This window comes from Seriola aureovittata, chromosome 6, assembly GCF_021018895.1.
Source record: "Seriola aureovittata isolate HTS-2021-v1 ecotype China chromosome 6, ASM2101889v1, whole genome shotgun sequence".
Lineage (NCBI taxonomy): Eukaryota > Metazoa > Chordata > Actinopteri > Carangiformes > Carangidae > Seriola > Seriola aureovittata.
Window position 1 is genome coordinate 18,914,407 of NC_079369.1, and position 469,978 is coordinate 19,384,384.

At 39.8% G+C, this 469,978-nt stretch overlaps 19 protein-coding genes across 34 annotated transcripts; 7 read left to right on the forward strand and 12 right to left on the reverse strand.

The window, feature by feature from the left end:
* The first annotated feature begins 7,441 nt into the window (after positions 1–7,441).
* LOC130170574 (nuclear receptor subfamily 2 group F member 6-like) lies at positions 7,442–16,768 on the forward strand. Its single transcript, XM_056378019.1, has 5 exons — positions 7,442–9,249; positions 10,352–10,446; positions 12,541–12,875; positions 13,251–13,497; positions 14,288–16,768. Exons 1-5 carry the CDS (start codon positions 8,981–8,983, stop codon positions 14,560–14,562), a joined length of 1,221 nt encoding a protein of 406 aa, XP_056233994.1. The 5' UTR covers positions 7,442–8,980; the 3' UTR covers positions 14,563–16,768.
* A 1,614-nt stretch (positions 16,769–18,382) lies between these two features.
* On the reverse strand, positions 18,383–37,893 carry si:ch73-61d6.3 (occludin). Its single transcript, XM_056378012.1, has 9 exons — positions 37,095–37,893; positions 32,947–33,550; positions 31,062–31,253; positions 30,133–30,300; positions 24,576–24,739; positions 22,088–22,306; positions 21,249–21,420; positions 20,256–20,297; positions 18,383–19,909 (listed from the first exon to the last, which is right to left on the reverse strand). Exons 2-9 carry the CDS (start codon positions 33,529–33,531, stop codon positions 19,811–19,813), a joined length of 1,641 nt encoding a protein of 546 aa, XP_056233987.1. The 5' UTR covers positions 33,532–33,550; positions 37,095–37,893; the 3' UTR covers positions 18,383–19,810.
* Positions 37,894–38,929: 1,036 nt separating this feature from the next.
* Positions 38,930–47,640, reverse strand: mfsd12b (major facilitator superfamily domain containing 12b). 2 transcript variants are annotated; one of them, XM_056378013.1, is made up of 9 exons: positions 47,308–47,640; positions 46,135–46,345; positions 44,887–45,019; positions 44,430–44,615; positions 43,616–43,708; positions 43,409–43,501; positions 42,679–42,852; positions 41,354–41,448; positions 38,930–39,883 (listed from the first exon to the last, which is right to left on the reverse strand). In XM_056378013.1, the coding sequence occupies exons 1-9, from the start codon at positions 47,582–47,584 to the stop codon at positions 39,745–39,747; spliced, it is 1,401 nt and encodes a 466-aa protein (XP_056233988.1). In that variant the 5' UTR covers positions 47,585–47,640; the 3' UTR covers positions 38,930–39,744. The 2 variants fall into 2 exon arrangements, 1 of the variants encoding a protein (XP_056233988.1); XR_008828009.1 differs by having other exon boundaries at positions 39,841–39,883; positions 43,308–43,501.
* A 3,153-nt stretch (positions 47,641–50,793) lies between these two features.
* csnk1g2b (casein kinase 1, gamma 2b) lies at positions 50,794–87,139 on the reverse strand. Of its 5 annotated transcripts, none has more exons than XM_056378016.1 (12): positions 86,991–87,139; positions 82,969–83,771; positions 67,782–67,851; positions 60,086–60,234; positions 59,485–59,719; positions 58,703–58,788; positions 56,474–56,558; positions 56,230–56,375; positions 55,881–55,964; positions 54,367–54,468; positions 53,003–53,109; positions 50,794–51,984 (listed from the first exon to the last, which is right to left on the reverse strand). In XM_056378016.1, the coding sequence occupies exons 2-12, from the start codon at positions 83,194–83,196 to the stop codon at positions 51,930–51,932; spliced, it is 1,347 nt and encodes a 448-aa protein (XP_056233991.1). In that variant the 5' UTR covers positions 83,197–83,771; positions 86,991–87,139; the 3' UTR covers positions 50,794–51,929. The 5 variants fall into 5 exon arrangements, with proteins under 5 accessions (XP_056233991.1, XP_056233989.1, XP_056233990.1 ...); XM_056378014.1 differs by having other exon boundaries at positions 56,230–56,378; XM_056378015.1 differs by lacking the exon at positions 86,991–87,139 and adding an exon at positions 86,738–86,884 and having other exon boundaries at positions 56,230–56,378.
* Positions 87,140–88,244: 1,105 nt separating this feature from the next.
* On the reverse strand, positions 88,245–92,326 carry zgc:101100 (uncharacterized protein LOC445169 homolog). Its single transcript, XM_056379021.1, has 4 exons — positions 91,522–92,326; positions 90,714–90,886; positions 89,772–89,947; positions 88,245–89,315 (listed from the first exon to the last, which is right to left on the reverse strand). Exons 2-4 carry the CDS (start codon positions 90,877–90,879, stop codon positions 88,809–88,811), a joined length of 849 nt encoding a protein of 282 aa, XP_056234996.1. The 5' UTR covers positions 90,880–90,886; positions 91,522–92,326; the 3' UTR covers positions 88,245–88,808.
* A 7,133-nt stretch (positions 92,327–99,459) lies between these two features.
* rexo1 (REX1, RNA exonuclease 1 homolog) lies at positions 99,460–112,264 on the reverse strand. The gene is made up of 16 exons (XM_056379148.1): positions 111,937–112,264; positions 108,785–110,655; positions 108,567–108,668; positions 106,576–106,786; positions 106,296–106,444; positions 105,613–105,750; positions 105,218–105,341; positions 104,758–104,883; positions 104,083–104,223; positions 103,849–103,962; positions 103,658–103,731; positions 103,078–103,188; positions 102,654–102,769; positions 102,387–102,525; positions 101,267–101,387; positions 99,460–100,670 (listed from the first exon to the last, which is right to left on the reverse strand). Exons 1-16 carry the CDS (start codon positions 112,124–112,126, stop codon positions 100,582–100,584), a joined length of 3,816 nt encoding a protein of 1,271 aa, XP_056235123.1. The 5' UTR covers positions 112,127–112,264; the 3' UTR covers positions 99,460–100,581.
* Positions 112,265–117,769: 5,505 nt separating this feature from the next.
* Positions 117,770–131,454, reverse strand: mknk2b (MAPK interacting serine/threonine kinase 2b). Its single transcript, XM_056378745.1, has 14 exons — positions 131,350–131,454; positions 130,507–130,724; positions 129,888–129,978; positions 129,548–129,649; positions 129,330–129,427; positions 126,717–126,796; positions 126,445–126,518; positions 126,185–126,289; positions 125,780–125,835; positions 125,470–125,565; positions 121,621–121,815; positions 121,303–121,467; positions 121,152–121,192; positions 117,770–121,026 (listed from the first exon to the last, which is right to left on the reverse strand). The coding sequence occupies exons 2-14, from the start codon at positions 130,555–130,557 to the stop codon at positions 120,753–120,755; spliced, it is 1,428 nt and encodes a 475-aa protein (XP_056234720.1). The 5' UTR covers positions 130,558–130,724; positions 131,350–131,454; the 3' UTR covers positions 117,770–120,752.
* Positions 131,455–137,959: 6,505 nt separating this feature from the next.
* On the reverse strand, positions 137,960–143,058 carry mob3a (MOB kinase activator 3A). Of its 2 annotated transcripts, none has more exons than XM_056378731.1 (4): positions 142,826–143,058; positions 140,693–141,268; positions 138,918–139,120; positions 137,960–138,404 (listed from the first exon to the last, which is right to left on the reverse strand). In XM_056378731.1, exons 2-4 carry the CDS (start codon positions 141,108–141,110, stop codon positions 138,375–138,377), a joined length of 651 nt encoding a protein of 216 aa, XP_056234706.1. In that variant the 5' UTR covers positions 141,111–141,268; positions 142,826–143,058; the 3' UTR covers positions 137,960–138,374. The 2 variants fall into 2 exon arrangements, with proteins under 2 accessions (XP_056234706.1, XP_056234707.1); XM_056378732.1 differs by having other exon boundaries at positions 142,705–142,840.
* An 891-nt stretch (positions 143,059–143,949) lies between these two features.
* LOC130170982 (tyrosine-protein kinase ZAP-70) lies at positions 143,950–161,168 on the reverse strand. 3 transcript variants are annotated; one of them, XM_056378729.1, is made up of 14 exons: positions 161,040–161,088; positions 153,928–154,293; positions 153,097–153,548; positions 150,900–151,060; positions 150,638–150,776; positions 150,456–150,537; positions 150,251–150,273; positions 150,128–150,167; positions 149,240–149,444; positions 148,857–149,063; positions 147,798–147,990; positions 146,834–146,974; positions 146,608–146,720; positions 143,950–145,330 (listed from the first exon to the last, which is right to left on the reverse strand). In XM_056378729.1, the coding sequence occupies exons 3-14, from the start codon at positions 153,499–153,501 to the stop codon at positions 145,213–145,215; spliced, it is 1,827 nt and encodes a 608-aa protein (XP_056234704.1). In that variant the 5' UTR covers positions 153,502–153,548; positions 153,928–154,293; positions 161,040–161,088; the 3' UTR covers positions 143,950–145,212. The 3 variants fall into 3 exon arrangements, with proteins under 3 accessions (XP_056234704.1, XP_056234703.1, XP_056234702.1); XM_056378728.1 differs by lacking the exon at positions 153,928–154,293 and having other exon boundaries at positions 143,951–145,330; positions 161,040–161,168; XM_056378727.1 differs by lacking the exons at positions 153,928–154,293; positions 161,040–161,088 and adding an exon at positions 153,793–153,879 and having other exon boundaries at positions 143,951–145,330.
* A 1,603-nt stretch (positions 161,169–162,771) lies between these two features.
* Positions 162,772–215,287, forward strand: adamts10 (ADAM metallopeptidase with thrombospondin type 1 motif, 10). 2 transcript variants are annotated; one of them, XM_056377930.1, is made up of 27 exons: positions 162,772–163,141; positions 168,587–168,988; positions 177,473–177,612; positions 177,767–177,976; positions 180,458–180,626; positions 181,030–181,232; positions 182,446–182,529; positions 185,217–185,362; positions 186,787–186,830; positions 187,275–187,380; positions 189,356–189,502; positions 189,799–189,940; positions 190,893–191,000; positions 191,485–191,630; positions 193,070–193,133; positions 193,358–193,460; positions 197,063–197,196; positions 200,506–200,629; positions 204,679–204,759; positions 206,707–206,870; positions 206,978–207,104; positions 208,729–208,858; positions 209,239–209,443; positions 210,215–210,391; positions 210,532–210,697; positions 211,543–211,584; positions 211,711–215,287. In XM_056377930.1, exons 2-27 carry the CDS (start codon positions 168,886–168,888, stop codon positions 211,818–211,820), a joined length of 3,375 nt encoding a protein of 1,124 aa, XP_056233905.1. In that variant the 5' UTR covers positions 162,772–163,141; positions 168,587–168,885; the 3' UTR covers positions 211,821–215,287. The 2 variants fall into 2 exon arrangements, with proteins under 2 accessions (XP_056233905.1, XP_056233906.1); XM_056377931.1 differs by lacking the exon at positions 211,543–211,584 and having other exon boundaries at positions 162,774–163,141.
* A 253-nt stretch (positions 215,288–215,540) lies between these two features.
* On the forward strand, positions 215,541–237,372 carry myo1f (myosin IF). Of its 2 annotated transcripts, none has more exons than XM_056377932.1 (29): positions 215,541–216,086; positions 218,123–218,279; positions 224,528–224,656; positions 226,005–226,094; positions 226,208–226,302; positions 226,420–226,507; positions 226,668–226,757; positions 227,094–227,225; positions 227,389–227,523; positions 228,079–228,211; positions 228,702–228,898; positions 229,030–229,110; positions 229,258–229,344; positions 229,552–229,638; positions 229,994–230,161; positions 230,429–230,514; positions 230,607–230,688; positions 230,800–230,906; positions 230,997–231,095; positions 231,208–231,352; positions 231,672–231,786; positions 231,875–232,044; positions 232,306–232,451; positions 233,799–233,945; positions 234,033–234,181; positions 234,344–234,406; positions 234,948–235,155; positions 236,278–236,438; positions 236,533–237,372. In XM_056377932.1, exons 2-29 carry the CDS (start codon positions 218,277–218,279, stop codon positions 236,607–236,609), a joined length of 3,270 nt encoding a protein of 1,089 aa, XP_056233907.1. In that variant the 5' UTR covers positions 215,541–216,086; positions 218,123–218,276; the 3' UTR covers positions 236,610–237,372. The 2 variants fall into 2 exon arrangements, with proteins under 2 accessions (XP_056233907.1, XP_056233908.1); XM_056377933.1 differs by lacking the exon at positions 215,541–216,086 and adding an exon at positions 217,760–217,889.
* An 800-nt stretch (positions 237,373–238,172) lies between these two features.
* On the forward strand, positions 238,173–246,268 carry acer1 (alkaline ceramidase 1). Its single transcript, XM_056377934.1, has 7 exons — positions 238,173–238,958; positions 240,325–240,437; positions 240,593–240,707; positions 241,759–241,897; positions 243,009–243,146; positions 243,236–243,373; positions 243,860–246,268. The coding sequence occupies exons 1-7, from the start codon at positions 238,952–238,954 to the stop codon at positions 244,035–244,037; spliced, it is 828 nt and encodes a 275-aa protein (XP_056233909.1). The 5' UTR covers positions 238,173–238,951; the 3' UTR covers positions 244,038–246,268.
* Positions 246,269–251,203: 4,935 nt separating this feature from the next.
* On the forward strand, positions 251,204–276,512 carry mllt1a (MLLT1 super elongation complex subunit a). 2 transcript variants are annotated; one of them, XM_056377770.1, is made up of 12 exons: positions 251,204–251,321; positions 256,650–256,830; positions 258,335–258,417; positions 260,335–260,478; positions 261,630–261,755; positions 264,106–264,759; positions 265,302–265,392; positions 265,978–266,089; positions 267,324–267,423; positions 268,122–268,199; positions 269,541–269,612; positions 269,848–276,512. In XM_056377770.1, exons 1-12 carry the CDS (start codon positions 251,310–251,312, stop codon positions 269,974–269,976), a joined length of 1,782 nt encoding a protein of 593 aa, XP_056233745.1. In that variant the 5' UTR covers positions 251,204–251,309; the 3' UTR covers positions 269,977–276,512. The 2 variants fall into 2 exon arrangements, with proteins under 2 accessions (XP_056233745.1, XP_056233746.1); XM_056377771.1 differs by having other exon boundaries at positions 268,122–268,190.
* Positions 276,513–278,509: 1,997 nt separating this feature from the next.
* acsbg2 (acyl-CoA synthetase bubblegum family member 2) lies at positions 278,510–300,428 on the reverse strand. Its single transcript, XM_056377769.1, has 15 exons — positions 300,269–300,428; positions 295,425–295,554; positions 293,953–294,077; positions 291,308–291,579; positions 289,582–289,670; positions 287,889–288,009; positions 287,229–287,309; positions 286,989–287,138; positions 285,557–285,733; positions 284,643–284,824; positions 283,439–283,681; positions 283,103–283,320; positions 282,834–282,973; positions 281,417–281,663; positions 278,510–280,346 (listed from the first exon to the last, which is right to left on the reverse strand). Exons 1-15 carry the CDS (start codon positions 300,273–300,275, stop codon positions 280,228–280,230), a joined length of 2,301 nt encoding a protein of 766 aa, XP_056233744.1. The 5' UTR covers positions 300,276–300,428; the 3' UTR covers positions 278,510–280,227.
* A 7,764-nt stretch (positions 300,429–308,192) lies between these two features.
* Positions 308,193–337,359, forward strand: rfx2 (regulatory factor X, 2 (influences HLA class II expression)). Of its 5 annotated transcripts, none has more exons than XM_056377762.1 (18): positions 308,193–308,348; positions 320,672–320,780; positions 321,515–321,604; positions 322,911–322,993; positions 323,643–323,913; positions 325,207–325,281; positions 326,375–326,556; positions 326,757–326,876; positions 327,118–327,239; positions 327,626–327,744; positions 331,303–331,415; positions 331,620–331,771; positions 332,321–332,418; positions 332,917–333,066; positions 333,218–333,426; positions 333,579–333,732; positions 333,840–333,882; positions 335,152–337,359. In XM_056377762.1, the coding sequence occupies exons 2-18, from the start codon at positions 320,673–320,675 to the stop codon at positions 335,271–335,273; spliced, it is 2,211 nt and encodes a 736-aa protein (XP_056233737.1). In that variant the 5' UTR covers positions 308,193–308,348; position 320,672; the 3' UTR covers positions 335,274–337,359. The 5 variants fall into 5 exon arrangements, with proteins under 5 accessions (XP_056233737.1, XP_056233739.1, XP_056233740.1 ...); XM_056377763.1 differs by lacking the exon at positions 308,193–308,348 and adding an exon at positions 308,697–308,805; XM_056377764.1 differs by lacking the exon at positions 325,207–325,281.
* On the reverse strand, positions 337,358–399,722 carry fcho1 (FCH and mu domain containing endocytic adaptor 1). The gene is made up of 27 exons (XM_056377761.1): positions 399,624–399,722; positions 385,377–385,427; positions 368,342–368,433; positions 364,170–364,244; positions 362,844–362,985; positions 362,395–362,547; positions 361,194–361,298; positions 358,794–358,892; positions 358,172–358,268; positions 357,736–357,853; positions 356,555–356,579; positions 353,730–353,790; positions 351,702–351,895; positions 350,885–350,909; positions 350,671–350,727; positions 349,497–349,548; positions 347,520–347,644; positions 345,437–346,525; positions 344,544–344,650; positions 344,188–344,383; positions 343,770–343,884; positions 343,459–343,614; positions 343,236–343,368; positions 342,567–342,763; positions 342,049–342,113; positions 339,250–339,417; positions 337,358–337,963 (listed from the first exon to the last, which is right to left on the reverse strand). The coding sequence occupies exons 2-27, from the start codon at positions 385,401–385,403 to the stop codon at positions 337,935–337,937; spliced, it is 3,702 nt and encodes a 1,233-aa protein (XP_056233736.1). The 5' UTR covers positions 385,404–385,427; positions 399,624–399,722; the 3' UTR covers positions 337,358–337,934.
* Positions 399,723–406,024: 6,302 nt separating this feature from the next.
* On the forward strand, positions 406,025–414,318 carry prg4b (proteoglycan 4b). The gene is made up of 14 exons (XM_056378492.1): positions 406,025–406,242; positions 406,351–406,435; positions 406,768–406,884; positions 407,149–407,271; positions 407,907–407,954; positions 408,553–408,612; positions 408,717–408,992; positions 409,702–410,382; positions 410,797–410,883; positions 411,451–411,587; positions 411,803–411,959; positions 412,045–412,152; positions 412,570–412,695; positions 413,390–414,318. The coding sequence occupies exons 1-14, from the start codon at positions 406,039–406,041 to the stop codon at positions 413,497–413,499; spliced, it is 2,319 nt and encodes a 772-aa protein (XP_056234467.1). The 5' UTR covers positions 406,025–406,038; the 3' UTR covers positions 413,500–414,318.
* tprb (translocated promoter region b, nuclear basket protein) lies at positions 413,543–438,213 on the reverse strand. The gene is made up of 51 exons (XM_056378491.1): positions 438,063–438,213; positions 436,805–436,909; positions 436,624–436,697; positions 435,599–435,695; positions 435,391–435,494; positions 435,069–435,233; positions 434,659–434,751; positions 434,432–434,512; positions 434,050–434,137; positions 433,727–433,867; positions 433,446–433,549; positions 432,908–433,105; positions 432,703–432,810; positions 432,360–432,586; positions 431,775–431,938; positions 431,472–431,614; positions 430,492–430,640; positions 430,178–430,340; positions 429,890–430,024; positions 428,702–428,842; positions 428,250–428,418; positions 427,287–427,453; positions 426,896–427,048; positions 426,582–426,698; positions 425,780–425,983; positions 425,380–425,567; positions 425,082–425,229; positions 424,639–424,776; positions 424,371–424,502; positions 424,045–424,175; positions 423,690–423,900; positions 423,388–423,534; positions 422,970–423,168; positions 422,646–422,839; positions 422,352–422,425; positions 421,952–422,148; positions 421,407–421,697; positions 421,163–421,317; positions 420,976–421,056; positions 420,171–420,362; positions 419,903–420,058; positions 418,481–418,574; positions 417,414–417,568; positions 416,839–416,907; positions 416,625–416,713; positions 416,231–416,340; positions 416,016–416,114; positions 415,662–415,818; positions 415,272–415,393; positions 415,060–415,155; positions 413,543–413,846 (listed from the first exon to the last, which is right to left on the reverse strand). Exons 1-51 carry the CDS (start codon positions 438,211–438,213, stop codon positions 413,797–413,799), a joined length of 7,116 nt encoding a protein of 2,371 aa, XP_056234466.1. The 3' UTR covers positions 413,543–413,796.
* Positions 438,214–443,318: 5,105 nt separating this feature from the next.
* pdcb (phosducin b) lies at positions 443,319–447,346 on the reverse strand. The gene is made up of 4 exons (XM_056379474.1): positions 447,280–447,346; positions 446,127–446,190; positions 445,170–445,318; positions 443,319–444,923 (listed from the first exon to the last, which is right to left on the reverse strand). Exons 2-4 carry the CDS (start codon positions 446,170–446,172, stop codon positions 444,408–444,410), a joined length of 711 nt encoding a protein of 236 aa, XP_056235449.1. The 5' UTR covers positions 446,173–446,190; positions 447,280–447,346; the 3' UTR covers positions 443,319–444,407.
* Between the last annotated feature and the right edge of the window lie 22,632 nt (positions 447,347–469,978).

Here is a 469,978-nt window from a genome sequence, read left to right on the forward strand (position 1 = left end):
TCCTGAAACTTTGACATTTAAAATGTTTACAACTAACACTCTCAGCATTAGGTAGACTATGTGCCTGGGTGACATACGAAGGCCTTGCTTTATTTTGTTTTTATATCATGATTTATGTAAGAAATTATGTATTAGGGCACAGGACACTGCACAAAATTGTTTTCTATTCCAATTTTCAATGCTGCATTTCTGATAGAATTTTCTGATCAGACAGTAGAAAGATCACAATGAATGAGGGGAATTACGTGTGACAATGGTCCCTGGCCAGACTTGAAAGAGGAATGTTGTGGTTCATAGTTGGTGTATTAAATCTCCAAACCTCTAGGGCACCTCTCAGCTTTTCAGAGGAATGTATGTTTTTCCAGTTTTTCAGTTCACACCTGAATGAAACCTAACACTCAGCTGAGATGAATCTTCCATAATGACGCCACCCTGTTGTAGGAAACTGACAGTCTGGGTGTTTTTTAGTGGGAGTTGAACACACAACAGATGAGTGTCCAGACCAACAACAAAAACCTGCAGAGCAGATGAGCTAATGAGGTCACTCAACTCGTCAGCTTGTGTACGGTAGATTACAGCAATAAGGTGTTTAGAGGGGAAAGATGGCTGGGGGAGTGGCCTTGGCCTAATCCTGTTAAAGCATTTGAGTCGTCTTCACTGAGCTGATTAGGTTAATTTTCTGTCATCCTAAGCACCTTCGTTGACCTATAGGCAATGTCTGGCTGATAGGAGAGGGCGCAATCAGGGAGCAACAGATTGGACACAGATTTACAAGAGATTGAAGCTGGTGAAGGGGAACTTGATCAAATTGTTGTGGCTGCAGAAAGCGTTAGGTTAATGCCCTGTCTGAAAATGTCAGGCCTCTTGGATGCTAAAAGCAAAGAAGTTCAACTTTCAGATGGGCTATCCACTGACAACATATTGACAGCCTGTCAATGGTAATCATTTTACATCTGAAGCACAACATTGAGCTAAACAGTTGTCTTAAGTAACGCTAGCCTCTTCATCCCCACAGATCCTTCAGCTGGTCCTATAATTACAAACTTACAATGTCTGCACAATCACAGTTCAAATCATCAGAACTTAATTTTAAAATAAACTCAGGATTTCCAGGAGTCTTGTTGAATACACCTGTACTGAAAGCACTGTGACTGTTGTGATGTATTATTACATTATGATTAGAAAACAATGCATAAAAGCAATTATGATCACGATGGCTTTCCACACAAATCAACCTCAAACATTTCACTTGATGAACTTGAGTGGCTGCCATAGAAAATCTGCATTTGAATATATTTTGAATATTTAAACTTTATGTGATAAGTGGGAACAATAGCATCACAGTAGACACAAGGTCAAAATTTGCAAGTGGAGTCTGCTGAACTTTCACTTATGTTGGACAATAAACACATGTGCTGCCTGGTGACGATTCATTGCTTTTACTGGGAGTCAACTAACACTGGTAAACGGGCAATTTATAGTTAACAATGAGTCAAATGACTACAGCACATGTACTGTCAAAAGTGTCACTTGCAGTGATGAACCCACAGAACGGTTATCTGCAGTTCCCGTCTGCTCCACTGAGTGTTTCAGCATCTTTCAGCTCATTCTGTTTTGTTTCACTCTCACTGCTCATCAGCTTTACTTTTGGCCACAGCAGGCGGCTGATAAACCCACTGTGCTCTACCTGCTCAGCACCAAATAAGAAAGAATGGAGCATTTACCAACTTAAGTGCTAAGACCTACAGTATTTCCCCAATGTATTTGATGGAGATCAAAACAGAGCTTCTAAATGATCATTTATTTTGTTTCATTTGACCTTAATTAACAAGGTTAATCCCATTAAGGTCAGAAATCTCTTTTTCAATGGAGACCTACAAGTTTGAAAGAGGACAATACAACATCAAGCACACAAATAAAACAATTGTAAATACCGAATTTTAAGAAAGCTAAAATGAGCTAAAAACAAAGGCAGTCAATGTTGCTGTGCGTCTGCTGGATGAGAGAACAAGCAGCTGTTTTTCCAAGGTTTAAAATATATACAGTGTGTTGCCAAAAGGTGTTGAAAGAGAGAAAAGGAATAGGATTATTGTGAATGTCAGGGATCAAGAGGTTGAGTCAGAGTAAAGCCAAGGCTTATTTTCCATCTCAGTTTAACATCAGTTTCATTCAATAATGTCTCTTATCTTTACAGCAGACAAACAGGAAAAAAAGGATCCACTGCCATTACAGTACCTAAATACGTCTATTGACTCCTCTTCAAACAATGGGTTGAGACCTTGTTCACAGAAAACACTAGATAGCTGATTTGAATGACAACAAACACACACCAAATGGGAAGTTTCCCACCACCTCCAGCAGGTCCTGGGCGGGGAGGAGGGCAAATATTGATTGGACACCGCGTGTTGCTCTTGAGTCACCCCAGCAGATGTTTTTCTTTGGCAGGTTCCACTGCCCTGTTTATTTTAAATTGCTCCGTCATTCGCTCGAGGTCAAAGGCCTGAGGATGGAGAGAGTGTTGTGAGAGAGGGGGAGAGAGAGAGAGAGAGAGAGAGAGAGAGAGAGAGAGAGAGAGAGAGAGAGAGAGAGAGGGGAAGGAGAGAGGAGAAGATGATTTTTCCTCTCTGGCCTCTGGGCCAAAGGGCAGTGGGGCTAATGAGGAAGGAGCAGGGAGTCATGTGCTCATGTGCTTGTTCGCCCGGAGTTACTCCTCAGAGTTAAAGTTTAACCCCAGTTTTCAAATTCCTCTACACAACAGCTAATGCAGTTAAAACACATTCAGACTAATATTCAGTCCAACATTTACAGAGAACTGATTCAGTCTCAAACTGGGGTCAAACTCAGGGAATGTACAAAAAACATGAAACGCCTGTGGCTGTTGAGTTCTACATCAGCTGTAGGCGATGTTTCTGTCATTCTCTAAAAACAGAAGCAAAAAGTGAGCTCTTGCAGCAGTTTAGTTTTTAGCAGATGAAGATGAACCTGATCTAATACTCTTCTCTCCTCTTCTGCTCACTTGAGAAGATTACAGAAGCAGAAATGTGAATCTCTGCTGAACAGGTAATCACAATGCAGCAGCTCCAACAGCCTTCAAGGGGTTTCAACTGGTCAAACCTATCATATCATAAAAGTATGTCTGTCTCGCTGTCTCATGTTCTTACCATGGCTACAGAAGTCCTGTGTCTGTGAATGAGAAAAGCTGCATTTTCACTTCATTCCTTGATGATGTAAATACACCTTTTTAGCCGTTTAATTGCTCATATGTGAAATATTTTCATTTCATTTCGCAAATTCCCTCCATGATACTGTTAATGCTCATACACTGACTGCCCCACAGGTGGGTGTAACTTTATGTACCTAAAGATAGCAAATATGTAAAGCTGGATTTTTACAGTATTTTGGTTACTATAATTATCAGTTTCTGATAATACAATTCACAACAACAATCAGTTCTTTCTTATATGTAAACATAGCCGGGAAAAAAGCAGTAATTGTCATTAGAAAATATTCCAGTAGGGTTGTATTTGTGGTATTTTCATTTGAACTAAATGTGCAGCCGTGTTTGAATATCAAATTTAAGTATCATATACTGTAGCTCCAGTGAAACGCTGGAACAAGCACAAACTAAATATTGTATGAAAATCATTTTCTAAGGAGAAATTTAAGCAGAACGTTTGGGTTGATCAGAGGTACATGTTCAGGTCCCTGTGTAGACAGTGTGTGTATGCATTGTCCAGGTGAGTGTAGTGAAGGTTAATCTGCTTCACTCTGGACTCCTGACTGTGTTGAGAATGCACAGACTCCGCCACAGTCAACTTCACGCTGAGAGCAGCTGCATTCCTGACCTGCAGTTCAAAGAGCACAGAACACACACACACACACACACACACACACACACACACACACACACACCAACTTACTGCCAGATATGTAAGGCATATGTGCAGTTGCACAAGGCCACGTGCACACCGCCACAGACATGAAAAGAAACACATTGAAACACAGTGATACTTGTGTAACTGCTACGACATGTCGGCACACTCGAGCTCATATCCAAACAAATGTGTTGTGAGTCTGTTCCTTCAAATACAAACACTGCAGCTGCAACAGGAGAGCTGCAGACATGAACACTGCTGCTCTGATCTCAACCCCCAAACCCGCAGAAAGGTCAGTGATCTGACCTCTAAGAGAGGTGGTCTTCATCTTACTGCATTTATCAAGAGGACATACTGTGGTCTGCTTTTAATGACAAACCGATCACACCTCATTATTTCACTAACTGTCACCGTCACACTTTTCCACGAGCAAATCCTTTGCATTTTCTTTGATTCCACACGTTTCAGAAGCAGTGAGAGTCTTGTTTTCATATTTACTGTGTCAAAGTTTTTGTTTCCAAAATTCAAAGATTAAATGAAGTCTTTACAACACCAAGACACACTTTACACAAAGTCTGTGCTTGTTATACAATAGCAACATTTCCAAGTGACAAATACACAAAAAAAAACCACCATTTAATATTTCTTGTCAGGTACTTTGGTATATGAGTCACTTTTAATTTGTTTATTGGAATCAATGAATCAATTAGTAACAGTCTTAAATCAAAAGGAGTTTACTTTCCAGTATTTAACTGATCAAAGTTTTTGGTTTGCCACACTTTAACAGCTTTCATTTTGGTCACAAGGAGCCTTAATGTTGTGACTGCTCATGTGTGATTTATTCTTCACACTTCAATATTTAGGGGATTTGATTTTGAAGTTTCATTTTCTTTTACAATAAAGTTAATTTCCTATTACAATAAAGTTACACATACACCATTTTACTCCAGGCTTAAGCATGTACACAAACATGTACAGACTCTGTACACTAGAAATCGCCACAAAAAATCATTTCTTTTTTTGTGTGTCTCTATGGAAGCAGTGGTGGACATTTTTCCTTTTCGTCATCCTCAAGGCTTGTGCAAGTCTTCCCTGGTTAGTGTTCGCTGTTGTCATTAAACAAAAGTGATTGAGAGCTGTTAAAAAACAACATCTGACATTTACACTTGAGATTAAAGTTCCACCCTACACACCTCTTTAAATATAAGTCTTACATTATACTGTTTCATGAGAAAATATCAAACACTACTCCTCATGGTCTGACCGCTGCTAATACACATAGACAGAGGCTTAAAGGAAAGCACTAATTCAACTTACAGCAGCTTAGCTTGGCCCCTGATAACCTCTTAACCAAACAAAAGGCCTATCCATGCACAATGAGTCTCGCTGTGATGGATGTGGGTTAAAGTTGCCTTATGCTCACATTTAAAAGGCTGAATTAACCTCACTGACTGAACGTGTGTAAGAGAACTTATTTCCTTTCCTTCCAACCCTCTTTTAATGAGCTTTTAACTCAAGGCCTTTTGCTCCTTTGATATTTGTACATTTTTGTGAGAGACAGCATATTCTTTTGAAGCTACAATGGACAAAATGTTTTGTCACTCAGGGGGAATTCCTGTAAAACCATGTGATGAGCAAACAGTTTTTGGTACATAGAGGTTCTTTTAAGCAGGCATGCTTGTAAGCGCCAGTGAATACCTCCTCTGTGGGTTTTTTTTTTTCCTGCGTTTGGAGGCTGTTATTGGAAACCTTGGTTGCAGGCTCTGATTGTTTATTTTGTCCTCCCTTTTTTCGAGAGACCTTCACATGACAGTGGTGTTGGTATGACAGACAAAGCTGCCAGAAATTCCACAGGAGCACTGCCTTCTGCCAAGACGACGGACGGGTTACACAGCAAATTATTACTGGGTTTGTAAAACAAAAGCAGCATACATACAGTATTTCTTTTCTTCATACCATGCAGTCTAAGTTAAAGGGCACATGATGACCATTAGTCGTCATGTGGAGCACTACACACTGTAAAACCAGCAACCCTGGCTCCTAAATTACATTTATATCTAATTCATTTACAATAGCAAAGATATTTTGAAGGAAACATAATGCCACCATGATGATGTTTTTATCAAGGTAATGAGGAAATGTTAATTAACAAATAAGAATGTATCTGCAAAATGCTGTCTGATGATATATTTCAGTCATTAACCTGTTGGTGGTTGTGTTTAGACAACTCAAAGTGAAAGATTGTGGATGTGGTTTTAAACTGACAAAGTCAACAGTGGCTTAAAACATGACAAAAAGCAATTTAAGTTCATTAACATTTCTCCAAAACATTGACCTTTCCTGATTCTTTTAAGTGATTTTGTTGCCTTAACCTCCTGTAAACACTTGACTCAGGATGCAATCTGTGTGTCAGTCTTGCACTTTGTATGTACAACATCCACAGCATCCATGTGCTGAAGCTGACAAAATGTGCGGTGAAAAGTGACATATCATTTCTGTCAATGGACCGTTGTCAGTACAACTTACAGGCCATGTAGTTCTACAGTAGAGACACACACAGGCAATCAGATGGACCTAAGATCTGGTTGTGACAAATAAAACATGGTTAAGATATGGTTGTGGTCAGGCACCTGAAACACATGGTTAATGCCGGTGCCAAAGACTGTGGTTACGGTTGATAAAAATTCAGTCATTAAATGCAGGGCCTCCACGAAAGCTCTCCCTTATGAAAGTACATGCTACACTCCTGTGCACTACCCCAACCGTCACACCCTCGCTTTCTGCCTCACTACGTATAGGGCTCACTACTTTCTGCATTTGCACTGAACATTGGCATTGACATAGGCTTAATCATGAAACACAGAAGTGTCCAATACATGTGTAATTCCTAAGATGGTCGGGTTTCAAAGATGTGGAAAAGTCACAATATCTTGATCTCTGCTTCACTGATTCTTTTTTTTTTTTTTTTTATCTGTCTCTAGCAAATCCAACAACTTCATGGACATACGATACAAAATCACCCTTCTTAAAATGTGCTTACAAATGTATAACCAGTACCATCCAGGACCCAGCAGCTACCGTGGATCTTTGGCATCCTTCACACTGACCTGTGAGTGTGTGCAGCAGGTGTGAAAAGGAGCCGGTGGCATATCATATAACCTTTAGACAAGTTACTCAACAACAACAGGCCCTCCCCGTTATTATTGGGTCAACAAAGTCGGAGGAAGTCTTAAGGATTAGAGTGGAGTGGAGAACATGAGTGCGAGTGCCATGCGCTCGCTGTGTGTCGACCCGAGGCCCCCACCCCTCTTTGTCTCATGGCAGTGTTGAGGTCAACTACCCCTTGCTCGCAGGCCCGCCCGAGGTCAGGGGGGAAACAGGCAGCCAGTCAGGCAGCCAGGCATTCATTCTGTGTGTGTGTGTGTGTGTGTGCGTGTGTGTGTGTGTGTGTGTGTGGCTGCAGCCCACTCTGTGCTCTTTGACTCCTCTGGCCTTATAAGGCATCCAGTGTCATGGCAACGGCAGGGCTTGAATAGCAGTGTCAAATCCCTCAGCACACAGACACAGCTCACTCTCCCTAAAGGAGGGAGCGAGGCAGAGACACAGAGAGGGGATTGAGAGGAGCAGGAGAGGAGGCTATCTCTGGGCTGCTCTCCACTGCAGCGTCTGGCTTTCACTAAAAGGTCTGTGACCGTGTTTTTCCTGCGCTTGTTTGCCTAATTTATTCCTGCCGGGGCCAGCAGAGAGAAAGACGGAAAAAAAAAAAAAAAAAAAAAGGACAGGCAGAATAGTAAAGAGTGCAACAGTACACCCTGACTCGCTGACAGGGAATGCAGAGAGGTTCTGGCCTCTGGTTGTTACTGCTGGATGGACAAGCACTGACAAAACAAGAGAAGGGGGAGAGAGACAACACTTTGTGGAGCTTTGAGAGAAGAGAAGAGAACTGCGACTAAGGAGATTACTCAACTCTGCTTTTGTTCTGGCTTGTTGTTTTTTCTGTGACATTTGAGCCTCTGACACCACAGACTCTGAGGAGTTGGAGGAGCCTGGAGAAAACATAATTTCACCACAGACAGCAGGAGAGGAGGACGTCTTTCAAGAACTCTGTTGCTGCAGAAACCAGATTTTCTGGGAGTCAAAGGAGTGTATTGTTTTTTTTCTCAGCGCGCTTCTCATTTTAATATCAAGTGTGGGATCATCGTCTACATATGGTTATTTTGAGGGCACAAAGGTTCCTGAGCCAAAATACTTGTCGAGTTGTCTTTTATTTTTCCTCTTCATCACTATCACCTCTGCTTCTATAACAGCCTCGACAAGTCAAGAGTGCGTCTGGACTAGAACTGCCTCAGATCAGCAGATAACACCTCTGCACGGCAGGAACTGGTTGGACTAGTTTATAAGTTGGAGGAGAGGGCAGGGCAGTTTAACCCTGCCTGAAGGAGAGTTGTGTTTTATTTTCCTCCCACTTGTTTGTCCTTCTGGGAGAAAGTCGTGCACCGAGGGAGAGGGGCTGAGCTTCTTCTTTTATTTGGAGAGCAACTCTTGTTTTGTCCCTCGCCACTGTGCCTAGGGATTTGTGAGGTGTTTTTTGGGGTTTTTTTTACCTTCTTCCAGGGGGGAGACAGAGAGAGAAAGTGAGAGGGAGGGAGAAAGAAAGAGGGAGTCAAAGTGTAATTTATTGTTTCCTGTGAAAAGAGCAAGGCTGCACCCTTTTCTCCTGCTTGAACTCTGAACCACTAAATGTGTGTCTGAAGTTTTCTCAGACCTTGGGAGCCATTGATCAGAGGTCAGGGCAGAAAACAGAGGGGTGAAAGACAAGAACAGAGACAGCAGAGGGATTAAAGAAGAGAGAAAAAACAGCACTGGGAGGGACCTCCAGGTCAGTCCAAGCAGACTGCAAAGGGGGTAAAGGTCAACACCGTGGAGCCCGGGACAACTTTTCATTTTTTTTCATCATTTTTGGACGAAGCCTGCCCTGAATTACAAACCTGGAGCCACTGTCTTTGAGTCTGGAATCAGTTTTTAGACTCTGAAGGTATTTGGAAGCTGGGGGACAGGGCGGCGCTGTGTATGATCCACTCACTGGACTGCGTGTCTCAGAGAATATGGCCATGGTGAGCGGGGGATGGGGCAACCCCAACGGGGACACTAATGGACTGGGGGAGAAGGCTTACCTGAGGAGGGAGGAAGAGGACGGATCGCCACAGGCCGGCAGCAGCGATGTGGACGTTGGGGACGAGGACAAGGCCTGTGTGGTGGACTGTGTGGTGTGCGGGGACAAGTCCAGCGGGAAGCACTACGGCGTGTTCACCTGCGAGGGCTGCAAGAGCTTCTTCAAGAGGAGCATCAGACGAAACCTCAACTACTCCTGCAGGTAGGGGCTGCTGGGAGATTAAACATGATATCTCATTGTGTTCACAGCTTGAACAGCTATAAATGTGAAGTTAAACAAGGCACATTTCATTTATTTTGCTGCCTTTTCTTGTTGACGAACTTCTTCGTCTTTTTGGTCACTCTTTACTTTAAATGTTACTTTACATGTAAATTAACACATTACAATGTATTTGTAAGCACATGTAAGTGTTTATTAACTCCTCCTATGGGCACACTTGACTGGCTGCTGTATAAACAGAGAATGGATGACAATATAGTAAGACACAGGTGTAATGATATAAAAAAATATGTCTTTATATTAGAAATGATAATAGTTGACATATACTCTATATTCACTTACATTTTACATCTGCACACAACTACATTACAGTGCATTATTAATCATTTATCGAAGGTTTATAGGAAAAGGTTAGCATCTTTTTTTTACAAACCATTATATGTGCATTCACATTCATGACGGAGACAGCAGATTACGTCCATTTCTCACTTGGGAATGATTTGTTCCAACCTTGGATACGTCTCACAAACAGCCCCGGGAAAAAATAAGAGAAATGAAAAGCCCTGAAGGTCAGTCATGTGAGGATGGATTGCCTCAGAAGGTCAACATTCCCATTATTCTTCACCACGGGAACACAATGTTGCAACTCAATTCTCTGCTCTTACACAAGGAGCTCTCAGCTACCGAATATAGTAATTTCTTCCACATAATAATGCACTAACTCTGAATGGGAGGTGTCTTTGTAGTCAGTTTGTCATGTCCAGGGCTGAAAGGGCTCTCTTTGAAATGTTGGCAGACCTCGTCCTGCTGTAAATGGCAACACAAGGGTGTGTAGAGCTGATGATTTACAAAGGTCACAGCCTTGATAGCTTTTCAGCCCGGCCAGCTCACACAGTTCACTCATCGTAGGGGTCAGTGAGAGAGTGAGAGAGCGAGAGAGGGAGGGAGAGGGAGGGAGAGGGAGGGCGTGAGAGGGAGGGAATGGGAGAGAGGAGAGAAAGCTCAGTGATCAATTTACAGGTTACTATCATTAAATATTGTATATATTTTATTGCATGTTCAATATTTTGTTTCCTTTGTGCAGATCAAATCGTGAATGCCAAATCGACCAGCATCACCGCAACCAGTGCCAATACTGTCGACTGAAGAAATGTTTCCGAGTTGGGATGCGCAAAGAAGGTATTATCCATGTACACAGCAGGTTAAAGGTGGTTTTTTTTCAGGGTTAGTAAACACACAAATGAGTTTTCCACCACCAGAGATGAATAACTGAAGAGTGAACCACATCACACGAGTAGCTGAGACTACTGTTCAACTTTCAAGATTTGACATTGGTGGAAAGTCCTTTACTTAAAGCTAAATTAATCGATATTTTCAGATTGATAATAGGGGATTGTTTCACCAGACTCTGCAGATTAACTGGGCATTAGCATCATTTTAGCTCATTGTCTAGGTTTCACAGCCCACTATTTTACCGTTCTGGTTTACTCTCACCACATTTGCCTCCGTAGCATGAAGCTGTTCTCAGAGTAAACGCTCTAAAAACGTATTACAGCAATATAAGGTGATAATATATCAGTGTTGTATTTACAGTTTACACTTTCCCCACTGAGATGTAAAACAACCATATCCTCTCTTTTACATACACACAAACAGACTGATTCATGCCCGAACACCCTGAAGAAAGACAAACACACACAAGTTCAAATACTCAGAAACACACATACAAATACATAAATACCAGAAATGAGTAATTCCCAGAGAAAGTGTAAGAAACAGCCACTGACATTTGCCAGTGAATATTTATACTGTCAACCAAAGCATGTTTTCACCCTGGTGTTCGACTCCCTGCAGCTGTTGGGCTTCAGGGACAATGGGGCAACTTGAGGCAACCATGTTTGATTTGCATAACAGGAACTCCACAGCAAGTGGAGATATTTGGTCAAAACACACTGAGCTGTTGGTCGCTGGTGAAAATGCCATATAACTAGTTAATTACAGTTTCAAATTTTCCAGAACAGTGACTCCTATTTGCCTGGTGTAATTATTTTCATTCCAGCTATTCAACCCTCATTATCACATCACAAAATATTTCAGTGTTTTAATTTACTGCCATGGTCAGTATGACGTCTATTGATAGTGAAGTCTGTAATTGTATTCTAGCGTAATTTAACTCCTCTTGTATTTCAGTCTGTGTCAGTGGATACCACAAGCTCTCCCATACATAATGTGCAGTGAGGTGACAGTGTGCCAGAGGTTATATTGGGCCTGGTTATTAATGAACCATGCTGACTGTGGCCATGACGCAGGTTGCACTGTTTCCACATTACCTGGAAATGTCTGTTTCACCTTTAACCCAGACTGCTTCAGTGAGATTTTTTTGGCACAGAGACTGTATTCACTGCCACTTCAGAAATACATCAGTGTTAATTAATATTTGGGGCAGTACAGGCAGAGCACTCACATTAGGATATTGGCCTTAGCTTTCAATCACAAAGAATTAGAATGAAATAAAGCCTCACTATTAATGCATTTAACTGGTGAAAGCGAACCTATTTCATACTCTTACCAGGAGTTAGTAGGCTTGATGCTATTTGTGGGACCCCGAGGTGGAGGGAGTGTGTGGTACACTACAACAGCAACGACCTCAGTTCATTACCAGCCGAGGACCTATGTGCAACACATCCACCTTTCTTTCTTCCCTTATGTTTGCTGTCTATCTCTTCTGCTTGAGGGAAATCCACACAAATATCTACATTTAAAAAGCAGTGGTTACACTTACACTTTGCTTTTCTTGTGTATCTGCACTTGCAATATAAAGTCCTTATTTTTACTGAAGTACAAGTAAAAATACTACAATGTAAAATACCCTGTTACAAGTAAAAGTTCAGCCTTCAAATTGCCACTTAGGTAAAAATAGATAAGTATTGTCATCCAAATGTACTCACACAAAGGATGAGAGGGTAACTAACTGTCTGACAAATGTAGAGGAGTAAAAAGAACAATATTTCCCTCTGAAATGTGGTGGAGTAGAAAAATAAAGTAAATCAGAAATACTCAATTAAAGCACAAGTACCTCAAAATTGTACTTAAACACAATGCTTGAGTAAATGTAATCAGTTACATTTCACGCCTTGTCTCCTGCTTCAATCAGGCATGGTTATACTCTGAAGTTCTCCTTGGAGTGAAGCAACAGTGCAGCAGTGTAAGAAACATCTAATGTTTTGAGGCATGCCATCAGATTCTCATTCTATCTTGTTTCCTTTCATGAAGCTGTCCAGCGGGGTCGGATCCCTCCGTCTCACTCAGGTATCAGTCCAAACTCCCTGGCTGGTGGAGTTGGAGGTGCAGGGCCAGGTCACATTGGGGCAGATTATTTCAACGGGCAGCCGGTTTCAGATCTCATCTCCCAGCTCCTCCGGGCCGAGCCGTACCCCAGCAGCCGTTACGGGGCCCCTTACAGCCAGACACAGATGCAGGCATCTGCGAGCGGAGGCTCAGTCATGGGCATCGACAGCATCTGTGAGCTGGCAGCCCGGCTCCTCTTCAGCACCATCGAGTGGGCCAGAAACATCCCATACTTCCCAGAACTGCCCGTCTCAGAGCAGGTCAGTTAAGACTGGAGACATCTTTCTTTTTTTTTCTTTCCTTTTGAAAACGAATTTAGATTTTCACTGCAGATTACATTTTAAAATTCAGGTGCAAACATTACAGCTTGAACAACACAGCCAATATTTTTCTGTAAAATTATACCTGTCTTTTCAGCCTTAACCACAAACTGTGACCCAGGAACTGTGACCCCATAGACTTACCCAATAGCCCAATGTACTTTACTGAAACACTAGAAAAAAAAACATCATTGATTTTGTTAGTGACACCTATGCTTTTCCTACTATGACAAGACAAATTGTCTGCTGTGACAAAGGCCTGTTTAGACCCACTACTCTAAGTGACCGTTTCCTAATTTCCAATCCTTCCTGCAGGTGGCTCTGCTGAGGCTGAGCTGGAGCGAGCTCTTCATCCTGAATGCTGCTCAGTCTGCTCTGCCCCTGCACATGGCTCCTCTGCTGGCAGCAGCTGGGTTTCACTCGTCCCCCATGTCTGCTGAGCGTGTGGTGTCCTTCATGGACCAGGTCAGGGTTTTCCAGGACCAGGTGGACAAGCTGAACAGGCTGCAGGTGGACACAGCCGAGTACAGCTGCCTCAAAGCCATTGCACTGTTTTCACCTGGTGAGTTTGGTAGACTTTTCACAAGGTTATCTAAGTGATGAGAGCTACTACAACTGGGTGTGTTTACTGTACACTGACCCCAAGTGTCTTTAGAGAAAACCAAAACAAAACTGTCTGTGTGAGGTATTGGACAGGGTTAGTTTCTGGACCAGCAAGAAAAACTAAATTAAATCCCTACCAGTTGTAGGGAAACTTTGACATGAATGAGTGTGACCTCTGACCTCACTGAAGGAGGACTAGCAGAGAAGAGACCAGCTAGTCTTGTCTGTACAAAGACTCTAAGGCTCGCTAATTAACATATTAAATCTTGTTTATTTAATCTATGTGAAAACCAAAGTTGAAAGACAAGTTGTGATTTTACTGGGGGTTATGTATTTAGGCCAGGTGAAGTGACTTTTTTAGCGGTTGTGGTAGGCTGATTTAGCTGCCTTTGCATAGAGCCAAACTAGTGGTTTTCCTCTTGTTACGGGTCCTCGTGCTAAACTAGTCTAACTAGCTGCTGGCTATAGTTTCATATTTATCATACAGACTTGAGATTGGGATTGATCTTCTGATCCAACTCTCAACAAAGCATATTTTTTCCTAAGATTTCAAACTATTCCTTGAAAGGGACCAAAAATTAAAGCCTGAATTCACAATTTAAATTTTTTTAAATTTACAAGAGTAAAGAAGCCCTGAGTGTAAAAAAGACAATATTTCTAGGAGACAGGGTTGAAAATAGAAACATGCAAAAGCAGGCTAATAGTAAAATTTAAATTGTGACAACATCCTCTGTGTCTTTGCCTTACAGATGCATGTGGTCTGACAGACCCGGCCCATGTAGAGTCCCTGCAGGAGAAGGCCCAGGTCGCCCTGACAGAGTATGAAAGGTTGCAGTATCCCAACCAGCCTCAGCGATTTGGTCGCTTACTGCTGCGTCTCCCTGCTCTGCGTGCCGTGCCGGCCAACCTTATCTCCCAGCTCTTCTTCATGCGGCTTGTGGGCAAGACGCCGATCGAGACGCTGATCCGAGACATGCAGCTATCAGGGAGCTCCATCAGCTGGCCCTACGCCCCGGGACAGTAAACCCCAGTGACTCCTGAGTGAGACGGACTGAGATCAGATTGGGGAAGGATACAGAGATCACAAAGATAACACACAAACTGAATGTTATGAATACAAACTGGGATCCTATTTGTGAGTGTGGAGGTCAGTTGTTCCTACTTTAGCCCTGGTAAAGTTTGGTGGTAGTCAAACCAAAGCTGCTTTCAGGGAAACAAAAATGTACAAATCTTCATATATATGTTTGCCGCACTTAGTTTTCTCTGACCTTCATCTGCTCTCTCTTTGTCTCATTCTGGACAAAAAACAGGGCTTTAACTGAAATGCAGACTCTAACATGAGGCCATGTGCCCGTACTACCTCCTCCCATATCACCCCTTATGTGACTCAGTTTGAACCCAGGCGCTGTGTCTTTTCCCTCTGCTTTGTTTTTGAGTCAAAATGAAGCCATAGCAGTGCCACTTTTACAGGCAGAGCTTTATATCGTCACAGCTGGTACATATTGTGCAGGTTGTGTAATGTTTGATATGTGGGATGAAATATCAGACTTTGTTACCAAATGTATTTGTGAAGACTGCAAAGCATCAGCATTAAAACAAAGAAGAGACATGAGCATTGTACTGTATATTGCACTATATAAAGTACAACCAAGAAATAGTTTGTATGTTATATACTTAAAGGAATAGTTTAGCATTTTGGGGATTATGCTTTGCTTTGATTGATACCACTCTCACATCTGTATGGTAAATATGAATCTAAAGCTAGCACCTATTTAGCTTAGCTTGAAACAGCTAGCCTAGTTCTGTCTGATGCTGACAAAATCCACTCTCCAGCAACTCTAAAGCTCACTAGTTAACATGCTATCTCTTTTGGTTAACATGTACAAAAATTAAATGGTAAAAACAACAATTTACGGTTTTAGAGGTTATGTGCCAGACTGTTTTTTGGCTCTGAGCAGTTGCCAGAAAAACCAGCAGGGATGTCAGAAAGTTACTGGGCCTGGCAAAGAAATAGCAGATAATCCCCGTAAACCAGTGAATTGTTGTTTTTATGCTTTTTGTTTTTGTCAGAGATATAACCTTTAAAGACAATCTTTAGCAATGATAGCCGTGATAGGTGGATATTTTACCTTTGAACAAAGCCAGGCTAGCTGTTTCCCCCTGTTTCCAGTCTTTATGCTATGCTAAGCTAACCAGCTGCTGGTTCCATCTTTATAATTACCGTACAGACATAAGAGAGGAATCGATCTTCTCATCTAACTCTTGGCAAGAAAGCAAATAACTGTATTTTCGAAAATGTTGAGCTATTCCTGTAATATTGTATATTATACAACACAAACGTTCTTGAAATCCACAAGAAGTGGAGGTGAATGTGCTCAGACACACCCTGGCTCCTCAGACAGTCACATCCCTGTCTAACATTATTACCTCATGTTTTATACATCAAAGATTGTGTAGTGAAATATTCATGAAGTAAAGATAAATATAAAGGGATCAAGTTATCACTATCACTATCATATCAAAGACCCGTCTATCCACCAGACTTACCCAATATATATTTGAAAATGTTTTAAAATGTAAAGTTTGATGTAACAGGACTCCTAAAGTTTGACAGATCATTCTCAGAAAGCGACACTGAGTCAAATAACTCATATAAACATAAATATATGTTTTTCTGCTTAATCTCTGCAAACAGGACACTGTTTTCTTGTTGTTATAAGGGTAGAGGTAGTTCATTTTGATTTTATTCACATTTTCGATCCCCTTTTAAAAGCACGTCCTAACGGACCGAGGTCACTTTCAAGCAATTACTTCACTTATGCAAGGTACTCTGAGTTGTTGAGGTGTAAAGGTTATAGTGTTTGTTGGTACTGAGATGAAGGGTACTAAGTAGTTCAGGAGTGTCCGTGCCATGAACCGCAGCTCAATATGAGCTCATGATTTTTTTGGTATAAATTTTTGTATTACCTGTTATTATATCATAAAAAAGGCAACAATGACCATGATCCTTGATACTGTCAAACAACTTCATCAAAAGCTCATCATGCTGTCCCTGAATCACATTGTGTTATTGTCAGAATATAAACTATAGTGATTTGACTGTGTAGCTTTACATTTAAAAGAATCATGTTTCTATGACCATGCCAAAGCTAAAAAGAAAAAAATGCAAATGAAGTTCATATGGCTGACTGGTTATTTTTGCATTTCTGGAAATAAAAGTATGCACATTCTGTCTGTGGATGACTTGAGTATTTACATTCATATACGTATGAGTATAAGAACCTGCACACATCTGCAAGAATCAGAAACACTTTCCCAGTCATTTTGTACTTCAATCCTGATTAGAGCTGAAACAATTAATCAAATCAGAAATTTTTCAATAGGAATTTCAATCATCATTTAATCAAGCAAACGTGACAAACATTTGCCGGTTCCAGCTTCATGATGTAAGGATTTGGCGCTCTTCTCACATACTTATAAACTGAGGTTGGATTGTTGGCTCTTACAACTTGTAATAGGCATTTTTCATTCATTTCCATTGGCTAAATGATTAATCAATTCACTTAAAAAGGAATGAGAGATTTACTGATAATAAAAACAATCATTATCTGCAGCTGTATTGCTGATATTTGACTTAAACATTGCATTAAACAAATGTTTACAGGCAGTCACACTTCTTCTGAATAAATTTCTTTAGTAAAGTCTTGCCATGAAAGTGTATAGAGTATTTATATATCTGAGCATTTATATTTAATGCCAACTATTTATACTGTGCTTGTTTTATAAAAACTGACAGCATCACACTGTTATTGTTTGTTTAAACATGAGAGTAGCTGAGGAAACCATTAAACTTATTGATCAGATTCCTGTTTCCCAAATTGGCAGAAGAGCCTTTGCTGATTATTTTTATCTCATCTAGTGGAAAATAAAAACACCAGAAAAAGCCAAATTTCAATACACAATAATAAATTCTAGTGCCACAGTAACAGTGTCAGTAGACTTGTAAAGAAGTACAGTATTAGTGGTTAGTAGTTCTATGAAAATGACAAGTTATTTTCAAGAGCTGAGTCCCAATATGTTAATACATATTTATTATCAGCATGATTTAAGTATGTGTAGTGTTCACAATGTAAAAGTGACAAATATTCTCAAAGTCAACTTGCATACTAAATACAGTTATTTACTGATTGATTGAAGTGTTGATGTTATAATAATATAATAATAATCTTGCACAATGCAGTGCACACGGAAACAGGTGCTACTCACAGCAGAAAATGAAATTGCAGATGGTGGTGAAACAGCTACAGAAAGATCTATGATGATTAGTAACTAGTGTTACATTTGTTTAATTATAAAATGTCCTTATAGCCGCATACACTATAGCGTGTTATTAACCATTTATTAAATGTTTATTGTGCTTATGAAGGCCAAATGGCCAAAGTAAATTGTATGTATTATTTCTTGTTGGTATAAAATTATATAGTATGTTGATTTTTTTTTGTATATTAACTGCAATAACTGCATGTTATGACAATTAGTGGCAAATAGGAGGTTAGTTATAATAATTTAATGTTAGTCTATAATAATAGTGTAATAGGATGGTATGGAATCTGGACACAGAAAATGACTGTACTGCTGGAGAGCTATAGAAACAATCTTTTAAACATTGTTTACCAAAAGAGGGCAGTAACAGCTTACCTTCAGTTTACTGGGATCAACACGGCCTCCTGCTCCCCCTGCTGGATGATCACTGCACATGCACACAGCTACAGATTCCTCCAAACCAGGAGGGTCCAAAAAAAAAAAAAAAAAAGAAGAAAAACAAGAGGTGGACTATCTGTAACAAATTTTTAGAGAATTAGAAATTTTTATTACTTACTGTATTCAATACTTTTTAGACATCATACCATATGGAAGTATACAGTTACAAAAAATGGTCTTTTATAATAGCATCAAAGAAAATAAATTCATACAAAAATAAATGGCTCGCAGATGGTTTGTAAAATGACAACAATGTTCTTCATAAAAATACAAATGCACGACAAATCAAAGGTGTGTCTGAACAATTTCAAAAGGTACAGTAGATCCTAACACTTTGCACATGAAGTGAATTAATACAAAAATTACTGATGATGATGATGATGATTTTCATTGGCAAAGAATCAAATGAGAAGATGCACTCAGCTTATAGACAGTCAGCAAGACAAGTTTTCCAGTTTGTTGAGGAGCATGCATGATAAACAATATAAAAATAGTCTATTTCTTAATATTTTGCATAGCTTAAGCATATTTTGACTGATTAAAAAAAACCACAAGCCCCGATGGGTCTTTAGTATGAACACATAACATAACGTCATCACAAATGCTAAGATATCTGCTGAATCTAACAGTCAGATACATACTGTAAATTTGATCTTGGTACGCAGTATGAGCACGATTCATTAAACGTATATATAACACAACGTCACATATCTCATTGGCCAGTTTATCCCCTTTTTGGTCTCACTGCATCTACGACAATCAGTATCAACATCTTAGTGCAGACAAAAAGCTGGTATATGGGAAAAACACACACATGGTCCCGGCGGAGAGCAGTTAACTTCACTGACACTGAAGTTAGTTACAAACACTGACACACGATGAGAAAAGCACAACTAAAGTCCATTTGCGACAAAGATAACGTCATGCCAAGGGTTAAAAGAAACAGCATATTTGCTCGCAAACAATCCCAGCAACCTGTCTCACCCTTCACTACGTTCTCTACAATACTGTTCCACCTCTTATCTGTGGAGATAAAAAAAAGAAAAGTTGCCAATCTGGAGAGCAAACACAGCCACAGTGTTATCACAGGTGACTGAAGGTCAGGTCACTTTCAAACAACCTTTCAAGTGGTTGCTCGCTTCAAACAATGAGCTGGACCTTTTAGAAAACGGCAGTGTTTGCTGTGGAAGTGGCTACAATTGAGGCTCCTGCTTCCATTTTCTTCCAAAAATTGAGTTATTCATACATTTCTGATCAAAGAGAATGAAGGAAACACATGTTTGGATCATTATTATTAACATACAATATGTTCCCTATGTGTGTGTGTGTGTGTGTGTGTGTGTGTGTGTGTAAATGTGCCCCTCTGTATCTAGTGTGTGTAGGCGGTGTTCAGGTAACTTTGGTCTCAGCATGCCACAGTCTTTGCAGTGTTTTGGAGTGTATCTTGGCCCGTGTCTGTGAGTGTTTGCTGTGTAGACCACAGAGCTGAGAGTCAGGACTGAGTGGATTCACTAGTGGTTCTTGTCGTAGTCCTTCACCATGCGTTTGATGTGGAACAGTTTGTGTCTCAGCCTGCGGCACTCCTTCTTCTTAGACCGGTAGTCTGATGTCTACAGAGTAGAGAGAGCACAGATGAGTCATTTAATACTGCACAACAGTGTACATATGTGCATTCATTACCGACAGCAATGAGTTATTAAATAATACTAGACAGTGACAATGTTCTGCTTTACAAAATCAGCAATAAAGCTCTGTGTTAGACCATCTAGGAACAAGGTTAAAGAGAACACAAAGCAACCACAGAAGATCTATGAGCTAAAAAGGACTGTGACATTTTGAAGCTGCAGGTTAAGAACAAACTCTTTAAATGCATCCATAAATAGATGAAATATATTGTTAATAAAGGCTTTAGTAAGTTGAGTTTATAAAATGTCATCATCAGAGATGTGTCCTCACCTGCTTCAGATCCTTCAGTTGATTATATTCCTCTGCTACTGCCTGAGAAAATTAAGGAACAGACATGTTATGATCACGTCTCCCTCACATTCAAACCGAATGGTGAAGGAATCTTGTATTTTCCAGTTTTACATGTTTTTTTGTGCATGACTGTGAATGATTTGAGAATAATTTTTGGAAGTCTTTGACTAGGGAACATCCTGAGACACTCAGTTGCCGGGTCAAAGAGGGATCATTTTACTTGAAACAAAGTCACATATGTTGGATGTTTGATCTTGTGGAACTGATCAATGTGGAGACTCAACAACTCACAATCTAATAATGAAAGTCCTGAAACTTATAAGTGCCTGTGAAACTTTAATTTAACGATTTCTCTCTGTGCAACATATAAACATCGTTTCCTGTAACGTTTCTTACAAACTTCAGCACATTCACCACACAGACAGATTTCTTAGGCCTAACTGTGAACTCTGGAAGTGGCAATGACTGTTGAGGTTTTCAAAGTTTCCATTTTTATTATAATTAATATTCTTTTTGTCTTTATCATTTATGAAGAGTTCTTGCTTATTGGCCCTGGACAAAATGGAAAGTTTTGGCTCCAGGAGTGAAATCTGAGTGTTACAAACAGGTAAAGAGCGTACCTGGGATGACACTAATCTGAGTTCTGGCACTTTTGAGGGCGGAGAAAGATGGAGTTCAAAGAACTTTTTGCAGCATTTTTTTGTAGCAAGATCAGCATCTCAAGATCAGCGCTGTTTATTATCAAATCGAGCATTTCACAATCAAATTTTGATCTGTTACTTTTTTTTTCAATTAAAGCCTCCATACACCAAGGAAAAAGTTTTTTTTTTCTAATTTAGGGTGAAATAACAGCATCTCAGTTACTGTGGATGTGATCCCCATGTGTAGTCCTCAGTTTTTGGATTAAGGCCGATCATGCTTAAACTTTGCCTGTCTCGTGACTTTTGGAGGTGAGCTCTGTACATATCTGACCTGGTATTTGGCAGAGGTGTCGTCCAGTGTGTCCAACTGACGGCTGAGTTTGTTTAGCTGATCATTAATGTCATCCATCTCAGCACACAGGCGCTTGTACTCCCTGAGGTCGGCATCGAACTCTCTCTTATAATCATGGCGCTGAACATCAGATGTAATATCCGGATACATACTGGAAGAGGAGGAAGGAGAGCAAGAAGGAAAGATGACAAAAAGGATGCAGATTTGGGAGAGTAGAGAAAGACAAACAGACATCAGCAACAGAGAGAAACCTGCGTAATGACCAGAAAGACCTGAAAAGGACACGTGACGACCTTGACTGAGGTTATCAGGTTTACTGCTGAACCGCAGGAACACGTAGCAGAGGTCAAGGTGCTATAGGCCTAAAGGTGTGTCCAACTACAGCCAAATAAGAATACTTTCTCATAAACTACATTGACTCCCATGTTTCGTACCTTTGGCCTAATTCTCTCATTATGCCTGACTACAGTCCATGTGAACTGGCATGCCTTAGAGGATTAACTACTCTCCCGCACAGAGGGAATATACAGACTATAGCAGACTTTTTCGTGCTTTGTTGTTTAAGCATCTGTTTATTTACTGTTTTATACTTGCATGTTTCAACCCAAAAGATATTATAGCTGCATTGTCCTGTAAATCAAGTCTTTCTCATGAGAGTCTGATTTTGTGAGCTTACAGTTTGATTCGGATCAGTGAATTTAGGTCTGGTCCTGAGGGAGTGTCAGTGTTTGACTGCAATTTACATCCTGAGTTCTTGGTTAATGACATTTCCGTCTCTAATCCAGAGATACGGTCGTGCAGTCGTCTTTAATTCTCACCTCTCCCACTCCTCTGCGTCAAGTTCATTGCCTGTCTCTCCTCCTGTGGTGTACTCCGTCTCATACTGAGACTCGTCCAGCTCCGGGTTACGTCTGCGTCTCTTGCCCCTGTTGGCCGAGGGTTTGCGGCCCCCGCCCGTCTCCTCTGAAGGGCTGGAGCTGGTCCTTCCACCGGGGGAGAAGACCTCCAATGGCCGGCCGGTGGTCCTCTCCGAGTACCTGCAGGACAGCAACAAAGACATAAGAAAATTATTAGAAAAACTCTTGTTCATGTAGTCAGCATAAAGAAGGTGGTTAAGTTTAAAGGCAGTGAAAAACTGTTTTTACTATCAGCTTTTTACTACAAGTGACATGAACACACTGTTTTCTGTTACTTCACATTAGAGATTTCTGCATGTGTTTTTGTCCTTGTGTTTCTCACTGGTTTGAGGTGTGAAATATGATTATGCCTCTCCTTCAGAACCATGAAAAAGCAGCAGAGATTTTGACTGTTAAACCTTTAATAAATACATCAGTATGTTTTTTCCCCTGAGACTTTAAGAGATGTCTTCTTCTTCTTCAAAAAAAAACACTTTCTCATCTAGAACAGTAACTGTTCTTGAGAGCTGTTCAAAAAATTGTACATGGAAAAAAAATACTTGTCTTAAAGGAATAGTTCAAGATTTAGGAAATGCATTTATTTGTATATTTCTGGAAGACTCAGACGAGAAGATCGACACTACTCTCATGTCTGTACATTAAATATGTTGCAACTGGTTGGTGTTTTGTGTCTTGCAAAAGCCACCTCACTGTGCACATCAGATCCTACTGACCTTTGCTCCATTATAAAGATATAGGCAGTGAGGTTCTACAATGAATTTAGAGATTCTCATACACTACAATAAACTTCTTACAGGCCATATATGTAATTTTCTTTGCAAATGAAAACAACATGAAATTGAAACATTAATTTACATTAAAAAACGTAAGGAATGAAAGTAATTAACCTCCAAGAATATGATGACCCAAATAACAAGAGGAACTATAGATATGGTTGAATGTGAGACGGTGACTAAATATAACATATATTTACTGCCATGACCCAGACAGATACAGGCATATGGAGGACGTAGACACCACTAATGATTATTGTTGCTCACAACCTACAATTTGTCTCTGTGCCATGTGGAGGAATCAGGTATAGCTCTTTAATAACAAGGGGGGAGGATGTGCTCAATTTTGTAGGTTTGCAGGGATTTGTAGAGGAATCCAAATCCAGTGGAGCAGATATTACAAGTTCTTACAACAAAAAAAAAAGGCTGCATTATGCCAGCAACAGAGGACATGGTAGGTCTTCAGGCTAACATTCTTCAGCTTATGAAAATGCCCGCTCTGTTTACTTTGTGAGAGAGGAAATCATCAAAAATAACAATATTCTGTGCTTTGAGCCAGCGGTGTAAAATACAACGATTAGTTTATTTTTCTCATGTTAACCGCATGCTCTGTTCTGAGGTCATTCTGAATGACTTGTTTTTCAAAGGTTAACAAACTATAAAGAGCAGCGTACTTCAGACACACACACACTCAAGTATTGAGGACATTCATGCAAGCTTTGAAGAAAAATCAAATAGCATTAGTTCACAAACATCCGGCTTTTTCCCGTCCTCAGAGAATTCAATGAAAATGAGAGAAAACAAAAAAACATAAAAACAAGAGAACGTTAATCCAACAAAGGCTCAAAGGTCACACACACAGCTCTCTTGTGTGGGCAGGGCAATATGTCTTCATGGGCTTTTAAACAGAGCAGTGATTAGATACTGTCTGAGTGTGTCACGTGTTCGAACGGTTGATTGTGTGGAGTCTTTGCTTTACAGTGAGCAGAGTGAAACGTTGCAGCTTTCATCTTAAGAGAAATATTATATTTAAAAACTTGAAGACAGTAAAATGAGAAATACAAGTTGTAATCCTGCATCATTGTTTTACTTGCTCAGATATCTCTTGTTATATGCCTGATATTTGAGAGTATTTCTTTATTATAATGCCTCTCTTTTCTCTTCCTGAAAAAAATGTTTGATGGCTTATCTTGAGCTCATGGGTGTATATGTAATCTATATATAATAATAATAATAACAATAATACATTTTATTTAAAGGCGCCTTTCTTGGCACTCAAGGACACCGTACACAGTTACACAAATATGTACATACTTATATAGATTTATCAAATTAAATGTGATTTGGGGCAACTGGCTAACCCCAGTCACAATATATACCCCACGCTTGTTTCACTGTGACTGCGTTTAGAAACATTTAATCAATTAAAATGTGGCTCATCTGATTTGGATGTAGTAAGGGGGCTGAGAATTTTGACCCACTTGCTGCGAATATAAGGAAATATTTTTGACAAGGATTTAGAAAAGGGGATCATTCACATTAAACATGATGCTGAACAAGTAACAAATTGAAAGTATAAAAAACAGAAAAGGGACTGAGAAAACATGGTCACCCACTCGTTGTTGTCAAAGGTGTCTCCGTCATAGGAGCCGCTGTCCACCTTGCCTGGGGGGTAGGAGATGACACTGTTCGCTGAGGCGTTGAGCAGCCCACCTCCCTTCTCTGACACCAGCAGGGTAGGAGCGTCCTGAACACTGCGGCTTTCCTCCACATTGTTCACCTACAGCAGGCAGGAAAAAACACGAGGAACAGACTCAGCAAACACAAACAAACAACCGAAATACTGACAAAGAGCAGGACCCACCACAGGCTCATTTTCTGACTGACATCCTGTTTAGGAAGCCATCTTGACTTAAGGAGAAAAGAGAGGCTATCTCTACACCACAGACAAGAGTATGGTAATTAGCGCTTAAAGTTTGAGAGAGCAGTGAGGCATGAAATTGGACGGCACAGTCCAACTCCTCTGTGAAATGTGGGTTATCTGCTCGAAAAGGTCAAGAAAATTAAAACACTGACTAAAGCCTAATTGTAAAATAAACCCAAAGAGACCAAAATCTTTGAGTATAATATAATATATTGATGGTTTCTTCCATCTGTTTCTGATAGCCTTATGACCTAAAACGATTAGTCATAAGGATACATACATTAATGTCTATTACTAGACATTAATCGCAGCTTTGCTTTAACTTCTCTCTGTTATTTCACATCTTCATGAACACCTTGAACGGATATGCTCCTTCTTCATTTCTTCAAACAAAAGGAAACACTGTCTGTCATGTAAATATGTTCGCCTTAATCTGTGTTTCCAAGTCCTTCCTGTAAGGACAGATGGTCTACATGAGGGAATTCCTGACAATGAAGGCCTAAGGGGGGGTCACTGTTTCTTCCAGTACATTTATCAATCAAGCCAAACCTCTACACAAAGCAGTAGAGTCAAAAACTTTCAATGGCTCCTATTGTTTCTCTACTATCTGGAATGCTGACTGACTTACTGGCAGCAGAAACTCTTTGGGTGTGAGGCCCCTAAAAACACAATGAAAAGATTGCATTTATTAAATATCTAATACATAAGTAAGGAGGTTTTAAGCAAAGATCAAAATCTACGTGCACCATATCTGCCTTTGTCCACAAAATGGGGCGATGCTATTTTTAAAAATGCATATTTCTGAAAAACATTAAAACTGTGCAGGGCCATATTACTTTCCTCTGAAATAAGACATTTTACATCAACTGCCACTGAACAGGGACAGATGAATACTTGCTGTACTTGTCTATAATGTGTATTCAGCACCGGGCCTTGTCTAGTGAGCCAAAATTTTCTTTTGGGTGCTGGTCAGAGCTGAGAATTTACTATTCTCCAACCCTGGGAACCTTTACAAAACATCCTTTCTGCTGTTTTCTTGGGTGGTGCATTACTGAGCAAGTTCCTAAATTCCTCACAGTGCAGGAGCAGATCTGAACATCAGCCTAGCCCCCCAAAAAAAATAATCAGTGTGGGTGGAGTGTTTGGGTGGGGGGGAGTTGCCCTTTTCGCAGCTGCAGGAGAGACCTGTTTGAAGAGTGAAGTGCATGTAAGAATCCCAACAATGCCCTGTGAGTGTGCAGCACAGCAGCTGCCGGACTGGAAGCAGAGTATGTGAGAGTCTTTGACCTGCTGAAGCAAAGCGAGGAGGCAAAGAAACACATGGAGATAGAGCGGTGACTGTTGATGAGGAAGGGAGGAATTAAGAGGAAGCAGGAGAGAATGAAAGTGTGAATAAGGCAAAGTGAGGGAGACGTGCAATAAGAGAATAAAGGGAAGCAGAAAAGTGGCAAGGACAGAGTGTGAGAGTGTGAGACAGGTACAAACCAAGGAGAAGGTGCTGTAAAAGAAAAAGTGAAGCACTGTTAAGAGTGGAAAAAAGCAATTATCAAGTTTTATGTTAGATGTAAATGTAAATTGTAAATTAATATAATTTAAAATTGATGTAATATCAAAAACCGCTATTAATTGGAAGCATTGTGCTTCACCATAGATAATGGCACTTACATGTTGTGAAACTAGTGTGAACGCTTACAGCAAATTACATTACATTAACTGACACATTTAAAAGAAACAATTGGAAAGAGCTCTACTCAACTCAACTCTACTCAACTGTACTTATATATTATATTATATATTATAGATTAACTGTACTTAAACATATAAAGTTTCATCTCTGAAAAAATGGAGGTAAAGGTGTAGGTGGACAACTTGCTTTCTTCTTCTTTCTCTTGTATTTAACTCTCTAATGTTTGTGTGTGTGTGTGTGTGTGTGTGTGTGTGTGTGTGTGTGTGTGTGTGTGTGTGTGTGTGTGTGTGTGTGTGTGTGTGTGTGTGTGTGTGTGTGTGTGTTCTAGGCCTGACTTGGATAACTAAAGCATGGACTGTCAAATGAAGCCAGCTGTAGCTAAGCAGGTTTATTAGCTAAGTTTAACCAGTAAGTTGTCTTTTCATCTAAATGACCAGTTTGTAAGAGGGAAACCTGGAGTTCTTCAATGACATGCAATGTATAATTTGATCTAATTTTTGCACATATGTTCTTCTCTTTTCCTTTCACATAAAAATACGTTTGACTAAACTTGATACAAATTTGCTTGGATTTTTTGCAAATCACAATTTCAATTACAATCACACTATTGGTCAGAAAAATCAAAACTGTAACTAGATATTTTCCTCGAAACAGTCAGACCAGAGATGAAAATTTGTAAGAATGAATTAGATCATCTTTTTTATCCATGGTTCACCAGCTTTTTTTTTCTTAGTACAGTATTTATTAATCTTGTTTAATGCCCAGACCTTTTTATACTATACACTGTACAACCTTGTTATACTTTTGCTTAGATTTACTCTCGACAGTAAATGGATGTTTTAATCCACGTCTATGGAACGGGTCCAGGATGCGTTCACTCTACATCTGTGTGGCACTTCAGTGTTTCCAGTGCACAGACAGCCATGCAGAAACCAACTCTTGATGACCTCATGCAGCAGACACAATGCAGCCCCCCCCCACCCCTCGGGTGAGCTGAATGAGGCCTGTGTGTGAGGTCATCAGAGTGAGCCTGGCCTCCCCGAGCTCAGCAACAGAGGTGGGTGCAATCTCAAACACCAACCACCGCCTTAGACTGTCACTGGCCTTGTGCTTAAAGGAGCCAAACAAGCCCCATGACTCATTCTGTGGCGCAGAGACAGGTAGTGCAGCAATGAAGGAAAAACATAACTGCAGAGTGGATCTTTGGAAACACGAGGAAACTCAGGAAAGGGCGGCAACCCTTCCAAGTGTTCTGTTTGTTTAGGCTGTAAAAAAAAAAAAAAAAATGTATGTAGGTCATACAGTTAATATGACTTTACAGTAATGACACACTTAGGCTGACCTGCTTTTGTAGATAATACCATCTTCAGGCAGCAAAGTCATATAAGTTTCACAACCCACATGCAATTTGCATGTTTTTTTAATAAATAATTATCTGTTTGCAATGACAGTCATCAAATCTTCTCAGATTCCTCATCCTTGGAAACTCTTTCCCCTTTTATCCAGACTCTATAATACCAGAACATATTTCTTACTCTTTTTTTACAGCTGCATTTACATGAAAAATATCAGGATTTGTTACGTTTCTAAATGCAGAGGCAGTGTACAGTTCATTACTGCGGTGTACCTACAATAAGTCTGATGACATCAGTGAGCATGGCTCCATTATTAGACTCTAGTGCTGGTCATAGAATTCACTCTGGGCTTGTCTCATGTCCTCTGCTCTGCCTGTACACCTCTGCCTGCATGATGCCATGTTCTAGACAATGACAAGCACTCTCATAAACAAACAGCTCTATATAATCCAACATAACACCATGTCTGTTCAGCTTTTCCTTTCTCAGTCAGTGCAAAAGATCCACTGTGACTCACTTCAACCTTAACTGACTAATCTGATCAAATCAAAAAAAGCTAAGCTAGTGACTCCGACTCTGACTTTAAGTCAAGATACATATTACAAACTGCAGTACATGCAGGGCTAGGGATGTTTAGCTAAGCCTTTTATCACCTTAATAAAATCCTGAAGACAAATCTTTTTAAGGAATAGTTTCAAATCTTAACAAATCCATGTTAGAACATAAACAATTAACAGTCACTTTAAATAATGTATGATTGCAAGGCTCATCGCTGTCTATTTACCATCATTAATAGGTATTAACTGACAGGTAGCATGGGTAAATAGATGGAAGGATTGGTGGATGGGAGGCTGGGAGGGGTACTAGACTAGCAATATTTCCCTTAGTTTAATAATTGTTTTCTTGAATGCCTAAAAATTTTAAATGAGTTTTTCTGTTTATTTGTATTTCTCTCACTTGCAAATAGCACATATTTACTTTAATCAATGTGTCTGCATGTATTGATTTGTGTTCTTGAACTCGCCTGCACAATGTTTGAACAAACACTCGAGGTCGACACCATGTACTGGGGAGGATGCATCATTTCAGACCCATGTGACATTTAGTTTTAAGATACAAAACAATAGAAATTGTTCAGAAAGAAGTGTACACATATGTTAGTGTTTCAAACTTCCTTTACAAAATGTCAAACTGCCCGACTAGTGCTGTTTCTGACCATCAATTAAATTTCAAACCTAAACTTTTGATGTAAACTAATTGTCACTTCACTGTGTGAAACAGGCATCATTTGAAAAGACGCAGATCGAGTCAATAATCAACCCATATCTCAGGTAACAGTCCCAAATGACTAGAGCACTGTTGACATTTAAAAACCCCAAGGCAGGCTCTCCAGAAACCACCTGCCTGCCTACTATCTTCAGGTGGTTAATGATTACTCAGAGTGAAACCAGGTAGTAGGCCATGAGTAAACAATCACCGACTGCTATCAGCCCTGGCCCTGGACAAAGTGACTCAGTCAAAGGAAACAGTCTTATGGTAGTGTGACTGTGTCTCTGCTGCATCCTATAAAAGTCTATATATGATGATGCTTTTGGACTTTAACCTCATAAAGATAAGCGGTGAAAGCATATGAGAGATGTAAACTGGTACACAACATTACAAAGTCTGTCTGGACAAACAGCAGAGTCATACATTAAAAATAGCACAGCAAGAGACAAACCAACCATGGGAATGTGCAAGTGTCAGTTTTAGTTATTTACTGCATCTGCATCACCACAATCACCTAACCTGTCTTTATAACTGATGACTACCTCACTGATGGGATGACTACCTCACTGATGACCTACCTACTTAACCTACTAAGCATCGTAAAAAGGCGTAGAAACTAATTTGACACGTCACACAATGTGGTGACAGGAGGGGAAAAGCAAATGTCCGTCCGTTTTGGTGCCAGAATCTTCTACGCAGAAAAAAAAAAAACACCGCAGTTGATCATTTCATCTTCGAATCAAATCTGAATATTGAACATTGTGTTCCATCAACCTTTCTTTAGGCTGGATTTAAACTCATTGTGACCCTGTTCATTTGACTGCAAGCTGTGCATGCACAAACTCAAGGTCAGTTTGGGTCAAAATGTGATTTTTCTTTGTAAATCCCACGTAAACCCAGTCTTATTATACTGTGACTACCATCCTGCTGTCTCTTACCCATTCCTCTACATCTCTGCCTTCTGAGGCCTTCCCTCCGACAAGAGGCTCCTCCCAATAGATGTTTGGTTTCCCGTAGCGCCAGATCTTCCCTCTAGTCTTGTGTGCAAAGAAAGCTGCAACACCCCAAGCGATTACGACCAGGAATCCGCACACCATGGCAACTCCCTAGAAAAGCAAAAACATGGGGATGAAATTTGGAAAGTTCTCAACTAGATAAGCTCTGAGATAAAGCTGGTTTATCCTGGGACAAGCAGTACACAAATACACATATGTGACGTCACTGGGAGAAATACATATCACAATCTGCAGCGTCATGTACCACAAATATAACAACTGTTTCACAACAGATACCATCACAATAGAGTACAGATATTTCTCAAAAACAAATGATACACAAGTACACCCCGAGCAGTTACAGTACACAGTCATTTTAGTACTGCAACAATATTGTCAGTTAGTCTAATAGTGAATGTTGTTGTTCCAGCTTCTAAAGTGTCAAGATTTGCTCTCTGTACATTGTATATATTTGGGTTTTGGACTGTTGTTCAGACAAAATACACAAAAGTAAACTGACAACATCACCTTGAGCTTAAACTCCAGGAATTTTTGATGGGCATTGTCTGACAATTTATAGACTATAGAAAATAAATGTAAAAAAGAAATGTCACTTGCAGTCCTTACTACTTTATCTGTGACCCTTCACATCTTGCAGTCTAAAAAATACATACATTTTGGGGCATTTCATACTCATTCAGCTTAAAATACCTTCCATAAAACTATTACACCTGGAGCCAGATGAATTTAAAATGATGTTATAAATATACATTGTTACACATTGTTAAACTACATCTACATGAAATTATCCTGGAGAATGCACTAACTCAACCCTTGATATCTGCAAAATATGTTCAGGAAAAACTACAAACCTCCTGTGGATCCACAAAGCAGTAATGGTAGAGGTACTGGTTGTAGATGGGGAAGCCTCCCACTCCACCCATCTGTGAGTAGCTGGTCTGGTAGAGGTTCTGGCACATCATGAGCATCGGATTGTACATCATACTGGAGGAGCCCTGGGCCATGGGGTTCACTCCGACAATGTAGACAATGCTTATGATGCCCTGAAGAAGAAATGGGTTTAGTACATTTACAGTCGTATTAATATCTACAATTATATACTCTCTTATTGAAAAAGACTTTGTAGTATTTATAGTAGCACTCCACAGTATTCAAATCAAATATGACTAAGACAACACTGTCAGATCATGTGAAGACAGCAGCAATCATATCATCCAAGTGAACATACTGTGAGTGCAAAGGGGACGGGACAACAAGCAGTTAACTGACTTACGGCCACTCTCTAGTGTTTTCTATTCTATCTGTAATAAATACTTTACTGAAGCTTAATCAGCTGGAAACATCTAAAAGCATCCAGATTGTTATGGATGCTTTGTATAATAAATGTTCTGCCTTTATCTACACTGAATTTGATTATGTGCTGAGCAAAAATAGAATATAATAAACACTCCTGCAGGTTTATGGAAATCATGTAAACTCCATTTGACTCAGAACTTGTAAATTTTCAGAAATTATTTAAGAGCAGCACAAATGAAAGTCCCCAAATTGAACATCTATAAACTCTAAATCCCCAGCAGGTTAGAAATTAAATTAACAGACTGGGTCCCAGGAAGAGTAGTAGCACTATTTTATACCAAACACTGCATAAACATCTGGATGTGATCTTGGATGAACATCTCTATGAACATGCACTTTAACCAACTCATCAAGATTTAAACTGTGTACACAGAGTCCTGTTTCAGGTTATTCTTCTGGTATTTAGGGTTCTTTAAAAAAAAATACACATTTGAATACCAATCATAACAGAGCTCAGTGTTTACAACAGTTTTGACTGTTTGTTTGAATGTGGGATTGGGAAACTCCAAATATTGAACATCACTGTGAGATGCTTCAGCTGGGAAATGCTAATGCGTTGCTGCTAATGTAAGGTGAAAATCAAATTTCTCACATATTATATCAGCTACACTGATGAATATAAACGCAGGATCTAAACAAAGCTTAACACTATCTACGTATGTGTGCTCTGTGTAATTTAGGTGAGACTGAAAATTACCTGCAGTAAATGTTTTATATACTTAAAGACTTAAGTATATTGTTCTCCATCTGAATTTCTTTTAGATGGATCATAGGAAAAGACTTGTTGTTTTAGAAAGCAGGTACAGGACAAAATATAAAACTCAACAATATATACAAACAACATAGTGTACATACAGTATACTTCTGTAGTCTGTACTTTTTGTTTCTGTTCATGCCCCGGCCACGAGGGTTTAGAGTAAACCAAATAAACATTAAAAAAGTGAATACAAGGAGCAACTAAATGTTTCAGAAACAATGTCCTCACTCTAGAAAATAAAACACAAGCTGCTAAACTCTTGGTGGATTAGCGATCCAAATAACATTAAAGTGGAGCAAAACCAGTTTTCCGAAGAGGCAAGGTGTCTTACTCCAGACACTTTTGAGGAAGTGGGTATTTAGTCTGAAGCTGAGGATAGTCATCTGTGCTCTTCTAGACCATTGTGTTTTCTGTAATATTTGTACTATTGATCCCCTGTTGGGAAATCATTTTGGCTCCAATGAATGAGTCATCAATAACATGATATGACAGCAGCGCCTGATTGGGCCTGATGATAGGTCAAAACATCATTTAACACTAAAACTGGGTTAACCGCTAACTGCTGATACCACAGAAGAAGATAAATAACAGAAATGTGAAACTGAAATATGAATGAGGTTTACCTGCAGGATCGCCATGATGATGCTGGTCACCAGTAGGGCCAGAAAGAACTTCCTGCTGCGGACCATGTTGGATTTAGAGAAGCTGGCGATGAAGAATGCAAGTGCTGCTATGAAGGTAATGGCCGCCATGGCAATCATAGTGGTTTTGGCTGAGTAAGGTGAGATGTAGGAGCCGTAGTAGTTTCCGTAGCCTCCATAACCCCCATAACCCCCATAACCTCCATATCCTGAGCCATAGCCGCCCCCACCGTATCCGCTGCCATAGCCCAGCCCAGATCCATAGTAACCCGAACCGTATCCATACTGGATGTCCCACATGAGAGTGGAGGCCACACAGGCAAATATCACCACACACAGCACAATCACCACAGCCATCATGGCCTTGATGATCCCGGGAGGTGACAGCCATTTGTAGAAGTGCTGTGGTTTGTCCTCAATGTAGTAAGATCCTGGCGGAGGTGGATACGCGTTGTAATCGCTCTGAGGGCCATGGAAGCTGCCCGGAGGGCCAAAGCCGTTGTTGGATGGTGGGGTGAAAGGAGGACTGTAAACAGGTGGACTCTCATAGTGCTGCTTGTCAAACATCGCTCAAAGATGTCTGGAACTGTGAACAGAAACAACAAAACAAAAGGTTTGTGGACAAACTGGGAGAGCAAAGTGCACCGCACAAGGCTGGGAAGAGCTGTCTGGCTCTGTTTTTCAGCAGCACTGATATGAGTACCAGTAATAATGTTGAAAGTTAGGTGTGACTGTGTTTAGTAATGAGGCTTAGGAACTGAACAGTGTAAATGTTTTACCATATCCAAGGGAATGTGATTTATGAGAGTACAAGTTATGTTGTTTTTGCAGTTTCTCTCTTTCAGGTTGAGTAAATTAGGTTTCACTGAGACCAGAGTGTTTATCACTTATCATACCTGCTGGCTTATGTTAACAGCAAATAGAAATATCAGAGGAATGACCTTAGCTTTGAGGTCTCTGAACCATTAAAAGCCAGAATCGCTGTGGAGATGTCGGTACCAGGACAGAGAGCGCAGCCAAACAACAATACTTTCCTTTTTGCCTCTTCAGTGGCTGTAGGAGTCTCTCTCCCTCCTCCACAGTGTCCAGCCAGACTTTGAACATTTCACATCCCTCCCTACAGCTACAAATTTTGGTTTCTTTCTGTTACATATTTGACAGACATATCCAAGACCACAGTGTATACGACTTAACAATGCCCATTCTTCTAAACAGAGCCCTACAGGGAGTGGGCTGCCTACATGTTGGAGTGAAAAGACACAGAAACAGCAGGGCAAAGTTACTGTGAGGACAAAAACTGTGATTTTTTCAACTGTTATCTCACTGAACACAATACTGAACGCAACGTGTTTGCAGCAGACTGTAACATTTCATCTGTTCATACACCAAATAACAATAGGGAAGTCCATTGATTCATGGGCAGCAACTAACAGTTACTTTTGTTTTTGGTTTATCTTATTTTCCCGATTAATTGATTAAGTTATATATATATATATATATATATATGGTTTAATCTATAAAAAGTCAGAAAATTATGAAAGAAAAGACATTTGCTAGTTACAGCTTCCAAAAAGCAATAATGTGCTGCTTTTCTCCGTTTTGTATTGCTGTAAGTTCATCCTCTCTGGGTTTTGCACTGTATATATGGAACTGAATATGTCGCATAGGGCTCTGTGAAGGGCAATTTTTTTATTATTCACAGACATTTTATGGACAAAATTATAAATAGAGAGAATTGACAGCTTAATCAATAAAGACTATAAGTGTTTTTGCAGGCCCTATTCATAAATTAACTGCAAATTATTCTGTCAACTGAGGTCTATCTTCCAGTGGCACCACAGCTCTGATTTTTAAAAACAAAAACGCCTCTTTCATCTACAGATTTCTCCTCTTTGGGCATCTTGTGAAGGAGGTAATGGCCAAGATGGCCGGCCATTCAGACATTTAGACACACAGACTGAGAGACGGTCCCTGGCACTGCCTACAGTCTACAGTCCCGGGTAATAACTCTCCTCTCTTTATGCGACTCTGGCACACACAGCAGTGGAGGTCTCGCCTCAGAGCCTCCATCCCAGACACCTTCCCATTATTCCCTCCCTCATTCCTCCATATCCTTCATCCCCCTTCACGATCCCCCGTCCCCGTCCCCCAACTCTCTCGCCCTCCTTCTCTCCATCCCTCCACAACTTCTTGCCTTTGTTTTGGGAGCAGGAGGGGCAAAAGTCAAGGCTGCTCGTCACGGGAACAGTGTTGCCATGGAGTCAGGGGGGAAAAAAAAGAAAGAAAGAAAACTGGGGCACTGTCCAGGGAGGATCAAACAAGGGCTCCTCTGTGCTGCTCCTGAGTGGAGTCAGAGGGGAGAGACAGAAAGAGGGGAGGACAGGTGGATGGGTAAAGTGTGTGCTGTGGTGTCAGGTGTCCTTTATTGTTGATCAACAGACTGTCTCATAAGCCACTGGGCACTTAGTTTATTTCCTACTGCAGTGTTTGATTATATCAATTACTGGCAGGAAGCAATCTGAGGGTCAAGGAATTTCCAGAAGGCTCAAACAACTACCCCACAACTCCCTTCAAAATTTCTACTTTAATACATTAAGAAACATACAATATTTCAAGCTCTTCTTCAGGTTCAAAGGAATCAGAGGGCTTTAAAATCTTCAAAATCAAAATCTTTACCTCTTCTAAACCTGTCAAAGACAAAGGCCAATTCGGCCTTTGGTGGTTGCAGCTTCTCAAATGGAGGAAATTGCTGTTTATTTTTGTTTTAACATTATAATAAACTGAATATGTTTGGGTTTTGGACTGTTAGTCAGATAAAACAAGACATCTGATGATATCCACTTGGGCTATTAGAAAACTAAAATGGTAATTTTTTTTATTGTTTATTATCAAAATAATAACCAACAAAATATTTTCTAATAGACAAGCTAGACAAGAAACATGTGCACAAAACCATATGACTTATTAGGGACATTTGCTTATTACGGAGAAGCCTAGTGTACTTTTACCCAAAGCACTTGCTGTATAGTAGTAGAAATAGTAGGAGTAACAGTAGCAGCAGCAGTAGTAGTAGTAATAGTAGTTGTAGTGGTAGTACAGTGGTGTTTGTCTAACAATGGCTCACTAATGTAATTTTCAAGCTGGGCCGAAAGCTCAGTTTTTGGACGACTGTCACAGGTCAGGTCAGACACCCACCAGCCGCAGCCTGAGCGCCGCTACAACACAGAGACTCTATCATCTGCTGCTGATAATGGAATTCCAGTCAAACAGTCACATGTCTCACATCTGTCAAAAACAATTAAGCCCCTGCCCCATGTAGGCTGGGACCCACTGGCATACACACAGGAGTCAGCCAAGACGTCCTGCCAAAACACCTACCCAGTGAAAAATCTCCTCAATCATAATAAACTCATAATAAACTGGATAAATGTTGGATGAACTGAATATGGATGAAAATACTACTAATAGAAACACCTCTCAGTGTAATGCAAAGCAATCAAATTAAAGATAACCACAAACTACAGCTTCCACAAAGTTAGATCAGTGTCTCTACAACAGAAACTGAATATTAGCACCTTCATTTACTGCACTGCTGCTGCATTGGACTGCATTAGTGTTGGCAAGGTGTATATCTAATAAACGGGCACCTGGGTGTAATAAATCAGTCGATATAGTAGCTATTAATCTGCAACACAATTCAAAACAGATGAACAGATTGCAGTTTGTGAACCTGTGTTGTGAATTTTGGTTGTTTAAGATCACGGGTTGTCTCTTTAAACTTGAATTTCTAACGTAATTTAATTCAAATCATCATAAATATTATTTACGATGGTTGGAATGATTTTTCCTGATGTGATTCTCTAGATTTCTGATATAACTCGTTATAATCAATAACAAACAGTGACCCATTCGTGGTGTTATAGCTAATGGGTTAAGTGCTTGGAAAACAACATGAGGGACCCACCTGTCCAAGTTACAAATCTACCGTTATAAAAGCTGCGTTCACTCACATATTTCAGGAGCACACTTCTAAGAAACACATCCATGCAGGTTTAGTCTGACAGAATGAGTTTAAATACAGCTATTATAATAACTTAACTTAACTTACTCCACCTTAAGCGTTGCCTTACCTGAGGGTCGCGGAGGGGAATTAAAACTTCAGCTCTGTCCGTCCCTGTTTCCAGGGAAAACTCTCCTGGCTGTGAAAGTTTGAGAACAGCTGAGGAAAATAGGTGTCCGGAAGAAAAATAAAATGTTTCTGGGCTGACTTCAATATGGACCTCTTTCTCTGGGGCAAACTTTGAAAGTCGTGACCCCGCTTGAAGCTCCTGTCCCGGGCAGAGACCAGCGACAACGGTTTCCGTACAGGCGACTGCCTCTGAACAAGTGCTTTGTCCCGCCTGTCCGCGGTGATGAGGCCGCCGCACAACAGCCACACCGCCGCGATTCAACCGCCAGAGGTCGGCCTTTCTGCGGTTTACACATGGACAGATTGTGAGATACTGGGCCCCCTACACTTCTACTATAGGAACAAGACCCCCAGACTGAACCACGTGATCAGTTTGCTTCTCTTCAGAGTTGTTTTGTATCTCTTTTTGGTCGTTTCACATCTGTTTGATGTCCTTGTGCACATCTGTGTAGTATTTTTGAGACCTTATTGCTGTTATGATTTTTGTATTTTTTGTCATTTTTTTTGTCTCTTTGTGGTTGTTACTAGTCTTTGTGTCTGTTTTGCATCTCCTTGGAACTATTTTGTCTCGTTTTTGTGGGATAAAAACGAGACAAAATTTTGTGGTCTAAATATCTTTGTGCTTTGAGTCTTTGTAATAGTTTTGCTTTGCTTCTGCTTGGATGCATATTGTATGTATTTGTTATTTTTGTCTCTTTTTGTAGGCTAGTTGTTTGATTTTTCAACAATAAATATTAACATCCACTTGAAACAGAGGCTCCAGGGATCCCCTGACCCTTGGGCTGCTGGGCCTGTGCCCAGTGTGCCCATGTGTGCTCAATAAACCATATTATGGGACTGAGACACTTTTAAATACAATCAATCAAATATAAAATCCTAATAGATAAATGATGACCAAAAGTAAAAGATAAATACAACCATAAATATAACCATCATTGTCACCATAGTGTTCTACCAGACAACATATTCGTTAAGCAGCAGTTAAGTAACAGTATTAGCAATAAGACAAACATTTATGGGGATAAGGTGTTAGGTTTAAAGTCAAGTTTAACAAGAAATCTCCTATAACATTTCATGCTGGTGTCAAATCATCATGTGTGGTTTTTTATCTTAGGACACTTGCTACGTGACTTTTGTTATCTCTCTGTTTCGCAATCAAGTTGCATTGTCATTAGTTTGTTTCAGTGTATAAATTCAATTGCATTCCTCCATGAGGGTGTAGACTCCTCTGTATGAAACAAAGAAACTGAGCTGCCTCTGATTTCCTCACTAGCTGTACAAGGAAGGGAGTTTTTGAAAAAATAAACCTGCTTTCTTGGTCAAAATAAAACACTGAGGCTGCACAAATAAAGCGCAACATCATATGTGCAACATGAGACTATAAAATTGACAAACCTCACATCAGAGTAATTGTGATTCTTAACACGGAGACGGTGACAGATTAAAGTTTAACAGTGAAATACAAACTCTTGCCCCTCTACACTGCAGTGAACCAGTGTGTGTTCGAGAGAAAACAGGACTCTGGACCTGCTGGAAGTGATTTTAAAAGAATTTACACAACAATGAGAATTTAAATCACAGAGGTGTGTAACATACTGATGAGGTCACTCATTGGCCCCTTGAGGAACAATTATGATCAGCTGGCTCTTAAGGCCAAATTCTCATAATCAGTAAGTATACCATGCCATTATAACATTTACAAATTTTAACACAGCAGGCATTCATGAGACAGACAAAGACTACAAACAAACAACAAAATAAAGAAGAAAAATAAAATGTGTGTGAACATTATCAAATGATTTTAATTAGTAAAAGGATGCATTATAAAGGAATTAACACAATTTATACTTTGTGAATCTCTGCAGTTTCTCTGCTGTGCAGGTTTCTTCAGAAGTCAAGTTCACCCAGTTCATTGTCTTGGAAAAGCGCCACAGCTGCCGCCAGATCAACTAAAACATTTGGCTTCATTCACAGTGGAAAGCAAATGTTATATTTATTTGATGCAATTTCAGTGTAAAGCATAAGTATAAATCATTATGAAATATTGTTATGTGTTGTATTTAGTCCATGTGTTTGTAAATATTTCAATGTCTAAATTCTTCATAAAATTTGGTTCCATTCAAGGACCTTGAATGTGGATCTCTTAACATACGGTCATTCTCAGCTTTAAAAGCCTTATAAGCCCTTACAGTAAAGCAGTGTAGTTACATATTCATACACTAGATGGTGTCATGGCTTTATCCTCTGCACCATTTCCCTTGTCCAACCACAAAGGCATTCCTATTAGAACTTCTTATATGACTCTCTATTCATGCAGAAAAGAAGTTAATTATTTCTGTCCAAATATGTTTATATATTAATAAGCCTTGTCTAAATGCATCTGTGCTTGGAATCCAGCTGACATTTTTACTTCTAGGTTTAAGCATAAGAGTCAAAATCTAGACACTGTCAATGAAAATCTAAAATACACCTGTCTCTAACATCATGTAGTGAGTTATTAAAGTCCTGCTATGGTGTGAATGGTTGTTTTCTGTGTGTGTGTGCATGTTTCAGACAATAATGAGCAATGAGTGTGGTGTACATTTTGAAACCTAATTTCTCCGTATCCTGATAGGCCAAATGAGAATTGAGAACAGGCAAAGTGCCGCAGCCACGGCGACACCCCCGGTAACAAACGCCATGATGTCACGATAAAACCACACACAGTCCGGGCAGCATGACTGTGTGCTGCTGGAGAGAGAAAATGGGAAGAGCTTTTGTTAAAGTGAGACAGAAAAGTAGTGAAGTGGAGTTACTGTGTTTGAGAGCTCAGAGGTCAGCTGTGTGCAGTAAAGCTAGATTTATCTTTTCACATCTTCAAGTAAGAGAAATCCACCATCAAGTCATTTCATTTTGTAGGAAAAAAACATAGGAAGCTAATAAATATAACTATAGTAGACTACATCTTGTTTCACCAGCAGGAATAGAGATCCTGCTTGTGTATAGATCTATTCTTAGAGATCTATTCTTACTGGTATAATATGACTACAGCTATATTCCTTTGCTACATTATCATATACAGCTTGTCTTTCAAGGTGGTGGATGTGGAGTTAATAACTCTGAGTTTAATGTTGTAAATATTCTAAATAATTTGATGTGTGGCCCACATGCTGATGTAATCGACAGGGATCCACACTTGGGTTGAATTAGGCGATGTCTATATATGACGTCTTGGTAACTGGTTACATGAAGATGTAAAGTGATTGTGTTCAATAAAGCATGGAAGATTAAATGGATCATTGATTAAGCCTTTTAGCTTACACATCTGCTAATGTGTTGGAATGTGCATTCACTATCATGAGGCAAAGGGAAAACATAGACACAGCCATAAGTTAAAGGATAAGGCTGGCGTTCATCTACATGTTTCTTATTTTCAACTAAAATTGCATGGAAAGACCAAACTCAGCAAGTTTTTTCAAATTTCCTGTCCTGTGGCTCTCAGTCTCACGCAAACGTGTTTCTATTGAAGACATAAATCTTTAACAACAGATCACAAATACAGTTTCATTTTTTTTTTTCTTTTTCAAAAGGCACAGCATTTCTTAAAACAGCTGGGTGCTGTAGTTTTTAGCAAATGTCACTGAAACAGGAGTAAATAGTTTATTTGTTGGGGACTATTTTCAGCTGTGGATTAATACACATTTGGCACTCGTGAGTATTTCAGGCAGCAGGATGGGGTATGTAGAATTTAAAATAAACTACAGTTCATTGTAATGAAGGATCATATCACCCAGTGCAACAATGTGGCTCTTTTATGTGTTTTTTAACAAAGATCTGTGGCACAGAGGAATAAGATAAGGTCTTCTCGTGTCCAGTTTTGGGTAACCTGTGCCAACCGCAGCCTGCGGCCAGATTTCTGTTCTTGGCTGAAATGAGAAACATTTTTTCCCTATTGTGATGTTTGATGTGAAGATTAACTGAAACTTCTGACATGTATCTGCAGGATTTTATGTATTGCAATGCTGCCACATGATTGGCTGATTGAATAATTGCACATATAAGCAGGTGCACATGTGTTCCTAATAAAGCTTGGTGAGTGTATGTTGTTGAGGATTCCTTTGTATTCTGACAAGGTGGAAATCCCTAATCTTTCATTTTATGGGAGGGTACATAAAAAGAACGAGCAGAAGGCAGCTGGGTGTCAGTCACAGAGAGACTCACCTGCATGGCCGGATCGTCTGGATGATGATGACCCCCACACCATTAGCCACCTTGTCTGTGAGGCTCATTGATCCATAAACAAAGGCTCCACTTTGCTGCCAAAGAATACAGAGATCAAAGATCGTTACAGTCACAGCAGCAAAGCACAAAGGAGTGAAATCTATCCATGAAGCCCACACAATTCTTCACAGCATTTTTTCTTTCTGTAAATAAGATGGACAATCGAGCCTTTGTCTGCATTCATCCAGTATTTTCATTCATCTCTTTTCACACAATATGATTGATGAAAGACAGACATGAGAAGAGATGTGACAGCAGTAAAAATTTGCTGGAATTCAAACAACACCAAAACACCCCCGTCCTTTCATTTTTTACAGCTTATAGCTTTCCCAGAGCATCTTCTAACACGACTTTGATCCAGTGGCACGAGAACAAACTGACTGAACCTTACTATTACAGCACATATTAATACAGTTATCAAACTGTAGAAGTTCAGTTAACCCTGCTGTGACGGGACAGCTGATTCTGATTGAGCTGATCCTTGTGATGAGGTTTCTCTTGACCTCATTTGTTTTCAGTGACCACAAAGTGAAAATTACATTTAGTAAAGACAATAATGGGCATCTGAATATTCTCCTGCAGTTTGGCATGTGATTCTGGTATTGGTTCCCTTAAAAGGAGCAACTTTAATTTTTTTCAAAAAGCAATTCCTGGCAGAATAACAAACTGCTGTTGTAACTGTTGACACTATACTGCAGAGTGGACTTGTTACAAGCTTTCACTGTTTAAAAATGTAAAGGATAAAGCTGGCTTAATTCAGTATTATTGTTATTGTAAACAAATCCCATGAAAAGACCAAAACCAACAATATCTCACTCTGTTTCTCAATACTTTTTATACTCTACTCTGTCTTTGGCTCTAAGTCCTGAAGCCAATTTGCTTTACTGAAGACATAAATCTTTAAAAACAGGCCATAAATAAATAGTTTCATTTTTTGTAAAAAGGCTCAGTGATTTCTTAAACCAGCTGAAACAACAGGAGTAAATGGTGCATTTGTTGGGGACTATTTAAAGCCACTGATTAACACACATTTGGTGAGTGAGAATTGCTATAAACAGCAGTGGCACAGTGTATGTAGGTTGGGAGCTTTGCAGGCGTTGATACACAGGCAGTACCTGCGAATTGGATCGGTTCATTGTTGGTATTGTTTTTACGTCAGAATAACAAGAAAAAAATTGAATATGGAAAGTCTTATCCTTTTAAATTCCTCCATGCAACAGCTACAAAGGCGTCAGCTGTTACAGGTTAGTTCCTCTCAGACCTACCGTCTGCTCTCCGATGAGCGTTGCAGTCATGGACAGAGACATGACCAGGATTGTAGCTGAACCGCTTCCCAGCAGCACTGCCACTCCATAGATCCTCTCAGATCCCATCGTCTTGTCCACAAACACCCAGGTGGCAAAGCCGAGCACCAGCAGCAGGCCCAACAAATAGGTAATCTGACAACAAACAAACACATTTCAGTTTTCTTGCAAAGAACTAATTTATCAATCATATAACAGATATTAATTCATAAAATAAGAGTGTTGTTGCTAATATGATAATAGAGTTTATAAAAATGGATGTATCCTATTGAATAAACAGGAACTATCCTCACATCTGCCTTCTTCCCACACAAATGTATATGGAGCACTTCCACAGTAAAACTAATTATTATATAGGATATATATATATATATATATATATATATAAAAAACTTGTCAAGAAAACAAATACAGAAATATAATTTTTTTTTTGTAAAGTAAAAAAAAAAAAAAAGCTCAGTTTGATCATTTACAATTTCCAACATCCACCTTAAAAGCAGGTTTATTTTGTTGTTTTTGGATCAGTTATTCTGGGCACGCAGGTCGACTGGCTGATTCCAGATGGTCAGTCTCCCTCTGGATACACTCACCGCTTTAATCCATTGATGTTACTTCCATAAACTAGAGAAGCATTTATCTGAATGATGTTGCAGATTTTCCTGGTGAAAGCCATGAAAACTGAGAGACTCACACTGATGCCTAAGCACTTGCTGACTGGTTTCATGACCAGAGACCACACAAAGCTGCTGACATAAATCACCAGAGGAATGATGGCAATGAAGTTCTGAGGGGAGAAGCAGGGGAATCAGTATTTCAATTGAAGCATCCCACAAATAGAAGCAACATAATGTCTGAAGTATGTTCAAACAGAAGTGTGAATACAAACAGTGGGCCTTACCTTTGGTAACATCAGTGAGTAGGTGAGGTAAACAGAGATGTAGGTCTGAGACAAGTTGACTATTAGTCTGGTGCACATGTACAGAAAAGCCACCTGGTTCAAAAGCAAGAACAGGAAACACAATCTAAAAGACCATTTAGGTATTTTTTGCAAGTTTAAGCTCCTTAAGCACAAGACAGACATATGATGCTGCATATAATTCAAACACTTTGGTCCACACTGAAATATCAACTATTGGACGGAGACCAAAGCATCACTGTGCCTGAGTAGAGCCTCACAGAGCTGCCAGCATGACTGTAAACCCTCAGTCTTCTTTCACTGAGGATTATAAACATTTTAGGGATTTTGCTTAGAAGACTGATGCTGTCTCACATGACCACTAGAGGTCGCTAAACAAATCAAAAGTAAATGTGAGTCGTAACAGCAGCTTATTACGACCCGGTGTCGGACAGTCTTGATTGAAGATTAGACACAACACAACATGCACAAAGCAATTTAAGCGCACTTTCATCTACACTGCATTAAATTCTAATACTAATATGACTTTGACAAAAAATAGTGCAGACTTCATGTTCACTGTGATGGATTAAACAGCCCTAGTAGGTTCTAAGTGTGTGGTAATGGACTGGGAAACAAAGAATACCAGGATAGCACATTTTTAGAAAACGGACTATATCACACAAAACCACTGATCCATTAAGGTTAAACAGCAATCACCAGCAAACTTTGCCGCCACAGACTTCCCAGTGAGAAAGAGGAAGCAAAAAGGAAGAGAAACTCTCAGAATAAGCAGAAAGTTACGAGTAGGAGTCACCTGATAGAAGGAGGGCTCCTTTAACCACTGGTTCCACTGAAGTACAGGACGAAGCAGAGGTTCCTGTGACGAGGAAGGTGTGATCAGCTGATTCTCTGGCTCTGAGGCTGGGGCAGCCTCTTTTGTACCCACATGGAATATCAGGGAGAATAATGACCCAGTACCCAGCACAATGAGGGCCAGCACCTATGGACAGAGAGAGAGAGAGAGAGAGAGAGAGAGAGAGAGAGAGAGAGAGAGAGAGAGAGAGAGAGAGAGAGAGAGAGAGAGAGAGAGAGAGAGAGAGAGAGAGAGAGAAAGAGAGAGAGAGCGAGAGAGCAAGAGAGCGAGAGAGAGCGAGAGAGAGAGAGCGAGAGAGAGCGAGAGAGAGCGAGAGAGAGAGAGAGAGAAAGAGAGTTTTGGTGAAAATAGTGATTTAACCAAAGTGATTTCATCTGTCTAGCACCTCTCTTCTTACCCTGAACAGAGGGATGTCTTCCTGGCCCAGGTTGCCTGCGATGGCCGGGTTCACATTGTGCTGAGCCTGGAAATGAAAGAGCAGCCAGGCCACAGTGTAGACTGTGATGTTGGCCACCACAGTGAACGCATACCTACGCAAGGAGTAATATGTTGAAAAAGATTTAAATACAGGGCTGTGGTTTTTATAATAGCAATAGCAAAACTCACTGCAGACTAAGGGCTATTTCTGTTTGCTTCCACATTTGAGCTGCTTTGGATAATATGATGAAATCACACAGCAGATCCTGTATTTATTTCCCTTTTCTTTGAAATTTGAGTTCCTCTGTTGTGTTTTAACCAGGAAATAGACATCATTGATTGCTGCTGTTGCAACTGTCTGAGAACAGTGTCGTCCTTCCATTTGGACAGTGCAGTGGAAGAAGTCCTATTACATTTCTAAAGATGGGAGTGAAGCCTGGGTTGTAAAAGAGACTTGATAGGAGACTTGACGGATGTGAAGAGCACAGACAGTGGAAGAAATTATCATATTGTGTATGTGTTCACGTTCAAATGAAAATATTCTGGTCAGAAGATTCAGATGTTATGACTTTCTCTGCCCGCCAACAGGTGATTCTCCTCATCTGCTCTTTTTTAATCACCCATCGAGCTGATCTTTATAATAAGGATTGGGAATTTAAAACGTAGAGCTTTTTTATGTGTTCCTGGATAAGCGAGGCGTCACTTCTTTGCAACAATGCAGTTAAAAGGACCATTGCCTTGTGTGAAGCCTTAGCTTCTCTCCTGCCTGTGTCCGTGGTTGCTCATCTGTCACACTCTCTGTTTAGACACATATTTTTTTGACTTATTATCGGAGGTGCCGGAAAACCGTTCTGGATTTAACCCCTTCTGATGAATCTCTTCTGGGGAGACTAGCGATTTATCCAAAAAGTAGCAAGATTTGTTGCTATGTGCCTTTTTTTGAAAAAAGTCTCTTAATCTAGCAACAAATGCCCTAAGTTGGCAACAACGCAGTAAACACCCCCAACCCCCCCACTCCAACACTCGGCTGGCCGCCCAATGGTGTAATGTCAAGTCTTCGTCACGTGGCACTTGGCTGACCAATGGTGTTATCACTCACTCACTCACTCACTCACTCACTCACTCACTCACTCACTCACTCACTCACTCACTCACTCACTCACTCACTCACACTGTATTTTATAGTTAAACAACTGGAGGTACTTCTGCCATGGTGACGTCACCTCACCTGTACGCAGTGAGCTCCACCTTAGCGCCCTCAGTGGACACCAGCTCTGGGATGAGAGAGAGGTGTGAGATCTGAGTGGCGGCCCAGCCGAACTGGAAGATGATGATGAAGGGAGAGAAGTAAAGGATCTCAGCCCACTGAGGAGTGTTGGCATTACAGGCCAGGCAGGGGTTGAAGATGAAGGGGAAAGACACCAGAACACAAACGGTTCCTGGAAAATAAATAGACATGTTTGAGAAAAGTCACTTTCATAACTGTAGAATATCATTAAAAGTGGATTGTGGTACAACATGGTGAGTTTGGAGAGACTTTGCATGTGTTTTTTTTGTTTTGTTTTTTTTACCAGTGGTGGAAAGTAACTGAGTAAACATATGCAAGTACTGTATAAGAACATTTTTGAAGTACTTGTAACTTACATGAATATTCCAAATTTATACTTTATATCAATGAATATTAATTAATTCAGAGGGAAATATTGTAGCTACTTTTTACTTCACTCACAACTATAGTTACTTTCATTTTACCAACAAAATATAAAATGAACTTATAAAATATTATGCATTATTATAAGGCTCTGCATACCCTCACTTTTGCACAAAATACTAAAACTGTGACCATTTTGCAGAATGTATACTTTTGTTTCTGATGCTTTAAGTATATTTTCCTGATGTTTCTGTACTTTTACTCAAGTAAAATTTTGGATGCAGGACTATTTAGTAATTAGATCCTTAGTAAAGGACCTAAATCCTCAGTAAATGATCTAAATCAAAGCTGGTTCAAAGCACTTAATACTTGCCTATTAAGCCACGAAAACATTCCTGTAGAGACATTTACCATCATATTTCAATTGTGTTCCTTTAACACCAGTAAAGTAACTAAGCACTTTTACCATACAACTTCTACTTGAATATTTCGACTGTTATGCAACTTTATGCATCTGTTGTACTATATTTCAGATGAAAGAAAATCTACCCAGCTAAAGCTTCAACAGATTTCTTAAAATTAGCTCTATTTGGACCAGCAAAGGGCCATATTCATTTCCATTACTTTTAATGTGGATACTGTACTTTGTTTTCAAGGTGAAATTAATTTGAAATTCAGGACATTCATTTGTTTTAGAGTAAAACATATGAGCTTGTTGCAGGACACACCTGCGTTATTTTTCACACTCACCCAAGAGATGCCAGGTTTTTCTCTTGCCATATCCCAGCACACCTGCTGTTCTGTCGGACTCATACCCAACCAGAGGAGTACAGACTCCGTCCGCTATTTGACCAATCAGCAGCAGCACACCTGCATAGGTGCTCTGGAAGCCGAGCACGGAGTGGAAGTAGACCAGCAGGTATGTGAACCACATAGATGCGCACAGGTCGTTTAGGAAATGTCCCACTGCGTAACATAACCGCTGGTAGACTGATAAAGATCGATTAGCAGACACAAACTGCTCCATGACTGATTTGAGTCCTGTGATAAAACTTCCTTTATTCACAATTATAGATCTGCTGTTGTCATATTTACAAATACATGATGCAGTTAGTTACACTAACAGCTGGTGAGCAAAGACTCAGTGCAACTTGGTCTGAGCATCTCCCAAAAAAAAAAAAAAAAAAAAAAAAAAAAACAACTCCCCAATTACAAATCATATTATAAACGCAATGTAATGGATTACGCCAAGCTGGGTCCCCACGCCGGTCAGCTGAAGCGGTTTAGCATATTAGCATTAAGTGGAACAATTTACTGTGCAACAAAAGCTTCTCTGAGCTGTCAGCGCCGCTTCGGAGACGCTGATGATGATCTGTTCTCTCTTGAGGTTATTGTACAGCGCTGCAGTGTGCACGCCTCCCATGCAGTCTACATTAGATGAATAACCACGCCGTGGGTATGAGTGGCTTTATAACTCGTGAGTTGCAACACTGTTACCAAATTCAGCTGGTTCCTCTTTCTGTTCTTCACATGGCGAGTGATTCAAGCAGGGAGCCCACTTCAGTCTCCAAAACATGTTTCCCCTCCTGCATCACTGAACATGAATTCTGTTTGTAGGTTTTTTTGAAACGTGAATTTCATTTAAAAAATAAATAAATAAATAAATAAAAAGCTGATCACCTTACATGCATGCCAAGTGTCTCTCCATCAAATTAGCGACTACTTTGTTTCAGTGAATCTTGTATAAATTTACACTGAACTGACATTCATTCAGAAATGTATTCACATCAACTGCTCTCTGATGTCAAGTATTTGCCCCCAGTAATTCATTACTATGGATTTTGTGCATTTGCAGTGTTGTTTTAGTGGAAAACAACCGAAGCTTCCCTTTACTGGTTCATGACACACACTGTAGGTTCACATGGTCATCATTCACATCATATACTGGTGACATACTGGCCAGTCAGTCTTGTGCAACAGGTAAATCTAAACTTAAACTAAAGGACCTGATGATTCATAATAGTAAAGTGGTTCAAGTGGGTCTTTAAAGGAGCAGTCCACCGATTTTACACATCAGGTTTAGTTCACTCATACACAGTAGTATTAAGCCAATGAAAACAGCTGTATAATGTGCTCTTTAGCTCTAGAAGAAGCTGTATGAAGTTTGAAAAATAACCCTGAGATAAGCAGGGTCATCTCTGCTTGGGTTTGAGACTTCAAACTTTTTAAAAAGGACCCTGTCTCACAAATTGAGTGCATGGCATTTGGAAGAAGTGTACTTTTAAGAGGCAGTAAAAGGTCAAATGAAAGATTCAGTTGAATTATGGTAAATATAGGATCCCAGTTTGACCCACAGGCTACTATGGACTAAAGTTGCACCACATGTGACATCCACTGGAAGCAGTGCATCTGTTAATTGAGAAACCACATTTATAATATAGTTCAGAGTTGTTCTGTTGCCATTTTTTATGCTTCTCATGCACAAATGCAGCAGTTCATTTAGACGTAGAAACAGCTGTTGTCGTTGCCCTGTATTTGTTTACTTTGTCTAAGGATGTCATGACTATAAAATAATATGCGGCTCTGCAACTTGATTATGACTGCTGGTCAACGTAGTATTTTTTAAGCCACACAAACATGTAAATGAGAACAATTATATTGTGAATTCATCTGCATTAAAACACAGTAATGGTGATGACAGAGAGCAGAAGTGGACTGACTCATGCACGGGCATCCGACTCCTCTCACTGACAAGTAGCTACGCCAGAATACCAACCAGGCGGAGTGGGCAGAGCCCCCACACTCCCAGGGGCACCAAAACCGCAGGTTCACCACAGTAAACATATTACTTGGACTTACATAACTTAATTAATTACAAATTTGTTTGGAATTTGCACCATAAAGTACAATATAAACTCTGACCTACATCCCCCATCTTGTGTCCCTGGTCTTGTAGATGGACTCTGTCAAAAACCTACTTTAAAGACCATCATTTTGTTTTTTTATTGTGGTTGTTTGTTGTAGTGTTTCATCAAACTGCTTTTAACTTTTCCTGTGTTAATTGTTTGACAGAGAAAACTTCAGTATGTATAATTCCATCATGTGATTAAACTGTTAAAAGTCAGAAAAAAGAGGGAAAATGAAGCAGGAGTATTCAAATTGCTGACAAGAACTAGCAAATATTCATGTGAAAGAAAAACGCTCTGGTCACGGAGCCAGTGGACACTCTGGCTGCAGACTGTCTCCAGCAGCTGCGATGGATAATGCACAGTAGCCGGATACTATGGGCATTAGCCATTAAAGTCAGGGTATGTTGGCTCCTGCTGCTTGGATTTTAGCTGTTCTTTTCTTTCATCCGTTTCTTGTGAGCCTGCCAATAAAATATTTAAAAAAAATAAAATAAAAAAATAAAAAAATCACTGGAGTGCTCCTTTAAATAACACAGGGCCATAAAAGTTGCAATCTCTGATGACCTACAAGCTTAAGGGGAGATTTAAACAGGCTGCGCCTGAACACAGAGCAAAAAGCCATCAGAGCAGGACACATAAAATAAACCATCAAAGAGATACATGAAACTACAGTTGTTTGCAGCAGCAAGGAGCTAAAAAAAAAAAAAAAAAAAAAGAATATCGTTATTCCAATCCTGTGCATGTTGAATTTGGGAAGAATTTTTTCTTTCCAGGCTGAGAAATACTGGCCCACTCATTTCACAGACATGATGTACCTTATAAACAAGTAAACCTCAATGAGCTGCATGTCTGTTTGTGACCTCCTGACAAAACGAAACAATAGTTCAAAAAGATTTGGGTTGTTGTCTGTTAGATCTCTAAGCTACACACATGCACCCACCCACCCACACACACACACACAGTCCTGATCTCTCGCTAAACCGAAAATACCACCACTGTACAGATATGTTGATTGTCACAGCAGAAGGTCGAGGAAAAAGGGATGTACAGTATACTGCTTATGAGTGATAATAAGGGATGTGTACAGTGATAACATATCTTCACTTACAAAAACCTCCAGAGTTTACACACACACACACACACACACACACACACACACACACACACACACACACACACACACACACACACACACACACACACACACACACACACACACACACACACACACACACACACACACACACACACACACACACAAAGAGAGAGAGTAATCCAGTGAGCATTTGGGACAGATTAGATAAAATGTCATAGCGGGACACTCACATGAGCTTTAAACATTTTACTTAGAAAGGCACAAACTATGATTTCCTGGTAAATTATTTTGATGTAAGAAATAAAAATCGAAAGACATATCTTTTTTTTTTTCATGTAAATCGACAACATTTTTTCGGCCATAACTCAGATACAAGCATTGTAAAGGACTCTTCCTAGATCAGTCTTTATTAAGTTGTTTTCTTAATTGTTAATTTCAAACCTAAAGTTTTCCACTGTAATTTTCTTTTTTTTTTTTCCAAAAGTGCAATAATAATAATAAGAGAGCTTAATATCTGTTTCTCTCAATCTTCCACAGTACCTGAGGCCAGTGACTGTGCTACAAAGTCCATGTTGACAGACAAAAAGAAAGCCAGAGCGAGGAAAAGAACTGAACTCCAGAACACTACAACATAAAAATAAGTTTTCAATGCAGGGATTTGACTTTGAAAACCGAGGATTCAATTACAAAAAAAAAAAAAAAAAAAAAAAAAAAGAAAAAGAAAAATACATAAAAATCCTCCAAATTCTGTTTTATAGATGAAATGCTTCCTGTGTCTCTCAGATTTAACATCAGCATAGTTCACCTTTTCCTCTTTACCTTGATCCCAAAACACACACCAAAGGAAGAAAAAAAAAAAGAAAAAAAGAAAAAGAAAAAACAATTTCCTAAGGAGCAGATTTCTTTCACTCGAACCACTTGAGTGGTTCCCCTGATCAACAGCTGACTGTTGGAACAATACACGTTCTTTATGGAATCTAGAATACAACAACTGTTTCAAACAGTATCTTTTTTCATATTCACGCCACGGTATTCGAGTTTCATTGTTACAGCTTTTTTTACTTTTTCTCAAGCCCCCCGTTGTAATGCAGGTATGTTTATTTTTCGTAGATAAAGGAATCAGAGTCTGTTGTGGAGTCAGTAGGACTGCAACATTCCTTTACCTCGCCAGTAGCCAGGGAGCACTGAGAACGAGAAAGAGAGAGCGCGAGGGTGGGAGGTACAGAGTGACAGGGGGAGTAAGGTGAGAGGGGTAAAGAGGTGAGGGGGAAGCTGGAAAGAGATAAGGGGCAGGGGGTCTGTGTAGTTGCTTCCATTTAAAACTTGACAGTGACCACAATGTTTCAAGTTCTCTCCGTTCTCTTCTTTCACTTGTGCCTCTGGAGGGCTTTCCTCTTTCTCCTTTTGAAGAAACAACAGCACCTGCAGGAAAACAAAAGAACACTTCATTTAAAAAAGAGACATTAAAAGACAAACATATACAAATGAGATACTGATCTTACATGACAGTGGTTAGAGGAATAATTCCACATAGTTGTGAAGGGGGTCAAGTTAACTTAGCTTAGAATAAAGACTGGGCAAACAGCTCGTCCCCAGTCAAGACATGGTCTGACACAAAACATAACTACAAATAGTCCAACACTTTGTTCTTTGTATGGACTCAAGATACAACTTTAAGTGGTGGTAGGTGCATTTTTTGTTTTTTACTTTAATTTTTTACCCGTGCCACTAGCCCTTATGCTAAGCTAAGCTAAGCTAGTTGCCTGTTGGCTGTAGCTTCATATTTAGTGAACAAGTGAGCATTTTCCAAAATTAGCATATTCCTTTAACGCACTTCTAGTCAAGGTTGAGTTCAAATAACGGCTTACATTTTGAATTCAGTTCCAGGCTGGTAAAACAGCTGGATCTGTAGGCTCTGACACTAACGGCTCGCTGGTCAAACTGGTGGGCCTCTCATTTTTAGGTGGCACTGACTGCCGCTGTCATTGGTTGAAAAGACAATGTCGACTATATCACGAGTGGACTGTGTGTTTTTGTAGACTAACACTGGCCAAAAGAGTGGCGACTCTTCTTTAGAGAAAGGATCTAGCTGGTCTCGTCAATTTCACAAGAATCTCCCAATTAAACCTTTACGTGCGTCATATCAATATTTTAGGCCTAAGCTTCGAAGCCTCCTACGTTTACAGCAAATACATTATTCTTTTGTGTCAAATACATTTCATATCTAATTTTATTTTTCATAATTGTAGTGTTTCTTCCTTCTTACCTAATTAAAAAGGTGATTAAAGATCATTAAGTTTTAGATACTTTCAAATATCAAAGACTAATGAGATTCAATTCGAATTGTTTTCCATTCAAAACTGATTTTGGATCCAATAAAGCTAGCGGCACTGGTAAAGACAGCCAGATGTTTTCTGTGTATCTGACAGCTGTTTCGTACTTGGTTTCGTCAGCCACTTCAACCTCAGTGGGAGCAGTGATGGGAGCGTTGGAGTGTCCGGCCGTGGGATCATCAGTGTTAAGCTCGCCATTCGTTGAGCTCATCACCTATATGAACACAAAAGGACACCAGACTGCTCACACACAACACAAACACGCTTTAAGCCACTGACTGCAGGGTGGAGACGAACATTCACATAAAAATATGTAACCTTGATTATCTTCATCTATCAGCCCTCTCAGACAAGGACAGCAGCTGAAGGTGTAACCTGAAATGCCCCAACTATAGCAACTTCATAGAAGTTTAAAGGATAGGACCACATTTTTTCATGTCCATCTTAAAATAAAAGTCAGGTGCCAAAAATGGACACTGAAACAAGTTTTGCTTTCTGCAATCATTCCTCCTGTTTATATTGGCCGTTAGAAAACCCTTTTATAATGTGCTGTCAGTGAAAAAGCTTGGGGGACATAATGTATAGTCCTTAAACACTGGAAAAATACATTCTGAAGTGAGTTTCTTTCAAGAAGCTCCCTCTTTGTATTACAGTCGCTCCAGTGCAACTCAGCACGGACACACTGTCTGTGGAAACGCAAAGAGGAATTTCAAAAAAGGACAAAAAAGGACTGAAACTTTGTAAGATTAACCAACTCTGACAGTTGAAAGCTTAGACTAACTTCAGATGAACTTTGGAGAACATAGTTGGAGAACTGTGAATTTTGCCCCCATTAGTAGTGCATTATAACAGTAATGATAACAGCAAACAAATCTGTTTCAACATACTTGCGAGTATGTAAATACCATTTAAGAGACTTGAAAAAAAGGGAACCTATCCTTTAAAAACTGCAATTTTCTTACCCTACACTAGGTGGCATATTTGTGCCACATTTACTATGGAGGCCACCGATTTCTGGTGCTACAGAAATGGCCTTCTAACATAATTTACATAAGGATAATATCAAGAAGATTTCACTTTACAGTTGAGATTACTTACTATTTTTACTAATGTGGAATCTGATAAAAACAAAGATCAACTGGTCATTCTATTGGTTTTTCTTTGTTTTTTTATGATACAAAAATCTGTATTTCATGGGGTTTGCATGACAGTTGCTGCTGGATGTCATCTTTGCATGGCCCTTCCTATGAGCAGCCTACAGCAGATTAGGTGAATGAGAGCAAACAGAACAGGCGGCGCACTGACACACTGGGATTCAGACAGTCTAATGCAGACACGCAGAGTCGAGAGAGAGCACCTGACAGGACAGGCAGTGTGAAGTCGGTGGGGGGGGGGGGGTCAGACACATACAAAACTATATGGCTTCATGCATTAGCCATCTGAGCAGCAGCAGTCGCAGCAGCAGCAGTACCTGAACAGAGCCCCCCAGCCGCTCAGCTGTGAGGTGCGACCCCAGAGTCTCCTTATTGGTCACGGGAGTGGGCTGAGACTCACTTCCTTTGGGCTCAGGCGACTTGACGCAAAGAGCAAAAAGGGTGGAGGCAGGTGGTGGTGAAGTGGTGAGAAGGAGGACGGTGAGGGGAAAGAGAGTTGTGGGGTGAGGGGTCAGGGGTGAGAGTGAGATAATGTGGTGGGAGGGGGTGAGGGTAGAGGTGTGGAGGAAGGAGGGACAAAGGGGAAGGGGAGTGAATAAAATAAAAAATAAAAAAAGAAACAAAAACGAAAAAAATTATAGAAGACATCTCCCAAGCAGAAGCAGGCTTGTTAAGACAAACTATGTTAATAGAGGAGTAGAGGGAAGCAAAAATTTATGTGAAGCACAGATCAACACACTAATAAAGTCATGCAGGAGTAAAGGAAAACAGCCTTGATCACCTCAGCTAGCACTGCATATTGAATACAACACAGACAATTATCTATGATACCAGGTATTTGCATAAAATAGAGGCTTTGTGATCAATAATGGAATCCTGTTTTACTTCAAGTCTTAAGTACTTTTTTTTTTTTTTTTTTTCAGAAATAAAAACGCACACCTTTTGTCCTAACTCCAACAAATATAACCTGTCACTGCAGATATTTCTTTTATTTGATATGGCGGACTGTTTTAACCGGGATGTTACAGGTTTTTACAGTCAATGAGCAATAATCATGGTACAGAGGTTAAGTTTCAAAAGGTGGCAAGTTTTTACCAAGCCAATCACGATAAATGCAGAGCCATAAAAAGAGGCTAGAGTCCATGGTAATAAGTCAATCATAAAATCTAATGCACTCCATGTATGGCTTAACGGGAAACAGTGACTCAGCATGACTTGTACCATGATTTCTGTTTATCAGAATAATTTCATTGTTGTTTTTATATAATAAAACTCTTGAATTATTACCCTCTTAAAAGTAACAACACAAGGCTCGGATAGCATGCCAATAAGAAGAAATTAAAAAAAAACAAAAAATAAAAACAACTCTTCACTTTGTCACACACTAAGCATGTACCTCGTCATTACTGGTATGAAAAATGCAATTTGCATTTTCAACTCATGCATGCAATGACTGGAGCTTAGAGTGGCAAGGTGTTAAAACGGTGCTTCGTTTCACAGCTGGAGCAGCAGATCTGCCTGATGACTGCATGTTGGTTAATGTACTACTATAGCATCAATTTTAGGCTTAGTCTTATTATCTGACAAAGTCTTTGAGGAAAGATGATGCCACTGCCAAGCAGTCAGACTGTAGAGAGGAACAGGAATGAAGGAGCAGTGGAACTGAGCAGCAGGTATTTTCTCCAGGTAGTTGCTTACAGTTGGACACAATAAGTGTAGCCTGGCAGGCGAACTTGAATGGCAGGGTAGATTGGTTGGCTGGTCGGTCAGTCAGAAGATAGGCTGGTGGATGGGTGTGGTGTTTGTTGTGTTTTAATGTTGATGACCTCACCTGGTTTTTGGTCTGCTGTTGTGCTTTGTCTCTGCTGCTGGGCTGCAGGGGTGTGTCACTGGGGATAGGGCCTATCGGTGTGGGCTGAAACAAAAGGAAAACAACTGTGTTGTCAAAACAAAGACAATTAAAGAAATAGAATATGGACAAAAAACTACAGTGTTAAATTCCAAGAAAATATTTAGATAAGCCAGTTTGCAAAAAGAATGGGTTTGGATCTAATGACAAATGACAGCGATGACAGTGAGAGTGATAAAACTTCATAAAACTACAAGATCTGATGGTTCAATCAAAGAGTTTCAGAGGGAAAGGAGGGGGAGGACAAGTGGATTCAGTAAGAGGCACTCACAAGTGATTTGCCGACCCAGTCATACTCATAGTCAAAGACATAGCCATTCCTATCGAACAGATCAGTGAAGAGCTTCCTCAAGTAGTCGTAATCAGGCTTCTCAAAGAAGTCCAACCTCCTCACATAGCGCAGGTAGGTGGCCATCTCTTCTGTAACCAAAGAGAATATATTGTCAAATGAGAACATTCAACAAAAGAAGAACTTCAGTAACTGTAAATATAGGAAACCAGCTGGTTCCACTGACCAGGGAAGCTTTCACAAAGCACTTCAATTGGTGTCGCTCGTTTGGTGTCCCCAATTTTCTGATACCTCTCCTTCAAAGTGTCAGCCTAGAAGGAAAAGAAATATACATATTACACTCAAATTTTCAGATAATACATAGCTACAGGTGGTGTAAATGAATGGGTGTCATATTCAAATGAATCTTATATTGAGTACTTGAGTTGCACACAGATGCAAATCCTTTCGTTAATCATTCTGAATTCTTGAGTCACAATTACACAGATATGTACCTCACTGGAGCCTTGTGTTGGTGAAAACCAGCTTTGTAATTACATTGCAAGACCAATTTTGCCAAAAGCTTCGGTGGTGACTAAAACAAGGACCTTTAGCGTACATGCTTTTTAAAGCTATTTAATTGGTGGTACTTTGCACAAAAATCCCCAATGTTTTCTCATCAGTGGATACTGGGGTCAGTTCATATCCATCATGTCATCTGAAGGGTCTTTCATCTTTCTCAGGATGATTCTTGTATTACGACAGGGAGTATTATCTTGTGGAAAGTCTCCTTTGAAGTACAACCTCCTTGGGAACACATGATGGCTGTGAATAGCTATTCTTGTGTGTTTCAGAAGTGAGGCATCAAAGTGTCAAGCAACAGGCATTAACAGACCCACTGTATGCCGGGGGCAGGCCCTTAAAATGTCACCCTAAGTGTTATGTACAAATGTATCACCACAGTATGTTGTCTTGTTTTGTTTAGAGTGAAATTACTATTATCAACTTCAAACTTGGATTCATTAGACCAGACATAACTTTCTTCCACTTGTCAACTCTTCAGTACTGTTCTACACCTATAAAGAATAAGAGTAAGAGGTGCCCTTCAGGGTTTTATCAATATCTGGTCACTATACTCCTATACTCCTGTATTTTGATGCTAACTGTCATGTTGTGTGTTGGTGAGAACTCGTTTTGGCCTGAGCCACTCAACATCCCCCACATTCATACATCTCTCACATGAATCTACCAAAAGCTTCCTCCCACATAGCAAATGTTCAGAATGAGGTGTCGTGTCCTCTTGTCAATTCTATGTACATCTTTGATATTGATAGCTTAAAAAAAAAAAAAAAAGACTAGCAACTCTGCAGCCTGCTATATCCTACCCTTTAAGTTATTTCTCAGCAAACTGTTCAAATGCAGAGGAAGTTAATTTTTTTTGTAGCATCTGGCTGTTTATGTAGCAACACATTTGCAAACGAAGAGGGGGGCCTGCTTCTTCAGGGGATGAGTGTTTGTATCTCTAGTAGCCATGTGTATAAATTTGATTGTCAACACCCGTAGTGGATGTCATTTTTAAAAGAGAAATAACAAGTGTGGCCTTGATGTACAAAAACTGATGACAAATTACTTTGTCACCTTTAAAGTATTACTGCTGGAATAATAATTTTAACATTGCGTAACATGTTATCTTCCACTACTCTCTGTTCTTGTCTCTCCTGTTTATGGGGTCATGACAGCTCATCAGTACTTCTCTTTACTGTAAATTTGTAATCAAACCCAGTTTTAAGTGTTTAAAACTCTGTGGGTGCCTGCAAGGACCAGTTGTTCCCTTCACTACCATCAGCTGTTCTAACACAAGCAGAGGGAAGTTAGGAAACATATTTCATGATCTTTCATAAGCAAGCAAGATCAGAAATTTGTTATATAATGTAAATACATTGATATTATAACATCATGCTGTTTGTTGGCATTTGACTGCTGTAAGTGGGATAACAACAACACTCCAAAAGGTAATCAAAATAACTCCAAAGACTCCACGGTGTCCGGATAAAGACAATTGACTACTAGAGGAGAAGAACTGCTCACCTTCACGTTGTCTGTCATTTGTATGTTGTACACCTCAATATTGTGCATAATCACTACAGATGATATCAAGTTTTGTTTGATGCAACAGCAGCAAATTACAAAAAAGGACTAAATGTTTTCTGTGCGTGGCTGAGACTAGGGGTGCTCCTTAGTTCTTAGCTTTAGGTGCAAAAAACAGACACATCAATGAGGAGACCTTGAAATGTCCCCAGTGTGAGGACAGTGTCGTAAACACACTGTGGATAATAGATATGAAAAGAGATACTGTACTTAGGAGTGCAGCAAGAACAGGTACATCTCTATGCTAAGCATTAGGAGGATAACCGCATTCTGATGTAAATCAGTATGTGCCAGCATTTGGATGATGTCAAACAATACACTACAGTACCTTTAGGCCCTGCCACGGGAGGCTACCGCGGAGGAAGTACATAAACATGTGACCCAGCGCCTCCAAATCATCCCTTCTGCTTTGCTCTGAAATTAATAAAAACAAGATGGGAAATTAGGTTACCTGTGAAAAACAAATTAATTTTATAACCAGCTGACAATGAAAACAGCTGGGCAAAAGGAAATACAGCATAAACGCACAATTATCTGAGAGTTAAAATTCACTATGTACAGTGTAAAAGGCCACGATTAAGCCAAAGAGCAGGGGTGGCCAAATCATGTACCATGGAGAACCAACAGTCTGCAGGCTTTCATTCCAACCAAACTCTCCACTCGCTTACTAACAATCCTTCAAGTTGAAGGGATAACACTAATGAGTGAAACCACCTCGTGAGGTGATTGGTTGGATCTACATCGTGCAGATTGTTGACATGTGGTTGGCCACCCCTACCATAGACGAAAAACAGCAAAGTGAATAAAGAGGAGATGCTCCAAAATACCTTAGAAATGAAGCTATACGTCAGAGAATCCTAACAATTGATGAAAGACAGATAAAATTTTACAGCAAACCCAAAATTACACTGCTGATCTTAAATACCTTAGCTACAATAACTTGCAATGGTTTAACAAATAACTAAACCGGCTTTATGGTGTTTGTTTATAATGCTGTGAACAGGGCGGTGATGTATTGGTAAAAAGAACAGAACATCGCCACTAAACAGAATGTAAATGTGAGCAACGTTTGTCTATGCAAATTTAAAGGGCTTCCTGGGACATCCATACCTTTTCCCAGGTGTGTGTTAATGCTCATGTAGCGTGCCGTCCCAGTCAGACTCTTGTGCTCCCTGTAGGGGATGTGTTTTTTGGTCTCGGGGTCTATGTACTCTTTGGCCAGACCAAAGTCAATGATGTGGATGGTGTGCTGCCTCTTGCTTCCTGGCCGCCCAACCAGGAAGTTCTCTGGCTTCACATCTCTGTATATCAGACTCTTGGTGTGGACATATTCCATCCGTGTTATCTGACAATAAACAGATCAAGATTAGTCTATGGGAACTTCAGTCACTCAGTTATCAAGGCAGTTTTCAAACAACAGGGAATTAAAAATAAGATAACTCAGCAATGTTTTACCTGAGGTTACAATAAACACAGACAAAATAAACGAGAGCTTTATTACATTACTACTTGCTTATCACCTATTATTGTCTATTGCTGTTCTTTGGTTTGCACATTTGTTAATTTTTGTGAAGTTTTCTCCTTGCTTTGCAAATAGCACCAACGCATTCTCTCCACTATAGAAAATGTACTGCATTTTCTGTAATGCTTAAAATCACTGATGCTAGCTTATCTAACTGTAATGTTCCCGTCACCCTCTTCCAAGCCTTACCAGCTGTATGGCTATCATGAGGACGGTCTTGAGGGAGAAGGTGCGGTCACAGAGGTCAAACAGGTCCTCTAGACTGGGTCCGAGCAGCTCCAGCACCATGGCATTGTATTTCCCGCAAGGACCAAAGTAGTACACCTGAGGGATTCCCTCTGTAGAGACATACATACATACACACACACACACACACACACACACACACACACACACACACACACACACACACACACACACACACACACACACACACACACACACACACACACACACACACACACATACACATACACATACAATAACAGTTAGTGGACTTGTAAAATCTACCTACAATTATAGATACTGTACAACTGCTGTAATGTATACTATTATTCCACTTGCCTTACAATGAGTTTTTAAAGTCAACATGTGTATAAAATAGCTACCCTTTGAAACTTCAGCATCAGAAACCAATAAGCCAGAGGTGCTCTTAGGGTCACTTTATATGCAAACAAGGGAGCAGAGGTTTATAAAAATGTAAACACACCAATATTTGTGATTTATTTTCTATTTGAAAACCTGAGTGTACAACACTTAAGTGTTTTACTATAAACTTGATATCATAGCATGAATAACCTACTGCAGTCATTCATACTTGGTTATGTAAAAATGTGGTCACTGCAGTGTTTTGCAACTTTTTGTTGCAGAAGCTCCATTTCCTTCTGTGTTGTCTCCGCATCACATGAACCAAACATGATCCCCATTTTGTAATTAGCTTAAAACCTGGTGCAGAAACACCACAAGTCATGTGAAAGGTTCCTCATTGGCTGAACTGAATCATCACTCTGGTGTGTTGATAAGAAATGCAGTGTGGGAGGAGACTCTTCACTCACACTGCAGTAGTTATGACAAATGGCATTTCAGTTAGCTTCCTTTAACAGGTTCGTCAGACACGGGCGTGGTTGTGTGTTTGACTTCTGAAGAATGTGAATGGATCAACCCAGCAGGATGTACTATCTTCAGAAAGACAGGTGACAAATGAAAGGACCAAACCAACATAAAGTGTCTTAGTAAGGAGTTGGGCCACCATGTGTCGCCAGAATTGGGTTTGGAATCAAGAACCGGTTCCAGTTACCAGCCACTTCCAGGGCTAATCTGTGACTCTGCGCCTGGCAAAAGTTAGACTGAAATACAACTATTTATTACATTTGAGAAGCGCCAACAGGCAACTGTGTTTATAAACTGCAGCTCGAAAGAGATAACGCGACGTGTGGAGATGCATCCATGCGCACGGAGATGCATCCATATGCATGCGCACCAAGTAAAAGTCACACCTGTATGGCAAAAGCTAAGTCAAGTGGGACTGTGTGGCAAAAACCTGTGTAGGCCTACATTTTTTTTCTTTCCCCACACAGAAAATTGAGCAGGATTTGTTAAGGGAATAGATAAAGAATTGGACAGATGAGCAGAATCCATAATGGCACTGGTATAAATAAAAAAATTTGTATCAATTCCCATCTCTAGAACAACTTCAATCCTACATGTCTTTGGAACGCCACTTGAGAGATGGAAAGCCATTCTTCCACAAGATATTCCCTCATTTGGTGTTTTGATGATGGTGGTGGAGAGCACTGTCTAGCAGATCAGTTCAAAATCTCCCACATACGTTCAATTGGATTGAGATCTTTTGACTGCAAAGGCCATAGCATATGAATATATAATATATGCATATGCATATGATATTATTATATTGTTGTATATAAAAAATTGCTTTCTTACAACAAAAGAAGTCTGAGTCTAATATATTCGTATTTCATCTCACTGGGAAAACAAAACAAGAAAAAAAAAAACTAATGCTACGTAGACAAATCCCAGACTCTTTTATCTGGCATTTTTGTCAGCTCACCCCTACTGAAATTTCAGAGGTATTGGACTCGTTTGTCTGAGCATGCATTCATGTCAGATCCACTGACAGAAGATTTGTAGCCTATAACTTGTGACACAATCAAAACAAAAATGGAAAACCTTCTGGCTCAGTCCCCAGGCTCACAGAGTTCTGGGTCAGACTGTCCTGAGTTGGTTCTCTCCCCAGGCAGCCATCCCGTGACCTTTGAACCATTCTGTGCTGCCAAAGGCGTAGTTATCCACAAGCCAGCCATATCCCTGAAACCCCACTAACCATAAGATACCACATCAGTGCTGCATCCACAACAGGCGTAGCATGTGGTGTGTGAGCTGAGAGAAAAAGACACAATACAGTATCAATCTGAGGGATTAAAATACAAATTAAAAAAGGAGAAGAGATTAAGAGAATGGGGAAGCACATTCACACTTGTATGCAAGAAAATAAATAAATGTGAAATGGAGATAAAGGAGTTTTGTGAATAGGCATAGCTCTGTGTGCACAAGTACCCTGTTTGGTTTGTGTGTGTATGTCAGCTGCAAACCAACGGGTGGAGAGGTTATAGTCGGATTTTCCTGATCACCCCTAAAAGTCAGTCCAACAAGACACACTGCGCATGCATGCTCACAAACACACACACCTGTCTGCACTTTAGTGTCTATGATTTTCCTGGTAATGATGCCCATGACAGATGAGGCAGTGACAAGAGATCACTGGAGGCTGACTCATCAAAGCTTGGCCCAAATCTAGAGGGCATTCAAAGCATAGTCATCACAAAAGGAAAGCAGTGTGTATTATAATCTGCTGGTGGATGTGAGTAAAGATTGGTGCTTACAGCAGCTGTAAGCACCAATCTAGAAATGGCTGGTGGAATAAAAGCTCAGAGCACATTTTGGTATGATTTCTTTAATATATACTGTGACATAACTTGCCAACAATAGTTGGCAAAAAAGGATTTGAGAGAATTTCTGTCACTGTCACTAACTCAACCATAACAAAGGACACAGTGAGCACTTCAAAAGAATGAATGATAAAGAATGACTTTTGATCAGACATTTCATGTTATGTTCTTTCCAAAAGCCAAAGGACAAGCAAACCATTTCAGCAGATGGATTCTCTACATGCACAATAAGCAAACTCAATCATCTTTGTTAAGATACATAGCTATTATGTCAAACATTTGTGTAAAAAAAAAATACATCTTACAGCTGGGTTTAGCATTGTGGGAAATGCTCTGTCTTTCACTGCAAGCCAATGTAAGTGGTGCTCTGACCCCTGCTGTCTTGACAATTTGAGACAATCCAACCTATTGTATCTGCAGGCAGGCCCTCTCAGGCTACACAGTATAAGAGGGAAGGCTGCATCATGGCAGCTGAAGACAATGTTGCCCTACAATGAAATGTCAGAGTTAAGGGCCAGAGAGGAGAGAGCTGGAGAAAAGAGGAGATGGCCGGAGAGAAGAGGAGAGGGAATGCCTATTAAAGATTTAGATTATGGAGTGGAGTGCACTGAGAAGAGGAGGAGAAGAAGAAGAAGTGACTTCCATTAGGCCCAGTGCTCTGGAGATGTTCTCACAAGGCTGAAATATGATCAGTGCTCAGACTTGCTCAGACTGAGCCTAGAGCTAATAATGCAACATAGCTCATAAGTACAACAATTCCAAAAGACACCACAGGGTTATATGCTTATCAGGAAAAATAACACAGCAACACTTTTGTCCTTATTTAGTTAATCACTAATTCGACCAAACATTTGCAGCCTTTAACCTCTGCTGCTTCCCCTTCACAAGAACTCACCCAAGCAATGATTTGTCTGATTTTAGAAAAACTAGGGCAGTTGTTCTATTTTCACTGACTCTACACAGGACATTCTTCATTCATGCATGTGTGTAAAGCAGTAGGAAGTAAGCTAAATTAAGTTATTTAGCCTTGTTTGTTTGTTCTTAAGATTAGTCATGAGAAAATTGCTGTCATCCTTCATCATGCAACCCATTGGTAAATGTAATGTTCCACATACACTGAGATGTAAGTGCTGAAATTATCCATCATGCAGCCTTGCTAACATACACTTCATGTCAAGCCACAACTAAAAACATATTACTGCATCATCATAAAACTAATCAATTCCAAATGTTATTATGAAGTAAATTTCATCATTACACATTTACATTACATACATTTCTTCTTTTTTCTGTTATTTGTTACCATGATGCATGTGTCTCGTGTGGCATATGATGGCACCTAAATTTTAGAGTTCAATCTATCCTAGGATAATCCTACAGCAGTAAACACATGAACAGTTTTTTTCAGTAAAATTATCCACATGGATAAGAGTCTATGATTTGTATGAAATAAAAAGATCAACATAGATCCTATGTCACTGGCACATCATATCATGCCATCAAAAGCCTTGATGGGGCTCATGAATATTCACAGGCACGCTGATACCCATCATTGAAAAATATTCAAGAGGAAACCTCCTTATATGTATGACAGTAAATACATGAATATCTATGCATCATGTATCCATGATTGCATGAGCAAAGTCTTCCCATGAAATATCATTAGCTAGCCCATGAATACTGGGGGATGTATCTTAAGCCATTCCCCTGACCAAGACGCTACGGTGTGGTAGTGTAAGACTCACTTTGTTAACTACTAGTAATAGTACTGCTATTACTACAAAGAGCAACTAAAATATCAGGTCAATTGTCAATTTTTACAATAATTTGGAGAGTGGGAGGCAGTATTCCCAACAGCTGGGATGTGTTCAGGACAAGAGAATTAACAGTGTGCAGATAAGCTCCTCCTGGGCGTTAAGCACTGAGCAGTCCACACTGTGACATATTTGAGGCTCCTGGGTTATGCAGGACTAACAGGGTCACATGTCCCATTTAGGCAAGTTCAAAACATAAGTAGATTTAATCTACCGCCTTGATTCCTCCCATGTTAGACAGTCAAGTGAGCTTTCCTGTCATATCATCATGTCATGGCCACTGGCCAGTCATCAGTTGGAGACAAGGCCTCTCTGCTCAATTGCGCATTTAATACACTCTAGTTCATTATATTTAAACTACTGAAAGTGGTTCTCTTCCTGGCTCAGTAAATGAATGTCTACGACCTTTATATCAGACTGACTCAGATCTGGCTGAATCCACTGTAAATGATTTTGCTTTTTAAGTGCTTTATTTTGGATTTCAAATTCCAACTCCTATTTGAAAAACTGAGAAGTGAAATGCTAAACATAGCGGGAAGGACATGTCATTAATTGTGTCCTTTACACTATGTGTACATCACTCCACCTGTTGAAACTGTTTTAATTTTCTGATGATGACAAGAGGTTAAATGTGAGTAGCCGTTTCATCCCAACTAAACAGGTCTTAAAAGGCCTGATCAGAGACAAAAAAAAAAAAACTTATCCAGCATGTATGTTCCTATTTTTGGAAGACAGAAATACAATACCATAATAGGTGCAGGTTAATGTGGCCTACATGAATACTTTCTGTTTCAACAAAGCTAATTTACATCCTAATAAAGGAAATGCAATGACTGTGATACAAGATGTGCTGAGTCATTTATTACTTCTATGGATTCACAGTACAATATCATAGAGACATGATTCAGTCAAATTAAGGGTTGAATCTTTATTGTGCTATTCTGTATATTTATATTGTCTTACAAAGTAGGATGTGCCTACCTAACCATGATAGTAATGAAATTCAGTGAGTGAGGTGACTCATGTCAATCTTGTAGATCATTGTTGACTCCCAGTATACATCTATAATAACATCAATTACATTCATATTCCAAGTGAAATTATGTAAGGAATTGTGTAACTAAGTGTACATTTTCCAGTGTGTGTTTAGAAACACTATTGTTGCATCACATTAGTTTGCTCTATTAACCTGTTTATACTGCCTGTCTCTAGTTCCATGAAAGGGCTAAACAAAATTTACAGTTCAACTCCAGACCTTGGTCAATAAGTGTAAAGCTAATGGCCAGCAGTGGTTTCAATGGAAGAGGGGATGGTTAAGGGCATATTTAATACACAGGAGGAAACAACCAAAGGCAGAGAGAGAAAAGCCTTGACTGGAGGAATCCTCTGCTATAATCAAGGGAGATGGCACAGGAGATGACAATAACAGTTACAGTACGGTTTATGAATGTGTAGGCATGCATTGTGTGAGATTAGCTCACAGATCAGACAGACCAGCTTAAAACAAGTGTAGCCATAAAGAAAAATAAGCCACACCCTGTTAGCAACCCATGTTATTGAGTTTCCCTGCACTCTCTGCAGGCAGCACACAGTCAGTCAGGGAGGCAGAGGATACTGTGGCTAAGGAAGCTATCCAAGTACACACCATAACGGCCCAACTGCTTGTAGAGGGCCATCTATAAATAGTCAAGGACTGCCCTAATGCCCCACCTCCTTATCAACAGTGGAGGGTTTTTGCTCTGGCACAAGGAGCCAAGAAGTTTGCATGTGTCACTAAATTAGACCACGACAGACACACTTGTCAGACGGGGGAGGATCACTTCAACAAGATAACCAAGCCACTTCCAATAGTTGTGGAATAACAAACTCATATATATGTACAGGCATATCCACAGATATATTTACCATATGAGTTTTCAAATGTATGTTGTTATACTGTGATCATCATATAGACCGATCTGATTAAGCCAACCTTAGGCTAAATCATATAATTAGATTTAAACTGGGACTTGGTCTGGGATCAGGGACAAAAGAATATAACTGATTGGGACATCTGTGTGTGGAAAATGGCACAGATGTTTTGTCTGTACCTTTTGCTCTCGTCGGCTTTAACAGTAGCGGTGACATTTGCATACGGATCTGAATTCATGGTTGAGAATGCAAGTTGGCACGTAAGCTGGCACATATGCACCTACACACACTTGCTGAAACATGACAGGTGATTCTTTCCAAACAGCCAGCCAGCCAGGAAGTGCTGTGAAACAAATCAAGTCCCAGTTCCTCCCTCCCACCCACCTGACTTTGCCACCTCCCTCATCCTCTGTAACTAGCTGACTGGCCAGACCAGATCAAAGAGCTGCTGATCCGGAGCCGCAGCTACACATCATAGTGCATTAACATGTTCTGAGCTGTGCTGTGGGAGAGTAAAGACTCAGGGTACTGTGGAGGTGGTTTTAGAAAATAGGAAGGAGGCTTCCACAGCATCCATCGGCTCCCACAGGTGTACAAAAGATAAAACAACAAATACTGATGGAATGGAAAGCCTTGCAGTTGTTTTCATTTGTCTGTTTTCCTGATGTTACATGTCCACACTTATGCAAACACATTTGAAAATGCAATCTTTCCCCTCCATTTTTGCTGCACAGCAACTAAATTTAACCCCTGGCTTAATGGTGAAATTAAGTATTCACTCAATTCCAGTAAGATAAGATGGCAGTTGTTGCAATTTGGTGTATAATCCTCGATGTAAACAAATTATCTTACACAAGCTGAATACTTGGCATAAAAAAAAAAATTAGCATCTGTTTCTATGCTGCCATTATTCCTTGACAACCAGAAGCAGTGCTCTCTTAACTGAACCAGTCACACTCACAAGAGCAGGTGAGACACAACCTGCTCAGTCTTCCACAAGCTCTGAAACAGATCAACCCTTAGCCAATTTAACTAAATAAAATCCATATCGAAATCATTGTGACAGTGTTGCCTTCTTAAACATCTCTATCAAAACGAAAACGACCATGTGAGTGGAAGTCATTTTCACATGTAAACAATGTCAACTCATCATTATGTTGCTGGGTAATAATCTACAGGTGGCATCTTTCTTACCTGAATTTCCCAACTGTTTGTAAAATCTATACTCCAAATGGAGCTGTGGTGCCCTGGATTTTATAGGTTCCTGAGAAAGAAGAGAGAAAAATAAAGGAGGAGTGTTAAATATGTCATAGCACACAAACCAGATAATGCACGTCAACAATCTTTACAGGGTTAAGTTTAAGACATAAAAATAATTATGTAATCCTAAAGTCACACTGGCCAAAGAATTAAAAATGTCTTTGCTATTCGTTGATATTCTTTGTACTTTTCTTGCACTTAGTATGTATTTCTACTTAACATGTGCATGAATTTATTGATCATATCCCATTATTATCAGTACTTCCTAACCGTATATAATAATAATTCCTAGTAATATAATTAATTAACTATTAAACACGACCTGAACCAAGATAAAAACAGCAGAAAATGGACAGGAAGATGGATGGATAAATCAATAAAAAAAAAATGTAATTTAAAATTTAATGTAAAATTTTGCATAAGGCCTGAAACCTTATGCAGACAAAGTTTTGATTAAAAAATAAATAAATTAAAAAAAAATCACATACAAAAACATTTCATTAGTAACATTATTGCCAATCGCAGGATAGAAAAAAATATTCAAGACCTCAGTAAATTAAATTTAATACTTTTTAACATCTTCTAAGGCCTTTATTTGAGCAAACTGAAATGGATGTTTTTTAAGCCTTTTCAAAACCTGCAGATACACTGCTTTATCTACAATAACACATTGGTCGTTTGGCTCAGTTAACCCTGCCAGGAAAATTAATGAAGTAAACATAACGTGGCGTACGAAAATGAAAAAAACATAATGTAGTGTATTTGTTACAAAAAAAGCTCATTTGAAGTAATTTTGAAATATTAATACTTGTGTGGCTTTCACACACTGAAGGGAAATTATAGACTCATTACTGCACCACAAGTGCCCAAATGACTGTTAAGAGTCTTACCCTTAGGGAAGAAAGTAGTTTATGAGTGACAACCTTGCATACACATCACCATGATTGCTTCAGCCTGCAATTTACTTAAATACCTACAGTACAATGTTTTCCTTGTTTTAATGCCTAATACAAACTTTAATTAAGTCTTAGGTCAGACTTTGGGGATGTGAGAGGATAAAGAGCAGTTCCAGCTGGTGAACAGCAGGCTTTAGTGATGACATGGCTGATAATCAACCCACCAGGACATATTGTTCATTATATCGCTAGCTTCAGCTTTACAACCTAAAATGTAATCTGATTAGCCCCACTCTCATGATGACAAGGGCATTATAGACAAACGTGAAGAGGAGAGAACAAACACACAACCAACTTAATTCCTTTCCTTAATCTTCAATAGCTGTGCCATAGCCTTCGCTAAAGCCCTTCTCCACAATGTCAGCATGCAGTCCCCTTTTTACACACTGCCAACCAATACTGGCTTTACATTAGACCAAAGATGTATTGAAACAGCCAAACATAGGCTTTACCTCTGTAGTAAATCAGTAAAATGTAAATGTTAGTGATGTTTACATTTAAGTAAAACAGTAACACACAGGGCTGTAATAATTAGTTGATTAATCACTGACTATGTAAATAACTGAATAATCGTTAATCGTATTTCAATTCGAAATACCAAAGATTAACTGGTTCCAGTTTCTCAAATTTGTGTGTTTTTCCTTGTCATCCACAATAAAGAGTAAAATAAAATCAAGAAACTAATATTCAAAGAAATAATCTTAAGGCTGTGGTGAATCAAAACAGACTTTTTCACTATTTCCTGACCTTTCAAAGATAAAACAATGAACTGAACAATGTAGAAAATAATCAGCAGATAACTCAGTATTGAAAATAATGTTTAATTTCAGCCCTGCTTATTAAAGATACATGGAGAGTGAAGCTGTTCCTCTGTGTAATAAGCTTGCTACTCTACATACAAAAATATGAAAATGCCTAAAACTTTATTTAGCTGGGCAACTTCTCAAGAGGTGCTTTAAGTGAGATTTAATCTTGAAAGTTATCTCCCATGTGCATCTAATTCCAAAGCACTTCTATTTCAAATTACATAAACTGAAAGCCGAAAGGCTGTTAAGCTCCCACATTCACTCCATTAGGCCTTTATCAGGATCATTTTCTCTTCTGGTGCCCTGCTAGTATGGAGGAGTGCACTCACACAAAGTATGAGCCGTGTTCAACACAGGGAGGGACTTTCTATCCTTTTGATGACCGTTCTCAGTTCAATACAATAACTTTTAGTATTTTAGTATTTAGTATTAAGTATTCAGACCCCTCAATTATTTCCAATTATTGTTATATTGTAGCCTTACCCTAAAATAATCATTCTTTCTCACATCAATCTACACTCAATACCTTGTAATGAGGCACGACAAATGAGTTTCTGCAAATTTAAGCAAGATCTCGAGCTCCTGTGCAGAGATGGGAGAAACTTCCAGATAGACAACCAAGTATAAGCACCATATCTGGTTTCCTCCAGACCTGGCAGCCAGCTCTTAGACAGGTGTGTGCCTTTCCAAATCATGCTTAATCACTTGACTTTACCACAGGTGGACTCCAATCAAGGTGTAGAAACATCACAAAGATGATCAAGAGAAACGGGAGGCTCCTGAGTAAAATTTCAAGTGTCATAGGAAAGGGGCTGAATACTTCACTTTTTTCCTTTTAAACAAAATTGTAAAAATGTCTAAAATTCTGATTTCACTTTGTCATTATTGGGCATTGATTGTAGATTGATGAGGGAACAATTTTGTTTTGGGGGTGTGAATACTTCATGAATGTAGTATAGCTCCTGATTTTAATCAGTGGTCCTAATTCAAAAAGAAAAAAAAAAAGTTTCTCAGACTATCTTCAGACAATTTTCTCTCTGCCTGCCTTCTACAAGACAATAACAGCGGACTGATTAATCAAAATTATTGGTCCAATAAAGAAAGACCTCAGAAAGTCTCAGCATCTCTTTTTTTATCCAACTGGTCAGTGGTGTTTAGTTTTATATAACCAGCTGCTATATTCTGACTGCATGATTGCATGAGTCTGGCCACCACATATTCATTATTCACACATATTCTGTAATACTCCATTCATTTGCTGTGTGTTAATCTACTGTTAATTTAGTACTACCAAGCTTCATTTACATTACATCCCTAAAAGATGTATCAATTAAGTGTATATAAGCGTTTTAGACTATTTACATATATGCATGCATTTTTATACATGCTTTTCTACAAAACAATGAGAGAGCAGATACATGTCCTGTTCCCACAGGAAACCAGTGTGGAAAAAAAGAGAACTAAAGTGACTTCAAAATATTCCTACAAAAAACTATGATGATCTCACATACACAGTGCAAACATGTTTTTCTAAAATCTACGGAAAAAATAATTTCAGTATCACGCTCCCACATGATGCCAACACGAAAGACTGCCAGAGAAGTAAGAAGCTACTGTACATACGAGGAGGGAGAAATTGAGAGTGGAAGAGAGGAGGCAATATAGAGGAGTAGAAGCCAGTGGGAGGAAGACATGTGACTGGTCTGAGAGGCGGAGTGGGGAACTGATGTAGCATCATCCACCTCCTACATGAACCTGGACAACAAGCACGTCTCACACGACTCAGGCCATGGCAGAAAGGAGAGGGAAAGAAAATATAAAATATATAAATAATGAGTTAAAGCAGATGGCACCAACCCGCAGGACCCTTTAAAACAGCTTACAATAGGAAACAGAGGCTTATGGCAGCTTTACGTACTTAAGAGTCAACTCTATTCCCAGCAGATGGGCTAAGCTATGGCTGTGTGAATGACCAGGGCCAAGCTGCAAATGTCTGATGTAACATCTTTGCATATGACAAGGATTTTTCTCAGCTCCTGCACGTAGATATTTTTTGATCTGCTCTCTGGCTCGGCGTGCTCAGAATTAGAGCCCTCCCCTGACATAGCAGGGCCGCCCCCGCAGAAGCAGTATGCTACAAGGGAATGGTATTTAGGTTTTATTTTTCCTAAAACTATACTTATAAATTGTAGTTGGCTATACCCTTTATCTCACTCTCTTTTGTCTCAAGACCAAGAAAAAAAAAATGTTTTCAATGAAGACAGCACTGTAACATTTTCTGTACAAAACAGAAGCAAAACAGCTTTTTCTAGATTCCTATCTTTACCTGACCATAAAAAAGGGCTTTCGATAACCTTATGATTCACAGATAATGTCAACTTGTTTGTAATACTTAACTCAATTGCAGGAGAAGTTGTGGTCACCCTATGTGGTGTCATGCAGAGAGCAGCTTTTAGCCAAGTGTGCTGGCCTATGTCCAGGACAGCTGACCCACAGGCCAGAAGGGCCCTTCCCTGTCTGACCTGCTGCTACAATAACCTCTCCACCTCAGCTGTTCCACACTGCGGCCGTCTTGCGTTTCTGCGAATCTTGATTCAATGTATCTGAAACCAAACTGTCCTTGTAAGGTGGATCTCTGCATGAGAGCCAGAACAAGAAATGTTTTGAATGTAGGAAAGTTGAAATTCCAGCACTGTGAGAACTTATTTTCAAAACCACAATGACATTCTCCAACAAAACTTACAGCTGCTGTATTATGGTGGAATGATGCAGATTCTCTTGCTTATTCAGTTTAGGGACTTCAATGAACCTTTATCAGATACTGCCATGACATTAGCTACAAGTACTAGAAGAAACAACCAATACAATGATATACCCAATATGCGTATTGTGATGTATTGCGTTGCAATAATAGCAGCTTCCCAGAGTCCAACAGTCTAACAAAGCCAAACCAAAAACCAAAGGACACTCTGTTTGACAAAGAAAATCAGCTAATACTCTCATTTGAGAGTCTAGAGCAACAGAATATTTGGCCTTTTGCACTTTTTTTTAATAATGATTGAAATTATTAATTGATTATCAAATTAGCTGCAGATTATTTTTCTTTCAAATCAACTAATAGATTAATAGGTAAAAATCATCGCAGCTGTAAATGTTACCATTTGTGTGTTGAAAAGGCCGCGACCTGACATAAAATCAAAATTTTCATATTTCATATTGTACTCAAATGACAGCAAAATGCTGTGCCTCTAATTAGTGTTCTTTGTGCTTGTATACTGAGATGTGTAACAAACACTTTGTTGTTTTAAGACCTGTTATTTTATTTTGCATGCCTCCATATTTATAGTTTTGGGTTGCATTGTGCACTGTGTCTGTGCGTCCAATTTTTGTTTGCCATGAAGTCTGTACACTTTGTAATTTAAACTTCTCAGAGGTTTTGTCAAGTGTTTGATACTGTAGTTTTCAACTGCTACTCAAATCAGTATTAAACTTAGAAACTCATCCTAAATGCTGCCGAAAGTGTGGTTTGTTGCATCTTATCCAATATTCACATTGTTTGTGTCTGTAAACAAGAAACATCATGATCAAAAATGATGAGCCAGCCTTTTCCACAGCACAAAGGCCAATCAGATATGACCAGTTTTACAGCCACCATTATCGGCTGGCTTCTCAATCAAATTACAACAACGATTTCACAAGAGGGGCACAGAAATAGTGATAACTTACTTATACTAGCTGCTGCTCACAGCTAAAAAGCTTACAGATCTGTTGCTAATAGTGCTACCAGCAAATATTGCCCTAGTGAGATCAAATCCTGACACTGGGGATGGGTGTGAGAGGAAATGTTACATGCCATTTCAAGGATCTCTCTTAGAGTAAAACACTTGAAGCTTGTACAAATATGTGATTATGTCATCGCAGATTAGGTGGTGGTTTCTGTATTTTAACCTGTGGTAGCCTCCGTACACTTGTGGGGATGGAGCAAGCCATCAGCACCACATAAAGTCCTCTTCCTGGGATTAACCAACTCTGCATATGATGTCATCTGGGCTAAATCTGATCTCCAACACAGCTGAGAAAGATCAGAACTGACCTCAGTGACTGGATGGAGTAATGACATGAAGAGGAAAAAAGAAAACTATAAATGATAGATGTAATCAGAAGAACTTAAAAGGCTGGCAAAAAACAGACATGCAGCAACAGTAAACCACAGTCTCAGCCTAAATACTTTGTGTTGTGTGGTCAAAACTTGCATTACAAATTCAAAATGAAAAAAACAAAACACAGAAATTTCAATAATAAGTGATATTGCTGGAAACAAAGCTATGAAAAAATTGTCAAGCCCTTTTTTCCTATGCAAGCACACCACTTAAAATATAATGTCCAGTATTTATGTTCATGTCAATAATTACACTTATTCTGTTGATTACTGCAATCGTAATTATTCATCTTATAACTTGAGAAACATTTATTTTGATGCAGTTTTCACTTCTATTTGGGAGGTCTGCCGATTTCAACTACATTCATCTACAGATAAAACAATTTGTTGATTGGTGGGAATATAAATAAACCACATTTTGATGATGGATCAGTTCAGACAATGACGTTGGCAAGCAAATGTACAGATTCACCAAGCTCTGATGGGAATTATCATTATTAAGTAGCTAAAATGACAAATGTCAGCAATGGAAGCTCATATCAGACATCACTAATAACTTTAATACCATAAATAACTTGATAGCAGGCTAAAATTTCTTATTGTCTTGTTAAAATGCTCTCAGGATACAGTGTTTGTACTCAAACAACAATCATTTGAGAGGAAAGAAGCTCCATAAGCTCATCAACTTAATATTTTTGAACCAGGTATTGACAGAACCACTATTTGTATCAAGGAGCGCATTAATAATCATCTTATTCTTTTTAATGTTATCCTTGGTAAATTCGCAATATGTCAATATTAAAAAATGACTGACTTCACACGTTCAGTTGTGAGGTGTTACACATGATGCCATGTATCGATGAAATACAAGAGACTGCCCTCTTACCTGATGAACAAGATCCGGCATTTTAAAACAACATGGTGCAGTAAAACAGACAGCTGATATGACAGAGCTGGGAACACTTTCCCATTCACTTGAATGGGAAAGTGGTCGCAGAATTTTGGACCCCACTGTAAATAAACATCTGTGTTGTTTATTTAAAGCCAGTGTGACATTCAGCATGCGCATATGTATGCCTATGTGTGCCATATCCAGGGGAACAGACCCGGCATTATGCATAAGGACCAGAATAGACCCTGACCTTTGCCTGACTCCCAGTAAACCATTTCACAAAATGTAACTGGCTATGTGACTCATCTCATCTTAGACAAAACAACTCAAATGTCAACATAGTGATTCTCTACTTGGCAGCCTTCACAGAGGTATTAATGATGCTAACTGTAAGACTGACACAAATGGAGAAGACTGTAGTGTGTTTCTCTATTCAAGCAGTCTTTATGATGAGAGGTGTCTATGGTTGGGAGGTGGTGTTAAGGAGTGAGTGGAGTCAGAGAGCAACAGCTGGTCTGTGTCCAGCACTTCTCCAGTTTCAGCTCAGATTTAACATACCCAGATGGAGCCATCAGCTGCCTCCAAAACCCAGTGTGATAATCAGTCACTGCTTGAATCAGCCAAAATAAGAAATCAATTGTATCTTCTGCAGCAATTTTTGTACATGAGTGGAGTGGGGTAATTATGACCATTGACCTAGGTTCACTTAATATGCTAATTCAGAATTATCGTCATGATTCAGGCCAGGTGATTAATTTTTATTGTGTTTAATTTTTTTTCTACCTGTGAAAGGCTGCGGGAGAGGTGTGGCATAACTAAATGAATGGAGAGATAGCAACGGGACAATTAGTGGTGCATTATGTCATCTCATTGTCAGCACTCAAGATGGCTTCCACAGCAGTAAGAATACAATGTATGGTATAATTATCAGGCTTTGGAGTGTATTTCTAAAAATGACTGTGAATAAAAACTGTACTTCATATTTTGATGTTATCTGATGTTTATAGTAGAAATATGTATTCACCAATCAACTTCCTTGGTCAATACCATTTCCACTATAATGTAATGCATCAGCTTTCAATGTTTTTTTCCCCACAATTTATTTCCACAACAACATTACAATAACACTATAGCAGCCATCTTACAGACACCAGTGAAATTAACAGGTTTCAAAATTCTGTGAAAGTTGGACTGGCTCTTTAAAATGTGCTGAACTCAGCTGCGACAGTCAGAGGACGGCAAACACAGCAACACAATGTTGCCAGTTATCAACACAGTCATGGGAAGTCCCACTGACATGAACCCAAGAGGCAAGTCTCCTTTGTCATTTAACAGAGGAGTGAGGCGTGGCGTAAGTATAATGTATTGTATTGTGTAGTCCATGATTTGTTTAACTTTGAGCCTGTACCCAATATAAATTGTTCTGTTGGGTCCTGACATAGCTGGGAGTAACAGCATAGTACAGTCACAAAAGACTTAGACAGCAAATTATTTCCATGAAGTCAACAAAAAAAGAAGAACATGTCACTGTCTTATTCTTTCTGTTCTGCACTACATATCCTGACAAACCCAGGCAATGCACCAACAGATTTTAAATTTCTTACATGGTATGAAGCTGCTTTAAATCTAACCTCAAATCTCGCCATTTTGTCTTGCAAAGCAAACTCTCAAAATAGACCTGAGGTCAATTTGGCTTCAGCTCTTTTTAAATTACCATCATCTGATTCTGGTTTGGTTCTTTGGCTCTAGTTTACCACCTCAATTATGATGCTAAAAAGAAGGTTAAAACAGAATAGTGCAGTGTAAATTCATGGCAGTGACTATAATCAGAAAAAGAGAAAATGTGACAAACTAGTTAACTATCGCTAAAGCTAACATGCTAAACATTACATGTCATTACATGTGAGCATAACTCCTTAAAAAAAAAAACGTAGTGCTTTGCCATGTCCCAGGATGTACAGTTAGAAGGTACAATTACACAGCATGGACTTCTCTACAGGCACACACCCTACACCATATTTTAACCTATTTTTTGTGCAGTTACAATTTACACTCATAGGTTTCTACATAAAACACCGACACTGTTTTTGTTGCTACTGTGAGGTCACCGACATTAAGACTCTCCAATGCAGGTTGTATGACTGCTACTATATCATCCTCAAAGCAACAATGTGTGTCTGTGTGAACACACTGTGTTGGTGCTGGCTACTGATTCATTTGGGGATTAGCTAGTTGACTGAAGGTAGGATTTTACATGCTGTTGACATCCAAGGATTTATTCATTCAGCCTGCCCAGTATGCTCTCTGGAGAGCCTGAGCAGGGTAGGGAAGAACTTAAATCGTAAAAATGTCACTTTAATTCCAGCCAAACATGCTGATAGAGCTTTTGTGTGTTCACAGTTCTTCGACAACTGCCTCATGGCAAGCTGGTGTAAGCTGCTGCAACAGGAGCTGCTTATCAAGCTTCAGTGGGAGGCACAGAAGAGAGTTGGATACAACACCTCAGATTTCCTTCTGAGAATCATAACTGACCAGCACTGTGAGTGGCTTTACTCATATTAACTGCCTTACTCTTATGCCTCTGCATCAGTGACTCAGGCAGAGGAAACAAAAGTCTGCCCGAGGCAATCCACTCTTTCCCATAAATACAGTACAATTACATACCATATAGTTTTCGGACGCAACATACAGTATATGAACTACTTAAAGCCCAATTTATGATTTTTCTACTTGGGAGCAGAACTACACAACAAGCTAATACCACAAGCATGTTTTACATATTGCCTTAAAAAGGTGTTATGGCTAACATGTTAGTAAATATGCCTATCCAGCAGACATGGAGCAATATTAGCATTCATTTGGAGTGGAGTGGCAACCTGACAAACAGTAAGCCCAATATTCACGCTCCTTAGTAACTCTGTTTAAGTCTTTACCAACTCCTGAGAAACAAATCTGTACCCCACTTTGTTCACCTCCTAAATGGTAAATTTGTCAGTGTGATGCTCTGGGCTAAGTAGTAAGCAAGATCAGAGATTTTTTGCTGGAAACAATGCTGATGAGAGCGGTGAGAGCGAACAAATAAGTAAATTCATGCACTTTAAAACAATGAGCTAAAAGACACTATATAATCCAAAGAGCTGAGGGAAACTGCAGAGTCGGGAGATCATTCTTTGCGGGTTTGTCAATACAAGCGGCACGTCTCATATTACACATTTTTTTTCCAACCTGTTATTCACTACACTACAAACTTAGCTAGCTGTTAGCTAGCTAGATCATTTCCCCAGCAACCCACTGTGTCTTTTTTTTTTTGTAAAAGAGTGGTGTTTGTATATCATTGCAAACATATTTGCTCAAGTGTAAATGGTAGAGGCATCAGCTGAGCACATTTACCAGTCACACAACAATCAAGACTTAAATTTTGTAGTTTGGCCAACTAATGGAATTAAACCTAATTAGCTTTGGCTGATAAAGTCCGCCTGTCATTTCAGTCGGAGGAATCAAGGTTGCAGGCTAAAAATAAGAAGCCAGGACTACCATTATATTTTAGGGTGGCAAAAGGAAATCTCTTTCAAGTCTAGAATATATCCTTGCTTTGAATAAACACTGTCAACATACATAGGGTAAAACACTGCTCTGAATGTGCATAGGTGGCACACCATGAACAGTAAGTCTCTGTGTTTACTGTGTTACCTAGATGGTCACTCCAATTTCAGCCCCTTCTCCCTGAGCAATAGGTAGGCACCATGTTGTACAGTAAGTCTCAGCACCATAACATTCACTTATTATTCTCCTCCCATGTTGGGAAAATATTACGGCAACTTGTCAAAGTCAAAGTCATCACAACAAAGAGGAGCCTCCAACTGATTTATAACTTATTACTGATAATACCAGCTTTGCAGGTGGTATGTCTCAGACACCTCTTATCTGTCAATGAATGACTGACTACATGAAAATGGGCTATAATGAAATACAAACTGTAAAGTTTCAAACTAACTTTAACAGAGGGGACTGGTAGAAATGTCAGTGAAAATGGATGGATAATCGGTGTGTGCATGTGTCTTTAAACCAAGGCAAAAACAATGACGGGGTTAAGAGGGGGCCAATGACCTTGATAAGACAAACTCCTGAAGATAGTACAAGAAAGAGAGAGAGAGCACTATGCAAGATAACAAGTGTGTTAAATAAAAATAGTATAACAGTAATGTGCAAAAAAAAGAAAAAAAAGAAAAGAGGATTAAATGGTCATTTTCTCAGTGGACAGTTATGTCACCATGCTAGAGAGTGTATTGACAGAGATGGTGGTGTTCCTTTACCCTTTAAATGAGGTTGCTAGTTTGTACAGTGAGCCTCGACAGCAAACAGAAATTAAATGCTGCTGTTTCTTTAAGGCGTTGGGATCTCCCCTTGGGAGTTAAGCCTGCAGTGTACTTACAGCATTGGCTATACGGTCCTGCCTCCATCACACAGGCGTTTGTCAGTGTGAGAAAGCACCCAGCTGAACCAAAGACTGAACCACTGTGTGTCGACAAGGCCTGCTAACAAAGACGACCTTTCAGCTCTCTGCAGTTACCCGTTCTCTCTTGCTTTTTGCAGCAACATTCACAGCAGTTCCAGATCCACTCACAGAGGATCTAGTGCACTGGCTTGCCATACATCCATCTCTGCTATCACGTGGTGAAGCAGGGTGACACCGGCATTCACCTTTGTCCCAGGTTCAGGCAGGCACCACCCAAATGCTCAACTCGGCAAGTTGGTACACAAGACACTCGGCACATAATGTATCAGCTCAACACTTAGTAATCACTGTGTACAATAATCTGGAGCTAAACATTTTCAATTCATTACAAAAAAATAAGAGATTAAACTAGTTTCAACCAATCAGATAACAACTTACACTTCCAGTTCCACAAAGTTGAATGTAACATTACCACAGCCTTATTGGTTTCCTGGTAGATCAACAACCTTTATTCAACAAGTCACAAAGTAATAATTGACATACTCACTTAGAGTTTCACTGAGACCAACAGTTGGTCGGTTAAGAATTTATGTTTGTCCTACTTGACTTAATGACTGGGGGAGTGTTGGAAGGAGTGTAATCTATAAGGGCTGAAACTAACAGTTGTTTTTATTACTAATTAAGCTGCTGAGTATTTTGTAGATTAATTGATTAATCATTTAGTCTATACATTTTAGAAAAAAGAGCAATTTCCTCTATCCCAAAGTTACAACCTCTAAATGCTTGTTTTGGACAACCAACAGTCCAAACCCACCTTCACATCTGAGAGCCTGGAAGCAACAAGATTTTGTAATTTAGATGAAACAATCAATTAATTAAGAATATAGATACCAGTTGTTTTTTTTTTTTCAACTGATTAATCAAATAATATTTGCAGCTCAATAGTGTATATTACAGCTGAAATAATTAGTTTGTGAACTGGGAAGTTGGACCACTGAAAACTTTTCGTAATCCAAGTCTAATCCAATCTAAGTCTTTAGTTTTCTTCTTTGGTTCCAGCTTCATCTTGGATTCTTGGAAACTGTGATGGGCATTTTTCACTATTTTCTAACTTTTATGGACTAGTTTTGTTATTAAATTATTAATTTGATAATTTTTAATGAATTGTGTACTATATCAACATCATCATTAGTTGCAGCCCTAATATACTACTTTATTTCACAGAAAATTTCTTATTTTGTCTTATTCATTTAAAAGGGAATTCTATGAAACTGTACAACATATGTAATATGTAAAAGCAAACTAGCAATGGCATTTTTCCTGCACCTCACAATACCTACAATTATATTAGGTTTGACAAATCTACAAGTGTACAGTTACCATTGAAATGACTGACAGACAATGGAGGAGGCACTCATGTCCAGCATGTGTTAGCAGGTGGTTGTAGATAACAGGGTTGTTGTTTTAGTCAATAAGCAGGAGCTCAGTAACAGCCTCTGACAAGACAGACGCTCTACTGGACAGGCAGTGACATTCACTGGGTTACCCCAGGGAGCTGTGAGACCAGGGACAGACAGAAACATGTGGACAGACAACTGTGCTAGGGTCTGGGTTAGCCCGAGAACCAACAAGGGAGAAGCCCTCTCCATGTCAGGCCCAGCAACACCAGTATACAAGTCAAAAACTACTGTAACAAGAGTCAGATTTTTTTGTTTCATTTTGAAAATCTAGGCCTAAAAGAGATAATTATTGTGAATATTAAAGGAAGCAATCATTGCAGCTCCAAAAATACAACTGACAAGAAAACATGAATCGCTATCAGAAATTAGTCCTCATAATGAAATCCTAAATAAACCCGATTCCTCACAATCATGCCCCACTATTACCCAGGCCTTATCATGCTTGTTTACACCATTAGCACACTTCCTCCTCTCACCATTATACATTCAGATAAATATTGGGTCCAGTGAGCCACGAGATCTATGGAGCAGTGTTATGGCCCTAATGCCAGATCCAGATATAGCTGGACACCATGGGGATAAAAATACCCAAACAGATGGGAGGGTTCACAGGCGGGGGGGGGGGGCAGCAAGCACAACTAAAGATTTTAGAGGAGAGGAGAACTGCAATTACAGCTGTTTGCGAACCTCTGCCTTCTATGTGGTTCGCAAGGCCTTCAGTGGGTGCCCGTTCAGAGATAATGACCTCCCTGTGAGATACAAATGTAAGGATAATCATACACAGACCAGTGTAGCTGTGGTGGAGGTGACGCCTAGCTCCCATCAGTTTTTGTATGACTACTTAACTGGAGTCTGGGTTAGGCCTTGCTTGCATTGAGGCAGTCAGACAAGAAAATATTATCATCTGTCTTACCTTCAAGTGATCAAAGCGCTACAAGTGGCAACACATTTATAGCAAAGAAAAAGATCTGAGGTTTATGTGCAGAGGAAATGGTTGAGCAGTCACTGGCTGCCCTAGAATCTAACAATCAGTAAACAAACAGACCTTGACATTTCATGTGGTTTTTCACAGTCTAAGTGCTACTAAACCAGTGGCTCTGGAAAAAAAAACATTCATGCTGACACAAATCAAAAACACACAGTAAATTATTGATTGCTCATAAGGTCTGGTGTGAACTTATTAAAAGGAAGAGCTTCCACATGATTTGACATTATCTCTACTGACTGTGACCACGTTGTATTTGCATTCTGCCTAGTGTCAGCCAGTTTCAGCCATTTATCTGTTTGCTTCTCTCCTACTCTCTGTTCTCACATATAGAGTATTTTCGCACCACCAAATTCCCAATAAAGCTGTTCTCATTTACATGTTTTTCTGTTCCTGATGTCAGACAATGGCCCAACTATGAAATAGTGACTGAATTGTTGACACTTAAAAGCCCTTTCCTAACTACTGCTCTGCACTGTCAAAAGTCTTTGATTTTATAGATTTTATAACCTCGACATCTTCTGACAAATTCACCATTCACATTAAGTTGAAGACAACGGCTGTGCTTTGATTTTCGGCTATATTTACTTGTAAAATGATCACTCAAAGAGAAAGTTAAAAGCTCCTTCACGTCAGCTGCCATGCAGTCAGCATAAAGAGGTGTGCCTGCAGAAGGAAAGCCCAGCCTTGTGCTTACGGGGCAATACTGGTGCTTTCTTCTACAGAAAGTAGCTAAGGTTTGTCCAAAAAGTAAGAACCAGAAAGATTTGTCGCTAGTTGCTTTTCAGAAAAAAAGCTGCAGGGAGCTGAAAAATTGGTTAATGTAGCAAAAAAGTCATTAAGTTGTCAACACTGTTTGTTCGTGCCAAATCACTTTGAAAAAGCAATGATCAATGTTGAAACTCCAACACTTGTCCGGCCGGCTGACCAGTGGTCTAAGTTCATAACTAAGTCATAAGGCATTCGACTGACCAATGGTGCAACATTCATATTTATATTACTGTTGGAAAAAGATGGTTTACTTTTAGTTGACCCTTACTTTTAAATGCTGTAAGAAGAAAATAAATGCCTGTATGAAAAAAAACACCAGTCAAGATACAACTTAAGGTATCCAGTCTAATCTGAGCTTTCTCTTCTTCATGTCTTTGACAAACACAAATAGAGCATGGTTGACACATTAACAGTCAATGTCACCAAGCTGTGGAAGAGGGCGTTGGACAGTTCCAATTTATTTCCTGTGTCTGTCACTCTCAGGTCTACTGCACTAGTAGAGTCTGCTGCACATTAAAAATAAACATTTAACATAACTTTAACTGCTGAACGGCATCATTAATAAACAAAAGGTACATAGGATTCATACATACATGAATTTTTGAGATCATAAACAAACTTCAAGGTTGCACTTACCAGTTTGATGGCCACATATTCATTAGTATAGAGATTTTTTCCCAGCCGCAGCTCTCCAAAGTTCCCGCAGCCAATTTTTTTACCCACACGGAAGTTTGGGCCAACCATAAGAACTCCAGAATTGGTCCCAGAACTCCTGCCCCCATGTCCAGTCCTGCTGCCTGCTGTCTTAGACATCTTTTTCCCTTCCTCTGTCTCTCCCTTGCCCCCTCTCTTGTCAAAATCCATAAGCTTGTGATACCCTGGCCTCTCCACGGTTATTCTCCAGCCATGCAAACCATAGAAATTCCAATGACAACGACAGAGGATGCTTTACGGAGGGGGAGGGAGACAAATCTCACAGGACAGAGGAAAGGTGTTGCTGCTAAAATGTGCAATGGTTCACAAGATAGTTAAATAAATTGAAACTACAGCTGAAGTGCCCCGTGTGTCAATCAGACAGCTCTTTTGCTGAGTGCTTCCCTTTTCTCTTCGTGTTCCTTGTTTACCAGAGGGGCTCCTTTCTTGTGTGTTTCTCCAGCTTCAGTCTCAGAGTAGCATGTCCCTGCCTGAGGAATAGGCAGGTTGTGCTAGGATGTGCCCACAGACACACATACAATACTAGTCATAAAAAAGTACTCCGAAACCCAGCTACTGCATCCACAAGGCCACTTGGGAACATCTCCTGGAGTGCCTCATTCCTTCTGGTCAGCCTTCAGTGACACAGTGGACAGACTCCATGTTGCAGGGCCACAACAGACGAGGCAACCCAGAGTTTGGAGGAAACAGCGACAGCTAACAGATGGGACTGATGTACTGGATATCTGCAAAGAGTAAAAAACAGACAGAAATCAAACCTTAGGTTGTGATGCTGATTTTCATTCATGTATGGCATGTAGAGTGTGGATCAAATGTCATACTAAAGCTTGTACACTAACCTCACTTTTAACGTTTTTAAGTTTATAATATCTTGTGGCTTGTTTGAAGATTTAAAAAACTATTTAAATTATTATTATTATTATTATTGTTGTTATTATTATTATTATTATTATTATATTTTAAACACTTGTTATATGCATCATGTTTACTAATTGCAAATGAGATTCCTTCTCCAGTGGCTACCCCGTTATATACTTGCAATGAAATGCACTGTCAAATACTACATATGCATCATTCAGGGAAAAAAAAACAAAAAAACTTAAACCTTTTACTTGCAGATCAAATTATGTCTACTGTGGCCATTCCTTACTACAGCTGAAATGAGATCTTGCTCCAGACCGGTGCAAGGCAAATTCAATAAAGTAATCAATATGAGCAGAAATATTCCACAGTGGACCTCAGACATAAGAGAAAAGATCTCTTTTACAATTAAACCTATTTTTGAAAGCTCAAAAAAGAGTGCCTTACAGAGATTTTGTAGATCACAAAGTTGTAATTTAGCATAAAAGACTAATGTATCTAATGTTGTGAAACATTGAGAAAAGTTTCAAGCTCATTCTACAACAGCTTTTGCAGGTGTGCAGATCCTCAGATAAAAAGAACAGTGAAAAAGGATCTGCATAGGCCAGGATCAGAGACAAATACAATAGAAAGTATTTCTTCACTTTTGTACAGATGTGTGCAAAAATGGACCGGGAAAAAGTGACAAGATAGCAAACTACACTATTATGATTATTATTATTATTATTATGACATTGAAGCAATGTCAGACACAAACAACACCAACCATAATTTCAATTTTCATTGGCAGTGAAATTCCACCATCTCTGTGAAGCTTTTTGAAAACAATTACAGGCAGACATCTCTGTCCAGAACAGCTTTCCCAACTCCCCCATGTCCATGATCTAAGATGTTGGTGGTTCTGAAGAGAGCAGGTAATGCAGGCACTACCAATGGGCAGCTACTCTTTCCTATGGAAAGGCACTTACATGGATCAATGACTGCTGTAATGCCTCATCTCATCACAACATTTGCATCATTGGGAAATATTTGAAAGGATTATTATTATTGAAAGGATTTGGATACAGTCTAGTCTACAGCTAGCTCAGCTGTATCTGACAGACTAAGAAACTACTATCGCCTTCACATGACTAAAATACAGCATTATCAGACATAGGTAAACCGATAATGTGTGCATTATTTTATGTTACATATTTATTAAAACCATTCAAAAATAATGTCACTGTGACTTTAATGTGTTCTACACATGTTTATTCTGCAAACAATGAAAGAGATGACATTTCCTTGGGGAGACAAAGCTATATTAAAATTACAGTTGCAACTGAGGCCTACTGAAGAGCACATTTATAAGCCAGGTATGCAGTCAATCATTACACAGTCTTGTCTAGCCCTCTTGGTCACAAGATTAGAAGTAAAGACAAGGTGGGTAAATGCTATTACAGCCTGTATGATGCTAATGATCATAACAACAACTGAAATGTCAGTACACTATGCCAATAAATCCCTTTCTCAAGATGAGCCAAGAAAAAAATATATGGTATATAATGCATTAAAAATACAAGTATGACCATATTTGAATATGAGAAAGCATGTACAGTGGGGTCCAAAAGTCTGAGACTACTTTCCCTTTCCAGAGAATTGAAATATGGTCTCAGACTTTTGAACCCCGCTGTACCCAAAAACCAACAAAGATCTAAATAAGTTTTTGTCTCAGGTAACTTTTTTGGCAATGTTGGTCATATATCTTAACTGTCTCATTTCAGGAAGTTGTGTATTGTTTTTTCGCATCAGCTGTTTGGTATAGCTACCACGATATTAAAAACATACTGAGTAGCTATATATTCCAAGTACTGAATTTGCCTTGACAAAAACAGGGATAAAATTATTATGAATGATATCTCGTAAAAGCTCAATTCTGAGGCAAACAGTGGCTTTAACGACAGCTTGCTAAAATTGTCGTCTGTACAGCTAGCTTGCACTGACACGACGCAAGACGATTCCCAACGTTCAAATATGAATCCAGCTACAAACAAAAAGCTTCTGGTTGACATTCAACAGTAGTACCGTGACCATATTGCCAAATTTAATCGCATGTGGTGCAAAAATACCTGCCTTTTTAAGCTTATGTTAATGATCGCTAATAGCTAACTGGCTACCGAGTAGTGGCTGGCAGCTGTCATTTAGCGACAGTTTCGGGTGATCATAAGTACCTGCTTTCTCCCTATGTTTGCACCAAGTTTGTTTTCTGATACGAGACGAGGAATGGAAAACAAAATCGTACAAGCAAACCCCGTCAATAACTGTGATCAGACAACCTAACGGTAACGTTAGACTAGCTGGTTCGGCGGACAAGGCCAAATATTCTCAGGCTATCCTGGCGTTAGTTAGCAAGCTCAAGTCATCTTGATACGGTTCAATCGTAGCCAATTCGTATCAGTTAAGCGATTTTCTTGTGTTATATACATGCAGCAATTTCGGAAAAGCAATCTAAAGTACAGGTTTACCTTCACGTTTTAGCTTAGTCGACAAGTCACACAGCTAACCTGGCTAGCACCTACCAAACACACCGTTCCTCTCGGCCCAACGTCTGATATAAAACTGATGCAACGTTAACCAGTCTGTTAACGACACAAGCCAGCTAACTGTTAGTAAACTACCGTTAATGCAAATTGAACAAGTCGAAGCAGGACAGAGTATGAAATATTCATTGATTGACATTCCCTATGCTAGCTGGTTAGTTAGTAAATGCTTAATAACAACGTCCCTAGCGACGTTGTTACTAATGCTATCAACTAGTGTAACGTTATAATAAAATACTTATTTGTTTCACCTGAAAGTGTCGTTTTTGCTCAGATTCCAGTTATATTCATTAACCTGAGCACTGCGGGGCAACTCCTTAATCCTAACCAACCGACTGCTCAGCAACAGCAGCCGGGGATCTCTTACCGCTTAGCTCGGTAGCTAGCCACTTAGCACGCTAGCACACGAAACACTAGTGAGAACGTTAATATACGGCGAGACGGTGTCTTTTAAAAAACAACAGCTGTCGACTGAATTTCTGTCGCCAAAGCAAAGTGTGTTACCTGTAAACGTTAGCTATCGAAACGCAGTCCAAGACATGGTTTTATGTTCGTGGGTATCTTTCTCATTCCGTTTCTCTTGTCCCCAAGTTGCTATGATTTCGCTGTTGTCTCTTTAAGCCTCCCGATACCAGGACACAGCGTCACTGCGCTACGCTGAAAAAACTGACGCAACTGGTTTGGCGAATTAAGCAAAACATCAAACCTGCGTAGCTCACTGAGTTCCTGCTCCAGACTGATCGATTTGTTTGACAAAGTTGCACTTTTCATACTAGTGAAACTAAGGTAGTGTGAAGACATTGACACATCTACAGTCCGGTGAATGGGTGCAACACAACTCTGTTCTTTGGTTTGATAATTAAACATGAAATAGGGGATTTTTGCCGCAGGTATGATCCCAAATATGGATTTTTTTTTTCCGTGACATTCTGTAATGTTGAACTACCTCACTGAACTACCTTAATTCAGACTGAACAAGTAATGTGAGTGTGTTCGCTTTTCATGGGCATTCTCACAGTTAGGCTAGTTATAAACTAAATGATGAATTGGTAAATCACCAAATTGACGGACTAATCAATAATGAATATGATCATTAGTTGCTGCCATTATTTTATACAAATCTCAGACTAATAACGTAAGAGGGAGATCTCTGACTCAGGAGCTGAAAAAATATACCCTTGTTTAAAAGGACGAAAATCCATATGAGACTGCATAGACCTTATAATATTTGTCCTCTGTCTAATAAGATCTAAAAGCTTGTTCCTATCATCTGCTGCCCAGAGGATTCAAACATTTTGGGAAAAGTCCAGACCTCTTTTGTTTCTACTGTCAAGTGTTTGTTTTCTGCTGTACCACAAAACACTAAAAGTCATGTAAAATTTGCAATATGGGGTGCTATGAAAAAAATGTCATAATGTTGCTATTTTTCTAATGTTGATATACAGTATATTATAGTGTGGTAAATATATACAAAATCACACATTAAGTAATCAAACTGACTGAAGTGATAACATCTTATGATCATATAATTGCAATACAATTCCATTCTCCATACATGATGATACTGAATCATCACTCAGCGTTAAATCAAACAGCTTACATCGTTTTCTTAATGAGTACAAATACTGTACATAATCTTATTCTTGCAGTCTTGTAAATGCGTCACAAAGTACATTTTAAGAAAGTGAAACCCATCCTACTGGCAGTGAGCTTCACAAAATCCAAGAGAACAAAACAACAACAGAGGATTCAGCAATATATAATTTTATTTCACATTTCTATTTTGCAGTGCTTTGTTACAATAAGGAGCTTTTCTCAAATGCTTACCATCGTTTTTACCATGTAGCTACTTGGCATTGTAGCCAGCTAAATAATGCTGGAAGAGACAACAATATCTTTAAATGGAGTGTACACACTGCTTCTTGTCTGGAACCAAAACATGACGGAATAAACATCAGCCTCTTTCAAACAAACTCATACCACTGTGAAACTAAAGCCATCCTGTAGATGTTATTTAAAGCAGACCCAAATTAGACTTTGTCTACTAAAAAGAACCTCAGAAAGTGACTGTACAGCTTTATGTCCTTTTAGACCAGTGTTACTCACTGTACATCTCGCGTCTAAAGTCCAAAGTTTAGACAGGCATTCAATAAAACTCGCTAGATAAAAATTAATGTTATGTGCACAGTCTATAGTCATATTTACAGGAACAAGGCAGTAGGTGCCTCTCTACCTTGTTGTCCTGTCTTCTCCCACACAGGATTTCTTCAGGAGAATGGGAAACTTCTGCCTCTAAGTGTCAGGTGTATAAGTCCACATCAGTTACAGCCCCAGGTGAGGGCGAGGCACAGCTTTACTGGAACAAGCAGTCTGAAGGGAGAGGCTACAGTTTTTAGCAACTAATGATGGAGGAACCCCCAGGGTGGAGCTGTGCTGCTGTATGATGGGCCAGAACAATGGGGGGAGGGCGAGCTCAGTGGACAGCACTCCTACAACAGGCTGGTGAGGTGGGTGGCTGTAGCACTCCCCTGTCATGACAGGGAAAAGTGGAGGAGAGTGTAGCCGGAGGGGGCACCGTGAGATACCAGAGTCTGAAGGGGCGAGGGGAGGGCAAACATCCCTAATTTTATCCACATGAGGATGAGGAGGAGGAGGAGGAGGGATGTTGCTGTCGATGCATGATGTGATGACGTCCTGTTTGTCTTCAGTCCTGACTTCCTCCTGTCCCACCTTCCTGCAATGTGGTGTCTCCTCCAGACCGTTGTCTCTGGAGAGCGGGGAGACCTTCTGACCTTTACGAAACTTTGCCCTCCTGTTCTTGAACCACACCTGGAGGAGAGAGAGTAAACTGCTGAGGTAAGTCTATTTATTTGAGGCAGTTTAAAAGAAACTGAACTTTACAAAACTGAATTAAAGTCTTTTAAAGGTTTTTTATTTAAAAATCGGGAGGTAATCTGGATGTAAAAATGAACTAAAATGGCATAAAAACAAAATAAAATCAATAAACATAACATTATAAGGCAGCGGAAAATAACAAGATTTTCAACAATAACATCTATGTGAGTTAGTAAAAGATTTGTACTGTATTATTGCTGAAAATAAAAAGTATTTCTCTTACGAGACATATTGCTCACGTTCCCCTCTCATCTCATTAAAGTTACATGAATTAATATTAATATGAAAAGGTAAATGCAGCAGGGTTTTGTTCACCATTAATGAACACTTGTCATCATGCATTATTGGTTTCAGGTTTACAGTCAGCTGCTGGATGGAGGTTTCTCTCACCTGAATGCGAGCCTCAGGCAGGTTGATGCAAACAGCCAGCCTTTCTCTCATGCCGACATCTGGGTACTGTGTCTGTTGGAAGGCTTTCTCCAGCGCCTGCAGCTGTGTCACTGTGAATGCTGTGCGGCTGCGGCGCTGTTTCTGCTGGTTCCCGTAGCGAGCCTCCAGAATCAGCTCTGGTGGGAAGGAGAGCCCAAAAAAACCCAAAAAATTCATCAAAACTGAGTCAACAGAAAATCTGTCTTCAGTTGACGAGGAGTAACCTGAGTAATTTGTTATTCTCATTTACATTTCTCTTTTGTTTTTCTGTGTTGCAGGGAGGCAGTGGTGTATGGAGGGCCACATGTGTGATGGAAATAGTTACAAAGCATTTGGTTTTTCCCCTTTTTACTGGTGTGTGGCCCAAAATGTGAAGGGAAGTCTAAGTAGAGAGGCAAAAAGGCAATGCTAAATGATGAAGTAAATGGAAAAGCTAAAATGAAAGGAAAACGAGGCAGGAAAATAGGAATGCAAAAGGGAAAGGGAGTTGTTCATTCAAATGCCTGATTAAAACCTGTGTTGTTAATTCAGTTTGTAAATTCAGTAAATTATTTCTCTTTTGAAATGACATTTTCAAATTGATATTGATTTTTCATTATTTATGTAGGAATTGATGAATGTATTTTTACTCTTTTTTAAAAATCCACAATTAATTTGAACTATTAATTGATTAATTTATGTTTCATTTGTAAATTGTTTTTAGAATTCAAGAACTCTTTTTATTGCACATTAAAACATCAGTTGATGAAATACTTAGTCATTTTGGTCTATTTATTCTTCTGTTTTTATTTGTCCAATTAGATATCAATTAATGAAATGAACATCTATTTCTATGACACTCTTGGTCCTCCACAGATTCCCGCATTGTCACTTTGGGGTCTGTTCAGGACCCTGATGACCCACCTGCCAGCCTCTCAGCCACAGAGAGGGTGTGCACCGTGGGGCCTGCTGCAGAGTAGACGTGGTACTGCTCCGCCATCTGGTGGTGCAGGTCGAACAGCATGGAGTTGACACCGTGGAGGGGATAAACACCACCGCTGGACGGCCCGCAGAAATTCAAAGAGTTCATCGTGAATCTAAGGGAACAGAAAGATTTATTCAACTGCCCCGAAAGGTGTATTTTTAATATGAATATCATTAGAATATACTGAAGGAGATATTTAAGTCCCTCCCCCCCACCCTCAAACCTCCGGCAAAGTCTCTACATGTATGTCTAAAACTTTAAATACACTTGTTAACAGCTCATTTCATTGGGGGACAAGGCAGCAAATAGCCTACTAAAGAATGAATGAAGATATTTGTTAATGTGATCAATTGAAAAACAAATACTATTAGAGGAACCAACATTAGGTCTGAACACTCCCAAAAACTATTTTTTGTTATTGTCCCCTTTCCTTTAATGTCTAATTTATTAGTCACTGTTCAGACTGTGAAGTCTCGTTTTATAAGTTAAAGAAAATGTCCGTATGAATGGCTAAAGACTATGTTGGGGAAGATGGATTAAAAATATTACGTTTTTCTTTTAAAGGCAATATATTTGCTCTTATGAAGGTTTGATTTAAGAGTCTTCACACCTTGCACCCATTTTTACAACTATTTTGCATCTCACAGCTCAAACCTTAAAACTCAAAAAATCTGATTTCACTTAAATCCACTATACAATCAACACAGCAGGATTGCCCCCTCACTCGGTGTATTCCTCACTGTTTACCTGAGTTCCGGACCCTGAGCAGAAGCGTGAGTTCCAGATGCGTTTTTACGCACAGCGATGGACCCGGGGAGTCGTAGTCCAGTATGTCCTAGTCCTAGTTCGGGCCTTATATCCTCGCACAGCAGCGCTCTTTGTCGTGACGCGGATCTGATTCTCCGAAACCATTCTCACCCACGACTATTTAAGAAGCATTTACCCAGGCTCCCCTCAGCCATTAGCCAATAGAAAGAAAGGTATTAGCCGGGATTAGGTGGGATGAGGGAAGAGAGGGGGGTTGCAAGGGGCTCAAATTTTTGAAACTATTGAACTTGAGAGATTTATGCCAAGGATCCCCCTATAAGCGAGCGTTTCATTCCCTCCCGTTAAAACAATTAAAACAATGTGGTGGGCTAATCTCCGAGGCTGGGCAGATTAAAATAACAGCCTTTGATTGTCCTCTCCTTCTCAGTCCTCTTTCTCCCATACCGCTGGCTTTGACAGAGGGGGTTTTCTCCGTGGGTTTGTTTTGCTAACAGCCACCATATTTTGCCTATAAACTGTCACCATGTGAAGTTAATCTGAACCAATTTCTTAAAATGCTGCTGAGCTAAATTACAAATCTTTCCAAGAAGAAAAAAACATCAAATCATCACTGAAAGGAAGTCCTCTCATTTTACAGCCGCCAACATTACATCACCATTAGGTCACTTATGGTACATTTTATAAACCATACTCCACTAATGAAAAGTAGCTGTAGCCTATTTTTGTTTATTTATTTGTTTATTTTATTAAAGGCTTCTTTTTTTAATTTTTTTTTTACAATTATCTGACAGCTGTAGTTACAAGTTACTTTGCATATTTAATTTTTACCCACAAAATAAAATAAAAATATATTTTTTAAAAATGCATGTATAAAAGAAAGTGTATAAAATGTGATTCATTGTTATAAATTAAACTGTTCATTAGAACATTAAATCACTGTTTATGCACTGATGCATTAGTAATAATGATCAAACACTGTGTTTGAAAGGGGTCATTTTCCATAATGAGTATTTTTGCTTTTGATACATAACTATATTTTGCTGATAATATTTTGCTGATAATATTTTAGCGATTTTTATTTTAAGTAAAAATCAGAATGCAGAATTTCGGTGAAATCAGAGTAGAGGCTGAAATATTATTTTTTTAATTAGTCCCTATTATTTGGGTAAATCTCCAAGCACTGGTTCCTACATGTCCCATAATGCAACTGAACAGCATCTTTCATTAGATCTTTTATGCCTCTTATAATCCCACTTCTTTCAAACTCCACACTTCCAGTTTATCATGCAGGTTTTCTGTGATCTCAAGGTTTTCTTCTTCTCTTCTTCTGCATAACACTCAACAGGCTCCATCCTCAGATGCTCAATTTGGATGCAAAAAAAACAAGTTCACAAGAAAAAGGAGGAGAAGAACAACAGAGAAGAGATTGCTCCTCCAGGTTAGAAGTGCTGTAGATTGGACCATTAAAGGCAATGGTAGTTCAAATGGTGACACAACATGTAGGGTTGACCTCAGTCTGTATTTTCAGGAGTAGATGATAATGTAGGGTTTTCCTGACAATTAAAGCAGGCTGGGACATAAATGGTAAACTTTCAAAAGTTTGTTTGAATGAATATTGTTCCCTGTACAATCTGACTAGTTGATTAAACTCTCAGATGGTAATTCCTTTGACAAAGGTGATTAGTTTCAAGGTGTGTTTACTTTATATCTACAAGTTCATTTTATTTAAAATGTAATTGGATTTACTTACTTCATTTATAAAATGGAAAGTGAAAAAGTAAAAGCTTAAACTAGCAAAACAGCAAAAACAACTCACATCAAACCACACTGTCCATCATATTCAACCACTTTTTAATGTTCCCGATGTAACTGAACTTTTTTTTTCTTAGCATATAAAGCTCTCTTGAATAAGGCTTTGTAGTGAGTACAGTACAACTTGCTGCTTATCTTCTTCTGTCCTTAAATGCTGCAGAGCCAAGTCACATCCTCATCCAACACTCACGCACAGTAAGATGCTACAGGTACATTCCTGCACCGAAATCAGCTGCATATAAAGAAACTGTTTAATTTTAAAAAAAAAATCAATATTCACAGATAAACATGGGAGACGTCTCCAGCGCTGTGTACTTTGAGGTTGTAGACCAATAACCATGGTTCACTTCTTCCTCTCACACTCGCACACAATCAACAGCTCAGACTTCCAAAATATGTGAAAATGTTTGTGCTCTTTTTTCCCCTGGCCTTTTTCCTCCTCCTTTCGCTGTTCTTGGCTGTCAAGCTATATTAGTGTCCGATAGAAATAAGTCATTTAGAAGAGCCTCTGTCGGCCAGCCCCTCAGCCCCACTAAAAGCTCCAGGATTAGGTCCCAGAGGCCTTTGTCTCCGCAGCCCGCAGGATTAGGGGAGATTTACTGCGAGGAGAGAAAAAAAGTAGTTATTTCATGGCACTTTCATGATGAAACCTGGCCAAAGCTGTGTTGGCTGGGGGGATTAGAGGCACACAAAGAGTGTGGTTGTGTGTGACCCTCCCCATCCCAGAGCTGCTACCACTGACTCACCGTCCCCCCTCCCTCCTTCTGATCATTTCCCCTCCTGCGGGCCAGCAGGGCTCGGCCGGGTTCACCTCCTACCCATCAAGACGACCAGGGTTCAGCTCCTCACTTCTCAGTCATCCAAAACTTGCTGCTTCATCTTCACATTCCCCACAACAACTCAAAACAACTCTACCATCATATTCCAATTAGCCTTTAAGTAGATCAGCAGTTTTATGAGGTAAGAAAACAGGCCTCGGTGCAGTAAGTCTAATCACCAGGCTATGAGTATGTTGCATTAAGAGCCTGAGGTGCAGTGGTAAATGAGAAGTTAGTGGATTTTAGTCCCTCCTGTAGTGTTTAAAACCGCTTGAAAGGACTTATCCTGCTCTTAGAGGATCCACTTACACATGCATGGATTACAGTGAATAAAACACAAAGGTCTAAGCCACATCACTGACAACAGTCTCACCGCTGAACAGGTGAAAACTCGCGCAGGTTTAATAACGGTTGTCACATAGCAGAGGGAATTTAACAGACCTCACTGCTCTGCCGAAAGTAAGAAAGTGACAACGTGAATAGTCACTGTCCGAACATCCAGCCTTTATCCTGTGTGATGTCAAATAACATGAAGTTATTAAAGTTCAGCTGTTATAAGCCATATGCAACATATTTTCATGTGCTGTTGCAAACATACAGTAACTCGCATTTAGTGCAAAACATTTGATGCCCGAAGAGTTTTAACAAAAGGCCAATGAGGAAAAAAGCTAAGAAACCCAAAATGTCTAGTTTGTTTGTTTCACTCTTTGAGTATCAGGTTATTGGATCTTTTTTGTTTAAAGTTCTTGGATACAGCTTTTGCTACCACTTCCTAAAAAAGGCATCCTTTACAAAGGGTTTATAAGTTGTAACTAAAGATTTTATTACTGGTTACAGATGCTTCATAAACAGGGCATAGGCCAGTAATAACAACAACTTCTGAGTTGTGAAAAGTCCCTTTTAGACAGTTACGTCTAATGACTTATTAACATTTCTAAATGTGGATTTGATGGTTCATTAGAAACACTGACATATCAACAATTAATAAAGCCACAAGGTACAACTTATAAACACTTTGGAGAGTGTGAAAGCTGTATTAAAAGTGGTAATGTAAATTATTTTGTAGGACCTGTGAGGTTTAAAATGTAATAAAAATCATCAATAATCAAAACCAACAAATGGTGAAAAATGCCCGTCATAGATTCATTAAGTCCAAGGTGACGTCTTCAAACTGTTCCTTTAGTACACAGAAAAAAGCTACCAAATCCAAAGCTACACAGTTTTTTTTTTACTTAAAAATTAATGTAAACTACTGATGACATATTTGTTGATGGATTAAACTGAATTTCAGTATTTTCACTACTGTACGGGTGACAGCTTCAGCTTGTTAAACTGAGAGAAAAGATGAACAAACTGAATCAGGTGTTGAATTGATCCTCAGCTGTGGCTCCTCCTGCAACATATTTTGCACCTGCAGGAAATAATTAGAGCTGTCATTTGTGTGTTAGGGTGAAGAAACACTGCTGGTGACTGAAAAGTATGGACTCAAAATATTGAGAAAAGCTCCAGAACCCAAACAGATTTAGTTTATGATCACATAAAACAAAGGAAAGGAGTAAACCAGAGAACGTCTGACCATATTTTACCTCATTACCTAATTTTCCATCATTTGACTAATCGGTGAATCAGCTCTAGACTTGATACACCTGTTGTTCCATTTAAAGTGTGCTCATTCATTTGATATTTAGAAAGTTATTAACGGGACGGGACCTGGAAATCTGTTGAAAGAAGTGAGGGTTGAGGGGGAGTAAATATTCTTCTTTTTTGTCTTCTCTTTTTGTCATTAAGAAGTTTTTGTTAATGTCGCCTGTTTAACAGATGTTTTAGAAAGCAAAACCCCTTATGTTCAGGCTTTCTTTAATTACTTATCAATAGTGGAAATTTGTATTGACAAGGGCCTGTCAGGAGGGGACCTTTGTAGTTGTCAGTTATCTCAAAGGAAGGCCCCCTCGGACACCAACTGGATCGATCGGCATGCAAAACACAACTGAGAGGCTTTCTGGGGGCCTCGATGTTAGTCCGGGAGCATGTGGGCCTAAGAAGGGAGAGCAGGCGGAGGAGCTAAAGACTTCTTCACCGGGGGAATCAATAGGGCCGGCTGGCCTTTGACCTGAGGGAGACAGGGAGAGCAGGCGGCAGGTCAGTTGCTCTTCTTAAGCCCCTCTGAGTGCCAGGATCACGCTGTGAGGCCTGACACCGGCTATGACACACTCAGGGCTTAGAGTGACATTGACCTGGCCGCAAACAAACCAAGTTCACACGAAAATCTCAAACATACACACACAGAGATGGGCTTGGTTCAGAGTGTGGAATTTAAATGACAATTTAATTTTATAACAGCCAGAAGCAAAGTAACTTCTACATGAACAAACCAATCCATTAGTGTGATTTGATTGATCTGAAATGAAGAGCTGTGAGTCTGTGAGAAATGCATCAGACTATAATAATTCCTCCTTTATACGGCCTAGAGACTTATTAGCTTCCAATTAGCTTCTTATGATCTGCTGCGCAGCCCTTGGGAGCATGGCAATAAGCAGCTACACCAGCAGATCAATACGAGGGACTGAGTAAAGATCAGACTCTTAATTGGGCCAGAGTGCTATAGATTAAAGACAGAGAGAGAGGGACAGGCAGCTGTGGGTGTCCCCAGGAGTCAGGGGCACCCACAGTGGGCTGGAGTGGGGTGCAGGGGTGAACTCAGACCACAGAGAGAAAACAAACCCTGAGCCCCTTAAAGCCCAGTGATAATACAAACTGTGTAAACAACGGTTTTGTTCCATTTCCGAGCAGGTTTGATTTTCATTCAAACTGAAGAGGAATGAAGTTACACAGGAAAAAGCGGAGGAGCCATTGAATAAAGGGAAGTGAGAAGATTTAATTTACAAATGTGCAGGCACTCAGTGGCATGTAGAATTGTAAATGTTCTCTCTTCACATTTTTGAAGGCTTTAGCCTCTCACTACTCTCATGGTCTTTGCCTGAGATTAAGATTATTTAAATGCATTGTCAATCATCTTCTGCAGTTTATTCTGACAGTAAAGCATAAAGTCCTTTTTTGGGATCATGTCTCTCAGATTATGTCATTGTTGAGTTATTTAGGGAGGCAACAGATCAAAAACCTTTCTCCACTAGAGCTGAAATGACTTGCTGCTTTTCTTCTTATGTGACAAAAAACCTTTGAGTTGTGGACTGTTCTTCAGACAAAACAAGATAGTTGAAGGCGTACCTTGTCAGCTCAGGGATGTTTTTACGATTTTTAGACATTTTACAACATCCTAAATTTAAGAAGCTGATAAATCGATAAAGGAAAATAATCATTAGTTGAAGCCCTAATCACGATGAGCAGCAGGTTCAGGATTAGAGGTGTAACTAATGACTATTTTTCATTAATTTGTGCTTTTTTCTTATCGATAGACAAGTGCTTTTAAGGTGTTCCTTCCTAAAGTCTTCCTTCTTCTGAGGAAGACTGCAGGAAGACAGCAGGCGAAACATGTCAAGGTAAAAAAAAAAAAAACACCTTAAAAGCACTTGTCTTTCAATAAGAAAAAAGCACAAATAAGTTCATGAATCGAAAAATCTATAGATTAAATTCTTGATTAATTGTTTGGTCCAAGAATTGTCAGAAAATAATGAAAGATCTGAATTTTGGGTTCACGTGACGTGACCAAGTGTCTTGTCTGATCAAAAGTCCAAATGCCAAACATGATATAATTATAGAAAGAACCAGAACAGAAGCTGAGGCAGTGAACTATTTAATCAATAATATTTACAGATTCATTTTTTTCTGTAGAACAACTAATTGATTAGTTATTTCAGGTCTATTGGGGATGAGAGCAGCAAAGTGTTTATTTGCTCAAGCTCTCACAGAGATAATGCACCTCTCCATCTCCCAGCATGGGGTCAGTTTCGGAGCCCCGGCCCGCAGCTTCCCCCTCCTGACCCCCACTAGTCAAAGGTGATCACAGGGGACAGAGAAAGAGAGGCACTGATCGAATTTTATAATGAAGACGACCTCTCTAAGCCTCTTTGCTCCACATGTTCAAAATCTCTGCAACACTCAATAAACACTAGGAAGCCCCCCTCCCTGTCACTGGAACATTGTGTAGGTATTGATCTCAGCTAACTGGCTCTTTTAATACCTGGGGTCTGTGGCCCGGCCGGGGGAAATGCATACTGACATGTGACGGGAGGAGCTTAATAGGCAAACACACCGAAGAAAGGATGGGCCTCTCAGTTTAGCATTTCTCTCCCATTTTTTCCAATTTACACATCTGCTGAAGAAAGGAGAATTACAGCCGCTGCACCTGCTGTTAAACAGACATATAGACCACAAGAGGCCCAGCACTGTACCGAGAGAAAGCTGTCACACTGTCACAAACTATTTGTGCTGCAGCAGTGGAAGAATCATTCAGATCTTACTTTAACTGAAGTAAAAGTAGCAATAAAAGTGTGTGAAAATGCTCCATTACAAGTAAAAGTCATCTTACTTAAGTATAGGTAAATAAGTCATCAGCAATATGCACTTCAAGTATCAAAAGTAAAAGTATTTGTTATGCAGGCAAACAACATATTGCTGTTATGACGTATTCATGTGGAGGTAGCATTTCACTGTTGTAGTTGGTCAAGTTGGAGCTAATTTTAACAACTGCAGTGCAGCACATCATACACGAACGTAATGGATTCAACTGATCTTTTCTAATTAACTTAATTCATTCAGCTATACAGTTTCTGATTTTTATATTCAGTACTTATAAACAAGAGTTTTTCTGAGCTCACTAAACTCGTTAACTTTAACTTTCTAAAGAAACATGACCGGCATAATAGTATACTACCCAGCATGCATTGTTTGGGAGGTAAAACGTCTTCTAAGATTATTCTTTTTTTTATAGTTTAAAGGGAACATACAGTTCAATGCAAAGGTTTTAAACACTTTAGACGTTTAGATTTTTATCCATCATGTGACACCATCAGGAAGGCATCCGACCCAAATTCATTCTGCAGTACGAGTATGCCTCAAAGATACAGCCACAGTCATAAAGAACTATCTTCAGAGACAAGGAGAACAAGGAGTCCTGCAACAGATGCTCTGTTCCCCACTGAGCCCTGATCTCAACATCATGGAGTCTGGGATTAGACGACAGACAGAAGATACCGTGACAACCTAAACCCACAGAACAACTGCGGCAAGTTCTCCAAGATGCTCGGAACAACCGACCTACCAAGTACCTTGAAACATTTCATCAATGTTGTGCACAGAGAGAGAGCTGAGATGTAAAGACAGAGCAACATCTTCTTTTAACTAATACATTTTAATAGAAAAAGGATAATCAACCAAAAATACAAAAGGAAACTGCATATTTACAGCACTCAGTATTTTTTCAGTCATTTTTAACGTAAAACAGCATGGTTTAGCTGATACACACTAAATGATAATTGTCTGTAATTAATAACCCTGGCCTAATTCAACAATACTAAGTCTATTTTTGTCTTTATGGAGGAATAACATGTCATACCTGCTATCACTGTGATTCCTGTAGTTTTTATTTCATGCAGTGCACGACACAGAGACAGTGGTGGATATAGTCTGTATTTGGTCTGAACTATAAAATACAGTGATATCTTCCATAAACTTAACCAGTTAGGTAGTAGCAGAGAATTTACATGTCTGCTGAGGTTCTTTTTAAATGATCAAGTATTATAGGATTAGTCAGGTTTGAGAGCCAACCAACAAAATTAACTTGATAAGAACCGCTGTATAAACAGAGCATCAATGACAAGAAACGAGGTGCAATATGAAAAGTGCATTTACATAGCAATGCTCAACAGACTAAGACAATCAATGCACTTAAGTGTAACTAAAACAAGTAATGTGTTATACATTAGAAGTGAATGTATTATAACACAGATGAGGTACTCAGACTTGGGCCCTATACAACAAGAGCATTTCTATAGTGCAAGTTAGGCTGAGGATACAGCCTGGCATGAATATCATATTTATCATCATCGCTCAGCGGACAATGCCCTGGCATTTTAAGTCGTTTTCCTGTTGAAAGGTTTTATTCATAAACTGTTTGAGGCCTTAAAAGACACCGCTCAAATAACAGAAATACTTTTAAACTAACATTATTTAGAACTGAAATACAAGCAAATGAAAAACACTGTTAATTTTGGCTCCTATTGCTTTGAAGGGGCTTTCTGTCCTCTTCTCAGATACAGGAGGTAATAACAACAGTAAGCTCTTCTCAGGCTTTTCTGCTGAAAACTTACCACTGTGTTGAACTATCCCTCCCCCCAGGACTCTGACCTAAACTCTCTGAGAGCAGGTGTAGGCCACCTCAACTTCTGCCTCCGTGCATCCAACATGAACGCAAGAAGTGGTGCTGAGCAAAGTGGAGTAGAGGGGTCAGGGGTCATCTTTTGACCTTTGCATCCTCCTTGATCTTCCAAACCATTAGTTCCATGCAGGCAGACGCATCTTCACTCGAGTCATGGCCCTCCACTGGAAACACATGAACAAATGACCATAGAAATTATTCTTTTTTATCTGCATATTGTATTTCCAAACCAAAGTTACAGCAGCATGACAATTTCAATTTGATTAATAGAGATAAGTGGTGCACAATATGAACAAAGTAAAAAGAGAACAGTCATGCTGGCAGCTCTATGCAGCTGTACTTAAATAGGCCTACATATCATTTAGGGTTAGGGTTGGGATGCCCCTCCCCAGCAGATCATCACACAAGACAATGGGCTTGTTAACTTTATTGTTGCAGAAGAAGCGACGCCCCGCTTATCCAAAGGCACATAAAAAGCTCTACAACAAGACACTGAACCCTAAATGGCTTCTGATGATCAGGCTGCTGCGTTGCATTGTGGTTCACTGCTGTGTGTCTATGGCACTGTATAAAACGCAGCAACAAAAATGGTTTCTCAACTTGCTGAGTTTTTATTAGTCTACAGTGCTCTAATTTTTAGGCAAACTATCACGTCAACACACAAATTCATGGATAATAATACACAATTAAAACAACTCTTATTATAGAGCTTACGAAAAGCAACAACACAAATGCTGGTAGTTCTGTGTGACTTTCTTACCGTTGTCCTGGATGATGCGTTTGAGGTGATCAGCCATCAGGTTCTTCAAGGCACGTTTGTAGGGCAAGCCGAGGCGGTGAGGGAACACAATGGCTGTGTCTACAACTGAACTGTGGATTAGCTAGAAAAGAGAGAGTGAACTGTCTTTTATTTCAGCTCCATAGCATACTCCACAGTGTCTCACACTGGAGGCCAATGAGCAAACTGATTCTCCCTTTAAAGCTAGTCGGCTACAGATACCTCCTTATTATGACAGAGAAACACAGTTTAACAGAGTTAGATTTCATTCTGTTTGTCCACACTGCTCTGGTTAACTTAAAAAAATGTCTTTGTACTTTACAATAGAAATACTCTAACACCTGTGTAGACTTCCTCATATGTTCTGAGTTTCAGTTTTAAGTTACTGAAAATAAAGCCACAGAATCACACTCACTGTACATCATGTGAACCCACATTTCGTTTCAGTCCTCAGACTTTCACCAGGCAAAATTCATACACAAACAGCACCATACATATAAAGGCTATAGGCTTTCACCCAGGATAACCTGCAAATCAGAGGATGCCAGCAGCACCTTGTACGTCCCACTTCAGCTCTTACATTTGTAATAAACATGCCAATTATAGAAAACCAGTTCACATTACACAATCACTTTAGCTTTAAGCTACATTAACTCTTAAAAGAAATCTGTCCCATGTGTGTAACATGGTAGAGATTTCTTTTAAGAGTAGCCTATAGGCTTTTAAAAGAAGAGGAAAGTGTTGCTCATGTTTACTAGTGGGGTAGCTTTGTGATGTTTGTTGCTATGATATTCTATTTTGAGTAATAATTTCCTTTGAGAAATGTTATTTGGGTTCACTGTGCATGTTAATACGTTAATATGTTAAACCCTCCTCTGTGCCATGGTTGCACTCTTTTTACCATAAAAAAAATCTTTTCCTACTTCATGTTTTGGGATAAAATATGTTTCATTCTTATTTATATTCTCACTCAGTGTTAATTTAAGCTGCTTGGCAGTGAGACATCTTACAAGCAGTAACAAGTATCATAGTAAGTATCACTTCCAAACCAATCCAAATTGTTACGTATAGTGTCTTGACAATGAATGAAGAGCCACGGTACCTTCAGAGCGAGGAGGTCGCTCTCCAGACTGTGTCCTATGAGAATGGACTCAGCACTGAACATACTGAGCAGCACGGCCTGAACATCTCTCAGGGTGATGGTGGCGCTCTCCAAGTCCTCCTCTGTCACACCTGAAAATCTGTGAGTCATGTGTGAGACACATATTAAATTTACAACACTGTGATTGTTTTCAAAGACTAAGACTGCTCACCTACAATAATTTAAGGCAGGGCAACAACTAACAGTTATTTTCAATACCAAACTGACCGTGTGTTGTAATCGACCACTTTGCTCTCAGGTTTGACAAATGTGTCATAGATAACTTTCATCTCTGAGTCAATGACCGTCACCCTCGTCAGTTCCAGGCCCTGTTTTGTGTAACACTGTTTCCAGGGAGGGGAAAAAAGAACAAAAATACAAAATAGAATGAAAACCGCACCGGGCCTGTGAACTCAGGAAATAGAGCAACACACAACTGTGTGTTGAAAATAAAAAAACATTTCTAAGGACTTAACTTCACCAGCTGGAACTAATATTTGCAGTTATGAAAGAATGAGTGACTCTCCTTGCCTGATAAGAATAAAACAGGCCTATAATGAATTAACTCAAGAGTAGGGGGTTAAGGTCAATTGTGCATTTAGATTAGAAGTTTTCAGAAGGTAAACATTTTGGAAACTTCTGTCTCACTCACCATCTCACAGTCCAAAGCAAAGACCCCACCATTGCCGCCTGGTGGTAGAGGTTTACTGAACGTCGATACATAGCCGTCCAATGACTCTTTACGTCCGTCCTGAACATGTTGCTGTGGGAAGATGAAATGTTTGAACTCAGAGGATGATCGTCAAAAGTAAAAAAAAAAAAAAAAACTGTGACATATGGAAATAAGAATTTATTCTGTAAGTCTTTAAGTGTTTTATTTGCATTTTCAACTGGAAGGCACTGAAATAAAGGAAACAGACTGACCCCTAGTGGTTAAATGGCAAGTTGTTTTCAGTGCAAAGTCAAGTACTTCAAGTTACACAAAAGACTTAACTGTAATTCTGATAGTGACATACATGCCACAAATCCATCCCAATGAAAAACATATCTCAGAGAGAATAAAAGGGGGAGAAAGAAGAGTTGGAAAAAACTGAACTAGTTGCTACGCAGAGAAACATCACAGTTGAGGGGTTTTATAAAGTCTGAGCAATCCAAAGTGTAACACAACTCAAAGATAAGAATGCTTTTGGTAGCATGTTGTCATTTTCTTCTGTGATACGTTCTTATGATACCTTTGAAACTTGGCAACCTGGAGAGCCAACAGCAGCAGCACAGCAGCTGTAGTTGGTCTCCCAGCCTCCAGCGACTGATGGAGAGGAAGAGAAGAGTCAGAAACAGACAAATAAAAGTTGGGGATGGCAATCAATGATATAAAACTGATGATCATCAACCATTTACACTAAATAAATGTGAACAAATTTACCTTTATGTCTGCGTAAACGTCCCCAGTGAAAACTACATTCCTCTTTCCGTACACAGTTGCCATTGACATTGATCTTATATTCTGCTCCACATCTACAGCATATCTTGCTGAAGGCTGGAAAAACATGACAGAGCGTGTCAACTGAAAGTGAAATTATTGCTGGAGTGTATACTGTCATTTAGAAATGAGTAACTGTCAGTGGTGAGAGAGCTGTGGGGACACGTTGATACTTACAGTCTGCAATGGCCTTTTTCTCTGGGAGGTTGTATATGACTGCCTTGCCAGCAGCTTCTGGGTTTGTTCTTGGGTATCCGTGCTCCTGGAGCTGCTCCTCTGTCATCAAGTATGCCTTCAACTTCCTGTACAGTGTGGCTCCTACAGGGAGGCAGAGCAACAAGTAAAAAAATGTTGTCTTTATAAAATAATGTCATAAAACATACACAGAACAACAGTAGTGGTGGCAGATTTTTACTGTTTTGACTACTGAAGACATGGTGTTTGTGCATCCCTGGGACATCTGTCCCAGCTGAGCAGGTGTTTCCTGCAGCTGTACTGACAGTAAACAATGCACAAGTCACTCCCATCATGTAGATGATGTTATTGTTGTCTTTCAGCTGCTCCCGTGAGGGGTCACCACATACCGCAGTCTGCTGTCAGGAGATCTGGGTAACCTGTTTCATGTTTATTCAGTGATTCAGTGACAGGTCAAGAATTGATTGTTAATGTGGCCAAATATCAAGTCAAAGTGTTTGTCTTTTTTGCTCCATAAATAATTTAAAGGCTTTCCTGTTAATTACACAAATTAAAAGTGTTTTCACCAATACTAAAGTATCCTTCATGGTATCATGACTGAGACCCTCTGTGGTTGGCTCAGTCTAGAATAAGGACAAAATTGTATTTGTCCCTCACCAGTGAGTTTCTCCTCCTGCTGTTTACCCATCCTGTTGACAGTGAAGCTGGTTGTAGCAGCCAGCCGACCCCCAAGAACTTCCTCATGGGACTGGGCCCTCCTGTTGGCAACTACACCCGGGTCCTCTGTAAACAACACACACACACACACACACACACACACACACACACACACACACACACACACACACACACACACACACACACACACACACACACACACACACACACACACACACACAGGGTTACCACTGAAATTAAGTCAGATAAAACCATTGCATCTCTTTTCAGATGCTTGAAACTTGTTTCCATACTCACATATGCACAGTACAAAAACTGATATGTTAATGTTCAGTGTATCATAATTATCAATTTCTTCATGTATGTAAACAAAAATTTGTAAATACTGACTGACAGTAAGTATGTATGCTGTATGCTGTGCTGTACTGCGCTGACATACTGGTGACAGGCGATGGACAGGAGCTGCTCTTGCTGCGCAGCTTCTTCAGAGTGTTGACAGCTACGTTGAGGTAGATGTTCTTACTGCTACTGCGCTCATACACCAGCCTCTCCTCCTCAAGAGCCTGAAACAAGAATTACACTTCTGTCACTGTCTAAACTTTGGCTTGCTCTACTGAAAAACAAGTGAGGAGTGAAAGGAGCGGTATATTTAAAGCCTGAATTTTTATGAGCAACCATCTTCTCTCAAACAATTTCCAAACTATACACAGTTCTAAACTATTAGATATGTTAACGCACAAGAAATGACTCAACACAAAACAACACATCACTCTGTTAAATGAGGCCAGATCACAGTACAGGGTGGAGTTGCTGGAAAGTGGATGTTATTCATACCATCTGGAAGGCAACTTCCTCTGATGGGCAGAATTTGACACATTCATCTATGAAAGTGTTGAGGTAGCGCTGGCGGATGTTGGTGGGAACTTTGGCCCCAAACTCAGTGGGGATGACAGGGCGCTTCATCGAAGAACTCTGAAAAAGTTAAAATATAGAGAAATTGACATTGACACACCATAGATTAAACAAACATTTCCCACACCTACTTAAACATCAAATTCAAGGACTTTCCAGGCCAAATTCCCTCAAATTCAAGAACCCAACATTGTATAGTTTGAGACACGGATCAAGGTTAATTACCATTACGATACTTAGGAATTTTTATAATGAGAACTAGCAGGCTATAAAGAAGCTCCCTGACAACAGCTAAAAAGAGAACACTTCTCCATTGTGCTGTGTTATAGTGATGACGTAGCCTATTTACAAACTTAGGTAAGTTAAAAAAGTTTCCAAAGAACTTAAATTTCTGTTTTTGCACAGAATAATAATAATCAATTCAAGCACTTTCAAGAACCCATGTCATTTATGTCTATTTTAAAAAAAACTTTGCATTGATTTTTTTTCTCAAATTCACAAACTTTCAAGGGTATCAATGACCTGTGGGAACCATGAAGAAACAAGATGGCCATGAGAAAACAGTACTAACTAACAATAATAGGCTATGCAGAAACCTCAGATACCTTCATGGTGGGGGTGTGTGCCAGCCTCTTCGTCATTACAGTGGACGTGGTCTTGGACAAAATACCGGCTGTGGTTTGAGCCTTGACAGTCTGATGAGTCTGGCTGGGGGATAACACTCGACCGACAGCTGGTTTAGCATCTGCAGAACCTAATTAGACAATCACACAAACATAGATGTGAATTTGAAAGTCAAAATGGTTCATTTTCTACCGCTAAGCAACAACAAATACAGACTAAGCTATATCCTGCTACAATATAGAGTGGTGGAGGCACTTGTACTTGTTTTGGGGGATGCTATCTGTGGGTTGGGACGGTGTGCTATCCTCTTCCTCTCTTTAGAGAAGCTGGGGCTGGAGCTGTGAGAGGCAGCTTTGACTGAAACAGAAAGCTGAGCAGCCTGCTCCTGTGCCATCTGCATACGCTGATAGCAGACCTCCTGGGCTGTGGGTCTCTTGTACGGCCGCACCACAGTCTTAGAAGGTGCTTCAGTCTGTAAAACAAGAACAGGTTTTGCTAAAAAGATTACTACTGTGCTCTTAATATGGGAAGTATGATAATTAGTCATCAGTCATAATAATTAAGGCAATAACTGTAAGACGGTTCTAATGGGAACACCCAAAATGTGGCTTCTTGTCCATATTGTAATTATACATACAGTCTAAGCTAATTCCCTGTGGCATCTCTGACTGAGAGCCTGGTAATGCAAATCAGAACACAACTGTATGTTTTTCCTCTATGAAAATGAAAATATCTGGTAGCATAACAGCTCATACAGTACTGTTCAAAAGTTTTAGGTATTATAGATGTTCAGATTCTTATCTATCACACAAACCATCAGGGAGGCATCTGATCAGTCCCAAATACATTCTGGAGCATGATAACAACCCCAAATATACAACCAGAGTCATAAAGAACTATCTTCAATGACAAGAAGAACAAGGACACCTGCAACAGATGGTGTGACCCCCTACAGAGCTCTGATCATGGAGTTGGTCTGGGGTTAACTGAAGAGACAGAGACGCTGAGACAGCCTAATTCCACAGAAGAACTGTGGCATGTTCTCCAAGATGCTTGGAACAAGCTACCTGACAAGTACACTGAAAAACCATGAGCAAGTGCTGTTTTAAAGGCAGAGAGTGGTCACAGCAAATACTGATTTGATTTAGGTTTTTTCCGTTTACTGTACTTTGTCTGAAGTTAACTGATAAATAAAAACTATTCTTAGCACGGGTCTACATATAGTGTCACATCTGTGTTTCATTTACTGATGATGTGGATTTATTTTTAGTGTATTGGACTGGTAGAAATAGGAGTAAAACATGTCTATAATTTCAATTATGGTCAGTTGAGAAATACACAAGTTGATGATTATTATCTAAAACATAATATAAACTTGATTATATGAAACATTTTCAACTTCATGTGGACAAAAAAAGCTACAGACTGGGCCATTAATAAAGCACCCTGAGAAAGTGATGGCCCACTGATCAGACTACGAATACCTCAGCTGACTGATTAGCTCACTACCCCTTTGAAAAACACAGATAGCTGGTTGTTTAACATCACATCAGATAAACTGGAAAACCCCACCGCCACCACAGCTCTGCCACAATATTTTCACTTCATGCTTCCTTGTTTGTTGTAATGCCTCCTACGTAAGCACTCCCTGCCTTTGGCAAAGATTTTCTATTCAGTCACTATTTCATTTATTTGCCTGTCTAATTCTCTTATTAGCTTCAAATATAGATGTATTGTGTGTTTTCTTTTTCAGTTAAGTCTGATTTATTTGAAAATGAATAAATATTTGATGTGAACAAATTACATCCCCTATTCATGATTTATAATGTCTTATATGTAGATTTCCATTTTAAGGGGGTTCAAAAGTAATGGCTTATTTTGCCCTCAAGGACCAGCTATGTTGATCGACAGCAAGACAGGCCAATCGGTTAGTATATAAGCCCCACTTACACACTAGGACTGATTAACACTAGAGTTGTGTGACCAAACCGTTTCTCACACAAAGGGCTGTGTGCAACTGTGGGCAGATTTTGTACATTCATTCCTGTGGTAAAGCTGGATTTACATTGTAACAGAATTTGTACTCCTCTTAAATACTAAACCAAACATGATTTGTATAAAAGAATTGAACTGAATTGCTGCATCCTGTGATAAAGTTTCATAACACAGGAAGAGATATAGTGTGTTCACCCCTGCCTCGTGACAGCATTGTATGACAGAAAAAAACAATAAAGTCAAGGTGACAAACTTACATTTCCTTTGGCAACAAAATGAGAGACTCTCTTCTTTTGACCAGGGAAGAGAGTGGTTAAAGTGCTCTCTGTGCTTTTCTCCTCCTCTGAATCTCTAGAAGGCTGAGAAGGCAGAACATAGCATGCTTATTCAAATTTCACTGACTGGCATGAGAAAATCATGTAGTGAATGAAGAGCACTACAGCGCAGCAGTATGGCAAGAAAGAAACATCAATACCTGTTTAGTTTGCCTTCCCTTGTCTTCCCTCTTTACATCCTTGGATTCATTGAAGATCCGCAAACACTCCTCCATGGGATCTGAGTCAAAGTCCAAATCATCCTGGAAACTGGAGAAGTCGATTCCAACATCGACGACTTCATCCTTACCTGCACTGCTGCCCTCCACACCACAGTCACCCTCATCATCGGAGGAAGACGGAGTCAACTCTGATGCTTTCCTCTTGTTCAGACGCCCCCTCTTTAAAGCATCAGCGGATTTTCTCACCAAAACTTCCTCTGCTTCTTCATCGTCGTCGTCCACCTCCATCGCTTCCACCTCATCTGGACTCTCATCTCCAAACAGGTCAGCGTGGCTCAGATTCAGACTTTGCCGTTTGTCCTCAAGCCTTTTCCCATTTGATGAGCTGATGTTTTGCTTCACCTTATTGCTGTTTGCAGAACTCCCTTTACTATGACTGCTACTGCTCCCACTGCGAGAACTGCTTTTACTAATTTTCTTCACATCCTTTTCTCTTTTACTACTATCAAGTTTACCATTTTTATGTTGGTGGTCTTTATACTTGTTGTATTCCTTTTCCTTGTCTAATGTTTTGGGTTTCTTGTCTGAACCATTTTCTGTATCTTTATCTCGTTTGCTTGAGTCTATTTTAACTTTTTCCACAGCTTTGATCTTACCATCACTTCTCTTTTCGTCTCTGCCCTCCCTCTGAACTTTATCACTTGTCTTATTCTTTACTGTGTTTTTTCTATCATCTCTCTTCCCAAGACTCTTGTTCTCCTTTTTTGCAGAGTCCTGGTTTGAGTTCTTTATTGAACCTTTGTTCTTACTACTGCTGCTACTACTCTTACTACTAGATGTTTTATTTATGTCTTTGTCAAGTTTATGCAATTTCTCAGATTTGCCAGTTTTCTCGTGACTAGTTCGACTAGACACCTTCTTTTTCTCTAGATTGTCCTTTCGTTTAATTTCTTCCTGGATGTCTGAGTCCTCTGCCAAGTCCTCTTTATTCCTCTGTGTCAGTGCATTATGTACACTTTCAGTTCTCTCTTTTCTCTCCTTCCTAAAAGAGTCACCAGCTGATCCAGTGTTGCCTTTTCTCTGCTGGAGATTGCTAAGAGAGGTGGGTCGATACTCTGTTCCAGAGCTCTCCCCTTCAGATTCAGAGAAAGTGTACTTTTTTGTGTCTACACTCTGCTCCCGTGGCTTTTTCACAGCTACAACATACTCATCATCTGACAAATCAGACATGGGTAGTTTGTGTGTCTTGCTCCTGTCCGTCTTACCAGCTCGTGCACTCTCGTCCCTCTTGCTTTTCACTGCGATTCCTGCTGAGTAGTTTGAGAGTGGGTCATACTCCATGTCTGTAGATGGTCTTGAATTGTCCACAGTGTATTTACACTTAGAGGAGAATGCGCTGCTTGAATACTTTGGGCTGGGAGGGGGAGAGGGGAGTTGGTGAGCATGTGTCCGAGTAGGAGGTTTTTTCAATGAAGTAGGAACATATTCCATGGAGTTACTGTTGTTCCCCTGGTTGTCTGAATCCAAGGTGTACTTGCTGCAGCCAGGGGTGGGATTATAACCCCCTGATGTTATCTGATAACTCCCAGGATCATATGCCATGTGTGAAGCTGCTGTTTTACTTTTAACTGCACGAGATGAAGATAATCTGGTATTCTCACTGGGATCATATGGTTCATCCCCAAAGCGAGAGAGCTTCCTCTTCTCCCTTTCCACCTCACTGCGGACCTCCTCGATGGCCTTGTTGACCAGCTCCAGAGCACCAGTGATGTCTCCTGAAGCAGCCGGCTTTCCATTCTGCTGCTCCTGTGGCCTCACTACTTCTGGGTTGAAGGGATCATAACCTTGTTCTGCAGGGATACAAGGAAAATGGTCTTAATAGAATGGAACTAAAACACTTCTTAAGATTAGAGCTATCAATTAGAGATGCACCGATCCAATCAGCCCCGATACTGAGCTCATTAAGATGATTAGGTACCGGGTATGATGTCATTGATGCATTAATCATTTTATTTGTCCATTGTAAAGTTCACTGTGGACTGCAGAGTTTGGAAAAATAGAGAAATGGTATTAGATGTGTATGCAATATAGGCAGATACCTTTAATTTAGGTACTGGAATTGTTATTCCTTCTTTTAAGTACAATATCAGTAAATACTCTCAAGCAAACTCCCTTGGCAGTGTTAGAGGCGATTAAAAGTTCTGGACAAAGCTAGTTACTTTTTTTTTTAACAAACCACCACGTCCACATTCAAAAACTAACTTTAACACTCAATCTTAATAAAGCATCTTAACAATCATGCAACTAAAACATGCTCAGGAGGTCTATGGAAGAGTTTGATAGGGAAAATGTACGTTGGTAGGTAGGTTACTTTATTTGTACACATAGGTAAATTTGTTTTGCAGTAAGAGTCATCAGTCTTACACATACACACTTGAATATTAATCACACCTCTGAGGGCCATCAAGGGGGGCCAGGAGACGTATGTATTTTAAGTCCTTTGCACTACTGCCTTGTCTTTGCATTATAAGACAAAACACTGTTATGTGCAGCCACAAATCACTTTATTTTTCAATTATAACTTCCTTGTCTTCTCAATTTATTTGTGACTATTTTGTCTCAATGTACAGTTACCATTTACACAGTTGTCAGTTTATTAGGTAGACCTAGCTAAAACTAATGCAGTCAAATAAAACAGTCCTTTTATAAATTCATTAAGGTTAAGAGTTTTTGTTTACACAATATTAAAGAGCTGTTAATTCAACTATATGATCATTCAGACTGAATTAGTTTGATCTAGGTGTGCCTAAAAAACTGACAACTGAGAGCATGTTGCTGCCTACAATATCTGGTACCTTATTTTGTTTCTCCCATGTACTTCCTATCGATACCTACGTTTACAGAAATCGTGGGGGGACAAACTGATAAGACGCACCATTTGCAGATATCTGCACCATGCAAATATAGCTAACGATAACAATCACTTTACACGGTTGTGGTTTCGTTTGCCTATTTCCTCACAGTTTCAACACCGAGGTCCAGTCCACACGTCTTTACCTCCTACTCAGCCGGCTGCGGCGTTAAAGTATTAACGCATAAACTCTGTGTTTAATATATAAAAAAAAAAACACCTCTCTGTGCGGAGTGGAGGTCTCTTTGCTTTTTAACGTCTGCTGGTGCTCCGTAGGACGGCCGTCTCTGCTGGCTGTGCCTGAAGTGACAGTACGGTCTGTTACACCCATTTCTGCTGCCTTTGCCCTCGCTGTATTCCGTGTAAAACGGACAGTCAATCCCTCGGAAGAAGCCGGTGGATCTTAACATTATCTCCAGATGTTCCTCTCATGCCCGCATGAACCAACTTGGACGTTTTTCTGCGTAGTTTTCGTCGTACTGCTAAAGCTTGAAGGGGCGACGGAACAATAACAACGTCCCTACGGTGCCATGTTGGATTGGCAGGGGAGGGGAGGGGAGGGGGGGTGATGAAATCTCGCGTGAAGTTCCACGTGTCTCGTTCCCTGACGTCACTGAGTAGCGGAAACGGTTAACGGCCCATGTAGAAAATTAAAGTTTTGTAGTGTGTATGTAGTATGTGCTTAAACACGTGTAAAGTTTGCTAAAGTAAACCTCAATACTACCCCCAAAAATCTGCCCTTAACTAAAGGTGGGTGTTATCAGTCATTAAAACATGAGTTTATGGAGAGGAACGTTCATCTTTTCTCAACATTATTCCGTTTATCAGGTTTCCCCCCCATGACTGTTGCTAAGCGCTTCAGCAAACCATTAGCCATGGAACAGAAACACCTGGCTGTGTTGCTCATAGGATGGTTGTGATGTAAACAGGGAATGCTTTGCTCGTGTTTACAAAAGGTAAGAGACAAGTGTTTTAACATTTTATTTCTCAAGACTCCAGAGATGGGTTGTCAAACGATCTGTAAACATGGTCCAAATAACCACAAGCATTTTGATGTCAGTTCGACATTAAGGGAAATGCGTTTATTTGCCTTCTTGCCAAGAGTTAACTGAGAATATCAATAATACTCTGCTTCCATTGACTGGTGGACCTGAAGCCTATTAGAAAGTGAACAAATGCATTTCCCCAAATATCTAACTAGGCTACTGCCTTAAATGCCAAAAAGGATCAATTAACAATGTTCACTCAAGTTTCCCGAACACATGCTAAATCGGCGGTTACATTTTTCAGCATCTAGAAATTAACACATTAGCTAGTATTTTTCTTTGTTTTAACTTGAAATAAGCAAGTCTTTATAGACTTATTGAAGGTCAAGTTAGTTAAATATTTCTTTCCAGAAAAAAAAAAAAAAAGTAGAGGCAGACCAATTCACAGTACAACCCATCTGCTATATTCCTATTCTTAAGTTACTGCATCCGAACAATTACCTATTGTTTTTATTCAGACTAACCAGCAACAAAATTTCTTAATTCCTAGTTTTTAATCAAATTCACAGATGTTCAAACAGGTCCTAAAACAAACTTTACAAATCCTAAAATCCTTCATGATACCTACCTCCAGTTCGACTCTCAAATTTCAGACTTACAGGTGCTCAGGATTTTTGTGCACTCCATACAGACACTGATCCAATCAGCTCCAGTCGCAATCATCATCATCATCATCCTCAGGTGTGCTGGGCAGCTAATCACTGACATAGTAATTGACACGCAGTCAGCAGCTAATCTTTTTGTTTTTGATGCACAGGCTATGTTTTGGTTATTTAGATATGTATATGTTTTGTTTGTTTGTTTTTTGCACACAGAAAGTAAGCTACTAACGGGCACATACATTTTCCAAGTTTCTTAGCTGAAATAAATTCTTTACTCAACATAAGTATTTGGACTCATGGCTCTTATCTTTTTTTGATGCCCTGATGTCAAATTGTTTATTTGGTCCTTTGGTTCAGTACATTTGTACCTTTGCTTTATTGTTGACATCATGACTTTTTCTGTTTTGTTATTGTCAAGAATCTTTTTTGTTAAGTTTTATTTTATTTATATTTACTTTTTTATTATCATACTTAAACCTTTGAAGCTTTCTATACATTGTAAGAAGAATACTGTAAAAATGTACAGTAACTAGCTGGCAGCAATTAGCAAGTAAGTTGCCCTATTACATTCCACAATATGCTTACTGTAAATTTAACCACAGTACCAATAAAATACTGTAATTTTTATTACAGTAATAATTACAGTACTGTAATTGTCATCACAGTAATAGGGTGCTGTATTGTTTATCACGGTAAATATTAGACTACTGTAACAGGCATTTTTGACTTTGACATTTTAATACTGTATAATAAATAACTAAAATAATTACATATTTTAAAATGAAGACACTGTTTTCATCACAAAAAAATAATTATTGTATCACTATATTCACCTTTCATTGTTTTACATTTGATAATACATAGGCACTAAACAGGTCTTATTTAGCATTTTTCATTTTGTAAACATTTTTTTGTAAACAACACTGCACACTTTCCTGAACATAATATCATTTAAACTGCTGAATTCTTGTATTTTGTAGTGTTTCTTATGCAATCTGTGGCGTCAATCCGTTTTGTCTTCTAATATCTTGGGAAAATGTCACTTTAACATGTATTCCATTGGATTTTTTCTTATGTCTGCATCCATAAATAAATCATATTGTTCTACAATAGAAAAATGATAATCATTTTTCAGGTGGTAAAATATAGTTTGTAGTGTGTCAATAGTTGGGTGCTAATTATTTAACTTCAAAATTTACCCACCTGATATAACTGTTTCACAAGTAGAAAGTAGCCTAGTGTAAAAATACATGTCTTTAGAGAATTTGGAAAGTCACCTACACCTAGACAATAGCTGAATGTTTTACACAGAATATATACATGTCTTGCAAAGCTTAAAAGATTGGTTTCAAGCATTTTTTCAGCCCGCTGTTGACAATAACATTATAAAATGCTTTTGTATGATTTTTTTTTTTTTTGCAAAAACCAGCTTGAAAATGTGCAGTATTATTATTCCAGACCTTTGACCTTATGTAAAATTCAGATGCAGATATGTAAATCAATTAGTTAATTGTGAATGATTAGTCTGTCTATTCATTTTATTCATTTTCTGCTGCTTATCTAGGTCTTGGTTATGTTTAATGATTGATTAATAATATTATTAGGAATTGTTATGTGCTGCTGGGAAAACAAAAATGAAAAAAAAAACACATTCATGCAATTGGGTAAATAATTCTAGGCCTTACTTATACTGGTTTTCATTTCTATTTTTATATATTGGCTGGTATTTTTGTGAAGTGAGTATTAAATTGCATTTTTTGTGTTTTTAAAAATGGTCCCTAATGTAACTTTGATGAAAACTGAAGATACCATGTTCACAGCTGGAAGTCTCAGGCTCATAGCAGCTGTTACAAGTTCAGAGAGAATAATAAGAAAACAAAGGCAGTCGAATAATTAAATTACAGGGTCCATTTAATTTAAAAATTCTGCAGTGAGTGTTAAAGACTTTCTCATAGCAACATCACAAGTGCAGGTGTAAATAATAAAATTAATGACTGAATTTAATTCAGCTTCTTCCCTTTCAGGGTCCTGGTGTTGTGCGTGCTGGCTCGTTGTCGCTGTTATGACTTACCAAGACACTTGAATAGAACAGAACCATCATTAATGTTATTAGTAACATGTGCTTTTACTACCACAAGAAGGTCAAAGTGTCTGCCAAGAAAAAGGCCCATTGCAGACATCTTAGATCAAGTGAAGTTTATATCTTACCGTGTTTATTGTAATTAACCTCAGTGCACGTGTATAGGCCTACATATTGTTTGTCTGTGTGTTTTTCTCAGACATGGCTGCTATTGTATTGATCGAGTTAAAAGATGTAATGAAATGGAAAGCCAGGTAACTGCATTGCTACATTATTTCACACTGTTCTTGCCATTTATGATTTGAAATGAAGACTAGAACCAAAAAGTATCTTCAAGCTAAGATGATCTTAGCCCATAGACTTAAAATAGGACTAAGATCACCATAGCCCTAAGATGCTTTTGGGAAATAGTATCCATCTAGTGACGCACTATGACAATAAAATAATTTATCCAGGAAGGGTTGAACATATTCTTTTTTCTTTGAAATGTGCAAATAGTTTATTATTTATTAGTCACCAGTCTCTTGGATCATATCAATATCCATGTTTCATCAGGATGAACTTTATTTGTTTTCACTTTTCTTAACTAAGTTACAAAGTGCTTTAAAGGGGAAACAAAATTAGCTAAGACAAGTAGTGTCGGACAAAAGACAATTAAGTCATAGAGGATTCCTGTTGTCTAAACATCCTGTTTTCTAAACTATCTTCAAATAGAACTCACTTGACCCTTTTCAGATCTAAAAGTTGAATCTCATGACTTGAAATCCCATGATCTGTGGCTCACAAAAGGTTGATTTGTTCAGACTTTTATGTCATGTTTGGTGTCATCACATTAGAAATCCATATTTACTTTTTATTTATTGACTGAGGACATAGTCTCCTATATCTGTATTAGATTAGATTAGTTTATCATAACTGAATACCCAGAGGATACATTTTCATTTGAATCTTTGCAGTGTGTTTACGCATGCAGCTGTTAAACACTCCACTAGAGGGAGACAATTGCCTGTGAAGTTACTCAATCAAACATGTTTTGCTGGAGTTTGTACAGAAAACACGCTGCTGTTGCATCATTTAATTTCCTCCTGCCATATGACGTTAGCAATGCTGAAATAGAAGTTATGCAATTGACTCTTTTTTTTCTTTTGTGATTTGTTGAGAGCTTTGTAATTTGTTTCTGTAAAATGTGTAGAAAATTCAAATTAAAAGGGAATAATAGAGGAATCATCATGACACAAAAAAATGTTGTAAATGTATACAGTGATAAAAGAGTCAGTCAACTAACCAATTAGCTGACTAACAGAAAATATATCACATATTAATCACACATTTGCTGGCGCCATCTATACAATGTAAGGATTTGCTTCTTTTTTATGTTTCACAGTTGGCAGTTTTGTACAGTTGGCCAGATGAAACAAGACATCTGAAATCATTGCCTTGTGATCTAAGAACTTATGATGAGCATTTTCCACTATTTTGACTTTTCGTAGAAAGAACTATTTATCCATTACGCAAATAAATAATTAGCATATTAACTGATAATGAAAATAATTAGTTGCAGCCCTTGTTGATGGGTCAAGGGCACAAATCTCTGAGGTCGTCTACAGTATCATTATTATTATTATTGTGTTTATTATTACTATTAAATTATTATTATCATTATTCTCTTCAGTGCTCTTTTCTCATTCACTTAAAGATTATCATTGGGCCAAACCCATGTTATTTTTAAGTACTTGAGGTAATACCAATAATATTCCTACTGACATTATTTCAGTCTGCACAGCTGATTTTAACCACAGTATGACAAATCCTGACTAGTAATAGTGTTGAAATGATACACTGGCATTCAGTCAATTCAGCAGAAGTCATTTTTTATCTCCAGGGAAACCATGAGGTGACTTACAGGAGCTGCAGCTCTTGCAGCAGGTTGCATCAGTCTCATCAGATTGGGCCCAAATTGCTGCGAAGAGCGCCCCTACAGCCACTCTCTCAGCATGACTAATGCAAGGTGAAACTACCGTCACATTTCAGTGTGTGTGTGTGTGTGTGTGTGTGTGTGTGTGTGTGTGAGGAGACAACTGAGCTCATATTTACCATCAGCCAAGGACATATGTGACATAGTCAGCTCAGATATCAGGGAGTGTTACTGATAAAAGGATTTACAGCACTGAATCAGATGAAACAGCCTCAGCCGAGAGATAAGACTGAGTTAATATGAAACTAGTGATACAGGAGAACGTCAGGGAAAGTACAGTTGTTTTCACTTGAGCCTTCCTGGCTTTATGAAAAAATATCAAGATGTTACAGAAACCAGACAGACGAGTGTGTAGTTCAAAACATTTTATTGCATTTTTTTTAAATTTTTTTTTAGAAAAACAATACAAAAATCTGCAACTGTCATAAATGTTGCCTTGAGTGAACTGCAATCATTCACATGGTACAGTAAAGTGCTTATTTTAAATCAAAATTCTTTTTGTACTTAAAGGATGTATTTATTTCAGATTTCTTCCCAATGAACACAGTGGGTTTGGGGTGATTCAGACAGTGTTAAAAATCAAAAAAAATTGTTGGAGGACTATCAATTTAGACAGAATAACCCCACACCATGTCCATGAAATGAACTGTTCATAAAACATTTGATCAGTGTTGCTGGATTGTAAATGCTTTTGCCTTAGGGCTACATTCAAATTGTGGGGAGGTTGATGAACTGTCCATTTGAATAAATGACTGAATGAATTTTAACACTTCCTTACGTCAAAATGACATACAATATAAAAGTTGGTAGCTTAAAGATATCATTTTGTCCCATTATCCCCAATAAAAGGCAGTCCAGAAAGCTACTGCCATTTGACAAAAAGTAGAAATGGTCATGACCAAGAAAACTCTCATATACCATTCAGGATATCACAGAGTATGGCCAAAGTCTGTGCGTTTCTGAGTATCCAACCCTATCAAAAAGTAGGGACTAACTTGTGTGATGCTCAAAGGGGAGAAAAAGGCAGAATACTGAACTGTATAGGTATTTTAAAACCCCAAGATTGCCTTGATCATCAGCTTAATGCTTTGAGATTACTGATAGCAAAGTAGTTTCCCAAATGGAGAAGAAACAGCTGCATACACAAATTCAAGTAAGTCTTATTATAAGACATAAAACCCCATAACGATGCATCTGTAGAAAGGTATTTTTAGAACTATTACAGTGTCCTAGTATCAACATAATGGGTCCTTTGACACCATTTCCAGAGTACCGTCGCTGCAGTGCTGGCAACAGGACATGGACAATCAGAAGTTCCCCACTTCTCACTGCTAGGTGATGGATCACATATTCAATGTCATGACTTGAACCCTCTTTGGTGAAATGGCTACAGTGTTGTGAGACCACCTCATCACCAGTCCATTACCTGTCAGTCTTAGAATGAGCTTTAACTTAATCTGAACAATAACAAAAAAAAAGATTATTGCCAAATCTTACATTTATAAAAAAATAAAATAATAAAAAAAAAAAAAAAATTTAAAACTTGCCTTCACTGGGCATGAACGCTCCAGATGAACTTAAACTCTTCTTTCGATCTTCCCACCTCATACACCACATACTGAACTTTTAAAAAACACAAAACATAAAAAAAAAAAAAAAAAAAAAAAAAAAAAAAAAAAAGAAAAAAACTTAAAGGAAAACATCCGGTGTTTCACCTGAACTGAACAGCACCTGCATGGAAATCACCACATAGAAAATAGAAGCTTATTAACAGCCATACAAAAAAGGGGAGGGGTAGAGGGGGAGAAGAAAAAAAGAATAAAAAAAAATAAAATAATCAGTGTGGCACATTGACATGGAGTTCTCAAACATCAAAAATAAAGTAAACTTAATACAGCTACACATCCTTGGAAGACTTTTTTTTGTCGTTTTTCTTTTTGTGGAATGTTTTTCCTTTTTTTTAATGTTTCTTTTTAGAAAAATCTCATCTGTCTTATTTTGTAATGAGAATTTATAATGTCATTTTTAAATGGGTGTGTCTCATGAAAAACAAGACAATGGTGACCCCTGGAAAAGAAATGATGGTCCAAATAAATATATTTGATCAATAAATGACACTGATCACATTGGCCAAAATGTGCTTTTCAAACTCCTGATAGGAGCTTTAACCTTTACTACCAAGATATTTAAGGTTAAGTCTTATGCATAAATTGAGTTGAAGAAAAAAAAAAAAAAAAAAAATTGGTATGAAAAAGGAAAAAACAAAACAGAAAAAAAAAAAATACAAGTTCTGGTTGTGGCAAGGGGACATGTCTTGATTTCTCTACAGTGAAAGTAACAATGACCCAGTTTCACTTGCCAGTTAACATACTGTATAGTCAGCCTCTACCAACATACCAGGTATACTTCAGAGCAAGCTCAGAAGTCTTATTTTGGGGCAGGCATGCATCATAGTTTAATTTAATACCATTAGACTTGCCTGATGGTGTCATAAACACTATATATATATATAACAAACTGTATGAATTGGTGCAACAGTAAGTCATGGCTGGCTGGGTACAGACAAACATTCTTTGCTTTCAGAGCATTAAGTGCATGGCCACCAGGCTGGATGAGTGTGTTTCATCTCAGACATTTACAGAGGAGGCTCAGTTGTGAGGAATTTGTCTTAAATGAAGGAAAAAAAAAAATCTTTGATGAGTCCCCAGCCACACAATGGACCGCACCAGGCACGGACAGCATTGGCTTACAGCCCTTCCAGCCCCTTATACTGAATCCCTTCGAGACAGGAACAGCCTTCATCTTGGCATATTGCATAAGCTTGTACGTATCTGCAGATGGACCATTCATGCATACACATACAGGCAAAGAGAACATTCCAGATAACTTAATTCACAGTGGATCCAGTTGTAACGTGGGAGCAGCACAACAGGTTGTCCTTTGGTGTCTGAGCTTAGTTTCGAAGATAAGTGTTCTGATTTCTTCTGAACTGAGTTGTATGAAAAAAAGAACATAACAAAAATACTTCTCTCTCTCCCAAATCATTAACTGGCCCTCCTCCCCAACCTGGACGAGCACATATTTGTGTGTTTGCTATATGCAGGCCCTGGGCTAATGTGCTTCAGAAGTGCTGCAGAAGGGCAGAAGGCATTTAGAGGAAGGGCTGCAAGCAGCATCTCCCTTTACAGAGAGGCAATAAAGCCTGAATGGCAGAGGAACCAAGGCCAGCTAGAGTCAAAGAGAGGGGCCAGAACTGGGGAGGGAGAGTCTCAGGGGAGTCTTAGATCTGGACTTGAATCTTAACGGAAGGTTGGAGGTCAGGGCTGACCAACTTCAGGCACAGTCTCCCACAATAACCAGAGGGGCCAAGAGCTGACGGAGCTCTGCAGCAGAGACAGGCCCTCCCTTGGGCTGGCTGCCTCGCTGCCTGCGCCTGGCCAGCTTGGAGTTGGAAGGAGGAGAGAGGCGCATAGAAGAGCCAGTAGCAGTAACAACAAACGGGGCTTCCTGCTGCTGCTGATCTTCCATGCCATCCTGTTCAGCCAGCTGCCGATTCACAGCCATGGCTTTGTCAGCAAAGAATGTCAGATCCCTGGCATTGCTGGTTCTAATGGACAAGAATAGGAGACAAAAACAGTCAAAATGTGAACAACGTACATATTTTAAGTTGCCAATATATCAGTGTCAGAGGGAATAGAATCTTCTGTAGCTGTAACTCTAATGCTTTCTCACCTTTGATGCAAGATGGATGTTGGCAAAGTGTCAGACGCACCCTGAATGAAAAAGATAGATATGTTTATTGGCTAGAAACAAACTCTTAAACCACAACATGAGAAATGTGTAAAAAAAATATGAGCAGATGGCTTGGTGGTTTTAGACTTACCCCCTGCACCCAGGGGTGCTGCAGCACCTGGCTGGCACTCAGGCGGTTTTTGGCATCCCGAACCAGAAGTTTGGATATTAGGTCTTTGGCACTTGAGGAGATATGAGCCCAGTCTTTCTCTGGAAACTCGTATTTTCCTTCCTGGATACTCTCAAATAAAGTGTTCTGAAAATGGACACACATTTATTTATTTATTTATTTATTTTTAAAATCAATTATCTTGACCTGAATGGAGAAGATTGATAGTGCTCAAGTTTCACTCATGTCCTGCAAGATATAGGAAGGGTGAAGGACTAAATGAGTGTGTCAAATTCTTACCTGGCAGGTGTGGCAGGGCTCCCCTAATTCCCAACCACAGTCACCACCACAGCGGCCTACAAATGGTGGGTAGCCACTCAGCATGATGTAGAGGATGACTCCAAGGCTCCACAGGTCACAGCGCTTGTCATAAATTGTAGCCTCCTCACTGAAGGCCTCAACCACCTCAGGTGCCATGTACTCTGCTGAACCACACTGTGAAAAGACATGAAAAAACAAAACAAAAAAAACAAAACAGTGGTTCAGTTTGTCAGGCTGGAGGGTGACAAGTGGAAAAAACAAACTACAGCAGAAAAAAAGTAAAAAAGAAACACAGGTTCCTTGGTTCCTTTTGGCTGCTATCCACATTCCTTCATTCAGCTGATACCTCGTGGTTGAAACTCTAAAGCCTCTGGGGCAGCCTATGTGACAGTCACATGCTTATCTGCCGTGATGATTTGTTCAAAATGTACTATATAGCTATTCTAGCCTCTCTTCATGTTTTGAAGACACAAAGTAGGAACGTTGTGTACAATTGCATATCAAGGGTAGAGAAAGACGGCTGAGCTATAATGAGGCAGGTTAGTGTGGGTAGGTAACAGCAGTGAGTCACTGCTATGACCATCCAGCTGTACACAAGCCAGGCTGAACTGGCTGACGGCAAGGATAGGCTCAGCTCTGATGGTGCCTTGTTATGTAGCTAAGAAAAAAATTAGGCCAAACACTGAGCAGGGAAAAGAGGATTGGCTGTCCTGCAGAGACTGGGCTGAGCCCTTGCCAGTTACATAACTTGGAAACACAAACACCAAATGCTGTTTTAATACATAAGGAACAGAAAAGAGGAGCAGGTCGCTAGTTCAACAGGACACAGATATTAATGGATAAGACATTTTAATGCTGCCTTATTCTATTAACTTAATAACATTTATACATATGAAGTGAACCCTGTTTCACTTCAAGAGTTGGGATTCTTCGAAATGTGTAGAGGGTGTCCTAACAGACAGCATCTGGTATAAATTCTGAGAACCTGCTCTGAGAATACGTGTTCGTTCATCCATCCTTTGATCAGTTATTTTTAAAACTATAGTATACAGCAATGCACATTTTGAAGTATTTGTAAAACCTGCATCCTGACAAACCTACTGGCCTATATCCTTCTTCCATCTGTGGAGGTGCATGTTTACATTGAGCAGGCATCTATTGTGTTCCAGTGCTATATCCCAGCTGTCTCCTAACTCCACCTCCACCCCACTGCACCCTTATGTAATGAAATTTGCTGCACAGGAATCTCAGACAAAGCTGCTTCAGTCGGAGAGAAAACCCCAACCCCCACATTTCCACCAACAACATCGTGTCTGGGGCGACTGCCTCCACAGACAAGCTTACAGGATTCAGGCCAAATACTGCTGCCACACACAGACAAATAAAAAGACACAAGCACAAAGGATATTTTTGCCTACCAAGGTGCCCTAAAACTGAAATGCAATTTGATAGCTGTGCTATCAAAAACAGCTATCAGGGCTAATCTTGTTTAAAAGCCACCCAAACACACTGCCAATCAAAGACAATTAAAGATTAAAAGCCTGTCCAGGACTGCCTGCAACTGTGACCAATAAGAGCTGAGAGAGAGAAAAAAAAAAAAAAAAAAAAAAAAAAAAAAAAAAAAGGGGTAAACAGCAATCATGGCTCTGGCACAGCCTCAAATCTAAACTCACATTTGTTCTTCCTGTGCTGCTGTTGCAAACACCTTGTGCACTTGCATCAGTCACATCCTCCTCAAACCTTCCTGTAAGATGCAGATAGTCAGCTCATCAGCTGCTGTTATCACAGGGTTGGTTGGTATTGCAACCTTGGGGCTTTCCTGAAACCATGTGACTAGTCAGACCATATAGATAGCACTGATGACGCACACCTCTGCTGTTTGTCAACTACAGGATTATCTGAAGTGGCTTAAGGAAGGGGACCTGTTCTGTCATTATGCAGCTGTACCTGCATCTGTGACATGAACAAATAACTGATGCGGTTCCTTTAATTCTTTTTAACTGTCTAAGCTGCTGGTGTGAAGTGCCTTCGTGTTACAGTTCCATCCAGTTCACTACTGCTGCACATGAGCATTGACATTTGAACAGTCAGATTTATTTCATGCTGAGCAGATGAGCAGGCAGTCACTTGTGCAGTGTTCTTAGTAAACTAAAATTAGCCGTTTCCTAGAAAAGGTCCTTCTCCCGTTCCCTGCATTCCTGGTGCTTATACTGGAGAGCACAAATACATTCACAATAAACATTTGTTACAGCCCTTCGATAAAGTTGATTCAATGGGATCAGGAACTTGAGCAATAAATGCGCAACCACATTATATTGTGCAACAGCAACTGTAGGAATGTGGGCAAATGAGGGGGCAGGGTGAGAGTGCCAATAGTGAGATGAAAATCAGATAACATTGTTCCTGTGATCAAGGCAAAGAAAACAAGCCAGAGCGCATGAGCAGACTGGGTATTTGTCCCTCCCAGTTACCCTCCCCCTCCCACTGTTTAGCCAATCACATCTCAGTTGCTAGGTGTAGGGTGGGGGGGGGACTAAAATTTCTAGAACAAACCTTATGCACAGCCTTTGTATAAAGAACATAAAGAAAGCGCAGACCAGCACAAGCCATGGTTGGGGCCACTGGGCGGAGACTAAACAGAGAGAGGGTGGATGTTTTTCTCTCTCATACCACAGAGAGAAAAAGGGAAATGGGTTTGTGTGTTTTGGTTTTATTGTAACTTCTTCATACCATAGGACACGGAGCTTGCAAAAGTCACAATGTGTTCCCTGCAGCCTTATTACATTCCAAGGCTATCACATTGTGTCTTGTCCTCAGGGATCAACTTTTCTTCCACTGACAATCCTTGTATTGGCTCAAGTCATGTGGTTACGTGCAAAAACCGGCCATTTAATAATTATGAAAACATGAAGACAAACTAATAGGAACACACCACTGCACCAAACAGACAATCATTCAGGCCCAGCTTTGAAATCCATGTAGTCTAAACACGTGAGGCCACTTGGCCCCAAAACTATCTCCCCTTCAAATAGTCCAGGGATGGGCTCTCTGTCCATTAGTTCTGCTAGAGGAAGATGAAGTTACCAGTGTAGAAAACCCCCTACCCATCCACCACATTCCTGCAGGCTAAACCACTATCCTTCACCTGCTCTGATCCATCTGTCCAGCCCCCCCAGACAACCAACAGACAGAGTATGTGTTGACACAAGTGGAAAGCTTGCCAGTTCAACTTTACCATTCCTCTTTAAGGTTGCAAATGTTCCACTTTACTGGGCACTGTTCAGAGGATTTGCTTTGTGTTGTGACGACAGCAGGAGGGTTAAACAGCCATAACCCCCCAAACTCATATTTGCGACTGATAAGCAACAGGACGTGGTCATTAAACTGAGGGATATCTATCGTTGCTTATACTTCAACATGATAAGGGAGGGTAAATGCTGCCAGGCAGGGACATTCAGGAAGCAATCCATGGCATCATTTCAGAGAAACTGTCCAACACTGAACTACCTTAACCTCAAAACTCAGCATTTTCTCTTCCAATCAGCGAGCTGGCCTGCAGCTAACACCACTGAGGACTGCCCAATAGTTAAGCAGCCGACTGGATGATTGATAAAACATTTTACAGCCTAAAACCACAACAAGGAAACAAAACGCTGTATAGGGAAATGTGATTCAGACCATATGACAGATTATCCTCTTCCAAACTTTGAATAGGTGTATTTGTATATTTCAAACATACATTTCCCTTCAGTAGCAATTTTCCCCATTTATAAAAGTTTTCAAAATTGTATGGCAATCAAGACAGGCACAATGAGCAGCTGGACTTACAGGAGTGAGGAGCTCAGGGGTGGAGATGGGTGAGCTGTCACTGTTCAGCTTGATCCCACTGCCCAAGTCAAAATCACAGATCTTGACCGGGGAAATCTGGTAAAGACATACAAGTTCAGAATGATTCAAATTAATCTTTTAATTCTGTATAATATGTATGGAATATTTACATGTGGGACCAGATATTTCCACTGTCCTTTATCATTACCAAGGTTCATATCACAATCTTAAGAGTAATTTATCACACTTTATCACTACATTTGTTGCCCTTTGAACCATTTGAGCTCAAACATGTTTGCAGTTAACTCACCTTGTCTGCACTCTCACAGAGAATGTTTTCAGGTTTCAGGTCTCTATGTGCCATTCCTAGAAAATAATGAAAGCAATCCATCAATCACTTTTCTTCATTAGTAAGATAAGGCCATAGTGTTGGGATGAAGGAAAATGTATTTTTCTATCATATCAACTTAAAAGAAAACAAAGTCAGACATTTTCACCAGTGTAAAGAAATGTAAAAATATGGTCTAGTGTCTTTTGGGCAATCTAAATATTAATGTGAATATGCCCCATTTTAGCTATTGTAATGTGTAATATCAGTTCCTAACTGCTGTATCAAAACCCATTTCATGGTACACATATCAGTGGGGTTGTTGGGCCTTTTTGGAGATCATTAAAAGTGATTAAATTGCTTGCTATTTTGTAAAAGTGGTCTTACCCTTGTTATGCAAGAAATCTAGAGCGCTGGCGATGTCCTGCACGACAACACTGGCTTCCTGCTCACTGAAGTGCTGCCTCTTGTGAATGTGTGCCAAGACTGACCCTAAAGGGGGGGGGGTATCAGCTCTGTTTACAAGTCTCACACAAACAGAAACAACTGGCTACAGCCCAGAGACAGGGATAATGCAATATAGGAATGTTCACAAATAACAAAAAGGATCTGATGCAGGCTTCCTACAGCAGCTATAATTCACTTACCTCCTCTGAGCTTTTCAAACACCAGGTAGAACTTGTCTTCCTCCTCAAAGAACTCCACCAGCTCTAGGATGTTCCTTCAGAAAAGAAAAAAGCACTATAAGCCAGTGGTAACCTCCAAAATTCGCTGAGTGAAAATTCCCTGTGATTTCTGCACTATAGACTAAGAGGACTAATAAGATGCAGCAAAAATTGGGTCACTCAGTCTGCAGTACTATCTCCATAAATTCATCAGGTGGCATTATGTTTAGCTGGTCATGACAGAAGGACATTACCTATGGCCCTGGCACTGGTAGAGCATTTCAACCTCACGGAAGACACGGCTGCGGCTGTGGCCTGGTCTTTTCTCAATGATCTGGAACAGAACAATGTAAAGGTTGAGCCACATTATCTAAAAATAGACCACTAAACATCTGTAACAGTCATATTTTCCACAGCAGTAGGCTGGAGGACAATTCTGTTAGTGCTCTGATGGCTGAAGAAAAACTGAGCCCATATGCAAGTTAATATTTGAGTGAAGGCCACCCCTTCACGCTGCACGACAAAACCCCATTAGTGGCCATGTTTACTGTAGAGCAGGCGGTATAGCCCAGATTACATATTACATATATACAGTGCCCTATAACTGGTTACCCTCCAGACCAAACTTGAATTTTCCCTGCTTGCCAACATTTATCCCACCCTGTGACACAGTTGCAAGTATAGTTTAACCTACTTTCAGTGCTGCCTGCCAAAGCAGGGACATAGGAGAATGAGAATCACAGTCACCGCATCTCTATATTGTAAATCTTATATGTAAATCTTAAGTGCTTTTAAGGAGCCATTAAGCATTCCTTTGAAACATCCCATGAGCTAATCTAAAACTGTTTATGATAACAACAAAAAATGCTCTCTAAATATAACTTGCTGCCTGGAAATAAACCACCGAGGGGCCACCAGCTGCACGATGCCCTGCCAAAAGAGACAGAAAGATAGACTGCTGACACCAAAGCAAAAGGCCTGAATTTTCCAGCCGTGGTCAGTTATTGTCTGCTTGGGAGGCTGTGCGTGTTTCTCTTCCTGGTAGCTGGATTACAGCTGCTATTGAAGCCCAGTGGGGCCAGAGTTGCAGTGTGTGTCTAGGATTAATGGACAGACAAGAGGCCTGTGAGCAGTCCAAAGCCTCTGCACTGTTCCAGTCTGAGTCAGCAGCACAAACAACCCCCAATCAGCTCACTTTCTCCTGATCACAACACAAACCTCCCACCCTGATAATGACATGCAGATAAAGAAGAAACTGTAAAACATAGCTGGAAAATGCATTATCAAAATGTTAAGTAGGTGGACAGTTATTTACGAGGTGCTAGATTTATGGTTGTTTCTCAAAATCACAGATCAGAAGCACAGTAGTCTATTGCAAAACAAGTCACTAAGCCACACTGCAGGTTCAAACATCAACTCAGGGTTGTGAAATAATACCTTTATGGCAAATTATTGTTAGGAAACCTTCAGATAGGCATGCACTGCACAGATTTCTGTGCGTCCTTGCTGCTGAGGCTTTTGTTGCAATTGCAACACAAGGGGCCCACACATCCAACTCACTCCTGTCTGGAGGGGGAGGGGATAGACAGGACATCTGGCAAGAGCAGTCTGAGCCCCCTCCCGACTCCCAAATGACCTCCAATAACTGCAGACCCTCATGTCTCCTCCCCCAGACCTGCAAAGTCCCAAGGGATCTACCAAACCATCCCAGGGTAAACAATACCAACAGATTCTGGTCACATGAGAGAATCTGTCCTCCAATTCATCTGAAATATTAATTGGTATGATATGGACACTTGTGCTGTGGGGAACAAGCCTTCAACAGTCAACAGTTTGCTTCAAACTTTAGCAGAAATTAAACAGAAAACAGGGATTAATTGGGAGTAAAAAGATAGATGGGTGTTTATGTCCGGTGTCCTAGTGGGATTTGTGGCTTAAGGGCCAAGAACTTGCAATAGGTAAAACAAGCTCTTGTTGCACTTTGCTACACTTCAGCAAAGAAAAATATGTCGCAATGTTTTGTTCCTAAAAATGAGGAAATAAGCATTATATATAAAAGCAAAAAAGGAAGTCACCAGGAGTCAAGACATGTATTTACAAGTCCACACCGCATTTGGAGAGGAAAAAGAAAAAAGTAAAACTGTACTGAGCAAGAAGGAGAACAAAGCAGTGTAAACACCCTAGGTCACAACCCTCACCCAGCAACCCCTCCTTCCTCTCTATGTGGGTTTTGTTTTGGCACAGTTGCCAGTACACAATGTTCTCACTACCAGCGTCCTCTGTAGGCAATAGGAGTAAAGAAAAGGGGTGGGTATATCCCTCCCAGCCTTCTGATAGGCTGACAAACTATAAAAACAGTGAGGGGAAGAGCCTGCTAACAGCAGCTAGTGTTGCACACTCAGAAAAAAAAGGAAAAAGCACAACACAGATGCAGCCTGCAAACATCCTCTACAGAGAGCTGAACTGAGGGGGGAAAAAAAGACATATCCTGCCCCAGGACCAGAAATTTCCTCAACAAGATTTCTAAAGAACTGCCTGTGAACAGAAGGCTGCATGGACACAATGACACAACCTAGCTTTCTTCCATATAACTCTTCAACAGCATGTAATGGCACAGGGCCCTTCTGTGTACATAGGCATTTCATTATGCAATGTACATTTCCAAGCATGGTCCAAGAAATGTATCATCTCTATATTGATCACTAGCCACTGTAGCCCACACAGCACGCAGGTGCTCAGTGGCAACAACGACATTCGCAAACTTGTGAGAGGTGCACTGACTTGTAGGAATCAAGATTCCGTGCATTATAAATATTTTTTCTCCAAATATATTACAGTCACTCATTAAGTGTGTAAGAATGTCTTACCTTGACAGCATACTCTTTGTTGGTGATGAGATTGATACATGTTTGCACTCTGGCATAAGCGCCCTCTCCTAGTACCTCTTCTTGCAGTCTATACACATCTGTGGCAGAGAGTTTAACAGGTTAGGAATATGCAAAATTCAAATCATGTTAAAAAAGGAAGAATCCCACGAGTTAATATAGATAATGGTTTATTAAGAATTACAGCAAAAACCCTTTACCCTCGAATCTTCCAGAGAAACTGTCAGTTGCCCGGCAACGCTTTTTCTTCTTATTTCTCTTCTTGGCATCGGGGATGTCAATAGGCTGGCTGGAAGGCATGTCTGTGAGAAAGATGCGCCCACATTATAATGTGCTAGTGAGGGAAGAACCCAAACAAACTTTAAGAAAGCACTAAAAAGGAAAACAAAAATCTGAGGGCAATCCCAGATTTTTGTTGAAAATAAACAGTAAATTTCTGCCAAATTGGAGAAACAAACCTGTTTTGTTGCCATAAAAGCATTATGGATTACATTGACTAGTCACAAGTTAGTTTAAAAAAAAAACAATTAAAATACTCACCATGTCTTGAGGAGGAATCAAAATTAAATGATGAATCAATAAGATGGGATCCATTTTTAGTGAAGTCCTCTGATTCAAAAGGATTTTGGCCCTAGGTGGTAACAACAAATATGCTTGTTAAGGTATGCAATCTTATTAATGAACTATTCAGCTGAGAGCATCAGTTGTTTGTCATAACTGATAATAGGGGCCTTTATCTCCCACCGTGCAACCATGAACCAAAATTACACTCAGCAATAAAAGGTAGAAACTTTTTAACAATGAATATGTTGGGGAACAACTACCAAGTAATCCAAACACCTACAGCCATAAAAGTCTATCCTAATAGAATATATGCATAGAAGAAGTGACTTGAAGTGATTGCAAAGGCCACATTTTTTTGCAGATCTTTAAATCTTAGCTATCATGTTCTCAAGTCATATTTCCATTAGCTCTACATACATGTGTCAGCAGGCCACATGGTTTGTTTATCAGCCATATGATGTGGGAGAGCAACAGATGTATTTATATATAGCAAGGTAAAGTCCTTTGACATACATGCTGAGAAATGTGGCCTGATTATAGAGACTTCACCAAAGGCGTGACAGCAGCACTGCATTTTGCCCTCAACAAATCTCACCTTGAAAGAGCGGTGGAATCCAGTGACTTCGGTGATCTTATTTTGCACCATTTTGCTTCGATTTGGGGTGGGTTTTTTCTTTTTGGTGGATGTGCGGCGGCAGTGGTTTTGGGATATCAATTTGCACTTCTCCGAAACAGAAAGTCGTTTCAGAGAGAGTCGCAAGTGATCACACTGCGCTGGCTGGTCAGCTTGCTGCGGCGCTTTAAACGGGAGCCCTGTGGACAACACAAAACACCGCAGCGCCACAACCCACATTAGAAATCAGTAGTGGGAAATGGCTAGTTACTTGCAATCTCAAGTAGTCTAGTACATTCCAGCTGAAATTAATTATCAGAAAAGCAATCAACCCCAACAATAGCAGATTAGCTAATGTTCGTCACATGTTCACGAGGTAATAAAAACAATCAACAGCTAACAACAACGCCACCCACTTTTAGCTTGAGTGTTAGGTTATTTGTTGCCATTTTAAAAAGCCAAGTTTAGATGATACAACAGAGAAAGTCATCACAATACTACACTTTGGATAAGATAAGCAAATCTCTCGGATAGCCACGCTGGATTCAGTTTAAACAGCGAAGATTACAATAGGCGCAGGGAGGCTAACATTTGTTTAGCTAACATTCACATGCTCTGCAGTCACAACGGTCAACCCGCGAGGACTCGTGAGCTGACGGTTATGACAGCTTTATGTTGAACGTCTGACAACAACGGTTAGCTACAGTCAATACTGTAACATTACTTTAGTGTTGTGAGAGAAAAAAGACGGTTACGTCCGCCCTATCGAAATTACTAGAAAAATGATGTCCAACTGCTATCCAAATCTATTTTGTTTTCACTCACCCCGTTGGTAATTTTACAGCTCCAGTGTTAGCGTCGTTGTTTGACCCACTGCTACAACAGCCGCAGAGGACGGTCGAGGGGGGGAAACGCCTGATAGTAAGTGCGTGGAAGGTGGCGAAGAAGCAACGGCGTAGGTGGTTTTATAACCTCCCGACTGACTCCTCCTCGTCTCCTCCCCCCTCGGGACTGCATCAACAGACAGGATGGATCACGTGCTTTCTAGAAAAAGACGTAATGGCAAGGTACCATTTCGTCTTACAACTACACACTTTACCACTTTTCAAGGTAAGCGGCACAAACAGCTGTTCGACATTGTACAGAAGACTTAAAATAAGAGGTAACTTGACGGGGTTCACTTTGATATCGTCTTTGATTAAAATAACAGATTTTAGGAAAAGTCCAACGAAATAAAATAGGTAGAGAATACAAAATGGTACGTGGCCATCCAGCTCTGTTTTGTTTCAGAGGCCCCGCAATGGGACTATGGAGAAGTCGAAATGGCGAGTACGTGCACACTGGCACAATCAGCACTTGCGGCTGTTCTGATGAAAGAGACGCGAGGATCTCAGTAGAGATGGAGAGGGATAGACCAGAGGTAGACAGACCAGATCCACCAGTTTACAGTATGACGGCGATGTAATCATAATAACTGCCTCTGCTGCTGTCACCACATGCCAGTGCCGCATTATAAATAAGAGCCATGCATAAAACAACAATTGGTCAGCTTTGTGCTATAAGCAAAGAATGCAAGCAGACATACACCACCCCTCTCCCTCTTTGTGCGTCTCAGAAATGGAAAAATTTGCATTTACAATGCCCTAAACTTTACTCTCACACCCAGCGATGAATGGCCGTGGCCAGATGGGTGTTCAAAGAAATCTCCGTCTGAGTCACTGCATGCAGCTTTTGTCACACAGTGAGGCAGTGACATGACTTCAGCTGCTGCGGCATTTCAGAATCACATACACAAACACACTGACGCATATGCTCTCATGCAATGTAATGTACAGATAGAGCCAATCGCATTTAGATGCTTTACCTCAGTTTACTTCACTTCATTTAAAAGTCCAGCACTCAAAGATGTACTTTAGTTTAAGTGAAAAATGTGAGCATCAAAATAAAAGTAACAGTAACAGTCAAAGGATTCGTAATGCAGGCAGACTCACTCCTGTCAGTTTTACTGTGTATAACACTACTGGATTATTGTTGCTGATTCATTAATTCAGCAATTTTTTGATGTGGCTGGTTGAAGTAAGGGTTTTTTTTCTATGTTATACTGTTTTGTGTATAAAACTTTACTCTTAAAAGAAACCAGTAACTACAGATAAAGGCAGATACTGCAAGCAGGTACATCTGTCAGATTAATGTAGTGGAGTGAAACATACATTTACCTCTGAAATGTAGTGGCGTGTAGTATAAAGTAGCATAAAATGCACACATACTTCCAAACCGTACCTAAGTGTGCTATTTGAGTAGAGGTAGAAAATAATCTCCTATATTTGGATTTTTTTTTCAGACTAACTTTAAAGTCCATTTTGGTTTGAGGAAATTCAGCAATTTTGAAACTTTTTAAAATAAACTTTTAAGATGCCTTCAATATATTTCTGGATTTAAAATATATAGATGCACGATGTACTCAAATAAGACAAAATCATTCACACAATGCACAGTAATTACTTGGATACGAGGTATTGTAATTGACAGGGAAGGTGTGTGCAATAACCAGTTGCAGCCCCCACCTTTTGTGATGTATGACAAGGCAGACACAGCACGTTTTGGAGCCTGTTGAGGAGGCTGTTCAGACATGGGTGGAGACACTGTCTCATGGTTGTGATAATGAAAGAAATCCAAGAACTCTGATTATATAGAAATGTGTCCTCTCTTAACCTATCTGCTAATTGTGAGATGCCGCAGACATGACATGTTCCAAGATTAAAGGCGAAGGTATTTTTGACAGAGGCACAGTAGAGCGGTGTTACATCCCTTTGTTATCTTATATTATTGTTCTTTTACATGCATCCCTTTAATTAAATCCAGATATTAGTGATAGGACACCTTGTGTTGCATTCAATACAAAGTCTACATGCTTTATTATGCCATGTGCTTTGCTGTCAAACTATATGTCCTCATGCTATTCGTCTGTCAATGGTTATTTATCACTATATATAATCCCTAGTCTATAGACCTGCTCTTTATAAGCATTAATGTATTGTTTATCAAGGGTGTCTTAGATAAAACCATGTAAGGTTTGTTTGCATGAGTTGGCTGTCTTGTGACTGGAAGCTTTCTGCCTCTCCTCCTCCTTTCACCTTCTGCCCCTCAAACATAAGCCCAAAGGTAGCAAACATTACGCAAGCTGTTGGCAGACTATGCCTAGCCAGGAGCACATGGTGTAGTCGAAGGTTTGAGTAGGAAAACAAGATCACACGTCGAAGTGCAGGGGGGTGGGTCTGTGTCACTACAGGTCAAAAGGAAGAGGGATAGGCCATCATAAATAACTTCAGGTGGCAACAACCCCATTTCGGATGCAAAAGGGCTCAATCAGGAGGTACTCAGGAGGGGGTTCTCTTTTCAGGCTGAGGTTATTTCAGTCTGAAATATGATAACAGAGGTGTGTCTATGTTGTCGTTGTTGTTGTTGTTGTTGTTGTTGTTGTTATTGTGTTTCATGATGACAACTGCAGTTCAGATTCTTCTACAATATCCTGTTTCTGTCTGGAGATACAGCTGTAGATGTAGATCAGGCACAGTGTTGTGTTCTTGCATCATTGCCTGTGCAATGCAGTAAGCTGCACTGAAACTCTTCTTTTTCTAAATGGCCTCACAAATGTTTCTAAATGCATTGGTTATATACTGTAAGTTATTCTTAGCAGCCAAACATTATTCAAATTCATTTCACGTTATATTCTAGTGGAGGTCCCAGATTGTCCCAAGATACCACATATGTCAGGCTGAATTTGGGGGAAATGATAATATTGTTTAAATATGTGTATTTCATTCAGTGGTGCAGCCATAAAAAACAAATAATATATAATAGCCTTGGGTATAAAAATTTCACTCAGTGTAAACATCATATGATTTGAACTAAGAGCGGAAACAAAACAATAGAAAATTTAATGTGTATGTCATAAAGTCTAGATGATTTTTCCAACCCTAAAACTACTTAAGGGGAACATTTTATGTTTACAGCATTAACATAACCCCCTTTAAACTCTGCTGCATAAAAACAGTCAAAGTCTCCAGCGCTATGAGCATTACATAAGGCACAAAGCTATATGCTTTATCTATGGCAAGAACAAATCATTTTGATTGATGTTTGGAAATTTACCTCGGTACAGTTTGTGTAAACCAGCAGGATATGTTGCAAAAACATTCCTGTACTATCTAGTATAAACAGTACAGTACTACACGCTATATGTATCTGTGCACATGAAAAAGTACAGATATGTACATGTATACATGAAATGCAGGTCTGGCAAGTCTGAATAAAACTGTCAAAGGCTAAGAAGATAAGTTTGCTAAAAGCAGCCAGCTGTCTTACACTGTTACAATAAGTTACATACTTTTCTCAAGTACGAAGGTCACAGTGCCCCAGTGTGCTGAATGTTCTTTTTCTAAGAAACCATACCGGAGCAAACTTCGAAGAAGAAAGTAGCCTGCAGTTGTGGATAGACTCAAACCCAACCTTTGGCAAAAATGTATGTGCTTTAGGTATTACAGGGCACAGACAACTTACTGGAGTGCTGGAATTAATCCAATATCCAGCAAAATTCCTTTAACACAGAAAGAGTTACCAAGGATTTTGCAACAGACTTTGTTTTGTCCCAACTTTGTTCCAGTTGTTCTTCGGAAAACTTTGTATTCTTTCTTTGCACTTTGCTCCTGTTGCATAACCATGTATAAGAAAGCATTTTGAAAATAATAATTTTTAAATTCTTAGAATCTCCTTTCAGATTGGGTAATAAACCAGCAACTGCAGTGGGTTACTAGTCAGTACACAGCTCAAATGTTTAGTCATTTCCGTGGATTTTCCATACTCAGCAGTAGTGTATGTGTCATTACTTCATCTCTGGTGGTAGTTTAGAGGAGCTAGCTCAGCTCAGCTTGTTTTTAATGTAGATTTCTGTATATACATTGAGAGATACATTGTGTTACACTTTGATTTTATTGTCTTGTGCAGCAGAGCTTTGTGACAATTAGGACCGCAACTAACAATTCTTTTAGATGTGAATACATTTTTTGATAATTTTCTCAATTCATTTAACTAATTAATTGCTTGGTATGTGAAACCTCAAAAATTGCGAAACGTCCATCCCAATCTCTGAGAGCCAAAGGTAGCATCTTCCAATTGTTTGTTTTGTCCAGCGACCAACTCTCAGATTTTCAAGTTCCTATCAAGTAAGACAAAGAAAATCAGTACATTCTGAAGAGCGGAGAAGCTGTACGCTGGTTGGACCAACTGAAATAACTTTTCTCTGGGCCCCTTCTTAAACAATTCATCATCTTATTGGAACTTTTGTGGGCCCACTTCAGCTGTGGGCCCTGAAAATCATGATCCCTTTTCATTCCCAATGGCTACAGTACAGCATGAGGCAACTCACTTGCAAACCACTAAACCGTTAAGGGTGTGTACTCATTCCAACATCTGCTGAGTCATATCATCTCCCAAACCCTTTTCTCTACGTGTAAATAATCACACTGTACCATCAAAACAACAGCCAGACACTGCTGTGTAAACCCTGACAGAGTTGGACAAGCTTTAGTCTGATTGGCTGCAGCCTGAAATTCTTCCCCTTGTTCATGGCCTCTTTCCAGTACTTCCCTTCATGTCTTGCAACTGCAGAGCCCTTCGGGGCTGTCTGATACATTCCAAAAGAGAAAAACACGCCAGAGGGAGGGAAGAGCAAAAGGCGGGCACAACTTATCTCACACGTAACACGCGTAACGTGTGCTGCCAGAGAACAGTGCTCAGAGGAAGTGACTCCACTGAGGGAGAGGAGGGACAATCCCGTAAGAGGATCAGGTTGCAGCAGGCAATGAGGTCATTTCAGTGGTTGATGTTATTGGGGCAGATAGTTACATCAGGTTTGTTCATTCAAATTTATATTAGTATGTCAAAATATAATGTTTGTCCAGCTTGAATGAAGGAAGGGAAGTGGAAATAATATATATTCAGTTGTTAATATGCTGATAAACATTCATTTTCAGACATAAACATCTTGTTAGGATGACTGACAGAACACTACAGATAATAACCCCCAGCCATTCAATGGTGAAAAGTAAGTACATTTACTCAAGTGCTCAAGTACCTCAAGTACAACTTTGAGGTACCTATACTTAACTTGAGTACTTCCATTTCATGTTGCTTTATACTTGTAGTCCGCCACATAAACATTTAAACAATTTGCTCCACTTTATTTATTTGACAGATTTACTTTTTACGTTACTATTTGCTTTTAAAATTAAGTTTAAACACACAATCTTAGAGAATACAAAGCATTGTAAAAATGCTTAGCTTGACCCCACAGAAAAACAAGTGTGTAAGTAAATTTAGCTGATAATACTTTTTTCCACCAATGCAGATAACAACGCCCCACACCCAACCGTCCTCCTGCAAGGGCGAGGAATGAATGAAAACTCTCCCTTTACAAAATGTAATACTTATTGTCACAGGTTGTAGGCTCCTACAAGTTATCTTGTAATTGTGTTAACCTTGATGTTTTTCTTGTGTTAAAGGTTACTGCGTATTAAGTACATAATCCAAACCATTATGACTGATAACTGCCTCTAAATCTAACCAACAACGCTGTTCTCAAGCCTATTCATGACTGTTGTTGACCCAATCATGCAAAGCCAGGCTCATTCAAAACAAAACTCTCTCTGTATTCACAGTACAGTCTGGCCTGTTTCTTACATAACCAGCTTAGTCGAATCATTAACCCGAATCGGGTCCTCACTTCCCCTCTTCATGACTTTAACTGGGACACTGGGCAGATTTCATAAGGGCTATAATATCAACTGTAGAATTACAGTATTTCCTCAACCACAGACGGGTATTGATGTCTGACGCCACCCAGTGGACAGTTTTTTGAACATGTGCTGCCACCACAGTTTAGTCATGTGAGGTTCGAGTCTCGTGTGACCTTCAGCTGCCAAGTGTATCAGCAACAAACACCTGCAGGTTTGACATCTGAGAACCTGCCTGGTGGCCTGAAGCCCAAAGTGTACAATAACACAAACTTGATAATGTCTGAGTCACCAGCAAGCCCTTACTGTATTTGGTTCATTTCCACATAACTTTTCAATGAATGCAACCAAAGCCCAAATTGATTTAAATGACTGAAATGGTATTTAAAGCATTAAAAAAATACTCAAAAAAAAAACTGTGGATACTGTGTTTTTCTCGAGGTGATTTAACATCATAGGACTGTTTGTACAGAATACCTTGTCTGCCCGAAAATAATACTACATTACTACTTTGAGTGGAATAACAGAACAATGTCTTTCCTACCCCTGTAATAAAAATCCACAGATTAAGTTTAGCCATAGCCCAGGACTGTAATTTTCAGTTAGGAAAAAATCTAAATCAATTAGTGATTACTAAATCCAAATTATAAGAGTAGAGAATCATTTTAATGTAACAACATAATGATTTCATAGATTTACAGTAAGAAATCGTACTAATTTTAGATCATTTTAACAGAGAGAAAGACAGAAGCATCCTGGAATGATTGAGATTCAAATAAAATAGAAAAACAAAAACATCAACACAAACATACACCTCTTAATACTGTGCTCTGATAAAAGGTTTGAAAACTTTTCTTTTTTTTTTTTTTAAAAGGAACAGAACGCCTCACATGACAAGGTTCTTGGTTAAAACCTACTGTATGTGGCTAAATAGATTACAGTACTTAAATATAAAAATAGACTCTTTTCTGAATTTGTTTGTTCTTTTAGTTCTCTGCTGCAGTCTTCTAGATGGACGGATGTGTTCGTCCGGCGTGTCCACAGGTGCGCTGCGCTCTCTCAGTGGCACATCCGAGAGGTCATCTCTTTCTGTAGCAGACAAACCACATACACACAGTGCAGCCAGTTACAGCAATGAAGTACTCATCAAAATGTTTCCACAGTTAAGGATGCAGTAAGTATACTTTAAATGTATTTGTAAGATCATGAGGTAAACATAAAATTGGAAAAAAAAAAAGCAACAGATACATTTTTGCAAATAAAAAGAAAGCACAGTAACATCTAGTAGATATTGTACAGTCTAAGCACTTTAATGCAGTACCTCCGTTTGGTAATTTCATGTAACTCTGCATATACTGGCAGGTATTATACGGTTATATCTGACACTTCTAATTTCTTTAGAAAAAGACCCATCACCTTTTATTGGATTAGGAAAATTTCTACTCCAGATATTTACAACACTGCTACAACTAGTTTGGGGTTTAGTCTTTGTAATTCCATTTCTTCAAAACACATCAAAGCTTTTATTTGCATTTACTCAACATAACTACATTGATTTTCATATCTAGCTCCATATGACATCCTATCCGCTCTTTGACTCACCAGAGGCTCCAGCTCTTTGTGGTCCGTCAGGTTGAACTCAGTGACAAAGTAATAGAAATGCTTGTAGCAGGTATTGACGTGAGCCTCGGCCCCCATCTGGCTCACACGGTCAAAGTGGTGGATGTAGACGTGGACAAACACCCGGAACAGACGAGACAAAATCTTCTTAGCCACCTGCATGAAGGTCTTAGGGAAGGGAGTACCTGGGAATCAAACAGATGGAGATTGGAGAACACTGCAGTCAATCCGTGGTGACCTTTCACTATCTGCACCACAAAAGGCAACTGATTTGAAATACCAAAGTTTTTAATGGAAAAGTTTTTAAAAAATCTTTTAATGGACATTTACTATTCTATGTGTTCCTTATCCTTCTCTTGTGCTGTGGAGCCCATCAGGTTGAACAACAGCATGCTCAAGGACTCAGCCAGTATCACTTCATTCGTGACTGGAAAACCAACGCGACTTGGGCTGGGGGGCATAAGCCTCAGCTCCAACCAAGTGATTAATTTAGTATGTCGTTTTGCTTTGACTAATTCAATAATATTTCAGGAATCTGTTACAGAGGACAGGCCCGTCAGAGGTCGTTTCTATTCATAGCCTGCTGTACATTGTGTGACCCATTTTTAAATCCATTGCTTGGATGTTTCTGTAGTTAGTCAGATGCCAAACCAAAGCACATGGCACACAGTCCACACATGCACAGTGCAAGAGACTGAGATAGAAAAGCGAGAATGCCACAGCAGCAGAAGATAAAGTGATGGTGTTTACAATGTTCAACAATGAAGGTAATCCAATAAATGTGGCCTTGCAGATTTAATCTAAAACATCATTGTTGTCCATCATGTGAGCGTTATCTGAGCCTTCACACTGCAGGATTTTACCTTTATCTCATTTTCATTTTCCTTTGTACATGTTAATCATTACATGTTAATTACATGTTAATCATTTAAGTGGCTTTTCGCGGCTTTCGTGTGACTCATGCTGAAAGGGCAGAAAGCTTACTACTCAAGTAATTTATTAAGTAAAAAATACCAAGTATTTGCATGTGACAGCAATAGTTCCCAACTTTTGCAGCTTGTGACCCCCTCAAAAAAAAACTGTCTGAGATTTGTTAGATGTATTATTGAAATAATATCCTCAAAAACTAAAATAATTCAGTGTTTTAGAGGACAGAAAGCAAACATTAGAGGGAAGTCTAGAAAATAAGCAACTCTGTATAGCATAAATATTTTTTTTCTGTGGTTTCCTCTGCTGTTAATAATCCTGTGACCCCTCAAATTTATTATCACATTGTGGGGATCCTAACCCCTACATTAGGAATCACTGAATTAAAACATCTCAACTGTAAAAACCTGCTGCTTCCTACCATTATTAATTTAATATCACTAAGGTTTTAGACAAAATAAGAAAGTCTAAGAGGTCCCTTTGAGCTCTTAGGTCTTGGAATGGTCACGGATTGTTATTTCATGACATTTTATGGGACAATGGACTGAAATAACTTCATTGACAATGACAATTACAGTACTGGCTGGTCACAGCCCTACTTGCTACGTCAGTAATCTGTGGACATTATGAATGGGTGGTGGCTTGGTTTGCACACAAGTGAAGTTCAATACCTGACTCATTTAAAAGGCTTAGATCTTTTACAGCAGGATTTCTTGAACGTGTGCCACGCTAAGCATCACTCAAAACCAAAAGGTTTCTGACCTACTAATTCTGAATCATTAAGGAACCACAGTCTTCACACACCATCTGTAGCTAAGCTCAACACTTACCGACGTTGGTGGGGAAGATGTTCTCATTGTTGATCTGTACCTCAATCCAGTCCATGAGCAGGCTCATGTATTTGGGGGCCGACAGCGCAGTCGGCCTCTTGTACTTGTGCTCGTCCTGCCAGCGGTATTCGTACTTGGGCCCACCGGACATGACAGGGCAGGTTTGATCGGTGCAGGAGTCGCTGATGGTGCCGTAGATGAGGTTGATGCGGTTGAAGAAGTCGACCACATGGACAGCCACCCAGTCGTTGAGGTCCTCGCCATGGGGCAGCTGCACGGCCTGCTTCAGGTCCAGCCCGGCATTCAGAGACGCCTGGGCCTTCTTGTGCAGCTCGAAGCGCTGCGTCCCGGGCTCAAACTTGCGCTTGGGCCGGAATGTCCTATCTTTGTTGAAGACTTGTTTCAGAGCCAGGGACATGGTTGCATGTGGTGGCGGCAACTGGTGATTTGTTTGAACGCTTCTGGTGAATTATTTACTGTTGAAAGTCAAAAAGGTTGCGTAAACAACCAGTGCAGAGTTTTCCTTATGGACTGTGTTTTGGTGTTTGTTTTGACTCAGTCTGTAATTCTGTGATCCTGCATATGATAAAGCGAGAGGAGAGAGAGACAGGGACAGAGTTTGGTTAATGAATGCACATTTACATTGGATTGCACAGTTTCTGTCAAACCTCATTTTGAGGTACCACTTAATCCTTATATTTTACAAAATATTACAATCTAGAGCTGCTCATAATATTTTTCTGTATTAAATTATCTTCTGATTATATTATTGATTAATCAATTAAATTATATGGTCTTTAAAATATATATATTTTTTAAATAGAGGGCAAATGCCCATCACAATTTCCCAGAGTCCAAACCCAAATAGATTCACTTTATTATCAAAAAAGACAAAAAACATAAAAAAGCTCAGAATTAAAAAGTTGAAAAATAATCAAATAGTTGATCGACTGAAAATGAATTTACTTTTAAAACTATTTTGATTACTGATCAGATTATTATTGGAGATATTTATTAAGATAAAATGCTTAAAATGTTACATTCTTGTTCCACCTCCTTCAGTGTAAGTATTTTCTGTTTTTCTCTGTTTTATATAATTACAGTTTTATAATTAGTTTTTAAGCGGTTGCTTAGGCAAAAAAAGACATCTGAAGACTTCACCTAGAAACATTAAAGGGTTTTTTTTTTTGCCATTCTCTAGCATTTTACAGATCAATCAACAAACCAATTCATGGAGACAATCATGGGCAGATTAATTGATAATGAATCATTAGTTGCAGCACCAATAACATATTTGGCCCAGTTTAAACTTACATGCAGGAATGTAGCAAAGTTTAAGCCCTTTATCCACCTTCTTGAGCTGATATAAATCTTAAACTCATGATGTTTATCTTGAAAAGTGGCATACAAATTGAGATCATGTGAAGATGAACGTATACATTTCAAGTAAAGGAGCATAAATAAATTTGAATGAAAATGTGTGAATTAAGAGGTTTACTGATGATCAAAATGCAGGACAGTTAATCTACAATACATGGTTGTCTGAGCAGGCTGATTCAAATGCATTAATGACGACCAGAATTCACCTTTTGTCTCATCACCTCAGGTAAACGGCAAGTCTCGACAGTGACAACAGAAAGGCCTGTTGAAACGATGAAACACCGTCCCTCAGTCAACGTGAGTCATTTCCTATTTCAGATACTAATTCACCGTGAAACCAAGAATCTGCGGAATGACAATAAAACGAAGTCTAACAGCCTGTTACCAATATAACAGGACCCTGCCTCGTCCATTTAGACCTCCACCTACATTTCTGCACCGTCATCTTCACAATAATACAACCTTCACGTCGTTGTTGTCACATTTTCCGACATAAAAGCCAGAGATTAAACAGCAGGGCACATGACGGCTGTACGAAGTTTATTCGTGACGTGACTAGCTAACTCGGTCAGACTTGTTGCTTCCTGTAACAGATAAAAAAAAAAACCCAAACAAACCCGAAAGAAATTCACCTTATTCACACTCAATTCACACCACATCTGAGATAAAACCGTCGAAAATCAGTCGTTATCGCAGACGGGTGATCAAACGGTGATGAAATCGCACCGTTGAAAGCCACTTTCCCGAACTTACTTGTTCCGCCTTCCTGTTCCGTCAGTTTCCTTCGATGTTTGATCGAAAATTTTCTGGTTACTGATCAATAGCTTTACGTCAACAACATGCACAGACTACATTATGGATACATGGTGCCATACATGCTGTAGAATTACTGATAATTCAAAAAACATGCCACTTTAATAAAGAAACTAACGCCAGACTCCTCCCTACGAAACGAAAAGTATACCAGAGTCGAGTTAGAGGCACTACAAAGGACTTCCGGTGACAATCTTCAAAATAATGAACCCATTAAACCGCTGTAATGTAATGCAACATTTAGCTGTAGCCTACTTATTAGCTGTAAACATTAAACAGAAAACTAGAAGTATGATCAATCACAAAGCTGTTACTAAACAACAATATTACTGCTTTTATTTCCCTGAAATTATTACACAGCATTTATTTATACCCATTAACTGCAGGGAGGGATGGACAGCGTGCCCACAGGCCCCCCGCCCCTCCTACACAGGTATAAAGACACCCACATTTAAATTTTTTTGTTATTTTTTTCTGTTCGTGGTTGATTTCAATCTTTTTAAAATCATTTTGTGTCTCTTTGTATTTGATTTGTGTTTGTTTTGGGCAATTTTGAGTCTGTTTCTGGTCATTTTGGATCTCTTAGTCTTTGTGGTTATTTTGTCTCTTAGTTGTCATTTTGCGTCTCTTTGAGGTCACTTTGTGTCTCTGTGGTTCTTTTGTGTTGCTTTGTAATCATATATCTTTTTGCAGTCGTTTTGTGTGTCTTTTGGATAATTTTGTGTCTCTTTGTGGTTTTTATGTCTTTGTAGTCATTTTGCATCTCTGTCTTGTTTTTCATTCTTTCTCTTTCATTTGATTGACTTTCACTTCATACAGAAGGGCCCAAATGAGCCTTTGAATCCTGTGCCGACTCAGTAATGTTGTACTTAAGTTTTGGTACTGGCATTCTGGACATTTTGTTTGTTTGTTTGATGGTTTGTTTGTTTGTTTGTTTTTAATTGTTGATTTGTTTTGTTATGTATTCTTTGTTATATTACTTTCAATTCACATTGATTACTTGAGTAAATTTTACTTCATAGTAGAACATTTCTTTCATTCTGTTTTTTATAATTTTACTAAACTAACCATTTACAATCTTATTCCAACATTGCCCATACAGTCAACATTTAATACAGTACCAAACAAATGGGTAAAAAAAAAACTTTAGGCCTTTATTTTGAAGACAAATTCATCAACTTCCGGTGTTGTGTGGCCTTCAGTGTTGCCTGGTAGCTCAGAAGTACTTCCTTTGGCAGGGGGCAGCCTGACTAATCCCATTTATTTTATAACACAGTCATTATAAACCACATATATCATGTTTGATTTACTGATAGGAAATCCAAAATCAACATCTGGCTTTAAGTCTTCTAAATTCATGATTTTGCCCATAAATCTATTCACAGCCCTTTCACATAATGTATTTCAGCACATAATGCCCTTTTAAACTACTGGTTATTTATAGTGATTATATGTTTACTTAGTGCTATACAAAATGTCATAAATGGCTGAAATCCTCTCTAATATTTTGAGAACTCTGCTAATTTTACCATGTAGGTCTTTTTATTCTGGAAGAAATTTACAAACTCCCTTAGCAATACACAAACTTTTTCATGGCAGATTATCCACTTGATCTGCTCTGCGCATATATACATTGCATGTTTCTCTGATGTTACTATGGACAAATTTTGAGTCAACAGGCCCCTGGGCACAGACATGTAGAAGGCTCCCAACCACTCCTACATTCGAGAAACAGATAAGAAGAACAATGTGCTGTTTGTAAGTGGTTCTTATTGTGTATGTTTGTAGTCATCGTGTGTCTCTTTGTAGTTGTGGTATAATGGTGGTTAACGTTCCCCTTTTCAGATGGGTAAACTGTGTGTGGAAGTAAATCAAACTGACTTTGCACAAAAATTTAAATCGCAGCATTAAATTGTGCAGTTTTATCAGGTTCATTCTACTTTATTTGACATAATAAAAAAATTTTTAAAAACTTCTTAGATGGCGGCAGATTAAAAGGAACAAAACAAGTTGTACATCTATCATATATTCCCATTATACTCCAAAATACCAGAATATAAAATTAGTTTCTTCATTAATATGAAGACATTGACACTTAACATTCAAACCACAACAGACAGACAGAGATCCTCCTTCATGGCTGACACACTGAAGTTCAATTTACAAATGCACATTTATTGTCACTGAGGCCTGTTTAGCTGTATCAGTACTGTAGCCGAAGCTGGTCAGTGTGCACCATTCATAAAAAGCTCTTTGTTTTGCTTGTTTAATGGCCAGTTGAAAGGATGCTTTGTGCAGCACTGGGACAGAATGTGCCTTGGTTCTGTCTACTTGTCAGGCTCAGCAGCGGCTTCAGCTCCCTCAAGCTTGGCCTTGTTCGATATGGAGTAATGGTACGACCTCATGGACTCCTCAACCTTCTTGAAGTCCGGACGTTCCTCATGCCTGATGAGAGAAGAGAGAGGAGGGTTGTGGTTAATGGGAGGCAATGTCACAAGATTGTAAGAGTTAAAGACCATCACAGTGGCTGTGCATCAGGCTTTTAGACCTGCTCATAGTACAATACATGTACAGTTTGTGCTGCAACTGCTGAGGGTGAAACTGTGAACTACAGGGGCGTAGGTTTGCTTTCAGAAGTGAGGATGACACACTGAAGTAAAAAGAAGTACTTTTTTTAATCATATAAACATGATATATATAAAAAAAACAGGCTATTATTATATCATAAAAAATATATAGAAATGCAATGTAACCTCTGTCTATGCACTAACTTTCCAATAGGTATTTCTGTATCTCTGAACACTGTGCTTTACTGTCTTATCTTTGACTGATGTGAGCTTATTAGGAGAATATTAGTGGTAAACAGAAATATAGATTTCTTTAACCAAAACCAATGTTTGGAGTAATATCTGCAGGTATTCCTTTTTACCAAAAAGATAGGGTAGCCTGTATTCAGCCTGAGAGGTGAAACCTAGGGCAAAAGTCTGCAAACCCCTCGATGTACCACTCCCTAATGCTCATTACTTTTACTGAACGGTAATAACTAAAGGTGAGTCAAAACAAGTATATCAACATTTCTATCAGCTCTTTTCCTGTCAGCACTGTGGTGACTGGATAATGAGAGGATAATGTTCGAAAAGACAAATGCAAAAATCTATATTAACCACCCCCGACCCCTTCCCCCCTCTTCTTGTGTGTTGGCATCGACTGTGCTCCGAACCAGCCCTTCTCCTGGTTACAATCTGTTCTTGACAACCTCCAGACCTCTTGTATTCATTAAAAAATATAAACTCCAGAGATTGAATGTCAGCATTTCATGTCTTCCTTTCAAGTGCACTGAGTTTTTGAATTTGTACTCATCATGATCGAATTTAATATGATCACTGAAATTTGATCATAGAGCAGATTATCCTATCAAACTCACACATGGACAGTGGCGTCCAAAAGCCTGTGTGTGTATATATTATAAAATCCACCATACTTGTATGAACTGCAAAATGAACTGAAGACAGAAACACTCTTTTGCTTTGAGGGACCTAAAAGTCATACTCTGAATTGTGTTGTGATGTTATGTTTTATACGCATGTGCAGTATGCATGTAATTTGTCCTTGTCTCTCTCTTACAAAAGGGATTTTGATCTCAATGAGACTCACTGATTAAATGAAGCTTAACAAACTAACAAACAAACACATGCACTGGATTCAGACAGTCAGTTTCTCACTTGTATGTCCAGCACTCTTTCATCAGCACATACATCCTCTCTGGACACACTGTTGGAGGATCCATGCGGCTCCCGCTTTCAATGAAGCGAATCACCTCCGGTCCTTTCATTTTCTGGACAAAGTGGAAAAAAAGACAAGAGCTGTAAAGTGACATTCAGGACCAAGTCGTGTGACTACTGTGATCAAGTTAACGTACAGGGTCGATAGATGACTTTGATACTGCACCTTGTAAGGTTTCCCTCCATAGGAAAAGGCCTCCCACATGGTGATACCAAAACTCCACACATCACTTTTACTGGAGAATTTGTGGAAGTTTATACATTCTGGAGCATACCACTTCAGTGGCCATTTCCCTGCAGTGCGAGCCTGCACGACACAAAATGTATGACAATAAGCAGCTTGTCAATGAGTAACTGAAGGCAGACTGCATCGGTATTCATAATTAGAGCCAACATATTGTATTTAAAGAGGAAAGGGGATGATATGATGATTTCCATATTACATTTTAAACCCTATCAAAGCAGAAAAAATAAGCAACAAACATTAGAGTCACTATATGTAAGCTAATGTTACTTTTGAAAAACATCGGCTAATAAGCATGCCGAATTTTTTTTCAGTTTTTAAACGAGGAGGTTCAATATTTATCTGTAAATCTCTAAAGCAACAGAATGTAAAGCTGCTGATTTTGTTCTCTTTGTGACTGAGAATAGGTCCGTGATATTAGCTCATGTGTATGACACAGGGAGAAAAACATTACTTGAATTGTTTGCTGTCGTTTAAAAACATCTGGGAACTACTGATGTGGGATGAATATAACATAAGTCTTGTTGAATTACACAGTATGTTCCACTTTAAAGTGTCTTGTATTACGTCCTTGGAGTTGGGATTCATGTGACTGTCTGATAACTACATTCCTTCCAGATGTGGGTCAGTAAACCGGTAAAAAAGGAAATTGATTGAGTGTTTACTCTTATTTGCACAGAGCATGTAACAGCTTTGGGGTGATAATGTTGAGTTGGTATTTGTGCAACGTGAGGTCAGTAATTCCCAGGAAAGCAATCAATTTAAGATAAACTATCTATTTGTATTAGCTGCAATATTGATAACCTTTACACCCCCACCCTTTAGTTAATCTGCATTTGTCTTGGAGTGCAACTCCTTTAAGAGAATTTGGGTACATCACAAGTACCTTGTAGTAGTTGTCATCTGCTCCCAGGGCCTTGGAGAGCCCAAAATCACTGATTTTGGCGAACTGCTGGTTGACCAGCAGGACGTTACGAGCGGCTAAATCTCTGTGCACAAAGTTCTTCTCCTCCAGATACTTCATCCCCATCGACACCTGGTGCATCAGGTTGACAATGTTCTCCGCACTTACAGTATCCCTGTGGGACAAAAATAAGATGAGGATGAAAAAAAAAGGATTTTTATTTTCCTTGTACAAATATATTTTTTTCCTTTTCCAGATCATGAGTTTAAGGATGTTGTGTGTCACGGGTTCCCGGCCAACAGAAATCTGAGGAGGCACAAGATGATTAAAAAGATTTTATCCGAGGGCTTTACAATCTGGACAACGTAAGACAATGATTCCTAACCTGTTTTTTGCCCTTACTGCCTAAAATGCAGCAGTGTGTGTTTCTTACCCTTCATCATGGCCGTCGTAGCTTTAACTTGCACATTATGTTATGAGCAGCTCAACTAAAGAATAATTCTTCCCTCTCAGATTGTTTCATTTGAAGGACTGGAAGCTTCAAGTGATGGAAGTATCCAGTATTTCATAAGAAAACAACTTGGTAATAAAATAAATTAAATGTAGTCATTTCATGTCTCTTTGAGGTGATTCTTTGTCGTTTTGTGGTCATTTAATGTGTCTCTCCATTCTTTTTGTCTCTTTCTTACTATTTTGTGTCTCTCTGTGGTAGTTTTTTTTTTGTCTTTTTGGTAGTTTTGCATCTCTCTGTGGCCCTTTTGTGTGTCTTGTTTTTCTGTCATGGTTGTTTTGCTTGTCTTTGCTTTGCTTTTAACTTTCAAATGAAAAATGTAAGCAGTCACTTCATACAGAGTCTGTCCCCCAGGGGCCTGTGCACAGTAGACCCGCTCAGTAATACATCCATGCTGTTAGTGTCCTCATTAAAAATTAAGTGAACCGAAATTGAATTCAAATTCACGTAAATATTTTCCACGGTGTGCTCATCATGTTTGCTTTGTGGAGTCTGATAATGTGTCTGATTTTCTATCGACTTGAACTCACTTATTGCTGCTGAGGAATTTGTTGAGAGGTCCAGCAGAGGCCATCTCCATGACCAGCATCAGACTCTCAGCGTTGCAGAGGCCGAGCATTCGGACGATGAAGGGGTTACTCAGCTGGTGCATGATCTCTGCCTCCCTCATCATCTCCTCCTTCACCAGCTTCTCATTGTCACTCTTCAGCACTTTGATGGCCACGTCTATCTGACCCCTGAATGACAACAAACACATACGGTTTTGGATGGCTGTAAATCTCGGGCTGATTTAAACATACTGTACATCATACACAAGCCTACATCTTGTTTGTTGAAGGGGGTTATTGTTTATGTTAAAAGTTCAATCTTTTCAGTCCATGCAAATAATGTCGTATAATATCTCAGCGCTTACGAATCAGTCTTGAGGACGCCCTTCTTCACACTGCCAAAGTTCCCAGAGCCGAGCTCCACCTCATCCATCAGCAGCTGAGTCCTCTGGATGTTAAATCTCTTCACATCGTTGGGGTTATGGTAAGGGTTGAACCCACTGCAGTCCATGGGCAGAAGGTCACGCTCTGCAGGGACGCTGGTAGCTGCGTTGGAGGCGGCTGCAACAGCTGTAAATTGAAGATACAAACCAAATGAGGTAAAAATGCAATCCAGCGAGTTCTGTTATTCATCTGCTGGCAGGTTTTCACATGTCTGTTCATACTGCTAAACAGCTGGTATCCATCAAGATAGTCTTTTAAGCCCCATTTAAAGCCCCATTTAATTTTAGTGATTAAATTATGAGTTTGTTTTGTTTTTTTGCACAGCATTAGTCTTTGAAACACTTTTTTCAAAATGCAAATTTTCATCATGATTATCGTCTTTAAGAGATTTTAAAGAGGGGTGAGCCATGGACATAAAACCTCGAGGGCTTTTAATTGAATTTTATAGCAATTTAACTGCATCCAGTGGTGGAATAAAAGTTAGTTTACTCAAGCTCTGCACCTAATTTTGAGGTTCTTGTACTTTACTTGAGTATTTCCATTATATGCCATTTTACACACAAACTATATAATCTGTATAAAAATATGATGCATTGTTACAAATGAAACTACCCAATAATATATAAAGTAGTTCAGATTAGCTTCAACCCCACCAGCTACAATATCACATTGCTATCCATACATTAATACAACTGCAATAATATAATAACCATTAAATAGATAAATAAAATGTATTTTGCTGCAAGTGCAAATAACAGAGCAGACAAAGTGTGAAGTGGTTTTAGCTTCTTGCACTTCAGGGGACTGACCTCGAGGTGGCGGCGTGTAACCATTTTGTCCGGTCCGCCTCTGAAAGAATGACAGGAAGAGTGAATGTCGGACATTGAAAAAATTTGCTGAGTTAAAAAGTGCAGGTTGTTGTCAATACTCACTGTTGCAGGAAGACTTGGTGTCTCTGCAAGGTTGTGAAACAAATAAGATTTAAATGAGCAATTTCAGTAGTAAATGTAATGATTTAAATGGCTGAATGCTACAAATTACCCACAAACATGAACTGGAAACTCTGTGGTTTTTGCATCAGTGACAGAATATTAGTGTAACTGAGGAAAGGGAATAATAATATAAGATGTTCAGTACTTCCAGCAGCTTTGCTGTTAAGGCACGCCTCTCCGAGAACAGTCACCAGGCCGTCAGGTTTCATCTTCAGGTACTCAACCAGCTGGTGAGATTGAGATAAAGTGAAATTATAATTCAGAAAAAGGCCGTCAGCTCCAACAGAAATAACAAATAGGAGAAGAAAAGATATCTGGAGGCTGTACCTGCCAGATTGTGTCAAATTTTGTCCCCTCTGGCATGGAGAATTTCCCTGATTTGTCTTGGAGAATCTGATAGTGGTACACAGTTTTCCCGTATATCATGGAGAGAGCATAAGTACCAGACTCCTCTCTGTCCCTCACTCTGAGAAACACAAAAACAGTTTGCTTTAAACCTACACCAAGACTTTTTGCACAAAATCTTCAGAAGTTGGTCGACAAACAGGCACAAAAGTAGGTAGAGACAACATCACCCTGAGCAACTTACAGAAACTTGCCGTCTGGCTGTGCTCCAGAGTAAAGCCGCCTCTCACCTTCCTGGCGGCTGATTTTACTGTGATACCAAGGCATCTTCTCGTGGGCCGTGGTGGCGATCAGCTTCTCGAGCTGAGGTGCTTGACTGATGATGGCCTGCTCCATGGCTTCGCCCTGAACAGAAAAACAGACACAAACATTCAGAACACACGTGTCCTGCGTATGAATTTACCTCCATATATACAAATTCATTTAGTAAATGTGTGTAAAATATTTTGGCTCTGGACACCTTGGATTTTGCAGCAATATATTTTAATGTAGTCATCTGAAAGAGGTGCACATCGCATTTTGCAACCATAGCTTATCTTTCAGACGTTTCTCAGCCACTATGTGTCAAATGTGGTGCGGTGGAGCCGAGAGGCAGTGGTTAAGAAGCTCACAGATGTTTCAACTAAGTTAAAACACTTCTACAACCACCTGAAATATTGCATTATAAGCAAACATCCTCAATTCAAAATGCTACTTGAGTACAAGTACAATAAAATCAGGAAAATGTCCACCAAAGTAAATTGTTCTGCAGAAAAACGACCCTGTGGCTGAAGCATTTTGATAAATTATTAGAAGATGCACTAATGGATAAGCAGCATTTTACTTTTGTAGGTGGTTGAAGTAAAATACTTTACGCACGGTTTGGTAGTTTATTCCAGTGGTTTCCAAGACGATTAATGGAAATAAGGAAAAACAAAGTTCTGCAACAAAAACTTCTCTCTAATCTATATTCTCTGTATTCAATAAGCTTTCTATGTGTTTTGTGTCATGTCAAATTTTAATTTGCAAAGTAATTAGAAACTTTATTTGTCACTAAGTGTGGTACAAAGTACAATATTTCCCGCTGAAATGTAGCGGAATAAAAGTATTAAGCAGCATAAAGTGCAAATACTCAAGTAAAGTAGCTCAAACCTTTACTAAGTACATTACCTGAGAAAGTGTTCTCAGCTGCCTTCTCCCAATGCTGATGAGAGCTGCTATTGCAGAGAGTTTCAGGCCACATAGTTTGCATACAGCAGATTATGTTGCAGCAGGAGGCAGAGGGCCAGATCTCAAACTGAGTAAAATTTCCAACATTACCTGGAGATTCTGCACATTTTTCTGTGTGTGTATCTTTGGGACATTTCAGTGAGCTCAGGCCCTAAGGTGAGACTGTGTTTACTCCTTTCAGTTCAACAAATTTGTTCAGTCTCTTATTCTTATCTTTAAATGTGTAAGACGGATATTTCAGCTGCTGTTTTTACTTCTTTACCATTAAGTTCTGCGCCAGTTAAAAGATCAGTTCAACCAAATCACAGTAACATACAGTATTTCCACCCTGCTGGGAAAGCTTTCAGTGGAGCCATTTGCTATTAAAACCGTTGACAGTGTCTTCTGAGGATTATCCATCATTATCCAGTGATGGGGACATTTTCACCACACTGTAACAGGCTGGAGGCAGAAATATCTGAGACAAAAGCCAAAACATGTACAGATAAAATCTGCATGGGTAGATATCCCTGAACATCTTTGTAATATGGGTGAATCGAACATTTAAAATCACATGCTTTTACATTTTTAGTTGTTTAGTTGTAATCTGAACTGCTACTTGAAGAGAAGTGGTGAGTATTCAAGTATTCAAATAATTTACCTAACTAAGGTAGCAATACCACACAAAAATGAAATATTATATATAATGTATAACATATAGAATACTTTCAAAATTACATTCAATTGTGTTGTTGAACACTTAATGTAGTTAAAGTATTAAAAGTAAAAGTACTCATTGCACCATTATATTAGACCATTATTGATATATTGATATGTGAGCAAGAGCTTATTTGAACTACTCCAATACTGTTGGCTAATTTAATTTTCATCATTTTTTTTTTCATCAATTTTATAAACTGATCATGATTTTTTATTTAATATCTTAATGAAAGTACAGTTTTTCCCTCTGAAATGTAGGAAAGTAAAAGTATACTGTAGCATAAATTGGAAGTATTCAAGTAAAGTACAAGTAGCTCACAACTGTACTTCAGTACAGTACTTGAGTAAATGTGCTTAGTTACTTTCCACCTCTGTTGCAAAATTCTGAACTCACTGCTTCTTAAAGGCTGTGAACTGTAATAAATATTGAATGAAAACGTTCTGCAGAACCAACAATCTCAGCAGAGCCTCACCTCCAGGTTCCAGGTCTGCTTCACGTACTCCCTCAGCATGTTTTCTCTCAGGCTGTCAAACACGCCGGGCTGTATCTGTGTGTCCGGGGAACGCAGACAGGGTTTCCTCAGCGTGCACACCAGCCCATCTGAGTCCTTGCTGTAAAACTCACAGAGCTCGGCGGGCCCACAGTGAGGCTTCCCGCCTGTGATGCAGTAAGTCCCATTGAGCTGTTTCTCTACGGAGTAGTGGTGAAAATCCAGGTTCCACACAATGGAGAGGACGTATCCTCCCAAACTGCGGAGACACTGTCGGAGCAAGAAGAGGCCGTCAGCCATCCCAGCCAGCTTCAGATGCTTCTCGGCGTCCAAGCGACTGATGCTGCCGTAGTAGAAAGGCAGCTCGGCCGCAGGGTCGATGGACATAGTGAGACCTCAAGCTGGACTTTGGCTTGGAGTCCTGGATGTGGATGCTGAAAGAAAAAAGATGGAATGATCAGCATTTAAACAGCGGTGAATGTTTACGGTGATACAGTAGAGCAGTGTGTGAGCAATACACAGATTTAAATCCAGTCTGTGACCTCTGACCTTCCAGCATTTTAGCCCCTGATTCCTACATCTGTTCCATCAACCCTAATTTCCCATCTATCAAATAACAAAACAGTTGTGTAAAATGAACAACATAAAATTCAACAAACATCATCTTAAGAACCTCACCTCCTTTTCTTTTCTGTTAAGTTTTACCAGGACAAACTCTACACGGTACAGGATAATGTTTTTCTACAGGACTGTCAGCTCTGCACAGATGAGGTACAATATGTCTGGATGAGATATTTAGCAAGAAGCACCCACACTTTGAGACTGCACGAAGATTGCAGATTGACACACTGGTGACAAAAGCCACAACAGGAAGTTGCAGTCCGCCCTCACAGCCTCCTTTCTCCAGCATCGCACTCTTCCGTTGAACAGGTGCTTTTTGGTTCTAGATCATTCCCTCTGCTTTAGAAACACACGTCTGTACATTTTCCTTTAATGGGAGGAAAATCTTTTTGGAAATTTTAACCCTCTCATGTTGTTCGAATAACTACTCAAAACACGGTGTGGTGTGTCTGGTAGGAATCTGACTTTAGTAGAAGTGTCTGAGCTGAAGTGAGGATGTAGAGATAAGATTAAAATCAAGCAGTGTGGCATAATTAGGTGGTAGCAGGTGGAAAATGCCTGTTGGAGTTTAAAACAGAAATAGATAGTGATGATAAACAGTCAGCTCATGTTAGCTCACAGCACACAGAAATGAGATAATCTGAACATGCAGACGTACTTGAGATAGAGATTTTATGATAATAACATCAAATTACAAATAAGCAAGAGGAAAACATGAATAAAATGTGAGAGATCGGCCTGTTGGGTTTTAGATCTTGAATATCAACAATGAAAACAAATATGTTGACCTTGACTTAAACTTTACAATCTCCATCAGTTTCCAGTCTCTGAATGGAAAGATGCAGTTAGACAAATATTATTAATACTGACACTGAGAAGATCCTTATGGAGGTGCCTTAGAGTCTTTAATTTCTCACCCTCCAACACAATATAAAATCATAGAAAGAAAGTGTGAAAACCTCAGCTTCCTGGCTACATACCTGCGCTGCTGCCCACATCCACAGTGGACAGCCGAGCAGAGACATATAGTTTGCCACAAGAAATGAGACAAGAAATGAGACTCCACTGTGGCTTGACCCCCTTCTCACCACATCAAAAACTTCCAGACCCTACCCTGGGGACAAACAGATACCCCACACATCTAGAGACAAGCTGTGATATAATATCACTGCTGCGTGAGTGTTTTATATACAGCACATAAACTTATTTGTGTGGTGTTTCTTCAGGATATTTTAATCAGCATAACTTAGTTTAGATGAGACAAAATGTACTAGTCACTTTACAAATTAATATGATATGATATCACATACAAAGCATCTGATGGCCTTATGAAATTCTTCTTACACATTAATGCATCAGTGATTATAATCCAGTCATCCAGCAACTTTCTTTGTAATGTTTTATTTTAAAGGTCCATCATTACTACTTGAAAGAAAACTTGCTTTCTTGAAAGAAAAAACTGTTGTTCTAGTTAGTTTAATTAGTTGTGCTGAGTTTGTAATTGACTTCCAGTCTTCCAGGTGAACTGAAATTGAAATTGAAATTGAGATTGAAATTATTCCTTTTTTTTTTTCCCAACAGTATCTTTATTTGTTTTCTGAACAGTTTAACACATATAACCAGCAGAACATAATACTCCCGCACCCAACCATGAAAAACAACAGATAAGTAATGACGATTAGACAAAGTACCGGAAAGCAAAAGAAACCTCAGATTGGTAAAGTAAGTTACAGAAAAGAAAAAAACAAACAAAAAAAAAAGTAAAAACTTAAATACATACACAATAAGGGTTACAGGAAGAAAAAAAATTAAAATAAAGAAAAGGAGGGGCTGTACTTACACACGCTCACATGAATGTGTCACGTATGCTGATTGAGGACAATATTAGGTTTAGTTGGTATCAGATCATTTTACACCAAATAACATACATCTCGTCCAGGTGAACTGCAGGGGGCTACTTACAGATCATCCCCAGATGCTTCCATTAAATGGGACAAGTCTTTATTTGCTAGAAAATCCCCGAAGGGGCCCCCAATTGTCAAAGATTGATTGCTTACCCCCGAATGCATATGTGATCTTTTCCAAGGGCAGAGTTGTAGATAATTCTGAAATCCATTTACCTATCCTTGGCCTGTCCACCTCTTTCCAAGTTACTGCTATGACTCTTTTGGCCAGCAACAGGCCTATTTCTAAAAACAGTGGATGTTTCCTTCTTATATTGAAGTTAGCTGGGTAAACACCTAATAAGAAAAGTTTAGGTTCTAAAGGTATTTTTATGGCTAATATATCCTCAATGCACTGCTTCACTTCTTCCCAGAATTTCTTTATTTAAGAACATTGACAAACAGTGAAAGATTGTGCCCTTTTCCTTTTCACATTTTATGCAAACATCTGGTAGCACTGTTGAATTTATTGAGTTTATGTGGAGTCATATACGTACGAATCAACCAGTTGTACTGCAGAAGTTTAAGGCGTGAGTTTACTGTTTGTGATTGTGCTTTGGTACAGGCCCTCTCCCACTCCTCAGTAGTGATGTTCTCCTGTAAGTCCTCTCTCTATGCCCTGAGCCTATTCACTGACGTTTCTGAGGATTCACCAACCAGTTCCTTATATATTTTGGCGATTAAGCCCCTTCCCTGGCAATCCTTCACCATCATTTCTTCAATTAGCGACAGGATAGGAGTAGACAATGACTGGTTTTGTTGTGTTCTAATGAAATCTCTCAGTTGTAAATATCTAAAGAACTGGTTGCGAGCTTGGCCATATTTGACAACAATTTCATCAAATGACATCAGATGTTTACCATCAGGACTGTAAAGATCTCCTATTTTTTGTAAACCCTGTTCAGCCCAGATTTTAAATCCCCCCTCTCCTCCTCCTGGAGGGAAGAAATCATTTCTCCGTATCGGACTAAATAATAAGAGAGAGTCAGCTTCTTTAAGGTATTTCCTAACTTGGTGCCACACATTAATCATGTTTCTAGCCATTGGATTCTTGGTGTTCATTTTGAGTTTCCTAATATTAGCGGAGTATAGGTAAATGGGTAAAGGCAGCTTTAGCGTATAACCTTCCCTCTCTCTCCACAGAGGCGCATTCTCCTCTGCGTAACAGAACATCAGCGTTCTTCACTGTGCAGCCCAATAGCACCACAGCAGGTTTGGGCATTTGCCCTCTATCATAGGGCAAGTACAACAGTGACAGGCGCAACCTGGGACGTCTGTTATTCCATAAAAACCTGATGAAAAGTGTCTTTAGCTGAGAGAATAAATTGCTTGGTGATGGCAGTGGTAAATTTTGAAACAAATACAACAGCTTACATTCATCTTGAGAGTATTTATTTTCCCCACTAATGACATTGGTAAAGCTGCCCATCTGTCTAAAGAGTTTGAGACCTCTTGCACAACTGGTCCATAATTAGTTTCAATAATATTATTGAGCGTTGGTACAATTTGAATGACTAAATAAGTGAAGCGGTTGACAACTTTAAATTGTGCAGCTACTACAGGTGGATTTTCCTTTTCTTTTTGGTTTAATAACATAATTGATGTTTTAGATTTGTTAATCTTATAAATGAATTTACATTCATTTATTATTGGAAACTTCATTCTTCATTTAAGCTGAATTGCTTGTTTGTTTGTTTGTTTACGCATTTCACGTTTTGCATGTGTAGCTCATCCGGTGTCCTCTGACTAAAAGTCACATGGTCATGTTGATCACGCTCTATTCGACCCATAATCATAGTTCATGCCAGGGAACTTCTTAGGAGATCATTATTTGATAAACTGGAACTTGTGGCTCTGTAAAATAAAGTGTTTCCCTTTTTTTCACATAGGCAGCAAGTTTCCATCTTTATTGAAGACAATGGTCCAAGTTACCAAGTTGGTTCAAGTCATCCATAGATCCAATTTTTCTCTGAATGCTGGTTGGACTGTGATTGGTATTTAAGTACCGACTAAACAAATGAAAAAAATACCCCAATTTCCTGTATTTATTAAGATTAAGTTAATTTTATGAATATTAAGATATTAATATATTTAATCAAATAATTAAGAGTTAAGAGTAAGTTTTCCATTATTTTTCTTTTTGTTTTGTTTAAATTCCCAGTAGACACTGAGCAACATAGACACCACAGTGATAAATGTTCCCATCGACTCTGAATTCATCACTAAGGTCTGAGATATAACTTAAACTGAAAGAGAAAGTGAGTTTAATTACAAACCAACAAACGCTCCTAACATGCCATGACAAGAATATTAGCCATGCCTCTGTAAATTTATGACATTGCCAAACTAACCAAAAACACTGACACTTTTCCAACAACGACAGCAGCCAAGTCTCGGCTCATGTTCTTTTCAAAATATGATTTTTATGGCTTTTCTACTTCCCTGTATATCATGAACCACGGACGCGCAGAGTGAAGAGAGATGATGTGACACATGACACAGTTCCTGAGCCAGTTTTGAACCCGCAATGCTGCGTGGTATCTTTCACACCAAGCCTGGGACTGTTTTCATCAAAAGACACTTTAAAAGACAGAAACTGGCTGAGGACAGTGCAGAAAAAGATGCTTTAGTAAATGAGGTGTTGCAGAGTAAGCAGATAGTGACCCGGTGTGCAGTGGAAAAAGTCCTATGAGTCACTCTGTTTTCAACAAGCGGAGGAGTACATAAGTGACACATGCCAAAATCTACAGGCCAGACTGTTTGTTTTCCACTGACAAGAGGGTGATTTTTTTCTGGCCTGATTTAGGTCCTCGGAGCAAAGTAATTGTACTTAAATACAAAAGCACTTTTCAGTTTTGGAGAGAAAGTGAGGATCTATATCCAATCATGATCCTAACGATGAAGAGCTCTCTACAAGTGACAATAAAGGCTCAGACATGTAGTACCACTACGATGTGAATGATTTTGCTACCCTCACTGACTAATGCGAGCTGTGTTTCCTGTCGATTACTCACACACAACTTTCTTTACCAAACAACAAAGTAATTTTTTGACTTAAGACGTCTCTACAGCAAATCCTCTCAGTGCAGTCCCATCAGTAGCTATAAGAAAAGTAACCGCTGAAAAAAAAAAAGATTAATTTAAGATCTCTTATTCACGTTGTATTGATTCATACTAACATTTTCGAATTAACACCAAATACTAAGTAGCTGCATCTGATGGGAATTACATTAGTTTCATGCATTTGGTCATTAACCAAAGCATTGGACAAGTTAATATTTTGGCCCGATGGTGGCGCTAGATTAACTGTTGTGATCACTGAAGTGAATAAAATGTAAACTCTGGGGACCAGGAATGACTGCACAAAATTTCATGGCAACATTTCACTAAAAACCAAAACTGTCAACATCAAGGTGGCACTCGAGGAAAAGTCTGGGATCACCAAAGTCAGTGGGATTCATCCTCTGGGGACCAGGAATGTCTGCACAAAATTGCATTGCATTGTTGCCAAATCATTTTATTTCAATTGATTAATCAACTAATCATTTCAGCTCTACAGTACTGGTTGGTTTCTGGGTATCAGGGGAAATAATGACATGATAACTGCCATGTCGAGTGGCGGTCATTAAGTTTTTGCCCCTCAGAGATTAACCACGACCTGGACAGTGGTGATTTAAATAGTCTCCTGTGTACATCTGCTTGAAAAGAGCAAAATCCCCAAAAGCAAACTCACCCCAGCGTTGTTCAGTCTGCGGCACCTCATCCACGCAGAGACATTTTACTCTCCTGAATCATACATGTAAATCCCACCATGAGGTCAGTGATTTAATTTGCCTCTCTGACCAATACAAGCTGTGTTTTCTGTAGATTATGTGATTCACACCAAATCAAGACCATTCCAGCAACAACTGTTTAACTGTTGGGGTTATTTTAGGTCTTGATAATGTTGGTTGTGCTATCAGGAAGTGAGCTCCGTGTTATGTTACGCAAAACATTCCTTGATTCATACATCAACATTCGAGTCTGTGTAGGCATCCACCAACAGATAATGTGTCCTTTAACTCGCATACATGAGGTGATTTTTCCCCAAACTGGTCTTTAAAAACAACTGAAAGCGTAGGAGGACTTGACCTGAATATCAGATCAGGGGCCTAAATGCCCCAAACTGAAGCATAATTTCCTCCGGCGATGGAAACAGTTGATATTCAGATAAACAGTTTTTTCCTGTTATGATTCATGTTGTATCATTCCAATCTCAAACTGAGCTTTAAATATACAATCCAGGAATTAAGTAAATTAAATGCACTTTTCATTTAAATGCCTAAATACTGTATCCCCCAGCAACACAAGCCTCAACAGTTGTTTAATTTCTATTAATAAGGCAAACAACATCTGCAGCAAACTGTCAGTGTAACTGTAACCTACCTATAATAAGGCTTTTGTGTCAATTGTGGTTTAATCTGAAACTAAGTGTAATGTTCAGAGTGTTCATAGACACACATTACACTGAAAATTAACAAGCGCAGTTTGTCCATAAAAACCCTCTTTGTTTTGTCCAGACCAATATTGTCCGACTGTGGCTGGAACATTTTGCAGATATGCTTCAGTCCAGGACCAAAAATACATCCAGTAATTTCAAGAAAAGTTACAAGCGATAAAAGACACATACACACGGACCTCTTGGGTGTGTTAAAACCTACCCATTTTTGGTTTTCTATTCCAAGGCACAATGAAAGCAGCTCTTTTTATTTTGCACATGTAATCTCTACTTTTGTAAGCCAGAGCAACAATGCCTCAGCCTGACTGCGGTACACACACTTTTATTCTTGTTTTTTACAGCTCGGAAACAGCTGTGGAAATAAAATAAAAATACCACTCAATTAAACTGAAGATTTTTGAAACAGTTGCTTGAATTTAACAGATCAGTAAGAATAGAAATAAATATCACAGATTACTGTATGTTAACAGACTCAATTGAGATTAAATTCATTTTAAAGCTGTGGTGGAGTTTTAGTTTTCCTCTTGAGGTTGTGGCTGTTAAATAAATTAAAACAAAATGTTAAAACACACCTTGAACATGTAGTTTGATGGGAAACTACTACTATCAAACTACTCTTCATTAAACCATGTTTAGTTTGAAGCATGTGGCATTTAAGAGAGAAAGATTGTTAAATAATCAGACAGTGCTGTAGGTTTTTGTTGAATTCTATTATTCAAGTTTTATTCAGGCTGAGTCGCAACCTAATTATATTGTCACCTACTGTATAATTTTTTTGTCTTTTTCACAAAGGAAATAAATGTAATCTACCAATCCAAAGTGCGTCTGCTGTTAAAACAGATACAACTAGAGAATCTACTTACGTTTCTCTGCTTCACTGCTAAACACAGCGATGCTGTTGCTTCAAAGACAAAGATATATCTGTTGATCTGACACCAGTGTAAGTTGCTGTCTACAAGCAGGCGTTAGTAACAATGAACCACACACACACACACACACACACACACACACACACACACACACATACACAAAAGCTAATGCATACCCAGAGCTCTGAATCAGACACCTATCAAGTGCTTCATTTTGAGCTTTTAACATCCTGATTGGACCATTACAAGAAGTAGAGAAGAGTGATTGACCCAACATTAAAGGAACAGTTCAATATTTTCAGAAAAATTTTCAGGAGGAAGATGAGACGTTATTGCTTTTCTCAGCACAAAGACTGGAAACACAGGCAACCATCAAGCCTGGCTCTGTCCAAAGATTACATCCATCTACCAGCACCTAAAGTTAAAGTTCACAAACTAACACGCTGTATCTCATTTGTTAGATTTTACTTCACCTTTGGACAGAGCCAGGTGTTTCCTCCTGTTTCGCATTTTTGTGCTAAGCTATGTTAAGCTAATCAGCTGCTAACTGGCTGTAGCTCCACTGTACAGAGAGCGGTGTGAATCCTCTCATTTAACGTTCGGCAGGAAACTGAATGAGCATTTCTCCTAAAATGTCAAACACTTTCTTTGAAGTACTTGTAAAGATTATTAAGTACTTGCAAGTTTAACTTTACCAAGTATTTCTGTTCAGTAGAGATGAGACAGGATGTGATATTATCATAAATTAACGGTGTGAACTAAATTTTACTTTTTGATATATGTATATATATATATATTAGGGCTATAACTACCAATTATTTTCAGTATTGATTCATCTGTTAGTTAGCCTTTTTTTCAATTAACCACTTAGTTAGAGTTAGAGCCATGATGTCCTGAGATAGCTTTTTATTATATTTGATCCATAGTCCAAGTTTACTACAACATAAAACTGGAAAAACATGTCAAATCCTCAAACTGTAACCATCAAATGTTTGTCCTTTGTCCATTATTTTTCTTTCAATCATCAATTAATCAACTTACTGTTTCAGCTCTAATTCCATTTAATACATTAGGCCTACATATTCATTTAATAATATATACAGACATCTTTACTCCCAACACCTGTGCTTTACCCACGGCACCAAACCAATGACAGAGATAATTTGAGCACCCCCCCCCCCCCCCCACACACACACACACACAAACGCACACACACACACATACAAACGCACGCACACACACACACACACACACACACACACACACACACACACACACACACACATACACACACACACACACACACACACACACACACACACACACACACCCCCACCTCACCGGCTGTAGCAGCTCCCTCAGAGTCGCAGATGAGGCAGCCAATCAGCAGGATCCCGCTGAATCAAGTCAGATAGAATCAGACAAACCACAACTGAAGAGGAAAATGTGCACCTTCAAAATAAAATTAAAAACCATTACTAACGCCTTCATTTTGCACTTTATTTGTATCTATCTTCGTTTCACATTAACCTTGAACAATAACATCGAGCTTTAAGAAAAATCAGTCTCAGTCTCAATCAGTCTGCCAGATTCACTTATTTAATAAAAACATTAGTTAAAATATCAATACAGCATAGACAATAACTAGCAGTTTTATTGCGTATTTTGTTAAGACATATTAATCAGCATGGTCAGATCCATAATCTAGATGTATCCACATCTTGGCCTTACAGTTGACCTTTGACTTTTGCATTCGCAAAAAGTAAAAAAAAAAAAAAGTCTTTGGGTCTCTGGGAAAGTCTGGTGGCAACCAGCCAAAGAAAGAAAGAAAGAAAGAAAAAAGAAAGAAAGAAAAAAATGGGAAAAAAAAGAAAAACATCTTCGCCACAGAAACCTTTAATTTGAAAGCCATTACCGGAAGTGTAATCGTTGTGATGCAGCTTATTTGACATTAAACTGTAGCTCTGTGGTTCTGGAAGTGGAAGAAGTTGAGTCTCCTCAGTCATCCGCCGGCGCCGCCTCCGCTCCGCTCCGCTCCGCTCCGCTGCTGAGGACAGACTCACACAGCGGAAACTTCTGCAAGGGGACGCGGGAAGGTAGGTCACCAATCCCGGCCGCACTCTTTGCTTTTTCATGCACAACTCTGGAGGAAAACGGTACTGACATGATGCTGACAAGAGGCGGTTTCTAAACTCTTCAAAGCTCATTCCTCCAGAAAATATTCCTGCAGAGACTTTGAGTGTCGCCCTTATTTAGTCTTTTAGACTTTATAGTTTTGTAATTGTTGTGCCATACGGTCATGATTTGCACCTGTATGGACATAATGTTGTCTTATGGTATTTGTACAGTGTTTCTCTCAAAAATCTACCATTGGATTATCCTACTCTTCCCCTCAAGAGCTCTTACTTACGGCCGGGATCTCCTCATTGGCTGATGACAGGGCAGTCAGTGTGTGTGTGTGTGTGTGGGGATGATGTGGCCGACAGCAGACATCAGGTACGTAAGTGAAGGGTGGCATTGTGTCTTTCACCGGCTGGGGGAGCAACTTTCAGTTTCTCCCTGATGTAAAAGAACTGCAGTAATACTATAGCTGGTTTCAGAAGATATTGTACTATTATCACAACAAAACTGTAGAGTATAATTTATGGTGCATGCAACCTCTCATAGGGATTACAGAGATACTTTAGATGATGTTAAAACTCACTTTTTAGACTGATAGATGTGCAGTAATCTGCAGTATGACATGTATGTGCATGTATGCCAATCTGTGGTCCCTGATTGAACAGCAGAAATGATAGATGAGTCATTTCATCTGCTGACTTTGCAGAAATCTGCAGGTGTATGTGATACACTCTTGATCTTTGTGCAGTATCATTCTGTTTCATTTCACTTTGGGTGAAAGTTTGTTTAATTCCATACAAATGCTTCATTTCATTAGAGAGATACCAGACACCATTAACAAGAGTTAGCATATCCTCTAATACCAGACACTGTCTTTGTGTATGAGTTTAGTCATCCTCACTACACCTCACTGTGGAACTCATCGGGATCATTTTTATGTAACATAACATGAGGCTAAGGATTTCTGTGGCATTATCAACAAAGAATCTGTTTTTAAACTGGTTTGACGGTTTCATGGCCGCTCCCAATAATAAGGTTAACTGGATGCATTTCTAATATTGCACACCTTTTCCCCAATCCACACACATTTGCAGCCTTCCTTTGCACTGCATCTTTGCTTTTTTGTGATCTAAGGTTGGTTACAGAGACAGATAAATAAGTCAGTTAACAACAATTTTATTTTGATAATCATTCATCATTCAAGTAATTTTTTAAGTAATAAAGCTTTTTCATAGTTGTAGCTTCTCAAACGTGAGTATTTGCTACTTTCCTTTGTCTTATGTGGTAGTAAAAGGGGTATTTTTAGTGTTTTGGGCTGTTGGCAGCTCTAATGCAGATATAAACTGCACAGAAATGAATATGATAAAAGACAGAAAGAGAAAACCTTCCACTACCATCTGTGCTCTGTTCCCAGTGCTGCTGGCTGACTCACTTCGTGTCGAGTCAGCTCTCTCTCTCACTAAATATTGTTTCAGACTTGAGAGGCACATTTTCAGAGTTAGGGGAGCACATCCGAGGTTCTCCGGCCTGTTTATGTTCCCACTTTTCATCTGCACACTGTTTATTTGGGGAAATTGAGAAAGGAATGCCTGCCTCTTTCTTTTCTCTGTCTTTGTACCAGACAGAAAGTTTAGTCTGAGATATATCCCCCAGTTCTTTGTATTAATTCTGTCACCTGTTTTGTGTGAATCTTCACTTTTTTTTTCTAATAAGGGAAGAATTGCTGCTGAGGCAGAAACACTGCATCTGACTTGTGACATTTGTCTCATGGGCCATTTGATCCCACAGCCTCATGGTCTTATTAAGAAAGAGAAGCTGCACCGCTGCTTTAATGAAATAATAAACTGAACCTAAAGCTGATTCATGAGCTACTCCCTGATCAAAGTGCAGAGAGAGAGAGAGAGAGAAAGAGAGAGTGTGTGTGTGTGTGTGTGTGTGTGTGTGTGTGTATGTGTGAGAGAGAGAGAGAGAGTGGGGGAGTACTAGACTTGAAGCTAAGCTGAGGGACATTTAGCATCTGTTTGCTCTGCACAGACTTTACTTTGAGCCGGTCATATGGCTTTGATTAGTGTGCTAGTTTTCGGATAGCTCCACTCTCCCTGGCAACAGTTAGAGACAAGGACAGCATAGTTAGCTCCAGTCTTTAAAGGAAAAAAAAACTCACTGTACATCCTTTTCGCCACATGAAAAGCACCAGTCAGTGCTCACTAGTAGATGACAAGATGAAAAAATGATGTGTCAAAACGCCTCTGCGTCCACTGGCTTGATTACATTGCAAATTTGGCCCACCCTTAAATTCCCACCTAATTATCCTGAGCGGTCCAATTTTTCTCTCTCTTGTTATAACAACGACCCCTTTCTTCTCCCCTCCTTCTTTTCTCTTTTGCAAATTGTGATTGCGTTGGAAATTGTGTGGCCTGTCTGCAGCTCGGACCACTTTCTGTCTTGGCCGTGATTGCAGCTATATGCTCGATAATCATAGTTCATCCAAGCAAAACACTGAGGAGAGAGAGTCAGTGTATGTGCTCACTTGGCCTGCTGACAAACATACGTTTTTTATTTCGCCCAAAGTGATACAGCCCAGAGGGAAAGTTTTGCACAACACACCATGGAAGATGTACGACACCATCACCTCTGCGTGACAGCTTACTCTTAATTTAGCTGCATTTCTGTGCGGTTTATAATGGAGCAATAATTTACCAAGAAGGCAGTGCGTGCATGTTGTTGTGGGGATCTTTTGAACGCTGTCCACAAATCTTTTTAAGCAGCTTTACTTGAAAAGCATCGAGGGACAGCGTTGGGGGGTCCGGTCTCTCCCTCGTTCTCTTGTTTAAACAAACAAGGGGGGAGTTAGTGGTAATGAAAAGCACTTGATATCAAGCTGCAAGTTTAATAACCCCACAATAAATCGAGAGCGGGAGCAGAAGTAATGAAAATGGAGGGGAGTTTGGCTTGTGCAGGAAATGACTGGGAGAAAGCCTGAGGGAGGGGAAAAGAGAAAGACTTTCAGTTGTTCCACGTATGAGCTGCAACAGTACAAAGACCCCTCAGTGTTTTTTAAGCAAGTTCTCCTTCTTCTGTGCCTTCCCATTGCTGTTTGAAATGAAATGAGAGGCACATTAGGGCTTTTTTTTCAACTCATTCCTCCACACTAAGTTCAGGGTATTAACACTCAAGAATGGCTGTCCCAGCTGGCTCGAGCAGCTTACACTCTTACTGTCTCTCTTTCATTCCCCTTGGGCTTTGCGCTCGTTTTTTTTTCCTCCTCTTTTCAGGAGGCAACTTGTTCCCCCTGCTCTCGTCACCAAAAAGTTTCCCATCTGCTTCCGATTACCTTTGGCTGCAGTTGGTTAGCCGCCAGCCATCTGGGCCAGTGTGGCGTCTCTGCTCGCTCCTCTCTCCCCAGACTGCTGTGAGGGGTGGGGATAGGGGGTGGGGGGAGCCAGGGACATGAGTGAACTGGGTGGGCAGACTTTACTGGAGGATAGCAAGGGTTGGGTTTTAGCTGACACTGCAATCCAAAGCCAGGAAACTCAAGTCAAAGAGAAGGGCACCCATGAAAATGTGACTCCTGATCATGGCTCAGGTCTGTTTTTGTAATAGGTACTGTGGGTCTGAGGAAGTCATTTTCCATTGTTACTATAAAGCAGACTTGCTCTATGTTGGTCTTTAAGTAAAAAAAAAAACAAAATCAAATGGAATAGTGCTCATTTAAAATTGAACTTGAGGTTTATTTATAGCACAAGACAGTCAAATAAGTAGTGTGGAAAATGAGCAGATGCCCTCTTTCCAAGATTTAAACCTGTGATTGTGATGAATATGACTGGCATTGTGCAGTACTATGCAGACGATAATCCACTGTTTTTACCGAAAAAGCTGGGTACCAACAATGTGTCCTGTACTATGTCTTGCCTTGCTGAAATTAATGCCTGAAATTTCCTGCAAGTTAAATTAGAGATCGCTGAAGCTTCAGCTGCCAGTTTAGTAGGAACACCTAGCTAAGACTAATGCAGTCTCATACAAGAGTCCTGCAAAGAATCCTCCTTTAAGAAGGTTATAATGTTCAGTTTTTGTTGAAATTGTTTTCGAGAGGTGTTGATTTGAGGTTTTTAGTTTGTGGTGCTGTTGAATTGCATTTGGTTATACTGAGAGGTGTTTCTGTACATTATAACCTTCATGAAGGTAGAGTTTATCGCAGGACTGAATGTTAGACTGCATTAGTTTAAGTTAATGATATAAACTGGTCCCAGCACTTGCATATTATCATGAGCTCCGAGCTCTCGTCTTTTGATGCTCAGGTGACTAAAGTGGTGCAGTCCTGTTTCATTCAGTCGAGACATTTAACCAACATTCAATCATTCTCTTTATTAGAAGATTTAGAGAAAGTCTTCCATGCTTTGATCTCCTCCACATTGATTATTGGAATGCACTTTAGTCTGGACTGCAATTCATTCAAAAATGGCACTGGCAGGCTTTTAATATGTCTTAAGAGAAGTAACTTCAGTACACCAATCCTTTTGGAATTAATTCTAAGAGTCTAATTGCTGCTTGAGGTCCTCTGGTTCTCTGAACTGATTGTATTCTGTTTTTATTGTTTTTTATTTAATTATCATTTTATCTCATTGACCTTTATGTGTCAAATCTCAGGGAATCTCATTGTATATGTATAATGTTTTTAAAAATGAAAATGAATCACAAATATTGATATGAGTATCTGCCTCAAAAACTCAGTCTGAGACAGAATATAATTATTACAGTGCTGTACCTTTTGTCTTAGATGTAAACAAACTTCATATGGACACTCATACCATCCGTCTGCTAGCCAGGACACCAGCCAATTAGTAAGCTGTACAGTCAGGCAGCCAGCCAGCAAGTCACTCAGCCATACAACCAACCACCACAGTCAGCCAGCGTAGCGGTGATGGCAACCTGCTGCTCCTCTCAAATTGGCTCATTTTACCCCCAGAGCCTCTGACATAATACTCACTTCAAGCCGTGTTTGGGCATTAAGTGCAGCTTTTTACAAGATCAATGGCTTCCTTTGTGTTTGAACTCTTTCCGGTGGGCAGGCAGCTTAAAGAGTGGGGCCTCAGGGGCCCCAGGTTGGGACCTGCTGTTGTCTCTGGTCATCAGAGTGAAAGACAGGGTGTTTGCCCTTCGCCAAAGCCAAGATTGATTAGCTGAGGGAACAATGCAGGACTGGGCGGTCCTTTACTGGATGCTGAATATGAACTGGGTAGATTTGTCTTGTTAGACTGGGAACTGCATGGGTCAATGGGATCTCATGCTCTCTCTCTGTCTGTGCATCTATGTCTCCCTTGTTCCTCCCTCCTCTTTGAGCCTAAATCCGTCTCTCCCCTCCCTTTCACTCCCTTTCCTGGCCTTCCTCTTGTAGTCACTAAACAGTTTCTCTTCTACAGAGCAGCAGAGAGGAGTCTAAACCTGCCATTGCTGCTGAGCGCCTTGGGAGATCTGTCCAGGCTTTTTCTACATCTATGAGGACTTCTCCAGGATCCATCGCCACTCACTGACCGACACACTGTAGAGGCTGCTATGTCTATCTGAACTCTCAGCTCCTCCTGCAGCCATGGCCCAACAGAGCGCTGAGCTGTCCCACTGCTAGGCGACGGGGCATCCGAGAGGGCAGGAGACATGTTGGGACAGAGGCCTGGAAACCACTGCACTGAATTCAGTTACTATAGCAACTACTGTAGTAACCATGGAAACGCTACGGAGGACTGGTCTGGTCTGCACTGTCATCGTCATCATGGTTGCCATCGAGGTCGCAGGAGGTCACAGAGATGAGTTTGCTCAATCACAAGGTGAGAGGAGACAATTATAATTTATAGGTTTGTGTGTGTGTGTGTGTGTGTGTGTGTGTGTGTGTGTGTGTGTGTGTGTGTGTGTGTGTGTGTGTGTGTGTGTGTGTGTGTGTGTGTGTGTGTGTGTGTATGTGTGTGTGTGTGGTAGTGGTGGTGCTGGTGGGAGGGGTGGGGGTTGCAACTGTCTTTCCACTGCATGGCACTTCAAGGTAAAACAGTTTACTTGTATCGCTAATGAAGTACCGCTAACTTGCTGACAAACACTCTCCAATAACTTCTTCACAATGAAAACATCTCACCGGGTCACCAGTGGGACGCTTTTAATGTAGAGCAGCCACAGCAGGACAGATTCGGTTTGTATTAAGAGTAAGTTCACACAGCTCTGGTACTGCTGAAAGGGATCAATAAACAGTAAAAAAAGAGTGGTAACTGAAAGTACAAACAGGAACTCAGGAGTTAAACAAAGCTCCAAACCACAGTGATTCAGGTAGACGCGACAAAAATACAGAGACTCTACAAACAGAGATTTCTCTCCAGTCTCCAGCTCAGGAGACCAGCACAGTTGGACACAGCTTGCAGCTTGGCTCGGTGTGGCTTTCCCCTGTTGTGAGGCTGTAGTGGAAACACTGACCAACCCAGGCCAGTGGAAACCCCCCCCTAACTACTGCCTCTAAACCAGAACATCAACTCTGGTAGGGAGTTGAGATCTATCAGACTGACAGACTTGGACCAAGAAACCTTGTGTTTTACTGTGTTTTACATGAGATAATAATCCTGTGTAAAACCTGTATTTTACTCATTGTGGATGGGACAGTATGGATTTGTGATATAGTAAACAAAGCGAGAGACACGTCTCTTTATGTTTTTGACTAATCAACCAAACGACATACAAATACAAATCAACATACTTCATCATAGTGATGCAAAATCATGTAAAAATATAGTTATAGCTGTATAGAAATCACTGTTGATTGATTGATTGTTTGATTTTCAACATTGCCCGCAATGGCCTTATGCACTAAGAGATATTGACGGGATGGGTACCATGGTATAAATGGTATTGCAAAATCTCATATAATAGATGAATTTATTTATATTATTGTCGTATGGCTGAACCCTAGACCCATTCATATCCTTTTTTTTTACATTACTGTCAGTACCTCAACATTTTTCTACACCTAACTGAGAGACATGAACATGTTTTTCTACAAACCCTTTTTTTTTTCATTTAACAAAAGAAACCAAAGTGTTAGATGGTTTCTTAACACAAGCAGCAGTTTTTGAAACTATTGAGGTGTGATTCGCAGCCCTACCTGTAACAACTTTACTGTTATACCTATTACTGCACAGAGCTGTCAACACTTATCTAACGCTGCCCCTGTTGTGTTTAGCCTTAAGACTAAGCAGAGCAGCTGGGTCATATTGTAGGATTTCTGTTTGGTTACCTTAAGCAAAATGCAACAACTTAGACTCAATCATGTTCAAGTATTCCTGCAGCTGCGAAAAGCTTCCATAACAATTCTATCGTTACAGTGTAATAATTTTACAGTTATTATAGAAACGTGTGTTCACCCTTTCCCACTAAAAAACCGCAGTGTCAGACTGGTGTCCCACCTTAGTCTAAAGCCAGGGTGAATAACACAGGTTGAACTTTTCAAACCAATTCAAGTTTAATCTCTCATCACTCTGTGATGTGTGAAAAGAGTTTTAGAGACCTTTGAATTAGACACACTATTAACCTTATTCTTTGAGGTCTCTATAAATAGTGGGGAAACATCAGTGGTTTATTGTCTGTGATCCTGACTTTATAATGTGGGTTGCTTTCATTATTTTCAGTCTTTTTGAGCAACAGTACTTTAATGATTTTTATGGTCAAGGTTCCCAGGGTGAAATCTGTTCTTCATTTGAGTTAGAAAAAAACATTCTTAATGCAACCCATGTTAAGAAATTCACAATAAATACAGTTTTTAATTTGTATTTAATGTGAATATGTGATTATAATTTAATTTTGTTTTAAAGATAATCATGTGTTCCATAGTTACTGTAATTGTTTTTATTTGTAATTCACATGCACAGTGCTCAGATGAAAAAAAATTTGGCGAAATGAGCCACAGAAAACGGTTCAGGGTCTGACCCGGCTGTCTGACCAGCTGAGGCACGCTCCAGGCCTGCAAGTCTGGGCTGCTGAACTTGAACTCTGCCTCCACAAATCATGTTGCTGTGGCACAGCCACGTGCCTGCCCCCCCCTCCTCACCTCTCACCACACAGTCTCTCTGTCTCACTCAAATACACACTGAAGCTGAAGCAACTGAAATCTCCTGAAGGCAAAGACATAAATTCCCTGAGTGTCCGTGTCTCATCACCCAGAACAAGGCTGTGATTGTGCATTTCCTAAACTTAACCTCTGACCCCTCACTGCCATCTGTCTCCAATAGTCTGCCACGCTGCTTCCTTTAAATAACCCACCGCTCAAACACTGACGTGGCTCAATTCGTCAAAGACCTAAGGACACTTCGTACAGACATTTTGGCCTTTAAAGCTGAACTAATTTATATTTTTATTTTAAAAATGGATTGAATGACTATGTCTAATGTGAAATGGGTTGCTTGAAAAGATGAAACCACAGAAAATTATCACCCAACACTGCAGTTTTTTTAGGTCATTGTTTTGATTTTCTGGCCAGCAACTGCACACATCAATTTTAGTTCCAGCAGCAGCGTTGTTCCAGTGAAAAAGCTCTGAAAGCCCATTGTATGTTTCCTGCCAAGCACCAAACAACAGGCTGACACAGTCTAACTAGATGATGAACATAGTGAAGCAGCTAAAGAGCCAGATATTTTCTTCAGGAGTTGGTGGAGACCAAAACAGAGCTTAAAGAGGAATGAATATTGGATTGCATTCATCAGGCGCACAGAGACATCACTATGAATGAATGCTAATGTTGTGCCATGTCTGCTGGTTGCGTCAATATGCAACCTTTTGCTAACAAGTTCACCACAACCTCTCAATAGGGTGATCATACGGAAATCTGGTGTTGTCAGCTTGTTCTGTTGCCCCCAAGAGGGCATAAAAACCTATTAATGCAGCTTTAATAGGACGTAATGACACTGAATTAGCGCTTCCTTGTTTCCACACAGCATTGAAATGGTAGATGTGTGCCACTATCAAAAATCTGATTTAGTATATTTATCGTCTATAACAACCACAACAGTTCTATGTTGCCATGTGCTACTCTAACTGAAGGTGCAGCGTTAAAGGCAGTAACAAAGAGGCCTCAAATGTAAAATGCAGAGTTCTGCAAATTTATATTTTTATTCTGTTTTAAAGATTAATGCAATATTCACAAAACAAGAAACATCTTAGCAATACATTTTTTTATTTTCCCTCTACTCTGACCTCTGGACTTGACTCTTGTCCAGCCCTTGGCTTATATTTTAACACTGATGATAACCCCTTTGAGTCATTTTTGATTAAAACTCCTACAACAGCAAATGAAATAATGGTAAAATTGCTAGAAACATAAAATCTCTCTCTGGTTCATTTTGTTAGAGTCTGTGTGTTTATTTAAAAAAGTGTCCTGCTTGTCTTGTTTTGACAGAACCCACCAATTCAGAGAGCAATCATGGTCATTTTGTACACAGAATCTATTATATACGGTACTATATACTATACTGTTTATACAGTAGTTTGTACAGTCATTATACAGCCACTTATCTCAGTTGTGATAAAAAAGAGAGGCACACAGAGTGAAAGAGTGATTTAGTCTGGGGGTTGGATGGGTGAATGGACTAAAAGGAGACTTTGACCCTGAATATGTTTGAAACTGTATTGAGACCCAGCTTTTGGTGGACTACTGTAGCTCCTGTGTCCTACATGGCCAAAAGTATACAGACACTGGAATTTTACCTCCGTATCTGATTGTTGAATGTTTCATTGGAAACCATGGGCAAAGCTTTCAACAATATTTTGGACCATGGCTGCTGAGCTTTCACCCTTCGGCCACAAGAGCACAAGTGAGGTCCAATACTGATGTTGGGTGATAAGACCTGGCTCACAGTCCCTGTTCCAGGGGGGAAGATTACTTGTTTATGGACCTGGCTTTGTGCATGTTTTTAAACAAGAAAGGGACCAATCCAAACTGTTGCAACAAAGTTGGAAGCACACTATTGTCTAAAATATCATTGTAAGCTGTAGCACTAAGATTTCCATTATTTTGCGTGGCACAGTCCTCATAGCTGCTCATGTATTCAGGTAGTACCAGTAGCAACTTAAGTTAAGTCGGAGTCCAGCTTTCCTTTTTTGTCACACAAAGTTTGTAGGACCAAAAACTTGTATCGTGTGTCACAGTCTCTGAAGGTGCAAGAATATAAGGGATTCATTTAAAGCGGTTATAATAGATATTTTCATTACAGCAAAATCAGATGACTGTGAAAACAATGTGACAATGTGAAAGGGGGCGCGTGTTATAGTGAGTTTCAGCTCATTGTTTACATATCATAGCGTTGTTTTCGGCTGCTGTTTTTAGTGGAAAGTCTCGAAGAATCCACTGTAAACAAACAGCAGACAATAACAGTTAGCAACTAGCTGGTGAACATAGTGGAGCATTTAGCATCTAAAGAGCCAGATATTTCCCTCAGGAGTTGGTAAAGACCAAAAACAGAGCTAAAAGAGAGTGAATATTGGACTTAAATTCTTCAGTTGGCCAGAAACATGACTCCTACTCTTATTGTAAATCAACAACAGTTTGACGACAGGTTCTCCATATCAATCTAAAAGGTGATGATTTGACAGTGTTGTGTTGACAACTTGTTTCCACTGTCCTCAAGCTGCCAAAAAATCAGTTACCGCAGGTTTAAAACGTGAAACGTTAAAGTGTGAAACCAAAAACATGAAAAACAGCCGCAGAAAATCAGCTCTCAAAAGTATTTTGACAGCAGTGTCCACATACTTTTGAATGAAAGACATGAAAGACAGACAAAGTGAGAAAGACAAAATGAGATTGAATTAAGCTGCTGGTTGTGATATGCAATGTCATTTTAAATCCTCCTTTCCTCTGAGGTAATACAAGAAGTGTTCTAGCTTTTAATGGGATTATTTCTTACTCTTGTTGTTTACACTGAATATTTGTAGATTCTTCCTCGTGTTGTAGTTGTTTCAAAAGAGGCAGAGCAGCAGCGTTTGGTCTGAGGTGCCATGGCGGTGTGCCTGGGATGGAGGGAGGGACACTTTTCCATCCAGAATATTTCCTTCCACTATTTGCATTTGGTGATAACAGGACCAGGGTGATGCCCTGTTCATGGGTGGATATGTATATTTATCAGCACAGAGGCTTCTGTATCTCACTCTTTTAGCCAGGGAGTGTCTCGTGTTAAATTTAGCAAGCGTGTTTCCATTCTCAGTCTCTGTTTGGCTGTATGCTTTGATGTCTACTCAACATTTTCAAATGCTGAATGAACACACTGTATTTTACACTGTTGGTTACTGCAAGGTTGCCATTGGGTCAAGTTGCGATGTGTTGGAGGTAAAATATCAGATATGTACTGGGTAATACTCTCAGGATTGACAAAAAGACAGGGCAGGAATAATTGTGTGCAGAATGTGATGCAAACATTAACACATGTTGTCTTGTTGGTTTTCCATAAAGCTGGATTCCAACCAAGTGTATAAAGTGACAGGGTCACAGGGAATAATTTATTTACATGTACAGTAACAGGAATTATCCCAGACATAAATGGGAGAAACAGGCATCTTGATAGAAAGCAGTGGTGCAAACTCTTTAAACGCATTCCTCATTCGCCTTATTAAAAGTCATTAAACTAAACTGCTGCAGAAGGATTGATATATGTTTATGCTAAAGAAATTAGATGAAATTATATGTAAAAATAACAAGCAAGGGTATTATAACTGTACTTAACCATGCATGTAACCACCTTGTCTTCCAGTAAACTGTACACATGCAAATGTGATTAACACACCAGTTTTTATATGATGGTTTCATTCTGTCAACAACAGACACTGCTGCTTTGAACGCTGATGTTCTGACATCTGGTGTGTATCTGTTACAATGGGAGGCAACATAAACTATCAGAGAAACAGTAGCATGATAATGATTTTATCAACTTCTACTAGTAAAGTCACTGTTTCGCTCTATTTTTAGATGTTTAAAAATCGATGTGAAGGACTATATGTGTCTTTTTTCCCATGTGGAGCAGACAGATTTGCTGTGGGAGCGAGAGGAACTACTTGGAAATCCTGCAGAGGAGGTTTAAGTGGTTTTTGAAAAAGCACTTCCGCTCAAACCTTTAGTTCAAACTGCAGACTATTTTTTTTTTTTTTTGCTGGTTTTCATTAGTCCAGCAGTTTATTCTGTGTGAGGTCTGATTAATTTCTTCCATATCTACTTTATTACCCTCCCTTCATTTTCTCTCCAGGAGCTTTTCCTGTGCTTCAAAGGTAATGGTAATACCACCTGCCTGATTACTTGCTGCGGTTTGTGAGAGCAGGACGGATGTGTTGTGGGAAAAAGCTCAGAGCTCTTAGGAAGGTGATGCTTTGGAGGAAGTTTAAGGAATAGAGTCGATGAGATTTTGGTGCAAAATGTAGTCAATATTTCAATTAAACATTCTGTTGCTATTAGCAACTACTACTAGCACTTACACTGCAACACCAAGTCTCGCGGTCATCATTTTGTCAACTCTTGATGTTGTCGTCTTTTATCAACTCTGTAACTGACCTCGTTGGACCATAACCTGTAGGTGCTACCTACATTAAAGTCATTAAGGGTTTCTGTAATTTTAGATGTTAGATATGTGTTTCTACGAACAGTTTAGGGTAAACCTACTAGCTAGCTGTCTGAGGCTAACATGTTGCTAATGTAACATTCTAGCTAGCACTGCTCTAGGGGTAAATTCACATTACAGTGGAAAAACTAGGGTTTGCGCTGCACGTTCTGCATTGGTTGGCGCAGTATTTACCACTGCACTAAACAGCGTAACCCAAGCTACAATGCTAATATCGTGAGCAGTAGATTGCTGCGTTTCATACTTAAAAAGTGCTGTTGTAACAAACTTGGTAGCCGCATCTGTATTCAGATTTTGAGGATGCGGATATTTAGTCAAATTTAAGTCTTGGTCTTGTCATTCATCTTTCAGTCCTAGCAGTGGTCAACAGCGATTGGATGCGGCCGCAAAGTTCAATTAATTTGAAGCTTGGCATCTTAGGTTAATACCTCGAAAATGAGTCGATATGTGAGAGTAAATTCACTTTTGTTGTGAACAAAACCAAACAAAACAGGTAAATTAAAAGAAAGGTTTAGTAAGTTGTTGATCAAAACAGGGTTAGGAGAGTGAAAAAACAACAGACAGACAAAAACTAGGGTGCAGGTGGGTGTGCAGGCCTGGTAATGAGTAAGCTTGGGAAAACACTGCTGAACAGGAATAAAATGGCAGGCTCTGAAACGACAGGAGTGTTAGTGGCTGACAGACAAAAGAAGTGAAAAGTTGCTTTCCACATTCTGTATAACTGTAACAGTAAGTAACAGTACCTTTAGTCCAAATCTTGTTAAATGTATTGCATGTTTTTCCAGTTTGTAACCACTATCATTGAATTGGCTGTGTTTGTCCAATACTGTTCTCACAGTTTGGAAAAACTGTGTTGCTTCCAGTAAAAACTACACAGGCCATCCTGCCTTCTTGAACCTTTACTGGAAGTTTAGCTCGCTTCATAGCTGTGTACCTATATAGTGAGGGAAGAAACTCAGAGACTCATTTACCATTTTTGAAAGGGGAACAAGGCATCATCCATTTTTGTTCTCATGATTGAAACCACTTGAACACTGGGCATATTTTGTACTAAAGTTCCCATGTCCAAAATACAGTACAGCCTCACGAGTTCCATGTGAAGACAGCATTTGTAATTGTGCTTGCTGTTTATTCATGCCAGACCTATCCGCTGCCTACAGAGTGGTTTTTCCCGGTACAGAGCTCTACAAGTCTGCACCAAGGAACTCTGATCTCTGGGTATTTACTCTGTGTGGGAATGGGCTGTTTCTCCACCAAGTGAGGCCAAAGGTTTGATAAAAAAAAAAAAAACTGGGCTCATTTGCCGGTGACCTTTCCCCGTTAGTTAGCTGTTTGGAGCTATGTGTGTTTGGACAATAAATCTCCACCAGGCCCCGGCACAGACTGGGACAGACAGGAAGTATACAGTTTCAGGGTAACTATGGCAACATCCCTTTGGCCTCATGAAGGAGAGGGTACTTGGAGTGGAGGGGCCTTGTCAGCAATGGGCCAAAAAGTCAGCAAGTCTCTCTTTGCCAACTGGGTTACTCTCTCAATAAAAAGCCCTGTAGCTTTGTTCAAAATAAGTAACTCACAAATCCTCGTCTGTTTTTAATTAGAGTCAATTAGATTAAGCTGAATTTGGCTTTTTAAGTTAAACTGTGATTGTGGTTTTATGCTTTCCTTATTTCTCTTTCTCTCTAGCTGCCTTCCTGTCCAGTCTAGGCCAGTATGAGATTGCCATCCCAGTACGTGTAGGACCTAATGGCGAGACGCTGGATGCCGAAATGCCTGAACACCACAGAAGAAGACGACGCAGCACTGAAGACAGGCTGCCTGACTCTGTATTATGCTTTTTAAAATTGTTGACCGTACTTTTCATTCTTCTTTTCTTTCTGTTTGTCTCATATTTATACACAATTTTAGATTACTCTCTAAACTACTTAACATTCCGAATCAAGAGCATTCATAAACTAAACTCTCATTTTTGCCTTCAAGCTCTTCTACCAGCTGTCCACGTCACGTAACAACTTCCTGCTGAACCTGACACTGCAGGGAGGCCTGCTGTCCCGACAGTTCAGGGTGGAGTACTGGAAGAGGGGTCGATTAGCATGGAGTCACCCTTACTCTCCCCACTGCCACTACATAGGACACCTTCAAGACCAGCCGCACTCCAGCAAAGTGGCCCTGAGCAACTGTAACGGCCTGGTAAGACTGAACCCTCCCAGTCTAATCCACAGCTAATACAGTGAGGGAGGTCAGCAGCAGCAGCAGCACTGGCTCAGCAAATAAGGGATCAGATACGCTTGATTCCAACATCAAAGCATGAAGTTTTAACAAACCTTGAGTCTAAAAGCCGTAATCTTTGGCCAAACCAACTAGTGTGATCCGCTAAGTGAAATGATCTAGAATGAAACTTCAGGTACATCTGAACCTAATCTCAAAGGAAGGATTCACCCTTCGTCTCTTTTCTTGGATTTTTTAAAAGGTCAAGTTGTATCAGCTTTTAATGGGCATTATACTGTATATTTTGAGGACGAGAAAGGGATGTTCATTTTATCTACCAAGAGTAGCCTCAATAGACCAGAATACAATTCAGCTACAGAAATGCAAAACAAGAAACAGAAACAACAAATGCTTGTTCAGATGGTTGAACAACATGTGAAACACCCTTCTTCCATACCTTTCTGTAACTTTTCCAAAACTCACAATCCAACATTATTGCCCACTCCATGCAGTGATTGGTCAGGTTTGTGGAGGCAAGATTGGTAGAGGTGTTTTTCTGTCATCGTTCAAACTACTTCTTTTCTCACATAACCCAGCCCTGAGGCTGCTGTCATAGAGAGGGTTAAGAAGAGAGAGGAGAAGAGAAGAGAGTAGTTCTAACGTTGTGTGAAGTTGGCATACTTGTTGGGGTGCCTGTTTTGGAAAGTTGTGGGATGCAACCCTTTCAATTCTGATGTCGGAAAGGTGTTGGGGGAAGGAGATTCAGACACTGTTAAAAGGTCCAACAAGCACTTCCTTTGAAGCACACTGAGGCCTTTAACATTTGCCTTTAACAAACAATGTATCAGGTTCTGGCATGTTTTCTTGAGGGTGTTCAAAGGCAGTCTGGGAAATGTAGGAGATATTAACTTGAGCTGTAGTTGGCAATCAGGTTACAGGAGGCAGGCTTTGAGCAAAGATATGAACTGAGGGTCTGGCTTTAAACTTCTGGAAATTTCAGCAGCATTTCAAAGTGGACTTGTTTAGCTTTTAGTGCAGCATCAACTCCCTCTCATTTACTTCCCATCCTTGTGGGGTCATCTCAGCACACCAGAGTAAAGGACTGGCATCTGTTTGTTGACACTTTAAAGTTAGTTCCCTGTCTGACCCACTTGACTGGATATTCTGAACTGCAATGCATCATTTTGTTGATGCATAATTTTCCTGCACAGCACGGTGTAACTGTGTATCCTCTCACTCCAAACAGTCGGCCCCACAATAACAGTTGTATACACAGCTGAGGATTAGATGTGTTCACAAAGCGTTAATAAGCAGCACACGTAATTACTGTTGGTCAAACCAGCATGAGCACATTCACCAGTGAGCAGGCTGTGTGTCCAGAGGAGCATCACTAACTTTATTAAGGGATTAAAGGCACTTTGAAAGCTGCCGCAGTGAGTCGAAGGGAGACACTCGCTCTGACTGAGGCCAACACATTTGAGCAGAATCAAAGGAAGTGTTAGTGTGTCTCTGTCTCACTCTCTCATTTTTCTCGCTCTCATTCACTCTTTCATGCTCTCACGTGTGTTTGTCTGTATGTGTGTGTGTCTGTGTGTGTGTGTTCTGTGGGGTCCTGATCCTTTTCTCAGATGGGTCCACTATGGGGTCCTGATCCTTTTCTCAGATGGGTCCACAGTTCATCATCAGAGGACTCTATAAGAGGGACAGTCTTTGTAGTGAGACAGTGGGAACACAGAGCAATATGATGATCATGTTAGCCTTGTATCTTTAATATGAAAGGATCTCTAGATAAAGAATGAGTGTCATCTTTTCAACAGCTGGATAGTCTGAGATGAACATAGATCTTAAACAGTTGACTTTATTATTGTTCACTAAGGACTTTGTAGATGCCAACATTGTTATAACTGTCAGCAAATTATAGCTAGAGCTTAAGTTTATTTTCATTATCAATTACCTGCTGATTAGATTATTATCACAGTTATTAGTTGTCATTAGTTACTACATGTTCTCTTATTTTTCTTTAATAACCATACAGCATAACACGGTCAAGATCTGCTGCATTGAAAGCTCAGAAATTATTTTGAGGTCTCCTCCTTTGCAGCTTTTAGTTTTCTGAGCCATTGGCACGAGGATCCCTCAGAGGACCTCTGATTCATCTCTGGTTTACCTTAACTTGACCTGCTGATTTGTTTCTCATTCTTCTTTGTCAATATTAAGAGTAAAGGTGATTGGAAAAAGGTTTTATTCCTTTCATTGGTGGATTCATTTGTATTAATTGCTGTATTAACTTTGTGAACTTGTTTTATAATTGCCATGAGGCAGTAAATGTCACTGGGATAATAAGTTAGGATTTAAACTGTCTTTGTACTGTAAAGTTTGTGATATTTGTATCATGATGGCAATTGTCCCTGTTATTCTATTCTATTCTATTCTATTCTATTCTACGAATCTGTCTTTCTGCAGCAGGGGGTGATTGTTGCAGGGGGAGAGGAGTACCTGATTGAACCCCTTGTCTCACCAGATAACCAGACCAGGACAGAAAGGGGGGAGAGAGCAGAGGGGCGCCCCCATGTGGTTTACAAGCGATCATCACTTCGCCATCAGTACAAGGGCTTATCCTGTGGAGTCATTGGTGAGAGGGGAGATATACAGTACTGGTCTTTTTAGGAGCAGCAGTAATGTCCAGACTGGAGTAGTAAATACTCCACAGGCCCATTTGCATAAGAGCCAGCAGCAGAAGATTGTTGTGTGGTTGTGTCTGAGTTCCCAGTTGTGATTGGGTGTGACCAAGTCTGCGTTACAGGGCGTTGCTGAAAAAGCAAAAGTATGTTCAGAAAACTATGTTTTGACAAATAAAAGTTAAAAGAAAAACATCCAACCTTGTGATGTTGGCCTGTGTTCTAGTTGTTCAGTAAAGTGTTTCAGATGATCATTAATCTGATGCAGTGAATGATTCGGCTGGAATGCTGCTGAGCTATTGTCAGGTCCTTATTTCTACATGTGTTTAAAGCCTGAGTGTTTGTGATCTCTCTCAGACGAAAAGCCGATGAAGGGTGCGTCATGGTGGCAGCGGACACTGAAGACGCCTCCCCATCATGTCGGCCGTGGCCAGCTACCTCTGAAGCGCTCAGTTAGCCGGGAGCGCTACGTAGAGACGCTGGTAGTGGCCGACAAGATGATGGTGGGTTACCATGGTCGCAGGGACATCGAGCAGTACATCCTGGCTGTCATGAATATTGTAAGTTTCACAACACAAAAGATGTATATGCACAGTGCATTGAAAAGTCACTTTCCCAGCATCATTGAAGTCATCTTGATGACTTCTCGTCATTCTTGATGAATGACAGGGTGAAATCTCTCACGCATGGCAGAATTATTAAAAGTTTTATGCCAAGTTTCACGCTAAAAGATAATGGGATTGAGAGGATGTGCTTAGGATGATGATTTGTTTTTGTAGCTTTTCTAAGCTTTCAGCAGCAGTCCATCAGCCAGTCATAGTTTGGTGACTTGGCATTGTATAAGACAAAGGAACAGCTTGGAGGCAACTAAGAAACATTTTAGATGAGAGATTAGACTCAGTTGGAAAGAACAGAAATGTCTGCAGTGACAGAAATATGTTTCGCTGTGTTTCTGCTGCCAAGGATCAATCACATATAAACTTGTTATGGCATTTAAGTGTCAAAAACTGATTAAAATAAGTCAGATTTAGGCTTATTTGCATGAATACTGCTTAGAGACAGAAAAAAAAGAAATGTGTAGATTGTTGTGTTGATTTCTCCTTGTGTATGCCACATGTTTTAGTTAGACAAGCTTAGGTTGTATGTCATCATCTGCACTATTTCTGTCACTGGGGATCACTTCACACACAGGTAATCACTCACAAACCTACACACACACATGTTAGGAATGTATCTAATGAAGGGTTGGTCAGCTGCTATTGTCACAAACCAGGTTGCATCTGGAGTGTTACAAACTCATAGAAACCAACAGCGTCTCTTTAGTGGTGTGGAGCAAAGTGGGCCAAATTACACCAGTAATGACAAGTGTCACAGTGCAGCTTTAGTGCTAGCAGTGGTTTTAGCTCTGGTCTTTTTACTGTTTACTGTTGGTTCTCTTAATAATCTCTGGCACTTGTGATGTTGTGGTGCACTGACTTTACAGCTCCTGTGAGACTTTCATACTAGTTTATGTTCTAGAGTGTTTGGTTATAACTTAAAATCAGTCTCACTCGTGCAGCAGAAGACACAGATGTCCCGTTAATCCACATCGATTTGCTTTCTTAACAGGAAAATCATAGCTGAACCAGGTTGTTATTATTTCTCGAATAGTGGTAGTTTTTCATCCATTTTCAAGACTGGGCTTTGTGACTTGACTCTGCTCTAGTGTAATGTGCTCTTCTGGTGTATCAGCTGTTTTTAAGACTGGTCTATTCTTGTTTCCCTGGAGGTCAGGTTGCCAAACTGTTCCAGGATTCTAGCCTGGGGAATGCAGTCAACATTGTGGTGACACGGCTCATCCTGCTCATGGAAGACCAGGTAAATGCTCCTCTCCTCTCCTGTCCTCTCTGTATGTCTCTCTGTGTCCTTGTCCTCATTACTTTTCTGTCCTGACTTTACAAAACCCTTCCCCAGGCAGCATCTATGCACTCCTTGTTTGTGTGAAATTATTGGCTTAAGTATCTTTTCCTGCACCACTCCCGGTGGACTGAGTGTGTAAATGCGTCCTGTGAATGGTGGCTGTAATGAAAGGGACAAGAGGATGTAGGGAGGCGTGGAAGTGGGTGATGGGTGAGGAAAGAAAAAGTCAGGGAATGAGGGGAGTTTTGTACCTGTCAGACAGGACTGCTTTGTGACAGTCAGGCTTGCTACTGTGGTGAACAGTGACCTCTCAGACCATTGACGTAATTCCAGTAATCTCAAAGTTAGATTTAGATGCTGATGGAAAACACATCAGTGTCTAAATATGCTCTACCAGAGGGGATGCACAAAACCAAACATTTCAGGCACTATATTCACTAGACTCTTCAAGATCTGGTCCGTCATTTTACCAATAATTTCAAGCCACACTCAATCAGTCCGTCCTCCACTTTTGTCCAGAATGAAATTTGACATAAAGATTTGAACATTCATGGTGCTCAACGTATGAATCCCCCTGACTTTCTTAATCCTCAGACTTTTCTTCTTGTGCCACCATGAGGTTGACATTTTTGTTTTATCGTGAAATGTCACAACAACTGGTGGATGGATTTCATACAGACATTCATAGTGTTAAGAAAATTAATCCTAATGAGTGTGTTGATCACCTGATTTAACCTCTAGTGCCACCAGCAGGTCAAAGTTTTAACTTATCCAGAGAAATATGTCAATATCTACTGCATGAATTGGCACAAAATTTAGTGTTTGGTGGCTCCTACAGACTTTGGTGTTGGTGATCCCCTGACTTCTTTTTTGAAGTCATGGGTTGAGGTTGATTTCTCTGGTTTTGAGTGAAATGCCTCAAGAACTATTCGCTGGATGATTATAAGATTTGGTAAAAACATTCATGTTCCCCTCAGGATAAATATTAACAACTGTGATCTTTCATCTATGACCCATTTGGTTACATTTTTTATTTATCCAATACTTAAGTTTGTGACTTAATGATACCTGCAAAGCTAATGACATGTCCATTAGCCTCAGCTGTACTTTGTGTTTGGTGCTAATTAGCAAGTGTTAGATAGAAGATGAACTTGAAATACATAACTTCTACACATCAGCATGTTAGCTTTGTCATTGTGAGTATGTTAGCATTCTAATGTTAGCATTTATCTCAATGCACCGCTGTGTCTAAGTACAGCCTTACAGAGCAGCTAGCATGGCTGTGGACTCTTAGGCCTTTTGTTCCTATGTTTGTATGATATGAGTGAGTGAAAGGAGGTTAGAAAGGTCACAGAGTGAGAATCCACACCTGACCAGCTCATAGTTCAGCTCATAAAAAGTGCATGACCTTACCAGCATAGCTGAGCCTTCAGACTACCTAGTAAATGACCTTATTAGCCTGCCATTAACAGCATGTGGCGAGACAGTGTGGTCAGCTCCATCGTAATGTTGACCTTCTAGCGATCTGACAGATGAATCAAATTGAATAAAAGGGGCATTAAAGTGTGGCTTTGAGGTTTCCTCTATAGATGTCTTATTAGGGAACATTTATGATTCATACTGTTCATACTGCCCCAAAATTAGCTCCATAATTTACCGCTCGGATGTGTTCGTCATCTGAGAGATTAAAGAAGTAAATGTTAGGATCATTAGCGGTGTGCAGTATTAGTGTTGTTATTCTTACTGCATGGACCATTGAGGTTGAGGTCGGGGACAGGACTGAGAGTAGTCTGAGTCGAGTGGTTCTGTTGCTGGTTTCCAGGTCTGAAAACGGCAAGCTGCCCCTGGAAAGGAAAACCAGGCCAGCAGTGGGCCCAGAAATGAGGGACTGTGGGATGAGGCAATTACTAGTTATGTCACCACATGCATTCCTGGGTTACGAGTTCTCGCCAGCTGTGGCCAGAAGTGCACTCCTCCTTCTCCTCTCTGCACTCTCATAATACTAGAAAGCACCTTCACTCTAATCCTACATCCACATTAGCTTCTTTGATACAGTGGAGGGAAGTTTTTTAATCTTTTCAAGGCTGGAATCCCAATTTTCCGAGTGTGGTCTCACCATTTATGGCATACAATCTAATGAAATCACTGTCCACTTAAATCCATATACTGTATCTCCAAATTTGGTGATTTTTATTTTTTGAGATAAACTAGAGAATTAAGTATTATTTTATGTAATGAGAAAAATGTATGAGCAATAAGAAAATTCTCTTACTTCTTATTAACCATTTAAAAACCCATTGGATTATCTGGAAAATGTAGTATCACAAAACTGAAAACACAGCTTTTTTTGCTTTGGAGATGCATCGTTTTCACAGGACAGAAAAGACTAACATACTGGGGCAGAAAACAAGACTGAAACGCTGCAATACAGGAAGAGTGGGGCTGGGTTATCATAGCATTGTTGGCCTATCGTCTGATTGTTGAAATCTCCTCTTTGTTGACATTGGAGTAACCGAACATTATTAAAGTATCTTTGCAAAAGCATGAAATTGCTGTCATTGTAATCCCCATTCTATTGAGTGTTAAAATATAAATATGTAACTTTATTTGCCTAATTTGCTCTTCCTTTCTTGGCTCTCTTCCAGCCAACACTAGAGATCAACCATCATGCAGGGAAGTCTTTAGACAGCTTCTGTAAGTGGCAGAAAACCATCCAACACCGGAGCAGCTATGGGAACGCCATACCAGACAATGGGATCGCTCACCACGACACTGCTGTGCTTATCACCAGGTCAGGCCACCAAACTGAAACACCTATCTCACATGAACAAAAAGTATTTTTAAAATATTTTTCTTTTTTATACGAAAAAATATAATAAAAATATATTATAATAATATAAAAATATGATATTTTTCTAGCATGACTTGTGAGTGTGAGAGTGTTTTTAACTCCGTCCACAACAGGGATTCTGATTTTGAAATACGTGTATTTTGTCTACAGGCAAGCATACAATCCAACAGAGAATTAAGTTTCCAGTGATACAATAATTGAACTCAAATAACTTTCTCAGACCTTTATGTCCATTTTCTCTGTAACATTACCAAATTACATAATTCCTTCCTCGAAACTTTCCAGGAAATTATTAGGAAATTGCAGACTTGCTACCATTTATATCACATTGGCAAACATTCCAAAGTGTGGCTGCACCACATAGCTCGGTTTATTTATACAACTCAACCTCCTGCTGCAACTTCTCCAGGTCATTTTTGCAAATAAGAATATGTTTAGTCTGTTTTCCTGTTCATTCAAGGGTTATAACAGTGTTATCTCCGTGCTGATTTCTTACATTCTCAGCCCCTCTCCTCATAGGTTTTCATTAAGTTAAGTCCAAGAGAGTTGGCCTGTGTCTTGTTCTGTCTGGGGTGACGATAGCTGAGGTTGCTCTGCCCAGCTCGGCATCTGGAGAAAAAAGAGAGATCTGAGGAGGGAGCGAGAAACCATGACAGATTTATTTAAAAAAAAAAAAAAAAAAAACGGTTTAAAGAAAATCGAGTGACACCCTGAGAGCAGGAGAAAGGGAGCAGAAATCAAGGCAAAGCTGTTTTGAATGTGACAGCGCTGCTTTCTCTCAGTTGTCTCTTCATTTCTCTAACTCCACTCTGTTACTGATATTGTTGCAGGAAAACAGACAAAACCTTGGTAGACGCATATTAAACACTGATGCTATTGACTGAGGAATGTGCATCAGCACACAGCCCAACCACGGTTTGGTCAGTCATCTGATGGGGCTTGTCAGAGCTGCCATAAATGCTTTCCTATCCAAACAGAATGTGCTATAAGATCCTGTTGCAGGAGGTTAACTGAAATGTCATTACTGTTCTTTTAGCTATGGTTGTGGTGGTGGCTTTGTGAGAACATTTTGGTTTTACGATGGCACTTATCAAGCAGAGGATGGAAGCTGTCCAGACAGATGACATACAGTGACCCCTGCAAGACTTCCTGCTATTGTTCTTTTAAAACTCTATCTATCTGCTATCACTGCTGTCCACTGTCTGTCCTCAAATGTCTCTGTGTATATTTTGAATGTACTGCATGTACATCTCCAGTATGTTTGTATGTGTCTGAAAGCATATGTAAGTGTGATTATAACATTCACACAATCTTTTAAATGATGCTGCTTTAATCGCCTGGTTTATTTTCCTTCCCATCTGCAGGTACGACATCTGCATCCAAAAAAACAAGCCCTGTGAAACCCTAGGTAACACACACACTCACACACACTCACACAAACTCACACAATCTCTCCTCTCTGTTTCAGGACTTCTGTTTGTCTTGTGTCGTCAACATTTTTATTATCACAGCGTCAGTAAAGAGTTAAATTTGCTTGCATACCTAAGGAAACCCCCACTGACATAACACATTCCCTCGCCCCTAACCGTAAACTTGACAATCACAACTAAATGTCCAGCCCAGCCCAAAACACTGGATCAAAACACACACACACATTTTATTTTGCTTCAGTCTGATTATTTTCAGTCTCCCCATTTCCAGAAGTAAAGATTCAAAGATGTGGTCTGTAGTATAGTCGGGTTTTATGTTCATTGTGTGTGTGTGTGTGTGTGTGTGTGTGTGTGTGTGTGTGTGTGTGTGTGTGTGTGTGTGTGTGTGTGTGTGCGTGCGTGTGCGTGTGTGTGTGTAACAGGTCTGGCTCCTGTAGGAGGGATGTGTGAGCCAGAGAGAAGCTGCAGCATCAATGAGGACATTGGTCTGGGAACAGCCTTTACTATCGCCCATGAGATAGGACACACGTGAGTAACACACACATACATACACACAAACATGCACATGCAATAATATTGCCATTTTGTCCTTTTCATTTCCATCTCCAGGCTTTGCAAATGTCATACAAAAAAGGGAGAAAAAATATAAAGAAAAAGTTTTCTCCCCCTTTTTTTGTTGATAGTATACTTGTCAATATGCCTGTTTTACCAGGCTGACTGCATGGTCAGTAGACCTGCATCATGCATGTCTTAGCTGTCTGAAAGGGTTATTAATCTTGTTTAACAGAATACAGTGGGGGTCACATGTTAGAAATCTTTAAGGACATGTTTAAACATCACAATGTTTCATGTAGAGATCATGCTTGTCATGCTGTGACACACTACGACTTGAGGGGAAGTTCATAACCCTGTGTGGAAAAACACAGAATCCCTACTAGATCTATGGTTGCTGTTTTTTAGTTGAGCCTGAAACACAAAATATCTCTGAAAGGATCCCTGAGGTGTCTCATGTATCTCCCTCTGCAGAGAGATTGTCTTCAGATTACATCTCCACATCGTCTAAGACAGTTTTTGTATTCTTCAGCACCACGTTGAGAATGTGTTAATAGTTGTGTATTTTCTTTCAGTAACACTATTTATTTTCCAGTGGAATTTGTAACATGTGGAGTTGGTACAGCACTTGGATATGCCTGATTTTTTTTTTTTAATATCTGGATCCTCTGGGTGACTTGGAGACTGTGATTTACAAGACCAGCTGTTCTGGATCACTTAGTAACTAGTAATTGTATCTGCCTATAAGCCTTATTTCTGTCATGAATGCAGTAAATCAGCAGAGATTACTGATTTAATTTCTGTTTTTTCTGAGAAACCATTGAGTTGGTTTGTTTTGGGGAAGTATTCTTCTTGCTCAGAGTAATTGAGTATTACTCAGTTTCACTGTGTATGCACACAACACTGAGAAGTATTACAACAGATGGTAGATCCATTGAGGTCCTGCCTCCCTAATGATTAACACAGGTAGCTTTCGAGTACTCAGACCCCAAGGCTGTCTAGCCAACATGACTGGACATAGTGTGCTGATTTGTGTGTGTGTAATGAGTAGGCTTCCCCAGCCTCAACACAATCAACAGTTGTTTTTTAATTGCCATATAAATTGTTTTGACATCACAGCGCAGCATTAGATTAAATCCAGGCCTGTCTGTGGTGGAGGGTACCCACATGAAAAGACAAGACAGACCAAGACAGAAATGACTCAGCTGAAGGATAAACGCTTTCAGAACATTTATATTTCAGGCTCAAACACAGCTACTGTGAGCGTTATCACTGTTTGTCATGATTGCTCAGTGGAAAAAAAAACACCAAATGGATTTTGCAATTATAATAGATTGTTTGGTCTATAAAATGTTAGGAAGATATCAATTAACATTTTCTCACAGTCCTTGGTGACATCATCAAATGTCTTGTTTTGTCTGAACAACAGTCCAAAAATATTTCATTTACAGTGGAAAAAAAATTAAGAATTTAAGATTTGCCATTTTTACGAAAGTCAATTATCAAAATGGTTGCTGATTAATTTTCTGATGATTGACAGACTAATTAACAAATCAACTAATTGTTGCAGCTTTAGACTTGACCTCATGTTGTGCAGCATTGTAGTCTTTTTGTTTGTTAAAGGTCAAAATAAATTTGACAGTATCTGCAGTGGTGGGATGTTGAGCGATCACAAGGTGTAAATCAGTCCCCGATTTTATGTCAAATAGAAAACCAGCAGTTGAGTCCTAGTGGAGAGAACTGCAGTTTATTGAAGACCACTGTCCTAATAATGAAACATCTGGTCATATATTTTTGATAGATGAAGGTGAACACTTGTGACAGCTATGGACTGTGCACTTTCACATGTCTGTTCTTTAGATCCCTCTTGGTTATCCACAGTGATCTTTTTTTCCAATGTCCCCATCCACACAGCCTCAAAGTGTTGTCACTGTATCATCATGGGCTTTAGGTTTGGCATGAACCATGATGGTATGGGGAACGCCTGTGGCCCCCGCAGCCAGGAGACCGCCAAGCTGATGGCTGACCACATTACCATGAAGACAAACCCATTCATCTGGTCCGCCTGTAGCCGGGATTACATCACCAGCTTCCTGGAGTGAGTCAGCCTATCAGATATCTGCAACACCACAAATAATTTGGTAATTAGAGGTTTCAGATAAGAAAAATTCACTTGGATGTCGGTGTAACATTTTTGATGGTCAGAGAAACATTCAAGTTACAGATGGGTCTTGACAGTTGGAAAATCCTCTTCAGTTTAATTATCTGCTGCCTGTGCAGCATTTCAATAAAACAGTTTCACTTTGGAAATCCTCAAAACAAACAATTAAAACATTGCTACTTATTGTGTATTTTAATCTCCCTCCTTTTTTTCTAATGTTTGTTGTGCTTTAGCTCAGGTATGGGCTCCTGTCTGAACAACGTCCCCCCCAAGCAGGAGTTTGTGTACCCAACCACAGCCCCTGGTCAGGCCTACGATGCAGATGAACAGTGTCGCTTCCAGTACGGCATCAGATCTCGACAGTGTAAATATGCGGTGAGTGCTCTGTCCACACTGTCCCACTTTTCATTCACGTTTCAGCTTACTTTTCCTCTCTTTCTCATCTTGACTTGCTCTCCACTGTCTCTCCCTGGTACTTGGTAAAATGGATTAAATCCTTTGTCACAGTATTGGTAATTTTATCTTTCAGTATTTGTAGGATATTTTCTGTAAAATCAACTGAGAAAATAATTAGGCGAGATTGTCTATTTTTTTTTTTTTTTTCACTAAAAATGCGAAATAATGTCTTGTGGTACATAGCATCCTATCGCCCAGCTTTTCTCACCCCAAATATTTTGCCCTCACAAGCATCTCTCTCCTAATTTGCAGTTGTTGAGAGAGGTCATCGCAGTTTTAAGTCTTGTAATTATCACCTCCAACCCAAACAGCTAGAGTTCTCAGGTTCTCATGTGACTTTGAGATGGTATACTGCATTTTATTTTCAGAAGTGGTTGGTAGCAGGTTGCTCGTAATGGATTTGATTGGATTCTGCCTCTATAAACAATATAAATGTTGCACTCTCTTTGTGACGGATAATTATCACTCTGATTTATGTTCCTCTGGCTCTCTCCTCCAAGTCGGCGTCTCTGCGATGACGTGAGACATCTTGCAATACCATCGCTGAATAGCATCCACTTTATTGCATGGTCAACTTTTACGGGGCCAGGCTCAGAGCGAATGGACATCTGGAAGAGCACACTGCTTTATAGACTCATTATTATCGATACTATGTGGTCAGAGCATATGTACACAATAAAACGTAACCCATGTGTTATAGATATCGCTGTAGAGGGAGAAGAGGAGTCAGCAAATCCACCTTGCGTCTCTATAATGAGTTTATATAGAAACACTCTTGACGGGTTGTCTCATTCTTTGCTTTGTTCTTTCCCTTTTCTCACTTTCTCTCCGTCGTCTTTATTTTCTTTTCCTTTCACTGACACACTCACAGGAAGTCTGCAGTGAACTTTGGTGCATGAGTAAGAGCAACCGTTGCATCACCAGCAGCATTCCCGCTGCAGAGGGAACCATCTGTCAGACCAACACGATAGAGAAAGGTGTAAGTAAACATATAATAACTCCTTTTTTCTACATTATTCTTTTTTAAGGGTAGGGCATAAGGATGTTGCTGGTGTAGGTAGGATAGACGTTAGGTTGAGAGTTGTATTTGTTCATCTGGGATCAGTCCTCCTGATTTTTGCAAGACTTAAAAAGCAGCACATGTCCTCATGCTGACTCATCTTCTCTGACATGTTTTCCAATGAAAATATTTATAAGAGGAACCATTTTAAAAGGAAAAAAAATCATCCTGAAAGAGTTTTTTTTTTCTTGGGACTGTGAAGTATCTTGTATCTTGGTTTGTTTTGTTTTCCCTTTGAGATTATGATTGATATCATGATATTTGCTTCCATTAGTCTGTTGGTTAGCCTTTTTACGATGCCTTTCCACTGTTGTGGCCACCAGAAAAATTAAAATTAAACTTTTTTTTTGATGAGTCCTTCCTGTTATTGCTGTTGTGTATTTATGAGTATGATTTACTGCAGTGGTGCTACAAGAGGGTGTGTGTGGCATATGGGACTCGTCCGGAGGGCGTGGATGGAGGCTGGGGATTGTGGTCACCCTGGGAGGAGTGTAGCAGGACGTGTGGAGGTGGAGTCTCCTCTTCTGTCAGACACTGTGACAGCCCCAGGTAAAGGTCTCAGCTGAAATACATTATCAGTTTTGTGGCAGATGAAACTCAGGGTGCTAAAGCTGACTTCAAACTTTAATAACTTCAAAATGACTGGAATCTGGAATGGGAATAGGTCCACAGACATTGGTTTCTGCAAAAATGCATTTCAAAATTCAGCTGGAGTTAATATGAGGCTTCAGTGGTCTGAAAATCGAGAACGATTGAATCCAGTGTTTAACTGTGTCCTGTTCCTGGCAGCTGTGTCTACGTTTATTACCAGTGTCTTGTCTCAGCAACAAATCTACATTTGAATTTCATGAAGCTCCCCCTGCCACAGTTTAACAAGAAAATGCTCTCCAGGGAAATACAAAGAGGGAATTTTAAACAAGAAAAAGCAACATAATTTGTAAGATGCCTTTGTGATATAGCTAACCCAGACAGCTATAGCCTCATTAACTTCAGCTGAACTTTGAATGCATTTTTGACCAAAAAGAGAATCTGTGATTTTGTCTTAAGTGTTGTTGCTCAATGAAAGTATCACTTCTCTGCCAGTATGAAGAGAAGGAATACATACAACCTCCCATAACTCTTTGAATAAACCTTTGGCCACTTGAGTGTTGTATTAAGATAGACTTGAAAAAGTCTGAATTTAACAGTCATCACTGGGCTTTTCCAATCAGGGTTTCAAACCCCTAATTTGATGTAGGCTTGAAAAGGACATTGTGGGAATAAAATCTTCTATTTTTGTTCTGTAAACTTGTAGAAAAACTGGCAAACTATTTAGACAGTAAATTGTAGTGAGGCATTGATGCAATATGCTGGATCTTGATTTGTGATGATACTGGCCTTGCTCAATCGATGAAATATGGAACAGAAGTCCCCGATCCACATTAAATATTTAGTAACCAGTCTGATAAAACCCAATTTTAAACACATTCTAGATATATATAATAATACATATTCAGATATCTAACATACCTTTTTAATCGTGTATGAAATAATTCAGAGTCTGAGTCATCAGAAAACAAGCAGACTTGCTTTTGAATCACAGTCACCAGATCCATCATCTTGAATTGATTAAGCTGAGAATGAATTGACCCAAATCTGAGGCCAGCGGTGTTGTCTCCTATTATTTCTGAGCATCATTTTGCACATTTGCTTTGGCTCCATCATGTTTAAATTTGTTGAAAGTTTAGCAGAAGCAGCCATTTGATGGTGGCTGGCTCTGACTTCCTTTTCAGCTCCTTTTTTGAAATACAGAGGTGTTGTCGTGATGGTCTGTGATAAACAATGAAGCAATAAAAGAGACAGACGGCGAGATTGAAAACACCCTGATGGAGGCAGACAAAGCAGAGATCAGGAGCCAGCGCTGTGTGGTGATGTGATGGAGGTTAGATCTTGTTAAATTGTACTCAGATGTGACTGACTGGCCTGGTTCTCTTTGTGTTTGGTTGTAGGCCAACCATTGGTGGAAAGTATTGTCTAGGGGAGAGAAAGCGCTTCAGGTCCTGCAATATTGATGTGAGTATCACTACTCTTCATCATCATCACACCATCACCATCAATCGGTCAACACAACATCATTTACTTGATTTCATTTGTTTTGTGTTTGGTCATTGCACAGGACTGTTTGTGGTGAATGTACTGTGTATATATACAGTGTGTATTATATATATACGTGTGTGTGTGTGTGTGTGTGTGTGTGTGTGTGTGTGTGTGTGTGTGTGTGTGTGTGTGTGTTACAGGAGTGCCCTGCAGGCTCTCGGGATTTCAGGGAGATTCAGTGCTCTGACTTTGACAGCGTTCCTTTCCGGGGAAAATTTTACACCTGGAAGCCATACAGAGGGGGTGAGTGACTAAACCTACTCTGTGTGGGTTGTGTGTGTGAATTTATTTGCGTCATGGTGTTCTGTAGTGCAAATGGCCTTAATATCACTGCCAACCAGTGTTTATTACAACTTGTTGTGATATTCATAATTTTTGGCCATCGGTTATGTTGGTTCCATTGGTAATGACAACATTGGCCCTCACTAAAGTAATTGCTGAGATCTCTATGGGTCACCAAGCAGGTGGGGGCATCAGAAATCCAAAAGTGTGAGGTAGTCATTAACCATAGAAGAACTGTGTACATAACCACAAGTGCAATAAGTCTGTGGTTCAGGACTTTACAACTATGAGTTGTAAATATACTGTTCACCTTCATTTTCTCGTTCCTATAAGTTTGTCCAACCTGGTAGTTTATTAACAACCTGTATGACAAGTTGTGATTCTTCAACTTCTTTGCAGTGCCATGGCACAGGTACTACTGATAATTTTTTTTTTTTTTTTTTTTTTAACGTCTAAGGGGTAATTAAAGGGGATTTAAAAAACACAAAGCCTTATATCTATACCAGCTACTAACAGGCCATTACATGCGCTAAAAAAACTAAACCCCAGTGAGCTTGGCAATCTTTCCATACAAAATATTATATCTGTTAGGTAGGTTAATACTGTAGAGTTACCTGCATAAACATATATAAACTAGTTAAAATTAGCCCCACATGGACCAGCTACAACTTTAAAACGCTGCCTACACTTGAATATATACTTGATATACGATACTGTACATTTTGCTGAACTTAACTCATAAAAACTTAAATTATAAAACAAAACAAAAAAAATATTAGAATTACTACTTATTATAATTTAACTTGGTTTTGCAATCCAACAACCTCACAACAAACCTCACACAGCAAGTCAAAGGAAAGTGTTTTTTCTCTAAAGACGAATTTAAGTCTTCGGTGACTGATACTAAATAAGTTGATGACATGAGACGAACAGAAGTCTGGAGACAGAGAGGAGGGTGTGTGTGTATGTGTGTGTGCGCGTTTGTGTTTATGTGTGTGTTTATGTGTGGAGTGAGGAGAAAGTGAATCGAAGCTGCAGACACTCTCCCTCCTGTCTGGCTCGCAGATGCTGGCTGCAGAGAGCCATGCATCCCACAATGCCTTGCAAGAATTCCTTGCTCCTGATGAACACTACACTGGACGTGAAAGATAAATAGTTTCAACGACATAACTGCCTTTAATCTAGCCCTCCAATAACATAATGGCTTACAGAGATGGCCGGCCAGCCAATTCCAACTTCAGGCAACAAGTGCTCCTTTCATCAAGTCAGCTGATTTTACAATGGAAATCCCTTACAGCTGTTAAAATAGGAACAGTGCCATAAACTCTGCCCTGCGTTAAGGCCAGATCACACCGCCCAGCCCTTTCTCTGTCCTCTGCAGCCTTTCACTCTCCTCAAGTCCTCATTTCAGCTTTCCTCCTTTCACTTTTACCCTCTCACTCAGGGAAGAGCAGCTTCCTTTTTCTTTGTCCTGTCTGCTCTGGATGCCTTCTCTGATTTTATTTAGTTCACCATTATCCAATCTCTCTCTTTCTAGTCTGTGTCCTGAGACACTGAGAACACATACAGCCTTCCCCTCTCAGCTCAGACAGCCAAGGACAGTTCATTAAAAAAAGGTCTGTCATTTTAAGCATCTTTTTTTTAAACAAGCTGCTCCACATAGCTGTTCTCAGTCCAGCAGGCTTCACATTCAACCTTCACACTCCATACAACACACCCTGCAAGTTATGATACACACACACACACACACACACACACACACACACACACACACACACACAAAACTTGCTGCAAGCCATGATTGCCCTGCCAAAGCTAGGCACCATGGGAATTGTAGTTTTCCGTGGTCTGACCACTTTATCGTCTGCAAGCCCTGCCAGTGCATACTCTCTCTCTCTCACTTTGTCTTTCTTTCTCTCTTTCGCTCCTTCCCAGTACATACTGTACCTGCTTCAGCACTGCCAGCACAAACAAACACAGCCCAGACTGATGTCAACAGCCACTCAAATAGTGGAGCTGTTGGCGAGCTACACAGATGAATGAAGGATATATACTACTTGGCTAGAGAAAACATCTCTAGCAACTGTATGTGTGTGTGTGTGTGTGTGTGTGTGTGAAGGGAAAGAAACAGAGGGCAAATAAAGAATGAAAGGATTAAAGGGTATACTCATGCACGTGCACATCTTTATACCACCTAGAATCAGTTGCCTGTATTATAAATGGCTGTACAGTTTATAAACCGTATTGTTGATTTAATTGCTGCTGCTGTCAGAGAGGTGTTAACCCCAGATGTGATCATTCACAAAACATTCCTGTGTGATGCCAGGGAATGGTTTAATGTCTCTCATGACCTGTCCTGTAACATCTCCAACACTCCTGATGTTGTCTTTCAGAATAAAGGTAGGAGCAAAGTGTTCATCAGATAGGCTGAGTTTTCAACCTATGCATGGATGATGTCTTTTCAAGTAGCAGTCCCTTCTGGCAAATGTCACTGTGTTAGGATACGAGTGTAGATTAGTGATAACGATATTTGGCAGGCTTGGACACATTTGTAAATTGACTGTGGGTTCCTTTTGGCAGGTTTACCAAATAGCTAAACATTTCGTTCCAAATCTGCTGTGACAGGTAGCCTGGCGGTGTGGTGCATGCAGCATTTCCTTATTGCTAAATATTTGAGTCCTCTGGACAATGTTAATGTACTGTCTACACATGTAACAGTGTGTTTCATTATGCATTTCCTTTTCTCACAGTGTGTTTATTTCCTCACACCAGTGGAGATACTAAACTCTTAACACTTAAACCCTTATGAACTGATAAAGAAATTATTTAACTAGAGCTTAAATGCTGGAACATCAATTCATTGATAGGAAATTAATGATTTTGATGTCACATTACATTCATGATGATGGCCATTTTTACTATTCTCTAACATTGTCTAAACAAAGCCATAAATTGATCAGTAGATTAATTGTTAATGAAAATAGTCTTTAGGTGCAGTATAATGACTAATGACTGAATAACATTTGTCAGTCATTGCATTGGTTCTCAGGCTTGAATTTATTACCTGTTAACATAATTTGCAGTTGAGAGAAAATCTGTGAAATAAGAAAAATCATTTATTTGCCACAGTATGATGGTAATTTGGACCTCTGTGAAATGTGTGCCGTTTTTTATTTAAATTTGTAATTTTTGCTAGTTTAGTTTCAGTATAAGTATTTCTACATCTTTCTGTGAGGTCAGTCTGCGACTCTAGCCACTGTCTTGCTGTACTGTTTATGTATGTTTACTTGCATTTATTGAGGCAGAACAGTAGTTTTGTGTCTGTGGTTATATAGTCAAGGGAAAGCAGAGACCTAATCACATTCAGCTGCTTGTTCTCTGGTTTGTCAGCACTGAAAAACGTTTCCTAGTCCCCTGCTGTCTCCTCTCTTGTTTATTCTGCCTTGTCACTCTGCACCCTTCATTAGGCAAAACAAAGACTTGCAACCAGTTATACATGTTAATATGACATACCTTCTTTTTTTTTAACTGCATACTTCATCAAATTGTGTCTGTGTGTCCAGGTGGTGTGAAGCCCTGCTCTCTTAACTGCCTGGCAGAAGGTTACAACTTCTACACAGAGCGTGCTCCAGCTGTTGTGGATGGCACACCTTGCCGAGATGACTCCCTGGACGTGTGTGTAAATGGAGAGTGCAAGGTGAGATAAGAAGATTTAAATGTGTCTGTATGACTGCGCTGACAAAAGCTGTGGCTGGGGGTATTGTGTTTTCAGGTTGTCCATTCGTCCATTTTTCCCATTCTTGTGAATGCGATATCTCAGAAATGTCTTGAGGGAATTTCTTCAAATTTGGTGCAAACATTCACTTGGACTCAAGAATGAACTGATTAAATTTTGGCGGTCAAGGGTCAAGGTCACTGTGACTTCAGAAGACATGTTTTGACTATAACTCATTCAAATAATTCATACACTAATTACGACACAATTTAACACAAATGACTAATATGATAAAAAGAAGACGTGATAACATTATATTCAACTGGTGAAAGGTCAGCTTCACTGTGACATCATAATGTTCGGGCCATTATTCAACACTGTAACTCAGGAACAGAAGCGGAGATTCCTCCAACTTGACTGGTTGGTGGAGACATACATATATAGACATACATATAATAATTCTCATTTGTCTCTACACAGCGAAGCAAACGTTTGGTTGAAGTGCAAGCTGTTATAGTGTACTGTATGTCCGCATGTGAGCAGACAGTTTCAGCTGAAGCAGCAGAATAAGGAATCAACACAAGACTGTCTTCAACTGAGATAGTATTGTTTATACTCGCTCTCTAGACTCTGGACAGCTGCCACTGTTAAGCTTACACACAGGCTGCTGACGATCATCACTATCAGCTGCTGAACTGAAGAATTATCGTAACTTTGGCAGCACTCTTAGATTCCCATTACTGATACTCTCTCTTTAATCCTGGCTGTTAATGAAAACAAAACTTAACTGCTGTTCATATTGATGTAGTGGAGACCACCTGGAGCTCCAACAGGTCCCTGGAACCTATGTTGACACCCACATGGCTCATTTGTCAAGGGATGTAGACAAAAAAAAAACCCTAATAGTAATGGCACACAATTTACGGGGTTGGTGTTGATTCCCAATCTGTTGTTTTTGGATATTCTTCTAGTCTAAAAGTAGTAAGTTGAAGTTTTGCACACGGAGTAAACGATGTAAGCAGAGACAAAAAGGAGAGGCAACAACTTCAGGACAGCCAGCTTGTTGTTTTGTAGAGAGCCAAAAATGTTTATTTTTTTAGCCCCTTCACTTTATTTTAAGTGTCTTATAGACTGTGGAGCTGAAGGAGGATGGAGATCCTGGACTCATCCAAAAAGAAGATTTTGTTTATCAACATCCCCTCTGTTCTCTCCTCCTCCTTCACTGCTCTCTTTTCCCTGTACTCTGCTCTGTTCTGCTCTGTAGGAACTCAGTGACCCTCCAGCTCAGCTGTTAGTCTGTCTGCACTGCAGGCTGGCTCACTGCAGTCTTATTATCTGTCTCTCTTTTCCTCATTCCCCTTCTAACTCTACATCTCTCAGTTCCACTAATTTTCTTACTCTGTTTCTCGATATTTTCTTTCTCTTTCCCTTCTTCTTTCTCTCAATTTTTGCTTTCCAGTCAGCACCTCTTTCTCCCTCTCCCTCTCCTCTGTCGTCTCACCTCTCATATATTTTATGCACACATAAAACTTCAAACACACTGTGGAGAAATCTCTATCTCTTGTTTGCAGCCTCATGCTGGCTTTGGTTCAGGAGTTGGCGTCTGACAATAAGAGAGAGGGGAGAAACAGGGAGACGGGGAGAAGTGGGGGAGGTAGGAAAGGGCCTACGAACAGATGGTCCAGTTGAACACAACATGCTGCTGCAGACGAAAGGCATGTCTGCTAGGGACACTTTCCCCGGATCTGTTGGACAAAATATAGTGTGTACAAAACATTAGCAACACCTGTTCTTTCATGAAATTAACAGACCACAGAAATCCAGGTGAAGGCTACATTCTCACAGGGATTTCACCTGCTGATTTGTCTCAGTTGTAAAGTATAAGGCACGAATCAGAAATGCAACATAAACTTTGTTGGTAAAAAAAGCTTTTCTTGCTGTTGGTCTGTCATTTCCAAAAAGAGTTTCATGCAGACACAGTAAAATGTTGTGTAAAATACCAGAAGCCCTTGAATTTCTTCAGCCATGTCATTGTAGCAATTATTTACCCGAATCCGTGCATTCTTATTGAGGCAATCGTTATACTGATTCCTTTATACCTAATACAAACTTAGTTATTCCTGTTAGTTTTTAGGCAAAGTAATGTAAGACCAAGACAGATCCGTGTATCATCTGTTCATCCAATTATTTCTTTCAATCTGGAAAAATGAAAAAAAAAAAACATTTTTTGTTTTTTATGTGTATCAAAAATAGAAAAGTCCATATAACAAATGTGATTTTTCCATTTTAGATGACCTCAAATACATAAAAATGAAATGGGGTTCCAACTAACGACTGTTATTATCGTTTATTTTCTCGATTAATCGTTTTGTCTGAAAAATGTCCGTTACAATCCCCCAGAGCGTGGAACAACATTCACATTGCTTGTTTTGTCCGTCAAATTCTTCCAAGATATTCAGTTTCCTATAATATATGACAAAGAAAAAGCATGAAATACTAACATTTGAAAGCTTGAGCCAGTGAGTGTGAAACAATTGAAACAATTCAATTGACTAATTACAGATTGGGTGAAATACTGAATAAATGGATGATTAACAGACCAAGGTGAAGTTTGAAAGTCAGTTTTTGAAGCGACAATGTGCCATCTCACACTTAACTTTATATTCCAGCACCGTAGTATCATATGGATTATATATTGTCCTATTGGTTCAAATTAGCTCTAAGAAATACTGTCTGCTTGTAGAGACAACGGGCATCCTGCTAGTTGTGACCTTTCATCATTTTAGATTTCAATAACTCACCACTACCACATTACAAACCCACCAGATAACCACAGAGCGAATCACAGTTTCAACTATGGATTTAGTTTTGAACTGTGATCTAATCCATGTAAAAGTAATAATAAACTTAAGCCTCATTATCCCTCTCTACAATAAGCAACTGTCATATGAATATATGGGAATGAGAGCAGTTGCCATTCATTTTCTGCACTTTTGTTTAGCTTTCGTTCACTGTTAAAGAGTTTGAGTAAAACCACCTGCTTTGCTCATCATGAAACTTATTTATGTCGACAGCTATGAGTTTAGCAACCTAAGAGCATTATGTCTGCACAGGATCAGAAAGCACATCTGGACTTACCATCTGATATTTCTGTGTTTTGGAAAAGTGGTCTGGAAGACATTAGAGGTAATCCCTCAGCCCGGCCTCTGACACCTCTCGACTTACTGACTGTGCCCCTTCACCCATGACCCTGAGTGACCCTGCAGCTCACTCATTTCTCCCTTCTCACAGCACGTAGGCTGTGATCGCATCCTCGGCTCAGACGTTCGTGAGGACCGTTGCCGGATCTGTGGGGGTGACGGGAGCAGCTGCATGTCTGTGGAGGGGCTCTTCAACGACTCGCTGCCCGAAGGAGGTACAGAAATACAACACTCAAGAAGCACTTCTTTCACTCTCCCAGTCATCTCATTGATTAACTCTTTGGAACTGCTGCCACAGACGTTTCTGCACATGTAGGTGAAGATTTTGATGTGTCCTATCTTCATTAGCAGGGGTGAAACAAGGTTTGATTTTTGACTTCAGCATTGAAAGTATATTCTGAGAATCAGATTAGGTTAACGTTAGGCATTCATTATGAGAAGTTATGCAACATAATTGTTCTCTTGTGTCAAAAATGTGCACATGCAAGCTTTGGATTCTGATACTTTGGATTGTGAATGCATCTTGGAAAGCTGCCTCGCCAAGTGAGTTAGGATACCCCAGATATTCAAAATGTATCATGTAATTGTCTGCTCACATGCAAAGCAGCATACTGTCACAGATATTTTTTTGATAAAGCCAATAAAACTCCACATAGCTGCAGAACAGTCATTTATCTCAGCACCTGTTTTACACGTTTCTGGTGAATTCTTAGAGAAAAAAGCATGTGCATATGCAGCAGTTGAGGGGTGATGCAGACCAGATTTGAAATTGGTATTATCGATAGGAACAGTCGCTATTCTTGTCCATCACCACGTCTACATCAAGCAGTTTTTAATTTCTATTAACAAAGTTAATAAATCCCTGGTTTCTCCTTGAATGCCCTGTTGGTTGGCCTTAGAAAATCAGTAGTCTGTCAATATAGTCTTTGCATAGGGTTGTCAAGAAGATATACTTGTGTATCATCTGCATACAAATGAAATTATATGTTGTGGCTAATTATGTGACCAAAGGGAAGCATGTAAATACAGAAAAGAATGGGGCCCACAATCATCCCTAGAGGTAAACCACAAAGAGGTTTCCTCTCAAAGACGCCTTTTGAGCTAAACCACTTATTGTATTTATTTGGGATCATTATAATTGGAATATTATAACGGGAATATTATTATAATGGTTATAGTAAATCGATTGAATAAAATGGTATGATCGGTAGTGTCAAATGTACCTGTAAAGTAAAGCAGGATTAAGATGGAGCAAGGCCAGTATGGGCTACTACGTGGAAGTCATTTCACACATTTGGACCTTTAAACAAAGGTTGACACATCTGTAGATTAAGATTACACTAATACCTCATATATAAACAAACAAATACAATGAATTGAGCTCAATATCATATGCACAAATCATTTTCTGAGCCAAACCAAGACCTCTAAGAACATGAAGACAAACTCAGAGCACATAACGAAGAGCATATAAATATAGACAGTGGGGTCCAAAAGTACATATACATACCATAAACTGTATATGCGTGCATATATTTATCCACCAGCCAACCAGGGACACGTGGCGGACAGATTTAGGTGAGGTCCGACCAGTGTGGCTTGAGGTCCAGCTGCCGTCGTATCTATTCTGGTTACATTTCCCACCACAACACCAACTCCAGAGTCTCTCACCCAACTGTCAACACCACTCACCCCCTTCCAGGATTCCTCAGAGGGGACACACCCTGAGCAGGCAGCCATGCTTTGAACCACAGTGACCAGGCCAGTCCGTCAACCCCAGCTGAGGTCTCAAACACCCTCAAAATATCTGACATTATCACTGGACTCAAAAAATCAGTTAGTAAGGCTGAAGTTGAAGTGTAGGCTGTTTGGTTACATGTTTTGTGATCTGAGGATTTTATCATAGTACTCCTCATAAGTTTGGGGAAATTGCTAGAGAAAGAGATGCAGCACTAACTTATTTCCTAGTATGGGTCAAACTCAAAAATACTGGCTCCTGCAATTTTGACCATGCAACTAGATAGTGTCTTAATTAAACTTTCCCTGACTAATAAAGGCTTACGTCCTTCTAACTCTACACCCACAGTTTGTAACTCAGGCTTTTTGTTTAAAATGTGTTGTGTCCAAGCCAAAGCCGAGACACCACCGTAGGGTTATTTTCTCAGATTTTATAAACTTCCCTCCAGAGCCACGGAGGACATTTTACATCTGTTTTCAGAGTTTAAGTAGTACTGCTCATGACAAATAAACTGATCTTTATATGTAAAAATAGTGGAGTACCCCTTAATCAGCTGCAACCCCAGAATGTGTTGCAGAAGTTGGTCACAGCCATTGCAAGCAAAAATCAATGATGTCATTTATAGAGCTTCTATAACGGTCCCTGGTCTCAGGGTTTCCACAGGATTTTGGAGCCTGCCTGCAGGGTTTACTCCCAGTCATAGCATTAGTGAGGTCTAACACTGATATTGGGAGACAAGCTGTGGATCGATTTCATCCTAAGGGTGCTTGATGACGGTGAAGTCAGGTTTCAAGGTATGAAGACATACTTTTGGCCATGTAGTGTATAAGAGGGTTGCAACTAACAATTAGCATTATTGATTAAGTTGCTAACTACTTGCTAACGATTGCTCTATGAAACATCAGAAAACTGCAAAAATGGCAATCCTACTGTCCTAGAGCAAAAGCTGATATCAAGTAATGTCTTGTGTTGTCTGACTAACAGTGCAAAAGTCAATCTACTATAAAAAAAGACTAAGAAAAGTAGCAAATTCTCACGTCAAAGTTTGATCCGGCAAATGTGTGGGATCACCTTAAAAAAAAATGACTTGAAAAATGGTTAATCGATCATCAAACGAAACGATTAATTTTCTGTCGATCAGTCGTCTAATTGATGCGGTTCAAATGAATAATTTCCGAAATGTTTTTTTGCCAATAAAAAAGAAACTCAGTTCACTTGTGTTTACACTTCACTACAAAAGTCCTGAAAGTCTGACTCAGTTGACTTGGTCACAACTACATTACAGCCTGGTGTCATCTCTAACCAAACTCAATCCCCAGGCCCAGGACTGCAGGCTTATTCTGGCCACAGGCAGATTCATGACTGGCAGAATCACTCAAGTCATGTCTAAGCTTTTAATTTCTCTGAACTCCTAAAGCCTTAATTTAGCACTTCTCGTCTCTGCTTCAGTTATTTAAATATGGTCTACTTTCTGGCACAGCAGGCACCAGTGCAGACCTGAGTAAAAGCTTATGCAGTGAGACAATAGTACCGATGTATATCGCCCAAGAAACCTTTTATCCTCAGCTCTGATGTTCTGATCCTATAGTTAACTAATAACATTCTCCTTAACCTTGCATAGAGTGTTTTATGATTGAGCCAAACTAGCCAAAAGCTACACTATGATATGATAGGAAAAAATCTTAACAACCAGAGTTTCCCCCATACCAGAAAAGTGACAGTTGAAGTTTCATAAAGATGCTCTGTTATTTAATTCTCGCTATGTGCTCTCAGCTTAGATGCAATAATGTCCCTCTAAGTCTCTTTCCATCTGTCCAGCCTGTGGCTCTGCTAGGCGGTGAGTGGTTACTGAAGTGTCATGGGCCGGGGGTTTACAGCTCCTTTGCTCTGTTAACAACACAGATCCTCTGATTGTTAACAGAAGAACCTCACGCTCACACTTCTGCTCCGTCTGTGTGTATCTGTCTGCGAAGCCAAAAACCTCAAGCTCTGTCCCTCTAATCTTCCACACCTCCATCTAGAAACCCGGAGCAGGGTTAGTCTGACCTCTCAGAGCTCTATGGAGAGGTCACAAGCCAAGCCTCTCCTTTCCTCTTGTGGTCAAAGCACTGGAAGGAATTATTTTATTCCTCCATTATTTTTATTCCCTCTTCGCCCAGTGAGGCTGAAGTTATTTACAGGGCTGCACAGCAGAGCAGAGCTGAGAAAAGCAAAGTGAGGAGGGGAGGAGGTGAGATGAGCGTAAAAAGAAAAGGGACAAGAGACCAAAACAGATGGAGGGAATGGAGAGAAGAAGAGAGGAGAAGCCGGCTCTTGGCATCGTTCTCACTCTCTAGCAAAGAGCCGAGCCGAGCAGCTGAGGCTGGCTGCCCAGGAATGCAACTGGAATCTGAAGCCTCTGCTTAGTCCATTGGCGTCCCACAGAGCTAAACACTACTTATGAGTCGCTCCCCTGATCCCCAGTGAATAAACCTCCTTCACCTTGCTTTCATTTTTTGCGTTTGTGTGGGTCTGTGTGTGTCTCAGGTTATGAAGAAGTGGTCAGAATTCCTAAAGGATCAGTGTTCATCCACATACAAGAGCTCAACATCTCCCTCAACTACCTTGGTAAGATGATATTCAAAGCTAACTTTCAGTATAATTGCCTTTCAAGGGAAATAGATAAAGAAATATGAAACCTATGACAAGAACCACAAAGCTGCTACTATACTTATTAACCTTTTTATGTTATATAGCAATAAGATGTGCCCGGTTGAATGTCTTAACCTCGTCTGGAATACTCCAGCATTTTGGGAAATTTGTTGTCTTACCAAGAGTTTGATAGTTAGATCAATGTCAGTTTAATATCTCTGCATTCAATAGGTTTTTTTCACACCAGACTTTTTGACTTGTTATTGCAAGAAAAGCACAGGTGCAGAACTACTTCAGTTTCAGTTTTCTGGGGTTGTTCTTTCTGGCCCACTGTCACCACTTACTGGGACACAATAGAACAGAGCCATCGTCAGTGTTATTAGTAACACCTGTGCTTTTCCTACTATGACAAGTCAAAAGTCTGTTGCGAAAAAGGCCTGTATCACTGAAATACAGGCCTGTTCAAAGGCTTAGGGCACTCAAAGTAAAGTGAGGATGCTTTCAAAAATAATGGCACAAATAGTTTATTTTATTTATCAGTTAACTTCTTGCATAGTACAGTAAACAAAAAAAACTTAATCAAATCATTATTTGGTGTGACCACCGTTTACCTTTTAAAACGGCACCGGTTCTCCTTAGCATACTTGTACACAGTTTTTTGAATGCAGCAAATATTGTTTATTGACATCTGCCTGATTAAAAATATCTGCCCTGAAATACGCAGAAGTAGCTCATGATGTGTGTAGTCTAAATTATGCTACATTTATGTCATGTTGATCAGACGATAATAGACCTCTCTCACACCAGACAGGCATTTCATTTAGATGAGCTAGTTTCAGGTATTTCTGGTGTTGTGCGTCCTGGCTCACTGTAATGGCTTACAGGGATGTTTGATGGAGAAAAATTAGTTTCACCTGTGCTTTTCCTGCTATGACCAGTCAAGATGTCCACCATGAAAAAGATCTATTATGAGTAGCCAAGTTGGAAAAATAGTTGACGTCACGTCTGCGATATCAAAAATTTCTAACAGCTGCAATATTTCCCACTTGGTCAAATTAACTACAGAAGCATCTACAAACTGGTGACAAAGCCACCAACACAGGTAGTTGCATCTAAATAAAATGCAGCCAATTCAGTTAATTTACACTGATTTTTGAATCTCTTGTTACAGAACCTCAACAATGTAACACAATAAAAGTAATTAATTTAAGGTGTTAAAATGGTGTGACCACAGGGAATGATGTGAGAATGTTCCCAAGTCGGAGTAAAAGGAAGTTTTCCTGTTCTTCCCATTCTGCCGACTTTGCTCGAATGCAAAATAAGCTTAAACATTGTAGTGGGAAGCAGTTAGCCTAGCTCATCTTAAGTGCATTACAGCAACTCCAAAGAAAAATTGTGTTTGTGTATTTTACAGGACTTCAGAGGTAGTAACTTTGCTGTCTTTGCACAGTTATATAACTGATGTATTGGTTGCTAGCCTGCTAGTTAACAAGATACAAAATGTAACTAAAAAAGTTTTGGAGCCGTTGTGCAGGATGTTTTCTCAGGATGCTAGAGCCTGCAGGATACTTTTTTCCCCCTGCTTCCAGTGTTTTGTCCTTGCTTGGCTGAATATTTTTCAGAGGAATGTTGACCTGTGTTGTCAAACAGTTTAGGCCTGTGATCATCAGATTAAATGATGCACACCTGGTATTTATTAGCCTGATCATTGTTAAGGAAAAATTGATGCTTGAAACTGCAAATATGTCTCTGTCTGTTTTTGGAGTAACTTTACTCATATATATTTAAAATATCAGTGGCTATAAAACACATTTCACAAACTCCTGGTGTTAGTCCTTTTAAGAAAAAATATCCAGTTAGTGCATGTATTTGTTCCTTTTACTTTACTGTCTTCATTCAATGTCCCTTTCCTCTCTGTCCCAGTGCTGAAGAGTAAAGGTGACCAGTATTTTATCAATGGGAAACTGACCATTGACACACCGCGCCGGTTTGATATCGCCGGCACCACCTTCCACTACAGGCGGCCCACTGACGGGCCAGAAACTCTTGAAGCTATGGGGCCAACAAACATAACCCTTATTGTCATGGTAAGAATAGAAGTACAGTGCATTTTTAGACTAAACAAACCCAAAAATAGGTTTTAAAAAGTTTCGTCATCTTGCGGTGTTAAATGTTTGGACATATATATGTATAGGTGCTGGTGAGGGAGGAGAATCCAGGGATCCACTATCGTTTCAACCCCCCGCTCAACAGAGATCCTCTGAGCGGCTTTGCCTGGCACCACACGTCCTGGTCACGGTGCTCAGCTCTCTGCGCTGGAGGTAGACACACAACACCATTAAACTGATGTCATTTAAGAGGAAACTGCATGGAGACTTAACCTTACCGGAACCATAAACATTACCACGACATGCCTAACCCCAAGCCTAACCCTTACATTACACTAAAACCAATTGTCAACCCTAAAATTAAAGGGTTGGACAAGGTTTTTTTCCCAAAAATATGTGGTTACTCTCAATGATGTGATTGTGTAAACAGATTTATAACAGATGAGGTAAAGTTTTGGGTCAGTTTTGTTAGATAAAGGTGAACAGAAATCTCTTGCCATACATATTAGTCAATTATTTTTGTTTTGATTTGGTTCATTTAAATTTGTTCAAAGACATAGTTAAACATTATGCGAACTACACTTTTGTATGTTCTTGTTGAGTCTAGCACGTAGCACACATCAAACCACATCAAACCACAACTTAATAATTTTACACCCTGGTTTTTGTATGGATGAAACAACCAAGATTTTGCATGTTTAGTGATCTTTAGAGGCAGATTTTTACAACTTTGGACAGAGCTAAGCTAGCAGTTTCTCCCTGTTTCCAGTCTTTGGGCTAAGCTAAGTGGCTCCTGGCTGTACTTTTTCTCACAGATAGGAGAGTGGTATCAGTCTTCTCATCTAACAAATACAAGCCTGTTTCCCACAATGTTGAACTGTTCCTTAAGGGTGAGTTTTTGTATTTGAGGCCACATCGTCCACAGTGGTTGTATATATTTAATTTATATAAGAACAGCCTCATGTATGTGTTATGAATTACATCAATCATCTCCCCCTTTCTGTCTCTCTCTCACATGGATGTACAAACAACATACATATTCACTAACACACACATACAGTGGTCCATTAAAAACACACAGTATAAATCCTTGCCGTAGAGTATCACTGACCCAGAGAAGCCACCATGGGACTGGAGTGTTTATGGAGTCCATGTTGAAGCCAGAGGCGTTTGAGCAGCTCACGGGCTCTGAGGTTTTGGAGATACCACACATAGCCAATCTCCTTTTTCCTCTCTGGCCTTTGTGAGTTAATGATCCATGTCGCTGCACCTGATAAGAGCCAATTTTCCCCTTTGAGAAATAAATTCTTTCACTTACCATTACGTGGAGTGAAGGATGTGAACATGGATGATAAATATTTAGTTTACAATTTTTTTAAGTGGGCATACTTTTGTTTTTTTATTTTTTGTTCTTTTCTAATATCCTTTGATGAAATCAAAAGGTTTAGAACCTTGTTATATTTCCATAAATGTCTCGGCACAGCTCTAGTGGAATTGTAAGCGGCTACAATCCCCAGTAGGTTACATAAATGTTGTGATAATATAATTTATCACAGTTTTAAATCACACCGCTGCAGTGTTATACAGACAGTAATAGTATTCAAAGTGCAGTGTCTCTAATGTGGCGATCCAGAGTGCAATAAAATTGCAGTGAATAAAATTTAGCTTTTTGAAAATGTTGCTGTCACTTGTGATAAGCAGAATTACTCATCAGTGTGGCAGGTCAAAGGGTTCAAAACTACTGACATGAAGAATGAATACATATCATGAAGACTCATGTCTTCATGTCCTTGTATAACTCTGTTTTACATTTGTCTCGGGTCATCTCACCTGTCAGGTGCGCAGATCCAGCAGGTGGTGTGTAGGAAGCAGGCAGATCACTCAGTCGTCTACAACCACTTCTGCGACAAGAAGAACAAACCCAAAGAGAAGAGGAGATCCTGCAATACTGAGCCGTGCTCCCCAACGTGAGTTACCTCTTGTTGATACAATTTTCTTAATGTTGAACACACCATTTCTTGATGAGTTTGTATCTTTCTTGTTGCATGTGAGTGTGTGCGTTTTTTTTATTTCATATGTATTGTTTCGCCAGTTGTAGTTTTCAGTTCATGGGTGGGTTGTCTGTAGCCTCTGTTTGATGAAATACCCTTATACTGATGGTATAATGATATATGAGTGACTTGATTTAGTTGTATCAGTACAGTGCAGGTTTCCTGCTAACAGTCACACCTGGGTAGTAATGAAGGGATGAAAAGACTGATTTCACCTTTAGATACGACTACACACGATGCATTAAAAATGAATCAATTAAACAGAAACTAAGGGTCCAACTCCTCTCTGCTTCTAGCTGGTGGACAGGCGAGTGGTCGGAGTGCAGTCGCAGCTGTAACGGCGGCCTGCGGACTCGAGAGGTTTTATGTAAAAGGAGGATCTCTGTGACAGAGGAGAAAGTCCTGGATGACTCAGCCTGTACCCTCCCACGCCCCTCACTCACTGAGCCCTGCAGCAACCACAGCTGCCCCCCTGAATGGCTGGCCCTGGACTGGTCAGAGGTAGGCGCACATCGGTGGTCTCCAATCATGCATGTGCTCTGCATGCACTCCTGCAATGTTTTTAGTCAACTTGGGGATAAACTTGAACCAATACTTGAATTTTCTGAAAAATTCCTCTCAGATGAAGCAGTAGTTTCTTTTCCAGATGAACCTTACAAACCCAAACGTCTGCCAGGAGAAAGTAAGAGTACCTTAACCATGAAATACACAACAGAGGCACAGAGCAGACAAATACATCATACTGAATATGCTGTTTCAGTCATAAGTACATACTGTTACACTCATGTGAGAATCCCCTAACCTATTCTTAATTCTGACCATTAGTTTGAGCAGTCTGGAGAAGTAAAAACTCCCCCAGTGTAGTTACACTTAGGTAAAACTAAATGTTTAAGACTCTTGTTGACTCTTTCTTGTGTTCTTTAACTACAAAAAGGCTGAAAAGTATTCCCCTCATACCCTATTTTGTTCCTGGAACTAAACTTTGTTCTCACAGTTCGGGATGAATTGAAACCAAATTAAATGGTGTCAGAAGTGCTGCAGTGTTCAACTTTGTGAGGAATTATGTCCAGCTGACTTACAGGAACTTAGCAAGCTCTTGACTTTGTTTCTTACACGACTGCTGCCCTCTGCTGAGTGGATTAAGAATATGTCTTTTTGAATGCTTTTGACCGCAGTGACCCCCTGCTGCACCCTCCCATCGCCCCCATTTCCCTGCCCTCCCACCTGATGTTTTCCCTTTTTTCCCTCCCTGTTTCTTCACTCTTTCTGCAGTGTACACCCAGTTGCGGACCTGGATACAGGCACCGTGTGGTCCTGTGTAAGAGTGGGGAAAGTGGTGACACGCTGCCAGAGTCCAAGTGCCCCAAGCATGGCCGTCCCACCTCCAGAGTGCGCTGTAATCTGCAGCGCTGCCCTCCCCCTCAGTGGGTGACAGGTCCCTGGGGAGAGGTGAGAAAGGCTTTTGGTTTATTCTTGTTCATAATCATGGTTATAGTTATAGTGGGACATTTTTATACAAATCAGTGTCTGTTTTGTACTTATATACCCAGTTCAAATGTCTGTATGTTTTATGTGTTGTTGTGTTTCAGTGTTCTGCCAAGTGTGGTCTGGGTCAGGAGATGCGTTCAGTTCAGTGTCTGACCCACACTGGCCAGCCATCCAATGAGTGTCTGGAGCATCAGAGACCAGCAGCCATGCAGCAGTGCAAGAGCAAATGTGACCTCAGTCTGCCCATCAGTACAGACAACCCCGAAGGTCAGAGGATAAAGAGCAGTCCTTATAGTCCATATTTCATAGAAACAACAGAATAGGAAGATTACCCACTTAGAGGTCTCATTTGAACAAAATGGTCATGCTCAAATTAAGATTTTGATTTTAAAATGCCCTAATTTGTAGTCTAAAATTTTCTAATTTCTGAGGCATTCAGGGAAATTATTGTGAACTGGATGCCATCAAATCAAATTCAACTTTAAAATATCTAACCCCAGAGTCAAATTTAGTAAAGTCTGCTCAGATTCTGTATATAGCTTTTTTTATTATGTTGTCGTAATATACAAAATGTTGAATGTTAATATACAATTTATTGTATATAACCCAGATGCACTGTTTTCTTGTCGGTAACAGACATCAAATAAAATTGTACTAGTATATACATACATACATACACACACACATATGCATATTATTATGTATAAATGGTATAGATGATAATAATAATGCATTTATTTGTATTTCCATTTATTGTGTGTGTATGTATATGTGTGTATGTAGTGTATATAAAACACATTTGAAATAAATAAAACATTGGCAAACATAGTATTACAATGCCTTAAAAGAAGAAGGTGGAATTATATAAATACAAATAAGAATTAGATGAACATGAATTTCATAAAGCTTGAAGTGAGAGTAAATAAAGACCAGGATACAGACTACATGAAAGCATGATTAAAAAGGTGAGCATGGCAGATGTTTATGGGAAGGCACCTACAGAATATTAAAACATTTTCATATATTGCATTGAACCTTTTTTTATACAATATGTGAAATATCTGATTTTCTCAAGCATCAAGAAGTTAATTAATAAATTCTTTAATCCACAGGCCATATGTCAGAGGATCTCAGGAAGTCTTTGAGCAATAAAGGTTGATAAAAGTGACTAATTTCTTGATATTTTGATTGAAATCCTGCAGTGTTTCTAAAACATCTGCTGTAAAAATATATCACTCTAATGCCATAATTAAATTGTTTCATGTGTGTCTCCCCTGCAGAGTGTAAAGATGTGAACACTGTGGCCTACTGCCCCCTGGTGCTCAGGTTCAAGTTCTGCAGCCGGCCATATTTCAGACAAATGTGCTGCAAGACCTGCCAGGGACACTGACACCATGAAACACACAGCATCCATCTTTGGGTCCTGTACACACTCACATACAGTAAGCCTGAAACCCTCCCACTGAGCCGTGTAACAGCAGCCCTCACGCTACCTCTGTCAGAGGAGTGTGAGATCTAACTGGGATGCTGTCAGACTGACCTGGTCCTGTAACTGGTCAGAGGGACCTTTTCCAGCCAGAATCTAGACCAGACCAGACCAGACGCTTCTCTGGGTCGAGCTGGGCCAAAACAGCCTGAGCTGAGTTTATACATTCCACTGGAGGGAGGGCTGCTGAAACCTGGAGAGGCAGAGAGAGGGAGAGAGTAACTTTCCTCCATCGTCTATTAGGATGAACCCTCTCTCTCTGTCTCTCTAAACGATCTCTCTGTTGTAATATTTTGGTGCTACTTATATTTCACTTTGGCCGCAGGACTGGTCGCAGTACTCTTGAGTTTGTCTTTGCTTCAGTGGCCTAAATTTCTTAAACCTGTATGTTAACAGGTGGTATCTGCTTAGTTATGAATTATAATAAAAATCCACTTTGTAAAGAAAATGATTTTCCAGATATCTTTGCCCATGAAAAGGAATATCTTATATCATGAAATGAAAGATTTGTCTCTATGTTATCTGATAGTTGTTACTTGACCGCGATGTTTTCTGCTATTGCTTTGTTCCGTATCATCGTATTCACCAAGTTCTCGCTGTTATTCATCTGGAGTATGAGCAGAGTTTGATTTGCACAAAGTGTCAGCAGTCAGAGGACTTGTGTACTTTATGTTTGTTTTGATGTGATTTGACTTGATGTCTCCATGGAAGCTATAACTGTGTCACTGCAGTGAACCTGCCATAGTCTTGCCATTTTGGTTAGTTTGCTTACATGTTATCACCTCTGCAGTAAAACAGTGCTTCATTTTGCACGCTGCCTTTAGCAATGTGAGCAAAGGCAGGGCTCACATCACCAGGACATTTTCACATTATGGGATGTTATATTGTGCTTTCACTGCGGACTGTGGCATAAAGTTTTCTTCAAAAAGGAACTTTAACAGCTCAGCTCATTTTCATTATCTGAAAATCCCTCAGCGTGGGCATTGCTGTTGATTTTTTTTTTTTTTTTTTTTTTTTTTTTTTTTTTTTTTGGACGGGGGATTATTTTTGCCACATGTTACCACTTACTCGCCAGTGCTAGTAACTTTTACTGTGAGTGGAAATTCACAGCACAGTGAGACACAGTAAGTCAGCTCTGCCAGCAGGAACAGGCCCAGTGCGGAGGAGTGAAGACCTCTGACTGCACTGCTTTCAAAGAACGTTTTATAGTCAGAGCGCTAATCTGAGGATGGATTTACACACACATAAAATATACACACACATAAAATATCTGATTTCTATGTGGCACAGATCTGGTTTATTCATGGCTGGCTGCATTCACACTGCGGAGAGAAGATTTCTACCACACAGTTTTCTAAATTAAAGCTAATTTAAAATTATCTCCCAGTGTGTTAATTTTACACCTGCAATAAATGATTATTTTGGGTGTTTGGGAAACAAGTTGTGAACACAACATTGACACATTATCACCGTTTAAGTTGATATAGTGAACTTGTTAGCCAACAGCTGCTTATTTACACATCCAGCAGTTACAGAGCAACTTAATCATTCCTTTGGAGTCATGTTTGTGTCTTCCTGGTGAATGTGATCCCAATATTTCTTCTTTTTTTTAGCTCTGTTTTTGTTCTCCATCAACTCCTGAGGGAAAGATATGGTTTTTTAGCTGCTAAAAGCTCCACTGTGTTCACAAGCCAATTGCAAACTATGTCTGTTTGGTGCTGAGCAAGTAGTGTACAGTGGCTTTTTCAAGCTTTCTCTCTGAAAACAGCTGCCTGAGTGGTGAGAGTGAACTAAAACAGTGAGGTTGTGGCCAGACAGCTAAAGAAAGAGCTGAAACCTAGTATCAGGCTCTGTAAAGCGAAGGACAGCTGCAGATGTGGGTGACGATTCATAGGTAATGACCCCTTTCACATTGTCACATTGTTTTCACATTTGATCCATTATTATAAAAAATATTGATTATTGCTGCTTTAATGGATCGACACACTCAGCGTACAGTTGGGTGCCGAATTCTCTAAAAGAATCTAAAAATCATCAGCAGGACAGCACAGCGGTTAAATGAGTTATTAATGCACAGATATTTGGGGCGGATGTTTTCCCTCAGTGCGCAAACCATCCTTTCCTGTGTGAATCCACGTCAGCTTTTTTCCTTTTAAAGACAGTGATATGATTATGTGCTATCGTACAGGAAAGATGTCACCTGACCCAAAGTTGTGCAGCACAGATTTCATTGAAGAGTTTTATTGACATCATCTTTAAAGATGCTGTTTTGGCTGTTTCTCCATCCTGCAGAGAATATTTTTAGAAATACTGCCTCAGTCTCTAATGAGTCACCAGGTCTGATGGCGTCACTGCGACGTCCACTGTGCTCTGAAGTCCGCTGTGGCCGGACTCTTCACATATGTTCACACTGATGACAGCTGAAAGCAGCTCCACTAAATGTCACATAATTTCATTGTAAAGAGAGGAAGCTACAGTGTGTCTTTATGGGGAGTATTGTTGTTCCATTTTGTTATTGTGGTGCTTCGGTTTGGATTGGTGCTATTAGTTCACTGTTGTTGTCATTGTTTCTGAATTATTGTTTTAACAGTTTAATTATTCAAAAATCAGTTTGAGCCTTTTGTAATAATACCAATCTGCAGAGCTGGCCTGAGGTGTAAGAGTGCAGCTGCTGAGGACCCCTCACCCACCAGGGGCCCTCTTTGAGTTTACCTGCCCATCTTTATCATAACTTCCATTCCCCGACTTGGGTAAAGTAGCGAAAGTGCTCCTAAAATGCAGCTCACAGAACAAATTTGGGGGTTATATGACAAATACTGTAAAAAGTTATTGGGGTTCATTGTACAAAACGATTTCCAGGTGCTCCGATAATTTTTGGAATTAAAAAAAAAAAAACATTCTGGGGGCAATAAACCAAATTTGGGATTATCAACCCATGTTTGTCTTAGGCCAGCTCTGCTAATCCATCCATGTGGAGCATAGAAACATACATTTTATATGAAATTTAGTGTCTCCCTGCAATTATTCAGGACTGAAAAGGTGGAAGTACTATTTATAACATTTTCAGTTGCACATACTGTCAGACATTCAATGTTTCAGAAGATATTTCAAAGAATAATTGCCAGTGATCATTAATTTTTTTTTCTCTATATCTACCTGGGCCTATAATAAAGGTTCACACCGAGTGGTGAACCTGTTTTTTTTCTGAATAAATAAGAGGGACAGTACCGGTAACTTCTGTTTTGTTTTTCACATGTTAATTATAACATGACATGTACTGTATGTTGTTCAATACTATAGAAGATGAATCCATCCCCCATGTACATCTTTTTAAAAGGAAATATTAAATTGATTAAACATGGTGCATTGTTGATTTTAAGAAATGAGACTTGGTCATTTTAGCTTGCTGTCATTGGCATCCTTTGTGCATTTGGTACTGATACTTGTATTTGTATCAGTGCTACAGACATTTTTCTGTACTTGTGCTGAAATAGTTCCATTTCCTCCTTTTCTCGTCCAACCGGGGGTGGCAGGCTGAGATCATCATTGAAGGTCGTCTAATTCTGGATCAGACAAACTTCATGGAAAAGTTGAAGCAACAACTTTTTCCTTTTGTCTCAATGAAGCTTAGACATATGTCTTCAATGTGATTTTCATGACCTAGGACAAAAGTGAAAGAAAGGGTCAGTTGTAAAAGTAAGGATTTTAGATGTGTGGTCCTTTCTAGCCTCCTAATATGTGCTATCTCAAAAATAATAGCAATAGTGACACACATGAAACATAGGAAGAAAGAGGGGGATGACATACTGGAAATTTTGTTTTAGAAATTTTTAAGACTACACACACAAACCAGAAAATAAAAAATAAAATTTAAAGGAAAAACAGACTTATCTTCCCCCAATTTAGCATTTATAAGCAGTAAACAAACATTTAATGGACGTTTTATAACACTCTATAATGTGGTTGTGCACAGCTATAAAGGCATTTTTAAATGTTTATTCATAGTACACTAGTAGTCTGCCTGGACAGAGACAGGGAGTGAAGTGAGAACCACGCCTTCTGAGTTGTCCAAAAAAACAAAAAACAAAAACAAATACCTGGCTTCAGTGGCTGGCACGTGCGACGTCTTTTAATTGGACGTCAGTTTTTGTCTGTACCACACGCCTTAAGGTGAGAGCCTCTTACTTAACTTTATGTTAATCTTTATTGTCCTATATGAGGATATGTCAAGCTTGGTTTTGCCAACTAGGTTGAGTTGAGTTTATTTTGCGAACGCCGTAACAGTCTGCGTGTAGCGTCACAGTCTGCGTGTAGCGTCACAGTCGTAACGTAGCTAGCGCTGCTGTGGGACGACGTTTAACGTTACTAACGTACAGTGGTTGAAAATAACTAGGTACATTTACTAAAGTATTTAAGTACAAATTTGAGGTACTTGTACTTTGCTTGAGTATTTCCATTTTAGGTTACTTTAAACTTCCACTCCATTGCATTCCCGACGGAAATATAGCTCAATATACTCAACTACATTTATTTGGCAGCTTTAGTTACTTTTAAGATTAATATTTACCACGATGGTTGGAATAGCAAGATGTCTCACATGGTTTAATATCAGTAAATGTTCAAATGAAAAGTCAAAGATTAGAAATAGTCTGAAAACTGATTTGTGTATCAGAACTTAGTTTTTTCTTCTTTCCTCTCACATTTATCATCTCAGGACCAGATTTATCTGGTGTCCCTGTATATAACTCTGTCTATGAAGTGGTTCAAACAAGCTCACCTCCAGCAGATACAACAGTAATTTGCTGCTTAAACACTGATGCCTCAGTGTTTAACATGTAATGACGTCATATTTAATGATATACCAGTCAGACCAAACCAGTACTTTTACTCAAGTAGGATTTTTTTCAGGCAGGACTTTTACTTGCAATGGAGTATTTTTACATTGGTAACTTTACTTAACTAAAGGAGCTGAATATTCAATTTCCATTTTCTTTATGCTACGATAATATAAACAGAGCAATACTGTAATATCCACGATGTAAATAAACAATATGCTTTTGAATTTGTTTTGTAACATGAGACTAATTCCTGAGACAACACACACCACATGTACCACATACCACCACCACATTGACATCTTTGCCACCTTTTTCACCTCAGATGGGTTTTCACTGGATAAACACTTTGATCTGTAACCACAGAGACACAAAACAACTACAAATGACGCAAAATGACAAATAACAAAAAGCTCAAAAAGCGACATAAGCTGCAAAATGAGTAACAGCAAAGGCAAAACAGACACAAAAAATGTGACATATAGATACAAACTAACAAAAATCGACCAGATGGGGTCTGGCATTTTACATATAGTATGTGTCCTGGGGCCCATAATCTCTTCGTGGCATATTTCTTGAAATGATTAAAGAAAATGCAGCTAATAATAACATACAGTTCATGATCCCAAGAATGTGAGTCTTGACACATTTAACAAGTGCGCCTCTCTTCTTTAAAAATCAGGCCTGTCCCCACCCTCCCAATACAACATTTTTTTAAACCTGCCCGTGAATGTATGCGAGCTCATCCATTTGGTCTAAATTTGCTTTGCAGGTACTTGAAAACATTCTCACTCAAAGTGACATAAAACACAGCAAAAACAACACAGTTTGACACCTTCACACATACATAAACACAGACAGTCCTGTCAGTACAGTGTACACTCTGTGTGAACCTGCATCAGTTATTACGGACGTTGGAAGCAGCTGCCGCTCTGACGACACAAACACAACGTGAAGTAACCACAGCCTGGGTGGAGCCGGCAGCTCAACTGAAACACCATCATTTGGCAACAGATTGTTGTAATTATCACTTTGCAGTTGTTGTTGCCATCAACACTTGTGTGAAAAATTAACTTGAGTGAATAATTGTGCCCTTAACCTGTGGATCTTCTGACACAGACACTGTCACCAACCGGAGGTAATTATTTCATCCTCCATGTAATGACATGACTATAACAGAAATACAGAAGTAGTGGCTTAACATGCATGGTGTGTGTGCGTGCGTGTGCATGTGTGTGTGCGTGCGTGTGTGTGTGTGCGTGTGTGTGCGTGCGTGTGTGTGTGTGATCTCAGAGCAGTTCTTGTTTCACACACTTCATCCGTGGGAGTACGAGGAAGTAGATTTTGAATTTTGCAGTTGATGTCTTGCAGGTCGCTGGCTGGTTTTGGCTCTCACTGTTCTGCTGGGTGATGGCTGCAATCTGAGGAGGTCAACTTGTGGATTTTAACGACACACATCACACAAACACACACTGTCTGGATAGTGGACACCTGAGGAGGAAGAGAGGCCCACAGGACAGGAACAATGGTACAGTACCACACCTTAATTTTTTTTCAGCTGTAACATGTGTACAGTCCTAAAACTACAGCTTGTGTATGTTCGCTTCATCTGCCCGCTGATATTTTAACAATAACATAGATCTGAGAAAATTAGAATTTGAGTGTTTTTCTGACAAAAACAACATTTTAAAGACATTTTAAAGAAGTTATCTAGTTGAAAAGGTGGAATTGGGTCATGGCAAGTTTCATGTCAGTAGATTCCTTTTTTGGCAAAAAGAGAATCTCATGCTTTAAAGTCAGTTTCGAAGTGATGATAGATTTCATAGTGTTTCTTAAAAGGCCATCACTTCAGGGAACTTACTTCAGGGAATACAAGCTCCTTCACAGCGGCAGCAGAGTTGAGTTTCCTCTTTTTCAGGACAAGCCCTTTCACTGAAACTAGTTCAAGGCAGCAAAATACATTATTTTTTACATTGCTCTGTACTTTGGTTTGTGAGCACATTTCAGATAAAAGCACATTTGGACTTGTGACAGTAAGAAAACACAGATGAAAAGTGTACACAGACAGAGAAATCAGCATGAAATGTGGTGTTCATGCTAGAAAAGGCAGAAAAGAATACATTATCTTAAATCTACTATGATTGTATTTAGCTTCACTGTAATCTCAGTTTGATAAGATTCATCTCACACAGTGCTTTTCATTCAGGGGGGGCTGACGAAGCAAGCTGCAGGCAGATGCAGGAAGAGAACCGGTAGCATGTACAAAGTTTAGAGGGTTTCACAAGCGGTAGCAGTGAGGTGTTAAAGGGGGAAGTGGACGACAGGAGAGGCCTGTAGTTTCTGTCTCGACACTTCCTCCTCACACTCAGAAGGGTCCTCACACAAAATCACACATCCTGCAGCACAGAGGGAGTTATCATTATTGTGTGAGTAATAACATGCAGCAAAAAGCCTATTAAAACTCTTACATCTGTCCAAACAGACGAGTTTAAGGGTCACAAAATGTGCAAAGAAAACAAACTGTGTGGTGTGAAATTAAGAGATGTGCTCTGGTTCAGAAGGTACAGTGGGTTGTTCACTGATCAAAACTTCAGTGGTTCGATCCCTGTTTGCTCCAGTTCGCTTGCCGAAGTGCCTTGAGCAGGATACTGAACCCCAAACTGCCCCTGATGATGTACCGTTATTGTGTGTGTATAAATACTTTCCATTTACCATTAGTTCCAGTATTAAACATCTTTAGTTTTGAATTATTTGTATCAAAATAAGAGTCACCTGTGTAATTGATGCCAAAGTGAAGTCAAAGAGACGAATCCCCTTAAAATTAGATTTTTCAGGGGCGTCGTGTGGCGCAGTGGTCTAAGCAGGCGCCCCATGTGTAGAGGCTACAGTCCTCGCTGCAGTTGGCCCCGGTTCGAGTCCCGCATCGGACGGCTTTTACTGCATGTCATTCCCCCTCTCTCTGCCTCCCTATTTCCTGTCTCTCTCCACTATCCTGTCCAATAAAGGCACAAAAGCCCAAAAAAATATACTTTAAAAAAATTAGATTTTTCAGTAAGATGTGACTGATACGCTGACAGTGAAGTAACAAAGGCAGCATCTCTGACAGAAATAACTTCTGATGAGTTGACATGGTGTAAAAGGGTGAACTCACTCAGTTTTTTTTTTATTTCAACACAGGGAAGAAACTTCATGTTTGGTGAAGCCAGATTTTGTGACTTCTGCCAACACCACAACACAACGGTGGCTAAGTGGCATTTTGTTTGTGGTTTTCAAAGCCTCAGAAATTTGCATTTTAACTCAACAGCAACATCTCTCTAGTAACTGTTCAATGCAGAGTAGAAGGTTTTTCACAATGAAAACTGCTCCCAGTGACGTCAGTGGAGTATTGGAAATGTTAGGAACCTTTTTCTGGTATGGGTCGTTGTTGTTGAGTTTTGAAATCACTGCAGCATCACAAACAAAACGGCTCCAGTGATTTTCCAGAGATGTCACAGTCCACAAATCATTCACAAAAAAAACTGTCTTGCATGTTTAACAATCTGTTCCTTAATATATTTTGGCAAAACATCTGATTCACAACATTTGATTTAAAAAATAAATAAATAAATAAAATTATCAAATTTTATTTCTGTATGGCTGATTTCTTGCTGAATCTCACCTCATGGTCCAATTAGTCGCTGGGACTATAAATACTTTAAGTGCTCAGACTGTGGACATTTTAACATGTACATTTCCATGACAACTGGGCAAACTACATCTACTGATGAAGATCATGTGGTATGATTGAGAGGTGAATGTTAAACAGCAACTGATCCATCTATTTCAAAGGAGCAAAAGTGACTATTGGATTGTAGTAAATGTAACCAAATATTTGTTTCTTCACATTCTTGGCATGGCATGACATTAATTGTGCCTTAGTGTGACATCCAGCCCTGACATAGTGACACATTTTCACCCAGAGGTGAGGAGAGCGTTCATTACATTTTTATGTAAAAGGAGAATGGGTAAATGTATACAAGAAGATATAATCTATAATCTATAATCCTATATACCTTAGCTGAACCAGTCTTACTGTTGTCAAGGCTCACAAAGCTTAAAGGCCCCATATTTTACACTTTTCCTGTGTTTTATTTGAAGTTTTGATATCCATAAGAAGATATATTTGTGCTTTTGCGTACCAAAAACCATCTCAGTGTAGTTTTATATCTCTTCTCTCAGGCTTGTCTCTGGAGTTGTAGTAGCAGCAGGTCAGTCAACCAATCAGAAGATTGAGTGATTGAATAAAAATATCGCAGATTTCAGGTAAACACTCAGAGAAACCCAATCCTACAAGGTTGGATGGTGGGTCCAGGTGGGCGGGGCTTGGGCCATGGTTGGCAGTGACTGTTTTGTTGTGACATCACAAGGTTACAGAAGTGCTGACAGCTTGTTTTAAGGCACAGTTTCTGAATACAGGCTGTGTGCATTTCTCTGTGGACTGAGCGCTTTGATACTTTCACAGTATAAATATAGAACCTAGACCTGCTTATCATTTTCATGATATATTTGTACGTATTTTACATATTTATATGCTGATGCGTCATGAAAATGACGAGGAATCAACAATGCAGCAGCCGGCAGGAGACTCAATGCTGCACTATGCAGCACCCGGTATAAATGGGTTAATAATCAAAGAAGAAATGGTCATCACACTTTATACAATATGGGACCTTTAAGTAATTCCTTTTATGCTGCAATGCTTCTAATGTGATCGGTAGAGATTTCAAACCACTTGGGGTCCTTCACTGGATTTCCCTTTTTGTCAACAAGTCCCATGAAAAGACCAAAACTAACAATGAATTGATACTAAGTACCAAGAGATAACCTTTGTTGGTTTTGCTCTTTTCATGGAATTTGTTGTCAAGAAGAAAAAAATCAGAACAAAACCAAATTTATTCTTTAAGTCTATGATACACATTTGCCCTGAGAGTGTGAAAACTCTAACAGACTAGTAGCTTTGCTGCTTTTAGTTTTGCAGGTTTTAAGTAGCTTTTAACTCATGACTTCATGTCTGAATTTACTCTAGAGGACATTCATATTTCGAAATAATAATACACACTGATTGACACCACATATCATATATATATATATATATATATATATATATAGTGATCACACATCAGATGTGAAAAGGGGGTGAGGAAGTGTGAAGTATAGGAAACTCTCCGGGGTCTAAACGCTGGGGTTGGTGCTGGTGATGGGAAGAAGAGAATACTGGTGATCTTGATGTGATGAGGAGTGGACTCTGATGAGCTCGACCTGGCACTGGATATGGAGACTAGAGGTGAATGGGGTGGAGGAGGGTCACAGCAATACGCACTGAAATAACAGCTGACAGCAGGAGAGCCCAGAATAGATTTTAAAGTTTGACTGGGACAACGTGATCGGCTAGTTAAAATCATGATCTGATTGGTTACCGAAAACACCTGAAGTCAACTTATTACAAGAAGTGGGTGAGAGAGAGAATTGTGAATGGAAGAGGTGTAAAGATACTTCCTGATTGAATTCAGGCCTAGCTTCATGTTTTTTATTGAAATAGTAAAATGTTTCTTGCATCTTTTTGTTCACATTTCCCTAAAAGTTATGACATATGGTATGTTTGGAAACTCTGTGATCTCCAGTAGAATTTAAAATAAATCTCCCTGCTTGCCTGCACAGCATGAGTTGGTACTGATGGATCCAGCACAATTTAAGAGCTTATCAATGAAGAAATTATGAAAATGTTTATTTTTTTCCTTTTTAGGATGATCCCATAGATAAGTCTTTATGAAGAGAGATTACTGGTGTCATGAAACTGTTTCTGAATAGTTTCAACACGCTTTTCTGCAAAATAAAGACAATAAAAAGAAGGAATATTAAGCAAAAGAAAATGTCTAAGCCGATCAAACTTAGCTGGAAGCATGGCTATACATGACAGTTTCATTATTTCCTAAGGCACCCAGAAAACCAACTAGTCTTCTAAAGATGGGTGATAGAGGACCTGTTGATACACTTTATTTTACAGGTCCCACATTCTCCAGCTAATATCCTGGAAACTTTTTCTCATAATTTCCTGAAAACTGAGATGATAATTAACTGTTAATTACTCAAATATTCCCAAGAAAGCCCTACACACCTTGGTACTAAATACAAAGAAAAGGGAGAATGTGTTAGTTGCTGCAGATATTAAGTTCCTACTTGTTATATTCAAGTTTTTAAGAAAAAAATAGGAAATTATGTAATGGGTAAGTGAAAAATATTTCATGAACAAACATTAGATCCCATCAGAGTTTCCTAGAAAGTCAAACAAAAATTACTCTGAGTTGCCATACATATTAGATCTGTTTATGAATCAGTAAATATTCATTAATTGATGTTTATGCTGCATATTGATTGAACTGCATGCTTACCTGTAGTTTTCGGCTGCACTGGAAATTCCTTAGTTTTGTGTTTCAGTGTTTCACTGATACAATGATCAACAGATAAAACACACTCCAGGCCAACTCAGCAGTTATACTCACAAACATATTTCTGCGTAATTGTTATTTATTTTGTTTATGAACTATTTTTTTTCTTTTTCTTTATTTCTTTTTTCTTAGAAGCTTAAATGTAATAATTGGGTACTTGATAACTATAGCAGCTAACACGTTCTCAAGTTTCCTGGAAATTAGTGTTGCTATCAATATTCTACTTCAATGATGCAAATTTGTGAGTGCGTGTAGGTATGTGGCCCTTGGGAAGAAGCCCCATATACATGGCTGGTAATCAGACCTTGGCTAGAAGTGACTTTTGTGATACCAAGGATGAGTGTCCATGTTGGATCACTGTGACAGTTACAACACCTGTGCTACACTGAAACAACTGTTAAAAGGTCTTTTATGACCTTCAGCTGATATTATGATTTTCTTTTCGGTCTGAGATGCAGCATGTAAAGCTTACATGTAAGCTCCTACCCGCGGAATATAGGTAGAAGCCCCAGACCACACCAACCACCACTCCGATGACAAGACCAGTCAGACTTCACACATCAAACAGAGCAGCATCCTTCAGGGAAAACCAAGACACAGAATACCAGTTCAGCTCAAGGCTCTGAGAGAAGGTGTCTATAACAATTTGAACTGGAAAACTGCGGCCTGTGCGATCAGAGGAACACCCTCTGAATCCCAAAAGCACGGAAGTCATTTCACGACACAACAACCATTAAGTTAAAGCATGTGGTTGTTGTTTCATCGCCGTGTTATTTATTAACAGGTACCATACATGTTCAAGCTGGGTAATAGGTTTGATGTTTCTTCTCTAAAATGTCCAAGTTAGAAAATGAGCTCACCTCATCTGTGACCTGTTGCCTGGCAACCGCCCCAGTTTCCTGTAATGGCAACCACACATGGTTACATTTTTAAAAATACATCTGTACCGATGCCAGACTTGTCTCTGTTGTTATTCTACTTATAAATATCTGTATAATACAGTCTTTGCTTTCTTTCTTTCTGTCTTTCTTTCTTTAGAGTTATTTTTCAAACTTGTAAGTCTTCTCCAGAGCCACAAAAGACATGATTCAGCTGCTGACTAGTACTCCTCAACACCAGTAAACTGAACTTGTTGTGTTAAATTGGTGGAGTGCCCCTTTAAAATATGTGCTAAGACAGAGTGATATTTCATATCAATTATACAACTTAGAAAGGGTTAAGATATCAATAAATAATAACTGAACTCTCATCGTTCACCTAAAATGTCTTTGTTTCTTTTTGTGCGATTCAGGCCAAGTACCACTGGCAGAGTCAAAATGTGAAGCAAAGTGGAGTGGACGACATGGTCCTGCTGTCCAAGATCACTGAGGACGCCATTGTGGACAACCTCAAGAAAAGATACATGGACGACTACATCTTTGTATCCTACATCCTAACATTACCATTATTTTATTGTTTCTATTTTTGTGAAATATTGTTGAGTGTCACACATATCGATACCTACTACCCCAGTAGGATAAACAAGCATTGCAATTGAAAAAATTGGGCCTCCTGATAAACAAACAAATTTAAATTCTCATTTAGTTTCACGAGAACAGGAAGTCATATTAACAGGGACAGGAAGTTCAGCCTCAAAGTGTCAGTAAGATGACTCTGATCAGATACCAGCTGTGCACCTACCTTCATCCTTTATCATGCAAAAGCCTCTAAAAGTGACAAATTACAAAAAAAAAATCTTAATCTTAAATCTTAATTCGGTGAAATGTGGGGCTTTAGAGTCTTCATTATTCAACATATTTCTTTGAATTATCTCTATTACACAAAACGCTCCAAAGTATACTGACCAAAGGATAATTATAAAGTTAAAAAACAAATGCAAAAATAAATGCGCATAAATAAAAGGAATTCACGCTTCCTCTTCTCTATTCGCTGTGTGATTCAACAGCTCACTTCCGTCTTCTTGGAGCACAGCTGAACGTGAAACCAATATTTAGATTGTGCCACATCAAATCTGCAAGCAAACAGCTGACGTCACCTCAGGTCAGGAAATACTGAGGTCGTGGTGGGCTCATGTTCTCAGTATTTCCTTACCACCCACACCCCAGGCTGTCTGATATATACCTCAACAACTACCAGGTTGTTTGCCATGAAACTTGGCAAGATAATAAAGCCCTTGCAAGTGTTATATTATATATTAAATTATTATTACTCATAAATTAATAGAAAAGCAAGATTTTTTATGTTTTCGGGGGGTCTGTCCGTGAATCCAATTCTTGTGAACAATATTTCAGTAACGTCTTGAGGGAATTCCTTCAAATTTGGCAGAAATATCTATTTAGACTCAAGGATGAACTGATTAGATTGCGGTCAAAGGTCAAGGTCACTGTGACCTCACAAAACAAGTTTTTGGCCTAATTGTTGTACAATTGTAAAGTTGACGTGGAGGTCATTATAAACAATTTTATATCTGGACTGTAACTAAAATTTATGTGAGAAATACCCATCATAATTACCCAAAGCCCAAAGCGACACCTTCCCAATCAACGGTCTAAACCGCAAAATTATGAAAATAAATAAGAATTATTTAAGAAAAATAAATAAAAGCAGCATAAATTATAATTTGAGGAGCTGGAAACATGAAATGTTTAGCATTTTTAACTGCAATTACAATTTTATATATATATATATATATATATATATATGTAAGGCTCAAGTTTTAGAGCTTATAAGTTTATTTTTCCATCATGTTGCTTAACTTCACCGCTCAGACTTATATTGGCCCCGTGTTGATATCAGTTAACCCGTTCAAACAGATGCCCTATTTCACTGACAGAGAAATCGAACTTTATCAAGGAGCTGTGAGTAAAATTCTTCAACATTTTATAACCAATTCTTGTAAATTTTCAATGTGTGGTGTAGCAGTTCGGGCTCCATTAACCTGAACTGACCACAGCTCTGTTTCTGTCCGTAGGCCCAATACGAGAATCCACCTCACATCTACGCCTTGAGTGATAACATGTACAGAAACATGATGATCGATGGAGAAAATCAGTGTGTCATCATTAGGTGTGCTCATCTTGTGTCGAGTTGTTCTGTGCTGCATCACGTCTTGCCATGTGCTGGTGCAGTTTGTGTAATGATATGTTGTGTCCTCTTTTTCATGCCTTTATGGTGTTGTGGTAGCGGTGAGAGCGGAGCTGGAAAGACTGTGGCTGCCAAATACATCATGGGTTACATTTCCAAAGTATCAGGTGGAGGATCAAAAGTGCAGGTGGAGACAGCATTACTGCTACTTAACTATGACTCAATACCTTTGAACTTCCTGCAGCGTGGTGTGTGGTATTTCTGCTGTATCTGACACTGTATTACTGTGTTACTGTGTGTGTGTGTGTGTGTGTGTGTGTGTGTGTGTGTGTGTGTGTGTGTTGTAGCATGTAAAAGACATCATCCTACAGTCAAATCCTCTGCTGGAAGCCTTTGGTAACGCCAAGACTGTACGGAACAACAACTCTAGTCGTTTTGTGAGTAAGATCTTTACTTCAGCACCAACTGCAGCTGATGTCTATGGAGTTAAATTAACCACTGGACTTGATATTTATTAAGACATGTACTTGTAGCTGTTTACACCTAAAGTTATAGTAAGTAAGAAGGAGGTTTCAATAAATTTCCATTTTTGTTTTTGTTATTAAAGTTTTTATTTCTTAGCCATGCTAGTGGCGTGACCTTCGAGATGGCAATGTTAGTTCACCACTTTGAAGCAGACAGAAATATCTCAACAAGTGTTTGCATCTGTCAAATTTATCATCTGCCAGCATGTTTCTCACCTCTGACTGTTGATCTGATTTCACATCTACCAGGGGAAATACTTTGAGATTCAGTTCAGCAAAGGAGGCGAGCCTGATGGCGGCAAAATCTCAAACTTCTTACTAGAGAAGTCGAGGGTGGTGAGCCAGAATGAGAACGAGAGGAACTTCCACATTTACTATCAGGTCAGAGGCTAATGAGAAATGTGTTTGCAGTTGCAGTTGCAGATGTTTCATATAAAAACAGCAATCATATAAAAGCTTCTTTTCTATTTTGGTGCCAACTTTGAGAGGCATTACTTTAATGTTCACGTTTAACTGCTCCTTTAACTGCACTGTTGTCTTCCAGCTGATAGAGGGCGCCAACGCTCAGCAGAAAGAAGGTCTGGGCATCATGACCCCAGACTACTACTACTACCTCAACCAGTCTGGGACGTACAAGGTGGATGGAACCAATGATAGCAAAGACTTCCAAGAGACTATGGTACAACAACAGTAATTGAATGCTATAAGTGGTTTATCCCTGGTATATTGTTTTTTTTACCTCACTCCATAACAGAAAGAGTGTGCACACATGGCTGGATTAACCTGCTGGTAGGCCCTAGGTTAAAATTTGCAGGTTAGACCCCTCTAAGGGGTTACTAGATACATTGAAGGGGTCACAAGATGATCAAAGTTATCAGCAAGTAGAAACATTTTATGCTACACAAATTCATGCTATTTGTTCTGACTTTTCCCTTGTGAATTACCAGATAGTTTCACTTCTTTTTCCGTCTAACAATTATTCACGTTAAACAATTTGAGATGTTTGAAAGGGAATATTGATCTTTGATGGAACTGTTCAGTCACTGTTTTGTTGTGTGGTAATAAGATTAAACAAAATCAGCTGAAACAATGTCGATCTTACTGTTTGATTTTGGCACAAAACCCCAAGGTCACGTAATAACTCGGGGCATTTTTCTGCGCTGAGGGCTTTTACTACTTTAAGTACCTTTTTCCTTATTATACTTGCATACTTTTTTTATGATGTGGTCTTCAGGAAGCCATGGAGGTCATTGGGATCCCAGGCGACATCCAGGCTCAGGTGCTGCAGATCATCGCAGGCATCCTCCACCTGGGAAACATCAGCTTCATAGAGGCAGGCAACTATGGGCAGGTGGAGAGCACAGACTGTGAGTAAAATACACACAGACACACCTTCACATTCACACACACTGTTCATGTTTATACACATGCATACACCAGACACGCATGGATTCACCCAGCCATGCATGTGTGCACACATTCCCACCTGGCACATAAATTTGCCCATTTTCTCCCCAAGGGATAGGAGTAAATTAGAGCTCACCATGGCAGGAACAGTCCCATGGCAGACACCCTGCTAATTGAGAGAATCTGTGTGCATCAGTACCTTGTTTATCTTTTCCATTGTTTGCTGACCACTGAGTTCCTGCTCAACGGATGATTAGTGTTAACATCCACAGTGGAAAAATTACCATCACACATTCGCTATTTCAAAAAAATCCACAGTAACAACAACATTTACAGCGGATGGAGACGCTTTTTGGCAGTGTATCTTAGTCTTTTTAATAAGCCTCATTTTGACACAGTTGATATATTTATGTTGATTTGAAACACAACTTTTGTCTTTGCATGCTCCAGTGCTCGCCTTCCCTGCCTATCTGCTCGGCATCGACCCCAACCGTCTGCAGGACAAGCTGACCAGCAGGAAGATGGATTCAAAGTGGGGAGGGAAGTCTGAGTCCATTAATGTGACCCTGAACCAGGAGCAGGCCACCTACACACGAGATGCTCTGGCCAAAGCCCTCTATGCACGACTCTTCGACTATCTGGTTGAGGTACACAAGCGACAAAAACAGATTGGATGAAATGAGACTTGAGAACCACCTGAGATAACCTACATGACTTGAAATAAATGCATTTGTGTTTTATATTTCTCTTCTGCTCTTATTCTCTCTGTCTTCTCCAGGCCATAAATAAAGCCATCCAAAAACCCTATGAAGAATTCAGTATTGGAGTACTTGACATTTATGGCTTTGAGATATTCCAGGTTAGCCCTCTTACAACATACTCTTCCATAATATTTATTGGCAGCCACTAAAAAACCATGTTAGTTTTATGGTTGGTACATCACAGCAGGGTTTGTTTTACTGTGGTGATAATCTGAATTTGACTGGATTGTGTTCTCCTCCTGCAGAGAAATGGCTTTGAGCAGTTCTGCATCAATTTTGTCAACGAGAAACTGCAACAGATCTTTATTGAACTCACTCTGAAGGCAGAGCAGGTAGCTAGCATACATTTATTGCTTTTGTAAATTCTGTCTCCAAATCTCTACACTATGCTCAGTAAATGGGGCTGTGTTTGCTAGAGGCAAAGACTGAGCTTGAAATCAATCAGTCTGAATACAATTGTGAATGTTTCAAATCCACTGTCTTAAAACTTATTTCAATCAGTTTTCCTTTTGAGTTGTGTCCTTCTAATTTCCTCACAGGAAGAGTATGTTCAGGAGGGGATCAAGTGGACACCTATCGAGTACTTCAACAACAAGATTGTGTGTGACCTCATTGAAAATAAATTGGTAAGGTCCTAACTGTGTCACCTTAACCAGCAAAGATTAATTTGAAATGGTTCAGAAGAAAAAACAGGCGCGCTACTGAAGTGGTTGGGTGCTCTCCATTAGGAAATTCAGCATTGACCTGAAAAGAAAAAGGGTAGCACTGTAGTTCTTAGGACAAGTCGGGGACAGCAAAAGAATCACCTCCTGTGACTGAAACATCTAAATATCCTATTTTAAAGTGCTTGCTTGACTTTTATGGTTTTCCCAATATTATAATTGAGGAATTGGAAAAAAAAAAAAGAAAAAAAAAACTTAGCATCAGTTGTGAGTGGTGATATTTGACAAAAAATTCATCCACACCATCCTCTCGTTACAGAATCCTCCTGGTATAATGAGCGTGCTGGATGATGTGTGTGCCACCATGCATGCCAAAGGAGAGGGTGCAGATGTTACTCTGCTGCAGAAACTGCAGGCTGCTGTGGGGACGCATGAACATTTCAACAGCTGGAACCACGGCTTTGTCGTACATCACTACGCCGGCAAGGTAGGAACCCGGACTTTGAGTCTGATTCACTGTAACAGATGTATATTGACTTCAGTTTGAACAGTAGTATTGCTGCCTGTAAAGTTTGTTAACAGATCACACTCAGAGGAAGCAAGCGGACTTGTTGTTGGCATGAACACATTAAACCATAAGCAAATTTGAATTCAAAATTGTAACGGAAATAACCTGACAATGTTTTTCATTTGTTGTTAATATTTATTCTTATCTGGTTGTTAAACTTTAATTTAACCTTTGGTGTCACCTTAGGTGTCATATGATATCAACGGCTTCTGTGAGAGAAACCGGGATGTGCTTTTCCCTGACCTCATAGAGCTCATGCAAAGCAGCGAATAGTGGGTTTCCTACACTTACCTTGTGTTTTCATTTATGGTGTATTTCGTAAAGTATGTTGTGAAAATAATTTCCCCTGAACTCGTCTCTTTAGTGACTTCATCCGCAGCTTGTTTCCTGAACACCTCAACACAGATAAGAAAAGCAGGCCGACCACAGCCAGCTCCAAGATCAAGGTGAGAGCTGAACCTGAGAGTAACCAAGTAGTAAAAATATGAGGTGCTGTAATTATCATTCTGTTATGTTTTTCCAACAATACTTTGATTTCACATTGATGCTTCCAACAGAAACAAGCTAATGATCTGGTTAACACCCTGATGAAGTGCACTCCGCACTATATCCGCTGTATCAAACCCAATGAGACAAAAAGACCGAAAGACTGGGAGGAGAGCAGGTCAGCATCATCACTGTCAAGCATCTACACATATCCTAAAACATATAGCAAACACTTCCTAATGAATGGTGGTACTCTATCTGTTTGTAGGGCTAGACATCAGGTTGAATACCTTGGACTGCGGGAAAACATACGTGTAAGAAGAGCTGGCTTCGCGTACCGCAGAATCTTTAATAAGTTTCTGATGAGGTGAGTTTATTGCCACACGTTTTTTATTGGTGCATCCATTTCTGTGTGTTTGTCCTGAAAGAAGAACACGTCTCAAACACGCTCGAAGTGACTCTTGGTGTGTGCACTGCAGGTATGCCATTCTGACTGCAGAGACATGGCCGAGCTGGAGGGGTCCAGAGCAGCAGGGCGTCCTTCACCTCCTTCGGTCTGTCAACATGGATAACGACCAGTATCAGATGGGACGCACCAAAGTCTTCGTCAAAAACCCTGAATCGGTAACAGACTTTTTATATATTTCATTCTGGGTGAGCTACTTTAATTGAGAGCATCTTCTGCTGCCCTCAAGTGGCCAGAAAAATCCAGTCAGGTTAAATCAGGTTTAAGTGAAGTATCTGAAAACTTCCTCTTCCTGGTGTATTGCTGTACAGTGTTAAGGAGTTTATATAATGTGCTGATACTTGTCAGTGGCTCATTTAACAATGAAATGTTCTATTGAACAGAGACTGAAAGACCATAAAATTGAAAAAAAAAAAAAAACATATTCAGAAATGAATGATACATGTAAATGCCTTCCACATGCTCTATGCTCCTCAGCTGTTTCTACTCGAGGAGATGAGGGAGAGGAAGTTTGACACTTTCGCCAGGATCATCCAGAAAGCCTGGAGAAGATACATTGCCAGGAAGAAGTATGAACAAATGAGAGAAGAGGGTGAGTAAAGACAAAACACTCCATACTGTATCCACCTAGTACAAGTTTCCAGTTCATGATTCGAAATGTCCACTTTTGCGACACTCAGCCTCAGACATCCTGTACAACTCCAAGGAACGGAGGAAGAACAGCATCAACAGGAACTTTGTCGGAGACTACCTCGGTCTGGAGCAGAGGCCGGAGCTGCGACAGTTTCTGGCCAAGAGGGAGCGCGTTGACTTTGCTGATTCAGTCAATAAGTTTGATCGCAGGTTCAAGGTGAAGCTTTATGAAGCATTGTGTTGTTATTCTTCAAAGAATGAAGGAAAAACGTTTTGTTTAGTTTTATGACCAAATTTGATCAACAAGAAAGTAAATGATGTTAGAGATGTGAGGTAACAAATGAATCATTAGTTTTTCTTCTTTACAGTGATGAGTAAGAATGCTCGTCGTGGATTTGACAAAAAATATCACACCATACCTCTTCTCCTTTCTCACATTGCTCATAGTTCTCACTTCCTTTTTTTCCTCATGACCCAGTCTATCAAGAGAGATTTAATCTTGACCCCAAAGGGCATCTATCTGATTGGTCGAGAGAAGATCAAAAAAGGACCTGAGAAAGGACAGATAAAGGAGGTGCTGAAACGAAAACTCGAGTTTGGAAGCATCAGTAGCGTCTCTCTCAGGTAGGTCTGTAGCATGCAGAAGATACACTACTAAACCTAGTAACAGTAACATTTGTGGTTGATGTTGTGAGGGGAAATACAAGAGCTAGCATGCTTCTTTGTCGTCACTAACCACTGTGTTAGCAGCCACTGTTGCAGCCACAGAAAAGACAGGAAATGAACATTCTTCTGAAGTCAGAATTCACAGAATCTGGTGTTATTTTTATATGTTGTTAGCAAAAAGGAAGTTCCACAAATATGAACTTCATAATTAAAGACACATTACTGGATAAGTTATTAACCCTAACCCTGAGACAAGAGTGCATTTTTTATTCATAAGAGTTTTTGTAAATGTAGATTAATAGCTGTAAATGAGTTCTACGTAACATGAATAGGAATGTATGCATAATTAATGACTGCTACTGACACTAATACTGCAGCTAATATTACTATAAGCACTTTGTTTTTGTAGCATGAAATGTGCTTTACAAATAAAGTTTGATTGATTGCTCAGTAGTATAATTGTTATCAACACTGTTAATATTATTACTACTGTTAAAGCCCTTAGACTTCAGCTGACATTCAACTGCTTTTAGCTCTTACACTTCAAGTGATACCTCAGCTGCTGTCACTGCTACACTTTACTTAAATCACTATGGCAGTCTTACTAGATCAGACTTAGTCTCATATAGCCAGACGTAACTCCACAGCGCAGTGTCAGCATTTCTGTTTCAATGAAGCCCAAGTCTGATTAAAATTATAGGTTCTCACTTCACACTTTTTTATAACTGTCATTAAACAATAATCAGGTGCCCATGTGAACATTGAAACAGATTTTGCTTGCTGTAATCATTCCTCCGGTTCATACTGGTCATTAAAAAAATCCTAATGTGCTTTCACTTTAAGTGATGGAAGACAAAATTCAGACCTCATTTATCTGAAGCTTATATGAAGTGGATGGAGGGAAGATTACAGCAAGCAAAAACTGGTTCAGTGTTCATATGGGCACTTGACTTTTGCTTTGAGGCAGACTTGAAAAATCATTAACCTATCCTTTGACTGGCTTTTAAACTTCTTTCAGTGCTTCACTGCGAATAGACCTTTTTCACAAGAGACTTTTTTACTCATCATCAATGATTGCTTTGTTCTATTAGTGAACATTGAGAGTGCGGCAGTGAGCCAGCATGCACAAAACCAGGAAACTGAAGCAGCTAGATGAAACTCAGCTATAAATACTTGTATTTTTTCACCAATAGGCCTTTTTTCAGCAGAGAGCACACACACACATTTTCTTCATAAATTTCAGACTTTAGTTTTCTATTAATCTTGCCTCAGAAGCTTTTAATGGTCTGTTTTACTTCTCTTCAGCACGAGGCAGGATGATTTCTTCATCCTGCACGAGGCCCAGTACGACAGTCTGCTGGAGTCCAACTTTAAAACCGAGTTTCTCAGCCTACTGTCTAAACGCTACGAGGATGTGACCAAGAGAAAACTGACAATCTCCTTCACTGACAGGTAGAGAAACACACTCACATTCACACAGCCTATATTTGCACAGAAACTCACACACACAGACCACTAACACATCTTCTTTCATTTCAGACTAGAGTTCAGAGTGAAGAAGGAGGGCTGGGGTGGAGGAGGCTCAAGGGTGGTGGTCTTCCAGAGGGGGCAAGGAGACCTGTCCCAGCTCAAACCTGGAGGGAAGACCCTCACCATCACAATAGGAGACGGTCTACCTAAGTCTTCCAGTACGTCAAAAGAAAATAATGTACCAACTTTGGAAGGAATAAGGATGGGTGATGCTAGCTTTATAGAAAATGTCATACATGAGAAAACAAAGATGAAAATGGTATCATGCATTGAGTCTCGTATGTCCAAATGTTGTTGTAACTGAGCATTTATTTTATTAGAGCCAACCAGGAAAAGTGCCCCACAGTCTTATGGTGGAGGGAGAAATCATATTGCCAACAGAGGTAACTCTTTCATTTTCATCATTATATGCAGATGATACATGACCCTTTTAGACTTGACAAAAACATCCCCATTGGTGGAAAGTAGCTAAGTACATATACTCAAGTACTATATTTAAGCTTTAAGCTTTTAGGTAGTCATACTTTACATCAGTATTAGCATTTTATGCTATTTAATCTTCAACTCCACTGCTTTTCAAAGGCAAATATTGTACACCATTACATTTATTTGACAGCTGCAGTTACTAGTCACTTTGAAGATATTCAAAGTGGATGTTCATCTTGTAAAATATGACTTATGGTTATAGATGAAAAGTATATAAAGGATTAAAAATAAACTTCAACAAGCTATAACATAAATGTCATGTACAAAGTAAACTAATGCATCAGTATAGCACTGACGAGTCATTCTGTCTGCATTATGAGTACTTTTGATACTTAAGGTAATATCTGAGTAGAATTTCTGCAAGGTTTCAGGCGTGCTAAAGTCTTAAGCTACTTTGGGGGGTTAATCTTACTTTTAGTCCACTTTTTCTCTCCTCAGCGCACCAGAATGGAGCAGCTCAGTTTTCCAGAGCCCCTCAAAACCGACCGCCAGATACCACATATTCCTCCCCGCACAAACAGGGCCGGCCACCAAGCACAGCCCCGCCCAAACTGGGTTCCCAGAAAGCGCCGAGAGCCCCAGCACACAACCAGTACAACCAAGGGAACTTGGACTTCCTCAATGTGCCTGACCAGGGCATGTCAGGGTGAGAGAGATCGCCGCACGAAATGAAAAAACGAAGGAAGGGTGATTGCAGCATGTGTGGGTGGAGCTGATTAGTCACTAAGAATCGGTGTATACGGGCTTAATGAGTTGTCAGGGCATGTCAAGGTGAGGCTCAACGCTCAGTGAGCCAGAACAAATGAATACCAAGACAACAATTGTAAACCTGTTTATTTCAACGTGACCTGTGCTAAAAGAAAAAAAATGGTAACGAACACCCATTAAAAAAGGTTTATAAATGTAACTAACGGCTTTATTGATAGTTAATAAACTAGTTTTATAGATCAGTAGCAGGAATGTGAATAGTCCTTTTGACTACTTTGACGGCTGAAGGCGATATGGACCAAAATCAATTCATTATAACTTATTAACATTTACAGCCACAGACTAGATGGATTATAAACCCATTATTATCCATTTGATAACATTTATAACTGCCAATGTAGTTAGAAAGTCAAAAACCTATGGGCATGTATTAATAGATGTATAACAGAGATGGAAGGATAAGCACCAGTGACAGTGATTTTTTTTACAGCCTAGAAACCCAAAAACTTTGCTCTTTATTTTTCACCTAAATTTTAAATTCTAATTCTCTTTTTCTTAGAATTATATTTGATATTTAGTAATAAAGTAAAACATTTCACACAAGTGATTGATATGATGTTGCAAGGCCTTTAGGAGCCTTCCTACAGTGTTTGAGGAAGGGTGTTATGAGCAGACTGTGCAGTTCTTTGCCAAAAGTTACTTGTAGGTTTTTTTATGTAAAGCTCCCAAATGCAACTTTTTGCTAAGATTTTTTGATTCAAAAGTAAATTTTTACAAAATTTTTAAGAATATTTCTTGTTATTTTTATAAAACTGGTTCTGATTTATAAAGCCAAGTAAATAATTTGATGGACATTTATGAAATCATTAGTTACACTTTAAATAAATTATCTATAAAAGATCTAGAAAGTGTTGAGGACCTGCAACAATGATGCCCCGGCTCTCTGTTTTTCTGTGGTGTTACTCTCCCTGTTTGTCCAGCCAGTCTTAAAGAAATTTCACAAGTTCTTGTCATCTCCAGCTCCTTTCATCCCTTTGTCATCTCTCTCTCTTTGTCACAGGAAGCAGAGGAAAAGGAGCATCAATCAGCGACCTCCTCCTGCTCCTAAACCGCAGCCTCAACCCCAGGGGCCTCGCTGCCGGGCGTTATATCAGTACACTGGCCAGGACACGGACGAGATCAGCTTCGAGGCCAATGATGTCTTTGACCTGGTCAAAGAAGGTGTGTGGATCAGAGCAGACTCTAAAGTGATTTGATTGATGTGATAGATTTGCCGCTGTTTAACAATATGTCTCTATCGTTATTATCTCTGCAGATCCATCAGGCTGGTGGACGGGCAGGATCCGAGGAAGGGAAGGTCTCTTCCCTGGTAACTATGTTGAAAAGATCTGATCAAGACTTGATGGTTCCTCGTGGACTTCCTCTTGTCTGTTTGTCGAGAATTATGTGTTATTTGTTGAAAGCAGCACATACTGTTCCCTAAAGAAACTGCCTGTGAATTGTTCATGGTTGCATGGTAGATTTTCATCCATAATGGAAACAGCGCTGTTGAAAGGTGGACCTCACTGACATTTGAGCCACATCTAACTTGTTTGGCAGTATGCTGTACAAGCAAAGCACAGGAGACTTCACTGTTATGGTCATTATCGTTAAAACACAGATCCACTGCAAAGAGCAGCTCAGGTTTCATGTCTCTGGTTGTGCCGGATTGTCCTGTTCAGAATGACCTAGCAACAAGCTCTTTGACTTCACCCACACTTCCACAAACCATTTATTTCAGCCGTTACTTCACTGAATATTACTCAAAGCTAAAGTTAGTCACTTAAGGCAAAAGTGACCTGCATTGCTTTATGGTGTCTACAGTGTTTATAGGCTTTTCTCCAGAGCAACGTCCAATACTGTTCAGTATTCTCGATTTAGTCACCAGCACAATATCATGTAATGATAGATACTGTATTAGAACAATGTTGAATATGCAACAAGTGAACTTGACTGTTACATTTGCACCATAACAAACCTGCTTCAGATGAATCAAAAAACAAAGACAATACTTGTGATTCACTTAAAAAATATATTTTATATTCATGGGTTATTACTAATATCATTGTTGCCATTCCTCATATGTTTTTTCAGCTCAATAAAAAGAATAAATATATTTTCATATTTTACCTCAATGACTTTGCACTGGTCTAGATTGGATCATCGGTAAGTTATAAGAAATTTCTGAATAATGAAACAGAACAAGGTGACTGAATCATTTACATGTTTATTTTTGTCAAAATTACATTTTGTTGTTATTTGTCATTTATTTTTGTAAAATAATGTGATTCACTCACAGACAATATCTGTTTTTTGTATATGAATAAAAATATCATCATTATCAGAAAATTGTACTCTTGATTTTAATAGGGGAAAGAGGGATATGGCAAAAATTATTTTTAGCTGAATTATTTATTATTATTATTTAATTAAAACACGAAAAAAATAAATAGATATAAAAAGTTAAATAAATAAAAAAATTTAAAAAGGGAGAGGAAATGTTTTTTTCTGTTCTTCAATGAAGCATTTCAGAAACACTGACATGGTCACAAGTAATAATAGATTGTGTATGCTGTAGAGACAATTTTGATTAATGATTGTGAATAAAGATATTTCTTCCAAAAGTGTAAATACTTCAGTCAAATTAAAATAAAATATTAATATTAATTTAAATCTCAATAAGCTGTCACTAACTCAAGTACTGTACTTAAATACAGTTTTAAGGTAGTTAACTGGATTTTTTCCATTTTGTTCTACTTTATACCACCACATTGGTTTGACAGCTCTGTTACCAGTTACTTTACAGGTAACGATATTAAACAACCTATAATGAGTATTTAAAATATGATGTGTTGTTATACAATGAATTTAACCAGAAAAGGAAACATACAATTGCCAGAATAATCTGAATCTCGGGCACCTATAATAAAATGTTTACATGTTAATGCATCAGTAGCAGTTTTCCAATGGTGTAATATATAATAATTTACAGTCTTTCTGACAGTGACTTTTATACTTAAATTACAATTTGTTGCAATACTTACAGTATTCCTAGCCTGTGTCTGTAGTACTTTTACTTGAGTAAAATATCTGAGTACTTCTTCCATCACTGTGCAATATATGTCTAATATGACATTGAACAGTGCCAGTTTTCATTACACACACACACACACACACAGCGTTTCTGCTTTTATTTTGAAATTTGCATCGCTGGTATTGGCCTGGCTTAGCTGGGGCAGATGGACCGGTTGAGCCTCCTTTCTAAAGACAACCTGAGATTACACAGTACAGCAGCCACTTTTAACACTTATTAGTCTGTACAAAGAACATGTGTCTTTTTACGATATGTCAGATGTAATAACACTCAATCGACTGTCTGTGGCACTCACTTATATTTACTTTATAGTGCCTTTATCGCATTTTAAAGTACGTTTTACCTCACAATAAAGTGTTTTCATTTGTCACAGGGTTACAGGACAGGTGTGTTTTCCCCTGAAGTCAAAACAACAGGCTAAACATTCAATGGAGAAAAAAACGAGTCCGTCTATTCTAGACATTCTCCCTCGATGACACAGTCACAGGCTCGTGCAACAGGATCAGGAAAGTTTCGATGCTCCGCCCCGGTAAATGCACCTGCTGCACCACCTGGAGCAGATGAACACTGACGGGCTAGAGGCTGTGACAGCAGCAACAACATGGGAGGTAAGATCCATTCATTCTGATACTTGGATCATAAATTGACGCCTTTTTTTTTTATTAAGAGTTCAATAGACTTTTATGGTTTTTCTTCGATTCTTAAAGGCGTGAAACTGTCAAACCTCTAAGGAAATCACTGGAATATTCCTATTATTATTCCTGTAGGACTGAGAGTGGATATGTGGTGATCAGTACTGAGTTTACAGTGTCTTTGTGATGTTTCACGTTTCTTATAATAACAGCTCTTTGATTTACTATGGCACAAACTATTCAGTCAAGTCATACCTCCTTCTTATACTCATTACTCATTATCTGATGTGTATTCACATTATTATGTAGCTTACAATCTGTACTTTCTATTGTAATTCAATACAACATCCCTGTCATAACATCTATGGTTATGAAGTTTGGTACCACTTTCTGGGAAAAAAAAAGTTTAAAAGTTGTAATTAATGGCTTTATTAATGGTTAATATATCTTTTAAGCTTCATACATCAGTTATAAGTCATTTATAAGAACCACATTCGGGTTGCCAGGTTACGAAAGATCCTCCTCCAGTATGATTCTTTTCTTGTTGCAAGTTAACTCTTTAATTTATTAGGAAGATTTCTCCAATGCACTGTTTGACCATTGAAGTGTGTTACAACACACCTTGACCCAAGCCCATTTATAAACTGCTTCTTGATGTTTACAACCACACACTTATTGTGGTGTCACCATTTCTTAATGTAAGCATAGTTTGATTTGCTGTTGAGCTCTTTGCAAACTTATAAAAGTAGTAAAAGTAGCAATGCCACAATACAAATAATCAGTTATAAGTTAAAGTTCTGCATTCAAAGTTCAAGTGCAAAATATCCTTAGTACCCAAAGTAAAATCACTTGTTATGCAGAATGACTAACTTTAATTGACGGATTGTTGTATATTTTATTTTTGGATTATAAAGGTGAAACTAAATAAAAGTACTTACTGCTGGAACATATTAAATTCTCTTATCAATACAGTCTTATTGTCTTATCCTACATGATAATTTATATAATCTAATAAGTGGAGAAAAAAAGTAAAATATTTGCCAATGAATTGTGGTGGATTAGAAGTATAAAACAGAGGAAATTGGACTAGTATCACGGCTCAGTTTGTCACTTGTTAATTTACTTTGTCACAATTCTTTTGTTATTACATGAATATTACAAGGTTCTGTGAGAAGGTGGAAAGCCACATTTGAATAAAAGTAGAAAATCCAGCTCAAGGGCGAGTGGAAACTGATTTTCATAAACCAAATACACCTACACCTCAGGTCTCTCATAGGTGCACCAGGTGTTATTGACCAATTAGAAGGCAGTGGTTATTGCTTCCCTTCTCTCTATCTGACAGGCGTCTACTCTGGTGAAAAGATGGCAGGATTTTTCTCCTACGAGAGTTCAGAAGTCGACTGGTGTGAAGACAACTACAAACACTCTGAACATGTGGTGGAGTACTTCAACACTGTAAGTTCTGTATACTGCAACATTCATGTCAATACAAACATTCAAGTTTCGAGATTCATATGTAAAATCACATATTCACACAACATCTGCCCCATAACTGCTAGTCATACACATATTTTTCCTTTTTGGTTGATTGAATGATGTTTCTCCTGCAGATGAGCAGCTTTTCCTTCTTCATTATATCGCCCGTCATGCTCTACCTTTTGCACCCTTATGCCAAAGAGAGGAGCCTGGCAATCCACATAGTTTGGATCATGATGATTTTTGTAGGTCAGTTTTCTTTCTTTCATTGCATATTTCATGTTGGTCTGTATCACAAGATACGTCTGATTTCTTTACATTAGTAGGTCAACAGGAGTCACCAAACCTGTTAGAGACATGAATCATTGCCTTCATGAGTTGTTCGTTCAATTATGAGTTGACATGTGCATGAATCAGTTTTTGTCAGTGTACACCCATTTCAAACTCTATTCTGCACACACAGATGAAATACTGTTACATGCACTACCTGCCAAGTAGCCAAGGTAAGTGGTCCCAAAATGGATCCCTGGGGCACACCAGCATTATGGTATAGTGAAGAAGACCAATCATAGGCCTTAGGTGGATTTTTTTTTTTTTTTTAAATAGAGCCTCAGCCATGAAAATGGGTCATGAAACAAACTGAATTAATTATTTTATGGTTTACAACAGTGGTTCCCAACTTCTTGGGAATTAGTTTCTCAATCAATTACTGTTTTGATCATCAAAGAAATTTACAGCTACTAGCTTCTTAGATGTGATTTTGTTTTTGGTTGTTTTCTTACAATTCTGTGATTGTAAACTAAATAGCTTTGGTTGAACAAAACAAGACATTTGATGGACTTGATACTGTCATTTTCACAAGTTGCTATGCCATTGCCATTAGCTGAGAAAATTATCAGTAGATTAATGGACAAATATAATAAAAAATAATTTGCTAGAGCTTCTTGCAACCTCTTATCACCTGTTGCAATTATTTACCAGGAGTTTCACCAAAGAGGAATTTTCCTTGCTTTATGTGGATTTCAAGAAAAATAGTATAGCCTTTCCTCTCCTGTTAATCATCACACCCTTTATAGATTTATCTTGTGACCCACTGTGGGGTCCCAACCCCCAGATTGAAAACCAGATGCTAGATGTAAAAACTGATGAACATTCTATCAATTTCAGACTTAACATTCCCATTCTGCCTCCCCTTCTCTCTTAGTCATTTGTCTTTAGTCCTTATGTGTTTGTGTTTCTGTAACAGTATAAAAATTTTACTATTTCACATTTAAAGAAAAATTGCTCTCTCTCCTTCCAGGGCTCTTCTCAGCATACTTCCACATGACTCTTAGTTTTGTTGGCCAGATGTTGGATGAGTTGTCAATCCTGTGGGTGCTGGCAGTGGGATATGCTGTCTGGTTCCCCCGCAAGCTGTTCCCTTCTTTCATAAAAGACAGGTAAGATAACTTTGTAACAATCTACCCGATAACAGATGACTGATTTGTGTTTCCACAAGTTAGTCCTAGGTTTTTGTTTCTGTCTTTATTCGGCAAATGGTAATACGTATTGGCATGTGTTACTAAGGACTCACACACAGCTCAATAATCCTTTAATAAGACAAGTCAAAAAAACAATGACAGTGTTTCTAAGGCACGCCACTCTGAAACCTAATCTGTGCTGGCTAAGGAGCCAGGCTGACAGCCTCAACAAGAGGCATTATCACAAAAACACAATATGGTGCCGCTGTCTTCACCTGAATGTGACAGATAGGGGCTGTCACTATTGTAAAAGAGGGGAGCTCCACCCACCCTGTTTAAATATTTAACCACAAGGTGGGAAAAGATGAATGAAATTTTGATGACACCTGAAAAGAATCCCACAGCCCTGACTCAACAACCTCTCACATTGATTTTTACAGTTTTTCAAGGTAATGTGTTGGTCCTCCTCATCATGAATGGATTACTGAAATTACCTACCAGGCACAGGCCCAGGGGTGCTGAGAGGTCAGGGGGCCTCTGGTAGGCTACAGCCTCTGCTTGAAGAGACCAACGAGATTTCAGCTCATTGTTTAGCTGTCTGGCCACAACTTACCTCTTCTGGTTCACTCTCACCCCTCTTACAGAGTTATTTTCAGAGAAAAAAGCCCTAAAATCCCACTGTACACTCAGAATCAAACAACAGACAGATGCATTTAACAACTAGCTGGTGAACATAGTGGAGCATAAGCATCTAAAGAGCCAGATATTTCCCTCAGGAGTTGGTGGAGACCAAAAGCAAAGAGCAAACATTGGACTTACATTCTTCAGGTGGCCAAAAGCATGACTGCTAATTGATAATGCTGCTCTGTAACTGTCAATGCGTAAATAACTTAAAAGGTGATGATATGTCAATGCTTTGGACAAGTGTGAAACAGCCTCTATTGTTCAGGTGCATTTTGTACCTCTTTCAATCTGGGTGTCTCACTCCTCTTTAAGCGGCGGTGGGGCTTTTACATGTCTCATAATTCATCCATGCACATAAACCTTTGCCTCATTGCTTCTTTTTTTCTTTCTGTCTGTTCCATCACAGGTCCACGTTTTCAAGGCTCATCCTGTTGGTTACTGTCATCACCTCGGTGTCATCGTTCGTCAAACCTACAGCTAATGCCTATGCTTTAAACTGCTTCGGCCTCCACCTGCTTTACACTCTGGCAGTGGAGATGAGATGGTATGAAGACTGTGGCCTTTTCCCACAGTTGTATCGGTTTTTGTTGCAGTTTTGATTTGTTGTCTTAATCAATGTTCTCTCTTTCTCAGCTGCACTGACCAGAAGGCTCTGCGACTGGCCAAGCTGTCAGTGGCTCTGTGGGTGCTCGCCATCTCCTGCTGGATTAGTGACCGTTTTGGCTGCAGCTTCTGGCAGCGGCTAAACTTCTGCTACCTCCACGGTATCTGGTGAGTCCTGGCTTAGGCCTTTTCCCTTCCCTTCCTTTGCATCAGCAAAACATTACGCCCGCTGAATTATGTTTCTTATCAACATATTATCAAGCATATTTGTCTTGTAATTCAATATCAGCTCAGAAAGTAAAGTATGATGAAACTTTTTTTTTTGCTTATGTTTAAGTACTTACACTTAGGAAAAGATAGTGGTCTAGATTGAATGTTGAAAAAGTCAACAGTAACATGAAGCATGACAAAGGATGTGTTTACTGTATTAACATTTAATCAAAACCACAGACTTTCACTATAACTTTAACCAAATTGCTTTTGTTGCCTGAACCTTATCACGCAGAGGATTCAGACCCAGCGCCTGTGAACATTATCGATTCAGCAAATTACATTTTATACAAAACATATGTGGCAAGAAGAATTGGTACATATAAACATATTTATTAGGAGACATGCTCATGTATGTTAATCTTCATTTTATGTATCCTCCAGGCACATTCTCATTGTGATGGCGGTGGCTTATGGCAGCACTTTGATAGCTTACCTGGACGCCAACTATGAGATACCGTATTCGCTGCCTGGACTGCAGTACTGGCCATGTGATAAATGGGCTGTTGGATTACCTCACATTGTCCTGAAGGGTACTACCAAAACACGGAAACGGTGCTAACAAAGTCTTGTTTAACTTTGGCAGAACATTTCTGTTAGTGCACTCCATTAGGACAGTAGAAGATGCAATCTAGGATCTGAAAGCTTGGCCCCACCACCGTAATTCAAAATACGGGAATCTAATGTCACTCCAACTGATTGACAACAACAACTAAATACAAGTTATGCTTGTTTTCTGATCCTATAAAAGGTTTATTTACACAACAGATGGAGTACCGAATGAGCCAAGTTCACATATACAAAACTATTATTTACAGATCAATCTTAAAATCTATACTTTAATATGCCCGGTACTTATACTATAGATTCATATTTCTAACACAGTAGCAAATCCAGAACTATTATTGCAGTGATATTGTGATATTCCTGTAATTCAAACCTTTGCTCTTAGTCTCTCTATTCAAGCCATGATGTGTGTTTTCAGAAACTTTTCTGGGGAAATCCCAACTAGAGTTAGAGGGATAGAGACTGAGGGCATCAGTTGACTGAGCTGACTTATCTTGAACTCCTACGAAGGTGAAATGAGGTTTGGTTTTACAGGTTTTAAGGCGATGACTATCAAACATTATGAGCTTGTAAGTCATGAATGGTTTCATAAAATATCCATGGGCCTCCAGTTTTAAAGAGTTTGTCTTTGACAGTTAAGCATGCGTGTTTTTGTATATATAAATCAGTTACTGATATTTATTTTCAAGATATGTATACGCACATTTGATTCTGCACATAACCGATTGTATTGACATACTGTATGCTTTCTTTTCATGAAACTATTCTTTTGCTAAGAAACAGTAGCTACTGTCATTCTGTGCAACAGTTTCTTGGAGTGAGGCGCTACAGTGAAATGTGTTTGCATGGAGTTTTAAAATACCTCAGCATGTGATGGCTTCACAGTCATACATCCTGTCCTCGGGGTCAGTTTGATCTGTAACCTGAACTGTTTTGTCTCATTTTAATCTAATACAAGCTGAGTAAAGTTATAATTGTCAGTCTAGTAATGTGTTAGAATTAAGACATTCATTTAAACTCAGGACATTTCAGTGACACCTATTTGTCGCTTTGTCTATAAAAAATAGTCTCATTCAGGACCTCTGAAATATGACTCTAAAGTGCATTTGTATGACTGACAGCTCCACGACAATCACATGCAGATCTGATTCTTGTTTGACTGACTCTAACTCACCAAAATGACCTTTTTGTGTAATTTGGTGATGTGTTGAGAATATTCAGGTACACTGTGCCTCCATTCACGTGATATTTCCGGAAGGATACAACAGACACAACAATAGATCCATTACACAAAGGAATGCACATGTTTTCTCTGCACTCCAGTGTTCAACAGTGACCTCCTGTGGGTGATGATACTTTCAAAAGCAACTAGTGCTTTTAAAAATATAATGATATTAATTAGTGACAGCCAGATGATACGCTAAGAGTGAGGTAACAAATAAAACAGAATGTGTTGGCACTAATTTCAAATGTCAGAATCAATTATCCGTAACTTTTCAGTGTCCTGTCTGGATAAACTGAAGTTATTATGTTTACAGAAAACTGTATGTCTACATCAGGTATTCCCAACCTGGAGGTCAGTAACCCTCAAGTTTGTCAGATGCTCCAAACCTGTGGTCCACACTGAAATACATCAACTACTGGATAAGTTGCCATGAATTTCTGTTGAGGCATGCATGGTGCGCAGAGGATGAATCCTACCGACTTTTGATCTGGCGCCCTCAGTCTGCCAAAATTGGCAATCCAGCAGTTGAGATGTAAGTTTATTCAAGTTTTCACCTATCCTGTGACGTATATCCACATCTACTAGATGGACTGGAACAACATCTTGTAAAGGGATTCATTGTCTCCAGACGATAAATTGGTATGACTTCCCTAACTTTTCCTCGAGCACCGCTAAGAGGTTGACATTTAGGATAAGTCATGTCCATACTGAGGCCATAGTGTGTATTGAGCGGTCAGAAGAAGGCATTTCCTAATTTAGGGGGTCATAAGTAAAAAAGGTTGGGAACCACTGCTGTAGATTTATTCTTTCATTTAGAGAAATATGTTTTGTGCTGATTGTTAATTAAATTATTTGTTCAGGTTTTTCCCTTGGGCCTTGCAATTTATGATACGACTGTATTTTTGGTCATCAAGGAAAAATGATGAACGTTGTGGAAACAATTGACATTCTTTTGTACAAAGTCGGACCCGTTGACAAGTTTTACTATCATTGATAATAAAGCTTTACTACGTGTGTGAAATCTGTGCCGCATGGCTTCATTTTGAATTTCTATCTCTTCCAACATACTAACATAATACCTACTCAGTGCTAGTTAGCCTGTTAGCCTCTGGATGCTACTGTGGCAGCTGTGGCTCAGGAGGTAGAGCCACAATCAGAAGGTTGGCGGTTCAATCCTTGGCTCCTCCCATCCGTGTGTATAAGTGTCTTTGGGCAAGATACTAAACGCCATATTGCCTCTGATGGCCGTTCCATCAGAGTGTGTCTGTGTATGCTAGAAGTGCTGTGTGAATGGGTAAATATGGCTTGCATTGTAAAGTGGTTGATCAGACTATATGAGTGCAGTTCATTTACTGATTCCTGCTGCCTGTGGAGAGACTTGCTGCTGCATCCTGTTAGTGTAAATAATCATTTCACATTTTAATTTAAATACTTTTATCATCTCCAGATTTATTTCTTAAATGTGCTACTGCTACTACTACTCATACTACAACATCCCTACGAGTTGGAATATTTGTGTTTATCTACAGTAGAAATAACACACACTTGGCATCATCACAATCAACATAATAAGTTAGTAAGTAAAAACACTTTCATAAGTTAGCAGCTTTATTTAAGAACAGCTTAATATTTTGGGGTAAAAAATGATGCATATTGTCTCATTTCCAGTGGCACATCATGTTCTGCCCTGCACTTGTGTTTCCTAAAAGATGCACAACATCAAATAAAACTTGAAATACCCAATACATTTAGAGATCTGCAGCCAGTACATACCTAGGGAAATAAACAATCAAATATCCCGACTGGATCCGTTTGAGCAGCAGGAGAAGAAGGGGAGGCACCAAGCCAGTGAGAGAGTGGTGACCTTCTGTCCCACAGCTGAGGCCTGATAATCTCACATCAAAGTCTGAGCACAGCAGAGACTTGACTGCAATGGGCCCTGACTCTGTTGAAAAGAGGTGTATTCAATTCTTCTCAGATTAAACATTTGAAATGGACATTGAGACAGAGGCTGAGTTAGATTAATGTGACAACCTGTGGAGTTATGAATAACAACACATTTGTCAATATGTACCCATGTTTCCTATGGCTTAAATGGATGCATGTTGCTGTCACAAACTTGTTTTGAAAGACTTCACATTTTTCTTTGATTGGTGAGACAATATAAATGTGGTTATTGTCAGAGATTTTTCCACTGATCACACAGTGATATCTTTCACTTTAGATCTTAGCTATTGTGAGCAATGCTCCAGACTAATGAGCAGGCATATTTAATATTAAATAATTGTGAAATAGATAATAAAATAAAATTGATAATATCAAATAAAACATGACACAGAATTAATTCCTTCTTCTGTTACCATACAATAGAGTACGCTGGTCATGCAGGCTGTCGTACTGTCTATTGTTGAGGAAAACACTTTTAAGTATACTTTTAACCAAGTATACTTAAAACTTTGCTTTACTAGTTTGTTATGGTTTTGTAAGCAGCAGCTGGAGATGAATGAAATGGAAAGACTCGAAGACTTCAAAACTGTCAACTAGTGACAGATTCTGTGTAAATATAAGAATGTGACACATATAAAGTTGTATAAGTAACATACAACCTTCTTTGTTATTGTTATTTCATCGACGGCCTTAATAATAACTCAATTCTAGGGATGCAACTCACAACTATTTTCCTTATTGAAACACAAACTGTTAGTAGTGTTTCCATCAAGACAGCTGTTTCTGTCTGCAGTTGTTACCCCCCCCCCCTCCCCCCATGTGTGAGGTCTAGTTTTGATGTTGGTTAAGGTTTGAGGGAAGACACCAGATCCTACAACCCTTTGTGGGTTGGTCTGAGTGGCTTCCTTCCTTTCTTTTTTTCTTTCTGTTCCTTCTGGCTGGCGCATCAGCCTTCTGTTTTTGTTGTTGATGTTGATTATGGTCATTTTCTTTCATTTTTATTTAGTGGTAAACAGAATGTTCTTTGCTGCAACAACTTCACTCTCTTAGGTTATGTTTGACCTCTTTTCTTAGAGAGTCTTTGTGGGGGGTCGTAACAGCAGCGTGTGCAAGGAGCTTCCACGCAAAGCTGCCTTGAAAGGGGACAGCAACAGTGTTGGAGGTGGCAAGTGTTGTCGTTGTTTTTGTCTCTAAACTGCAGGTGCACGCCGAGCCACAACATTTCATATGCAAAGAGACGCATGCTTCCATTCACCTTACCTTAACAACAACCTTATATCCTTGACAAAGAAATTTCAAGGTGTTATCTACATGTAAACATTCAACAGTGACCTCCTGTGGGCTGGTGATATTTAAAATAGTTTGAGGCGAACCAGTTCTTTTCCGAATGTAATGTTTAAAAGATAACAAGTGAAACCTGAAATCCAGATACTGAAGATCTGACACTACTGAAAAAAATACGTGTGCCTCCTGGCCCACTGCTCCCCATGTGGCCAAAGAAAGTACTGTCCCTTGTTTCTCACAGCTATCTGTTAGGTGGTCAAGATCCATGATTCATGACATGTTGCAAATATCAAACATGTTTGAGTCACGTCAGACACAGGTGTGTAGCAGAGTGGAGAAGAGATTTGACTGTATCCCGCTCTGGACTGACATAAACACCAGTTGTATCATTAGTTGTAATGTGCACTATAAAGTTAAAATTTTTTCAAAAGGTGTGCCTGAAGGTAGAAAAGGTTTATGCCAATGAAGTTCAAAGTCTTTCTACCCCCTCAAAATGCTAAAATCATGTCATTATGTGAAATCATGATGAAGTTACTGGGCCTCAAAGAGGAGGGAGGGTTGTGAAGACTTTCCAGATTGGTACAGAAGTCTAAGCCTTACTGATGAGTTGTGTGCCAAAAAATCAGTCAAAAGAGGACGAAGGCTGGGATGGCACTTCAGCTATCCTACAGTTACCCATTTCTTTATTTAGAGGTATTTTTGACTAAAAAGTTTATTAAGTGCTTGTTCCAGTCCAAGTTAGGACACAAATATTGCATAAGTTTTGTTATCATGTAAAAATGAATGTTATTAATACTTTAAAATCTACTTAACATTCTCAGTTAGTTACACATTTGCTCTCAATTTCAATAAAACTATGTTTTGTCTGTCAAACCTGTGGGACATGTTTTCATTTTGTATATCTGTATGTCCACACATATTGAAAAGGAGGCTTTAAAGGTTGACGTCTCAATACAAGTGGGACACCCTCCTGTCTGACAGCCAGGTGGGACTTCTTTTACTGAGATTTGACTAAGAGGGAGACTGGGTCAGTTTGAGCGGCAGGAGAAGAAGGGGAGGCACCAAGCCAGTGAGAGAGTGGTGACCTTCTGTCCCAGAGTTGAGGCCCGATAATCTCACATCAAAGTCTGAGCACAGCAGAGACTTGACTGCAATGGGCCCTCACTCCCTAAGTCTGTAGAAAAGAGACGTCTTCAATCAGAAGATGTACTGCTTTCTTTCCAGATGAAACATTTGAAATTGAACCAGTGCACATGGGCCATTTGAAACAGAGGCCCTGTAAGCTCATTAGGACTACCTGTTGAGTTAGGTGTAATATTACATTTATCCAGATATAGCCAAGATTACAAATCCTTTATTGCAGTGATACACAAAATGCATGGTCTAATCATGCATAACCCCGATTGAATCTCTTTTTATCTTTTGGTTGATGTGTTACAAAAATGAACATGGGATACAAAGGAATAAGCTTCTTAGGCAACCATGTGTTGCTTAGAAGGAAAACAGCTCTTTGGACGTTTTAACTCATTTTACAGAAACTCAGGACGTTTGCTTTTCATCTGTAGAGGAAGTATTGAGATCATTAACTTGAGTGAAACACTTTTGAAAGCACACGGTACAAGTAACAGCCCTGCATTAGAAATATTTGCAACAAAATGTTCTTAGAGTAATCAAGAGTACTGTGTGTGCAGACTGACTCCTGTCACTGTCGAATTAATGAATTCAGAGAGATCATATGTTTTTGTGTAAAATATAAGTAATAAGAAAAGCAGCAAATTCTCACATGAGAAGTTTTATATAAATATTTTCTATACTTTTTATATGAAATTGTTGGTGGGGAACCATTGCTTTTCAGAATGCAATGTTGAAATAATAGCCGGTGAAAGCCAGATGACTGACTGAAATCTATACACCAAGCAGAACTAAGACCTAAAATATTTGAAGAAAATGAATGTGTGCCTGCAGGCCCACTGCTCCCCACGTGGCCAAAGAAAGCACTGTTTTCTGTCTGGCAAACATCCATGACTTTAGCAAATATCAGGCATGTTTGATTCAATTCAGACACACTTGTGTAGCAGGTTTGAGTACAATAATAATAATAATAACAACGATAATAATAACTTTATTTGTGAATAACTTTTCAGAATAAGTTGCAAAGAGCTTTACAGAGACATAAAAGCAAGAAAATACCAGATAGAAGTGGAATTAAATATTTAAATAATAAGTAATAAAAATGTGTTTTAGAAACTTAAATGTTGAATGCACAACTTTTACGTGTAACTGAGAATTTTTACATTCTTGTATTGGTACTTTTACATAAGTAAAGGATCTGACTACTTCTTCCACCACTGCATAAGAGATATTAGGTTGCATGAGTATTTGATAATGTTATTAATACTGCGTTTACCACCCTAATAGCAATAGTTACATTGTGAAACCCATAGAGTTGATTTAATCAATTAACATCATGTGCATTTTACAATTGACACAGAGCTGTAGCCATTGGGACAAGCCCGCTGTCACTCGAGAAAACCTCCAGTAAATGCTTTAATTGTATTTGCAGCTCGGGGACTGCCCCGCCCTTTGAGTGTTCTGATTGGCTGTTTTCAAGAGTGCTTAAATTTCCCGCTCCGTGATTGGCTGAGAGAGCTTTCTGTTTTGGTCGCCTGCCAGCGGCCGTCTGGAAGGGGAGGGGAGCCGTCTGCCTTCCGCTTCTGGGCTGGATTGACACACAATGAGGAGCAGAGGCTGGGGAGACGCTCCACAAACGCCGCTGTAAATAAATACAACAATCACTGAGGCCGGAGAAACATGGAGAACCAGGTACAGTGGCTTTTGTGTCTCCTTGTGGAATCTGAACTTTTCCTGGTGAAAATGGCAGCAGCCTGCGCGCTGGCAGGGCAGGAATGAATCCTCTGTTCTGGTCGCCAGAAGAAAAAAACGCTCCTGCTGCTAATGAACTCGTAGTTGTTTGGCTCTGGAGCTATGCTAGCTGGGCACTCATACATCGGTATTTACCGCTAGCTAGCTTCAGTGTACCACACCATTCAGTACCGCTGCATAGCTGTAGCCACAACCAGGCACACAAAGAGATTCACACCTGGTGTTTATTCTGCTCTGTAGTGTTTTCAAAAAAGCACATGCACTCAATTAAACATTACGAAGACCAATTTGAGTCGAGGTTTTGTGCAGCTAAGCTAATCTAGCTAGCTAGTCTACCTTTCAGGAGAGTGTCGGCCGTTGGCTAAAGGCTAAGGAGCCGCTACAAGGCGCCGGGGAAAAGATTTGTCCTCTCCAGGTTGGGCTGGAGAGGCGGGGTGGTGTCTCCACTGCCAGCGGCCTGAAACCTCAACATATACAACGCTAATAAAATCAGCAACGACCACACGACTCATGTAATATATTTGCGTTATTTGCCAACAGTTGGTTAATGTTAAGTTCTTACGCACCACATTCATGATTGTGGACTAAAATGCATGTAACATGGTGGAAAAGCTGACAAATGTGTGGAAAACGTTGAACTTGAATCCAGTCATGATGACCACCCTTGCATGGGCTGGTCATTAGAAAGCAAAGATCCAAGATTATAAAGCATAATTTTAAGGACTAGCATGTGAACCCTTTGATCTTGCAAGCTCATGCCTTCACATGTAATACTTTTATGTGTACAAATTTGCACACACAAGATTTATGTCTTCATAAAAAGCTACATAATTTGTTTTGCAGAAAACAGAAAAGTGGGTAAACCGAATTACATACCTACTAACTGTAAGGGAGATATTGCTTCAGAATGGGTAACTCTAAATGCCTGAGGTTATTCAGGACTATATTTCAGATGGTTAGGCCACACACACCCATGGAAAGTGGCTCAGCCACTTTCTTGGAACTAGTCCCCATTCAACTTGGTCCCTTTGAAGTTTTAACTAGATCTCTGAATGTGCATCCAGAGGAAGTCTTCTGCTACAAGTTAAAAGGATAGTCAAGTTGTACTTCTGTGATGAATGTTACCTATATGAAAGATGTGCATTAGATCTTTCACTCTCATTTCACAAATACATGCACAATTGCCAGTTTATTGGTACATGTAGCTTAAAATAATGCAGTCTAACAAAGCAGCCATGCAATTAAACCTACCCCCATGAATGTTATAATGTTTCATTCTTGTTAAAACAATTTTAGAGAGGTGATAATTCAGCTCCAGGGTTTATTGCATTGAAGTATATCGCTTTATACAAGGTACTATTTTATATGATAATATAAATCACACTGTAATAGGTAGTGTTCTATCAACCCTCACCGATACAAGGCTATACCCTTCATTTCGCACTCCCCATACAGTCATTCACACACCTCGAGCCCTGCAGATAGGCTATTTGTGACTTCCCTGTGGCTCTCCAGGATTGACCGCTTTCAAATACCAGTAACTTTTTTGTCTTGTTTCATGTCATCTTTCAGATATTTAAGGTTGGTTATGATGAAGGATTCAGCTGGAACCTACAGATTCATCATGCACAACTGCTGTCATGATTGTTTGTTTGTGTGTGTCCTCTTCCAGGGAAACTTTCTGACTTTTCATTTCAGTCACTTATTAGCTGGAAGAGATTAACATGGTCATGAGGGGTGTTATTTACATGGCAGCTGGGAGTTCATTGTTTTCATGGGAGCCACTGTGTCTGCCAAAATTTGTATTTCCCCTCAATTGGAGCACTGTGTATGAGAAAGGGGGGGCATGCACACATCATGTCAATGTTACTGGCTTTGTTTGATTTGTTTTTGTATCCCCTGCATTGCCTTTAGTCAAGGATCGGTAAATAAATGTGTTGCCACTCTTCATTTTGTCTGATACTGGTACAGTTGAATGATTTGGAGCTAAACCATTGTTTTCTAGATGTATGCCCCCAGGGTGTCATATTTTCAGGCAGTTTGACACAGTTCAATTAATATCAATCTCTATCAATGTTGCTCTCATTTCATGTTTCTATTTTCCCAGCTTCGTATTGGCTCCTGGGCTCTTAATTTTGTGAATATTGGTAAAAATTATAGTCAGAGTCAAATTTTTAGACTGCACCTCTCAGGTGTTTGACATCTTCCTTTGTTTCATATTTTTACAGTTTGACTCTGTTCAGTTTACGCTGGTCCCTGTTTTTTCTTAAGCTGAAAGATTAGTCAGTTATTAGCTGATCGACTTAAAGTTTCTGCAATGTGATCATTTGCAGCCTTTTTTGTGTTTTATATCATTTTCAGATTTAAAATCTTTTGTGGGTTTGTCAGACAAAACAAGACAGTAGAAGACATGACCATAGACTGTGAGAACTTGTGATAGGCGTATTTCAATATTGTATGACATCAAACAAATAATCAAGGAAATAATCATCAGGTTAGTCTGTATTAAAAGAGTTGGTGTTAATTGCAGGCCGAGGTTAGTCGTTTGACAGCAAACTAATCAGCAACTAATTACACAATCAATAAATGGAGTACTTTGTCTATTAAAAGTGCCAAACATCTGCTTCCTCTGGCTTCTAAAATGTGAGAAAAGCAGATAGTGCTTTTGACTGACTGACTTGGCTTTTGACTGTGTGACAAAAGAAACCATTTCCTTGGGCACTTGGCATTTTTTCACTGATAAACCGATTAATAGAGAAAATGATCATTATTTGCTGCGCTACTATTTTCAGTAGAGCTGGAACAATTAATCAATTAAGGGGTTAGTTGATTCTTTGATTATTATCTGGTTCAACGTCTAAAATTTGATGATTTGCTGCTTTTCTTAATCTCAAATAATATTATATTAAATCTCTTTGGGTTTTGGACTGTTAGTCAGACAAAATAAGGTAAAGAAGACATCATCGTGGTCTTAAAGAAATTGTGATAAGCATTTACTCTACTTTCTCACATTTCATAGACCAAACGAAAATCAATTACTCCAGAAAACAATCAGCAGATTAATCAGTAATGAACATAATCTTAAATTGCAGACCCAGGATTTTCTTTTCCTCTTTTTTTCCTGTGTAGAAACTACATGTTTGAGGCATTTGAGTTTATTGTTCCTGTTGATTTTTATTGCAGAATCACTTTTCCTTTTTGGCTCATTATCATCCTGATTTTTATGTTGTCCTTATCACATTCCTGATTTTGCAGACGCCTCAGGGGGAGACGGGTGTTGATGATTGGAGGGGTGGGGGGGCTGCACGGCTGCTCACTGTGGGTGTGGTGGAGTCTGGAGTTTAAGGGCATTACTGCCACAGAATGGCCGGGCAGAGTGCCAGGCAGGGGAGGTGTGTGTGTGTCTGTGTGTGTGAGTGTGAGAGAGAGAGTGTGAGTGTGTAAGTGAGCGAACTGGAGAGTGCCAGACCAGCTCATCTCAATCCTGTCCCCTCTAATCCCCCCACTCAGTCCCAGCTCACGAGCTGCTCAGTGCCGGGGCCAAATCCCCACATTCTTCAGTCCTCCCCTGGACATAAAGTGCCTTTCTGTCCCTTCTCATCACCCACCCACCCACCCCTTGTTCCTCACTGCACTCCATCTCCATAGCCTCTTCACTTGCTATGCCAATCACCACCACCGCACCAGCACGGTGTCATTTGTGCGTCCTGTTGCAGTCATTGTTCTTGGCAGAGAGAGGTAGCCCAGCAATGTGCCCCTCTTCTGGACAAACCTTTTGAGATCTGTCAGCTCGAGCAGCTAATCACTCCCATTCCACTGGGAGCGTCCCGACACCAGACCAGCTTTGTGTTTGTCCAGGCCAAGTGTTCAGCCTCTCTTCTTCAGTATTAAGTCCATACACTCAACATAGAGATTCAGGGGTTTTGTTCAAGGTGGAATCAGAAACCAATGAATAATGGGCTCTTTGGATTAATCTCACTACTGGTTTTACTTATGTTTCAGGGTATCTGGAGGTAGTGAAAAGTTTTAAAAAGCATTGAGCTAAAAAGTCTTGAATTTCATTTACAAAAGTCTTTTTGTAAAGTATTTTTTTCTAACCTGCTTGAGGCAGTAATGTTACTTGTGAAACCTTAAATTTTGTTATTTTATAATTGGTTAATCATTCATCCATCCTTTTTCTGCAGCTTGTCCAGCTCCAGGTTATGTCTGATTATTTTATTAGGAATATGCTGGGAAATAATCACAAAAATGTGAAATAAATGTTAATTCATTTACACTTAATTCACATTGGACTTCATTGCCCTTACTTGTTTTATGTTTCTTTGGGCAGTATGACCGTGAAACAGGTATTACATTGCATTCTGTGTGGTATTTAAAAAAAAAAAAAAAAAGCCTTCAATTCATCTTGGTGAACCCTGCAGAAACCCTGATGTTTATTTAATAAGTAACCTGTGAATGGTGTCTTTGCTGCTGTTATTCAGCATTGCTGAACAGGATTTGAAGCCTATAGCATAGGGCTGTGGTTATTTTCATCATCAACTAATCTGCCGATTATGTTATTGATGAATTGTTTGGTCTTTTAAATGTCAGAACAGTGAATGTGCCCATGAAAATTTCCTTGAGGCAAAGGTGATGTCTTTTTAATTATAACAAAAACATAATATTTGGTAGTAGATACAAGTTTCAGGAAATTGTGTTTTTTCATTATTTTTAACATTTTATAAACTAAATAATTTGATTAATTTAGAATGTCATTCACAGACGAATTACTGATTACATTATTCGTCAGTTGCACCCCTGGTTCTTACATAATTTCTTAAAAATCTAAAATTAGGTTACACAGCTTTTATGTCTTTTTATGTTTGTTTTTAGACTGGCACATTTTATTTGCAACTTAAATTACCGTACATTGAGATGTGATATTTCAGAAAAGAGAGTGAAAGGAAAAGCATGAAATTTACCTCCACCCTTTACATTGCAAGCAAGGAGTCCAACATGCAGCTTAAACAGAAGAAGAAAAATCTTATGGCATTTATTTGACCTTCCTCTGCTCACCACAAAATGTACAAAGTGTAGATAGTGGCAGAAAAATATTTTTGCTTCTACATTGTTATCAGTTTCTTGATCAGAATAAATCTGTTGCTTCTTTTCCTGTCCTTGGAGTTGATATTTGACCTATTTTTGCTTATGCATATGCTCTCGTGCCTACAGCCCCAGTATGTTAATATACAGTCTGTGACTCTTTTATATCTGCTCATCTCTTTTCAGTGCACAGTGCAGGTGAAGCTGGAGTTGGGCCACAGAGCCCAGCTAAGGAAGAAAGTGACATCAGAAGGTTTCACCCACGACTGGATGGTGTTTGTCCGAGGGCCAGAGACTGGCGACATCCAGCACTTTGTAGAGAAGGTCGTCTTCCGCCTGCATGAGAGCTTCCCCAAACCCAAGAGAGGTAAGACAAGGAGATAATAATGTGTGAACACAAACACCTATTTTCACTCTTTACTCTTCCTATAACACATGGTAAGTTTATTAATATAGCAATATTTCATTAACAAAGGGAACTAGAGACCATTTTGTGATGGGATCACACCAGTCGCAACTTATATTCTAATGCTAATATTTAGCATTTCTTCATGGTTACTTATTATAAAGTGATTGTAGGTAGAAATTAGGCCTGCATGTGAAAATGTCAAAAATCAGTGGAAGGTGTCCGCTATAACTTCCCAAAGCCAAAGATTATGTATTCAAAGAGCGCGTTTTATTCGCATAATAGTAATATATGCAATAATAATGCAAAAATATGATTGGATATGACAAAGAAAAGCACTGAATTAAAATTGAGAAGCTTTAACCAGTGAATGTTGAGAATTTATGCTTGAATAATGGTTAATCAATTATCAAAATATTAGATTAATCAATGTAGCTTTATTTCGAATTCTCAGTTTTAGAAGACAAATGTGCCAGGCGATCCTCGGTTGAAGTGGCTGTGCGCTATAGAGAGAGGCTCCATGAACAGTACACTGGTGGATATAATGGTGCAGCAAAATAACCCATGCGCTATTTTTCTCAAAATATGTCTACAAACTCTCAGATTACTTACTTGTATTGTCACTGCTTTTAGGTGCCCTTTGATAAAACTAAGGGGGTGTGATATGGGCAACGTTAACATCCTGACAAACATAACATATTGCTACATACGCCATCCTCTTCCATCATGTGAAAAATTAATTATTAAAACCCTTCCTATCAGTGTGATGTTCATCGCCTTCATGGTAATGCAGTATAAAGTTTGACAGGACTACAACTGTCAAATGTCTCATTTTGAGAGAGACTTTCGAGGGTTTTAGTTTCTTGGAATCAATTTAGTTAATTAAATAATCAGAGCTTCAGGGTCAGCTGTGAGGGGAGCTGGTCGAATCCCTAAAAGAAGCTCTGCCTTTGCACAATCTGCCTTTTCATTTAAGGCCATTAAGGAATGGAACAAGCTCCCTGATGCTTTGAAAACATAAGTAGATTTCCACATTTTTTTGTGTGATGCCAAAAAAAAGGATTCAAAGAAATCAGTCTTGTCAACAATTTGATAATAATTTGATACTGACTCAATATATGAGATTGTTTATGTAAAATGCATACTGTTGGGTGTAAGGATTGAAAATTGTTTTTGTGGTCGAATCCATTTTTGTATTTAATGTTTATTGTTATTTAAACTTGTATTTGTATTATTTTAGTTATATTAGGGTTTTTATCTACATGCACAGGAACTGCAGATAGAAATTAGCTAGTAACTAAATCTGGTATATATTTTATTAGATAAATGCTATTTTACATGGTTCCTGAAAGACAGAAGCCACAAACTAACCCAAAAGATTATTAGGATCAGTATGCCATTCTGTTTATAATAGTAATAACAGTGTAATGATTATTGCCATTGACACGTCTTTGTCTGTCTACAGTATGCAAGGAGCCTCCGTACAAAGTGGAGGAGTCGGGCTACGCAGGCTTCCTCATGCCTATTGAGGTTTACTTCAAGAACAAGGTAAAATAGACTGGACACAGATAGCTGCTGACAGATTTATTCTTGTAGATCATGTATTGATAGAAAATAGATAGTAGTGTGTTGGTAAACAATTCTGTGCACTTCAGTATGCTTTGAGTTTTGTAAATTGACTTTTGAAATGTTGTGGATGTTATGTGGATGAAATGCTTTGTCAGCCACCCCCCTTCCTGTTCTCAGCAAGGTGTTACGAAGCCCAGTGAAAGCGGGCACTAAATACAGAACTAGAAGTACAACTAAATAAAGTTACCCTGAGTAGACAAGAGCCAACAAAAAAAACAATCCAGCCACTAGCATTGCAGTGATATGCTCCACGCCAATGCTGGCATTAAACCAGCTAGAGATAGCAACATTTGAGGAACAAATTCATTATATCAGTAACAAGATAAGGACAAGAAGTATGTGCACATTAGTGTACCATCTTCTCCTGCAAGTCTTCGTAGCTAACGTCTTCCATCTCAGAAACGTTAAACCAGTATTGGCTCCACAGTTGGACTGAGAAAAAAAAATTCAGTCTTGGAGTTATCTGCTGGGACCGGCCTGCACAAACGAGAGGGCGAGTAAAGACACTGAGAGAACCAGTAAAAACTTGTTTCTGGATGTTTTGATGGTCCACAATTTGAGCCTGTAGTCCCCATGGCCAGTTCGGCTATGCTTGACTCATTCTTTGTCTTTTTAGCCTTTATATTATTGTATTATATTATCTCTTATATATAACTTTAAATAAGTAAAATGTAAAGTTGATAGTACTCATTAAGTGCAGTGAAGTTAAGACATATTGAAGGAGACTAAACATCAATCTCATTTGGACGGGATTAAGGTTACAGGGAGAATAAAATATTCACTGTGCTCCTCGGTAACTTAACTCGTTGTGTCAGACGGCATTTTAACCATCATACAGGATACGGTCTGTAATAGACATTCTGCAGGATCCAGAATATTCCTGCAGGAATCAGCCCATGTTAACCAGTTTAATTCTGTAATTTGATAAAGAAAACTGGGTGTCCCTTTTACTTGATGTGTTCAAAATCAGGTTACCGCTCAAAACCAGAAATAATCAGATTGCTTAAGTACATATAAAGGCAGTGATAGTTGAGAAGCTTTTGATGGAGCAATATTTTTTGTGAATGGTTTCCCACTGGACAGATACACTCTTCAGCAGGTTAGACACTTGCTTTTATATATCCACTCTGCCCATCGGTATGCTTGATTATGGAAACATTTCTTTGATGTGGGGACATTTCTCTCTTCGAGTGAAACAATTAAAACGTGCACACACTATTATACTGGCACTATTATGTCTCTGTCAGCCATTTAAATGAATCATGAAAGAAAAGAACCATTTTACTCTCACTAGAAGTAATGTGCACATAAGTGTACTATTGTCTCCTGCTAGTATTCATAATATTAAAACGTTACATCCTCCTTTTGTGTGCAATTAAATTGTGCACAGTGGACAAATCTGTCAAGAAGATCAGGAAAATAATATAAGGGAAGCAAGACGCGTGTAAATATGAGCAGCAATTAATCCAAGTTTATAAGAAGATATTCTGTTTAGAAATTCTCTCAAGAGTGTCTTAATACCTTTTCCTCAGCTGTAATTGTCCCCCTCTCTACAACTCTGCAGCCTCTGTTAGAAATGTTAGCTGCGTCTTATCACTGTGCCGGGCTCCAGCTATGTATGTCTGTTTTATTGACCAGGGTGAGAGTTCATTCATTCAGCCTTTATCTTTTGTTGAGGCATGTATAGGTATTGAAAGGGGATCGTATGTTAGGCAGCAACGCAGTAGACAAACACAAAGGAATGTCCGTCACACATGCGGTTACAAGAATGTTAAAATGACACCTGATTTAACTTTAATAAAATCCTCTTTATTTTGTTGATTTTTTTCAATGCAGGAGGAGCCAAAAAAGGTGTGTTTCAACTACGACCTCTTCCTTAACTTGGAGGGCAACCCCCCGGTCAACCACCTGCGCTGTGAGAAGCTCACCTTCAACAACCCCACCAAAGAATTCAGGAGAAAGCTGATCAAAGCTGGAGGGGTGAGGTTGCCTGACACACTGTCTGGTTGACTGGACTCATTACTGAGTAACTAACTACAGTCAAAAGGAGACACCAAGTCAACAATAGTGCGCTCATTGTGGGTATTATATTTGTAACAGTGGTCTTTCTTCAAAATATACCAGACACATATGCATATGTGATGATGTGGTTTGGAAACCTGTCTATTAACCTTTTCAAATGTTTCTTTAAACATTTTCCTAAATGCAGGGTATCTGCAGCCTTTGAAAAGTCAGAAATATGCCCAACCATGGCTTCATCCCCTCTTAGTTTTTTCTCACCTATTATAGCCTGTATAGGAACGCCATCTGTTGCACTACCTTCAATTCCCTTCCATCTTCCTGTGTAGGAGGGATTGCACAGATTGAAATGTTTTTATTTGTGCAGCTTGATAATAGCTCTTCAAACAAGGGAGCGCTAACCCCCTCTTAATGTTGGATAACTGCAAAGTTCTATATAAGTACTCGGTCTCTTTCTTTGCCAAATATATCTCAAAATCTTTATCTGTTACCTCCAATGGTAGAGTCTGGAACAGATACAATAACCTTCAGAGTATATTCATTTTAATCGCATTAGCTATTGAGGTAATACTCATAAAGGAAAGTAGATTTCATTTTACAATATCAAATTTTATTGTAGAGAGTAATGGATCATAATTGATGGATTTTAATTCACTCAAGTCTTACGGTCGATTGACTCCAAGATACTTCATTGATTTCAATTCCCAGTCAATTCCATTTCTGTCTCTGATAGCTTGGACTGGCCTATTATTAAAAGTAAAAACCCCTCCAACCAAAGTCCCATCTTATACAGTCAATGCCTTTTCTGCGTCTAACCCTACCGCTCTTGCTTCTACCTGTTTCTCAGTTTTATGTTGCATTGCATGCAGTGCGCGTCTGCTGTTGTCGTCGGTGAGTCACCTGACATTGTCTATGGCAGAAATGAAAAGAACTTTTACTTCTAGAGCCAGTGGGGTCCAGAATACGTGTAGCTCCTTATGCTTCACAAGTTTGAAAAAGCCTGGTCGTGTCTTCGGTCGAACTAAATAAAAGCCCAGAGCACTATTTGGAAACTTCCAGTGTATATACAAAGTTAACACCGAGACTATTAACTGCTGTTTCTTTAATTCCAGGTATTGGTGGTTCCAGAGGGAGCTGAAGCTGTGTCCAGACCCAGTCCAGATTACCCGATGCTCCCCACTATCCCCCTCTCTGCCTTTTCAGACCCCAAGAAGACCAAGACCTCTCACGTGTCAAAGGTTGGTTAACTGGCAAAAAAAATGGTCCTGTTATAATCATCTTAGTCATCTCACTGGTGTTCTCAGCTTTCTCACCAATTAAGGATATTTAACCTGCAAGACACAACTTCATTGATCATTCCAGTCAATTTTTATTGACATTTTTTGAAAAATACAGGGGTAAATGTCTAAATGAACAAAATCATTAAAATCAGTCTTCAGAGCAGGCTGACTCAAGCTTCTGATCATTACCAGCTGTTTTTGAGCATCTGTATGCATGTATGCAGAATTACTCAGCCTGCTTATCTGCCAGGAGAGGGGACATATCAGGAGAATACAGGAAACTGATCCCCTTTCATTTTCCAGTGTTGCCACTGTTATTTTATCAACCCTTCCCAGACCAGTGAAATCAAATGGCACTGGTTTTTTATTTGCGTAGCTCATCTTGTGAGGTGTCTAGTGTTTTTTCTTGACACAGTTTGATTTAGGGTAAGTGACAAATTTTCAAGACACAGATTGGTGACTGGCTTCAAGTTGTACTGATGTAAACTGAATTTCACCTTCTTTTTTTTTTTTTGCATAGAAAGATACGTTTCTTGTATTCTTCTTCTATTGTGGCAGTAAGTGGGTGTTTGTTGAGCTCTGGCTTGAGGCAGATAGAGGACTTGGTTTCATCCAGATATGTCCATCTGCAGACAGAAAAAGGCAGTGAGAGCTACCTCTGAAGACGCACACATGGCCACTCTCTCCTTTCTCTGAATTTAATAAAGTCTCTTATGTGCATATTGAGTTTAATAGCATCAGTTTGAAAACCTGTAAAACTGTTTGCTGATATGTGGGTGGACAGTGTGGAAATATCATCGTCTCCCTGTATCACTGTGCCAGATAAAATCCTCAGATAAAAGCCAATCCTGTCGTTCTGCTGCATTTGTTTGTACATTTACCACATTTTTACGACAAATTTGAGTTTGCTCTTTGTCTGACTGCTCTCAATCTAAAAGTCCAATCTAGTGTAACTTCAGAGGTTAATCCACAACCTCTTTCGCTGCTTTCATGTTTGCTCTTGGTTGTCAGTCCAGATTGGCAGCAGGAGCAGTGTGTAAATACTGTTGGTATTGTAGCTCAGTGATGTAGTATCTCTTTTTCTCTTTTGACATGGAGTGGCGTGAAATGCCTTTTGATTACCAGAATGTGATAGCGTCACGTCCGTGCAAGAAAGTCACGAAACCTAACAGGCATGTAGTTGAGATGAAAATGAAGTTTGAAGATGGGTGTGGTGTGACCCTTGAGTACTGTACTCATGTGATAATGTAGTAATGACTACTGAGCACTCATGGGTCAACATGTTGACAGGTGTTGCACATGGTGTGGCCATCACAAGATGGTCTCTAGTTTGTATACATTTTCTGACATTTTTAGCCACTCCTAGCGGCATGGCTCTAGGGGTAGCAATGTCAGTCTGACAGTTCACCACTTTGAGCCAGAGAGACATTTTCTCAACAGCTTTGGATTGCTGTGGGATCTTTGGTCGCCAGAGGATGAATGTCAATGACTTTGATGATCCCAATGACTTTCCTTCTAGTGCCACCATGAGGTTTTGAGTGAAATGTCTTGGCAATTACCAGATTAATTGCCACATAGTTTAGTACAGACATTCATGTCTCCCTCAGGAGGAATTGTAATAACTTGCTTCACCATTCACTTTTCATCCAGGGCCATTATCAGGTCAAAATTTCAGATTTATAACCAAACACCTGCAAAATTAATAACATTCCCATTAGCCTCAGGCATACTTCGTGGTTAGTGCTAATTGGCAGATGTTAGCATGCTAACATGCTAAAATAAGATGATGAACATAGTAAACGTTATACATAATATAACCAATAATAAAGCATGTTAGCATGCTGATGTTAAAATGGTAAATGGACTGCATTTATGTAGCGCTCTTCTACTTTTAATGACCACACACATTCATGCTGCACCTGTGCAATACATGGCGCTACACTACTCTACCTACTTAGTCACTGCCATCCGATGTTAACATTTAGCTCAAGGCCCCACTTTCGTTAAGTGCAGCCTAACAAAGCGACTAGCATGGCTGTAGACTCTCTGTCCTTTTAGATAGAAAGCCAGGTTTAGGTGACTGTTTTTCTCTTTACAGTTTATTAGAGTAATCTGAGAAAATTATTTTGTTTTAACTTCATACCAGCCGAAATGCTTAGTTTGATTATTGATTACATACAGGCCTGATTGGCAAGGCCTGATTTAGGAACTGAGGAGGGAATGGTGTCCTTGAACTCCTTGGCAAAGTCCCTGAGAAGCTGAGTGTTTTAAGAGTGTCAATGACAGTGCTGTTGTTTTCTCTCTCCAGGAACCCAGCAAAGAAGGAAGCGGTGGCAGCAGCAAAGGACCCAAACCGCACAAGCTGACCAAGGAGCATCGTGAACGGCCCCGAAAAGACTCTGAGAGCAAAACCACGTCGAAAGGAGACAATGACAGAGATGGAAGCAGCAAAAGTGGCCGCGATCCTTCCTCTTCCTCATCCTCGTCTTCAAAAAAGCCGGCAGAGATCAAAGTGAAAGATGAAGTAAAGGTCTTACCCAAGGCTGCATTCAAGGAGCCTAAACTCACCCTGAAGGAGTCAAAGATGGAGGGCATGTCCCCTAAAGGGGGGGGGGCTGGGAGCGGAGGGGGTGGTGGGGGAGGAGGCGGGGGAGGGCCTGCAGAGTCCAAAGCTCCAGGGAAAAGGCCCTCCACTGTGGAGTCTCCCAAACCCAGCGCAAAGAAGCAGAAGAAGGGCAGCTCTGAGGGGCCGAAGGGGCCGGTGAGTGGCGCCTTCACAGGAACTTCTCCTCGTGTCTCATCCTCTTCTGCTGCTAGCCAGCCCTACGCTGAGAAGAAGCCTCCCAAGGAAAAAGGTCGCTGGGCGAAAAGCAAAAACGACACACAGGAGCTGAAGGAGCCTAAGAAACTTCCAGAGTCGGAAGAGTCGAATTCAGAGGACGAAGCATCTTCAAAGTCAGAGGTACAAGGCCTAAACCCGGAGCTTTCACTACTTTAGAGAGCTGAAATCTTTCTGACTTTATTATTATCTTATATAATGTTATAATGTCATGCTGTCATCTTTGATCGTTACATTTCATCTAGGGCTGCATATAATTATTTTCATTAGCCCTTAATTTGCTGATTATTTCCTGGTGCATTAATTAATTGTTTGGTTTGCATAAAATGGTGAAAATGTCTGTCACAGTTTCCTAAGGAGATATCTTCTATTGTTTAATCAACAATTCAAAATGCAAAGATAGTTAATTTACTGTCACATAAAGACAAAGAAAAGCAAATCCACACAATCACTTGATTGGACCTAATGTAATTCCAAATGTCGGCTCCAGAATATCTCCATGTGTAACTCAAGGGGGCCAAAAACAGCACACCTCATGTTGATCTCGGGCTCCGTCTTGAACTTAAGACTGACAAGCTCATCTGTCTTTTTCTTTTCTCATCAACCTTCTGTCCATCTACTTCCTCTCTTTGACTCGTCATTTTCTTCTGTTCCTTGTCTTACAGCAGTCGGCACCTTCCAGTCCTTCCAACTCCAGTTCCAGTTCTGACTCCAGTTCAGACTCAGACTTCGAGCCGGGACAGAAACAAGGGCAAGGTACAATCCATATTCAGATACTTGCAATGGAGAGACCATTTTATATTACAGATGTCTGATAATTGATGCTAGTAACCTATAAAGCTTGTTGTTAACATTGGTTTGGGTGTAGAAACCTCCCCAAATATCTCTTTGTAGTCTAGAGAATTACTCATTAAGACCCATATGCTGTTACATTTACTGGAAGATTTAAAAAATACGAAAGTGATATGATGATATGATATTGAAGGAGATGGAGCGCAGCTCAAGCAGAATGCAATATGGATGTGAGAAGGCGGAGCTCAGTTCCGGTCCAATTTAACCCCTTTATGTGACCCAGCAATAAGATAAACATGAGATACGTATGTTAGCTGCTGCTATCAGGATGGTATACAAACTGATCTAGAAAAGAGAGAAGGAGGTAGAATTCAAGTAGTTTGGCTGATGAAATGAGCTTTAAGTCTAAATTTGAAGATCATGACATAGGAAGGTTGGGTTACAGTATGATGGTATTTATTCCACTGCTCTATGTCTGATAGAGAATTGGCAGGAATAATTGAGATTTTACAGATCAGTAGTATTATAGTGTGTGTGATTCTGTCCCAGGCCCCCTACGGTCTATGGTGGAGGAGATCCAGTCAGAAGAGTCAGATGATGACGACAGCAGCTCAGAGGAGGAGACCCCCATCAAGACCAACCCCCCCAACCGCGACTCTCGGTCAGTCTCCCTACAGACCCTTTTAGACTGTGATTTTGGGCTTTCATCAGTCGGAAACAGTGGTCCTGGTCTAGATAGCACTCTTTACCTGTGGCTGTTTTAGACTGTGTTAAGACTGCAGACTGCACCATAATGTCAAAAATCAATTGTTGCTTTAACCAATGTTCACAAATCATTCATTCAGCATGCTGCTGCTAACAGGCTTATTAGCACACTCTTTACATGTTGCTCTCTTTTCCCTGGCTGCGACTGTGTCCACACACACCTCTTTTCTTTTATGTTTTTATATATATATATATATATATATATATATATGTGTGTGTGTGTGTGTGTGTGTGTGTGTGTGTGTATATTTACACAGGTGGATCGTTGCTGACGTGTCTATAGCAAAGCTTACATCTAGATTCAGCACAAATTGTAAACAAACTATCAGAAAATCGGCATAAGAAAATGTGAATCAATTCATGTTTCCATCCACTATTGTTATGTGAATATTAAAAATTGATTAACAGTTGGAGGTGCTGAATCTTGGAAGCCATTAAAAATCTTTAAAAGAGGAGGACATGGCGAGAAAGAGAAAGAAAACAGGGTGGAAAACATGATAGAAATATGACATGTTGATTTCGTGTAATAGTGTGAGGAATGTTAAAGTCTCCACTTCACACAGATCCGCTGTTTCATCTGCCGCCATCTTTAGTCGCTTCAGTGGACTTTTAAATCATATGATTTATGTTTGCCATGATTTATTCCCCAGGTCTGTTTTCATTGCACTCCGCTCTCTTTTTTGGGGGGTGATATTTCAATTTATATATTATATAATTATATTATATATTATATTTTCAGCATTGCCACTCAGGTTTTGTTATGCACAAATTGAAAATAAGCACAAAAACAGCTGGATGGAAACAAACTGTCTGCTTTCTTCTATTTTTCTCTATTTACAGTAAATCCTATTACTGCAATTTGCAGGCACCTTAACTTTTGTCTGCCCACCTCACCAGTTTTTTGTCTCACATCAGTCTTGATTACTCTTATAGGTTTCTTTTACTTTCACTGCAGATTCCTGGCAAATGAAGCCCATAACCAGAAAGGATTAACACGTTTTTTGGCATCTAATAATAATAAAAAATCTCAGATGCTTGCATCCAATTACAATGCTGAGCAGTATGACAATGTGTTCTGTCTGTCACTCTGTGTGTGACTGACCTCTGACCTCACCCTGTCCCCCTCTCAGACTCAGCCTGGACAGTGAGAGTGACAGCAGTGACGGCTCGCACCGCCCAAGTCGAGACCCTGCGCCGCCCCCACAGAAACACAGCTCCTCCAATAACAAAGTGAGTCACACAGACCTCTCATTTTACTGCCTATTTTCATTGACATATTGACAGTGGCTGGAATAGTTTGACAAGAAAATGAGCATTAAAACCACACATGTAACATTTACAGTTATGGACCAAGTGAGTCAGAGTGGGACCTACTGTTTATCAATTCAGGTTCTGCTTATTTATAACCGTGTTATTGTGTTAGTTTTTCTTCATGCAGTATGTAACATGCATTCTTCAACAACATGATCCATGGCCAACATGAACAGGACTTTCCTAAAGAATTACACGGTTTAAGTCTGTGATTTTGAGAGTAAAATAACAAGGGAAATTTGTTTCATGTGTTTGAGAGAGCCATTTATGAGTAATAATGTCAAAACAATATAGTCCAATCCATTCGTTTAGACAAAGAGGACTCATTTTGAATTTTAATAGATGCTTTATTTTTAATGGATATTTTTAATGTTCCTTCCCAATGCAAAATAGCCTGAAACCATTTGGCAAGCAGACATGGAAACCACAGCATTTCAGCCCTGCACCAGGCTTCCACTTACATTTCAGCTGTATTCACTGTCACTGGTGTCCTAGATAGTCTCATGGTCTCACGCCACTGCCTCTGTCTCTTTTCTTTGTATCCCCTCACTCTCTGTACTTTTCTCCCCTCCTTTCCTTCTCTCTGTTTGTCTTTTTCTCTGATCTCTGTTCTGCAGCTGTCGGGCAGAAAGAGTCCAGATTCCTCGTTTCGCTCGGAGAAGGTGTTGAAGAAGGGATACGACAAGGTAGGAAGGGTAAATCAAACTTTTTATGTTTAAACTCTTACACACACATGCAGCGTTTTGTCATTGTTCAATGAGTGCATTAATGAATTCAAGATGCAGTAATAGGCAGTGAATTGATCCAAATGTGCAGACAGACTGTGGCCTATGAACCCTTGAAAAGAAATCTCCTCTTCCCTCTCTGGTACAAGATGATTTAAGTAGTGATAAAGTGAAAGTCTGGTGAACTGATCCTTTCACATTAGAACATCTGCTGGGTTTAATGGAGATGGATTTTGTTGAGACATTAAATTACCGATGAAAAGTCACTCATGTTTATATACAGTACTGTGCACAAGTTTTAGGCAAAGTAAACCAAAAACCTTTGCACAGTGATGCATATATGCAGTTTTATGAGATGGTTTTGAAATATAGACAACACATGAAACCCTCTTCAGAATTTCCCTCAGAAAATTGGTTAGCTGAGGTGATAAATGCTGCCCACATAAACACCTGATTGAACTAAAAGGGCTGATTGTCTCTACTCTTCCCAGCTTTCTCCACACATTGGGACATACTGCTGGGATTTATCACTGTGAGGGAAACATACAATGTAATCTATCACTCCACGATTTTGCTGAGCTGAATCAGACAAATCCTGACGCACCACATCTCATTTTCCTTAAAGCGTAATAAGCCTTAATTTATATTTCATAAAAATTGAATAAATACATCTGACATTAGAGAAGGCAATCGTTGCTTAGGGGGGTGAGCCTCTCCATTACAAAACACGGTTGGAATCCCTGCTTTATCTGTAAAGGTGCCATCATACCTGCTTGCAGGATGCTAAAATGGCAAACTCCCCCAGCTGTGTCTGGAGCGCTTAAATCCACCTCAGGCCACGGTTGGCCAGATGTGCGTAGGTGAGAACGCATGTTGGATTTGATCATTTCTATCACTTGTCATGTGAATCAATGAGTGCAACACTATAAATGTCTCCCTAGAGAGACTATCTGAAAATGTGCACCACCATCCCCAAGTTGTATTAACCACTTCTTCTGTAGTTTAACCCAATCCTCAGACACTCAGATTCAGATAAAGAAAACCTGCACACAAAATTAACTTTTAATGAAACTAAAGAGGGCCAAGTGGTCATTTCTAGATCTTCCTTTTTTCACCAATTTTCAACAACTATAAAGGGAGAAAACCACCCAAATCATGGCAACCTAAGAATTAGAAATCAATCAGTTTTCTGCACTGAATCTTGAAATTCTTCTTTTGACAGTCAATATTTTGCTCCTATTCTTCACTGGTCTTTAATACGATACTGACTGTGTTCACTCTCCTCTGCAACCTCCTACCTAAACCCTGCAGGCCTACACAGAAGAACTGGTGGACCTCCATCGCAGACTGATGGCTTTAAGAGAGCGTAATGTCCTACAGCAGGTGTGTGTTCATGCCTCTACATTATTTTAATGACCATCGTGTTGTATTTTGCAACTGTGATGAGTTGATTCATACATGGAAAAAATAGTGACTGGCATTTTGTGGATCATGTACGTGGGATCTGTTGAAGAGTACCAGAACAAAACTTTAATATTCACATCACAGTAATGTGGTATGAGTGATGTGTGTATGGTGAAAGGCAATAATTGACCTTTCTTCTCTTTCCATCTGTCAGATTGTCAACCTGATTGAGGAGACGGGCCACTTCAACGTGACCAACACCACCTTTGACTTTGACCTCTTTTCACTGGACGAGTCCACTGTCCGCAAACTACAGAGCTACCTGGAGGCGACGGCCACGTGACAGGAAGTGGAAATCAGCGTGTGGATGGCTGCAGCGGCGGAGGTAGATTCGTCACTGCTTCTCCTCTTTAAGGAGGTGACAAGCAGCTACATCTGTCGCAGCTGTTTCGCAGCCCTGACTGAACCATCGAACAACTACCACACAAACAGAAACACATGAACAAACACAAGCACACATGAAGACACACCACCTTCACGTGACGCTGGGGAGGGAGGGAAGAGGAGGAGGAGGAGGAGGATCGGGATGTGTGGAAGGGAGCACTGGGGGAGCTGATCTCCGTCTAAAGTCAGGATTTTCACTACACATCTCTTTTTTTGAGTCTGTGCAGAGCTGTGGAATGCACCCCCCCACCCCACCCCTTTCACCCTCCTGCAATCATATTGCTCCCGCCTTTGAGAACCCAATACTTCCCCTCCTCCTCTTCCTCCTCCTCCTCCTCCTCCTCCTCCTTCACACGCACACTCCTTACTCGGCAGAACACTCCAGTTCCCTTCCCCCTGCTGTCAGCTGGAGCTCATTTCTCTCCCGACATACTCTCAAGTCGTGTGTGTGTGTGTGTGTGTGTGTGTGCGTGTGTGTGCGTGTGTGTGCGTGTGTGTGCGTGTGTGTGCGTGTGTGCGCGTGTGTGCGCGTGTGCATGCGAGCACTGCTGAGGTTTAAGAGGAGATGTTGTCTTTGTGGTTACTGACTTCTCTTTGTTCGTGACGCTTGAGCACAAACAACAGCCGGTTTCCTTCCTTCACCTAAACACATACACGCCAAACAAATATACATTCAGGTAACACTTTAGTTTAACCCCCCCCACCCCCCCCCCCCCCCCCCCCCCCCCCCCCACTTAGCATTTACAAGGCACTATATTAGCATTAAATAAATATTTTATAACACAGTGCAATGTACTTGTAAGTATGTGTAAGTGTTTATTAATGTACAAAATTGGCCCGAATATAAGACTAACCCGATAATGTTTTTGGAAGAAGACACTTTTACACTAGTCCAGTTAGGGAAGAGAGTCCTCACCATCGAAGCTTTTTCTGTGGAAAAAGTGAAACACAAAATGATGCCATTAAAGCTGAACGTCAGTTACATACTTACTTTCTTGTGTCAGGGTCTTGTAAGCGGCCAAAATTATTGTCTCTGAGCTGCTGTGACAGTGGTAATTTTTGGCTGCTGGACAGATTTTCTTCTTGGTTAATTTCTGCAGGAAAGACTAGTTCTCACTCGTGATGAATTTACTTCTTCACAGTAAAACACAGCCTCCAGAAACTGCTGACTGACTCTTAACAGACACGATAAACAGACTTGAAGACGCTCGTTGTTCTAGCAACATTAAGGCAGTAAACAACCCATAATTCATCACTCTGTAGGAGCTGGTGTTACAGCGGTACTCAGTTCAAAAAGAATATCTAATGTTATGAGCACATGATTCTCTTGTTCTGGTGGGACAAACACCACCTTTCAAACTATTTTAAGAAAAAATATTGTCTTATATTTGGGTGAACATGGTATTTGTCAACAACTGTCTCCTTGTGTGAGCACCCATAAGAAACAGTTAATGAATACAACACAGCTGTACAGGTGTAAACTCAGACATATTAAATTAACAATAATGTAATACTGATTATAATGGTCAAATCTTCACATTAGGGAATCTGGAAGCATGAATTTGACTGAGATGGATAATCCACACAGTCGCAGATCAACTAATGGTTGAGGCTTTAGTAGTAATATAAAATAAATTGTAACTGCTGACAGATAATGTACATTAATAAATACTTGAAAACGTCCCTGAAGCTGCTAACAACTACATCAAAGTGTGTTTATTATATATTTAGTGCTTTCAACGCTACATGGGGGGGTTAAAGGAAAGTGGTGGCCAGATTCATGCACATGTTTGTCTCCCAGGTCCTTATATTTAACACTGTACATGAAGACACTGAGACGTGTGCTGTGTGTTTGTGTGTGTGACTGTTTCGGATGAGGTTTCTCTGTTGTCTGAACATCTGAAAACATATGTTCTGTTGAGTTTCCCCCTGTACTTCCTCGCACTGAAAGCTGAGCCTTGACCTCCTACCAACAGCCCCTCCACCCCCACCCCTTCCCACTGAAGCCCCCTCACTCCATCCCTCCTCTTCACCACTCTCCTCCTCCCCCCTGTTATTCCCATATTGGCGTGCATGAAAGGGCTCGACTGCTCGCGGCCAGAGCAGTAGAGGATCCCTCCTGAATTGCCTTCTAAGTGGTGGGTAGGGTGGGGGGGTTAAAAAAAAAAAAAAAAAAAGCCGTGAAAAAGTAGCCATACTTGTCTCCCAGAATCCAAAAATAAGAAAAATAAAATAGGGGCCACGCTTTTTTACATTTTATTTTTCTACAAGTGCATTTTGTGTATTTATTCCCAGACTGCGGTTAAGATAACCTGTGAGCTATGAATGTATATCGCTTTTACTTTTCTACGGCTAGCAACAGCCACACTCTAGTGCCTTTTTCTGCGACTTGCAGTGTGAGGGGGGGTGTGCGCTCTGTTAGCCATGGTCACACAGATTGAACCCCCCTCCCTCAAAAAAAAAAAAAATACCCCCCTCGGGGAAACAAGTGTTAAGTGGGATGCCTGAATATCCAGTATTGTCTTAATGGCTTTCATCCCTGATTCTCCTTTTCCAGTGTCTTTGTTGGCTGTTGTCCTTTTTATCAGTGATATTTCTGTTAATCAAGCCTGCTAGAAATTTCAAGACAGCTATTTTTCATTGATGGTGGTCATGTTCTTATGTTTTTGCTTTCTGAGATTAGAGTCGGTGTTCTTAAGAGGAAGCGTCAGGTGACTGTGGTAGTTACTTACATTAATTAGCCCTAGTAACAGTTGCTTTCAGCTGTATTGTGTGTTTTGTGAGACAGTCGTCATTGAATAGGGTCGGGGTTCCCTCTTCAAGAGGTTTGAAGTATTTGAACCAACAGTGGAGCGTTTGATACCAAGTTAGCAGCACTTGAGCAGCATCAACAAAGGACATGTAGGCAGAAATATAAGCTAAACAAAGCACTCCTTGTGTTTTCTTTCCCTAAATATTTATAATGTCTTTCTCAGGGGCTTGCATCATGAAGCAAGATTACCAGGTTAGATCAGGCTGACCAGTCTCATAATGCTGGATCCCTTTAACCATGTTACATCACGAAATCCAGAGAGAAGCATCAGTCCGAGGTGACGACTTCAAATTTGTATCATGCGACCAACCGCCTAAAAAGCAAAGATATTCAGTTTACAAAGAAGCTGAATTTTTATTGCTTGAAAAATTGCAAACGATTGTTAGGTTATTATTACTATTATGATTAATATAAAACAGCGAAGCGTAACTATATTATAATTCCCACTTTTGCATATTAACTTCATCATTTGATTATTGTTATTATTTTCTACTATTTATATTAATATAATATAATTGCCTACTTATCTTCTGTATCTTTTTAAATCTGAATATCACCTTTTACACTCAAACAACCTGATTTCCCCACAGGGATCAAAAGTTTGATCTTGCAGTAATTACACTGCTCTTTGGCTGTTGATGTGGCATTTGATTGGCTTCTTGTTTCACTTCATTAATGTAAACAAACTCGTGCGTACTTTGGTAAATTGTGGGTTAACAATGCCAGGGACCAGCTTAGTGAGACTGGTTTCCAGGATTGCCAGTGTTAGGTTTTGTGAAGCCAGAAAGCTCAAAGAAAGCCAGAGTGAGGTGAGCTTGCTTTGTGATTCAGGCCCCTGGTGTGTTAGTTCCTGTGGCCCCTTAGGCTTCACACAAACACACACACACACACACACACACACACACACACACACACACACACACACACACACACACACCAACCCACTGTGGTACAAAGCTTCAATGAAAGATTCCCTCCCTGCCTCCCTCCCCTCCTCTTCAGTCTTCTTCCTGCCAACAGTGTTTTTATTCTGACGCTTCGATAGCTTTAATACTTCGCTCCGTTCTTCTGTTGCCTGCCTGGCTCAATGACATGTACACACTCCCTCTGCCCTTACTGTAAACGCCGTCTGAGCACGGAAAATAGCATAAAAGAAAACCTGGATCCCTGCCGCCTTATGTGCCCTGCAGTAACCCCCCCCCCCCCCCCCCCCTCCTCCTGCCCTCACCTCTTCCCCTTCATTTTCTCTAGGTGTGCCTCTGGCAACAGAACTTCAGGCCGTGATTACTGAGAATGAACTTTGCAACTGTGTGAGCGACGTTTGTGAATCTGCGAGTGTGTTTGTCAGCGATAGGAGAGAATTTAAAAAAAAAAACACAACTTTCCTTCCTGTCCCCTTCTCTGTGCATCGATGTGGGAACTTTTAAGTCCTAGTTCATGAACTTTGACCTTTGACCAGGCACTCATTCAGTCCCTTTTGGTGGTGGAGAGGGGGAGTTGCGTGAGGACTCGAGAGAAGACCCACTGTCTATCCACAGTCAATGTTTTATTTATGGACCTCTGCACTTTTGGCTGTGATGACTTCAGTACTTAAGTAGTTACCTGAACTGTATTTTTAAGGATTTTATACAATATTTACATGCAATACAATATGAATTGATTTTTTTTTTTTTCTTTGCAAAACTTTGTTTGTTTCTTATTTAATTGTCTTTATTTCAGCATGTTTGGTCACTATTATTCACAAACAAACATGCCCGTTGAATCTATTTTAGGCGTAAAATGTTATGGGGATGTTCCTTGTATGTTTTTGTGTATCATGATTCTGATGACAGCTGAACACCAAGAAGCAGGTGTTGGAAAATGTTTGGTGGATGAGCTAAACTTTATCACCCTCTGCTTCCAGTACAAATAACTGGACCAGAACGAGGACATGAGGAGTCCACACTTCGGTTCAGGGAACTGAAAACTGTTGAGCTAAAAGTTTTATTTTCTGTGTCATGTTCAGTTATGATTTGTTTTGTTTTATTTTTCTACTCATTAATAGAAGTCTGTACCCAAACAAAAACTGTCATCTTCACATAATTTTATTGTGTTATGATAGAGTGAGCCTGAAGAAACACACCAATAGGAAACAATAGAGTTGCGAAGTTGTGGAGCTGTTTTAAGCCATTCATTTTTCCTATAGACATCGTTATGTGACAATGTGAGCACTGTTACAGCTTGGATCTGAAGTCCCGTCCAGGCTAGCCTCTTCCATTAGCTTCTGTAACTCAGTGCAATCTTTCATTTAGCATTTTTTTTTCATCAATCTTTCTGTGTTCCTGGATATTACTTTCCATATTCTCTTGCACTAGCCATAAGAAACTGAAACTTTTGTCATTTTAACAACAACAATTAAACAATTATTTTTTGAGCACAGGAAAAACTGCTCTCATTAAAATAAACTACAAGCACAGCAGCGCTTGTAGTTACATCATTGTAACATGGTTTTGTCCACGTTATCTTTCCATAAAACTCTCTTCTTAGGTGATTTTCTCATCTGTCTAGTTGTAATCTTTGTTGTGTAAAACCTTCAGTGTTCAGTCCTCTCTGACCTGCTGTTATCACAGGCATGCATAAGAAGATATCTGGTTAACTACAACTCCCAAGAGGCAATTCGGCAAAATTCTGCAGATTAAATCTGTTCACTTTTAAATTTTTTGTCACTTTTAGATGAATTCAGTAACTATGTTGCCTCGTTTTTATCAACAACTGTGACAAGGAATCATTTTGAATTCACTGCTGTTCTGACTCGCACACCCAACTCGTTTCTTCTCCATGGCAGTGGGGGCTGAGGCTTGTGGGTATTGTAGTATTTTAGAGCCGTCCACTATGCCTAAAATATAAAGAGATAAAACAAGATTTCTTTGAAACCAAGTCGAAATAACTGAAAAGGTAGTCATTAAATAAACCTGTATGGTGGTTAGATTATTCAGGAGAGTCCTGTGTTTCTGTTACGTAACACTGAGGATGGTGATGAAAGTAAAAATTGATAATGGGAACACAGAATGGAGAAAAACACTCCTTCCACTTCACAACTCTATGAGCAGATCTGTGGGAGTGGAGCATTTCAGCTGCAACTATATTATATATAATAAGTGTATAATACAGCAAGGGTAGAATATCTACTGTGTGGATCTTAAGAGGACAAGGAAAAAGCAAAAATATAGAGCAAATGGTTTGTTGCAAATATGTGGAGGGGGGAGGGAGGGGGCATGTGCAGACGGGGTGTTTCCTGTGTCAGTGGTCGTCATAATGTGTCTGTGACAAGGGGACAGGGTTGCCTGTATTTATAAAGGTTTTGATTTTTTTTTTCTTTTTTGTTTAAACTGAGGCATAAAAGGTGTTGGGGGGGGGTGGAGTCTGAAATGTGTCCATATATGTGGTCAAAGCTACAAACGTCGGGCAGAACAAATGAACTGGATGGCAGAAGAACAATTTGGTATTTTTAAAAATAAAAACTTGGCATTACAATGCCACCATGTGGCCATATGATGCAAGTTGTTAACAAGGACAAAACATGTTATTTTAATGTTATTTTTTATTTTGAAATCATATTATTAATAAAGTCATTAAGTACTGTTGTCCCGGTGTGTCCGATCATTGACCGTTGTGTGACCCGGTCATGGCTGTGTGTGGAGGGTTCATGTAAAGTTCATGTGATGGTCAGTGCAGTCTGCGGGGTTAAAAGGACAAGCAGCGGGCCGGGCAATAATGCTCATGATGCATTGACCATCTATCGAGGAAATGTCACTACAGGGAGGGACATTTATTGGTAAAGGCTGATCAATAAATCGTGCTCTGTGATTCAGCTCTGCACTGAGAAACCATAGAGGCCTTTTTCACGGCAGACGTTTTGACATGTCAAGGGAGGGAAAGTAGGAAAAGGTGTAAAGAATAGAAATAATGATGGTTGAATTCCATTTAGCTGCTTCAATTTCAGCAGTGGTGGAAGAATTATTACAAAGGCCACAATGTAAAAGAATTTAGAAAGATAAGTCTTTTTTCCCCCAAATTCACTTCAGCCTATTAAATGTCAAAATTTGCAGATTTTATGACTCTTCTATGAACACTGAATGAATATCTTTGGGGTTTAGACAAAACAAAGTGATTTGAAGATGTCACATTACGGCTTCTGGGAAAAATGTTTTTTATCAATTTTATGACATTTTATAGGCAAAATAATCTAGTAACCGAGAAAGTGATCACCAGATTTATTGGTAATGAAATGATTTTATATTGCAGCCTTAATGATCAATGACAGAAGATTTATCTGTATAAGCCACTCTTTGTTATCCCTCATGTTAGCATATCTTAAATTTCTAAACATATTTTATCATTAAGGTTTAATCTTGACCACTTGTGTCACCCATAAATCTCAACCCATAGTAAAATATGCATAAATTAATTGAGATTATTTTTTGGCTGGAAAAGCAGCTGCAGCAGAAAACATACTTTTTATTTGCATTACTATCGGCCTTAATGCGCTGACCACACCTGTATTTAATAAAGCACTAATTAACAGCAGGAGAAGCACAGGTGCTGCTAATAACATTAATGAAGGCTCCCTTTCACACAGGAAAGACAGTGATAAAATGTGGTTGTGGAGAAGATCTGTGGGTCTTTAAGTAAGTGTAGCTGGTGGTGGAAAACCCAAAGACACTCAGCAGTCATCATGGAAGGTAAGTGGTTTGACAGAGTATGACAGTACTAACTATAATAACTGTAATAATGACACTACTACTACTGGAGTTGTTTCCATGTTGACTCAGTTCCTTGGTTTGTTTTTGGGCTCTAGTTTTGTGGCAGCGCTGTATTGGAATAATAACCAAAGGTTGCTCTTGTTTTGTTTTTTTAAGTCACATGACCACTTAACCTCCATTGCTGCATCCACAGAACCTTTGGTTTAAACTGCACCTAAAGTTTAGTCCGAACCAGCTGCTGTTTCCTGTAAAGTCATCGTAACTCCTGTAGAGGTCATTGTTTCAGAGGTTTAACTAAAACCTCAACTAATCTTTCCTAATAATTTCTGTTTCTCCATGTATGTTCTTTGAAGGCACAACTGTATCTCTTTATCTGTCTATATATCTGTATAAAATACTATTTCTTCATAGCTTTTAGTTAAACAAATTATCCTTTACTTTTGGCTATTTATTTGAACTGTCCACGCATTACTTTTAGATAACTGGTTCAACTTCTTTGCTTGCTTGCTAACTCATTTTCATGCATGTGGTATTCAGATGTTACAGTTGACTCAATATGTTGATTAAGTTTTTTGGGTTTTTTTTTCTCAATTCAAGTCATCATTTAATTTTTTTTTCTTTCTATGTATTACCCATCTCTATGGTGGAAAAATAACACAATGTAAAGCACACTAAGTAATTTACATTTATATAATACTTTGTCTTCCCTGTGCCACACTTCTTTTACTATAGTACTTCCACCATTGTGGAGGTTTCTATTTTGGTTTCTATGTATAGAGTATATGTTCATACAGCTCTGTGACAGGGTGCGTGCATATGTACATTTAACCTCTTCCCATTAAAAAGGCTGCCAGACACTTTAAAAAGGAAGAAACGCATGAGCATAATCACTGTTTATTCCTTTACTGATCACACAAACATTCACACTTCTGTAGGCTGTATACAGAAACAGGACTGCTTTGCATCTCTCCTGCAGTGTCATGCATATTTCCATCTTTACACCCTGATATTTTAAACAATAACAGCTCCTTAGGGTCAAGTAAATCCAGTCTTCTGTCTGGGGTCTTGTGAGCTCTCTGACCTGTTTGAGGATGGGTTTCCACAGAGTAACAATATTCCAACAACACAGTATAATTAGAAAGTACAATAATGTAAGTCCTTCAGTACTTTTTAGAAACCAAACCTTCATGTTACAGGCTGTGAAACTGTTCCAACTTCTCATTTATGATTGTTGCAAGAAACTCATTCACCCAGACACTCTGAATCACCGTCATTTCCTTATTTAACTTTATACACACACATGAACATTGCTCTGTTTTGTTTACCCTGAACTTTAATTGCTTTGAGGGAACCATAACAACCAAACTCGCCATAATTTTAAATCATCAGAACTACAAATACCTATGATATGCTTTATATACAGTTACATAATATACATTAATCAGCTCTTTGGAGTACAGTTACCCCTTTTTGGCCTTCCTTCAATCTGTCTGAAATGTCTTCAGTGAGGCCAAAGACATGCTGTCGTTAAAACCTTGAGCATTTGAACATTTATACATCTGATCCACAAGGAATGGCAACAGACCAATAAGGGCAGTTTCATACAGCTGATATATTTGCCTTTTTCCACCATCTAATTTATGTACACTTTCCATTCCTGCTACATGTTATCAGCGTCTGAGTGCAAAACAATTGAGATTTCTAGCCTGAAAAATAAAATTAAATAAAGACAAGCGTGAGGATGCAGATGATGTCGGCAAAAGATATTTACAATACAATCCACAAAATCACAGCGGGTCTACACACAGACGGACCATTTAGAAAACATTTCACCAGGACCAGGCAGGTGTGTAGGCTGTAATGAGTCGGCACACAAAACAGCTTGACTTTACAAATTACAAAAAGCTAAATATATGGCTTAAATGACATGTTTTTACAGCATGAAAAACTGAATTTGGATGCTTAGTTATGAGATATATATTCAATTCATCTACCTTTGCAGAAAACCTCTGACTTTCTGAACTGCTTATTTTCTTTAAATCCAGGCTGATAAAGATGAGAAACACAAAGTACATGTAAAAAGCCAGTAAACATTTGATATGGTTGCTGAATTTCATATGAAGTTTTTTCTAGAAATGTTTCTTCATTTGAAGCTCTTTTGGCCCATGTAAACTTTGGCAAACTGAAAATAAATAAAGAAAAACATGTTCAAAAACGCATTACTCCTTCAAAACATCCTATAAACTTGTTTGTTTGTTTGTTTTTTTTTGTTTTGTTTTTTTTTATCAATTATTACAGCACAATAAACTCTTCTTACATCCACTTCATCTATCGGATATTGCTGCTCATCCCAGCAATACAAATAAATAGTTGAATTCAGCTTATTGAATCTTAAATCATAAAGCTATTTTAGAATGGCTTCTTCTCAATTCTCTACAAATGTAAACCAAGACAGAACAACTGAAACTTAAGGCAATCAAAACATTTATATACGAGAGGAAATAAAATGGCGACAGGGAGACGCTGCATGAATGAGGTGGAGTGTGTCTGCATGTGAACAGACAGTCTGGATCTCCCTGCAGGTGGAGGAGCAGCTCTATTTGGGAGGCAGTGGGTTGTCGGGAGTCGTCGGAGTCGCCAGCTCCTTGTAAAAGTTCTCAATCTGCTCCTTGTACATCTTCACCACCACTGGACGCTTCAGCTTCATGGTAGGGCCTGTGGAACGAGATAATAATTCATACTGTTAAACTCTTGCTTTTTGTATTTGTTTAACACTTGAACAAACTCAGTGATGTAACATACTGTGGCTGTTGCTCCAACTTTACTTTGGCTGCAGTTTAGAGCTAAAACCTGTGCTGTCTCGATCAAAGATCACATGGTCTTTAAACATAATTAGTTTGCCCTCAGAAGCTGCTTTTGAGCTGCGTTCATGTCATATCAAAGGTTTTGTAATTATGAGTTTCCGACTTGTAAATTGCGTTCATGTCAATATCTAAGTCACCTCAGTTAACGTCCATTATTTAATGTAATTAAATACAATTTGATATACAATCATCTGACCTGAACGCTTGCAAGTCGTTAACATGGGAACTTTTCTACCATCCATCCCATAAAACATGAACGTGGTCAAAGTCTGAACACAGCAACTGCCCCCTGTAAAAATCCCATAAATGCCACTCAGGAGGTCGTTGTAACTCAGGTTTAACTTGCAGGTTTGAGCCTGTATTTATTTTTTCAAACTGCTAAAAGTAAAATTTTGGACTCAAGTGAAAAATGAAAGTAAAAATGATCCACAAACTTGAGAAAACAAGCTTTTTATCAAAATTCTTTGACATGTAACAGAGCTCCAGAGGAAATTCAATGTGGTCAAGAATAGATGCTACATGGCTGAAATCCTGAGACAGGTGAGCACACACCTGAGACATGTGTTAGAGTGATTTTACAAAATATCATTGGTCATGAATCAACAGATGTATCATTATGTATTTTAAGATTCATCTGATAGGATTTATCAGGGTACAAACAAACCACAGAAATGAAACTGACATCCGTTTTGTTTGCAATCAAACAATCTGGGACAAAATTTCCTCTGTGTACTGTGCTGTTACTCAGTTTTTAATTGACGAACTTGGCTTGATAATGTAGCAGAAAATAGTAACAAAAAAAATAGATAAAAGGATTAATTAGATTAGTGGTTTCAAACCTTGTTGTTGTGACAGAAGTCTAATCATGATATTTGATCATTGAGTAGGACAAAAATATATCAATGCTCCCGTCGCACACACCTAGCTCTCCTCCACCAACGGAGAAGTCCCGATCCAGAACAATCCACTTCTGGATGCGTTGAGCGTTGGAGGTTGCCTTCTCATTGACTCTGTTAATCCCCTCCTGGATGGCGGTGTGGATCGCACGGTCTCGGCCGCCTGTGATCTCAGAAACACGCGTGGCGTTGCTGCTCAGCCTCTTGCAGAACTCCACTGCCTCTGGTGCCAGCTCGTCCTCTGGATCGCCTGTGTCAGCGTTCACCTGGCACTGGAGACAAAAATGTTAAAAAGGTTTTTAATTTATTGAATCATATTTTGATTACCATTATCATTTTCTTGTTCGTGCAGTTTCTAGTATTAATACAATACAAATTTGCTCTTTTTTTGAACGTTAAGATCACTCTTCGTGCTGTTGCACTCAAAGTCCACTAGATGGCAGTGTCTGAACACAGTTGTCTAAGAATCCAGAGCTTTGCTTTTCACCGCTGATGCAAATCTCCTTCTGCTATGTTATCGGTCATGAAGACACATAATTTAAGATAAAAATCTGTGAGGGTCAGATGTTTACAAGACTCAGAGATATCATGTTTTGAAATCCATGTCTCAGATACAGTATTGTTAATGAGTTACCTCTTCAGTCTCCATCTGATACCCTTCAATCTCTTCTCTATCTTCCTTTTCTAGAGTGGTGCAACGTAACGAAGCACATTTACTCCACTATGATCATGACACCTATAGATACTTTAAACTTAAATTTCACACACACACCAACAGTGTGTATAACAAGAGTATAAAATTAGTCAACTCACTGTAATTTGAGGTTTTGACTTTTACTCAGACAACTTTTCACTGCTTTGTCTTTTTACAGGCCAAACAATTAAAAGATGAAGAAAGAAAATAATCAACAAATTAATCCATAATAATAAACTGCAAAGTTAAAATGCTACACTAGATTATACTTCCTGATGCATCAATGTGCAACACTTAACAGCAGCTGTTTTTCTGTATTGAGCTATTGTGCTGAGCTACATTTTAATGATAATACTTTCATCTTTTATGTCCTTTTAGTTCAGTAACATTTTTTTTTTTTTTTTGGGCATTTTTGCTTTCATTTTAGTGCAGTGAGAGAGAGACAGGGAAGTCAGGGAGAGACAGAGGGAATGACATGCAGCAAAGGGCCACGGGTTGTACTCAAACCCATGGCAGCTGCAGTTAGGACTGATCTCATGTGGTACGCGCTCTACCAGGTGAGCCACCAAGGCGCCCCTTATTTGTAACATTTGCAAGACTTTAAATTGTAATTGAGTATCATAAGTGTACTCTGGCTACTTTTATTCTAGTAAAGGATGTGAATACTTATATATCCACCACTGCCCTGCTTCCCTCTGCTTAATCTGCAATTAAAGGCCTCATCAAGGTCTCAGTTCCTTGTCTTTACCTTAATGGTGAGCAGCATAGACAGAAACTTCCTCTTGTCTCCAATCAGCATGGCGTTGCTAATCAGCGGCACGGCCTCTTTCACTGCATCCTCAATGGGGACAGGAGGGATGTTCTCTCCTCCTGCTGTGATGATCAGCTCTAAAATCAAACAGACACAGAAGGTTAAGTAACAGAAATCTGTTTCTAAGGCTTTAAAAGATTCAGCGTCCTGTAAAAGGATATAAGGCTGTGAAGAGATCTATATCACTGAACAGTAAAGTAAAGTACCTTTAATTCTTCCGGTGATGAAGAGGAATCCGTTCTGGTCGTGTTTGCCCAGGTCACCTGAGTGAAGCCAGCCCTCTGCATCCAGAGCCTCCTCTGTCTTCTCAGGCATGTTGAGGTAACCCATGAATACGTGGCGACCCCAGAAGCAGATCTCTCCGTTTCCCTCCTCGTCTGGGTTGTGCAGCTTCGTCTTACACCCTGGGATCTCTTTACCACAGCTGCAGAACAAAAACATTCCTCTGATTCATCAGTCTCACGTGTCTTAAACTGGCTCTTTTTTGTCAATACAAGGAAATTCAGCATCTTATGAAACTGATTTGATAAGGGAAAATGTACCTGGTGAGCTTGAAGGCATCAGGGAGGGAGATGGTGTGAGGTCCAGTGCTCTCACTCATGCCGTACAGCTCGTACAGAGGAATATCCAGGCTGAGGAAGAACTCCAGGGTGTCTTTGGTGATGGGTGCGGCGCCTGTGTAGCACTTGTTGCAGCGGTCCAAGCCCAGGGCCTTACGCACCTTTTTGAACACAAGCTTTTTGGCTATGTGATAGCTGAACGGTGTGCGGCCAGCTTCTCTGTTTCTGAAGAGAGACAAAACGACAACCAGGGTTAGTGTTTGTGTGTCAAGGCTTGATCAGATTCACAAATATCAAGTGTTCCAATCGATGGTCAATGAGACGCACTATATCATATGCCCATTTCAAGTCTATCTGTATATCTATATACCCAAACATGACATGGTGGCAATACTAAAGAGCCAGAGATAACGCTTTATGGGTCCTGTATTTTCTAGCTAAATTCCTGGAAACTTAAAAAAAAATAATCAGGATATTTCCAAGAAATAGCTGCAATTTGGTACTATAGGTATAGGTATACACACACACACACACACACATATATATATATATATATATCACTAGTATAGGTGAAAATGGAGTAAGTGTTGCTACAGTTAAGTACCTGCCTGTTGTATTCAAGTTTTTAAGAATAAAAATAGTCAATTATGTTGTAGGTAAGAGAAAAATTGTTCATAAACAGAGGTCAGTATCCATGAGAATTTCTTAGAAAAAAAATTCTTCATGACTTTGAGCTGCCGTACTTATTAGATCTGCTTGTTAATCGATAAATATTAATTTACACCCTTACCTGTAGTTCTCAGCTGAACCTTAGTTTTGTATTTCACATTAATGTGATGATCGACAAATAAAACAAAACTCCTTACAAACATTTTTACCGACCTTAAATAACGTAACTGTGTTTTGAAACTTTCACTTTCTCCATTTCCTTTATAATTAAAACCAAACTGCGTGGGCCTTTCTCGGAAATATCCATGTGACTTACAGCTAAATACTGGCTAATGTTTTGGAAATGATGAGGAAGGTTTATATAAAGTTATCTGGAAAATACAGAACCATAGAATAAAGCATTGGAAAATAACAATATTTCAGTAATAAGAGAGCAAAAGCATGGAAACAGGAACTCCCCACCCTTTGAGAAATGATTCAACCCTGTCTAAATGAAGCTTTAATTTCATGCACATACTGGTTCATCTTGGTGAGATTAGTCTGCAAACCGACATCTTTGGCCCAAGCAGCCACTTTCCTGCGCACAGTGGAAGACTTTGCTCCAGCAGATTTCATCTTCTCCTGCATCTTTTCCCAGACACGAGGGACGCCCATGAAGGCTGTGGGACGCACCTCCTTCAAGGTGTTTACCAGAGAGCCCTGATAAAAAAAGGAACTATTATTATTTACCAGAAATGTTTATTGTTATTAAATGTGGCAGTTTGCAGGTCACGTGGAGGGAAAATGAGCAGAAAATTTGAAATCTTCTACCACACCATGAGGTAAAGACTGCACGAAAATATGTTTGAAAACAAACAAAGAAGCCTTTGCTGTTTGTGGAAGGTTCTCATATGTGCCCCCCCCTCAGGATCTGTCTTTAACCTTTACTAGAATACTTCTGTAATCTGCATCTAATCACTACAAACTTGCTGAACGTGTAGGGGTGATGATCATGACCACAGTGACGATTAAAAGAAAGAAGCCCTAAGAAATAAATGTCCCTGAGAGGCAGCAGCTCAGCATACCAGACATGTTTTTACACCAGCGATAAAAACTTGTAATTCCTATGAAATGTGAAGATTTTTTAATACTTTTATTATTTTTTATCTCCGTTGTGTATTCATGTATATTTTTATTCTTAAACATTTAACTCCTTAAGTCAGGTGTCTTTCACTATTGTTTGTAATCTTGTTTTTGTGAAGTTGTAATGTATTTATAATGTAATTTTATTTTATGTAATTTAACATTATAGGCATCGTAAAAGTCACTTTATGGAACAGTTGTATTAGACTGCACGGGTGAACCCAATAAACTGACAACTCAGTGTATGTTTTGTGTGTCCACGTGTTTGTGTACTGTTCACCACATATAAACACAAATGTTTCGTTTTACCTTGAGGGCATCTGGCTGAGCGAAGTACGTCGCCCCCCCGACCCTCATGGTGACCCAGATGTCCACCATCTGAGCTGCGATGTGGCTGAGCGGCAGGTAGCTGACCACCACCTCCTGAGCCTGGTTGGCGTCTGTCAGGCGCACATGACGGCTGGTGGAGAGCGCGGTCCATGTTAGCTGAAGGGGAAGAAGACAGGAATACTGTCAATACGATGAATCTTAATCGTTATATGAAGGGGCGGTCACGTGGAGACACATTTTTACAAGACACAGAAACAAAGGTGAAAGTACAGTACCTGACCTCAGGGTTTTAAACCTCTCTTACTGGACTTTGACAGGAATAAAATATGTGCAGCAAAATAGGTTTATACTGATACAGTCCGATAGTTGGGCACCGTTAACAAGCAGTGGTGGAAGAAGTATTCAGATCCTTTACTTAAATAAAAGTATCGACACATTACTGCAGAAATACCTCATAAGTAAAAGTACTCTATTTACAAACCTACTGAAGTCAAAGCGCAAGTATTATCAACAAAATGTACTTAGAGTCGCTCAGTACATAGAAAAACATCCCTTGTGACTGATGTACTATCATATATGATTTGATTAATATTGATGCTACATTACATAAGCAGCAGTTTATTGTTGTAAAATGTGAGGTGAAGCTGGGTTAACTACTTAATATACAGATGGATATTTTAGTCATGTGTTTCCCGACCTGAGGGCTGGGCTCCATAAAATGGTTAAAGGATAAATCTGAGGGGTCATGAGATGATTAATAGGAGAGCAAAGAAGAAAAAACTAACTTCCAAAACACATTTTTGTTCTGTTTCTTTGGACCTCTCTGTGCCTTGAACAGTTTTCTTAATCAAACTGTGAGAGAAGTTTAAAGAGGAAACAAACAGCTCACAGACATTTGAAACACAAGAGACCCCAGGACCCCAGCTAGACACGTTTTGTGGTAAGAGGTCTCAAGCAAAATCTTTAATAAGGCATTTTATTTCATAAATATATTGTGTGGTTTTTATGTAAAATGTTCATTTGAAAAGTAACTAAAGATGTCAGATGTAGTGGAGTAAGTACAATATTTCCCTCTGAAATGGAGTCAGTGTATAAAGTAGGATAAAAAGGAAATGCTCACATTAAATACAAAGTAAAATGTAAAGTAAAATGCTTGAGTAGCTCTAATTAGTTACTTTATGACATCTTTGTGGGGTTATAGAGTTATATATATGATCCATACCTACATGAAGACCTGCCTAACAAGCAGTGTAATATGTTGATCCCTGCATATCTGTCAGCTGTATATCTGTCTGCACTTTTCTCCCATTACAAAACACCAGGATGCTTCTTCTGTCAGTGTGAGTCACCACACATGGGACACTTCTGTGTCCTCAGAGGTAGAAACACACGCTGGGCCCATGTAACTTACATTGTCATGGCTCAGCATGACTCCTTTGGGCTGGCCTGTGGTTCCTGAGGTGTAGATGAGCGTGCAGCATTGGTTGGGCTTCTGCCTGGAGATGATGGCATCGAGGGGAGCGTCAGGCTCATCACGTCCAAGCTCCATAAACTCTGCCCACTGTGGTAAACAAAGAAAATCACTTAAATGATGCTTCTTGAACTAAAGTCTTTTTCAAATTTGGTCTTGTCATAATTAGAGTATACTTACTGTGTACAGATTTGGTCTCTTCTCTTTTAGTGCATCTTTGTACTGGATAATGGCTTTCAAGTGAGGAAGCTTGTCTTCAACCTGTGAACAAATACAATACAATCTACATACTGTCATGGAAAAGTCAACGAGACGACTTGTGTCAGTTCTACACAACTGGTTATAAATATTTATATTATGATAAAAAATAATGCAGCGCATGGAGGAGCTGCTGATGGGAGGGAAAAATTTAAAATAATTGTGGATTGTAGCGAATCAGGAACAACTCAGAAAACAAAAATTACTTCTATAATTTTGGAAAATACATTTTGCCTCTTTAATTTTAGTTGGTAGTGGCAATCCAAAGTTGCAGCTCGATTAATGTCAGATGGAGAAAGCATTGTAATATAAGTATGTAGTATATACTGTAAACAATTAGTACAGAATTCAGACACAGCATCTGTCTCGCCTACATAAGACAGATTTCCTATGTAAATGTGGTATGTACACCTGCAGCTACAAGTGATATAACTTTTCTTTTCACTCATGAAAACATTTTTAATATCTGATCCTGATCACATCTCAACAGAAAACATTATTTATATTTATGTGAATATCATCAATTCATAGTTGACAACAGTATTTCATTGCAGTGTATATGGTAACTAATGCTGATCTCACCTGAAGGATTTTCTGCAGCTGTTTGTGGTTCTCCACTACAATGATATTGGCCTTGCAGTTTTCTGCTACATACTGACATGCCTCCGGAGAATTGGTGGTGTAGATGCCCACAGCAAACCCACTGCAACAGACACCAGAGTCAGAGTTAGCAGTTTCTCTTTCACATTTACCAAAACATGAAGCTCTCCTCTTATGTTACTCTGCAGGATCTTAGATGCAGACAGAGAGAGTTTAGGAACATGACAATATACAAGATTCTTGGTGGATAAGCTTTAGTATGTCCACTAGCAACTGCCTCGTTTCTAGTGACGATGGGACAATAGAAACTACCCGACCTCACATCCATCTCTAATGGGAAGTAAGAGGAGCAAGACTTGATTGAGCTGAGTGCTTCTGCTTTTCAGTAACATGATCTGCAGCAAATGTTGAGTCCACTACTGAGTTCATCCAACACAGTGTGTGATCAGGACCAGTTTGACAAGCTGACAGTAGTTTCACTACATTCTTACTCAAGCGTCAACACTGAGCAGAGACATAAGGCGTGGGAGTACGGAATCCACATACAGTATCAATGTGTGTTCATGCTCCAAGAGAGAAGTTTAATGTGTTGGCACACCAGGGGAATGACATTTACTGATCTTCAGTGTAACAAAAGTCATTTCCCTCAATGCATTCTTGTAGTCAGCTGTCCAAGAACTGCTGTAGACAAAAAGTCTTTATAATCACGGCTCAAACTGAACACATGGCACGAAGGACCCAATGCCACATAACAGATGTTTTGTGGTGTAAGCAGCTGAGCTGCAACAAATCTGCCCCTTGACCAATCAATGGATGATGCTTTTCCATTTAATGCAGGGTTTTGGTTTCTCAGATCGAGTCAATTTCTTGGTCCCTTTCAGTTCACTGGATGAAGAACCACTAAAGGTTTCATTTCTGCTTAAGCCTTCCACACTGAATATTTATGCAATCACCAAAGCAGCAAGGCTCGTGATTATGGTTATGTGACAGTTCCATGAGGGGTGGAAGAATGACTCAAAACCATAACCTAACGAAAAATGCCAACAGAACAATGTATAAATACTCCATGGCATAAGTAAAAGTCCTGTAATTAAATAAAGCTTCTTAAATAACACAGTATTTGATTGTTAATACTGATGCATCAATGTATAATCAGCAGTTTTAGTTTTAAGTATTTAATTATCTTGACCCCTAAATTGGTTCCTAATCTAGAAATCAAACCCCACTGATGGGTCACAAGATACATTTGAGAGATGATTTGAGATGAGTTGATGAGATGAATAGGAGAGGAAATTACTATTACTTCTTTTTTGTCCTCCTAAAGCAGTTACTTAAAAGAAACTATCTGAGGGAAATCACTCTTTGAAGGAACTGCTACTAACTCATAGACACCTGACATGTGACAAGGAGCCTCAACCAGACACTGATTCCTAAATGTACCTAGTTGCTTAGTTTTCCCCACTTCTGTCTTTCACCTTCCTGTTTAGCATAGTGCTGTAATCAATCAAGTGAAGATGCTACACGCTGAACTCAATGACACCCAAGGTTGTCTCATATTTCTAGTCTTAGATTGCATCACTCAAACATGCACATACACAACGCTGGCAATGAAGCCCTGAGTGAAGGAACATTGGGCTTGTCACTGACAATCACATAAACTCAAAATGAAACTCACCCTGCCAAAATCGCTCCAATATCCGCAATGAACCACTCAGCTGAGTTGAAGCCCAGGATGCCGACGCCGTGGTAGTGCTGCAGACCAAGCTGTAAAAAGACAAACACCCTTTTTCAGTCTAACAAAATAGCAGACTGTAAAAATACCAGTTCTAGTTCATAATTTAGCAAGTACAATTCAATTTATTCTCTTATTTCCTCTCAGCTGTCAGTTTTCTTAGGTGTGTTTATTAAATTTCAAAATATTTTTGGGGACATTTTTGCCAGGAAACAAAGCTGCTCAACCAGGTTTATGTCTCCTAAGTCACCGTCATTCTCTGGCTTTCATTTAAAAAAAAAAAACTGCTCAGAGAAACATGGTGTAAATATTGATGTTGCTTTGAAGTCTTTGCAACAATGATTTAAGATAAAACTGCGAGTTGCATCCTTTATGAAACTCTTTGAGAGGTGTTTTTCTTACATGCACTGACATCAATCGAAATCTAAATATGTCTTTATTCCTGAAACATTTGGAGAGCAGATCTGCTGATTTACAGTGATCACAGCTCTTGGTTGCTACAGCAGCTGTTACTATGGAGACAGATACACAAGCAAATGCACATGAGACGGTTATAATGCAAACTGATACCAAGTTAAAAACTGCACAGAGCTTTTTAAATAACTCATGAAGTCTTTAAAAGCAGTAGTTGGAATTTATAAGGCTTGACATCTGAAGCTCAACCCATTGTTGACCCAGTGCTCTGTTGATGTTTGCGAGTGTGAAAACTCATGTTCAGATTAGTTTGTGTGTGTACTGTACAGAGAGACACGTGTACGTGTGTGTACATGACACTGGCCGGGTCTCCATGCTGACTAACTGTGCTGAGTTTCACAATAAACAATAACATGCTCTGTCCTGTATGAACAGCTGAGGCCTGCCTCACTGTCTGGCTGACATTTCAGCCCGACTCCTTCGTGCCGTACTGTGTTTTGTCTGGACTGACTTGGAATAAAATCAAATGCAAGACTTTAAAACAATGACAGGAGAAGTCGATTGTTTAAAACCAAACAGAAATTCTAGACCTTTAGATACTGAGGGAGATCTGTCGTGAGGGTGGATATAAACAAAAGAGTAAAGAGTGTACTCTGAACTCTACACTATTTTAAAGTGTTGTGTAATTGAGGAGTTTCATATATTTTGATATTAGATGACAGTGAGGAAGTTTTTATAATTGAGCAACGCCAATAGGAAAATGTATCCATGCTGGAACTTGCAAATGTTGAACTGTTCTGGGTGTAAGCACATATTTCACACAAAATTAAATATATCTGTTACATAAGATATTAGGATTTCATTAAAAGGCTGAAACTATTGATTATTTTCATGAATTAGTTTAGTTATTTGGTCTATAAAATGTCAGAAAATAGTGATTCTATAAAACAGAAAAAGAATCAAATCCTCACTCGGAGCATTGAGCATTTCTTTTTAAATATTGACTGATTATTGAAATTTTTCTTTCAATCAACTTCCCTGACCAACTGTTTATCACTGAGAAAGCTGGAAACTGCCACATCATGGACATGAATATCAGTAATGCTTAATAGTAAGAAGTTTTTGGGTTTGCACTGCCAGAATCCTCCCAATGGTTGCTCTAATAAAACCAGGATGAATTGAAAAAGTTCAGCTGTAAAGAAAAGCCTTTAATCCTGTCATTTACACTAAATCACTTAATAGTTACAAAAACTACCTTGAGGAAGCTCTTGGCGGCGGTGCGGCAGGTCTGGTAGTAGTCTCTGTAGTTCAGGGTCTTCTGCTGCTCACCCTCCTTCCAGCCCAGAGCTGTGTAGTTCCCAAAGCGCTCCACAGCTGAGGTGAACATCTGGTTGACAGTCAGGGGTGTCTCAGCAGCCAGGCCAGAGTCCCCCATCCTCAGTTTCACCTCCGCATCGCCCTGTGACGTGCACAGGCCGGGCGCTGCTGCTGCTGGCACGGACAGGGAGTTTGGGCGCTGGGCATTCACTAGAGGCCGAGAAAACATTCAGAGAGAAGAACAAAGGCTTGTCAAAAAGCTTCAGGGGCTGTGTGGGGGTGGGCATGGTCCACATGCAGCTGCAGGAGAGAGAGGTGTGGCGATGGCTCATGAGAGCAGTGGCAGGTGAATGGATTGATCAGCTTCTGCTTGTTGTGTAATCACACTCTCCCTTTGCAGTAGTATGACACACACACACACACACACACACACACACACACACACACACACACACACACACACACACAGAGTGGCCCGTCAGAGACTGTTGAAGTGTGTTGTAAGAATAAGAGTGACTGGACTACCAGAGACGCACGATAGAAAGTATTTATGTGGTTTACAGTAGTTACAGTGGCAGCGAGACTTTGCTACATACTGATTTTTGCACTGATCTCCTTTCCAAGAAAACATCTGCTGTAATCTCCTCATCTCCACGTGAATTTCAAGAAACAGCCTGCATTTGTTGCATTAGAGGGAACGTGATTCACCCTCCAGCACTATTTGAAAGCTACAAAACGAGCATGGACCAATGAGCAGATGAGCGAGCCTAATCTGAGCCCTTGGCAAGAGTGTCAGTCTCAGTCACACAGGATGCACAGTGATGTCAAAATGAACAATGGTAAGCCTTTACTTCAGGTTGGCTGGATGTAGTTTTCTTTTTAAACATGATCTCATCAGTATACTAAGTTTATAAGCTACTTAACTGATTTGAGGCTGATGGCAATATTTGATATTTGAATTCTGACACTGATTTATCAGCCAATATTAATTTTGTTCACACAACCCAAAACATAAATGAACATTTTAATGAGGTTCCATTAAAACATTTTTTCACAATTATGAATAAGAAGTGTCATGTCATGTGACGTTTGACAGTTGAAAAATGAACTTGTCACTATTTTCTGGTGGACAAAGTACAGAAAGGTGACACTGTTTTAAAACATTTCTTGGCATTTCTGTAGTTTCATTTCACTTCATTTCATTTATCTGCTGACGTGCTGATACCGATATATCTGCAAAGAGCTAACACTTTACTGGACGATTCATCAGTCTCGCTCTAAAACAAACTTCTTTCATATGAAACACAAAATGCACTGTGCCATCTCACACCTGTAAAGTGTTTTACATTACCAGGTTCTAAAAAAAAGTATACATTTTCAATTCAGTTGTTATGATAAATGTGGTACATTAAGAATAAATAATAATCTTAAATTGTTGTTTAAGAAAAACCAGTGTTTATTATAATGTGGGTTTTATTTTCCTAGTTCTGGCTTTTGGTTTTATTGGTTATGATAACAAAGTACACGTGCTGAGATCTCAGAAACATGAGCAGTCAGATGATCATACAAGTTGTAAATAAAACCTTCCTGTTAGCCAAACTTATCTGGAAGAGAAAACTAAAACCATAAAATTACAATCCAAAGCCGTTTCCACTCACGGTTTCATTTTCAATGCTCTGACTTCTAGTTGTTTTGTTGCAGCCTGTCTGATGATCATCTGCCTTTTGTTCTAGTTTTCTAATGCCAGAGCTACAAAACTAAAAGTTGTTATAAACAACACATTTCCTTTCCAAAGAAAACTACTTTTTCACAAACCACAATGAAGGATGTGTCATTGACCCAACGGCCAGCAGGATGTTTTGAATATACGATGGGGTCATATTGTAGGCAGAGGAACTAAATGATGGCGGATTTATGACCAAACACAAGCAGCTGCTTATCAGTACAGAGCACCACTGGGTGATCATGGAAAACTCAGCCAGCAGCAGACACACACACTGGTATTTCAATTTAATTATATTCTATACTGAATAATTAAACGTAAAAAATAAGATGATCATTTCATTGTATATTCCTATGAAAATAAACCTATTTAACAGAGTTACTGCTCCACTGACCCGATTCTTCAGGACAATTACTAAAGTTTCTGTAAGCAGTTCTATAAGTAGTCAGCCCTACGTCACAGCCCAAGATAAGCTTTTCAAAGCGTTAACAAATATTATGGAAGAGGTGTTACACGTACCAGGACGTCTCCCTCAGTGACTAACGCAGGAAGGAATGTCAAAGTGGAGTTTGAAGGCAGGAAAAGGAAAGTCAGGTTTGTTCTGCCAAAGAATGTGTTCTTTTACTTCTGTTTGGCCTACTTCCTCAGGAAAAACACAATCGCTAATGCTGACTTCAGCGACTAGAGCCAACACAGTGACTGTATGAAACATAATATGAATAAGAACCTCATTGTCTGTATATTTCTTATCGGAATTTGCTTTTAATCCGGCTGCACCACCCTCACAAATGTTAGAGTTTAGGGTGGGACGAAGAAAGAGCAAACACACTCAACCCGGTGGCTCTTCCTTCAGCCCTCACCTGTTTGTGTGTTTGAGGTCTGTTCAGCAGGGACCTTTGTAGTCTTGGTGTTGCTGGTGCTGACTTCATTATGGGCACCAATCTCCTCTTCTCTTTCCCCTGTGGACTCTTCCTCTGAAGACTCACTTAAGAAACAGAAAGGAAAAAAAAACATGTCACTGCACTGCCACGTCCTTGGAAATAACCAAAGACAAAACACCTGTCCCTGCACTGAGTCTTAAGGGAAAACTGTGGCTCTAAACACATTGTTGAACTCACCATCATCATCACTATCCAGACAGCACATATTATGCTCACATCTCAACTGTAGACCTTGTAAACACTCATAATAGTTTCACAGTAAAGTTTATTTCATTACATCAAATTAAAGCTTCAAGGTTTAAGCTGAAGTGAGAACAACACTACGATTACACTGACAGAAATACAATCCTATACAGAATGAGACTGCACAATCACTAACATTATGTTAAATATTAGTGAGCACTGAAGCTCAAACCTGGGTGGTATATTTGGTATCTGCATCCTGTAATTCCCCTATCAGCCCACCTGTATTCAAATCTTAGTAAAAATCTTACTAAATTTTCCTTTAGAACCTAGTGTGTTTTTAATACCCTTCTACCCACTGGATCTTATTTTGAGAATGAAAGTCTAAATTTATAGACATGTATATTACAAGTAAAACTATTTACTGCTCTAAACTGAGAAAAAATAACATACATTTTGAGTATCTTTATTTGAGATACTGTGACACTGGGAATCTCCTGATGAATTAGGTATGTTTGAATGTAAATGTACAGGTACGCTTGATAAGATTTAACATTAACTTCATCTAATGAGGAGTGAGATGTGAGTTCTGCTATTTCTGTATTTTTCTCTGTTTTAAATATGTTGCAGATGTTGATTTCGCTGACAAAACTTTTTTTTTTTTAATATACACTATTTAACTGAAGACGGAAAGAGGAGTGAAGGGTTTAATCTTTTGTTTGTTTGATTGTTTTTGCTTCTTGTTCAAAAACACATGATAGAAAAAGCCATGCATTATAGAATCCTATTCATTTATCAAAAAATCCTAGCAAAAGGCAATAACACTATGGGGTCCAATACAAAAAGCACTACCAATTTGTTATCAAGCTAAAACCAGTGGTTCTCAACCTTTTGGGGTTGTGATCCCTTTAAAGCCAAACCAAGGTCAACTTCAGCTCCCTGATCAAAGGTACAATCTGAGAAGGTAAAGGGTGCGTTTTTGTCTTCTTACATAGTTTAATTTTAATGATTTTTAGGAGGGAGGCCTGATGAGGTAACGCCTCAAGTATTTTACCAGGAAAAAACAAAAACATATCAAATTTTATGGCGCAGGAAAATGTGACTGCTCTTCTTTGTCACTCCTCAGATTCATCTCAACTCTCTGGCCGGGGACCAAAACCCCGGAGACAGTGCTGTCAAGGTGGTTTAGTGTCTCTGTGTGGACATACTTGGCTGCATCCACAGCGACGTCATCAAGAGAGGCTGCGCTGTCTCCTGCACCACAGGATGACTCCAGGACACCGCCCGCTCTGGGAGGCTCCATCACCACAGCTTCAGCGGTGGGATCACACACGGTCACTGAAAAAGGGAAGTGACAGGACTTGTTAGCTATATTTGACAAGAACGTCCACAACAAGGAAACAGTTAAGGAGGGTGACTAAGAGAACTGCACCGTATCCAGTTCATTGTCCGTGTCTGCCCACGGACTGAACAAGGACTTTGACATTTTTGTAATGTTCAAATCTTGTCTGTCCTCTCGTTGAACTGTTTCACTGATGACTAACTGTCTTTCAACAAAATTGTTGCAGATTAGTTTTCTGTCAATCAGCTACACAAATAATTGAGAAGTCTTTTCAGAGCTTACCAGTGTTGTACTATGTGTCCAAATCATCTGAGAAAAACAGATTGATTATATTTATTCTATCACTATATTCAGAGGATCTTGTGTCTATATTTGATTTGCAGCCTATTGACTGATAAATTACTGAAGCCTTGGATTTTTCTGCTGAAAATATTGTTAATAATTTGAGGGGTAGATGTTGACATAACTGATGACTTGACCAAGAATTTGAACACTTGTGTGGAGTATTTGGCTGCCATCTGCAACGTGCAATTTCCTTCAATACACCCACGTAATAATATCTGATGCTTGGCCAGTAACACCTGCTGAAATCAGGTGGAGTCGAAATATGAACCGTCTTGGTCAGATAAGGATGTTATGTTGAAAGGTAGCTGTACCCGAATAAATATTAGACGTATACTTTTAGCCCGGTTGGAGACGATACCTCATGACTTAAAAAAGAAAACAAGTCTTGCTCCACTGGTCTAATTGCAAGTCGGCAAGTAACACCAGCATGTGACCACCAGCGGCTTGAAGTACTCACAAGACTCACACCTGAGTGTTGTTGGCCTCCGGTCACAGTACTTTTTTTAGCATCTGTAGTTTAGGGTTCTGTTTACACCCTGTTACTGGCTCGTGCGCAGGTTTGAGTGTACCATCAGTTATTTTGATTTTTCATTAAGACATAAGTGACTATAAATATTGACGACATATGGTGACTGCACTCTGCTGAATAAACACAGAAAAGGAAGAAATGTAATGTGCACAAACACCTGACACGTTGACAGGAAATCACTCGATAGGACCACTATGTTTAGTTACGCCTTGCTTATTATCAACCTTTACAGCTTACTTTATGAGCTGTTGAATAAACATTGTCTGTGCCTATACAATGACGACTCCGTTGACAAAATTTGGTTGTATGGCAACAGTGTGGGGAACATATGGAGCCTAGCTGACAAAGTGGGAGCGTCTACAGATAACAGTATTTTTATGAATACTGGACTGTCTTTCATGTTAATGCTTGATAAACAAAACACCTTTCTAAAAAATTGTTCTATTACTGCACCCTCAAAAGCATAAAGCAACATCTGATGATGAAACCAGATGTAGTGATATGAGAACATAAAAGACATACAAGCCCATGTGGACAGTGGAGGACGGACAAAGGTAGCTTGATTTATTCTCCGCTTTCAATCATCCTGCATTGCAGTTGCTATGTAAAAAGGTGATCAGCACCATTTCAAAAGAGTTGGGAGAGAGAATCCATCTCCATTTCCCATTACCTTATCACAGGAACCACATCAAAGCCTCAAACAATAAACCATCACCACTCGACCACCGTCAAACACACACCTCCATGACACTCCCTCCCCCTCTCACTCTGTTGTTGCCTGCACCCTTCTCTGTGGTAAATGACAGGTCCGGCCTGTTTTTTTAAGGGGGCTGAAAACACATACCAGCGTCTACGTCTGTCTATTGTGGCAGCAGCCAATCATGACTCGCCGGTCAGGGACAATTGGGCAAATGGAAAGACAGACTCCAGAGAGGTCAGAGAGCAGGAGTGAAAATATTTTCCATCACGCTTTAGAGTTTGACACATATTTGCCGACCAAACCGTCCAATATATACTAACATAGTATAAAACAGGTTAAATACTTTATTCCATGTGTATTTAAAATGGTTGGAGGAAACTGCAAACATTCCTGAAATTCTGGACTCTTAGGAATCAGCTGCCATCATCTCAAAGCACCGCAAACCGTCATCACTGTTGTAAAAGACAATCAATTCTACTTCGGTCATGTGTCAAGCAACCAGCTGACCCCAAGTAGACTTCAGCTCGTTAAGTATTACTACAGAGGCGTGAAAGATCTCTCAGCCGAAGACACAGATGTCACAGGGTGATCTTACCGATGCTCACATGTAAAAGCTGCTATTGTATTTTGCTTCTTCTTTCTAATGCAGTTGCAGTTTCCTCAGGAAGACAGGTGCTGGTGGATGTGGTTTAATTAAAATGGAAGACGAGGTAAGGGTAAAGGCAGGCAGTTCTGGGATGACGTGGGGTTTGATGGGGTAGACATAAAAAATTCCCCCTCCTCCACTTCTTTAGGCTGTGTCATTGTTTTGGTCCCGGGATGGGAAGGGTGAGGGGTGTGAGTCTGATCTGGAGAAAAGGTTCAGTCACTCGTTCCCTCCAAGTCTGGACATATACAGCCTTCAACATCAGACTATATAAAAATCCCCAAGGGTATTTCTTACTTGCCCCCTTTTTATTTCCCCTTCTTCCTTTCAAACACTATGTCCATTTTGTTCTGAGCTATCATCACATGAACCCCGTCTCATTTAGATCACAAATAGATTGAGATGCATGCTGCTGATTTAGCTCTGGTGTGGCAACCCCCTACTTCTTGTCAGGCAGTGACAAATACCTTGCAACATCAATCACTGGTCAGCAAGTCTTACTGAATCATTAATCCACTGCCTAAAAATAACATCTCCGGCTTGTTTTGGTACACTATCAGTTTCAGTTTTCATTTTAATTAATTTTTTTTCCAATGCTGGGGTTTACTTGTATCACCCATGGGCTATGTTTGTGGATTTCCCCTTCAGCTGAACTCAGCAACCTTCAGCAAAAGCAAAGTCTTTTGGAAGTAGGACAACTGTTTTCATTATCAATTAACCTACTGATTATTTATCTTGGAAAACAATTTATTGTTGTTTATAAAATGTAAAAAAAATACTGGAAATTTCCCAGGCTCCAAGGTGGCGTCTTGAAATGCAGGCAAATGATGGCCATTTTCTCCAGAAAAATGCCTCAAATGATGAACTGATTATTAGAATAGGTACAGATTAATCTTATGTTAATTACATTGACTGATTGTAACAGCTCTGTAGCTAGAACCAAAGATTGTTTTCATTATCGATTTATGGTTCAGTCTATGAAATGTCAAAAAAAGTGTGAATAAGTGCCTATCTCAACTTCCTAGAGTGAAAGGTGACATCTTCAAATGTCTTATTTTGTCCGAAAGGCATAGATATTCAGCTTACAATGATATGTGACAAAGAAAAGCAGCAAAGCCTGTTATTTGAAAGCTTGAACCGGAGAATATTTGGCATTTTTTCCACTATTCTTGTTAGAAAAATGCCAGAAACAGTTCATTGGTTATCAGAATAGCTGCCGATTATTTTTCTGTTGATCGACTAATTATTAATTTCAGCTCCACAGCTCTACTTTAAAGAACGTTTTGATATACCTCTTAGTCCAAAAAGACAAGGAAGTAATTTTTCCGCTTTCATTGCATTTCCTTGTCATGTAGCAACACAACTAATGCCAAAAATGATTGATCTGATGGATTTAGCACAGCGCTAACTGACATCATTATTGCATTAATGCAATCAGGAGAGGATTATGAATGTGGAGGAGAGTTTGGCATAGCAACAGCTGTTCCCTTCAGAAAGGGAAAATACTGCAACAGTTGGAAACACAGCACTTAAACCTTTATGTTTTATCACTGATTGATACAGAAAGAGTCTTCGACACAAAGAAACCAGAAAACGATCACTACAACCCCATGCTTAACCAAAAACGTGTCTGCCCCAAACCAAACAAGGGACTCTCCCCAACACAATACCACCATGCCTGTAAACTTCTGCTGGGTTAATCCCTTGTCAAACTGAACAGACAAAACCCCACCCCTCCTTTCGGTTTTGTCTCACTTTTCTCATGCTGTCTCTTTTTGTCCAAGGCAACAGCCAGCTCCACTTGACTGTCTGAACCTAATATTGATACTGAAAACACACCAGAGATAAACTGAATTTCTGTCAATCAATCCTCTGCATGATCTGCATCCCCAGCCATCTGGTGCCTCTGAACATCACCCAGTTGAGCAGTTTACGACTGGGCGTAATCCTCAGCATCCTCACTGTACACTTACCAAGCCACATGTAATATCTTTGTTCCAATTCTAAACATTTACGAGCCAATACAGATCTACAATACAGGAAAAAAAAGACCAAGGCTTTAAAGGGATCTCTTCAACGTTATCTGTCATCTGGCAAATTCACACAGACATGCTGGTTGGGTTACACCCAAGAAACCAGCTCTCCACATGTTATTAAGAGATGACTGAGCCATAAATCTCCTGAAATCGATAAATGTATTAAACCATAGCTGTACGAATTTTAACCAAGCTGAAGAATGATCTTTTCACAATGGTAAGTTCATGACAGGAACTGGTTAAGCCAACATGGAAATCAGACTACGGCATAAAACCAGAGGAAATAACTGATCTTAATTTACATCAAATGATAGTGTCATACATGAGACATGCTTAGAAGCCGTTTTCTCAGGGATCGTTACCAAACCTGATCTGTCTAAGTGTAAGCTGAAAGATAAAAGGGCTACACCTCAGCTATATGAAACAAAAACATAAACTGAGCTGAAATACTCACATTGCATTGCTGGAATCTAAATCTTTTCTTGTGTTGTTTTTAATCTTCCACTTTTCCTCTGCCCTTTTTCTAAATGTCGTAGCTTCAGTTTGCCGCTAAACATAAATACAGCAACCGCCCACTGCACCTACAACTTGAGCAGCATATCATTCATTTTCAAACAGCAGCCGGCTCGGTTGGTCCCTCCCCCTAAAAACCCCACCCAGATTTCCTCCAGACCCCCCCCCCCCCCCGGGCGTACCTTCCCCCAGCCCCCCCACTACACCAAAGACACCTGATTGGTCGAAACGGCTCACACCACAAAACCTATTTTCCATATAAGGCCACGCAAGCCAAATGAATCAGATGGGGGAAGTAGCAGTGACGACACACCAGTGCCGGGATCTTCCAGTGTGTTTTAGCTGCATGAACCGGCTTCGGATCTCTGTCCAGTTTTACATCACTGGGTGTTGCAGAGCTTTTAGACCATAACAGTGCAGGGCACACTAACACGATATGGTGGTATCGAGTACAAATAAAACAATATGCATCATTATTCCTACTAACTTAGAGCTGGTAACTAATTAAATTAGGCGTTTTTACTTAAACATGAAGGCTTCACCAGTGTAAATTTGATTGGTATCGAATTCGCAAGATACTAGTAGAGAAGATTAATTTGTTCGTTACAGGCCAGCACCAGGACACACACACACAGCCATCCTTGGCAGATGATGCTATGAAACCTAAACCCATCCCCCCTACAGAAATACTCCCCAGCGCGCGCACACACAGTCAGACACACGTTGCAGCTTTGCCGGCTGAGGTTACTATCGGACAAGGTTTCTGAGACATTATTGCAAGTGCAGCTGTGCTGGTTTGGCTTTATGAGTTTCCACTGGCTGAAATCCATTTTATGCACTTGCAAACAAAAGCCCACATCCTGTGACATATATTATAAAAAACATTGCACACTGATATGTCATTCCTTTCTGTCTTTCTTAATTTAAACCACTGATGCTTCCATCAATGATTATTTTCAATTAATTGATTAATCATTGCAATTCATCCCATTTTTAAAAAGCTGTGGAAGAAACTAAGTAGGCTACATTTACTCAAGAACTTAGGTAAAATTTTGAGAGAGTATTTCCATTTCAAGACACTTTATAGTTACACACCACAACCACTTAGAGGGCAACACTGCACTTCTGACCCCACTACAATTATTTCACAGTATAGTATACTATACAAATTAAGATTTTACATACAAAATGTATGATAATACTTCCATACTTTTACTCCAGTTACATTTTTGGTGCAGGACTTGAACTTGTAATGGATGATTGGAGGAATGCAAAATAGTATCCTAGTGCAATGGAAGTCTAAGCTCATGAAAAATATAAAAACATTGCTGACAGCAACACAGAAGTATTAAAGATAGACTCAGTGAGTCACTGAGCAACCAACAACCTACTGCTGATAGACTGAACATTCTTAAACAGTAATTCTGTGTCTGCATTACACACAACATTGTTTGTAAACCTAATTTCAGCCTTCTGACTGGAAATCAAAGCTGTCCTTCCAATCACGCAGCCTAACAGGCCAAGCCTGTACTTCTAGTTCTACTGAGCCATGACCTGATATACAGGGTAGTGAAACAATGACAGCAGCTCTGAGGAGAAAACAAGTGCAGAGAGGAAACAGAACTTAAAGATCTACCAATAACAAAAAAAGTTTACTGTTGGCAAACACTGTACTTCTGTATAACTCTGAAACTAAAGGAGTGAAAGCTGACAAGAAGAACAGGTCATGATCCTTTATAAACATCCATGTATCTGTGAGGGAAGTGTGAGTGGTGATTCACAACTAAGAGGACATTTGATTTTTATACTTTAAGCTGCTACAAATGATAATCAGCCGCTGGATTTCCCTCACACAATATCCCCTAAACCTCTGCCTCCACAGTTCAGTAGGTCATGTAGTTCAAGAAGAGGAAGCAGAGAGCACACAAATTTCCTACTCAAATATGATTCAAATATAACGTGTAATAGCAGCTAAAATTTAGCTGGCCCCTACAACATGACAACTGACTTAATACATTTAAGCTCACAAGAAAATAATGACCACCATCTATGAATAATAAGTCAAAAAATCTGAGAAAAATACACAAAAAACATGCCACTCAGGATTGCAGCCATTTTTATGGATGTTATCAAGTGGGATTATTTTCTTATTTTCAGACCAGTCTTTAAATAGCTCACGTGTAGATGCTCGTATGACTTCACAAAATATGTGCCATCACTACTACTATAGAAAGATCTCTCTCAGCCAATTGCCACGAGAGATGAAATCGCAGAGCTACCACACCACAGCATCACATGACAGACAGAGGCCGGCTGATCCGGTGCACCCATGCGCACACGCTGAAATGCTGCAGGATGTGTTTAGTGCTGATGCACGCCGCACTGAGGTTACTGCCGGTCAATGACATCCTCTGTCGTACCATGCTCTGCTGAGCCAGTACTATAGTGCAGTGACTTTCTCAATTTTATCAAATCCTGGGCTTAATCAGTTCTTTTTTTTTTATTTACACAAAGGGAATCACTAATTGTACATTCCACTTAGATATGAAAGCAGTCCACTACAGTTTTATAGCAGTAATTACTCCAAAGTGAAGTACAAATACAAGGAAATGTGTGCAATTTGCAGTGTTTGAAGAAGTACTCACATCTTTACCTACACTGTAAAAATACTCCCAAGCAAGTAAAAGTCATGCCTTCAAAAGTTTGCTTAAGGAAAAGTATATATTTCCAACAAAATGTACTTGTAGTATCGACGGTTTGAGTACTTGTTATGCAAATTGGCTTCTTCTAAGTATGTATTATTATGATTTAATGATCATTATATTATTATCATTATCAATGCCATAGCATGTTATGAGCATGTCAGTGTTGCACGTTGAGGTGAAGCTCATTTTAAGTATTTCATATACTGTTTGATAGTTTAACCTCAAACAATGCATCATATTTTATAAAATGATCACATGTTTTGTGTGTAAAATCTTAATGTGCACAATAACTTGTAACTATCACTATTAGTGAAAAGTACAATATATTTTCTGAAATGGAGTAAATTAGAAGTGTAAAGTAGCTGAGTACAGGTGTATTTTGAGATGCAACAATAACAAGACTGCATTAATTCAAATATGTTTCTAAGGAATTATATTCTATATCCATTTTCATTTATTCTCATGTAGGCCTACACTTACTGTTGTCATTAATAAAGAGGAAGTCTGTATGCAAATATTTAACTGTCACTGATGTCTTTTCTGATCAAAATAGCAACAGCCAGATGATGGGTTGACAGTGAAGATAAGTGAGTTATTGTCTGTCTGTATATTTATCACGACACTAAGAGACAGGTAAATAAATAGTTCAACAAACATCGGTATCTAAGAATAAAGACTATAGGCCCAACAGAAGCTATTGACAGTTGAAATATCAATAAATGAACAGCTACAACTCAACTGCACTATGTGATACAATACGTAGTAAGTCTTACCTGTAGATATTTGTCCAGTTCTTGCCTGTAGCCATATAACTATCATACCATGAAGGACTCAGATGATTTACTGAAGTACAAGTGTAGAAATAAAAAACCCTACATACAAAAGCAACAAAATACACTTAAAGCCCCAAGGGAAACACTACTTATTATGCACTATGACACATTTCAGAATATTGGATTGGATAGATATGGACATCCCTTCAGTGTTGCAGATGATAAAGGTGGACTTTAACTACTTTATATACTGCAGGGCAACTCCTGAATGTCCCCACAGGGATCAATAAATTCTCTTAACCAGTACTTAAGTACAGGACTTGAATAAATGTACTTAGTTACTTTCCACCACCAGTACATACCACTTCCACACAGCAGACATGTTTTGTGTTACTACATGTTTTTAAAAAAAACAAAAAACAGAAAAAAAAACCCTCAAACACTACAGCTCCCAGAAGGCTTTGTCTACGTAACAATGGCAAAGGCTCATGGGACATGTCGTTGTTGAAAGCGAACAAACTAATATTTTACCTTGGTTAAAATGAGATGTTCAATTCTAACCACCCAGTAAAATGTTTCTAAGCTATTTAGCGTGGACTATGCACAGAAAACGTCCCTTATACGTTCCGCAGACTTTGGAGAGAAAAACCAGTTGAGGTATAGGCGATAGCTACGGTGCAGGGGCGGGAATTCATCCGCTGGTGGTGGCGCTGCTCCTGCCGCACTTTGGATGAGTCTCTGTTAAAGACTCCTGGCGATTTAGTGGGGGAGATGAGTAAATATTCCAGTAATTAGTAAAGAGCTAGAGACAAAGTGTCTTTTCTATCGCCGTTATCAGTGATCGCCGTTTGAACTCAAGATGTGTCACTTTTCATTCATCGGAAACGGCTTGGCGGTGCGGTTTAACTTTAATTTAGCTTTAACGGAAAATATCATCAACTTCAATCTAACTGCTGTACACAAAAAACACCTCAATAGATAAACCCATTAACATTAAGCTCGAAGTTCAACTGATGTTAAAGTAGACTGAAAAAGATTAAATCTAAATAAGTGACAAATGCTATATATGGTAAATAATCAATCAAAGGTGGCATGACTTACCGCCAGAAGAGGCTCTTTGTTTTTCTTGTGTGCGTGCGCGCGCCAGCGAAAGAGACACTGTGAGCATTTCTTACATTGGCAGTCAGTCATAGATGGGCTGTTGCTCTGTAACACCTGTTGAAGCCACCTGTCGGTTTATATCTCTACACAGCATTTTGACTTAGCATTCACACTCCATCGCATTAGAGCTGCAACTGATCGATTTATATCTATTAATTTAGTCAGTTATTATTTTAGCCAGAGGTTAAAATAGGCAGTGAAAAAACTTAGGCCTATTATAAATTCTTAGAGCCCATGTGATGTTTTGTTTTGTCTGACCAACCGTCCAAAACGAGAGGTTCCGTTTGCATTTATGTAAGACAAGCAAAAGCTGCAAATTTCTACATTTGAGAAGCTGAAACCATCAATTGTTTGCTTGTTAAATGACTTATCAGTTGACTAACCATTGCAGCTCTATAGCACATTGAGTAAACTAAACTAGTAAAAATCAATATTTGTAATGCTAGGTGACATTACAGCTGCATACATATTTAAATAGCCCAGGTTGTGCTTGTAAATAGCGATTTTTCTGAGTCGCAAAGGTCATGAAATCATGATTTTTTAATCCTTTTTAATCTGTTTTAATGCCCCCTTAATACCTACTGTTTTCAAACTCCACATCTCCAACAGTAACACAAGCAGATAATATTATCAGGCTTATTTTTTTTAAACTTAGGGGAAATCTCCCTCCATAGGCTCAGAAACTTTATACAACAGTTTCCACTGGCAGAGTAGTTCTCCTCATGATGAGTAAACTGAACTTCATCATTCATAAAATCCCTGTGAAGCAGCATGACAGTCCAATTAGTCTTATCCTGAGAAATACTGATCCTTTATTAATTTATTTTGGGCTCAAGTTGTCGAATTGAAATGTAGTTAAAAGTACTAAAATCGGCCGATAAAATACCCATTGTGGTTTAGTTTTTTAAATGATAGGATGTAAGGATGTAACTCAAAAAAATACAGAGGACATTACCTCAGCATCCTGATTGGACTCCATCAACATGGGGTAAAAGAAAATTATGTAAACTGACTAATCAATAGATCACGGGGGGAATGGTAACTCTTTTTTTGCCTTGAATCTACAGAATCTCAGTAAAGCATTTGAGAAGAGAAGAAGACCTGATAAGGTATAAGGTCTTCTGGTATCAGATAATCCAGATAATAGACATATGCTGCCACCATGTGCTGAGGACCTGAAATGCAGGAAGACAATGCCAACTGCATTACTCTTGCAAGACGCAAATAAATACGAAAATAATATTTATGTATAATAAACTTGCTTTTAACTTTTTTAAATTGAGAACCATTGTAAATACTTAGAACAAGAGGAAAAGGTCGAAGGAAAAAAAAGGCAGTAAAGAATGTAGGTTGAAGTAATATCATTCAATAATCTTAAATTTAAAAAATATTTCAGTTCTTTGCTGCTTTCCTTTATCTGAGTGTCACTAAAATCTCTTCCAGCTCTTGTCACCATCCTGGGTGAGAACACGGAGGTGGTCAACACCTACAAGTACCTGGGTATTCACCTGTGCGACAAGTTAGGATGGGTGTACAAAAAGGGCCAGAGCCATCTGTACCTCTTGAGGAGGTTGAGGTCCTTTGGTGTGAGAGGACAGCTGCTGAGGACTTTCTATCAGTCTGTGGTGTCAAGTGCCATCTTTTATTCTGTTGTGTGCTGGGACAGCATTATCACAGCCAAAGACACCAAGAAAGAAAGGCTGGCTCATCACCATAGTTATGGTGGCAGAGAGGTGGATGCTGGAAAGGTGTCAGCAATCATGAAGAACCCGTCCCACCCACTCTACAAAACACTACAGGGACAGAATAGATTGAGCAGCAGACTGCTCCCGCCCTGTTGCAGGAGGGAATGCTTCCACAGGTCATTCCTCCCTGAAGCCATCAGATTGTACTACTCTGCACTCTAATTCATCCACTCCCCTGCACTGGACAGTTTTTCTATTCTGCACTTTGATCCTGTTCAAATCTGGATAAGGGACACACCTGTCAATAAACCAGTTAGCCATGAGGCCAAAGGAACTGCCTGCAGAGCTCAGAGACAAGTTTTGTCGAGGCACAGATAGGGGGAAGGCTACAAAAAATTTTTACTGCATTGAAGGTTCCCAAGAGCACAGTGGCCTCTGTAATTTTTCAATGAAAGAAGTTTGGAACAACCAGGACTCTTCCTAGAACCATCTGCCTGGCCAAACTGAGCAATTGAGGCAGAAGGACCTTGGTAAGAGATATGACAAAGAACCTGATGGTCACTGGCTGAGCTTCAGAGATCCTCTAGAAGGACAAAACACAATTTACAAACAATGACAAGAAAATAACATAAAACAACAAATACCATTCCTTACTACATGAAGTAAATGAATAAAATAAAGTATCAATCAATCAATCAATCAATCAATCAATCAATCAATCAATCAATCAATCAATCTATCTATCTATCTATCTATCTATCTATCTATCTATCTATCTATGACTGATCCCTCTTTTGAATCTGTTTCAATTTGATTCAAATGATGAAAGGGAAACTTACGATTCCTAGTGGACTCATTGGGTGGTACTGAACCAGAAACCCTGAGAGGAACCACCAGCTCACTGAGCACCTTTGGAGTCTGATTATTTAGGCTTTTATAGATTAGTTTACAATTAGCAAATTAAATGAATTAATCAAAACTTAACATATTTGATTTCTTAAGAACATGGCAGTAGTATGATCTTATCAGCTTCCTTTACACAATTTTAATTGCTCATTTATTTATCATCATAAGAGGCTTAATTGTAGATATTGCTTGCGACCTCGAAGTTACAATAAACAATATCTTAAATGTGAAAAGATCATAGTGTGATACATATAATAATTCTTTTACATTTACATTTACTCATTTGTCATTTTTATCCAAGGAAACTTATAAGGGAGGGACTCACTATAGCTTCAGTGCAGTAGGAGACCTTGGTGTAAGTACTAAGTAGTACATCTGTTCAACAAGTGCAAGGATAATTAAATTGATAAATATCTTATGTCAGTCCAAAGAGGGAGGCAACATCTGGATAAACTGAATTTACGTGAATTATGCTTTTCCACCACTTCCCTAGCTTAGACTACCTCCTGGTGGTTCAATTTAAAATTACAGCTAAATTTAAGTAGGCGGGGCTTTAGTCCCTTTGGCCCCTCCCTTGCATAGTGAGGGCCCTGACGTATGCATTCGAGGGTAGCAACAGTTGCCCCGAGACCCCGTCGCGCCATAGTGACTGTAGCCGTGGAGACAGTTACTTACCAACGGGCGCAACACTCAGCAACAGCAGCAGCAGCAGCAGCATCTGGAAGTCACCGAGCGAGTGGGAGAGAGGGGAAAGAGAGCAGAGCCAGAGCAGAACTTTTCTCAAGGCAAAGGTGACTATATCTTTATAGAATTTAGAAAATGAAATAATGTTACTCTGGAGAAAAATGCTCTGGGATCGAATGTGTTGCTACCAGTCTTGGTTATTTTCCACAACATAACTTTCCCTTCTTTGTGGCATCCGCCCCAAGTTGAGAACCGCTTTCCACTCATTTAACTGACGTTCACCTATTGCTAGCAACAGCTTTTTACACCTAGTGTAAGTCAGCTTGGAGGGGGAAAACCCCATCTATTTCACTTCTGTTACTCATTTTACTACACTTTGCTTAGACGTTATACACAGCGACAGTGTGCAACATCACTTTACACTTGTTGCCATGTTGTGTAGCGTGTGTCGAGATGTGAACGCACTTCCAGCTGAATCCCAGCAGGATGGATGGTTAGGCTATCAGTCAAGCTACAGCTAATGCTAACTTAGACGCTGAGCAGCGATTAACCGCAAATTCAGTTGTGAGTTTAAAACGTTTGTCACGTTATTAACGGCATCTCAGTCTTGTTCGACACAACACGGACAAACTTCTTTCTTGAAGCGTTTTTCTCAAGAACCGTATTTAAGCAGGTGGAAGTGTGGCTAGCTAGCGTTAGCAACGTTGGTTCTGGGGCTGAAACCGTAACTAACGTCCGCTGCGGCCAACCGTGTGCTGAACAGGAGGACAACTTTCATTTCAGAAGGCAGTTTGTTAGCTCCGTTTAGGCGATTTTCACGTCTAAACTTTATCCAAGAAAGGAACCGAAAATGTTACGCATTCGAGCACGGATATATGAACTTCTGCCGGCTCCGTTACGACACTCTCCGTTGCAACGTTAACAAACCTGATGCATCGACTGGTCTCCCTCTTAGTATATTAAACTGTCAAAATTAATCCAATCTCTGTTAATCAGATTATATGGATTGACTATCTAAATAGCACAAAGTAGTTACTTTACAAACTTGAGAAGTTTTAAATATTCCAGAAATAGCTTGAATAACTGGATATGTTACAGCTAGGTGGTGCTGTGATGGTTCTTTAATACTGCTCGTCTTGTTTTTACAGTCTTGGGTGAGAGATGGGGTGTTTTAAAGTGCTGTTTTCTATGTGCTTTTAAAATTAGGCATCAAATAAGAAACACTGGTGCATTGGCCCCCGATTCTTGTCCTCTCACTCATTTCATGACAAGTAAATTAGCTCCGTCTTCTAATCTTTCAAGTTTTACTGATGCTTTACCTGTCGAACAGCGCAGAGCAAATTGTTTGCTAATAGCCAAGTTGCACTGCTTCATTGTTCAAGTGGCAGGTCTCATTGGGTTTGCTGTTTGACCTCTCTGTAGAGTTGAAGACTCATATTAATCTAAGCCATAGCAATAATGAGAAACCAAGGAAAAGAAGACCCCCCAGGATTTTAAATTCCCTCTTTCATTCGTTTTACACTGTGGCTGGTTTTCCAGCACTTTGCATACCCCTTTTCTCCTTCTGGGATTCTGTCTCTTATTGTCCCCTGAGATACATTAATTCTAATGAACTATCTTTTCAGAGACAGCTGTCAGGTGCTCGGTCATTTGTAATGTTTGCTTTTGCAGCATCAGGAAGAATCCTTGCACCATGAAAAATTCTCTAATTATGTGTTTTCTGCTTGCTACTAATGAATTGAGCTATAAACTTTCAAATATGTATTTACATCTAGTATTTATCTTAGTAAGGAAGAACGCTGAATGATTAATTTAAGGTGATGTATTATTGATGCAGTTTCCTTTTGGGTGAAAAGGAATCAAAAGATAGGTCTGAATGTGGTTATATTAATCATAAAATAATATCTTGGCCGAGTAATGCGTTAAAATGTAATGTTCATGAAGCTTACCTGCATCAGTGATTTTACTCCCTGTTGGCCAGAATATTTGAAGGGAGAATTGGATGTGCATTAATAAAGGATTTGACTTATTTTGAAGTAAGTGTCAGACAGAGAAACTGAAGTTGGATTGGTCAGACAGCTCTCTGCAGCTACAAAGAAAATAAAGAGACGACTGCACTGAAACTCTGTGTGTAACCCCCACCAACCCCACCCCCCCAATCTGAGCGTGACACTGTTATGTTTACATGGCAACTTGATATACAAATACACCCAAGTCATGGAAAGAAAGGGGATGGAGTGGGCCAGGGGGGTGAAATGTTATTCTTTTAAAAGTCAGAGTTTTTAATCAGGTTATTTTCATCTCCCTCTTTGTGGTAAGAGTGCATAGCATTGGCTTGCAGAGGCAGGTCAGAAAGAAGGTGCACAGAAAGGAGAATTAAACAAAGTTGAAAGTAGCTGGTGTTTGAAGAGCTATTTAGAAATTTCTCACTGGTTTGCAAAGTGCAGAAAATTATAAGTTGGAATGTCTGTTTGAAAGGGAAGTTGAAATTATTATTTTTTAATTTAGCAGCTCTGTTTTTGATCACTTGTCATGTGTCCATATCATCATGTCTCTGTGTCTGAGCCTGCCTTTTATTGGCATGGCCTGAAGCCTGTGATCACAGGTCATACTTAGGTCCATTTCAGCAAAGAGTGCCACAGTGGCATGTGATTTACACCATATTATGCCCCTTCCTAAGGCCTAACCTCCCCTCCTCTAGCTTCTTTTAAGCCATTTCTGGAGTTGCTCAGATGCTTGTGTGTAGCAGTGTCTGCCGTTACCCATGTGCCATTTTGAGTGTTGGGCCCGTGTGTGTAGTACAGTTCAGCTATCAATAGGACAGCTGCAGTGGTCTCTTGGGCAGCGGGTGATCCAACACAGCTTATGGTCACATGTTCTGTGTGTGTATGTGTTGGCAGTGTGTGTGTGTGTGTGTGTGTATACATGAGTGTGCTCTGTGGATGTGGCCGTGTATGTGTGTTTGCTCATGCTGCATTTAGCTTATCTTGATGAGGCTGACTGCTGCCCCGGGGAGAAGTTCTCAATCCAATAGCTGGCTACAGATATAGACATGGACCTAGTCCCTACCATCACTTTTGTCCCTGCTGTTTGCAGTTGATCATATTCATATAGAGTTGCATTTACTTCCTGCTGTGCTGACTGAAGTGCATGTTTTTTTGCATGTTTCATTGATATTAACAATTTTAATGGTTTATCCCATAACTCAAAGGCATGTCAGGAAATCACAGAGCAAAGCAGAAGAACTGAGGGGAGAATGCCTTGTGGGGCTTGTTAAGTGGAAATTAATAGTGTAATTTGTACACATGAAATGTTTCAGTTTCATAATCTTCGTAATTCATTTATTTGTTAAGAGCTTTTCATTTTAAGTGGTTTGCTGTTACAGTTTTATAAGAATCTGTTGAAAGGAAAACAGTTTAAGTGTCCTCGTGACTCTCACATCAAGTCTTCCAGCTACAAAAATTTTGGAAATCATTGTAGGCTTACGCTGCTAGGATACAAAGAAACAAATCTTGTCATATACCAAAAAATGTGGCCACTGATTGGCCCTTGCACGGTGGCAACAAGTTGAAACTCGTAGTGAAATGAAATGTTTTTCAGTCTGTCTCTTCTGTCTGTGTGTGTGTCATCAGGAGCATTCTTAGCATTCCACCTGTTTGTATCGTAGCTACACAACCGCTAATTAAATTTCCTGCCACAAACAGTAGACAAGGCACTGACATTTGCATTACAATTACTGACCCCCTTCCCTCACTCTTTCAGACAGGAATAGTAGCAGCCCCCCATCCTTTCCTCACTTTTCCTTTCTTTTTTGTAGAGTTCTAGGATAGTTTGTTAAGAGATGTTTATTTGGCTTAAAAGAAGAACTTCTATCAGTGTAAACCTGTTACAAAGTAATTAACAGAACCAAGACTAGTGAAGGGAGATTTGGACAGATTTGCAAAGCAGTAGACTCAGACAGTGTTTCCAGGTTGGTTGCTTTTCAGAAGCTCCTTAATGAGGTGATTTGGTGGGGAACAATAGCAGAGGATGCCATTGTCACAGGTGCAAGCAGCTCTGTTTCAGCTAAATGGTGGGTGTCCTCATACAGTGCAGCCCTCAGATCCCATTCTTGATCTTTTAAAACCCTGTCTTCCCACTCATTCACTTCAGAAGCCATGTTCAGTGTGTGTGTGTGTGTGTGTGTGTGTGTGTGTGTGTGTGTGTGTGTGTGTGTGTGTGTGTGGGAGGGGGGTTTAAAAACATTGTATGCTAATTGTTTTCATGTAAGAATTTTTTAGTCAGGCATGTGTGTTGCCTGGCTGAACAACATTGCAAATTGCAGCCAGAGTAGTAGGTCTAGTAGTAAATTGTTGCCACTGATAAGCAGTCATGTCAACATTATCCTGTTACCACCCTTTACTGTATGTTATATGATTGCCATCTTGATGCAAATTTTCATGCAGGAACACTTGTTAGATCCTTAAGTAATTTGATGGTTAATTTTCTGGAAATGACACTGAATATGATGTGCTAAATTAGCGTGAATGTTGCTGAGATTATGTAAGTCATATTTTTTAATATTAAAAGCATATCACTGGATCTTGATGCTGGCTACAGAAAAGATGATTGAAAATCCAGACCCTGTCTTAGTAATGTCTTATACAGGAATCACTGGTTCAATGGCAATATGTGGACTCTCACACCAATTAAGTCCACTCTATTTGTGGACAGCTGTAACAGCTGGTAAGCCACTAAGATGGAGTTTGGCTGCAACTTGGATCTGACAGTGCTCAGTTTCTGTATGAAAAGCAGTGGATTTAGGTTCCATGCTAGTTTGACAAAAATGATGCCTTAGTTTGTGTCTTGATGCATGCTATTTAAATAATTTAATGACACTGATATGTGGCAACTGGAGTCTCCAATATCATTTACAAAAAAATAAACACAGTTGCATACTTCAAATTTGTGTGGATGTCAGCGACCCAGTATTTACCCGTGTCCATAATTGGGGAATATTCAGTTTGGAGTATCCTGATATTGCAGAATGTTCTGTCAAATGCAGATTGAATCTATGTTTAATGTTCTTTGTCTTGCACAGGCTTGTGTGTGAAAGGCATTAAATACTTAAATCAGAGTCTGGTGGCAAGTTTTCAGCATGGTGCAGTATTCACCACATGAACAACAGATACTTGGATCTGTCTCAAATTTAAAGCATTAACTGATGACTCATTGTTTATGTCAAGCAGTTCCTATGAAAGCATATTGTACACACAATATAATGATTCTCAGTGTCATATCTGTGTGGAGTGAACGCCTACCAAGAAGGTAGACTCCTCTAGTGCAACAGGACACTTATCTTAGGTTTATCAGTCACAATCAAGGCAGCTCACTTCCAGGATCTGAGGTCATCTTTGCAGAATGTGCTTCCTTGGGAAATCAAACTCTCAAGTCCACAGGTTAGAAAACACACCTGTTGTGGGAAAAAGTAAAACTAAAAAAAACGAACTAAATAACGTTAGTATGAGTGTTCTTCATGTGGAGTGAGTGTAGATATACTTTCACAGAATAGGATGCAAGTCTGGGCGAGACTGAATCATTAAGAGAATGTACTTAACCACTCTAAGTTGTCAGTCAGTTGTTGCATTTTACATTGCATTTTAACATCACAAGTACATTTTCAGTACTACTTTTACTTAAATGAAAAACAACCTCAGGGCACAGCTATTATTATGAAAGTATCCGTCTGAGAACCATAGACTTGTAGAATCAGTATTATCTTTGAAGTTGCTCTTAAAATGATTTGTATCACAAGGCTTTTCTTATAGTCAGTGTATAGTTTATTCTGACGTGTTCAAACGTGTACATTTATGTACAGTTATTTTGACCTTTGTCCTTTGTTCCTACTATGTAATTTTTTCACTTCGTCTGCTATTTGTAAAGTACTTTGTAAACGCTGATTTTGATAAGTGCTATATAAATTAACTTATTATTTTCTAAAATTGAAATTAAAAAATAGAGGATCTGGTAGGGCTGTGTGTTCTATGAATTCCTGGTTTTCAGAGTAAGTTATGTCCTTAAGTAGGCAGGTGACTTGAGTGACGGTCCTTCCTTTGTGTCAGTATCACCATCACTTGCTTTGAAACACATTAGTTAAGTACTAATGAAGGAGAGACACTCACATGTTTGAGTACAGTCTGATTACCTTCCCAGTTGTGCCACCTCCCCCACTTCAATGCTTGTCTTATTTGTGTTTTCCAGTTAAACTTCTCAACGTATGCAGTTTCAAATCCTGATTCTTCTTCTCGAGATGTTAAATGTTAAGGATGAGGCCAGGGGATGGATGGAGGTGGGGGTTAGTGGAAATCTGGAAAGGGTTAGAAGAGGTAAGGCGTTGGGGGAGGAAGTTGTGAGTGTAGAGCATGGGCGAACACACAATTTCCATGGCAACGGTTTGATCTTTCTCTCTGTGGCTGTCAGGCCTGCGGTGCACATGGTGACGGAGTGGACAGGTTGTGCTGATGACCAGAGGTGGGGAGGTGAGCTGGAGAAGGGAGGGGGGGTGCTTGGATCAGAGACAGTGGTCGGTGCCTCCTATTTCTGCCCTCTCTCTCTCTCTCTCTCTCTCTCTCTGTCTCTCTCTCTTTCTCTCCCCCTCAAACTCTGCCATCTGCAGACCCCAAGAGCTGCTTTGATTGGATTAGCCATGAATTAATGAGACAGGCTTGAAGAACAGCCTCTGTTGTGGAAATCTCTTATCATATCTTAATTCACTCTTTGTTAGAGTGCATGTGCCTCTATGATCTTAGAGGTTCTTTTAATGAAATCAAAGAAGGGCAAGTCTAAATGTTTTTTCAAACCCCCAAAAGGCCATGATTTTTTTTTTGTAATTAAAGATACAACTGACTAAATAAATTCTCAAATTACACATTTTAAAGCTTTGTCAGAGACCTGTTGCTTTTCCTTGGTAGATATATGAAAGGTGTCAAAGAGGAATTCTGCATAATGTGGAACAAATGTCCTCCATAGATGTCTCTTTAAAAGCAACAAGTGTCTGTGTCTACTTTATTTTGTTTTATCTTCCAGTGAGTTGGAAAGAGTATTTCTCTTCTCAAGCTGTTTTACTGTCTTCTCTGCCCAGGGAACTTTGGAAAGACTTGACTTGCTTTTGGGAGTGTTGGTTTGGGTGGCATGAGTGTAAAGCAGACTTGAAGAATAGACTGTTGTCTCCCTGATGACTTAAACATTCGTCCTTCTTTTGACCACCAAGTAGTTAAAAAAACAGCACTTCATCCTGTCCTTTCAAGTTATAACCAGTGTAAAGTCTGTACATTTTTGTATAACTGCAGCACAGGAACAACTCTGCCTCCATGTCCCCCCGTGTCTGAAATTAATAGCTTACATAGTATTTATTGTTGTAAGTTTCTACTTAGCGTGAGATAGAGGGATCAGGTGGGGGGATGGCATTGTTTGGTTTGGGAAGTATTCTGTTGGTTGCATAGCAACAGGCTCCTGGAAACGGGAGTGGACGGTGTTGCCACTAGCAACCGTTGTTGCTCTGCAAACAATGTGGGCCAGTGCAAACACGAGCCAAGACTGTGGGCTCCTGCTTTTAATTGAACATCTGTATGTGTTTTTCTCTGATTGAGCCTTGTTTAAGTTAGATCTGTCAGTGACAGATGTTTATATTTTGTCTGCACTATTAACATTAATGCATATAGCATTAATGACAGTTTGTAAGGTTTTTTTTTTTTTTTTTTTTTTTTTTTTTTTATAAAAGTGGCTTGTCTTGTTTCTGTATAAATGCTAAAACTCAGGTAACTCTTGAAAGGAGGGGCTGTTGTTGTAATGTTGTTAAGTGCTCATCTGAGATTTGCCTGAATGAAACCAGGCTCACAGACCTGACATGAAAACTGACATGTGAAGTTGTCTCTGGGTTGGAGTCAGAAAGGTTTGGCCTTAAACAGCAGCCCATCCAGAGTAGTGGTTTTTGCAGCAGTGTGCTATATCTCCTGCTGTGTTCTACCTTTGTGCCTTTCAGAGCTGCTGGAGGGGAATTTGTGTGGCTTTTAACCTTCCCTGAACACTAAGCAGAAAGACTCTTCTTGGTCTGTACTCTATCCTCTTTCCCCACCTCCAACGCAATGATTTTAGCACTCTTCAACATATCTGTTAAAACCAGTGCATTAATTGAGTTTTAATGGATGAAAACATGAAGGTCAGTGCTATGTTTCCTGATCCCTTACCATATTGCCATGCCTCTGAATGGCATAAAGAAACCCTCAGGCCTTCACTTCATATGGTGAAAATGACAAGTCTAAAGATAAATGATGGGATTGTTACAAGTATATTTATAACTTCACTGACACTCCATAAACAAATTCCTTACTTTAGAAGGCTGCTTGAGCATTGCAGCAGCTTTTAAAATGTTCAGTCCTTGTTAGCATCAATCTGATAATCGACTTTTGGTACTTAAATGACATACAAGAAGGAGGTGTGAAGAAAAATTGAAATGGAATATGAGAGCCTTCACATCTAAGTGCTAATTGGGCTCTGAACAAATACTGTCACACTGCTTAGGGAGTAATTCCTTATAGCACCATGTATGTTTGAAGATTGACACATGTCAGGAATTTCAACATAGTCCTCCTCCACTCAGTCTATTAGTCATGTAGGCAGAGCAGTTTCTGTCTGTGGTAAAATCCCCACACTTGGAAAATGCCAGTGGTGGCACACCCAAATCTGATGTTTTTCTTTTTCAAAGGTACACTCTGATTTTGTTATAGCACCCAATAGGGGCACTATTGGGTGCCAAACTGATGTCTGAAACTTAACACAGTTGAAAGTCATTGTCAATTTCTTTTTTTAAATTTGTGTGTTGTTGGACATGAAAAAATCAAGTAGTATATCTTGTCAAGGTCAGTCTGTTCAAGGTTTAATTTATTTGATTCCATTGCTGCTTTCAGATAGGTTACAAATCAAAAGTTTACTATTATGTTTTATAAAAGCCATGTTTGTATTTCCTTGTATTTTGTATTTTGTACTAATGCTATAATTAACATTTAATTCAGAAATGAAGAATGAAAGTGCCAGACCTTGTTCCCCTTGAGAGTCAACATGGAGTCCAGAGTTGATATTATGATTTTGTGTCAAGATCCTTAGGGAATCCGAATCTTTTTTAAAATAAAACATGTGTCCTGCCATCTCCTTTTGCCCGTGGGAACGTTGTAGTTATAGATGGTAGGGATTTTGCGGTAGTGTCTGTGATACCTTCATCATGTTGGATTTAGTGGCAACATTTTAGGTGGTTGTATAAATTAGTGGTGTTATCCTGTATCATCATAGTATTTAACTCTGAAAATGTTCCATAAAAGAGGATGTGACTTCTAGTTTGATGTGAGCACAACATTTTTGTTGGAACTGTGGTTTGGTTAAATTTATTTCCCCTTCCTCTCCATCACCAGCAAGCTTTCCTTGATTCTGACTCATTTTGCCCTTGTTTTTTTCCTCTAAAGCTTTTTTCTTTTCTTCTGTGGGTCACGTTAGATTTGTTTTCGTTACTGCCCCTTTTGCCTGAGTTTAATTTGTTGCATGTTAGAAGACAGACTTCTCATTTATCGAACAAAGGAGGAGGAGTACTTGAAAGAATTCTAATGTAAGAATGAGATTTAAAAATCACAAGTTTAATTGCTTTAATCGTGCAGCCCTAGTTTAGGTTAGACTTGAGAAAGCCAAACACGTGTGGCTGCACCTGTTGCTTGTATCTAATAGTTCAGCCTGCAGATTACTGCTGCCCTAAGTGGTGTTCGTCAGGCCTCTTCCAGTAAATTAAAATAACATTGTAGTGCATGTTGTGTGTTATGACTAATCACAGAATGTCTCGAGCAGGTTGTGTCTTGCAGCCCTTCACTGTAATGCTCCTGGTGAACACCTCTCCCTTCTGCTGACTGACTTTTCCTGCTGCTCCTGGGTTTCTGCCTCAAACCAGAGACTGCTCATCAATTCAACCCCCCCCAAGCTGTGCTGTATCTCCCTTTCCCTTATTCTAATCCTCCTCCCCCTTCTCCTCTTTGCGGTCGCACTCAAAAGTTCCTGTGCAAGAGCTTTATAGGGGGGGGGGGGAGACGAGGGTTGAGTTGGGGGTGGTCGTCATGGATTCCTCACCATAGCAACCGACAAACGTTTACAAAGCATTGAGGAATTTCCTCATATCAGCTGGATTATTGGAGCCCTCAGAGAACGGCTCTCGTCAGAAACAAACGCTGGATATCATCAGGACCCTGGCAGGGCTGGAGCCCCACTGCCATTTTCATCCTTTTCTCCCTTCATTTTTTCTTTTTTGGAGAGAGTGGGGAAGTTGTTTTTTATCTGCTTACTCCCCCTTGCTCTATTCTTCTCTTGTCCCTGCCTTACTCCCGCTCTTTCTCCCTCTGTCCTTTTTTTTTTTTTTTTTTTTTAAAGAGCCTTTGTGTCACTCCATTTTTAGCTCCCCTTTGCTATGCTGTGCACATTGTCGCCCAGTGGAAAGGCGAATGGCAGCAGTGGGTTTGGTCCTCAGGAAGCACTTCAGTCCTGTTGGTAACTTGAACTCCTGTACTGTAACTTTTCCACCTGGGTCTGGTCTGTCAGCAGGACTAAGAAGAGTCTTTGTAATACAGTTGGGCTCCTTATTCCTCCATTGATTAAGGCCAAAGGTGGGCAGCCTCTGGGAATCTGAAAGCTTTAGTGACTCAGCTTGACTTGGCAATGCCGGCAACCCCCTGGGGCCCAATGAATGCTCTGGTGGCATCAAGACAGAAGGGGTGGGGTAAAAGAGTATTTATTTAGCATGGCGGTACATGAATATAGACTTTAAGTTCCCTTCTTTTAGTCTTCATTATTACCTGTTAGAGCATTTGTCTTTTGTAGCACTCATTTCGATGTTTCATTATGGCATATGACCCTCATGGCAGGCAGTCATGACTCGTGACATCCGCGTCAGGGCCACACGTCTTTTCATAGGACTGACGTTGCGTCACTAAATCACTTTTTGTTGCTTCTGAAGCCAAGCTTGCCTCATCTGAATCTAAGTTAACTACCTTAACTGGTCTCAGACCGCAGTGGACACATCTGTCACCTCTGGGGCTAGTAGCTAGTAATACTGATCTGATTGCCTTCGCCATAAGTATTTTTCTTCCAATTCTGGCCTGTCTCCAAACAGCTGAGCTTTTTTTTGGCTTCTACAAGCTAGCTTGCTAGCATATTCATTTTGGCTATTCCTAGCAAGTTAAGGAGTCGCAGCCATCTTGCTGCTCACACTCTGTGAGAGCTAGCTAACAGGAATTATCACTCTAGATTATTCCTTTTTTGTTATCAGCTAAATTAATTCAGGTGCATCTACCTCACTTCGTAGAAAAAGGTGATTCTGGAGCTCGTCTGTGTACCTGTGGAAAAAAATCCTCGAGCAAAGACACACACCAGATCTGCCCAGTGTGCCATGGGCTGGACCAAACCCAGGCCAGCATCAAAAACCCTGGCTTGTACACTCACTGTGCCTGGTTCATGCCGAATAGCCTCTGTCAACCACTGGCTCGGCACGCCAGCCTCTCTAGGGACCCAGTTCTCACCGATAACGGGGCCCTGGTGGAACCCAGCTCAGCTGCACCACTTGTTGTCAATCCAGACACGTCACGTCAGGTGGCTGCTCGCAACCAATCACCAGAGTAGGCATGAGGGGTGTGTTATATATATATATATATATATATATATATATATATATATATATATATATATATATATATATATGAGTTATAATTAAAAAAAGACAATGGAACAACTTGTGTTGGAGATTTTAAACAACATATAGCAGCAAACAACTATTTTGTATGTAAAAATATAGTGTAGTCATGGCATCCTGAGCAAAGAACTAAGTCACACCCCCCCAGTGTGTGTTGTGATCTGAGTTTCTCTGTAGCCGGTCTGGTCGCGCACGCATGTTAGTGCATGTGAGTGTGCATGTGAGTGTATGTCAGTCCCTCCTGTTAAACTGTTGGTCACGTTTACAAACACACAGGGACCGCCCACACATGAGATGGCACAGTGTAATAAGTAGCATTCAGGTGAAAGCGACAGCGTTAAGGTCAGAGCCACATTCCAGAATTTCCTCCACTGATGTAACCACGTTTTCAGGGGGTTGTGGCCAAACGGAGGCCGGAGGTGTGGTTAACGAAGTGTTTGTTTTGGTTTAAGATGCCGGTGATCTAGTGCACCATCTAGTGGCAGTGACGATCATTTACAGAACCTTAAAAAGTGCTTCTGTAAATACAAATGGAGGTGAAACCCGTAGTGAGACGTCTCACTCATGCTACTCAAAGTTACAGAAGTAACCCACAATTCTTCGTTCTGTTTTAGAATTACCTCTTACTCATGTCTTTTGTCTTTTGTCCACCTTCATGTATCCCCTGCAACCTAGCATGCAGAGCTCCGAGGGAGGGTCAGACACCACAACCAGCGTGGCAACGCTGAGGACGTCATCATCAGCACAGGCCCCTGTCGTACAGCCGGTTCCAGCATCCCAGCAGGTAGGACACTACCTCTACCCTGCTGCTACTGTAATGAAAGGACAAATGGCTGTGAAGGGAGGGCTGTAATGACTTAATTGTTTCATCCCATTTCTTTCCAAATGTTAAGTATAAAAGAATAGTTATTTTGTAAACCAAACCAGGACCTGCTTGCTACATTAGTGCTTGCTATATTGGTGCCTGAAAAGAGAAAACAGTACAATATCTTGAGAATCACTCCAGGATGCACATATGGTCTAATGTTCCAGTCGCCACCTGCGTTAAATGAAAATGTTTTTTAAAATAGTGGTTCCAATTTGTAACTTTCCAGCAACTAAAGCTGCTAATTTGCCAACAGTTACCTCCTGTATCCATTACCATATTAGCAGGAAATGGTTTAGCCATGCCTTCTCACTGTCTTTACTTTATTGGACTGTTTGAGGCTAAAGGAAAAAAAAGATAGAATTGTTAATAAACCATATAGAGCACAGTCTGAATTTCTGTTGTTCATTGCTCAATAACAGTGTGCCAGTCTGGCACTGAGTATGTTAGACTTGTAGGAAGAAGTATGAGCTTTCATTTATGTCTTAATGAGCACAAATCTCTCAGCACTTGCTAAAAGAAGTCTTGAGGGCCTTGATTTGTTGATATGTTTGCCGATGTTGTGTTTACTGTCATATGTTTATGTGTTCATGTGATGTGTGTTATTCTACGTACATACCTATGTAATTGAGTTATGTCTTGTATCCACACAGAGGGTGCTGGTTCAAGCCACAGGCTCAGCTCAGAAGGGAGGACAAGTACAGCAGCTTTCAGTACCCAGGGTTCAACAGGTCCCTCAGCAGGTACACAGTACTGTACATACATATACAGTGCTGTGAAAATATCTGTGCACCCCTTGAATTTTTTCCAATTTTTAAAATTTAAATTCTTTTGACTTTTGTGACTGAGCCGGAGACCTATACAGTGGTTTCTTTTACAAAAAATAACAGGATGATTCATGTGAATTCAACAGAAACCAATGGTTGGAAAAACTAGCTTACAGCCTGTTTCACCAGAGTTTATTTGTTTCACTTCCAAATATTTGATCTCTTCATGTTCATTCTCGTTGGGTCAGAATTTACGTTAAATTAAATCAGTCAGTCTGTTCTGAAGGAGTTGTTGGTTTGGCCTTTAGTGACATATTAAATAGTAAACAAGTTAAACAGTACCCAAACCATGTTTGTGTGAGACACTGGATAAAGATCCCAAACGTGGCAGCGTATCCATTCCATCGAAAGCTGCTCATCCAGATGTCAAATGTTTCTCCTGCTTCCTGTGCTCCTCTTCTGTTGTCTTTCTCTGGCTGAGCCTGGCCTACTGCTTGCATACTTGAATAACATAAAATAGTATCTTTTGTGATGATGTGTATGGTAGAAAGTCTACTCTGAGTCTCAGGGTATAATGGGACCTTGCTGCAAAGCCTGGTGATCTTACTGGGGGCTTGAACCAAATCCCAACACAAAATCTGTGTGATGTCTAGTGTCTAATGGTGAAAAATAGGATCTGACCTGATTATCTGCTATTAGCTGGTGTTGCTGCATGCCACAAGATCAGCCAAAAGCAGATGGACAGTTCATTACCCGCTTTTCATAATTTTTTCCTTCACTATATCTTTCATTACCAGTTGTGATGTTTGTCAGCTCAAGCTTGTTTTTAATTAAACCACTTAAGTCTCAATTCAAGTTAAAATCAATTCAGTGCAACTTTGTTTTAAATTACTGTACATTTTAATCAACTCTATTTTAAAATAATACAGAAACTCCACACCAAATGCCTTGGTAGGTCTAAATACAATAATCAGTGCTTTTAAATGTCAGGTGATATTGTTGAGGCTTTTGCTTTTGGCAAATTATTGTGAACAAACCAAGGGGTGGATGGATTTTTTTTCACTGCATAGCATATAAACACATATGGGTGTGCACATACCTACACCCACATATATATATATGTGTGTGTGCATTATTTGTATAATTAGTCAATTACAATCTCAGTGGCATTCAATGTCTTCGCACTGTGTTAACAAATAAAGACTCATAAATAAGATTTTTCTTCATTCTAAGATCTATTACATGTGAGCCCTGCTTTCATTCTCCTGTTGTCTCTCTGTAGGTACAGCAGGTGCAACATGTCTACCCATCCCAGGTTCAATATGTAGGAGAAAGTGGAGAGGCTGTTTACACCAATGGAACTATGTAAGCAATGTTACATCTCAAAAATACAGCAAAGGAATATGATGCATGAAAAAAAATTGTGATGAATAAATTTTAGTCACAAATTTTAAACAAAAAAATCATTTTTAATATTTGTTAGATTTTGTAAACATATGATAGCTTTATTATTTGAGACAGTGATTCATGTCATTTTTGTTCACAAAGTAACCATAGCTTTAAATGGCCACTGTGTAAATTTAAGCACTAAAGTGTTGTAACACATTTTTTCTTTTCAATTTACATAGACATGGCACTCTGCATAATATTTAGCTCCACTCTCAATGCAGAGTCATCCTAAATTATCTATGAATGGGTGCTGTGTGAAAAGCATAATGACAAATAAGACTTTCCAGACCCCTTTTTCTCATCATTTTAACTGTGACGTCCAACTCCTTTTAAAATAGCTCTAATCAAAACACCATTAAAGGTATGATTTTGTTTCCCCACAGTTGTCCCCCAAATATTTTGATGACATCAGTTATATTACTGTGTATGTAAACAAGATGTTTTGTATCAGATTTCTCAGATAGCACATACCTCTTAAAATTCATCACTGGTCATGAAATGTACTTTGTTTAGCATCATCAAGGTTTGACATCACTGCATGTTAATTACAATGATCGCTCCCCAGCCGAGCGGCTTACTCCTACAACCCTGAGGCTCAGTTGTACGGGCAGAGCAGTGGGGGAACCTACTTTGACTCGCAGGCCGGTGGAGCTCATGTCACCACAGTGGTCTCCTCTGCCAGTGGTGGGGTACCCCCTCATGGCATGGTGGGCATTGCCATGGATGTGGGCAGCAGCCATATCATCTCCAGCGGCAGCACCTACCTGATCCATGGAGGAAGCATGGAGGGAAGCCGCAACCACATATCACACTCATCACGCTCCTCCTCAGCTATGGTGAGCAACACTCATACCAATGTTCCAGTGGTACTCTGAAGCACCTTTCTCCAATAGAAAAGGATTAATGAGTAAGCAAAAACACACACCAAAGACAGAGTGACTGACTATATACACTTGAGACATTGTTTGTCTTTTATCAACTGCTATGTGTCTAAATTATAGTTTTTGCTATTTTAAGTGCATAAATAAGTTGTCACTACTAACTGTTAGTACAACATGGCTTACCTTGAGATCCGCACTACCATATAGTGCTGTGAGATGCACACTGGTGGTAACTGTCACCACTGCTACCTGAGCCTTTGTCCAGACTGGGCAGGATCCCAGGACAAGCCTGAAAGGCAGGAAGAGACACACCGGGTTTACAGCAACCTGAGTTGGGGCCTCCTGGTTCTGCAGTAACACACAGAGAGCAGAGCAGAGCAGTACAGGGCAGAGAGCCTGTAGAATCGGGACATTGGCTTAAATAATTCAGCACTGCCTTGTTTCAGAGGTTTTCACAGGCACTTGAGCGCCCCGCAAAACAAAGCAACCCCTGGGGCTCATTACCATTTGGCCAAGAGCCCTCGGGAGCCTTCTTAAGGCTTGGAACGCTGCCTGTTTCTTTTTCCTTTTCTTCTGTGTCTCCAGTTTGGCTGAAATACCACATATCTTTTCTTTTTTGACTTGATTTTCTTCTACAGCTCAACAGAATGTCCCTGGTTTTGTCATTTACTTTGCCTGCCAATTGGACTCCATTAATTTTTGTTGTCCAAAGACAGAATAATATGTCAGTGTATATTTTACCATGACACTGTTTCAGTTGTAGTTACAACTTACTCTATCTGACTTTTAGTTTTTCAAATATTACTCCCAAGTTAAAATGTTGATAAACTGGGGGGGGGGGGGGGGGGGGGGGGGGGGGGGGGGGGGGGGCATAGTAAGCATTGTTGACCTATTGTCCCTGAGCTTGACGTGACCTGTGCCCCTGTTTGTGGTTCCTATTTGCATACATTAGAGTGTCTGACTGCAAGCCTTCACTGAGCAGCTTAACCCCATGAGTCCCTTGATTTGCATGCTTTTGTCAGCCAATAATGGATTTGGCTGCAACACTGACTGATTTTTAATGGAAATGCAGAGATCTGGCTGCTCGCTAACAGTCTTATTTCCTTTTATCTGTTTTTTTTTTTTTTTCATATACCCTGCTTATTTCTGTGCCCTTCTCTTTTTCTGTCTCTCTCACCCTTTTGCCTCTTCTCCCTTCTGTGTCCACTCTATTTTTTTTATTTTTTTGCATGCTTCTTCTTTCTTTAGCTTGAAATGGCGATTGAAAACCTCCAAAAGTCTGAAGGAATTGCAAGTCACAAAAGCAGCCTGCTCAACAGCCATGTAAGTCAACCAGGAACTTTCTTTGAAAAGGAATTGAGAGAAAATGAAAAAAGAAATTCGTGGCTGAACCTGTAGGCAGTGTGTTCTTTTTCTGTTCTTCTCAGTTGAACACACTACCTACTGCTAGCTTTACATTCTCTGCACTGTCCCACTGACACGCATAATTATCTCCATTAGTTTTCGTTCTTGATCTGAAACCGCATTTGCTATCACCTTTTCCTCAAGAATGTGTCTTTTGTATGTGTGTGTCAATACTCTGCATGGACTTAAGTTGATTGATTTTGTGTTATTTTCACACTTAAATAAACCAAGACATGCATTTTTCAGTGTAAGGGCCACATTCAGACAGACATTTGCCCCATGTTAAAACAAGACAAGGCTGTGTTAGTGGGGGCGTGTTGTTTCGTGTACTGGGTAAGATATTGGAACATGATCTGGGGAGTCCAGTTGAAGGAGTTTGGAGGAGCGGGCTAGCTTCCGCGCTTATATGATTAGCCAAGGCAGCAACTTCTCAGATGGCTTTTAAGGGTTTTTATGTGCAAATGTCTGTGAGAATGTGGCCTCACTTCTCTTTTGGGGAGGCTGTCGCTCAATTTTGATGACGTTTAACTGAGATTCTTATAGTGTTTCAATCCTTACTTTCACTCACATGGGTAAAGTTGTGGTGTAGATGCCTCCCTACCTTCCAGCTCTTAACCTCAGCTGCCACCTCACAATCTCTACATCATTTGTACGAATAGTGTTTGAAGCATTTGCTTTAAATCTGGTTTGTAAATTGGTTATTTGAGCACTGTGTCTGTTACAGACACAGCTATGATTGTGTCTTCCTCAGTATCAGCCATCCCTTGTGCTGTAGTCACTTACTGCTTCAGTCAGGCATATAAAGGCTTAAAGCGGGAGGACAATAGTCTCTCAGGTGTTTCACCTCCTAAAATAGGTGGTTATGTAATGTGTGCGTGTGTGGTGTGTGTTATCTGTCTTTTGATATGATAATAAGATGCACTGCTCCTCTCCATTGATGGCCAGGTGACTATCACAGAGCAGAGTTTGCCCGTTGGGTTCACTGATTTTGTCTTCTTCTGTGTATTTTTAGCTGCAGTGGCTGCTGGACAACTATGAGACAGCGGAGGGAGTGAGCCTGCCCCGGTGCTCCCTGTATAACCATTACTTGCGGCACTGTCAGGAACAGAAACTGGATCCGGTCAACGCAGCCTCCTTCGGCAAACTCATCCGCTCAGTCTTCATGGGCCTGAGGACCCGGCGCCTCGGCACCAGGTACAAACAGGAAGAGGTTGTTGCCAATGCTGAAGATGCTGATAACAGTAATCGTGTTACCATTATAGATGTGACGAGTATGATGATGCTTATAGGCATTGGAGACTTGCTGATGGAAGAGGATAATGATAGTGATTACACTGATGGCAACTCTTCTCCTCCTCACTGGTTTCTGGTTTTTCTCTCACTCAATCTACCAGAGGCAACTCTAAGTATCATTACTATGGCATCCGGGTGAAGCCAGACTCACCGCTCAACCGGCTGCAGGAGGACACCCAGTACATGGCCATGAGGCAGCAGCCTGTCCACCAGAAACAGAGGTCAGCAATAACTTATGCAATGTTCCTTTTGTCTTCATCCTGTGCCATTTTGTTGGTATGCCTTACTTTCATCGCCAATCCTCTACTACTTTTGTCTTGTCCTCCATCTCCTCCCCTATTTCCCCTACAAGCTCTTTCACTCTTTCCCTTGCCCTTTTCTTTTATGGTTGCTTATGTTGCTCCTCACCCTTCAAAACTCAGCTAACATGCGCACATGTCCTGCCATCTCCTCTTTGTGTAGGTTTAAACCTCTACAGAAGGTAGATGGTATGTCTGACAGCCTGTGTGGGAGCTCTCAGCACTGTAACAGCACTCCAGAGCAGTCGGTGGCTGCTCAGAGCCAACACCACCAGCAGTACATAGGTAAGGAAGGGATCTGGTTGGCTGCCACCTCAGCTATGTATCCAGGATTATTCAACTGTTTTTAATATTTATCACTTATATGTTCTGATTTTCATACTGTGGATGTTTTTCACCAATCTAATCACAGACCAGAAGCGTGTTTTGCACAGCTACCACTGGTTGTTGGCTTCATACAGGGCAAGCATACATGTACATAATAAATGTCAGATGGGATTGTTTGATGGGACAATAATAGGATATGTGTTTCTGTGTTTACATACCAATATAATAATGAATATAATCTGTATAATCCTATACAGTTATCATGTGGTTCCAAAGTCCATGAGCCTGCTTGTGTGTGTGCGTGTGAAATGAGTGACATCTGTCTACATTTTTGCTTTATGCAGATACGTCCCACACCTTGCCTCCATTTCCCTCTCCTGACATGGGCACTCAGCCTCTGCCTGAGCGCATCAACATGAATGATATCAAGAAGCTGCAGACGCTCTACAGAGACCACTGTGAGGTGGGTCATATCACAGCACTACTCTATGTTAATACAAGTTCCACTGCCTTAGGAAGGTTTAAACCGATGTAGAAATTTGGAGCTGTGGTTTGCACTTTTGTAGTTCCTCACAGTCAGACCTGCAGCAGAGCTCATCATGTCTCCTGGCTGTTGGTCCTCTGCACCCTCTCGCAGTTAAAGGTCTAGACAATTAAAACATGGTTACATATATCTGATGCAGGAACCCCACTGGTGACTGGTGAGGAGAAATGCAAGAAGTGAACAACACTGTAATGTTATACCATGTAAAATTTGTATAGTATCATTTCCCCACTTTAGGTCAATTAGCCCTGGTATATTAACCAAAACATGTTGCCTCTTCTAAACACGCAAACATCCATAACAGACAGACAGATGGTTATGCAGTGGATGAACATATCATCCATCTTTCACCAGAGAAATACATTTTGACAGTTCAATTCAGTACAATTCATTTGGAATATTTATTTGTCATTTTCTTTACATTCACCATATGTCACTGTCTGCTACGGTTCTGTGAATATAGTTCCAGATGAAGTGACATTGGTATGTGAATATTTATTGGAACAGCATTACAGTTCCAGCCAAGACCTGTAAGTGGTCAAGTATTCAAACTCATCTGATGCTATAAATCTTTCTCACATTAAACATGTGCCTTATTGGCAACTTTTGAGTTTGTTTTATGGAAAACAAAGGAAAAATGCAGTTTTACATACCGCCTGTCTCAAATAAAGTGTTATATAAAAATATGCATTAAAACTGTTTGTGACTTAAGTAAGTCATAAACAGGGTTGAAATAAGGACACCATAACAATGAAATTTAGGCACTAATTAAATTGTAATGCCTCTGATAATGCATCCTGCTTTTACATTTACACTTAATTATCTCATATTGAACTGTTGACCTGCTGATGGATATGTTTCCTATATAGAATTGCTTATTGGTCTAAACAGTCTGTTGCTATTCTATATTACTGTTATTATCATCAAATCCCATTAAAAGACCTTAGCCAACAATGTATTCATACTACGAATATTATCTTCTATGTATCCAAAGTCTGATAAAAGTTATTCCTCTGTCCCATTTTTGTCCAAAAACTATTAAAAAAGCACATTCAGTGAGCGACTATGTTGCACTGGTGGACATGTGTCTTCGTTACCATGATCACTGGCACTGTAGTTTATTTTGAGTCAATACCACATACAGCGTCCCGCTACCATAAATACGCACTAGGGCATCAAGTGTATATTAATCTGTTGCCGAAAATAGTCCCAAAGAAATGCTTCATTTACTCTTGCTTGAGAAACTTTTGCCCATAGAGTGCCCCGCTGTTTTAGAGAATTTTAGAGAAATTTCTCTTTTTTAAAAGTCAAACATACATATTTTTGAGACTTTTTTTACATTGAGTAGGGGCTTGGGGCCACAAGGGCCTTGTGCCACAGACAGGTTAAAGAAAACCAAAGTAGTCTGTTGCTCAAAAAGTGTTGAGTGACAAAAACACACAGCATGTGACTAACACATTGCTGTTTTTGGAGAATTTCTTGATAATAAGAAAAATATAGAATAACGCCAGCCTTATCGCTTAAGATGGGTGAATCGGTTTAATAAGGGCAGATGACATGCTGAAGCAGGAGGCACAATGAAACCAAACTACAGCAGTCAAAGGTTGACAGAAAAAATCTTAAAAGAAATTCATCAGGAAAATGTATGAAAGACGAGCTAAGGAGAAATGGTGTATTGCGTAATGACATGTCCCTCCCCTCTTTTGGAAATTATATTGAACATAAAAATTTGGGGGCTTTACAGGCAGGAGAGAGGCTGTGATTAAAGCAGTGAAGCTCTGGCTTTATCATATTATCCCTGCCCTCCCCTTGTCCAGCCTCACCACGCTCCCTTTGTTCCAGCCGTCTTTTCATCTCTGTGCAGCTTTCAAGACATGCCAATTAACCTTTCAGCGCGCTGGGTGGACATCTTGGTGTCTTTGTGGTGGCCTCCCCATGGGCCTTTGTGTTGCCTTGTCTGTGGACAGGCACATGGGCTCCTGTCTTTGTCTGCCAGCACATTTCTGTCAGTCTCACAGCTCTCATTGCTTCTGCGTGTTTAATATTGATGCATTTCACTTTTTTTCCTTTTTTTTGGGAGCCAACAGTGACCTGTTAACATGTTAGGCAGTACTTTTATTGAAGGCACTTTAAGCTACAGGGCAAATAAAGGTAACAAGTTGGCCTAAACATAAAAATATTTTCTTTCTTTCTTTCAACCAGTTAAGAGATTTGTACCAACTGTCGGGACAGTATTTATTAATGTCATAGTAACAACAGTCTATTATAGTTTAAGCGTAAATGATTAGGTGTTTAATAAAACATTGAGGGTAATAAATCATACTGTTAACTGCAGTATATGACATGTGTTTGAACAGAAGTGAGGGGTTAAGATTTGGGAATCTCTGCTGCAGGCACTCGTCTGTCTGTGATTGTGCATGTGAACACGTGTTATTTCTCCGTCACAGTCTTTTTTTTTTTTCTTTTTTTTTAAGGCATGCTGTTTTTCCTGTGTGGTGAAAAACTGGGGGCAAAACGCTCTTGTTTAGAAGGACTGGGGAATTCTCCTTTTTGTTTTGGAGTTCTGTGTTTGACCTGTTGCTGGGGGCAACCGTAAACAAGGTTGCCATAGCGACGGCTGGAGAGGAAGCAAAAACATATCATGTGATTGAAGCCTACACTGCTGTGTAATAAGATCCAGCGGCAAGTGCATGTCCTGCCAGATACAGAAAGAAGAGAATCTCTGGGCACGGAGTGAATCATACTCTTATACTTAGTGGATTCTCAATGTAGAGATATATTGAACTGTTTGATGCCAAAAACACAAAGAGGTTGACCTCTGCGTCATGTGGAGTCAGGCAGACATTTCCTGTGGCCTGATGAATGGCCTCAGCAACTTCTGCAGTGCTGGTTTTTGTGTCTTAGATATTTATATGTGTGTTGAGTTTAAGGGTTTATCTGTATCTCTTTTTAGAAATACATGACGGCCCCAAAACTGTTAATCATAAGAACACTAGCAAAGCACTGCTTCCTCTGCGTTCTTGCAGTGTTCACTTGTGTGCAGTATACTCTGCTTTCAAAGAGCCTCATACATATGAACAGGAAAGAGGAAGTCGCATGGGTTAGTTCAGGTCAGCGCCTCACTACTAAAATGAGGCAAATGCATGCATTAATCTACGAGACTAATCTGCTTTATAAAGGCAACCAAGATTTAAAAAAAGAGTGAAATCAACTTGAGAAAAAAACTCCAGAGGAAGCCTAAACGTGGCCTTTAGGATCCTCCTGATGATTAATGTGCAGGGAGCTGTGTTAAGCTGGCTCATTGTCTAACCAGGAGGGCCTGGAGTGAGTGAGAGGCTGCCTGCCTGCCTGTAGAAACTTTGTTGTGTGTCTGGTTGCCATGGTTCAGCTCTGTATGTTTTGTCCCCCCCCTCTTCTCCCTCTCTTTTCCCTCCTCTCTTCCCTCCCCCTCCTCCCTCCTTTGCCGCTCTCCTGCAGGCCACTTTGGACGTGGTGATGAACCTCCAGTTCCACTATATTGAGAAACTCTGGCAGACCTTTTGGTATTCAACACTGCCATCTAGTGATGGAAATACCACCATCCCCAACAGGTCAGCTCACACATACAGGAGGAGCCTAATGCTTCAGTGTTGAATAGGAAGCTACTGCCTATGATTACAATTAACCTACACTGTCTGTAGTCTGAACTAAATAAATTCTTAAATGTCTTGAATTTTAAGTCATTTAAAGTCAGTTTTTCCTCAACTTTTTGCTGAGTTTATTTAAATTTTTATGTTTGTTTGTTCTGTGTATAGTGATGATGACCTGGAAGGTGTGATTCCCAGAGAGAAGCTGGTGGCTCTGTGTAAATACGAACCGGTTAGAGTATGGATGAGGAGCTGTGATCACATCCTCTACCAGGCTCTAGTGGAGATCCTCATCCCTGATGTCCTGCGCCCTGTTCCCAGTCAGTACTACTACTAAGAGACTGTGATATAGACTAAGTGTAGGACAAGGCTGTAACTAATGAGTATATATATATATATATATATATATATATATATATATATATATATATATATATATTGGGATTAATTGTTTGGTCTGGAAGTCAATGTATTTATTTTTTATCCAACCAACTGTCCAATACCCAAATATATTTGGTTTATTATCACAAAGGATTGAGAAAAGTATAAAAGATTTACATTTGAGAAGTTAAAACCAGTCAACTTTTGGCATTTTGCTGCATTGCTAAAAAAAAAGAAATACAAACCAATGATGTAATACCAAAATGGCAAACTCAAATTCTCAGTGTCTCAGTATCTTTGCATCCTCAACACAATGACACAACACCCAGCATTACATTCAAGGGATTTTGGTATTTATTCTTTGACAGGACCACTTGAATCTTCTCATCAGGACTTTGCTGCATTTACACAACTCCACTTAAGATGCATCAACCATAGTGGTTATGTAGTAAAGTCAGTTTGTAATCCAGGCTGTTTTCTTTCTTCAGGCACTCTCACTCAGGCCATTCGTAACTTTGCCAAGAGTCTGGAGGGCTGGCTGACTAATGCCATGACCAGCTTTCCTCAAGAGATTATCCGCACCAAGGTAACAAGAAAAACTCAGACCCACTTGTCTGTTAGATTGTGTGTGCACATGTTTTATATGGATTATATGGCATTAAAGTATGTCTCTAGTGTCCTTCATGAAATGATTTAGTCATATCTTCAGTCTTGTGTGATCTCAACAGGTAATTTTTATTGGACTTAGTATGTTTCTTTATAAGGTTGCTTAGGTGCACTTGATGATCTGATCTGTGCATCAAAGTTAATATGTGTTTATCAAGTTACAAAATACAATACTGATTGAAATACATTAGATGTGTTAATCTGATCAAATGTCTAAACTTTGGCAAATTTTTCAGAGGTGGTATTGGCAACTTCTGAGTTTTTGCTCCATCTAGTCTGGTCACATAGGACACTAAGTTTTGTCCAGAAATACAAGGAGCCTTAAAGATCTGACCTGATTTGAAGGAAGTCTGATTTCAGTAATATTTAAAAGCATGAAAACATTACTGTATATTCTCTGCTCCACTGCGTTGTGTAGGTGGCAGTGGTCAGTGCATTTGCCCAGACTCTGAGACGTTACACCAGTCTGAACCACCTGGCCCAGGCAGCTCGCGCCGTCCTCCAGAACACCTCCCAGATCAACCAGATGCTCTCAGACCTCAACCGGGTGGACTTTGCTAACGTCCAGGTAAACTTGTGTGTCAGGTTCCGAGTTCATCTAAAGTCAAAACTTCATGTTCAAATATCAGATGTTTGTGTTCATGTTGCACGAGGTTGTGTGACTTGTGTCCGCTTTGTGTTTTACGTCTCTCACTGTGTGGCTGGTTGTGTTTTAACAGGAGCAGGCGTCATGGGTGTGTCAGTGTGACGAGAGTGTAGTTCAGCGTCTGGAGCAGGACTTTAAAGTCACCCTGCAGCAGCAGAGCTCTCTGGATCAGTGGGCTACCTGGCTTGACAACGTGGTCTCTCAGGTCCTGAAGCCCCACCAGGGCAGCCCGAGTTTCCCCAAAGCTGCTCGCCAGTTCCTGCTCAAATGGTCTTTCTACAGGTAACATGGGAATACAGTGCAGTGTTAGCAAGTTTCCCTGCACTTGTCTAGTTTTTACAATGCTCATTGGGCTCTAGAGTTCAGCATGGCTGTATGACACAAGATTTTATAAATAATTTCTCTGCTATTCTCCTTTTCTCTGCTTTCGGTAGCTCCATGGTGATCAGAGACCTAACTCTGCGTAGTGCAGCCAGTTTTGGCTCTTTTCACCTGATCCGTCTTCTGTATGATGAGTACATGTTTTACCTGGTGGAGCATCGTGTGGCTCAGGCCACTGGAGAAACTCCTATTGCTGTCATGGGAGAGGTAAGAGAGAAGATACCTGGCTGCTCAAAAACACTGTACTGATACTTATGAAAATTATATTGAAAATTGTTTCCTTGACTAATGCTCTGTCATCTCTTGAATTACAGTTCAGTGACCTGAGCTCTATGATGCCATCACTCATGGAAAAAGGTAAGCCTTTATTATTCACTGTGCTAGCTTTGATATTAGTGAAGTTGTGTCCTAGATAATTGCCTCCAAAAAGACATTAAATGATAAGTTTCTAATACATAACTCTTCCCACAATATAAATGCCAAAACAACAATTTTACACAAAGCATCTCAACAGCAATGCCATACCTGAGAGGCAAGATGGGGTAAAAGATGAAGCCGGTGTTATTATATATTTCTCTTCTTGTCAACAGATACCATGAAAAGACCAAAACCATCCATTGGTTAATCCATCTAATTACTCAGTAATAGTAAATATTGTCTGTGTATCCAAAGCCTCACACAGTATATGTTATTCCTCAGTGCCATAGAGCTCCATTTTTTTAGTAAGACGCAGTGTTCCACTGGGTGACATGTTAGTTTATCCTGAGTTGTTCCGACATACATTCTGCTGCTGTAAATACTCACTACAGTCCCCAAAAAATTCACTCTTTGCTCCTGTTTGAGTTAATTTTTGAGTAAAAACTACAATAGCCAGCTGTGTTAGGAAATGAAACTGCAGGTTCCTAAAATGAACCTGTGTATTTGAGACCCAGTTGTAAAGATTTGTGTCTTCAGAAGGAACCAGTGGGCTTGGCTGAGAGTCACAGATAGTAGCAAAGTTAAAGTTGAAAGACAGACTAAGACATTGATGGTTTTGGTGTTTTCAGTGGATTTCTTGAGAAGAAATCTTTTGCAGTAGTAGTCCCCAAGACCCATAAAGAGAGTAAGAAAAGTTGTATAAAGGCTTTTGTGGCTCCAGAGGGAGCTGTGTGAAGTCTGAATTTGTTGGGGCTGCAGACTTGAATAGACAAAATAAAATCTGTTATAAAGATGTGAACTTACCAGACCTTTGTAGTTCAGTCTTCATCTCTGCTTGAGACTAGCAGCACAAGTCTACATTAGCCATTACTAGAGTTGCATTGTGGTTGATGTAGGCACCAGGTTTTGACAAGTAAGAGGAATGTGTGAAATAAAAAAAGATCTCTAGTTCTGCTGCATCGGTTTTGATCCTCTTTTTTAGAAACTGTCCATTGTGAGTCTGACAACGTTATAGTGCAATGCTGAATTGGTGGATTATTCCTTTAAGATACTTTAGGTATAAATAATTGTTTTGACTCTCATATTATGGGGAAGTTTTGTATTGTAGCTTTAAACCAGCTGTAGCTTTTTCCTTTTGCCTCTCTGACTGGTTTTACTGTCACCAACTATTGTGTCTCCAACAAACCCCTTCCTTCCTTTTTCCACTAGATACATCCTTCTCTGATGAGATGAGTGACCTGGGCAGCGATCCTGATGCATCCAGAGGCCCTACTGAACCAGCTGTAAAGAGAGAGAGGATTGAAATGAGCCACCCTCTGCAGGAGATGTGAGTCCAGTCCGAACAGGTCCAGACTGAAAGCCACGGGGACCGGCATCTCTCCCTAAAAAGGTGACCCTAAAGTGGCTTTGGGGGCCTTCTGGGATGCAAGTGGCTGTTGGGCTGAGCACAGGGCGTCATTCTGCAGTCAGTGTGTGCAATGTACATAGAGAAGAGAGTAGCATTGTCAGTCCTCCCCTCACTAGCGTTTATAAAGACTGATCTTTGTCCCAGGAAGCGCACGTCTTTTTTTTTTTTTTTTTTACTCACAGGGGTGTAACAGGTCTGATTTTCTTTCTGTTTTTGTTGCAACTGTGAATGACTTTGTGCAGTACCTTTTTGTTGGATGTGTAACTTTGAGTGGTGGTGTGTGGTGTTTATGTAATTCTTCTTATTTTTTCAAATTTTAACTAGCTGTGCCATAGTGTCATTTGAGTGCCTTAGATCACTAACTTTGAAACCACCACTACAGATGTCTATCTGTCCCTCAGCTGTGCCTCTACCGCAGTATGAATGTATCGTCTCCAAACCTCAGACATTCAAAGCACCTTTAACATTGATTAGGTGTAGGTTTGTACTCCTTGTTGCCTCTGCTGCAGCTTGCAGCAAACATGGAAAAAAAGAGAAAAACAATGAACATGCAACCTACTGACCCAAAGGACCTTTCCCTCAGTCGTTCCCACCAGCTTAGCCACAGTCATGGCTCTGTCTGTCAGGCAGGAGGGCCTCATAGTCTCACAGTAGTCAGGAAGGCAGGGAACAGTCTATTACCTTGGCTGTGTAAGATGTTGGTTTGTTTACCTCAATAGATTTCTATGCTGTGCTCCGTTTGGCTCAGATGACATGAGGCAAGTATTAAAAAAAAAAAAAAAAAACATGTAGCCACTGTTGCGGTTTGTGTCTCCCACTCTGGTTTCCTTTCATGTAAATAGTTCTCCATGTTCCTCCAAATGATTTCGATCCTGTGATAGTTCCTCCCTGTGCTGTTAGGATGCACTCACTAAGTCCTATTTCAGTGACTCACATGTGCAGACCTGTTGTTGTTCACGCAGCTGCTGCAGAGTTGGGAACAAATCCAGAACGATCGGCTTAATGGAGATGGGATGTTTAAATCTAAACTGGAATCTGGTCTGTCTCATTGAGCCTCATTTCCTGATTAAAAAACAGTGGTGATAAATTTCATCTAAGGAAGATATATCAATACAAGTTAGAGCTTTGGACCTGTAAAACCAAAACCCTTACACAAGAAGAGGATGTTGTTGGCATCTGAGCCGGCACATGCTCCCCGACTTCAGATACTTTAACCTCATGCCGTTACTCAGATAAAGTCATATGTTCTGTTTGAATTAGATAGAAAAATACAGTGCGTTATTTGGGGAATTTGTCCATAATAAATTATATATATATATCTTTATATGATGTAGAAAGTGCGTGCTCTGTGGCCTTCGGTCTTTGCCTAATCTTTCTCCTCACACTGTTACTTGGTTGGTCACATTGTATCAGAAGAAAATGCTTTGATGTGTAATTGATTAGACTGGTGTGTGTGATAAATTTGTTTCCAAGCTCAATTGTTCAATGTATGAAATTCAGTTATTACTGTGGCGCTACTTGCGCCCGAGTAAGCTATTAAACAGTCACAAGAGAAATTTCTATTTATATGAACTATTCTGATTTGATTGACATCAGCTTTGTGTTGAAACTGGTTTGGTTGATTTATTCTTCCCTTCTCTTCGTTTCCCCCTCAGATGATTTTGTTGTAGCGATGAGAATCCTTGAGCTTGAGTTATTTAAGGCTTTTTGTAACTTGTGCCTGTTACAGTAATTTGCCTTCAAGTGCTTTGGAAAAAAAAGTAATTTCTATGTGTACTTTGTAATGTTTTGTAAGGCTGTTCTAGATTTTTGGCGGAGGATTATTTTTTATTGAACTAGATTTGGTTCTTCTTACAAGTATACTGAACCCTTATTTTTGTGTATTTTTAAACCTGTTCTTGACTACACTTTAATTAGCCTAAGGACAGATGATGGTCTGTAATAAACTGCATAGTTCAGCTGTATTTTGTACTTGGTCACAACGTGTAATAAATTGGTGTAAACCAAAACGATTGAGCACATTTATTTTTATCAAATATCAACATCACAAAACCTCTAATTTGAACAAACAGCAGATTTACAAACATTTCTTTTTTCCAAGGTTTGGTAGAAGATCTTTGCTCACAAATGACTTGTTCAATCCTTCGGGATGCTCTAGAGATACAGTATTTACACAATTTAAAAATCCTAGTTTCCATGGCAACACAGTAATTATGCTTAACTTTATTCACACAGTTTTTTCTTTCCTCTGTAATTCAAGAAAAGTTCTGACATCTAGCTTAGTTTGCAGTCTCTACCTACAAAGGCACACAGAACATGAAGTGAACAGAGGAGATTTAATAGAAAAAGACTTTCCCTCCAGGAAAAGGCAGGACGACTGAGTGTACAACACACAAGTTAAATTAGAGGAAAAGAAGAAGAAAGGCTTGGTCCTTAAACAGCAGGACACCATCAGAAGTTAAGTGCACATTGTCCTTCAAGGCTGAGCTGTAAGTCTGAGTAAAGGAGCCTCCTCTACTGTTTCGTCTCTTACCATCTCTGCGGCTCTCGACTCAGAAGCTGAAAAAGTGCAAAGTTCTCTGATTCACAAGAAGCAACCGGCCATGTACTTCCCTGTGAAAGAGATTAAAAAGATAAATGGAAAAAGAAGCTGTATATTGCTGAAAAGAAAAAAAAACACATTTCTTAAAGGAGACACTTGTGTGCAAAAGCTTCCAGCAGCTTTATCATTGGGTAAAACCGAATAACCAAACATGGAAGAAGAAATTATGCTACTAGATTCCCATCTGTTTTTCACAACATACTGTATGTCAACATCTTTAAACAAATATTTAGATATTTTGGGAAATACTCTTATTCACATTCTTGTTGAAAGTTAGTTAAAATGTTAACAAACCGATGAATCACCTGACTAATCACATAACTACTTAACAATTGTAAAGTTATTCCATTGAACAGTCTCTGAACAGTCTGAAAATGACTTGTTAATAATTACAGGTTATTTTCATCACTGATGAATCTGAATATTTTTTCCAATTATTTATAGTTGAGTGTTTATAAGCTGTAGCTGATGGATTTATCGAATTGTTTTATTATGAATGCTCTATAGATATGTTATTAACCATTATTAAGAACAAGTTTGGGTTGACATAAAAAAAAATCCTTTCATTATTCAGTGGTCAAGGATTCTCACTTTCAAATAAGTAATTAACTCTACAGTTATAAGGACAAACAAGTCATTAATAAAAGGCTTTAATCATCTGAAAAAATAAGTGGTCAGTGGGAATTGGAAACCAAAGCCTTCTTATTAATTGTTTATAAGTGATCTATAAGCATTAGTAAATTAAACATGAATAAAGCCATTTGTTACATTTAAAAAAAAAAAACTTTAACAAGATGATGAAGTTCCCAGAACCAAAACTGCTTTTTTATGACCAACAGTCCAAAATGCAAAAACTTTCAGAGTACAATGATACAAAACAGAAAAAGCTGCAAATTCTCATAACAAATGTTTGCCATTTTACTAAATGATTAATCTATAATAGGAATATCTTAATTTCAATTGACTAATCAATTGAACTGAGTGACTGGTCGTTTCAGCAGTAGTTATTTTAATATGACTGGATTCTTTGAAAGCACGTAGCGTAAAAATATATAGTGATTATTGGGCCTCATAAGGACCAGGCTGACAACTGGTAGGACTGATCACATCGTTTATCGTCATTTTAACTGTCAAACCGCTTTTTAAACTGATAGGCGCAGGTAAGGGGAGTAAAATAAACATTCAGTTTTCAAATACAACAACAAACTGTTGCTGATGTGTTAATGAAGCATGGTACTCCACCAATGAGCCCATTGTGTGATAAAACAAACCCCAGTGAGTGTGTTCAGATTGTCACCTGTGGCGAATCTCTTCTTGACTAGTGACATGCGGTAGCGGCTGCCCACCAGCTCCACGTCCATGCCCGACAGCGACGCCCCGGAGCCCACAAACTGGACAGCCAGGCTGGGTGGAGGGCCACGGGGAACCTCCAGGCACTGCCAGCTGGCACACAGAGTCCCTGAGCCTGGGACACCGCCGACAGGCAGAGACACAGATACGAGACAGAGATGAATTCACAGCAGTGATAAGAGAGAGATCATGAATGCAGTGGCTGTTTTTTTAACACTGATAAATTGTTAATTCTCACAAACAACATCATTGCTAAGTGGGCTGGCAGCCTCTCCCTGCACTTCACACAGCTCTTTACAATGTGAACAACCAGCTCATATTTTATAGTGCAGGATTATTTTATGATTACTTTATGATGTACTTGGTACAACCAGTGAAATGTTTGAAGGACTTTGAGAAGAAATATCTTGAAAAATGTGGGACACTGTGAGTAAAGTATCAGTCTTTCCAACAGTGGTCTCATTTGTTTAAAGTAAGTAGTTCTTGATCCTACACATAGCAGCTCTACGTTGATGAACAGGAGTTAATGAGTTACGCAAATGTTTGGAGAATAAAGTGCTCAGAAAAGTGAAACTTTACATATTCAGTGCCAACAGGGCAAACTGCGTCTGCTGAGGAGACTGTATGATATGATCAAAAGCTCCAGAACTGCTACTAAATGGACCTTGTGGTGAGATAGTTTTAGAACTAAACGTCATTTGAAAAACAGCATCTGTTACAAGGTGATTGTGATTTTTTTTTTTAAGGTATTTTGCAACTACATCTTTCAAAAACATAAATAAATAAATAAACAAAAATAGTAACCAATCCCAGTAAACACTGATCTGGTGATTTGTAACCGATACTTGTCCTCCAGGGGAACATGGAAAGACGGAGGAGCAGCTCTATTCATTCAAAAAAGAAAAAAAAAGAAAAAAAAAGGAAATGATGCTTAAAAACACACAATCAAATATTTGTTTTTAAGAAGAGAATAGGATATCAAATTGGTGTGATGCTGATCTTTAGTATATTTATTGCCACAATAACCCTCCAGCTACAATAGGCAGACTGGGTTAGGGTAACGCCTCAGTTTCCAGCTGTAAATCCCCATCACCACAAGGTGTATTTAAAATAATGTGAAAAATTGTCGGCAGACAGAGACAAATAATAGAGGAATAGTTGACTTCTGCAACTCAAAATGGTGTTAGTACGAATGCAAACTTGGCTGAATAAGGAGAAGAGATGAAGCCCAAATGCTGCTAAATCCAGGATTTTGTGTCTTGTATGGATTTCCATGGTCTCCACAGCCACTGTGTTTTTTTCTGCAGTGAAATACTAATTCCATGAAGCCATGTTGATCTCTAAGGGCTGCGATGAAGGGGTGCACGAGTTCATCTGATGGTGCTGTGATGGCACGTCAGACAAAAAAGACTGGGAACCACAAGTCTAGGCTAAAAAAGGACAAAACCTCTTAGATAAGTTTTTCAGATATCTAGATTACATCAGCACTTGGGCAGCAGTGTCAGCAGCAACATTACATTTAAATCCAGTTAAGACCCCACTTCGCACAGAAATATAATTACTGTTAAACATCAGTCATACACAATCCTGACACCTATACTATTAACTTTCAAACAAATGTATCTTCAAAAATGTTTTATGTTGCTGTGACTTATCATATACTCAAAAGAGGAAGATGAGGACAAATGCTGATGAATGTAGAGGATGAATTACTGAACGACTTTGTTTCTAGGCATCATTAAGGTCAGAAACATCTCCTCCAATACGGCTGCCTTCGTTTACAAGACGCCCAGTAAAATAAATTAATCACAGACTCAACACTGTCAGACATTATTCATTATATAAAGCTGCACTTTTAACATTTTAGTATTAAAAAGGAAACAAGCTTGCAGGAAAACAGTATTTCGGATGGGACAGGGAGGAGTTATGGTGACCTTTCAGTGCTTTTGTCGCCGGCTCATAAACCAGAGAAGTCCTCCAACTATAAACGTTTTCAAGCTTTACCATCTCATCCATCACTGACAGCTATGAACAGTTCCTCTTTCCTCTGCTCTCCAACCGTGTAGCTTCGCACTAAGGTAATAATATATCATTAAATGAAAAATAAAAAGAAGAAATGTGGGTGTCTCGCACAAAGAAGCACATAGGTGATTTAATTTTAGCCTTTTCTCTCTTAAATTAGAGCCGTTATAATCTTCTGTGACATGCCGTCTCTTCTCTGTGCACCATTAAGGTCATGAAATATGAGCAACAATCAGCTTGACACAAAATTATTTTTCAGGCCTGTCTTTTATACGAGTGCAGCATTCAGAGGCACCTCCAACTCATTTTGTTCACCTCGACAAGGCTGAGGAGAGCAGCTGCCACCTTCAGATGCTAATGTTAGAAAAAAAAAAAAACATTCGCCTTCAGATTTCAGCTTTTTAAAAAGACAAGGATGTGGAGCGCTGAGTGAGATCTCTTTACGTAACGCTTAAATACTCCTTTCGACATTTTTCTGACTGTAGAGATTGTGAAGCCGGCGAGAAGGCGATGGAGTAGAAAAATCTGGCACTAATTTCAACGAGAAGGCAAATATAAGGATCAGATGGCTGCTGATGAGAGACACAAAACAAGCTGAAGCTGTCAGGCAGATATATGTCAAGCTACTGGTGTGGAAATGTTTCCTCGCTCCTCAATGAACATTTTATTATTAAAAGTTCCTTCAAAAATAAGCGTTAGAGCTTTAAAGCTGCAGAGCTCTGACCTTTGCTGTGATTGGTCGGGGAGAGGTTGGGAAGTTTCCACAGAAGCCGCCTTTCTTCAGTGTTCCTGTCGAAGCAAATAAATAAAGTCAGTGAGGCTTGATCTGCTCCTTAATCTCCACCCTTTGACTTCCATTAAATTTTCTCCTGTTATCCATCACAGTCCTCCGTTATTTTGTTTATTTAATCTATAAAATGTTAAAAAGAGTTTTGTCTGGTCATTGCCCCAAAATCCAAAGATATTCAATATTAGTGATGTTGCACAGAAAAAAAGTAGAGAAGCTGAAAACAACAAAATTCCAATTCACATGTCCTCAGTCTCTCTTTCCCTTACAACAACGCTGAAATAATGAACTGATTAGCTAATTAACTTAACTACAAGGTTTTATTTTAGCCTTACAAAATTCCTCTTGATTAAATTTATCATGTAAATAACAGAGCAGAGCTACACTGGTCACAAGTGACTGAAGATTAACGGTCAAAAGAAACTGATTATCATCCCTCCATCATCACTGCTCACCAGGATGCCGGCGGCTGGCACTGCAGGTCAGTGGCGGTGTGGTCTAATGGCAGCAGCACCTGGACAGCGGTGAGCTGGGTGGAGGGTGCAGTGGCGGGGCAGCAGTGATAATCCAGGGACACTCGGGTCACTGTGCCGCTCCGCTGGCACTCGGCCGACAGCAGGAGAGGAGCCCGACCCGGGTCCTGAGACGACACCTGAGCGATAAAGAAAAGAAATGATATACTGTATATATGTAAAGAGAAATAAAGAGTCCATGGGAAGTTTGATGTCATCTTAAAGGGCAACTTAAAAAGTCTTTTAGTCCGAGCACAGAGGGTCAGGTGAACATGCAGAAATGTAAAATCTGTCTACAGGGAAACATAAAATTCAAAGGATATGAAGAATAAGGTTTCCTATAATAAATGAGAAGTGAATAAAGATTCACTATGGCTGAAAATTATGCTTTTTATTCATTTTCCCTACAGTTACTACCAAATTAAACAGTTCTTTGCAGGAAAATGCAAATTGCTTTTAATTAGGAAATTATTCAGAAATGATAGACCAGTAAAATAAAGGGTCGGTATTCTTTATTTAAGTTAGAAAAGTTTAAATTTACACCAACATCAAAGTTACCTGAGGGAAAATGTGGCTATGATGAGAGTAGGAATACCCATTGTAAACTCTGACCTGATACTTTAGCAGGCCGACGTTGTAATAAGAGGCCTGGGGGTTGAGTTCAGCTTCTCTCTGCAGGTAGATCTGCAGAGCCTGCATGTTGAACCAGAAGTCTCTGGTGTCTGGGTCACTCTGAGACGGATCACTGTGGAGACACAGTGACAGAAGGATGGTAAAGATTTTTACACAGGAATAGATCGGTTTGTGCTGCAAACTACAGACAGTCAAAGCTGACCTGTAGAGCAGCTTTTGATTCGGAAGGAAGTGATCGATCCTCGATATGTTGACCAGTCTGAAGCTCAGAACGGGAACGTTGGGGTTGGCTGTGAAAATCCTGGTGATGCCTGCTGGGAAGGACATCGTCAGGTCGCCAGTGATCTTCACCAAACAGCTGGAGAAAGCAAGAAAAGCAAAAACAAGGTTCAAAAATACAGTTCATTTTTCTTACTCTTTGAACAAGCACCCATCAAATCATCACATCTATCAGTAACAACAAAGAAGACACCAGAACTTTATTACATTTGTAAAAAGTAGCATCATGCTAACCGGTTGTGCTGTCCACCTTTGAAGTAAGCATTGATATACTCAGTTATGGCTGCTGCCACCGGCCAGGCCTCCTGTGTGCTCAGGGAAATGGGACTGGGACCTCTCGACAGGTGCACTGTGGAGAACAAATGTGATAATCCTGAGTCATGCTGCTAATGAACTGTACTGAGTTTTACATGAATCATAAGTCACATTTAAAAGGAATAGTTTGACATTTTGGGTTATATACTTACCTTCTTGCAGAAAGTTAGATGAGAAGATCAGCAGCAGGTTATCTTAGCTTAGCTTAGCTTAGCATAAAGACTGGAAATAGCGCCAGCTAGCCTGGCTCTGTCCAAAGGTAACAAAACCCACTTAGCAGCACCTCATACGAATGTACAGGCTAGCTGTGGTGTAACTTTTATGTGCTGAGGCTTACACTGCCTTTGTTGGTGCTCCTGGTGCTGGTAGGGTAGTGGTGAGGCTTGTCCTGGCCTGGCAGGACTGGGAGCTCGGTTCTGACCCCCCCACTCTCCGTCTCTGGCCTGAGGCCCCCACTCACTGGGACTGGAGGAGGAGGAGGAGGTGAGGGAAGGGCTGGGCTCCGGCAGTGGGGAGGAGCACAGGGATCGGGACTGAGACAGACAGAGACGAAGCTGGGTCAATATTGACACTATGGACTTAAATTTCATGAATAGAGTCATGAGAAGATTTAAAAAAAAAAAAAAAAAAAAAAAAAAAAAAATCTAAATATGAAGAGAAAACGAATTTATTAAATTATTGCTGGATACTCACCCTCTCACAGCCACTGAGTCGGGCTGAAGTCCTCTTGGCCCGGGTCGCTCTCTGAGGAGCAGCTGCGACCACTTCAGACGTGTCCTGTCTGAAGCTGTGCTTGGACCCTTCCAAAGACACAGACAGAGACAGAAAAAGATGGAAAATGACTCGAGAGCCGATCTAAATCACACAATAAAACAGGAGTATGAGAGGCGGCGTACTCCAAAATCAGTCAGTAATTGTGCTCAGAACAGCCGGCGACAAGCTGGAAGTCCCACACTGCCAAAACAAGCTGGCACCAAACCTAATAACATTTTATTTGTATTGGTTTAATTGAGGGATTTAACATCTTGTTTGTGTCTGATGATTCTTCAGAGATATTCCTCTCTTGTGATCACTTGTACTTGCATTATTAATAACATTGCAGGTCAGATGAAGGTCATTAATGAACTGATCGACAGTGTGCAGGAGTATTTGCTCCTTTCACAGTCAGTTTTTGTTTTGTAAATAAGACTTTTCTGATGGTAGTAGCAATTTTTGTAGTAACTGTTAATTCTCACGAGAAAAATAATTAGGGAATAAAAACATTGACACACAAAAAATGAACTACATCTATGTATCTATATGATTTATAACTTTACTCCCAGTCCAGTTACTAAAAATTAATCCATACTTTTCAACCAATCAGAATCAAGAATACTGTGGCTGCAGTATAAATAAATGTAGTAGTAAGTATAAAACAGCAAAATAGAAATACTACAGTTAAGTACAAGTACCTCAAAGCTGTACTTGAGTACAGTACTTCAGAACTTGAATATTTTAATTGATTGTGCTGACCATACCTCAAGCTACTATTTGAGACTGCTATCATTTGCTTTTATATGAGAATAAAAACCGAAATGCCTTAGTACCCTTGTGGGAGCTGACACAGGGAATCTGAGTGTTGAGATCCAAGCAGTCCTGGTCTTTGTCTGTTGAAAAACACAGATCCTCCTGTGGGCCTGAATGCCTCGTGAGCGGAGGGGCGTTCCTGCGTGGCTCACTTTCTGATGATCGATGTTTTCTCCTCTCCCCTCCTGCCCCTCCCTCTCCTTTCCCTCCTCCTTCCTGTGTTTTGGAGCTGCCCAGGGCTCCAGAGACGCTCTCACTAAACGGGTTATGGACAGAGTTCCAGTGCATCAGCTCCTTCTTTGTCTGGGCTGTGGGTAAAGAGCTTGAATTTGCATCGAGTGCCAGTCTATTGCTGTTGACAGGGCCAGCAGCCACATTGCTGCTGCTGCCGCTGTGTGGAGGGATTAATCCAGCGGCCGCAGCCAGAGACGACTGGTGCGTTGGGCTGCCAATCATCGTGATCGCAAACGGGTCATCGGAGGAAATGGGCGGTGGCAGGCTGCGGTCTCGTTTCCTGTCTCTGTCTTTTCGGTTGGAGGAAGATGACGAGGAGGAGGAGGATGTTGGGAGTGTCTTAGTGTCTGTGAGATTGATGGAGAACGGGTCCCCTCGCACCTCCATCCCCCTGCCCTCCTGGTTTGGGCGAGGCGGCGGGCGCGCCCAAGCATCAGACAGGTTTAAGGTCTCCTGGGTGACAGTCCTCTCAAACGCAGCGAGGAAGGGGTCCTCAGGGGGGATGTGTTTACAGTTCCACACCGACGACTCCATCTCAGGCGGGGGGAGGGTCTGAGAGAAAGCAGGAAACTGCATTGATGAGGGGTCCATATCTGGGGGGACCCGAGAGGGACGTGATGGGGCGATGGACCAGGTGCTGGCAGGGTCATCCTGTAGGTGAGGGCTGCGACCAGGGGAGGGGTCACGGAAAGCAGAGAGGAAAGGGTCCACAGGTCGCCCCAGTGTTTGAGTCTGTTCTTTACTCTGTGACACAGGAGGCCATGCTGCCCAACCCACCGGCTCGGGGGAGGGCCCAAGGGGCTGATGGGAGGGTGAGTCCAGGCCAGAGTCTTCGACATTCTCAGGAGAGGATGAGTCAGACGAGAAAGCAGCATCTGAAACGCACATTAAACGTATTAAAGAATATCAATACAGTAAATCAGAGGTTTTAAACACCAGCGGGAAAACAAGAACTCATAAAAGTGTAATTAGACTTTAATCATCTGCAGTGAAGAATCCAACTTTCAGGACAAAGAGGAACTCATTACCACACAGCATCAACCTTATTTTTCCATATCGGGCGAAATATAAGTAAATATTTCTGTCTGGATATTACATGTGAAAAAGTGGGGACTGTGTTTAATTCAAGGAAGAGACATCTGCATATTCAGAAAAGCAGGTTTTTATCTTTGAATGGAGCAAGAACTAAAAAGCTCAAGAAGCCAGTGTGAAGGAAGAGACCTCCACATCAACATCCTTGACAACATGTCAGCCAGCTACCGTCTCAACTTCACTTCTCCTTCACAGTAATTTCTTTCATTAACCTGCAGGTTAGAAATGTTGTTAACCAGTGTTCTCTTCAGCTGGACCCATGACCTCTCCTACACACTCTCCCCTTTCCACAGCCCACCGCCTCGAGTCATCTCAGGGAGGCTTGGATTTAAGAAACTGGTTGTGGTGAGCAGACGAACAGGCTCAAAGGCTGCTCCGTTAAATGCTGGACTTCAGCTAGTGCAGGTCTCATTTTTCAAAGACTAGATTTATTATGATCCTCCCTTTGGTTTCAGCTATTAACTGTGGCAAATGTAAATCAGGTGAGCGCATCCTGACTCATCTTTTCTGGGCTTGACGTCAAGTAAAAGAAAAAAAAATATGTTGCTGGAGAAAAGAGGAGATGGAAAGAATTCCTGCAGACCCTATCTAAAAAAGTTTTTTTGGGGTTGAAAAAATTATGTAATCTTTGTCCTAATAAGATGCTTGAAAAATAAGACTGTGTAATAAAGATGAAAATGCAACAATTATCTACCAGAAAGGTTCAGACATCTATAAATGAAACTAGTATGAGCACAAGTTTACAAAAAATATTTTTAACACAGCAACTTCTCTTACATTCAGAAACACCAAACACGCTCTGCTCTCTGAGTTGTTCCCGACCATCAAAGCTTTTGGACTTGAAAGCTGACTCCAGCGGAGGCCCGAACAGACTGTCTGAACCTGATGCTGTCGAGCTCAACCTGCAGAGAGCAGGGAACAAACAAGAGAAAAATCAGGGGGAGTGGAGGAGTGATGAGAAAAGGAGGGAAAGGGAGAACAGAAGTGTGGGTGTAAGTGAGAGAAGAGGAAACTGGGGAATTGTGAAGGATGGAGGAAGATGGAGCGCAGAGGGAGAGTGTGTAACTGCGTGTAGAAAAGAATTGTTTGTCATACTGTAGGTGATCTGGTGTTTCTGCAGGTCCCTTGTCTCGTGTATTTGAACTGGGACAACACAGATTTTTGTATTATATCTTGTACATAATATTTTGACAAACACAAATTCTATCTTTAAAATAGCTGAAAATAATCTGCTCTCTTTATATATGAAATTACAGTACATGGTGAAAAGTATGTGATGTGACGCGATACAATACAAATGTAATGTCAAATGTAGGCTGAGGTAAGTTCATCCATTATAAAATTGTACATAGATATTGTTTTACAGCTTTGAAATTGTTTGAAATGGGCTTCACCCAGGACAATGAATGTTGGAAATGTAACAGGAAGTGGGCATATTTGTACAGTGGGATCGTCCCCTGGTATTATAGAATGAAAAAAGCTTGAAGAGTGGCTGAAACAACTCCTATCACACCCCCCGCCCCCCACCGCTGTGTCTGTTAGGGGAAAAATCTCTGGTAGAGTTTGGGCTGGCAGTAAGAGGTTTTATTGTAGCAGCCAGGCTTATTTTAAGTAACTAGAAGAGCCCATGTGGACCACAGAGTTTAAACTCATGACTGATCTGGTATCATTTTCTGACATCCATTAAGGGTGCAACATCTTGGAGAGGGTAAAGTGTGCTAATTAACAGAATATAAAGGTATAATGGGGTTCTGGGGTAATAAAAATTTAAATTTGAACAAACATCATGTTATAACTTCTCCTATGAAGACATATGTTTTATCATTATAACTGTGTTTTACTATATTGTCATCCATTATCTGTTTATACAGCAGCCTCCACTTATAGGTGGAGGAGTTACAGTTTTGAACAAATACACTAATCAACACATTTATCTGATTAACCACATTATAGTGTCTTATAAATGTTTATATAGAGCTTATAAAACCTAAATCAAGGGACCATATGTATTTGGTATTGTTTCTCTTTAAAAAAACAACTAAAATCAAGTATGTTGTTGCTCTGCCAGGAAATGGTTAAAATACACCGTCCCACCCACAGGACACCTTGGCCTTGGTAGTGCTACTTCAGCTGTGTTTTGGTCTGTGCTGGAATTAGTCTTCACTCAATCTTAACAAATTATACATTGTCTGAAAGCTCTACATCTCGTTTCTATCTGTGCAAAGTATTTTAAGATCCACATATCACAACAGCTGTTGACACAGAACTGGTTCAGACTTATGGCAGGTATGACTACAGGCCTATTATTCTCTTTTTATGCCAAAAAAAAAGACAAGGTAAAAAAACTCATAATTTCTACCATGTTTGTGCCTCTGTAACTTTGGTTCAGTATCATTCTGACTTTCTGGTTGTAAAATTTAAAAAGTTACCTTTACCTTTTGATCAAAAGGTTTGAACAACAGTAACCTGTTTATTCTAGGCACACTGTTTTCCAGCTTGTGTGCAGAAATGTGTTTGGTAACAAGGAAAGAGCAGTGAGAGCAATATGGTGATGCGGGTAACACCAGACGCGCCAAAAATAAAACGTGGATGATGACATTGGAAAGGTTGTGAGGTGGAAACCTGAAGAGCTTCAAACCGCTGAAAAGGCCACTGATGACGCAATTTGACATCTAAATATGTCTCTCTCTGCACCTCTCAGAGACAGATGAAGAAGAGGGAAGAAAGATGACATGAAGGGCAGAGACATCTCACCTGCTGTGATCAGGACTGGAGGTGGACCTGCGTAGGCCCTCCTGCTCTCCATCTGTAGAGAGGCAACACACACACATACACACACACACACACACACACACACACACACACACACACACACACACACACACACACACACACACACACACACACACACACACACAATGAGACAGAGGACGCTCCCTAATCAGGACTAATCAGCAGAACGGTGTTCTTCATCAGGGTGCTGAGGGGAGGCCGGGATGGACTGAGACAAGATGACATGAGGGAAAACCCATCAGCCATTACCTTCTCTTTGATAAATACCAGCAATTAGCCCGGTCTCACTCAGCTCCAGCCACCGCTGCTGCTGTCACTGCAGAATAACCGCTTTAATCAGATGCTCATTGTTAATCTTGTCGACTCCAGATTTAAGAGAGAGAGAGAGAGAGAGAGAGTCCCCGCTGTTGTGAGGCAGCAGGTTGTAGCCTCCGACTCCAGCCTAACCCTCTGGCAACTAATGAACCTGTCGCTGATAAAACATGTTCTGGAGCACGAGCACAGGGCCGGGTGTGACTGTGGTTGTTCATGCAAGGTCAGCCAATGAAGAGATTTGCCGTCTGAGGGAAACACAGGAGCTATACAGGCTGAAGGCAGAGAGTTGCTGCACTGAGACATCTGCACCTCACTGATGGTACTAACGTGGCTCAGTGTGGTTTACACCCTTTTCAGATTACAACCACAAAAAAAAAAAGGGATAGTAACTTTATTACCCCCATTGCAGGTATAAATGCACAACACAACAGACTCTAACCTTTAATTTTTATTGCTGTAGCACCAATCAATACAAATACTAAATGAGGGCTGCAACTACCAATTATTTTCACTAATCTGCTGATCACTTTCTCCATTAATAGATTAATCTTTTGGTCTATGGATTGTGAGAAAATAGTGATGTGTTTCCTTGATCCAAAGCCTAAATATATTGAATTTAAATATTTCACATATTTCCTTTAAAAGGGATTAATTGATTATCAAAATAGCAGCCTTCTATTGACTAATCGACTAATCAACTAATCGTTTCTACTCAAAAATAGAGAGGTTTCAAAAAAGGAAAGTAGAGACAAACCATTGAACCAAAAAAAAACAGGCAGATAAGTCAATATGGAGAAGGAAAGACTGATGTCAGACTCACCCCTGTGGGAAGTAGCCTCGCCTTCTTCCGATCGACCTCCTGCAGTACTTGAGTTTCCTGCAGAGACGCAACAGAAGACAACAGCTTTCAGAAGTCTGTAGTCAAGCACACAACACAGAGACTACAGCAGACTCAATGTTTCCCATCACTTTATGTGCCAGGAAAGAGATTTGCTGCACTTGTGCACTGAAAACTCCAAAAAGCAGAAACTTACTGGAGAGATGCCGCTTGACTGATACCTGAAAGTCAGAGGGAGGGACACATTTGGTCAACACAGTGGACAGATTTAAAGAATTTGTCAACAAATCCCATGGGAAGACCACAAAAAATAATGCACTAGTTGGTCCCTTAATAATTTCCAGCTTGTCTATCCTAGCCATGGTACTCAAGCCCATTGGTTCCAACTGATGAAGACAGAAAACAGCTGGGCAATGTAGTTTTCAGTCAGTCAAACAGGAGTAAGCAGTGCATTTGTTGGAGGCTATTTTCAGAGGCATATTAACATCCATTTGGATCAGTAGTGCTTACAGCAGCAGTGCGGTGTATGTGGGGTTGTGTTCAAAATAAAGTGCAGAGCCCATGTTCAATATAATGAAGGAACATGTCACCCAGTGCAATAATGTGGCTCACTGATGTGCTTTTAATAGTTTCTGCACAGCGATGATGCTCTATGGTACAGAATAAGTTCATTGCTGGTTTCGGTCTTTTCATGGGATTTGATGACAACCTTAACCTCATTCATTCAAATATAAATAATTATTTTGCACATTAATCAACATTGATATTACTGGGGTGAGCTCAACAGCTAATTTGCACCTGAAGTCCCAACATGATAAAGTTATACTGAAAATAAAAGAGGTAAAAAAAACTGGAGGAAATGTAACACAACATCTATTCTAGCAATCTTAAACTAACAAAACAGTCAGACAAGTATGAAACACTACAAACAAGTTAATCTTCCTCCAGCCTGGGGGAAAAAAAAACATGTCTTCAGAGGAATCCTGAAAAACAGAGACCAAAACAAACACAACCTGTTGCCGTACACCTCGGTTGGGCGGCAGGGTGAGCGCCCCCACGGTGGCCTTCAGCTCCTTCTCAGTGGCGGCGGAGTTGCTACGATTGCTGCTGGCGACCGGTCGGATCTGGATGTGGAACTTTTTGGGCTCCTCGTCATCAAAATCTGAATCACTAGAGTAGAAGTTGTTGTCCTTCTCATCAGAGCAGCGTGAGAGAGAGAGAGAGCGGGGTCAAGGACAACAAGCTTTTTCTGCAAACAGCGATGAAGAGGTGATGTTGTTTGGCAAGTGTAGGTCAAGAAAGGAAACCATATTGGTGACTTGGAGAGAGAGAGAGAAGAAATTAGACCTTTTATGGGAACATCATTCAAAAATAAAATTAATATAAAACCAAAAAAATGCCTGAGAGTAGATTACAAACCAGCAGGCACGAGTTTTATTACCCCCGCTCATTGGTGAATATTACTATTTGGACAACCGCTGTAACTTGAAGACGAAAGAGTAATTTGATTCACTGCGAGATTGACGACAACAGGACAACAGAGAAACAGTGCAGGCTCGCAGCACAGACACACACGCAAAACACAAACAGATGCAGCAGCACTGCAGAGTGTGCTGAAGGTGAGAGCTATCAAAAAGCCACTTCCTGTCGCACCCCCCCCCTCTTTTTGGACTGCAGTCTCTGCTGCACGCGTTTGTATTGTGTCGTGTCACGTGTTGTGTGTTTTCACCTTGTGTTTATTTCTAGAGGGGCCTTTGATGAATGTATGCCGTCTATCCTGAGCAGCCGGTGGGGGGCTCGACAGAGGGATGACAAAGGCAGGAAGAGTTGTTATCTCCCCATGTGTCATGACTGGGAGGACGTGGAGTATCAGGTTATCGCATGCTGCTGGGCAACAGGCGGCTCAGTCCAGCTGGACTTTACCTAGTCTGAGTTTAACAGGGAGGACACATGTAGGCAGCAAATAGGATTAAGATCTTTAAAATTGTCTGGCTGTAGTTAATGAGACCATGAATGTAGCCAATTGGGCGAACAAATTGCTTAAACCCCGCCTCTCACCTCTGACCTTTGGATTACGCTTCATTTAAAACGTCTCCGTCTCAGTTAGAGAGGTCTCTTACAGTCTATTCAGCGGCCTCATGAGGTTTAATATGATGCCTTTGTCATGTGAGTCAGTCGAGTTTGTGATATATTTCAGAAATCTGTATCCTCTTTATGAATTTGAAATATGTGGGTGTCACGACTGAAGTGATATTTTGTGTTTGAGGAAGGCTCTGCTTTCTGTTTTTAACAGTTGTTAATTGATTTCCATTCAACAGATGGTGTGTTCCAGTACATGTATATTCAGTTTATCAACTACTAAACCAAAAGAAAATAAACCAGATCCAGATTTAATTGATTTAATTTAAGAGTTGCTCACGTTTCTCCGGTTCATATAACTATAATTTTGACAATTGGTCAGACCAATAGTTGGTCTTCTTTTTTTCCCCTTATGCAGTAATCAAGTCGACATTTGAAAGACAACAGCAAATAGGAGTAAAAAGATGGAAAATACAATGTGGCAAACGTCCCCAGGCCAGACTTCAAGTGAGAACATTGTGGTTCATGGTCCGTGGCTAAAACACCTCTAATTAAGCAGTTTCAATACATCACCTATGATGGGCAATAGCTTTGTTAATATTATTCATTCTATATTAATTTCTTTCAGACTTAATGATACGTGAAAAACACAGTGCATAGTGAGTCACTATCAGAAAGCGACAAGACGGGCCGGGGGCTGGCTGGTTAGTGTGCCAACTTCAGGAGAAGAAAAGACGTGATAGGGTTTGTATATTACACCTTTTTGTTTTGCTGCCTACATATAATTACTTACTAATTTATTTGCATTACGCTTAAGTTTCTTTTTTTTTTTACCAAGAATGACGGAAGGAGGGCTTCAGTAAATGTTTGCTCTGTTTATCCAAACAAAAAAAGCCAGTAAACATAGTTTCGGAAAAGATTACAGATTCCAGACTGAGCGTGTGTGAGCAGGAAAAGGATATCATTCTGGGTGCTGTCAGCTCGGATGACAAATCCTTCATCGTCTACTTCCAGGGGTGAATTCTATACAAACAGGAACACATGCACACGCACGCACACGCGCGCGCGCACGCACGCACGCACGCACACACACACACACACACACACACACACACACACAAAAGCTGTGTCAGCATCACAGAGACAAATGGCACTCCAGCCACATGTCTGACACACAGAAGTGCTTTGTTATATTGTGTAACTAACTGCAGCCTATGTGTACAACTGACAGCTTTCTATGAGTGTGAGTGAATAAATACACTCTACAACTGCTACAGGCTTTCTGTGGTGGTCACGAGAAATTTAAGACCTTTTTAATACCTCAGTTTCACTTTTTCACAGTCAAAGAATGATGGAAAAAACTTTTTACTAAGTACATGAGTTTGCAGACATTTACATAACATTTTTGTCAGTACTTCTCAGTATGTGATATTAATTCTTAGCAATATAATCAATCAATTAAGGTGAGGTGTATGGATTACTGAACAAGCCTACAGGGTACAGATGTGACAGTATGAAGTAACTGTTAATTTATCTATTGACTGAGAATCACAGACCAGATCACAGAGCTCAGTTACAAGAACAGGAATAACTATCCCAAAATAAGTTAAAAATAAATAAATAAAAAATTGCTGTGGATCACACGCATTATTTGTTGTTTTTTTTTTTCTTTCAGTCTGGGGGGGTCCTGTGTAAGAGGGGACTTGTCCGTACCCAGGGTCCCATTGTCTCAAAAAACGATCTAATTCTGAACCCAGATAAGCAGCAGAGAGTTGATGGATGGTTGAACAATTAAATTAACAAATTATTACTATTTATGTTTTTAAGTTTTTATTAAAATTAACGCTTGTTCTCTGAGTCGATGAGCTTCCCAGCAACTTTCTCCAGACAGTCAGCAGTGAGATATAATGTTACAGTCTACAGCACAAAAGAAAAAATGTTGAAGACCTCTGCAAATGAAATTTAATATCTTATAAACTTGTTTGAGGGAACAGAATTCAATGTTTTTTCAAGACCTGCAGAGAGGCTTACGTTAACTGACAACACTCCAGTACATCTGCAAGAATAGTGCAACATATCTTATTTCCATCGTAGTCCTTAGTGTTTGCAAAGACCACAGACCATGTGTGAAGTCAGTGGGAGTCAGTGTTAATTAAACATGTTATTACAAACAGAGATGCTTGTCCTACAGGCAGAAGTGTGCTTTTTTAGTTTGATGTGAACCATGTCATAATGCCAGGACGTCTGGACAGTGTACATCAGCTGCAGCCATATGATCTTCAAAATAAGAGCTGAGGGAAACCAGATTTACACTCCAGCTCCAGCTCCAGCTCCAGCTCCAGCGTGGGAGCAGTTATTTTTAGACAGAGTGGGGACATATAAAGATGGTATTTCAATAGATCTGATTTCAGTAATCAGATCTCACCAGGTCAAGTTGACATGATAAGTGTAACTGTAGCCACTGATCTTTTTTTCCACAAAAATCTAAATCTTAATGAGGAAAACTTCAACAAGTAGCTAATGCTTCATGGTGTGATCAGGCTATAAACATCACATTAAGAAGATAAATGTAACTGCAGCAGCTCAACTGCAGTTAGACACACATGGATTTAAAGATGCAGTCATTGATATACACACACACACACTTTTTTTTGTTTTTACATCAACACTGATAGAATTTATGAGGCGGTCATCAAACGACTCTTAAATGTAAAGCTGTCACAATTATCGTCCAGTTCAGCAGCAACTTTTACTTCACTACTATCACATTCAGCCTCGCTGCTTTCATCATCCCTGTTTTCAGCAGCACCAGGCAGCAGTTCCCACAACAACAAAACTCTGATTAACCCGACTGTTTGTTCTGTGCTACTTGTCCAGCAGCAAATGGTAGACAGGGCAAAGTTAGCAGGCAGACGGTGAAGACAGTCGAACATCTAGCAGCTAAACAGACGGATATTTTTCACAGAGCTGAAAGTGTAAATACTGGACTTAACAATTAGTCAGGTAGCCAGAAACATAAATCCTACTGGCTGGCTAAGAAGGCAATATGTGTTTCATGTACACTGATATAATTAACACATAATTCATAACAGCTTTTTAAGGTGATGATGCTTTCTTGCTTTCGTGGTTAACATCCCAGTTATGTTGTTTCCTTTTTTTCTTAATAAGTGGTATAATGTCTAGAAGGTGAACTGACAGTTTCAGTGCATGTATTATTTTATGCAACTAGTTTTAAAGTGACCTCCTCTAACATCACTTGTATCTGTGACACTGCAGTCAGAAATTTAATGCCCTTGAAAGTAGCTCTGTGATCTGCTGTTTACTCTCTGCTTCCACGTCAGTCTGTTAGAGGGTTTTCTGGCAGCGTCCAAAGCCCTTTCACACACAATCGCACACACAGACACACACACACAGACACACACACACACACACACACACACACACACACACACACACACACACACACACACACACACACACACACACAGACACGCGCAGGCAGACATGTACACAAACACACGCCCTCTCATGGAGTCACGCACTTCCTCTCTGGCTGCAACAGTATCTCCTAAACCTCTTCTCAGAAGTACTGGAATAAACCTGGGAAACCCCACACCTTCAGTCACGTCATTATCAAACACACGCACTTGCACATGGTTCCCCCTCTGTCCCCCAGACACACACTCCCTTCCCATAGTTCTCTACAACATAGAGGTAGTAGTCGAGGGAGTCAGACAGGACTGATAGGAGCTGCAGTGTTTTGGTGTGTATTATGTCAGATACTCACCGGTGCCTCCGTCACAGCTGAATCCCTGCAAATATAAAACACACACATAGATGTATTTTTGTTTTCATTGTTCAGTAGTAACTCAGACTGAAGCCAGTGGCAAAGAACGAGGATCAAGATTCATTTCCAGAAGATCTGTGGCCTGTACCACGAAGCCAGAGTACTGGGTTATCCAGCTCAGATTTCTCAACATAGAGAAAAGGGTTTACAACAAAGTGACAAATAATAAAGAGCAATAGACATTTTATAACAGAGTTTCTAACAAACAGAGGGAAAGTTTACCACAATAAATAAAGATTATTTCTTTCCCGACAGGATTCCTGACACTGTCAATGTTTTTGTTCCATCACTGCAACTCAGAATAACATGAGGAAACTCAATGGACGTGATGAACGGAAATAAAAACTATGCCCTCTGTTGTCTTTTATGAGAAAAACAATCCACACAATCAAATACTTGTTATGATTATAAATGCAACTTCTCAGTCAAATAGACTTTATCAGCCATTAACTACTCTTCTTCTTCTTCTATCATCAGACAAAGATAAAAGCTCTCTCCTTCTCCATACTAAAGAAATATATCATAATTCCTTCTCTTATTTATAGCCTTAGCCTTACTTTAATACTTGGAAATTATTTCTCGGATTTCTACAGTTTCTTATTATATTCTGGTTGTGTGATCACATATTTACATTTGTTGAATATCGCTTTTTGCTGTCATTATAAAACAAATTTACCTGCAGTATATCAGCATTTCATCTCATATCATATGAAGTATCTCATCCATGGTTCTGACGATGTCCCTTGTAATTACCAACCACCTCTTTCATACGAGCGTGCTCGCAGCCGGATAACAAAACCCAGAGTTACCAGTTGATAACCATCTTTGTGATACCAGTTATCCAGGACGGACAATGTTAGGCTAAGTGAAGCCAGATAACCCCAAGAAAGCCAGACTAAGCTGAACTCACTTCACTTCAGCCCCAGGGCTTATAGGGCATGTTTGCTTCAGTGTGTGTGTATGAGTCCTTTCTATCTTTGTGAGGACCAGTTTGAGTTGTAGACCTTATGGAGTGAGGACAAACTGGCCGGTTCTCCTAACTTCAAAGGTCTGTTTGAGGGTCATGACTTGGTTTTAGGGTAAGAGGTAAGAGTAAGTGGGTTGGGAATGTTTGCACTCACGTAGAGTCTGGCTCCTTGTCCCTCTTGCCCAGGCCGGGGATCCTGAAGGCTTTCCCTCGACTCTTCTTCCCACCTTCAGGTGCCAAAACTGTCATATACTCCTCAAAACCAACCAGAGCTGTAGACAACAGGCAGTTTGACAAGAATAAGAAACATCCACCACACACACACACACACACACACACACACACACACACACACACACACACACACACACACACACACACACACACACACACACACACACACACACAACAGAGTCCATGTAGGCATTTGTATTTTGTCACTATGAATTATTCCGCCTCCACAATACTGTTATCATTGTGGATGCCTTCATATTTTTATTGTTATGTAAGCAGCTGTAGTTGTGCCTTTGTTCTTTTTTTTCCTTCCCACTGGAGAGGAATCAGATCTCATCCCGGTGAAATCACTGTACCTGGCCGTTCTTTGCCCGTGCCCTTCTGCTCTGCAAATTTCTGGATGAGGTTATCGATGCCGATGTTTTCAACGTTCTGCTTGAATTCCTCGTGGACCTGCAGCGGAGAAGAACAGAGTGATTACGTGGTCCTTTCTAAAGCATGAAATATAAAAGGTGGCAAGAAAATGATTCTGTTATTAAGACTCTGTGTGATGACCCTTCATTGTAAAGTGTTAGCTGCACCCTTCTGTCCAGGTTTAGGTTAAAGCTCATGCATGCATACATGTAGAAACTATCTGCCTTTGGTGTTCTCCAGTGGCTGCATCAAAACACATAATATGGCAGAATCTAGAAATTGCTACCACAAAATTGTAAAGAAAAAAAAATTGCACCAACAGAGCTTTAACTGAAAGACTAAACATAAATGTGGTCAAAGATGGGTCATGACTTGTTACTGACAGACTTTCAGGCTCTAAATAATAACTATATTCCTAAGAAAGTTATTTTCTTCATAAACATATATAACAGAAAGTAAAAACTGATTTTGGATAGCTATGATAAATGCAAATACTTTCGGGGGAACCGATTTCTTCTCATAAAGCAGAGCTGGTCATCAGAGCAGGATTCAGTGTGAACATACCTGCCCCACCTGGACGTGGGTGTCTTCTATGGAGTGGGAGTAACCTTTGATCAGCTGTTTCATCTGCCGCAGGTGAGTCTCCTCGATTTCCTGAAACTTCTACTCAAACAAACACACACACAAGAAAATGAAAAACTATGATGCCTCAAAACGCCACTGTTGATTCATTTACCTCTCCGTGGGTTCTTATCTTTCTCTGACCTTTTGTGCAAATTAAATCCTTTAAAAATGACTGAATATCATCAAAGCTGCTCTGACATTTACTTTAAAACACAGCTGCTTCTTCGAGTCACTGAGAAGATCATTTAAGTTGAGAAGGGTTTCACCGAACAGCAAAAAAATTCAGTAATTGTGCTATAAGAGGTAGTTAAAATATCTCAGTTTTCTACATAAAACTGCCAATAGGTGTTATGTCTTTATGTATGTGTACGTATATAGGTTTGATTTTGTGTGATTTTATTTGTTGCTTGGTATGTGTTCTTTTGTACGTTATTTTTCTTGTTTATTAGTTTTGTTTTGCTTCTGTAAGAAAGAAAAAAAAAAGAACCAACTTTCTCAGTCTATGAATAAAGCCATTAGTTTCTGGAGAAGCAGCCAATATCTATTAAAACAGAAACTAAAAACTCCACATATGTGCATTACAGTGAAAATGGCCTTTGAATGAGATGTGAGGATTCGGTCGCAGCTCCAGAGAGGCAGTCAGCCAGCACAGGAGGCAGCGGGTTGCCAGGTTGTTAAACCAGTGATAATTTGAGAGGATTTAGTATTTAAGTTTGATCCTGCTCTTTATTCAGCCAGCTCATTTGTTGCTGTCTGGTTCAGGGGAATTGTCTTGATGTAGTGGCTTTGGCCGTTGTTAGAGTAGTGAGCTTGTGAGCAGAGTTTTACCAGCTGCTTTTCTCCAATTAACTGGACAAAACCTGGGCAGAGAGCAAACATAAAACACTGTTAACTCATTGTCAACCTACAGCACGCTTTATTCCCATCTGCCCCGCCCACTGATCCAGGTTGACTGCAAACTCATCAGGTGGATGTAGAAAGAATAGAAACCTCACTCCTGGAACCCCCTTAAAACTGTTGCTCCAAGAACAGTATCTTATGTGCTTTTCAACACCTAACATGTTTGGTATGTTTCGAACAAACATGTATGTGTGCCTGTGCGTGTTAGCTGGTGCGACAACCGGTCTGACACAGCTCTCATTCTTCTAAGATTCCCAACGCTAAACTACCAATAAATCCATCTGCTGATTGTGACCTGTTCAGGAAGTGATCTTATATTTGATTTGTATAAGCTATGTAAATAATTTGGTAACCTTGGTAACACTTATGCATATCAGCATGTGACTGTGGGGATTTTCCATTATCAATCAGCCGCATTAAATCAAGTCCATTAAAAGGTAAACAATACACTGATGCCACAGTAATGTGTGAATATAGATCAACAAGTCATGTCGCTACCTGTTGGTAATTATTCAGAACACGTGGTCTGTTTTAGTCGAATAATGCTAATAATAATCACGATCAGCTATTTCCTTGTGACACCAGAGAACATAAATATACACATGTGAAGCATTAAAGTGTTGCATAAACTGCTGTCAGTCACACTGATTGATTGATTGATTGATTGATTGATTGAAGAATTAAAATATGTAATTTTTACCTTTGTCTGGACCACATAAAGCGACCCACAGGTATATTATGTGGACGTGGCTTAGCGATTACAGTGTGATACAGAGCTGTAGAGAGATATGAAGCCTCCACTCACACCTGCTTTACCTGTGGCGTTAGATCAGGAGGAGGTTGATTAGGCTGAAATTTATAAATACGACCTCAGTAGCACTCATTGGAAATGTAAAAGTTTTTGCCAGCTGAAATCCAAACATAGACCTGCTTCTCTGCCATTGCTCTTATTCACTTCCTCCTTTTTCTTCCTTGATCTTTTGACACATGTTTTCCTCCCAGTTACCACATTCCCCCGTCATAATTATGACCAGACCCCCCCCTCAAAGCCATTACAAGAGATAATTGGTCACAAGGATTTCAAATGTAAAACACAGAAGCACACATTGGGGTTTGTTGAAAATTTCCATGGAAACAGCAGCAGTAACCATGGAAGTATGGAGGCAGTGATTAAAGGTAATGAGCAGGGTGCGGGATGTGCTATCGAGTGGGTGTTTAGGAGTCGGGGGTTGAGGTTTCCACTTTTGGGGGAGGCATGATGTGGGATAATAAATGAAGGGATAAGATGGAGCTCTTGTGTGGTGAGAGGTTACAGAGAGGGCGAGTCAGGGAGGGGAAGAGAAAGCCCGAGAGAAGAGGAAATACATGAAAACACCACATCAGAGGATGGGAGAGACGGATAAAGAAGTGGCCCTGGGCCCAGCTGGAGTCAGAGCTGACCTGGGCAGACTCGCTCATCTTCTGCTCAAACTCTCCTCCCACACGGTTGTACTTCTCAATGCACAACGCAAATGACTCAGCTGCTTTCTTAGACTTCAGCTCCGCCTAGTGAGAGAGAAAAGGAAAAAGAAAATGATGGCTTTCAGCTCCTGACTCTCATTCACAAACCTTTAATAAAAGCGAATAGCTCAGTAAGTGAATGTCCGATGATTACAACTACTCCATTCAGCAGTCAGGCTACACCTTTAAAACAAGAACAGCTATTTGTTCACAGAGTGGATGTCTGAGAGCAGAGCAGCTAAAAAAAAAAGCTTCCCATGATTGTTGGCCCTGGGCAGATCTAATCTATTTAAACTATCACGACTTCCAACAACTGAACCCTGGTTTGGATTGTTTTTGTCAAACAATTATTTTCACTGTTTGACAATTTGTTTCAGCAATTGTAAATGATGGATTCATCTTAGATCGTTCCCAACCAAAGCCCCTTTTACACAGGCTGTTCGAGGCGGGAATGCTGCACCTCTATTCTGCCTTGCCAAAAAAGGTATAGACACAGAATGGCAGGGCATTGTTGTTCTGCCTCGACCCCGGCAGTGGAGGTAGCCACAGAACAGGACGCTGTTGTGTTACACACAAATCACACACTGGGGCGGCAACATGTCAGCTTTGTTTGGTTCATTGTAAACAAGCAAAGCCGGCAAAACAAGGGCTCTTCTTCACTGCAATGTAATGGGATCTCTGTGTAAGAAGTGTCTTAACTCTTCTAACATCACTGGGGTTTTTTGTTGAAAGGCTTGATCCTCCCAAACCTTAAAAAAAAGGAAAAATATGCAGCTGTAAAAGTTTTATTTTTTGGGTAATGTCTATCTGAAGGTAAACCGGTTTGCACTCACATTTGAGCTTGTTCTCCTTCTGCATCACAAAAGACTAAAATATACAGCAATGTGAACAAAAGCCTATTATAGAAAGGGAAACCGCTGACCTTCAGGTTTAAAAGCAGCAAGTAAAGATCTGTTCACCTCTATTGTACTGAGGTGAGGGCAGGAAGCAAAAACTATCCACATGGCTAGATACTGCTAAAGTTTCTGTAACTGAGAAAATGAAAAGACCCTTTAAATTTATTTCACAATACACTTCCACTTTCAGCTTCAGCTGTGTATAAAATCAGAAATGCCTGAAAACAGAGAAACTAGTGGCTAACCTTCTCCAGCTCTTTCTGTGGAGCTCCGTCCTTCCTGAGCCGGTCCAGCTCCAAACACTTGCCGTGATATCCCTCCTTTGACTTCTGAAGGTGACCACTCTGAGCCTGGAGCGCCTGCACCGCCTCCACAGTCCCCACCATCTCCTCCTTTGTCTGGATGAAACGCACGCAGACACACACACACACACACACACACACAGACACACGAAAAAACACGTGGACATTCTGTGAAGATCATCATTGTACTTGAAACTTTCAGGGCAAACGCAGCAATTACCATGAAGGGAGAAGGCACTAATTGGATTTTCTGTGAGATAAATTAGATCAGGATGACAGAGGCTCGATGCAGGGCAAGTAATGAGAAAATATACAAGTCAACAAAAACACACACACAGGCACAGAAATCACCAGCTAATGGTATGATATCTCGCCTCAACCCAGATAGATACCTTGCGGTGAATTTTGACCTGCTCGTCTCCGTACTTGTTGATGTCCCGGATGAGATCGTTCATCTTTCTCATCAGCTCGAGGTGGCAGAGGGCCAGTTTGTCTGAAGACACCCTGAACACGTCCCACATCGGAGCAAACGTCCTAGAACATAAACATATAATCAAGCACACACTCATGATACGTCTATATCAAAATTGTTCCTTCATGTAAGATTTATTCTAATGCCAAGTATCACCCTGTGGACACGGTGTACAGTTACTTTTACAAGACAGTTCAACAAAGCTTCCACAACAAACCAAAAATGTTCTTTCATTTTGGCTCAGCCAATAAAAGGTTTTGACATTCTTATGCAACTACATGCCAAACATGTCTGAACTCCACCTCTCAATTATCCATGATGTTCAAGAGATCCCTGTCCATGATTATATATTAGAGAATTCAACTGTAAATCTGTTTGAAGTGGAGGTGGTCAGTAAAATGTTATCACGACTAATGGGACAAAAACTAAACACCAAGATGTTAAAGAGGAATTTATCACTAAAGCCACTTTTAGTTAAATGACAGTTAGTTAAATGTTGTGTAACAGTCACTTCATCGACATCAAACTGTCAAAACTCAATAAGCAACAATCAGATTTCAAGTAGGAAAAGACGTGTTTAGGTAAGATTTAAATAAAAGTTTAACAAAATCTAAATCTCCGCTCATCTGCTTCATTAGGGCTGTGGGTGTGTTTCCATCACATTTGACTGACAGTAGCCAATCAACCGTCCAGCTGTTGGCGGATTCAAATGTTGCTGAATCCCGATTGGTGAAGTATTTGACGTCGTGTTTCACCAGCTGAGCCTTGCTTCACTTCTCGCAACAACCAAAACGTTTTAACTCTCACCGAAACTGAATCCAATACGAAGTAATTAAAAGTAATCAAACCCAAAGTAAGAAGACAATTATGTTGTCAAGTCCTTCAATGGGATGTTCTGCCATCACTTGTAGAAATCAGTCAGCACTCTTTGTTGCTTCCGTCCCACTTTTCATCACTAGGTATCTACTTTAAAAAAAACTCTCATAAAATAGACAACACATGTTTTAAACCATACAGGCTAAATGGGGGAGGGGGCATTATTTTAATCATAGATGTGGACATTTGTTGATGCAGATGGTACTCATTCATATCTCATGTGTAGCCATATGACCATTACATCTATAATTACACTAAAGAACATCTTCCGGGGGTTTATGTTCCACTGTCAGGCCCTGAACGGGAGGAGAGGTTGCTGGTTGAAGTCGCTCTGTGTATCACTGTGCAGTGTTTACATGGCAGTGCTCACCCCTGTGGACTTCCATTGCTGGCCATCTTGGCCAGTTTGCTCATTGATTTGGAGTAGGTCTCCTCAATGGCAGCTCTGCAAAAACAAACACAAACATCAGCAACATAAATGAAACAGTCAATCCCACAAGAAAACTGAAAACCTTGGATACAAAAAATTTAAACCTGTAAAATATACTGTGTAGTTTAGTTTAGGTTTTTATTTCTGTGTCCTGCTACACGTCTGGCCCATCCCACATGGGATTGCAAGACACTGTTATTTTCCAGTAATACATATACAAAAAAAAACTTTTTCATTTATTTATTAACTTTATTAGGGCTGCAACTAATGATTATTTCATTATTGCATAATCTACAGACCATTTTATTTATTAATCGTTCAGTATATGAAGTAGTAAAAACCTTTCATCATAACTACCCAGAGCTCAAAGTGATGTCCTTAAATTATTTGTGTTATTTGACCAGCAGTCCAAAACAAATAAATATTTATTTTACTATCAAATATGATCAAACCAAGCAGCAGCTGCTCATATTTGAGAAGCTGGAACCAGAAAATATTTATATATGCATTTGAATGATGATTGAAAAAAATGTATTATAAGTAAAACAGTTGCCGATTTATTTTCTTTTGATTGATTGATCAAATAATGTGAATGTGGAAAAAATTCCAAATGAATCTTCACCAAGAAGAGAGGCTGTGTGTGTGTATGTGTGTGTGTGTGTGTGTGTGTGTGTGTGTGTGTGTGTGTGTGTGTGTGTGTGTGTGTGTGTGAGACTGGGGTCAGAAGATGCATGCTCCTGTTTGTTTCTCCACTCAAGTCTAGGTCGACAGTAACACAACAGAAAGACCAATGTTGTGCAATCTCCTGAAAATGTAAATTCTTCTAAATACCCTTTAGACCTGTGAACATAATGTACTCCAGTTGCACTTCCTCTCGGCACTAGTTCCTCCTCTAATGGCCTCATATGTTATGTTCTCTGTGTAACGCTTACTTCAGCCCAAACACCGGGCATCCACCGCCACCGCAGTCAGCGAGATAAGGATTCATTTTCATCAGTGTTGGGTAAATATTGCAATAAGCCACGTTTAAATGACGGATGGACTTGTTTTGCGAGGCAGGGCATAAAACTTTAATAAGCATCTGTAGACCCCGAGGACAAAGAGAGAAGGAGCACTGATCCAAACATCCTGAGGGTGAACAGACAGAACAACTTTCTGCTGAGGAGGCAGAGCAATAAACAGACAAACTGAATGTTGGTTTTCAGCAGTGATGCTGTGGTCGGTGTTTGGGGAATCTTTTTATACTTTGTTTTCAATATTTTCTTTGACTCACTCAATAATTATGCCAATTTGTCTACACCCACAGGTAGTGATGACAAAAAGGTAAAACCTGCATACCGACTCCACAAATTTATTTAGATTGATAAGTTTTAATGGTTCATCATTAGGTCTTTTTTTTGTTATTTGGTCCTCACAAAGATGCCTGCATAATTACTACCAAACACAGATTTATTAGTAAAAATCCCTTTGAAAAACAATGCAAAAAAAAAAACAAACAAACATTGTCGACCTAAATAAACTTGGTTTGGAGTCAGTGAGCAGATTCTGTTTATGTGAGTATCTAAGTGCGCTGTGTGTATAACTATACTCTTTCTTTACTCTTTACTCTCTATACTCTTTCGGCAGATTCTTACATTTGAGATGCTGTAACCAACAAATAACTGGGACTTCATGAATTAATAAAACAATGAATTCATTGTGAATATGATCTTGGAGTACAGTACTGTAGACGTACTAATTGACTGAAGGCTGAAACAAACAACTTTATTAATTATGAATGATTTTTTCTAAATAAATCCTTTTAGTGTTTAAAATGTCTGAAAACAGTGACACAATTACAATTAAAATTACTTTGATCCAAAGGTGAACTCTTCTTGAAGACATCCGACCAACAGTCCGAAAAGTTTGCTGTCATGCAAGACAGGCAGCAAATTCTCACAGTTATCATTCTGTCGATACACTAACCGATTAACTAATTGCTTGAGCCCTGAAAGGATTGTTTCAGCACTAGCCACACCCCGATGTCTGATGTGTCCAAGTAGCAATGCATCTTCATGAGACTGCGCACCAGGGCGAGGGCAGATTTAACTGAGTGATTCAGAAGGTCTCTTATATCAAAATGACCTTTCAGGCAAGAGGAATGGGAGAAAGACAAGAGAAAATTTATCATCACAATTGCCTTTTCTCCATCCTGTGGGATCACACGCTATTTTACCCACAGTTCCTCTATTTCATTTCCTGGCTGCTGAGTTTTTGTTGTCTGCTGCTGTCCGAGCAGATAACTGAATTTCCCCCTGTGAGGAATGTGAACCGGCGCTCTGAATCAATGTCAGGCTTATATCACTGGTCCGAGTGTTGTGCGCTGTGTGTTAACCTCAGCCGTGAGAGGACGAACTCCTGTGGGAACCTTGTTACGCAGCTCAATTTACTCACCGATAATCACTCATTAGAAGACAGTATTTAATACAACAAACTACCAACTTTCACTAGACTGTTTTAATTAGGTAATTGACCAACCCACTTAGTTACTGTTGCTACGCCGGTCAAGCTCTCAGTTCTCACACAGCACAGATGGAGGTTACAGTTGTTATAGTGGAAGAACTGCTGCTCAAAATTCTTGGTAATTTTAACTTAAATATGCACTAATGCCTGTACATGATATCATGCTGAAAGACTGAGGCTAAAGCTGCGGTCGTCTTCCTCACCATTTGATGGTCCGTATGAAAGCATGGAGATAATATCCATGCACTGCACTGTAGAGCTAGTTAGTCTTATTGTTATAAGGGAAAATGGCAGATCAGATTGTTTCTGTGTTTGGCTTCTTAGCTTATATACTTAACCTATATAACCTTAGATGTTTTTACTTTTCATGCTAGAAGGAGAAAACGCTTCCAGGATGATGACCAACATATCCTATCTGTGGTAGCTGGAGTGTAAACTTCTTTAAATCCAACAGAGAGCAGGACAGAGCTGCTAATGTTACCCTAAAGCCCTATACCAGAACAGGTCTTATGTCTAAGTCTGGTCCCCCTCCTACAAAAGGTGTTTCCCTCCCGTACAGATACTTTTTTTTCTGTACTCAATGGTTGAGTCAGACTTGAAGGAAAAAAAACTGCTTCCTCATGGTGGGAAAACACTTCACAGTGGATGTACTAGTGTTGAATGGTAAATGTGTGGTATAATGTAACCTGCAACCCCACAACCTAATGTAACCCAGTTAGTTAATGACATGCTCTTTGACTTTGTAGGTATCTCTTGGTTACAACTGTTGGTAGTAAACCTGTCATCTTAAGATTGCATCTTACCCTAACACACTCTTTAATCTGTTCTTCTTACGCTCTTGTGCCTCTGTTTTGGGGTTTTCGAAAGGCTTTTAAAAAAGACAAACCCCTCCGTGCTCTCTTTAAATGCATGATATCACTTTAACTGGAGGCCCATGTTCACAGCTTCAACATGAGGAGAAATCCAAAGCTTCACAGGGCAGTCAAGCTTCGTTACGATGGATAAGCTATGATTGGAAAATTGATGTTGTTTAGTGAACGGTCAGGTGAGGTGATGGAACTCATTACAAGAAGTATTTAAACAAAGCATGTGGCAAACAAGGATAGAAGATACACAGTACCTCTGTACTGCTGGACAACTGACTTATTCAGGCTTGTGTGTGAGTGTGTTTGAGGGAGATCCAAGAAGAGTTAAGTCGATTCAACTCTTCTTGGATAACCGCGTGACCTGAATGACTGAGAATCTTCACAGACACGTTGGGAGACACTTCAAAAAGTAGCACAGCAGTGAGGAGAGAGGTCAGAGGTCAAAGCTGGGAGAGACGACTGAAGCAGCCTTAACAAAGAAAGACTTGTTAAACTGCTCTCTGCACAATCTGCATTCTGCTGACAGGGTCTTTCAGGCAGCATAAATCATGAACACCTTGATACAGCGAGAGATGAAACCCGAAACAGTGCATTTATAAATCGCTGAGCATTTCACCCAACCTTGGCACAATCTCTCATCTTTCTTTCCAAGCATCAAGTCAAGAATGTCGATTTTTCTTCAGTCGAGCCCCATCTCTACCGCCACCTCCCACACGCATATTCACAAATACACAGGAACCTTACCTCTCACGGACAAACTCGGCTAGCTCCTTGGTTGCCAGCTGGCCGTGCTTCATGTTGTGGTAGAGCACGTCAAAGCCGGCATTCTTCTCCCCCTGCCGAGGTACAGATAAAAACACACACACACCGTTTGTTAGCATCCAAACGAGGAACAGCGACAGAGATAGAGATAGAGATGTCAGGTGATGCTTCGGTATAACAGTATAACACTTGGTATTATACTGGAGTTATAAAGGTTTCAGTGGCTCCTGGGAAACGTTTCACCATCAGTCATATAGGAAAGTTGGAAAGTTGAACGCACACTCACAGCACTTTACAAATCTATAAGAAAACAGCTTTAAATTCTGTTTAGAGTTGGAATCATTTTGACGACAGATTACTGGAACACGTATATAAAGTCTCATCAATACTGACATCAATACTACACCTTAAATTTCAGTGTAGAGCCCCAGTTGGTATATTACTGCTAAATACTTATATATACTTATATTTCAGTATGTAAACTGAACTCACTGTTGTACAGTTTTTAAAAAAACTTAAAAATAACCCTTTAAATTTAGGCTATTTTTGTGATATCACTTTGAATTTATCAGTTTGTGCTGCATTCTTCCTCGTCGCTCCCTGTCACTCCCCAAACAACAGTTTACTGATTTTAAAGTAAAGTAGGTCATCAGTGCACAAAGCAACTGTCTGTCTGTCATCACCAGCTTTCAGAATATATCAGTAGATAAAATGTGTGACGCCACTAACTGAGTGTTTTTGAGAAATCCATCAGCATCAAGTAACCACAATGAAACACAGAGCAACTCAAAAAGGTTAAGTTTTCTTTCCCTCTCTCCTTCTCCTTCTCTGTTTATTTGTGTGTTGGGAGGATAAATCAGTTTCCATTCCATTTTAGTTTGGCGCACAAATCGACGTGTAATGCTTGTGCTGACTTGAAACGACAGCGCGGCACAGGAACAGAATACCACATGTAGGCAGCACTGTAAACAATAAAGACTAGAAGACATTGGCCTATGTCACGTGGCTTGTGGCTGAATCCAAATGAAAAATACACAAAATTAGCCAACACCTGCCACCTGCTGCTGTTTGATTGTCAGCCAATGAAAAAAAAAAAAAAAAAAAAAAAAAAAAAAAATCAACATAATGCCACCTAATTAGCCGCCTGCCCCCATTCAGCTGGGTTTCCCCACCTTTGCAGCTACATAAAAAGCAACACACCGCCACTGCCATAATTAGCACAAAAAAGGAGGGGAAACCCTCTTTTAAACACCCAAAAACTTCACAACAAAATAAACAACAATTAACGTTAAAGTTCGGGAAAAACATCCTGTTTTTATTCATCAAGAGTTTAACCAAATCTAAGGTAATCTGCTTCATCAGGACTGTGTGGGTCTCATTTTGACTGACAGTGAAGGCTCCACTTTAATATTAGTTTATTAGTGATTTATCAACAACAGTACCAGTTCTGTTCAGATATTAGCAGCGGTTTTCTTTGGGCACCTGTTGTCAGCGTTGCTTGATTTTGGTGGTTTTAAATATTTACAGGGGTTTTCAGTGTTGATGTGGGCAGCTGGATTCATTCAGTGTCAATGCTCTTGCAGTGTATCTGATGTACAGCATTCACCGACACTCTAATTGTTAAATTTCACTGTCTAAATGTCAGTTTGGTAACCAACAAGAGATATCACAAAATCAGACACCAATTTTGTTTTCCTCTATTTGGGACATTTGGCATTTTGCTGCTTTCAGTTCAAATGAGGGCTGCGATGACATTTAGAGGGATGAATTCAACAGATGATTTTTTTTCTGTTATTTCACTGCTGCTGCACTCCACTGCAACATATCTCACTGTTTGCTGCTCATTTGTTGAGCAAGAAAAACTCAGGGCCAACATGACTCAGAACTGTTCACTTGTGAGAAAACCTCAGCGCTGGGTTCCTGCGGAGAGGAGGGTTGCCTTCCTTGCAGCTAAGCATACGCCGACTACAGCACCAACACACACACCCATCACTGTTGAAATGTCACAAACTAACACCTGTCTTAGCTTAAGCCTCAATAATCCAAAGAAGTGCCTGACTGAAGCAGCATTTTTACCAATAGGCTGTGCCGTTTCTTGAGCCTCACCACATTTTTCAGTCAACAGACGGCCGGGCCGTCTGTGCGGGCAGAGACACAGACAGCTGCCTCTCAGGACCTAAAAATACCCCGTCGGAGGAGAACACAGCAGTTCCCAGGTACCAGGGGAATGGCTGGAATGCCAAAGAAGGGTCACCCAAAAATCTCACACACACACACACACACACACACACACACACACACACACACACACACACACACACACACACACACACACACACACAGACTACAGAGACAGACTGGAGAGGCATACTGAGTGCTCAACTCTCAGTGATCAGGAAGAGAAACGGTTGTTTTGAGAGGCTGATGATACAAGACCAGACAGAAAACACCCAGAAAGCCGAGCCACTGAGGCATCACTGCCGGCATCTGCTCGAGGCGGTCCCTTGAGCATCCGGACACCGGATCAAAGCTCCCAAAACGTTATTGGAGAGAGAAAAGGAAACCTTATGACAGTATTTGTCCCAATTAAAGATCTTCTAATGCCATAACATTGCCTTCATTCAGTCCAGTGTGTAGACTAGACCTGAAAATAATTAGCTGATTAACCAATTAGTCGTTAAACAGGAAATATTCCAATAATCGCTTAATTGTTTCAGTCATTTTTCAACCTTACACAACCTGCCCACTTTTTCAGAATTAGTTTCCTTTCAGGTTTTGTCTTTGAACTTTCAGTCGGTATTGGAAGCTGCATTAAACCTGCTTCAAAAGTCTTGGCCCTGATCGGGTCAGACAGCCAATTACACATCACTCAGAAATGGGAACACACATCCACATTCATGAGGAGGTCATATGACCTGACAACACCATATCCTACAAAGACATAATGTTAAAAAGACGACCTGTGCAGCGAAGCTAGCTGCAGCCTTAACTGGGTCGCAGCAGTACATACATACATTATTTGCAGTTGCCACAAATGATAAACACTGGTCCGCAGGCTGATTTATTCATACGAGTTGAAATACAACTTTTCAGCCACCAGATAACATGTAACACATATTTCATTGGTAATAAAATTTGGAATAATTAAATTGTTAATTGTACAACCAGCTGGAATGTGAAGATTAATAGTTTTACAAACCAAACAAGTCTCAACTGTGACTCTGTTCAGGATGAAACAAATACTGTATTAACACACGCTTTGAACGGCCACTCAGACAACTACTGCTGCGATACCAAGTTGTTATAAAGACATAATAAAACACATTCTGACCAGCCACTATGGCTTTTATATGTAAGACGATCCCTGTGCTGGAGAACTGATCTAATTAGCGGGTGATGTTCGTCAGACTGCTGTAGAAGCAGCTCTTCCAGCTCTTCACTCTGTCCGTTATATTACAAACCTGATCAGGTATCTATTAAAATGTAGGTACAAGGAGTTCACAAGCCGCAGATCTGAATCTACACGACACGACACACTCCCACTTCCACTGCAGACAGGAAGTTAAAGGACAAAATAACAGTCAGAGCTCTTTGGTTTGTTTATCACATAAAACAAGCTTTTTGAAAATGGACTCTTGGAATTTGTGGTGGGCATTTGTATGTTGGCTATTTTTAGGGACAATAATCAGCAGATTGATTGATAATTAAAACAATAATTAGTTGCAGCATAGAGCAGATACTCTTCATTTTCTGTTTTATCCTGCACCTGCCTAAACATTTTATCTGCAATATTTTCCATAATAAACTGCAAAAGAAAAAATGTATAAATAAAATAACAATGTCGGGGTAATAAGATCGACTGAGACAAATGTCAAATCGTCCGTGTTCAAAGGGTCAGTTCACGCAAAACACAAAACAAAGGACACTTCTAATGAAAGCTGTCATAACTCGTCCTGTGGATTCTCTGCGTGTTGTCTCCAATGTTGGGAGCATCAAGAATGTTATTCTACTCACCTACATTGTACCTGGGTGCAGGCAGAAACATTATATTTCATACATGTTAATTTACAGTACATCAAAAATGTTATTAGAGAAAACTATCTCTACTTGGGAAGATACCACTAGCAGCAAGTGAGATAACATGTTTTTGTGGTTTGGGTGAACTGGCCCTTTATGCAATGTCCTTGATACAAATAAGATCTTTCTATCATTGTGTTGTGCCGTTTTTTTAAACTGTCATGTGAAATACTTTTGAAAAATAAGATTGTAAAGTTACAGCCTTATTGAGGAATATTTCATCATTCTGAAATAAAACTGTTCTGCTGCTTTTAAAAACGTTTGTTAAATTAGAGTGAAACGGGACGATTGTTAAACTTAATCCCACTAAATAAAGCATAAAAAAACATCCAATATCAGTCATTCTCTAGCTTATCTATATTCAATCCTATTTTCTCCTCTTCTTGACAAAGAATAGGGTTTTGTATTATTACACAATAGTTGAGTGCTTTAACATTAGCGTTTTATAAACAGTGGAGGGGCCTTCAGCCGGCTGCACAGAGCTGTTTATTGGCAGGGGTCTGCTCTATTCAACAGGCTGACCATTACTCTCTCTAGGTTTTGTTCCTTTCTTGCAGTTGGCAGACGCCTTTTGTTGAAACCCTACCCTCGCCACAGAAAGATGAGCTGCCAGTCTAAGCCTCCACACACACACACACAACACACACACACACACACACACACACACACACACACACACACACACACACACACACACACACACACACACACACACACACACACACACACACACACACACACACACACACACACACACACACAAACACACACCTGCCTCTCCACAGCCCGATACAGCACCTGTCCACCACTGCTAGCGGCCTTGTCTGATGACCGTATGCAAATAGAGCACATCCACACACCGCGGATGACTATAGTGCTCACGTGGGTTATGCAAACCGTATTTGCTAATGATAACAGTCAATAAGAAGCCTTGTTGAATATTTTCAATATTTTAACTTCATAGCATATCATATTTACTCATTGCTTTAATATTTCCGCATGACTCACAGACTACATCATCATAACTTGACATAAATTAGTTCCTAAAGAACGAAATGCTGCTGTTATTGTGCCAGTTTATGTCACCCCTAAAATGCAGCCTATTTTCAGAATCTGTTCTCTTCCAGGTCAAACACCTGCGGGACAAAGACAAGCCACATCACCTTTTATAACCGTATAGGAGCACGTTCTCTGACAGGTCGGTGCAACACAAATGAAATCATCACTATGGGAGTGCGATCCTGAGCTACGCTTGCGCGTGTTTAAGTGTGCAGGTTCTTGATTGAGAGACCAGATGTGAGCTGGCACTTGTACATGTTGGGCCATGCTAAGCGATCCGATAGCACATTACATGGGAGCTGCAAACCCACCGACAGTCTTCCAAGTGTCTTCAAGTGCCATAATGTATTCCTGAAGCCTTTAGCGGATGAAAACCCTTCACGTCTGATATATGCAAACCCCCCTCTTCTCTCCCTTCAACTGATCTCTTTTTCATCAATTAAGTTGACCGTTTTGGTCACGCACGATGGAGCCCATTACCATGACAATGGGCGGGATGATGAGAGAGGAGAAGAGGAATGGTTGGTTGTGGGTGGGGTGGGGGGGTGGGGTGGTAGTGGGGGGGTTGTAAAATGTGTATGTGGGCAACCTTTTCATGAACACTCAGACTTCTGAGGACCACTATGAGGTGTGGGGGCCCTGCTCAAATTTGTTAAGGGGGATGGTGAGCAGCAGGGAAATTTTCATTTTAAATGAAATGCCAGCACTGGCCTGTTAAAGGGTTACGAGCCTCGACATGGTCGGTCGACATGATGACGGTGGTCAGGATCGTTTCACTTTATGGACTTTAAGAACGGGCGTGCTGATCCTCACACTATATTCAGTCTCGACTCTCACAGCAAAACAAAAAATGCCAAAAAACACACAACAATTTCCATGCTGTCCTCCGTCCAAAACACTTAACAATGCAAATTCAAAAGCCCAGTGAAGCTCTTTAGGAAAAAACATATTAGCAGAGGTCAACATTTGGGTTCAGCCAGGGGTCAGTTCTTTCAGCACTGTTCACTGCGGGAGACAATGCAGGTTCGTCTACATGTTTTCATTTGTTTGAATATTAGTTTTAAAATGTATTTGGAAATAAAAGAGCTAGATTAACAGAACTGTTTGGCTGATGCCTGAGTGATTCCTGCAACAGCACTGTGGTCCTGCCCTGTGCGACTGGCCCAGTTTAGACTTAAAACCTCCTTAAACCTTAAAGATTTAAGCGATGACAGATGCAGATGAAACTGCCTCGTCTTAAATATCAACCCGTTTTATTTTGTGTATGCTCCTCATTATTTTACTGTTTCGTCGTTTTATTCTGTGTTCTACTTTAAATTATTACCATTATTTTGGAAGTGCTTTAGAAAAAGTATCATTATTATTTCATTGATTTATTAGCCACATTCAGAGTCAGCCCTCACTGTTATTAGACATTCTGTTTGTCTCAAAACCATGAAGCACAGTGGATCATGAAATCACTGTGAAAGAGGAACAGACAGAGACTCTCAGCTTTATCTCATTATTTGCCAATTCAAAGCCACTTTTTTGCAATAAAAATGATGTTGTTTTAAATGAATACAAACTTATGATCAGCAATCTCTTTTTGTTTAAAAATACTAAGGACCAAAATGTGTTTGAATAAATGAGATGCACATTGTTTGATTCAACCCAGAACAGAAAGATTTTCATGGGACAGGACATTTTCATTGGGATTTATATTTGTTTTGTTATATCGAGAGTCAATTTCTAAAACACTAATTTGGTTGTAAGTCCACTTGTCGATCTCCAACATTAACTCGTCTTTACTGCTGCTCAGAGAAAAAGTCTCAGACCAGCTGTTGTACAATGCAGGAATAATGTGCCTCAGGTGAGGTGAGGATATTCTGGTGCGTTCCTCTGCCTGTAACAACAGAAAGGCCTTCAAATGTTTACTGTAGGAACATGTAAAACAGAACGAGGCTTACCGAGCTTTCCTCAGATTTATGCTGCCACTGTATCTTTGGCAGAAACTATTTTAGATCACAGACAGAACAAAAAGCAGAAACACACATTGAGACATTTCCTCTACACTATTTCATCTAGCTGACAGTTTGCCACCTTAATCACAGAGTTTGCTCAATCTAACTGATCACATCCAGGAAGTGCAGCCGGACCCGGTTGTAAATATTAGAGTCTTCTTCAGTCCCAGGTATTTAAGGCCCTGCTCAGACCTGCACTTAACACTTCTACAGTGATCGGATCACAAGTGCTCAGCTACAACGTCCGTGTGGTCATCATCAAGGCCGTTGATGTCACTTTGTTCGTTAGTGCTGCTGGCTGTTGTAACGACAGCTGTCGGAGGAGTCACCTGAGGTTAAATGTGAATGGTTATTAAAATGAAGCGATTGCGAGAATCATTCAGGCATCAACCAGTTGCCCTTGATTCAGCCGCTCTCAGATAACTGAGAATCTTCAGACATCCTCCACACTCCTCGCTTGATTCTAATTAGACGCATCTTGAGACTTCCCCTCGGGCTTGTATGAAAACTAATTACAGACAGTGAGGAAACCTGGGCTGAGCTAAACTCTGCACTGCAGGCTCTGCTTCACAGCTGCTTCACTACAAATAAAAGATCTTCCTCTGCATGTTCGCCGTAATTGCGTCTGAGTTGTGCTGTGGATCACTAAAGGACAGAAAGAGGCAACAAGGGATCTTTTCTGGCTTTTCATGAACAGAACCACAAACTTTTACAAACATTTTTATCCACAAAACAACAAGTTGTAGGCAAGAAAAGGTGTTTCAGTTATGCCTCAACTTCTGACCAACACCAAAATACACTTTTCACTCTCATCATTTTAGTGTGGCCAGACACTGTGGGTATTTGCTTTCAAAGACGCTGAATAATAAATGATTGACAGCTTTCTCTTTCACTCATACATCACCATGGACCCCTCTGATCCTGACCGGATGAGTACACGACTCACTGGGCTGCTGCGAGTAGTGCTGCTGTTCTGATTTTCAAACTTTAAAATTTTAATGGGTGTTGTAGAAACATCACATTTCTCCTAAAATATCCACCAAAAATCTGATGTTGAGTAAACCTAAGGCATAAAAAAAGAAGAAGGCTGCAGAAAATACTGAAAAAAGTGGTGCTGGATAGTTCAAAAAAAGAACAGAGTGGACGAGCAAACTTGATGGATTCTGCGTTAGGACTGAATGTACCTTCTAACTGAGCAAACACACACATAGCCTGGGACAATATCAAAATCAAATTAGTAAACAGGTCGCACAACTTTTCTCTAACATCCTGGGGGAATAAATGAAGGATCTTCCAGAAAACCCGCGCGACCTGTTTGCCAGTTTGAGGGAAGGTGTGTACACCATCAGCTGACAGGAGCACAGAGCTGGGTGACACCCTTGAATTGAACTGACTGGTCTTTATTATATCAAACTGAAATCATTCATCATAATGGCAACAAGAAGACGCCTTGGCACTGCAGTACAAACATGATGAAAACCGCACCTCATCTCTGCATTATAATGAGTCCAACACTGTTTCCAAGTGCACCAAGTTGCTTCTTTCAGACTTCTGTTTTTTTTGGGGGGGTTTTTTGCAAGAATTTCAACATAGACACGAGCATGAAGCTCAGCTTGGCTCTGGCTTTTTAATACACTTTGTTTTTTGTCGTCTGGCATCATCCAGAGCTGTGCCTTTCGTTCTGGCTATTGGTCAAATCTGCCTTTACAGTCCGTCTGAGAGGATCAGATGTCTGAGGACATTCCTGCACTGAACTAAGATACTGAGAGGAACACGGCAGAACCGACCAAAACAAAAGAGAAAAGACAAGGCAGCTAAAGCTGAATTGTGCTTCACATGTCTGCCTCTTTTATACTTGTATGTGTGAGTTGTATGGCGTTTTTGTTTTATTTGTTTTTCGGTCTCTGAAGAAAGTTGATCGGTAGCCTTGGGTTGGTGCACCCAAGGCTACCGATCAACTTTCTTGAAAGCCACAACATTTGGAGTGTGGGTGTGTCGGCTTCTCTGCAAGCCTCTGCAACCCTCAGTTATCCGTAACACCTTTCTATGTGTAGATTAAGCTTAAAAGGAAAATATAATTTCACTTTAAGGTCATGCATGATGGTCGTGCATGTTTTCAAGGGCTCACTCATACATTTACACACAGCAACAATCTATAACTAGAATCAAGTATGAAGGTAATAGTCATACTGCAGACATTATGCTCTGTTCTTCATAGTTGCATTTGTGTGAGTGATTGTTGTAGAAATTCAAATCCAGCTGCATCAGACATTTGAGTTTCTGCATGAAATATAACTTCTTTAGACGAGCACGGTTTAATATTCGGCTTCTTCAGGTTTGCTGTCTTAAGTCTCTTATCTCCTGCAGAAATTACAAATTTTCAGCCGTGCCAGAATAAAATGAATCGGGTGACTGTTCATACATCATATATTTACAAATATAATTTGTACATTATTGTGAAGTGACAGAAACGTTGCAGGTGCAATGAATATAGAAAGATAAAAATTATTTGTAAAGAGATTTTGTACTACTCTTCTGCTGCTCTATTCAGGCGTCTCCTTATATACCTAATGATTTGTTTTTATTCTGACGTTTTTACTTGGGTGAACAAGTTTCCATTGGGAACCGCAATTATCGCAGTCGTCACAGATAAATAATATTAAATTTACTTTCTGGCACAGAAATTTTTTGGCAGCTGCAAACGGATCATTAAAATACAGATCCCATATGATGCAGTTCTACACACCACATAATGTAGCTGCCTCCTGAAAAGTAACGACCCACCCCTGCACCAGACACCATCCAGCGAACAGATTGACCAGCCCGTCGGTGCCGCCGGGTTTAGCTGACTCACAGGGAGTTTTTCTGCTGACTTGGCAGGTTGAGCTGAATGAACGGTCCCACAGCAGAGATGTCAATAACATCAGGAGCAGGTAGCAGCAGCAGCAGGAGCAGCCCGTCATCACTGAGGGCTCAAAACTAATTTGTAGAGTAGGCTGATCTGAGAAAATTCTCCTCAGCAAGTCGAAGAGGTTTTATTTTGCCTGTTGCGTTTTGCAGTGAAGTAGGGATGGGCCATATGGATAGTTGGCACTTTCAGCCATCCAAAACTATACAAAATCACTTCACCTCCCTTGTTATTCTCTCTCCTTCTTTTCCATACACCAGAACATCCACACAAATATGGCAACCGTTATATTGGATCTTAATCTAACTTGGCACAGAACAAAGGAAAGGAAAAGGTTGGAAGTAAAGACCAGGGGAGGAAAGTGAAAGACGAGACAGAGGCAGGGGAGGAAAGGAAACATGGTCAGGAAAAAAAAAAAAAAAAAAGAGTTTCACACTGTGTGTTTACTGTTCTTAACCCCGAGAGAAAACCCCATGACTCAAAGTGATGGGATCGTAGCAACGCTGGCATCATTAAACTGAGAAGCAGGCAATAATAAAAACCCACCGGGTTTTGTTTGTGTGCGTTTCTGTGAACACACTCTTTCTCTCGTATCTGCGGGCAAAGAGGGAGCAGTTTCGAAGAAGAGAAGATACGAGACAGCACTGTGCACCACACAGCCCCAAAACAGAGCAGCTTGCTGATCTATACTGATAGTCTCATGCTGTTAAATTCCCCTGGATAACATGCAGGGCTTTTATCGTCTATTCACCACCGCAGAGAAACAAAACATAGTCTGTTCTGGGAGGAGAGATGGGAATATTATTCAAGATCCTTCTACAGGTCTCCTTAATAATGAATTCCCACATGTCTCAGTTGTGGGGAGAGATTTCTTCCAGTCCAGGTACAGACCCACAGAGTTTCAAAAGAATCAGTTATATCCTTATTCTGTGATTTAAAGGCAGAGAGCTTCATCACGATGACTACTGCGGTGTCCCCAATCCATACTGCATATTCATTCTCAGCAGGTTTTGTGCATGTAATGTGTTCACACTAAAAAATGAATTACATCAAGCCAAAATAGACTTTTTTGGCTGCAATGTCAATGGACAAAATGAACCAGGGAAATGGAGAAGCTGCTCACAACTGCAGAAAAATAATAAATAAATAAATACATGAGAAAAGGTGAAAGGTGGTGGAACTGCAGGAGCAATTGAGAATAATAACCATTACATTTTTTCTGACATTTTGCTGGTGCAAGATAGCTGTTTCCCATTGTGGCTTATTTGTGTAAAATATGTGCTGGAAATGTTCACTGGATTGATTGAAGTAAATAAATAAATAAATGGCTGGATGGATGAATAGGTTTATTTCTTGTATACCGACTGTGGAGTGGTGTATTTCTTAAAGATCAGGAATTTTGAAAAGGATCCTCAATTTACTTTTAATGCTCAAAACAGTGCTGAATATGGCAGAAACCAGCCAACAGTCCTGTGCCTTTGCTATGTAGTGATTCCCCTCCCACTGACCCCTAAGAAAGCAAAGAAAGAAAAAAATAAGACATTTTAAAATGTATGTGCACCCCTTTCATTAGAGCACAGTGTGAGAGCCTCTCCTGTCCTCTCCTCTCCTGTCCTCTCCTCTCCTGTCCTCTCCTCTCTCCTTTCCTCTCCTGTCCTCTCCTCTCCTCTCTCCTCTCCTCTCCTGTCCTCTCCTCTCCTGTCCTCTCCTCTCCTGTCCTCTCGAGTGGGGCAGAGGAGAGACAGGTTGACAACTCGTTACGTTGAGTGCAATAAAAGCTTTCCAACAAGTGTCATAAATCCCTCTAAAAACCAAAGATGGAGAAACGTCTGAAAGCCAGGCCAAAATATCAGCTCATTTTGAGTGCAGTGGCGAGGACGCTGGCAGTTCTCCTGCTGTTACAGCGACAAAGAAAAGCTGGCAGCCTCCCAACCCCCAAAAGTGACCCTCACCCTAACATGCACAGGATATGCCTTCAAGCCGTCATCACTTTGGTTTATATTTTGCTTTATTATCAGTTATTCAAATTTTCCAAACTAACTGTCACACAGAAAACTTGGAGCCTTGAGTCCATGACGGTCTGGGGCCACGGTTATTTGCCCGCTTTACCCAATTTGCAGGTTTCCGTTCCCCACAGTGCATTATAGTGGAGGAGCCTTGGCCTCGTCCGAAATACAGTAATAATTTATTCTCTGGAAAAAAAAAAGAAGTAAATTACTACATTTTTATGAAATGTGAAATTATGTTTATTAAGCTTCAGGGAACCAGCAGTGGTGCGACTTCACACAGAGAGGGGCCGTGTACTTCATGAGAAGTGACTGTTACAGTCATCATACATCTAGTGACTGCACTGAAGAAAAGAAATGAAATCTGTCTGCTTCAGCTCAGCAGGTGACTGATCGTGATCGACCGCATCAAACTATAACATCGCACTAAATAATCACAGCTAAAAAAAGAGTTTTTATAGCGCTTACTTTCTCCACTAAGCCATTTCCTGAGGCAAACCAAGGTTTGGTATTTAGCCTTGACTAAACCAGTTTGAAGGACAGGATTAAGATTTTCCTTTATCATATATGAGAAAAAACAACCTTGTCAATTATCCCTCATGAGGAAATTTCATTGCAGGGCAGCAACTAAAGATTATTTCAATTACAGAAGAATCTGTAGTATTCTCCTGTACTATTTTCTCCGTTTATCAATTATTCATTTTGTCTATAAAATGTCTGAAAATAGTGAAAAATTTTAAAATGTCCCACAGCCTACGGTGATGTCTTCAGATGTCGTTTTGTCCGATCAACAATCCAAAACCCAAATATGTTCAGTTTACTATCATGTATGTCAAATAAAAAGCACCAAATGTTCACATTTGAGAAGTTGAAAACAGAAAATATTTGGCTCATCAAAATAGCTGCCGATTCCTTTTCTGTTTATCAACTGATCGATTAATTGACTGATTGTTGTAGCTGTATTTTATTCTGGTGCTTTCTGGAAAAACAGAAAAATTCCAGGAATAACTAAGCCCACCAATCCTTACAGAGACAGAAATTGTATTCTTAAGACTTAACTGTGCCTTAATTTACTAAGGATGTACTTAATTATAGCTGATGGGATTCCCCCTGTGGGCCATGAGCACAGCTTTTATATAGTTAATAGGAAAGGACAGCGTGCGATGAGGAGGCTTTATGAGCGGCTGTGAATGTTCTTGAGCCAAACAAGATGAGGCTCTGTGTGTGTGTGTGTGTGTGTGTGTGTGTGTGTGTGTGTGTGTGTGTGTGACGGGTTCCCAAGTGCCTGTGCTGGTTAATTAACTAAAGGGTTGATTTGTATTACACAGCTATTTGTGTCTGAAAGCAGGCTTGTTGGGAAGCGCAGTTATGTGTACGTAGACACATATGCAGGCACACAAGTAACACAATATGTTAGCTTAAATGATGAAGAAAATTAAGCTTTTTTTTCTGCCTGCATTTCAGAGGCAAGCGCTGTGGCGAAGCCTAACATTTAATCATCTCTGTAACACAGAAGCACAGCAGCTCTATGACCTTGTCTTTGTGCCCCGCTGAAATTCGGCTTCCCTTCCTACCAGTATGCTCTCATGTTCGTGCTTTTTCCACCTGCCTTCCAGCCTGCAAACCTGCCTGTCTGCTTCTCTGCCTGCAGCACAAAGACTGCACTATGACACTATTCATCATAGATGGTTGTTGAGCAGGCAAAAAAAAAAAAACTGTAAGACTGTACCAACACTGCAGCTACAGTTATTAAGCCCTGAATATTACCAAGTCATTGAGAACACACATGCACTTCCACAAACCAAAAGTAATAACAACACCTTTGCTTTTATAATCAGTTGAATTTTTAGATGCTGGAACACAGGACAAAGAAGAATGATCCTTCAGACTACAGCAGAGACGATGTTATCTGGCAAGACAGACGGACACACAGAACCATCCACAGTATGCAGTGACGAATGTAGCAGCGATCCCATTATAGCCACATTAAGGACAAAGTCTCGGTGCAGGACCAGTAATCCTCCCAAATCTTATTTCTGTGTATGAACAGTTCATTTTAGTTCAACTGCTGAAATATTACTGAGGACACGTCGTAGCCTGATGAGGCGAGCAAGGAGAAGTAGGGCACACCTGAAATAGATGCACCAGGTGTGCAGGGGACAGAGCAGAGGAGAAAGTGAGGAAGGAGGAGAAAATGAAGGAGGGCGCTCCAGTAAAAACAGACAGTCACTTGGGGATGAGGGTGATGCTGCGGGGAGAAACGAGAGTTTTCGCTCCTCCACTTTACACATCTGTGGAAATTTGCTACTGAGGCCGTTAATTACTGCACAAATTAAGGTAATCAATGCCACAATTAACGAATATTACTCTACTGAGATATCAGTTTATTAGATACACTTATCGCAATCTGATAAAAAATAATAAATCCTATCTTGGTGATGCATGTAATAACCAGCTTTGTTGGTGACATAAGATTAGAGAGATGTGCTAATTTTTGGTGAAACGAGTCTCTAATAGTCTATTATAATATTCTCACATGATATCAGACAGTATTAAGTTTCTGTAAAATTATGTTTTTGAGTTTTTGCTTTTACAAACTACAACTAGCTATCAATATCATGTGTTGTAAGTTAGCACTGAAAGCATGGTCAGAGTCTTACACCCCTTTTACTACAAAATTAGCAAGTATAAGCAGGTTTTCTTTAAAATCCTAATTGACTCCTTTTCCATTGTCAGCCGAGCTTGCCTTTGTGTTCGGAGAGGACACAAACAGGGAATGTCATCCCATGCAGCTAGAGTGCACACACACACACACACGCGCGCGCGCGCACGCACGCACGCACGCACGCACGCACGCACACGCACGCACGCACACACACACACACACACACACACACACACACACACACACACACACACACACACACAGACACACACACAGAGGCAGTGGAGAAAGAGTGAGCTGCTAGCCACCGAGACTGCAGACTGTTTAAATGGATTGGTTGCATCTCATCCCCGGGCTGCTGCTCCTGTCAGTGTCGGAGCCTCCGTGCGAGGCGCTTCAATCGGTGAGCTGCAGCTCACACTTGCAGGCCCAAGCACAGTGAAGCTGTGGCGTTTCTGGTTTTTAACTGTGCTGGTGCAGGTAACGGGTCCGTCTACAGTCTGTTTGCTCTGAAAGACGTCACAGCAGGAAAAAGGGCGGAAATGAGCGTGTTCACCGAGGTGTTGTGTTTAATGCCGATCAGAGGTGGAGCAGGTAAATACCCAAGTCTACTGCACAGTCATTTGACCCAGGAGTGAATGCTGATTTTACCCTTTTCCAGCGCTGACAAAATCCAAATATTAGCGGATCTTGGCTGTTTTTTGACCAATGGAAAAGGGGCTTTACTGTGTGTTGAGCTGCAGCACAAAGTGAATTTAGTGGCGGCTCAAATGCATACAAAGTCAGTGTGAAGACATATCTGATGCTAAAAAACACGTCTGTGCAAGTTGAAAATGCTTCAGCTCAAGCATAAAACTGAAGGGAAATATCAAGAGGAAGACTTCCTAGTTAGTTGTGACACACTTCCACAGAAACAGCTGTCTGTTGCTGGGTAGCTTACAGCTAACACATAGCAGGTACAGTGGCTGTTCAGGGCAAATAGACAAAAATGGTTCATTCGCCCCAGTACACAACAATAACGTGAGGTGAAAATTCACTTTGCTTTCTGCCTGATCACACCTTTAGGTTGTTTCCTTCTTTTTGATCAGATATTTCCTGATCTCAATCAAGAAACGTTTCTGACTTCAGACTATATTTCATTCTGGTAATGTTCTTTATTTAACCCTGACACACTGGGCACACTGGTACACAAGGTCCATCTTTTGGCTTTTTCAACAGCTTTCAACTGGAGCTCACAGCTGTCATTGCCACATAATGATTGCTTGTTAAAACCATTACATATTCACCTAAGGTATCAACTCAATCTTGTTATTATTAAGGCAGTTGGATTTCTCACAAGCGAGAATCCATCTCGACAGGTTCCAGGCTATTTGATGCAGCCAAACCACAGTGGTTCAGACCAATCAGGGTCCTAGGAGGGAGGAACTACTGGCAGGTACAGACGTGACGTAGAAGCAGCAAGAAGTGACTGTTCATTAACAACAATGGCGGCTTCTAAAGAGGTCAGTGTAGATGCTGCTATAGCGTCAGTTATATCAGAACTGGAGAGTATTTCTTCATTAAAAAAAGAGCAACGACCAGCACTGAAGGATTTTCTCGATAGAAAATTGAATCTGCTGGTAGTGAAAAAAATAGGAAGGATGCAGAGGTAATTCATCCAATCACCTGCCAAGTATTTTGGCAGGTGGTGATGATCCCAGATGATGCTGTGTAACAAACCACCTGGTATGTCAGGTTCGTATCAACTACGTTCCCTAAAAAAGTATTGTTATGGAATTGGTTCTGAAACTCATGTATCATATTGGCCTTACAGACAATACAATAACAGGTAAAACAGAGTTATATATAAACAAATGTGAAGACATGAGCGTCAGAAGCAATAACATGTGAAGGGCCATTGCAACTGCTTCAGAAAACAACCATTTGCATTCAGTAACACCGCAGGAAGAGATATTATCTCAGCCTACAAGAATAATCTGAATGAAATTGCTTTCCATGTGGCAAGGGGCTGAATACGAGATCGACCTCTGTGGTTTTCAAGCGAGCGGAGGAGGGAGACAGCAAACGCTTTCAGTGCGTACCTGACGAGCAGCAGGGAGCCAGAAGCTTGGCTGTCCACTGAGAATATAAATGAACAGCTCAGTGACTCATAGCTGTGATTCAGCTATAATAGGTGAGTAAGAAATACATGGCAGCTTAAGGCACAAATGCCAAATCAATGTAACTATCATACACACAGGCTCTTCTGCATATTTTTTACATTATTATATTTTATTATAAAAAGTGTTTTCAAGAGACTTACCCAGAAGTTGTTCTGAAAGAAGGCCATCTTCACTCAGAGATTCACAGCAACCTGTAAAAGAGGTAGAACTGCATTAGAGGAAAGGCTGATGTTAAGAGTGTTTCTTTGTCATTCTGCTTGACCTCCATTTTCTCCACATCACAGTCCAGAAAGAACTGGAGGAGAAACTGGAAGGTGCCTGTTGGGTTGCCTTGCAACAATCTGTATTCATCTGTAAGTATTTATGACCAGACTGGCCACAGGTCAGCGCTACATCCTTGGTGAGTGAGTGAGTGAGTGAGTGAGTCAGTTACACCATTGGTCAGCCGAGTGTTGAACTTTTCCCACTGGAAAATTGCTTTTTTTTTTTTTTTAGAAACTATTTGGATAAAATTTAGCTACTTTCATTTAAGAGTCATCTGTACTGCCCTGCGTCTCTCCTCTGTGTCTACTGTTTTGCTTCCAACTTTCTCTCCGAATGATCATTGTACCAGTAAATAGCTGAAATCACAGCACAGTCTTTTAGCTGCTTGGAAATGTCTTGGAAGTGAGAGCTGCTTAACATGTAGTCTTTATGGGCCAGGTTTCAGTCACTATTTCAAACTTGTTCCATTGTCTCACAACAGAAACAGAAAACATGTAAATGAGAACAGCTTTATTGGGAGTTCGGCTGCATTAAACTACTGTATATGTCAGCACTGAGAGTAGGAGAGATAAACAGATAAAGGGCTGAAACAGGCTGCCACTAGGCTGAATGCAAAGACCTTGCAATGACATCATTAATATACTAATTAGTGTATTAGGTGATCTAGTAAAAATTAATGACTTTTCCAGCAGGCTTCAGCTACCTCCCATAGAAAGTAGCAGTTTACTGTGGTTCCACAACTGTTTTCAGCTCCGTCCTCAATTTTGAACACTGACCATTTTTCTCTGCTCTCTAACAATAAACTGCATTATTCATGTCTCTGCAAATTGCACATAAACAAGCTTCCAGAAAGTCCTGGCTCTCTAAAAACTCCTGAGACACCTTCAGCGTAGGAAGGGGGAACTCCTGCGGGAGAGCAGAGGAGAGTTGAGCAAATGACTTCAAAGGATAAACTCGGAGGATGGAGGGAGCCGAGGAAGGAAGCGGGAAGGAGGAGTGACAGGGGAGCTGGGGGACGAGAGTAAGGGAATAGAGGGGAGAGGAGATATATCGATGGAGGTGGTCACCAAGGAGATGATCACAGCTTGTGAAAGTGGTAGCTGCAGTCCTCACTGGCTGAGACACATTCAGTCAGACGCTGCTGTTGATCAGCTCATATCTGAGGCTGCGTTTTTCTTATCTGCTGACTGAATATCACCGCTGTTGCTTATTATTAATTTGGCAGTGCAAAAGCAACTGCAGTAACTAATAACTTCTCAGCACTTACAAAGAGAAACAAGGACGTGTCACATAATACTAAAACAAATTCATATAACTACTACTACTAATTACTATACATAATTACTGCATATAGTTTGACAATTTTTGGAGATACACATCATTTGCATTAGATGAGACCGACCACCACCATGTCTGTGTATAAGCATTATTTTTGCTATTCTTGGTTAATCGCTTTTTTGTCATATGCTTAAACAAACGTGTGATGTTACAGTACAGAGACAGTGGAGCTAAAAGGCTGACCCTGGTTTTTTTTTTAATTCTTTTTATTGATCCCACAGACGCCATTATCAATACTCTAAGCAAGATGTGAAATTGGTTGCATCAATATTTTAAGGCTCGATCCATTTACCTCTCACAATAAGTGAGTCAGCAGAAGCCATAGTGAAAGAGAGTCGTGTTAGGCTGAAAAGGCCTTAGTGGATGTAGTGATTTCATCAAGTCATATTAATATTATCATACTAACGAAGACCTAACACCCCCACACACACACACCCACACATATATATACACACACACACACACACACACACACACACACACTGTGGATACTCAATGTTCTCCTAACAGGTAATCAAGATGTATATATTTTCTAACCTTTATTTAACCAGGTAAAAATCCCATTAAGGTGGCAGAAGTGTTTTTTGGACAGAGACAATTTTCAGTTGGCCGATGGCAGGAGGGAAGACACTGTAGCAGCAGCTGAGCATACACCTTCTGACCCACGACCCCGACCCCCCCCCCCCCCCCCACACACACACACACACACACACACAAAAGCAATACAGGAATTTGGTGTTTGTGCCCTTTCCCAGAGAATCCATAATGCTAAAGTGTTTCCCCGGGGCTGCCGACAAACGGGGTTCCTGTTATCTGTTATTCTGCTGACTCTTTGTGTGTGTGTGTGTGTGTGTGTGTGTGTGTGTGTGTGTGTGTGTGTGTGTGTGTGTGTGTGTGTGTGTGTGTGTGTGTGTGTGTGTGTGTGTGTGCTGACAACAGCCCTTTCCCTGTACTGGCACAGACTCAGCTCAGGCCTGGTGACCTGGCACCAGGCAGCAGCAACACACATAGAAACAAACACAGCAATACCTCCTCAACATAAACACGCATACACCTCACACCTCACACCTTGTTAATTAGCTCAGCAGTGGGACTGGAGGCCCCTGCAGACAGCGTTCTGTTTGGCAGAGCTGGACAGAAATATTTTAGAGCAGGGTTAGGCGATAATTCAATATTACCTTTTATTTATTTTCAGTGGAGACATAATGTGACAGTGTGATCGTGTTGTGTATTACATGTCAAGTGTGAAATCATTTCTCTGATGTAATGCATAAGTGCAGTACATTAGTGCCTGATATTTCTCATGTGCCAGTGTAGTGGGTTCGCACTGAGCTAAAATCTATGCAGTCTAATACAACATCCCATTGAATCCTTCCTTAACGGAGGTTATAATTTGGGCTCCAACTAACGATTATTTTCATTATTGATTGACCCTTTGGTGTACAGAACGTTGACAAATGGAAACAAAATGTTCCTAGCGCCCATGGTCTTAAAATGTCTTGCTTGGTCCAACCAGCCACCTAAAACCAAAACATGCTCAGTTTACAAAGATAGAAGAGAAGCTAAACGAGAAAGTATTCACATTTGAGGAGCTGGAACCAGCGACTTTTTGCCATTTTTGCTTAAATAATGAGTCGATTAATTATCAATAATAGTTGCTGATTAAATTTCCTTTTCCCAATTACCTGACCAATTGTTGGTTCTGAGTTTTTGTTCAAACTGTTCTGAGAGCTATTGATTCAACTTTGTGTTCATTTTGCTATTTTTGTTGCATTATGTCACAGCGAGAGGTGTTTCTAATATTTTGTCCAGTAGATTTATATAAATAGGAGTTAGGTATAAATATTACAATTAAAACTATTTATTTTGTGTATTTGATCATATGATAAAGCCAGTTTATTGCCTGGGCCTAATATCAATATCTTAGCAACATTTTGGGGATCAGTATCTGAAATTTTGCATAACATTTTAATATTAAAATTTTCATAAAATAGAATTTGAGGCAAAAAAAAAAACATTGACAATGTGAAGGAACAGGTAGAAGCACTTAACGCTCATTTCACTCTGTGGCTTGATTTTTCAGCTTTTAAGCTAATGAATGGTATATCATAATATAAACAAAACCAAAATTCTATATAAAATCTACTTTTATATCATGATACGGATATTAAATCGATGGTTAAAACCAAAGTGAAATCCAACACAGCCAATGAATGCTGACCGAGCAGAGTTTTCATGGCAAAATACCCATGCAGGGGGACAGTGATCCTGACCAAACCACCAGATGGTTTTCAGGCAAGCAGAAAGGGGGGACAGAGGGAGGACAAGGGATAAACAGACACACCGTGATGGTGAGGGAGACAGAAGCCACTTGTTTTCCTCTTGTGACAGCCTGGTGCGCCATATTGAAACATACTGTAGATCTGAGCTAATTAGCCATTTTGTTTTAATCCTCACGGTTTTGACATGGCACGATCTAGAAACACAAAGACAGAGAGAGCTACGCACCGGGACCCCATGTGGATACCAGTCACGGTGGGATGTATGGAAGTAGCTGACATCCAGCACTCTCCATCTGGTTCCAACTAGACGTTCAGCTGAAATCAGCTCTCAGGCAAACAAAGCCCAGAGGAGAAGTGGGACACGCTGTGACCTTGAGTCCTTGCTCACTCAAGATCTTTTTTTTTTTGTTATTCAGAAATTTAAATGCCCATGCAGATTTTGGTCTTGCTGTGTGTATTCCCCCATTCCACGCATGGTTCACCCACAGGAGCAAAGAACAACCTAACTAGATACCCTAACAAACACTCATCAGTACGAAACAAACACAGAGAGGAGACAACCGAGTGTGACGCTCTGACACAACTCAAAATGATCACGTATTTAGGTTTCCTAAACCCTCAGTGTCACAATGTCTGCTATGAAGGACAGGGTCAAATATCATTAATATTATTCTCTGATAAATGAGAAAATTAAATTACTGTTATCGTCCCGATAATAGAATTGCAGCCACAAATTACATTCGATAATAGCTGCAGCTCTTCTGTGACTGTGAATGGACACCACAAGCATAATCGTAAGAAAGGCAGATTGATTAATTTATCAATATTGGAGAGGAAAGAATAGATCAGTGGCAGGAAAATGGCTTTTCTTATGTGAAGTACAACTCGTTTGCAAAAGAAATGAATCTAGAAAGAGTAAGCTTTTATCATGCCTTTCATTCTTAGCCGCTAGCATGGCTAAAAATCAAGAACATTAAACATTATTTGGAAATTGTTTTAGGAACAGCTGTTCTGACACTCGTTCCACGTCAAATACAAGAATAATTTGAAACGCCAATTAGCCATGCCTTGAAATTCTGTTTACATTCAATCAACCCTTGTTTTTTATGCTAGATGATTGTGTGTGACAGGTCAAAGAGAGAGAGGCAGAGCAGCAGCACAGTCAAGCAACAATAAATTAATAAATGATTACAAGGTTTGAGGTGCGGATCATATCATCAAGAGACAGACAGAGAGAGGAGGCATGCAGTCTTATCAATGGACACACAACCAACTTCTTCTTCTGCTCTCTGAGCCCTACTACGCACGCACACACACACACACGCACACAGCCTGACAACACACAGATGGCTGCCATGAAATATTAGGACTTGTAAAAGCAGATGGGGAGGAGTGAAACAAAGTCTCATACACAGACAAAAACCATCCACAACCTATTTAACTCCTGCAGGAAATAAATGGGTGTGTCCCTCCATCCATACTCAGCATTTCTGTTTTTGTTTTCCTGTGCTCGTTCTTTTTTTTTTTTTTTTTTTTTTTTTTTTTTTTTTTTTTTTTTAGGAGAGGGGTCTAACTAACAGACATCTCTCTGAAGGGGAGGGAAGGTCAGAGCAGACTCCCACCTCCTCACCACCTCTACCTGCCTCTCTCCCTCCTCTGGACAGAAGACGAGATGAGCGAGGTTGGGCGGGAGTTACTCCCCGTGTCTCTCCTCATACTGCCAGTGAAAACATCGGAGAACAGCCGCCTCCTGTGGCTCAAAGACCAAATAAAAATGGAACTGGGTTAAATGTAATGACACAGTCGAGTGTGGAATAAAGATGCTTCAGTAACCTCTGAACAGGCACATTTGTCACAAGCTTAGGGAGCGAAGCACGAGGGACACGGCGAATGACACAAAGGGATAGAGCAGGAGAAGGAAAAAGGACAGGTAGAGGTGAAAAACAGAGAGGAGTGAGGCGAGGTGTGTGGATGCTGAGACTCAGAGATAAAAACAAACACAGCCGTATTGCAAAAATGAGGCAGGTAAACATAAACGAGCCTCCAAACAGATGAAGGACAAGATGAAGAAAATGAGACAAAAAGTTAAGTGGCATAGTGGCTATGGCGTAAAAAAGGGGTTACCTAAAATATGCAGGCAAAGATTCAAAAAGATGTCCTTCAATGACAGGAAGTGAGGTGCATTCAAGGACGGATCATTATTCATCATTAATTGCTAAAAATGGCAATCTACTTCAGCTTACAAACCACTGGTGTCCGTTGGTGTTGAAACAATTAGCTGATTACTCAATAATTTTATATTATATATTATTATATTTTTATATTAGGTCATTTATTAAGAAGCTAGACTGAGAGTCTGTTGCCATGCGATCAGCTCTGTGAGGCTGTGCTTTACTTTAAGATAATTGCGAACATGCTCACACTGCCGATGTTAGGCAGGTGTAATGTTTACTATGTTGACCATCGTAGTTTAATGCGTCAGCATGGCAACATTTGCTAATTAGGCACAACAATTTGTGGCAATCCACCGAGCAGATGTTGAGATATTTCATGGGAAAAGTGACCTGCTGGTGGTGCTACAGGAGACTTCAGGGGATCATTATTCTGCGGGGATCATGTATGTTTGTACAACATTTCATGGCAATCCATCCAATAGTTGTTGAGATATTTCAGGCTGGATCCAAGTTGTGGATCGACTGAGCAACCAACAGATCAACATACTGACATTTCCATCCCTGGAGCCACATCACTAAGTCGACTAAAAGTGCATTTTGTGAATTGGATATCTTTGAAGTTTGCACAATTGGTCAGAGAGAAAAGGTTATCTGAAAATGTCACCTTGTACTCTGGAGAATTATGATGACCATTATTGCAAAAAAATAATCAACAGATAAACCAGCAATGAAAATATTAGTAGTAGATGTAGTAGATGAGTAGATGAAACCCCTGCGTACTGTTTGAAACCGTCTTTAATGCCATTACTATATTTAACACAACAGCACTGCAGTCAGGTTTCTGTTTCGTCAGTGCAGGTGTGAGGCACTGACAGAGGCAGGACAAGGACAAACAGACTGAATCCATGGAGCAGCTGGAGCCTCACAGAGAAGTCTACTGCACTGCAGATCGACTCCTCCGTCCTTCAGTATTAGTTTTAAACCTGATTTGGCGAAGCGTGGAGGACAGATCATTTTGTGTCAGGCCTAATTTCCCCTTCAACACCACAGACAGTCCTCTGCCACATGTACCAGTGTGGGATGACTCACAGCTGTGGCTGGTAATTTAGAGCAAGACTTCACTGTGGATGTTTGGTAGTTTCTTTCATGAATATAAAACCTGTGCGGGTTGATATGATCAGTCAAGCTCCAATATAGGTTGTTAGTTCATCTGTACAGATGTCGTTCAATTGAGTTTCTCTTCCCACATCCACAGTAATCGCTCTGAATCTGCATCATCGATTAAGAAATTGATTATTTGACTAATTAACTCATCTGTGCATGCAAGCTGATTCTTAACCTCCTAGGACCTGGCGTCCACATATGTGGACCTCACATTTTGGGTTCTCTAGACCACAATACTAACTTTTTCTCAACAAGGGCCTGGTGACCACATATGAGGATATTATACTGCCACTCAGTAATCGAAATTTAAAACTAATGTCCTCATATGTGGACATCATTTTTCTCAGGTCCCAATCAGACTAAATAGCAAAGAATAGAGTTCGGGTCTTAGGAGGTTAAACCTGTGGGAACAATGCATGGTGAGAATCTAAACTCAAAATGTAAGATCGCCAATGATTCACAGCTTTCACCTACATCTCACGGTCTTCATTTAGTGACTGGAGCTAGCTCAGGAGTCATCATGTGACATCAATGTGAATTTTTGGTCACATGATAACAAGTGTTGATTCATGGGGAAAGATCATAACGCAAAACCAAAGATTTCAGGGTGGCAACTAATGATTATTTTCATTATCAGATAATTGGCAGATCATTTTCTGACCAAGTCATTGTAGATTTAATATCTTTGGGTTTTGAACTGTTAGCTGAGCAAATCATCAAAAATAGATAAGCAATTCAGTAAACTGATGTCTGAAGCTTCAAGCTGAAAAGATCAGATCAGATCAACTGTTCACATCAGACCCCCGATCTCACTGGTATCCAGTATCCCGGTGGTGATTCGTTGCAATATAAGAGAAAGGTGACTGCTACGATCACGGAAAACAAATTCAGCACCACCAAACATGTCACCTCAGCCCACAAAGCCAAATGCGTCAACACAAGCACACTAAATCCAGAGCCTATACTTTAACGATGACACACTGGAACCAACAATCACATCACTGCCACCTTGATGACAGAACTACACCCTGTATTTAATGACTAAAGCAGCGCACAGACCTGTTCTCTTAAAGCGATAAACAGGCTCGTTGAATGTGTACTCGAGCCTTCAGTGACTGAGACAGAAAGAGAGAAACAGTGAGACAGCAAACACAATAGACGAGAGAGAGGGAGAGAGAGAGACAGAGACAGAGAGAGAGAGGGAGAGGGAGAGAGTGAAAGAGAGAGAGAGAGAGAGAGAGAGAGAGAAAGAGAGAGAGGGAGAGAGAGAGAGAGAGAGCACAGGGTGATAAACACAACCCAGGCTGTCAGCTCCCCATTGTCCTGGCCTGAATGTGCTTTTGTCACTGCAGCATACAGCCACAGTCCAGTCCAGTCTATGACAACGTGCCAGGCGGGCATCATTTCCAAGTCGTGGCATGACCAGCTGTGTGAGAGCAGAAAGCGCTCGGCACGACAGCAAACACTCGCAATACAGGGTCGAGGTCTATACACAGGCTCAGGACGAGCACGGTTGTAGTGCTGCAGCTGTGAACTCCTCCTCGCTCGGAGGAAAGGCTGAGGACACATTTCCAGCTCTCTCTTGTTGCAGCCACGTATCTGATAAACTACGCCTGATATTTGTTAAATGAAAGATAAGGTAGCATTGTAAACAAACTTGGAGCTTCTGCTTCGAGATTCTCAGATGTGAGGATTTGATGCTTTTCTTTATCAAACATATAGCAAACTGAATATCTTTGGCTTTTTGCTCTATAGGTCAGACAAAACAAGATATGCAAAAACATTACTGTGACATTTTATACAAGACTAAATGATTCAGTTTAATTCTGCCATGTTAGCATTGATTCATTTGTTGATTACCAACAGCTCAAATCCCAAAGATATTCTATTTACCATCACATAAGACAAGAAGACACAATTTTTTGCTTGAGAAGTAGCTGACTTGCAAAGTTGCTGTGGATTAATCAATTAGCCAGCTCTATTTTCCATGTTGATTGTTCTGTTTTAAACTATTTCTTCGTTTAGTCTGTAAAATGTAAAAAAGTGTTCATTACAATTTCCCGAAGGCAACATCTTTGAATAGCTTGTTTTTTTCTGACCGACAGTCCAAAAAGTCCAAAAAATATCCTATTCACATTATGTAAAACAGGGAGAAGCAGAAAAAAAAGATTAGACAGCACATTAGACAAAAACAAGTGATTAGGGCTTTCCCTCCTCGTGGCTGTGGCTGATTCCGGTTTAATTCTGAGGTAATTAAAATAATCTCAAAATGAAAGAGCCCTCTCCACGCTGCTATTAAGCAAATGAACTAAATAATTTTCTTCATTCTCACCATCATGCTTGCCTCTTGAGCACAGCATAAGATGAACCAGTAACCTAGAAATAAACCCAGGACCAGAGCCAGGGGTGGGGGGTTAGGCCTGCTCCTCCATCCTGCCCCAGGATCTTCCCATCTGCCATGATGGGACCTTGGCTTGGATCACTCACAACTTCAGGCACAGGTCATGGTTTTACATGAGGGGCTGTAACAAGATTTCCCAGCAGAATGTCGTCTGTTGTCACCTAACTGCACTCAGTGTATAATGAAAGAAATGAAATGCACTGCACATCAAGAAGTCTGAATTGAAAGTACTAAGAGTTTTGTTTGTGTTTTCATTACGTAACAGGTTAGCTTTACCGTTTCCTGCCTGAGATTTCCTGCCTCCGGGCCCTGCCCTGCTTGGCAAAGACAAGGGAAGGCCTTGCAGCACTCTAGCCTACATATGAGAGGCTTCACATGTATAATTAATATTTGTCATGGGCACCATATAATGTGTTGCAGGAGAGCCAACAGAGAAAGAGGGAGGCAGGATAACAATAAGTAATAGTAAGGAGATCCTTGAGGGTCAAAGAGAGAGAAAGAGGAGTCATCAGGGAAGTTGAAGAGTCCAGCTGATTAACTATGCATGGCTGCAAGCATGTGCACATGAGCGTTTGAATATTTAAACCAAAGGACTGTTCAGCAGGTTGTTGTCAGATAAAGAGTCGGCTCAGCACAGACACCTAGCCCATTCAAATCTAAATGCAAAACAGGGAGCTCTTCTTATTCGCCTGCTTCTTTCTTTTCTCCTCTCCTTCCCCTCCTCTTCCCATCAGCCTCCATCACTGACGTGTGGAGGGCTTTACAGAGGTGTTTGTGGTTTAGTAATTGGCTGTGTGCTGCTGCAAGGTTGTGACGAAACAGTCATTTAGCAAAGTATTGAGGGTGTCGCCAGAGGTTTGGGGACTTTTCACTGCATGTATTATTGTGTTAGGAGGCCGGCCTCCTCACTTTCTGTGGCCGCATGAATAACAACTGCTGCATATCTCACCTGGAGGGATTCCAACTTGTCCTTACTTAGAGACGACTGTTCCATTGATTAAAGTGTGATCGCCCCCTCATCTTGCAAAATAAAACAAAATTTCATAATTTAGTAGTAGGAGTAGGGCTGCAATTAATTACTTCCATCATTCATCAATATGACTATTATTTTCTAGATTAACTGACTGATTGTTTGGTCAATAAAATGTCAGAAAATTGACAAATGCCCAACACTTTCTCAGAGTCTGATGGGACAATTGAGGTCTTCTCTTCTAACCCAAATATATTAAATTTACCCTCACATAGTACAAAGAAAACTCGTTAAGCTAGAACTAAAGGCTAGCTAATCAACAAATACTTTCACATCAACTCAAGAGAGACCCTGTTTAAGAATCTAAATGACCTGCCTGCTCCTCTAAAATGAAAAATGTACATGCTAACACTGGCTTCTGAATACGCCCAAATATGTCCTCTTACTGACTGTCAAAGTCCCTCACTTTAATGAAAAAAAACTTACCACACTGTTATCACCATTGCCTTGTTAGCACTGCTGCTGTGAACCCAGTAAACATGTCACACCGTGTGGGTCATCGTTGAGATATTAGCAGAACTATGCAATAAGTTACCATGCAAAATTTATCATAACTTCTGGTACAATGACAAGGCCAGCATCTGGCCCGGAGCTCACTCACTCAGCCAACAAACTGTCCAAGCTTTGTCTCTTCAATTAAGCATCTCCAAGACAACGATTGCCAACAGTAGATGTTCACATTTAATAATCACTTTAAGACTTCAGGCTTTGGGTTCTCTTGTCCTGCAAGATTTTCTCTGGCGTCAGCAGCAGAAGCTTATATTCATGTCGTTGCAGCAACATCACAATTAGTTATTATGTGATGAATTTTAAAAAAAATGATAGATAGACAAGACCATAAGTCTGCAGCCATACTAGCACTTTTCTTTACAGCTAGCAGTAATGCTATAGCACCCATGCTAATAATACCATTGGTATTTACATCGAATTTCATAGCAACCCATCCAAATGTAGTTTTGGGACATTTTAATAAATAATGAACCTGATGGTGGTGCAAAAGGAAACGTCAGGGATCACCAAAGTCTGTATCCTTCCTCTTCTGAGAACCATAATTATCTGTCCAAAATATCATGGCAATCCATCAAATAGTTGCTGAGATATTTCAGCTAATGTAGTGGTGGACCGACCAGGCAACAAACAGACTGGCACTGCTAGTTGATGAAGCAAACAGCTTAAATTCTTTGATACCAAAAAACCAAGCAGCAGTTGAACTCCCAACGTGGTGCAGGCATGCATGAGAAGACAGCTGTGCTGTGGTCCGACAATGCAACTACTGTGGCTCATGCTATAGCTGTTGTGGAAATTAAGTTGAATGTCACAGTGAAAAACTAAACATGTACCAGGCAGTCAAAGGGGAATTCCAGTCTGATTGCTTTGGTGCAACCAGACACTGGCTGCACCTCCTGAAAGTGATGCAATGAAGCAAACCGCCAATCTGAAAACCCTGAACTCACCAAAATGATCATTTTGAAGCGGTTTTAGTGGAATCCTACTTTAGCTGACAAATGATAGACAATCTGTATTTATCAAAAAATTATTTTTATCACATTTGATAGCATACAGGAGAGGGTGACAGGAAATGTGGAGAGAGAGGAGGTGGCATGAAACAAAGGTCCCCAGCCTTATTCAAATCAGGAATGTTGTGGTAATACACAATTAGACCACAGTGAAAACCCACATACTGCAGCCAATCCTAGCTAATCTGAATCTTAAGTGTCTCCAAACCAATCATCATTCAAAATTTGAACATCTTTACAAACTTTGTTGACATTTCATAACACCGACAATTGTGTTGGTCAGTGTTAGTCTAAATATTTAAACATGTTTGAGAATCATGACAACCTCCAAACCTTTATTTGAATGTGAGGAGCGGAGCTGCACTTTCAGATCATAGATTGTGGGGGGGGGGGGGGGGGGGGGGGGGGGGGGGCTGGCAAAATAAACCGGAAACCTTGTCAGTACAGAAAGCAAGAGTTTGCATTAGCACAACCACTTACACTGTGACAGCCAATGCCAGTTGCAAGCTAACAAACAACATAAAAAAAATAAACGATGCTAACTATTCTGATAGGTCTGTTAGTCGACTCCTCATCTCTGAGACGGAGACTCAAACATGTAGCTGAAATTGCGCCGATGTTTCCTCTAACACTAACCATGTTGATGCCCCACTGCTCTTTCACCTGTTAACCTAGCACAAGCAGCAGTGGTGGGCGGGGCACAATGCCAGATCCAGAATTTCTCAATGAGGACGTAAGTATAGATGTGCTTCCAGTCCCATTTGAACTTTTCTCATTTTATCTGGGAAAATCGTGTTAAACAAAAGCATTAATCATTGCAGAGTATTTTTACATAGTTTAAAACATGTCTGGAGAGGAACTTCAAGTTGTAAAACAAAACACAACATAACTGGTGAAGGAAGATCCTTTCCGTGCTGATACTGAAACCCAGAACTGGTTTATGGGCTCGCTGAATGGTCATTGTTTCCACATTTCGCATGTTCCGAATGAGTCTAACCAATGCATTTGTATGGATGATATTATTATCTGATTTCTTCTTGTCACAGAAATATCAGAACCTGCATATGTGTGCTGAAACGCCATGTAAGATTCACCCAGCTGGTAGTTTATTAGGCCATGTCAAAACAAATGCAGTCTGGCAGTAAAGCCTCCGTTCATGAAGGTTATGATGTTCGGTTTGTGTTGAAACTGTTTCAGAGAGGTGTTGATTCAACTTTATGGTCACTTTGGAGTCTGCAGTTTGTTTTGCTTTATACTTGTAGATGTTTCTTTTATTTAATCTCCGTCATTATATCAGTGAGGGTAGACTAAATAACAGATACACCTCTCTGTGTAATGCAATACAACTCAACAACACTACAACCTACATCCCCCAAAATGATCATACAGTTGAATCAACTCCTCCCTAAACCAATTTCAATAAAAACTGAACATTATAACCTTCATGAAGGCAGGATTTATTGGAGGTATGTTGTGTTAGACTGCACAAGATTTAGCTGAGTGTACATAATAAACTATGTGTATATCAAGGGTAACTTTGACAAGTTTGTGTCACCTGTAAAAAGCATCTTGGTCACAAATCTTGATAAAACTAATGCTGAGGGTTTACTACGTGTTCCAGTGGCCAAAGAATCATGACCAGCTTTTTAATCCCTTAATATCAGTCTCAACAATCATGAATTGTCGGACTGAAGTCACAGGTTCACATGATTATTGTATAAACTTTTCAAGTAAAAGACAAGCTGTCAAACCTACAAACGACAACCTGTGTCAAGATGCAAAAAGACCATTTGACCAGTGAAATTCAGTCATATCATGCCTCCACCAGGCAGCACACTGTCAGATAAATAGTAACATTACCAAAATGCAGTCCAGTAAAACCGTGACCCAGCTCGGCAGATGATGCTAATTCTGGATCCCTCTGTATAAACACTAACATATTTGGGTTTGTCGCACTGAACCTTACCTATTAAAGTTCAGATTCTGGATTTACATTCTATTTTAAGCTCACACATTTACTTGTCTCTCGCAAGTTTCTGTTTCAACGTTAGCGGTATTTCCCTCCGTTCACATGTCAAACAATTGTATTGCTGCCAGTTTCAACAATGTCACAGCCATGCCTGACCAACTCGATATTTTTTTATAGCTTAGCAGTAGCTCAGTGTTTCGAGCACGTGTTTACAGAGAGGGGTACAGAGACAGGGAATCATTTCTTACCTGTAAAGACTTCTCCGACAACGTTTATAGTACATTTCCCATCCCCGGTCTTCCTGCCGCTACTTGCATGCACCCTGCGCGGTTTGATCATAGTAGTAGAAATCCACCAGGCAGAGTTCAGTGTGCGAGCAAACGCCCGCCCCAACTCGACGCTGATTGGCTGCTCCGCCCGTCATTCTGAGAGAAACGTGTAGTAGGCATAGCAACCATAAAAGAGGTGGGTCTAAGAGAGTATACAAGCAGCCCATTGGATAATTGAGAGGAATTAATTTCACAGGTAACGCCCACAAAACTATAGGCTATAGAAATATAATGTGTAACGGACTTCTGTATTTGTGGAGCGAAATAAAAAGAAAGGTAAGCATAGTTCGTTCAATTAGGAATTTCAGTAACCACTTTACTGTAGCCTGTTTAAAGAGCACTTCCTCCTCAGAGATTAGGACCATAGGACACTGTGAGATCAAGCCCTTAATATACAGTTTTGACGCTTTTTTTTAACTTAAGGGTTGAAAAATTCAGCATATCTTAAGGTCATATCCAAGTCTCTTAAAACCTGGATATGCTACCTGGCGTAGAGACCGGAATACTGTAGCATGTAAACACCTTATCCAGGTTTCTGAACAGGCTTTGTTGTTAAAATAAATAAATACACATAGTGGCTGAGTTGGTGAAAAATCAAGACACAACTGCATATAGATGATCAGAAACCAGGATACGGATATGATCGTGTGGGATATTAATAACGAGGTTTATCATGTCTTGTGTAAACACCATATCCTGGATATGATCAATACCGGGATAAGAGTCAAAACCAGAATTATACCGTGCATGTAAACATACTCAGCACCAGAGATATACTCTGCTTCAGCTTCTTACTGTTTGCTATTTGATGAGGATCTGTAGCCTATATACTGTATGTGTAAAATTTTAAAGTTGCACAATGCCTTCAAATTTAAACAGGCCTATTATAGATGAAGTTCTCCCAAAATTTAGCCACTTGGTATCTTTGGAAGCTTTAAGATCTCCACTAGCCAAGTATTTTAAGGTGTTTGGGTAATGAGTGGACAGGCAGCGGTTAGAGAGGTTTTGGAGGTTAAAAAGTCAGTGTCAGGAGAGGTCAGTTACTGTAAGATAAGAGCAAACAAACTGAAGAAACACAGTTTTATCTTTGTCCTCCTCCATCAATGCTTGCCTGTTATATTGACTTCTATAAGATAGTACAGTCAGATCCCTGTTATTTATCAACAACACAGAAGGCTGTAAACCTGTTCTGCATTTTGTATACAGTCAAAACAGGTGTAATTTAGAGCCAAAACAACAACGAACTCTTTGTTGAACTGTTTTTTGTCTATGGGAAAGACTTGTCCTTCTGTCAACAAACACACACAGCTTCAGGGTACACAGTGAACCATTTTGAAAACTAAGAAATGTGTCTGACTCTTAAAAGTTTTAATACACAGCTGAAGCATTGATTTCAGCATTGATAGAATTGGATAAAGACAAGTTGATAAGGGTTCTGGATCATATCTTCATGCCTCCAAAACTGTTCAGTTGTGTTGTAAAATGTTTTGTATCACCTTAAACTTGTCTTAGCTTCCTACAACCAACAGTGGACTCAGTCAAAGCAGTTGGTGTTAAATGACTGTGCAAAATCCACAAATTAAATCCTTTAAGACTGAGGTTGCAGCTAGCTGCTGTTTTAATGATATTTGAAATGTATAGATGTGTCTGTTTTCTATCAAAAAATACATGCAGCTGGTGTTTTGGTTGACACTGAGCACCCTGCCACATGCACAGCTGTTGTGACTCACCTTCATATGTCCTTTAAGGTGTTTTAACACATCAAAGACATCAGCTGTGGGAGTCCTGCGCTGCGGGTGTTGATGCTTGATGTGATGCTTGGTGATGCAATATTGAAATCAATACAGGGTGCAGCAGAACATAATGTCAAAGGCAGCGAAGTAGCTCAGCACAGGGTTATAGTTAGTGTACATTTCCTGTGTTGCAACTGAGATCGTTAGATTAAATAATCATCACATCCACCTTCAGACTCAGATTGAGCTACAGCCAGGCAGAGAACGGGTAAGATACCTGTGAAGGTTAGAATTAACACAAGACATAAATCAAACACGGTTTAGATCATACAATGTATTACTTATCCATATGTTCGGTGTAAGATGACATACAAGAGTGTGACAGAAAAGTGGTGTGGTTATACACAAACCCTGTCCTTTTGTAAACTGTCTGATAGGCAGTGTCCCTTCGCTTCCATCTGCATACACAAATGATATGGAGGATAATCTTTTGAGCCTTTAATCCACAGAAAAATCTCCCAAATAAAAGGAAATTAGCTGTCGAATTTAATTACGTATCATCAGTCCCTGCCACCTGTTGGTGTACCTTTTCTTATCCTGCATGAGTGGTTGCTTCAGACATCAGCCGAAACGCTTTCATTTGTCTCCCTCTAAAGGTCCTTTCTGATCATGATCTCATTCCTCACATCAATACACTGTAAACAAACACATTGTGACAGGCAGTTTCATTAGCTGTCTGATCAGTCTCTCAGTTTTCTTCAGCCTAATTAAGCTTGTTAGGTATAAATGAGAACAAGACTCAAACTGAGAAGACGCAAGGATAGATAGATAGATAGATATGATGTTGCCTGGCTATTCTTCTCTTTATAGCCAGTGATGTTCCTCATCCCCTTCCCTACCTCTCTGTGCTGCAGCTTCCTCTCTACTTTCCTTTTGTGGTCCTCAAAGCGATTTGCTTTTACTCTGATGATAACAGACTTACATTTGTATTTCCTGTTTTGAACTGAACTCTAGTATGTTAACTTTTGCAGACACACTTTGCACACAGCCAGGAAGTAACTGAGCTTCTAATAGTAGATTTCCTTCAACTCAGAAGATGGCCAGAACAAAATTTCTCTGCTCAATGTGGCCCAATGTGTACACCCACATGCTCTGCATCACCTCTTCTGCTGTATGCCTCCATGCTTCTGCCTCTCATTGAGCTCCTTCAGATCAGCTTAACTCCTGCTTGAACAGGCTGGCTGATTAAAGCTGCCAAGACAGAAGATGGAACCCACTGCTCACAAAGCACAGACACAGTTTTGGATCCAGAAAAACAAGCTGACTTTCCCCTCAGCAGTCCTCCCATCCCCCCCAGGAGATCCTATGTGTTCGACATCCATCTGTGGTATTAAGTGAGTTGTGCCTCGCCTCAGCGATGTTACTGCCTTTTGCTGGCTGTCCCCCTGTGCCAAGGGTCTGCCACTCTGCAGGCGTGTTGGCCTGCAGGGGAGGCGATCAGGGACACTGCTGCTCATGTCTGTGATGAATCAGGTCAAAATGATGGAGAGGAAATTGTTTAGAAGTTAATTTTGTCAATAATAGTAGTAATATATACATATCAGTAATTAATTATTGTATAGTTTGTTTAGCATTCAAATGAAAGTGAAAACACTGCTTGAGGGTGATGTTGTGCAATGTCTTTAATCTTTTGTCTTTGATTTTTTGATAACTACAAGTATAATGCAAAAATAGCTCTGTGGTAGGTGAATCTCACCTCTTGCCTAATGTCAGCTGGGATCCAGCTCCCCCACGACCCTCCAGGATGGATGGATAATACAAAAATTAAATATGAAAATAAGGAATTTAATAAAATGTGTAATAAGTGTAATGACAATTTATTCAAAGGAAATTGAATAGAAAATAGCAAAAAACAGTTTTGTAAAGCTCAAGGTAATTTCATGATATTTGCTGTTTTGTCTAATTAACAGTTTAAAACCCAAAGATATTCAATTTACAATTACATAAGAAAATCTGCAAACCCTTGCAACTGAGAAGCTGGAAAAATTGGGACATTTTTAATTGGTTTTCATGATAACTGTCAATTCATTTTCTGTGGATCAATGAATCTTTTATCTCAAAGAATTCAAATCATGTCTGGTTTTACAAAAATGAAGATGAAGATGGTCAGGCTGTTTAGGATTATGAAAATTAATTTGAGAATAAAGTTTGAAGAGGTTACTAAAATAGGTAATATTATATAGTAATTTAGTATAGTATAAGTAATATATAGTCTATGGTCTTCATGCTTAAGTGAGACATATTGAGAGAGCTGAGTCACCTGCGCAGTAAGACCACTGACTGGATAAAATAAGAGAAAAAGGTCTATGATTATAGTTGATTTTGACTTACTCCAGACTGACAGTGAAAGTCAGCTTTACACACAGTTACACACATTTTACCTGGGAGTTGCACCACTGGAGCAAATCTGGCCTGTCGTTATTAGAGAGTGAAGGTGTGTTCCTCCAATATTAAAGCTGCTGTGTCATCCTCTGAGGTACATCACATCAGACTTACATTATAAACTCTCTGAACTACAGAGCAGTTCCTGCACACACCGGAGAGCTAAATAGGTGAAGGAGGCCAAAGAGGCAACGGTCTAGTAAGAGAGGACAACTCCCACATTGCAAAACTTTTAATCGTCGGACTTTAATTAGGACCATTACCTTGACAGTTATAAGTATTGCAGTGAGTTCATGAGCAGAAACTCTTTTCTCTTGAGTTGTTAGATGTCAAACTCCTGCAGGGCAGAGAAGAAAACTCAGGCAACCTTGCAGCCACGAGGGGGCGCACTGACTTCACTTTCTAAACTCCTACTTGACCCAGTCAGCTTCTCAGTGTGGAATGAGATGTCTCTGGGTCAGTGATTTTCAAATTAATCTGACAGGACCTCGATACTTCCTCTTTTCATGTTGCTGTAGCGGATGAATTGGTGTGTGGACTTTTCCTCTCAGTCTCTGTGTTTACCTGACTCTTTAGTTTGCCTGGTCATTTCAACCAGATCCTGCTATTGTTATTGCCTCGACACAAATGCACTATTGAGCCCTCTTCCTCTAATTGGACCATGACATGATGGGAATGGGCATGATATGGTCCATCAACACTTCCAACCACAAGATACCCACAGTGCAGACCAGCCCTGACTTATAAAAATACATGACCACAGTAATCAGTCTGGCAGAGTAACAGGGTTCTTACCCATCGCTCCTCTGTGATGAAAGAAACTTACAGTAATACTGTAGACTCTAGAGCGAATCACAACCAAATGTCATCAATCTATAGATCAGGAGAGGTCAGGACACACCCAGGGCGTCAATAAATTTAAGGGTTATGGGTTCATGAGATGGTAAAAAAAAACATATTTTTTCATGAAATTGTCATCTCTTTTTTAGTCTTTAAGGGTTTTTCTCTTTATTTCATATGTTCGAAAAGTATTCAAATAAGACGAGATGAAAAAATAAATGGAAATTGAAACAGGGTCACAAGATCCGTACTTGTTTTGAGTGTCACATTATAGTGACCTACAGGAAAAGTAATACTGCTATATTTGTTATATTTCGATAAACACAGAAAAACACAAGCGTAAACTACTCAAATTTACACAATAATAACTAATTGCTGCAGTGGTTCAGGGACAAATAGGGTCATCAAACGGGTTGCCATATAATGTCACTGTCCTGAGGAGATACTGCAGAAAGACAACACTGCCCAGGTTACTCAAGTGCAAGTAAACTCATTGACTATATACCATAACAGAAAATATTTGTTCATGGAAGACAGCCCACGTTTGTCCCTCACTATTTACAATGTTCTTCACAGCGGTGGAAAAAAACTAAGTGCATTTACTCAAGGACTGTAATTAAGTACAATTTTAAGGTACTTTACTTGCGTATTTCTATTTCACAATACTTTGAACTTCTACTCCAATACATTTCAGGGGGGTTATTTATTTATTTAATTCAGAGTTATACATTTGAGATAAGGAATTTATATAAAAACAAATATGATTTCAAAGTTGATAAAATAGCTTCAGATACTACTAATCAAATACACTTTTGATACTTTAAATACATTTTGGTGATAATATGTACTTTTACTGGGGTAAAATTTTGATCGCAATACTTGAAACTGAGTGTTTATGAAGTGTGTTATTGCCACTTGAACATAAGAAAACAATCTAAAAACTTCTCCCACCACTGGTTGCTGTCATGTATTACCATGTACCACATATACATCACGGTAAACATCAGCTGGACAAAATGAGGCTACTATGGTTTTAATGGCAAATAACCATAGAAACGTATAGACTACTTGACTACAAACCATGACTTAAAACAAACAAATCTCTTTTTTTGCACCTTTTTCTCTTTTAAAGGCTGAACAATAAAATGCTCCACTGACCAGCGAAGTTAAAGAAATGACTTGTCTTCAGCTACCTTATGAGACTGTCCATATGGAATTGATTTGACAAACCAAGTCTGTGATGACATTGAGGTGTCCGGCTCACCCATTTGCTCAGAAGTGTGTGAGGTCAGCTGTCTGTCTGGCACAGATGTGTGTTGATGTGCTTCCAGCTGTTTGTGGGGACTCATGATGTCCAGACCTATGGTCTGGACTGGAGGATCCTCCCTGCAGCCTGTGAGATCATTACACTTTTAATTAGACCGGATCTGCCAATTAAAGGGAAGTCAGCCGTGCTCCCTCAGCCTTTTAAAAGCCAGCCAGCGTCTAAACCTCAGCAGCAGACAGACAGGAGCTCAAACAAGGTACGTTACTCTTTATTTCCTCTCTTATCTCTCTGGATTTCAGCCATGAATATAAATCCACTACTGACACGAAGGAAATCAGAATTAATTATTCTTTTTGTCTCTCAGTTTCAGATATACATGAGGATGTCTTCTCCTGTACTTTGTGCTGTTATTTTGCTGGCTTGTGCCTTGTCCTTTAGTGCTGCTCAGAGTGAGTATAATTTGCGTGAAAAACACTTAAGCAGAATGACTTTTCTTTTGTATGCCGAGAGCCCGAAACGTCAAACAAGATATTTTTTTTAAAGAAGGGCTTTCCTCGTGTCGTGTGTTTGCTGTGCTTGTACTCATTCATGTTTACCCTGTAGATAATTATTTACCAGAGGGTCAACCTACTGTATGTCAGTGTATTTTTTCACTACATCAGTATCTGGCAGAGTATTATTTACAGACCGATCCCTCAAGTCGACAAAGTTTAAAGGCTGCCATCTGATTTTCTGCACTGCATTTTTAAATGGGTTTCCATGTACTCTGTTTAATTTACAGCGAGCTGCAAAGGACGATGTGGTGCCGAGTACTACAGGGGTTACATGTGCCAGTGTGATTATACCTGCCTGTCTTATGGAGAATGCTGCAAAGACTATGAATCTCAGTGCACCACAAGTGAGACTTTTCTCTCCTGACATACTATCACTACTGCTGCCAGTAATTGTTACTCACCCTACTGACACTGATATCCAAACATGTGTTGCTGATTTAATTTTTTTTTCAAGCTTGCAATGATTTAACATTTTTTTTTATATCAATCCCCATCCCTGAAGTGAGCAACGCATCATATACTGCCTTAACATGACTTATGAAAACAATCTGTGTAGTTTTAATGTGCAGGTCTGTTGAGATGAACCCTGCTATGTTTGTGTGCAACAGAAAACTCCTGCAAAGGTCGATGTGGAGAATCCTTCAAGAGAGGCCGGCTGTGTAGCTGCGACCCTGATTGCATAAAGTACAAGCAGTGTTGTCAGGATTACACAAGCCACTGCGATGCAGAGGGTAAGCCTTGCCCAACACATTCAGCATGATTGTGTCTGTGTGTGTTATTTTCTGCATGTTAACCTCTGCAGGTTCCCTTCACAGTTTCATACTCAGTGGTATCACCATAATAAGTGGTCATACATCTGTGGTGTTGTCTTCTAACATTTGATGGTCATTTCATATGAACATAGTGACGGTCGTGTGAAAGCATGGCTGCATGTTAAAATCAGCCCTCACCTTTTTCAGTTGCACCATCATGCAATTATGATAATGGCGAGTTGAGATTAGTACATGTGCATGACTGGTGAAGTGCAAAGAAGCCAGGAATGATGCGACATGGCAACCATGCATGTCCACCGGCATGTGGAGTAGCATGCAATGCATGCAGTAACCTGCACCGACGCATTGGTTTAAATTTTGACAATATTTTCTGTCTCAGTAATTACTACAGAAGAAATGAGTGGAGCAGCCAGTGCAACAGCACCAGTGAAGACTAGTTCATGTGATAATGTAAAAGATAACAAACCCAAAGGTATATTTTCTTGGCAAGAGGTTTGATTCTCACCACATTATTATTTCCAGTCATTTAGGATGTAAGGGAAATCCGTTTTTACATGGTTAGCTCTTTAATCTTTATTCATGAATATTCCCAGAGTCGCCACTGAACGTGGAGGAGACTTTCAGCGAGGGAAACAATGAAGGTGACTATGCTTCTGAAATTTTGATTCTCATGTCAATAATCAACAAACTTTAAACTGCATCAGTTTATATAGAGAATAGTTCAGATTACTTAAATGATTCTTATGGGCTGAAGCCGATGAATTTAACAATGTTTGACAGCAAGAAGGCTGGAAGCTGTTTATGGTTGACCACCACACTGTGGCTCTGTCGCTGTGGTTTGCTTTGAGGGCCAAGTCTCACCAGAACAGGCCAAGAGCGTTAGCCTCTCAGGCCAGAAGAAACACAAGGAAGCAGTGTTGTCATGAGTGTGTAGGAGGGTTACGGGCACAAGCTCAGTCACAAGAGAGGAAAGCACAAAACGAAGCCAAGAAACGACAAACATTTTCTTACTGGTTGTAATTGAGGAGTTGGCCTGGAATAGTTTTGTGGGTGGAGATAGTCTCGCATCCTTGTCGCTTCTCTCTCAGGAGGAAGACATGTTGTGACATTTCCGTCTGGAAAGTCACTGTCTGAGTGATGTGCATGCCCAAGTAAACAAATATAGGGGAAATAATGATGGAATTTAAAAAAATATTTGTGTTAAACTTACAGATGTGAATTTGGCTCATTTGTCCACAGATGACCATTTAAGCCCACTGGACAACCCAACATCATATCCACCTGATGATCCCATTGATGGTGAGCAATGATGCCTCTGGACAATAAATCAAGCCAAGCTCTTTCTCCAGTAAGTTTTCATCAGTGTGAGTGCAAACCTCTTCTCACTTCTCATGTTATTGTAGATACGAACAGCCAGATCGTTCCAAATGATGACCTTTCCAACAACGGACTAGAGGATCCGGGGGCAAGTCCGATCCCTGAGGGATCACTTACAGTTGACCTGGTTCAAGGTTCTTCTGAACCCACCCTGGAGCCAGACACTCTGGAGCTCAGTACAGACACAGTTACAGTCTTTTCTCAGACAGACGCGACTCCCTCAGACAATGAACCCACGCAGGCTGACGACAGCCCCTCCACCCTTTACATGACTAGTGGAGTAGCCCCCACTGAGAACACAGGTATGTGATATCCGCAGATAACCTGGCAGAAACAAGCAGAAAAGAAACCAGCATAAAGTTCAATGCTCTTTGGCTTAGGTTCCCCAAGTCTATGGACCCTACTGGAGGCTGAACACCATTCTTTCAAAAGATATTCTTTGATATGGTGTTTTGATGACAGTGCCACCTTTATAATCCACAATCTCCCTTAGTTGTTCAACCCAAAATTTCTCTTTTCTTCCTCTCATTATTCTAAACTTAACAATAAACCAAAAAATAAAAATAATGACAAATTAAATACTGTTGTAATGAAGAAAAGAAGAGCAAACTTCCACCAAAGTACATTTAAGAATGTCAATTATTTAATTCAATTTAATCAGTTTATCAATCTTAGTCTATGCCTTTTATGTGACTTATATATAAGTTACATATCCTATTGGTTTGTGCGATTAATATTTCCACTACACAGTGGTGTCATACAGTAGGTTTAAATTGTTTAATTTTAAGTTATTCTCCACGTTTGTGTGGAAAATAAGTATTTTTCCAGAGAGGATGTCCGTTATCAATCCATTCAGTGTATGAAAGCATCTGCATTTGTTTCATCTCTCTTAATTTATGCAGGTTTTACTTTGTCACCCATCTGTACACACCGTCATTAATTTGATCATTTATTAACTTACCATAATTGATTCAAATTTAAGATTCGATAATCAAGTTTGTTCACCTCCAGATGCCAGTGATCCTGTCGACTCAACCGACGAAGGAACAACTCTCCCTCAGCCCACAACAGCAGCTGACAATGACTCCAGCCCGACTGCCCCGACCTCAGCACCCCAGACAGGGCTTTCTCCTGCAGCCAGCACCCCAGAGCCGGAGAAAGAAGGGCAGGCAACAGAACAACACAAGGATGACATATTTCCCGAGGCACAGAACACAGACCCAACCGACGCCTCCTCTGATAATCCAGAGGTTACGACCCTACCCTTCAACACAGGTGAATCTACAGGACTCACACAGGACTACACAGTCCTGGAAATGTCTCAGGACACGACAACCACTGCCTCATCAATGCTGGACCTGACACCCATCCCAGACGCAACCGCTTCAAACTCTGGAACAGATGATACTGTGAGCAACTCAGAGGATCCCACAGCAGGCCCTCTCTCTGTTCTGGCTGACGCTACAGATGATGCTACACCACAAGCGATGACTGCTGATCCAATGGAAGTCACCTCAGACCAGAGCAAACACCAACCATCTGAACCCACTTCGAAACCCCAGGACAAACCCGACCAGTACAAGCCACCGCCAACTAAACCAACTCTGGTTAAACCGATCTCCAAACCCGAGACTAAGCCTCTGGACATTGCACCAACTCTGAACACAGACAATCCAAGGGACTACCAAGCAGGTAAGAAATGTTCTTATTGGTCCAGATTCTCATCACAAAACCTGTAGAAAACAAACCATCTCAAAGATTTAGACATTTATCTCCTGTAGTCTCTGCTAAGATGTAATCTGTTTTACATGAGTCTAACACTAGTGCAAAGACAGAGGCCTCTAGGTTTATGGGCTCAGTTGTTTTTTTCATTTTCCCTCTGGGTGAACGAAGCTTTCTTCAAAGCTTAGCTACACTATATTAAGTGACAGAAGTGGCTGTTTTTCCACGCTGTTAGTGAATCACTCAGTCCTTTGAAATTCAAATTTAGGTTCAGATACTTTAAAGAATGAAAATAAAAAGCTCAAAGCAGGAAAGCCCCAGGGAAAATAAATTACACTTCACACCCAGAAACTCAGTCTTATTGCTTGTTTATGTTTTTTCCAGATGACAGTAACGATACAAACCTGTGCAGTGGACGGCCGGTCAGCGCAGTCACCACACTCAGGAACGGCACAATTGTGGTTTTCAGAGGTTAGTGCCAAGAAGGAGAATTATCATCGGTTAGGTCAAATACCACTTAATTAAAATACAAGAGAGCAGTGGTGGGAAGTACCAAAGTTTTCCAAGCACTAGCTGTTTTTTGTTGTTGTTTTATTCTACTTTATAGTTGTACTCAGATACATTTCAGAGGGACATACTGGAGCTTACGTTTTACAACAACAGATTTATTTGAGAGCTATAGCTACTAGTTACTTTTAAAAATGAAGAATACATGATCAGTTAGTTGTGTCAGTCCCACCAAATTTCATTTAAACATTAGAAAAATTTAAAGGTAAAATTATACAATATTTAACAAAAAGGCAAAATAATGAAAACAAATTTGTGCAGCAGAACTTTGCTTTTTCTTCTGTCTTAAAGGACATTAACTTAATTGGAAACCACTGGGCTAAAATACCGTCCTGTACCCACCTCGCTCCACCTTAATATCTATAAAAGTAAAATGCGTTTTTGTCTCTAGCTCACAGTTAAATTTAACTGCTAATCCCTGCTTTATATAAAGGTGGGCCAACTTTATGTTCTTTTTATTTTATTTTACAGGGCACTACTTCTGGGTCCTGGACAGAAATAGGATGCCAGGTCCAGCTCAAGGCATCACACAAGTGTGGGGCGTCCCTTCACCCATCGACACAGTGTTCACTCGCTGCAACTGCCAGGGCAAAACATACATTTTCAGGGTAAACTGGATTTAAGGGATTTAACAGATGTGACCTTTTGGACTAATATCAAGGTGGATTTATGCTGTTACAAACGTAATCCTGGCTCTCCTTTGATCTTACATCTTTACCCTTAAGCTCTCTTGGCCAGATATCCACTTCTGTAAAGTGCTGTACAGGTGCATCTTAGTTGCCCGAGGTTGAATGTTTTGGTTTGTGTTCATTTGATTTTGCAGGGAACCCAGTACTGGAGATTTGAAAATGATGTTTTGGACCCTGGCTATCCTAAAGCGATCGAAATGGGCTTCAATGGGCTTCGGGGCCACATCACAGCTGCTCTGTCTGTGCCTCAGTATCAGACCAGGAGAGAGTCGGTCTACTTCTTCAAGAGAGGTGATGACTTTTGCTGTTGAGTGTTTTATCCTAATTAAACTAAAAAGACTAGTTTTACAGTGTTTCATTTCTTTGGTTCATTCAGGGGGATTGGTCCAGAAATATTCATACCAGTTTGGCACCGGTCCAACATGTGGCAGGAAACCCCAGCACACCATTTACACAGTCCGCCACCGGATGGTTCGACAAGCAGGTGATACAACTATTCAAAATAATTATGAGAAAGTCATAGTTGTCCTTGTGTAACATACATTCATCTTAACAGTGGCATAACTTACATTCTATTTTTCTCGTTTGCTGCGTGTTTGCTGATTTGCTTAAAGACGAGTAAACATGTTTACTTTGTTACAACACATGTAGTTCTCTGAAAAAGTGAGTCATGCTTTGTGGAGGCGAGAGGGGCAGCGAGGTCCATCTCGTAAATTAGCCTGTGGGTAGTTCATGGGGTTACAACTGTTGAAGAGTTGTGAGTTTTGTCAGAAAACATCAAACACAAAATAATCTTTTAAATTAGATTAGATGGATTGTTAAAACATTTAAAATGAAGAAAACAAGCCAGAGTGATTTCTCTCAATAGGCATTCACTCATTGCACACTGCTTTGTTTCCAGTGTCTCTTCTGGGCCCAACCATTAACATCCGGACGTCCTGGAGAGGTTTCCCCTCCACCGTCACAGCTGCTGTGTCCGTCCCCAACAGAGAACCAGAGGGATACAAATACTACGTCTTCTCAAGATGTAAGTCAATACATACCAGGACGGGGGTCAGATCTCTCATTTGAACAGAATCGTTCTCTTGCTGGGAAAATTATGATTTCAAGCTGATTTAAAAAACACTGCTGTCTCCCAATTTACAGAACTGTACAGTTGTGGTTTACTGGTTAAATAGCTCTTCCCTTCACTCCTCTGTTCATAATAATAACATTTAATTGCCCATTTTCAAAAGAACAAATTGCCCTTCACTTCTCTGTCTGCAAGACATTTGCTGACCTCATTCACATCATGTCTGAAAGGCCTAACGAGGCCCATGTGTGTCTGGGCGTGTTAGGGTGGGGGTTAGGCAGATGTAAAGGTCATTGAGGGTGGAGTCCATTCATCTATAGCTCAAGTTTATGGTGGAGTACCCACAAAAAAGGTCCAGTTTGACTAAGTATTCCTGATTGCAGATGAATCACTACAGTGGATGTGTCATGTCAGGAGTTCATCGTCTAGTCATTTACATCATTTTAGAAAATTACAGCAATTCAATTCTGTAGCCAAAAGTTGTCACAGTTAATGTCCTGAAAAATGTATGAGTCGGTTTCATGCCAAATTCATGTTCACTAAAATGGAAACTGGCATTTGCATGAAAAAAAAAAAAACATCCGAAATGCCATTCATAAATTTAAATGCTTAATGAACGAAACTAATACCCATTCTGCTCCTTTTGCAGCCAAATCCTACAACGTGAGGATGGATACTGAACGTCCTGTCATTGCTGCTCCTAAAGCCAACACTTCACCTCAGACCAACGACCTCTTCAAATGCCCAAAGAAAGTGTAACTGAATAGCAATATTTTTAAAAAAAAACTTGCGTTTCACATCATTTCTCTTACAGTTTTAAACTTTATTACACTCTTCATTAAAACACACAGCTTCAGCTTGGACCGTGATTACAAAAGGTACTTTACAAGTACATTAAAAACATGAGCCAAACAAAAAAACAACAGGTTTCAGAACAAGGGAACAACTATCAAGACTGAATAAAGAATCTGGACTCTGATTGGGAAAAATGTAATGTGTTTCTGAAGGGAATGACGAGTTGTCCAGTCATTGTCATCAACTTTTTTCATTATTGCTTCATCGGGCAAAGCGTCTTCCGTGTATACCCCGAGAAGGAAATGCTTGACCTGTTGATATATAGAAGATTTTTTTTAAATGTAGCAGGCTATAATGATGTAAAAATTCTGAAGAGTGGTTGTATAAAATATATTAAACAAAGAATCTGAGCATTTCCTCGGTTATTGTGTGAAGTAATAATACACCAACATGTATTGAATGCTATGACTTGTAATTAAAATGAAACAAATACTTTGCCAGGATTTGTGTGAACATTGACTGTTGGTCAGCACAAGTCATCTGTGCACATATACGTGTATAGCTACCAAAACATGTTGCATTACAAGTTAGTGAATAAGGGACATAGAAATAAGTTTGAGCTGCTCTAGTACTACTTTTAGTACCACTTTTCAGGCATGCAACAACTTGCAACAATATAAAAAATATTATCATATTTTATTATATTGTTTTTTTTGTACAAGTCTAGAACAAAGATGACTTTATATCTGAGTTACAATAAAGATGGCAGTGTTATAAAAGTCAGTGTGGAAGCCTCCTCTTTATTAGAATCAGTGTGATAAAACCCTGAGCCAATAGGACGCCCCACCTGCAACTGATTTTGATAATGTGAAAATACAAAGAGTGTGTGAGACACCATAAACTTTCAGTATGTTGGCGGTTTCAAACAGACATAATTGGCATTGCAAGACAAGCTGATCAACGCCAACCACACAATGTGCCACTCACTCTGGACGTCATTTTGTTTAACTACTCCTGCTTTCATTCACAATATCATTATTATGAGCAAATCTTTATAATACATTTGTGATTCTTTCGTTGGAGACACAAATTTAGCCAGTTAGGTTTTGCTATTAATACTGAAGAGATTTTTATTTTTTTTTTTTTTAAGTATATTTTTGGGGCTTTTTTTATTCCTTTATTTGATAGTACAGTAGAGAGACAGGAAATGGGGAGGCAGAGAGAGGGGGAATGACATGCAGCAAAGGCCGTCCGATGCGGGACTTGAACTGGGGCCAACTGCAGCGAGGACTGTAGCCTCTACACATGGAGCGCCTGCTTAGACCACTACGCCACACGAGATTTTAATGTATTTTATACATTTTTAAAGCATTTTTCCCATGGCTAACACCTTTCTTTATTAAGCTGAAAATGAGACATGGGCTTAATATACACATGGGCATTATGGACCTAGACCTGTTTGTAGTAGTGATAAGTATAAGCTCTATAAATACCCAATCAGGTGTGTATGCTTTTAAATGTTACCTCCTCTCTTCATACGGCCCCCGCGGCTCTCTGGCCAGCGCTGCAGCTGCCTGCTGGGTCCAGGTCTCGAGGGTTTAGGCGGAGCACTGCTTGTATCTAGAAAAACACAAGATGTGCAATTAGAACTGAACACTAAAAATACACAACAAGAGAAGTTACATGACAGACCTTCACTAATGGAAACGCTGCACAGTCATGAAGCTATACTGTACCTGCAGAGCTGGAAGAGGGCTCCTGGCTGGTGGATGGGAGGCTGCCCTTGTCAGAGGGCTGACCTGGCTCTTCCAAATCTCCCTGAGACACCACTGGATCCACTGACACTTCAGCACTGGGCCTGGGACAAACATACCAACACACAAACCAGAAAATACAGATAAATGATGTAGTCATACCATCTCGAAACCACCTGTAAATGTACAAAAACAAAAACCCTAAGACGCACCTTATATAAACACTATAATTTTCACTATAAGTAAAGTTTTATAGTTGATTCAAGTACTGATATGAACAGTGGAAAGAAGGTCAAATGGCAACAAACACTGAATGCTGCAGTTACAGAACAGGGGTCTGAATTTACCAGCTGGCAGAGGAGTGAGTCTCACCTATCAGTGTCAGGCTCCAGGAAGACATCGTCTCTCTCCTCCCCTGTACCGGCTGCTCCTGGCACCACCAGGCCCGGTGTGGACGTGCTCACCATGGGAACTGACTGGGAGGCGTGCTCAGTGGCGTCAGATTGACCCACCTCGGAGAATACTGTTACTGGAAATGACGGACATAAAAAAATGATACTGATTCACTCACTCTCATTTCAGCACCTGATAGTACTTCCAAATCTGAACGTTTTCCAACCAGTTCACTGACTGTTTTCAGAAAATGTAATCTGTAACTGGGCTGAGCATGTTGATAAAAAAGAACTGCTCCCTCCGTATCGGACTGACAGACACAGAGACAGATACCTGGCGCTGAAACTTGTAGTGGTGTGGTGGGAACGCTGCGTCCTCCAGACTCTTCTTCATGAGTTGCTAAGAACAAGGGGCTTTCATACATTCCAAGACCTGAAGACAAGAATTGTTTTCCATTAAAAAATAAATAAAAATTGGGTTGCAGTAAGCTGGTGGGGTGTTTTATGCTGTTTTAGAGAACCTCGATACAACACATGGCAGTGGCGTACCTCCTTGTGATGCGAGTTGTCCCAGGTCAGAGTGCGAGGAGGAGCTGGTCTGAGGCATGTCCTCTGAAGGACCAAACCGGAAGCGAGGCACACCAGCCACTTGAGGAGAACTGACAAACAAACAAAATAATCCAGTGCCATAAAACTGCAGACTGATAACGGTTAGAGGAATTTCAGCTTCTTTTCCTCAACTTTTTCTGTTTATTTCAGAAATCTCAAAATATACACTCAAACAGCCGAAGAAATACAATCCAAAAGGTAAACACCAAAGACCATAGTATAGAGGTCTGTATGAGAGATACATGAGAATATGAGAAAGATACATTGGTTTTAAGTTTTTGTTACATCTCAAATGTTTATTGGGTGTTCTGACTTCCTGGTGTGTGAGACTTACTGGATGGCCTGGTCAAAACCATCGCGGTGTGGTACTACCAGAGTGGGAGTGCTGGGAACCATCCGGTCATCCTCATCGAAGAAGTGCTGCTGCAGAAGAGCAGACGACAGAAAAGTGTTGGATACAAATTCACACAGAAACACAGCGGTCAAAGTGTCACACTGACATAAATAACGTAGTGACTGTAAATTATCTGAATGTAGAAGTGACTCACAGCGCTGACCGGCACCCCGGGTGTGAGCTGAGGGACTCTCCCTACTGACTGCCGACGAACAGGGATACGCTGTGAAAGTAGATAGTAAAAATCTTTTTATCAGTGCTTCTTATTTACACAGAGGTGACATTATTGATCAATCTCTTCTCCATGAAATACCAAAAAATAAAAAAGTAGAAAACTCGTGGTTATAATTTCTCACAGCCCAAAGCGATGTCTTTCATTGTCTTGCTTTGTCTGACCAACAGTTTAAAATCCAGATATTCAGTTTACTGTTGCATCAATAAATTAAATCTTGCTAGAAACACCAAATGTTTGCATTTTTGCTTTGAAAATTGACCAACATTATTATTTAATTACCAAAATGGTTCATTATGCTGATTAATTTTCTGTTGTGTGACTTATAATTAAGTCTAATTAATATTGCAAAGAGCAAAGAAAAAGATACTATAAAATTGTATCTATTGATAATTAAAAAATAATAATCAAAACATAATAAGACAGTATGATGTCCTTCATTATAATTAGGGGCTCCTCCTCAATGAAAACACATTACTCCTCCTTCATATCTGAACCTGAGCAGGTGGTCCTAGTTCTGATGTTGGAGCAGGGTGGATGTTCAGGCGTGGGGGCAGCTGATGCGTTGGTCTCCGTGGCGACTGGGGCATGCGTGTACCAGAGCTTGTGATAGGTTGTTCTGTGGAGAAAGCTTCCATCGTGCTGCCCTCAACTAAAACAGGAAAAAAAGGGTTCAAATAAATAAAGGTCCATTCAACTTGAAGTAAATACATTGGATCATAGATATAAAACCTGTCAGCAAAACAATTTAAGATAAAACAATGACACCAGTCTTGGTAGATTTTAATACTGCACAAATCACGTATGAGGTCAATTAATTAACTTTCTAAGGGTGCTGAATCAAACCATCAGGACTAATTCAACCAAATTCATTGTATTTATTCATAATGGACTTTTTTTTAAAGAGGAACAAAATGTGCAGAATGTTTTGTAGGTTTTGAATAACTTGTATGAATGATCAGAATGGCATGTTGTCATTATCATGGAAGGAGCAGTGTACACTGTTTGTCTCATGTTGTTTTGGTTGACAAATATGTAGTGTATAATATACAGAGTAGGTGCTATAAGCTGTATCTTTAGCTTACATGTTTTTGGTCTTTAGAAGGGCTAAGTTGCAATTTTTTCTACTGTAATTATTTGTTGGCTGTTTTTTCAATTATTTTATTCCAGATTATTTGTGTGATAATTCACTGACTGAAATAAATTTAAATTTTCAGAAAGCTTCAAATCAAGCTATCAAATTGCATTTGAGACTGTGGTTGGTTTCCTAATAGAACCAATATTGAATGTTCTTGGGCCACCTAACTGCCAAACGTACTCAATTTGGGTTTTACAGTTAAGATCACTCGCTATATAGGGCTACACCTAGTTTCATTTTCAAAGTAATGCAGCCTTCATGAAAATGACCTTTATTTTGGCAAATAGTTGCGTCCCTCTTCCTTTCAGACAGACAACAACATATTACATGTTTCTCAGTCATCGTATCAAATGTCAGATAATTAATTGGATGGCGGGACAGTGTGTGAGTACATGGATGTACGTATGTGAGTTTCCTGGATCTTACAGCTGGGTGTCTGGGAATCTGCTGGCCTCTGGGTGGAGTCAGACGCCCCCAAACTCTCCTCTGTCTCCGTGCCCGGGTCTGTTGCATCAGCTCCCTGAGAAAGGAAAGAACAAAAGGAAATAATAAAGGGAAGAGGTGGTTAAAGAAACAGAAAACCATGAGTAGAATTGTAAAAAGTTAAATGGGGTCAAATAAAAACAAAGCAAGAAAAAAAGGAAAAGTGGAGATGAGCAGCCAAAAAAAAACAAAAAAACAGGAGTTGAGTAAAATTACAGGAAGCAGGTTATGGGATGGTTCCCACACAGTATAGATGCCAGGATATAGTGGCAGAACACCAGACTGTGATTATGATTCATTTTCTCCCTATATGTAACAAAGATGCCGTTCAGAGAATTCCAGTTAAAAATCATCTTTCCATATGTGCTGATTTAAAACATGAGGAAATGTACAGAATCCTGCACAGTTTAATGAGGAAGTAGTTTCTCTTCCAAGTGTATTTAAAATGATCGTCTGATGTCTCCACCAGAAGGGTCACCTCATCACACCTCTGGCAGAGAAAACAACTAAACAAGCACTCCTGCTTGGAAAAGGAAACACCTACTCAATCTATTCACCCTTAACAAGAGGCCATCTATGTTGCCTCCCTCCTTTTGGTGTTTCTTTGACTCCAGCCATTTGTTGTGTTTATCCCATGAGTGAGATTTTGCAATATCTGATTTCAGTTAATTTTCCAAACACTTCAGAAAAAAGTTTGGTTTATACCTGTGGACTTTAATATTTTTGTTGTTTATGCAGAACTTAAATCACACATTCATCTACAGAGAAGTACGAAGATCATATAAATTGCTCTGCATTGCAACAACTGAGTCCTGCTTCATCTGTCTATGGGTCACTCAAGCGCCTTCAGCCTTGTGATAAGATTAAGAGCCTTACAGTACTATACTTTACAATTACTTTCACAAAATTGGAAATACAATCTTCAAATTGAGGGGAGATGTCCAAATGTCCAAACACACACATTAAAATGACACTGGACAACGGTGGTTTGCGGCTTCCCAACTTCAAACAAATTTCACACATTCAGACTTCAAGTGAAAGACTGTTAACTGTACGTTTGTAGACACTGTCTCATCCCGCAGAACATGTGCAGCCATGACTATAGAGAAAAGGTAAACAACTAAGTCAACACACACAGCTTGTACACAGACAGAAAGTTACGACACAGGGGTAAAATGCGAGTGACAGTGAAATGAGAGTGTGTGGAAAAACAGAGTGCGAGCTGGAAAGGGCATGTGGATCTCTGACTGAAAGCGTGGGAAGGGTTAACGTGACATACTGGATGTGAAAGCGTGTGAGGGTGACGACGTTTAAAAAGGTCAAAGTTGTAACTGTGAGTACATTATGTGTCACAGGTAACCGAACCTCTGTGTCGTCTTCTTCGTAAGCCTCATTGCCGTCTCCGCTCCCCTCGTTACTTTCCTCTCCTTCCTCCCCCATCCCTCCCTCGTCTTCCTCCTCATCTTCTTCTTCTTCCTCCTCCTCCTCTTCATCTTCCTCTTCCTCCTCCTCATCATAGTCCTACATTGAGCAGTGGACAAATCATTAGTGCCAGGAAACATTTTTGAAAGACAAATTCTGTGTCTGGTGTCTTATGCCACTCTACACATTTCCTTTTAAAAATGCTTTCTACCTGCTCTTCTTCCTCCTCCTCCTCCTCCTCCTCCTGATCCTCGTCACTCTCTGTGTCTGTTATTATGACGATTACTTCCTGCGACAGCTGGTCAGGGGTGTCACTTTGGGTCAGGGTCACCTCTTGGTCCAATGTCATGGACTGGGAGGCTGCACTGTCTTCTCCTTCCTCCAGTGCTGGAAACTCCTCTGTCTGCAGGGCAAACAACAGACACCATAGACAACATTTATTAAAACTTTTTTTGTTTGTAACTGTTGAAGGACTAACAACTTGTATAAAAGGTGTCCTGCATGTAGTAACCATTAATTATCATAGTAATTCTGCAACTTTATTATCATTAACTTCTCCTGCCTGTTACAATGTAACTACCAGTATTTCTCATGAGATACAATTTTGTGCTAAATCTATAGATTTATTGCTTTATGGTATAAAAAAAAACATTTTTCTTCCAGTACAAAAACAAAACAAAACATATGGTTTGTTTTTTTGGAATGGCAGGTGGCACAATAAGGGAGAAGATGGGATGCACCATATTTATCCTCTCTGACATAGTAAAAACAGAAGACGGCTGTGACTGACAAATAATTTTCCATCTGGAAACATTAACAGAAAAATGTTGAAAAAGATAATATTGAGAAATATTTCCAGTGTTATTACTGTAATGACCCTGGTTGACAACATTGGCCTTATTTGTTTGCTTTCGTCACATCAAATATTATAATTAGAGTGATTAGATTTTGAGATGATGTATGAAAATAAAACACATTTAACATTTGGGAAATATCTTATCATCTCTGTGGCCAACCTGGCTTGGTTCTGCACCATCTTGACTGTCTGAGGGCACAACACCATCAGCCTCAGCACTGTCCTCAGCCAGCACTTCCTCCTGAGGAGAAAACATGACAATCAGAGCTGCACACACTTTATCGATTATCAAAAATAATGAAAATGCCTATTTTTTCCATAGCTTTATGTTTAATCCCCTTCCTCACCTCTGGACCCACTCTCTGGATGATGCGCAGCTTCTTGGGTATAGGAGCTCTGGAGTTGTCGTCCTGGGTGGCTTCTGTGTCAGTGACCATGGTGGTGCTTTCCTCCTCCTCTCGAGGCCTCTTGGACATCGAGGAGGTTCCTGGTGTTGCTGAAACTGGAGATAATGCATGGCTGTTGTTCTTCTTGTCCCTCATACTCATGGTCAAATTACCATTTTAAACTTTAAAAAGATCAGATTCTCACCAGTGCCAAACACAGAGGAGGTGGAGGAAGTCGAAGGCCATTCCACCTGTGAGCTAGGTGTTGCCTCTATGACCACAGGTGGTGGCTCCTGGTTGGCTGGCTCTGTATGGGTCATGCTCTGTTGCTGCGTTGGCTGAACAAATGCCGTGGCCTGTGTCTGGGTCTGCTGAACAGTCAACATGGGGCTAGCTAAAGTAGTCTGGACATTGGGGCTGGCGGAGCGCACTGAACCGCTGGCGCTGCCGTACACAGTCACATGCTCCACTGGTGGACCTTCAGTAGACTGCATGGCTGTAGAGGAGTTCAAGTTAGTGGAAAAGAGATTCACATAAAGTTGAACCAAAGTTAGAAATGCAGGAAATTGTACCAAACCTTCACTGAGCCATTAGCTGCATTACATAGCATTAAGATATGTTTAAGGCCATATCATCTGTAAATGCTTGAGTGGGATTAATAACTAAATGGCCATGTCTCACTTGAGACAAAGGGGACAATAATATTTTGGCTGGCAAAGCTCATCTCTGAAGTGGTGCTGTTAGACTTACCTTCCTGGGTCTCCACCTGTGTGGTGGGCATGACCGTAGCTGTGGGCGTTGGTGTGGGAACAGTAGCCGGGGTGATCATGGGCCTGATGCTTGCTCTTGGAGTGGGTTTGTTCCCTGGGTTGACAGGCTGCTTACTGGCTGTAGGGGCTACAGGCGTTGGCTTAATGTTGGCAGTTGGAGGTTCAGAGGTGCTGGCACTGACAGAGGCACAGATCAGGACATGAATAATCATTCTACTAATGTACATTTAATAAAAGAAAATTTTGAACAAGTCAAAGCAAGTGTACTAACAAGCCTTGCAGAACTCTAGGAATTGTGGGATGCTCATTTCTACATATCTATGTGTCATTGCAGTGTAAACTTATAAATGATTAGTAGTTTCATTGGTTGTGTATCATACCTGCCCCTGTCTGCAGCTGGAGTTGTCTTCAGGCTGATCTGTCTCTGTTCTGTGCTCCTCTGCTGCTCCTGTGTCTGAAAATTAGGACGGAGTCATGATGGGCCAACAAGATACTGAGAGTCGTAATACTGTAGTTTCACCGAGCTTGCATCAGTGCTGCACACCTCCAATGTGATCTACTGAATTTGTCAGCCATCTATTCATGGCATTGCCAATGCAAATTTTCCCAAACCATGACAGGCAGGTTACAAACAAATCATCTGCCTTGTAGAAAACTACAAAGCAGGTTCGCACCTTGCTTGGACCTGCCTCAGGTGGCTCATCTCTTTGCTCTTGTCTCTCCTGTTGACCTCGCAGGTCTCTCAGTTCTCTCTCCTGCCGACTCAGGCGGCCCTCATATTGAGACTTGAGAGCGCTCACTCGAACCTCCAGCTCCTCACGCTGCTGCTTTAGCTCATCATTTTCCTTCTTCAGCTGGTCTTTGGTGCCTGGACATAAATTTGCTTGGTCTGAGATCCAAATAAAACAAACAAACAAACAAACAAACAAACAAACAAACAAACAACACTACAATTTGGACAGAGGAGAAGAGTCCCTATGGTTATAACACTCTCTTACCCATGAGCTGGTTGATCTTCTGTTTGGCATAAACAATGGCTTTTCTGGTCTTCTCCTCCTTGTCGGCCATCTGCTGCCTCAGTGTATCCTCCTGGGAAGTCTTATCCTGCAACTCCTGCCTGAGCCTGGTCAGCTCTGTCTGCACCCTGGAGCACTGTTCCTGAGCATTACGCACCTCAGTCTCACGCTCTGTGACCACCTGTGGCAGTCCACGAAAACAAGAGACAGATAAATATATGTTTGTAAAAAAGGCAGGTGTGTTTATACAGTGGAATGGAATAAATGAATGAACACTATATTTTGCAATGGCTTAGACAATACAACCTATGTGATCTTAAAAGCTGATCACAGTGCAAGACGACTTTGGCCGCCCTGATGGGAGGCCAAGAACAGAAAAACAGAATCTGTGATGTTTAACCTTGTTTATGTTCTCCAGCTGTCCTTCCAGCTCTTTGGTCTTGGCTTCGGCCTGGCTCAGAGAATCTCTGAGGCTCTGGAGTTCCTGAACTGAAGCCTGACGAGCCTCCTCTTCTTGGGAAGGACCTGCTGCAGCCTCAGCTACCATCTGAAGGAAAGGTTCATTACGCTTACACCAGCACAGCAAAGATGGCGGTAGTTAACGGTTCATAATGGATTTAAACATTCAATAGAACCATTCACTTTTTGCATCCTTTGGATTAAAGACCAAGGCTGTCAGGGTAACAGCGACTGAGCGCTCACCTTGTCATGTTCCACCTTGAGTTCATCATACTGAGTTTTGTAGCGGCGTCCAATCTTCTTGACCTGGGTGATAGTTCGCACCTTCTCCTGGAGATCTTGGTTCTTGGTATCCAATTCCTTCTTCAGCGAATTTCTCTCATCAGTTATCTTATTCATACTGTCACGCAAGTTTTGTATCTGGGTTTGCAGGGATGTTGTTAGGTTATTGGTCCTATAGAGAGAAATTAAGTGATTGGGAAGATTAATGGTAAGGTGTGAGGCAGAGAATCAGCAGACTTAAATAGGAAAAGGGGAAAGTAAACAAATATACTGTTCAAAAAACTATTCAGAAGTTATGCTATTCATTATTCCCCACCTGGCCACTTCTGCTTTGAGTCTGGTACTCTCCTCAGTGAGCTGCTGGATGCGTTTTAGATGTGCCTCCTTCTCAGAGTGCAGACGCTTGTACTCCTCTGGATCTGAATCTTTCTGTTGACTCACCAAATGCTGGAAGAGTATGAAGAAAGAAAACTTAGTTTAGTGAGTTAGTGGTGAGAATAGATAAAACATTGGAAATAAAAATGTCTTATAACTTCTCTTAACACAAGCTTGAATAAAGCAGAACAATCTACTTTTCTAATGATAACAGGTAAATACTGCCCTTCATACAGACAGCATCATCGGTTTAGTCTTTTCACTGACCTGTGTCCGAGCCTTCCAGCGCTTGATCTCCTCCTCCAGTATCTTCTTCTCCGCCTGCAGCATGCCACTCTTCTCACTCAGCTCAGAGTTAGCTTGCTGCAGTGGCATGATGTCTGACTCCAGCTTTTGCACCTGAAACACACAGAAGATGAGCTGAAACCAAGTGGAACTAGGAGTTCACCGAGTAGATTACTGGAGAATAGCATGCTATAGAGGTGCACATAAAATTCAACACAACTACATTTCTCTATAAAAAGGGAACGGATACCTTAGCTTGGGTTTGCTGCAGTTCCTGCTCCATCTTGTCCTTCTCCTCTCTCAGCATCTTGTTGGTCTCCATCAGGATACTCATAGTTTCCGTCTTCTTCATCAGTTCATCATGCTGAGCAAGGGTCTTTGCTGTCACCTGAGTCAGTCAAATTAGCATAGTGGCCCGGTTAGACTTATTTGTATATCAGAGTCTTTCTGGAAGTAAAATGCCCTCGACCTCTTTGGTGGTGTGTGAGCGAGAAGACCATTTCTCTACACAGATAAATAAAAACTTTTAAGAAAAGAGATTCCTAATAAAGTCAACTTTGTCTAAAGTCAACACTCTGCATGTTCATTCATCTGCAATGCAGCACTTTTACCTTGTTGAATACAAGTGGTTGTTGTACACAACATTATTGGTAAATATAGGATCAGAGGGTATAAAAAAGTGTAAAAACACACCTGCATCCTCTCCCTTGCGGCACTCAAACTGTCCTGCACCTCTTTCAGCTCTCGTTCCAGGTGCTCCACCCTCAGACGATAACGCAAACTCTCACCTTGGGCAACCTCAAAGCGAGATTCTGCAATCTCCTTCTCCCGACGCACAAATCTGTGAGGTATAACAAATCCAGGTGTCAACAAAAGAATAGAAAATAGTAGGACGGTGACCACAGGTTAGTAAATACTAAATGTTTGTAGAATGTTTTTTCCCAGTTCACTGAGAGAGATTTGTTTCCATGTATGACTGAAGATGCGTTACCTGAGGATCTCAAGGACTTGGTCTTGAGATTTGCCCTCTTCAATCAGAGGGATGTTCATGGTACTCTCACTAGCAGCACGCTGCAAATTGTCAGCCATCTTGCTGCTCATCGTCTGGATCTGCTCATGCAGGAGGGCGTTCTGCCTCTGCAACTCCTCGTGGCGATTCTCCATCTTTGACATCTCCTCCTAGAAGATGAGGAAAGAAATTAAGATTGAAACCTTAAAGCATTTCTATCAAAAACAAATAAATGGCTTTGACAAACAAGCATTACACCTAAAAATATGATGGACTAAAAAGCTTTTGTTAGGCTTACAATGTATAATTTTCATGTGTGCAAGACTACTTTTAAACTCAATGTTAATATATCTTATAGCATGTGGTCATCACCTATACCAACCTTGAGGATCTTTTCCTGCTCCTCCCAGGAGACCCGGGCCTCCAGTAGCTCAGTGCTGACCCTCTGGACTTTCTCCTCCAGCTGGTGTCTCAGCTCCACGGCCTGCAGGGCCTGAGCCTTAGCAGCCTGCAGCGCCTCCACGTCTGCCGCATGCAACATCATCTCTCGCTCATACTTATCTTGCGCTTCTGCTGCCAGCTTAGCCTTGCAAATGGGAAAGAACGTCATGTAATCTTTAAATGTTAGACTAATATCATGCCCTAATTTTCCTCAATGACTCATTAAATTAAATTAAAAATCCGTAATTCTAAATATAAAAATGTCCACCAACTGCAGTCATTGTGGTTCATCATGCAGTATGAAATACTAAATAACCAATAAGGTGCAGACAGAAATACACTCATTCTTTGGCTGTTAAATCATATGACATGATGTTTCAACCTGCTTTGCGTTCACTCAGAGAGGTATGCAGGGAAACCTGTAATGAGTGTTTAACGGACTATGACAAGATGTAATGAAGCCTTCCTTCAAAATAAAATGGTCTATTACCTTTAAAATGCTATGTCGTAAATCATTACGAGTTAGAAATGGACATGAGGAAATAGGGTGGCTTTTTCACAACATCTGCATTCTCTTTCAGATATTTGAGAACAGGAAAGAAATGGTGCTCAGTATCAGATCAGCAGATTTAATGGGATTAACCAATGACCAGTCTCAGGCCTCACTGGAACATTGGTAATAGGAGATTATATTTGGATTATAATCATTTCCTTTCTAAAACATATTTATAATAGTTGCTCACCTGCTCCTGGCTGTCTTGTAGAGCCTGCTGTTGCTGGGCTTCAGCCACTGCCACTTGCTGCAGCGCCGCCTGGTGATCTGCCTGGGAATTGCTTAAACTTCTCTGCAGACTGTTGATCTAACAGACACACAAAGACAAACAAAAAGATACTTATCAACATTGTCCTTACTTTTATAATTGAAACCAACAAAACAGAGCCGATAAGCCAAATGTGGTGATGGAAAAAAATGTCATGAATTGGTATCTATTTATTTTTTTTAGTAAAGTGTTCGGCAATCTTTGGACTTGCTTAATAATGTGATATTTCAAAATACCTGCTCCTCCAGTGAGGCTAGGGCGCTCTTCCTTTGCTCCTCTAAGCCTTGCTTTTCTTTCTCTGCTTCCAGAAGCTTCTCTTCCAGCCTGCGGTGCTGCTCCTCAGCTTCCTTCATATGGGCTTCGATGGAGGCGCGTGCCTGCTCCGTTACCTGGTCATTAGGCATTAGCAAAATATTAACTTTATTTAATTTTACCAATAATCTTCACCAAAATGTCCCATTATGTAATATTGTTCCCAAGGTTTTTCAAAGCTAAAATCAGTGTGCGGGAACTCATAACTGTCAGACCAATACCTGGGGTGTATGATAGTAACACATTTTTTGTGGTTGGGGTCAATTGATTTATGAGAGGTGGAATAATGACAGGTAGTTTGCGTTTGTTTTGCACCTGCTTCTCTTTATCCAGAGATTCCTCCAGGCTCTGAGCCATGGCTCTGTACTGCTCCATGGTGGAGGTGGCTGCCCTGAGGCTCTCTGCCAGCTCCTCGGCCTGGGTTTCAGCCAACCTCAGACGACCCAGTAGGTCCTCTCTGTCTTGATCCGAACCCTGCAGGCCTGAAATAAGGAACAATCAGTGGAAGAAGTGAGTGATGCATTTTGACAACAGTGCAATTAGTATGTGTTGTAAGAGGCAAGGATGGATTGTAGACTAATGAAAATACCATTACATAGTTAAGGGTCTGCACTTAAAACCCACAGAAAGAATGTGACTTAGACATGTTTCTGAGCTTTTTTACTGAATCCCGTCTTATATAAACCGTTTGAAAAAACAACAGTTTATAAGAACATATCATGGTAGCATATATATTTTTTTAAACATTTAAAAAGTGGGTCATACGACTACAATAAAAAGACAGAACCTGTAAAATCGGATTTACTTGCATCTTATTAACTTCCCAGAAACGCAAACTAGCACGTAAATGTTCATTTTAGTGAACTATAATTACGCAGTCAATGCCTTTACAAGAAACCCTGAAGGATTCGACTTCCAAAGATGTTACTCCATGAATTGCTCTGCCTAAATCTGAGGTTATGAGATTTGACGACAATCAGCAAATATACAATGCATTTAGGTCTGTACATGTATTGATTTATATATGTATTTATGTATTTTCCCATGTTGTCTTGTTACTGTCCTTCTTATTATAGTTACATATAATATAGTATTTTCTTAATGTGTACAGTTGTCTCACACTTGTGTGTTCTTTGTAGTGTCTTTCTGTGTTTATTTAATTTCTACTCTATGTGCCTTTTAAATTGCCCCCCTGGGGACAAATAAAGTTTATTGAATTGATGTACTTTGTGGTTGTGTTATGTACTTCTCCCCGTATCTGTGTGTGTTTGTGCCAACCTCTGATGTTGGGCGTGGTGGGGGAACTCAGGATATGACGTGCTTCGCTGCTGCCTTGATGCAGCCTGTGTGTGTTGAGCTCCAACTCAGCAGCATTCAGCAGCTCTTTGGTCTTCTGGTGTAAAGCCACCTGTATCTCTAGTTGCCTCTTTGCCTCCATCAGCTGGATCTGGAGAATGAGAAATCAGTGACATTGAAAAATACTCTGAGCAAACTACTGAATCCTCTAGTCCTTTTGATCTCCATTGTTATTAGCTTAAGGCAAAAGAGAGTGATGACATCGGGTGAAGCGACTTCCATCACTGACAAATTAAGCTTTCTGAAAAAGAGGCCACAGTGAATTGGTTCTTTGGATTGCATGGGGCACATACAGTTCTTATGGCTGTACCAAATCTTCAGACTCTTTTACCTTTAATCAGTATGGGAAACCAGTTGAACTTAGTTTAGCTTACTTCTTGGTTTCTGCTGAGCAGGTGGCGCTGTTCCACTTCGTTCTCCAGCTTCTTCTGCAGCTGGGAGATTTCCCGCTCCTGCTTCTCTAACTGGCTGTTGAGACGCTGGCGTGTGTCAGTCTCTGAACGCTCCAGAGTGGCCTAGAAGAAAACAGAGAGGCTCATGAGACAAACAGTCATACAAACAGATTTATTCTTAAATTGCATTTGTAAACGAATTAAGAGTCATTTAAACAATTTTCTCACTCAGAACTCCGGAGTAGTCCAGACTTCTTGTATAAGTTATTAAGAGATATACTGACTTTCTCCACCAGGGGAAAACACACTAAATTGATTTAAGACTTAATCTGAATGAATTTGGAAGTTAAATATCATATCAAAATTGATTTAATTAATAGATATCTGTAACAAACTTAATGCAAAATTTACATTCTATTCACTTCGTCACCATAATTGCTTGCCAATTTACTAAGAGTGTATTTCATCACAGCAGCTTATATATATTTCAGTAGTTACCTCAGGGTCTTTATTCAGCTCGCTCTCCAATATCATCCTCTGTTGCACTCGACAGTGTGTAATCTACAGTCAGCTGTAACTTCTTCTAGTCTAATAGCTCAATGATTGTTGTCCCCCTGACTGCCTCTCATATAAAACACGCACCCTTGCTTTGAAAAGATGTTTTTAGCATCTACCTTCATGTAACCTATACAATTCCCTTTTTATTTCTGTCACTGGACTGCACTGCTCCGATGACGCATAACTGAGAGATGTATTATTTCTATTCCTTTAATAAGACAACTGACACTAAATTAGTTATGCTTTTGTTTGCCGATTTCTGGCAGCAGACTTGAAGCTCTCAGTGTGAAATTATTTTTACCCTTGTACAACATTTCTGTAAATGGACTTTTCCCATAAACGAGACAAAACAGGCATCCTTATATGGCAATTTCAGGGGCATTGATCATGATATTGATTAAATCTCACGAATGCGCACCTCCTCATGAGCAGGTGGTATTCATCATTGTGAAAGAAGCGATTTACGACAACTTTGTACAGTTCAGAGAGTTTGGTGAATCTGAACACTAGTGCAAACAGGCCTCCAAAAAAGTGAGAGAATTTTAAGACAAGAATAAGAAAATGTTCTTGCATGAGTTCCAGTGAGTGAGAGATAACGCTCTATTAGATTACCTGAATACTCTGGAGGTTGGTCAACAGCAGCTTCTGGCTCTGTTGCTGGCTCTGGACTGTTTCTTTCTCCTGAGTCAGCCTGGACTCCACCAGCTTCAGCATGTTTCTCTCCTTACGCAGACTCTCAGCGCAGCCCTGAGAGGCAGGAGGAGATAAGTCTAGATGGCTCTGTGATTCTTTAAGCAGTCATAAATTGACTGCTGCAATTCCCCACAGTAATGGTAAAATGCTGAGAAAAACAAACTCAGGCACAAACGACACCATGAAAAAAGGCAAAAGGATACAAACCTCAGCCATGGTGAGTTTCTCTTTGGCAGCTCTCAGGTCCTCATTCAAAGTGTGGACAGTCTGCTCATGCTTCTGCGTGGAAGCCGTCATCTTCTGTTCTTTCTCTCTTAGGGAGGCAATCTCTTTCCTGTATCCCTCAACGTTGTCCTGCAGCATCTCATACCTGACATTGTGGAGATGGAAATCAGTTTTAGTGGCCTATGCTCTCCTAGTGATGGCCAAATCTTGTTTTACTTAAAAAGTTACATTTAAATAGTAGTTACTTCTCAAAAACAATTCACAGCCAGCATAGTTTTGTTCCTGCTCATGCTTACCTCTTGGAGGCAAACTCCAGCTGGGTGGATATTTTGGCATTCTGGGAACGAAGGTCAGAGAGCTGCTCCTGAAGCTTCTCATTCTGCTCCATCAGCACCTTGTCACTCTCCACACGCTCTTTTTTGTAGGTAGAGAACACCTCCTGCAACTGCAGATGCAACCAGATATTCTTATTTTCTATTAACACAGCGACAGCTGTTCGTGTCTGAAAATACCATTTTCATAAAAGAAACCAAACACATGTTAAACCAGCCTCTGAGCCATTCATATGAGACTGCTTTCACAGGTTAATCCTTGGTCGGCATTCACTGAAACCTGGATCTGTAACTGGAGTTCCATACACATGACTGCTGAACACTTCAGTACATAATCTGATGCACTGATTTCAATAAGAAGCAAATAAACTTTCATTTTCAGTTTAGTTTCTTTTACACGCTAACTGGGGATTGTATAAATGTTTGCATCCACTTTGACCTCACTCTAATTCATTCTCTTGCATCATTCACAAAAAGAGTGTAAGAACCTTCTAAGGGGCACATAATTTAAGCAAATGCAGAGCTCTCGATATAGACACATTGCCATCTAGTGGTCGGGACATAGGAAACAAACACGCCAAGCTAAGTAGTGCAGTGGGTAGTTGTTCATAAATACTAATCCGCAGATAGATTTGCTGTTATTCAGTGACAAGCAGAAATCTGGATGTCTGAAGCCATCCGAGTGCTTTACTGTAATCTAACATCAAGCAAAACCAGGCCTGAAAATAAATACAACATTTGTTTTAATGGAACACATGTTGGGCACAGCTTGACATGCACCATGTGGTATGAAGACTATATGTAAGTGACTGTTGTGTTGCTGAGATTAGTACACTTAAAGATGCCTTTAATCTATGTGTGTTGTCTTGGCTGTGGGCTTTTGGCAATTAAAGCAGCAACAACTGTGAAGATATCACAATTTGTCTAGCAAATGTGGTACTCACCTGTCGCAAAGCTGCCTTGGCCTCCAGTGCTTCAGCAGACTCAGTTGCCATGGAGACGAGAGCAGTTGGGGTTCCTGTGGTGGGAGTGGCTGCAGGTGAGCGTCGAGGGGTGGTCGTCAAGGAGAACTCATCAGGTGATGTACCTTAAGGAAAAATCATCACAGACACTGTGTAAGCAGTAGTGAAACTGAACTGCCTTAAAATTGATTAATGGTGCCATTACCCAAGAAGTTAAATGTACATGTGCAGGACGTCCCGTCGTGTGTCAATTAGATATCACTTGGTTTGTTTTGTCTGTGTTACCTTGCTGAGGGAAGTTAACTCCAGTTGCCTGAGCCAGCAGCACACGGTACATGTCCCTCTGCCTCACGATGGACTCAGTCATTTTTACTTGTTGGCTGCGCTGCTCCTTCAGGGACTCCAGCTCAGCCTGTGCTTTCTCTAAACTCTGCACCAGCTCACCATGCCTGTAACAGTTCAACTTGATTAGCCAGCTGACAAATCTTCAAATCACACACAAGAAAACACCAGGGTTTTTCATGCAGTATCCCACCCAAATGCTTCTTTAAATAATTTCAAAAAAGATGCTGACTCATCATGCAAAAATGAGGTATGACAGAGATTAGACTGGAACTGACCAGTTAAATAATAATCATTTCAAAATCTACAAATAATTCAGCACAATATATTAAAAAGAACTGAATCAATAACATGATTCTACAGGAAGAAAAACAAGAACACACAAAATGAAAAACATTTACAAAGTTTGTTTTATGTCCTGAGTTAGAAGGAATATGTGGTTTGTTTGATGGTTTCAGTCTAGGAAAGCTTGATTTATTTGGTTAGCAAAAAACAAAAAAAAACCCCCAAAAACTAATTTGAACATACTTGTTGCCGGTGGCTTCAAACTCCTCTTTCTCTTGGGCATCACTGAGCTCCCTGAGGGCCACCAGAAGACGTTGGTTCTGCTTCTGAAGCTCTTCCACACTGCGGAAGGTCACCAAATGTTGGCTGATCACCTCCGATGTGCTGCTGACGTCGGCTGAGCTCACCTCCTCCTCATGAACCACATGGTTTCCACGAGCCTCTTCCAGCTCGATCAGCAGCACACGCACCTGGCAGGAAGGAATAAGTATGACTCTGAAATTAAGAATCTGGAGATATCTGATAAAGTAGGTTTTCCATTTCTGAAAATAATCTGAATTAAGAAGGGAGAGGAAAGTGAACCCACCTGCTGAGCCATGTCTGCCAGCTGCAGTTCACACCTCTGATTGTCCCTTTCTAAGACAGAGGAGCGCTTGTTGGCCTCATCAGACTCCCTCTGCAGACGATGCACCTCCTGAAGTAAACATACAAGAAGATTCAAAAATTGATTAGCGACTTTAAAAGTAGAAGGTTTGATGTAATACAGAATGTATTATTCATGCATTATGCACCTTTACAGCCTGCTCCAGTTTGGCAGAAAGACTAGCCACTGACTTCTGCATACGCTCATGCTCATCCCTTTGCCGTTTGAGGAGGGGGGCTTTTGCTTCCACTTCCTGCACTATGTCATCCAGGTACTTGTTGACTCGCTTGTTCTCCAAGCGCTCCAACTGCAGCTGCTCCTGGCTCTCCACATAGGCAGTATACAACTGAAAATATATGGCAATGTCTCAATGTTCAATACTGTTTATCGAGCAGTTACAAGCAGGACAGTAACCACTGTGAAAATACATACTACAATCCCTTAGTAGTTGACTGTAAATGTAGTTGTTCAACAATGACGTATTTCCAAAATCACAACAACCATATGTTTACCCTTAACATGGTCTATACTGGTCAGATACTGGAAATTTGTTTGTGGCAGTCTATTAGACCTCATCAATGGCAAACTTGATTCTTACACGCCATTCGCTCCAATCCATTTCCAAGTTATACTAAGGTTTATAATACAGTCTACATTTTAGGGTGTTGAAATTCAGCTGCACGTACCTCAGTCAGCTTCATACCAGGCTTGATCTTGGATACAGCAGCTGCTGTTGGAGACATTGTTGTCATTTGCTCCTCTGTCAGTACAGATGTTGTACCAACAGGACCTTGATAGAAAAAGGAGGGGACAGATCATTGGACATTTATCTTTATAAGGCTCGGGGCTGACTTATTTTAAATTCAAGATCAAATTTCTGACTGACTTATTCGAATTTACTTTAAAATGTCCACACCGTAAATCAATGTTACAAGACAAGAACAGGACTATAATTAAACCGACTGACCTCTGAGTTTAGAACTTGACAGCAACTCATTGGCGTTGTCCAGCTCTTTCTCTAGACCCTGGATCCTCTCCTTTAGTTCAGCAACAGTCTTGTCTGTGGCACCATTCATCTCCTGCACCTTCTCCTCAAGGCCCTTGTTGGCTATGGTAGAGGGAGGAAATAAAGCAATGTTGGTGGAAATGCCAGCTACTGGAAATTAAATTAGTAGTTGGACCAGAAAGTTAAACAAACACAATTAAGCTTATTCACACTCTCTTCTTCTAAGAAGAAGTCAAGTACTAAATGGTCATGGTAGTTGTGGTTATTCTGTGGTAGCCTCGCACCTTCTCCAGCATCCTTCAGCAGTTTATGTAGCTCCTCCACAGCCCGACTCAGCTCTTCACTTTTCGCCTCAGAATCTGCTGCTGCACCCTGCCACCACCACAACAGTCATTGTGAATATAAAGCTTGATAGAAACAAAAAGAACCTGTCCTGCATGACTGAAATATTGTTTGAGTTGTATTTGATTTGATGTAAATATCATACACCTATCATATTATATCTTTGCAATTAAAAAATATCCAATCAAATAAGCCAAGTGTGTTTGTGTATTGTTAAACTGAAATGGTGACACAATGGATTTAAATTACTGCAAACTGGGAGTAAATGTTCTGTCTGTACACTTTACTGGAACCATCCAGGCTCACTTTCACACATGAACATACCTTATATAAATTGGAGAGCTTAATGTTGGCATTCAACTCATTTCTGAACTTTTCTTCCATGGTGGCTTGTTGTTCCTTGGCCTAGAGTGAGTAAAGATCCAGTCATAGAGTTACACCAACAATCATTAAACTGCAACAGTATTGATCATTTCAAAAATGTAATTGTTTTTGTGTAAAATAAGCCAAGATGAAAAGTTAAGGTTGGTGTTTAGAAATACCACACATACTTCTTTGAGTTTGCTGATCATGTCCTCATTCTGTTTCTGAAGGTTGTCATTTGAAGTCTTCAAACTGGCCACTTGGTCTTGGAGTCGGTTCAACTGGAAATCAGAAATAAAAAAGAAGGACCTTCATGAGATGACCATGAAATGTTGGCAATCATCTAAAACTAAAGATCCTTACACTAACAGAACACACAGAAAATGCCAACAGCCAAGACACACTAAGTTCTGAGCAGAACAAACTGCAAATTACCGACGGACAGCATCTTTGTTTAGGTGTGATGTTACTGGTGTACTGACCTGTGCATCACAGCCAGCTCCATAATGTGATGTAATGTCACAAACTCTAATTATAACAGTGCTTGATACTACTGACCAGATAAACAAGTATATGTAAATAAAGAAAATAGGCTTGCCTCATCTTCTTTATTCTCCAGGGTGCATTTCAACTCCAGGATCTCGTTACCCTTCTGTCGGGAGAGAGACAGCATCTCCTCACTCTTGGCCTTCAACTCCCCATTCAGCCAAGATGTCTGTCCATGTAGAAGCTCCTTCTCTTGTTCCATACGCTTCTCCTTGTACTGTAATGGCAAACCACCACAACTTCATTCAGTATTTTTTTTTTTTTTTTTTTTTTTATAAAAGGCAACACGTAAAATGGAGGGTTTACAAAGTCACTTTATCTGCTGACAAAGATGGTGTTCAGATATTCAATGTGAAGATAACAATGAAGCTCACTTTAATATTGACTTCAGCTGCTTCAAGCTCATCTAACTTCATCTGCAGGGCCATCTTAGAGGTGCTGACTTCCACCAACTTATCATTGAGTTGCCTCAAGTCATCTGGTGGAGCAACAGAAAGTAACGGTTAGTAAACAGAGAAAAAAAAAATTAAACTTAAAATATAAAAAAAACAATTGTGTCCATTCAAGTTCAACTGTCTGTACCATTTAAATGCTCCACTTCCAAGGATCTCCTTTCCAGTGTTCGTACAAGATCTCGCTTTTCTGCCTCCAGTTCCTCTTTGGCTTTTGACAGTAGAGTCTAAAAGAAAAAAAGCATTAATTAAACGATAGTGATTGATCGGCATGGCGTACAAATGAAATGCTACCCCTGATGATAGATGTAATTTTGGAGAAATCAATATTACCATTCGTCAGTTCAACTGGCTAGTCAATTAAAGTATAGTCCATTATAAATGTGTTTGTTTATGTAACATTTTCCAAAATATTCTTAACATATATACCAACAGGCAATTCAAGAAAGAGAAGACAACCAAATGTACCTCTGGCATTATGATAGAGTTTTGTCAAAATCAGGGAAATACAGTTAGCACATATAACATCTGGAATATACAGACATACTGCACTAACATTAGCAAATAGGTTGACTGAGTCAAGTGTAGACATCACCCATTACTGTGACTTTTATAAAGAACTACCTCCAACAAGTAAGCCATTACTATAATTGGCAGAATTTGTGTTAATTATTACAAATTCTAGGGGCTGTCCCCTAAAAGTCTGAGTCAATGGATCAGTTTAGAGAAGACCCTGAGTCACTGTACTAACTTTGTTTTGCTGCCTCAAACTACACACAGCAATGCAAGAGCAATAGTGCAGCAGGCTGTAAACTTTATAAACCAAGTCTTCCCTTAAAATGAAAAAATAAAATAAAATAAAGCAGGAGAGACGCTCCATGGTGCAGTAGGATTTCACAAGTGCGCTATGACCAAGATGCCAACTTTTACTTTCACCGACTTTGGAGAAATCTGATGTTTTCACATCTCAGACAGTGTTTTTAGGTAAAGCATGAGAGTCCCTCCAGAGTTGATGCATTAGTTCAAAGCACTGACTCTGGGACAGCCCAGACAAATTACCTAATATGTAGCAGCACACAGTGACACAGAACATAAATAATTAAGTAATATGACAGAAACATTTATTATTAGCATGGCGGATTTTGTTTTACTTACCTGTTCTGATGACAGCTTCTCTTGGGCAGACTCATTTTGCCTGTTTTTCTCACGCACAGTTTTAAGTTCTTCCTCTAAAAATAAAAGGGGCAGATGTATGTTAGAAAGTATGTTAATACAATCCAAGTCGAGACCGGTCAAGCTAAGTCAATATATAATATTGCAATAAGTTCCCTCTTACCAAGCTTGGTAAACTCATCTTTGAGCTTAAGATGTTCTTGAGTCTGGGACAAAAACTCTTCCTGACATTGGGCAAGTTGTTTCACTTTTTCAAAGAAATGTTGCTCTGTATGAAGAAGGTCGACAAAAACACAAACATGACATGTTACATTTTAACAGTAGCATTATGTCACTTTAGGCCACGGGACCAAACCATAGTAAGCTACTTAGGTGGATTACGTGATCAAATTTCTTCTGGTAACTTTATGAGTACCAGTCCCCAAAAAAAACAAAACAAACAAACAAAAAAGGGGCCAGTGTTATTAAATCCCTAGTACTTATAATATCTAAGTATGGCTTTGATATAATCATGAATTAGCATAGCATGTAATGATCTCGTTAAAAAAAAAACGACAGGTCTGCTTGAAGACTATACAAAATAATAAATAATTACATTTGTTAAATCTTTGATTACCAAAAATAAAACATTTAAGAGCAGGATATTTTAAATCATTAGAATGGTTAAACATTGAAAATGTGGTTCAATATTTAACAGCAAGTCAATCGTTTATAAATATCCATATGGCATTGTATACACCTCACTACTAACAGGTGAGTGCAAAATACTAAGCATAGTCAAAGATAGAAAAACCTTTTATATAAAGACATGGAAAGAATAGATAAGGTGGAATGTATTTACTATTTAATCTTTACAATGTTACAACTCTCAACCAGCAGTGTAGGGGAGGCACAGCACACTTGGAAATGGGTTATCTGAACTTTAATTGTTTTTATTCTTTGTCATTCTTCTTTGGATGCTGCTTGTATGCATGTCTGTTTTCTATGTTTTCTCACGTGTATTTCATGTTGAATTGAATTGAATCCATATTTCTTTGACCTCACTTTTTTCCGTTTTTGAATATTAGGTTTTATTAGGAGTTTAATTATGGTTTTTATTGTGAGAAAATAAACCAAATCAAACCAGATTGTATTTAAGTTTACAGTAGCTCAGTGGGTTAACTAGCTAACGTTAGCATTAGTAAGCGTGACAATGTGGTAAAGGATAACCTGCAGTTTTACCCACCCAAAGCCTTTAACAGACATTCGTAAAAGCAATTAATAGACATATAAAATAATTGACAATGTCGAGGTTAATATGTTAGTATGTTCAAGTCTAAATATTTACTTTAACTTTGCTCCGTTCACCAACGTTCGTGCATGGTGAGCAAAGCCAAACGCTTTAGCATCGCTAACTAGCAAAATAACAAATAATAACTTACCGCTGTCAACCCGAAATTGTTCTTGCTGTGCTTTCAAAGAATCGATTTCATACTGCTGATCGGAAAAAATCTTCTCGAGTTTGTTTTGAATTGTTTTAGGTAGTTTAGATAGATCGGAACCTTCAAACTCCTGCAGCAACAGTGCCGCCATTTTTCCCACAACAATGCTACGAGCAGGCGCAGTTTGCGATTTCAGTTTGTCAGTGCTACTGGAGCATTGTGGGAAATGTATTTCTATCATATAGACTTCAGGTAATATCTGAAACTAACGGTCTCAGGGACCATTTGTCTGCATTGAGTATTATTTTTCTTTAAATTTTGATTTAAATACATTTTCTTGATAATAGCCTATTTACCCGACCACAATTTTGAATGCAGGACTTTTACTTGGATTAGAGTATTTTCATAGAGTGGTATTGGTACTTTTGCTTAAGTAAAGGATCTGAATCATTGTTTCACTTTTTGTTTTTCTTACTAAACGGTTAAACTGCATTTCAATTGGAACAATTGATTTATTGATATTACTTGTCCCCCACCCCCATTCAAAGATGGCCAGCAGATGGCGCCAACATACTAAAAGACACCTACATGCTTCTGTGCAGATACTTTATACAGTATCAGTGTGTGTGTGTGTGAGTACGTGTGCGTGCGTGCGTGCGCATGTGCGTGTATGTACGTGCGTGCTTGCTTGCTTGCTTGCGTACGTATGTGCGTGTGTTTGTGAGGGAAACTTAGGTTGTGCACTCCTGGGAAGTCCAGAGATGACCAAACTAACACAGATTCCAGTTACATTAGAACAAGATGCAGCAATACAATACAAAGCAAAACAGAGCAAACCATATAAGTAACCGCAAGATTGACATTGGATATGATTCAGTCCATTCTCATGAGGAAATAACAGCTTAAGGCTTCATAAGTAAAATGTCACATTATTGCATTGTTAAAACTGGTAGGATATGTAGATACCCTTGTTAAGCAAAGACAGGGTTGAGGAGGAAATATGGACATTTTTACTAGTATGTGTCCCTCTGTTGCCACAATGAGCTTCAAAGTGTCTGACTCATGTCATGTCCTCTGTAATCCTTCTGGGACTTTGTGGGTGTTTAACAACATAGAGAGGAGTTTAAATTTTACAATTACACCTACACTTAAAGACTATTTTTTCGGCTAAACGTCCTTAAATTTGACTGTTTTGAGGCTAAAATGAAATATACATATATAATAGCATAATACACACTAGAAGTGCAAACAAAGCTTTGCAACAACTTTTACACCATAATGTAGGAGGAGAAATTTTACATGAAAAATTACATTAATAGATAAACTTTGAGTTTTTGTTATCTTTGAATTACTAATAATGATTGACCTTGTTTTCATCACCTTCAAAGTTTCATACAATAAATTAAACAATCTTATATGCCACTAAATAGTTTGTCCCATTACATAAAGTGCGTTTTTGATTTTTTTTTATTTAATGCTTGTAGCAGCAGACCATGTCCTTCTGTATATCCAAGAATGCTTCTTGAAATTCCCAAGAGTATCTTGAAGAGTGAATGTGTAAAGTTCATCAGACAGCATGCTTTCTTTTCAAGTGTACAGTAACTTTGAATTTAAGTTTCAGCTATTCCACATGTAGGCTTTAATTGCTTCTTCTGTTTCAATTTAAGTCATTTATTAACTGTGTCCCTGGTGACATATGCCTAAAAGGTATTTCAGACCCTGTCTGGGCCAGTTTTGACAAATACCTCAGTGGTTTATTGGTTCATAACCAAGGTGATACTTCTGGGAGACAAAAGGCGGCACGAACACGAGAGGTGCTAAGGCAAAGGTTCACTCCAGGCAGCAGAGCTATTTTTCTTACACTCAGCTGTCACGCCTGGATACCAATACTTACAGTAACCTATAGCAACATTGCTGTGTAAACCTGAGTCAGCCATGTTGATTGTTGTCAGCACTTGTCATAGGAGTGAAACCCAGACGCATGGACACTTAGACACTGCAGTCAGTGAGGGGAAAGAGGTGTGATTCATCCTGACAAGTGATTTCCAATTTCCAGGTTCTCTATAGCACCGAATAAAACAATGATCTGTCTCTTATATGACACTTTGAACGTGTAAGGATTCATCCATCTCCACATTTGTCCATTCATTCAGAGCATAGTAAAGTCATCTAGTGTGCAAAACACCAGTGGGACCAACCCAAGGTGATATGTTGTGGTGAATGTGCACTGTAATTTATTTTTTCTGCAGCATTGATACACATTGATACACGTTCTTATCCTCATACAACTGATTCGTATCTTTCCTTTCCTCCTTCACCTGTTATTTTTTAGCAGTTTTCTCAGACACTGTTTTAGCAATAACACAATAGTCTCCTGTGTTTATGTTGCGGTTGCAATGTAACCACTCTTTCCATTCAGTTGAGGTATGTTTTTTCAAAATGCGTGCAAGTTTAATCTCATCGGGAGTAAATGAGTCAAACAGTAACATTTGCATTACTTAATTGAAACAGTGAGTCATCAGGGACTTACAGATACCTAAACAATGTGACTAAAATGAGTTACTGATTTAATGATGACAGCCAGTGATCACAGTTCGTAGTTGTGTCATCTCTCCTACACCCGCTGTCCATATTTGGTCACAGGGGCAAACAAGCTTCGAACCAGGACTCTACTGCCATGTCATGACATCACCAGAGAAATTGCTTTTTATGTGGGAGAACTAGAGCGTGGCAGCTGGGCTTTCCAAGAGTCCAAACACAAAACACACAAAAAGTCCTCCAATTAGCGAAGCAGTATAAACCAAGGCGGAATCAAAACGTCAGAAATGGGGGTGGGATCAGGTGGTCATCGCACGGAGTAAACATTGAGGTAAACATTTGTTTGAGGAGAGTAATGAGTCAAATCAAGCTGTGGGGTCTGTTCCGACAGTGAAATTCTCTGCATTATCTCGGTAAGATTGCTGAGCAAAAGCTGAAACTCCCCCAAATCTGGAGGAGTATGTGCATGAGCTGTGCAGGGTTTTACTCAGCAAAGTTATTTAGTTAACTTTGTAAACCTGTTTCTTGGAAAAGGCCCACGCTTTGATTATGCTCTACACAATATACACTTTCGTACTTGCTAATGGTTTATCTTTGATTCTGAGCTTGCATGAGTCATCTTGTATTGAGGTGAATCTTCAACCGTTGCTTGGACTCTCAAAAGCTTCTGTTGCACTCAGTGAACTCTAGTCTCTATTGGAATAATGCCACATATTGTATACTGCGTGGCTGGGATGTGTGGCTGAAGCTCAGAGGCATATTCGTAGAAGCTTCTTGTTGTTGCCTCTAGTTGTTGTGAACTTTGCGGGCCAGCGGTGATACGCATACACTGTCTGAAGAGTGAAAATGGGATGTTTTGGCTAGTTGGCTGACACTTTTGCAACCAGTCTGGCTGACATGTTTGGGCACCTCAAGAGAACCTCTCACTGCTTTTGTGGGAGGCCTCAAAAAAGGTTTTGATAAACCTTAGACACGCTACTATGTGAAAGTAGCGTGTTGCTTTTTGTTGCCTGCTAGAGGCTAAGCAAACCATGCCAGATGCGGTAGTGTGGAATCACAAACACATGTATATCCTCAGAGAAATATGTGTTAGCGTGTCACAGTTCACTAACTCTTGAATTTACAATAATTAGAAGTCAAGAGTCCTTTTGCAGGCAACATGTCAGAGATTATTATAATTTATTTACAGGAAAACAAATGAAAGTAGCCACTTTTAAACGTGTTCGGAGGTGCATTAGCAGGTACAGGTATACTGTGTATGATCCCATATTATTCAGCTTAACGTTCAGATCAAGATGACTATGAGCCTTTTTTTGTCTATGGATGTAAACATGTGTAAAAGCAGTCTGTCTACCGGTACTACTAAAACTACAACTTTAATCCTGTAAGAGGATTAGCCCGATGACCTCATCATAGATCTCTGCACTATGAATCTTCAAATGCCACTCTTTGATGAAGCATTACATGCTGCTGTCTGATATTATGACTATGTTATACACAGTTTTTAAATCAAGAGATATAACTCAATGAGTTTTATAAATACAAAATTGAAGTGGCCCTTAATGATAATATAGAGATGTACGCATCCCTTCTACAGCTATTTGTAAGAGCCAATGATCTGTCTTTGTAACAAACCTCTGTTTCCTGTAGCAGTGGATGTGTTTGTGTGGTAATGTGTTTGGCCGTTTCTACAGATATGAGGCAACTTAATTTAATTCACGACATATCAAATTGTCGGTTAGTACTGCAATCTGAAGCAGTTTTTATGTTGTGGTTTTGGCATGCCTGCAGCTCACTGGGGTCATGGGGGAGTCAAGTCTATGCTACAAGACTAAGAGGTTACTTAACATGTGACAACCTGCTTCAGCAGGAGAGGAGAGGGAAGCCTCCTGCAATGGTATGCATCCCTGCATGTCTGCATTTTGCAGTTTCTTCCCTTGGTGTCTCTGTTTTGAACCCACTGAGGTGAGAAGAAAGTTCATGCAATGAACAATTTAAATATTTTTAGATGTATGGTCTTTTATGAATCATTTCTTAACAAACGACCGCCCATGAGCTGTGTCCTTAATAAAGATTGAATTGATGTAATAAAATATCCCTACAGAAGATTGGGGTGAAGTTCTAACCTTGAGATTCACACAAAGTTTTTGTATCATTTAAATGCATAAACACACTCAATGCAGGCCAATGCAAACAGATATATTATGTAAGAACCCCATCTCTGTCTAGACACTGGTGGTGATGGTGAAATGAGAGCCTCCTTCTTGGCTGAATCTTCTGAGACAATCTCCAGATAATGGTGGTGATAGAGTAGCGGTGAGTGAGGAGGAGGTGAGTTTTGCAACACTCCGTCTGAAAGGAATCACAGATTGAGCAAAGATACTTAAAGCATCGATTCAGTGTTCAGAGAAATATGCTCATTAGTTTTATTGCAGAGTTACATGAGAAGATTTATGCCACTCTCATGTCTGTACGCTAAATATGAAGCTACAGCCAGTATCTGATTAGCTTAGCTTAGCACAAAGACTGGAAACAGGGGGGAACAGCTGGTCTGGCTCTGTCCAAAGAATAAAAAAAATCCACCTACCAGCAGATTTAAAGTTCACTAGTTAACATGCCATATCTTGTTTGTTTAATTCATACAAAAATGAAGGTTTTATAGGAGCAACCAGCAGACCTTCTAGTCTTGTAAATTAATAAAATGCAATGCAAAAACTGTTATATTTTATGTTATTTTATTGTTCATTGTTATTCTGGACAACATGTATATTAGAGTATTTCTCATCATATTCTGTACACAGTTTAAAATAGTAACCATCCATAACAAACTCAAAACGACGACAATGATGATGATGATGATGATGATGACGTTGACCACTGTGCTGAGTCAAGGACGTGTTGGCTAAGTGAGAAAACCAACCACCCACGGTTTCCTTTTTGTTTATTTCCATGACTTTCTCACACTCTCACACACAATATAAAATACGCATAAATGGATGAACTCTTCTCTGATGACGCTTTACTGATGATGTTAAAATACCAGAGGCTCATGAATGTTTTTTCCAGACACAACATGAACCTCCGAGCACACTCGCTTAGGAAGCAAGGGTAGGTAGTGTCGGACCAGACAGCTGGAAGATGTGTTTACACGAAACCTTTCCACATTCAGAGTGCTTTGGCCTCTTAAGTTTTAAGAGTACCTGTTCTATATATCTCTTTAAAGGTTCTTTTTTTTTTTTTTTTTTTTTTTGGCAAAAAAAACTTGAAGTATACATATATTTAAATATTAACACTGAGGGATGTCACTTTGTATGAACCCTGCATTTATTAATAACGTGTACAGATCTATCCAATCAAATACAACAAAAAGTCTATGAATTAACATTTTTTACAAGTAAATACAGTATGTAATATTTCCTAACTTTACAAAATAAAACACTGTAATTATAGTTAGTTATGGGGCATGGGTCCAAGCAGTTAGCTGGTTTGGCTTTTGTTTGGGTGGCAGTGAGGGGATTTGTTTTATATTTTTAGACATAAATGCTGTATCTCCTCACCTTACTGTAACCCACACCCATATGTGAGAGCACCTAGACCTGGGACACTGAGATTTGTTTACCAACCAGGAAGTAAAATTTCTTTAATGCACCACCCTCAAACACTAGTGAACTAGTGGAGATGTTATGGTTTTTGTATTTGTAGAAGACCAAACAAATATCTTGTCTGATGTTGTAGATTGTCTTTCATAGGTTTCTATCCAGCTCTGCGAGACAGCTTCCTTTTTTCCACAGCAGCCAAACTCTTTGTTTACTCTACATCGTTTTCCTCTTCGTCTTCCAAGCCAGGCAGCTCTTTCTCGGGCAACAGGCCGTAGCTGTTGAGGAAAGCCTCCACATCAGTGGCGAAGAACTCCTCGTTAAGGTGCTGTGTGCAGGCCAGGAAATTCCCCAGTAGTTCTCCAGCCTTGTATACCAGCAGCGTAGGCAAAACCTCATCTGAGAACCGCTCGGCAGCTCCGGATGAAACAGCATCAATCCTGCAGAACTTTACGGTGGGGTACTCAGTGGCCAGGCAGTCGAGGCAGTTGTTGAGCTCCTCACAACCTTTGACCCCAACCTTGTAGATGTGGACAACCACCACCGTGCTGTGATGCTCCTTCTCAATGACTTCAAGGAAGGCCTCTCCACTGTCCAGGTCATGCACACCTTCAAACCTGGGCCCAAAGCTGAGCTTATCATGCATCTCCTGCATGCACCTCCGTCTGTACTTCTTCAGACATCCCTCGTCCTCCTCCTTCAGCAGTTCGTACTCTTGGACACTCATCTGAAAAATAAAAAGATGTTAGACCAACAATTACCATCCTGACTGGTGATGGAATTACAATACTTGTAATTTCTAGGGATAATGAAGAAGCTCTGATTGCCAACAAGAAACTTTTTGTGACTGAATCTGTTTTAACTTACACTGGAGATCCATTTCTCATAAACACAAACATAGGTGTTTCATAATGATGTTTGCTGCCCATCAAAGTAAAAGTCTGCCATCTTTGCTGTAAGCTTTGGGTTCTACCTTGCGGTTAAGGTTTGCTCTGGAGTCATCTTTTGGTTTGTTGGGGGATGACATCTGTCTGAGAAGTTCCTTTTTTGCAAGTGGCAGGTTTTCCTGGTCCATACTTTCCAGCTTAAACCTCCTCCAGTCATTGATGACTCCTTTTGGACCTATGGAGAAGAAACATAGCATCTGTATTCAGTAACTGAAGGATAGTGACTAGTGTATCTCCAGCTAGCCAACTCTCTCGCCTCTTTAACATCCCTTCTTAACATTTACTTTTATTGGAGAACCTTTTCTTAAATTGTAACTATGCTTTTATCCTGTTTTGGTTTTATTTTAATATGCTCTTTACTTTTTAGATCCTTCTTGTAATTTACTTATTTTTGCATTTTGTATGTGGTTTATTCAATCTTAATAACTTAGGACATTATTATTATCATTACAGTTCATATCTTGAATTATTTAGTAAGACAGTGTAAAGGCTGATACAGGCAAGAAAAAAGGAAAACAATAAAACATTTCTGGAAGCAGACACTATTCAATCCTACTCCAGCAGAAGTTACTTAGTTGTGGCTTCATGAAGCAGCATCCTCAAACTTTACTCTCACATAACCAATGATATGTGAGATTTCAAGACTGGTTTACTACTTTGTTAAATGACAATGTGCCACTATGAGTCATTGGTGGATACTGTATCCTGTTTTAATGTGGGGATCAAAGCTTCGTCTCGACCTTCTAGGAAGTTCAGTAATTGCACCAGTGCTGTCTAAGAAAAAGAAGATTAAAGCATCAGTTAAACTGCCAAAGCTCTACAGATCTGTCCTCCACTCTGCCTTGGTCTTACTGCTATCTGTTCACAGTCAACTGCTCTGTGAACGATGCTTTTGCCCTCATAAAAATACCATTTTGTAAAGAAATTAATTAAACAGACAAACATGTTACTGCGTCATATTTGAAAGCACCGCTTCTACTCACCTGTGTGGGTTGCGGTCTCTTCCAAATCGATCACTTTGGCAGACATTTTCTCCTGGTTAGCTACCTGTGTGACACAAAATTGAGAATGAGTTGAAAGAGGTCATTCATACGAATGTGCACAGTGGGTGCTGCTGATATCAGAATGAATGATTAATTTCAGCTTGAACACTCAACTGTTAATGACCTGCAACACGTGTATATTTTCATTGTTCTCAATTAGACAAGTGTACAGCAACAGATTTAAACTCTTTGCACTGTGACAGAGATCCTGGATACCGAGTGACTCCATGATATTTAATTAAATTAATGGTCTAAGAGGATTACTGCACAGCAACAGGGCTGTCTTGCTTGCTGTGACCACTCAGGGTTAAGATGGAAAAAGTGGCAACTAAACTATGAAAACCATATTATGAAGGGCGATTTCCTCTACTAAATTTTAATTGTTTTTGCATATATTTACATATAGAAAATGTACACTGTATTTGCTTTAGAGGTAGAATATTTTGGTCTCACACTGCTTCGTAATGTGTGACACATACAGAGCCAACATCTCATTGGATTAAATAGCACATGCCAGTGTCTCAGTTAGTGCAGTCTTCCTTCCTGCGTACACGCTGCTGATCTGGTCTGATGATCTTTGTGGCCACCTCTAACCCCCTAATCCACAAGTGGAGTTTTGCCATGATTAGTTGTACTATGAGCAAATGTAGTCGCATATACGTTTCAGTTCTTTATGTGTCTGTGTGTGATTGAGAGACAGACAATAAACTGTTGTAAACAGCTGACTTTCAATTAGACACAGACCCATGACTAATATCAGCACCAAAAGAAAGAATTCTTTGTTCTTATTCTTTGCAGAAGCCTTTGCTTCAAGATAATAAAGACATAGCACAAAATTCATAAAACCTTTATTTGATACTTAATGCTGTAACATTGTGTAAATGAAAATACACACATGAAAAATCAAGATGGCCCCCAAAATCGATGTCAAATATATGTCTTATCTTCTTAGCTCTCTCCTCTATCTCCTTACAACTCTTATTACAGCCACTCAAAACTGATTCCTATTTTTCTGGACATTTATAAACAAGTTTTAGCTGATTTCTCTCCATTGTTTTCAGAAAATAAGAGAAGTCAATGTAGTTTTTCTTACCTCACACAGTCACAGTAAAGTCCTCCCTTTGTGTCAGTAGTTAACCTTGCTCTGGTCCAAACTCGATCACTTCACTGTGCTATCTGTTGCTGGATGGTGTGTGTTTTTGTGTGCATGCGTGTGTCTTTTCCAGCCAATGAGCTTGGTCTAATGGAGATTTCAAAAAAGACCCTATAGACCAAACAGAAATAGAGCAGAGATCCTAAGAGGATTTCACTTCAGGAATTAGAAGCCTCTACTTGATAAAGGCCTGACAACACACAATGAAGAGCAATAGAGAAAGATAAAAAGAGAAAGAGAGAGAGAAAGAACGGAATATTTCTTTTTTTTCCAAACTTTGAAAATTTTTTTCTCTCTTTTTTTTTTTTTACCAGAGATGTAATACATCACTTGATTGGGCAGTCGATAAGAGCCTTGTGTATTCAAAAGTAGTACACAAGAGCTATTGTGTTGCATTTCACTATCATAAACAGCATGTTAAGAGTTAACTTAAGCAAGGGCACTAAATCCCCGCGAGATGAACTTTCAAATAAAATGATCTTGTCTGGAATTCAAAGTTCTTCCAGGCATAGAGCTTCACACGAAAATGAACACATGATGGGAATCTTTCAAAACACAAAACACCGCTAGCTACGGGTGGGGAATATCTAGTGATTCTTTATCATGTGCCTCTTTATTATTTTTGATACAAAAATCACACTGTAGCATCTTCTGACTTCTTAAAGTATGATTTTCCCTCTCACAAATAGCTTTAAAGTTAAGTTAAAACATTTTTATAGTTAAAAAGACAGAAAAGGTTTTGTGAGTCTAAAGGAATGCATTTCAACAAATACAGATAAAAAGTAGAACATAGGAGCATCTGTACATCCTGTCAAGGTTTAATGCGTTTTTACTATGTTATTGTAAGAACACACACATATATAATAGTAAAGGTTCTCTGTGGTTTGGCACTTAAATGAATCAAGTTATGGAGGAATTAAGGGTCAAAAGGTTGAGCGGATATTGAAAAGTTTTCATTCTTGTTATAGTTTGTAATTAGATGTCTGAGATTTACTTAAGTAAAAGTACCAATGCCACAATGTGCAAATACCCAACCCAATCTTACTTATCATAGCAAAATGTAGTATCAGTGTTATAGAGTGACAGAGTGTCTCTCTACAGAGTGTCATATTTGTCATAAATATATATATTTAAGCAGCATTTTAATGTTGTCAAGGTGGAGCTGTTGATTAGTTTAATAAAATTTAATAAAAAATCTTGATCTCAAAAGTAACTGTGAAATATAAATGCAGTGGACTATTAAGGACAACATTTTCCTGCTGAATTGTTGTGGATTAGAAGTATCTAGTATCAGAATATGGAAATAAAAACAGTAGTAAATTTTAACATCTCTGCAAAAGTAGGGTGATTCATTATGCAGATGCAGGACTGACAGACAACAGGAAGAATGCACTGAGTGGCAGCACAGCTTCATATTCTGCTGTGACAGTGGGTATTAATTCCAGAAATGTCTAAAGCTTCACCTTAGAACATGTATTCAGCCAATAAATTGAAGTTGGTGTGTGTCCTTAAGCTGCAGTGTGAAAAGAAACACCTCAGTCACTCCTAATTCTTTGTCTTTCCTGGCATGCCTTATTGTAAGCTGTCCTTTAGCTGTGTGCTGAATCACTACAGAGCAAATAGGAAGGGTTAATGCATTCCACACCCACACAATATTTTCTGGGACAGCTCATGCAACTGCGTTTGACTTCTGTCCTTCGTCTCTGTGTCTGCGTCCTGCATTTATTGGCTTAAAGGATTAGTGGACTCTTTTATTCAGGCACACAGAGTATACATGTCAGGTGGGGTTTCATTATTCTCAGTCTCTCAATAAGCATAGGTTACTTAAAGTGGGATTCAGCAGATTATTTAGCACCTTCTGTGCTAAAAACGTCGGTCAGCAACAGCTTAGAGTCCAATATTGGCCTCGCTATCCATCTAAGCATCTATTTATCTATCCATAAGAAGTCTGAAATAACAAAAAGAACTGATGTATTTCTGGCTATTTTTGGGCCAAAAAACAATGTTTTATGTTTTAAAATTTCTTAAAAACTTTAAAGCATAAGGGAAATATGTGAATATTTGCATGGGAGGGGCATTTCAGAGTATTTATGGGTGCACAAATTGTTCCCCTGTGCTTCACTCAAAATCGCCCTGTCACATGATAATGGCTCGTTCGATCACCTCCCTTGGCTGGATAACAGGGTGACACCAGGTCAGCTCTCTCACACCTTTTTTAAACACTAGAGGTCAGCCTTCTGCCTTCATTATTTGGTTTTCACATGTATTGTAACTTAAAGCAAGACACGGCAGGCAAATACATTTTCATGTACTGGTCAATTTTTAGATTTTGGGCTATTTCGCTTCCATGACAAGTCTACTTTCAGACTAGTGGAAAGAAAATGTAATTTAGGAGTTTATTTTACTACACTTTGGTCTGCAGATTTCTCCTAAATTCACCAAAGGTTAGCGTTCTAACGCAACATGCAGCATCATAATCGATGTCTGCACCATGTCATCACAGGTATTGTTGTAAAGCTCTCCCTCTCTCTCCTGAACAAAGATATGAGATCCATACATGGTCAATTCCTTTAATACTGTGTTTGTAACTAATGGTTTCCAATAAAAGCTGTTTTCTTAAAATTAGTTTTTTCTCATACCAGAAATCTCCATTTCAGTAGAACTTTCATACACCACACTTTTCAGTTTCATCCCTATCTGTATTCTGATGATTTTTACTTAAGAGTTTGTTTTTATATGATTCATAGCCTAATTTATATAACATCACATTTCTGAAAATATGGCACTGACCTCTCTCTCCTGGTTGAGGAAGAGAGAAGGTTGGCAGCCAGGCAAACTGGGTGAGGGACAGGCCGGTGGTACTCCATCCACAGAAGTTATTTGGACCATGAGTTCTGGGAGGAAAAGCAGCACAGCGCTGTCTCCAACTCCTGGTTGAGCCACTCAGACTTGATGTTGGTCGGGGAGTGAAGGCTGAAGGACGAGCTAACAGAAGAAGATCCCTCAGGGCTGCAAAACTTCTTCCAGGACACCGAGCCAGAGACTATGTCTCTCGGGTGGCCATGTGGGCGGAAAACATGTTGCAACATGAATTCAGCAATTTCTTTAGCAGATGGTAATTCTGTAATGACAGGAAGTGTGCTAACATGGAGAATCAACCTATAAGGATGATGTCAGATGGTGACAAACCGGTGACAAAGTCGAAGGAGATGTTAGACTAGGGGTGATCCTGACAGGGGAACCTGAGAGTAAATATTAGCTGGAACAAAGAGGGAACAGGGGAAGTGACGTGAGAAGATTTTACCCAGGTGACCGTCCTAACTGCAGGACAAAGGGCTTATTCTGTCTGGTTCTGCAGGGAGCTCTTCAGACTGGAACTGGTCAGGAGAGGGTGTTAGACTTGACATTTTTTTAACCCAGACAAGAGGAGAGAGTAAAGTTAGACCGGTTGAAGAGCAGGGCCGATCTAACCTGATGGAGGTTCAGACACTTGGCAGTGTGGATTTCCTCTCAGTATTTCCACTCCTCAGAGGTTACTTTGACAGCTAGTAGTTTGCAGTAACCATTGTTTACCAAAGTCTCTGGTCCGCCTCAGAGTGCTGAGAAAGAAAAGCCCGCACCCCACATCAGAGGCGTGGACCTTGACCATGGACGGGTGACTGGGGATAGGGATGGTGAGGATGGCTGTTGAACTTGAATGGGGGTTGGTTGGTTGTGGTCCACGATGGTGCCGTAGCCCTTTAAAAGCTGGAAAACCCTAGGAAATGCTGGGGCTGCTGGTGGGACCCGGGGGTAAGCGCAGGAGAAACCACATACCCCAAAGAAGTAGTCTGGGCCTTGTTGATAAGCTCTTTAAAATCCAGGTACTCTGAGGGGATGTTAGGTCAGGACAGTCTGAAGTTTTCTGAGTTCTGAGTGTGACAATGTAGACTTCAGACGGACAGCATGTCAGTGTTGGCTCCATCCCAGAAGAGCACATGTGGACCAGTTGGCATGTGGTTTATACCTATGTAACACATATATTTATGTAATAAATTTTTATTTCACCAAAAATCTGTTTCTGTGCAGAATTTATTATTTCCTTGTATATATTTCTTTTAATGTGTATTTCTTTTGGGGAGCTTTTATTTAATTCATTGTATTCTTGTTGTTAGACCTTTGACATCTTGGCTGTGTCACTTCCTGTAGATTCGTGCTGTTCTCCTCATTTGCCGCCATGCTCTGCTGAGGAGAGGTTAGACCATGAGGAGTGGCTGTACTGCTATTACTATGTTACACACATGAGCTCCCGCTGTTATTTTTTTATGTTCATTTGTTTTGTATTGATCATTTAGTTGTTTTTATAAATGTATATGTGTATTTTTTTTAAATGTATGTTCATATTTTCATAGTATTTCATAAAATTGCTGCTAGTGGGTGACAGGATAACCTTTATGGGGATACTGTAATTGTAACTTTACGATCAAAATGTGAAGTATTTTGTTTATTGATGTAAGATAGAGAGTGGTAAATGTAATTGGTAGAGTTACACTCATTTGCCATCAGGCTCCATTGAGGAGAGGTGCGCATGTAGAAACCTGGTCATGAGAGGTTGCTGTACTGAACCCTGGGAGAATAAATCCGCGCTTCAGCCTTTATCATAAACCAACACTGGGTGTGTGGCAAGATGGAGTGTCAGGCCAGGCCGGCTACACCTACACAGCCAAGGGTAAGGAGAAAATGAGGTGAGTCAGTGAAAGTCAATTGTCTCATGGTGGTTTACTGACATTGAGCAGTGTGTCAAGGTGCATAGGAGATGTCCGTCAAGTCCATACTGGCCAGATTGTGCTGTCATGGCTCAGACCACATAGAGCTCAAATGCACAACTCAGAGACACTGTTAAAAAGTTCACCTTTCACCACCTTTAGTAAAAGGTAATGCAGGCAAGGGCAGGTAAGGGTTTATCGAGGGGCGAAGTCACTAGACAGTCAGTGGTTGGTAACAGGCAGGCAGAAAGGCAAAAAGGCAAAAGGGAGTAAGCAAAAGACGAAATCCAAAAAAAAAAGGAGGTGGAAAAAGGGGCAGGAAAAAAATTGCAGCTAAAACAAGTGGGTACAGAAAAGGCTGGGAAGCTATGACTGGGATGGTACAACTGAACTGGTGGAGTGGTATATTTACTGGGGAACTAACAAGGGAATGGGCAACAGGTGAGCAGTGTGTGTGAGGGAATCAGGTGACTGGAAAAGCGGGAAGGGCTGAGGTTACTGCAGGGCAGATGGGAGTGGTAGGGTCTGAAATGACAAGACAGTTGGTGGAAATGGCAAAGGCAGGCAGAGAATGAATACAAATTTGACAGCTATCTACTGTGTGCTGTGGGTGTTTTATTTATATTTATTTATTTCATTTAGATCTGTAACCTCTGTGTTTTCACCCTGTCTGTTTATTTGTCAGTGGGATTATGCAAAAAGTACCAGAAAAATTTCCATCGAACTCGGTGGAGGGACGGGGAAGAACAAGAACCCATTATATTTGGGGATCATTTACCATATATTTGAATTTTTTCCTCAGAAGTCTGGCGTATGTTGCTTGACACTGACCTCGATGGAAATCCATGCTCTCTGAGTGCCCTTCTACTTTTAGGATTGTATTTGAATGCAGGTGTCATTTTTCCATTAATAAGTGAGGACTAACAGAGGACACATAACACAAGAGCTTATTTAATACTTGCGAATAACGACTCAAAAATAACACTGGCTCACTTCATTCATGGTTGACTGAAAGTGCTGTTTTAGATGCTGTTGTTGCCCAAGAAAAATAATGTATCCGCCAACTAGACTGCCACATATTTGAGATTAAAAAGCAAATTACTGGCTATTATTAGATGTTACAAGATCATATTGATTGGGATTTACTTAAGTCTTGTCAATACAGTAGATTTATGAGAAATTATTTGAAGATGCGAACTATAAAAGTAAAACTTCAGCTTTTATATGTGGGCCAATTATTTGCCTACACCTGACCAAGGGTCTATGTACCGTAGCTACTTGTATATTACACATCCTTTTAACTATATTTTCTTATATATATTAATCCTATTTAATGTATATTTTATTAAGTTGATTTACTCCACTTCTTGAAACCACAAGGGTTTTATTCTTTTCTTGCATCACCACATGTGTACACGTGTTGTCATATACCTAAATATACAACCTACTGTTTGTTTCTTATTTTGAATCAAAGTCTGTTTTCTTAGTTTTCTTGGTAGGAAAGGGGATCATTCATAGTGATGTCTAAAATGAAAGAAAAGAACTGTTGAACTTCTAGACCCCCAACACCAGCATGTCTCTGTTTGGTTTATAAATATGCATTTACGTCTACCAGTATGTCCCCTTCACACAGGGGCTGGTGAGCACAGAGAGTGACCATAATCTCAAAAACAACTTAATCCAATCCAATCTAAATAGCACACAGTATTTATACCTTAAGAACTCATTGGCAGTTAGGAGAGTTAGAAAACCAAGCACCATGAGAAACTTACAGTAAATTAGGTGGTTGCGGGTGTGTGTGTGTGTGTGTGTGTGTGTGTGTATGTGTGTGTCTGTGGGTGCGTGCCCTCGTGCATTATCCTCCGTCTTTTTCTGTTATGAACTGTACACTCCATGACGTACTAATATGTGGAACTTAAAGTATAGAGTTACGTCATTTCGGAGAACTTGCAATTACAACTACCCACAGCTTTCCATACATTCATGTTGAGGTTTCTGAATAACATGGTTCTCTTCATGAAGCTCAGATGAATCACACCGATAAACATCAACAATCAGACGTGGAATGTAAGCCTCCTGTAATACTGTGGTGCATATGTGGAATGATGTGTTATACACATGAGAGATACTCAGCGTATCTCCTAAGTGCTGTACGGTAGGTGAGTCCTTCCTTATGCCTCATATCCTTCAGATGAGTCAGCCATGTGTGCATTCCTTAGATAAGCTGGTAGGCAATGGCTTGCTCTCGAGGCTATTAATCATTGACTCAATGATGGTAAAGAACGGAAATCACAGGTAAAGTGGCCACCCGATCTTATCAGACACCTGCTATTTCAGGAACAATGTCATTTTGTTCTTGACGGATACGTTTCCTTCCAATGTTATATGTGTCATGGTTTGATGGCATCTGTCAGAGTGAAAAATGTTGACACTAAAAGAAGAAACTCCTGCTGTAGCTTATTGCAACAAACTTCTTAAGCAGCGTGTTTATTTGAGCGTTTACTCCTGAAAAATGCATTCAGCATATATCTCTAGAGACTCTTCAGTGCTCACAGTTGCCATTTTGCTTGCCCCCCTTTCTAATACTCACACACACTACACCTTTCCACAGTTAATGACAAACATGCCTGATGTGTTTTGGTCTGTAAAAGGGAAAGCATTTACAGTTCTGTAATTTTCCTCTAGCCAGGCTCTGACTTAGAAGTGGTTTTCCTTCTGACATTTTAATCACCCTTGTGAACAGGAACTGAGAGTCTTCCAATGTTATGACAGCTGTAGGCTGTTACTGCTATGAGAGGCTGTCTGAAAGTCCAGCCTTGCTTTATTTGAGGCCCACTGCCAATGCATTTCTGGGTCCTCTGACTCAGGAGTATTCGCTTCCAGTTCATGAGGCAGAAATCATAATCTGGCAGTGAGGAAGACGTCCCGTCGTCAGCTGGCTGAGTAATGATTTTCTGAATTCATAATGAGAAAACAAGTGTATATGACGCTGAAATGGCGTAAGACATGACTATAAGGTGAATCCTACTAATTCCTGTCTGCTACAGGGGCCCCTTATTTTTGCCTTAGTTGAAACTGAAAAACACCATCACAACCACAGAATAAAGGCCAATACATTTCAGAGTATGAATTATGTTTCTTTTACAAGCTTAGACATTTGACCAAATTTGACATAAAATGTGCAACCACGTGTACTTTTACACAATCTGGCAGCGCTCTGAGCTCGGTGCTCCTCGGCTCCACAAATTGTTTTCTCCACATTCCTCATGGCTGTTCTTTGGTACGCTCATTTCTCTGCTATAGAAAATGTAAAATGTACAATTAGGGAGTCAGAAGTTTAGCTTTCTTAGGGGTCCATTTCAACTAACTGACTCCACATAGTGAGTGTATCATTTATACTCCAGGTAATTTTGTTCACGACTTAGAGGGAGACATTTCGGAGATACTGTGGTAAACAGTGCTGTTGGTCATAACTAAGGTATTTATGTTGTTTTGCACGTTGAGGCACAGCTTGTAAAGTTTTAGATGTGAAATTAGAAAAACAAATGAATTTTAGAAGAAAAAACAAGACAGGAAAACAAGAAAGGATCACAAATCTATATGAAATCTTTTAAGTGTTATTTTCCAATATTTATAGCAGCACTAATAAAATTATTCCATTCCCCTCCATTGTATTGGGGTGGTGGAAAAAATTTCAAACAGGAAAAACCAAGACTATCTGCATTGCTTGATACAACTCGAAGTTAAGGAGAATATATGAGTGAATCAGTCCTTTAAAACTCTGATGAACTTGATGAACTCAACACTTCCATACCTCACTCTCCACTGCCTAAAGCATCGAGTGCATGTTAACTCTTTGAAGGAAACAGATGGATTGAGAAAAGTCTAAAAGGGATAAACTGATGTGGGGAATCAAGACGAGGGTAAACAAACAGCATGACAGACCCATATAATTTCACACACAGAAAATTATGTTTTTCTTTCTAACGCTATGTCTACATGCGTGTGTGTCTGCCTCAGCGTCTGCATGTGAGCTCTGGAAATGCACGGGCACTTGTTTGATCTTACAGAGACAATTTGAAAATAACCTTTTGTCTCTTCAGTGATTCATTGTGGGCACAAGTTTTTCTTTCCTAAATGCTCTCCCTGCGTGTGAAATTGCACGAATGACCTGGGTTCAAAGTCAAGGCAAAATGACAAAAGACCAAAACAACACAATTGCCCTTTCAGAAGGAATGACTGTGCTGGTTTTGAGAAGCAAAATCTTCCCCTTTTTCCCATTAATATTATCTATTTTCTTCTAAATTTTAATCATGTCATCGCACACTATCATTTATGCACTACATTTCCAGTTAATGTATCACTGACATTGAATTTGCACAAGATGATTTGCGAGATCCCAGGTTATCTACAACTATTCCTGCAGTGAGGGATGGAGCCAGGGTTTGATCTTATTGGTATTTGAAGTCTTTTTTATTGTTATTTATATTTTACATTTTTTATATTTTGATATATTCATAAACCCTGTTTGTCTTTGCAAGAGTAAATATTCTTAGAAGATACTTGAGCATCAGGCACAGACAAAAAGTTGACAGCCCTACATTTAGGAAAAATTCCTCTTGTCACAAACTTTTACTAGATATACAGCTAAAACGATTAATTGATTAATTGATTGGTAAATCAACAGAAAATAAATCAGATAAAAACATAGATGACTTTACTCCAATCTGAACCTTGAAACTATGTAATTAAACCCATATGAGTGACATGTACTCCAGACATTTCATGGCGACACCCACCACACAGGTTCTGAAGTTTCCCATGCAATCATCTTCAAACTGATCTTCATCATCACCATCGTTCGTGACATTGAGAAATAAGAGAAATTCAGGGGACAGAGGATTTCATTGTTAAATAATCCCACAAAGACCCCAGATTCACTCAATATGCAGGTGTGTGTGTGTGTGTGTGTGCGCGCGTGTTGCGCAATACTAGAGCTTGTCCAGCGTAAGAGAGGGTGGAGGGAGGGAGTGACGAGGCGCCCCCCTCCCCCCAATCCTGCCTACTATCAGGGCCCATTCATAAATATTAGTCATCCCACAGTTACGTTGGTGTTTCTGTTGTCAGCGGAGGGCCCCTCATTCACTTTTTCAAGTTCAGAGGAAAAAAGAGACGCACACTTTAAAAACATTACACTGTGTTATATGTTATCTGACCAGCCACTAGGAGGAGCTGCAGGAGAACAGAGAAAACCAGAGGAAATGCTGCAGGCAGTCAGTCAGTGAACAAAATGCAACAGGTCTAGTAGTACAGTAGTCGCTTGATGGCGCAGGAATTTTTGGCCTTTAAAAAAATGTGTGATATAATAGAATCATAAATATCATTATCTTATGTGTCAGTGATGAGAACATGACGAGGGAAATGTTATGAATCAAAAAATGATGTAATACTTGAAGTCTATACATTGAATTATAAATCAGCATTTCACAGTGCTTCATACAGTAAATGACAGAAAGAAAAAATGAAGAAAAAAAATCTGATAAAAAAAGGTAACAGTAAGCGATCAGGTAAGGAGATAGATGTGAATTAAGAAGAATTTTTTTTTTAACAGCAGTTAAACAAAAAAGTATTAAAATCAAATGAGTAATATATATATATATATATATATATATATATATATACATAGTATATTATATATATATATATACATATATATGTATATATATATATATACACACAATATAACAAAAAATGTCGAAACAAGCATTTAAATTAATGATTTTTTCTTTTTGTTTATTTCAAGAAGTGATTTAAAAGATGTTACTGAATCTCCAAGCCTTAGACAAAAAAATCTTAATTATGAAAAACTTTTTACCTGGTTATTGTAATTGTTGGACTGCAACTATTATAAAATGTCAAAAAATTGTGGGAAAAAAAACTATTTGAGTTTGAGGCATTATCTTGAAATTGCTTATTTTGCTCATTTTGTGGAACCATAGAGCATCTTAATAAATACTTTTGCTTTAAAAATTAATGAAACAAGTTGTCAGTTGTCCAAAGAGATGTCAATCAATGCTTTGCAGATCAACCAATTTTCATTTCAATTTCAATTTCAATTTTCCATTTTTTTTTAATGTTTATGGATGGGTTGAGCTAATTGTACATACAATATGAAACATTAAAATTGAATAAAGGTACATACACTATTTACAAATATAAAAATACTAAAGTGTACTGTGTACTGAATCCAAAATAATGAAATATAAAGCATCACAGTAGTTTGAATTACAATAAATAAATACAAAATATGGTTTCATAACTCATTGCATCTGTGCTTTGGAGATAAAGTAATTATAGTGTTTACAAATGACAACGGTTTCCCTAGCTACAACCTACAGTTTCTGTGTGACTACAAGGCTTAGACCAGCTCAAACCAGCTGCAGGTTCAGTGACAGGATCTCTGTCAGTCATGTTTCATGGATCCCCTGAAGGCTTTGACAGTGGACCACACGTCACTGAAGTGAAATTTTGAGAGTCTGGCCCCAACACCGGATGCAACACAAAAACTGGTAACTCTTTAAGTGCTGGTGTCATGTTTTTTGATGATTCTGAGAATATTTGGCTTTACTCTTTACTACATAAAGTGGATAGTGTTTTCAGCTTGGTTGAAACTTGAAAAAAAAATTGAAATGTAGAATTTCTTCCAAACACACTTGTATACAAGTGTGTTTAACACACAGATTCATTGTTCTTAATGTTGTACCCCAGACAGAAACTAGTTGTCCTTTCTCACATAGACTTACGCTTCATTCCCATCACTCCCCTTCCTCTTGTCTCACGCTGCCTTCCCTTACCCTGCCAACCGCCTTCCACTTCAGGCCAAATGTGCTCACGTGCCGTCTTTAGCCTACAATGAATCATGACTGTAAATATGCAAACACCTGACGAGGGCTCTCCTAAAGGTTTCACTTAAGCATCATGTCACTGTCATAAGGAATTCCTTTTGCAATCAGAACTCAGAGAACGAGACCTCAGAGAAGTTCTATATCTTCTGTCTGATATATATGTTTCACAGCAGTGAGAAAAAGATTAAACCTTGACTGGTGATATTCAACCCTGTCTCCTAGAAATTACATTTATGTACTACTAATTTGCAACAGCAGATACGCTTTGTGGGAAACAGAAATTCCGACAAGAATGTTTTCTAATAATGAGGATCCATGTAATGAGGATGTGTTGTTATTTACATATTTGACAAGTTGCAAATACATTGATACTGAACATATCAGTGAAATGTTCGCAGACAATGTAATTGTTGTCCACTCAAATATCTGATCTTGCAGCACAATACCCACTTGTAATGTCTACAGAATTATCAAACTTTTTTATGGTTATGTTTAGCCACTGAAATTATTTAGCTTTTTTTTTTAAATATGAAAGTATACTTAAGCCAGTCATGAGGTTTTTTTTTTAAGATTTATGTCTTCACTAGGAAGGAATGGGCTGGAGCTGAGTGACACCGACAGGGTCGTGAAGTCAGAGAGTCCTTTGACACTGACCATCACACTTTAGGTTTTGGTCTTTTCATGAGATTTGTTGACAAAAACAACAATACAGAATATTGCCAGCCTTAGCATTTAAACTTACTGATTTAGCCACTTCTATAATAAAACTTTGCAAAATGATCATTTAAAGTATCATGTTAATCATATACTTTTCAGCAAATATAAAAGCAAAATGCTAAATATTACATATCCAATTTTTGATATGGGTTACATTGCAAAATTTGAACTTTGATCTATATTTTCCAGAAATATCTTCTTCTTCAATTTGTTGTTGTTTACAACATTGTGCTCTGTTACAGGTATGATACAATGTGACATTGTTGTGCCATTATTTTCTATAATCTAATGACACGAGAAAGTATATTTTTGCACGGATAACATGCATCGAGCACAGAGTTCCACTTTACCTGTTACCTGTGTTGTGACAACACATTACAAAGATTACACATCATGGAAACTTTTGCAGCAGCTTCTGTTTTCACATGGTTACATATAGTCTCTGTATTTGCTAATACCCAGATCTCTGGAGTAAGACGCTGAACAGTGACAAACATTACTGACATACCACATGGCTGCGAACAATATCCAATTGTTACCGATTAAATTTCACAATGTTTTCAGAGGAAAAGTCACATATAATGAAAAGCATATAATTGAAATTTCCAGGAATGGAGCATTGAATAAGTTTAGTAGTTTCATTATCACTAGCCAGAACTTGTGCAATGTCTATGGAGTAATCCTGTGGTGGGCCCTGAGGACGAGCAAGCCAAACAGTGCTTGACCAGTCAAAGCTAAAAACAGACATCAATTTGAACGATACAAAAGTGGAAACCATATCTCTCCTCACAACAGTGTTATGTCTCGTAAAGGCCTCTTGTGGCTGCATTAAGGGGGTTGTCTCTGGAAGCGTTGGCCGTTTTGGCACGGTGCTGCGATGCATCAGCGTTACTTTCATATTAGACCGGTCTGTACACCAACACAAGTAAACGGGGGAGCTTTGGTTTTTCTGGATAAAAAGCATTATGATTTAATTTCTGAACCAATTATCACGAGTCGTTTTTAAATGCAAGGGTTTATGATCGATGTAGAGTACAAAAAAGTTTTGTCTTCAGTTACTTGGAGTCTTGATAGTTAGGCAAGTCGCTCAAGTGAGTAGTGTGTATCAATGTTAGGCTTACATGAACTTCCATGAATTCTTACATGTTAGAAAATAATTCATTGTCAGAAGGAATGGTAAAAACTAGTAAAATGAATAATGGATTTGGCTTTCCAATGTAAAAATCCATCGGCTTTTTGTTGAGGCAACCAGGGTGATGCCAACTTCCAGGTTGGCCTAAAAAAATAGGTGATCTTTGTGGCGTGATGATTAATTTATCATTTAAAGTAGGTAATAAATCTCTTACTAATCAGCTCGGTCAAAATGTGTGACAACAAGTAATTAGGGTGTGAATGAAAATAATCTGGCATGTCTAGACTTTTTTTATGACACCACCTTGAAGTTTCATATTTGTTTAATTAACATATTTATATTTATGTAACATAATTACCAAGCCTTTGAAGTCTGTTCCGCTTTTTAACTATGACATTAACAGTTTTTCCTTTCTGTTAATCAGGGTAAACCATTTAATGGTTGGGGGCAGGGTTGGTGAAACAGTTGAATTGTTGAAACTCTCCGTACGTGGACTGTTCAAATAAAGTGTTACCATAAATTCTTCTGGTAAAGTCAACTTGTCCTCCAAATTAGACGACAAGTTACAAATCATATACATGTTTTATGACATTACCGGCCCACAGTTACGGTTTGGTTAACTTTAAGCACAAAAACAACTTGCTCCCATCATGATTACTTTGGCTGTTGTTGGGCTTTGGCACTTGAATGTAAACATACGTCATTTTGTGATACTTACTGTTGTTCCTCTTGGGAAGTCTTGGTTATGTATTGCCACACCGAGAACAATACTCATTTTTGTGCCAATTTGCAGAAGTATTCTAAGTTCAGTGGCAGTGTGGGAACTGGCGGAGGAGTTATCTACTGCATTGAATAGCAAGCAAGACACTGTGGGGGTGTTTATGGATTTTTAAAAAAGTATTCAATACCAATAATCATAGCTTATTGATGAGGAAACTGGAGAGATATGATATTAGAGGGACAGCATACTCATGGCTAAGAAGTTACCTTGATGATAGATGTAAATATGTGCAAACAAATGATGTTGAATCAGATTTATTGAAGGTTACTTGTGGGGTTATAGGAATGGTTTAATATTAACAAGTTATAATTAAATTTTAGTAGAACAATGTAATATTTGGTTAAAAAAGTCTGATCAGTGATGTTGAAATAGAAAGAGTGTATGAAGATACATTTCTGAAAAAAAAAGCACAGTTATGATAATAAATTGATCGGATTATTATGAACCAACCAACTTACATGTTTTAAAATTTTATGATCAAGTTGAACTAAAAATTGCTAAAAAAAAAAAGAAGAAGCACAAAACAAATTACTTCCTAAGTGTATACAAAGGTTGTTTGTAAGAAGTGAAAGCCAGTTAAAACTTAGGGTAACAGATGTGTTTATAAAACAAGGGTACGGACGAATATATCTGTCAAAGGGGTAAAACTGTGGAGTATTGTGAAAGGTATTAAAGAATGAGTGGTTCACTTCACAAAAAATGTTTAAAACTAAGGTGGCAAACAAATATGAAATTATCATTGTGTATGAAACATTTGGAACTTGTGCTTTTTTTTTTCAGGCATCTTTTTTTGTTTTCCTTTCAATTAAATGCCTTGTTATTGTTTATTCCTCTCTTTGTGGATTCATTTGGAAAATTTTTAATAAGAAACAGAATAAATTACTACTAGCCTACCACTATTATTACTAGTGCTATTGTCATACTCTTGATTGCTTCATAATTTGTATCATGAAATGAATGAAATAACAACACAAACATGCCTAAACAGAGCATCATAATTCTGTGAAACTTAGGTCACATGTAGTTGAATGCTTTTGTCTGTGCCGCACACCCTTTTTTTCTAGTTTCTCAGCAACTGATGAACCAAGATAAGCTTCTCCAACAATCACACACAAAAAACAGGATCTTTAAATGGTAGTAAATTCCGTTAATGACAAAGCAAAGACCTTTGATGACTGGTTCTACTATGAGAGTGTCTTCATGCAAATAACAATTCTAAGTAGTTTCATTGTGTAATTCAATGAATGACATAAATTACAATAACTGAAATTTACCGAATCATGCTGTAACACAATAGACGTGTTACTTAGTGAGGTGGCAAAGGATGTGTGTATACACACGCACCTACAGAATGTGTTCTAGAAAACACATTAACATATTTCTTCCCACTGGACTTTGTCAGCATTTGTTTAATGAGGTTGTTCTTTTTAAGAACTTGTCTGAGACGGGTTGAAGAGTTAGTTATTTAAATCTGTATATGAAAAAAGTAAAGGGCTAATGTCCATGTCTAACACACACACACACACACACACACACACACACAAGCAGACATCAAAGTTACGTGCTGATTCTGGGCACTGCAATTAAGCATCGCTTTGCTGAATGTGCTTCCAGTCCAAGTCTCTGTGTGTCCCGTGGCTGTCCTGCCAAATCCTGAATACCCTGTGGAGTCTAATTTATTGAGCTTTCCAACAAACACAAATGCGTCATTTCATTAGTCGACCAGGGACATGTTAAATAAGAAACACATGTTTAATTCTTTGAAAGGGAAAAGTACTGAGAGATGTTTGGAGCTAGGAATATATAATGATTTGTAACAAATCCTATAACACATGGCTTTGTTGTGGCAATGTTATTTACCTTTATTCTTTGCCTTTATTTTTATATCACTTACAGTGTTACTGGTTTATTAATTATTAGCTTCTCCACTTGTGCTTTCCACCTCTGTAAACTGTTATTCAAAAAATGTTTCCAAAGCAACATATGGTATGTGGAATGTGGAGAAGAACTAGTGAAAGGGGCTGGCAAAAACATGACAAACCTGCAAGGTGTGTCAGTGTGAGCTTGAGACACCCTATTACTAACATGGGAAAGCATTTGAGCCACCAGTTCAAATAACTGGTGTTTAAAAGGTCAACTGTAACACGCTGTTACTCACTAGAGAGATGTGTGAGAAAGGGCCTGAGCAACATCGATACCAGTCTGTGTGTGACACAGTTAATTGTCCCTATTAGTATGAATGACACCTGGTGGCATGAATTAGATGAGTGCTTCGATGTCTGTGTATATGTGGAAGAGATTCTTTAGATTTGGTTTGGATCGCTATGAACCTCTTCAAAGCGCTAGCTACGCTAGGTTTACACAAGGATTTATTTTATTAATCAAAAGAGATTTCAAGCCACGTTCAAGAATAGTTGTACTGATTGATTTCCTGTTTTGTTTTCACTCATCTGCAAATCACAAGAGTTGTATCATGCAATGAGTGCATGAGCAAGTGTGTGCGTGCATCTGCATGAGTGCGCGGTGTTACTTCATCTCACAAAGCGCAAGAGCAAGTCCTGACCATGTTTTCAGACCAAATTTTTTGTTCCATCACTCTTCAGTGAGTGTTAAAAAAAATATGCCCCCAGCACCTCTAAAGCTCACTACAAACAACAATGAGGTTGAAGAGAAATTTAAAAATGTCAGTATGTGGTGCCATGTGAAACTAAGAACTGTAACTATGGAGAGTAACCATAAATATATATAAAATACTGTAACAACCAAATTTCCACAAAAAGCTAGAACATGATATCACTAGACTGTCAAAGTGTAGTTTGACATGTCCTACACACACTGTAACACACAAAAACAACTTCCATCTAGTTATGAATGTTCAGTGATATTGGCTTATACTTTCAGACTTATACTGATCAGGTGAAAAACAAACATGTAGAATTTTTATCTAAATGTGAATCCCTACTGTTGTAAATGTAAATATACTAAGGCTGGTGCTTTACTTGAACCAAACTTGTTCATATGATGCGTTGTGCGATCACATTGGAAATCAATAGTTTTTACAGTTGTTCCAAACGGCCACACTGGAAGGTGGGGGCAAAAGCTATAGAGAGGGGGGAGATACAGTATCATACATGTTCAGACAATCTCTTCCTGGAAGACATTCTTAGTGTTGCACTCGGCCGTAACACCCAATCTGATGTCGTAAAGGTGTGTTGGGGGGAGGTTTCTAAACTTACAGCTTGAGGTGCATTGCGAAAAATACTTGAAACTCCAGTGTTTCCGGTTTCAGAGATTTCAGTCTTATCAGGTTAAGCGCTGGTGTGAGAATGAAGTTGAATAAACAGAGGCCATCTCTTACATCTCTGGTATGTGATGTCATGCTCTGTGTCTGCTTCTTTAGGTCCTCAAATGGTCTTGTAAGATGTATAACGGTGATGTGTGTATGTGTGATAGATGACTAAGTGGGTGCCAGGAGTACGTCCATATGATATGATATGACTGTATGCTTGTGTGATTCCTGAAAGTTGAACAGCTGTTCTGAGTTTTTATTTTGTTGTTTTGTCATCCTGTCACATAGTGCCATTGATGTAGAAGGTTCCTCAATCCACCGTATGACCTTAAAAGGCTGTTACAGATACTGTAGGTAGTTTCTGTCCAAGTGACACTCCTGTAATGTACACGTCATACAAAACGTGCGGGTCGGACGGAAATGGAAACAAACAGATGCCAAAGTATCGCTCCTCAATGAAAGTCACAGATACGTACAGAGCATGAGGGTCAGACCTTGGAAAGAGAGACAGAGCCAGATTTGCTCTCCCTTTCATTCTATCTTTGTCCTCCACTCTTTCTTTGGACTATACTAGATATACTCTAATTTCTATTTCTTTAAGTCCTTCGGCTCTTTTTTTCCTTCAATTTTTTCCTCCTTCCATTCTTCTGTGCTCGTCTCCTGTATTTACTTATTTAGGTGACACACTGATCAGTGACTTCCTTATCTAATATTGATAGATGAGCAGTTTAAAATAAAAAAATCATAAAAAAAAAAAAGCTCCCCTGCATTGTAATGATTAATCTGAACTCCCTTTAACCAAAAGCTTCACAGTAATATTTTTGGAAAATGGAAAACATTGAGTACATCTCCATAACTACTGGTAGATCGGAATACAGTAGAATATTATTTTTATCTGATGTTGGCAGGAAAGTCATTTAGAGGATGACAAAAGCAATTGCACATTTACTAGTTATTCCTGACTTAAAGGTGCACTATGCATTCCTGCATGGTTTCAGCGTGATTTTATTTTTGTCTCAAATCATAGGCATCGCCCCTTGATCCGCTAGCTGCCTGCCCCCTGAATACACTGTGAAAAAGCGCGATCTCTGGAGACAACACAGGCGTCACAAACAGCAAACAAACACTAGGGGCACAGGCTGTGCGCGGGGAGTAGATAGCTGGACGGCGCCATGAACTAGGTCTAATGACTCAACGATATATTTGGGGAAATGGCCGAGGCGAGGAGGAAAAGGAACGAACGAAGACCTGCAATTATATTGGGGAAATCGATTCAAAGGTGACGAAAACTCCGCCGGCAGAAGGGCTTCCAGTCCGATGCAAACATTGGGGGGAGGGGCGAGCTTGCTCTGTTTTGTTTGGTATTTACTTCGAACGTCAGCAGAAGTGATGTCATGCAGGAAGGCATAGTGCACCTTTAACTTCCTTGCCCTTCCTAATCCATTGTGTGATCGTGAAGGATGACAAAAATTTAGTGTGAGTGTGTCAAGACTGAAGTGAAACTATCATTTAGACTATCATTTGTCATTATCATTGACAATGAAAAATGCAGGTCTTCCCCGTTGTAATTAAGTTTCCCTAACAGCAGAACACTTAACATCATCACAACAGAGTCCCTCCATTATAACAATAGCTGCCAACAGCATATGGGTGGATACAGTCTGGGCAGAGTTGCAGCCACCGTTGCAAAGGCGATAATTATCAGTTTGTTTCAAGTGGTTAAGTGTATTTCCTGAAATGCTGTTGCAATTCTCAGCACATAATCACCACGTTACTTAATACAGCGCAGCACAATATTTCATTTGTCCTGCAGAAGGCAGAACTCACTCAAAACATTTAACTCATACAGAGCTGAAATGACTTCTGAGTTGTTAGTTGATCAACGGAAAATTAATTTGTAACTATTTCGATAAGTTTTTCAAATTAAAGCAACAAACATTCACTATTTTTCTCCATTGGCATTCACAATGGCGATGGAGGTAATCATTAGAGCTTCTAAGTGGGTTGTAGGTGGAGAGAGGCGGCAGGATGGGATGCGCCTTACACCAATTAGGGCCTACATGGATGACATAACGTTGATAACTACAACGGTGCCATGTATGAAAAGAGTACTTGAGAGACTTAATAAAAACTTAAAGTGGGCTAGTATGAAAATCAAGCCTAGTAAGTCTAGAAGTATCTCAATAAGCAGAGGGAAGTTAAGTGATAGGAAGTTTGTAATAGATGAAGAGGAAATTCCAATAATTAGGAAAAATCAGTAAAGAGTCTAGGTAGGTGGTACAAGGCAGACTTGAATGACGGAGAACAGGTAGTGCAGTTTCGGAAGGATGTTGCTGAGGGACTAGATAGAATAGATAAATCAGGGCTTCCAGGAAAGTTGAAACTGTGGTGTCTGCAGTTTGGGTTATTTCCCAGGCTGATGTGGCCACTGTCTGTATATGAGATTCCAATATCCACTGCAGAAAAAATGGAAAAATTAGTTAGCTTTTACATTAGGAAGTGGCTAGGTGTTCCTAGATGTTTAAGCACAGTGGCACTGTATGGGAAAGGCATACTTCAGCTCCCAGTAACTAGTCTAGTGGAGGAGTTTAAATGTACCAAGGTTAGGACAGAGCTCCTGTTATCTGGGAGCAAAGATGCGGTAGTTAGTAAGGTGGTTCCAAACCCAATCAAGGGGAGAAAGTGGAATCCAAGAATCGCAGTGCAGGAGGCAGAAGCAACACTTAGGCATACAGAGATTGTGGGTAATGTCCAAATAGGCCGGGGAGGCTTGGGGCTTGGCCCAAGCAAACCGGTGTGGAGTAGAGCAGGTCCCAAGGAGAAGAGAAAGCTAGTCGTGGAGCAGGTTCGTAGACAGGAGGAATTATTAAGGGGTGCTAAGGCAGTGGCCCAGGCTAAGCAGGGACAGTGGGTGAATTGGGAAGGTGTAGACAAGAAAAAGCTTAGCTGGAAAGAACTCTGGAGCATGGAGGAAAGTAGTATTAGATTCTTGATAGGGGCAACTTATGATGTACTGCCAACTCCCCAGAACCTAAAACTCTGGGTAAATGGAGACCCACTATGTTCATTGTGTTCAGGTACTGCAACTTTAAAGCACATTCTGTCAGGGTGTAAGGTTAGTCTGTCGCAAGGCAGGTATACGTGGCGACATAACCAGGTTCTAAAAAGCTTAGCTGCAGGAATTGAAGAGTTACGGAGGCAGGCAAATTTAGGAGGACCTAAAACAAAGAAAGTTGCAATCAAGTTTGTTCAAGAGGGAGAGAAAGTTGGTAAGACAACAAGAAGGCAAGGCAGCTTAGAAGGTGCTTGTGATTGGGAAATGCAGGTAGATTTAGGAGGAAAGCTTGTTCCACACAGCCTAACCCGGCGGGGGAGAGTTTAGCTCAAAAGGCATCTCTCCTTGACTCTACCTCCCTCATTCAAAATGGCCGCCACTTTCTCCAACTGTTTAGGGGATTTTGTTTGCTGAATCTGCTTAATCTGTTAGTGTGTTTTGTCAGAGTTGATGATGGTGTTGTTTGTGGTAGCATAGGCAAGATAAAGAAAATAGTCGTGGTGTGAGGAGCAGTGATGGCTGGCATTCGGGGAGTGACTCTGGGACGCCAGTGATCACTGTCTAGCCTCCTGGAGGTGTTGTGGGACCAACTAGACGAAACACTGGTGAAAGGAGGTTCCCACCTGATGACCCCAAAGACATGTTAGTTATCACTGCTCATTAGTCTGTATAGCTAAATTAATAGTTATCATAGGACATGTTAAGCTTAGGGAGCTATTCACTGAGTGTGGTCCATTTCTGTAGCACAAGCTTTGTGTTTATCTTAAATAGATCCGGATTTTCCAATGTATGGATCATGTGAATTTCTGTTTTTATCATCGTAAACTGACATTTCATAGAGCACATTGGCAAATTGATCTAAAAGGAAAATACAGACTAGACCCAAATTTAAGTCCAATATTCTCTCTGCTTTTAGCTCTGTTTTTGGTCTCCACCAACTACCTACTGAAGAAAATATCTGGCTCTTCAGATGCTAAATTTTCCACCATGTGCACCAGGTAGTCAGTAGCTGTGTGTGTTTGCTGCTGAGCAGGTAGTGTGCCAGCCAGCTGAAACCAGTGAGGATGAACCAGTAAAGCTAAACAATGTAAAGCTCAGAAAAAAAGGGAGCTGCAGATTTGGGTAATAATTCTCTGCAGGTTAATCACTACATTGAATGACTACGTTGAATTGCTTGCATATCTTTTCATATCATATTTATTATTATATCCACTTTAAAACACGGTTTCCAGAATCATGATTTTTTTTGACTGTGCCAAAGCAACTGAGCAAAACTGTGTGATCTTACATAATCTACACTGTTGATTATGTCATTTGAACCTATGTAAGCGCCAAATGGCATCTAGTGGGTCAGCGCCAGTGCTTCACGTGCAGCGGTGGCGGGCGCCAGCTCTCAGTTGACCCTCAGGTCCTGCCACCTGCACAATGTCACGTAATTCTGATCTTGGATCACGGCCCCCACACAGAGTCTGCTACCAGAGAGGTTCAGAGGCGGTCAGAGGGAAAACACACACTGAAGTCTCCTGATCTTCTCCCACACCAGGGCCCACGGCCTGCTCATGCTCATTACACCCACACAAAGCAAGATGTGTTCCCCTGCTCAGTCTCATAGATCAGGACCTGAGCATGCCACACACTGAAGCACAATGGCATAATAATACCCACCCTCGGGTGAATGACAGTGGGGAACACAAATAATGTGCACACACAATTAGGTCATTTTCATGCTGTGATGGGCCAAGTCCCTCTGACGGGGAATCCCATGCCTGGTCTTTGAAGTGCAGGACAAAGATTATGAGATGGAGGAGGAACTGTCCATCAGGTTCAGTTGAGATGACAACTGATGCACATGACTTAATTAATGTAATTTCCTCGCTTGTTGTGTGTGTGTGGTTTCGGTTTTGTGTTTAAAACTCTAATCATCCAGTGTGAGGAGAGACAGTAAATGTTCTCTCTGTATCAGTTGTGAGAAATGTGTGAATGGATGGGAAAATTTAGCTTGTCATTGTCTGTGT

Coding starts and splice junctions, on each gene's coding strand:
- pdcb (XM_056379474.1), bottom strand. CDS start 446,172: ATGTCTGCCAAAGTGATCGATTTGGAAGAGACCGCAACCCACACAG. Junction 445,319..446,126: donor AGAGACCGCAACCCACACAG/GTGAGTAGAAGC, acceptor TCTTCTCCATAG/GTCCAAAAGGAGTCATCAAT. Junction 444,924..445,169: donor GAGCAAACCTTAACCGCAAG/GTAGAACCCAAA, acceptor TTTATTTTTCAG/ATGAGTGTCCAAGAGTACGA.
- prg4b (XM_056378492.1), top strand. CDS start 406,039: ATGTGCTTCCAGCTGTTTGTGGGGACTCATGATGTCCAGACCTATGGT. Junction 406,436..406,767: donor GTCCTTTAGTGCTGCTCAGA/GTGAGTATAATT, acceptor TTTAATTTACAG/CGAGCTGCAAAGGACGATGT. Junction 408,613..408,716: donor ACCTGATGATCCCATTGATG/GTGAGCAATGAT, acceptor ATGTTATTGTAG/ATACGAACAGCCAGATCGTT.
- mknk2b (XM_056378745.1), bottom strand. CDS start 130,557: ATGGTGCAAAATAAGATCACCGAAGTCACTGGATTCCACCGCTCTTTC. Junction 129,428..129,547: donor TTTCTCTGGAAGATTCGAGG/GTAAAGGGTTTT, acceptor TCTCTGCCACAG/ATGTGTATAGACTGCAAGAA. Junction 121,027..121,151: donor ACATCCATCTTGCATCAAAG/GTGAGAAAGCAT, acceptor CTTGTCCATTAG/AACCAGCAATGCCAGGGATC.
- LOC130170574 (XM_056378019.1), top strand. CDS start 8,981: ATGGCCATGGTGAGCGGGGGATGGGGCAACCCCAACGGGGACACTAAT. Junction 12,876..13,250: donor AACTGCCCGTCTCAGAGCAG/GTCAGTTAAGAC, acceptor TCCTTCCTGCAG/GTGGCTCTGCTGAGGCTGAG. Junction 13,498..14,287: donor CATTGCACTGTTTTCACCTG/GTGAGTTTGGTA, acceptor TTTGCCTTACAG/ATGCATGTGGTCTGACAGAC.
- acer1 (XM_056377934.1), top strand. Junction 240,438..240,592: donor TGGTGGAGTACTTCAACACT/GTAAGTTCTGTA, acceptor TTTCTCCTGCAG/ATGAGCAGCTTTTCCTTCTT. Junction 240,708..241,758: donor GATCATGATGATTTTTGTAG/GTCAGTTTTCTT, acceptor CTCTCCTTCCAG/GGCTCTTCTCAGCATACTTC.
- fcho1 (XM_056377761.1), bottom strand. CDS start 385,403: ATGGCCTTCTTTCAGAACAACTTCTGG. Junction 343,369..343,458: donor AATCAAAAGCTGCTCTACAG/GTCAGCTTTGAC, acceptor GTGTCTCCACAG/TGATCCGTCTCAGAGTGACC. Junction 339,418..342,048: donor CCCGACCAATCACAGCAAAG/GTCAGAGCTCTG, acceptor GCGGTGTCCCAG/GCTCAGGGACTCTGTGTGCC.
- mob3a (XM_056378731.1), bottom strand. CDS start 141,110: ATGTCCCTGGCTCTGAAACAAGTCTTCAACAAAGATAGGACATTCCGG. Junction 139,121..140,692: donor CATCTTCCCCACCAACGTCG/GTAAGTGTTGAG, acceptor TTTGATTCCCAG/GTACTCCCTTCCCTAAGACC. Junction 138,405..138,917: donor ACAAAGAGCTGGAGCCTCTG/GTGAGTCAAAGA, acceptor TGTCTGCTACAG/AAAGAGATGACCTCTCGGAT.
- zgc:101100 (XM_056379021.1), bottom strand. CDS start 90,879: ATGAACTCTTTGAATTTCTGCGGGCCGTCCAGCGGTGGTGTTTATCCC. Junction 89,948..90,713: donor TGTGGCTGAGAGGCTGGCAG/GTGGGTCATCAG, acceptor CCTTCCCACCAG/AGCTGATTCTGGAGGCTCGC. Junction 89,316..89,771: donor TGCCTGAGGCTCGCATTCAG/GTGAGAGAAACC, acceptor TCTCTCCTCCAG/GTGTGGTTCAAGAACAGGAG.
- mfsd12b (XM_056378013.1), bottom strand. CDS start 47,584: ATGGAGCAGTTTGTGTCTGCTAATCGATCTTTATCAGTCTACCAGCGG. Junction 44,616..44,886: donor AAGACATCCCTCTGTTCAGG/GTAAGAAGAGAG, acceptor CTCTGTCCATAG/GTGCTGGCCCTCATTGTGCT. Junction 42,853..43,408: donor GCAAGTGCTTAGGCATCAGT/GTGAGTCTCTCA, acceptor GTTTGTTGTCAG/ATTACCTATTTGTTGGGCCT.
- rfx2 (XM_056377762.1), top strand. CDS start 320,673: ATGCAGAGCTCCGAGGGAGGGTCAGACACCACAACCAGCGTGGCAACG. Junction 325,282..326,374: donor GCAGCCTGCTCAACAGCCAT/GTAAGTCAACCA, acceptor GTGTATTTTTAG/CTGCAGTGGCTGCTGGACAA. Junction 327,240..327,625: donor ACACCACCAGCAGTACATAG/GTAAGGAAGGGA, acceptor TGCTTTATGCAG/ATACGTCCCACACCTTGCCT.
- csnk1g2b (XM_056378014.1), bottom strand. CDS start 83,196: ATGGATTTTGACAAGAGAGGGGGCAAGGGAGAGACAGAGGAAGGGAAA. Junction 56,559..58,702: donor TCCCGTGGCAGGGCCTAAAG/GTACTGTAGTGT, acceptor TTTTCCTTCTAG/GCTGACACTTTGAAGGAGAG. Junction 53,110..54,366: donor GGCTGGGGGGCTCTGTTCAG/GTACTGCTGCTG, acceptor GTGTTCATATAG/GTGATGAGCTCAACGAATGG.
- acsbg2 (XM_056377769.1), bottom strand. Junction 288,010..289,581: donor ATTGGAGCGATTTTGGCAGG/GTGAGTTTCATT, acceptor TGTCTGTTGCAG/TGGGTTTGCTGTGGGCATCT. Junction 283,321..283,438: donor GATGCCTTCAAGCTCACCAG/GTACATTTTCCC, acceptor TTTGTTCTGCAG/CTGTGGTAAAGAGATCCCAG.
- rexo1 (XM_056379148.1), bottom strand. CDS start 112,126: ATGTTAAGATCCACCGGCTTCTTCCGAGGGATTGACTGTCCGTTTTAC. Junction 103,963..104,082: donor GAAAAAGGCCATTGCAGACT/GTAAGTATCAAC, acceptor ATGTTTTTCCAG/CCTTCAGCAAGATATGCTGT. Junction 100,671..101,266: donor ACGCATCATCCAGGACAACG/GTAAGAAAGTCA, acceptor ATGTGTTTCCAG/TGGAGGGCCATGACTCGAGT.
- myo1f (XM_056377932.1), top strand. Junction 226,095..226,207: donor TCGAACTTTATCAAGGAGCT/GTGAGTAAAATT, acceptor TTCTGTCCGTAG/GCCCAATACGAGAATCCACC. Junction 236,439..236,532: donor CTTTGACCTGGTCAAAGAAG/GTGTGTGGATCA, acceptor TTATCTCTGCAG/ATCCATCAGGCTGGTGGACG.
- tprb (XM_056378491.1), bottom strand. CDS start 438,213: ATGGCGGCACTGTTGCTGCAGGAGTTTGAAGGTTCCGATCTATCTAAA. Junction 420,059..420,170: donor AGGAGGAGGAAGAAGAGCAG/GTAGAAAGCATT, acceptor TGCTCAATGTAG/GACTATGATGAGGAGGAGGA. Junction 415,394..415,661: donor CTGGAGCCTGACACTGATAG/GTGAGACTCACT, acceptor TGTTTGTCCCAG/GCCCAGTGCTGAAGTGTCAG.
- adamts10 (XM_056377930.1), top strand. CDS start 168,886: ATGGAAACGCTACGGAGGACTGGTCTGGTCTGCACTGTCATCGTCATC. Junction 189,503..189,798: donor TACATCACCAGCTTCCTGGA/GTGAGTCAGCCT, acceptor GTTGTGCTTTAG/CTCAGGTATGGGCTCCTGTC. Junction 207,105..208,728: donor CTCAGCTCTCTGCGCTGGAG/GTAGACACACAA, acceptor CTCACCTGTCAG/GTGCGCAGATCCAGCAGGTG.
- si:ch73-61d6.3 (XM_056378012.1), bottom strand. CDS start 33,531: ATGTTTGACAAGCAGCACTATGAGAGTCCACCTGTTTACAGTCCTCCT. Junction 31,254..32,946: donor TCATCATGGCGATCCTGCAG/GTAAACCTCATT, acceptor TTTCTTCTTCAG/GGCATCATAAGCATTGTCTA. Junction 22,307..24,575: donor GACACCTTTGACAACAACGA/GTGGGTGACCAT, acceptor GCTGTCCTGCAG/GTACTCGGAGAGGACCACCG.
- LOC130170982 (XM_056378729.1), bottom strand. CDS start 153,501: ATGTCCATCGACCCTGCGGCCGAGCTGCCTTTCTACTACGGCAGCATC. Junction 149,064..149,239: donor GGCGTCCTCAAGACTGATTC/GTAAGCGCTGAG, acceptor GTTGTCATTCAG/GGGTCAGATAGACGTGGCCA. Junction 146,721..146,833: donor ATGGAGGGAAACCTTACAAG/GTGCAGTATCAA, acceptor CACTTTGTCCAG/AAAATGAAAGGACCGGAGGT.
- mllt1a (XM_056377770.1), top strand. Junction 264,760..265,301: donor AAGCATCTTCAAAGTCAGAG/GTACAAGGCCTA, acceptor CTTGTCTTACAG/CAGTCGGCACCTTCCAGTCC. Junction 265,393..265,977: donor GGGACAGAAACAAGGGCAAG/GTACAATCCATA, acceptor ATTCTGTCCCAG/GCCCCCTACGGTCTATGGTG.